This window comes from Acromyrmex echinatior, chromosome 1 (assembly GCF_024713525.1).
Source record: "Acromyrmex echinatior isolate Ae372 chromosome 1, ASM2471352v2, whole genome shotgun sequence".
Lineage (NCBI taxonomy): Eukaryota > Metazoa > Arthropoda > Insecta > Hymenoptera > Formicidae > Acromyrmex > Acromyrmex echinatior.
This window is the reverse complement of record NC_141852.1, coordinates 21999501-22558384: the sequence shown is the minus strand read 5'-3', so window position 1 is coordinate 22558384 and position 558884 is coordinate 21999501. Positions and strand designations below refer to the sequence as shown.

General features: G+C 31.8%; 19 protein-coding genes, 4 long non-coding RNA genes and 1 pseudogene across 41 annotated transcripts; 13 read left to right on the top strand and 11 right to left on the bottom strand.

Moving 5' to 3' along the window:
* Nucleotides 1-457: 457 nt before the first annotated feature.
* Nucleotides 458-11740, bottom strand: LOC147911073 (uncharacterized). Its single transcript, XM_087403585.1, has 9 exons — nt 11669-11740; nt 10695-11080; nt 7309-7654; nt 6287-6861; nt 4951-4999; nt 4699-4835; nt 3476-3707; nt 2309-2963; nt 458-809 (listed from the first exon to the last, which is right to left on the bottom strand). The coding sequence occupies exons 1-9, from the start codon at nt 11738-11740 to the stop codon at nt 541-543; spliced, it is 2721 nt and encodes a 906-aa protein (XP_087259711.1). The 3' UTR covers nt 458-540.
* Nucleotides 11741-82961: 71221 nt separating this feature from the next.
* Nucleotides 82962-369808, bottom strand: kl-3 (dynein heavy chain 8, axonemal kl-3). Its single transcript, XM_087403530.1, is given in 66 exon segments — nt 82962-83153; nt 336597-336639; nt 339690-340307; nt 340498-340674; nt 340752-340870; nt 341219-341408; nt 341490-341631; nt 342093-342260; nt 342339-342578; nt 342802-343063; nt 343259-343445; nt 343520-343796; nt 344845-345273; nt 345414-345667; nt 345763-345914; nt 346051-346186; nt 346256-346411; nt 346480-346635; nt 346716-347012; nt 347402-347539; nt 347751-347966; nt 348073-348240; nt 348321-348497; nt 348583-348805; nt 348890-349116; nt 349224-349542; nt 350419-350664; nt 350745-350945; nt 351025-351295; nt 351410-351746; nt 351997-352115; nt 352233-352427; nt 352522-352668; nt 352989-353178; nt 353261-353608; nt 353687-353827; nt 354062-354245; nt 354342-354562; nt 354724-354862; nt 355332-355617; nt 355722-355942; nt 356035-356261; nt 356326-356556; nt 356716-356854; nt 356931-357076; nt 357148-357319; nt 357397-357596; nt 357742-357982; nt 358089-358343; nt 358497-358660; nt 358879-359216; nt 359945-360125; nt 360288-360409; nt 360622-360830; nt 360972-361156; nt 361158-361748; nt 362306-362666; nt 363447-363721; nt 363800-363946; nt 364041-364142; nt 364962-365183; nt 365254-365430; nt 365494-365657; nt 365955-366153; nt 366626-367133; nt 369736-369808. Coding segments are annotated over 63 exon segments (13425 nt in total). The 5' UTR covers nt 366821-367133; nt 369736-369808; the 3' UTR covers nt 82962-83153; nt 336597-336639; nt 339690-340181.
* Nucleotides 100914-217129, top strand: LOC105145948 (beaten path VI). Its single transcript, XM_011055868.2, has 6 exons — nt 100914-102094; nt 173196-173407; nt 180858-180993; nt 183902-184035; nt 191771-192014; nt 216253-217129. The coding sequence occupies exons 1-6, from the start codon at nt 102022-102024 to the stop codon at nt 216420-216422; spliced, it is 969 nt and encodes a 322-aa protein (XP_011054170.1). The 5' UTR covers nt 100914-102021; the 3' UTR covers nt 216423-217129.
* LOC147911072 (uncharacterized) lies at nt 193723-203963 on the bottom strand. The gene is made up of 2 exons (XR_015547124.1): nt 196607-203963; nt 193723-195144 (listed from the first exon to the last, which is right to left on the bottom strand). It is a non-coding gene; the product is annotated as an uncharacterized LOC147911072 (long non-coding RNA).
* On the top strand, nt 253357-335628 carry LOC147911071 (uncharacterized). The gene is made up of 2 exons (XR_015548292.1): nt 253357-253957; nt 334943-335628. It is a non-coding gene; the product is annotated as an uncharacterized LOC147911071 (long non-coding RNA).
* Vps13B (vacuolar protein sorting 13B) lies at nt 369715-387108 on the top strand. 5 transcript variants are annotated; one of them, XM_087415933.1, is made up of 39 exons: nt 369715-369836; nt 370600-370889; nt 371180-371357; nt 371444-371522; nt 371695-371870; nt 371963-372066; nt 372191-372440; nt 372499-372686; nt 372760-372969; nt 373045-373183; nt 373246-373363; nt 373437-373579; nt 373690-373862; nt 373925-374101; nt 374169-374457; nt 374558-374720; nt 374804-375188; nt 375341-375467; nt 375609-375776; nt 375851-376068; nt 376167-376380; nt 376439-376643; nt 376769-376946; nt 377078-377404; nt 377493-377696; nt 377843-377958; nt 378042-378396; nt 378479-378598; nt 378979-379098; nt 379203-379466; nt 379768-380397; nt 380470-380565; nt 380958-384528; nt 384890-385294; nt 385389-385565; nt 385644-385814; nt 385885-386078; nt 386148-386489; nt 386562-387108. In XM_087415933.1, exons 2-39 carry the CDS (start codon nt 370803-370805, stop codon nt 386790-386792), a joined length of 11292 nt encoding a protein of 3763 aa, XP_087272059.1. In that variant the 5' UTR covers nt 369715-369836; nt 370600-370802; the 3' UTR covers nt 386793-387108. The 5 variants fall into 5 exon arrangements, with proteins under 5 accessions (XP_087272059.1, XP_087271930.1, XP_087272016.1 ...); XM_087415804.1 differs by having other exon boundaries at nt 369778-370042; XM_087415890.1 differs by having other exon boundaries at nt 369778-370042; nt 370588-370889.
* Nucleotides 387109-388779: 1671 nt separating this feature from the next.
* Nucleotides 388780-391110, bottom strand: LOC105145950 (RING finger protein 37). Its single transcript, XM_011055870.2, has 2 exons — nt 389986-391110; nt 388780-389642 (listed from the first exon to the last, which is right to left on the bottom strand). Exons 1-2 carry the CDS (start codon nt 390624-390626, stop codon nt 388790-388792), a joined length of 1494 nt encoding a protein of 497 aa, XP_011054172.1. The 5' UTR covers nt 390627-391110; the 3' UTR covers nt 388780-388789.
* A 5748-nt stretch (nt 391111-396858) lies between these two features.
* On the top strand, nt 396859-409270 carry LOC105145951 (venom allergen 3). The gene is made up of 5 exons (XM_011055872.2): nt 396859-397072; nt 400200-400367; nt 401213-401294; nt 401998-402130; nt 403204-409270. The coding sequence occupies exons 1-5, from the start codon at nt 396950-396952 to the stop codon at nt 403376-403378; spliced, it is 681 nt and encodes a 226-aa protein (XP_011054174.1). The 5' UTR covers nt 396859-396949; the 3' UTR covers nt 403379-409270.
* A 617-nt stretch (nt 409271-409887) lies between these two features.
* On the top strand, nt 409888-410842 carry LOC105145952 (H/ACA ribonucleoprotein complex subunit 2-like protein). Its single transcript, XM_011055873.2, has 3 exons — nt 409888-410175; nt 410385-410457; nt 410525-410842. The coding sequence occupies exons 1-3, from the start codon at nt 410010-410012 to the stop codon at nt 410754-410756; spliced, it is 471 nt and encodes a 156-aa protein (XP_011054175.1). The 5' UTR covers nt 409888-410009; the 3' UTR covers nt 410757-410842.
* A 3310-nt stretch (nt 410843-414152) lies between these two features.
* Nucleotides 414153-415104, top strand: LOC105145954 (H/ACA ribonucleoprotein complex subunit 2-like protein). The gene is made up of 3 exons (XM_011055874.2): nt 414153-414437; nt 414647-414719; nt 414787-415104. Exons 1-3 carry the CDS (start codon nt 414272-414274, stop codon nt 415016-415018), a joined length of 471 nt encoding a protein of 156 aa, XP_011054176.1. The 5' UTR covers nt 414153-414271; the 3' UTR covers nt 415019-415104.
* An 847-nt stretch (nt 415105-415951) lies between these two features.
* Nucleotides 415952-449795, bottom strand: RhoBTB (Rho-related BTB domain containing). Of its 7 annotated transcripts, none has more exons than XM_011055882.2 (15): nt 448615-449794; nt 432990-433361; nt 432322-432425; nt 432063-432260; nt 430450-430657; nt 429823-430065; nt 429658-429743; nt 429124-429250; nt 428215-428349; nt 427739-427762; nt 426874-427027; nt 426665-426795; nt 425544-425786; nt 425315-425463; nt 415952-425036 (listed from the first exon to the last, which is right to left on the bottom strand). In XM_011055882.2, exons 2-15 carry the CDS (start codon nt 433167-433169, stop codon nt 424796-424798), a joined length of 2223 nt encoding a protein of 740 aa, XP_011054184.1. In that variant the 5' UTR covers nt 433170-433361; nt 448615-449794; the 3' UTR covers nt 415952-424795. The 7 variants fall into 7 exon arrangements, with proteins under 7 accessions (XP_011054184.1, XP_011054181.1, XP_011054182.1 ...); XM_011055879.2 differs by having other exon boundaries at nt 448701-449794; XM_011055880.2 differs by lacking the exon at nt 448615-449794 and adding an exon at nt 445121-445252.
* LOC147911070 (uncharacterized) lies at nt 444511-448557 on the top strand. Of its 2 annotated transcripts, none has more exons than XR_015547520.1 (2): nt 444511-446664; nt 446972-448557. It is a non-coding gene; the product is annotated as an uncharacterized LOC147911070 (long non-coding RNA). The 2 variants fall into 2 exon arrangements; XR_015547519.1 differs by having other exon boundaries at nt 444511-446668.
* Nucleotides 449796-453739: 3944 nt separating the features above from the next.
* Nucleotides 453740-460476, bottom strand: LOC105145957 (alpha-tocopherol transfer protein-like). The gene is made up of 7 exons (XM_011055876.2): nt 460347-460476; nt 456508-456746; nt 455700-455859; nt 455335-455515; nt 454535-454720; nt 454340-454445; nt 453740-454123 (listed from the first exon to the last, which is right to left on the bottom strand). The coding sequence occupies exons 2-7, from the start codon at nt 456641-456643 to the stop codon at nt 453960-453962; spliced, it is 933 nt and encodes a 310-aa protein (XP_011054178.1). The 5' UTR covers nt 456644-456746; nt 460347-460476; the 3' UTR covers nt 453740-453959.
* A 132-nt stretch (nt 460477-460608) lies between these two features.
* Nucleotides 460609-463319, top strand: LOC147911069 (uncharacterized). The gene has a single exon (XM_087413647.1). The coding sequence runs from the start codon at nt 462735-462737 to the stop codon at nt 463317-463319; it is 585 nt and encodes a 194-aa protein (XP_087269773.1). The 5' UTR covers nt 460609-462734.
* Nucleotides 463320-463963: 644 nt separating this feature from the next.
* On the bottom strand, nt 463964-465637 carry LOC147911068 (uncharacterized). The gene is made up of 3 exons (XM_087413666.1): nt 465558-465637; nt 464395-464634; nt 463964-464238 (listed from the first exon to the last, which is right to left on the bottom strand). The coding sequence occupies exons 1-3, from the start codon at nt 465635-465637 to the stop codon at nt 463974-463976; spliced, it is 585 nt and encodes a 194-aa protein (XP_087269792.1). The 3' UTR covers nt 463964-463973.
* On the top strand, nt 464570-468382 carry LOC105145956 (uncharacterized). Its single transcript, XR_846122.2, has 3 exons — nt 464570-464659; nt 465351-465665; nt 467888-468382. It is a non-coding gene; the product is annotated as an uncharacterized LOC105145956 (long non-coding RNA).
* Nucleotides 468383-470716: 2334 nt separating this feature from the next.
* On the bottom strand, nt 470717-472007 carry LOC105145967 (uncharacterized; the record flags this gene model as incomplete). The annotated part of the gene is made up of 2 exons (XM_011055899.2): nt 470717-471299; nt 471657-472007. Coding segments are annotated over 2 exons (729 nt in total), but the record flags the coding sequence as incomplete, so codon positions are not given.
* On the top strand, nt 472007-474417 carry LOC105145955 (uncharacterized). Its single transcript, XM_011055875.2, has one exon. The coding sequence runs from the start codon at nt 473044-473046 to the stop codon at nt 473719-473721; it is 678 nt and encodes a 225-aa protein (XP_011054177.1). The 5' UTR covers nt 472007-473043; the 3' UTR covers nt 473722-474417.
* Nucleotides 474418-477461: 3044 nt separating this feature from the next.
* Nucleotides 477462-480897, top strand: LOC105145968 (venom allergen 3 pseudogene; annotated as a pseudogene). Its single transcript, XR_015544247.1, has 3 exons — nt 477462-477633; nt 477716-477851; nt 478133-480897. The product of XR_015544247.1 is annotated as a venom allergen 3 pseudogene (transcript).
* Nucleotides 480898-483762: 2865 nt separating this feature from the next.
* On the bottom strand, nt 483763-488287 carry LOC105145969 (uncharacterized). Its single transcript, XM_011055901.2, has 2 exons — nt 486121-488287; nt 483763-485395 (listed from the first exon to the last, which is right to left on the bottom strand). Exons 1-2 carry the CDS (start codon nt 486965-486967, stop codon nt 485115-485117), a joined length of 1128 nt encoding a protein of 375 aa, XP_011054203.1. The 5' UTR covers nt 486968-488287; the 3' UTR covers nt 483763-485114.
* Nucleotides 488288-498255: 9968 nt separating this feature from the next.
* LOC105145959 (uncharacterized) lies at nt 498256-510577 on the bottom strand. 5 transcript variants are annotated; one of them, XM_011055887.2, is made up of 5 exons: nt 510072-510574; nt 509036-509166; nt 507237-507970; nt 506793-507019; nt 498256-500443 (listed from the first exon to the last, which is right to left on the bottom strand). In XM_011055887.2, coding segments are annotated over exons 2-5 (1056 nt in total). In that variant the 5' UTR covers nt 509129-509166; nt 510072-510574; the 3' UTR covers nt 498256-500441. The 5 variants fall into 5 exon arrangements, with proteins under 5 accessions (XP_011054189.1, XP_011054190.1, XP_087260588.1 ...); XM_011055888.2 differs by having other exon boundaries at nt 506824-507019; XM_087404462.1 differs by lacking the exon at nt 498256-500443 and having other exon boundaries at nt 504566-507019; nt 510072-510286; nt 510452-510574.
* A 1605-nt stretch (nt 510578-512182) lies between these two features.
* On the top strand, nt 512183-515922 carry Exd2 (Exonuclease 3'-5' domain-containing 2). Its single transcript, XM_011055889.2, has 7 exons — nt 512183-513044; nt 513706-513847; nt 513924-514223; nt 514322-514446; nt 514577-514989; nt 515160-515530; nt 515606-515922. The coding sequence occupies exons 1-7, from the start codon at nt 512755-512757 to the stop codon at nt 515804-515806; spliced, it is 1842 nt and encodes a 613-aa protein (XP_011054191.1). The 5' UTR covers nt 512183-512754; the 3' UTR covers nt 515807-515922.
* Nucleotides 515923-516131: 209 nt separating this feature from the next.
* blp (mitochondrial import inner membrane translocase subunit Tim16) lies at nt 516132-516901 on the bottom strand. The gene has a single exon (XM_011055890.2). It carries the CDS (start codon nt 516649-516651, stop codon nt 516229-516231), a length of 423 nt encoding a protein of 140 aa, XP_011054192.1. The 5' UTR covers nt 516652-516901; the 3' UTR covers nt 516132-516228.
* A 2704-nt stretch (nt 516902-519605) lies between these two features.
* dsd (attractin-like protein dsd) lies at nt 519606-558609 on the top strand. Of its 3 annotated transcripts, none has more exons than XM_011055891.2 (12): nt 519606-520101; nt 542172-542519; nt 543848-544029; nt 545368-545762; nt 546390-546985; nt 547092-547581; nt 547821-548229; nt 548312-548455; nt 548560-548712; nt 548799-549186; nt 549391-549628; nt 549893-558609. In XM_011055891.2, exons 1-12 carry the CDS (start codon nt 519677-519679, stop codon nt 550136-550138), a joined length of 4014 nt encoding a protein of 1337 aa, XP_011054193.1. In that variant the 5' UTR covers nt 519606-519676; the 3' UTR covers nt 550139-558609. The 3 variants fall into 3 exon arrangements, with proteins under 3 accessions (XP_011054193.1, XP_011054194.1, XP_011054195.1); XM_011055892.2 differs by having other exon boundaries at nt 519621-520101; nt 549412-549628; XM_011055893.2 differs by lacking the exon at nt 549893-558609 and having other exon boundaries at nt 519621-520101; nt 549369-549466.
* Nucleotides 558610-558884: the final 275 nt, after the last annotated feature.

The following is a 558884-nucleotide window of genomic DNA, read 5'->3' as shown; positions in this document are numbered from 1 at the left end:
ATTTACATATTATACAATTGTATCAGTAAGAAATAAATTGCTTTTAGCTTTCGTTAATTCTAAAATTGTAGCACATATAGTTTCTTTTTTTGGACATTTTCTTTTTGATAATTATTCTTTATATTTCTTAACTATAAAATCCTAAATATGCAATTCATCGAAAATTCGTAATAGAAAGTTCGTTATATTAATTAAAATTTTTATTTTTTTTAAATACTCTCATAATAAACTACTTAACGTGTTTATTCTGTTTAATATTTGTTTGATTTCTACTTTTTTTCAGAAAATTGATATTTATCATAATGTTCTTAAATAAATTGGTAAATAATGTACAATATGTTATTAATAATAATGATTTTAATTGGCATGTAAAAATATTTATTTTGATGATCATTTATATAAACATCTACAAAAAAAAAGAGATAATCCCGGATCGAATCAATGTCTTTACATCTTGTCTGTAGTATCTATACTCTATGTATCTATATAATGATTATTTTGTTATATTTTCGCGGGACACAAGACTTCGTAATTAAATGTTCAAATGCAAGTGAGAGAGCTTCTCTTGGAGAATTCAAAATTAAATTTTACCGCGCGGTTATCGTACATATTACATGAATCTATATGGTTTTCACACATGGACGAGGTAAGAGACTTTAAGCGTACATTGACCGTTTCGTGGAAACAATTCTCGATGTACGAGTCTACGTAATCCGTGTTCCACGTCAGCTTGGTTAAGCCGGGATTGATCTTCCGGTCGAGCTGCCGAATTAATTCGCGAAACAGCGCACGTTCTGTCAGCGACAATGCTGAAAAATAGAAGTTTCGCTACGTTGCAAGAATATTCTGCTACCATTGCGTGTGACTGCAAGTACGAAGAATGTCGCTTTCATCGCGTGCATTACGGGCATATACCCTGTTTGAATCGTGTCATCATGATATTTGCATAAGCACTCACATTTTAGTCGGGGAACTTTTTCATTATAGCGTAGAAAAAATAAATTTAGCTGTTCTATATTCATTGTACACGTATATCTAGATGTAAGTTATAGAATGCAATGTTATATAAAATAATTTGCAAAAATTATTTTTTAATAATTCATGCATACATTAAAAAAAATTTGATAGTAGAGATAACGAAAATAATTTTTTTAATTGCATGTTTGATATTAATGTATTTATTTAATATTTTCATAATTAAATATGACATATACTTGTTAAGGAAGTTATTAAAAAACAAAACAGATCTACAAAACAATTTAATTTTTTTGTGCTATTTGAAAAGAAGAAAGTTTTCCATGTTTTTAATGCGTTGAGTCAATAAATGAAACTGTTTTTATCACATTAGACTTTTGACAAAAATAAGATTAAAACGCCTGAAAAACGCATTTTTTTGTTTTTGAGAAAATTTGTAGCTGATGAAACCAATCTAAGAGAAATTTCAAAAAGACCTCAAATTAATAATTGGACATTCGTCATGAAGAGAGAGAGAGAAAGGTGAGAAAAAGGGAGAAAAAGAATGATAAAGAGGAGGAGGGGGAGATCGAGAGGGGAGGGAGAGAGGGAGGGAGAGAGAGAGTATCAAGTAAAACGATTGCCCTATATAGTTCCAATGCGAAATACCGTTGTAAATAATAAAAATTTTAATAGTGAAATTAATATATGGGACTGAAGATGCTTTTTTGTTATAAAAATGTTTTTTTAAAAATGTTTGTTTAAATAATTTTTGAAATACAACGATTTTTCCCCCCAAAAAAATGACTTCATAATTCTATTATAAAAAAATTGTATAAGTCGCATTTATTGTAAAACTTTTTACTAAATTTGAAATTTTATATAACTGCATAAAAATTTTATACATGGGAATTGCATAGAGCAATTGATATACTTGACATTGTGTGTGCGATTACATCTACTCCTAAAAATAACGCCAGAGGTTCAATGTCTGTAAGATTCAATATTTTTACATCAAAAATTGTTCAAGCATTAATATGAACTCTTTTTGAAATGTCTTGCACATCGAATTCATTCAGCTGAATGAATTTTCAAAAATAACCAAGAACGCATTTTTCAGGCGTTTCAATCTTATTTTCCTCAAAAATTTTTCTTATTGTGATGAAATATTTTCACTTATTTGAGGCATCAGAAACTATACAAAACTATTCTATTCTAAATAGCAAAAATCATGCAGATTAGTGTAACTGAGAAATATTATTTTTCTTATCTTTACATCAATGAATTTTATGATAAAATTGCTATCATGTTTAAAATAATTAAAATTTTATTGTATTTATTAACATATCATTGCTCTTAACTAAATAAAGTTTTCTTATTAAGAGCAATAACTTTTTCTTGGAAGTGAAAAAGTAATATCTTCTTCTACAAAATAATAATTTGTACATTAGTATTTGTACTTTCACATGGTAATTGATTATTGAAAACGACAAACCTTCAATAATCTTGTTGTACGCCAACGTGACAGCGAGGACGCTTTCGTAGATAAAGCGTAACGTATCCCACTTGTCGTATATCTGTTGTATGTTCACGGGTATGCTGAATCTGAAGCTGATCCAATAGAAACACTCACGGCAGAGATTCAGAATATTAGGATCGATGTTACACTCCAGCAGGCCGGGCTTGCTACTTCGCCGCATCAGACAGCGATCGAGTTGCGGCGGGTTATCGCCGACATCGTACAACCATTTTACGTACAGTTCCTTCGTGGAGTCCTCGATGGATTTGATCATGATATCTTCTTGATGATTGATCTCTTCGCTCATGGCGCAATAGGGCATCCATTCGGCCTTCTGCAGCATTTTTCGTGTCCATAATAGACGGTCACCTTTCGAACGAAGATTCAACGCTCTACCGGCGTAGTACGGAGCGATCGACGAATATATTTCCTTCTCATCCAGAATCTCCTGCTTTGTCCGTTGAATATCTTCAGCTAAAAGCTTCCATATCTTGAAAATTATTAGTTTTTAATGTTACTGATTGCTTCAACAATTTAAAATGTGACTTCAGTAATTTGAAAATCTCTAAAAAGATTTATTTAAAATTTAGACAAAATAACTATACAAACTGATAAAAAAATAAGTTTTATATATCTAAATTTTTCCGTAAATTTTAAATTCTTTTTCTTGTATAGAATTACTATCTTGTATAAAAAGCTATTATAATAAGATAAAGTATATATAAAATACTTTTACAAATTTTCTTTATGTTTCTCGAAATTAAAAAAAATTATTTACTAAATTATTTATTAAATTAACAATATCTTATAGGACCGTATATGTGAAAATACAAACTTTAGAAATCAATGTCTTAAACGTAAAATTTTTACAAATTATTGAATCCTTCTTACGCTGCTATTTTTGCTATCAAATAGGAACTTTAAATTCTTGCGATTCAAATAATTATAGAAGCTCCGTAAATTTTCTATTCCTTCGTGAATATTATTAATGTTCATAAAGACTATGGCTATTAAGTTTTCGATGATTATCTCTAAATCCTTCATTTCAGTACGAAATATGGTCATATCATCGTGCCATGTAGATTCGTGAACAGAGAAAATCTTGTATGAAATTGCTTCGATTTTACTCAGAGCGTCATAAAAGAGTCTTTCGATCTTTTGGCATATTCTTTCGTGCTCTTCGCCATTTGTACCACTGAATTTAGGACTTAAAATTTGAGTGGTCTCATCCAATCTGTGTTGAAAAGTCATATTATAACTTGCAACTACTATTACGAAAATATTAATTTAAGCATGAGCAAATTCTAACTCTGAAATAATGTAATATCTAATTACCCTGATCGACAATAATTTTGTTAAATGAGTAATTTTGGTTGATTCTTATATATTTTCTGATGCTGATTCTGAAAATAAGATTAGAGTTTATCTTATGGGCTTCAATTTCTTCCAACCGTTATATTTCTTTTTAAAAGCTAAAAGCTTAATCTTTTTGCTAACAACAGCTCAGTGTTAAAATCTTTTTTTAAATTAAAATAATTTATTTTTCTTTGAAAACTCTTATAATAAACAGAAAATATTAAATTCGGTAGCTATTAATTATAAATCACTTATTTATACATATAGTAGAAGGGATAAATCGAAAAATCTTTAATTTTCTCGTAAATGTAGCTAACAGATTGTAAATCAGCGAAAGAAATATTATTAGAGACACTCTATTAGATTTAGCATAAAAAGATTGAATTTTGACGAGAAATGAATCATCCAAAAGAATTAAAATTTACAAAATTTTTAAATGCATGTTACTAAAAAATTCTGTCTTCATAAATTTGGCAAACAGATTTGAAAATATGGAATAAAATACTATAAGATTCTTATTTTATCAACATAAGAAAAATGAAATTTTGTCGACCAGTGTTATTCTCATCTATTATTCTATTCAAAGTTTTGTATAAAAAAAGTTTAGAATTAAACATAACTATGTAACACTTAATGATATATTTTATAGAATATACACTCTATAGAGCAACAGTCCTGTAAAAAAGTAAAATTATTGTTTTATATTTATTCAACCATAAAAAAAAGGATAAAGTGGATTATTCTGTATACACAGCAGCAAATTAAAAACGTTTTTGTTTATGAATGGAAAATAAAAATTAAAGTAAAAAGATGAGATAGTGTATGCAGTTTTATCGTTGGTTATATGCTGTGCAGTATTTGTAAAATACCTTGCAAAATCAATCATTGCTTGACAAATCTCGATCATATCTTGACACCTGCCGAGGAAAACGTTGATGTAAAGAAATATGTTCTCCGTGTCTAAGTCCCAGGAGTGATGCGTGAGATTGATGTGAGCGCTCGCGATCTAGAACAGAAGAGTTTATTTTTTTTATTAAATATTAATGAATACACTAAATCAATCGATCAGTGGTGCAAATTAAAATTTTGATTTTAAGTGTTGATACTGAAATAAAATATACTCTGCAAAATATTTGGATTCTGTGCTCCAATAAAGATATAAAGTAGAAACTGAGCAAAAAACGGAAGATTTGTTGTGCCAATGTATGAACAGCGAAAATCTTGTGCGAATCCACTTTGCTTCGGTTTTACTCTTTCGACAAAAGTCGAAAAAATGTTCATGAAGACATTTTATTATTACTATCCGCTTTTACACGAAGTATTACACAAAAAGTAAAAATGCGAAAGACTGGAAGAACTGAATACGCGCGTTAGCGATCCGTGAAATCCGCTATGTAACGCGATTGCACGGATTTCTGCACAAAAGTCTAAGAAGTCATGTCACCTATTCCTTCGGGCACATGGCGTGCTAACCCCTAGCGCAACTCGAGAACAAGTAGTCGAGAGAGCCGTCGCGTCACATCGTTTCCCAATTCCCATCTCTATTCTGGCTTATCTACCCACGGGAAAAGCGTAAGTCGGTGTTATATTGCGATCTCAACTTAAAGCGAAAGCTCTTTTTCGCCACTTTGTACTTGTAAGAAGCGTCCTTCGAGTCATGCATGTAGGCATTCCATCTCTCTCGCTAAGTTAATTCCATCAAGCATTACAGCAAGCAATTATTTATTTGACTCTAAATTCGCAGAAAATTGCTGGCTGCCTCGCTTCGCGCTTTGAATTATCATATCTAATCATAATTACCACTAAAATCACTTTGTAACTTCCGTATTAATGGAGAAATTCATCCTCGGGTTGTCCAACAAGGATTCTAAGTAGCTAAAGTAGCCGTGCACACATAATTTAATGGGAGTTTAACTCACCGACTGGAAGGTGAATTTGCAGACAGCATAAAGGACTACGTTTTACGCACATCATATATAAGGTTACAAAATGGCCTTTGAGCTTACACGTACTTTACAAAGATGTACTTTTCCTTATTAATTATTAAAATAAATACGTGTACAAAATTTGAGAATACTTCTTTGTCGTTATAATTATTACAGAGAAAAACTTATTAAATTAATTAAAGTTATAGCAAAATTCGACTAAAAGTATTTTTTTATGCAAAAATTCAAAGAGAAGTTTTAACTTAAATTAAACTTTGGTAGGGTGTAATAATTAAAGCGTATGTAATAATTAAATGTTAAAAAGGTACGTGACTTGCTGTACGCCACGCCGAATAATTATTTTACTTTACAGTTTTATATAATATTATAATAACCTAGAATTCATAATATTTCACAGAATGTTTTATGTTTTATAAGAATAATTTTCAAGATTTATGTTTTGTTTGATGTTCTTATATTTTTACATGTAGAATATATACATTATATTCTTATATATAAAATGAATTATTACAAGATATTTTCAACGAGTCTTACCTCATAATAAAGTGTCTTATAATCCTCACACAGTTTGATACACTCGTACAAAATCTGTATACTTTTTCTGGTTTTTCCCGCAAATATATCTGCCAAATTGATAAATCCTTTGCACATGACGACAATCTGGTTGCTGAGAGCGGTGAAGAGATTGCTTATCCTCTCGCGGGTATTGTAGAAAGGGGAATTCAGCCAAATCGTCCTGAAGAGATGCATCATTTTTGGCAGATATTGAGCCACGCTCGGAGGAGTTGTACAAGTCTTCAACTTGGCGAGAGTGTCCTTCAGAATGCTCAAGAACTCAATGTTCGATTTCGCTTCGATTATACCGTGCTCGATCTCGTCCTTTAACATCAGGAACTGACGTATATAAGTGGACTGCGAAGCCAACAATATGTTGATAATAAGCTCCACCGTTTCTTTCTGTAGCTGATGACTCAAACCGCAGAGATTGTCATCTAGCGTATAGAAAAAAAGCATATATTTAAACAAATTAATACAGCAATGACACAATCTTTCTAAAATTTCTATACTTATAGAAAAACATGGCAACTATAAAGATGTCAATTGTATATACAAGTTTCATATGTAGAATTAATGTAATAAATATTTAAATAAATTATTTTAGTTTTATTAACAATAATAGTTTATTTAACTAAACATTAATTTTATAAATAAAACTTACATAATTGTTACCTTTATATATATATATATATATATATCTTTATGTCTTTCTTTCTGAATGTAAATTTAAGTTTTCAATTTGTTCATCTATGAATAAAATTCATATAAAACAAATAGAATGTAAACGTGTGAAAAGTTAACATTTATACATATACGAATTATGAATATTGTGTGATCAAATGCTACAGATGATGTTAAATTTCTTCCTAACTCTATGAGTTACAAAGAGGGATTCCGTTATAAAACGTCACATTAAAGGAAACTTTTGTTCCTCCTAAGAAATTTCCAGACATACATTATCGGGAAACGATTCTATCCTCTCTCTTCTCTTCTCGCAGCCACTACGTCTTTTCCTAGTAGTAAGCACTTACATCGAGAAGTCCAGAAGTCATATTCGTCGTCGAGGCACAGTAACTCATGCGGGCTTGTTCGTTCCTGGTCAGAGAGGGCTGTTTTGATTTGGGTGTTCCAATAGGCCATCACACCCTCCAGCCTCTTCACCAACTCCTTATCGGCGCTAGCCTCCTCCGTGGTAAACTCCTCCCTACTCTCCAGAGGTACATATATCACGGTTAAGCCCAGCATTTTGTACGTGAGGTCCGTTAAATTGCACAAGAAGGTGTCCAGTTGGGTGTAGAAGTTCGCTTTCACACATGTGTTTTAGTGAGATTAAGGAAAAGAAAATCCAGGAACGTGATACGACATCGAACCTCGTTATCGCTGTTCCCAATACTACTATTTTTTATATCGTTCAAGCTGTCCCGGAGTCTATCACATAGAATTGTAGCATGTATCCTCACGATACGTCCGCTGATGGAGATTTATTGAGTTGAATTGTCCGCTGTATATCGAAAGTGATTGACTACACTACATCGTCATTGTCACATCAATTTACAACTGAAGCGTGCAACTGTAAATCTTAGCGACAAAAATTGGAAAAAGAAACATGATCGTTCTGCACTTGAAGTGAATCATATGTCAAACTTAATGATTAATGCAAAAAAAACATCATATCGGTTCCATACTTCAAAAGTGACAACTCAAAGAATTGAAATTCCCCCAAAAAGGAAAAAATATTTTTTAAAGTGGTAGAAAATTTTTGACTAATCAAATAATAAGACAAAAAAATATATTTTTAATATATGATATCAAATGTTACTTCTGTTATTTTTGTTTTACAGTTCTTAAAAAGTTACTATTTTAATAACTTTTTAAAATTCTTTTTTTTACATATGAGTACAACAATTTTAATAATTTGTTAATTATTTTTAAATTAAAATTAAATTCAATTTTAATAAGGTAAGGATAATGTTTATTTAACTCGTACCTCATAATAACTCGAAAACTTACGGTTTTTGGTGTGTGTGTGTGTGTTAAATTTTAAGTAAAGAAGCAATAACACTTATTTTTTATCTTTGAAAAAGAACGGTTTTGTTGAAGTAAAAATTTAGTTAAATCTAGAAATGATCTTATTGGACTATCAAAATAATTATACAGAACACTGAAGCTAGGATGTCAAAAGTTTTTGCAACATTGCTCATCATACTTGAGTTTTCCACGTAATTATTAAATTTTAATGGTTCAACCAAATTATTTTCAGATCTGTATTTAGCTAAGTTTTTAAATATTTCAGCAAAATCTCAGCAAAATCGTTCTTTCCGTATAAAGTCAAACATGTTTTGTAAATTTTGTTAAAGCACTAATTTGACACGTTTTATAAGCATTGTGTTAATTATATCTTGCATTAATCATACGGCTACAAGAACAAGAATTTAAGTCATAATTCAATCAAGAATGAATCCACGATCGCTGCGTATACATTTGGGAGAATAAAAAGCGCGACGCGTGAGCGGAGTTGTTGGGCGTCCTAACACAATTAACAAAGCGACGCTTCGATCCAGTTAAAATCCGCTCAGGATCCATTAGAAATAATGAAGTGGCTCCCGTACGAATGCAATGCAATCGTTTCTAACTCGACGGCAAAGTAATCCCGTTCGCGTACGTGGGCAAACATCGACGCTGGATTTACCAGCGGCGGTGAGTTGTGCAGTGCATTTAGCCGAAAATTATGGTAATAATAACTTTCGTGCAATTCCCAGGCGTCCCCACTTTCCCGTCCCGTCCCCCGCGGGACCAGGCCGGAACTTTGTGTCGTGCGTTGCGGTAACGGGATTGCAGCGCTAAAGTTGGAAATTCACTTGGTAATGTCATCACGTTAGATTGTTATGACCTTAAGCCAAAGCAACTATGGACGATCGCGATGATCGCCCTTGGCATTGTGAGACTGGCCCGTCGTGGCTCCTTTGTCATTGCTGTCGATTGAAACTACAGCCACTTATCGATCGTCTTTAGCGCATATGCGGGATTATTCGCCAACAGTCTACACGATTGACACCTAAATTACGACTAAATTATGAAATTTTTATTATTTATTACACCGGTAGATTAGAAACATTTGTTATCAGTTTCGTTAGAAAAAACAGATACAAAAATCTAAATAATCAACTAAAAAGATTATAATATTTAACCGTACATTACTGAATTGAAGTTTTTTAACGTAATTATTTGCAGAGATATTTCTGACACTTTAACATTGTATCTCAATTTTCATTATTTTTAAAATAATTTATAATTAAATAAATATTAATAATATATATTTAATTTTATACATTCTTTACAAAAAAAGAACGGTTTTTCTAGAATTATACTAATTGTAAAATAATTAAATATAAATTTGATAATAATTTATATTTGATTTTGTTATCAGCAAAATGATTATAAAGGATGCTCAAATTGATTATTAGGTTGTCAAAACTTTTTACAGCATTGTCGTCATGTTTGAATGTCCTACATAAATTATTAGTCCAACAAAACTATTTTCAGAGCTGTATCTGTCGAAATTTTTAGATACTTTCAGCAAAATGGTTCTTTCCAAGTAGATAAATTCAAAATTTTTTGTTTCATAATTAAAAACAAATTTATAAAAGCCGAGAATGTCTTAGACACTTTATACAAGAAATGAAAGGTTAAAGAAGTATTAAAGCGATAATATGAAAGCAGTATATAAATTTAGAGAATAGAACGTACTAATTACACATGTTATCCAGAAGAAAACAAGAAGACCAGAAAATTGACTACGGCAGAATGTTCGAAAACCCAATTGGATTGAAATTGCTTCGCAAAAATCGATCATATATCAGAACAGATATATATCGGATTGAATCATGGATTCGAGCGAGAGATAAAACGCGCGATGTCTCCCTTGGGGGCCTTTCGCTGGTGAAGCTTTTTAAACGTACATTTAAATCCGCGAAAAACTTTAAATCACCACCCACTACAAAATCAACTGGTCGCGAGCGTTTCGCGCGCGCGCAACGGGATTTGAAAGTTAAACAGAATTTACATTACACGACGAAGCCCAACCTCAAGTGGGTCACTCGGGGAGTTGCCGAGAAGACCGACGGGATATCGTGTCTGGACCCAATTAAAGTTCCGTAACTCGCGATCTGTACACGTACATTATTTACTGAGACGAAACGAAAAAAAAAAAAAGAGAAAGAGAAGCGAAAAAATGAAGAAACTTCGCCAACTCTTCCTGTTGGCCTATCGTTATATATAGTTGAGTTCATTCGTTCTACGGATTCGTTTGGCCCGAGTCTTTACAAAACTTTTCGCGTTAGTTACGCGAATTAATTGGGTACTTTGACGGCAATGTGATAACAGAGATGGAGGGCAGAAGGATACTATCGGGCCAGGTTTCGATTGCAAAAAAGATCGGTGCGAACATGTTCTGGATGATGTCTAGTATATAATTCTCCACCTTGTCGTTCATCGACCCGAAGAGAATGCGTTCGCGAAAGTTTTCCGGATAGAAAATCTCGTTGGGCTGTCTCACGAAGTAGGTTAGCTCGTGCACGGGCACCGTAGGAAATGAAAATTCTGTGGTCAGACTGCCGTTCACGTGATAAATGCAGAGGACCGGAATGCTCAGTTCCTGGAAGAACTCGCGAATGTCCATGTCGCATTTCCACGTCCAATCGTCGTCTGTCAGACCTCTCAGAGTCGTCATATCCTTAACACACTGAACCTGAAAAGGCATCGAATTTTTGTGAATACTTGCTTCTAATCCAAACTAATAAATCAATTTTTATTTTTCAACAACATTGTGTATTTCTAGAAGTAGCATATTATCTCGATGTAAAATGTAATTGAAATTGTTATTTGAATGTATTTATTTGCTTATAACTGATATAATTAAAGGATACTGTATTTATGTACATGCCCTTATGGAATAAATGTTAGAGTAAATACTATAAAAGTTTAACCATTAACTTTTTTTTGAACGAACATGGAAAGAATGATTTTGCTAAAATATCTATGGATCTAAAAATAATTTTTGTTAGACCATCAAAATAAGGTTTTTTTAAATTTAACATAATAAACAATGTTGCAAAATTTTTAAGCATTTTAGCAACTAGCTTAAGTATCTTACATAATTATTTTGATATAGCTTAAGGAAATCATTTTTAGATCTGTATTTATTTAAATTTTTTAATACTTCTGCGACAAAATCGTTCTTTCCGTATATAAACTGTAATTCAATCTTAAAATTACACATTATAGTTTGTTTGAGATAATTTTAGATTGTAAATCTAAGAAAAATACTCAAACTTACCAATTCATTTAAGTCATCCGCCCTATATGCTTGACGTAGCTCCACCTCTTCTACCTCTGCAACAATATTCATCCCGCTCGATAATCTCTATTGTAGATTGCAAGTAATGCCGCGTTTGCACTGCGAGATCCTATTTCTCTGTGCATTGCGACGACATTTATCGTCGGAAAGGCGACCTCGTAACTAATATAAAGGGCATTGGAAAGAGGAAACAAATTCTAAAGGCTGGCCGTTCGTTAGTCGTCAATTGGAACGGCGCGATGTGCCCTCCTAAATTCGCCATCCAGGTTAAATAGAAGACATTCGTTCCAAGAGGGTCTCTCGTTCGTCCCTATCATTCCTCAGGCCTTCTCCACGTCTCGGTCCCATCGCTGGGCCACCGCCGCCCATTCTGCCACCCATGCCTTTACTCTTGGCAATCTAATAGGAACTATAAATCGCGAGTAGCTAGTAAATCGAAGGAAGAGGAAACACGTCGCGTCGCGATCGAGGTGCTACCGTAGGCCACGTTGGGGCAATTTATCCCGCTATGATGGCGGACATTATGCAGATACGACGATGTCTTCTTTGGCGACATGCAACGACTTATCGGTCTCACGTATATACTTCTCTCAAAAATCATTGTTTTTAAAAAAATTATTAGAATTATTTAGCGCGAAATGAGACAAATTGTGAATGGATTTATGTCAAATTTTATATTAACAATGAAAATTAATGGACACATTAAAAGAACGATTTTGTTGAAGTATCTAAAAATTTAGCTAGATCTGAAAATTTTGTTAGAAACCATCAAAATAATTTTGTAAAACACTCAAATTAGTTACTAGAATGTCAAAACTTTTTGTATAGCATTGCTCACCATGAGATTCTTACGTAATTATTTTTTGTGATGATCCAATAAAATTATTTTCAAATCTATATCTATATATAATTAAATTTTTAGATACTCCCGCAAAATCAATCTTTCTGTATACTTAAGCAGAACAACAAATCATAACAAATCATTATAACGTCAAAATGATTGTTAACTGATTGAAAAATAACTTTTAGTAATTATTTAGGAGTCACTCTGATGTCATTTTAACGTCACGATGACTTGTGTTCTGCTTGGTTATTATTCATAACTTCTCCATTATTTTATAAATCCAGTATTAAGATAATTGTTTATCACGGACGTGTCATTTAGAATTACTATGCAAAGAAAATATAAATCCAATTTATATAAATCTCAAATGTTATAAATACTAGATATTTCTAAGACGAATATATTCATATTAAAATATGAGTGAAGGATAATGAAAGGCTGCAATTTCTCGTCTTTTTAAATGCACTGTCAAAGTATACGGTCACTTTGTCGCACTAATAATTGAAATCATCTGACTCTGTGAATTAATGAGAGATCAGACGAAGCATTTTACCTCAGCTAACTAGTGATGAAATCACCGTCCTCGATCATACGTAACGTGACGTTAATTGTTTGCGGATTAAGGGTTTGTAGATCCTACCGTGTTTGAGTAAGAAGAATTGTGAGTAATAATGTTAGTTTGCATCAGGGCTGATAGATGCAGGCAGCTTGCATATAGATTATCGGTTTATCCAGTTTACCTACTTTTGAATCGTGCAAGTACCATGAGAACTCGTGGGAGGACGAATTAGGTTCATCTTCCAACATGCGGCGGGTACGATCGAGGTCGAAGGGTAAATTACCATAATCCAGGAGACAAATTAGGAACCTGCAACAGCGCGGAACCTGCGAATGACCGATTAATCGTTGCAAGTGGCCGGCTTATGTACGATATGTCATAATTATTGAAATTGTTGAAATTGAAATGAAAATTGGCTCATTAATATCAAGTACTCTCGATGTATGATCGTACATCTGTTACATCTATTTCGTCTTTAAAGTTATCGCGAAATTTATGGTTACCAAATGCACTCGTGGGAGCATACAAAACAGCCATTGTAATTGCAAATTGGACGCGGCCATCGTCGAATCCGTGTCGAAATTTGGGTGAGCGTCCCTGTCGAGCGACTTGCTTCAAATTAGCCGCATTATGGCTAACGTGGTCGTTGTTATTACTGCCTTGTTAATATTTGCAGAAGTATCGAGGAAATTATGTCTGCTGTAATGACTGGTGTAAACTAGAAAATGAATTAAATAAGCCAATCCTGCTTAATTAATCAGCGTCGCGCTGTAATGAAGTATTCAAAAATATATCAGTTCGCATCAATCGCAGATATCGTACACAGAGCAGTAATGGAATAAACGTGTCATAATTTGTGGAAATTGGAAATTGAGGTATTTGGAAAAGATGGAGGACGAAATAAAAAAAAAAGCGGATAACAGATAGAGTTGAGAATCGTGAAAAACGAAAGTATTTAATATTCTTTTCACGAATGTGTTGCTTGTTCCGTGATCGATTTTGCGGTATCTTCGGATTTAACGGCGGAATTGGAGTGCGCGACGAAGTCGTACGAGACAGAGGTTGAAAACGATGGGCCGAAAGTGTCGAAAATAGGACAGGCGGAGCGAAGAAGCAAAGTTGGGAAAGGAGCGGAAAATCGAGAAAGTTGAAACGGAGAAGTGGGTGCGTTTAATATTTTTCTCGTAAATCTTACCGAGCCTTTCCGCTTCATCGCTGGACTCGGCGTCCAAGTACTCTCGGCGTGGGTCCGGGGGCGGCTTATCTTTAACTTTATTTCTCCATCTTTGCATTTTATTGACGGGGTGGCCTGCCGGCGTCGTCACCTCTCTCACACGAGTCTGTGCAGCTGATTTATGCGCCCGGTCCGACTGTTACGGCAGCGAATCTTTCAGCGTTTTCGCCGTAGATATCCTGAAGCACCACCGCGAAGTTGCCCATGAGCAAGAGGAGTGGTCTCGGCAGTAGATCGGCTTTTGGAGACCGATCGTTCGTTGTCGAAGGGGTTCTCAATATCTCAAAAAAAGTATCGTTTTCGATCGCTGTGTGTGTGTGTGTGTGTGTGTGTGTGTGTGTGTGTGGTTGTGTTTAAATTATAAGATAGAATATATATAAAAATGATTTACTGTATATAGAATATTCGTAAAATATTTTCATTATTTCTCTGTGAATAATCATTGTGAAATAAGTTTTGTTTTTAATTTAAAAACTTAAATTAAAAAACGTTAATAAATTTAATTTAATTTAATAATCTGTGCAATTCGTTTTGTCAAAGATGATGTTTTGTACAAGTTATCGCATTATTAACCCGGTCCTAATTTATTTTTAGGTAAACGATCTACCTTATTTTTATATTCCAATTAATATCACCATTATTAATAATATAAATCCATATTCAGAATGCTTATTATGATAACGAGCATTTAGCACAAATGTACTTCATATGTTACATGTATTGTAGAATTTTAAAAATAAAAGTACGCATTTATCATATAAAAGCACGAGTACGGAATATATTGTACATTATTGATAATTTTCCGATTAATTAATATTTGAGAAAATTATAAATATAGATTTAATCAAAATTTTCTGAAAAAACAGTAAAAACCAGGAATTTTAAATATTAAACGGAATAAGCGCGATTAAATAGTTTATTATGACATTATTTCGAAAAAAAATAAAGATTTTAATTAATATATCACTTTTTGTTGCGGATTTCTTATGGAATTGCATATATAAAGATCCATAAAGAATAATTTTTAGAACAGAAGGAAAATATATTAAATAATATTTATATAAAACAAAATTTTACAATTCACATTTTTTCGCCGCTAGATATATATAGAAACAGATGATAATTAATTTCACATATTTTTTTGTGCTTATTTAATTTCTTGATATATTTAAATATACATACTTATATACATATATATTTATCTGTTATTACTATATAAGTTATCTTTTCCAATAAATTAAAGCTTTGCAGAGCTAATGAAAACTTTCCACTTCGTTGCATACATTACACGTCCTGGTGAACAAATCGCGAAACTTCAGTTTATTAGGTTCATTGTGGCCGTTTATTCGTTAAAATTACGTGCATTACCTCATTTCAAAGCTGCTGCCTCATTTGCGCTAGAGAATAATCATATGCATTTTGTGCGTGAATAATTATTGCACTTGTTATAAGACGTATTAATCACATACTAGACTTTTATCATTTTCAATTTTATACAAAATCGATTTCAGAAATATGAAAATAGATAGTAAAACATAAAATAATAAAATTAAAATAGTTTTAATTAGAAAAAAGTGCAATTTGCAGAAAATAATATTACCAAGATTATTATATAGCATTTAGTTTGAATATTCGATAAAGAAAATTTAAATATTATTAATAATAAGTATAAGGTTACAAGCCAAGCAAGGTCTTAATACTGTATTATTATAAAACAAAAGTTTATTATAACATGCGTTTCAATCCTAATTGGGTCATTCTCAATATTAAGACCTTGCTTGGCTCGCACACGCGCATGCGCGCACGCGCGCGATGTGTGTGTGTGTGTGTGTGTGTGTGTGGTGTGTGTGTAAAGAAATATTATTTTTTAAATATTATTATTATATTTCACATATTTCAGAGATCTTTAAAAAAATTCATTAAACAAAATTAAAAAAAGTTTTTCAATAAAAAAATAGAGTCTCATCTTGAAATACAGATAATTCTTCAGTTACAATTTGACTGAACTGATAATAAGAGTATTCTTAGTTGAGAGATGTGATGAATTGAAAACAGTATGATTATTCCCATAAATTATTCAACGTCATTAAAATTGTACGAAAATTTTACAATATAGTGATACATGATAAGACGATTATTAAATCTTACATTATTAAACATTGTTGCTATAAACCATTAAAATTAAGTTATTAACAATTAGAAATAAAATAAACTTGTGCACACAAAAAATAAGATTGATTTATTTGCGTATTTTTTATTAAATTAATATCATAAGTAATATCTGATTAAATAAAATCATTAAATTAAAATCTTTATTTGAGAATAAAATATCTTCGTTCTGCCTTTTAATGTATTTGTGAAATTCGTATCAAAACTAAACATTATTTTATCGTATTGATCATAAGAGCAATTACTGAACTATGTCATGTGTCAATACTAATTCAGATAAATTCTTCAATTTCAGATTATAAATGTAAACCTAAATTATGTAGTCTAATTAATCCAATGGTAGAAAACAATTGAATTATGTCCACATATGTATCCAACAAAAGCTTTAAAAATTTGTTTTACTTTTAGAAAATAATTTAAATAGAAAAATTTTCTGGAAAGAGATTAGAAGAAAGTGGCCTAAATCGAACCGTGTTCCAAATAAGATCTTCTTAATTTAAATAAATCCGGTTAAGTAGATTTGTGTGCTATTTATAATGTAAAGTGTCCTTATAAGACACCGAACATGTGACAGCAGTTTGACAGTTCTCTGTCGTAACATTCATAAAATAGATGCAAATATTTTCAGCCATTGTCAGAAATTTAAAAAAAAAAAAAATATATTAGGTGCGCAACTAAGTTCTCGCTGTTATTTTGATGCATTTTCATCAAAATAACAGCGAGAACTTAGTTGCGCACCTAACAATAAATTATTATTTAATTATTATTATTTAAATTTGTTAAAAAATTGAAAGATGATTGATTTAAGGTAATTAAAGAGTGAATTCAAAAATATCAAGCTGTTTGTAATTTTATTGCAAAATTTGTTCTAACGTTCGAAAGGACCCATATCCAAATCGACTTTTTGGGTGTTCAAATTGAACCAACAGTACAGTAAATAACTTATAGGCCTGGTTGTAGTACTGATGATCGATCGATCTGATCTAAGAAATTAAATCAATAAAACGGTCATCAGATTCAAATGAATTGAGTTTTATTAATTTCAATTCTAATGATATAAACTGTCAGTAATTTTTTTTCTGAATAAAATTTTTATTTTTGACCGTCAAATTGCTCGTTTTTACTTTTTACTCAACACTAACAAAAATATATTAAAATATTTAAAAATTCTATCTAAAAATTCATAAAAATAGGAGTGTCCGATTTAGACCAAGAAATGATCCGCTTTCGAACCAACAGTTCCGGAAAAAGCGTTTTTACATTTTCCATTATATAACAGTTCAACACAAGTGAGAGATACGTCAAAATGATCTCAAGCAAAAATAAAGAGAATTAAATGATTTTCAATCTTCTGCACTTTCGGTATTACAATCGGACTTTATTTACGCCTTATAGAGCAAAAATTGCAAGTCTGATTTACCCCACTCTCTCCTAAATCTACACATTATATTCATTTAATTAATTTAATTATTATAAATCTGTTTTTTATTTGAATATAATAATATATTATTTTTAATTAAATAAAAAAATTCTATATTCGGTCAGAGCGGATCTTAGTATTTAAAAATATTTCGGTGTAAATTTATATGTACAATTGTACATCTAATTCTGTAAACTGCGTACTGAAATTTTTTTCTTTAAACGAAATCATGAACATATATCAGAGTAGTAATATAAAATATCATATATTGAAATTACGATTAATTTAATAATATCGATGCTATATCATTTTTAATTGTTTTTCCTAAAATTCAAAATTTAAATGTGTATCAACTTTATTCTTTGAATAAACAAAAAGGCATTTGTTTTTCGTTTCTATTTTTCGCGTTTTTACTATATTTCAACTATAACTCTTTAACGGAGTGATGACATATTGCTGTGTACATGAAAATAATCATAAAATATCGATTCAAATCACAAATGCTGCGTATCGGCGAAATATCCTAACTTGGCTGTATGAGTCGTGTCCAGTAATACGTAATTCTGCGTAGCGCATAGAGTGTCCATCGCGGATATCCGGTTAAATCGACGGACACGAGCGAAAGGTGAAATTGCACAGGTTGGTTGTGGAGGGGGCAGGTCGATGGAACGAGATTAAAAGAGGCGAAGCTACAAGATTAAAAGGCAAAGCGGGACCTACTCCGAATTGAACGGCGTCGGTTGGCTGCTCGCGGAGACATTTATATTCCCGGGGAAATCGTTATTGACCGATCAGAGAACCCGAATGGCTTTGTCGCGCTGATTCTCCCTTTCTTTATTTCGTGCTTCCCCTTTCTCTGGGGAAGAACGAGATAGCGCGTGAACATCGACATCTGTCCTGCCAAGGGTTTCCGTCGCAATATCCTTGCGCACACTCGCTACGAATCGCAATCAAAAAGCATAACCGTTATTCAATCATACATATTTCGTGGAACAAATCGATAATATTCTTTTCTACGTGATATTTTTTAACGTGCAACATATAGGAAAATAAAAAAAAGATTTAATTAATTATACAAATAATGAAGTATAAAAGTGTAAGATCTTTTATTTATATTAACAAAATTATATAGATTCAACCACATTTAAATGAATGCAATTTTAATTATAAATAAAAGCACGATTCAATATTTTCGAAATTAGACGAGAGATTCACAATAGGAAACATTTCGGGCTCTTCGTCACAATTTTCGCCAATAGCTTAGCAATAGTAATAGCTGTCTGAAGTTCTGTTAGAAATATGGGCCAAAACGCCAAAACATACCTACAGACCATGCAGACCGGAAAACGGAAATTGAAGTAGAACAGTTTTGAGACGAGTTTTGCTAGGAAGAACTAGTTATGAAACACGGTGCATTGGAGTTACCGTGGATCGAGGACTTACGTAAAACTTAATCGAGTAAAACAGATATATACATATTTAAATGCGTTTGCTGGTAAAACGTTTTAACAAGATTATTATATTGCAATTTCTCTATTTAAATTGTATTTAAACAGTATTTCTATATTTAATTTTTGTATTTAAAATTTAAACAATAAAATATAGGAAAATTTAAATTGAAAAATTAATTTGTTAAAACATTTTTATAATTTTATTTTTTATAGTTTTGCATTTTTTAAATAATTTTATTAAAGATTTGTGCCTCACCAATAATTGCAATTGATTTAATAATATTGTTATTGCTACAATAAAAACAATAATTTTAGAAATTGTAAATAGAATTATAATTATAATAATAATAATAAATTTATGAAAATTAATATTAACTCATTCTTTATATTTTTCAAATAGTGTTTATATTTCTTTTGTTTTATTTAAAATTATTTGTAATTAATATCTGAAATAAATTACTAATTTATAAAAGCTTTCATGAATTTGATGCGTATGTATCTTTATTTGCATCAAATAATATGGAATAATATGGAATACAGTTTGATTTATTATAATTACTTACAGTCTGTAGTATTTGTGATATAGGAATAAGAGGATATCGATTTCTGGCAGTTACATAACATGAACGTTAGGCGTGGATGCAATTGGACCGATGTAATAGGTTTGTCTGTTTAAATTATAAAAGATAAAGTTGCGGGCTGAGTATATCTGATACATACAGATAAATTGTATTCTTCCCATTAACTCGGTCTGCGGCACATGAAAAATAATTAAAAATCATTCCCGGCAAAGTGTACCTCCGTTATTGTTTGTCGAATTAATTAACATCCCGATATTTCTACTTCAAAACGAAACTAGGTCGAATGTCGAAGTAAAAGCAACCATAGTTATCGTATATATGCATGCTAATTGAACGACGAACAATTTAGAATGGAACGGTATATGACAGAATGCTTCTAGTTGATTGACTTCGCAAATACGCTCTATCAAATTTCTTTATAAGAGAGAGCATCTTTAACATTTCTCATCATTGTCATGAACTTTTTACGAAAAAAGTAATTTCTATTCTCAAAGTGCACTTAAATGATAAAGAATAATTTTACCTATTAGTATTAGTTTTATCTCAAGTATCAAATTTGATTATGAAAAAGTTTAATTCTGCAATTTTAAACACATAATTACATTAAACTAAAATAATTAAATTTATTATGTGTCATTAAGATATATTTATATAATGCTGATGTCAAGTCCGTTCATATTGTTAAGTAAAAATATATATTTGCGCTTAAAGTTATATTCCAAGATAATAGAGGAAGGAAGAGAAGAGTGATTATAGAATAATACTTTGTTTTATTGAAATATCTTAGTAGATATTCATGTGATATAACTACTTTTAGTACAAATTTGCTTTGTATCTCAAAAACGGTTGAGCTTTCGATTTATTAAGGCTTTCTTACTCAGTACGATGTGTACTACATATCCACCATAAATGCTGAATATTTTTTATCATCTTGTATTCAAAGTATATTAAAATTGATAATTGTTGGAACATAAGTCAAACATTCAATCGTTTCTAAGATACAAATAATTTTGTATTTGGCTACTAAAATATCAAAACTTTTTGCAACGTCGCCAATCATATATATCGGGCGTTCTAGAATTATATTGATAGTCTAATATAATTATTTTCAGATCTGTATATCTAACTAAATTTATAAATATTTCATATTACATCCATTTTTCTATGTATTTCTTCAAAAGAAATCGACAAGTTTATGTATATGTATAAGTTCCCCATCGGGAGACAAATGACACGCAACATCGATAATGAGAAATTTATTGAAGTGCGAAAAAGCGTGCTATCGCACTTGTCGATACATTTTGTGTTATCGCGGTTTTATATCGTGTACATTCTCCGACGGCACTTACAGCAATACCGGCGCACCGCCTCGCACGGGATTTCGAATTTCGATTTAGCGTGCTTCCGTGAAAGAGCGAGTAATAGGTGTGCCTACGTACCGTGGCAAACCTCGCAGGTCCACGGTTGTTTGTCGACGAGCGGTGGCGTTCTCGCGAATGCTTTTCTTCAGCAATCGATTGCTCGCCGGACGAGCGCGAGAGATTTTCTCGAGTGCTTTCGCTGTCTCGTGCACGTTTGGGCTCTGGCGTCGGTTCGATCAGACACGAAAGGGGAACTAACTGCTTTTTCTCGCTCGTACGCGCGCGTCCGTACTCTGATGAAAAGCCGATTTAATCGTTCGCATCCTGCCCCGCGACTCTGCTCTCTGAAAAATTACTACTCGAATAACGGGCAACGTTTAAAAGGCGAATAAAATTGTTAATTCGTTAAAAAAGATTGTTAATCTTTATACGTGTAATAAATTGTTAATTCTTATATTAGTAAAAGATTATTAATCTTTATATCACGCAGCAATCAATGTTCTATAAACTATCTGATTTATATATTTCTATAACTAACTATTTTAAAATAACAAATAAGTAAGTAAAGTAATATTGGAAACAATTTATAATTGATTTTGTTGTTGATAAATAAAGTTATATTTCTTGTTGATAACATTTAAAAAATAAAGTTTATTTAAATAACAATAATAAAATGATGCATTATTATTTTCTATTGCTGCTTAATATTCGTTGTATGTATGATTCACGAAGACAACGCTGCTAAGTGCTTAAAAAACTGTCAGATGATCTGTCACGCGCCCTATTTCGCATATTTAATACTATAAGTTGAAGTAAGGTAAAAACGTATCATATACAAATATAACTATCCATCATACAGGCTGTCACGTATCATTTGATAGATCGTTTACTGAATATCTTTCAGTGATAATATTTCTTAAATGCAAAAAAGGATTGACTCAGTTCCAGTAAATTCATCCATAGATGTATGCAACTGTTATTGCCATGCATAGTATCTGATAATAAAATCCAATAAGATATTTCGTTTAATTATTTAATTCTATAGAACGTTATTGGAAACAGAATTGAGTGCACTAGAAATGCGTGATAGAATTAATTAGAGTCTAAAAATTTAGGATTAAAAATTTATCACCCCTACAATTTCACACACAATACATGTAATACAGAACTGGAAATAATTTATTCTTTATAGTGTTTTAAAATACTAATTAGGCATTACTATTATTACATTGTCAATTTAATTTGTGATATTATGTGCTCCAACTTCAGTTTTAAATTGTTTCAAGATAAATAATCAGCGTGTAGTAGTAAGTCTTATAATTTTTTATTAAAATTAAAAATTATGAAATTTACGTCAAATTATTAAGCATCAAAACCCAATTTGATTAAGTGTGACGTTCTTTATTTATTTATGTTGATTATTTCTCGGTTCATAAATTTTTCACGCGTTATTAAAAATAATTTATATTCTGTAAAAAAAAACACTAATTTCTTTTTCTAAAAAATAATATATAATATTTTCCACGTCCGAAGATATTTGTATTATTCGTTATATTTCGTACCGATATTTTTCTCTCAATCTGATAGAGGGAAAATTTCGTGGGACGTCGAAAAAATGTTTTCCGTTACATTACGAACGTGACGAGCCTCCTTTTTTTCTGTCTGACGTATGTCAAAATTTCCCTTATGACCGCGGAAAGATATTTTCCCGGAGATGTTAAGCCAGTAATGTGCCGGACGGTGCATAAAGCACATCGTTTTATACCACGGCGGCACACTGAAAGTGCCTGCGCCACGGGGTTGATACGGTAACGAAGGTGGAAAGACCGAAAGAACTTTGCGATCGTAGGAAATTGTGCCTGTGTAGAAAAGTTTGCACGCTGCCACGCTGGCGTCACGCGTAAATTCGCCATTATTGAATTCGACGGTGAAAATTTCGTCAGAGCTCGCTCTTTAAAAGATCGTGGATTATCCTTCCGAAGGTTGCAGAAAAGTTTAAATAGGTATGCCGTGCCGTGGTTTAAAAATAAATAACTTTTGGAAACTCTGGTCAAGTGATTTCCCGAATTCCTTGGTGGAGCGATATTTATCGTTGATATTAAGCAAATAAAAATCGAAAGTGCAATTCTGTTATTTAATCGAGTTAAATTTTACGAGAAAAGACACAAATACGTAAAATGTATCTATCTAAAGCAAGGATTCCCAAAATGAATCGCCATCTATTAGTAAGTCGTAAGCTGACTTTTGATGGGTCGCGAAAAATTTTAAAATGTTAAATTATATTTCATTGTATTAAGTACATGTGTTAAATTGGCTATTCAGCGATGATAAGAATTCAAACTAAATTGCGAGTAGGTTATAGTTACCAATTGCGTTTGAAAATTACTCATTTTTTAGATACATCTCATATAGCTGAAAAATATATTAATAAAAGTGTATTTAATAAAAAATTAATAAAAAGGGAAATAAAATTAAATATAAATAAGTAATCAATTCCCATTCCTTCCCCTACTTTTTTATATCCAGTAAAACTAAGTAGATCGTCGAATTTGATATTCTAAAAAAATGAATTATAATTTACAAAAGTTTGGAAAACCCTGATCTGAGAGAGGAACATTACATTATATTATGTTTAATTATGATTAATTCTAGAGTGCTATCATACGTTACGTGCAAGCATTATTAAGCTCTAAGCTATACTTTAATGGTCATCAGAAAGTCCAATCTGCTATGTTAGAAACTACTAGGACAAGCTTTTAAAAATTTAGTTATTTATCAGTTTAAACCTTCAGGTGGTCAGTATTATAATAGAGAGCATGATAAGTGACATCAATTTTTAAGCAGTTCTGGGTTATTATATAGGGTGTCTGGTAAAAACTAATAACACTTAAAGATAGATTTCTGAGATCATTTTGAAACAAAAATCCTAATATTAAAATATAAAGATCGAGATTAAAATAATCGAGGTTATATAATAATTTTTGAATTATAAACATTTAAAGTTAGCGAATCATATTAAAGTTCGCACGTTCAGGTGTGGTTGGCATTTTGCGTTGTACCACACTTGAATACGCGAACTTTAGGTCGTATGATTTGCTAACTTTAAATGCTTAGAATTCAGAAACTTATAAATTATAGCCTCGACATTTGGGATTTTCGTCTCAAAATACTCTCAGTTACGGTCTTTACATGATGCTCTGTATGTATATTTTATTTTATACGGAAGGAACGGTTTTGTTAAAAATCTAAAAATTTAGCTGCAGATCTGAAAATAATTTTATTGGACTAATAAAATAATTATGTAGGATGTTTAAACTGATTATTACAGTATCAAAACTGTTAATATATTATAATATTACTTATCATATTTGAGTTTCTTACTATAATTATTTAACAAGATATTTCAACAAAATTATTTTCAGATCTTTACTTAAATTTTATATACTTCAGCAAAATCATTCTTTTTGTCTTATGAGAAGATTAGGTTGTATACTTTATGTAGATGAATTTGACAGTGTGTTCATTTTTTCTTTTTTTTTCTTTTAAGATTATTATTAAGTCATTCCTATTTATAAAAGTCTAAATTATAAATATTTATAAAAAATTTAGATTAGAAATATATATTGCAAGTGTGAAATGTATGAAAATCTTGTGTTACATTAGAGAAAAAGTCGATTTTGTTGCATTAATTAGAATTTAGTTAAATTCAATCAGTAAGACATAAATCAAACACTTATAATTAAATCTATATACCAAACATTTTAATCAAGATAAAGAAATTTAATTACGGTAACCAGAATTCTAATTTATAATCAAAATTCGATTTATACTTTTTGTTGGTACAATCAAAACTTTTTCTCAGTGTAAGAGTGACCAGCTTTTTCGAACTAAAATTTATGTATCAACAGCAATACACTGTGTCATTCAATATCGACATTCTACAGTAAAGCCTATTCAATTGCTTAAGCATAGTTATAAACGGTTGTAGTTATAAAAACTTAACAATCACAGCTAAATACGAGAAAAATATTTAACTGTGATTGGTCAATTCTTACAACTACAACCATTTAGGCCGGAATCAGATTGAAGATTGAAAGCTTGAAATTTGACCAATCAAAACAATAGGAATTAAAATTCCTTTGTCCTCATTGATCGAATTTCAATCGTTAATCTTCAATTTCGATCTTCAATGCGTAGTCTGATTCCGGTCTTACAACTACGCTTACGCAATTGTAGAAATAGGCTTTAAATGCTATTTTGATAATTATCCTTTTTTGTAAAGGATATGTCATTTTGCGTTCTCTTAAGCTGCCGATTTCCGTTGTAAACGTTTCCTATGGATTATCCAGACGTCGATGTATTTATGAGCAGGTCATTCGTTACGGATTCACAGAGAAACTCTCCATAACGACACAGCGTGCGAGGGAAAGGTGCAAAGAGATAAAAGGGATGAAAATGTCAAAAGGAACGAGGGGTTGAAATCTTGTCACTTTTAGCGATGGCGGGCGGACGCGAAGCGCAGGATGCAACGAAATAAATCCTCCCGGGATCTGCGTGATATCTCTCTCCGTTGCGGCGCGTTTCTTGCTGGCGTATGTGACAGTTTAAATTGAGTCCGCGTTATACTTTTTTCATCCTGCGCGGTTTTCTAACATAGCCTCGCTTGCGGTACCGCAGAATCAAACAGAAGGAGCTGCAATGCCATTCAATTGTTCACGGTGAGATTACTGTAAAGCCTGGTATTATTATTTCATTAAATGCTGATCTGATGGAATTACTTAGAATCGCCACTCAGAGAAACATGTGTTTCTCATCGGGATACAATGTCTCCGATAAGCTTGCATAAGAATTGCAGCAACGAGACGACTCTCCTTTCCTTGGAATTACGTGCTATCGTGTAGCCATTCGATGCAGTTGGATGGAACACGGAATATATATTAGATATCCGGATATTCCCGTCTTGTGCTATCAAATATCAGCAATTCGAATCGATATTCGTTTATATTGTACAATTGCAGTCTCTATATATGGGAAGGTATCGACCTTAGAAACATATGCTGCTTATGTTAACCTTTTTAAAAAAATACAAATGCTAGAGATATACAAATTCGTATTCACACCTTATTTATATAAATTGCGAGCATTTAGCATACAGTTTATGTTTCTACATATACTGTATATAATTTCAGAAATAAATCCATATCCACATTTATATATCGATAAAACTGAAATATATGGATACACTATATTGAGATATAAACCAGAATATAAATATTTTTCGCAATAAATTCTTTATAATGTTTTAAAGATGCTCATTAACATCAATAATATTATAATACGTTGCTTATCAATTCAATTTATGATATTATCCATATACTCCAGCTGTGTTTCAAACAAAACACAAATAATTAGTGAGCAGTTTGCTTGAACTGGAAAGTGTAAGAGAAAAAAATATTATTAGACATCCTTTGACTAAATAGGCGTTCTATTTATGTTAAATGTTTTCAGTCAATTTTTGTCCGATATTGTTCAAAATATAATATTAATACCTCGTATCTAAAATGAAGTTAAACATACATGTCTGAAAATAATTTTCATTATCAAAATATTATAAAAAATTTTCAAGCTTAATGAGTAAAAAGTTTTAATGTTTTATAACAACTAATTTAAACATCCTATAATTATTTTAATGGCATGACAAAATTATTTCAGATAGATGCAGCTAAATTTTTAGAACTTCATTAAAACTATTTATTTCATATAAAACTCCGCTCTGAATTATAATCCTTCTTGCAATTCGATTCATTATTTGGAAAAAACATTTGAGCAATTTACAAACATACAGCCGCAATTTTCTATTTGCTTGTGCGTCCCGCAAGAGATGCAATTGCCGTGCTTTTGCTATTACAATATATCATTACGTTTTGGGCGATTTAGATATATTTTGCGTATCGCCCATGTTGACAGAATCGCATTGAGCCTTCGACGGTACGGTCTTTTATCACGACGCATCTTCCGATCTTTCACAGCGATGGCTGTTTGCAAAATTCATACGCGAGCTCTCGCACTACATACACCGTGTACGGTCGGCCCCAGCCTCTCTGCCTTATTCCTCTGGAAATCGATGACGCGAGTTTGAATCGCAGTTGTTAGCATACACCGCCTCGCCGTTTCTCTCGAATCGACGCATCGTTCAATTCCTACAAAGTCTCATCTATTTCCGAATACGTCAATCGCCATCCTGCCCGCAAGGATGGAGGATTCCGGATGGAGCGAGTGGCAGCGCTTCGTGATCCTGAAATAAATCTGGTCGAGGGCCGTTAAATATAGAGAGCGATCGACGATGTTCCGACAATCGTGCATCGATACGACGACGTCGCGCTTTAACGAGAAGTGTTGATCGCCGCGCGATTAAACGTCTCATCTTCGACGTAATTTTTATCGTCATTGGAAATGAAATGAGATCTCCGTCCCAAAAGACTTTCCCCGCACGGATGCGCCGAAGGAGAACGAAGCGATTTATGGCCGCCACACGATTCTGTATTCAGTCATCATACTCAGAGCTCTATCTTACGGATTGCATCGATTGGCTTCTTCGCAAAAGGAGTTCGATGGTGGTATTTTGTCGGTGGCGTGTTATCGACGTTTGTGTATCTCCGACCCCTTATTTATCACCCACAACTATTCTCGGGAGTAGAATTCCTTGTTAAGCGTATCTAACTCAGTGATCGATTATCCGAAGCGTCATCAAGAGATTTCACGCCGATTTTCGAATTGTAACAATCGGAATTGTGTTTCATTAAATCTCGGCGTTCTAAAGAACTTTTCTTAAGGGATTAAACTTTTTTATTGAATATCTACCAGTAATTGCTAGTATTTGTTTGTTATAGATATTTATTTTAAATTTGTACGAGAATTATAGCGCATAGATATTCGCATGGATTACATTAATGTAATAGCATAAAATTAAAATTGATCTTGCATCGTTATTACATGTCAATGTCAAATATCTACAGCTACTCCAATCGATCATGATTCCCTGTCTGCTATATATATCACCGAAGAGAATGTGTAAAATATATTTTATTAACCCGGAAATAGTCACCTAAATTTTTGTTTTTAAATAATTTAAATAATCAACATAAGGTATTTTTACATCCCAATTAAAATTACTTTTGAATAATATATATTGTACATATTATTAATTGTTTTCCAATTTTTTAATATTTCAAAATATTATGAATACAGAATCAATCACAATTTTTTGAAAAAGTAATAAAAAAATCAAATAAATACATATTAAACGGAATAAAAATGTTAATTGACAATATTTTTGAAAAATAAAGTTTTTAATTAAAATAACGCTTTTTTATTGAGATTTTTTAATAGAACTACATATTTAAAGATTTATAAAGAATAGTTATTAAAAAAGAAAGAAAATATGTTAATCAATATTTATATAAATATATTTTATAACAGTCAACATACATTTTCAACGTTAAGACATAAAAATATCCCAAATGACTATTCCCAAGTTATACTATGTACCCAAGAATTAAAAGTTTTCACACGAAAATGAATTTACACGAAACAGAAGTGAATAGACGAAGCGTTGGACAGAAGTCTGGAAACATTTTGAAAAAAGGAGATTGCGGGGCGATTAAAATTAATCGAAGGAGAAATGACATTTCTACCATTCGATTAAAAAGGATGGATTAACGCGCGATCGGTTATTCAAATCTATTTTCCGAATCACGTGCCCGATGGTATACAGCTGGCTCGATACGCACTCTCTCGAAACGAATGTAAGCAGCGAGATTGAGTTTTGCGGAATCGCTCCTCGTTTACCGCGCAAAATCTCCATCAAATTCCATCAAGTTCGGCGATCGAGCGCAACGACTCGATGGCAACGTTATACCACCGAAGACGAGGGGATTCGCTCGCTCGTTCGCTCATTCAGTCTATTTGTCACCGATTGATTTGATTCGCGGACGGTCGCGCGCTACCAGCTCCGCTCGATCTGCCAGAGATTAGGTCCGGCGGCATTCCCAAAATCCAGACGGCCGTAGAGTTATCCGGGCAATGCGACCTATCGAATCCGATCGAGCGCCTGCATTTCTCACGGCAGGAAAATTGAGCATCGATAGTGCGGCCATGCCAACCTGAGTACGCGAGCAAATGTTTTATGTGTATCACTGTATGTACGTACGTGATCACCGATGGTGACAAAAGTACGGAACAATATATACTGCAAAATCCTTTATCAAGGATTTTGCTTTTTCTATCTTTTTCTATTTATCTCTTGTGGCTGCTATTTATTATTTTTCCTTCAAATTCTCGTTATTTTTTTATTTTTCGATACATTTTTATTATTTTACATATTCATCCATCATCATATATAACATATATATCCATTATTTTACAATATTCGAGATTATCGCTGTATTTATTTCTCCGCGCGGTAAAAATAATCGTATATTTTTAACCGCGCGATGTGTAATTCGAAGATTTAGAAATATTTCAGCTCTGATTGGAGGAGAGAGAGAGAGAGAGAAAGAGAGAGAGAGGATGTACGCTCATCATCAAGATGTGATGCAATATCCTTTGTTTTACAATCTGTCCCATTCAGTTTCTCTTTTCACCCTTTAACTTCCATCCGCCAGACTCACTTCCTTGTTCTGTTGTACTCTTTTGTCATTCTTTTCTTTAATATACCTCCATCGCTTTGTCTTCTCTGTTTTTGTCTCTTTCCTCGCACCAGCATTGTATATTGTCTCTCTTAAAGTCTCACAATCTCCGGCAATGTAGTTTCTCTCATAAAAACATAGGAATGTTACGATACGCCGATCTATCAAGTCTCTTCTTCATTTGTCGGAAACATTTTATTACATTTCGTTTCTAAGTCGCGCCATAAAGGAAATGACAATTTTCTCTCTGTATTTAAATATTATTTCATGATCGTTTCGAACAGAAGTAATGTATAAGTATGGGAAAAGCAAAAGAGACAAGTGTGACTCGAGAAAGAAGTTGATAAAATTATCTTATTTTTTATAGGTGGCTAAAATAACGGCTACATGCAGCATCGTGCGTTAAATTAACCGCATTAGGTTAATGTAATCAAGATCGCGTTCGGGAACCTTACCCAAAGGATACCGAAAGCGGAATTAAATTTGAACTGGATGAAACGAGCCGCGAAGGACGTGAACTGGAAATGCCGATGCACGCTGCTTTTTGCGCGTTGCGAGATGGCGAACACTCGCAAATTAGATTAATCACGGACGTTGTGTAAAAATGTAAATATAACGAGTAAATATAACAAAGGATGAACATGCCACATTCGTAATAATATTTTTAATTTTTCTTGCATTATCTACTAAAACTTGGATATTTGGATTAGTCACAAAGTTTTATATATTACACTAGTATGCTAACATCAGTGAATTCACGGTAAAATGTAATGCTGGTAGCTGTATTTACTGGTGGGATAAAATACCACATATTGGGTGTTTAAAATCATTGTGAGGGATGATATGTAATATGCAGTAAAAATATATTCAGTTTAATCTAAACAAATGAAAGATAATATTGTTGATTTTAAACAAAAATATTGTCTATACAACGTGTTGCATACTTGGTAATACTTGTTGCATACATTAACATTTTACATCTTGTGTATGATTTTTATCTAACATTAAATATGGCGCGCGACATGACTTTATTATAGAGACAATATGTGTATATACATATTATGTAAATGTATAATAGAAGTTTGTGAGATTAATATTCACCTAACCTACACAAAAAGAACGATTTTGCTGAAATATTTAAGAATTTAATTAAATATAGATCTGAAATAATTCTATTAGATTAAAATAATCAAATTATGTGCAATAGAAAAACTATTATGATAAGCAATGCTGCAAAAAATTGTAATATTTTGGCAATCAGTTTGCGCGATCTACATTATTATTTTGATAGTTCAACAAAATTATTATTTTATAGATTTATATCTAGATAATTTTTAGATATTTTAATAAAACTGTTTTTTCCATGTAATAATTACATAATTTATAGTATCGATGATTTAGTGTCTTATTACAGTTGTTCTCAAAAAACATCCATACACAATTGTAAATTTGTTTAAGACATTAAACTTTATTATTCGCGTTATAAATAAGCTTCAGGCATTAGCGCGTGCGTTTATGTACAGATAATTACTCCGCTCAAGATTTAAGATCTTCGATAAAGGGAAGAGACCATTAAGTAGCGGTAACGGAATTAACTAAACACACGGTGTTGGTATTACACGGGTACTCGTATTCAACTGTCCGCGTGTTTATTACGTCGAATATTGGGTACGTATCTGCAAGACGAAGAGAAGGGCGATTAGCGCAATCGAGGAATAGAGTGTCCCATTTACAATGGCTTTCATGGCTACGAGACAGCCTCGAGTGTCGAGGCTCTCGTAGATAGGATCATCCTCAGGATTTGGCAGCTGAAGGGGATCATGATAGCAAGGCCCCTTTATGTCGATTCGACAACAGCTCCAGGGTACCACTGGCGTCACATGATCGTCCTGCACGGCATACCTGCATCAAATTCCGTATAAGATGCGCTCGCATACCGACAGTGCGATGCGACGTGCCGTAATATGAATGCCGCGGTACTTTGACCATGAATTACGATTTTTCCATATTCCACTATGCATGAACGTACGTCCTTTTCATCCTTTATACTGATAAATAGTATTTTACAATGTGTAATTTAATGTCAGGTAAAATGATATTTTGTTATTTTTTTTCAAACAATATGACTTTTTCAGAATCAACATTTTGAAAATATGTATATTATTTTGAAGATTCTGTTCTTTAAATGAGCATTTTCATAAACAAAATTGAATTATTTTTTAGTCATAGGCGTAGCCGGGGAGAAGAGGGAGTTGGAGATTTAAATCTTTTCAAAATTTTTAATTTCTTTTTTCATTTTTGATTATAACAGTTTTATAATTCTTTGTAAATTTTATATTGATTGATTTTTGCTTTACTATATCTATTTTTTTACATACTTTTTTGAATATCACATTTTTAATAATATGTTTACAACAATATTTTTTATATAAATAGCTTTTTACATTTTTCAAATTTTTTTTTAGATTTTTTTTTCTAGAAAAATAATTATAAATATAATATTTTGTATGAATTAATAATAACAATAGCAATATTAAAGAACAACACATTTCGTTTTTAATTGTAATTAACCTATATCTTTTTTTAGAAAAAAATATTCTTATTTATAAAAATAATAACATTATTGACAATTTAGAACAAAAAGGATATATTCCAAAGGATATATTCCAAATTCCAAAAAAAAAAAAAAGAATTCATTAACAAAAAAAATTTCTATTTGTGTGGTAGTAGAATTGATAACATCTTGCTCCAAGAAAGAATTCTGGATATTGCTATACTTTCAATTACAAAAATCCTTGTCATTTTTAGTCAAGTTGATAAGATTCGATTTTTAAATCACAATTTGAAAAATCAAATCCATTTTTCATTAATAGGAAGATTCAAAGCTTGGAGACGAAATTTTCTTTTCTTGAAAGGGAGAGCATGTTCTTTCAGCATGACCGCTACGAATTCCGCGAACATGAATACCTCTTCTTCTCTTGAGAAGCGTGCAGTGGAGCGAACGACCACCAATCGGCATTCCGCAAGTTGGCGGCACTTGCTAATTCGAACTTGTCCACGGACACATCGGCGAAGTGCGGAATGAGCTGGCAGTCATGTCGTATGTCCGTGTCCCGTGTTCTCCATCCTGACGCTTCCTCGGTGAAAGTTCTGAGAAACTTTCTCGTCCGAAAACACTTCGTCACACCGTCATACAAGGACAGCCACATTCGTGCATGACATATGTAACGGTAAGCAAGAGTTCTCCACTCATCTGCGGTCCCTGGCGTTTATTGACCGTGCCGCCTAATTCCCAGTTAAATGCTCTTGAAACTTGCAGATATTTCATGGTATCGATTTAACTAGTCCCGTGTATGTGTTTTCAAGCTTTGGTTTGAACAACTTGTTTGGATCAGTTGATGTTCGTGCGATTCCGCAAAGGATTTTTGTATATATTATGCAAACTGTAATATATAATATATACAAAATTATCTCTTTACTTGGAAAATTTAAAAATCAGTCACTCATAAATTATATGCAGATAAATTATTCTCATTATGAAAAATATTTATGCACTTTAAAAATAATTTTAATATCCGCTAACTCTGATATTATATATATATATATATATTGCAAGAAGGATTTTTTTATGTATACATTTAGATATCACGCCAAGAGAAAAATAATTTTTGAAACGTGCAAATGATTACATTATAGTAAATATTATTATATCGTTATTATATTAATATCAAATATTATTATTATTATTGTTATAACATTATTACAATATATGTATACACATTGTGTCTTCTTTTTTTTTTTTAAAAAGACAGATATAATATAATTTGTTTTTAAAAGAAGTGACGTTGCTGAAAAAAAAAAACTAATAAAATAGATGTCAACGCCATGCATCGGATTTAAAAAATCGATTTGGTTTGTAAACTCTAAATTATTCATTCATGAAAGAACAATATTTTATCGTAGACATTTCAATAGTCAGGTAGCGGTTTAATCCACAGGTCCGGTAGTCCGGTGTATCAGGAAATTCATGCGCCATCGACGCGTTATTGGCGCTATGCACGAATTTTCAGGTCTCCTGATGCCCAGATATTGGAACACTGAAACGAGTTAATCCTTAAGCTGATAGAGTACGCGAATCACGTCGCAATCCCGTATAGGAAGGCTCGTTATGTATGTCGCGTCGGTGAAACCTGGTATTAGTTTTATTAATAACGCGCATTATAGCCTATTTCCATTACCGATTACACGCGCTTTAACTTTAAGCCTGTCGCCCAAGCCGCTTTACATACGCTCTCTCATATTAGCCAATTGACGGAAAGCTTATTAGATCCTTGCGTTTAGAGATTTGATGCGAAATGTAAATATTTTAAAATGAGAGAAATCCATTCTTCCCTTCTTATATAAGTATACGTTCTCTTATTACTGATAAGTGTTAAGTGTTCCATTTAGAGTTGACAATTTTAGAAAAGAATTATATTTATTAAACAATAGATAAAATGTTGAAGCTCTCAAAAATAAAAGCAAAGTTTGCAAGGTAAGTAAGATTAAAAGAAATGCTTGGTGCATAATAATTCATAATGATAAATATATCCACTTCTTCATTATATACGAAAACCCACATTACGTCATGTAAGAATTGATCGAATGTTTTGGTTTAAAGCTATCCTCAGCAATATTATAATATAATTATTCTGCAATTAATGCGTGCTCTCGATATATGTAGTGAGTAAAGCATATTCCAATTTTTATGATTGAGAAGTGCATGTTCACTAGTTGTCAAGCTAAGTAAAAAATATAAAAGTTAATAACTTTCATTAATAAAGAAATGAGTCATCTTTTTAATGACTATACTTTTCCTAAATTTCTCCAATTATACATTGCTATATTTCAATATTAATAAATTACAAAAAATTAATAAATTACAAAAAAAGCTTCACCATGCTGAGAATTTAATTTCTATATTTTTGCCTCGATGGTAGAACTGATAAGACGCCCGCATGGAATTCGAGAGATTCAGATTCGAATCCCGTCTGAGGAGATATTTCTTGCAATAAATTATTTACAGTGCTTTAGAGATGCTTATTAGCATTAATATTAAATTGTTCAGCTTGTCAATTTAGTTTGTAATATTACGTATTCCAGCTTCAGCCCAATTGTAAGACTGTATGTTTCAAGATCGATAAATAATATAATCAGCGCGCAGTTTGTTTCAACTAGAAATATTTCTAGATAAATTGTAAAAAAGTTCACACAATATATTATTAGGTACTAAGATCTGCCTTGACTAAATATGATTTTTCCATTCATGTGTTTTTGTTTTATCCAGGAAGCAATGTAAATGACTTTGCTTAAAAAATTTCAATTAACTGATAACATTGGAAGATCTACAGGTGATCACACACTTTAATGTCCATATTCACTCTTGTGTAAAAGCGGCGAAATAGAAAACATTTTGCAGTGGGCGTTTACAAGCCTTCACACCATACAGAATGTAAGAGCGCGAGTCCGTGAACACATAACTTACAGAAGAAGGCGGCTCGCGCGTCCTAGAAATTAGGGAGCAGCGTAGCAGCGTAGGATCGGTGAGATTGAATAGTTCTATACCTACGTTTTTCAAACATTTTCAGTGGTTGATATTTCGCAAAGTATTCGCTACAACGCGGAATAGTAGCGCGACTATAAACCGACTTGCGACGATGCGTTTCAACGTGAAGGTAACGCGCAACATCAGAAACAGCTTCTCGTCAGAACAAACTTCCTTGGGATGGTCGCAGGAACGTTTCGCTACGCCATTGGAGCACTTTGCTCTCGAAAATGTCCGACGTTTTAAACGCCGCGTCTTTTTCAAGTACACCGGTATTCGGAAAGAAATGCGATGCAGAACCCAGGAACGTCCCCCATCTCATTCACCGACTGCGATGCTTCACCATGAAGCTGGAACATGCCACGGGATTTTAGGAGAGTTTCCTGCTCGATTACACATTCATCGTAAAGATCTTTCAAGAAATACAAATACTTTATCTCGATATTTCTTAAAAATGGAAAATATAGAAAAGACAAAACTGAATTCAACAGAATGATCAGATTTCATATTAAATTTTTTTACGTCTTAAATTAAATTTCGAATTGCCCTATTTTAAAATTATCAGAAACGTTAAAATAATTATAACATTTTAAAGCATAAATAAAAAATGAATTGAATAAAAAAGAATTTGAAATAAAATAATACGTATAATAATTGATTAAGTTTATTATTGGAAAAATTAGCATTTATTTTCTACTGAAAATTAACAATATTTCTGCTGGCATGAATTATAAATGCGTTCTTCATTTTCCAAATTTAGAGGAGCTCTTTTTCGCAGCTGTGCTCCTTAATATAATTATCAATATATTTATACTTTTGTCAAGACATTTTTATAATATTCATTACTTTTAAATTGGATATTTCTTTGTCAATACATCAATAAAGATTGAATCCCTAGCATTGAATTAATTGACTACCATATTACGATTTCACGATGAAGCGCGCAGCAATTTAGACGACAAACGGTGCCAGATTATTAAGCGCCAATTATTCGAGGATAATTACTTGACAATTACTCGAGAGTCTAGAACTCGGCAAATCTAGAAGCCGGAGGTCGCGCTGTAACATATAGATCATGTCGTCGCACAAATCGATTCCGCGGCACTGCACATCCACGTGGTTGGTTTATCGCTTTCAGATTCCGTATCTCTTCGTGCCTAAAGATCATGCTTCGTTTTGTGATTCAGATCGGGAATTTATTGAAATATCTTGTGTAAATACATGACTATTATGCGACATCGTCTCGCAAAGCCAAATTCGGTGATTCTTTTAATATCAAGAAAATAATACTTGCTGCTACTAACAATAAACTAGAAATAAAAGACTATTCTATAGATTAGAAAAAAGTACGCAATTTAAGTTGTCAAGATACAACTATGCGGTGGCTAATAGTTTCTGTGATTTCGCGACATTTCAATCATGTTGTAACTATTAATTAGGTAGGTTTCAAGCAAGATTTTCATCAGTAATTTCCGCAGTGCTCTGGCCCATTGCGAGCGTCAGCCTGCTAGTTGATTTGCATATTATTTCGCAGGAGCGTATCGTTATGCACCGTTTTCACCACCTGGCTGCAGTACGATTATGTGTCAAATTAAAGGTATTCGATAAAATAATTCTTTAAAATTTCTACTTTTAATATACGCTAATTACTAATTTAATATACATTAACTATGCGCTTAATTTTAATACTACTATTTATTATAAAATATTTAATATGCTAGTTCTTGCTTTCATTACAAAACAAATAAAATAGGAAATGTTTTAATTTTTTCGTAAAATGTATTTCAAATTTTGTTGTTCTTATACAAAAATCAATATTATACATTTTTTTTCTATTACTATGACACAAAACGTATAGGCATAGCATAAGACAAACTGCAAGAAACAAAAATCATTTATTTTCTTCTCATAGAACTCTACAAATTTTTTCAGAATTTTTTATCAACTTCTTAGTACTGTATTTTTTTATTTTTACCAACATAAGAAAATACGATATTAAAAAATTCTGAAAAAATTCTCAGAACTTTATGAGAAGAAAATAAATGATTTTTATCTCTTGCAACTTTTCTATAAAGTTAATAGTACCTGAATAAAAAATTATTCAAGACCAATATGACAATTTTTAGTAATTAATATCTTATTAACTATTGTGAAAATTGCAAAATGATAGAAGACTTTTCGACTCAGTTCGATTCATTCTACCTGCTCATGATGGGTGACGAAATATGTTAATCACCCTATATATATAAGAAAGAGGAAATATCATAAAATATAATTTGTTCATGTTATTAAATATCTATATATCTTAATGGATATAATATAAACAATTCTGAACTCACTTGTATTTGCTGGTTTATTTACTTTTCCCCTCCTTGGTCTTTCTAAAGTGATCTGAAAAATCGGGGTAGAGTTTCGGCGGTGCAGTGGTACACGGGCAGTTTTGGTGAAAAGTTTGCGCTTCAACATTTTCTTCAGAAACTGTTTCACAGTGTAAGGAGTTTTTGCAAACAACTTCACTGTTACGCGAGAAAAACGTTGGAACGTTTTGCGATTAAAGCGTTCCGAGTTTTGAAACTTACTCCCGTCTAGCAATCGACGAATTTGAGACACGAGACGCTCGTACGTCGTCGAGACGCTGGGATTCGCTATAAAACAGCGATAGTTGTCGTGAAAAGACAGGTCGCTGACCACGAAGAGTTGTAAGTTCATCCATGATCTGAAGTATCGCATTTAACGAGTTTCCGTTAAATTCTGCAGTTACACGGATTTCTTACAAATAAATATTTTAATGCTTTGTAATATTAATAATTTTAATGTTTTTTTAATCTAATGTTTGATAATCTTATATAATATAAAGAATAAAATTTTTATGTAAAATGCATGTTAAATTTAAAACAACATTTTAAAATATTTAATATTTTAAAAGTTATACTCTATAGCGCCCATAAGTAGTTAACCTTTTATGTGCATTTTAAATTAATTTATAATTGTGTAATCTTTATAGAAATAAAAACCACAATGTTTGTTTTATGGAATTAAACTGTTTAATTATTTTTCTGCAGTAAATCCCATAAAATTATTACATTAAATTACACTATTAAATTACATTACATTACACTAATACTGCTGTTTCACAGTATTTCGTACAATACAGATATTTTTTTGGTATTAGAGCGTTGTGAAACTGTTTTTCTCAACTACAAAAGAATAATTTTCATAAAGTATCCAAAAATTTAGTTAGATACATGTACATTTAAAACTAATTTTATTGGACTATCAAAATAATCATCTAAAACGCTCTACTAGAATATCGAAACTTTTTGCAGCATTGCTCATTATGCTTGAATTTTCTATATAATTATTTGAGATTAATTTAACAAATTTATTTTTAAATCTATATTTATACATAAATTTTTAGATATTTTAGTAAGATTGTTCTTTTCATGTATATTCTGTCATTTTTTTCAACTTTATTATACTACTCGTTATTGCGTTATTGGGTATCTAACCACGTTATACTTAATGTATAGCAAAATACCAATCTTTAAAAAAATGAGAAAGAATGTATGTTTTCATCAAACCAATATGCATAACATTTATACTATATTCATATACTTATACATATGATTAAAACAACAAGATTAAAAGAAAAATACACATAAAATTATATTAATATAAAATATGTCAGCATACATATACGCGGGATTTATGGAAAACTTTGCAGTTCTCTATAATCTGTTATTACAATAATCTATGTATTTATGTCTATGTATTTCATTCAGTTTTCCTCGCCTTCATCTTTTATTTATTGTGTATAGGCGCGCTCGTAATGTGTGTAATGCAGAGTTTTTTTCATTTTATTGTCTATACTTTAATAACACAAGGTATCGGACGCATATCGAAGCGCCGATAGTTCGATAAGCTCCATTCGCCTGCAGTAAGATACATTAACGAGAGTATGTATAATTAAAATAAATGAGCCTTTCCTATTTCCCGACCGTTCCAAGCTCGAAACCATCCGGAAATTCTAACAAATCAATTAATCTTCGGTAATCTCCGCTTTTTGTTCTCTCCAAGGTATATTTTCGAAACTTGTATAAATTGTTAGAAATAAAGAAAAAAACACAATGGTCTAAACATTATCTCGAATGCAAGCATTTATATTTTTATATTATTGTTTCAATGAGCTATTTATCTCGTGTATCTTTTATTTTATAGTATTAGCTATACTTACAATTTTTAATCGCTGTCAGATAAAATATGACTTTAAAGAAGAGATTACATTTTAATTCTTTTCTATGAATTGATCAAATTGTAAAACAGCATTGCAATAAAATAAAATTTTCCACAAAGCATATATTTGGATAGATACGAATCGATTTAATCGATATTTCAATTTTTTATCGTTACAAAGCGAGCGTTATTTCATAACAAATGAGAATACAAATGTATCTCTGTCAGTTTGGCAATAAAATAAAATTTTTCATAAAGCTTGAATATTTTAGTACATATGAATTGAATGATTTAATCGATACTTAATTTTTTATTGTTGTAAAGCGAGTGTTGCTCCATGATAAATAAAGATATAAAAGTAACTTTATTAGAAATAAAATTAAAAACTTACCATGAAGCTTATACTTTTATAGATACGAATTGAATAATTTAATTGATACATTAATTTTTTATTATTACATCGTGAACTTCATAGCAAATGAAGATAATAATAATTGTATTTCTTTTAGTTATTAATAACTTTTTTATAACTTTAGTTGAAATAACAATGCATAATTATCCTCTTTTCTTCTCTGCTATATTTCCTTGTCTCGTTGATTCATGTACACGGTTAATTCTGTTTCTATATTTGATTGCATGGCGTACAGTTAATTGCATTCATGCTTCCGTGTCATTGAATCCTTAACGAATGTTTCAATCGAGCTGCGATACATCTCTACGCTCAGTATTTGTCGTAACGAACATAATGAATTTACCAAAAATGTGTCTGCTGCTTTAATTTCTGATTTGTCGTCAAGCTGAGTGGGTACTATCCACGTTAAAACATTTAAGCTGGAATTATCAAGCTCGTCGAGCGAGGCTTGCGGCAATTAACGGTAAATTGCATTGAGTTCATCGCTCTCAGATTTCACGGTTAAATCCATGTACAAATGTTTATTTTATGGAGACAAAATCTATTTATCTAACGGCTTGTTGGAAAGATGTGTCGTAATGCGAGGTGAATATAAGCATGTGAATATAAATTAAGAGAATATATTATATTTCTACGTAAGATTATTATAAAATATTTTTATTTAAAGATAAAGAGAAAATAAAAGAAGGGAAAAGAAAGCATCTTATCAGAACAGAATCTTAAACAATTAAAAAATATAGATACCTATTACAAGTAGTTGAGTCCAAAAATGCTTAAAAATAATTGTAATCAATAATATTAAAGTATAATTTTAATCAAATTAAACAACTTTATGGAGCATTTAAAAATTATAATATTCTGGGATCAAATGTTTTAATACATTTAAAGTATATAATTTTTAATAAAAACTGAGACTAATTATAATTTTAAATTTTCCATATTATACGTTCTTTAATTTAACTCTCTATGAAAGCAGATAGCTCTTAATTTAGAATTACATGAAAAAAAATTTTGTTATTTGCATCCTTTGTCCATTTATGTAAAAATGCAGAAGCTAAATTTATAATTTATAATTTAGAAACGTATGTATAAACATAAAAATTAATTTCTAAAATATTATACAGTGATTTTTTAATTATTCTATAATTCTATATAATATATAAAACAACAGCGTTTATATATTGTTTTTTTTTTGGAATAAATAAACTTTGATATACGAGTAGTATAGATTGTCATAGTAGCTAACAATAGTCATACATTTTGCTATTATTGCGATGCCATTTGCTTCGATTTTTGGAAAGAAATAACATAGATATTACATATTTAAAAAAATATTATTAATTTTTTGTCATTATTATTTGCGGTTTCGGAGATATTGCGTATTATTAGCAATACTGCTCATTCATGAGTGACATGAGGGTAATCAAGCGAGAAGCTTTTCAAGGGAAAATATTCCAAGTTTCGTGTTGGCACTTTCTCGAACTTGTATCCCGTTCATTCTCGAGCGTTGACAAGTTAGTAACAGGTTAAATGGACAACACGAATGGAACGATCTATTTTGAAGAAGCGACCGAGAGTGAACTTTCGCTCCAAATCGCATAGCAATACTTTATAAGACAATACCTATGTCATTCCCGAGAGAAATCTCGCCCGTCTTCAAATTAATATTTTATCGTTGAGATAAATAAACCACTCCACTGACTAAATGTGCTGATAATTAGCTCAAATTGAGCGTAATAATTGCTCGGATTCAGTTAATTTTTGCTACACAGCACTATAAATGGATTTACCAATTATTAACGTATATTCAACTTTTTAAAGGTCATTTCACTTGAGCAAGCGCGCATTTATTTATGAATGAAACTAGCGACTGGAGTAAATTTTTATGTTTAATTTGCACGTAATTGTAACATTTAATCGTAGATTCAAGTTTCAAAAATTTAGCAATACTATTCATGTCGCTCATTAGTAATCATCAAATTTTTATTGAAAAACAGAAATATTCAAAATAAAAGTGAATAAAAAATAATTATTGATTAAAATCACAATAATATAAGCGATGTTCTTCCATGCACGTGTGAGACTTACGGACGATGATCTTTATCTTGTTCAATAAAACGCACAATAAAGAGAAGGTTTGCAAAGAATCAATTTTGATGAGCGTTTGAGTTGAGATAGAAAAATAATTATAACTCAGAAATATAATTTGAAAATAAATTTTATAAAATTCATTCGAACTTGTTAAAATGCGATATAAGAATAAAATGTAATTAGAAGATATTCCATATCATAAAGTTTATTTTCTAATTACATTTATGGCAAAAATATATACGATATATAATATGTACGATATAATTTATTTAAAAGTTATTACATTAATCTAATTACTATCTTATTACATGTTGGCTGAAGTTATAGATAGACATATAAGTGATAGACATATTCGAGAGCAGTGTTATGATGTTCAGGGAGTGTCCTTTACATTACGACAAATTAATAATTACTACTACGATAAAGTAATTAACTAATAAATTATCATTTAATTATTTTATCAACGTTATTTTACGCATTTAAAAGAGTATCATTTCATTTGAACTATCACATAAAGTCTAATAAGAACGCAATGTGGAAATTTTACTTATTATTTATTAAATTACAGTTTTATTAAATTACAGTGGATATAAGATAGAAGATAAAAATGATAGGCAGACTCAATTCAATATTTTTACAATTATACGCAAAATGCGCCTTAAGCATCACTTATAAAAATAATTAAAAAATTTTCTTATCCCATAATTCTTTGTCTTTCAATGCTTTTCTTTATCCTTTTAGAGTTGTTTATTGTACTAGTGCAACGAACTAATTAACGATATTTCGAAACTCATACATTATATGGGAGCTCCCATATAATGTATGACTCCCAAAAATATCATTAATTAGGATCACACATACTAATCACCAATAAAATAATTGCACAGAACTTTGCTCGACATGACATTAATTGCACGCGACACTCATTTTATTATTATAATGATAGAATAACGCGGAAAAAATATGAAACTCTATAATCTCGCTCGATATTCACAAATTAGCTCAACGAAATCTAAAATTATAAACTACACCAGTTAAATTTATATCACCGCTGTCATTAAATATTAAAATAAGATTTTTGAAAATATATTTGTTAATCAAATTGACAATCATCATTGTGACGCTAACTTATTTCATGAAGGAAACGCAATGTTTTCTTCATCTATTAAAAAAAAATTACCAAGTTTTATTAAATATTCGTTTTTTTTTAAATAATACTAATGAAATATTTACTTACAGTAAATAAATATTTATTTAGAATAAATAATTATAAAATGAATCGTGAAATATGAATAAATACATGTTTATATTTTGTAAATATTTTGTTAGTACTATTTAAACAAATATTTCATAAAATCAGTACATTTTTTTTAGTGTAACAAAATAAATTCCAAAATAATCATTTGTAAATGAAATATCAGGAGCTATTATTGTATGCACGACATTCGATGTGAAGCGGAAAAGCTCGAGGCCTGATTGTACTGACAATCTAGCTTACTAAACCTGACTTTGCAATTTACTGTCCGTTTTGTAAATTATATAGGTTTATCCGTAAGCTTCCATTTAAACATTTTTATGACAGACTTGTTTCATTAATGGCGTGATAGGCACAATATTATCGTACGTTTTGACTGTTTCGGCCTTCCATTGTAACTCACAAGCAAAAAGTATATATATTTATGTGTGCATACATTGAATTAAAAATATGGAATAGAAACGTAAGTACGAAAAGTCGCAATATGTAAAAGATAATTTTTGTCAAAATTCCATTCCATAGTTCCATTATCAAAATTAATTTAATGTTCGACTTGGTTCTCTAGTTAGTTTCCGAAACTGTCAAAATGATGATTTTCCATATAACTCGTATGTCCAGTAAATACAAGATAATGCAGCGCAATGTTTACATGTTTAACATTTCAACATATATATCGAGTGTTCCGTTTCTGACAACAGATCCGGAATTTCCTCGTTCCTACAGCGGAACTATCCTTAGCGAGGTATTTCCATGGCAGCCAGTAAGCTATGCATATACAGATATGTGCCTGCACTTGTACGGGGTGTTCCACTAGTAATACAAATCTCCTCGGTTTTCTTGTAACCGTATCACATTTCTGCAAGATATATCAGGAACAATTGTACACGGTGCATCATTATCTGCTTGATTTGTAGCCTCGGAAATATCGCTTTTATTATCTCATTAACCGTGACAAGAGTCATGTGAATAGCGAGAAATACATACGCTACATACCACCCTGTATATTGGATGACGCGCGCGCACGTTGTTAGTCATGACCATAGTGATACATGTACCCGAAACAAGACAGAAACTATACAGGCCAGCGAATGCATGCGTAGGCACTTGGCACAATTCGGTCCAGAAAGTACAGGGCGGATGCCGCGCACTGCAACTCCATACCTCTACTCTCTCAGTCAAAACAGTCATTGTGTAAATAAATGCAACTATATTACGATTTAGTATTCGCAACGCTATACTTTTGTAATTACACTCGTTTTGATCTTTCTCATGAAATTTAGCTGATAGTCTAATTTAAAAAAAAATGAATATTCCTTTCTGCTTTCGAAAAAAACAAATCATGTCTCTTCATTAAAAATTGCAAATTTTTTATCCAAGATATACATTTTAAATAGATAAAAACAACTTTTTTGTAAATATTATATATATTTATTTTAAGAATGACTAAAACTGCATGTGTCCATTAAGTATACATACGTACGTGTTGCGGCATAAAAACATGAAAACGTACTTTTAAAATAGTTGTACAAGTTATATAAAAACTTGAAATGCGTAAATAAAAAAAATATGAATATTTTCTATTTTGAAAAGAGCGACATGTTATTTTGTATATTCTTTATACAAAACCGACGTGACAAGTTTATTAAGCGTTCTGTTTTACTTTTACGCACAGTCTCAGAATTTATCGAGTGTTGGAAATTATATAATATAACAGGACTTATAACGTGCAATTAGTATTTATTTTTGTAATTTGTATAATTAATCAACGAGTACTGGAAAATCCACGGTAAAGCTCAAGCGGCCAATTAGCGTACATAAATTCAGAGCTACTTCCGCTGATAGTAACGACCGTGAGTATTTCCACGCGTGAATTTTCGCTCGCGACTATTTGCGCAACTCATGAGTCCTTATAAAAAGAACCATTCTGATTAATCACGTGGACGGCTATCTCCATTCGTTATTTTCATCTATACACGACCGTAATATCCCATTCAAACGATACGCAGAAGCCAAGTTTATAACCGCGATAAATCCAATGTACGTTTGCTAGCGGCCGTCGAAACGAGCGGAATAATCAATTACCGCAGGATCATTAATTAACTCGCAAAAGTGTAACGGCGGGAGAGACGGAATGTTGGTTGCGATCGGGGGTGAACGTTAGCAAAAGAGAGAACGAGAAAGAGACAAACAGAGAGAGAGAGAGAGAGAGAGAGAGAGAGAGAGAGAGGAAGAGAGAGAAACGTGTTGTATACGTATTGCAATTTCGTCGGAGAGCGAGGGTGCGGTGGTGATTCGTCCGATTTTTCTTGCCTCCTTTTTCCCTGCGTTGCTTGTTTTTGTTTTTAATCTCGCTGTACAACAGGCATGCCTGGCTGGTTAACAACGACCAATGAAAACCGTTTCATTATGCTCGTATTTCGGTTGGCCGTGTTGCCCAGCTAACCAGCCAATTTATCGCGTTTGTTTACGCTCGCGTCCAGCTCGGTGATTTCGCCGGACGCGGGAAATCCGCGGGAAATCATCGGTAAATATACGTCGACACATAACCGGGGCAACACACTTGATGTTTCTACAATATTGTTTAAGGGATTTGTGGAACTGTCGGTGAAACGCGGCTGTAACTAAACGAATTGGTCGCCGCGCCGCGCCGACGGTTGCGTTGACGGTCCATTTCGTGCATAAGACGGATTTCCGGTAAAACGATTCTAATAGTTTGATAAGCAGATGAAGCAGATGATGGCAAAAATTGGAAAAATTACTTCGAAACAATTTTATCAAACTGTCACAAAAATACTGTCACAAAAATACCTCTGTCTTCCTTTTTTAAAATGGAATTAAAATGTCGGTTTAATTCTATATAGTTTCACTTAAAAAGATATATGCATATAGTATATAACAAACATACTGATCAACACTTATCAAATACGCAATCATTCATTATGGTAGATACATCCTCTTCGGATTAATTTTAATAGTTTGATGAGTAAGTATAAAATAGGATGACGGTAAAAAAAAAAGATATATAATTGTTAAACATCAAACAACGCGAGCTTTCATTATGACAGATATATCGTCTCCACTTTGACAATAGTCTCAAGAATGACGCGTGATCGATCGCAAGAAAATTACATTAAACATGTTTGCCTCTTCGCAACATCCTTTTTATAGCTTTTACAGATACCGCCGTTCACGGGCATTGTCGCGATCGATCACCATTTCAGGATCAGGACAATGCCGTTTCCTGGTGTATCGGTTTAACGAAGAAACTTCCTCCAAAAACACCGATTCCCTCAGAACCTCCCATTGTTACAGGAACGCAATCGTACTTCCAGACCTGTGATTACTTCCCGTCACGAACAGAGAGAGGCTATTCTCGCCACTTCTGATCAAATATTATATCTCTCGTTCTTGGTGGCCTGTAATTGCAATGTCGTGACGCCTGTTACATTTTGGTCGCACGTGTAAGCACAAGGGTTCGCCCACGCGTACATAGGATAGGAAGATAATTTACGATCGCTCACACCCGATCTCGCCTCCATCCTCCTCGAGTTTCTTATCCGAACGTCGAATAAAGATGCGAGAACGACCACGTGCTTTTTACGATCCAGTGTCATTCGCATTTTATTCACCCTCACTCTATTAGGTCGCAATATTGCATGAGATGTGTGTAAATTCAACGTTTCTCAGGAAAGTGCGCACTCGTGAATTTTTTGGCAAGTAAAAAGAACACATTCAAATAAAAAATGAAATTATACATAAAAATAAAAAATGTAGAGTAATATAATAAATAAATGTGTAAAATATAATGATGTATAAATATATACGCGTTATATTACATTATTAAAACTTATAATTTATCTGCCAAGAATGTGATGCATTTCAATTTGTCACTCAGTTTGTTGATGGATCTAGTTTAATATTCCGCATAGTATATTTAGTCTATAAATATTCATGTTGGTAAATGTTGCTTTTATTCTAAATTATTATCATAGATTAGTATTCATTCTCTACAGCGAGCTTTTGAGTTTATTCTTTGCAATAAAATATTTTTGCACATGATAGAAATATAAAAATTGTTGCAAAAAAACGTCATCCTTTTATTGTATATCGAAATCCAGCTTTACCATTCCAAACGGAAAGTGTTTGAACGTGACTATAATTTTCAGATTCTCTCTAGCATGCGACGAGATCTCAAACAGTTTCTGTATCTTCTTGAGAGAATACCAGCATTTCCATTTCGACATACCGTAGTACGCTATTGATTCTTATTTATAACTAGCACAGTTACATATTTTGCGCGTACGAAGATATTCATTGTTCCAATAAGATATTTGTCGACATTTATGAAATCAACTATAGTATTCCAATTTAATTATAAAGTAATATATATATATATAAATTATATGTATGTAAATAAAATTGCAATTATAAAAAAGTAGAATATAATTTAGCAGTTTATTTATCTATAATAATGGTATTACATTTTAATTATTTTAAGTCGTCATGAATAATGTAAAATTAGATATAATTTATTGTGAGAACATCACTTTTAATAATGCTTGTCTCTTTCCACTCTTCTTAATTGTAATTATTATAATAATTGTTAAAGGAAAAATTTTAATTAACAAATTTTCATTAGATTTGGAATGAAATATCAACTAATATTATGCATTCTATCTGCTAGTCACCATTTTAACACACAGATCCGATAGCTAACCCGAATCGATCGGTGTTGGCTCAATTTAAGCGAACCGTTTGTTTCCTTTGTTTGTTTGAGTTGCTGACTGCGTTGGTCGTTGCGTTTGCAATATCTTGTACACACACTATCGTCAATACCCCGAGGAAATCTCCATTGGTTTGTTTAAGGTTTAGCCTCACAACAGGATTTCACACTTTGCTTTATTCGACTACATCTGCGATACTCGAGTGGACAAAAACGCCTTTTTTCTCCATTATATTGTCGTTCAACGCTTCCTCTCGATATATTATTTGACAGCACATACACACATGTACATATAGGCATGTTTTTGTTTGTTATAATAAAATAAACCGGTAGAATATTTATTGTATTTTTACTGTTATTCATGTCACGCTCGATTTATATATATGTTTCTTGCAGACTATAGAACTGTAAAATAAATTTTACAAAAGCGCAATTAAATAATGTGTACATGTTAAAAATTATTACAATATTATGACAAAAAATTCAATGCGTAAAATAAAATTGTTGAAAGAAAATACATCTAGATATACATAGGAAACAAATTAATTACATATTATACTCCGTAAGAAAAAAGGGTCAAAATTTGTCGAATTCTATATTATATACGCATTGTATTCTAAATACGTCGAGCTTTAATCAGAAAAAGTAATTCAATTGTAAATTGAATTCCTAAAGAAAAATGACACAAGGAAAAAAATAACACAAATCAAAATAGAGATTTTTTTTAAGTGGTAACATATTATTATAATGAAACTAACATCTATATTACTCCTAGAGAATTTAAAGTAGCTCTAACAAGGAGAGAAAACAAACTGGACTGTCATCATAAATTTTAATTTCTTTCAACACTGTGAAAACAAAAAATCGTACTAAAACAAAATTTTAAAGTTAAAAATGAATTAAACATTAATTAAAAATTAATATTTTCTTGTGGCAATAACAAAATTTAGAACAAAAATTTACTGTCGGTGTCACGTCATGGAAACCTTCGTCGCTTTTTGTACTGACAGTGAAATTTCGATAACAGATTCAGTAAGGAAAAATACATTAAAAGCTACTAAAATTGTAAAAAAAATTTGTATCGCAGAATAGTAATTAATTTTTAAATCTCAATTTTTCTTCTTTTCTTTTGAACAATTTCTTTTTACTTGAATCACTTTCCTTAAAGAGTGTGATTAATAAATACATAATAATTTACGATTATAAATATTCGCACATACAGAACGTAAATCGATATACGTATTCTCAATTACGCAATCCTCATCCTTTGTCGTGAATATCACTGGAAATACCGTTTCCCGGTCTGATCGTTTGTGCTAGTTGTTCTCGGCGAATGCATTTCTCTACGGACTCTACGCGGGCGCGCCTAGGATGCTCACATAAGCAATGAGCACTCAGTCTGCGTTGAAATTTGTTGCGGCCTTAATACGATCGTGCTCGTCGGCGTTCTCACGTTTCTGTATAATACGGGGCGAATTCGATGAAGCGCCCGCGCCTCGTTCGTCACACGATGAGACGAGCGGCATGCGTGGAGTTGCTACTCACAGGGAGAAGGAGGCTCCGACACAGCATTATCTCCGCACGGACGAGAACGTTGAAATTCGGTAGTTAAATACCCGAGTCTTTCCAACCACTCTCCTTCCATCTTCGCGTTTCCCTCTGTTTCGTTAGGCGGCGCAAGACGTGTTTGGTCGCGGAACAGTGCGCTAATGTAAACGGTTTAATTCGCGTAACGAATATTATTCGTCTTAATTACGGAGACGCTTGCCGCGTTACTCTCTATCTTCTATTCTTTCTCTCTGTCTTCGTCCTCGTCTTTCTCTTCTTCCTCTTTGTTCTGTTTCCCGCTTCTATCTTTGTATAGTTGTATGCAAGTTATCCTTTTGTTTCGGAAATAACGTCACTCTTGTAACAAAGACGTAATGAACCGAGAACCTTTATATGAAGCATCATTTTAGAGTCTCAAGCTTTTTCGACAATTATGAGATCGTTGCCCAAAATTGTATCTACGTTTAATCATTACACTTTTTCCTCTCTAAGCACGTTTTAACGATTTGAGAACATTTCATCTTATTCTCTGCATTGTGTGTGTGCCTCAGGATTTTGAATTCCGGAACAACCGAGAGATTATGTTTCGTAGCATACGCGGCTTTCTGCACTCTCATGCAATCCTCGACAGCCTCGACGTGCACGCGCGTGTGTTAATCGCTCCCTATTCTTCCAGTCTCCATTCCACGTCGACTAGTTCCATCCAATGATGAGATCGAGCTTGAAACAGGACGAATAGAGAAATAATTTTCTGGTTCTTTTCAGCAGGAAATGCCTCTATATATTCATGCGGCGCACAAAAAGCAAAAAAACAGAAAAAACAGAAAAAACGGATAACAATATTAATACAAAGATTTATTAAGCCCTTGTGTATACTAATGACAATAATAGCAACGTTTTTCAACGAATGCAGCAATTTACTTTTCGTTAAATTGGTTGCACGATGTAATATCAAAAAAGATCAGAAGAAAAATAAAAATGACTTTAATATTTAATAGTGATTATGTGATTAGTAGAAATTTCTCTTATTCTTCTATAATAACACAATAATAATAACAATGATAAGTATGAAGGTTTTTGAGTAAAGAACGACAAATTCTGCAATTGAAGGTCTGCCTGAAACATTTGTGCTTCTACAAACCAAAAATAAAATCAAAATAAAAATTGCTTAAAGTGTAACATCCAATTTCGTAGTTTTAAGAATGTGTTACATGTTTTTTAACAAAATAAAAAAGTTATAAAATAATTACAGAGTTTTTTTTATATTGTATCTGTGTAAAAGAAATACAAAAATGTTTTATGGCAATTTAGATCATGAAAAAAAAATTATTTTAATAAGAAGTGTGAACATGTTTTTAAAAAATAATAAAGATAAAATGAAAAAATTTTATTTAAACTATAAAATTGTATTTTGATAAGTATAAATATAACTCTTATTCTTATTAAATTATTTCACATGAACATTTATTTTTATACAGAAAGCATAAAAATTTCCAATTCTAGTTACTTTTTGCAGAGACTATACACCTGATAATACACCTGATACATCCTTACCTGTTAGTTATATCCCTTTGTGTCCTACATGGACAGCTGCGAAGGATTAAGACATAATCCTTGCATTCATCATGCTCGCATGCACACGTTAATGATCCGTCGATGGAGATGAGCATTCTCATTTTGTTTGCATAATATATGCAACCAGCATGGCGGAATCTATCGTTTCCTCCGGAATAGTATGAGTATGAGAGTCGTATGGTTGCATTTCACGGCCCACAATCTCGTATACCAACGGCGCGACTCTCGTCGACATCCCCTTTCATTGGAGAATTTCGAAACGCGTATTCGTACGGCGATACGCGTAAAAAGCAACAGCACTTCCCATTTCTCCAGTTGAGAGGGACATACCTGCGGCGCTCGTGAAAGATAAGAGCAAAGGTTATGATACTGTGGGTGATATTTCAACACATATATCGGTCCTCAGCTTGTGTCACGATTTTACTGATTACAAAAATGTTTTAGATATGTGTGTGGAACTGTCTACATATACGTGTGCGCTACAATAAATTTCTAAATTATATTTTGTATTCTTTTTGTGATTGTCGTGTGATCAGATTTTTTTCTTTAACAAATAATTTATTTATTTTTCATTATATTAATATTATTTATTATAATTTTATTATACATATTACATAAATATATATTTAATATATTTCGTTAAATAAAAATATTGTACATTTATTATATTAATATTATTATATTTATTTATTATAAATACATTAATATAAGCTATACATGTTTTTAATATAAATGTGATATCATTTCACATTAAAGCGTTTTAAAATTAATTATGTAATTATGTAATTATATAATTAACAACGAATAATAATTCTGTAAAAAATAATTAATTGTTAATAATCGGATGAAGAAATAATGCTAATACTACAAATAAATCTCGTAACGAAACTCGATTATCTAAATCGCATCGACATCAATGAAGCATTAGTAATCGCTTCATCTCCTTCGACGTTGCATTAAGCATCTGATCTTTATTTAAATCCTAATCGCGTGCTTTTAAGCGGTATTTGCTTGTCGCGTAGTAATTCAGTTTGCTTCAGCATGACTTGGGCTTCATTGTTCGCTCGCTTGGTTGCCGGGTATGAGGCTCCAATGCGCTGATGGTAAAGTTTCGAATGGTATCACCCTCGGCGGTTGCCATTGGTTGTCCGCATCCACCGAGGAACTTCGATTATTCCCAACTTCGTCCTAGCGGTGCCGACCGATCCATCTCGACGTGCCATCGACATAAATTAGCAGATAGAGGAAATTTTAAGATATCACATTCAGCGATGTCTGCCCTTCCACTCTTTACAGTCCCGTCGGCGTTCTTTTTCTGTCTCTATCTGTTTTATCTCGAGTGTCAGGGTGTAAATCGCGGTGGAGTGTTTACGTTCGCATGAATCGAGGGAAAGAGCTCTCGATAAGAGGAAATCTAGCACGCTATTCATCAAATTACGTCGATTCGCAATTCAATTTATTACGATAAATATTATTTAAGCTTTTCAAATACAATTTCGTTCTTTTCGCCATGAGCGGTAAGAGAAAAGAAATATCATTCATTTTTATATTATGCGTATCTAATTACACACTGGTTATTTGATTGAATTCTTTATCGAGAAAAGTTAATTACTTATCGTACAAAATACAGAGATGTAATTGATATAATAACATTGAGAAGTCAGTTATTTCAAAATACAATATGTAATTATACTTTTGTAATAATAAGTATTTGTACATATAATATTACCGTAATAAATAAAAAGGCAAGTAGAAGTTTTATAGCTTTCAATAAGTTACACGAGTACTCGTGAAAGTTGTATGAATGGGTGATATTTACAGCATTTCGTAAAGTAAAGAATCGAAAGATAGTTGTAAACACATAGATACGTCAAAATTGATTGTAGATTCGATCTTATTACATTGCAATAAAACTTCTGATAGAATTGTATTATAATAGTATTTTTCGAAAAAGGAAAGTTATTAAAACGTGTCGGAGTAATTAAATAAATTGAGAGAAATATATTTAATTTAACGCTGCACAAAAATGATGGAATTCCGAAATTGCGAAATTTTTCACGGTAAAGCCTTACACCGTAAAAATTAAATTACACGGCGACTCATTTTATCCTTTTTCAACAACATCTGAATAACGGATTTCTGTTATTTAGCGGCATTTTATAATGGAAATAAAATAAAATAAAATAAAATAGAAAATCCCTGTCATACAAATTCAATATACCCAAACAAAATACTCCTTAATTCTAACGTAATTTCTAAATATCTTGTTTTATATTAAATATAAATTTAATATTAATTTATTAAATATAAACTTAAATATGTATTTATCTACCAATTTTATAGGTCAAAGACTCGTAGCCCTTTTCCTTTTAATTTGTTTTTAAATTATTGAGCCATTATACTATTATATAAATTTAAATATAAACATTTTATCTTTATACTAAATACAAATGTTAACTTTTTATTGATGCTTTATTGATGATATTTCTAATAAAAGTTAGTTTTATCAAATTTTATTAGAAAGCAAAAAGTAATATAAATTGCATTATGTAAATACATTAATAAAGACAAGATTTATAATAAATAACTGCTGAGAGAGACAGAAAGAGAGAGAGAGAGAGAGAGAGAGAAAGAGAGAGACTCTATTCATAGGCGTAGTAAAGGAAGACAGAAGGGCCATGTCTCTCCCCCTCGAATTTTAGAGAAGAACAAAAATAATCACAAACAATTATGTATTTTATTGACGCTTCTTAATGACTATTACCAAGAAATTAATTTTAGAAATAAAGTGAACTAAATATGTGTAGTAAATTAAATATGTATAATTTATCTGCTAGTAATTAATTAAACATAATAATATTAAACAAAATAAGTCCAATAGTCCACACCATTCGACTACTCTTCCTCCAAGTTCAAAAGTTTTAATTTTTTAATTTGACTCTCCCTGTCTAAATAAAATCCTGGCTACGCTCATATCATCTTCATATTATCATCTTCATATGATTATCAGACGCCATATTTCGTTCGATGATCACTTTAGCATCAAGCGATAGTAGTAGGTGTTATAGGTTTAATACCACATAAGATCGCCTCTTGCTGCTTAAAGCCCACGTATCACCATGTGCATGTGTACCGAACGTGACGCAAACAAGATCAACGTGTAATCGGTTGTCAGACATTTGTATGCGTGACGCGGCCGAAATCGCGCGTGCATGAAGTCCAGATTATATTCCATGCTTGAGATAATTCTCAAGTTGGATATCAATTCTAATTAGCGAATAGCGAGAGCGCGGTATTGTTGCTAACGTAACTACTTAATGCATTTTGTATCGCGCGCGTATAAATATCTATAATTAATTGATGTATGCGAACTATTAGCTCTTTGCGTACGTCACATACATTCGTGATACTGCGTATATGCGATTGTATTTATATTTTTTTATATTAATTCAATTATAACATGATTTACGATGATAAATGCGACGACAAATAAATGCGAATATAAACAGCGTTTTGCATTTGTACCAAGTAAGTTAATCGCGGTACCGTAATGGCGTATCACGTAGTAAATAAAAGATGATTTTAACGACCGACAATCCGGCCATTCCATAATATTTGCATATTTGGATAAAACAGATTGATCGTGGCTTATCGATGGTAATAACGACATTTATAATGGCTGTAATCAACCGTAGCTTATTTGAGCGGGTGATTCTGCTAAAATTTAAATATAAATATATTGCATTTCTCAGCCGATTTACAATTTTCGTCCTATACAAAACAACTAATTTTAAAATAAAGCGAATATGTATTATGCATAAATGCAACAAACAATCCATGCAATATTTATCGTCTCTCGCAATAACCTGCGATAAATAATTAAATTGTTTTAGCAAACTTAGTATATTTTTCACACAATAATCTGCGATAATAAATAATCAAATTATTTCAACAAATTTAGTACATTTTCTGAAAACAACATATAATAAATAATTAAATTATTTTAACAACAAGTTTTATAAATTTCTAAAAAAAATTTACAAACACTAAAATTCGTTCATTAAAATTCTTTCTTCTCGCACGATTCAAAATAAAATTTATCACTGCGAGAAACATAAATTTATAGTCTTAGAACTTAGAAAAAATTTTATATTTTCACTTATTCTAATTACCAGAATAATAAAAATTTTCCTTATTTTATATACTATTTCTATTTTTACATATCAAATAAAGTCAATTCACAATATGATAACGATAAATAAATTAAGTGTATGTATATAAATAAATTAATTGCATGTACACTTCTAATAACTATGAAAAAGAAAGCTATAAAAGATAATACATTTTTATCTACATTAAACAAACCGACAGATCATGATGGAGCTCTAAAGTGGCCTTTGTTATATCAAGATTAACTTGGAAACCAAAATAGGTGCCGAGGTGCGAAAGACGTTTGTTTCCTCGTTGATAGACGCTGCGAGGATGACTGCACGCGAATACGTGGCCGTCCACGTGAATTGCGAGGGTGCAGACGTTACGTGATACCCCACCAACTGCGATCCCTTCGCATGGTGCTAACTGGAACTCACTGCATTAAAGTTTATCCCGGTTCTTTCTTATCATAATCGCATTTGTGGATAATGGGGTAGGGATAATTTGTTATCGCGGAATGTCATGGAGCAGAAACTTTCTAAATTACTTCGTTCTTCGAAAACTTTTCTTCTCCAGCCGCTTGTCTTTCTCGCTCTCTCACCCCTGTCTGTCGTCTTTCCTCGCTTTCCTTCTCTTTTTGCCTCCTCTCTCTCTCTCTCTCTCTCGCTCGCTCGCTCGCTCTATCGTTTCATCTCGCTGCTTTCTTCCTCTCCTCGTTTCGCTATCCGACTACAAGAGCGTGGGAAAAATACGAGCATAGTTGAGTACTCACGTATGGAACGCGCATGGATATTTTTCTGACCATTACTTTCGCCCATTTCTACCGTCGCTATACTGCTGTTGCAGACTGTATCCTCTTCGACCTCTCGCCAAGTGCCTTCTTACATCTTTAAGAAGGATGGATCCAGTTCGAATGCGCTACATTCTTAATGTTTCGCGATATGTCGTAAGATACCTACTTGTTTACGTCGGCTACGTTTCACTCGGTTACACATTCCGCTCGTAAATAGGGGATAATTCACTGAACACGATTCCACAGGAAATATTTTGCTGTCCTAGAAATAAAATGCTACGAAAGTTCGCCAAAACTATGCTTTCCAATCATTTTACTTCAATCGTACACAAGTACACAATACCCTGCATACTAAGAATCTCACACTGTTTTTATTGGATTAAATATTAATTTCTCAATTTATTAATTATAAATTCTCTCTCTTTTTAATTTAATTAATTTAATTTTATTAATTTTAATTTTAATTTAATTTTATTAATTAATTTATTTTTATTTAAAGCAATGTACGTTTAGAATTAATTTAGGGGAATTATTTTATATACTAATAGGAATTTCCGAATGTTTCGGCGCCTTATCATATTTATATTCTTAGCCAGTATTGGGTAGTATCTCAATATATGTATCTAGATATATGTATAGAGATACATTTTATGTATCTAATATATATTAAATAAATTCTGTATCTGAGATACATTCAAATTCGAGTATTTGTATCTGTATCTAGATAAAAAAAACACAGCATCTGAACTGATTTTCAGATGCATTTTTCAGATACATTTCCTCAAAGTTTACAACGGTTAACTCTTAATCGAGATTCAACTTATTCATTATCTCTTTTCAATTCTAGAATTGGAAAAAGATGAGAAATAAATTAAACCGGTTAAAAGTTAACCATGAGTTGTGAAATTGGGCTTCGCAGCATAGTCATAATTCCATTTTATACGTGATTGTCGATTGATTCCATTCCGCAGAAAAAAAGCAGCTTTGCTGTTGTTCAAAATTCTATGACACGATTGGTCTTTCCTTTAGTTCCTCATAGGATCTAAATGCAAATCAGTCATATTAAAGAATTTTACTATTACTCAGCTGCTTTTTCTGCTGAACGCAGCCAGTGATCTTAGATTGTAAAATTTCTAACGCATGTATAGTTAAGCTAGAAAAAATTATATTATAAAGATATATAAAATATTTTAGATATTATATAATATTATAACATTATAAATATGCATACTTATTTATACAGCATTTATAAAAAATCATGAATTTAATAAGGTATCTAAATATTTATATTAATGTAATTGCAAATTTATATCAATTGTCGATAATATTATCATTCTTCAATTATTCCCGAATGTCCCGATCTTCTTTCTCGGACATCCCGACAGTTGCAAAACTTTCCAAAGAAAAAGTCCAGGGCCAGTTGTCTTTAATAGTATCTCGTCGATGAATAAAAAAGACATCACATACGTATATTATCATATATAGGATTTGACTCAAGATGAACATAAGACACAACTACTTTATGAGATGTCAACTAAATAACATTATATGTATTTCATCAAGTATTCTTTTCAACAATTTTACTTTCAGAGCTATAGAATCTTTCAAAGTTACAGAAATCTGAAGCATAAGAGCAGCAGATAATCTTCTCCTGCTATCTTTTTGCAAAACTGGACTTTTTTTCAGGCGCTTTTTTAAACCTAATCTAATAACTATGAAACGACCTATTATCTGACATTCATTGAATACAATCTGTTGATAAATTTTAAAAAGCAAATTATACGAATATATATTACAAATTTCTTTGCATCAACATTTATTGCAAATTTCTTTGTGTCAATGAACAATTGACACTTGACTGATGAAGGTGTCAGATGCACCCGATCACTTAAAACTCTGACTTCAGCTTCTACACTTGATTGACCATATTCATGCATAGTTTAATGTATGTTTAAGTGTATACAAGAATATCCATAACATTTAGAAAAACAATATCGTGCTGATATATAATTTACCGTAATTCGAAAGATATTTTTCGTTAATACAAGCATACATCTAGACTATAATTATTTTTAAACAGAGTTCTGGGTGAAATTTTTTAATTTTAATTATTCAGTATTAAAAAAATGGAATTCTTTTTATTTTTATAAAGATAAAACTATAGAATTAAATAATGCTACTGAAAATGTTATTTTTCTTTCATATTAATTAATAGAACGTCGTGCTAACATCATGGATACTCAAAAGTGAGATTGACCATAGTCAAGATTGGACATAAATCAAAATTGAACACAAGTCAAGATTGAATATAAGTCAAGATTGGATATCGAGAGATTTAGACGTTACAATATTGAACACTCAAGATTGTATGTATACTACTAATTGTATGTATTGTATACTTCACACACGTGCAAACGGTTTAAGTAAGTAACATCTTTTTTCAATTATTGCAAACTATAATCATTTCTGGTTATATTTAATTATCTGTTTGTACGCTTAAGGTGATATTATTTCAGCGTTAATAAATAAACGCGCGTGCTTTCTCTCTCTCTCTCTCTCTCTCTCTCTCTCTCTCTCTCTCTCTCTCTCTCTCTCTCTCTCTCTCCTTTTATGTCTCCCTTTTTCACAAGAATTTCTTTTTGGTTCTTCATATTGGGGAATCCAATTTATAGCTTTCGAACAATACAAATATTGGCTACAATATGTTGTTATATGTAATTAAAACGCATCAACTATTTCGAAAATGATTTAAACACTGAAACATATAAAATCCTGTTTGAATATCGTCTGTATACTAACTACTTTGACATATCTCGCAGTTGTATACAGGATCACAGGTTTTGTCCGTAAAATTTTTCTGTTCTTTGTTATATATGTATGTCTGTATAAAAAAAAGAGAGATAGAGAGACAGGAAAAGGAAGAGACATGCGGGGGCGTTGTGGAAAGGGTCACCGAAAACTATAAAATATAATTCTGGTTTGCGTATCACGTACTTCGCCATGCCCAACGATGCATTTCGACAGGTACGTGCCGCGGACTCCGAACGCAACAATGTTTCCAGGATTATCGGTGGATGAGGCAAGAAAAAAAAACGACGACTATTCAACTTGCGATCAGTCATATGTGCACGCCTCGATTTCGCAAGTGGACAACAAGTGGAGTGATGGGATCAGCATAAATAATGCTTCAGGATATTCAGATTTCATATTACTATATGTATATTCTTTAGCGTATCATAGGCCTGCTGCACTTAATAATCAAAATCGTTGTTTGCGGCGACCTGAATTTTTCGGGTACATCGCGTTAATGTCTCATAAAAAGTCTTATTTTTTATTCATTTTTTTGTGGATGCTGTGCTGATATTTTGCATGAAGATCGCCAGTTATGCACGATGTACATACATAATGAAAAGTGTACGTCTGATTTGTCTTGCATAAATATTTTCTTCGTTAAATTTCCTAGTAATTAATTTTAAACAATGGAGAAAATATCATTTGTTAAATTGACGTAATTTGTTTTAAAGATCATATGATAAAATCAATTAATAAATCGCGCCAAAATCAATTAAAAAAATGTATTAAATTAAATTTATGAAAAAACAATTACGGATTCCCACATAGTGTGACGAAATGCAAATGTTTGGGGTAAAACTAGGGGTGTACATATAAAATACTACAAACATAAATATAATACATGCGCTGTTGGAATCATAGAAAATTGTGTTTATCCAAAATTTCATATAAATAATGTGAGAAAAAATATAATACATAAACGGATTTAATTGTCAAAATTTTGTAGAGATATTTTTTTATATACAATATAACCAGAAGAAAATGATATTAGAGCTCCGGAATGTTATAATTACATCCCAAACAATGCAACAAAATCCATATTAGTTCCAATTTACGTATCCAAAGGCATCTTTTTAAATAACTTTTAGACATCTTTTAATTCTCTGCAATATTAAAATAATAATACTTAGAATACTTTTATAATTTGCATAAGTTTTATGGTTACTTTAATTATACTTTTAAATGTATTTTTCATCACTGTTCAAATTTGATTCTTCAATTTTATTATTAAAAAATAAAACAAAATATTCAATGTATTTTAGAATCAAATACATACATAAACATATATATATATTTATTTATACGATGTAACATATTTTATTGGAAAAGTTTCATAAATTTACAATAATCACTGCGCTTTTCTGTATAGTACAAAGTCCAAAAAATAGTAGGAGAACAATATATTATATTATTTATCAGTGCATTTTGGAGATAAACAATAATTCCTCTTTTTGAATGATTTAATGGTAGAACATCGCGCGTTACAGTATAATTGGAGTGAACTTCGCAGAAAGGAATGAACCAACAATCGCAATATTGTTAGTTGATTCCCTCTCGCGAAATGTGATCCAATTAAGCCGTGTATTTTGCAAAATAAAAGGGTGATTTACGTGGCAATGAATGAAAAAATGGCTTCTCGAGCTTTTGCAAAGGTTTGCTTGTTTTGTTTTGCTTCGGGCATTTTACTGGCTTCGATGATTTATTTTTACCAAGGAAAACCGAGGCCTTTATCCCTCTCTTGGTCTTACGTTTTTTTTTCTCTTTCCATCGCCGATAGAAAGAAAAGTTATGTGTGCCTCGCAGTAAATTTTCCTACTTGGTAATCCGTTTATGCTGGCCACGACTGATTTACGAGATTGCTCCGCGTTCGCTATCGTATATTTTTTTCTCTCTGCTTTCTTTTATTAGTTTATTCTGTACCGTTTTGTGGTTTGAGTGGTAGCTCATCATGACAACACTTTAATGTAATGAATTTTATTGATTAATTATGAAAACTGATATCAGGTTTACGATTATGTGTAACGCTTGTATGTAACAATTAGCAAAATTACATATAATATAAAAGACATTAATATATTGTTGCACATTTATAAATTAAACTTGCATTATTGTACAAAATTATTAAACAATTTTAATAATTATTGTTATAATTGTTCAATTATAATAATAATTATTATTATTGTGTTGTTCTTTAGTATTATTACATAGATTTTTTTTAAGGAAGTTAATTGCCCTATTTTATTATCTTAAATTAAAAATATATTATAAAAACATAAATCTACTTTTATAAGAAGCTTTAATGAGCTAGGTAAAAAGTGAATTTTGTTGAAAATTGATTTTTCTGTTATTACACAGAAATATTTGGTTATTTTAAGTCATCTTGCATTACATTCATTACTGTACCAAATAAATCACGTACTAATTTCCATCGCAATATTACACGTTAAACATGGCGTTCTCTTGAACTATTTATCTTTGTCCTCTGCAGACTAATAGACAGTACGCGCACGACTTTGCATATCTCCTATGATCCGCGAAATCGATCGCAGTCAAGCTTTGTAGCCACCGAACAAACGAGTAAATGAGATTCGCGATGTATATCGGGTGCGACCTAGTTCGGTGCCACTATCCGAGGAGAACAATGCCGCCGTGCCCGACACACCGTATATCATATACGCGCCCTCGTGTTATGTATGTACAGAGTGTCCCAGAAGTCGACTACTTCCTTTCAACCATCTATGGATTGTTCGACAAATTCCATAATCTTATCTTGAAGTTTCAATAAAACCGCCGATTACCACTTTTGCAATGTTCTATTAATGATATTTTTATCAAAATTAAATATATTTACAATTAATTCAAATAATCTTTATATATATTAATTAGTTTGATTTAAAGTTTATATTTTTTAAAGTTTATACTTTTTAAATAAATCTGTGACTATTAATTTGCTGATACTTGCAGACTTTTATTTCCTCAATTTTTGCGGTTTAAATAGAAAAAAAATATGAATGTCATAATTTAACATATCAATCATTTTAAAAACATTATTAGCGTACGTAATACGTTGTTTAAAAAAATTATTGAAGTAAATAAATGAAGTAAATCTACACGTTTTCTTTAGAAGATTTAATTAAAGTAAATATAATCTTAAATGTATAATTTGTAATTAAAATCTTTACAATTACATTTCCTGAATTTAAAAAATTAGAAAACAAAATGTAGCACTGTTTAGGTTTTATTTAAACTAATGCTTTAATTGCAAAATTTTTTGGCGGAAGCATTATCGCTATCTCGAGATTTCTATTAAATAATACGTTTCTCATTCTACCATCAATCTGTTTTGAGTCATCCTGTATGCGTTTCTCGTGTGTGGGACGTGATTCTGCCAAGAGAGGATGGAAAAAAGGAGATACATGATGTACGGCTTGATTTCTTAGCGACGGTGGAAAAAGGCGCGACGCCGTTCCAAGAAACAAATCGACCCGCGTCCGTGCCGCTTGTACATTTTCCGTTGCTCCTCTAAACCTCCTTTCGACAAGTCCTGCCTCTCGCCCCGCCACGGCAGTTCCCTTTAGCAACATTATTCTTCTGCAGATACCCAGGGATGCAGGCACTTCAAAGGTGTAGCGTTCGCGCGAATGCGGGAGGGATGGTGCATTCGCGCGGACAGACAATGAAGGCGGACGATGCGATCTTGGGGGAATTGCGAACGCGCGCGAAATGCATCCCTGTGAATTATAAAACGAGTGCGCCACACAAGATCGGAGACAAGTTTGCGTTTGTCACGAGACACTCGGATGCAATGTTACTATGCTGTTTCGAGTCATCAATATGTAATGTCGCATTTGCTTCATATGCAGCAAACGAGAATATGTTGTATGGATATTTAATGAGTGATTTTAGAAAAAAACAGAGGACTTGATTATTTTTTGTTCGATTAATTTACATAGTTAGAACTTAATTGTAATTGAACACTGATTTTTATGTTCTCTTGTAATTAAAAACACTTTAAAAGATTTATAGGTTCAGATCATCGACAATTTAATAGTTATACTATTTTCTAAAATAACATAACTTATATATATAAATATATATTAGATATATAAAAATTATTGGAAATCTTTCAGGCTTTTTTGCTATGCAATTCTATGAGAAATAATTTTTTAAATTAGTTTAATATAATATAGATAACGTAATTGGATTTTAAATGTTTGTATGATTTTGTGTGAATTTATATATTATGTATGTAGTCCTTTGAAACGCGCATCTAAATGATTTTTCTTGAACCGCCTAAAGACTTAGGACGCTCGCCCGGAAAGCAAGAGATCCGAATTTGACTCTCGGCTGAGGTAATATTTTTTGCAATAAGAATTAATTATTTACAGATTTTAATATGTCTTTAATATGTCACTCAGCATTATTAAGATCGTTCGAAGATGCAAAAAAATCAAATTGTTAAATTGCTAATCAATTTAACTCATGATATTACTGCGGTAGTTTAGTAGAGTTAGCGTTTCAAGATCGAAAAATTATTTCAGCGTGTATTTCAAAGGATTACGTTAGTATATAAATTCACACAGAATCATATAAGCATTTAAGACCGTTTAGCTAGACCGTTTAAGGTATTACTATTATTTAAATTAGTTAGATATTAGAGTAACGTTTATTTATTCATGGTATAAATAACTCAAAAATTATAGTTCTTAAATTGTGTCACTTCTGAAGTATAAGCGAGCAATATCAATTTATAATTGACATTTATCGTAAAATAATAATGCTATATTTAAATCGACTTTAATTGAACGTGGCTAATTTGATCAAAATATAATTTAATTTTCAAGAAAAAACTTATACTCGTATTCATAGTCAGGCCTTATATTTATGACTACCTTAAGTACAAGGTCTGACTATGAATACGGACATATGTCACTTTATTTTATATAGGGATGATAAGCAATGCGTTCCTTGCCATCCTTGATTTTATGTTTGAACTAACTGAACGTTAGTATGCACGAAAGAAGTATAATATGATGCTTTGAGCTTTTCGCGTTCACTAAAAAGATATAGAAATAAAATTTATACTGTTTGCAGAAACTAAAAAGATCATAAATGATAATTTATATCGATTTTTATTACCTTTGCTCTCTGATTTTATCATCCGTATTATTTACCTAACAGCTGACGTTTCCGTCAGTTGACACTCCGATAAAAAAATACTGTTTTTTGTGTCAAAGTACTTACTTTATTTTGGCGGTCCATTTCTAGTTTAGGAGACAGGAATGTAAAGCAACGAGGGAGTATGAATTTTCATGACTGTCCAGTTTGTTAAATTATTCATGAAACACAGCAGAGGACTCGACCATTGTTAATTATTAATCTACATATTTGTAAGTTAACTGTTATCGGACTTATCCACACATGGATTTTCATGTTTTTCTTGTAATTACAGAGACTCTTTAAAAATTAATTTACATTCAGATCATCGGCGATTTAATTACTTTAGAGATAGATATTGCAATATCACTACACAAACTACAATATACGCAACATAAAACAATATAAATTATAAAGAGAACTATTCTCATTGCATTTTAAAATTCTCATGACTTTATCTGTCCCTTCTCAAGAAATCCGAACAACAAATTTCAATCTAACAGCGACGCGCGTAACAGTCTGCAGAATTCTTGCAACCTGAAAAGTTTGTCGCAAGCTAGGAATTCACCGAGATATAAAGACGTTCCGTCGCTAAAGAAATGCGAAGAAACAACAAAAGATACCATTTGCGGTCTCGTTCGCGGAGTGGTTACCTTTCTGCCCGATTATTACACCGCGCGATGAGGATTTTATTGGTTAACGAATTTATGCGGCGTCCGGAGTGCACAGTAAAATCTAACGTAACGAGACACAGTTGGCACACGGCTTCGCCACCTCGTAAAACATCGCAGCATTGCACCGGGCTCGGGACGACACCCCGAGGACGTATGCCGGAATATTTCCATCTCCGGAAAAGAGAGAGAAAGAGAGAGACATGCATTCTGTTCGATATTACTCTCGTCTATCACTTTTATGCAAACAATCCTCTCGGTGTCTTTTTACGCATGTGCATTGATACGCCGTTGAGACTTGTGTGCTGTGTCTCACCAATCAATTTTACGCAATCAATTTTTTTTTCACTATCTCTTCACCCCGCTTTTTGACAGGGTATACATAGTGGGTAGACATGAGCTTAAGCGGATGAGATTATATAGTTAAATTCGCAAATAGAACAACCATAAAATGTATAATCTCTCAAAAACAAATATTACATAATTATTTTTAAAACGATAATTTTAATTATTTTTTGTATGAATTAATTACAATACATGCGATAATAATTTCGATATTATTTACTAAAAAGGAATGTAATCATTATTTTGTGATAAATTTGAGATATAAATTTCATTTGTTATATTTTATTTATAATTTGAAAATTTTCTCTTTTAATAATTGAAAATTTTCTCTTTTAATAATTAACTGCGTATTTATTAAGAAGATAAAAAAGATTTGTAAATTAATGTTTTTCAAGAAATGAAAATCATGAAAATCCAATTTAATAGAATACAAATTCATATAACGTTATGAGCTTCTCTGTTAAATTCATATCGATCGCAGAGAACCACAAAGATTTAATCACGGCCAAGTAGAAATACTCGGGAGATTCCGCAACCGAATGAATACAGAAGCTCAAGGTATAACAAACGTCGTGCGTCATCTCTGAATCGCATGTGAAGATGATCAAGCATATCTGCAACAGCTCGATTCTATGCTGTACGCTTGTCGAAGCGTTATTCACGAAAGTGAATCAACCATGAGTCATGGTATCCTTGTCATGGCACAATACAGCGATGTTAGCGTTTGCTTAACGTAATTTCTGCAAATACACGCGATCGAATAGAAGATGCGTCATATAACCTACTATAATTAAACGTCAAGCTATTACGATCGAATTAGAAAGAGTTATTGTATACATTGTCATTTTACTACACTAAAAAATGTAACTCTAAAATATTTTTTACTTTGAAAACCTATATTAATTTTTCTAAAATCTATTTATATCTCAATAAAAGGAGATATTGCATCTATCTACATCCGCATCTTGTAATATCGATATAATGAAGTAACAAAATATGAATAGAATTCCTATATTATTTATTGTAAATAATTTATCCATTCATGTTGCATTAATTTTGCTCGTAATTGCATAGCGCACAATGCTCTATCTTGCGTTCGGCATTGTTGCTATATATCCTATCCGTTTGATAAGAGAATCGATATGGCGTTTAAGGCAACTGGTAAACCGTATGCGTTTCCCCAAGATCGTATTATTACTGTCGGCTTACGTATGGTTGATTCATTCTAGGATTTCAAAGCCCTCCACGTAATTGGCTACCGCCGTATTCGGCACCTCCGAAAATGTAGGCGGATAACGTCGCGACCGACTGATCAATGAATTTTCGTCTGACTAATGCCGTACAAGCCAGCCGCGTGTCAGCCGCAAGCAAACTGTAATTTGATTCCGTATCGTGGATCCTGGAATTCTGTGGGATACATAGCCAGGCCGTTAACAACGTGACGCCGACGCAACCGTGCTCGACGAAAAGGCAAAGTTTTGAATACGGAATTTCAGCTATTGATACGAATTCACAAATGGATGGACGTTAGACTGTTATAGACTGTTATAGACGTTATAGACTGTTATGTATCAATTTAATTTACTATGCATGCATTTTGCGGACGCATATGTAAAACATTGCTGTCGCGTTTAAATCAGTTATAATATTGAAAGAAGAAATATATTCACAAAAATAACAGTTTTACTGTAAAATTTAACTAGATACAAATCTGAATCCTATATTACCAAAATTATTATGTAGGATGCACAAATATAATGAACAATGCTATAAAAAATTTTGGCAGTCCAGCAATTAAAATGAGTGTCCTACATAATTATTTTGATAGTTTACAATATTATTTTCAGATTTATCTAAGTTTTTAGATACTTTAGCAAAACCGTTTTAAAAAATAATTTTTTTCAAAATTTATACTTTTAAAATGATTTTTTAAAAATATTATCAGTGAAGTTAAATAAAGATAATTTTATTTTTATAAAACTTTTGTACATTTTCATTTCTTAAAACCGTCTTTTTACACCAATTGATATTTGCTAAATTTATCTATTTATGTAATCTATATGTATAAAAAGTTTTATAAAAATCAGAATTTGAGAGGTTTCCCTCCTAAACTTTATGTATAACACAACAAGTAACAGTTTAAAGTCTATACCGGTCAAAGCTGGGTATCTCAGATGTTTAAATACTTTCTATGTAAATTTATATACATAGAAATTATTTAAGCATCTAAGATCCAGCTTCGATCGGTAAAGGCTTTAAATTTTTACTTGTTGTGCATTCACATACGAATCTTAATAAATCGTTTATTATTGTTTATGTATTGTTTATGTATTGTTTATGTATTGTTATAACTTTTCAATCATATCGTGAGACTAAAATGATTTTTTTGACGAATTTTTCTTGTCTTTTACATTAAAAGGCGTTATTTTGTCTTTACATATTAGCAAAAATAGAAAGAGTCAAGTACGAAGGACAATGCAAGAACTTCCGGTTTCTCGCGAAAATATTGTTGTCATATGAAAGAGTGCAGAATGGTTTTATTTTATCAGATAGCATTGGAATATCACGCCAGTTTTATGTAACAAACAAACTGAGCTTTGTGTAACGAACAGACTGAAACTGGACAATTCCACGAGTTTCGCTTTTTGACATTTTCTTTTCTCTTCGTAGTTTTCCACATTTTGACATTTTCTTTTCTCTTCAGAGTTTTCCTGTCTTCGGCCCACCCCAACGGACTACCTCATCATCTCGTTTGACGAGAAAAAGATTTTTCTTTTATTTCCCCCAAGAATCAAAATTCGTATATTTTATTACAATCGAAACGTAGAGTCTTTAACAAACAAAATTCTGTATTTTCGTATTTGTGTTATCCATATATTTTGTACGTAACAATTATGTATTATATGTATGAAAGATGAAACGGTTAATAAAATTATAGAGTACTTTCGCAATGTGTTAGATACAAACTTAATCAAAAGAGGAAAGAGAATATTAAGTAAGTAATATTAACCATTTATTAGCCAATAATTAATGTTTTAGCTCGAAAATTGTGATTTACTATTATTTAACAACAATTAACGTTTTAGCTCAAAAATTGATTTTATAGAATTTGCTATAAACATATTTTGTTTCAAGATTTTGTTTCATCTTTTAAACTTACATATAATATCGGCAATATAATAAAAAAACAATAAAAGAATTCTAAGTACATAAAAAAAATATAAATATCTATTAATACTTTTTTTTAAAGCTGTATTTATAAAATTTGATAATACATATAAAATAGATATTTGTTCAAATCGAATTTCCATCGCTATCTTAGCATAGTCAATTAATCATGCAAATTCTCGAATTAATTCTAAATTGGATCGCTAAAGAAATTACAAGTCTTTGCATTATAATTTTCTGAGCCTCTTACGTTTAACAAAATTTGATATTAAATTAAATGTCCTAAACAACGTAGCAAAATCGGATGAAGATCTAGAACAACCAATAGCTCTCTGGATCATGCTAGAGTTAAGTGCGGATTAAGTTGAGCTGTCGCTACTTTGGCTTATTAGAGTCGATTGTACAACGCTATCGTAAAAAACTAAAGTTTTTTTCTTCTTCTTGAGGTTCAACAAGATGAATCGCGTGGAATTTAAGTGCTTCCTCGAGAACAAAAACAAGATTCAGCTTTTATAATTCACATTCCCTGAAATTAAAATTGTATCACGCACGTCAAGCTTTAAAATTAATAACTCAAATACAATATACATATACACATACATATATATATATATATATATATATATATATATATATTCGTATATCTACAAGCGCATGCGAAAGAAGAGCAATATTCGATTAAAGCGGATCTTGCTTGATAATATTTTTACGTGAATTTTTACAATTTTTAGTTCATATATAAACTGCGCACCAATTATTTGATTTGAAATACAATCCTAAATTGAAGCTAGAGCACGTAATATTATTTAGTGGTTATTTAATATTTATTGGTTGCTACAATAAATATTATTACGTGCCTCAGTGATTAAATTTTAAATTAATAAAGGCGCCCATCACGGAAGAAGTCTCAGATTTTAACCCTGCGTTAAAATTATATTTCTCGCAATTCTTCTCTCATTCTTTATAATCTTTTAAGCTGCTCTCTTTAACATCAGTATTATTAAATTGTTTGGTAATTTAATTTGTAACTAATTACGTGTTCCAGCTTTAATTTAGAATCATGTTTTAAGATCATCAAACAATCGTCGTGTAGTTTACATGAATTAAAAATTGTAAAAATTCACACAAAAATATTTTTAAGCGCCAACATCCACTTTAACCAAATATAGCTCTCTTCTTCGCTTATTTATTGTCGTTTTCAAATTGCTTGAAATTTTTGCACTTCAAACAAGATAAATATATATTCGACTATTGAAGACAGAAAAAATAAAAATTTTAAGTACAAAAAGTGCAAGCAACACGAATAAACCTTATGTTATTTACATATGAGTCGATTTTCTTATTTTTATTAAAAATATTAGAAAAGTAACAAAAAATCATCAAATATAATTTTTACCAAATGATATATCTTAGATTACTTGGTTTCCTAGATATTATTCTATAAGGCGCATTCAATTTAATATTTGATATTTGAGAGTGTCAGAATGTCAGAATAACTTGTATAGCGCAAAGAGAGCGGAACGAATTTATCCTTTGACAAACCTTCGTTAGCTTTTCATCGTCACTGCGCAGGGATTCGTTTAAAGGATCTCATCTCCGATTTTCCGCTCTGTACAGACGGCGTACTGAAAGAGAAGATCTGCTCATTAAGATCTTAGTTAAGCAATTTTGCTCGTTCGTATGCGAATATTTATGCTTTGTTCTTTTTATTTGCTAGAATTTCTTTTGTAACCATTATTTATGTTATATTTTTATACAAACGGACATGTAAATAATATTTGTCTTTTATATTTCGCTTTTATGTATTCATACAATACAAAACTCACAGCAATGTTATAATAGTGCTGAAATTATCTATGCACTGTATGGTATTATATATTTTTGTTATATATTGGATTATCTTCTTCTCACTTCACAGTACATAAAATTGTAATCTATTTATTTATTTAATCGCACGTATATATAATTTTGCGTGATATTTGTAACAGGTAGAAAAAAATGCACTACTGACAAATAAATTGTTTATTGCATAATTGAAAATTTATATTGGTAAATTTTTAAACTTATGTATTCGAAAGTTATATAAAATTTATAGAAAATTAATAAGATTGATATATAGATTATGCTTAAGTTAGACAAATAATTTAATTTATTATTAAATTATTCACTCCTGCCTGCGGCTTCTGATAATAATTAATTTAATTAAAATAATGAGAACATTTCTGAATAAGATGTTCTACAGAAAATCGTGCATACAATAGGAGATAATGCCGTCTGGAAATATCGCAGGAGATTTACAATGGTTGGAACAGGAATAACTTCGAAAATTAAAGTAATATGGTCTTATTGACAAAATTATTTTTGTATCTTCGCGAAACTCTAGTAATTGTGAAAAAATTATATAAAAAAAAAAAGATAAAATCTGCGTACATAAAAGTTTTTCTTAAAAGCCAATAATTTTTTATGTAATTCTTTTTAATAATTACTAAAATTTCTTGCAAATGAAAGAATAGTCGGTAACTTAAAAATGTAGATTTTATAAATAACGCACATTGTAGACATTATTTTTTATCCTTTCTGGAAAAGATTTTATTAAAATATCTTTCCTAAACAAAGTTTAGGTAAATATAGATCTGAAAATAATTTTGTTAGAACATCAAAATATTTCAATTAACAGTAAGTAAGTCAAATAAATTAAATCAAGAATATAATGGTAATGCCAATAACAAGCCAATACTGAGTATACATATGTATATGAATTTATTAATTTTTTATGTAATTTGTGCGATGGTAAGTAAAAATGCAGTAATCATAAAATCTTTGATTTCTCTTTTTTATCCAAGTAAATCCGGAATCTGAGTTGGGAAGCATTATTGGAATATATCAACAGAATAATATATCAACAAAATACATAGAAAATTCAAGCATGAGAAATATTGCAAAAAGTTTTGACGTTCTAATAATCAACTTGAGCGTCCTATATAATTATTTTATCTAATAGTCCAATAAAACTATTTTTAGCTAAACTATCTTTATCTAGTTAAATTTTTAGATAAATTGTTTATTTTCTGCAAAAATGTTCTTTCTATGTAAGTAATCAAAATACATTAGTAAAGAATTCTTCAAGACGCAATTAAATTGGATATTAAATTACCATTGTCGAGACTAGTTCTCAATTCTTTGATCGAATACGCTCGAGGAAATTGTAGATAATGTAATACAAACGTCATTAACATTTTAAACTTAACAAGCCAGGAAATAACGTTCTTTGTGTCGATCTCTTTGACAAAAAAAGAAAATAACTATTTAAAAATAACTATTAGCGATAATTTTGTTGTTACTCTTTCTTAATAGATTTTAAGTTCACATTATATCAAGTTACATCTAATTTACGGTTTTGTTCACATTGTTTAAAATTTCTAAAAATTTTTGCATTTGAAACTAGATAAATATATATTTGGGAGTTAAAAAAAAAGAAACCGAAAATAATAAATACAAAAATTGTAGGCAACGTAAATATACTTTATAAAAATATAATAAGTACACTTCTATTAATTATCATTTCATCTATATTCTGCGATTATAAAGCGTGAGACCAAAGGTGAAACACAATCAAAACCACAATAGGATTATAAAATATAATCGAATATGAAATGATCATACTAATGAACCTAATATCGTACATTAAAATAATTGCTCGTACAAATTAAATGGGTTTCATTACCTCAGCCATTATTAGCAACCATAATTAGCATCATTATCGCGTGCGGATCATAATCTCATCAGAGATTCAAAATCAAAATTTTTAACGCATCATTAGCCAATCTCTTGCTTCGTTACTGATGAATTGAAAAGAAATACAGTCTGTCCAAAGACGGAAAAGTAGAGCCGTGTAAAAATGTCTATAAAATAATTACAGAGAAAATTTCGCAATTCGAACAGTAAGTTAGACGAAAAAGGAGCTAGATAAATAACAATAGAAAATGTGTTTGCAACGGAATAATAAGAGATTTACTCGCGAAATTGCTGCGATATAATATGCAATTTTGTTAAGTAAAATTCTGGGAAAATGAAGATAACTTGTGAAACGTATCTAAATGTCCGTACAGTCAAACTGCGAGGAAACAAGAGGGGAAGCAAGAAGGCTGTCATAGAGAGAATATAGACACAGAGGACACCCATATAAAAGCCGACAGAGGTGACTACTAGCGAATGCTGCTACAGACAGATATGAGTTTTATTAGCTGAAAACTCGTTCCTACTCGGGAAATAATAAATGCAGAAAATTGATACGTAATAAATACATTTCTTAATAATTAAGAAATACAAATTGGCTGAGAAACAATTGTTGTTACCGGAATATGTTTATTATTACTGGAATGAGAATTACTTAAGGTATAATCTCAAAATTTGAAAGATTGTTGTGTAAATTAAGGTCAATGTTGAGGTTAACGATTCTGATCCACAGTTAATCGACAAGTTTTATAAGAGTCGTTTTAATTTAATAAGGATGAGCTTCCTATTGGATTTAGTATAAGCGGATTAAAAACAGCGTCGTGCGGTAATGAAGACAAATTATCAAGCAAGTTTTCCTTCTATAACTTCTATATTCTTCGTGGATCATTAAGCTATCTTAGAAAGTTACGCATTGTCAAGTTTTCCAGATGCTCTGGTGCTTAGAGCTTGGGTTTATATTAATATGCGATTAAACTCTTATCGCATGGCAGATGGTAAATGAGACCACGACTCTATTGTACCGGAAACTTTTCCTTGTAAGTTGAGCGTTCTTTCCTCCGAACGGTTCACTCCTTAGTCCATTAGACTTAAATAAAATAACATTACTCTTTCAGCAACACTATTTATCAAAATAACACAAATTGTTCTTTCAAGATAGTGATAAGAGCCATTTTTTAAATTTTGTAAAAAAGGATAAGCAATCAATAACTCTGCTGGTCTGTTCAAATTTACTATACAATCATACACAGTGAAGTATCTAAAAATTTAACTAGATACACGTCTGAAAATAATTTTGTTGAACTATGAAAATAATGTAAGACGTTCAAATTGGTTGTTAAAATGTCAAATCTTTTTGCAGCATTACTCATTACTGCATCACTTAAAATTTTTATGTAATTATTTTAATAATCCGATAAAATTATTTTAGATCTGTAATTAGTTAAATTTTTAAATACTTCAATAGAATTGTTCTTTCCAATTTTGTTTCGGTCAATATAATTAAAAAGTATTAAAAATTAAATAATAAACAATTTTTATAGAAAAATGATCTTACATTTAAAGTTATCAAATATCAGAGAATAATATTTTTAAATAAAATATTACTATAAATATTGCTATAAAAATATTATTATAAAAATAAATTATATTATGATATAAACAGACTTAAAGTAATCATAACTAATCATATGTAAAATTCGCAGACAAGTCCTAGTTTTTTATTTTACACTTATATTAGGTGTTGGAATTAATTCGTAGCGTTTTTAATGAAAGAATGTTATTTATTTCACATGAGCATTAAAAAATACATTAATAAAAGTACTTCCCATCACTTGTAAAACGCTACGAATTAATTCCAACACCTAATATTATTATTATTATTTTAGGCATTTACTCTTTCGCCGATACAAAATTGACAAGTTTCATTAAGAAATTTGTTATTAAAATTAAAGTCACAAGTTTTATAATATTCCTTACAGATATGTATATACAAAGTCATCTTACCGTTCGCTACCAGCGATTTCCCAATGATAAATGAAAAAAGAAAAACATCCGAAATAAGTTGCTAGAGTTGTCTCCACCGCTACTGTAGATGCCTCACGAACTTACAGAGTGCTCGATAACACGTTCTCCAGATCCTCGATAGCTGCAACTTCGGCTTATGTTAATACGCGATTAAATTCTTATCACTCAGTGGACCGTAAATGAATCCACTCGGCAAATTCCAGGCACGTCCTAGTTTGGTGCTCTCGATTCGCCAACGGCGTAGGTTCTACGTTGAGTACCGCCGGGAAATGCAGGAAAAGGTGGCCTCGTGGGGTAGCATCGAAGCAGGGCCGGTTTTAGGCATTAAAAATAGCTCTAAAAATTTCAGAAGACATTTTTAATAATTTACAGTATTCTTAATGATGCTCTTATAAGATTTTTATTACTTTTAACAACATTATTTTCAAGAAATATATAAAAAAGACTACGTTTTATAAATAGAAATATTATCAAGTATTAGAATAAATTTAACGTTTAAACATCTGTAAATAATATAATATTAATAAATGGAAGTAGTAAGAAACTATTCAAATACATTTTTAAATAAAATATTTACTTTTTAATAAAAGCTAAAATATATTTGAAATAAAAATTTTATATGTATCTTATACCTGAACAATAATGGAGCGATTTTTTTAGCTTCATCTCCCGAGATACATAAACGACTGATCCCGGTCCTGCGCTTGGGGGTTGAGTGGCGCGGGTCATCGCGAATGGCACAAAAAAGAATAAAAGGAAGGAAGAAAAGAGTCGTGCGACACTCTAGGCATGGATCCACCACAGTAGCTAAATTCACAGTGCCGAAGCGACCGGGCGTTCGTTACAATTTCAACTTGCATCAATTACCAAGATCTCATCCCCGTCACTCCGCCCTCTCATCGCCGTGCTCCGTGTAATTTCCCCCGCCTGGAATAACCAGGCGCACGATTAAAAGCCTTCTCGGTCTCTCTAGTTTATACTGAGAATTATTCGCAGTGTTCGGACAGATAGCACGCCAGCCCGACTGCGCCGGATGTACATTTATATAAATGCATACGATCCGTGGCACGATGGGTGAGAATTTCTCTGCAAAAAGTGCATCTGAAAGTTGGACGCAAATGCTCGTAATCGTTGATTAACATTCTGCAGCATGGCTATTAGCGAAAGTGATATACACTGAGAATAAATGTATTAAATTTTAATAAATATTATTTGAGTAGTACCGACTCAACATTTATTTTCTAAATAGATATTTACTTAATAAAGAAGTGATAATCAAATTAATAAATCTTGTACCAAATAAATATTTCCTTAAATTTAGTAAGCATCTAGTTGGTACAATTCAAACATGTGATTCATTAAAATTTATATATTTTTCAGGCTAATCGAGGAATAAACTAATTTTTAGTAATGCCTAATGTTCTAAAATTTATTATTTGGTCTTGCTTTGCACACATTAGAACATTAGAAACTAATTAAAATTTTATTATAATAATAAACAAATGTTGTATTAATAATAAGCAAAACAAAATATATTATAATAATAAAAATAAAATAATAATTATAATACATGAAATTATATAATATATGAAAGTGAAGTAACGATATAATAAGATAAATTGTTAAAAGTATTTCACTTAGCAGCAAATACACAAAATTTTGCGCGTGAGTTGAAATAAAAGTTCGACAGAGTAGAACAGAGCGACTATTACAGTTTTCGTATATGTTACTTGTTATCCAGATACTCTATATGTTACTACTGTTCCAGCAGTCACAAGGCGACTATTTTACTATTTGCGACGGTATAATGGCGGAAACTTTCGAAAACCGTCTACGGAATATATGCCGTTTTAGAAATTATTAAAACCGCGACGTCCGGCTAAAACTTCGCATTACCGTAAAATAAAGCAAGGACCATGTTCAAAATTATTAAAGCGCAGCATGTACTACTCATAGCACTGGAAATGCAAGTAATGGAAATGTGCTGTTAATAGCGCTGCAGAGATGAAAAGGGAAATAACAGACATCCTACTTTGTAAGGGACACAAAATATAATTTAACATGTTATTCATATCTGTCTCTATTTAGAGATTACATTTATGTATATTTTCATACATCGATCATAGACATACATCTATTATCTTTAACATCATAATATAGAAGAACAATAATTCTTAATCACGTGTATGCTTTCGCTCTCTTTCTCTCTCTCTCTCTCTCTCTCTCTCTCTCTCTCTCTCTCTCTCTCTCTCTCTTTCTCGCTCTCGCTCTCGTTCTTTCTCTCTCTTTCTGTCTTTTTGATTAAAACTTAACTCTTTAAACATAATTTTTTAAATACGTACAATTACCGAGATATTTAATATTTAAACGAGAGAACAGTTTTCTTAAATTAATTCTGAAAGTAATACAAAGATTCGATGTAATAAGATTTTTTTATTTAATCGTAGTCTTGATTTTAGTACAATTATAATCTTGATTTTAATACAAATTTCAATGCTAATTTGCTTGCCTAGGTAAATAAGACTTATAAAACTTTCATTCTCACTCAGAAGAACTTATACAAGATCAGTCATTAAAATTTGATATCGTGAAGGTGGCGCAGATCTGCTGCACAAGATTTTAACCATCGAGTTCTCACGTAGTGAATAATTCCATAGAATTATAACAGTTCGAACAAGTTATAACTTCTTGAAAATATAAAATTCTATAAGCAATTCTAAAGCATCTTTATAGAATGTCTACATTGAAATTCGAAAATCAAAATATAAAAGCTGAAAAGATCTCATTGTTTCACAGTCACATATATCTAAAATTTTAAACAATTAAAATGTCAAGACAAAAAATGTTGATGTTTAATCAATTAAACAGATAATTAAAATTACGCAATGATTATTACATGAAAAAAAGATCAGTTTTACTGTTCTAAATATTTAATAATTTAATTTGATTAATGTACCGAACGTTTCCATAAATATAGTACATATTTTAAAAACGTTCCTGTATTTAATTTAAATCTTTTTCCATTGATATTTTTCCGTCAAAAAAAATTTTTTTTTTTTTCCAAGATAAATTGGCTGCCATAGCTTTTTAATATTTATAAAGTATATTATTAAAGCTTCTTAATATAATAGTAATAAAATAGATATTATTAGGTGTTGGAATTAATTCGTAGCGTTTTTTAATGAAAGAATGTTATTTATTTCACATGAGCATTAAAAAATACATTAATGAAAGTACTTCCCATCACTTGTAAAACGCTACGAATTAATTCCAACACCTAATAGTAAAACTTTACTCTGTTTCTATTGTTCGAATTTAATTCTGCAAATATGTAGCAACGTTACCAATATATCGAACTAATCTTTACTTCTCTTTTTGATGTAATTTAATTAATTAAATTGATAATTTTAAAGCACTCCATGTTACATTGCAAAAATAACACTTTCTCGTTTCCGAAATAGATTATCAATGTTTAAACAATCGCTACCTTTTTAAATTTGGCCTTTCATGTCGACTGTTGATACGATATGCGTGCTTTTGCGAAACTCCGTATATTTAATGTTAAAATAACGGAGGGAAAAAAGAGCCGGATGTCCATACAGCATAATCAATAGTATCGGTACACGCGATCAGTACGAATCGATGCATTCAAAACGATGCACTTTTCGAACCGTAACGGGTTTCGATACTATCAATTATACACAGAGAGGATGATTTGCTCTATATTCTATCTCCCTACATGCTAATGCAAGTCGCCTATCAGATTTTCTGTTAATTTACGCGAAAACGTTCGGGAATAATCTCGAGAGAACGTACCGGACTAAGAGAGTAAAATATTTAAATGCACCTTAAATATTTAAATTGTTTAAATTAATTTTGATGACCTCAAAAAAGGAATTAGCAAATGATATATATTCAAGAGAAACTGCATTTTTTATTATAAAAAGTAATCAGAGATGTTACACAGAGATTCCGTGAATTAATCGATATTACAATTATTTTTTCTTTTGTTTTATTTACACTCTTGTGTTGTTTAAATAAACTGTTTTTTTTACAAAAAAATGCGTTTTACTTAGTGCTAAGAATAATTAATTAAAATAATATCAATCCGCGTAAAAACTTCGCGAAACTATTCTACCTAACTCACTAACCGGATTTAAATAGAGGAGGACTTCGCCGAGTTATTTTTCATGGCATACCGCAGCTTCAGTACAAATTTTTTTGCCGATACACGAAGTCGCTTATTTCGGTATTCGTTTTTTACGACTTCCACCCTTCCTATCGTCTAACACACTATCTCCTCACACAATTCGCAAAGCTCGGATACACAAGCTCAACTACGTATTGGTAGTTCCTGTAACTGGATACATGTGTATAGAATAGACATAACATGCCGGCAGCCGTACAAGGCGTACTTTTTATCCATTAAGCGGCGTACATGCCGAAATTAGTTTGCGCCGATACGCGTTGAAACACGCGCGATTGTCACTCGAGCGGAAAAAGGCAAAAAAAATCAAAAACCTTTTCCAATTGTCGTTATATCGCCAGCTCCGTTCAATGGCGTGAAAGTCCCTCGATATTTTCGATTCTCTCCCACACCACGAATTGTCTCTATATGTACTTTTTTTATTTCTTCTCCGAGGGCTCACCGCCTGTCTGAATAAACATTGCGCGATCGATATTATCGTTATTATCGTCGCCGAAGGCATGGCTCTTTGCGTCGTTTTCTCCTTCATTCGACATCGTATGTATGTGCATGAATATCCATGTCTATTCTCGGTAGAATTCTTTAAATATTTCTGATTCAAATTTTTTATGGAGTTTGTTTTATATATATATATATATATATATATATATATATATATATATATATATTGTAACTTTCCGTCGACAATATGAAATTTTCACCCTTCGTCTATAATCTCGGGTCTCGAGATTTCAGTGCAAATTTTTATATTCTGAACTGTATGAAAAAATTCTTACATACTTATGAAGGCTTTAACGAGGTTTAACTATCATAGAAGTTAAATTGTCGAAACAAAAATTCGTAGCTACGAGCTTTAAAATTCAAGCAGCTATAATTTCACTAAAAATGAACAAAATTAAATTTTTAAAGAAGAATTTATTTTAAAACTTAAAAACTCTGCTTTCAAAAGATCTGTTTTTTAAGTTTCTGTAAGTTTTGGTAATTTTTACATGTAGAAAATTATAAGTTAAACAAAATGAGAAATTTTCTTCTCATTTTGTGTGCCCAAACAAAACTTGCGAAAATTTTCAACTGTCTAACGTGAAAGTTTAAAATTTTACTTACAAATCGTTTTTTAAAAATATTCTTAAGATTTTTTGTGTTATTGCGTTATCGTAAATTACATAAAAGGAGTATTTTGACTAATAATAACGACATTAAAAATCGTATCGTAATTAAAAAAACAGATTTTTGAAGCTAAAACTTTGCTCTACTGAATGGTATAATTGCAAAATTTTTTTAGAAACATGTAAATACAAACTTTTGTTATGACTTAAAATTTGTTCTTATTTTTTACAGATCTAAATTTATCTATCAGAATTCACAATTAAAAAATTGACTATGCTTAAAGTTCAACATTGCTGGCGGAGAGATAAAAATCTAATATAAGTTATATGTGAACAATTATAAGAAAAGTCTCTTCTTTCTCTTTCTCGAAAAATATAAAGGAGGACTTTTAACACTAAAATTATCAACAATTACAGTATATCTATTGATATTATTTAAATATAATATATTTCTTTGAAAAAAGCTAAACTAGAAAAGTAAATTAATTTTTACTTACCGCAACAAAAATTACAAAAAATTTTAAAAAATACATCTTTAAAAATCTGAAAGGTTTTCCACAAAAATCAAATATGTTTAAATAATTCAAAATGTTTTATTTTTTTTAACAGATTTTCAAAATATTAAAATGAAAATCTTTATAAATTATTCTTAAATTTATTTATATCCAAAAAAATTATCATTTATACAATGAATATTTATACAATAAAAACTTTTACAAGTTTTTATTTCCTAAAAATTTAACCTTTTTGAATTGTTTGTAATTTTTGTGAAAAATCCTTTTAGATATTTCAATTATTTCTTTTATAACAAAAAATTACAGACCAATTATTTATTAACCAATAGTGTTAAAACGAAATTGGCTAAATTATTGCGACCAGTACCATAATAAATAAGAAGTTTTTTGCAACATAAAATAGTAAATAGTTTTATTATAACTGTATGTATATATATATATATATATATATATACACACATATATATATATATATATATATAAAACTACAAATTAGTATATATTATTATAATTTTTTTGCAATGCCGAACAAAGGTGGTTTCGAGTCTGTGATTTGGAAAAGTTCCAAACTGTTTTTTACGTACAAAGCTGTGCAATCAACGTGCATTTACCACCGTTTAAAAACGTAGAAATGTGTTATTTCCACTTGAATGCTACGGAATCATCAGTTCCAATTTGCGCGTACAAAATTGTGTAATTAGCCTTTGCCTATCTTGCAATTTTAGATGAAAAAAATAGATTTATAACATGTAGAGAGAGACTAGCATACAACGTATTTCAAGCTGTAATAAATTGTTGTTAGTTGGTATATAATAAAGTTTGTGAAGAGTAATAATTTTACTCGTTAAAATAATTTTGCTAAATCTGCAAATTATTTCGCTATAGTAACAAATGTTTCATTCGAGCACAGAAGAACATGTCTATTAAGAATATTTCCTCTATTTCGCTTTAATAGCAAAACTTGCTTTAACAAGTTCGTGTTTCTGCGAACAAATTTACTTAGCAAGATTTTTCAACAAAATCAGCCATGTTGTATTATCAAATAATTGATTAGCAATCAAGTTTGATCGCTTCTACATTAAATATGCAGTTATATTACAGTTTTACTGCGGTAGTGAAATTCCTTTCTCTTATGTAAGTTACTTAAAACATGACTTTTCACAGAATAAAATAAATGAAGGTATTGTTATAATATATTTTATTTTCTGAAAGATAAATTACATAGTCATAAATTGCTAAATTTAATTCATTCTTGTTGAATTATTAAATTATGTCGAATTATATTTACAACGATAGTTATTATTATCCAAATCAGGTTAAATTTCATGTCAATTAAGATATTAGATTATTGTAATTTAGCGGACAGCGCACGCGATCATGGTGTAATCAGTTCACAGTTTCTGATGTTAAAGCGGTGACGGTACATCGTGGACTCGTGTGTGAAAAGCCAGCCCTTAACGAGACGCGACCGCCCGCGGCGATTGCGAAATGCCTCGTTGTCTTCCGCGTAATGAATGCGGAATTGAATAACATGCGGTGTCGGCATGCGACATCCACCGCGGACATGCCTCCGGATGGTTTCAACATCCGGCGGTCGCTCGTTCATCGAACCGTTCGAGAGAGGCCGTTGCGCGCCCCCGCATTTATCCCAACGTTTTATCGCTCTCGATCAAGTTTCGCGAGTTTTTCCATATAGTACGCGCAAAACGCATTCACGTCCCTTTCCGTTTCGCAGAGGTCGGCAAAAATCGTGCACGTTTCACTTGGACGCGCCCTCCGCGCGTTACAAATCCTCTCGACTACTCGCGTCATGCTGCTAAGTCATACTATCAAAAAATTCATTTTTCGTTTCCCTTTCCTTTTCAGCGATATTCGTGCTCCTGCAATTTTTGTCTTCCGTTTTTGTGAGCGAGTAAAACGAAAATAGCTGAAGTGGAAAATAAATGCGGGGCAATCGTTTCAGTTTGCTTAAACACAATTGCACATGAATGAAGTGACAGGAATTAAATTACGAATTTGCATTATTTCTTCCGCGTTAAAACAGGCAGGTTATTTTCTAGCATTTCGCGTACATCACAAATTAATGTGCCCTTCCATTGGAGAAGGAGCCGCAATGCTGACATTCCGCAGAGGTGTGAAATGTAGAAACCGCTGTTACACATCCTGTCACGTCAAGTTACGTTGCGGGATTTTGACATGATGGCACGTTATTAGAATCCCGCTATATTGTTGTCATTTAGTTAAGCATATAGTTTCCCTTTACTATTATTATGGCTTAATGTAATTATAATATGAATATACATATGTTATCTTAAATTACTATTTTAAATAAAAAAACCCATATATGTAACAAATTGTAATTAAATATTTGAATTTTCTAAACGCGTTATCGTTAACTTTACATTGTAAATTTACTTGTAAAATATATACCGCACGACAATTTAAATTTTTTTAAATATTTTGATGTTTGTTTTTGTAGACATTAAGTAAATGCAGGATCTGCGCTTTAACGTGTTAAAATAAATTTTTAATGCGTTTTATGAAATATTACGAACAACATCTTTAACGCGCGGTACATTTATTCACTGCGGCAAATTTATACTGCGCTACCTCGGGCCCCACCTCTCGTGTAAAGAAATACGCTTGAAAAATATCCCGGGTGCGAAAACTTCAATTTTACGTTTATTCCTACCAAATATTTGTCATGTTATTACGTGTGGTATTCAGCGCAGACGAAAGTATCTTTTACTTTCCGTAAAACAACGTCCACTCCGAAGAACACAATTACACAGAGATTCCATCTTTTTTTTTTGACGCATATTGTACATACGAAAAGAAAGATTCTTGCATTGTCGCTGCAGGCTTCGTTGTAAAAATTGTCACCGGTGATAGCAAGAGGGGACGAGCAGCTGCTGAGAATTGCCGCATCGTCATTGTCCCGAGAAGGGAAACCAACATCATCCTGCATCGTCGCGCATCTCCAACGTCACTTCTGGACCAGCGATCACTCCTATGGGAGAAAAAGATATGTTATAAAAAGTGATTAATGGAAAACGATAGTATGTGCATGAGCAGATTGTTACATGAAAAGAACGATTTTGCTAAAGTATCTAAAAATTTATCTAGATACAGGTTTAAAAACAATTTTGTTAAACCAGCAAAATAATTATATAGGAAACTCAACATAGTATATTTAAACTTTAAAGTAAAAACGGCTATCAATTAATTCTCGACTTTAAATTTAATAAAAGTAATTTAAATCGATTATATTTTTCGAATTATATTTGAAATTGATTTACGTTCAACACTTAATCTAATTTTATTAATAAATTTTATTAATAGATGTCGGACACATTTGACTAAATTTAGCTCATTAATTGACTACAAAATGTATCACATAATTGACCACAGCAATCCTAATGAAGTGTCGAAGCTCTACGAAAATCCACCGTAAAATTTATTCACGGCTTTTATAACGATGAGATAATGTTTTACAGTTCACCAACAATTTCGTGAAAATTTTGCACTGAAGAGGATTCGAATTGTGAATCGAAATATCTGCATTATAATTGTATCATGCGTTCTAGCATTTAAGAAAACGCCTTTGTCATTCAATTAAATAAAATTACTAATGCACAAAAAACTTCGTGCCGGCTATTCTTATTGGCATATTCTTCTTTAATATTTATTATTTAATTTAATTCAAACATCGTGAGCAATACTATAAAAAATTTTGATATTCTAACAATCAATTTGAGTATCATGCATAATTATTACAATGATCCAACAAAATTATTTTCAAATTTGTATCTAGCTAAAAATATCAAAACCGTTCTTTCCGTATACTAGAAACATTTCACACGTTACGTATAATTTTTTGATCGAAAGAACTTGTTGAACAAAATAAATGTTTAACTCTTCCTCGGTCATGTGGGATTTTGCATCTTTCGTCAACAACCTAAATCTTTAAGTTTCAATACAAATTTTTATATTGTTCCAGAGATTGTTCCTGTATAAAAATCTGGAAAAATTCATATAAAATACTTGTGAAAGTTTTAACGAATTTTTAATACCATAAAATAAATTTTACTTTTTTTTTTTACGGACTATATTTTACTTTTTTTTTTACAGATTTAATTTTATCTATTTATAATAAAAATATGGATTTCGAAGTTCCATTTGGCCGGCGAGAGAGTTAATTATTCGACCATGTTGTAGCAGGAAAAAAATACTGATCAGTGATTAATAAAATCATAAAAAGGTTCGATTATTATCAACTTCAATTGTAAAAGTTCTTTGCACGAATAGACTTTAACATTGTTTGCCTAAAAAAACAAGAAACTTTTTTTTATTTTAACAAGTTAACGCGGAAAATGTATTCAAAAAATATTGTCGATATTTCAGTGCTGTAGAGTATCTATCTCAAATGATATGCGCACGAATGATAAAGAGATAATATCCCACACGCGCACGCAACACGCGCAAGCGACGTCGCGTCGCGCACGTTTGTGTAACATGATATGTCGCATGTATTAATGGTACTAGACGCGGCTTGAGGATGACATTAAGCGGCAAGTGCAGCGAACTGTGCATTGTCATCCCCGTTGAATACCGTCGGTGGCGATTGTATCGCACATAGATACATATACGCGCGCAGTCATTCTCCATCCATCTAGTCGTACCTACTCTCTCTCTAATCCTATCAATTATTTCCTTCGCTTTTTCGTCGTCTCCACCCCCGCTCTTGAATGCCCGATGAAGCACGCACGGTCATTCGGACGCTTTGTTTTCGCCTCGATGTAGCCGTGACTCCGACGACCGCCCGTCCATTAAGTCTAATAACATTTCGATGAATGCGCGCGTTGCGGTTGTTATTAGGTATGCATTTGCATAAACGCTAGAGCAATTATTTTGCGAGGCGCGATTATGATGTGCTGTTCCCTTCCCCCTCGGCACACGCCATCCGCCACATTATAGCTATTCGATTTTATAACACGCGCGACCTGTTATTATAATCACCACGTATAGCAGAAATTCGTGCTTGCGGAGCAATTAAAGCGCGTATTAATTGGATTCGCGATTTTGCACGAATATCGCTGGCATACCTTGCGACCGAAATTGATATTTTTCTGCTTGACGATGAAGAGCATAGTCGAATTATTGTCGACAGCGCGAAATTATCGCAGTAAACGGTGCACAGAAATGGCATTGTACAAAATTCTAGCTAGAAAAGGATCGAGTTCCCCGATCGCTAAATCCCTGCGCGAAACTTGAGACATTTTCTAGATACCTTCCGACTCTTCTGACAGGCATGGTTTAGGATATGCTGTAGTATGTCGCTCCGAGCAGTCTTAGTTAAAGCTTGTTGTTAAATCCTGTTATGCCGAGCGATGCGCGAGCACTTTATCGCGACGAAACTCGATAAAATCGATCGGAAAATTTAATTGGTTGCCACTGCATTTTACTTCCAATATAATTGTTACGAAAAATCAGCACTGAATGTAAATTTTTCGTTCAAACGCTCTCCCAAGAGAAATTAATTGGTAATTATCACGCAGCATGTCGACGTGATCGAGAGTTGCGTGTATTTATCGCACAAATTAATCACGTTGCGGTATTCATGCATGTTTATGTCGTCACGTCTATCAACCGTTAAAATCCAAGGAATAATCTGACTGCGCCGCGTATACTGAGAGAAATGTTTGATACGTAACCGTTTATTTTGTTAATATGTGTCTAATAAAAATTTCTTACTTTTTCATTAAAAAATCATGTTCTAACTAAATTTTTATTAGAACAACACAGTTTTTAAATGAAAAAGTAAGAAAATTCTTTTAGTTAACAAAATAAATGATTATGCGTATCAAAACATTTCTCTCAGTGTATGAACAATAAACATCTTGTTCTATTTCTTTTTTTTTTAATATTGAGAATGTATGATTTCCTACATAATTTTCTTGATCCCGTGATATTTCAATGTGTGTTAAAATAATAATTGAAATCCAGGAAAAGATTTTTACTACAACGTTTCTTTTCAATTTGCTATATATTTCTTATATATTTTTTTATATTAACACGAGAGACACTACACTTTTGATAAAGAAAGAGAGAGAGAGAGAGAGAGAGAGAGACCTTGCAATCGTTTAATTCAATGTGTAAATGTGTGTATGTGTGTGTGTGTGTGTGTGTGTCTCCTCTACACTTAAATGAAATATATAATAAAACACAAAATTGCTTAAAAATTGAAATCACTTCCTATAATTCAGGCCACCAGAAGATTTAAACTGATATAAAAAACGAACAGAATTTTTAAAAGCTTTGCATATTCTAGTATTCTGTTAAATTTCCTGATGACCATTGAAGGCTCAATAACCTCGTAAAATTTTCATGTTGATAACATTCTAAGATATAATGCAATGAGATTATAATGAGACTAATTGATATTTATTATCTGACAAATTAATTGATATTTGTTTCGACAAATTAATATAATCTCTTTCTGATTACCAGTTATATATTATCACTTATTTCACGATTTCTTGTGTATCTCTATATATTATATTATAATCATCTCATGTACTATTTATACGAAGTGTATCTATATTTACAATTTATCATTACTATTATCATTATATTTTTATTTATTTTAATTATATTAAAGGTGTAAATTAATGAGCAGCATCATTACTAGTACCTAATCTCCTTAAGATATTACTCTCTATTCGCCTTTATGTATAACATCTCATATCTCCTGCAGGTCAATAAAGTTATTATTATTATATTTTGCAATACAAAAGACAAATACGAGCAATATATATTTTGCAATGCTAGCAACACAATGTAAACGCAAACACGTTTATTTTACTAGAAAGCAACTCAGAAAGTATTATAACAAAAATAGCTTCAATAAAATTGACGGCTTCAGCAGTTTAATATTTAGAATTATTTATCCCTTCGATAAATAATATAATTTTATAGTGTCATAAGAGGCATATTCTTATATATATGAGTTTAAATATGTAATTTAGGTTGTTAGACACGGTACTTATCTAGTTATAAAATGAATTTTCAGAAAATTAGATCAATTTTATTAAAACACACATTTACGTCGATAAAAACGGTTTGAACTTAACAAAATTGCCACTTCAGCGATTTTACTTATTCAATAAAAGATCTATCCTTTCAAAATATAATCTTATATAATATTACTATCTATTTCTGTCTACACGTCTGATATACATATACTCGTATATATTCTTCGTAAACGATCTCTCTTCTTCTAGTTTCGCTCTATCCATCGCAACCATTTTATCCTCCTCACCGTCGGCGGTCCGTCCTCTCGTCGTCCCCGGTATCGATTTCAATCCGCGTTGCATCCGTCCTGCATTTTCCCCCCGTCATCCGCCATTTCCGTCCGTCTGTTTCGCGGAAGCGACTCTTTTACATTTCCCGTTGACTCGATGAGGAAACCCCCGGCGAGCTTGTACGGATTATTTGGCGCGGGGCCATCTTGGATCGCACTTACTCAGAATTCTTTGCACTCCCTTCACGAGAAACCATCGTGCCCTGGAAGCGTTTTCCGCGCTTGTTGTATACGATTATCGGCCGACGGAAAACAATGCGCGCGACCTGGCAAATGTACGCGAGCCTTGGCGATTCGCCTCGCGAATTATGTTAAGCACCACGTACGCGCTACGCTCGGCTACCTCAGCGAAATCGTGTCGCGGGTTTTATTGCGGCCCGTCCCGTTACACGAAATAAATCGAGTAGTTCGTAAAAGAGGTTCACCCTATGCATCGTGAAATCGGAAGTTTCGCTATCGTTTCCTGCTTTATGCCATTGTTTCTTGAACGCGAGGGGATTACCCGTCTCATAGCGCGCTTAACTGTAGCAATACCACGGCTCCAAAGTCTCGAAAGGCCAAATTGTACGTTATTGCATTTTTCCATGGTAGAGTAGTTATTACCAACGTAGCAGACTAGTATAAATTTGTCGGAGACCAGTATTCATCGGGGTGTATTTCGGAAGAGGGAGTAGAATTATACTACAAAAATATAAAATCATAAAGTTGGTAGAAAAAAGACTTGTTTAATTTTTAATTTAACGTAAATGTACGTTACACTGGTAAGTCTCAAAGGATCGCGACTCAGTAATGCACGGATAAAAATATCTTGATATTGTTACAGCAAGAGGATGTCCGCTGCATAAAAAGATATCAAGTGTCAGGAATATTTCATGCTTTATTTCGTTTTCTTTCTACCCATTTTATTTACTTTGTGCTTTACGTAGCTATATTTCAAAACACGATTGCCACGCGTTCTCGTTTATTACTCGAAGTAGGCCACGGCTGTTCTTGTCGCGCTCGTCTAATTTCTTATCACTGCTACGCGCACGCAATATCAGCATCGTGGGAATAAGAGGAGCGTAACAGCGGAGACTATATTTGCACAACTTTTGTTTCGCGGAAAAATCGTAATGCGCATGTAACATCAGAGAGCAAGAGACGTTGTGAATTTATTCTCTTGAGACCATTATTTCACCATAATTATAATATCCTGGTATGTAGTAATTCCATTTTGTAAAAAGCATCAATTGTTTAACAGTATTTAGTTGTTGTAAAATCTGTTATATAAAATAAAAGTAAAATTTAAAAAATAAAACGTTATTATGTTATTACATTATTAAAATGTTATATAAAATATTAGTAAATACGAATATGCGCAATTTCGCAGATTATCGTTGCAATTTATTGTGCAAGTGTATTGCTCATGAAACTAATTGAAGATAATAAATAGAAAACTTCATAACAGAGATCTCGAGAATTAACATTTTTCTTCAATAGCAATTGCTATTATCCTTCTCCTCACTTTTTCCCTTTCTTTTAAATAAACGAAAAAATTTTTCTTCCTCTCGTTTTATAATATCAATTGATAATTCAAAGCATTAATATGCAGCGTTCACAATTCTGTCCAATTAAAGATTGAATTAGCTGAAACAAAGCGTTAAACTTTTCTTCATATTTATGAAGCTCGCTCGTTATTATCCGACGAATAATTTCCAGAACACTTTTCCACATTACATCGCACCGTAATTGCGAATTTCGCTCCGGTATTGCTACTTTTTTCTCTTTTTTCTTTAATAACTTCATTCAGAAACAAGCACTCGCATTTGCGACGAGTAATAACAGATACCGATATCGCTGTCAGATCGATAAATTACGCGGCTACATAAAATCGAATGTTACACAGTTCAATAATCTGTGCGCGTAGAATGTAGATTTGTCGATTGGTGACGCAAGTGCATGTCGCTTATTCGAAAATCAGAGTTCGTACCAAACAATTGATTAAAAGGGTGAAAAAAACATTCCAATAGAGAAATGGGTATTTCACAAAAGCACCGAGATCGGCACCGTCAACCTTGTTCCGCCCTAAAAAGATCGATTGATTGGAGTTTCAAAGGTCTACATCTTTAACGCTTGGAAAAACAAGATCCGACCGATGTCATCCATTGATTTGGTAAATGGTTCAATTATCGAAATGTAAAAAAAAAGAGGAGGGGACAAAGGGCGTGGTCTGGTAGAGGAGAAAACCAAAAGGGAGAGCAATTGTGTGAGTCACAAGCTGCTTCCGGAATTTTCATTGAATTTCGCGCGATGCCTCATAACGAATATTGAAACGGCGAATCGCCTATCGATCGACAGCAAAAAAAAAGCTTTCATATTAGGCGATCATCTGGAAATCCGGGCAGATAAGGGCGCCTTTGAAAACTCATTCAGTTGTAACACGACGATCACGACCGCGTCGGTTAAAAGGCTAATTCAAGGATTCCGCGAGCGGAAAAAAAAGTGCATTGAAAAATTACGAAATGCAAAGTCATAAAATGTGTAAGGAAAAGGAAAGACTTTCCTGGCTCGTTAACGTCAGAAAACATAAAAATCAATCAAAGTGATCGAGTCTCGAACCACTTTATCCCCGCAACTTTCAAGAGGTTTACAAGGACTTAATTAAAGCAAATGGTCTCGTGAGTAATAAAAGTTTTCGCGTATAATGAACTCGCTTAATTCCAGGCTTAAAACTGAATTATCCAAAATTTACATTCGAGAAAATTTACGTCACGTGAAAGGAACAAAATGACGAAGGACGTGTAAGACAAAAACTCTTTTAACGAGCGGCGTCTCCCGCGAGATTGCTACCTTAAGTTAGATATTGAAGTTTGTAAATGTGATGACATCGAATAATAAATTTGTTAATCTATTAACGGTACGGTATAAATAATTGTTGAATTTGATATGTCAATAATTCTAGAAATTTTTTCATCTTGGAACCATTGAGTCCTCACATTCTTGAAGATTGAATAAAACTGATGCGATCGTAAAGAACGTCTTTGCGAGTAATTACAAGAGTTCCACCTTTAACGAACTCACTTAATGCTGTACTTAAAATTGAATTATCTGAAATTTGCATTTGGGTGAGATATCGCGACGGCCAGGAGATGGAGGTTATAGGCGAAAATTCTTTCGGTGAGTAACATCTCCCGCGGGATCAATGCTCCAAGCTTCCACCCGTTAACCGTCTCGGTAACGAATAACGGCGTCGTTTCAATTTGCTTGCAAGCAGCGTCGCGAAACCTTCAGAATACGGTGTATAAAGCCAGCTCGTGGTTTCCAAGTAGATCACCGTCTAAAGGCAAAGGACTTGCATATACACTGACTAATTGAAGCGTACCTCGCCTTCAAGAAGGCTATTTCGTCCCCTATTTTCCATCCCTCGAACTTTCGTCGTTAAAAGATAGGATGATTCTCCACTTCGTAATTAACCACGTCGTGGAATCGATTATATTCTCTATACGGCGCTACTATTTGCTTCTTTGTAAGCAACCTTTGTAGAACGCAGCGAATTTTTTATTGATCTTCCTATCATCTAGTATCGTAACTTTCAAGATCTTCTGTTATTAAGAATATTTTGATTATATAATGTTCCGATATTTGCTGTCAGTATTGAATATCTACAGTTTACGTTACGTGCACTATAATTTATTGACAATGAATATCGAAACGCAGCCACTATCAGTTAAAAGTATCAATCAATATCAGCCAATATCATTCAAAAAATTTTGATCATAATAGTGAATACATCTTGAAATCAACTGCAAAAAAACAAAATAAATAATTTGACATAATTAATTTTATGCAACAAAATGACCATATTTTGTTGTAGTTTTAGATTAATAACTTTCAAATGAATAAGTGGATAATAAATCCAAATAAATTTTTATTTAAATCTTAATGTTACTTCCTTATCAAATTTATAAATATAGAATTACAGAACGTGATTTTACATAAGAATAAAGTCATACGGAAAATTAAATGACTTTGAAATCAATAAGAAAATTGTGCCCAAATTTTACACAGAGATATTCAGATATAATAATAAAACAATCTATAACACTTTGATATTTTTGATATTGTTTCTAATATGGCACATACATCATTAACGTAATATTTTACGTCGTTTGACTGATTGCGTGTGGATCGTATTTAACTTAGCAGTTGCCATGTGCGGGATACCTCGTTTTCGCATAAAATCACGCACATCGTCCGTCTGGTTTCGCTTACAAACCGATTCTCTGCGATTTATGTACCGACGACGATGCGTCAGGAATTATGCGGCACGTAGCTTTCCCGCATGCGCTTCCTCGTTACAACGGCAAACCAAACAGCGTCAAAATACGATAGGCCACTACGCTCACAGGTTAATTTTACATTATCTTGTACTGTACTGCCATAGTTTCGAATTAGCAGTAACAGAGTAGAATACACGCTGTGTGTACCATGCATAAGTGCCCTCGCTGCGTTTACATCATCACTGCCCATTCGTGTGCATATGCATTTTACAAGCACGAACAGAGAATGCGGCACTCAACCGGTCGCTACTAACAACTTTAAAAGTCCCGGTTAAACGAGAAATTCGATTAAATTCTGTTCCAACCGGTGAGCTTTTCGGTCGAACGAAGACTCGTCATGTTTATATCACACGATTTGAGTATAAATACATGTGCTTTATTGAAATCATCGCGATGTGTCCATCCAATAACTGAATTAGCACGTGCTATTTGCGGGTTTGCTCGACTATAGCAATAAGGTACAATATTATATGCCATACTAGATATTCCATTTGATAAGAAATAACGTAACACGTAACGTAACAGAATGTGAAAATAACTGCGAGCCATCACCGAGGTAGATGCATCATTTTCTCGGGTCGCGAGGTATAATCCAAAGTGCATTTTTTTCTGTTTTCGGTAGGTAATACGGTTATGAACAAAAGCGATCTCGCCACGTCAAACAAAACTCTCTCATCTCGGACATGTGTATGTGTAGATAAGCTCGTTCTCACACACACAACACACACGCGTGCGCGCGCGCGCGCGCACGCGCACGCAAACGCAAACGCGTACATATACGCACACAGTAATATCAGTTAATAGACGAAGATAATATCGACCGCCGATTCATCTTATCGTCGCAATAATGCTCTAATGGACGTCAAACTTCGTCGAACTGGCATGCTCGGGCAACTTTACTTAATCTTGCATAAGTTACAGCCCCCGAACTAATAGTAATAGAGTAGAATACGTTTGGCGTGCTGTGCCATAAGTGCTCCAGCTGCATGTATGCTCCGGTACCAGCACACTTTCGAGATCGCGTACGCGCGCGCGCACACACACATATGAACGCAGAGAACATGAAGAGGATGAGCGTAAGAGGGTGTGGGCCGAGGGGAGGAAGAGGATGGGACATGCGGCCAGTCCTCGTTAACAGCTTTGAAAGTTCGGATTAAACGCAGAATTGCGTTAAATTCCGTCCGGACAGCCCTGACCGTCCGACGTGCTTGCTCTCAACGAAGCACGATAAAAATTAGATCAAAATGCGATAAAGACGGGAAAACATATTTCTTAATAACAACCAGAGCTCAGTCACCCTTCGAAAATGAAATAGATATAAATAGATCCCACATTCACCGAATATGTTACGTTAAACTGCGTTGAACGGCAAATACGGAAATACAATGTCGAGATTTTTAAAAACTTCTGACTACTTAATCTTGCTGATTCCAAATTAGAGTAGTCAGATAATTTTATGAAAATGAGATAATATTTAAAAATGCAATAACGTAAACGTGACCGCAAGTACATCGATATAGCAGAATATTGAATATTTGCTGAATTTATGAGGAAATGTAAACCACGAGTGAGTTACATTTTAAATTGTTTTGTATTTAAAACGATTTTTGTATATTCCCTTTTGTGTCCCGCGTTCATGCAGAATTACCTCTGTGTCTGTATTATAAATTTCTCAGTGTTAACAAATCTGATTTTTTTTTTTTTTTTTTTTTCATTACACGTACTTGTTCTTTGTTAAAGTAATATTGAAAAACACATCAAAGGAAGCATAGATTAACGATACATAGCTTTAAAATACCGCCACGTATAAAGTTCAGCATGTCGCGCAGGTGAAAATACCGCTTAATACCTAATCCGATTACCGGTTTAAAGTGTATAGTGTGACTCGCCATCAGCACATTAATCTTCACCAGGATATTTTTCGGCTGATTGAAAATTAATATCCGCCAAAAATATTGTAGGACAATCAACATTTATGCTATATAAAGTTTTCATTTTTCAGGATTAAAAATATCTTTGTAACTAATCCTCTAAATCCATTAAAAGAAAATTAAATGAATTAGAAATTAAATAAACAATAAAATTCTGTCATTACTAATAGTTGTATTATTCGATTTATTAAGAGTTATTCGGTTTACAATAAGCGCTTCGGTATTTTCACACGATGTTCAATGAAACAGAATATCGTTAAAGGTTAATGAGGATCTCTTGCGGACATTCTGTATAGCACGTGCATAGCTTCACGTACACGTTTTTAATCCGCGCTCGTGTCTGAACCACGTGGATCGTGTGATTCACGCTGGCGAGAGCGAATAATCCTCCCGACGTATTGCATTATCCGCAATCGCTCTGCTTCTCGCGAGGAGAATGAATTTTGATCCACAGTAGCAGTGAAAAAGTGGGATTTACCGGCACCGCGGTGGTGAGCGAATTGCCCCGATGTTAACCGCCAAGCAGGTATTTTCACTCGACCGCGCAGCGACGGTGGAGAGAGTACGGGAGAAATGAGGAAGGGCCCGGCGGCGAAGAAGTTAAAAAGAGAGAGACTGAACCTGAATGAAAACACCGCCGGAGACATCCGGGTCGTTAAAAGTTGAGGGTATTACCCCAGTGAAACCATAGGGCGGCGTAAAGCAGGCGGAGTTAATGTTTAAGGGTCAATTTGTGCACCGCACCCGGATGTAAAGGTGACGTGACCTACTCTCGCATATCAGCCCCTATAACCCACACCGAGCTTTTCCACGCCAGGTGTATCTCTCCGATGATTCTGCACCCGTACTTTCCTTATCCCAGAAGTATGTCGTGTACGTTACGTACATAGGACCTAACATCTTGCGCGGGAATGATATAACTTTTGCAGCATGTACGCGCGCGACTTGTGAATGCCGCGCGATGAATGCCATGACGACGGAGAGAATTTCATTTGTTATTATTACTCGTGACTTTTTACGTTTTTCTCCCATGTGTATCTGCGATGTAACATTTCCGTGTTAGCGCGCCTTGACACCGGCGTGCCAAGGGTGCAATCTGCCCCCCCGACGCTTCTGCGATTATTATTCTGCGTTTATCACGCATAATCTATTGATGTGTGTGCCGATTGTTTATTTCAACGGCTTATACTGTATAATTTACATCATATAATATCATAATTTCGTAATATTGCAATTATAATTCATAAGCATATTAAAGCGATAATTTGATTATTCGTAAATCTGTAATACAAATTTAGTCCATCGATCTATTCGCGGTATCGCGGTTTCACCTCTTGAACTTGCGACAAATATCCAATAAAACAATTCTTTACGTCCCTCTCTGAGGCCGAATAATTTCCTGATTTATGTCCAGTCCTATTTTACGCGTCACCGAGTATCTTCTGGCCGCTACAACGTGCGGTAATAATGGAACGCTTTAGGTAAATCGCACAATTTGGGATGCAGAAGCGACGCAGCCTCGCCCCCGTGTCGCGCAGCTCGCATACGAGAATAACATTTGCCGTAGCAGTAATTTAACTTTCTAATTATATGTGGGCGTATGCCTCTTGATTCTGCTCGTGACGCGTTTCGGAGGATTGAAATTGTTATAAAACAACGCGAACTCCCTGTGGAGACCTCGCTCGCTTAGAACCGCCATCGTGACATCTCAGGAATGTTAAATTGGTAAAAAAAAAGGAGACAAGATTTCTACATTAATCTCACTACTTTTAAAATCTAAAATTATGCATGTTCACGTGATATTATCCTAATCGTAGAATTTGCATTTGATATTCGCAGCAATCTTTTTAACTTTCTTAAACTACATGGAGATTTAAAGACTCAGACGATTTTTCAATTAAAAATTTTTTTCTTTTTTTTTGCCGATTTTGCCTCAAAGGAGAGAGCCTTTTTTGCGACCATTCGGAAATGATTTTATTTCTACATTTTCTTATGCATTTTTTTTTATAAGAACTAAAAATTATCATAATAATGGTGCTACACTTAAGGAAAAATTGGTACAAAAATGAAATTAATCAAATCTTCATGTTACGAAATCGTCGTTAATTATGTTTCAATTATTTAAAAATTAATTCAGAGTTGGATTTTTCCCTAAGTACAGCGTCATTTTTAGTGCTTATAATAATTTTACATGATAATTTTTGATTTCCATAAAGAAAAATACATTAAAAAAACGTAAAAATAAAACGCTCCTCGCATGGTCACAAAAAAGTAAAAATTGTACTTTCCTTGGAAAGTACAAAAAAATATAAAATATTTTACGTCATATAATTGTAATCGTCTTCCTAAATATTGAAAGAGTATACTAAACTAAAAAAAATTTTTTGAAGCTTAAAAACTTTGAAAAACACAACCTCTCTCAGCAATTCAAGTGATCTGACTAATACCCGTTTCTTAATGTAGATTACTTTCAAAAATTCTCCAGAAAGTTTTACATGCACATAGAATTACTAAGTATTCTTACTGGCACGTAACGAACCGGGAATATAATAATTTTAAGAATAGTTCTTAGAACTAGAAAAAGTTAAAGAGTAGGTTGAATCGAGATTAAAGTTAATCTACATTAGTAGAAACGGCCATAAGTGATGAAATTCAGAATAGTCTGCGAAAGATTAATTTTCCTGTTCTATGCAAATTGTAGATATACGTTATTGTCTCGTTAATTCTTCCTTTTTATATTTCTATTTCAGCTTACCGCTTCGATTTCGTTTTAACTCTTTTATAGCCCGGTTATCGTGCTGTTTGCTGCACAACTTTATTTCGGTAATATTAAAGTTGTGCAGTTAAGTTGGAAAGTTAAGGCCAAAGCGAAACTTGTCCACGCGGGCCGCAGCCCACGTTATTCTGGAATTTCGCGCTGATTTGTTAGCAACTTTGTTGCTGGAAACATATTATATGCGAACGAACGCGAGCGTAACTTCTCACGTGGAAGTAATTTAACTTCGCAATTACACGTGCCCTTGAGTCTGTTCGGCTAATCGAACTTTATTTCATTCAATTTAAATTACGCGAGCGAGTATAGATTTACGTGATCGCAACTATTTTCCCTCTCTCTCCCGATTTGTTACGTCTCAGTTAGATTACTTAAAGAGAAGTTTGGCAAATGTAAAATAAAAAATCTGACTCTTTGCATAAATTTAGAGTAGATGGACCTAATTATAAAAAAAAATTTTTAACTATTATAATTCTGTTTTAGAGATACAGCATCCTCTTGAATAAAGTCGGTTTATATATTTTTTTTCTAAATGAATATTTCAGAAACAATTGGAAATACAAAAAAATGTTTCAAATAAAAATGATTAGATTTTTAAAAAATATTAAATTAAAAAAAATACCCTTACCACTAATTCCTTTTTCTTAAATTTTCAAATTTTTTTTGCAACTGAACTAAAGTTTATTCCATAAAGTAAATTTAACCATATGTGATAAAGTTGTGTTCCGTAAACATGTGCTTATTTTGAGAAAAGCTGAAAACACACTTATATACATACATATATGCTATCAATTTTATTTATTAAGTAATAAAAAAATTTTTTTGTAATTAAATCCATCTAAATTTATGCAAAGTGTCAGATTTTTTGAATTTTATACTTGTCGAACTTCCTTGTTAGTAATTCTATGCGCGTGTCAAACAAACTTTCCGGAGAATTTTCTTCAATTTCATCAAAGGCTTACAAAATTTCACACGCATTCTACGATGACGTCAAAAAAGCAATGGCGCTTCAATCCGAGTAACTCATCGAATAAAACATGATTTTCCATGGTGCCAGCTTCCTTCCAAATTCCATACGGTTGATCGATCCGCGCTTTGAGAACGCACCGTGTACGTTACCGTAGTAACTTCTCACATGGGAGTAATTAAACTTTCTCGCTCTTTGTACACATAATCCTCCTGGTAGTACACGGAGTTCACCTCCCTGATGTGACACATACTGTTGCGAATTCAGAAATACTATCTATAACTTACTAGATACGGAACTATAATTTTTAAATCAAATGTGAAGTTAATTATTCCAAATAGCTTGTATTTATAAGAAAGACGATGGTTATGGAATATTCGAGAGTTGTGGAATACTATAATAGTTATAGTCTTATAGTTAACGTTACATTCTGGAGGCAACTATCCAAATTATTTTTACACAATTTGCTTAGACATTATAATATGATCACTGATTGTTACTATCTACTGCGCTGTCATAAAAACTGTTTAATTTTAGTTTTGCATGTAGCGGACAGTTTCACAAGTATATATTCTTTATATAATTTTAAGAAATATGTTGGTAATTAATTTTGCTTCAATCAAACTTGGGAGCCTTAAATATATCTTGTGAATGATATAATTGAATTAAATTTGGTAATAAAATGTGTGCATGTATCTGTGATGTATAAAATTATAACTACGTAACGTAGTTAGTAATGTTCTATATTTCCCCTCTAATTCTAATTAATTCTAATTCTTAATTCTGTAATCTTTTATCTCTTTTCAGTTTTCCATTTGTTTGGTATACCCAAAGAACTTTTATCCATAATAATTCTTATTAATTTACGGCTGATAAACTGTACTTTACAGCATAAAAACTTGCAGCAACATTGCTGCAACGTTTGCAATATTATTATATTGGAATGTTGCAATGTTGCCATAATATTGTTGGAATTGCTTATAGAATAATCTATATGTATATAACTATTAGTCATATTCTTTTATGAATACAGATACTCTTTTTGAGATCGTAAAACTTTTGTGGCTATTAATTAAAATTTTATATTTATAAAATTATATTAACAAGAATTGTCAATAAAAATTATATTTAAAAAATTATATTTTATTAAATATCTACATTTATTGCATAAAAAATCATATCCCCTCCTTCCATTTTTGGATTATCATTTTTTTAAATGTACATATGTAGATACTGTTTCTTTATGATTCGGATTTGGTAACCCTAGTTGTATCAGATTAAATATTTATGTAATTACATTACATAAATATTTCAATAAAAACGAAATAATATTCCATAACCCTCTTCCTTCCTTTATTTATACACGAAAATGCTTGTAACATCTAGGAAGCACTATTCAATGGTATCTGTTCCTTGTATAACGAAGCAAGTGCAACAAGTAAAAGCGTAAGCAATCCGCTAAGTCACTCTTTCCTATTTATAACCACTTGCGTAAAAAGAGACCGTAATGCTCTAGTAATGCTCTCGATATTGATTCCGCTCCGTCATCTTCATCGAGATTCGCTACGAGTAATTTCGCACAAATAGAATTATTCATGAGTTAATTTCGCATGCCTCGCTAATCAAATGCGTCAATGCTTTCGCAGCGAAACCACAAGTTTACCGCGTTCGGTTGCTCCTGTCGAGTGTCGCGGTATGGGACGCGCGCTGGAGAATTCGCGTATCACGCCGCCGTCTAATGAGTAAACGAATTGATAGGATTCACCCTCCGTCGTCATATTTTCCCAATAGCCTATTTGCCAAAGTTACACGCGTAATCCCTGGTCCCCGATCCTCTCATCCGCCCATCGTTGCGAAAAGCATCCGATTGGAACGCAGCGACTGTTCGATCCTTCGTTACGTATGATGCATTGATGAAATTTGCGAACCCGCCCGTTACGATGTCGCGGAGTTACCTTGATGAACGACACAGCTCGTCATGGCGACAAATTATGGAGTAGCTGCAGCACTGTCGTTCGGACTGTTGTACGAGATAACGAGCTGACTTTCGCGAGGGTACCATATTAATTATCGCGTTGTCGGCAACGAAAACAACGAAGCAACGCGCAATTAATAAGCAAAGAACTGATCGAATAGCTTAATTGAGAACTCTTTTCTGTAAATTCCTTATATTTCGCGTCAGTTTGAGGATCTTATAGCTCTTTAAAGATCCCGTTGTTGCCAAGAGTTCACTTTGCGCCGGTGCTTGTATTTTTATGAGCTTAAACGTGCATTAACGAAAAAAAGTATAATTTGCATAGTACTACTCAAGTTGAATAATTCTCAATTGTTATTTTATGTGACGTTTTCTCATTAAGAATTTTTTATCCTTCAAACGTGCGTCTGTGAATGGCTTTATATTATTATATAACGTACATTAATTTGTATTTACAATCTCATTTTATTTCTATTACATTTCTATTCTACTTCCTTCTTAAGAAAATAATTTTAACATTCGTTTTTCTCTTGCTTTGTTAATTTAAGACAACTCTATTCTTTGAATACATTATACACTACTCATACCACGTTATTACATAATAGCGCTGTAAGTACAAAGTTATGAAAATTCATATGACTATACGAGTGTTAAACGAATGCCAAGCGATGTGATCAAAGTTTACTTTAACACGACGATGTCGCAGGATATTAAACTGAACTGTTGTCATACTGCAACACAGTTCTCTGCGCTAACTTTATACACAAATTCAGCCGCTTCATGTTAGTTCCTAGAGAAACTAATTGCTTTGCGTAGAGCAAGCTCTTTTGTAGCTCTGCTAAAAACAAAGCTTGTACATACGCAATAACTGGATCTGAAGAATAAAAGTATTCGCGCATAGTTCGTTAACAAATTATAATAATGAAGTCTCTCGTATACAGTCCATTCTCGTCTCATAACTTTATATTCACATTTTTGTGCATACTTTTAGCATAGATAAATAAATTTATAATTTAATATTGCTTATATCTTGAGATTTATATTTTCTATTTTATCACATCACGAAAGTGATATTGAGAATCACAAATATTGTAACGAACGCTGAACGATAAGTAAAACAACAGACATGCCTAAAGAATTTATTTTTTGGATAGTGCTGTCATTCGTGCCGTCATCCTCATTGTTATCCAAACTTCTCTCTTACGAAATCCCAATCCTTAAACGTATGCATGACTCTCGACCGATTCGAGCCTGTTAACATATAAATTGCCGCTTAACGACGAGACAATCAGTTTCGTGGAAACTCTTGGGAAGAGAGTGACGACGGAGACGAAGACGGACGACACCGGAGTGCGAGGGTAAACGAGATAGCACGGGGAAAAGACAAAGAGAGAAACAGATAGAATGAGAGGAACGAAAAGGGACGATAGGAGACGAGGTCACCCCCGAAAGTAACGGGGGAGAGCGCGGGAACGGTGGAAAAGACAGCGCACTGGAGAACGAGGCGAAGGGGCCGTCGTCGAAGAGACAGAAACGAGAGGAAGGGTGGCATTCAATTCAATTTCCTAAGAAACTCTTTAGTGTTTGAGATACAGCCGCCGAAAGGATGCGCGCGAGGTTAGATATGTGGTGGAGATGGTGAGTGCGATCACGGTGGGGGATGGAAGACTGATAAACGGGGCGACCGAGGGGGGTGGTAGAGTTGGATAGAAAGTGGGATAGAGAGAAATCCGAAGGATGGATGGGCGCGCGATCGTTTGCCGCATGCGAAAGGGAGAAAGGAAGAGGGAGTGACGGCGACACGCCGCGTGAAGGACAGAGGGAGCGATGGAAAAACTGTAATAGTGAGTGAGTCAGAAGACAACTACAGCGATAGAGGGCTGCATAAAAGAGAAAGAAGTTTTCGTGCGAGTGCGGCTGCGGAAATAAGAGGGTGAGAGAGAAAAGAGGGAAGGGAAGAGGGGACGGATTGATATCGCCGAAAGAGAAGGTAGACGGGTGAAGGGATGAACGAGGGGGCAGGGTAGCGAGCGAGAACATGGACGGAAGAACGCGGGATAAACGGAGATGCGGGACGGGAGAGAGAGACTGACTAACTGACTGTGGCCGGTTAAGGGGTGAAGGGGAATAAGGATTCTGTGCGCGGGCGCGAGGCTGGCGCAAACTCTTCGTGCAGCATCCCTCGTCAGTTGCAAGTCAGGAACTATCGCGGCCGCGTGGCGCCCGCGCTGTGTCGCCAGTCTTGCCGATTTCAAACGCTTACGCGATTCCGGTTGATCGATGCGCGAACGGTACTAAAAAAAAAAAAAAAAAAAAAAACCGCCCAATTGTCAACCTACCCGCGAATTTTCTGATCTTGCGTTCGCCCGATGTTGTCGCGCGTCCGCGCGTTTCCACGCTTCCGTTCGCGCGAGTAGATCCTCTTCCCATTTTTTATGGGAAACCGCGAAAACAAGAACGCCGTGGTACCAATCGGCGAACGAGGATATATGTAGACAAGAAGCGCGACGTGCGCGCGTTACAGTGACACAGAAGATTCTTCACGGCAGAATGGATAAAGACTTTCGCCGGAAGTATAAAAAAATGCGATGTGGTCTGCTCCACCTGCTGCTGATAGTGGGGGGTAAGTTTCATTATACAGTGTTAAGTTCGACAGAAAGGGGGAGGAGGAGTTTCTCGAGTGATTTGGATGCGTCGCTGATTACCGCGCCGGTGAAGCGTTCTCCATCGACTTTTAATCTTCGAACGGAAGAACTCATTGAAGTGAACCTTCCATTGCTCTTTCGCCCGCTGATGCGAAAGCAGCGGCAAAAAGAGAAGGAAACGGTAATTTCGAACCGAGAGAGTTCTCTTTTGTTTAAACAACACTCTACGCAGAACAAGATGGTCTTTGATGAAAGTCCTCAAGTACTATGCGGTTCTATCAGCTTCAGTTTGTACTGCTGAAGGATGCCGAGTGTACATAGCGATGACGAAAGAGGGATAATGTTCGCTCTTCCGTATCGCATCAAGAAGGAGAGACGTAAAACGGTTAAGTTCTCACTAAGTTGAGCCTGCGAAAAGTCGTTAAAGGAGTCGTTGAAGCCTTCGACCCTCTATACGCCTCCTCCGGTTAAGCTCGTTGCTTCACCGAAGTTCTGAGACCCGACGATGCGGGAAAAGAACGCGGGATACCTGCATTCTTAGAGAATAGGCGGTCGTTCGCAGCTACTCTATGATCAGCAAGAATGACGTCATTACAGCCAAGTTCGGTTCAGTTAGATCACGTCGGGATTGTAAACGACGTATTCACTCGTCGGCGCAGTCCTCAATATTACTACTGCGACTCGCTATACTTCATCCGCGTTAAGCACTGAAAGTGCTTTAAAGATATCTCTGATATTACTCCGCGCTAATCTTTATTACCGGATAAAAAGCGGTTTAAATCTTTCCTTTACAAAGGCAGTAAATAACATTTAATTGATTATATCTGTTTGCGCTCCTCTTAAACGGGTCGAAGTACATTATACGTATTGCAAACTAGAGAAGATTGCAGTGCGAACGTTTTGCTCTGATTCACAGTACCTTGGATATGTGCCAGGGGGTGGCTCTTATGGAATAACAGTTTTGATATTGGGCCTTGTTATAGATGAGCTCACGAAAGTTTAGTTTTACTTCAAAGTAGGTCGAACGCAATGCTTATAGTTAGATAATACACTGGCGAGTGATAGGGACTTCTTGCAGTTCTTGGACATGAATTATTTTAAACAAATCTCTTTCCTCCATTAAAAGCTAAAATCTTTTTGTAAAATTTAGCTACAAACATCAGCAATCGTAATCTTACGTAAAGTAACAAGTGAACAGAATTGAAAACTCAGTCGGATTAAAGTTAAAATTTTATGGTTCAGAGAAGTACAACTCTGTACGTAAGAGCAACTGCTATGTGACAATCAGAAAAGTTAGTAAAGTAAGTTAAAGTGAGTGTAAGTGAGTCAGTGAGCGAGTTTTTAGACACGTTCAACGGAGTGACGAATGTATTCAATGACGTAAAAAAAACGTAATAGGCGAGAACTTCCAAAACTATTCGAAAAACTATATTGAAAAACCATTTCCGAGTTTCGCGTTTATAAACATTTTAAAAGTTGTGTACGTGTATGTGTATCTATATTGACTAACCGATTTGAACCAAAAGCAAAACAGTTTTTATATATAGAAAATCAAATACTCTTTTTGTTATGTTGCAAACAATATGGAATAATTATCACTTTAGAAATAAGGAACATTAAATTGTTAATTGATTATTTTTCTATTGCTTTCATCAATATCTTTATAAAATTGTAGTTGCTTAAATTTTCTAAAATATTTAACAAACATTAATATTTTTAGAAATGAATTGTGTACGTATTTAGAAAGTTCAAAGAATTTTTTACTAAAAGAATAATTAATAAAAAGTGTAAAAATATTTTTAAAATGGTCTTATAATAAATTATTTCTATATTTTGCTCTTTTAAGATCTCAAAGTCTTAGGGTTAAGGGCGGAGCCCATCGGATAACTTGCGATCTGCTGAAGGCGGCGGCAAGTGAACTTTATAACATAATTGAGTCTCTATAAATTTTCACCTCCACCGTCATTATATAAATTTATTAAAGATTCTCGCACATACTAAAAACAGGGCTCGCTTTGGTATATTTATTTATTCTCGTTTTTTCCAAACTCTTAACTAATATTTATCTTCGTACGCAAATTGATGAAAAATTTTATAGACATATCGCATGATTTTTACTTTTTCGAACAAAATTCATTTTGTGTTCTGAGAGTTTTCGCGAAACAACATGCTCTTTTCGCGTTGTAGAACTGGGTTGTTTCCGATGAGACAAATTCTCTCGACTGAATATTTGCTCTCCGCTGGACCGCTGCTTTTCCACACGATTGCGTCGTGCCGCGAGAAGGCGAACAGATACGTGGAAATTCTTCTGAGAGAAAGAGAGAAAGGGGAAGAAAGTCGAGATAGAACAAATCGTGGTGAACGTGCACCGGAATGCAGACATATCCGAGATATACTCGCCTGCTTCGCCATCTTCTCGCAGATACTTTACTTCCGTGACGCAACTTCCGCGAGCGCGTTCTAAACCCGCGTTCTCTGTTATTGGAAAAATACAGTGCTCAGTGTATGTCGATGACGCGATTTATCTATCCCCTTTTGGGGACATCGCTTTTAAGGCAGAGAGATTTCTGTACTCAACAATTTGGCGTTGGAATTTTGTTCTTTTGTATCTTACTTTTATAAAACCTCATGTTTTATAAAGACGTACCGTGTATGTTTTCTCATAATTGTACTCCAGTTCCGAAAGAGAAGTAAAATCGCCGCATAAGAACAGTATCCTGAGAATTTTCCTTTATTTCTATCTGGTACTATGATATTTTCGAAATGAGCGTGTTTGCTTCCGAGAGTGCACCATATTTTCAAATGCTTCTATAAACTCTGCTCACTCCGAGAGCAGTTTCAGCATAAAACGTTTGTTATCTTTCACAACTTTATCTACCGTTGTGCTGCTTAGTTCTTCTCAGGCTTTATTGCTATTGTTAAACATTTTTAAACGAAACGTACAAAGAAAATTCGCGTTCGAGCGTGTATAACATATGTTCGGTTAAATTTAAATACGTGCATAGATATAATCGTTATTATTCATTGTCCAAATAAATTGTGCCTAGTTGACGCGAGAGAGTGGAAGCCATCTGAAAAACTGGAACTTTCCCCAACTTTTGCAAATGTAATTATATTTTTTTAATACTCAATTAAACATTCTTGAAAACATTTTCTATGTCTAGCGCTATTATGACCTGGCAACGCACTTTAATCAAATCAATGTTCACTATGTTCAATCAACTGCACACTCATTCATTTTTCAATGCAAATTTTGAAAGCTATTCGATGACAAGTACGAATTAATCTTCATCGGTCATCAGCGACCAGGTTATTGTTTGTTCAAATTTTTAAAACCATTTTTCCGCTGTCAGTTTATCATGTTACGTTTGTAGAACGTCATTGGTATTTCCATGTTAAACTCACAGAATAAACATACACAAACGTCTGTAATTAGAGTGTCCTCCTTTGACGAATTTTTTAATAATTTTTTAATTTGATTTCTAATGGAATTTTATCATTTGCGAGAATGTAATCTCGTGCATAATATAATGACATAAAGATTATTATAAAATTCATAATTACTTGCAAAAATGTCATTCGTATCATGATTTATATAAAACGTCAAATAATGCAAAATCTTAAACGTCTCATAATATCGTCGTTGATATTTCAACAGTAAAAATATAACGGAGAATAATAATAGAGAATAATAATTCTTTTCTACGGATTCTTTCTGCAATGATATTACATTCCAAAATGTAACGGATTTAATTCGTTCAATATAAAAACAGAGTTAAGAGAAAAGACTTTCAAGCTGCTTTGTTCTCAATATCTTATCCAATAGTGTGAATCTCAATCTACTAATTGCGCTCCTTTCTTAATTGATTACCTTGTCTCTTGGTGCTCTTATTAAGAATTAATTAAGAAGAAAATAAAAAAGATAACGACGATACATTATCAATCCTATTTTCACATGTTGAAAAATTTGCCTCTGAATTAATATAAGTGTCAAAACACTGTAACGCTATTAGAAGGGATAATGTGAAGTTGGGCCTTTATTGATTGCAAATCAATTAGCATCCCGCATTTGGAATTATTAATTACATCTGTTGCGACTTAAGCACCGATGTTTTAACTTGGACGCACAATTCTGTCAGACATTACTTCTAATTACCTTATCAAATTAACCATCTTTCCTTTATTCCGCCTCGTAGCAACAGCTGCAGTTCGAGCAGTAGAAACATGCTTGATGGCACGGATCAAATTTTGACCAATTACTTCCGCCAGCGTCGCTTTTATCGTTTACGACCGAGACTAATGAACAGAAACTTGGAGGTGCGCGCTTGTTATTCGGCACAAACTTTGGTCTTCGTTAACCAAATTCAGTTCACATTCGAACAATAAACACAAAATATATGCATTATTCGACTCTTGTCGTGTCGCGCAGTTTCACGCTCGTCAAATTTACTTTCTTTCTGTCATTCAAATTTAATTTTGTCAATATTTATTAGGATGCTAAAAGCAAAATCGGATGTAGTCCTACAGAATCTCATTAACTGAACACCTAATCCGCATGCTCCGTATTACGAATCCAATAATGATCTTGCAAGTCAAACAACATTTTATTCACTCATCGTACTTCGATTCATTCGGTAGACGTCTCCATTCTGATCTCCTCGACCGTCTCGAGCAGGCTACAATTCGCAGCAGACAGGCCGAAAGATTTTCTCGAGACACGGTATTGAAGATGTACCTTCCTTCCACTCCGTCTTCTTTTCCTTCTTCCATTTTTTTGCTCCGAGAATCGGAATGCAAAGGATGCAGAAATGAAGAGGGTACTTCCGTCCACAATTCGAAGACCTCATCGCCTTCCGCCTCAACCCAATTGTTCTGTCTTCGTCTCGTCACGGTCGTCGTTCTCCTTTGTTCCTCGAGCTTGTCGTTGCTCTCGTCACAGCCAGAACGAGGAGAAAAGGAATTCTCAGAGCAAGTTCTCTCGGCAGGCGCTCGCTCTTGTCGGATATTACTTTTATTCTGTTTCAAGCCTCGTCGTTGCCTGGACGATGTCCCCGTTCGAGCATCCTTTCATCTACGAGTCGTTTTGTATCATTCCGATTGTATCGTCCGCGTGTACGTGATCAGAATTGGTCCGAATCTCCACGGAACCTTCGTCCAACAATATCCTTCCGCGGAGTACAATTTCGCCGACAAGAACGAGCTGTGTACATCTCCTTGTACCATCCGTACAAAGTTAGTCACTACTATGAATTGAAAGACAAACAAAAACGCGTAGAATTTTGTGTTTCAGGCGTTGATTTTCAATTTGAGGACTCAAAGTATAAACTTGTTACCGTCTCTGTTTGTTATAATACAATAAGTAAGACTTACACACAACAAATACGTTTACACGAAATTGTACTGAATATCTTTACAATAAAATTGGAAACTATGTGTAACTGTAAAATACTGTCATGTTTCAAATATTGAAACAGAAGAAAGTTTCGAAGCTTTCAAAGTTAAAAATGAATAGCAATGAATGCAATAAAAGTTAAATAAAAGAAAGAATTTTATTTTCGAACAAAGCGGATCTTGATTTAATAATATTCACATATGTGTAGATTTACAAATACACTTTTTAGTTCCATAAATTACGCGTCGATTTGATTTATCGGACTTCAAACATAATCACGAGAATAAAAATGAATAAAAAATGACTTGTCCGTGTATCAGATATTCTCCATCCTTTCTCTCTCTTTCTCTCTCTCTCTCTCTCTCTCCCCCTCTTCTAATATTTCCAAATTCTTTCCCCTAAAAAATATTGTTAGTACATGTGAAATGTATCCGCAAAATTTGATATTAATCCAAGTCACGCAATGTTCTCAATCGCTTAGAGATTATCGATACGAAGATCCGCAGGCTGAAATTTATTCTATTGCAGACCTCGCGATCGGCCAGGAATGTGAGGAAGACATTTCGCCGCAGGGCAAGTGAAGAACAAAGATCGAAAGTCGATCGGAAGGGGCTAGCACTTCCGGATGTAATTCCACAAATACGTTCCGGTTTCCGCTCGAGCGAGCACGATCGCCGTCGAATCATCCGTGTGAAATTCGTCCAGCACCACGCCGGACTGGCCGCCAGCCACGCGCCATGTGTGGTCAACGATGCGCTTTTTTGCGGTTCGCGGAGCCAGAAAATGACGACGCGTACACCATATTTCTTTTTAAAGGCGGAGAAAGGATTGATACAAAAGATAATTTCATGAGCACAGCGACGATGGGCGCTCGGTTAAAGATTGCCGACTCTCCTCGTGGCTTCCGCGACAAAACCAAATTATCGTCGACTCTTATGAGGCGTTAATTGGCGTCATTCGCCGTCATTCTCATCGCGAACATCGCGTTTCGCAGAACGGAAGTGCGTCGGGTTGATTTAATTGTTTTCGCGATCGCAAACGCGGCAACGGCTACGCAAATTCGGTCGAATTAATCGAATTGAGTCACGCGGGATTTATAGCTAATTGGAGCGTGCAGAGTTGTTTCAATAGGTAACTGTAAAATTCTGATAGCGTAATTACGGGCGCGCTAACCCAATTCGCATTTTCGAATTCAAATTGCGATGAGGCGCGTTGGTAAGGCAAAGAGAGTAATTTTGAGATTGGCGAAATTCGCCGAAGCATTATGCACACCTGTTCATTTATTGCATTATAACGATTAATCATTGCATTCAAAATCATCAAATACGATTTCTCAACTATAATAATTAAATTCGTTAATTAAATAAAATAATGATTAATAAATTTCTGATATTAAATGCAGTAATTTTATCATTTTTAAGTAACTTTGAAATAATTATTAATTTAATTATTAATTATGTTAATAATAATTTAATTATTATTGATCTGAACCACACAAGATTAACTCAATGATCAACTCAATGATTTTCTCAAGTACTTAAATATTACGATTAAGATAAATATTCTTTAACATAATTGAACAACGCTAACAATAAATAAAAATTGACACTATACTTAATCAGTATAAAGAATTATTTATACTGATGAATCAATATAAATAATTCATTTAACTATTAATCAGGAGAGAAGGTATTCACTCGCAAATGCGGGACTAGAAATATTCCGTGACAAAGTACAACTCTTCGTAACAGGCTGCGGATCGTTAATTTGGATTCTCGTTGTTCTAGTGAAAAAGGTTGAGTATAGTCATACTTTTTATATTGCATTTAACGCACCTTTATAACGACTGCACTTCGCAGTGGTGAAAAAAGATTAGTCCGACAATAAAAAAGCCGTTAGGGCTTCGATACGGAGAGGAACAGGAAGGTGAGCAAGTAGATCAAGACGGAACTGAGTAGCGAGAGATCTCAGCAGGCCAGAAGCAAGCGAGGGTGCGCAAAAAAGAATCAGATAAAATAGATAGAGAGGATCGTGACGAAGCATACGAAGAAAGAAATCAAATAGAAGAAGAAGAAGAAGAAGAAAAAGAAGAAGAGAAGCAGGAAAAAGGGAGGACAACTCACCTTCGACTCCAAAGTTTTTCAAAGAAGTGCGAGGCGTCGGCCATTACCGTGGATCACATACCTCTTTCACTTCGCTTCCACTACTTGGTCGAGCTCACGTAAACCACAACGCTCTTGGATGCTCTCCGGGCAAAACTTTCAGGCTACGTACGTCGAGAGTTAAAAATTTATCCGCTTTGAAACTGATTAGGCAACGTGCTCGCTTCCAAGTCTGGTTCAAATGTCTCTAATTGTACAAAAGATCTGAAATCGCGACGCTGCACCGCGTTGGTATCGCCTGCGGTTATTCTATTTTCCCTGTGGAAGATGCTTTCTCTACCCGAGAAACCTCTTGTGAAGAAAATTCGACGAGAATACGAGATCCCTTGGGTACCACCCTTGGGGACCCCCGGGGGGAGAGGATGTTGTCCTTATGTATTTAATGGATTCCATGGGACCGGTTTAATCGTTCTTGCAAGCACGAGAGCGGCTGCGGATCAGGGGAATGCACGGAGATGAGGATAGGGATTACTCCGAGCGGTTGCACCATTTTTGCTTAGTCGTCCTTTTGAATGCGTCCTTTGAATCGACTCGAAGAGAGACGCCTAATCGAATATTTCATCGTTGCGCTTTTACAATTACCATGATTTTATTGCGAGATATAAAAATTATTTACAACACATCACTGTAATTTTTAGTAATAATTTTTTTCCAAATAGAACGCACAAAATGTTCGACGGATTATTCAATAGTGGTATAAAATTGTTTTAACCTTCTGTAAGTAGCATATGTTATAAAATGAAATTTCGGCGGTAAACTGAATACGCTTTTAATGCCATCGTATTACTGTAGACTTTACTGGCACGTACAATTAATAATTCTCTCTATTTAATTACTTCCTTTGCTAAAACATAAATATTTTACATTAAATGCACAGAGTACTGATTCTAAAAGTGAGACGCTTGTGATCATTAATATAAATTAATAAGGGCAGTCATACTTAGTTTCAACCGAAAGTAAAATTTGCTTTTGAACGGATATCATTTCGATTCTATACGGAAGAGAAAGAGTGTATATCCGTGCGCACGCGCGCATGAGATTCCCTGTGCGAGGAAATTCGGAGGGCGAACGCCTCGGATGCCTTCACGTTGTCTTAATATATTTCGTACTCGTAGGCAGGGGTTGGGTGGTCTTTGTTGGAAAGCCACTTACGCTCTGCCGAGATACGTAATCTTGCCCGGTGGCCCCGGGGCTTACATCGATCTAGGATTTTAGCCAACGCGGCGTAGAGAACCAAAGTTTATTAAGAAACCTTCGAGAGTACGCTAGAGAGAATGACGGCGCGTCAGTTATATTATGGGGACGATGTTGCCCTCGAGCACTCGGACCAGCTGCAAATAATTAATCTGTCTAGCTTAAGTATTTGCTTCGCGTTAGGGAAATCATCCGTTACATTGGGTCAACTGAGGCTGCATTAAAACTATTAAACGCAAGATTTTCGTATATTTCATGTTACGTAGTATACAAATAAGTCATTTTGAGAAAATAAATCATTTTAAAAAATGTAATAAATAAACTTTTGCAAAGCACTGGATATTTAAAATTCAACTTTTGTTCTAATTTTTACTTTACAGAGATTTATAAAAAAAAAAATGTTTTAATTTTATAATATGTTAAAATTTTTCTATTCCATTTTAATTTTAATTTTAATTAATTTTAATTTTTATTAATAATTGTTCCAAAACAATAAGTGTTTCAGCAATTAGAATTCATGTCAATATCTCACATTTGTTTGTAAAATGTTGGTAAATTTCAATATTTAACTAATTGATTAGATGATTAAAAAGATAAATTCTTTGATAATTAAAAAGAATATTCCTAATATCTCTCTCTCTCTCTCTCTCTCTCTCTCATGTTCCATTGCATATTCAAAAAAGTAACTTAATAATATAATATATTCTGTACAGATAATAACGGGACAGTTACGTATGTATCAAGAAATCATTGCCGTTATATCTTATGACAGCTCGTTAATTGTCATAAAATAGGACACCCTCCACAGTGTGGTCTTTGGCCACGATAAACGTGACAAACGGTTTAAAAATAGTTTTAACTTAACGCTGTGCGGGCAATGAACGGGCAAAAAAAGGATATTAACCGAGTTGGGAGGAGGATTCCATCTGAGGATACTCGGAGGCTAACATCGCCCTAGGTACACAGTATCTCAAGCTAGCGTCTCACCGGCTGTTACTTAGCGGGGCACTGGCTTTCGTTGCGATAACAAACGTTATTTCCGTGCGCCGCGAAAGAAACTAACTGCTTTGGTGGCCAGGGCGATATACATCGTGGATTTTTGTCGTACAATTTATTCAGAGTCCAGTAAGCACTGTCGTTCTTTATGACAATGAGTTTCAAAAGGATACACACTAATTCCAAAAGAACAATAATTAAAAAATTATTTTATCTGAAGAAAGTGAAAGAAAATAATTTAAATAATTTCAAAAAATATTAACTGCATATTTATAGAAAGATTTATAGAAATTTGATATTTATACAATATCAAATTGAACAGGAGGAAAAACGAAAGAAGTAGCACTTCTGCACTTCTTTACAATAGCATGATCTTTTGTCTAATACGAATACATCTATGTAAAAGATGAAAAGAATTTTTTCCTAACATAGAGAAGCAGCTTAATAAATTAATATTTTTAATTTAATAAATATTTATTATTATTAATCGATATAAAGAGAACAACTATATAGTACTTAAAGATAATTTAAGAAAAAGAGAGAGAGAGAGAGAGGGAGAGAGAGAGAGAGAGAGAGAGACATTAGAGAAAAAAAATAGATAAGATAGATCTTAATATTTAATAATGTCTTTTAAAAAATTTTTGAAAGAATTACTTTTAAAATTAATTGCTATCTGTTGTGATAAAATAAACTATAAAACAAATTGAATTGTTTATTCTCAACGATTAACATCAGCCATCCTTGCGACAATAACATCTTAATTAAATTTGTTCAGCATGATAATAGAAGGAAAAAGAATTCCTCCTGAACAAAAAAAAATAACGTTCTTAAACGAAGAACAAATTTTCGACAAAACAATTTCCAAGTGAAGATAATACGTATGAGCCGTCGTAAAGAATGGAATGAGGGATGAACCCAGAAGGGTGTCCCGGTCACCGCGCCCTACGAGAGTTACATTTAAAAGTATAATTTAAAAATGGCGGCGCAGAACACACGAAATGGCTCATAAGCATAATTTATGCGGCCGTTTCGCCAACCCCTCATCTCGCAGCAAGTCTCTGTCTCTCGGCACTTTCTCTCTCTCTCCTGTGTTTAATAAAGGGGCCTTGCCGTGTGGCTAGAAGGAATACCGGTCTTTTTGTTTTCGGAACTGTCGCTGTTCCTTTTCCTTTTCTTACCTTTCATTTGAATTCGTTAACTCGACGATCGTCAAATCCGCCCTCGCTATCCGGCGACCGCGATTCGGGTGGAAGCTGCGGGTGGAATCGATCTTCTTACGAATCGAGGCAGAATAATTCGCAAGAACCACCACGACGGCCTGCATCTCATCTGCGTCGAAATAAATTTCAGAGAAGAAACTCGGAAACACCAGAAGAAGAAGGTGTTATTTGTTACCGTCGGAAGCGCTTGGGAAGAAGACCGCAGAAAAAGAGGGATGGAGGACGAGAGCGAGATATAATTTACCAAGCCCAAACTCTATGAGCGCAGGCTGTTATAATTTATTCAACGCGGTTGTCCGGATTGAATTTGTCAATTAATCGAATTTCTGTGTGCGTAATAATTTCTTCTGCAATTATTAAAATTTAGACTTGCAGAGTTTCTGGCATACGGATTCATCGTGAATATAACCAATTTGTCCTTTATAATGTAATAATCGTACTGCACGACAGATTTTCAAATATACTTTTATATTCGCAGCTCAAAATTATTTCAAACAGCTTCGTTGATTAGAATCTCACTTTGCGAATTTTTAAACGTTTCGTTTATAATAATATAATCATGCATTTTATATGTAATAATATAATCATGTATTACGTTATTTTTACAAAAATCATAGTAATGCCAGTTTAAATTTTACTCTGCCCTAGAGTAATAAATCTGAAGCTATTTGTAGCACACCAATATCAAACTGAGAGACATTTTCGTTTGAAAGCACTTTCGAGATATTTACCGCCCTATGCGACGTTTTCAGTTAGAACTCAGCAATTTACTAATTTCAGAAACAAATTGCTTCGCCTCTGGTTTGTTAATAAAATAGGCGTTAGTAAACTTCTTCAAATTCATCAAAAAAAACTTACAAAATACATCAACTAGATAATCGTTCAAACAAATTAATTACTGCCATTTATTTTGGCTTGCTTTAACAAGATAATTCTATGTCTTTGACATAGAATTATCTTTCTTTCCCTCTCTTTTTCTACTTAACAAGTTCAAAATTTTAAATTTGTCGCTTTTCTGACATAAACTTATAGATGGCAAATATCGTCATCAATCATGTTTGATAATAAAGTATGGATTTCTCATTTTCTCAACTCATTTCGCATTTGATTTTCGCACTTTTTTTCGTAAAAGCTTTAGTTAACAAGCAATTACTATACTAACTTCTGATATATTTTATATTGAATATATATTCTGTAAACAGGAGCGTATTTTAATAAACCGAAACATAGAAACTATCATAAACTACCGAATAAATTCACATTTGCGAAAAAATGTGCAAGTGGAAACGGAAGTTATGTCTTGCATATACACACATAGACTTTGAATTTCTACACAGAATGATCAGTCGATCAGGATCGTTTAGTCTTTGATAACGGAAGAAAATCCGCACAATTTGTCCGGAAACAAATGGCAGCTTCGACTGATGTTTCCGCGATTGGCTAGTCCTTTGAACATCAAGTATCTCAGCTTTATCGTACGCTGTATTTTTCTTTGAATCAATCGTTGTAGAATAAGCTTCCAGCATCGAGATGCATCCTTTGAATGAGATCATCCTTCACGAGCGTGTGATATATTACAGGAAACTATCAAGTATAGCATATCCATTCGATTTAAAAAATAACGTTTAACTGCAAGTAAAAGAAACTTTTAGTAAAATAACTTTTGCATCATATTATTGAATCATATAAAAAGAACTTCTGCAAATCTTTTTGCTCTAATTAGTATAACGTAAATACTTAATTATAGAAGAGACTTTAATGCGAGTTTAATTCGATGCAATTATGCTATATCGTGCAAATTGGCTGCAGTCCAAGAGATACACACGGCTATGTCGTATGATTTTCTCTTCTGCAAAGGAGGACAGTGCTAAAATTCTTAACAAACTATATATATTACAAATCTGTCGCAACAGAAAGATGTACAAAAGAACTATATATTAGTTCTGCGTTAATTAAGTATTTCCTACGAATCATTAATTTGTAAGTTTAATTCGTGTATAAAATTGTTAACAGCTTTCTGAGATTTTTATTTGCATCGATAATATTACTTGTCAATTGAATTTGTGATATTACTATATTCTTGCTTCGATTTAAGATTGTGTTTTAAGACCGACAATTAAATAATCGGCGCACAATTTGCTTGAACTGAAAATTGTATAAATTCACAAGAAATATTATTATATTAGGCATGAAGACTGCCTTCACTGAATGATATTTTTCACTCATGTGTTAACTCATGTGATTTAAAAGAAATTAAATATATCAAAATAGTCGATTATTTTTAAATTTCTTCTTAAATAAAATTTTTCTTACTATTTTTGATAAATTTGCTAGAGTTTCGAATCAAATATGAAATTTTCTAATCGGACTTGATACTTCATAATCGTGAACTACGAATCCCTTTGCGGAAAATTTCGCGCGTGGAACAGATTGCTCCATCTTTCGAGCTTCTATTCGGATTTAATGATGTATAACCATGGCTCGCAATTTCGTCGGCCGGAGGGAGCTTTTATTTAATGACTTGACCTATTTAAATAGCTTTTTCGCGAAAACTTTTGATCTTAAGGCTTTAGAATCTACGTAGTATATCATGTCGTTAAAGTGCATAATTCTTCGAGATCTTTCTCGCGTAATTTCCTAAAGTATATATACATCTTGACACAAAATATATTGGCGATTATACTATCGATTATGTCTAGGATGTTGTTATTAATCGTGTGACAATAATCACAATAATTATTCTTCATGCGACGATATCAATTTTCTCTCAAAAGGATATTGTGCCGCACGTAATGCTTCGAACGTTAGATACAGAAGCTCTTTTCCCTTATCAACGAGACAAGTGAATGTAAATTGCAAAGAGCTCGGGACGTCCCGTCGAGAATTGCGCTGTTTGCGCCAATCGCATTAAGCAACTTTGTAATCGGAGTCGATGAAACGAGTTACTCTCTCGCAGAGAACTTCGAAGACAAGTCGCACTTCCCCGCAAACTTCCCAATAAAGATCACCGACTTCCACTTTGAATTTCATGAAGGGCACACAAAAATTTAATTGAGTGAATTTACACATCTGTTGATTTTCTTACGAATAATCACGGCGTGATTGAGTTATGATATCTCATGGATCATTAAACAGAATTTTTCATGGCGGGGTTTGTGCCGGACGCAGGTAATACCTCCTATATTTTGCTTTACGTAGCTACTTTAAAAAAATTTCAGCAAATGAGCTTCTCCTAACTGAAACGAGGTTCTTTGTATCCATGGCTCATTAGATGGAGCCCTTTATGGATAAGGTCGAGAGTAGTATCCTCTTTCTCCGTTTTACGAGTTATTCAGCGTTATTCAGCTCATGACTTTCGTAAAAAATTTGTATAAGTGGCTTTCGTCTTCAATTACACCAGCAGTAAGGCTACTCCACAATGGGGATTATTCTCAGTGCCTTCGTTACCCCGTTTGCTTCATCGACCGCATACCTTCAATCGACAAGTCAAAGTCTCCGAATGCCTATTCCAAAGCTTGAAATATTTTACGTATTTGCGTTTACTGCACTATGTACGAAATGTAAATAAGATATATCGAATTCAACATTTCAACAATATTTTATCCTCGATCTATGGTTTCGTTCATGCAAAACAGATTCTATATTTAATCAAAAAAAGGAAACATCCTATGTAAGGAAGATCAGTTATCATAGGGAGATGATTTTCATCAAAAAGCTAATAACACAATTAATATTTCTCTTTTTTTTATTTTTCATATATAAAAACTATAACTATAAACACAAATTATATATTTTAATTAAAATAAATATTTTACTTGTAACAATGATATAATTATTTCCTAAAATATGAAACTGGGATTAAAATAAAAATCATATTTTTTGTATGTTCTATTCATAAAAAATATGTTACTGCTAACTCTGGAACATGTGATAATCAACGAGTACGAGATTAATAGTCACATTTTCGCACGTTTTTAAATAATTTGTTTGTACGTTGATGTATTCAAGAGTAATATTTTTTTTAATAAAAAGATGTAGATATAGTATATGTGTTAAAATCTTACATCAACTTTTTTCTAAAAAATTATTCAAAAACTGTGACAATCAATTTCGGTTTGCCCTAACTAAAATTTTAAAATGTCATTCAAGAGTATAAAACTATTTTCGAGAGTCGAGCTACCATATTTTATATTATAGCTGAACAGAAAAACTGGAATAACAAAACATCGGATAAATAATTGATTTTTAACGTTATTTTGTATCGTTTAATCACAATAGAAACGTTATATTTATAAAACTTTATTAAAATATCAATACTGCTGTTTACGCAAGAAAACAAACAGTGAAACGCGGGAACCAACGCAATGTATTACGCGGTAGAATCGTTTAATGTGATAATCAGCGATATCGTCGCTATCGGAAGCGACGTAATTTCTCGTCACTTTTTGTTACGTCAAATTGATCCATGTTTAGACAATGGAAGACGTAGTGCAAAAACGCCGCAGCGCCCGTCGTATCAGATTAAACGTTTAGACAATGGCGCGAACTTTGGAAGTCTTCCTTCCCGCCAGTATCTGCAAAAAGCGTAGAAAGCAAGGCGAGACGTTTTATCTTCTATAGGGAAGTTTCCTCCGATGCCGCAGCAGTGGATTTTATTCCTTCGCGCTTCGTATTTCCGCAGTCGCTACAATAAAGTCCCACTGTTCGATAAAACGTCAAGCCACGAATTTCCGGCGACTTGCGAGGACGTCAACATCGAGGGGTGGCGAGCGGCACGTTTGGAAAAAAGCGCCCTTTACAGAATCGACGAAAAGAGGATATTTGGTCCCGGCACGGAAAACGCTCAAAAATTTTTCCTTACGAGAAACTTCGCACTAGGGCGCGTCGGATTATCGTCCTTTCCGCGCGATAACTGGAATATTTGACGGCCGGATTTCTTCACGAAAGAGGTATTTGTCTTGCGTTTGACGTTTCTGTTAGGGCCAATGGAAATGCAAAACTAGAACAAGGCATTATTAATAGTGAAACACGAATGACAGCTATAACGGTATGAAAGATATAGAATGAAATTGGCGTAAATCATACATGATAAATCATATATGATAAAAAATTGAAAAATTAAAATTTAATTTAAGTACTTAACTGAAATATTTGAGCATTATTGATTGATATTAAAAAAATCTTGAAAGATGTAAAATTATTTTAATAAGTTACAGTTATTTATACTATGTATAAAGTAAAAACGATAAAATAAATTAAATAAAATAAATATTACATGTTTATTATATTTTATAATATTAAAAAATGTTTTTAAAAGACAATTTTAAAGACAATGCAATGTTTTGTTTTTAAATATAACTTATCTTTAAGTTTTTTGTACTCTCTCTGTTTTTTGTAACGTCTCTATTTATTTTGAAATATATACTTTTGAGCAATGAATAAGAGAGAAAGAAAGAGAGAGAGAGAGAGAGAGAGAGATAAGCGATTGAGAATTTTATAGTAAAGTATAGTGCTTTAGAAAAATGCCGCTATTCCGTAATTTGCTACATTTTATTTGTCACCGAGAGGTGCTGGACCGGATCTTTTCGCGGCTTTTCGGCTTCCCGAGGGGACAACGATTCTCAACGATTCAATCAGCGCGACCAATCGAATTCGACAATTGAGTAATCCGCTACTCCGTTCAGCGTTTCTTCTTTTCCTTTACTGCTTCCTCTACTATTCCCCCTCTTGCACCCTGAAGACCCAAGGCGTCGACGATTACAGAGGGAGAGATCTCAGCGTACTACCGAACTACTCAGATACGCGAAGGGATGTGAGAAATAACGAGGAGCCATTAAAGTGAAAAAACTCACGCCTCCAATTTGCGCGAAATTTTAAACGAAAACTTATCTAGATAATTTATGTAATTTTAAAGAAGTTGTGCGACTTAAAGGAATTTTTTAATTAAAAGGGATAAGATGCAAAAACATAAATAAGATACAAAATGCAAAGACAATACGAGAGAAATCATACAAAATAATTTAGTAATTTATTTAATATTGAAATAATTTGTTATTTTGGGATAAAAATATCATTTATATATTAAAAACTACTAAATAATTTAAATTATTCTTTTAATAATAATCAATTATAGAATGTTATAAATAAAATTATGATTTGTATATATATCATTAATTATTTATAATCTTTATATAATCAAGGATAATAAATTAACAAATAATATTATAATATATAATAGACTAAAGTTAATAAATTTTTTCGGTAAATAATTATAAGATAAATAAACTTCACGCATATGATATAGACATTAAAAACTTAAAGACAGTAATATATCATATATTTTATTATCATAAAAGTGTTGCTAAATAGTGTATGCTAAAATTAATTGAGCTACAGAGAATAATTAGAAATTGTGTACTTATGGAGAATTACGTAAATTTTGCAGTGAAAAGTTTATATTTGCGCATTTAGATCCCATTAAAATTCTCGAAGCTCACACTACAAAGGCGAATATTACAATGCTATAATACGCCCAAGATTTCTCTTACAAGCAAAACGTATATTTCGCGTGTAGCTAAACGAAATCTCTTGCTTGCATCCTATTTTAATAAGAGCAAGGAAGGAGGACCGAAATTTTCAGCAAATAGCGACTGCCTGCTTTCTGCGAGATTGCATACCTACTCACGGAAAAGCCCGTTACACGTGAAAACTGCAGCTAAGGAAATTACTAATCGCAACGGGTACGAGAATTTACACACACACACACACACACACATCCGCACACGTTACATTTACACATATATTTTCGGAATTAAACCTTGTCTGCGGCTAATAAATTTGTCCGCTCAGAACAATTTTATCACAGGAGCTTCGCAGTTTAATAATTAATGCAGCAATATTAGTACAATCAAAGGGAGAAATTCATACAATATTTTGTACATTTTGCTTACATGTACATTTGGATAAATCTTTCACAACACAAAAAGCTTATTGGATACTTTCCTAGTACAATATCGAAAAATTTTTATACAACATTTTTATGAGCATTAGTAATTTTATGCTCCAAATGTTTGAAATCGAATGTACTCAATTTATGGATAAAAAAAACACTGAAAGAGAAGTTTTATAACTATATATAACTCAGAACGTACGGTTATGCGTTTCATATTTACGGTTAGATGGACTATAAACTTGATTTATAGCTCTAAAAGAAGTCTAAACGAAATTTAATGCACCAAAAAAAAAGCAAAAGTAAAAAAGATCTTCAAGAAACAGAGAGAAATTTTCAAACTGTTTCCATCATCGGCAAAATCGCTAAAAATGCGGAAAGATGCGTACATCTCTAGCGTTTCTCGTCCTCCTTTTATCGCGGGATTTGTCGATAAACGTCGACGAAAAGTTGCGGGCAACCCGTTTCAAGAGATAAACGGCTTTCCACAAATCGACGTTGCAGTTGAATCGCAAAGGTAGGAAAATCGTAGGTACGTCATCACGTTTCTACCTACATCAATCTTGACTTCGACTTGTCAACGTCAACGACAATCGTGGGTTCATCACTCGCGCGTGGAAAATATTTTCTCCGAGACCGAGAAGCTCATATTTTAAAACGACGGGCAGATAGGCAAAGTATTTTCGCTCTCGAAGAAATAATAGTAAGCGATACTTTCATAGGATTTTGTTTGATTTACGAGAAACGAAAATCATTCGTTAATTGGATATCGCATAATTAAGTTTCTATCTTTTTATCGATGTAAAAAGATAAACTTCGGCCATTATAATTTCTTAAAATATTGTAATTAATGTCATTATGTAATCTTAATCATTATATATATATATATATACATATATATATATATATACAATATAATCTTAATAGAATAAAATAATAAAATTTCTGAATATATTATATTATACTGCAATCTTATTATAAAAGTAAAGTATGGTTAATTTCGTTGTTATTTTTAATGTAATCGAAATTGTTTAAAATGGTGGTAATATATATCTGTGCTATTCATATTTAATCAGCACTTTTTTCTACAAAAGTTCGTTAATTATAATTCACGATTATTATTATTAATATCTTATTGTAGCCTTTAACATTTATCTTTTGCACACGTGTAAGCTTTGAAATACTATACGAGGCTATACTGATTGTGAGTGACATTTGCAAAGAAATAGGAAAAACTTTAGATTAGAGATGAGCTTTCTTTTCTTTAAATCGTTGCAGAATTCCACACTCAGAAGCTGCACGAGATTGCTTTACTTTCGTCGACGATTATCCGGCGTCGAGCGTTTATTATATTTTCCCTCGCGCAAATTTCGCTTATTCCAAATAAAAACAAAAAATAAGTCTCATTATAACTTACATATTTCATACGTATCATTAATAATTTAGCATTTTATTTCTCTCCAAACCCTTCTTCGAAAGAGTTTTTCTATAATTTAGATATTGACAACTTTGAAGATAAATATGAGTGATCCGAATTAAATGTAGATAGATATACATAATAGACATACGGAAAGAACGATTTTGCTAAAATATTTAAAAATTTAGCTAGATAAAGATCTGAAAATAATTTTGCTGAACCATCAAAATGATTAGTAGGACTCTCAAGCATGATGAACAATGCAAAAAATATTAACATTCTCTAGCAATTTAAGCATCCTACATAATATATATATATGCGCGCTTTGCAGCCAATAAATTGGGAAAACTCATCTTTACATCATATAATAAATACATCAAATTTTTATGTTCTACAGAAAATGTATAAGAATATCTGAAATACGTCATCTCTCGCGTCTGCCGGATTCTTTGTACATCCTAGAAAAGGGCAACGAAGCGTGCGCATCCCATGTAACTTTATTTAATAAACCGCATACACACGTGCACAGAGGGCAAACAGACGCCAGCGTATATGTGCGAATGCAATAGAGGAGACGCGTCGTACTTTGATGCCTCAGGCAGTGGTGGTTTTCTCAATTTCTGACAATTTCTGTTTGGTTCTCCATTGAAGCAGCCTTCACTTCGTCCATCCCCATCCTATCTTCTCTTTTTACTAAAGGTTTTGCCGCGAGTCCTTTTTGTTTCTCGCCCTGGCCTCGCGTCGATTCTCCGCCGGTTGTCGCGGCACTGTCCGCGGTTTTTCGTCCGTCGTTCCAGTGGAAACAATGCGCGAGCGGTTTCACAATATCGAGCAATCATTTATTTCCGGACTCGAAGGGCGGGATGCGTGCGGAGCGGGAAAGCAAAACGTGAGACAATTACTCAATGTTGCCGGAGCTACTGCACCATGCTGGGTGGATTTTGCCGGTGTGGTTATTGAAGATAATTGGGAGCAGTCACCGAGAGGAACCACTCGCACTAGGCTCTTTCGGCGCGTGTATGCGACAATGTATGCATTTGTGCAAGCGTGTGTGAGAGGGGAGACACGGCCATATGACAGTTGCACACCTTTACATTGATTCATGTACGTGACGTTTATGGATCAGCGTGGGGAGAAAATACAGAGGGAATTCTTGGACTCTCTCTCTCCACGAATACCGGAGGTTGTTTGCTGTACTTATTTACATAAACACTCGCCCCTAAGCAAGTGGACAACGTGGATTAGACATGAATGTATACACAATGGTAAATTCTAATAAATGAAGACGTAGAGCGTGGAGAAACAAGCGTATTGAAATTTTACATAACTGTTATGGAAAGATTAATTTTTGTTGGATTAAAAGAAAATTTAGATGCAGAGAGAGAATATGATTTTATCAAAATATTATTTTCATTTTTACATTATAACATAACATTATACAATATAATAATATTATTTTAATAAATTGTATTTTTAATAAAAAAAATTTCTATTTTGCATGACTGATGGTATATATAGTTAACATATATATACTGGTATAATTATGTTAAATCAAAAGAGACTCTAAAGCGGCAAACTTTGTGACGCGAAGAAAGGAAGAAAAATAATGCCTTTTTATTTATGAAATTAAGCAAGCCGTGGAATTAGTCAAACTTTAGACGAGGAGAAAACTCAACGATTTCCGCTTCTTTTAGCGTTAGCAAAGAAAAATTCTTATCAAGTTTCATAAGCGAGCACTTAAAACTGCTCAAGAAAATACTCATCAGACTTGTTATGGGTAAGTAATTTTATGAAAACGGAACCCTTATTAAAGCTCTACGAGTTTCGGAATGGAACATTTTTGTTTTTTAAATGAGAGACGCGTATTTCTCCAACGATGATAAATTTAATTTGATAATGGATCGCGTAAATCGATTATCTCAGTAAGGCTTGTCAATAGATTTCAATGTTGCCCAAGTCTAAGTAGTCATACATATGCTGCTGCACGTCGCTACATCCAGTTTCTCGAGAAAGCCGCCTCGTATCCCCCTAACGGTGTATATGTCCACAGCTGTTACCTAAATCTGCATTATGCTAGAGGTAAATGGTCTTCAGCAAGCGCAAACGAGCTGTTAAAAACGTTACGATCGAGAAAAAAATCATTGCCCGCAATCGCATGATTGTGACTTTACGATTATTGCCGCCGTTTGCGAAATATCCACATAAATATACAATTCTGCAAAGTAAGAAAAACGCGATGGAAAAGAGGCATTTATTGTTTTCATTGATATCCGGATGTTCTTTGGTGTTCATCTCATCACATTTTTTTTTAAGCCGATCTTTCAAGATTGTAGAAAAGTTATAACAGCGCGATATTTATATGTGTAACACACAAAAAGAGTGATAAACTTATCATATACAGAAAAAGGTCGCCGATTCCGCTTTATTTTTGGACTATTTTAGCTAAAACTTTAGAAAAATAAGTATAAATTAGAAAGTATTTTTTATCACAAATGATACAGCAATTTTTATAATATTGTTTGCAATTTTTCAATGATTAACGTTTTTATAAGATAAACAAAAAGTTATGTTACCCATTCGTTACTGAAAAAAGATAATTGTAACGATAACAATATTACAAGTAATGAGTTACTTCCCAACACTGATTATATACAGATTTATTACATAATACTCGATTATATAATTTGTTCATACATTTTATCTTGATATTTTATATTTATATCATTGAAACAGCATGACAAAGATATTACATAGGCAACAATATCTTCTTAATATAGGTATATTAAACAACATATCACGTATCTAGTGATAATTTTTCTTTTAAATTAAAAACTTACACCGACACACACACACACAAGCATACGCCAACTTTGACAGCACCTGGTGATCCACTACGCATCTCGAACATGCAACATGTTCTTGGTACCCTTGTTATAAATTTACGATGGCAGGCGTGCACAGACAAGTTCGACTCGCGGGCCGAACTTCGGAAAGGCGGATTTGGAAAATTATTCTGTGACCCGAGAAAGATTACTTTGCCACCACCAGCGATTCTTATGGGTGGAACGATGCGTTCCGCTGGGAAAACAGGTCGAACGACGAGCGTTTTCTGTTTGAGACCAGGCGTACGGATGTAAGTGTATTTGTGCGATTGCACTGTAGTAGCATTGATACGAGGATGGTAAACTGGTTGAAAACTTTCCTAGCTTTGGCACCACCTACTCCGACATTTCAATCGAATCGCTTTCTCGCGCAACACCCCGTACATCGAGTTTTCCGCAACTAAAATTCTCTATCTTCGCCTCCACGTATATGGTACCTTCCTCCAAAGACCCACCTCTCTCGCCTTTCCTCCCAACCCCCATTCACGACACCCTCTCGTCTTTTCCGTCCCACCGCATACACCTACGTTTCCTCGTTCGTCGTTCCATGCTCGAGAACTCTCTCGCTGAAAACTCGGAATTTTCTGCACCGCGAAACTTCATCTGATACGTTACAAATAAAGTTACCTGTAGAAGTTGTTTGATTAATAATCGGATTTCGATAGGTGAGAAAGTAACTCAACTTACGAGAAACATTATTTTTTTAATTATGAAATTGCTTAAATATTAATGTCTACATTTAAAAACATGCAAATATTCAGAAAATGACCTTATTGTTTCATGTGATAATTATCCTAGTCTATAATTTAATGTATTTAATACTATTTAAACATTTTAACGGATACATATAAATTATTAAAATTACTCTATTATAAATACTTATCATCAGTATTATTTCTGTTAGATTTAGTTTATAGTACAGGAGAAAATTTTCTTTTAAAATTTACTCTGAAAATATGATAGTTGTAGTACAATATTTTAAAGATTTGTATTTCAGTAAAACTAATCAAACTTATTTTATACTTTATTAAAGTAATTTTATTAATGAATGAGAGAGATTTATATAAAAATTCTTTGAAATACAATGTTGTCCCATGATTTTCAGGGTAAACTCTAAGAAAAAATTCTCTCCGTGTATTTATGTATGTATACAGTTTTTATTTCTGTTTATATATATATATATATATATATATATATATATATATATTCACAAGTATAGTTTAAAAACTGTCAATCTATAACAACATTAATATTTTTTAAATAATTCTCTATAATATAAAAATTAGAATTTTTTTATCTTAGCTATTCTTATCTTAGAATATTCTTATTTTATAAATTATCTGATGCAAGTAAATTTCGGTACAGAAATATCAATCTCTCGATGCTTGCTACAAATTCACGATACTCAGCGAATTATCTTCCAACAATCAACCAATTTCATCGGGCTTTTATCGGACTTTTAACCCCGATAAATTCGACGGAACTGCGTAGAGCGTTGTAGATACATATTATCACGCTGTTTCACTGTCGGTGAATACATTTCTGCAGACACGTCAACCTGGCCGCAGCGAAATATCCTGATCTATTATTGGTTTATCAGTTGAATCCCGTTACGTGCCTAGCCGTTACAGTCGATTATCGTAAATCGTTACCATGCGTCAGTCATGTTAGGACAGGCCGAGGGACAATAATTCTCAGCTGACAATCTAATCCAGGATAGCACAAGCCCGATGCGGATGTAATTTAATGGCGAAACAAGTCGGGTACACGTCAAGTTCTGATTGAGAGAACGAACTGGAAGATAACGGTCGTTATATACATATGGTTAAATGATAAAACGAAAATATAAATCAGAAGGGTGTCCCTGTAATTCAGATCTTCATGTTGATGCGAAATATGATTTTTATCTCGGCGATATACGTCCTTAAGCACTGCAGCATTTATAACTATAGTGAAAATTTGGAATCGATGTGATTCCTTATATGTCAGTCAGTAAATAAATGATATAACAAGCATATACAAGATACATTCCTAAAGTATATGTAAAATTTTTCATATATAATCTCTTTTTGTTTAAAAAATATTAAACTACATAGAGATTTAATTTAGTTATGATTTCAAAACAGTGAAATATTAATCTTTTAAAACACGTAAAGAAATAAATTCCGTTAAATAAGTTCTTCTAAAGACAATTTAGGAAAATAGTTTACATTTCTATAATGCTTTTTTTCCGTTTAATTTATTTAATTATTTATATAGGTATCCTAAAGTGGTGAACGATAAAGTCATTTCGAATCATCCTCCGTTATTATCCATATAATCGATGATTATCATTAATGTCATTATTTCTACAGGTTACATACTCGTTGCTTTGGAAATTAGATTTACTATACCATAAGCCATGATTCACGGTTTGGCCAGACGTTAGGTAGATACGACCGTGTAACCTATAGTAATCTATCGCGAAAGGGGCTTTCGGCCTGCACAATCGCTCCGATAACGCGCCATGGCACGGTGATAACAGGGTTTACCAGGTGGGGGATGAAGCTACTGGGGGATAGGATGAGAGTAACGGCAAAGGGAAAGAGAAAGCGAGAGAGACAGAGAGAGACAGAGAGAAAGGGGGAACAGACCGAAGAGTAACTTACCGAAAGATCGTATCGATCGAACGTGCAATCGAACGTGCAACGTTTCGAAATTTCTAGCCGCTTTCCGCTACATACCTTTGGCAGTGGTAATTTGAATTTAAAGAATTCCAGAGCAACAGAACAGGATTAGGTAGCGATAGGAAGTAACACGTATCGCATAAAATGACAACAAGATTCTTTTTTTCGCGTCAAATCCTCTTAGAATATTCTAATAGACACTGGCATTATACCGATCAGTATTAATATTTCATGTGAAAGCATGACAGTCAACTAAAGCGAAAAACGTAAGCCCTAAGAAGGAAACGGCGTGCGAATATAACACACTCCCAGTGCATTACAAATCGCGGTGAATAGGTAATTATTTTTTTATTCCTCCATCGTAATTTTTATGCGCATATTTATGCAGAAGATTTACGATAATCAGAATTGACTGGAGATTAAAATTTTTCGGATGTTTTTTCATGAAAATTCTTGTGACATGCACAAGTAATCTGTAGCAGCGTGTACTGAACTTCAATGTTATATTCTATTGTATACAGTAAAAAATATGAGTTGTATTGATACATATAACTTTAATATTTCAAATATTAGATATATATCAGTTATAGAAAGAATATGATATAAAAAATACAAAAATATAGAGAAGAATTCTTAATAATTCAATAAAACAATAACAACTAAAACGAGATTGAAAATCAATGCGGTAAACAATGCACACTTCTGAATAGCAACTTTAATTATATATGTTTTCTACTTATTACAAACTTTTTATTATCAGACTGAGCGTTGTTTATCGCGCTGACTTCCAACATCTCTTTAATTGCCATTGTTTTAAAAAGTATTAATTAAATACATAACGTGTATTTTAATAAATTCACACGAAATCATACAAGCATTTAAGGTCCAGCTAAATCGTTTAAGGCATTGATTTCTATAGTTTATGTTATCACATATACGGTTCTATAATATATTATATTATATATTTTATTATTTCATTATATACACTACATGTCACTCATGAATACAATTTTCTACAAAAATAGTATAGAAGAATTATATATTTTCTAATGCATGTATGATAAATAAGATTAAATGCAAATCATTCCAAGCATATTCAAAATAATAAATCAATTAAGTAAATTAGACTGCTATCAATATTAATAAAGTGCGACATAACATAAATCCGAATGGATAATGTATTAATATTATTACTTATTAACAGTCAATAAATATTGCTTTACATAAAGTCCAATTGTTATTCGCCATAATCGTCCATTACAATCAAATGTATCATCGCGTTACGCATGTACGCATTATGCATATATTGTATTATTATTGTTATTAAAATATTCATTAATGTTCCAGCGACGTAACTATTTTTGTACAGAATTGAGAATAAGATTCGAACGAAAATATTAAATATCTCATTTATTCCTTATTTAAAAAAAAAATAGATAAAGATGTATATCGCAGTTTATTTTCACTATAAAAACAATATTGGAATTGTATCGATATTATTTACTCCTCCCCCAACTCGGGATAACACTTTTATATCTCTAGACTATGGCATTGCGGACGTAACTGAATGCATATCTGTGTTTGACTGCCAACGTCGATTTAATATTCACGTGCTTTAGTGTACACCCTTATCTCCGCGATGTTATATCCTCTATTTCCATATAAACGTGATACACGATAAAATAACTCGAAAGGTTAGTTTTACTTTCGTGAAAGTCGACGAGCTCACCACGCATACGTTAACGTCGTCGAATATTTACGCGAGATATTTGGCCGACCGTCGACGCTATCTTAATGTCTGCCTTGCGATTGATCGAGTCTACTTAACTTTTTTATTAAGCAGAGAAAAATACCAGTCTACAAATATGTTTTATATTACTAATGTGTGTGTGTGTGTGTGTGTGTGTGTGTGTGTGTGTGTGTGTGTCAGTTTAAATATTTCCATATTTACGAAATACATTTGACTCAGAAAGCCTCAGGCGGATACCATGTACTAGTAATATACTTCATCTCACTATATGCACTGTGCGCTGTTACGTTTTACTAAACACCACTTCGATGTTAATCACCCTGGGAAGCTCATTTACATAACACCGGTCCGAAATACACAGAGCTGTTTATCAAATCGTAATTAGACCATTATGCCATGGCGAAAATACGACCGATACACGCGCCGATACACGCGTGATTGTCCGCGGTCCTCTCTTTGCAAGAGTTTTGCCAACTTTGCAAAACTGCCAATTTTAATTACTTACATGATTCCACGTCGCTGCTTTACATTTATCAAGTCGATCGTGTAATCGATACCGCACCGACGTGCACCGAGTATAAATGGTCGAGGGAAGGTGGTGGCGGTGAAGTCAAACTTTGCTGACATGACCTCATCCCTATCCCCCAGAACGTCCGAAAGTATTTCTCGAGCTATGCCAGAACGGAGTTGCGCACCGCGCTTTTCTCCGCGAACATACCGGGGCGAGAGAGTTCCTTACTTTTCCGATAATTTTCGCGAATTATTCAAGCACCATCGCGCATTCGCTAACCATGAACAACGCTCGATTTAATGCGCAGCGAAGAATATTTTTTTTTCTTGCTAATTACTCTCTTAGCGAGCATAAGTCTTGGACTAATTGGATTTAATGTAACAATCTGTTTTTTTTTATCCTAGGTTGAGCATGATCGTACGTTGAGGATAAGTGAGTTACAATGTTCGGTCGTTATGCCAATTTTGTGAATTGTTTTGATTATCTATCTTGAATATAACATAATTGAATACATTCATAATTGCGTGCCGAAGATTTTAAGACTTTGGTATTATTACAGTAAATGAATCTGATTTATTGCGCAAATATTTTATTGATATCGTATAAATTATATAAGAAAAAATATATACAGTTTTTAAATAGACTGCTATATGAATGAATCAAATAAATAAAAAAAAGATGGTAAAGAAACAAGAGATAAATGATCTTAAAACGCTACAAAGTATTTATTGCGAAAAATATAAATTTGTGTCTTAAAAAAAATATGTAACTTGTGTTTATCATTTTCTAATAAATATTATGCATAATTATATTTTTTCGAATAATAATATTACATATTTCAACATCAGTCTATTTCAAGACTGATGCGCAATTTGCGCATGAATTAGAAAGTAAAAATTCGCACATAGATATTATTAAGTCCCTTTTTTATCAAATTTGATCTACTTTACTTACTTCTTCTCGAAAACACGATTCTGTTAAAATATTTAAAAATTTAATTAGATGCAGACTTAAAAATAATTATTTTTTGAACCATCAAAATAATTATATAAAACGCTCAAATTGGTTTCTAAAATGTCAAAACTTTCTGCAGCATTACTCGTTATATTTGAATGTCCTACATTACTTTAATGATCCAATAAAATTATTTTAAATTTGTAGCTAAATTTTTAGATACTTCTAAAAATGTTTTCGTATCCCATTAATTTTAAATATAAATATCTTTTTTTACATATTACGATAAAACGCATGGAAACCAGTGTAGTACCATTTTCTAGCAATATATTATAATTACTACAACATTTATCCATTAACGGTAACCGAGCGTTGACACGTGGTATAAAAATGTATGAGCACTTGGCGCCCGCATTCTTGATTTTTCTTAAATGCAGCGAGCGCGCGAACGAAAACACGTCGTACATGTTGACCGTCGTTTATATCCCGTCGCTGTTTTATGTCATCTAATTTTCACCGGACGGCTTAGGTAAATTTATACGTCCATTTATTACGACCATGAAAGCTTTCGTAAACAGCCGCGTTATCAGCGGGCCGACGCGTTCGACGAGACTTATTTTTCCAGTTTATACCAAAGAACCGGGAACATAACACGCCATGTGTTCTAGCAATAAAAAGAAATGTATCTGTATTATTCCGCGTAACTCATTTTTTTTCCACGGAGGTTCGTTAAGTGGTTTCATATATGCACGCGAGAACGCAACGACACGTTTCCTCCGCTATCCTGTTTCCGTTTTCATTTATCGTAGCACTTCCGCCGCTGTTCGCTGAACACCAACATCATTTGCTATTTGCTCGCTCTATTTATTCTGTTAATTATATTTACTTATGCTCTCGGTACACCGCCGTCGTGCTGTCGAGCGTCAATTGCGCTTTTACATTTTTTTCCTCTTTACTTTTATTTTATTTTATTTTTTTACATTTGCTTCTTTTTTGTTTGTTCATTCTTCTCGTTCTTGCATATCGCTCGCAATTTGGTATTCCACGCGGTTTGCGATTCCGCCTGATATTGCGTCTCGTGTTGCACGCGCGGAAAGCCCACCGACCAATTGCCTCTGTCAAACTTTCGCCAGTCCACGAGCAGTAAATTTTCGATTCATACGACTTTCTTTCACGTTTCCGCTGATTGCCGGAGTGCGCGTGCAGGCGAGAAATAACGCGCTTCTCTCATACCAGCTTGGCGCGCCGTTTTTCATTTCAGTTTTATTTCGCCGCGCTATTTCGCACGCGCGAGAACTTTACATTACATCGCTTATTTAACCAGCTTGCCGAACTTTTGCAATCCCGTAGTGGTGCAGTCAACTCGCTGTTATTCACAGTAACTCTTCTCCATTTCCCCATTGTTTCGTTAAAATAAAACGTATGCACAGAAACTACGCACTTTTCCAATATATTTAATCCTTACTGACTAATATGGATTCATTCAATTGTAAGTTTTTGTAAAAAATGTCAAATAATTCAATTTTTTATATTACATCTGCAAAAAACTTTGTCCACTTTGGGTCACGTACAGTCATCAATTGTCATTTTGTAAATAATAATAATATTTAAAATTAAATACTTTCTTTTAGAGATCTTTTCAAACTCCTCCAAAAAGCAGCTCTGAGCACCTATCATGGAATCGAAATGATTTTGATTGGAATTATTCAATTATTCTTTAGATTTCTATTGTGTTTTGTGAGGAAAACAAAATAATTTCGAACGGAATCCATTCCGACTTTGTTCTATGATAATGTGTGCCCTAGTCTTTTGAAGTCGCATTACCTCATTCGCTTATCATCAGAGCTATTGAAGCTGACAAATATGACACTAACTTCAATCCTTAGAAGGTCCATTATACGTTTTCAGTAAGATATATTTGATATATTCTAGATATCAAATAACATAATGTCGGCAGCGACTTAAGTATAAACACTCGAATCTTACATATGCTGTCACTGCAAAAAGGTATCCTGGACACAGAAATCAATTTTGTGAGGTGGGGAAATATTTAAAAAGATTCTAGAAGTATTTTTAAATTATAAATTAATAAAAAAGATTACAAATCTTCCAATAGATTACAAATCTATCTTGCAAGCATCAATAACAAAATTAATATACCTCACACATCACATTAATGAGATTTTAACTAATTTGCAGCTGTTGGCATTTATACGGGTTTAATCTACTTTATAATTTGACGTATGACAGACAATCATTATATTGTCGGTGCGTAACTTTTGTATATGACAAAACATAACAAAATCTATCGTTAAAAGTTACAGAATAGGGTAGAATAGCGTCTAAATCTATATATAAAATCTATATGTAAGTTTTTTTATTATTCCTATGAAAGTATATCAGTATTCATTTTTTATGTTATTTTGATTTCTTAAAATTAATTAATATCTTTAATTAACGTAAATACATTAAATAGCTTTTACAGTGTTAATAAGTTATTAAGGGACTAAAAATCGAAATACTTTTATTAACAACCGTATACCGATATTAACCATACCTCTATTCAATAATAGCAGATTATAAGATTATAAGTATACGAAAAATCGAGACCAAATACCGCGGTATTGAACGAAAATACCGATATTCAATCGAAATTTTCATATAATACCGGTATACGCATAATATTTTGGTAATATCGGTATTATGCCGGTATTGCTATTATAAAATGTAGGGTAATTTTGGGATTTTTATGTAATTAAATAAAATAGGTGGAAATTCGGTTTGAAGACTTTTAATCCAGTATATATAATAATAGCAATATATAATAAATACCCTCCCTCCTCCCCGGTATAATTCCGGTATTACTGAAATATTATGCGTATATCGATATTATGAAAATTTGAATACCGGTATTTGGTCTCGATTTTTCGCTACTAGAATAAAGGTATGGTTGATACCGGTATATAGTTGTTAATAAAAAGTATCTCAGATTTTATTGTAGTCCTTGACTTATTGAATACCGAAAAATATTACCAGTATATTACCAATATTTTTCAAATCGTTATGAATCTCTGTTAATAAGTATAGTATTACAGATTTTGGCATCAATTACGGAGCGTTAATTTAATTATTAGCGTTTAATTCCTCTTTTATTTATTATCTTAATATTGTCTACTTACAATGAAGTATTATTGAAAATAATTGTGAAGAATACTTTCTCGTCTGTTGATAATCTATCAAATTATTTCAAATGATTTAAGCTTCTTAATCTCAAAGTTTTAAGTTTAAAGCATTTTCTCAATAGTTTCAACAACTACTTAAATATTTGTGAAGATAACATCTTCAAAACATACTCAATAAAATATAGATCTAATTTTAACAAACTAAACTACTTTCCGTTCCTTGTTGTGTGAATGATTGTATCTGCGATTTAGCGAATTAAATGCAATGTCGCAGTAGAGATCCCGAGAGTAATCAGACAGAGACGATGCGCGATCGATACACGTTATGTGCACTGACCGGTACGGCATTTTCAATTATCTGCGAATTCAGAGCGAATTTCGAGCTCCACGACTCGCTCTGTTCTCGATTGCTCCTTCTCCCCTCTTTCGCCGATATGCCGATAGTTTTTTCTCTTTCTTTTTCCCTTCCTGCCTCTCACTCTTCAGCGTTTTGCGTATCTCTCAGAAGAAGCGTCACTATCGACTTTCAACACGTTCAGCGTTATAAAAGCGCACACGACATTTCGCATGTCGCCGTACAGCTCATACCCTTTGTCCGTTGTCGCTCATACCGACGTGATTGCACCAGTTGCACAACTGCGACGATATCGTACACACCCCCGATGATGTGCACCGATCGACGCTGGACAAAAAGCGCGCGGTCCTTCCCTCTGTCCGCCAGTCGACGTCGGAATTTTTTGGTTCTTTTATTGTAGTTGTATTGCTGTGCTTTCTCTTCGCTGACGGCACAGAGATAGATGTTCAAAAGGCACCTGATTTGATTTTCGAAAGTCACGCCGGAAAACATATTCGCGCAATTTGACGTTTAATGTCCATACCTCTTTTCCTTTTACGTTTAAAATTACGTATATCATTTCTTACAATTCTTTTTAACATTCCCCGACAAAATTTTAATGCAATTGTAATATTAACTCTTCATCTGCAACTTGAGTCTATCTCTTTGGTTTAACCTAAGTTTTTTTATTTTTCTCGACTTTCGAAACATAATAAAATTTAAAATTATGTTTCAACATTTTTATTATATTATCAAATAATTTTTAAATTAGATGTTGAAACCTTTACTTAATAAAAATTAAAATTTGAGCAAAAATAAAAAATAAATGAAAATTTATTAAAAAATATATAAGCAATCAAGAGAGAACTGGACTCCGCCCTCCTTTATTTCAGAAAAGTATAAAATTTTGCTAGTGCCAAAAAGAATCCAGATTGCAGACGAAGAGATAAAAAAAAGAATATATAATAATAATAATTTCAAATTTACTGTTTAAGACGTAGTGATCGTTAATGTTGTGTAAACGAGAATCTCAAATCTTCATCCACGCTGTAAGCTTCATGAACCGTTTATCCGCGCTGCACCTGCTTCAAGTGGAAGCACTGTTTTTCCAGTCAGTTTATAAACTTGTCGCTTGATAAATCTAAGGTTACGACGGCGTAATTCTGTTGCGAGGCAGCACTAAAAGTTTCACAGCGCTCGAATGGCCACTTTATTTGTTTCCTGTGCCTTATCTTCGTTATAGCCGGTAGATATTCCTTGCTAAACTTCGGACTGGATCTCCAAATAAAACATAAAATAAAATCTACAGAATGATGCCACGGGATCGGGCGAGGCACGATACAAATATTTTCATTGACGGGATGAAAATCTTGCAAAAATATGGCCTTTTCAGTCGGTTTGGCAGAAAGAAAAAAAAAGACTACACAACTATAGACTGGCCTTACGTTAGTTACGACTAACTGTGACTTTATCCCTCTACTTATCCTCGTTCAACTTCGTAGCCTTCAGCCATCTTTCAATCCTCAGCCCTCGCCAATCCATAGTTACCAAGGCTTTCGACGGCGGGCGATTTTTCTCTCCCGATTTCGAGAAAATTTACGATCCACCGCTCTCGGATGGTCTCGCTGATAGTCTCGAAGGTCGAGCTCCACGGACCATGAGAAAAATTGTCCCATATGTTTATCTTAAGCTGTACACCCGCCGTGCGTTATTAGTTACATCTTTAATATCCATAATCCCGATATATCGCGACGTCACGTAGCGATTCAGATTGTTTTGTACGTGTCGTCCGAGAGTTTATGACGAGACGCGTAAAATGCGGTCATAAATACAGTTTATAAAACGTTCCGTATTCTCAGATATTCAAGTCTTACCGCAGTTTGCACGACGAACAAATGGTTGCAACGAGCGCAGAGTTTACAAGTGAAGATATAACTCTTCGCGTACATACAGATATACGGCTTTCTTTTCCGCTCACATTGAATAATTCTCCAGTTAGAAGTTACAAAACATAAACTAAATCAATACACATAATAAATATTAATTACAATTAATATTAATTAATATACGGAAATAGCTGTATGTGGTGAACAGAATATTATTACTCATCGAAAATCGAAATAATTTCATATCCGCTACGATTTAATTGATCGTCATTTAAGTTTTCAAGAATAAATGTTACTTTGTGTACGATAATATGCATTTATTAATGAAAGTTCTGTGTGATATGATTAGTTGTACGGATTATTCTTAAGCTTCATCCCGTCTAATTAAATAATTTATTAGCAAAATGAATCGATGACAGTAAAAATATGTGACGTGTATCATGATTGAATAAATTTGTATGACTGACTTAATCAGAAGAAGATTTATCAGAAAATTGGATCGTTAGTTTTAAATCCAGTTATTTATTAAAAATTGCCTTAAAATGTATTTAATACTGACAAATAAAGATACTAGCGACGATACAATCGTAAAGCGCTTATATGAGATTACAAAACATTTCTTTCTCGATCATACGTATATCCTCATTGTAAACCGTTGTATATACTCAAATTTTGTACTTCAAGAAATACGTAACTATAGTTATTTTCGTGAATTGTCTGAATCGTACTATTATTCTAATATATAAGGATCAAAAAGATTCATTTAGTATTTATATGATAGATAATATATTGAGTAAAAAAGTCTTAGTGAATATAGGTCGAAAACTCCATCTTTCTAAGATACAAACAATTTTAAGTTTTTTATTCAATATTGTGTGTACTATTTACTATATAAATATTGAACGGTTTATTTTGTACAAAAAGTATATTTTGATATTTTATGGAATTTTTTTCTGTCTTCAATTTTTATCAATTTAAATAAATCTTTTCACATAATTTTCATCATATAAAAAAATGAATAATTCATTAAACTCGAAAATTCTGATATATTTTAATCAAAGCATACATTTCATGCGAAAAATTTTTAAATAAAGCCGAAAGAAAGGCAAATAGAAAAAACTGTCTGTTCGAAGACGGAAAGAAGAATCCGATAAAATTAACCTAAAATATAAAAAAGAAGAAATTGGATCCGTAACAATCTGGTTCCGTCGTAACGATACGTAGATACGTGCTCGTAAAAAAATCCAGTAAAACGAGAGCTGTGTAATTATACCGAAACTCGTAGTAGTCACAGTCGATGTGCAAGCGGACGCGTGCTCACGAGAGACGATCGATCTAAACGACCCAACTCGAGATATTTCCTTCTTTCTTTCGTTTTTCCTTTACTTATCTTGTAAGTATCATCGGATAAAATGCGAATGGTATGCTTCTTGCAATCTATAATAATGCATTTTATGTATTTTACAAAACATACACTTTACAAAACAATAACAATTAGATTCTCTAGACGTATTAATCAATGTTTTATCAACACAATTATCGTTATCGTTAACTAACGACAACCAACAAGAACGATCCTAAAAAAAGCGCGACTCTCATTGATTGTTATTAGTTAACAACAGCAACAATAATAACATAATAAGAGAATCTTGTTATGGGATTTAATTAATGGGATAATACAGCCTTGACCAAAAGTATAAAACATAAATTGACGTTTCATATTTAATCTAAACGTTTCATATTTAACAAAAAATAAATTAAAAACTGTTTTTATGAAAAATAATATTAATTTTATTAACAATGTTAATATTTTATTAGTTTTTCTTTGGATTTTATTACAGCCTTTCTTAAAAAATGCAATAAAGAATTTATACTTATAGCTAAGCCAGTATATATTTATATTATTATAATTAATATGTAAGAAATAATGCATATTGACCGATCGAAGCTGGATCTTGAGTGCTTTAAATAATTTTATATGAATTCATATATCACGTTTGTAATCTCTCAAATTGCGCGCCGAATTGATTTTTTGAACTTAGAAATGGACTTGGAACCAAAAGGTTTAGGATACTTGTATGAAATTCTAGAGATTCGGGCTTGACTATCGGCCAAAGTAATATTTTTCGCAATGAAGGACCCCACGATCTTATGTAATAGATTCCAGTCGAATTGACTAATTTTACTATAATGTAGATCATGATGTCTTGATCAAAAGACCTCATGGTCTCACAAGATCCAAAAATGGATAGTTTTCGAAATATGGTTAAATTCCAACATTTGATTTCCAATATCTCGAAAACTGTCCATTTTTGAACCTCTTGCCTGTGAGAACTTTTGATCAGAATATCATGATCTATATTATAATAAAATTTCAATCAATTCGACTGGGATCCATTTTTAGTAAGATTTGTGCGGGATTCTTTATATATTTTATAGATTTTCAATACATTAAGATCTTAAACTGATGCCAATTGAATATCAAATTATTAAATTGCTAATCAGTTTAATTTTTGTTCTTATTATGGTAGTTGAGTTGTATTAAGTCCGGAAAACCAATTCAGCGCGTAATTTAAGAGACTATAAATGTGGTATAAATTCACATGGAATTATTTAAAGCAGTCAAGATACAACTTCGATCGATATAGGCATTGCTTCTTACTTATTGTTCTTACTTATTGCTTCTTACTTATTCACGATTACCTAATAAATCATTTATTATTGTATAATTAACGTTTATACATATATATATATATATATATATATATATATATATATATACATTTACATACTCTCTAAATTTTTTGGAGTGGGATTTCACCCTAGAGAATGAAAATTGAGACAGTCTTGAAAAAGAGTGGCTCAATTTTTAATTTTTCACAAGAAGTTTTACTGTTCACAGAGATTCACTCTAAAATTTTTAAAAACTGTATATATATATATGTATATATATATATATATATATATATATATATGTGTGTGTATACGTATATTTCTTTCTTTTCGCAAGTGTTTAATGAAAGAATTCTTTATTTTATTATCGCATATAGGCTCTCTCTTCAACCGTATAGAATAATATTGTTCGATTTCGCTTGGTTTTCCGAATCCAGCATTTATATTTCATCTTGCACCGCTCAATTTCTCGTGCAATTTCCCGTGGGAGGGCGAGAGCGCCGAAAAAGGAAGCCGATGGGCAACATAAAGTCCTGTTGGGCAAGCAAAATGGAAATTCGCTTCTGCAGAAAGTGGCCGATCGCGTAAAACTCAATCTGACCATCACGCCTTCTTTATCCCCCAAAGTTTTCACTGAGCTAACAATAGCATAGAGAGGTATAGATGAGATAGAGGAGCGGGTCAGTCGAAGTGTCGGGTTATTTGTGGATACCAGAAAATTTTTCTAAGAAACACGCGGCGGCGGCTTACCTGGGGGGTAGAACAGTTTATCTTGGAGGGAAATTTGTCCGACGAACATCCCCGGAGACCCGACACCGCGCTCTATCGGCTGTATTCCCATGAAACCGGAAGCCACTCTGGGTAAAAGCGCAATCGTGTGTGTTGCGAAATTGGTGAGTGTACGTGAACACACAAGATTGTGTGCATGCGCGTGTCGTGGCTAAGTTTTCCGCGATAGTATGTGCATCTCTTGACTGCGTGTACACATTGGCTCATATATACACTGAGTAGGAGGATAAAATAGATATGTATGAGTATGTAGGTGTACATATGTGTAGCACGCGCGTGTGTGTGTATGTGTGTGTGTGTGTGTATGTGTGTGTGTAGCTCGTGCGTGCGTTCGCGCGTGCGCGTTTGCTTTAGTGTTTGTGTGTGATAACATTGGCCAAGTTGTTAGGAAGCCCTACCACTTTGTACGATATAGCGTCTTTCACTTATCCTCGCGAAAAATCTCTCGTCACGGCGAAAAACTTTAGAGGCAACTGTCGTTTCCGTGGCAACGTACGTGTACCGCCTCGCCGATAGAAAACACAACGCTAGGACGACTGGCGTCTGCGTCGCGTCGCGTCGCGTCGCGTCGCGTCGCGTCGCTGAGAGCTAGAAACTCGTTGCTGATAAGAAGCATGGACATTCGAATCGAGATCTAACCAATGTGATTACTGTAATCGCTTTACTGCTCTGATTAGCTCTTTGATAAATTATCTAGACAATATATATTACAATTCTTTCGCGTTTAATTCTCTGTATACAGTCATACTTTTACTCCCTTCGTCTACAATACGGCTCCTTTTCGTTCAAATTTTTTATAGGTTTCAAGAAATCAATGAAAAATTCAAAATTTCGAAAATCTCTATTATATTATCAAATAGATATACTAAATAGACATATTACTAAATAGATATATCAAATATATATATATATATATATGTATTACTAATTAGATATTAGAAGATAATTAGACATTACAAAATATTTTAGAAGAGGAAACCGATTTCCATCCTTTTTTATTTCGGGAAAATTTCAAAATAAAATTTTGCTTATGCCAAGAAGGATTGCAGACGAAGGATTAAGCTATTCGCATAGTTTTATTCGCATAGTCTTATTGTATAATAATTTCGTATACTATTATTTTTTAACGAATCATTTCACAGTATATAATTTATTGTACAGCTGCAGAAAGCAAGCCATTACATTAACTTTGCTTTCGATCGATGGCGTCATATTGTCTGGAGAATTGGTTAGACGCTTGAGTCCACCGGGGTTTTCTAATAAGGAAACAATACCCATGAAAAGTGATCGGCACTTGGGAGTAATGTTCAACGTCTGATATTTAGCACGTACCTAGAAAAGGTCTGGTGTCAGACTCGGTGAAGATTCTATTTCTTCTTGCCGGCAAGAAGGAATTACAAGGAAAAGTCTTTCACGGCTGTCACATCTTTTTCCAACTACGGGTGTTCCAACATATTTGACGATTTTTCCTCGACAAAAATTTCATAAGAAGCTGCCATTTATCACACGGCTCAAAATTTTTTACATCAAGCACATTTATAGGTATATTAGATTATAGGGAAATAATATTAAATGATTTTACAATTGTAAATATCGTTCGCTATCTTTAAAAGATATAATTTAGAAAACATGATTTCCAGTTATTATCGTAAATGAATTAAATAAATATTATATTACCCTATTAATCATTAAAAGTAGGTTAACTTTATTTCTAAAAATCTTAAAAATTCTCACCTCAAAAGAGTAGTTTAAAAAAGTAATCGGACTTAGAAAATAAGTTTTTAATGGTTATGAAACGACAATGACAAAAATAACTTTTTACCGATATTATTTGACTAATTACAATAATAATCTTATGTCAAGTTGAAAAATAGTCTTTTTCTTTTTCCGAGAAACTTAATCTTTTTTTAGTTGTGTCACTTTTGAAATAAAGGAGCGGTAGATAATATTTTTTTATTTCTAATTAAATAATACCATAATAAAAATTTATTAAAAGAGACTGTTGTGTCAAAATATGAAATATATAGTGATATATTCATATCGTAAACAATGATAAAAGACCGATACGTATTGTATTGAGAGAGACTCTGATGTAATCGTTGATGTCAGTCAATATGTTGCGTTGGGAAAATTCTGACCGAAGCGCAAACATGAGTTGTGTAAATATTTCACGGGCGATTTTATTGCAAGAGAGAAATTTGGTTGCTGCATCGGTAATACTGCGTCGAATTCGTGACTGCCGATTCATGTGGATGTACCCAGCGGGAAACGCATTAAAGTCCAAATCCTATTTCGCCATCCAGACGAAGCAAACTCCGGAACGATAAGACGTGGTAACGACGAGGCGACGATAGTTCTCGCGAAAATACATGAAAATCAATATGAACCGACGCTCCGCGAAATGGAACCCATATAATGGATCATCGTATCTTATCGGAATAGTGTTTTCAAACGATTTCTAAAATGGTTTTCCGATTTCATGAACTATGATGTTTTAATCCGTGCACGATTTACATGTTGAGCTTATTGGATTAACAAATATTTAAACATTCATTTATTATTTTCGTATAGTCAATTTTAAAATTATATTTTTGAATTTATTATTTTTTATTAAAATTATACACACACATATATTATGTACATATGTGTATATATATATATGTTCATTTCTTTTAAAATAAATATTACATTAGTCTAATATTTTTAAAAATCTTTTAAAATATTAATAAATAATATATTAATCAGATTATTCGATATTAATTAGATTTTAAGATTCAGTTTGAATTAATCTTCCTGTCAATATAATTTAACATTAGTAGTACAAACATCCGGTTGTAATCATCAATATATTAAAAAACGTTGCTTTGCACTTAAAAGCTTCTAGAAACGTACAAACTTTGTTATTAGCGACACCAGCTGTAGAGAGATTATCGCAAACTTAATCGCTACTTCGAGGTAAAGTTATCGCATCGTTTATCTTTCGATTCCATTTTTCTCAAAGCTCGTTAAAGCAGATTTGGAAGATGTCTTATTTTCCAGTAACAAAAGCTACGCGGGAGGGGCATCAGCGAAAAAAGATTAAAAATTAAAAGTTTCGATTTGTTCGTCTAACTTGACGATAATCCTACCTCAGTGATTCTAGAATCCAATGGTAAAGAGAAGGGGGATGGGAGATAAGAGCGAAATAAATCAAGCTCCTCGTCTTGAAGATGTCCGCGGAACCCGAAGGAAGGATAACGAGGTGGAAGGATCGTCCTTCGAACAAGAACCCTGTCCCGTTCCCAACTCGTTATCCATCTCCACGCCGCACCATTTTAATTCTCACTTTTTCTCCCGACTTCGATTCCGCTTTTCTTTCCTTCTCGTTATTTCAACTCGGTGCCCATAGATAGGCCAAGCCGGTCGATCCAGAGAATGAGGATTAGTCGTTACGATGGCGGATCGCGAGGTGGACTAATTAATGAATGATAGGATCCGATCGACAGCTAATGCTATATCACGCCGCTCCTACTGCACGAAACTCAATTTTCCCGGAAAAAGAGATTTCTGTGCTTCAACCTTCGCGAAAACCGGATCTCGAAGTAACGTCGTGGATTAGATTAATCGTTGCTGAATCTCGAATCTCTCTCATGATCTGATTTAGTTATCCGCAAAAATCGGAGAATGTTAAACAGCAGCTGAATTAAAAGCGCAAAGCATGATACCGTTTAATCGTAAACAATTTTCTCATCAGAATATTTTTACACAAATACACTAACTTTGTTTGTTTATACACCCGTAAATACACAGTAAAAGTATCAATAACCTATGAATGTATATTCAATGTCTGTCACAAGAATTAGTTTCGTACATTTCGAAATCCATTAAAATGATGTAAATATAATTTGTACCTGAAAACTACTTTACCAATTATACGTATTACAGTGTTAATAGTTCAATATAATTTACAAATAATAGTTCAAAATAAATTTATAAATACGTATTTCTGTGGCACATACATTTGTTACGCACGCGCGAAAATATCATTTTGAATTACCTTAATAAAAAATTTAACTTGGCTCTATAAACCTTTGCGCCTTATTACAATTGATAATGAAAGAACTCTACATACGAGGTAACATCATCGAATCACCAGGAAATTATTTCTTATTACATTAATATCAAATTAATTTTCATTCTCTTTCGTTTCGAATATTATTTGCACAATATTTATTTCATTCAACAAACTTTACGTAACATATCATTATGACATTTGTGTGATGAGTCTAATTAAATATATGCACAAGATGCATCGGATTTTGTCGGTGTCCAATTATCCAGTTATCTCTTGTTTCAAGCGATACAATGAACGGTAATTAAGTCTGCAGATGCAAAATGAGCTGTCCTCCCTCTTCTTTTTTCTTTTATCTTGTGGCTAGCAAAAAACTAAAGATTTGTCTTAATCTGATTTCTATTATATTATTAGGTGTTGGAATTAATTCGTAGCGTTTTACAAGTGATGGGAAGTACTTTCATTAATGTATTTTTTAATGCTCATGTGAAATAAATAACATTCTTTCATTAAAAAACGCTACGAATTAATTCCAACACCTAATAAAAAAAAAGTCTGGTAAGAGCAATCAAAATAATTTCGATCAAATGTTCAATATTTAATTAATATAATTAAAAATAATTTTACTTTTCTATATAAATATTTATTAATATTTAGTAAGTATTTCCATATATATTATAATAATAGTCAACTATTTGATAATAATTATTAAATATTAAAAAAAATAAAATTATTTTGTTTATATTAACCGAACATTTTATTTTATTCAAAATTTTTCTTTTGAGAGAGAGAGAGGGGGAGGAGAACAATTAGATTCTTTTTTTAGTACGTACAAAAATTTCTAAACTAATCATAGATAATTTTTGTTAAGGAAAAATTTTAAATAATTACTGATGTAGTTATTATTATAGTTGTTATTATACATATAGTCAAAAATTTTTTTAAATCTGAATTTATATTGTTTTCTATTATAATTCGAGAAAGCTTAAAAAATTTAAATTTACTTTTGCTTATTATTAAAAAATTATATTTCATAATAATTATAATTATAAATGCTTAATCGACAATTGTATCATTTTTGTATTAATGTAAGTATTAATATAATCATAGGAAACTTTCACAAAACTAGATTGATAATTGCACAAAAACGCAAACTGTGATGCAACTACTGTTCTTGTCTTGGTACGTCGGGGCTTTATTACTCCTCTACATAGAAACCACTATTCTGTGTTGTAAGTGAATTAATTATCATAATCAAGAACTACACAAGTTCATAATCAACTTAGTTGTGAGCAGGAAATGAGCACCGTGGTTAAACTGTTAAAGCGTCGCGCGTTGTATTACACCTCTCGCCACCTCAGATAAAAATAATAATTGTAATCAATAATTAACTGATATCAAACGATTGAGACTAAAAACTATAAATTAAATTTTCTCATATAAGCATAAAAATGATGAATTTCAAGGAATAAAATAAAATATTCACAATTCAATGCATTTTCTTTCTATAACACATCGATTAGGTTAATGAAAAATAATATTTCTATATAAATAATCCGAACAAATAACGCAAATATAACCATTAATCTGTACTTTTTAACATCCCAGACATATGCTTATAGGAATTTCTCAAGTATGTATATACTGTCAAACACGGGCGCAACTCAAAATCAAAACGAACGATAATTGCTAATTATGTTAGTTCTTGAAAGATATCGTAATTTTAAACGAGGCGAAAGCTAAACTGGCAAGAGGAAAGTGCTTGTAATTAGACCCATGAACGTGGAAAGAGCTTCATTTACTCTTCGTTTTGCAACGTAAACGGAAGTGTGGGAAAACCTATATATCAAATGAGCAGATTTAAGACAGAAATTAAGAGGGACCCGCCATGTCATCTGTTTGAAGTGCGCGATCTTCCAAAGTGACAACATATATAGTTTGTGTCTGCTCATTACCGCAACGATATTACCGCGTTCGTGAATGCGCTTGACGTCATGCAAACATTGCGCAATCAGTACGTGCACCTACTCATCACAAATAGCGTCTAATCAGGTCTAGCACGCTAACGGCGTAATACGTGAAGTCAACAAGTGCGTTCTCTTAACCCCTAATAAAGTCAGGGGCGAAAGTCACGAGAAATAGCAGAGCTACGTCTCTTTCGCGCGAAACATTTCACTCGCGCTTGCCGACGATAAAATCAATCCCAATGAGCCCAATTTCCGACGATATCGCGGGTATCGAGTATTTTTCAAACCTTTTCCACGAGCTCGCTCGCGCGGCGCAGCAACGAGCTTTTCTGTTAACTTCGTCGGGAGAGCCGTTGGATCGCGCCCAGAGAAAACGCTGCACATTCCGGGGAGTTAGCTTTTACCTCTGACGGATGGAACGTGGCTGGTTCAGCTTCCATGACTCTATTTTTCGCGATAAAGCCGTCGTCGTTAGTGGCCACTTCGGCCATGTCAGGACGCCGCGCCGCCGCGCCGTCAGATCGGCGATAGAGGGAAAGGAGAAAAAGAAATGGGACGAGAGATGAAAGGAGAACGGAAGAAGGAAAGCGGGCGTGCGCCTTATAAAAATGCAATATCTGCAGGCGGTACCCACGCGAATTACTCGCCTTCTCTTACGCCCACCCATCCTCTTTTTTCCTTTCCGCTCTTATTCCCTTTGGACGGCGCGTTCGATCTTCACCTCCACCGTCGCGCCAACAGCTAATGGCGAAATTATGATCAAGCCAACTTCTTTTCAATGGAACGATGGTAATTACCGCGTCGGTTGTTCCCGGTTACCGGTGTTCGTGCATTATTCAGAAGCGGTGTATAAGTATCTCGCGCGGAAAGTGGAAGGCGGAAGGCGGAAGGTGAGAAGCCAACGACCTAATCGTGCACATTCTCCTACTCGTTCAACTACATACAATTGTCTCTACTTCCAATGTTCTCGAGGAAGAGGTAATAACATTAATATTGCGTACAAATGATCGGATACATCCGAGTGTTTCGTTTAACGAAATTGCGATCGCAGTACGACATAATAATGCAAAACAAAATTTTATGCGCCAGGAGAGTGATAATTGCGTATTCAAACGTTTCGATTAATGTTGGGCGTTCCAGACCATAGATTTTACAATATCATACATTACCGATATATTGACGATAGAGATGTAATGCAAATTAAACGCGATAGAGAATTAACATATCGGTTATTACGCTAATATGTAATTTTAAAGTATAACATATGAATCTGTTTTAAAATATATGCACAGGAAATGTAGTATTAAAAGCACGAATGAATATACTTTTTGCGAGAATTTTGCAAAACATAATTCACGATTATACAGACATATTGGGCAAAAATTTTATGATGATTTACCGGCTGATGTCGTCTCTTTATTGAAGGAATTTTTCGAGTATTGCCTTGATGTCCATTTTGTTCGCGTCCCACTTATCTTTATCTACGCACACAAAAAGTAACCCATGACCGAAATACGCACGTTTTTCACGCCTCGTTCAATCAGAAACCCCGCTGACCGCACAGAAATTCGAGTTTTTCCTTTCTTTTTATGACATCCATAAACTTTATGTTGACTGGGAGACCGGATGACTTCATGAAGTAGCCGGATAGGGCGATGCCCTATCGTGCTGTAGCCATGCTAGACTTATATTTCAAAATTAACCCGCAATATTTTCAGGAGCTTGTACAAAGTTTATTCCCGTAGGGAATATAATCGTAGTAACGGATAACAAAACGTGATTGTGTTCTATTACCTTAAAATACTTACAATAAATGGAGTTACCGCAACAGAGTTACATATTTATAGATACTAGTACCTTATTTCAAAAGTGACGCAATATAAAAAATGTAATTTTCAAGTTATTAGTTATTGCCATGAATTATAAGCAAATATTACATCGAAATAAACTAACTTAACTTCATAAAATAAAATGAAATTGTCACAAAAAGGATGACTTTTTAAGCAAGTTATGAAGCAAAAATAACATTTTATAATTAAGAATATATTCTTTTTATCGATATTATAAAATATAAAATTATTTAGTAATCAAATATATATGCTAAGTTAATAATTTTTTGTCAAATTAAAAAATAGTTTTTCTTCTTTTTTGGGATATTTAATTTTTTGAGTTGGTCATTTTTAAAGCAATACCTCAGTGTGAACATATATATATGTTTATATAATATTTGTAAAAATGCTTAACAGGATAATGTTTAACAAGAGGGATAAAATAAGGTTGCCATCACACTTGCAGTTATCCAAAAGTATAACATTATCTTCTAGCTTAAGAATGTTATTATGCATACTTGTTCAAAGAGCCGCAGAATGCAACCTAATTTTCTAAATTGTTTGCATCTTTATATAGATCATAAGCATTCTTTGTTAAGACGCTTACTCTGGTTAATGTTGTATTTATATTTTATGTAGAAATATACAGGAGTTATTAATATGTATTACTACTGGCTATTAAATATCATGGGGACGCTTGAGAACTTGCATTAATGATTTGTGTTACATAATGTGAACATAAAGTGCATCGTATTATATACGCATTTAGAAACTATTTGCGATTACCGGAAAGTTTACATTGCCGATATGTTGCCGATTAGCATATTAGTCCTTTGAACCGTAAATTCATTAACCTTCCGCATTCAAAGTTCATTAACTCCCATAATTACAGAATTAGAAAATTCTCTTCATATTTATAAATATTCATTCTATATTTATATTGTATATTTACAGAATATATATACATATATATATATATATATATATATATATATATAAAACTGTTTAATGTTATTGTATGTAATAAAGCATTGATTACAATTATAAATGAAAAATAAATTACCTTACTATCTATTATCTTACTATCTTACTATCTTATTATTTTTATACGCGACTAATATTTTATCGGATAAATGTAACAACTATAACAATGACAAAATAACAAGGATAAAATATTCCGAAAAGAGGTATCTTGGGACTTTCATTATATCTTTCATTTAAGCCTAGATTTCTATCCATGTAAATTAACTTTAATCTCGATTCAATTTACTTTTTTTTGGTTCTAAAAATTAGAGAAAAATAAAGAGTAAGAGTATAATCGAGATTAAAGTTAATCTACATTGCTAGAAACGGACATTAGTAAATGACTTTTTTTATAAATACAAATTGAGGTATCAATATACAATATATAAATTATATATAATAATATATTAATTATATGTGATTAAAGAAATTAAAGGGTTATAGTAAATTAAAGGTTGTATTAAATTAAAGTTTTTAGAAACGTATTTAAACGAGCAATTTCTCGTAACATTATTAAATTGTTATCTTAGGCTTCGTAATAAATCTTAGGCATTCATATTACATGCTATCATTATAACTTTGTCATTTAAATATCAATACAGAACATAATTCTTTGCGGAAATACTTGTGGTATTGCAGGTGTAATACTACGATACTACTATCTAATTAGACGATCAAGAGAATCGACAGGAGCACGATCGAAATACAAAACCCAGCCGTGGCAACCTCTATCCTATACTCAATTTCCAGAACGACACAGGACAATCTTGAAACGAGAGCGCTTCCTGACCTCCGGCAATTTATATCGCCCAAGCTTGTTATACACTTATTGTGAAAGTGATTGGATGGCCCGACCGACGCCGTATCATAGATGCTATCGCATGCCATAACAGCATGCATTCACATACCAAAATCTGCATTAAATGTCGCTGTTTAGCACTGAGATTCAGATCTACCTATACCAATCTGAATTTAAGAGCCAAAGATCTCTTATCTAATCTAAAGATATCATTCCACGAATTAAAACGCATTTTCTTTAATGAGAAAGCGTATCCTCGAAAGATATCAAAGTATATCTCGAATTTATTATGGAATTTATTATATTTTAAATAATAAAATATCTGCCTTTTATTTCTATCAATCTTTCTAATCCTTTTACTTATAATTATTTTTCAATGTTAATATTCGAATCAATTTATTTTACAAGATCGTTCAAAAATTGAAACATATTGCTTAACAATTTTACTAGAAGCTTTTTATTCGTTTCACTTTTAAATTGTAATGAAACAAAATGTAGATATCGGAAATGGAGCACATTCGAATCAAGCGTTTGAATACGCATTGAGAAAACGCAAGAAAAAATATTCTTCACCTTGGACCCATTGGCTAATGAAAATGTGATTTTCAAGAGATTTCTCTTAGTATGCCAAATATCGGAGATCACTTAAATCGAAAGTAATTTGACCGCGGAGATTTCTACGTCTCGATTTCCATAAAGCGGCAGTGCCGGTCCTTACTGGTATTGACAATCATTGCGTCTGATAATAAAATAGCGCTCTCTTTACCTCTCCTTTGACCTGTCTGTGCCGTCTGGCTTCATAAACGATCTCAGTACCTGCGCTATCTCGATTCTGTCTGGCCGTCGCGTTGAAAACGTGGCTCTTCCCCTTTACGGTAATTATAACGTTCAACTGGCGTAACTGTGGAGTACGTCACTGACAGGCCAGACGACGCGGTGATTACCTCGCCGTTTATTCGGCCGGAAGCGCTCCCACGGCTTAATTCGAGCTGCTTTGTCGCTGACGTTGCTATTATCCGCTTATTCAGCGACTGCTCAAACTTACGTATGCAGTGCATCAAGATACATCGGTGGCCAAAAAGTTTGACCGCTGTACGCGGCAATTTTGCAATTGAAATAAACATCTATCAATAAATGCATATTTTTTGCACAAGTGTATTGGAAAAACATTAAAGTACAAGTTAAGAGTTATCTAATATTTATTATATTAATTTAAAGTTAATTTAATTATAGCTCGAAATAAGCCATGACATTGTGTTAATTTTTTAAGAAAATATACGAGCATTTTTTACTTCATTTTTAATATTTATTAAGTAAATTTTTTATTTATATACTAATATCCTTAAACCAATACTAATATATTCACTTTTATCGTAAATAAAAAAATTCATTATTATGATCACTATTATTTATCTAGCATGAAAATGAGATATTATATAAAGTGCAGTGTACATGAAACAGACATGTATATGTTTTAAGCAATCATCGGATATGTCACGAACAGAAGAGGTGATGCAATCATTATCTCTTCATCCGAAACAAAAATGATATTTAGATCAGTAATTCTAATTGTCGATATTTATCATTTTTATATTTATCATTATTTGCATATGCGCAATATATGAACAAGTAAAAAGTTAAACAATGTATAAAGGAGACCGGAGCTAATTGTCATAGTTTAAGTAATAATTTCTAGAAAAAAGTGAATGTAAGATTTTGAAATATGATATGTGTAATACAATTTTTATCTTAATGTTAGTTCTATATTTCAGGAAATAATTATATTATAGCATTTATATATATATATATATATATATATATATATTAGGTGTTGGAATTAATTCGTAGCGTTTTTAATGAAAGAATGTTATTTATTTCACATGAGCATTAAAAAATACATTAATGAAAGTACTTCCCATCACTTGTAAAACGCTACGAATTAATTCCAACACCTAATATATATATATGAAATAATTGTTTTAATAATAAAATATGTATAACTTGTGCTTTTGTATCATAGTTTTTACAAAAAATGAAAAAACATAAATATCCGCATAAAATATTATGATTTATAAACATATAATCTATAAAAACGTGTTGATTTAAAATCAGACTAAAATTGACTGTTACCTAATTCTTTCTCATTTTTCAATCTATCCTAAGTGGTCATTTTTAATAAGAAAGATCATTATCATATTCGTAAATTTTGTTACAATAATAATTAATTAAATATAGCAAATATTATCTAATATATGATAATTTCTATGATTACAGAGAAATCGCGATTGGTAATTTCGAAAACGAAAAAAATAAAAATGAGATAAGAAAAATTTCCTTATCAACTATATTTTCTTAAAAGTCGTTGTAAGTAATATACACGATGCTTTTAGCGCAAACCATTTTACACAACAATATTATATCAGTAATTTATAATAAAAAAAAGAGAATGGCCTGTCATATACTGATTGAATTATAAACTTTTTGACAATTAACTCTACATGACAACCGAAATTAATCTTCTCTAATTACAAAATATTTTAACAACATTTTAAGATTAAAGAAGTAACATTAATTCTTATCGGCATTTTCTCTTAAAAATCTTATTTCACATCTCTAGATGCATCACTTTTTTCTATACGCATCACACACAATATCTCTCTAGAATAAATAACGTTTGAAAATTTCGTTGACGTGCCCGAAAAATTTAAAGCTCTCGCGGTACATCCGGCCGCATGCCGGAAAAACTCCGTGGGATTCGAAGAAACTCGAGAATAAACTCGAGAATAAACTCGGGACTACGCAGCGTCGAGCGAAATATAACAATCCGCGGCGATACGTGTCGTATTTAAAATCAATATTTCATCGAGGACGGAAGCAATTCTGTGGCGCAAGGATATACAAGAGCGTACAAATAAAATATTATAGCGAGCTCCGTCACCCTCAAGTCAATCGATCGACCATTTCCGCAAAGTAAATTTCTATCACGAACGAAACGGCGGTGCAATGTTTAAATCCTTTTGCACTGACGTGAACGACGAAACTGCTGCCTCAAGGAAGAAAGGGGGGAGAAATAAAAAAAGGTAAATGGGGAGAAATATTCTTGCAAGGTAAGAGATTTCATGGGATAAAGGCAGTCTAACACGCGGATGGAGACGTTCGTTCATATAGTAAGCGATACGGAAAGCTTTGGTACACTCTCACAAGGAAACGATTTTCCTCCTTTCACCGAGGAAAATCAGTTAGGCACTCTAGCACGTTCGTGGGATAATATGGTCGCCAGTAATATATTATGTTAGCTCGATATATATTGCGATTTTTTTGATCATCAACCAAAGGAAATGGCATATCGCTTATGCAGTACTTTAACTTTGAAAAGCTTCCATTCACTGTGAATCTCACAGTGAATGGAAAAGGAGCCTCTTTTTTGCTCCTTTCATTATATTCTTTCTATATCTTTGATAGTTTAAAATTATCTACGAATCTACAATAAAACGCTGTCTTCCATTTATAATTATATAAGCGAAAATCTATACAAAACTTTGGATTAGAATATATGTTGTAAGCTGAGTTTTAAAATTTTATGGCTTTCGAGGTATTAAATATGCCTAGTATGCACATGGTTTTAAAAATGTAACAAACGAATATCTTCGAAGCTGCTGCAGATATTGAAAAACACTTTGAATCTTGATATTTCATGCAAAAATAGAAAAGGTTGTGAGTGGTAGCACATGTGTGCGTTTTCGATAACAACCAATCGGCTAAGCCGATTAAAACGATCTATACGTCAAAAAATCGATCTAGCCGCGCTGCAAACGATTGGAGAACATTATTGTTTCCCATTCCAAACGGTGATGCTTTAAACCTTTCAGAGATTTTCGACATGTGTATCTTATAACAGCTGCCATTTCAATTTGAGTTTTTTCTTTAGTTCAGAACTGATACGTATTTCCTATAATTCTAAAGGTTAATATCAAAGCGAGATGCTTCCTAGGTATTTTTTAAAGCCGCCTCTTGTCGAATCCCATTTCCTCTACTTTTGCATTCATTTTTCAAGCTTCATTCTCGCTTACCGAGTGGCAGCTTTAATGAACAATTTATAGTTCAACTTGTACTGCGCTTCTCTGCTTTTTCCATGACTTCCCTCAATTTTCCTCCATATTTCTTACGAGTATTCTGCTGTCGGATACCGCAGGCTATTATCTATATCTTTCAGCCATTCAAGATGACACATAATACAATATCAAGTATAATTCTTTTCACTTCTTTTCTTTTAAATTATTATAATAATATAGACTATAATACAATGTAAACTTATATATCATAGTAAAAAAATTAAATTCTTTGTTCATGGTTAGGAAATAACGCATTATCGTAATGCCATTACTTGTTATAATTAATTATTTTACAATCAATAACAAATAAGTAACGATGTTACATTTCTTATTTGTAACGTTAATCTTCCGACTTCCAAGCGAGCCGCTTGTCTTAAAGTAATGATGATCTTTTTAAAATAATTCTATTAGATTTTAATAACTTTTGTTGATCTTTTTAAATTGATTTTTAAGCTTTTGTTTTGAGATAAATAAATGCATAATATATATAGTTTTCAAAAAGATATAACTTATTTACAGGACGAGAGCCATTGGCTTCTCTTGGAAACATTATTTTATATTTACGTAAAAAGTTAACTTTCATTTACAATTTGAAAAAGTTAATATCAATTTGATAAGTTTGATCAAATTAATATTTAAATTATATGTAGAGTTGTGCAACAGTAAATATTATACCAATATAATACTACAAATATTACAAAAACTATAATAACTTCATTATTATAATCATGATTTTAAAGATACTCTGTGTTGATATAAATAAAAGTATGTATTATATATTATTTATCCAATGATATATATTTACTTATTATATTTTAATATAATTTTTAACATTTCAAACAGGCTGTTATATAAAAAAATTTTTTGGAGTCAGTCGTTCACATTATTTTAACTTCTGCTTGGAAAATCAACATGGAGAGTCAAAAAAGTTAAAATTAATAGCAATGCAATTTTATATGTAAGTACCACTTTTTTTAAGTAACAGTAATATAATCGTTATTCTTATTGTTATTTTATACAATAAACATGAAATGTGTATAAGCAATTTTTTTCCACTATGTTACGATTAATCATAACTATAGAATTCGTGTGTTGGATTGACCAATTAGCGACATAGACAATTGAATGCCACTCTAAAAAATAAAAAAAAGGTTATCAAAATTTGGTGAAAAAAATAACGGAAATTGTAATGACTTGTTAGCTTTTGGGTAACGCGATAACAAGTTACTTTTATAAAATAGTTTCTCCAACTCTGCTTTTAGTATATAAAATTTAGATAACAATTAGTCTAACAAGATAACAAAATGAAATCACAGTGCTTTCTCCTATTTCTAGTTCCTATTGTTTCTATCAGAACTATGCGTAATAAGGACTAATTTCCCTAATATAATAATTTTGTAAACATTATTTTTATAAATTTTAAATTGCTTGCATTGCTTTATGTTTTAACATGTAAATATAATAATTATAGTATGTTATTTTAATAATAATTTTATTAGCATTTATTAATAATTTAATAACTATGTAAATCGGCTGAATGATTATCTGTCACACCGGCAAAACAAACAAGTTTGTTCAGTCAATGTATATACATCTATATCGATGTAGATGAGTCGAATACTACTATATTTACTTAGGTTTGATGGTGTTCCACTTTGAGGATTAAGATCTGGACTACATCTAACACAAATGCTAATTTAATCATATCCAGCGTCACAGAGATTCAGAATGTTGCAACTAAATTGTGTTAGAAACGAGGACCAATGTCGATAAAAAAGTTCAATTCAACATTTGTCGACATGGCAGAAAATCGACATGACCTCACCTGTCCATCCTCTTCGCTACGTGATCTCGTCATGGAACAATCTCGTTCGGAAAAATTTCTCTAGGGTACTACCTCCAAAAATTTTTCACGAAGATTGTTCGCGAGTTTGATTGGTTTTAGATTTTTCTCATGATTGTGTATGCCATCAAAAAATAATTTTTAATATATTAAAATAAAGTATAGCGTGCATATTAAATAAAATATCAATGTAAATAATTTGAAAATAAACGTGTTATTTAAACTCGAAAATTTGTTAAATTATATTTAAATAATATAGTAAATATTTTATAAATATGTTCAATACATTCTTTATATTAAAATAATTTATATGTAATTGATAAAGCAAATGTGCGTTCAGAAATAAAAATTTATATTATCATTTAATTTACTTGTTGTACATGTACTATAGCAGCTAAAAGCATAGCAATAACGTGCTGAATATTGATTGCGACGTTTGGTGCTGTTGAAATTTCCTTTAATACAACGAGCATCCAATCTGAAGGTGCAAATGCCGATCCTGCACGAGTGATTGCCGATGCATTTGCAGAGAGTGTGTTATACATATAGCGTAGTCTGATGTCGAGAACGAACTGCCAATACCAAATACTCCGAGCGTTACATCTTTGCCGCTCGATTACAGACGCGTGTGAATTGCGAAGAACGATAGGCTGAATAAGGTGCAGTATCTACGAATATTTCACGTTCTTTCAGGCATCTTTCTTAAACTGAATCAGCACAAACTTTTACAACAATATCTTATATTGCTAGAATTATTTACAAAAATGCATACATGTAAACAAATTTTATTCTACGTTTCCAACATAATTTTTCATATAGAATCATCTTTTTTCTAATGAACACTCCATGAACCACCAGTTCATGAACACTCTGAATATTAATAATCAATAATATCTGATGAATAAGGTTTTGTTATGTCCCTACGTCATTTAATTTATCAAGACGTTTTGAGCTTATATCTATTGACATTTTGATGTATTAAAGCCCTTCTTACTTTACTAGAACATTCGATGTACATTCCTTTTAAAACCTTCTGATTTTTCCACGACGGATATATTGCTGGCAAGACTCCAACATTTCCTCTTAACCTGATTAAAAGACGTTTATTGCCACTAAGAATAATAGGACGTGATAGTACTGAAGGAAGAATATAAAAAGGGGATGTGCGATGGACACGGCCGTCTGCTTTCTAACCAAGATCAAACCAAATGAGCAAAGTGGAGTTACTGACATTAGGCGAGCGGATAGAAAATAGAGAATGCTCGATAACCACGATGAAATTTCACCGGAGATGCCCTGAGACACTCAGACGATACTTGGCACGAACGGGCAAGTTTTCCTGAAGATCCCTGAGATTCTCTCGACAGAGACTGTCAACGGAATGGTTCTGTTGACTTTGCGGGATGGCATTACCGCGTGCTGCCGAAAATGTCGTTAATCTTATTTCGTTAGAGACCGCTCGATGAAATTGTCGGCCCACTTTGATTTATTGAATGAACGCCCGCGGTGTTAGGATCGAGGATGGAGGTGAATTTATCGGATACACGGTGTGGTGTAGCAATCTTTCTCTAGGTTGTTCCTATACGGCTCGGGAAAATCGGATATTTATGCTAACGCGAACACGTCCATGGGATTCGCCTAAGTTAGTACGCGTGGCAGTCGGATATCTATGGACTGCTGTTAATAAAGCCCTATAGCACGGGCAGAGCTACGGTGCACGCGCGAAACTTCGGGGAGATAAATAAATGTATAGCTTTAGTGTGTGCTAAGCTAAAGCTGGCCCGTACCGTGCTGCTTTTGCCTCGGCATTAAATTCTGAAGTGCTTTTAAATTCAATGCCGGTTGTTGGAAGTCACGCAATGATCAGCCGTATTTTTAGATTTCGCAAAGTAAGTCGCTTTCGCAACTCTAGCGACATATTTGAAAGTGCTCTTTTGTGAAACGGAAGCATTTTGTTTCTTCAATGATGACCGCAATAAAAATAAGAACTCCTGCTATAAAATGTAAAATCGACTCGCAAATCGAATTGTAGAATTTCCTATATATTAGTCTATAGATCAAGGAAGTGTTTGAGTAAAACGTATCCCTTTTTAATATCGAATCAACGCATAAATCAGATTTTGTGCTTTCACGAAGTATATCGTATAAATTGAAAAGATGGTACCTCTGAGAAAAATACCGTGTTGTCAATCTATTTTATCGATTGGAAGTACACCGCCAGATATAAGGTTCAAGATAGATACATTGCGTTGACTTCGTTTCGCTTCCATTCTTACTTTGTGAAATGGCTTCTGCATTACAATAGGGCAAGCCACATGAAATCCTTCAGCGAGACTGATTTTGAAAAATGTACGTCACTGGAGTAAGAAAGAAGCAGAAAAAGATTGTACTTCCGTGTTATCATATAAGAAAGGATGGACAATTGAATTTTTCATTTGTCCACACGGAGCGATGAGAGAATGAGCCCTTCCTTTTCTAGAAAGAATTCCGCTGCTCTCCAGGCATTCCATTTATTGTCTGTTAATATTTTATTTTTCTCTGCAGAGCACTTCTTTTATGAATCCACTTTGTTAAATACTTGTTACTGAGATTGAAAGCATTGAAGAAATAAAACAAGCTTGGAGTTTTGCTCGGAATATTTATGCGCAAAGAATAAATCACATATTTATTAATGATTACAAAGATATCTTCTGTCTTTTATTAAATAATTGTTAAATATTTTACTGTAAATAATGTAAATGTACGCAAACGGGTGCAATCTTTCCTTGCCTTATTTCATATAAGATGAATTCAAAACTTACAATTATTTAAAAAAGGATGGGATATAATAATTTTGAATTAATTTTTAAACGATTGAAGCAGAACTGCACTAACAATTTCGTAATAATGTGAATAAGGATTTTATTTCAATGCATCCAATTTTCCTTGAGAGCAGCGACATTATTATGATAATTTTCGGTTTCCACGAAGAAAAATATATAGGAAAATAAAGAAATAAAACAATTCGCAAAATAGTCGTAACGGTCGTAAAATAGTGAAAGTTGTATCCTCCTTTACCATCAAAGAAAACAGTTATAAATAATCTTTAATAATACATAAAAATTAAAATAGTTTTGTATATTTTGCTGTAAGAAATTATTAGGAAAACGCTTGCTATTCAGCAATTTCACAGGTCGTGGCTAAGAAACTTTTGCTCGAGGATTATGTCTAAAATAGTCTACGAAGGAAGGAAAAAGCAAGGCGGGAGAGAAGAGACCGGTAGGTGATCGCTCTTGCCAGCGGTATATTTAATGCCGCAGCCGGTGTAAATGCACATTTGCCTTGAACAGAAATCTTTCTGAACACAACCGCCCGAGGACATAGCTGCACTTGCTACACCAGCGGAGTGGTATTTTAAGCTACGTCGCGAAGAATAATGGCATCGTTAGAAGCTTACGAAAGGGAGAGAAAAAAGAGATACATTTTTTGTAGAAAAAAGTGAAGGGGATAATTTCAAGAAACATGATCGTAGCTCGCACCAAATGCACGCACGAGCGAAACACGAACGATGAGATCAATCAAATTGAACGGAAGCACGATTATCGTATCGCCGTAATAATTGAACCAATTAAATTCTTAGTGTAATAAATTTTGAACAAACATGTTCTGATACATTATCAAATATATCTCTCGATACATTATCGAAGTTATGAGAATATATCACGTTGATGGAATACGTCTTTTAAACCCTTTAAAAGAGAAGGTGAGAGTTTATTAAATCATTTAAATGTAAAATTAAAATTAAATATTATTTAGACTATTATCCATAGTTTTTTTTGCATTTTTTTTAGATAGAATTATGATTTTGATAATCTATGATTAACATGATAATTTAATTCTTTATACTGGCAATAATTGTTAGAAAAATATATATGTGACTTTATACTTTTTTTCATACAGGTCGCAAGGCAGGAAATAAAATCAACTTAGAGTTAGTGCTTGAAATATTTATGCGTAAGAAATAAATCACATATTTATTAACGATTAAAAAAATATCCTCTTCAATTTTTTGTATTAAATAGTTGTTAAATATTTATATAAAATGCTGATATTACTACGATCAGATATTATTACGTTTAAATGTATTTTGTCTGAAATATAATTTTTCTGGTTAACTGAATTACATTTTAAATTTTATTGAAAATTTTATACAACAAAAATGCATTAACCTACAGAAACCCTCCATTATTTCTGTTAATTTTAATCACCGATCTTTTTTCGTTTTGATACAATTTTTTAACAACATTTTAAGTATTTATTATTTTTTACAATAGTTTACTTTAAATTAAAATAAGGATTACAATATATAATGAAAGACGCAATCACTGAAAAAAGAAATGTTTAATTTTAAGATATTAAAATGTTTTGTTCTTATCTCCATTTGTTAAACATTTAAAAATGTTTTAGTTTTAAATTTTTGCAATAAATAAAACACTACGTGTTTGGATTGAAAACACTATGGATTTGTTTCTTTTTTTTTTTTGAACTAGTGTACACTTTTAGAACTTGACATGAGATTGGTATATGTTTAATATTTGGTGAAAGCGAGAAAGAAAGTTCTAGTGCAGTCTAATGCAGGAATAAAAAACAGAACATATGTATTTTAAATCCAAACATTTAATGATTTGTTTATGGAAAAAATTTATAAGACAAAACATATTTAACATATTGAAATATTTAAATATTGAAGACAAAACAAAATATTTTAATATTAAATATTTTAAAATTAAACAATATCTCTCTCTGTAGTCACTTCTTGTAACAGACCATCGTTAATTTTATTGCTTCGCAAATTTTTACTAATTCTGACTAAGTTTATTTGATTAATTCTGACATAGTTTATTTTAATTAATATATTAAATCTCTTATGAATTTTCTATTCTAGTGGAATTTTTCAATTAAGTACTGTATATTCAGTAAAATATAACAGATGACTTTTGAATATTAGCAACAATAGATTAACAATGTTTTGATGATTAAGCGTTTTATTTATATTAATTGATTTCATGGATTGATACCAAATTTTATTATATTTTACATACTGAAGAAGATCCAATACTGGAGTCGAAACGTCTATACCATATTTTTAAAAAATATACCATATTTTTAAAAAATATGCATTGGATTACACACGAAGAACTGATATTGGCTCACATTAGCATTTCCTTCTACATCTATTTATTCTTTAAAATTAAACTTCTTTTTCAAATGATATAATATAAAGTACAATTATAGAATCATGAAACATCATGAAATATCATGAATCACGAAATACAATGCAATGCGTATGTACATTACAATGCAATATATATATTTAAGATATATCATGTATTTAAGATATATATAATATTTAAGATATTATTTCTGAGTTACAAATGTTGAAATACTTACTAATGACAATTTAGTATTACAATTAATTACTATTTATTATTAAACTGCAATTGCAAATATTTATATATTATATTTTATTAAAATGCAAAGAAACGAAATAAAAAATAAGTTGTCAATTTTATCTCTCAATTATAGATTATATCTCTCAGAAGACAGCATGATTCGACTATTTTGCAAGTTTTTTAGAAATATGCAAAACGCGAAAATGTAAGTTAAGTAGAAAATAATCCGCAGCAATGTAAGTTAAGTAGAAAATAATCCGTAGTAAAATTCACACTATAAATGGAACAAAAAATTAAATAGACAATATTTATGATATTAATATTAGTATATAACTTTAATTGTACAATATATATTTATAAACAAATTAAATAATTGATCGCGAGTATAAAGTCTAATATTTGTTTTACCTTTAACGGTGATAGACTTTATAATTTTTTTAACATTCACGTTATTTTCTCTTTTACTAGAGAACAATCGGATTAACAATTTAATCAGATCAAGACGCCTGCACCAAATGTCATATCGCTCGGTTGTACCCAAAGACACAAAAAGAACCGATTTTCAGAGTGGAGAACGTGCTTACAATGTGCTCCGCTTCTGTCGAATCTATGGAACCAATCCGCCAAGGAAAGTTAAGCGTCGAACGCCAAGAGCTCCTTTACAGGAAAGATCCCGATCTTTCAAACTTCTGATAATGTTCATTTCGATAACGAGTCAATGTGATAGTTGCAATTTCCCCAAATTTTATATAAAGCATAAATATTATACTGTTTAAAAGAATGTTTCTATGACAATTTAATCGAGATTCGTCATTATTCTAATTCTTCTATTATTAGAATACACACACGCGCCTGCGCGCGCACACACGCACACATACATACATATCCACGATATATTTTTATTTAAAAAATATGAATAAGATGTTTTTTTGTAAAAGTAATGATTACAAGCAAGTACTTATATTTTAAATAAAATAATATAATACAAATACGTATATATATCTTTATAGCAGTTTATTATATATGGCATTTATTATACTTTATAAATTTCATAATTACATATATTACAATATATATATATATATAAATATTATATATATATATATATATATATATATATATAAAGAGAATGAGATTCACATTGAAGTGTAAAATACTTTAGTGTTCTCATTAAATATTAAAATTTGAAATAAAATAGAGTAATGTAAAAAATGTAAGAGAGAATTTTTTATAATTGCATATATTAAGTTTTACATTTGCACAATTTGTCATTTATAGCATAATCTATTTATACATTACTTTTATAGAAAAAAATGTGTTTCAATAAAATGGTGTGTGAAATTTTTATTACACAGTCGCTCACAATAGAGATTGTAGAGAGTTAGAAATATAACTCTCGAAACAAATAGGCGTGGTAAAAAATCAATTCACACGCTTAGATATATTCTTCTATTGTATTATATAATATATTGATTGTCAGTATGCTATTATATATTATTAATTTAACTCTGTTATTTATCCAATAGATTTATTAAAATAAGATAATAACTAAATTTATTATTTTAATAACAAATTTCTGTCAATTAATTTTTTTAACATATCTATATGTAATTATGAAACTGTAATTATTGAACGATTGCAATATTTTAAATTATGACCAATAAAGAAATTATCATAAAATAAATATTTAAAACAATAATGCTGTAATAACGATACTGATAAAATACTTGATTATAAAACAAAATTATTGGAAATATTTGTGTAATTTGGGAAATTACAATGTATTTTAACATAAAGATATATATTGTATATATAAATATACAATATATATCTTTATGTTAAAATACATTGTAATTTGAAATATATACTATATATATATATATATATATATATTTCTTATAATGTGGAAGAGCATGACATGGTTATCGACATTTATTGCAATGAGAACAGCCTGCCCTGAAAATAGTTTGAGACGGCGCGAACTTTATTGAAAGAATGTTATTTTCATGAGCCGAAAACTTTTCCGCATTCGGCTCTGTAGAGAAGTAGAATTTTAAATCATACTATTCTGGTGATAATTTGCGGGAGCTTCTTATTAAAGTATGCATCAAGAATTTAAGAAATTCGATCAATATAAGAATCGGATGAATTTTACATGAGACTTTCGGTAGAGATAAGTTATATGAAAGACAGTTTGTATGGAGGTGCGCTACCTTACATAACGGAGCTATCGTGGTGTGGTTTCAACAGAAGCACTCAATGAATTCTCTAGCACTACGGAGTTGAGCGTCGAAGCAGACGAGAGAACTTTTTCGTAACAAAGATAAGGTGATACTTTCGAGTACTTTTTCTACTTTATAAAAAACATTGGTTTTGCGTTGTTCACGAATTGCAGTCCATCGCATGGTAAATGCAATGGCAGAAATACTAATGAGAAGAATAAACGAACGATCTCACATTCAGATATTCTGACCATGAGCACTTACTCATGATAGGAATGTCTCACAAAAATATAACTCAACAACTTCTCTATAGAGACCATCATGGTAATCAAACGGCATTTTATAGTACATAAAAAATTGCATCGCTCTGGGAGTAATATTTCTTTATATTAGAAACACATGCGAGAAGCTAAAACGAAGATAAAACCTGTTTCGCCATGTCGCAGAGACAAACACTCTACTTTAAGTGACATTTCTTTTCATTCTTCTTAATTTTTCTTAATTTTTACTTACCAATTTTGATAAATTTTTTTCTATTCAAATTAATGTATACTTTAAATATATTCTACACAGTATACTAACATTTATTGCAACTTATACAATGAACAGAAATTTGCTTGAGATCAACATAATGGCGACCACGTGTCGTAGTGCAAAACGTTAAAACGGAACGTGTATGGTTTCCACGCAGTAATCCCGCGCATCTGCGATAGTCCGGGCTAAATTCCATCCTCTAAGTTTAAGGCTTACCTGAAGCCACAAATTTCTACTCGAGCGCCGATTGGAAGACCCTTAAGGCGCGTTAGAAGCGATACTACTGACTTCACGATCCGTTTCGATCTTAACCCGCGATTATGCTGCGCTACTTTATAGCTTGCATCTTTGGTCGAGATACCAGTTGACCAAAATTGCACCGACATTTGTAACCGATATATTTCGTACAAAATCATCGTTTATATACAGCTACACTTTAGTTACAATGACTCTTTCATATATCGTTTTACGAAAATACTATCTTATTTTAGTAAAATGAAGAATGATTATCTAGTTATATCAGAATAAAATGAAGAACGATTATCTAGTTATATCAGAATACGTTTAAGCTCTGGAATAAATAAATGTTTGACCGTGCAAAATATACTCGTCAATTTAAATTTAGATATTTGAAAAATAATTCATGAGATTCTAAAATTGTTACGTGAAACTTAATACTTGAGTTTTGCCATCTATTATTGTTAAATTCGTAGGTATTATGTATTATTTGATATAATATCAAATACATCTAATGTGATCAAATTATTAATCATTCAATTGCCATTGCTTTTACTCAATATATTGATAATTTAACTGAAACAATTTAAAGTTAAAAAATTAAACTCCAGAAATGTATTAAATGTGACTCAAATTTAGTATCTATTATTTGTTATTATTATTTATTATTTATTACTATTATTTATTATGCACTACGTGCATATATTAATATGGACGCTATTTACTTCGAACCTAAGCAATTAAATCACAAAAATAAATTGGTCATATGCGGTGATTTTTTTATAATCACATTGCATGTTTTATATTATTATAAAATAATAAATTTTGATATATAGAAGTTAAAAATAATAAAATGTTATTTAACATGGAGAATTGATTTAAATTTTATATTGTTTAATATGTATATCGTTAAAATTGGCACTTATCTTAACATAAAACTGTATATATAACTATTTAAAAATAATGAAATATAAAATGTGTGAAATATAAATATTTATTAATGTAATTTTTAATCAGAAATTTTCACCAATGTTGCGGGAATTGATATGACAGTCAACAAAGAGTAATATTTATAATAAAATTAGCAATACTGTTATGCGAATTAAAATAATTGTTTTCAAAATTCTGTATTGAAATAAATCTTTCAAAATGTATTAAATTAAAATTGCGAATTTACGAAGGTTCTTCCTTATTAATGAATAATTTGTGAAATCTAGTGTTCATTACTGAAAAGAGTAGTTTATGACATTAACAGTTCTGCGGTATATCAACGTAAAATATGCGCTTCCCAAATTTCCCATGCGACACACGAGTTTCTCATTACCAATAACGAAATTCGCGTGCCCGGTGCCGCTGGTAATCTGATGTCGGTGCTTACATATTAATGACATTTTCCTGAATTGAAACAAGAGAGAGAGAGAGAGAGAGAGAGAGAGAGAAAGAGTAAAAGAGAGATAGATACAGAGAGCTGGCGTAGAATACCTATGCTCATTCTCGCGTCTCTAAATTCCGTATAACGCGTTTCCGCTGCACGAATTTGTTGAAAATGATAATGGAAGCCGTACAAACCGTAGCTCCGTGCGCGAAGTTTCCACAGACACCAATAGTGGTAAAAATATCTGTTTCACAATAACGTTGTTGACGATCAAACGAAAATTTGGCACACGTTTTCAAAACCTCACATAAGCAGTTAACAAATATGTGACGCAAAAAAGTGGCAACAAAAAAAGAAAAATCCTTTGGACGAATATTTAACTAACATTATTTTGTACATATTGTATATATCATATATGTTTATCTATAATAATATCTACAGTGATTTTTTTATATTCAGGATTCTAGAAAAATAATCGCTATAAAAATATTTCCACAGTATCAATCAATTTACATGATAATATTACATTCAAAATTGATGTATAATAATTCATACTTTTGATCCCATTAATTGACTGAAAAAAATGTCGCGCTGCGGCATTGCGGAAATAACTTCAATAGAAGCGAAATCAATAACGAGCCGCTTATCATTTATCCATATTCATTATTAGCTAATACCGTCACCATCTACCAATCAACCTCGATAATTACCCGCCTAATTAGTGCGCTACCACACTTAAATGTCGCCACAAATTGCGCGATACATTTCCAATACATTAATAAGCAGATTTTGTTTATTACGTAGATTGGAAATTTTTATGAAACTTCAAAGTATCTTCTATAAAAGCTCATAAATTCTGCAATCGTGGCAATCTTTGATATCGTGGCGTACTTAATGACGAACGAAATAATTCTTTAGCCGCAAGATATAGCCGCATTATTATTACTGTAACTATTACTATCGATAATACATGGATGCGTTTTTATTAGCGTCATAAATGAGACACGCAGAAAATATCGATGTACGAATATCGTTCTCTACATTCCTTTTCTTCTATCTTTTGCAGTCATCATTATATTCCCCAAAGATCTATCTTCGAACGGAAGCTTGAAATAAAAGCTGCAAATAAAACAGCAACGCACTTGACGGCCGAGTCATCCCCTTTATATTGACCCCCGTATATCATGTCCGGTCGTGGAAAAATGATGAATGCTCTCGGGTAACATGATCACGCTCGTACGCACACGTACCCAACATTCAATTGCTTTTTTCATAAACCCGCGCGGAAAGTATTCGCCCTCCCTCTCTCTCTCTCCATTTACATTTATCGAACCACATCGATCCGAATTCACCCGCCGGCATTTGTTCCGTATCTATTTACCTAGCCCCCGGAATTTTCCAGTGCTACATACACAACGTCCGCCATTACAACGGACATGGAAATTAAATGAATGGAGTCTGTCACTAAACATGATATCTCTGTACAAAATTGCTTATACTGCGCGTCCTCGTGATAAAAAGGAAAAAAAATAGACAGAAACATTAATTTATTACTCGCGAATATTACCTAGCGTTATATTTGACACGTTAATTGCAAATGTCCCCGTGGAACGATATATATATTGAATAATTTTCACCTTAACTCCATACGCAACTTCGCAATTGATAATATTACGCACACAGCTGGGCGAACTCCGTAACGTACGAGCGTTCGGTAACAGGCATTAAATTGCTCGCTGAAGTTGTCTAACGATCTGAACCATCGTTCAGCAAGACCGGTGGCACTAACAACGCATTATTGAACGCCATGAATATATTTCGAATAAAATCGCACGCAGAGAGTCTCGATGTTTACGGGAACGAGCTGTAAACGCGTGCGCATTCGATAAAAATGGCAAAATCCCGGTCGCTGCGTTACGAACGAGCGTTTGGCCGATCCGCTCCGGGATTATCATCGATTCTCTGACATCCCCTGCAAACGTTGGCCGTACCTTGTTTATGTGTAACGTTATATCGGCTGTTCGCGCGCGAGTTTCATTTGTATTTTATGTCCGGATCGCGACCCGTCGCTGCAGCGCGGAGGCGCGAAGCTCTTCGCCCGCGATCGGAGTAATAGCCAATAAAGCCCGTTATTTTGCAATCAACACGGACATCGCGAGAGAAATGCTTGTTTTCTTTTATGCCGAGTTTGTTAGGCGAAGCGAGCGCAGGTTTTGCAAACGCTTATTGGGAATATAATAATTAAGCTGCGATAATTGTGTACGTCGATACGACATCGTAGGTTATTGTAAGCAGTGCAAACAAAATTGGCGAAAGATAATGTGTTTTCTTTTCTTTTTTAAACAAAACCTTTTTTTTATACGGTTCTAATGCTTTATGCATGATTTAAACAGTATTATAAAAAACGTGTTTAAAACATGTTAAATATATCGATTAAACATGTTTTAAACTTTAATTAGTTCGAAACATTTTTAAAACAAGATTTTTACCGATCAAATTTTGAGCACAACATAGGTCGTAATATGTTAATAATAAAGGAACGTGGAAATTTGTATGCAAATTTGTTATGTCCGGTTAAGTTAGCATTAATAAAATATATAAGTATTAATTTATTACTTTCTGATAGTATTAAATTTATAACATTGGGTTTATTTTTTTTTATTTCGAAATGTTTCTTAAAAATATTTTACATTTCATTTTTTCATTATATATTACACATTAAATATGATTTTATTACAATAATATTAAATGGATTATTTCTTATTATTTTTTTTATATCTCTTTTATTTCAAGATAAAAATATAATTTAATAATTATAATAATTCATACGTATAAATAATTGCATTTTATCAAATTTTATATAATTACTGAACAAATTTCAAATTACATTTTAAGTTGCGTGTATCATCGCGTTAACTGTTTACCTACAAAATAAAATTCGCGAATTTTGATAATTGATTTTATGGAAGTGAAGTAACTGCGTGTGACATTCCGCATTTTGATATCTCTTGCAACTGTCATTTAACCAAGTTAATATGTAGCCGAAACAAAAGTTTAGAAAAAGAGCTTATAATAGTCAAATTTTAAATAAATTTACATATAATAAAAAAATAAATACAATATACAAAAATTTATAATATGAAATATATAAAAAAATAAATTATATAAAAAAAATTTCTAAGAGATATATTATATATTAAAATACATTGGCTTTGTTATTAATCTCCGATATATTATAAACTTAACAGTTAAATTATCAAAGAGTAATAAATTGATATTTATTATTAATGCTATATATATTAGGTGTTGGAATTAATTCGTAGCGTTTTACAAGAGATGGGAAGTACTTTCATTAATGTATTTTTTAATGCTCATGTGAAATAAATAACATTCTTTCATTAAAAACGCTACGAATTAATTCCAACACCTAATAATATTTGAGTGACTAAATACAATGTTGAATATAAAATTATTAAATTTTGTTGAATAAAATAAATATTTGAAAAGAATATGAAGAATAATATCGCTCTCTTACTTCAAAAGTGACACAATTCAAAAAACGTGATTTTTTAGTTATTGAATGAGTTAATCCTTCGATGCCACTCTATATCGTTTTGTCACGTATCTACTACATTGGATATTGTAAAATATCATATAAAAATGAACATTTATGTCAAATTGTTTTCGATTTAACTTCCAGACATTCAAGGAATATAATAATAACATAAATATACATGTGTATCTTCATTAAGAAAAAAGTTATAACGTAGTAAAAAAAACGTGAATGTGCCACACTAAGGTACAATTTTCCATTTTCTGATTAATTTGTAGTACAACTTAATCCGATGATAATGAAAAAAAATTGCTTTTTTCTTGTTATATGAATCATTAAACTAACGGTTTTATAATGAATAACTTTAAATTAACTTATAGATGATTTATTTTAATTTAAAACTCTCTTTATCCTTATCTCTTTTTCGATTTTAAAATGAAATAGAGCAAGTTTTAAGTTTCGCTTAAAATCAAAGTAATGTTGGTGCAACCGGGTCTTATTAGTTTAGTGATTAATCATAGCTAGAAAAACACAATTTTTATATTATCATTAGGTCAAATAAAGTTAAGTTTAAATCATAAATTAATCAAAAAAATGAAAAATCGGGCCTAAGAATAGCATTATTAAACAGGATTAATTAATCGCGAATTAATTAAGTAAACACTATCAATCATCGAAAATGAACTAATAAAACTTCATTAAAAAATCATTAAATATATCACAACTTAAAAAGAGTGATACACGAAAAAAATGTTTCGATTGCAACAATCGGAAATAATAATAATTTTCGCCCATCAATACATTGTGATAACTGTAAAATGGACATATTTTAATATTCTTCATAGTCATAGCCGTTAAGATATGCCAATCTTATACAATTGTACTATATAGTTCTTATAATCAAAAAATATATATTGATGGGCGAATTTTGGTTGTAATAATCGTAACCATTTTTTCCATGCAAATTAAAATAACAATAATGACATCATTGATTACATTAAGAATATATTCTTTCCATGGTATTTAATTAATCAATTTAATTTTTTATCAAGTCAAAAATGTTTTTTTCTTTTCTAATTGTAAGAAACTTATATTATAATTTCTTAAGTTGTGTAAGAGAGTGATATGTATTATAAAAAATATTTGAGTATATTATATATCTTGCGGATAATTTATTACCATATATAAACAACTCATTTTAACATAATTTTATTTAGATATAGATATATACAGAAAAACAAGTCATCAAGAAGATAAACTTTACAGATATGAATAAAAATATGATTCTTTTTGTGACATTAATTAAAGAGAAAATTTTTTGATAAAATTAATATTGTGGAAGTTCTTCTCTGAAGAAAGTCAAAGAAACGAAGGCAGAAGAAATGTCATTATTTTTATGGCAGATTAACTTCGTCGATATATGAATCAATTAGTTATTTGCCTGCACTTAGACGCAATATCTTTTTTACGTATATTTATATGTAAAAAAAGTCCGCGCTTTTTTACAGACAATAAATTGTAACAGTATCGAGAGCATTCTGCGAAACGAGATGTAGCAGCATTTGCATGTTATCTCCTACTCTTTCGGGAAATTACGCTCCCGTTACGCTCTCAAAAAGCAGAGGATCGAGCGTACAATGGTGTTATCTGGTGCGCAGCTTAATGCGGCACTCCGTGCCTCGGAATTATTTATTGCACTTAATCACCGATCTGCGGCACTTGGTAGTAGTTAACCCATATTTCCCCTAGCTTAATAGCGAAAATAAACAGTATTCGCAGCCCGCCGAACATCTCCCGGAGCAAATGTCTCGCGGGCATCGTGTGGCATATGCGAAACGTCTAATCGTGACGTTCCGCCGTTTGCACGTTACGCCCAGCTATTCCGTGAAGATGCATTTCCATTTGCTCGCTCATGCAATTCCACATCAGAAGTGCCGGCGTTGCTTGAGCGATGATTCGGCGTTATGCTAAGTAATGTAAGCGCCATAAACCTAAGATATAGCGATGAAACTTCGAAAGACTTAAAAATTAGAAGCATTTACCCCGATTCGAATGACTAAGTAGTAGCAGATTGTTCAGTAAGTTACTCCAGATTTATATCGCGACGCTGCATTTAATATCCGCGTAAATCTCCATCTGATTAGCGGAGTGCGAGATAAAGTGCGTTGCTAACTTAATCGCTGCGCAGTCGGCTGCGCCGACGATCGTCCACTGGCAACATTATGAAACCATTTAAGGTTTCGTACGGGAAAGCATTATGTTTCCGCGTTTCGCGAAAGCACATCCTATGCAGCGCACGTTTCATGCATTTTTATCCCATTTCAAGAAGTGCTACGTCACATGCGGTATGCATCTACGTTATGTAAACGTTCCTACGTCTCTCTCTCTCTCTCTCCTGGTCTCGCACTAGATTATTTATTATACTAATTACGGAATTGCGGCCGCGCCAGAGTTCTACTTCCGGGCTAGCTTGACGGCGTGAATAAAGTTTACGCTGGGAATAAGTTGCACCGCAAACACGCGCCCTTTACGGGGCGCTCGGCAAAGTTTATCGAAAGCATTTAGCCCAATACTAACACGTACATTGAATTAATTTAACTCGCGCTCGATACCGCGCTTCCTTCTTTGTAATTGGTTTCTCGAGGGGTGGACAAAGGGAATCGTGCACGAAGATCTCCTTCCTTTGGACGGTAATAGAGGCGCCGACTGCCTTTTCGCTTTGATCGCTCCGCTGGAATAGGATTCGGAGCAGCTCAGAATCGGCGGAAAGACCGGCAACGAGAGTACTCGATGACCGCAAGATCCTCGAGTGGAAATTACCAAAAGACAACCGTATTTCAACGCCGGGGTCTCGAAACACTTTGCGACTACAGAATTCTGAATGCGAATAAAGTGTTTTCCGATCGCAACAATCATTTGCGAGCTCGTCTTTTTCTTTCTCTTTCTCTATCTTTCGTCTCATTATTTCGTATGGGAAAACGAACGAGCGAGATTCGAGAAAAATTGTTAAAATCAACTTGCACCACAATCAAGATGTAACTTGCTGTACGATCGCCTTCTTTCGCTGCTTTTTATTATCTATAGCATATATAATTTTCATCAGCATTCGTTGCTACAGAGAGTGCGTAATCCTCACGAAATAATGTAACAAATATACAAATATAATACTGTCACGCCTAAATTCCGTCGCATCTATTACTAATGTTGAAACAATCGCGCTAATAGAGTTTACATCGAAAATTGCATGTATTATACTACATTGGCGTGTTGTTTGATCAAACACTTTAGCAAACGTTGACGAGATACAATCAATTATGTTAATTGAGTTAATTATGTACGATGATAGATTTGTCATATTGCATAAGTAGATCACAATGTTTATGTTAATATTTTCAGTCAATTTCTACATAATAATAATGTATTATATGTCATTGTATTAAACAGATAAATAATCATTTTCGTTTCCCCCTTAAGATTAATAACAAAATCGTTTTTTAAAGACAAACTTCGATTATTCTATTATATTTCCATTATCCTATTATTGATGAACTCCTATCCTATCCTATAATTGTCGATCTATTGTAAGTCAATTTATTTTTTGCATGAATTGATGACATTGCAGTTTGAAAACTTCTTTCTGAAAGAACAGAAATGCTCAGAAAGCAAAATATCTTTCCTCGTGAAATGGAAAAAGGAATGGAAATAGGATTGGGATAGGCTTAATCTTAGGAAAAATGTCTCCCCAAGAATAAAGCCCTTGTGCTTTCAGTATCTTAGCGAATAATAAAACACAACTGAATAAAAATATTAGTCCTATCTCAGCGATAACAAATAATTTCTGTGAAATTGAAAAATTATTATCACGTTTTTATGCTTTTATCTCTATGCATTTAACTAGATAAGAGATACATTGTCACTAAAATTATATTACTAAATTATTAATAACTCTGAATACCATAATCTTTTACAATATAAATAATTTCTTTACAATAAAAAATGTGTAAATTATATAAATTATTAAATTAAGTATTATATTATAAATAAGTATTATAACATCGTTTTCTTATTTCTAAAATGAAACAGTTCAAAAAACATAATTTTCGAGTTATTTTATAAATGAGTTAAATAAACATTATCTATCAATCATTAAAAACAACCTAACTTAACTAAATAAAAAATCGTCTTAATTGTGACAATTAAAAAAGAATAGGATAGTTTAAAAAAAAATTATCAAAGTCATCACAACTAAAAAATAGGTTTTGGTTAAGGATTGTGAAAAATGATTGGCAAGTATGATATTTGACATGTTAACAATATATTCTTTTGGCCGATATTACATGTATTTAATTAGTTCATCATTTTTTATCAAATTAAAAAATAATTTTTTCTTTTAAGGAAACTTAATTTTTTTAGTTGTCTCACTTTTGAAGTAAGGAAACAACATATTTCTTAAAATGGACCAAAATATAAATAAAACATACTTAATCCCCTGCTGATCTGTTTAAAACTGTACATACATATCCTTTAGATCAACATGATTAAAATCTATAAAAAATAAAATATTTTCATAAAAAATCATACATCAACAGACGGAGTCATCAAATACTAGAGAAAAAAGTTTTTAAATAATATACGAGTAAGAAAATAAATTACATTTTAGATCAAATAAATTCGAATAGAGGTCTTAAAGTTGTAATTTAGTATTATCCATAAAACATACTTAAAGTTTTCTAACTAGATATTTCTCATCACTTAGAAAGTCGACTTACTAGTACATAATAGATTTACAATCGCAAATCGATAGAACATTAAATCACGTCGCGAAGTTTTGATTCGCGACGTGAAAAATTTACCTGGATTATTTATGACTGACCCACTTTCTGACCAGCGTTTAATCCTAAAATCACATTCGGAGATAGCGTGCATCAATCAAATGCGTCGCGACGATTGGCCATGTGTAAATGCATTGCTGAAATAATACATGAAATGTATATACTGTGTGCACTTTGCGAATTCTAATCACGACTTATATATTATGATTCAATGTTAATAAATATTCTTCGCACATACAAGTATAAAGACGCGTTATTATATGCGCATTGATTGAACGTCTTTCATAGCGAGATGTTTTTTTATTGTTTGCAGGTGCAACAGGTTTGAAAGATTTGACGATAAACGTTCCGAAAATGGTGAGATCAGGTGAATCCGTAACATTGTCATGCCATTACGATCTGGAAGGCTTAGCATTGTACACTATACAATGGTTTTTCAATGATCGAGAATTTTATCGCTTCATACCAGACCGTAAACCACCACCACCCTACAGCATTTTCGACGTGGATGGTATACAAGTTAATGTAAGTAATTTATCCATAAATAAGTACAAATATGTACAAATTCCTATCACTTATGAGAAGTCGATTAGTCAAAATATTAATTTACAATCGTTGATCGATAGAACGTTAAATCACGCAAAAAATAAATGTTGCATAAGAAACTTTAACATAAAAAATTTACTTATTCTTTGGCTGAATAAAATTTTTTGAAATATGAAATTCATTAAAAGTTTTAATTATTCATGAATAAAATTTACAAAAAGAAATTATATTAAAAAAATTTATTTTATCTTTTTTTAAAAAATAAAAATCCTAAATTTTCATTTTTTTGTTTTCAATTATGCATAAAAAATTAGAAAATTAGTCTTATAATATACAGACATCTTGTACATTTGTTACATTTTCGTAGTATAAGAAATTCACAATGTTTTTTATTCTTCATAAACATTCTTGATAGAGATTTTTATACCATTTTCATTTAATCAATCTTTAATTAGACTTAAATTTTAATAAAATCTTAAACTTTTTTATTATGAAAATGTCTAATGTCAAAAATTAAAATATGAAGAAAAATATAATCACATTCACATATAATTATGGAAAAAAATCAAATTGTAATTGTTCAAATGATCAGTAAGTAAGAGAATTCTCTGAAATATTTTAATTCTCTGAAATATCTTTGCTGCATGTGTATGTGTATATTTTAAGTATAAACAGTGCCTCTTTTAAAGTAATAACTGAGTCACCGACTAGATTTAGCTTTATTACATTCAACTTCTCAATTAACTTGCAATAAAAATCTTATCTCTTTAATAACACTTTCGTGAAAGTTTATTATACTAATCTCGGTAATACCATGGTCCTCATTATACGGATGGAGTTTCCCCGATAAATCAGTCCTTAATCCATGAAAAAGATTCTACGCGGTACCAGAATAAATAAGCTTAAAGTTTCAAGTTTCGCAGTTAACAATTTTATATTGTGTCATGGAATTTAATCATCGACATTCAAGTTTTCAGCAAAAACAATATGCGCGCAACTTAGATAATATGAAGAAACTTGAAATTTGATTGGTAAATGTCTTAAATCACTTTAAATTAATACTTTAAGTCGCAACATACTGCATTGTTGTACAATGTGTATCATAAATTCCTCAAGAGATGCGCATATCGATGGAACGTAGATCCATTTATCAAACGCGCTCTCTCTTTCGAAGAGCCGTTGAGATAAGAACTAAAGCCGGCCCGATTTTTGCGCTCGCGAGTAAACGACGAGCTATCTTTTTGCGACTCACGCTCGATCCGATCGTAATCTATTTTTCTACGGAAAACACAGCCTGCAAGTAGATTCGATAAGAGAGAAGATCTAGTCGCATTCTCTCGCCGAGGGCGAAACTTCTTGCCGCTCCCTGGACAACCGATCTTCTTTTCCTCCCCCAACCGCCCTTTCTAATCTCTCATGCATCGTGGTACCTCCATTTTTCCGCCGATATGGTCACGACGAAGGCAAAAGTTTCTGTTGCGGGTGTAGGGTGAGGAAAAGAATCGATAGACTGATTTATGGCATGTACTACGACCGCGACACGGCTTGAACCTGGGTCAAGCGAGTTCCGTGTTTTACGGACGTCGATTCAACGTCGCCGCAATCGCGTCGCGAATCTACCCCTTCACATCCCTTTTTCTCGCGTTCTCTTAAGGTGTGGCTCTCCTTAAATTTTCCGACGCTCGAGAAAATGGAATCCCCCTTTCCGCAAGAGAGAGCACTCGGCGCGAAAGCAATATCCTGTAGGTTTGTATAACGACCTCGCAAACGCGCTCACGCGTCGAAGAAAAATGTTAGAGATTAATCCTACGTACATAGTTGCGCTTATTGAGTATATATGAGAAGCACAAATAATTTCTGCCATTCTAATACACTTACATTTTACATTAATTTAATAAATATGAGATGGCTTAAATCTAGAGTCTATGTAATAATAACGATCAAGAATCTAATATGCGTATTATAGTTTGACAAAGCCATCTAGATTTTTACTGCATGGAAAGAACGATTTTGTTGAAATGCTTGAAAATTTAGTTATTATAGATACAATTCCGAAAATATTTTTGGGCCATAAAAATAATTATGTAAAACGCCCAAATTGATAGAACATCCAATATTTTTTGCAACATTCATCATGTTTGAAATTCCTACATAATTATTTTGATGATCCAGCAAAATTATTTTCAGATCAATACTTCAGCAAAATTATTCTTTTATTTAAAATTGATTATTATTTTATTAATTTTAATATTACTAACAATTTATTTTGTTTACTAATTTTAAACTTTAGCGCATTTTTCATAATATTAACAATGTTAATAAAAAGTTAAACATTAATCAATACTCGAGAGATAAATAGAAAATGTGTTATCTATTTTCTTCTTATAAATTTTATAATTTGCTTGATGATTTAGCTAATAAATATCTTGGATAAAACACCACATGCACAAGGAAGACGTATATTTTGTAGCGTGTACATTTAATAGCGTCCTGCGCTGGTTTCCTTTTTACTTTCTATTCTGTTATACCTTTTGTCCGACGACTCAAAGGGAACATACCGAAGTCCTGCAGGAAAATACTCTCGTGGGATTGTCGTGCTTTACTGATAATTACCGCAAAGGACAGTTGTACAGGCCGCGAAGAACTTGTGGAACAGAACTTTAAATAGAAGAAAAACGTAACTCAAAGAAAAAGATGTGGTTAAAAAAATAATACAGCAGATGATCCTGGCTAAAAAAAAAAATGAAGAGAAAAATCGGAACAACCGGTACAACATTGTGGAGAGCAAGGAATATAATGCACGAAAAAAGACTAAATGAATTATTGAGAATTATGAGAGTAAGCGAGGAAAGACAAGAGAGGAGTAATCAAGAAGACAAGAAATAACGTGGAAAAGCGAGATGGAATTCGCTTAAAAAGTGTCAGATGCCTTTTGAAGTTGTGAGTATTTCTCTCTTGAAAAAAAAAGTACGGATGATGAGAAGAGGAATGATATGGAAAGAGAAACTTATCGAAAGAAGCTGTGACAAAGTGACACTGACGTTATAGATACAGGGACTTTCATCTGAAGCAAGACTAGTCTTTCCGATTTCTTCCTTCAAATGTGACAGTAAAAATTCAATTTTTCCAACTGGAATTTTGTATGAATTTGGAATTATTTTACAAGATTTTCACTTTATGTGCTTCACAACACACTTACAAAAGCGAGTAAAATATAACTTTTGATATTAATCTCCGTTACATTTTGAGAACATCCGAATACGGGGAATGATTGGGAGCATTAATCCTTGTACAAGGACATATTTTTTCTACTGTATGGATTTTTATTAATATTTATATTAATATTTGTATTTATATGTTTTTTTTCACTGATAACAAATCAATAAAGTCAATTCAATAGGGCGAACAAATTTCAAATATCAGTGATTATTTTTACCAAATTCATATTTTTGAAAGTTTCCTTGATTGCTGTACATCTAAAGTCAAATTTTAGAAATTCAAAATGGTAGATCCGATATAGTAAATAAAAAATTGAGATATAATTAATGAATTCATGCATATTAAGTTTTATTTTTTTGTTACTATTATTACAAAAAGTAATCTATAAAAATATTTTTTATACACAATAAATCGCTATTTTTCTAAAAAAAAAAAAAACATTTTCAGTGGTATTTTTACATGATTTTTTAAATACAAATCGAACTTGTGAATAATTTTTAATAAATTATTTATTACAAATTAAAGTGTACTTAATATTTATTTGAATTTACAATTTTCTAACTTTATTAGTTTATGTTCAGTTCAATTAATTAAAAAAAATTGTGGTTTAATTTATGTATAATTAAAAGCATATTATTTAATTAATTAAAATATTATTAGAAAATGACAGTTTGAGTTCTCAAAAGTATAAATTATATTAATATATGCACATTGATTGTTAAATATCAAAGAACTATTTAAAAGATTGAGAAGAAAAAGATGAGACGTAAGAGTTAAACTCGATAATTCCCTGACGAATAACTTCCAGAACAATTTAACGAATGAATATTAATTCAGAAAATGACTGCATGGTGAACGGCGGGACACGGGAGTAAGAATAAAGCAAGTCGCGTAAGATTTAAACTCGGCTCGAGCTTAGACAGATAGGAAGACTAGACTGGGAATTTTCATGAGCATATAAAGCATCCTAAGTCGGTAGATAGAACGGCAGGTATTGCCAGCATAATCCTTATACGGAAAATTTACAACGTTCGCGCCGGCAAATAGTCGGATGGTGGACTGGAAAGACGTCTTCGCGATCATTCGCTTCCGATGTCGCGACAGTTAGAATGTCTCCACTGTCGTTTTGTCGCGAACTTATGTGGCAACCACCGATAATCTCGTCTTTTTACAACACCACTTAACAATACCCCTTACCGATTATCACCACGTTATCGTCGAGCTAAACTCGAAGGAGAAATGGCTTTGCACGAACGTTCGTAGTACGTGAGATGCGATCGCTGCTCTCTCGTGTGCGCCCGAAGATTTAGGATAATAATTTTTCACTATTCGATTAAGTTTCTATCGTCTATCCCGATTGGCTCGTATATCTCCAACCGAGTATTTTCAGCCGATATAAGAATAGGCGATATTTGTTCCACATGAGTCATGGTCCGTAATACCATGTAACGGTATTGAGCTATTGTTACTGCTATGTAATCGATGAATCGAGAGAGAATAGCGCGCTTGTATCCTCGTAACGTTTTAACAAATACAAAGAATAAAATCTCAAACATTGCTCTGTTGTGGGCTTTTAAAGAAAAAAAAGCCGTCAAATATAATTCTACTTAAGTATGAGTAACGTTGCGAAAATGGATGTTCGCGGAAAACATTTTCTGGCATACAGATGAAATAAGTAAGTATAGACTATGCCTTCCCTGATCTTAGCATCTGCGGTAGAAAGAATTGAATCTTATCAGCATTTCTCCCAATTCTATCAACATCTCCTTTCAACTTGGTACTTGAGAGAGAGAGAGAGAGAGAGAGAGAGAGAGAGAGAGAGAGAGAGAGCGATATGATCCGAGCTACTTCACTCTTTCTAAACCAATTGTAAGTGTAGACATAGAAATGCGGTTTATTATGCACAGAAAGAATGATTTTACTGAAGAATAAAAAATTCAGCTAGATATGTAAATCTGAAAATAATTTCATCAGACCATTAAAATAATATAAAATAATTATGTAGAATACTCAAGCATAATGAGCAATGCTGCAAAAAAATTTTGACATTCTAGCAACTTGCTTGAGCCACTTACATAATTATTTCGATGGTCTACAATTATTTTAAGATCTGTATCTAGTTACAATAAATTTTTAGATATTTCCATTCAAGCAAAATTCTTTCCGTGCATCTATGTTATGGCATTAGAAATGTTTTATATTCTCTGATCGACAATTGATGACATGAAAAATTTATGTCATTGAATATTTTAAACAAATGTTAACGTTAACAAGTATATTAAGATATGTCTTTATTCCTTTCAAATTCGTATTTGATATTTGAAAGTAAAATCGATGCGATGTGAACAAGTTAAAATCTTTAGGGTTGCTATTTATATTTAAATTGGTACAGATTTTACCATGTGTTTGCGCATGCATGTATTCGCTCGTGTGACTTCATTTAATCAAGAATGTAGGACGCAGACTGAAAAATGGGATGCATGTTCACACCTTTCATAAAGGAGGTAACGCGTGGCTCCCGCAGTTTCCGCCCTGGTAGATCCGAATACTCGCGGCGCGCAACCCTTTTCATTGATATTTTTCATCGAGCATCTCGTCCACGCCGATGCCAGAAGCGGAAGAAACGATGAAAAAGACCTGTCCCCTCATCCGATATAGTTTGTAAAGGAGGCGGAGACGCTCGCCGCGATGAATATAAATGCCTGCGAAGAGGAAGAGAGCGATGTCGCAAAAAAGAAACGTGCGCGGCCGGATCGCAGGATCCAGATTTAAACGTGAAAAGGTTTGGATGTAAAATCGATCAGCGGTACAAAATGCAGAGCAGAGCAATATCAGCGATCCTTAATACCAGATTTGACGCGAACATCGAATGAAAAAGACGAGCGCTAGATTAAACCTCATGAATTTGAAATTTTTTTAGAGGAAACAGGTCTCTGCAACAAGATCTAAATCTATTTATCGCTTATAATATTATGAGAAAAAGAAGATTTCACAAAATTTAATTACAATATATAAATACTCGAAACAGAATTGTATATCATAATATAGATATGTTTCTATTGTATTCTTCAGATCCTTTCTACGTTACAAAGTTATGCTTTACTTCAATTTTACTTTTGTTCAAAACTTATTTTCATTTCTGTACTAACTTTTTAATACGAAATTTCAACGCTTTCAGACAAAATTTCACGTTGCCCTTTGCTAACTTCGAAGTTCTTGCGATAGATATGTGCGTTTCTCGGGCACATCCCAAAGTAGCATATGAAGTCAAAGCACGCTGCTGACTTATTTTTGACGTAGATGCCACACACGTGTTGCGAATCAATGATATGTCATCGTGATCGATATTGCAAGACAAGAAACTTTTGTTCTTCGATAAGAGATAGCTAAGACGTGATGCTTCCTTCAAAGATATTCCAATAAAAAATTCTTTTCCACGCAGTAATCTATATGTAATACTGTCAGGTCTTTCTTTAGTTCTTCAAACACCTTTAAAAGCATTCCGAAGAACGTCGTTTTGAAAAGAATCTCCGCGAATGGCGTTACTCTTCAGTGACAGTTTCACTGAGATCCGCGCTTTTAGCAAAGTTGCCCGAATGCACGATCGATACTTATTATCGTCTTCTTTCTCCAGACTAGCGAACACGGGATAACTAAGTGCAAGCACGACTGATAACCAATTCTATGAAAATTTACTTTTCCATCGTCTTGCTATTTTGTAATCGCAACATCCTTATCATAAGTCAGACTAAAAGAACGTTTTACCTAAATAGAAGCGGTGAACCATTCCAGTAATGAATATTCCTTGCGTCTTATTCATTGCTTTCGACAAACTTTCTCCCAACTCGTGATCGTCGAGCATGAAGTTTAATTGGAGCAACATTGGAAAATGTTAAAATGTAGACATTCCTAAAGTTCTATATAAATTCTTATGAAGATCACGCGAAAATAAAATTCTTGCCAGCAAATTATCTGCATGAGAATATTGCCGAGATATTGCTTCAGAGTTGGAAGATCATGATTGTACAGGGACCCTAACTATTGATAATATCCTCCATCATGAAAAATAAAACTTTTCATAATGGCGTATGGTCGTAAAAACCTGGCTATGAGAAAAAGGAATGAATTGCAGAGTATAGAAAATCAAAATGGAGAGGGTGTAGAATAGAGCATAAGTGGAGCACGGTACATCAAGCTTCGCGTTTTACAGGTCTCCAAATCGAACTCGCACGACGTAACATTGGTGAACGTGTCCAGGGAGCTCACTGGGATTTACAAGTGTGAGGTGTCCGCAGGCAGCCCTTCCTATCACACTGGGATTGAAAGGGCCAAGATGGAAGTAGTTGGTAAGTACGTGCGCGTGTCGACGTTGAAAATTTCTTTTTTGCTTTGATCGAAGATAAATCGCTCGTTCCGGAATTGTCCGAAATACATCTAAACGCCATTCTTTGTCTATCTCAGTACTTGATTCCTCAGTACTTGATGAAAACGGTGATACATTTCGCAAATACAATGTAGAGATCAACAATCGGCTGTAATACGGATTTAAGGAAAATCGATGTGCCCTGTAATATTACAATATAAGATATATCGTCCATTTCCAATAGACGAACTGAATCTATGTTTATTTCCCGATATTTTTGTAATCCCTTTTTATACACACAACTGAATTTTTATTTTACTGAAAATATTATATAATATGGTTTGCTATACTTTCCGGAACTTTATGCAGCATAATTGAATAAGATAAAGTATATAGATTGAAAAAAAGATTAAATATGAAATAGGTAAAATACAAGAAATAAAAATAGTATAGTCAAGTATATAAATTAAAAAATAAAATTCTTGACAAGTTAATAGTGATATGTATGCTATAAGAAAATACAGAAAGGTGCAGAAAAATTTTGATCTTCAAATTGTGCATCAGAGAGTTTATTGTGTCATGCAATCAAATTATAATAACATAATTTTATTTTAATCATATTTTACGAATATCACAACTTATCATGATTTCCTTAACCCTTCAATAGCAAGCTGATGAAAATGCGCCTCATAGCTTTATTCTATTTTACAGCGTGCATACGTTGTTTAACAGAAAAAGAAGTTTCACGATATATATTATTTATTCTTTTTACCCATTTTATTATATTGATTAGATGACATACGAATAAATCATCGGGAAGGATCTAATCCTACTTTTTTGATATCTTAAAAATTCACTTTACTATAAGAAGGTTAGCAGAGAAAGAAATTTCGTACTATATTAACTTCTTTTACACATTTTATACATTGATTCGATGAGAAACGCAACATTGGGTCAAATCAGCCTATACCCGAAGAATTATTATACCTGGAAAAGATTTCCAGATGGTACTATTCTTCGATCTATTATATTATATAAAATAGGATTGATAAAGGGATAATCATATTTATTGTTAATAAAAGAATATTTTACTCTTAAATAGAAAATTCTTAAATCTAGAATAAGATGGTAATCTTGGATATTGATTTTGTGTCAAATATTATGGCGCCAGTGGTAAAGATTTATTCTAAACGTATAAAAATATATTAATACTAAATAATTTATATGTTACTTAAATATACTTGATTTTATCTCAAAATTTGCTTATTTAATTCAAAGGAGAAAAATAAGAACTATTGATCCAATTAATATTAATATTATTTTATTTTTTTATACTGCATAAGGTTACAATAAGATTAAATACGTCAAAAATATTTTTACCTCGTAATCAGAAATTTTTTCTGAGGGAATACTTTCTTGGATATCTAAAAATTCTCAAATCTTGTTGTTAGAGAGTTAAGAATTATAACTTTTAAAGAAAAATATATTATTATTTGTTGATTATTATATCTACGATGACCATATTTTCTTGTAGAAAATAAAGGACAAATCTGAAAAGGGCGTTGTTCCTATATGTTTTCAAACCAGTTTGTGGTCAAGAATCTGTGTATAAAATTTTATTGCACAGTATATAATCAAATAGAGATAATGCAATTTTTTGATAGTTTGAAACTGATTCAATTGTATTGAAACAAACTTTTGAGCTGAAATAATGAAAAGTTCGAACTAATAAAAAAAATGAAAAACAACTCTCTAATTTGAATAAATTTAATTTAAAAAATTAAGAAATAGAATTAACAAAAAAATTGCATTTATATGCCTCTGAAACTGTAAAATATTTTCTGTAAAAATTTTCTTATTAATATAATTATTATATACAGTAAGTCAAGTAAGAGTGTGGTCGATCAGCGTGGTGTTGCACCATTTCATGTTATTAGCCTTGAGATAGGTTCGAATAATTTCGTAAGGTATCTAAACCTTTCTGCTTCAATTTTGCTTGTCCTTGACGCAGTATTAAGCCAGGATTTCGCAAAAACAAATTCACTACTTTTTTATCGTCTTTTTTGTCCACTTTGCATATCGAGCCACGTTTCCGGTAAATCATCGACATTTTTTGCCACATTATATCGCTGCACCCATTTCTGTACGCATAATTTTGACTTTTTCATATATTTAGCAGCCGCTAATTGTGACATTTTTGGGTGAGTGCAGAGGAACACAGCTTCATAGCGTGATGCGAATTTGGTACTCATGGCGCTTAATGTGATTCTCTTAAGAAAGTTCAATGACAACTGAATCTTCCTTAATAGTGCATCAAGGACAAAGATACCCTCTATGGATTAATATAGATTTAAGGCGATATCTTTTATTAGCTTTGAGTAAAGCTGACCATGATCCTACTTGACTTACTGTACATATAGAGTGGAACTCTAGTTAGAAAAGAATTTCCCATAATGTTAAAATAAAGGACAATATTGGAAAATAAAGAACAAAATTGAGTTTTAAAGACACAAAATAAATCTAAAGGATAGCTACATACCTAAAATAAAGGACTATCCTTTACAATAAAGGATGTATGGTCACCGTAATTATACCCAGCTGTTCCTGCACGAGGGAAAATCTCGTATATCAGATAAGGATATATAATTTCTGCAGCGATGTCACGATGCAATGCAGATTACAAATTATGAAACAAAATGCGTGGCAGCGGTGCCGAGGGACACATTGGAAACACTAGCCCTCGTCGTCAGTACCAAACATGACAGGGTCGTTGTTCAAGTGTTTCCGGTATGCTCTGTGACGCCCCCGGCGCCGTTGGCGTGTCGCCAGGTGTCGAGTTAGTGCCGTGGCAGCAGTCGCATGTGCTAAACGACATAATTATTATGCCTTAGACGCCCCAAAAACGGATCCTGCGATTCGTACCGAGAAGGACCGCATAGCAGTAGGCGAGATGCTACGGGTGAACTGCACCTCAGGCAAATCCCGCCCCGCCCCTGACGTTACGTGGAAGATCAACGGTGAAGCTGTAAGTATATATCGCCTCTCGCCATCCTCGCATCTCTCTTATCCTATATACGTCTTGACGTAGTCATAGCTACGTGACCTTACTGGATAATTAGAGTTGCAACGGTGGAAGACCCGAGACTTGCGCCTATTGCATTCTGTTTCATCTCATTCCATTACATCAATCCCACCGTTCCTGTATCACTAGGGGCTTCTCTCCCCAAAACCGCATCGATATCGGAATACGCGTCGCGAGATTTACACAAAAGAATCGACATGTTCGACACGGCACACCGTAGCACTTCCAGCAAATTTAATAGCACGTAACATGATTTTGTATGCAAATTGATCGATTATCTGTAGAGAGAAATAATTGAGTTAAATAAAGAAAGAGAAAATTGTTACATAGAAATCTTTAATAAAAATATAGCCAAAAAATTTGATAAAATAACTCTAAAAAATGTCTTATTGTTACGGATGACAAGCGGACCCAATTTTATCAAAAAATACATAGAAATCGAATTTCGCGGCTTCGGCATATTTTTCATCTATAAAAAGCCATTGCAAAATACGTTATTTGTATTTCATATAAACTTTGATATCCCCAATTTACCGTCATAATTTAATATCGAAGTTTAATAAAGGATGAACTACAGTTGCTGTCACTTTGAAACATTCTGTGCACGTTCACATGGCTGACAGAATTGTCAATAAACTAAATCCGTGGACAGAATTTTGTTTCTAAATTATTAATCTACATCGATGTTAATTAAGATGATGTGAAACGTGACCAATCGTTTTGTCAATGTATTATTTTTTTGTGAGTACAAATGTGATGAGTACAATTTTTTAATTAATAACTGCATATTAATAAATATACATACACGTACAAAAAACTACATTTTAATAAATATATATAAGCTGCTTTTTTTTTTAAAGTAATCCAAGTCAAATTTTGAAAAAAAAAATTAGTAAAGCTTGTTTCATTTAATTTTTTATTTCTATCTATTTGTTTTCATTTTTGAATTTAATACAAAACGATGGATTTATACTATTTTCAAAAAAATGTTTATAAGTATAGAGAGATTCTGTATTAATCTCATACGGTAAGTTATAATTAATTTGTACTAAAACAAAAAGCAAAATTGAATATACATATATTTTACGATATAACTGCACTAAAATTACGTTCTTCAATGCATTTTCAATAAAGAATTTTCTTCTGTGCAACAATATGTTGTAAAGTATTGAAAATTAATTTGCAAAAATTAGAATTTCGCATTATGACACATCTAATTTTCGGCATCGCTTTATGACGACCACAAACGAATTATCATTTTAATGTTCTGATATTTCTGAACATGTTTTGCATACATATAAATACCCTTTGTACATTACATACAATGGTGTTTAACTTATCACACACTTTTTCAATCACTGTGACGTTTCGAATATATTGTATTTTTCATGATATTATATGAAGAGTTTTACGCATAATTTCTCGCTTAAAATTCAACTGAATCACCATCATAACAAAACATGCATACATTCGTCATTGGTTAAATTATCACTATGGACATGAGATTGGGTTCGCTTTATCGCTATTCATTATTCATATATTTTCACGTAAAAACATCCATTAGCAAGAATTTCATTTGATACGGAATTCTCGCTGGGTATTAAGAATCTGTATATAAACTATTTATTGTGATACAAAACTTGACATATGTAGTGAAAGTATTAATTAAAATAAAATCCATAATATGCACCTGTATAGATTTAGATGTGTTTGTATTATATCTTGTATTATTATAACAGCTTATTGATGCTACTGCATGACTAGCTTGAATAACGTAAACGAGATACGTGCGTGTTATACGATCACGTGATTAACTATAAAGACGTGCCGGGCCTTCCGTTTTATAAAGTAGATAAATCTCGAGGAACCTTCAAGTGGAAAACCTTCGTACGCTAGTAATCTGTAGAGCTCTCCTGTTGAGTGCAACATCAGATGAACTGCGATCGCATACCAAGGAAAACAAAAAAACAAGAAGAGAGAAAAGTGAAAGACAAGCGGTGAGAGGATTAAGTATATAGTTGCTCATCCGTATTTCTGCAATCGTCGAGTACCCTATCGATTGATAAAGTTTCATTCTCAATGCTCCAATTAAATGTTTTAGTTAAAGTGTGACCCCCTCCTCTCTCTCTCTCTCTCTCTCTCTCTCTCTCTCTCTCTCGTTCGTTCTTTCTTTCTTTTTCTCTTTAAATTGCATCCCGTTGAATTTTCCTTGAGACCACCATTAATTTCGTTAACTGCTTATGCCATTACGTACTTTCATTCGCAGTATTTTATAGACCTGCTGCTTTATAACTTAATTTAACTTTAATCACATTGGCATAATGAATGGAAAAGTAATGCCTTTAAGAAAACAGACTTAACATTTGCCTTCTATAGACATACATACGTATATATTTTATATATATATATATATATATATATATATACACATATACAATATATACATAAACGGCATCGGGTGAAATGTTGAAAAAAGAAAAACCGATATCGCAGGCCTTTATCTTGACGAGCGGATCCATTGCTTTCGCAGAAAATACCATTGGTTTAAATAACCAGGGCACGAGAGGCGCGATATTTTCCACTGAATATTCGTTTTCAGAGGCCAGGCGCTTTGTTTTTGAACGAGCAGATTTATGCCGTCCTTTGACACTTTTCATTCTGACGATTGAAACGGCGTAACTCACTTTCGGCCGGTAAAACTGGGAAAACGTCAGCGCGGCGAAACGGCGGCGCAGCGATTTAACGGAATAATTTAGTTGATTTAACGAAAGCCGCGAAATAACAATTTATTTGCATACCAGGCATACCCTTCAACCATGTGCGAATGTATCCGAACGAATCTTGCTGAATTTGATTTCTACCACCTCGGATCGGGATTTCAATATCTTCACTGGAAAGATAACATTTTATGTTCTCGTAATAGGTAAAAATATTGCGAGTGTACTCACCGTATCGAAATTAATATGATTCGTCAACAATTGAGTGATCCAACCATCGTATTTATACGAATAATATATATGAATAATAAAATTCCTTTAAGCATTTAATTGATAATTCTTCATTTTTCATAATATGCGTATGCACATTTCGTGGAATATCTATGTACATGCTTCTGTATATGTAATAATTTATTCCAATTTGTATAGATACAATTTTAATCTCATAATAAATTATACTTAATTAATAATTTTGTCCTTTACATAACGTAATATTTTACATTGAAGTTTTCTAATGCACATAAAATGATTATATCATAAAATCACATCATAAAAATTAAAAGTATATTTTTTATTGTTGCATAAATAATAATTATTTTTAAAAAGCACTATTATTTTTTATTTTGCGTGAACTTTCATTTGGTTTGCTCATTAATTTGCTGTTTTACATAATGAAAAATATACGGAGAAATATTTTATGTGATTTTTTAACGTAAAATTAAATAAAGCAAAGATTGTGCTAATCTGTATTATAAATTGAATTTAATTTAACAACAATTATACAACAAAAATTATAATAAAATGTATATTAAACATTATGACATGAAAAAAGAAATTTTATTGGAGTGTCGAACTGAGTGTTGAAGAAATTCTCACCTTAGCCAGTAATAACGAACGAGCAATTTTAAATGCTTGAAAGAGTTAAATTGAATCACTTGGCTTTTAGAATAAAACGACTCGCAGTAAGCAACGACTGCGTTTGGACGCGTAAGTGAAAATTCGCATTTCCGGCGACGAGAGGAACAATAGTCCTACTCTGGATGAAAGCATCCCGTGTCGAAATTGCACAAGGGTCGTCGTTTCGCCCCTCTCTATTTTCGGTTTTCGCCCTCCTGTCACCCATGACGTGTGTCACCCCGCTTACTATCCTTGGTTCTAAGCACCACTATTGTTGACAACTTCCTCTATGGTGCTCCTAATGGGGAGCACTTTTCCCTTATTGCAGCCATACTTTTCGTTGATTTATCCACGATACAATTATCCTTATTATTCGACAATATTTAAACGCCTCCCCATTTTGCTCGCGAGTAACATGCATTAATACAATCAATAAATACATTAATATACATTAATGTTACATGATGTAGATTAATGAGATAATTTCCAAGCCATAATTTTCATTTGATTATATTATCAAATCTGATTTATCATACTTCAATTATCTCAATCTAATTTTTTCCTGTTAAAAAAATATTACTCAATAATAAATAAAAAAAATCAACATTGTGTAATTTTTTACAACATAAAGGAATAATTTATTCTGAATGCAAAATTACATTTATTTAATTAATTTTTTTATAATCTGATTTGTTTACTGATAATAATATTCCGACAATTTCATAAAAATAAAATATCATTTACGAACTGCGTTTATGAACTTCAACGATGACTTTAAAAAATAATTAGAAATTAATGCTGAAATTCCATGAAGCACAGTTAATTCAAGAACGATCATATGAGAGGTCAGGCCGTGTCAGATGAAGATAATTAAACAACTTTTACGTCCAATAAGAGAAGAGAAATTAGAGAACCAAGATAAGAGGAGATAAAAATCTTCCTTTTCTTGAGAATTTCGTTCGAAACTTGTCCATTTAGAAAACGTAAAAAACTCTTATCAAGCAACGATTCCATGTAACGTAGAGACCGGTCAGTGAGTTAGAAAATCGTTTTCATCGATTGGCCACCTGCTTATCCTCTTCTCTTATCCTCTTTTGCTACTTCTTCTCTCTCTCTCTCTCTCTCTCTCTCTCTCTCTCTCTTGCATGAATACGTATATAACTAACACATATATTTGTCAGCGTAGGTAGGTATATAAGTGCGCTTGATCCGCTGCCAAGAAAACTCTACCTCGGTTCCACCAATCTCAAATCAAGTTTTCGCTCATATTTTCTCGCCGCCAATATTTCCGCCTTGCTTCCCGCGTTTTACCGGAAAGCTTTGCCCTGGCATATGAAACATCCACCAATATTTCGGGCAAATAATCCCTAGTCACACAGCACGTGCATTCTCGTAAATTCGAGACCCGAATGCAATTTTCGGACTTTTACTGCGTTTTCTATGCACCTGATTTCCATTTCGAAAGTTCTATTACTTGATCAGTTAGAAATATTCGTAAAACTGTTGCGTAATAAATTATACAATGAATATACATATATATAGATAATATGTACATATATGTATATATAACGGGCGAAAAATGAGAAAACAATTTAGTTGTGCAATACCTTTCGCAATAGACTAAACTTATAGTTTTGCAAATTTCTAGTTTTAAAATTATAGATACAATCGCGTAAAGTTAATTATACTACACGCAATATTAGATTCCATCCGTATACGCTTCTAGACATAGAGACAAATACAGTAGCTTTATTGTGGAATACAAGATCCACAATGTATCGTAGGAATGTATATACTATGCAGAAAATGTATGCATGGCAAGCACAGAATATTACATTCACAAGGACAATGAGGGAAGCGAAAGCAAGCCTCACAACTGAAATTCTATAGCACTAACAATGTGTCAATCAATCCTTCACTTGGAGGACATCTCTATGCGAGTAACGTCATCACCCGCTTTCGGAGATATGAAGATTGCACGTAATGCACTTTAGATTCGTAGCTACACGTACGCAAGAATTTCACCGACACTCTCGTGACATATAAGAAGAAGAAAAAAGAAGGTGCGAGAGAAGATGGCATCTGTGATGGCATCAGCTTTATGCTTTATGCTTTATGGATGTAGCCTGTATCCGCACGTGACACTGTACGCCCGCAGACATGATGTATGTTCTTGTTTGTTCTACAAATGATAACGTCGCCTTCGGAGTTCTCAGGATGTTCTTGTTCTCCTGTAACGTAGCGGACGATCGAAGACAAATTCGTTTCTTCTCGGCCATATATTCTTCTTGAAAGTAGTCTCTCGGTTCTACATAAAATAAGGTCCCTTCATGTGTATTTATTACAGATCACACAACACATTTATATTTTTGCTATGGAGTGGATGACATTGATGTATATTAGTTCGAAAACAGCGAAAATGATACCTTTCTTGAAAAGTTTTTTGAGCCTTATGATTCTTAATTATTTCAGCCATCCACGAAAAATAATACTAGTTTACATATTTTGAATAATTTTTAATTATTCAAGAAAAAAAAACGACTACAACTTTTTATTACGTATTATAGAGCACTGAGTTCCGTGCCATCAGAAAAATTCCATCAGGTCGAATTTTTAAGATATAATAGGTCAATTTTAAGATATGTCATTTTTAATATACAGCTTTTTCATATAATTTGAATGCGATAAGGCAAACATTTCCACCAAAATTTAATAATAATTTAGAAACTTAATAATAATTTAGAAATTTAATAATTATTTATGAGAAATATTGGAAACAAGCTAGGTGACTTCTGCTGCTCTATGTTCTAAAAAATATAGATGTAGATTTAATACATGCATGCGGTGTACATAAGATTCTTACCGTATTGTTGTAAATTAATATTAATTACATTATCCTGTCAAAAATATTCATAAAAATATATAATATATATAAATATAAAAACATATACACATAAATATATAAAAGATTGAGGCTAAGTATCAAAAATTATTCTAGGAACAGTCTTTACACTCTTCCAGAAATTTTGTAAACTAGTATAATTATTTCATTAATTATCTATTATATTATGCGCGTCTGTACTTTGTATTTTGCTGTGTTTTATTATTGGATATTAAATGTAATACTATAATTCAAATTTCGAAAATTAAATTCAGATTTTCCGAATTTATTCCAGTCTCTAAACAATCAAAACGAATTACCTTTATTTCCGATAAAAATATTTACGCATCATAAAAACAAACATGTGCTTTTAATGTAAACTGATGTACCATGAAAATATTTTGAAATGCTACAAGCTTGGCTCTCTTTGCAATACATCTAAAAAATATTATAAAAAATAAAAGCATAATTCTCGAGAGGACGTCATATGTTGATGCTAAGTTTATATATATAGATAGATGAAATTTTATAGTACACGTATGACGTAGAATCACGTTACTCTGTACTAAACTCGATACGCATCCACGTTTGTTCCTCGGAATAATAACGCTGAGCGACTTCTGACTTCCATTGCGCATCTCTTTTTTCTATCTTATTCTCGTTTATGAAGACAAAAGACGCAACTACATTAAATGAACAAGACAAAAGCAAAGCTGCATTAAAGGTAACATAACCGCGTGATATCTTTAGCAGACAACAATAATAATTCTCTTTGTGCGACGTAAATGTGGAAGATATTTCGATACCCGCGCTCAATTACATAGAATAAACGATAAAAGGAGTGTCACGTTACCCTTAAGCACTAAACACGATCTATTAATTATTTGAGATGTGTACGATTATATCTCGGTTAAATAACGTATAACAACGAAGTATCTCTCAAGTCATATATTTATTCCAAGAAAATTTATGCTACATTTAAAGATAAAAGTATAAATTTACTTTAAAGTAATTAAATATTAAAAACATCAGAAGTGTAATTAATAATAAGGGAAAAGATTCAATTATGAGCGGAAAAGAATTTAAAAAATGTAGAAATTTCGATATTATTGTTATTATATGTGCTACTAAAAATATTTTGACACGATTGATAAGCATTAATTCATGCCACTTATTATTTCAGATCTTAAAGAACAGTGGGCTATACAAAATACGGCATTTCCAAACTTCTCACGATAACGTGACACAATCTATAACATCATTGATCGAGTTTAGAGTGATAAACAGTATGTTTCGCAAAGGATACTTACACCTGCGCTGCACGGTCTACATTTCAGACGTTTATCGGAAATCGGTAGAAACTGAAATCTCTGAAGATATGCCACGTATCGCATCGATCACCGGCGAATCACCACCGTTTGGTCATCGTAAGTACTCATTGACTTAACTGTATTACTCTCTATTCTCAAACAGAAGAACACTCTCTATTCATAATAACATCAAAATGATATTAAAATGAACGGTGATTGCTCAAAATATGACTTTTAATAATCATTTGGAACCATTTTGATACCACTTTAACGTCATCATAACTTTTTATTCTATTTAGGTATTTTGAGTTCTAACTTTATCTTTGAAAATCGCCTTTAATCGCTCACGAAAAGTAATATTTTACGTAAAAAAATAATTCTATTATTTTTTGAATATTTTTGCTAACCGGTCAAATGTCTATATTAAAATCATGCTTATCAAAAAAACTGGATCCTATATCAATTAATCAATACTGTATCAAATCTGGAGATATCAGCATTAAAGCAACTATTTTTTTTTGTAATATGCTAATATCTTATCGCTTCAACTTAATTTTAGAACGTTTAAAAAATTTTGAATTAAGTTAAATTATCGCTGTATAAATAAATTAAATAAGTAAAGAAGAGTCAAATATGATCAAGGCTAGATTTTGCCTAATAATGTTTGTACGTAATTTTTAAATATATTTTTCAGTTATATAAACTGTGCACTGATTACAGTCGAGAGGAAGAGAGAGAGAGAGAGAGAGAGAGAGAGAGAGAGAGAGAGAGAGAGAGAGACAGACAGAGAGAGAGAGAGAGAACTTGATACACAATCATAAACTAAATCTGAAATAATAATATCACAAATTAATTTAATTTATAATTTTATTATTGATGATCTCAATTTAACCCGAGAATAATTATCTGAAATATTTTTACATTTTGCAATGAAGAATATAAATTGTTATAAAGTATGTTTTATAATATTGTTTAAGATATTTTCTTTTTTCTAATAACTAATTTTTACAAATTCTCAAAATATATAATTCCATCAAAAACTCGCAATAAAGATATTATATTAATTAAAATCTTTATTTTTTTAAAATATTGCCATAATAAACTACTTAACATACATATTTCATTTAATATTTATTTGATTTCTACTTACTTTAAAAAAAATTATGATTAAATCCCCATATCCATAATGTTTTTAAATATAATAAATCAAAAAGCAATCAATAATATGCAATATGTTCTTCATAATAGATTTTAATTGAGGTATAAAAATATTCCAGGTAATCGTTTATGTAAAAAAAATCAGGATTTATTATATATATATATATATATAATATATTCCGGGGTTAATAATCTGCATCTTAAAACACTGCAAAAAATTATTGCGAATAATATTATCTCTGTTAGGATTGCAGCTTGAAATCTTCCTTATTTAAGATATCTAATAGCATCATTAAAGTAACGATCAATTTAATTTGATGTCTGAAGATACGGTAGTCTTGGCGCTAAGACGTAGTTATTATTCATAACATCAGTTTATGTTTCAAGTCAGATAATAATTGACGCGGAGTTAATTTAACTAAAAAATGTATTTAAAATTTACATATAAATATTATTAGGCACCAAGTCTAGTCTCAATCGCATTTGACTTTTCTTAATTATTATTTGATTTGCATTACGATCACATCATCAAATGTCTCTGCGACATGATAATACGTTCATGCCTTGGAAAACTATAATATAAACGCTGGACGAACCGTGAAAACATTTTTCTTTTTTCTGTGTATCTTTCTGAGTATCTTTTCGTATCTTTTCGAGATACTCAGCATTTGTAAGCGAATAAATAACTATCATCAAACTTGAAACGAACATGTAAGTTTGACTGTGAAAACCGAAGTTCTTCAAAATAGAAACGAGGAGCAGCAGTAAACAGAAAATCTGTCACATAGCGAGAATACTTTCCAAGTCGTATATCGGCGCTTTGTCATGATATGGAATCAATGCAGCATCGAGATAGTAATACAATCAACCATCTCTGACGGCAGGAAACCATGGAACTAGAGCGAATATTAGTTCGATATATGTGTACTGCGATTGGTGGTTGTCAAGCGTGCTTATACAAATCACGCGATATTATTGAACTGAACAAAGTTCATTGATCAAGCTAAATGGAACGATGCGAACAGGCGTAAATACTCTTTCTGCAAATAACGCAATGGCAAATCGAACGAGTCGCGCAGTTCGCTCTCAAAGTTAACGAGGCACGAAGTCATGCTTTTTATCTTTTGTCTAACAATACAAAGGTTCCTATCGAATGCAGAATTACTGATTCACAAGACGAGAAATGCATTCGAGAGACAAAACGAAAAGCGTATTCAATACACAATAACAACTCACAAATACGATACTGGTAATATCGATATTACAAGTTTGATTTTATATTTTTCATTTGCAAGCATTTTATAAAACATACTGTAGAATTTCTCTACCTATACAGTTTTTATGGTGAATATTTCATTTCTGAGAGACAGAGAGAGAGAGAGAGAGAGAGAGAGAGAGAGAGAGAGTCGCATGCAGTTTCGCGAAATATGGTTGCACGGGCAACAAAACGCGACGGCTCTTGGAAGGAACGTTATTTCCGAGACAAGTATAATAAAGCTAACAGCAACAATAACATTTATGATTCCACGACTCCATGAACGTATCGGGTATGCAATCTTTCATGTGAATCACGCCGTCCAACGACAGTTATGTCTTCTTCGTAGCCGTATCAAGTCGGTCACCAAGAAACCGTACGGGCTATGATTGTTCCAGTTGAAAAAGCATAGCCGTTATCCGGTTACAGAAAATGGTCTCGCATTCGTCTTCCCAATCGCATCACTCCACGCGACACGCCTGTCAGTCCGGTTTAACTCGTGTCTTATTTCCAACCCCCGTCGCGCATGCAGTCGCACGTAAACGCTATCGCTAGAGCAAATTCGTTCCCCTTCGAGTAGCGAGAGGATGACTCACGGTGATATTTCTCGTAGCGAACGTATGGATAACCTATCTCTATCTTATATAATAAAGCAATTGATAACGTAAAAGAACAGTAGGGTTTTACTAGAAGTTTTTGCGAATTCTATTTGCGTAACAGGATTATATTGAGTCGTTACCGTTCTTAATTAAAGTTAATTATTATACAGAGCACGTTGCACTTTGCGATTATACTAGTCTGCGAATAGATACTTTGGAATCATTGCCTCATTGCCTGAAACAAAGTTAAATATTGATACTTTTACATGATAAAAAAGTTAAAATTTAGGACAGAAAATTGCTGCCAATGCTTCAACGTCATGAATACTCTCAAAATCGTTTTTTTCTTTAAATTGTGATGTAATTAAATTAGACAATGGATTCGTAATCAACATTTAACAATACATTAAAAACAGTTAAAATAATAAAAAATGTTTTTTTTATCACAGACTAGTGGTACACTGTGTAACTTCAACGACATTCTTCACACACACAAAAATCAAAATAATCTAATATCGATGTCCATTTTGCGATATCAAATTATTCGCATTTTTTAATGTACATTTGAAGTTTAGAGAAAGTCATTTCAGCCGTAAGATGAAATTTCACGATTGCTGTGTAAAAATCACGAAAATGATATATTTCCATGTAAAATTATTCGCTAAATGATAAAAAGTCAGAAAATGATAAAACTAAAACGACTGGAGCAGAGTAAAATGAAACAAAAATATTCTTCATCAGAAATAGCTCAAAGGACTTCGCACTATAATTATATAAAAAATTGAATCTTGATGAAATAAATTCTGTCTTACATGTAATGTAGCTTACAATGTGGTGAACAAAAGATATAGACACAGGATTTAATAACAGATAGTTTTTAAGGTATGGTGCTCTGTGTACTTAAGTTACATATTTGATATACTGCAGCTCAAGAACTATTCGTTAATTGAACCATATATATATATATATATATATATATATATATATATATATATATAATATTTTTTGTTCACCACATTGCAAACTACAACATGTGAAAACTAACTAATTTCACTGGGACCCGGGGATTTTCCATATAATTAATATGGGGTTCTTTCTTTTTTTTTCCTTTTTTCAGCCTTTATATAATTTTATAAATATTAATAAAAAAGATAACGTTTTAAAAAAGAAATTGAGAATTTTTAGCGACTTTTGACTAAAAATACAGTTTTTCTTTATTTTACTCTATTCCAATTTTTATTTTATTATTTTTTTATTCAGATCAATTACATTTTACATGAAAATACATAATTTTCACATTGCAAAATATCATTTTGTAATCAAAATAACCAGTTCTAAGCTTTAAATAAATTTATATCGCAAAATGGAACGCATGTTTATGCCAGATTTTGTGTCTACTTATCAGATATTTTTTCGTATATAAAAAATTATTTTGCAGGTGTTATCAATCATATCTAAGGCTTATCCTTATTGAAACCGATCGATTTGAGTAAAGGAAGAAGCTTTAAGAACATCTCCGGAAAAGTATCATGACAATGTTAGAAAGTTTATAGAGATTTTCTGCACACTTTTCTGCCGGAAGAGATTTACTTAAGACTGATAAAAGACTGTACTATTTTTCTAAAGATTTTTAAATTACCAAGCGGTTTATAAATAGGGGATTATACAGCGAGACGGCAACGCTATGTTATACACACCATATTTCCCTTACGCACACAAAGCAGGAAAACTTTCTGAAGATCCTTTGCCGCAAACCATTAATCAATGACGAGGGAGGGGGCGGGGGGAGGGGATAAGGCCGAGTTACCAAGTTATTTGATTGACACCATAAAGATCGTTAATAGCAAGAGTGCCATCGTCAACGCGAGTGGCGTACACATTTATCACAATGTCGGTAACAGCAATTTACACAAACACAGGTATATGGGATATTCCCCAGTTCGCGTAATTCAACGATGATTAAACTGCGCCTCATTACAAGAGGTAACAAAATGTAATTGAAATCGCTTGTTGGCCGATATCGATCTTGCTTGTCAACGCCTATTTATCTGTATAACAGACGAGAGCTATTCTTCGCAGAGCCATTTTTATGTAAAATATATCCAAGAGTGTGTTTGAGTATTAATTAAAACTCCGGCGCGAATGAAATATCTCGGTGGCGGCGCATCGTTTTATCGCGTAATAATATTACGCGCGGGGAATATTAAATAATAAAATAAGAACAACGCGACCGATTATGACTCAGGATTATTTCCGCGGTGTAAAGGTCAGACGCCACTGAGATCAGCTATTTCTCACGCTTCTAAAATTGTTGGCTCACTTATTAGGTCCTACCCTTCTCGGTCGAAGTCTCTGGCGCTATTAATCAATTCAGAGGAATTTAGCAATTAACGCTCCGGTTTTATTAACGTGTCACCGGAGCTTCATTGCACGTGGCGTGTTGGCGTGTTTGCGTGTGCGTACAAGCAATATTTATGAAAGCATTTTAAAATATCAATTTATATTTATTTTTTCCACATACATGATTTCGTGATGTATCACGTGTTTAAAAAATATCAAAAATCAGCGAACACAACGATGTCGGTGAAAAATAACTATATCGTAAAATGTGGTAATCAAAAATCGGGGTAACTTTAAACTAAATTTTAACAATGAGACAATATGTATCTCAAAAGATTCCAATCCATCTGATCCAGTATTAAGTCCATTTGGACTTTTTTTTTATGTAAGATTTTTTTAAAACGTCTTAAAGATGCCTGAAATGTGTTATAGCAAATTTGATTGGACAGTGCGCAGTAAACATTAAAGTTGTTATACACAGATTGACGTAAAAATGTGTTAAATATAAATATAAAAACAAATTAAACCGCGAAATATTCAATATACTTTATTGTGCTGTTCGGTAAAATATGTATAGTTCGAAATATGATGCATTTCACTTTTATATTCAGAGTTAAATCAGTGTACAACGACTTTAACATGCATCAATGCACACTAGTACGTCCCACCGAATTCGTTATTCTGTCCTGATTTTTGACATGCCTGTCTAGCTATTTTTAAAATTTGGGTCAAAGTTATTCCGACTGGGCCAAATTTACCCCAATTTATGATGCGTTATGTGAAAGAACGATACAACGAATAAATTTACAATATACAACATAAAATTACGAAGACCAAATACACACCTAAAAGTTTCTCACTATCAAAGTAAGATTTATCTCACCTCCTCTCCTAAAGGAGCTATTAAATAAATTTATATCGATATCCCAGAAAAATCAGTCGTTGCTGGTAAATTCAATCCGTACTGGAGCACACTCTCGTCGCCGATCTATTATACTAATCGTAGATCAACTCGACAAAATCGGATCGAAAACCATCGTCCTGAATACACACCGAGGGAGGAAAAATCTATCTCAGGAGCCCGTGTAGACGAATCGCGACGAGGGCGATTCGTTTACGAGCGACCGGATGGTTCCTTCGGGAAGAGCAGCGGTTCCCGGTAATGCGCTCTTACGGAGGAACGAATGAGGAACTCGCGTTTACGATTTACGTCGTTACGATTACAGCAGATTTCACGAGGCCGCCTGACAATATCCGTACGTGGAGGCGCGATAAAACTGCAACTGGGTTATATCGCTCTCGGAATCGGGGATTTCATTTACGCCGACGGCGTCGGTGCCTACTCCTCGTCGATACCATTACTCCGCACTAAAAGAAGCGTAAACGTGGCATTAGAACTAGCGCGAGTACACCCGCACCATTTACCATCCCGCGCGCAATATACGCGTCGCGCATTTTGTTCCTCTTTTATACCATCACTAAGACGCTGACGTCGCCTTTTCTTGGCAACGAGCAAAAATCTACTAAAACCTCGCGTCCTCGAGTCTTAACGCTATTCTTTCCAAAGATCGATTATTGGACTGCGAAAAAAATAAAGACTGTATCGCAAAACAAATTTTATTTGATTTTTTTTTGCTAAATTACGATTATAAATATGACGTGATGAATATTGAATTAAACATCAAAATTTATATTATGTGTTAAAAATAAAGTTTCAAATGAGCTTTGTAAAACGTGACTAAACATGATATTTCTCATTAAATTTATGAGTTATTTAAAATATTGTATGATATTGTAAATATTTAATCAATACATCGTGATCAAAGCATCGAGCAATTTGAATAAATTACAGTAAACACAATAAACTTTCTTTTGTACTACAGTAAATGTTGCATTAATGACTATCTGACAACTAAAAGAGTGTAAAAGAATATAAGAAGAGTCAGTTCTCCTTACATGATTACTTTTCTAAATTGTAATATAATATATATATTTATTTTAAACAAATATATAAATAAAATACTTTTCATACATTGATTTTTTTATATCACAATGAATTTTAAATAAAGAATGATACACACACACCATAAAATCACAATCTTAAATAAAAAATTGCTGATACATCATAGAATGTTTTTAGAGATAACATTTTGTAAAAAATTTAATTTTAGGAATATAAAATATTTTTGCGATCTTTTTAAAATTTTAATTACACTAGTAATATTTAATTATTGATATATTACATATTATATTTAAAAAATTTATTACATTTTTTAAGAAAGAGAGAGAAAGACAGAAAAAGATATCGCCATTTATTAGGCGCTCCAAAGTGGAAACCTATGACAGCTTCTAAAGCCTTTCTCGTTGAGAGATAGAGAGAGAGAGAGAGAGAGAGAGAGAAATATACAATAAACACCTATTAATTTGGCTTATCACAATTTCTAAACATATTCCTTACTTTTGGCCAAAATAGATATATCACAAATCCGAGGTACATATTAGCATCTCTATATATTTGTTCAACTGTAGTACGTACAGATGAACTCGTATCCTCGAGTTCGAAATAGTTGCTGTGTTGACACTGTTCGGCCATGAAGATACGAGCAAATACAACAGAAATTGTACACGACGGTATGTACGTTCTTGAATTATTTATAAAATAACTGTAAAATATCAGAAAAAAACAAAGAAAATTTCAACTATTATAAATAGATAAATGAATTGAGAGAATGAATCTAGATATTAAATGCTTAGCAGCGAAGTACGTCTTGAAAATTTAAATTTGTATTATTTTAACAGAGAGAGAAAAATTGTTATGTTTTAAATTTAAAAAATTTAATATTAAATTTTTTTATTGAATTGAATTCTTTTTTAAGTCTTTTTTTTATTATAAGACTTTAATTATTGCAAATAATTTCTTCTTAAATCATTCAAATGAAATTTCGTATTATTGAGTTAAAAAATTATAAAGCTATTAATACATTTAAATATCAAAATGAATGAAATTTTTATAAATATGTCTAAATTGATTAGTAAATTACAGTAAATCAATACAATCAAATAATTTTAAAATAGAGAAACGAGAAAAGAGTGATTTTGTATGCGAATAAAAGAGAAGAATATATCCGGAGCGATTATAATTCATAAATCGTAGTGAATTTCGAGTCGAGTTGAGCAATCGCACATATCCGTAGTTCCTTTTTTCCGATGAATTTGCATATCCGGTTGCGCTGGCGGCTCACGAAAATTTGCATGGCCGGCTGCGCAGCCAGGTAATGGAATTGGTATGGCAGTCTATAATCCGCATTGAGATCGACCGTCTGCTCAACCCGAAAATCAAGCGGTCTACCTTCTACGATCGATACCGATAATAACGTGCACGCGGTATGACAATACGGTGAGGTCAGAAGATTAGAAATTCCATTGCATCCATATTCACTCGAGTAGAATCCATTGGACATAGTGCATATAAATGAAGAAAAAGCTTTAAAAATAAAATCAACTGAGAGTTCAATAAATAAATCGAACAAATAAAAGAATGCAAAAGTAAAGCAAGAAAATCTGCACCCTACAAATGTTAACCAGATCTTTGCGTTATACAAATAACTCATTCTTGTTCGACATTTCGTTTAATATTCCAAAAATCCCCTTCGCTCTACGAGAGAGAATCAGAGAAAAAAACTTGATTGCCTTAATCAGAAAAGGTTGCACCCTCGAGAACTCAATATCCTACGGAAATTCCAAGATATAAACAACGAGCAGATTAGAAATTCCGCTGTATCCATATCCAATCATTTCCATGAAAGCGAAATGGTAGATAGTCGTTAATATTCATCTCCGACTGCCGGCGCTCTTTAGATTCGTCCTGTCCTCAGAATTGGAAAGGAATCGCAGCTCGATACGTCTCCAGTAAGAAGACAGTCCTCTCTATTTTTTTTGTCCTCGTACTCCTCGCCCTCGTCCTTTTCCTACAAGAAATCGGCTCGCCTTCACCCCATTGGTAGGATATACGTTTCGCATTATCGATGCGAAGCGAGTTCGCAGCCGCGCTCTTGAAGGTATCTCAGAATAGTAAGAAGTAAGCACCCCCGGGCGTGCGCGCGAATGTTGAAGTCTGCAAAGTGAGGAAAGGGCTATGAAGAAGTGGCGGAAGAGTGTGAAGCGAAAGTTGGACGCCGGAGGAAAGGCATTACAGAGGAAACGCATAGGGTGAGTCTCTCTTTTCTCTTTCTCTCTCTCTTTCACCCGTGAAGAGATTCGCTTCGATTAGTAAGTTGACAACATAAGTTCTATTTCGTCGAGCTTCAGATTTCGCTTCTTGGATATTTACAAGAAGCTTCTGATTTCAATACCGTGCACGCTACAAATCGCGAAATACTGTATTAGAAAAGTTCTGCGAGATGCGGGAGTATAGTGGGAGTTGCGTCCTTTTCTTTCACGAGATATTAGGGCTTGGCGATACTAATACTGCGCGCCGAGAATGTAATGACGACGATAAGAAAGAGGGGCAAGTCTTAGTATCTATCAATGATACCTTCTACGGAAATTATTTGAAATTTCAAATTACTGTCACGAGATGAGGAATATAAGAGTATCGCAGAGAAGCATGAAAATGTAGCCTTGTCATTATATCTCGATGAAATGTGCATTAATACGAAACGCTTCGATGAGCACCGTAGTTGCTCAATTTGCTAACTCGCACGGAAATGAAGGAAAACAGACAAGGCAGAGAACCCTCTTGCTCATTATTTCGAGTTCCTATACGCAGATTCTGCGTATAGATCAAATCTATACTTAGACTTCTTGTGTTTATTTATACATGAAAGATAACTCTAGACAAATTTATTATATCGGCGTGATGAATTATTTAAAAAAATATTAAAATTTATTTAAATATCTATGTGACACATGTATAATAAAAAACTTTTAATTTTACATAAAACGTTTAAATATGCTATAAGTCGTTTAAATATTCTATCATTTCTCTAATATTAGGGAATACGAAGAACAAAGTTTAGGAATGTTTTATATATATCAATGATTTAAAATAAAGCTTCATATTAATATCTTTTATAACAACTGAACTAGTTGAATTAATGAGATAAATTTTGAAACAAATGTCTCAAAATTCTCAAAAGATTCAAATTATCAAGAAAGATTGTTCTGACATCACATTAAACAAAAATTAAAATATACACTTTTTAAAACTATCAAATAAGTATTCTTAAATGCAAAAAATTCAAATTAAGTATTGCATAGAAAAATATTCCTTTTTAAATAAATATGCACTCTTTTCTCCATTCTTTCATTAGATAGAATTCACGTACAATTTCACTCGTCTGATGATAATCTAATTCTTTAGCCTAACGGTAATTTTTAGAAAAACATTAAGTAACTTTTTATACAAACTATTTCAATTATATCAGATACTATAATTAAATGCACTTTGATCTAAAATTAGATTAGAAATTTTAATTAAACCAAAATTAAAAACAACTTTACGATACTTATACTTTATGATACTTATAAAAATAATCACAAATGATTTATACTTACCCAAGCAGAACGATAATATCATTATGATATCAAAATGATGTCAAAATGACTCCAAAATGATCACTAAAATTTTTCAATCATTTCCGATTCATTTTGATGTCATTTTGACGTTATTCTAATGAATAATAAAATATACATACTTTTATTATAACTTAATACGTATATAAGAAACATAATACATAAATAATGCAACGAGAAATATAATACGAGTATATTTTAGTCAATCACATTACTTGCCTCGCCGATACTTCTTTTAGACCTTTATCTTCTCTCAGATTGTCACACTCATACAACTAGTGAAAACACTCGCAAGTAATTACTTCAACTAATTATTAAAATAAGTCTCTCATATTTTATACAGCATTCTAAAAAAAACGCGATGCGACGAATTATCCATGAATCGCTTATACACTCGATGATTTGTCAGTGAAAACCAACGCACTATTCACTAGTGTCCAGCGCATGAAATGCGCAAACCACATAAGAGCTATTGAACAACTTGCGGCAGTACAACGTTTTGGGTATGCTCGCTTTCCCATCAGGCTTTTAGACCTTCGAAGTATAGAGCTCTGCCGTCATATGTACCCGCGGTCATATATGTACATACATATATGAATACAAATGTTGCTACAAAAACAATTATCACCAAATAATAAATTATAATTTTCATTTTTATCACTCCGATCTTTTTGTCTCTCCTCTTCCTTCCTCCCTGCCTCTCTCTTTTCCTTTTCTTTTCTTTGCTCGAATAAAAATAAATTGCGTGAAGTATTCACTTCGATAAATAACGATCATCTCCATAGGCTTACAAATTATTATTTACACAATCTAGTAACCGCTTATTGTAGTAAAATCATAAAATACAGTAAGATTCGACATCGTTTGGTACCCAATGTTATCACACTTTGAAAGATAACATAACAATACACGACACGGAGAGATTCGCATTACTACTTGCTTGCTCAAATATTGATGTGCAAATGATTGAACGAAACTACCTTGCGTATGTAATAACCTAGTACGTTACAACAATAAGGTTGTCAAAACCAAGGCTACGCGTCTGACGCCATGTAAACAGATAATAAGATCGATTGTTTTGAAATATATACCTTATGAAATAAATTTACCTACCTATATGTTTTACATTACTTAGATTCCATATTAATTTTGATAAATGATCTATCATTATTAAATGTAACAAATATCTATTTTATTAAAAAATATCTATTTTATTTGTTATTGAAAATATATATGAATTAATTTATATTATTTATTATTTTATGCAAAAATGTTTTATATCTCGAGAAAATAAAATGGTGCGATTTTAAGTCAAAAGAATTCTTACGATTTTAATTAATCATGAAAATAAAATTTAACTGTAAATTAATTACGACTACACGCGTACTAATTAATAGAATACCGTATTAATAGAATATCGTATTAATTTTTCTTTAATACAAATGGATAATTTTATGTTTTCAAAAATTTTTTGTCTGAAAATACATTTACAAGATTTTAGAATTATATTAAAATGCAAATACAATACGCAGTAAAGTGTAAAATACATGATGCTTATATTCATTTTTATTGGCTATTTAAACATAATAAAAAGAATTAAATTTATATTGTACACACTTCTGTATGCACACTACGTAATAGCCATATATTACATTGATCTGTAAATATTGCATACTAAATTATTGACGAAAATCATATTAACAATGAATTCATTAACGCTTATCAATTATGTATCGTGTGTTAATATGCACCTCAATTCATGATTATTTATGTGAATATAAATAACATTGTGCTTACCAGAAAATGTAAAAATTATCATATTAATGGCATATATTTCGCAGTAACCCTTTATAATACAGATTAATCCTTTTACAGTCTTTTTTGCGTTAGAGCGCAATTAGTTTTTCGATTTCGATACATGCTCCAGAAACGTATTTCGAATTTACTTTCTTCGATACAAGAATTAGTCATTATATCGGTTCACCATTTCAATCAGCAAGATTTTTTTCTTCTCGCATAAACGTTTCATTTGCATGCAAATAATGGCGTCTGTGGCGCAGTTCCGGTCCTTTGTCTTGCTTTACCATCGGTTCAGGTGCAAATTTGCGACAGTCTAATTCCATCGACTACAAATTGCTTTGAGCAGTCGAGTTCGGAAGCGTATGATATACAGATTATCTCAATCTTCCTATACTTTCTTTTACTTCCATGAATTCTTTGACCAACTTTAAATCGATTTGTCTCCAATGAGAATGTAATTGTACTCTTCTTCAAAATTCTCTTTTATACATATTTAACGTAATAATATTTACAAAATGTTGTTTTATATAATAAAAAGGATGTAATCTGCAAAAGTTTAACTCAAACCAATGTAATAGATCACTGTCAAAGAGGAAAGAGGAAAACATATATATAGAAGATTTGATATAAACCGCGTGGGGGATGCATGATGAAATCTGCATGTTTTGACAATCAGAACGAAACGGTTTCAAGTACCTCGCGGATTGGCAATTTGATTGAACGTGGAAATGAGTTATCAGAAATGGAAATCAAATTTCGAAGCAGGAAACGGTAGATACGATCCAAAATCGACTGGTAAGTTCGTTGCGAGCGTGATGCTATATATCCCGCTTTATCTGATGATTGCGATCATCCTTTGCGACAATCACATGTTGTAAGCACTAACTAGATCATACATATTCATGACGAAGTACTTCATTTGTTTGCTTTCATTATCTTTCATTCCATAAAAATCTTTTATCATTCTCCGTTTCGTTACGTTTTGAGAAGATATCCATTGCGCCATAATATATATATATATATATATATATATATATATATATATATATATATATATATAGATATATATTGTATAATATATATGTATATACGGCGTACTGTATTAAGATAATAAAAGATGAATATTAAATTTTAAAGCATAGATTTTAACAGAATGAAAATGAGAAGCTAAAGCATTAATAGATGATATTTTATATACCGATAAAATGTTAACAGACTATGCGAAATGTAATATCTGCAAAACTGCAAGCAGAAATATTATAATGTCGCGTGTATTTTACCGCGGAAAAACTTGTTCGATCTGGCGGAAATTAATATATATGTACATTCGCATAATTACTGTCAAGTTAATAACGAAAAAGTATTCAACGCTGTTGTATGCCGTATTAATCTAATAAGAGTAATACTGTAATATCGAAGAAAATAACTTGTTTTGCGTAAAAAAGCAATTACGTTTAGCCGTCGAAACTGTTATAAAGAGAACTATCGACGAGTGACGTTGATGGAGGATGGTGCCATCCCCGTTTGTTTCACCCGTGTCACGTCCTGGCTGCAACCTCTTTTCCTTGCCCCTTTCATTCAACGTGTTTACCTAGGCGATTCAGCGACGTATAACATTGTAATCTGTTATACGTGGCGTCGAATGCGTTATGACAGAGAGACGGCGGCGCATCCGACCTTCCCTTTGGCCACATTCGAGAGGAGGTGGACGGCATTAACGGCGTTGCGGCAACGGAGAAATTTCAGGCTTCGAGTCGACGTTTCTGACTCGATGCGACCCGACAAATAATTGGCTATCCGCCAAATACCGACTACACGTGCTAAATGTCATCGCTAGGCCAGAGACGCTAGGCTGTGAACGAGAGACGAATTTCGCTTGTGATTTTCGCCGCATCGCGATGTGACAACAGACATGTGGCGATGGACATGTAATTCATGCGATGGTCTGCCGAAAGCAATAGTCAGTAATAGTTCACGCACAACTACTATTTTCAGCACATGTCACGTGGAAACTGCGGGTCAACAACCGTCCGATGTCCTCCTTCATCGTTGACAACAATTTTAGAGTGGACGATATTTCTGGAACTTGTTTATATTGTAACCTTATGATTAGTTTAATTTATGATTAGTTTGTAAACAATTACATTAGTTTACAATTTTTGTATAATTTGTATTGCAAGAAAACAATTCTTTTTAACATATTTTAAGACGCTGAGCTCGAATTTGCCGCCAGAAAAATTTCATCAGATAGAATTTTTAAGGTGTAGCGTGTCATTTTTATGATATAGCATTTCTTTCCAAATAATTTAGATGCGACAAGTGATGAGTAAAGCAAATATTTTCACTAAGAATTTAAAAAACATTATCAAGGATATTGGAAGGAAAACAGACTATTACTGGACTTTAATACGTGAAATTTATTCAAAATCGTAAAAAACAAGAATTAAACACTCAATACTTCTAAATTGTTTTCTAATTTTAATAAAACATATATTAGAAAAAATGTATTTATATTTGAACTAAATGACATGTTTATTTATTGACGGTTTCAAATTTTAATTTATAACGATTAATCTTGGGCTCGTAGTCCTTTGTCTTTCTGTTTTTTAAATTTATTGAGCCTTATTACTATTACAGTTTAATTTACGTGGGCGAAATTATGCGATATTATAATATATTATTATATTATAATATCGCATAATTTATATTATATTATTATATTATAATATATTATTATATTATATCTGCTGTTCACCTTTGCTTTTATTAGAAAACGATTAGGTATTCATACTTGTAACTTTCTGAAACAATTATGCAATCTTGTTAAATTGAATGTAAATATTAGGGTCCGCTTCAAATTTATAAATTCTTGTTTGAAATTGGAATTGATTCCTCCACATTTATATAAACTTATTAAATCTAATAATTTTTCACTTTACAATAACACTTCGTACAAAAAGACTTGAAAGGATTCAACTAAACCATATAAAAGGAATTATGTGATTAAAGTTGAAAGATGCTTACTGCCATTTACATTTAACCAAAACTAGTATTTTCAATCTTTCGAATACAATTTGATATTTTGCTAGCCTCTGTGATTTCTTTAAATATTGTACTTGGATCATATTAACAATACTTACTTTTTCGAACAAATGTATAGAATAAATAAAAAAATAGATTGGTTGCGAGATAAAAAATTTACATTATCCAAGTCTAAAATTAGACCTATCTCATATGTTTGTCCTGTTTCCAATGATACGAATGATAATTCTAACAATATTCGATTTACGGTTTACAATGACTCACAAAACATTTAGTTTGACTCGGAAAGAATTGATATTAATCCGGATAAATTTAATGTGTCTCTCCTCGCTACATGACAAATGGTTTGTTAATTTGACAGCAGTAGCATTCCCTTAGAAGTTCGGTATTGATTACAACTTGCTGAAAAATTTAAGCTCCCTATTAATAGAAGCAATAAAGAAAAAACTTTAATTGAATTTATTAAACACATTGAAAATAATATAAGTGATCGACCTAAAAACATCATTAACTTTGTTAGAAATAATTCTATCTCAATTTAATAGATTCCATAACAATTTTCCTTCTCCTAATTTTACTGGTAAACAGATTTTAGATATTTTGGCTATGTAATAAATAGATTTATAAATAACCATCCAAACATACTTATTACAAACTCTGATAAGGGAAATGTTACTGTTGTCCTTGACAAAGACTCCTACATATCAAAAAATGGAGAAGATTCTTTCAGATACTAATACTTATGAAATTGTTAATAAAGATCCAATTAAAAAGTTGACTCAGGACTTGCGTACATTATTGGTAAGATGGAAGCGTGACCGGTTTATTGACGAACAAACATATCGAAGATTGCTTACAATTAATGGTTGTACTTAGAACTTATGGTTTGACCAAAATACATAAAGACGGCAACTTATTGAGAGTGATTGTATCCTCTATTAACATTATATAACAGTCCACTATATTATCTTTCTCTCTTCTTACACAATATAATTAATGGCAGCATACCAAAAGCTTCTAATTACATTAAAGACAGTTTCCATTTAGCTAAGAAATTAAATGGCACAGGTATTGATTTTCAATATGTTTTGGCTTCGTTAGATATAGTATCTCTTTTTACTAATATTCCTGTTGATCTAGCATCGATAGGAGATGGGTTTACATTTCAACAAAGACAAACATTTCTAAAAACGAATTCACTATTGCAGTTAGATTTATTTTAGATTTAATTTTTTTTGCTTTTAATAACAAAACTTATAAAATACAAGTATTTGGTACTCTAATGGGTTCACCGTTATCATCGATAATCGCCGACATTGTAATGCAAGATCTAGAAGAAATAGCAATCAATAAATTATCAATACAACCATTTTATTTTAGATGTGCATGATATCATTCTTGCACTTCAATCTGATACTAATGATGCTTTAAATATTTATAATTTTTTATATATGAAATTGCAGTTTACTTTGGAGGTTGGTACAAGTGGCAGATTGAGTTTTCTTGATACAATGCTTATATAGATGATCAGAGGATTATATTTGACATTTATCATAAAAAGATGTTTTCGAGAAGGTTCCTTAATTTCCATTCAAATCATCTTCTTTGCCACAAAAAAGGCATTATTATCAACCTCATAGACCTCATAGAAAAATTATTCTCTTATCACATTCATGGTTCCAACAAAAAAATTTGATAGATGCTATTCATATTTTCTTAAATAATTGTTATCCTCTCGTTTATCTTCTCTACAATTGAACAAAGATTAAAGTTTCATATACATAATAAACATATTACACGAAATTTACAAGTTAAAGACAAATATTTTACGATTCCTTACGTCAAATCTATTTCCGAAAGTTTCCTTCCTATTTCCAGTATGTTCCATTACAAACTACCATTACAAACCTTTTCTATCCTTAACACATTAAAAAGTCTTATTAAAAGAGGAAAAAATAAGTTAAATTTTCTATCTAACCAGAACGTAGTTTATAAGATTTCTTGTGATGATTGTAAGGCGAGCTATGTTTGGTCAAACTAAAAGAAAATTAAGTATGAGATTACACGAACATATCTCTGATATTAAGAAGAATACTGGTTCTTCTACTGTTATAACTTATCGTATCAATTTTCACCAATTTTAGATGGAACGAAGTGAAAATTTTAGATTGTGAATCGTATAACAAGAGAGTAGTATCTGAAATGATTCACATCAAAAGACAGAAACAAGGTCTTTTAATAAAAAAAAATGACACTGAATCGTTATCTGAACCTTACAAATTATTCAATCTCTTTTTCCTTCCTAACTGCATTCTTTCTCTTTTTACTTCCCCTCTCTCCACTTTCTCTTCCCTTTACTTTATTTTCTCCTTCTTATATTCCCCTTCTTTTCTAGTTTACCATTACAACCTTCTTGTCTTAATATGTGGATTTTATATTGTCTCTGAGCATCTTAGAGAAATGACTATATTTTCAATCTCATCGCATTTAAGAATAAACGACGTTTTATATTATATTGACACACAATTAGAAAGTATTTATTCTCATTTGATTTAGCTGCTACTAAATTAAATATATATAATTTATGACTGTACATTACACAATTTCAATTCGTATTAATGATTTTAATGTACATTTCTTATAATATTAGATTACTTTTTTATTTTTATTTTTATTCCTTGCTTCTTAGTTTGTATTTCTCTTATTAGAATTGATTACTTATTCCTATTACTTATTCCTATTTTTACATTATATTTGTACTTTTTAACGGAAACAATTATGTTTTCTATAATTTACATACACAAACCAGAAGAATACATGATTATCGATTACAATATTTTTATAACATTTATTTCATATTGAGCGAGATTGATAATTAATACTGCAATCGAGAGCGAATTATAATTTTTGTATATCTTATCTTTGTAATATTTCCACTGTTATTTTTGTTTACATTGATTTAACAGGAATCGAAACATTTGGTTTTGTTTTGTTTATTGCCAGCAAATTAAAGTTTTATATTTTAAGTAAATAACATGTTTATTTATTAACGGTTTCAAATTTTAATTTATAACGATTAATCTTAAGCTCGTAGTCCTTTGTCTTTCTGTTTTTTAGAAAAAGTATCTTTTCTTATCTCAAAAAGGAGATTGGACCTGATAGAAATATTTAGAATGGCAGCATTAAAAATTATTCTAAAACGATCTTTATCTTGCATATCTTGTAAAATCTTGTAAATTAGTATTATTTATAACCGCAACAAAACCACAATAAATATCTTTTCCAATATATGTATTAGGTGCGCAACTAAGTTCTCGCTATTATTTTGATGCATTTTCATCAAAATAACAGCGAGAACTTAGTTGCGCACCTAATATTTTAAACATTTCATATTTGTAAATTCTCAAATTATACAACTAAATTTATCGATTTGCATGGAGACGTTTATCAAATTGTAAGTATTAATTGTAAGTTATAATAGCGAATTAGATGCAATTTTGCATCTAATTTGCTATTATAACGCAATAATGATTAAATGGGGCAATGGTTTGCGGTTTAATTGGGTGACGGGTTAAGCACACACAGGTGCAATTTACCACGAGCTAAGTGAACCGTAACGAAGGTAGCCTATCGAATGAAGTGCTTCGGAGGTCGATTGACGAGAAGAGAGCGAACGTGTCGTTAACAAAGTAATTTTTCAAACGAGCAAGCATTATTTCTGAGTTAAGCCGATGAGGGGGGTTTATCGGACGTGCACATCGGCAAAACAAATGGCTATTTGGCGTATATAATTCTCCTGTATTCTATTTGCGAAGTGCATATGTGTAGATACACATGCATACATATATATCAGACGGAGAGGCAGAAATTATATCCCATATCCGGCATTGCAAATGAGATAATTTCCCGAGTGTGATGTGAGACGTCGTTATTCTCATAATTAAAAGTTGAGTTTCTAACTTGCGACTATCTAACTGCTCTATAATTGTCCTAATTATTCCAGGAGGCAAGTTCCGTTTTGTGGACGCATACTCGATCATTGACCTCTTCCATCTATTTGGTAACATTCAATAAAATTCACGCCCCGCGAATAATTCTCATGTTCCCTTCTGCCCATAAAAACTTTATTCGCAAACGTGGACGTTGCAATGACATCGCCCTGTATCTGAAAAAGTAGAAAGGTAATATCCGTTCACTCCGTAGCAGTAATGCGAAGAAAACTTAAGCTTCTACTGAGTATACTTTCTTAAAAATTGATGCTTTTACCATGGACATGGTGGAATCGATGAAGCTAGTGGAAACTTCTCTGTTTCGTGCTGAAATAACGTTAACCTGCTTTAATATCAACAAAGTTGTGGCACATCTTAGAGATTATCCTCGTGAGAAAGAAGGAAAGTTAAATAAGAAAAATCAAGTGTGTTTCATATAGAAACAGCTAAATCTTTATGTTCTCTCTCTCTCTCTCTCTCTCTCTCTCTCTCTCTCTCTCTCTCTTTTTCTGTCATATTATTTTTAAAAAGCGCAGATCTATCTTTCGTCTGAATTGTGGAATAACATTGTTTAACTTATTTAATTACTTTTATAAATTATAAATGCTGAATTTTTATGTATCATAAAGATCAACTTAAAAATTTGGAAAACTTACTTTCAAAGAAATACTCGAATTATTTCCAATTTTCTATTCAATATTTTCTCATTTATTAACAATCGCCGCTCGAAACAGATCTGATGGCATGTGGCGAAAACATGAGAAAAATACGAGTCGCAATGCACGTACGACGAAGAGTCGTAAACCATCAGCCGTAAAGCCCAAGCATTTATGAACGCACATTGGAATTAAAGTCTTTTCACGAGAAACTTTTTCACACCGTACTCACAGCTACAACATTTCATTCAGAAAAATCGTAGTTGTAGTGAATTAACACTGAATTTTTATCACAACTTATACAATATATGCTAGAATATACATATACAAGTAAAAATACGTATAAATACTTACAAATAAAACATAGATATGCGTAAAAATTTTAGAATAGAAAAATTATTTTATCTACTTTCTCTTATGACTTATAGAATAAAATATACACCACAATTCGTTAAGATAACGTAAATTCTTATTTAATTTAGTCTTCAGATTTTATTAATTTAATAAAATGTTATAAATCCGTCATCGTTAAATTTAGGATGAAAAATATTAAACGTTCAAAATTTTTTAGAACGTCATGTGCGTTTCGTTTTAAAACGGACAAAATGACAAAACAAAATTATATCTAATTGGATTAAGAACCTATAGTGCAGATTGTGATGTTGCTTGCAGTAAGAAAAAGGTTGAGATCAAGTGAGATCTTATAAGTCGTTCTCTTGTCCAACGTAATAACGAAATACAATAAATAGCATGTTGTTACCAGTTCTCTGGCAAACCTCCAGGCTGTTGCCGACATGATTCGTCGTCGAAGGTTATAAAAGGGATATAAGCTCAAGGAACAATAACATATTTGATCTAATCGTAAATATTATTCACGAAAAGAAATAATATACTACCAGATTTTTATATTAAAACAATCGGAATTTAAATACAATACAAAAGTTTTTCTTATAAATGTGCTGAACCAGCTAACGATGCAGTAGAAATTCTGTAAAACTATATAATATTTTTATATCAATTTATCTTTTCACAGTTTTATGTACTTTTAGGGAAGCTCAAATCCATCTTATTGTTAGAAATATTTTCTCGCTTTTAAATACATGTAATGTATAAGTATAGCTAAATCTTCCCGTTATTCAAATAGATATATTAATCTCACAGATATATACCATTTTTTTCGTTCTCATAAATAGAAGATGCATTGTCCTCCCCAACGGGTTTATTAATCCGATGAGTCATAAGTGTAAAAATACGCAGCTGAGTGTCCGTAGATTTATCATGTCAGCGGAGGGATGAAGACAAATGTCTTACAACAATTAATAACTGTTATTTTCTTATGATAACGAAAATATTTGAAGAAAAGCGTCATTGAAAGAGAACAGTCACAATATATCTCCGTGCAATCATTAATAAAAACAAATTTAATTCAATCAAGTATAAAATGAATACAATTAGAGAGCTCAGACAAAAATATATTAATATTTGACAGGAAATTTTCAAACCATAAGTCTGATAAAAATTGTTGATAGAAACAAAGTGTACATGATTATGAATTTTTAAATATCAAATTAACATAATTTTAACTTTGAAAAAACAGAAGATTTTATGTCAGAAAATTATAAAGAATTTTTTATAACTATAAAAAAAAGTAAATCAGAAAGGAAAGTATATAATAAATTTTGTAGTTTTAATTTAAAAATTTATATTTGTTTATATTTTCTTATATATGTCTATTGTAGTAAATCTATTCTTAGGATATACAGCGAAAGAAGTCAAGCATTACATTGTATATACAATGTTTATGTTATATATCTATTTTAATTTAATTGAATTTGCAACAAGTCAAGCATGAAAACTTTAAATTGTGAGATTATTCTTGAAAGTCGTTGACTTAAATCCTGTAAAAAATCCTTCTCATTTCCATTATAATTCAAGTAATTCTTTCGCCGCTTCGGTTATCTATAAATTGATTAGCAAAGTCGACTTTAACTGATGCGTAAAGCCGATTAAAACGCAACATCGGAAACTTGTTAATCTCGTTAGAAATGTGCAGAATAGTAGCAGTATAGCTGAATTATAATTCGCAAAAAGAAGGGCGAAATTACAACGACTATAACTAGAGTTCGCGCTTGTTTCAGGCTTCACAGGCGCAACCGTTCAAATTATTTCCTCGTTCTAGAGAAATTACTATCGTGCACTTTTTGCTAAGGTTCTTTGCATCTTCCTGCCAACGTTATCCGATGGCGACCGGTACGGCCCTTCCGGTAATTTGCTTTTTCCCCTCCTGGTTTACTTGGCTCCTTTCTGCAGTGGTGCCCACCACTCTTCTTCTTCCTTGAAAATTTAATCGCGGAGCCGCGACGTCGCCTTTAATGCGATTCTTCGCCGCGTTCCTCCTTTTACCTTGCCTCGTTTTACCGAAGTTTTATTTCATGCCGTCGACATCCGCCAACGCGAGACTTTCTAAAAGAGCCATCCGCGTCCGTTGCGGTTAATAACGGCAACCTTTTCCTGAGGATACTCACTAAATCTTAAAGAAGAAAAAACACTGGTGTTTTGCGGTATTGCCGCATTGGTTAAATATCCAGCCAACACGATTGGAAAAGTCAGAAGAATAAATCGATTTTCGATATTAACGAATGCTATTCCAAGGACTGGTTAGCGAAATTAAATACGTTCTTCGGTTTGGAGCGGAATCACGGTCTAAATTTTGCAATCGTAAGCTAGGATCCAGGAACCAATTTCGACTCCTACATTCAATTTCGTCTTACTTCAACTCTTCGTTCAAATACGTTAACATTTTAAGAACGCTTACAACGTCGAACGAAGCGTATAATATGATATCCAGCCAGTCGTGAAATTACGAGATACTACAAGAGATTCTGAATCGTAATTTTTATGAAAAATCTCATCTTGGATAATAGCGAACGTAATATGACGAAAGCGTACTTGTCCTACATGAGATCTTACTTAACTTTATGAAGCACAAAATTACCATTTATTATTAATCTCGTACAATTTAAATGATAGTGCAATTAATAATTATCGCATGAAACCGACATTTTACAATATTCATTTCAATCATAAATAATATATTAGAAATGTTTTATCGATCACTTTTGTTTACAATCGTAGTTAATGCATAAAATAAATTTTAACATTACACGTATCACTCATTTGCTACATTGCGCATTGACACAATCAAAAATCAAATATTCCAAAAAATAAATTTCAATGTTTTATTATTAAAATTTTGTGATATTAATTTAAAAATGTAATTTTGTAATAACTTTTTGTTTTGATTATAAAAGAATAAAAATATGTGTCTTTCTCTCGTAAGCATTTTTTTAAGTTTCCATTCTTTTTGTACAAGCAACTAATAAAAATGACAACGTTTTAGTTATGTCATCGTTGTAACAAATGAGCGATAAGGTCAAATATATTTATAAAAGGACACCATTAGATTAATCATTGATTTGAATAATTAAAAAAATATTGAGTTGAGTTTTCATTCTAACTTACATTTAGCCGTATTTCTAATGCTCACAGACGAAATCAACAACTCGAATTACTGTCTGCCCGTTTCACTTCGAATCAAATTACTTAGCCGCTGGTGGTACATCGGGTCGTAATTGCGAAGGAAACTTCTCAAAAGATGCTTAAGTTCGGGAAAACTTTCTTAGGCTCGTTCTCAAATTTACATTTTCCGCGTTCTAGCGAAGACTTTATCAGTCTACGACGACTTTTACCGATGCAGTGCCATCACCCTGGTATAATTAAACTTGTCGCATATCCTTTCGGAACGTCGTATCTATTACTCGAGAATGTAGCGAGCTCGAGTACTTCGCCGCGATCCATGTCGACACGTTTCATAAAATTTCATTACTTCTTCACGACAGTTATCGCGGTTCGTTAACATTGGGACTATTTTCTGTTGAGCAGGAGCGAACGGATGCGCCGGACAGAATTGGCCCTGGAATGGTAATCGCGGCGCGGCGATAATAATGGCTATCATGGCGGCCACCTTGTTCCTGATGATGACATCGCTGACGATGACGGTACCCCCGATAACGAATGTACTACCGAGATGCGAGCCAACAATCAGCAGGTAGCTCGCGGGCATCCTCAAAGAAGATATCGCTGCCACTGTCTGATCCGATTACGTCGTCCATGTAAAACCTAGTAGTCTAGGGCTTCCAGTTATATATGTTACTATGTATAGAATAGATAGTCGAATAACGATGATTTTTATTCTCGAGGAGCCTATGAAACGGAGAGAAATTGGTGAATCGCTGGCGGATCGATGCGAAGCTACGCATAATTAATATACAGTTACTTTTAAACATGTTGTCTTTTGATGTAAATTGTTGATCACTAATAAAAAAGTGAAGAAAACAGGATAGAACAGTGTCCAAGACATAGGCAGGAACAATGATTACTTAAAGCAACGAGATGAACGAAGAAATTGTTACAAATCGAGGAATCATGATTAGATTCGAATGTTTCAATAACGAAAGAACGGAGAAAGGACGGTGGAAATTTGATTTTTTTTTTACGTTTTGATTTAAATTATTTGACGGAACACACGTCGAGTGCTGTAAACGCGGTATTTATTATAGTGATCGGAGTGTTCACCAAGTGTCAAATATAGATTATACAAGGGTAACTATATGATAATTGATATAATAACGTTAGCGCAGTAACGAGCGGCGTTCTGCTCAATATTTGCTCCTTTTATGATGTCTAACAGAAAAAACGCATCATAGGTACCGATTTGTAATCTGTACAAATTGTAATAAATTATAATATGAACCGTAAACATGGCATATCATATTATTGGTACGCACTGAGTGTATATTTTACATCACTATTTAAATTCGTCTCTTTATATTATACGCGCAGAACTTCTCATCAAGGAATGAAATCAATTCAGATGCTGGGTAAGTACATTTTACTCTTTATGCTCTCTTTCTGTGTTTTATTATTCTTCAACGTAATTATTCTATTTATCTGTATATATTTTACTGCCACTTTCATATTTTATTTCATATAGCATTCGTATTTCACAGCGCGGCAAACACTTGCAATCGGAGAGCAACTGATATAATTTCAGGCTTATGTGCTCTTAAAACTAAGCCTTAATTCAGAAAATGCTTTCAAACTTTTATACCTTCAAAGCGAGTTAATATTGATCCATCCATTTCACGCGAGTATGTGTTTGCACAAAGTACTCTTAATATTCGGCCCGGCTTAGCATAAAAATAATTATTATCCGGCTGCAGTACATCTCTCTCTCTCTCTCTCTCCTCCCCTTCTCTGTCCCTTTCTTTGAAAATGTTTCTGTATTCCTGCTTTTGCGTTCGTATACGAAGGCGTACCTTTCTATGAAAACGTTTTAACCTTTACGATTATCTATGTTAATTCTACGGGAGGATTCTAATTGAACCAATCTTAGTTCAGATCGAAGTGCCTGACATTTAAAAGCACTTCTCCCTCGTCAAACGAAAATGCGCGAACTCTTGTTCATTATGCAATATGTTAATGCCTAGGCTATCTGGTCAGTTTTAGGACTTTTCAAATTAAGAATACAAAAATGTTCTTAATTCTGTTTACATTTAAAACTCAAAAACAAAATCAGTAGGAGACAAGTATGGAGGTGAAATGAAAAAGATAAGCTTTCTTTTTAAACATCATGAAATAGGTACATAATTCTAACATAATTCTAATATTTTAAAGTGAATTTCTATTTCCCAAGAATTTTACTATACATGTACTCTTCTAAAGAGACGATTACCGAGACGAAGCGAGTAGTTTGAGAAGTCTTGCTAAATATCGAATAGAATCTTATAGATGAAGAGGGAAAGGTAAAGAAGGACGGGCGGAAAGGAAAGTAGCAAGAGTCATGAAAATAGTTGGATTAGCTACTTCGAAGGGATTGGCAAATTGCAGAAATTGCAGGAAACGTCTTATAAGCGTTTCCACCGGTAAATTAGATCGCTCGTAATTCCGCTTCACCACGGAACGAGATATATTGTCCGTATATGACGATGTACCGGTACGCGTGGTGCTACGGTAGTAGGGAAGACGAAAACGTAATTGCGATCGCCGTGAAATTGACATTAATTAAACGCGCAAGAGGGAACGTAACGAGGCCAGGTAGCCATTCGGTCCGTTTGGTTTGCAGCCGAAATTAAAACTCCGCTACATGCAGTATGTGCCGCACGTGTCTGACTTGCCGCACGTAGTTCTACTCTTTAACGTCGCATGACACATGGCTCTCGCAAAGGCCTTGACTCAAACCACTTATTCCAACGTTCCAATATCTTATCGCCCCGCTTATTCGAATTACGTTTCCTACGTGTTACACGTATGACATATTGTAATAATGTAAGAAAGAGGCTAAGAAAATTTGTATACGTGTTCGAAATTAATTTAAATATATATTTATAAAATTATTGCAATTAATATGTAGCGATAAAATAGAAATTAACATAACTTATAGAATTAATAAAAAAAATCCATTCGTTTCTGCGTATGAAAGAAAGAGGACTTGCTTTTTAAATATATTGCTATAAAGAGAAAACAAAATAATTATTGAACGATCATTTTTATGTGAGGTTTGAATTACAATAATACGATTAATCAATTTGATTGTTACAATAATAGAATATCTCGAAACTTGAGCAAGGATTGTGTTCTCGTAGCTTAATATGTAATCTACATTGATAAACTGAATAGAGAGAGTTTATTACACCTCGGGCATTCTATCCCGATAATTGAAGAATTAATACCTCTCCAAGGGTATTAAGGACAACCGCGAATACCTCGAAGCAGGTCTTATCGTAAAGCTTTGGACATCTTATCCGGTGAAAGTTTATACCGAACTAAAACTATCTATTACTCTTAAAGTTCCCTGAATCGTGTTCCACAGAGGAAAAGAAAAAGAAGAAGACGACGAGAAAAAGACAAAGAGGAACAGAGGAAAACTGCAGATCGCCATTCCGATACTTAATCCATTCTACTATGATGCATCAAATTACTTTTAAGCGAATCTAAAAGCCTTATTTCCTAAAAATATCTTGTTATTTCGCGACATATCATTACATTTGCAGTTGGTAGATATTATTGCAACATTTACATCATTTCGCTGTAGATTATATATTTCGTAAAATCATTATGTGAAGATAATAATCAATAAAATTTTAATGCAGCAAATTGTAATAGCTCTTAAAAAAAATTATTTCCATGATATCACGATCAAATTTTTTTTTTATAAATATATCATAAATGCATATTTCAACTATGGTAGAAATTTCATGCATTTTTTGAACAGTTACTGAACAATTATTGCGCCTGTTTAATAACTACAAAGTATGTAAAGCTAAAGAATTTCAATCAAGATTTAATTTTTAATGCTTTATTTGCAGTTAATGCGCACAAAACATGCGCAAAATCTGAATCCATTTACTGAACAAAAACAGACAAATAAATGAACTATACAGTAATTTAATCAATAATAATTTATTAATGTTGGACAATAACTGGAGATATCTACACAGTTTGTACTTATTTTTACCAGGAAAACTGTTTCCACTAAATAAAACTCTTGTCGTTGTTTTTCTCCATTTTTAATATTGTTACAATTATAATGTGAATATAATAATACTAAACAGTAATTGGACGAATATCCAATAAAACTGCATACATTTCTACCAGGGAAACGCATGCGTTATTAATCTTTTATACATATAAACTATTATATTCGCCAACAAATGCAATCAGATAAACAGACACATGGAAATAACAGTTTTGCCGGAGCATCTAAAAATTTAGTTAAAAATACAAATTTGAAAATAATTTTAGATCATCAACATAATTATATAGGACGCTTAAGCTAGTTACTAAAATATCAAAATTTTTTACAGTATTGCTCATTACGTTTAAATTTTTTACATAAATATTTTGATTCAACAAAACTATTTTCAGATTTACTTAATTAAATTTTTAGATACTTTAGCAAAATCATTCTTTTCGTGCTTGCACCTACTTGCAAATCATTGTGGCCTACATGTACACTGAAACAAAAGCTGACGTCAATTTATTTCGTAATATTTCAAATACACATGGGAAATGTCGAAAGACATCGTGCCATCTCGTTAACGATTTCTGCAATTCAAGCACGCTTCCAGTAACCGGATGCATCAAAATCCGTAACCAGCGACGATAGCTGCCGTTCGTTACATTCACGTTAGTTATTTCCTAGCGAGTGGTTTCGTCCAATTAAAGTCTCGTAACAAGAGCAACTAAAGAATATAAATCGCAGTGCTTATAGTGAAAAAATTTCACGATGTTGAAGTATCTTAAAAAAGGATTGCCAACGCTTTAATCGATATATAATATAATTGAAGTATTGGCTACTCGGCTTCAATGCTTTATATTAAAACAAATATGTAATTTGTTGTATTAGAGAGGTGGCTCTCTTTTAATCCCTTATCAATTGTTTCACAAGAGGCTGCCGCAGCATAATACCATACTTTGTACCGAAGTTCTAAGTCCCGTCAACAACACAACTTGAATTACTAGTTTAAATCCCGATCTAGCATGAGTCTTAGGTCAGACTTGGCTAACGTGAGTTTCTATTGGCGAAGTTTAGTCAAGTTAAAGAGATCCAGTCCACATTAGAACAAGGCGTTATGCACTTGAACCGTGATAGAGTAACACGTAACAATGAGAGAAATGAGAAAAGATGATTTAGCATATCATTCTCACGTAAGCAATAGAAATGGTACATAAATAAATAATTTGATTTGCCTCTCTAAAGGCTTCATTTAAATTCAATGTCTAAATCGATGTACAAAATAATGAGTAACAAATTGCATCAAATTGCATTAATTAATGCATTAAGAAAGTCCTACAATAACATAAATAATTTCGAAATTGCATGCAATGCAATTAAACACCGAGTTAAATATTAATCGAGGACGTAAATATATGTATGTTTTTTCATTTATCAGAAAAATTAATAAATATTATCGTTTTATGAGAATAAAAAGATTAATAAACATAAAGCAAAAATTGTCCGAAAGACTGCAACAAAACAAAGAAAGAGAACTGTAGGGGAAGCGAAAAAGTAAAAAAAAAGCACGAGAAAAGGACGATAAGAGAGGCATGAACACGCGAGAGACTGTCGACTTGGCACGCTAGAAGTGAGAGGATATGGACCGTTTCCGTAAACTATCAAGAAATTGCATTAACATGGTTATCGCTGGCGGCAAAGGCAGAGAATTCCCTTAGGATTCGTATGGCTCTTTGCTGCGGGAAAACTTTAGTGGGGAAAAAAGAAAAGTTAAGAGAAAAGTTGCAGAGTTAACCACTAATAAGTCGTCTTCGCCGAGAAAATTTACAACAAATATTTATTTTCTTGCTACTTGTGCATTTTGTCACCACTTTGCGAGAAGTCAAATGAGCTAAAACGTAGATATACCTTATAAAAAAATGTGTAAGATTTAACATCATCATTTGTATACAGGATTTTACAAAGAATTTTATTCTATTTCGATAAAATTGCCACACATTTTATCCAGAGATAAAAGAATATCCGTCAGCAGAAATTCGAATAAAAAGAACGTTCACTTTCAAATTAATAGAATTGTCCAATTGTTCCTTATCAAAGACAAAATTTCGTATTTATTCGAGAGTATTAACACCGTCAGCTGCGAAACAGTTAAAATGCAAACGTTCGCTATTTGTAACTGGTGATAAGTCGGGCGAAAAAAGTAACGCATAAAAAGGGATCGTATAAGTTTTTTCGGCTGCAATTTCATCTACATTTTCCTTTTACGGTTTTTTTTCCCAAGTCAGAGACAAATTAATTGTCCTTTCGGTAATTTTCGCTTTGCATATTCCGATTTTAGCAAAGTAGAGTGTGAACAGCAAACGCGACTGTCTGCGCGAACAAAGAAAGTTACGGATCGAATTAAAGCCAATTACGGAAAAGTTTTTGTCCTCTGTTTGATTCATGCGCGTCAGCATTCGAAATTCATTAATTAATTACGCGAAAGAGAGTGACCACGAGACGATTGTACGCGGACAAAAAAGTTGCAGAGGAAAAACGGATTCCAGCATACAAAAGTGCGACGAACTAGACGACCTGATGAGTCTTGATGATACCAACCATTTGCACTTTTAATTAAACCCCGTGACAAAGCAATAAATTGGCGTAATAAATTGGTGCCGCCAAGTTCGGATAATGGTGGCATAGACGATATGAATTGCTTCAGTTATGTGGCATAAAAAGTAAGAGTAAAATGCGATTATGCCATAATTAAATTTAATGACAGTCCAAGAACTTGTTTTCCTTTTGATATTTTGATGTTATCATTATTATTATGTCACAATATTTGCATCAACAAGAAAAGAAGAAAAAAACGAAAGTCGGATTATTAAAGTACACGAGTAATATGAGAAATTAAAAACATGCGGCTTTTCATGATTGTAATATATGGATGGGAATATCAGACGCATGTTATTCCGACACATGTTATTTGCCATAAACGCATAAATAATTAAAAGCATAATTTTTCATAATTTCCGTTATATTTATCGATACGCATTTATCGATGCACGTCAGGTCTCAGCTGCGCAAAAAGTTAGTCTCTGTGAATTTAATTCCTTATTCAAGCGAATATTAAAGAAGAAATAAACTTAAGAAAATAATGCTCGTTAAGACCACGTGCATGCATAATACTTGTATGATATGTTTGCACACTGACATAACAATGAGTGAAATAAAATATAGGAGTACAGAGTAAAAACGGAAATATAAAGCACAACTTTAAAATGAAAATACTTTGTTGAAATAATAATACAATCTTCCCTCCGACTCTACTAAATCTTAACAATATTTAAATTTTTTCTTGCTTTTCAATTTTGATTCTATTAAGGCGACAGGGCGATACGTCGCGTCGCCGCAAGTCGGCGATGCTATTAGCATAATAATTTAACGTGCCGTCGGTTCGAGAAATAACTACTTAACAAGTTAGACAAGCTTAACCTGCACAAGATAAGGCAGGGTCGGACATTCTTGGCACAATAAATTGAATAATCGGAATTATCAATAACTTTATGGCATCCTTCCTCTATTTTATGCTCGCGAAACTTTAGAAACTCGATCGATCGAATAAGTGGAAGGTACATTCGGCTTAGCCGCAATCGAGATCACGTAAGCTCGCGTCGTAATGACTTACGCGAACACGTTTCCTCGCGCAATAAGATATATTACTTACACCCTCAAGATAGACTGGGAGGTCGTTGGCCGCGCAAACTAAACGATTCCGATCGTTTCGCATCGCCATCTCAAAATACGATCGTTCCAGAATATACGCGCGGTCTACAGTCATAATTACTTAACAAATTATTCGAGCGACAGACGCTTAATTAAATCGCGAGAAGGCGAGACAGGACGTTACTCGCGCTAGAAGCTAATCCATCACGATTAGCAGTCGCTGTTTCTAATTTGACGCTCTCGACGTTCTCCATATACATGTGTCCGATAATGCCGGTGCATTTATCATCGGATTAATAGCGAAGTGCCTCCGCTATTGCGACTCCACGACTAGCTCCGCTAACGTTTATCATTGACCTATCAATTCGTATCCTACACGGGGCCGATGGTGCACCGACCCGTTGGATACGTGTCATCCCGAGAGAGGATCTCCAAAATTATACAGCTTCCTACTAAATCTTCCTCGCGTAATGTAAAAACTTGGTGACTGACGACGTCATCACAGAGCAGTATTTATGAAACAGCGACTTTCAAGTAGAATAATTTACACAACAAACATTAAATCAATAAAATCGATTAATAAATTCAATTCATTTCAATGATACTTAAACTTTACATTACTTTTACATTACTTTTACTAGGTATAAACAACATGGAACGCAATCCTGTTTTATGCCTCTATATGCATTCGACTTAATCTTAGCAACCTATTACTAACCCATTCAATCGTATCCTATATTTGACGGAAGTTTCAGCGGTATGTCATCGTGCTATTGTATGTGCATTTCAAGTAGCCGCAAAATATATCATTGCAATGTTGAAATTCATTATAGCGAATATTACATTATACAAATTCCTCTCAGGCTGAGGATATAGATGTATGTCATTATGGTGTATCGTGATTATAATGCATGTGCTGAAAATGCCTTTAACATGCTATATATTGATTTAATAAGTACGCATTAATTTCTGCATTGTCGGTAAACCGATCCCTGAATTTGCGTTCTCGTTTAACAACAGTATCATTTATGCTGTAAAATAGGTCCCATTTGCGTTATGTTAATTTGCGAATATTCATCAGAATGTAGAGAATAATGAATTTAAATGATGGGAATACAATGAATCTGCGTATAACGTTTAATAACACCGAATATTGATACATATCGGGAAACCGACATTTTCTAATGATATTTTGATAGGTATTAATCATATTATAACAATGATGTACAAATTAATAATTATGTATAATTGTAATGTATAATGTTTTGCGGAATGTACATTCTATGTGCGCAACTCATTTTAAAAATAAAGCCTCCGCCATCTTGTAATATTTGATAAGAAGATATTTCTTGCTTAAACTGGAAATTGTAAAATTCACACAAAAAAATATTATTAGGCCCGCTTTGACCGAATAGGACTTTTATTTGTGTTGAACACTTCTCGAGAAGATTAATTGGAAAGAAGACTAATACAAAGAACGATAGTTAATCCATTACTTTCTACTTTATAGGAGGCCAATATTTATTATATTTCTTTTAATTTTGCCTTTCTATTCCTCCTAATAATAATGGAAGGAAAGAGTTGACAAAAAGTTTAATTCATCATTTAGGAGCAAATGAAGTCAATTTTCACATAATTTTGTTTATTCACGTCGTCTGATGTTTTTCCACTACACCGAGATAAATTTCTAATAAAAAATGAATCAGAAAATTCTAAGTACATCAATCAGAATTCTGATTATCTCATTTAAAATTAAAATGGATTTAATCGAGAAAGTCAGTTTGACTCTAACATTCACTTAGTTCGCTCGTGTCTTCGTTATCTGTGTGACATAATGTCTTAACATTATACTTAAGTTATTGTTAATTTTAATTATTGTTAATTCGATTAATCATGATTTCTACTACAAATCTCGGCTCCTTTTGGAAGGAAAAATTATTTATGGTCTTGCAACCACTGTGAGAAACATACATATAACTTTCCAAGTGGAACTTGAGATAATAATTACATATACAAAGAATTTATCCACTGATGATGACTCGGAATGATGACTCGGAATGACCGCGTGAAAAAAACGTTTGTATATTAATTAATAAATCACCACTGAGAATTTGGTTGCGCTCCAATTACTGCGCTTGACTCTCATTACCAGTGTACTTCTCCTTATTGATTTTTTTAATCAAGAAAATTCTGATTTGTCCATTTTCAATTAGAATTCTAATTTATGCAACCAGACATGCGACCTCTTTTTCCAGTGTATATAGACTGATTATTGCGATAAGTATCACCACCATGCTTTGGTGACGAATTGATAAGATACCCTCAAAATGAAGGACATGGGCTGAAGTACAAATCTCAGTTAAAGTGATATTTCGCAATAAATTCTTCACAGTATCTTAAAGATGCTCATTCAGCATCAATAATACTAAATTGTTTATGAATTTAATTTGTAATATTACGCACTCCAACTTCAGCTTAGAATCGTGTTTCAAAACCGATAAATAATCAGCAAATAGTTTGCTTAAACTGGAAATTATAAAATTCATACAAAAAAAATTATTAAGCACTAAGATTTGCTTGATAGAATAAGTTTATTTATTGAAAAAGATATGTGCTGTCGTTATTATTCGTGTGGAAGCTTTCGAAATTACGGTGTAGTCTGTATCAGGTGTTATCGTGCGGAATTTTAGGTGAACGAGAGAGAATGCAGTGATTGCTCATGCTTGCTCTCTTTAGTCAGATTTAATTGGCGAACATACTGCAATCTCGTTCACCTAGAGTTCCGCACGATAGCGTGTAGTGCGTGATGTGTTGATGGCTCTATCGCGAATGCGAACACAACCACCAGATACAGACAGTTAATGGATACAAAACGCAAATAAATCTAATAATATAAAGCGGAAGAACGTTATATTGTTACTCTCTTTGAGAACATCGCACACTGCTCTTCTAATAAGCATTTCTACATTAAGTTTGAGAATATCTAAATGTGAACATAATTTTTCTCTAAAGTATGCATTTGCGTGCTAAAAAATTTCAGAAAAGAGATAACTTATCCTTGAAAAAAACTACAAGAGAATATTTATAATTACTCAATAACAATAATTATATTAGGACTTTCGAATTTTAAACAATATAAAAAGATAAATATAGTAGGCTAATGAGAGTTAGCAATGATAAACGGCGCAATTATTTAGTGAATAATCAATAATCAGATATTAGATTGATGTCTTCTTTATTTGGTTTTTAACGTTTCGACTCTCTTTAGAGTCCTCTTCAGCAAGAATGATACAAGTATAGTTAGAAAAGAATGATACAGTATAATTACATGTCCATAATGTTTAAGTCATTCGCAAATTGACAAAGATGCAACTTTGTTAAGCTGACATTTTTTTAAAAAACAAATCTTATTAGAGTAATATATGCAATATAAACAATTTATATGACTTATCATCACGGAACATGAACCGTTGCACTGAAGCTTTGTTAAACATGTTAAAAACTTAAAAAGTAGAAATGTTAAAATCAAATATAAAGATCACACATTTTTAGAACACACGTCTGTGAACGACAACGTGTCACTCAGATATGAACTATTCTCGAAGTAAGAGGTCACACAGTAAATATTAAGGCAAATTTGCAATTATGAAGAACAAAACATATGTATGTATATTGTTATTAAGTCAAATCGATAAGAACTGCAATAAATTATTGTATAATAATTAAAAATTGTCAAAATTATTAGAATTGTAAAATAAAGAATTACATAATAAAAAGAAAAAATTCAATATAAAACATATTTCGTTAAAATTGTTACATTTTCGTCAACTAATAAAACTTTTATCAAATTAAATTAATAAATCTAAACAAGTTACTACATAGTCAAGAGAAACTTTCAAGCATCGCTGCATAAGTATGATGCCTTCTATATCTGAACGTAAATTAAGGTCATTCTTTTGCATGTGTATGAATGCCAATTCCGAAATCAATCTTTTGTTCAAAAATTTCTCCTTGTCTAAAATTTGAACGTTCTCCCAATCGAAGTCATATGAAAATTCAATACGATAAAGAATCAAGGATCAAAATAAAGAAGACATCAATCTATCATCTGATTATTGATTGTTCACTAAATAATTGCGTTTATCGTTGCTGACTTATTAGCCTACTATATTTATCTTTTTGTGTTGTTTATAGTTACTAACAAGAAAATATAATTTTATAAGGATTTTAACGCCGTCATTGTGACGAGGGTTAATTATAAATGAGATTTTCGAGGAAAAAAGGCAGACGGAAGAGGATCGCACGCTATAATCAGCTATCGGAGACACTTAATAGTGTGCGTCGGACAAGACGGCGGCCTTAGTTAACTAAACGACCGTCGCTATAATCGTTATCATTATCATTCCGTACGCCGTGCAGTGGCAGACTATCTCGTCGTGTGTATAGGCGAGCGACGGCAGTTATATGGCAGCCACACGAGAGGAGTAGTCAACTGCAACGTCGGCGATGGGTATTGGCAATTAAAATTCATGTCGGCGTCGTTAACCTTCGCGCGCGCATATATACAGGAATGGTTTAATGCTCATCCAACACACCGACGGATCACGTACGTGCAAATACACTTTGTATCATGTGATGGAGCAGTGATGAAGTGAAATGTGAGTCAGACGCAGTGGGTATATACAATGAAGAAAGGCTGTCTCTTACTCGGTGAATGTAGCGCGCTCGCCATAGGAAATATATCACACTAGTCCTTTCTCGGTAGCACAATCTCGGTATCCGAAATCATAATAGTTCACGTAAAAAAATATTTTGCTACTCCAACTAGAATTATAACTGTTTTTTATATCTGATAGAAAATTATGTATCATATACATAGAATTTATAGCACAAAAATCTAAATTCTATCTCTGTCGTCTATACGATTAGATGCAATATATATCCAATATTGCAGTACTTGCTAGAAATTTATCTATTTTGATTATTTTTTGTACTTAGATCATTATATAACTGCAAGATTACTTTTTTGAGTGTTCCATTAAATAACTTTTCTGCATCTTCTAATTTAGAATGAGAGCTAGAAATTGAAATATTCCATCGGAGATCACGAGCTAGAGAAACTTGTCCGTTATCGCCGAAAGTGTTAAATATAGGCGAAGATTGTATTAGATAAGAATTTTATGAAGTTTAGTTAAATTTTAGACGACTGAAGATCTTTAGTTTGCACTTCTATTTGTGTGCCCAGAGAAGTTCTCTAAGCAGCCGAGTTTACCGCAAGTGATTGCGGGATTGCGATAGTCTTAAGCCAATCCTGTTAGTTCTCGTCTTATCCCGTCTTATCTTATCTGTTTTATCCGACAAGTAAGACAGGATACTTCTCAGTGAATACTTACAGAAAGTATTCATGTTTATAGAGAATAATATGCATGTTAGTAATTCTTAAAAAATAAGAGCTTAATTTACTAATTAACGTTTTATTCTTATAAAATGTGATCAAATATCAAGAAAATATTTTACATTCTTTTTTTAATATTTTCATATAATTATAAATACATGTACAGAGAATAAACAAAATAATATGAATATAAGTAGTAAAATAAATACACTAAGAAATTGATCTCATTTGTTTTTAATGTACATTCTATTGGAACAGTAACTCAATGCTTGAATAATTATCAATTAGAATGTTGTACTGTTCCTTTGGTAGAACATCTTTCAATTGCTTAAATAATATTGTGCTTCATTCCTAATGGTACAACACACAATAATCGCAAATAGATTTGATTATGGTCTGATTTACGTGATTTATTTTCTACAGTAATTATAATATGCTTACACTTACAGTATATAGGCCAATTATGTTAGATTTTCTTCCATCATTTTTATTGGCTGGTCATTGGAGGAAAAAAATTTTCTTCTCAGTATGTATTTTCCAAAATTGCTATCTGTTCTTCAAAACTTCAATATCTTTCCTGACTAATCGTCTGATTAAATATTATAGTTTTGAAGAATAGAGTAAAATTCTCTCCTCTAACAATTAAACAATTAAAAGATGTTCTGCTAGATGAATAGTATAATATTATAATGTAGTAGTTGCTATACATTTTATTCAAATTCTTATGACTCTATTCCAACAAAAATAGCATCTATATTAGAGACACATATGGTAAGCCAATTTCTTTAATAAAGCAAATAGATTGTATATTTCTCAACTATCCGCATTATGTGTCTATTTTCTGTATATTATAAATGTATAAAAAAAATATCTGTAGACGTAAAAAGAAAATATAATTTCCTTAAAAAATGACATACTTCAAAAATTGTGTTAAGTAAACATGAGTTAAGTAAAAATGAGTTAAGTAAACATTATCCTATTAATCAAAAGTGAACTTAAATTTATCACAAAAAATCGTAACAACTCAAAAAACATTTTATGATTTAAACAAAATCATTAAAATCGTTACAACTCAAAAAGATTTTAAAGATTGTAAAACAAAAATAGCAAAAACATAATCATATTAAGAATATATCCTTTTTGCCGATTATTTGATTAGTCAATAATCTTCTGTCAAGTGGAAAATAGTTTTTCCTCTTTTTTGGGAAACTTAATTTTTTTAATTCTATTACTTTCGAAGTAAGAAAATGATGTTCCACGCACGTGAAAATTTTACACCAATCTCGCAGTATCTCGCAGTATCTCACCACGCTTATATAATATTTAAGGAGTAACGAATTAATGAATGCAAACAATCGTTCACGTGCGATCAAAACAATAACTCTTTGAATCGCGATCGATCGCGTAAATATTAAGAATCGTAAACAGACATCATGCTCATAGACTAACGTAAATCACTAATATCACGCTGCAGTACATGTGCGCTCCACTTGGTGGATGCGCATATTCCATTTCGAAATGCGTATACGAGTGAACCCATACGTTAATTGGCTATTGCACAATAGTAACGCGCCGATTGATACGTAAATGGAGTGGGCAATTATGCGACAATGTAAACAATAATTCCTGTGCTACGATACTGCAAACGAAGCAACTGATGCATCGTGCAAATCCGCTCTCCAATCTTCTCTATCATATCCCTATTGTTACAGCTCTATGAACTTCAAACGGAAACAACGATAAGCGGATGTTTTACATCTCTGAGAACTGTATTCATCTCATTCACGAATTTCCTAAGTAATTTCAAATTGAAACAAACTGATATGTGTATCACTAATATTAAAAGCAGAAGAAATTAAAATACTGTGTTTATACAGAATGGTCTACATAAAATATGATAAGAAAAATATAGAAGATATGGAAAAACATTTCAGACAAAAGTGGAATGGTTTTGAAGGAACATATTTTGATTAAGTTGTTATTTTCTAGATGGCAGCAAAAAGATACGACGATTACTTCCATTCTTTCAGTGAAATAATAATTTTTTTACATAAAATGATATTCCTCTAATTATTCTGCATATAAAAGTATTAAGGAACATCATAGTATACGAGATATTTAATATTTCATGTCATTAATACTAGAAATTAAAAATTTCAATTTTAAATTTCTAGTATTGATTGTGTTTCTCACATGTGCGGTCTAAAATAAAGATTCTTAATATTATCGCCTGAAAGAAAGACATTGTTTCCTTATTGTTTTCCTTATTGTACGATTATTGCGAAGAATATTACTAAGGCCTCGGTGATCTAATGGCTTAGGACGCTCGTACGGAATAGAGATTCGGGTTCAAGTAATATTTTTCGCCGGCCGAGGTAATATTTTTCAATAAATTTATTAACAATTTTAATATATTAATATCTTTATAATATGATACTTAATGATAGCATCAAATTATTAAAATTGCTTGTCAATTTAATTCACAATTACTAGAGTAACTACGTTTTTTTAACTGCGTTTATAATCCGGAAAAACAATTTGGCGCGCAGTTCGAAAAGACTACAATATGGTATACATATTTGCAAGTACATATATATAGTGTATATTAGTAATACAAGATTGAATTATTTAAAGCAATGAAGATCCAGCTTCGATCATAATTTTAAATTTCTAATATTGATTGTGTTTCTCACATATGCGGTCTAAAATAAAGATTCTTAATATTATTTTCTTTTATATCGTTGTAACAGATTTACAAGTGGCTTATTACTTTCCGAAATACCATATTTAACAAATAATTTGGGGACACGTAATGGTTTTATATTTTATCAGACTATCATATTTCAATGGATGGAGAGTCCTTTTGATCAATCGATCTCGCTGAGAAACAGTATCGTTGCGACTTTTCGATAGTCGCAGCTGCGCTGGTTCCCGAAAATGATGCCCAAAAATGAAACATCACGATGGAAAAAAAATACTGGCAGCTGCGGCGCAAAATGTGCAGTAAATTGAACGGCGCCATTAAATTATCAGGATGTGAGGCGTTTTATCGTTTCAGCGTTGCTTCTTTTTTTTTAGTCTCTAGCCCCTTTAACGTGAAATTATATTTCCATTACGCACGACCGTATTTAAACCATTATGCGTGATCGTTGCCGCACTTTTCACTGAAACGCGATTAACCCAGATTCGCCAGATGTTCCGCGCAGGGCACGATTCATATCTCAGTTTCCTCTGACATTCCTGAAAATACGGATAATTATGAAAATGCATAAATCATTTAAGATGCATGGATAAAGATAGTCTCACGACTATAGACGGAAATGAAAGCTGATGTTCAATAATTGCTGTAATCTTTAATTATTTCAAGGCAATTCGTATTATTCGCTTTGCCCCTTTTTTCTGGATGACGTTATTAAACGCGATGAAATTACGTCTTCCGCTGTTGTAACTGCAATTTATAGAAAGGTGCCTTGCGTGCACCAGCATCCTCGTGTAGATTTTCACGATGCAGCACACGGAGAAATAGCATCGTTACAAAAATAATCGCTGCTATGTATCACAAGGCAGTGAAAGAGGCAATGAAGTAAGAGAGAGAAGACGAGAGAGAGAGAGAGAGAGAGAGAGAGAAAGAAAGAAAGGAAGGGAAGGAATAAACGCTACAAAGGAAAAAAAGCTGCGAAAGTATAGACCAAGTTGAAGATAATTAACTGTACTCTTAATTAATGTTACCGGTATAATTACGCTTTCCGTACAATTTGCAAGTACGTGGAAGGGAGGAAGAAGAGACAATGGTCGCCAATATCGAACCGCTTGGTACCACACATTCCGACAAACGGAAGTGAGAAGCGTGTTCGCACTACATTAATTTCTGCTTGAAATTAAATCCCGAGGGAAACGCGATTCTCTTACGCCAAATTAAATCTTTTCCATATCCGATCTGACGTATACCTTACTTTCTTAGAGGATCATTTATCTTATTTAACACGTTTGCGTCCGTTATCATTCACTCTAAAACAGGAATTAATCAATTAAAGCGCTGAGAGTAACATAGACTTAATGTTTCAACTCCAATTTAGACGAATGTAGGATTATCTTATGTCACTTCTTCTCGTTAACAGATTAAATATAAAAAAAATTGTTTCGCCTTTTTAATGCTTTCTATATACTTTATTGTTATAATATTGTAATAATTATTAAACTATAATAGTTCATTAAAAATAAAATTTTTACTCCCTCCTCCCTTCCGCCCCCCCCCCCTCTCTCTCTTTCTCTCTCTCTCTTTCTCCCTTATTCATTAAACGTTCGAGAAAACTTCTCGAATCATCATTTATCTTTCCGCAATTGCTGTGAATCGAAGCGTAAAGACTGCGCTACACAGAAAGTCGTCAAACAGCGGGAGATATTCTTGGCATACGTTAATCACGCGTGCGAGCGTAGCCAAGATGTGGAAGAGATTGTTTCGCGAGTCGAGATAAAAGAAAGGGAAATAAATATACAATTGGACGACACTCGTATCTCCAAGAGGGCGAATATTCTTAGAAAACCGTAGACATCAATGGCTGGCATCCAAAAATATTCCTGGACGAAATCTCCGCCGGTTGCATCGGGAATCGAGGGCGGGATGAAAAGACAAACAAGCAAGAAGGACAATTTTTCCGTTCATCCTTATGTACACACATAAGTATGCAGTTTTCGTCGAGAAAGAACGGGACTTGAGAAAGATTTATTCTCGTGTCCATCTCTTCGATTTTCGTACGCCGTGACTCGATTTTCGTAAACGTTGCGCGCGTCTATTCCCTGCCGCAAGTGTGTACGTTTGTATAAGTCTCGAGAGCTTGTTAGCAACGTAGACTCTACGGTGAAGAAAGTAAATTGAGGAGTACAGGGAAAGTTGCGTGTAGTATAAGTCACTATTTATCTTGTTGCACAGAGAAGAAGGTAACAGAGAATCTCGTGTTAAAATAAAGACGTAATTAAAATGATATATGCAAATATAATATATTAAAGATACTAAACAATTTCTATCAAATTTTTCTACTAAAAATTATTTATTATAAGTTATTATTTATTATAAAAACCAATTTTCCTTGAAATTGCACGTAGACATTTAATAAATTTTGAATAATTTGTTGTTCTTTTTTGATGTAGACATTTAACAAATTTAAGAAAAATTTGTTCTTTTTTGACGGTATATATTGTAAAATAAATTATCGGAATCGTAGTATAAGAAACGTATAATATACACGAATTTTCACAGAAAATATTCCGTACGGTCCATATATTTTTTTTTTTGCGTTGAAAAAAAGCGAAATAATTATTTTTTCAAAATGCTTTTAAAGCACGGTACATTTCATATAGCGATAATATCCTTGCGTTAGTACATTGTGCACAGAATGACGAGATAATTAAACTTAATAATAATTAAAGAACGTAATTTTAAATGCACGTCCTCGTTTGACAGCGAGCGTTAGTGCGAAAGTGTTAAATAATTTGCCTGTAATTGGTATGCCGACTAATGATCTGGTTTCTCTTTGTACATCCATATCCGAGGTCCACTTCGGGTGGCAAATTATCAATTATCCGCGAAAGTAGTTTAATTTTTCGCGACTATGCAGAAATGCAGAAGCCTGACTATTCCCCCCCGTCGAAATCGCACACGTTAATCGACATGGTAGTGACGGCAAACTCGTTTTGCATCTCAAAGTGCGAAACGACAGGTAAATGCACGACACGCCGAGGCAGCCGAGAGAGCGATATTGCTCGCATTAAGCGACGATTCCCGCGATGCCCGCGCTCGGAGATCAATAACGAAATCTCCAACGGTAAGAGTATGGGGCGCGCTGAAAAATTAGTCGCGAAAATATTCACGCCTTTCATTTCGAAGTTAGGGCAATGTTGTCGCGACGACGGCGACGCCGGGCGCGGCGGCGACGCTGGGCGCCGCGCCGGTCCACCCCAAAGCGAATGGAAGTTTGATGCGCGCAGATTAAATTCGCATTCCGGGTCGATGTACCGGGTGTGTACGGCATGCCGGATTCCTCCCGTGTTCCCGACTCAGCGCCGTGCTTGCAAAAGCTCGCGCACACAAGTGCGCATCGACGGGTTCGTAGATACGCACTTATGCAGACACCTGCGCTACTGCGGATGCCATGCCGCTTCAAGAGCGAGCTACTGAGGTCCTTCAAACTCCGAAACTCTACTTCTTCCATCCGCTCTCTCTCTCTCTCTCTCTCTCTCTCTCTCTCTTTCTCTCCCTTCGACCCTTGGCGTAGCAAACTCTCGTTACTCTCTTTCTCTTTCTCTCCTCCATCATATCCTTTCTGCTTCACCTACCGTTCTCTTCACCTCTTGTTCGGCAACACTTCCTATTTCTTCCTGTTCACATATTGCATTCTGATCTCGTTTTTTTTCCTCCTTTCGCCCTCGGGTTCACTGCTTATTTTAGCTCTCCCAAATAGGAGGGTACGTTGTATGAGACTATTTCCTAGCTACCGCCATTCTCTCGTTTACTCTCCTCCGTCAGTCGTGTTTTGTTCCAGCCATCGAAGCCCCTCATCCTCACAGATGTCTTTTGGCCACGTCGAAGCATCAGCCGCACGTAAATTTCATCGTTACTGTGCGTGTCGCCAACCAACGCGGACTGACTTGCAATTACCGCGTTTGGCGACAACCCCGTTCCTTCATTAAAATTACATCAACGTCGGTACACAGAAGCGCGTATTCTCTATCTACCGCGGTCGCTATAATGCGCTTAGGGATTTTCGACAAGCATTTCGGGAGCCGTGTCTAACTTGAGGATAGTCCCGCTCAGTGAACGCAATAGGATCGCCGATAAGCAGTATATAGGAAAATGCATAGACAGCACTTTCCGCGTCAATTCGCTAAATGATCATTTAACTTTCGACGATTCTTCAATTCTGGATTCCTATATAATGTCGGAAGAAAAATCACAACGCGCCAATTCACAACGACGACATGACTTAAATATGTATAATGTACTTCAAAACATGGCCAAAGTAACTTTATTTAAGAAAAGCATTTTTTATTTCTATGATGTTTTGATAAATTTAGTAAAAATTTTATAATATTTTTACATCAAAATTTTACTTAAATAAAAAGAAGAAGCACATTACCGTTCACAATTTATATAAATATTTCAAATGAAATATTAATTTAGCAGTTTGAACAATGAAAACGTAAGAAAACAGAATACATTTTAACGTAATTTAAAATGCATCTAAATTCGTTTTGTAACATTTTTTTATATTTTTTGTAATTATAATAATTAATTTTTGATGATAAGAAATTCAAAATAAAATATTAATATTTTAAAACAATCAATAACAAATAACATTTTCTTATTATAATAAATATCATCCTCAAATATTCATAACTGATTTATAAAATAATTTTAATAATTTATTATAATTACATTATACATAAATATTACATGTACACATATTTTTATTTACCACGCGTGTGTGTATGTGTATACTATATATGTACTAATTTAAAATAAAATATTAATTTTAATATTAATTTTCTGAAGGATTGATATTTTCTATATAAAGCTATTTTTGACGAACTTAAAATATCAACGTTTACTACATCGAAACTATAGTTAAATTATTCGCCATTTCAAGAAGAGAATTTACAACTCTCCGACTTCCACTTGCAAAACAAGATTAACCAGACAGGTAATGATCTTAACTTCTACTGCCTATTTTCTGAAGTGCCACGTGAGGAGTACGAATTAGAAACATCAAATTCAATGGAATTGCACGCCAATATGATACGAATGCGAGTTCTATTGAAAAGGAACATCAGATTCAATGACTGCTCGCGCCTATCTGCGATGTGAAACCGATATAGCACACACACACACACACACACACACACACACACATATATATATATATTCTATGGTATTCTAAGAAAATTTTATATGATTTCTTTATACATATATAGATAATAGTTATCATATTGAATTGCTTCTTCATCATAACATTGCTTAAAACATATTGAAAATTTATTAAAGAACAAATTGCTTAAACAAAATTATATTTTCTTTCTTAATCAAATTTTATGCACAAATCCAAATTTTTAAATTAATAAAAATTGTTTATAATTAATATAACTCAATAATGGATCAAAAATTTTCACATATAATGTATCTTGAAATGTGATGAACAAAAGATGTCGGCTCAATAATGGTAAGCTTTTTTAATTAATGTATTAAAGATGCTCTGTGAAAAAAAATGTTTTATATCTTTGATGTATTATATCTAGCTTAAAACTATTTTATTGAATTTTGATATCTTTGTTCACCGCATTACAAATTATGTTATATGTAAACACTCTTTTTTCAGATCTTTTCGAGATTTAATTTTCCATAATAATTAATATAAAATGCTTCAAGTTTCATGTTCATTTTGATTTGTACTAGATTGTCAAAAAAATTCTGAATCATCCAATTTTTACATATAAATTTATTCAGAAATAACGTCAATTATTCTTCGAAATACAGATGATCAATTCAATAACTATTTGCTACCAAATTTATTAGCTGCCGGATTTGATCTTGGATTCTTTAGACGCGCAGAATTCAGAAGCTATCTTGACTTGCTCAACAGTTTCGAACTGTCGCGTCGTCCTCGCAAGAAATGTTTTATTGAGCGAAACAGGCCGTAGTCAAACAGTGTAAAATCAGGACTGTGTATCGAGAGTAGTAGGATCTCGATGTTGAATGGTACTGAGACCAAATCTGGTAACTGGCAGATTGATGGCGAATAGTTACCGAACATGATACTCTTTTTAAGGAATAATTGTCGTTGTTTCCGAATAAATTTGTATGTAAAAACCGTTTTTGTATGCAAAAACTGGGTGGGAAGGGTGATTCTGAACTTTTTTTGACAATCTAATACTACTTGCATATGTAGAATATGCAGATAATTTGTTCAGTATTAAAGAAATTTCGTCAAAGGAAATTTTTTACCGTATACAGGGTATGCATATTAAATGTTCATCGTGTAAAAAGCAAAGAATTAACACAGTGACAACATTAATTGTGAAATGCAAAGTTTAACGAATGAAAATGCATAATAAGTTTGGCTGATAACGCACGTTATTTCACGGACGAAAAATCAGAAGCGAATTAATTATTATTTTAATATCACATTTCGTTATGTCATATTAATATGCCGCAACATGAATCGGAATCAAATTATCTTAAACGATCCCTGAAGCGTTATATCCGAAGCATTCCGAATCGGAAAAAGCATCGTTGCGAGAATCATTGCGCTTGCATCGGTGACTAGTGAAATAACTAAACGCTATTACGTCCAACGGTACGTAATTGCAACATCGGTGGAATCGCTGGAATACCCTGTTAAATCCTCGGAACTCTCGATCAAGGAAAAAGAGTTATCTCGCCTTGATATTGGATCAAGGAGAAAACGATAATTTTCGGAGGACTTCCTCGCCGACTGGAAGTATCCGTCGGAAATGCGTGGTCACGGTCGATGTGCTCCGAACTCTCGACTCAGCACCAACGAAATAATTTCATCCCGGCGCTGCACGTCGGCCAATCCGAAGAGAAATGCCAAAGTAAGAACGATTCTATCGATTCTTTCTCTACAGCTTTTCACCGAATCTCCCACGATCCTTAAAGCGTCTTCGAACGCACAATTCCGTTCTTCGTTATATTACCGTCGCTCCGCTTGATAAACGCCTTTGTAAGGAAAAAAAAACACATGAACTATTTCTCCGGAATAACGCTACATTCGGGACAAAGGACAGATATCTGCTTTGGTGCGCAATTTTATCAGATTGCAATGCCCTTTTTTTGTGGATTTGCCTAATCACATTGTGAGCTCTGCGAGATGAACTTCATTTTTCTATTCGAAGTCCACTCACGTAATAAAAATTTTAATCACGGAGATCGCGAAAACTAAGTTTCGCTTTACTCACGCGAAATCTAATTACTTAAAATATTAAGAAGAAATACACTGAATACAATTGCAAAATATCGAATTAAATTGTTATCAGAATCACGTAAGAATATAAAATAGAAATAAAGTTTCATGATTTAAATTAAGAACATTGTTTTTAGGAAATAATAATAAATTAAACAATACCGCTATATAAATATATTAAACATCAGATATATAAGAAACGTCAAATATAGTTAAGGCTAAGATCTTGGTCATCAATAATATTTCTATATAAATTTTAAATACATCTTTGAATTATACGAACTGCGCACCAATTACAGTTTGACTTGCAACACGACAAACTGAAATAATAATCTCACAAATTAAATTAACTTGTTTCCGAAAATATTATCTCAGAGAGAGAGGATTCAAACCTAGAACTATTTAAAAATTAATTAAATAGAAAACAGTTTAAAAATTAATAGAGAGAAAGAGAGAGAGAGAGAGAGAGAGAGAGAGAGAGAGAGAGAGAGAGAGAGTTTGGTATCGATGATATAAAATTTGCATTTGGATTAAATCTCAAAACCTATGCAATCGATCGTAATAAGAAATCACTACCTTTAAAAATACAAATAGTATAAAAAATGCTGTAAACAACATAACAATAAATGATAGCCTATAAAACTACTACTCGCATGATACAACCTTTATCTTGAGAGTTCACTGTTCCTCACGGATTTCCTATCGAATGGGCAATAATCGAGGAACAATTACTGTAGCCTTACTCCCGGAAATTATGTTACGATCTCTTCTAACAGAGAGAGATCGGTCGGGGTTGCATTAGCTGACCTCCGCTTCGCCGCCGTGTAAATCCGATTCGACCTCGTGCGCGCGCGCACGCAATTCATGAGGGGAAGACAGTTAACATCCTCCAGAGAATTGGGTTAAGTCAACGTCATTGATAACGGGTTTCCGATATTTCGCGTCAGGGTCTATCTTTCTGCTCATAATCAGGAGCCCTGGTCGTTGTCGCATACATTGGTATCGGCCCTCCGCGCCATGAAAAAGTGGAATTTTACGGCGTTCGCGCAGCTGACAAGAATTGCAATCGAAGTTCACTTTCGACGGCAATCAACCGTAAAAATCTAGCGAAGAAAGTACACATCAATACTCGTTCACAGTGAAAACCCATCATCGACAGTGACCTACATTACTATCGATGTGCAAACCGTATATATTTTGCTCCAGGGCGACTATCGAGGAGTTCCGGGAAATTATTTTCTGGAATAGTTTTACTCATTTTTCGAATGTAAAAAGTACAGTAAAAAATTATATGTGTGTCGCATATAATTTTTATTCAGCTCTACCTCGCACGTGTTTTTGCTATTATCATAATAAAGAATGATGCTATTGTTAATATATTAATTTAACAAAGAATATATAGTAAACAAATTCCCAAAAATGCAAATAACTTGATAAAAATAATGAAAAAAATGACTTGGTTTACTCTCCCATATATTAACTCTTATTTTTCTGACAAATTCAAAAGCATCATTAAGAATTTAAATTCGAGACTCTCTTTCTTTAGCATTAACAACAAATTCAATTCACTTATTAAAATTCATAAGAATCCTCTTTCAAACTCACAAAAAAAGAATATTATATATAAAATTTCTTGTAAAGATTGTGATGCAACTTATGTTGTTGAACAAACTGAACTAGACAATTAAAAACTAGAATGACTAAACATAGAAATCACATCTACAGAAACACGTCTACTCATTCGGTAATTACTGACCATAGATTGCATCACAATCATGAATTTAATTGAGATAACGTGGTAATTTTGGATTCTGAATGCAACTATAAAAAAGACTGATATCCAAAATGATACTCATTAAACGACAGAAGAATGGTTTAAATCTTCATACTGACACAGAATTTTTAGACAAGACATATATACCTTTCTTTAAACAATATCTAATTTATATTTTTAACAATATTATGATTTGTGACATTATAGAGAACACTAAAGTTCATGCTTGTATTTTTTTTCAGTTCAAATCCTGACATGACAACGAGCACATAAGTCTCATATCTCTCTAGTTGACGTTTTAATACAGTTTGTAATTTTTAATAATACTTGTTTTATATAATGACGATCACTCATCAAATTTTTACGTTCTTGACATGTATGCGATCAATATACAATATACTATTTGCTCCATTAAGGTGAGTCAGTTGCTTTTTTATGTTTAATCTTATCCGTTTGTAAATTCTAACTTTATGGCCTTTAAAGATCAATCAATCGACTGGCATCATCCAGCTGTTTAATTGGTATAAGATTACATGGGAGAGTGGTGGATCTCCTCATGACTAATTTATACTAATATAATATATTTCATCGTTTTATTGTAATACGATACGGAAGATGGTTAAAATATTAGCTGAAACATTTATTTTATATATATATGTTTATAAGATTGAATTTATGTAATAATAGCGCAATTATTACAGCGCCAATTCCCATTAGCCCTTTGTCTTCATTTATTTATTTGCATTAATTATTAATTTAATTCATGTAAAACGCTACATTTTCCATCTAACTTATTATGTGCAATCTATATTAATCCTTGATGACCTACCTGTCTAGCGAGGCAATAACTCGACAAGAAAAAACACATACATACACAAAGAGGTTTAATCTTTACTAACCCTACATGCCCGTTATGCCATTTTGTGTGAGCGATACTGTATCCCAGGCACTGTCAAATTTCATTAGCGTGGCGAGTACGTCGAACTCGTTTCGCGGCGTTCCTGTGTAAAACGTGAGAAGAGCTGTGCAGTTTTGTTGGCTTCCTCCGAGATCCTATATGACATTAAAGAGAGAGAGAGAGAGAGAGAGCTCTATCACGCCGCCTAGGTTAAAAGTCACATCCACCACATTCGCGCGCGGAATAAATGCATCATCTTTCGTACCTTCCGATTGAACTTGAAGGTTCTCAAGACGGATTATCCAGTCTTCTCCGTCTCCGTGAAGTCGTACCACAGCGGCTACGGAATTTAACCCCTAGCATGCCTTCCTACGAAGACATCGATATCGAGCAGTGTCACATCTTCAGCCGTGGCGTTTGTGGGTTGATACTATTCAGAAATTCGAACTAGCTGGAGAATTCTAACCAATAATGGAGATGCAATCAGATTGTATTAGAACATGCATATATTAATTCTCTTTGTAGCAAATGGCACGTCCGTACCACTAAAAATTGAAGAAAGGCATATATCCTATATTTATATTTGATTCGATGAATATTTCATATAGTCTTGGCTGTAAGTATAAAGTTATATTTGCCTCAATTTATTATATTTTCTTAGTAAAGGCTGTCAAAGCAGGATTAACAAAATAACTAACAAAATATTAAAATTATTACAAAAATAAATATTATTTTTCAATAAAACTTTTTCAATTAATTTTTTATTAGATATCGAAGTGGAGATATTTTATACTTATGGTTAAATAAACAATAAATAAACCTGCTTACAAAAAAATGTAACTTTTTGCATTACACGCAGCAATAGTATGCAGTAAAAATTAAAATTTTATAATGGATGATCAACTACGATATCTTAATTACTTAATTACTTAATTTTTACTATTCGTCTTTTCGTTTAAAATTCTTTTCTATTCCTTTGTACCAAACTTGAATAAAACGTTAAAATATTCAATTTTCTAAATAGAAACAAGGAAAAATATTTTAGTTAATTTTACATTTTCCTATCTCTTTCTTATCTCTATATAAAATTTGTCCTCATAAAATGTTTCATTATTTATAAAAAGTAAACTATACTGCGGATTAAAATGATAACAACACATATGCTTCAATTTCATTAAATCAACTTTTTAAAGTTAAACTATAGAATAGAAGCTAAGCTGAAAAGAAAGGGAGAGGAGAGGTGAAGAGAAACATCTTGTACGTCTGGAAGCACAACAACAAAAGTGCACCATGCTACCATGAATCCCGGTTATGCGAATTCTCGGAAAGTATGTCGCTTAACTTTGTCTACTGTCAAGCTCGTCGGTTGCTGGAAGGAATTTTGCACGACCACCGTAGAAAGGAGTACGAAAATGACGACGGCGGAAAAAAAAAAAGGCGACGACACGGCCATAAAAGCGCGACGTGCGGTGTAAAGAGATCTTGGCGTTGATGGAAATCGCAAATATCGCTGGGTGCAGTGAACCGTGGCCGGACTATCCGCCGATTATTCGCCGATAATAATACATCAGTCGGAATAACTGAATGTCCCGGGTTATTGGTTTTTTGTCGATGCAATAGATTCCGCCGAAATATAAATCGCCCGATGGCGCGGTAAATTAGTCGTGACTGGAAAACCGATATATCCGCCCTTTAATGTGTATACGCGTGCCTGTGTGCTTGTACAACGATACTCATGTGTAGAGACGCGCGTATCCGCGATAGCACGTATATATGCGTACGTGTGTTGTACGTCCGCACGAGTACAGCGTGCGCCGTGTGCGCTCTTGTACGGCTTGTACGGGACGACTAAATCGGGATTGACGTAACGCTTCGAGGAACAAGCGTGAATAATAATGCCCCCGTCGTTTTCCGCTTCGTACATCACGGTCCGCTGTCGCGGATCAGCTCGTCGATTTGACGATTTCACGATTCCTCTCGCATTGCGAGATGCTCACGTGCCCATCCGATACTTGAGACTGCCCGCATCCCGCGGATCGGTCTCGTTCACGCAGCAAACATACGCTCCCGATTTATCGCTCGACCAAAGACGGGTGAGTAAAAATACGGCAAAGCAGATACAAGCAGGATTTTCTCAACTGTACTGACGTATAGAACTATGCGTTAAATCTGTCGACTCATACACTTAAAGCGCCGCGTGTCGCGAATGAAAACCACGCATGACATAAAATTATAGGTCTGTTTTTTATTCCCGCAATCTCTGAGCTGGTGAACACGGTACAATAAGTTGAAGTGAAATAAATATACGTTTGTTTCATTTCAACTTATTACACCGTGTGCACCAGCTCAGAGTGCGGGAATAAAAAAACAGATCTCATATCTGTGTATATGGCACTCTTTCATCGAAATCTTTGCATAACAAATTTTTTAGAACTCTTTATTCATTTGCGCTGATTATCACATAAGTAACGCAATTGAGAATCTGAATATAAAAGTAGACTTAAGTTATTTTAAGAAATTAAAAGATAAAGCTTTAAAAATAACAACAAATCGTAAAGATTGATATTATTTAAATTTGTTTTAAATAAATAGTTAAGGCATTTTGAAAATATCGTGCTTATAAATATCTTGCATGATTAAAAATATATAATAAATTAAATTTTTACCGAAATATTTAAGCATTAAAATCAGCTTTTACCAAAAAGAGAATTTCTCTTAATTAGATTTATTTTCTTAGTAATTAATTTAAATTTATTCTCATCCGTCCAATTTCATACTATAAATTAAATGTTCTAATACAAGTATATATCCTATTACTGCTAAAAAATTAGAGTATTATATAAATAAAAAATTTTGATTAATTTATCTGCTAAATATAATGCATCGTGATGTAGAAAACAAATTAGAATGATTTGTTGAATTAATTAATATTGTTATGATTAAGTTTTAATACTTTATTTCCTTTATTCACTGTTAATCAGATTCCTTTTTAAAATTTTTGTAGACTCATTGTACAAAGATAAAATTCTTTGATATTACTCACATTTTCAGATTTCAAATACTTTGTTAAAAACAGTACATCAGCCCTTTTTAAGCTTTTACATCCAATTTTATTATATTATTTAATTTGAAATTATTGTAATAGAGAAAAAAATATTGAAAAAAATGTCAATTTTCGCCTTTAAGTGTAAAGTGAAAAATCATTGTTTAGGTTCACAAATAGGAAAATAGGAAATAGTAATGATTTATTCGAGAAATGGTAAGAACATTACTAGAATGATTTAAATAGAGTAAAAAAAACTACAGTCCAGTTATAATAATTGAAAAATCATGATTTTGAAATTGTAAATACATGTAAAGATCTGTATGTAAAAATAGCGCATTATTTTAGCAGAATGCATCATATGGTTAAAGATTTAGGAAACGATGATTATGCAATAACAGTGTAAATTATTATTAATGCTAATGTTATTATATTCTAAAAATCTTCAATTTTAAAAAAGAAATTTGAATTGATAGAGATATTATAAATCGACGAAAAGTCTATATATATATATATATATATATGCGCTTTTTTAAATTTAGCTTTTCATTTTTAAATTTTATTCTCACAACAAATATAAACATATTACATATCTCATTAAAAATTTTTTTAAATATACAATATTACATATATATATATATGTGTGTGTGTGTATATGTGTGTGTTTATCATTATTTATATGTTATTATTTGCGTTGTTATAATACTCTGTTTATTATGATTTTTTATATCTGTCACAAGTAAATTTTAAAAGAGAAAGTGATAAATAATAAAAAACTTATATATGGACTTTTCATCAATTTATCTTTATCAACTCAATTCTTTTTAAACATTTCAAAATATACATAATAAAATGTACCTACATTACAATTTATATAGAATACAGCATAAATGAAGTTGAACTGCATGCCACATGTCAAATTCATGAAAAGCTTTTTCATTGTAGCAGACTTTCATAATATTCAACTGGATAAGCGCGTCAAAACTGCAATCGCGGAAATCTATCGGTTTTCCGTTTTTTTATACGCGTTTGCGGCGCTTGCTTTGACTTTTCGATTTCATCCCATCGCTGCCCGTTCAAAAATGTCGATGACTCGGCAAACCATAGATGACGAATGTACTCTTTTTTTCAGTCGTTTTACAAGCCGTTGCACAGTCCCCCATTGTTGCGCTGGTTATCTGTTGCAATGTAACACGATAACGCATCTCCCCCATGAGTTTTTTTTTTTCAAAACTCTGCGATAAGAAAATGATCCGTAATAGCAAAATTGTTTTCGTATATATATCTTGCTGATATGAAACACAACTATGATCGAAAATTTGATTTAAACGCTGAATAGCATGCCATACAGACTGAAGGATTTGCAATATCAAACTGAAGCATCACCAATCAAATGGAAAATTATTATTATTTCAAAATTCTCTATTTTTTCGATGATGAAATAAGACATTAGAATTTTTCGCGAAATCATTTAAATAATACAAGTCTACTTTTCTTCAAACATTTATTGTCCGTTTCTTAAATTCACTATAACATATTTACATTAACACAGAAGGTGTTATCATAATTTTCTCCATATCGATTTTCACTCTAAAATGGATAGCATAAGAGAGGGACAACGCCATTTTCTCGATGATCATGTTTGTCGGTAGACTGATCCAAACAGGATGGAATATGCGGTCGGCAAAGGGAAGAAATTTATTCTATGTGCTTCACCCGACATGAATTCTGCAGGATAAAGGTATCAAGGCGAATTCAATGAAGAGAGCCTACCGCCTGTTATTAAGAAACCCACGGGACCCTTCGGATCGTTCGGCATAACAAATACCTGCCAAGGGGATCTGACGACATACGAAATCGATTATCAGGTGGAAGGTTGGACTTTACTTTTTACGCTCTTCTCAAAATGTTAAAAGATTCGACCTTATCCATTTTGCTAAATTGGATCGCTTTAGCGAATAAACTAATTCTATATACAAGGAGGAATTATAGATATTATGTTTCTATAAGTGCTGCGTTGGTAATAAGTACAAAGTCGATATCATAAAATAGATAGCTATTTTTATTCTTTGTAACACACAAAGGCCCAATTTTTTATTTTTCGGTTAACTTGTGATTAGACTTACTATTGATAAAAATTATATTTTTTAAACAACAGTTAATTATTAAACTGATGACTTTATAATGAAAACAAATTTATACGACTACGAAACCATCAGTTTAGTCATTAATCACATCAAGAAAAACATACCTACATTACCCAAACAGACAATTTACGTTTAAAAAATGTTGAGTCGAAACGTTTTTGTGACGTATATAAAAACGTATTAAATAGTTGTTATTAACGTTAAATTTATTAAACCATTGAAATGTTTTTATAAAATTAATAATTTAAACAAGTAAAAGAAACCGTTTAATTGACGTTACAAATGTCTTATGAACTTATGTTTTTATGACATTTATTAAATACTTTTACGAAATTATAAAATAAAATTTTAAATGTTTATTTTTCAATTTATTACACAATTTCTAACTTATTATACGTATTTTGAACGTAATCGTATTGCCTGAATATATATTATCAAGTTAAATGAGATTAAGTCTAAACCACAAGTTCATTAGAAAGTGGAAAACCAAACTATATTTAATGTTAATCGCATCATAATAATAATGTAAGGCAAATATACCAGTTAGTTTAATGTACTCTAAATGAAATTTATTACATTTTTATAAGCAACAAATTTACTTAGAGTCGTACATATCATTAAATGCAAACATTTAAATTTTTTATCATTTCATTCAATATAATTGGATTATGTCCTGACTAACTGTCTTGTAACTGATATATTTAGTGTAGAGTATGTGTGCTACATTTTAGTTAAATTGTGTAAATCCAAGTTTTTTAACATCATGAATTTTCATCAGATGCAAGAGATACAGATTCGCTTACGAATTAAACTACTTTAACGCCTTAATGCATTGTTATATTTAAATCTAATTCAAACTCTCTTTTAAATTCAGCGTATGACAATCTTCACAGAGTAGAGTCAACATAACTGGACTATATCGTGGACGGTGCCATTTGCGTATACCGGGGTCACGTTCTCGCCGTTCTTTCATACTCGCTCTAAGAAAATAAAGAACGGACGTAACGAGCAAACACCGAAAAAGATATTATTACGAGTACAGCAAGTTGGACGGCGGAAGAAGGAAAAAAAGGTGACGTGACAAAAGAGCAAGGTGGCGGAGTAGCTACTAGAAAACGGAATGGCATGGACAGACAATGCAAGGGTTAGTTAGAAGTTAGAGGGACGGGACTGTCGAGAGTTAAAACGGGTCACGCCGCTTATAATTAACGCTAGTTTATTCGGAAACTACGACGACGGGGTCAGGCTCCAGAAACTCGATAAATCCAAATCGCGGTTGTTTAAGAGACAAATTAGACGAAATGACGATACGACCTGAACGTCTCGAAGATGTCGTCGCCGTCATTCTCAACGTCTTCTTTGTCAATTCGCGATTGCGAATCGCAAGGAAACTCCCGAGGAACGTAATTGTCGTTGGAGGAGGCAAAAGGATTCCTAAAACGAGTGCAAGCGGGAGAGGTGATAAGGGAAAGTAGGAAAGAGGAGAATGAGGTAGATAAAGGGTATAGTAGTTAGGTGAGATCGTTAAGAGGGTTGTCGAGCATCCTGGATATTGGTCCTGATAATGGACCATCCTCCTAAACGCTCGTTCGCGCTCGTCCCGAAAACTCTCAAGAGCACGTCTTTCTCTTCTTCTTTCCCGTATACTTCTATCCTTCAGGTAATTCGTCCATACCTTCGATTTCTATCAGACTCTTTCGTTTTAAGATGTTACGTGGGTTAAATGCAAAATAAATCAATTAAAACAATGACAACTGATATTAATAAAAAAGCATTTATAATTGCAAGAGACAATTGCTAAATCTGTATAAACCATCGATCTTTTTAGATGTTGAAGTTAATTTTTCGCATCAGATTTTTGTAAAATATCTGAGTGTGCCTTGAATTCAGATTGCAAAGATCAGACACAATCAATGATGTCAATAAATTTAAATCGTTTATACGTTCATTTACCACGAAAGATTCACTTTATATGACAGACGCGTATCTAAGCGCGTCACTTTGGCATGCAAGCTTGAAATTAATTCAAGATTAAAACCAACATTCAAGTGAACCTGGCGTCCTCTCTTAGTCGCGATCTCCGAGAATTAAATCTCAAATCACAAATTAATTTGACACGCGCCGGTTTAATGTCAACCAAAGCGACAAGAATGGCAGGAATTTGAAATTCCATTGGTTGAAATATATTCAGCCAGATTCGAGATTACAGCCCGTACATACATATAGGGCCCACATATATACATGTGCAGCTGACACTGCATTCGATTTTCATCTTAATTATTTTCACAAAAAAATCGCCAGTGCGATGAAAGCACTGATATATTTTATTCAATTGACAGAAATGAGACATGATCTTAAATTAATTAATAATATTGTATCAAATGTGACTCATACTCGTACAATCATCTTACACACCGACAAAATCTTATAATAAGATTCATCATTTTTCTCAAATCTATATAATTATTTCTATCAATTGTTATATTAATTATTTAATATTTTATGATAACTCTTTAAAATATTCATTACATAAAATAGATGTATAAAATATTACTTATTATATATCATAATCATAATTATACTTCATAATAAAATATAGTTTTATTTTGATGGAAGAAATTTTGTTTTGTTTCACCAGCTGTGTTACTACAGTTGAAATAGAAAATAACCTCATTAAGCATTTTATAAACTATGTTCTAAGTAGGAAATTTCTTTAGAATAAAGAAAACGAAAATTTGTTTAACTCAATTCCGGAGTTACGATAGATTTGACTGGTTTTTCGTATCGCAATTTGCGATGTTAATCAAAATTACGAAAGAGCCACGGTGATGGAAAGTAAGGCTATCATGAAAAGCCGCTTATGCAAATCTTCGGACAGCTGTCTCCCGTAAGAAAAAGACTTTCTATGTGGTGAGCGCATATATTCACTTATATAAATTATATGTATATAACGTTTCGACATTGAGATGGATCTAGCGCAAAGTTCACCCTTCGCTTTCTTTTTTCTGTCGGCGGCGTCTTCTTTGTCCGCGTTCTCCAACCTGTCAGCCTTTTCTACCGATAATTAACGACACGAGTTATTCTCCGTTAGATTCTAGACGGGTCGCTTTACGACGACGGAGGCACCGTAACGTTTCGAGAGCTTGCGAGTAAAATATATATACGGTTTAACGAGCGGTTAACGTACTACGACTATTTCAAATCTTCAGTCACGTCTTTTGAAAGAACAAAATCATTCTCACGAATAGAAATACTAATTTAATATGAAAATGCAGGTATATATGTAAAAATTAAGACTTTTGCTCACTCACTGCTACTATTTCAGATTGTAAAATTAGAAGCGAAAAAATATAATACATAAAAAATTCTTACAAAATAAATTAATAAAAAAATATGTTTCAATAAAGTAACACTTATATCGATAGAACAATAAACTTGTAAGATAATATATAGATCAATAATATATAGAAATAAGTATTTAATTTCTCTCCGAAATAAAAGATTAGTTTTCAGTATATTTTATAAGTTCATATTCTATTAATTGTAAAATTGTTGTTTTATTATAAAACATTTTTATTCGAATGCAATTTACAAGAATCTTTACTAATTTTTTTTGCTTTTAATATCACAATCTTTGATAATAATTGAACGCAGGAGCTTTAAAATATACAAACATTAATAAAAGAATTAAATTTAGAAAAATTAATCGAATTAATTTTAGTATTGTAATGAATGCTGGAACACAAGACAAGCGCGAATAATAAGAAATTTATTTAAAGACTCGTATTTATAGTCGTATTAACGAGAAAATCGTATTTTTCTCGTTTTATATTATTAAATTAGACTTCGAATAACAACATAATTTTCAAAAGAGCAAAATTATTCATTATTCCATTATGGTAATATCAATCAATTCATAAAATCAGGCATAAAACGAAGAACAATAATATTTATCGAATAAATCTGAGATTCAAGAAATTATTGAATATTCAGCGTATTTTTAATATCTTAACCCTTCGGAATTGATGATAGACCTATTGAATTCAATCGATTATAAATATCTTTGTCAAAAATGTCGAACAATTCAATTTTTTTATGTTACATCTGCATATATGTGTAAGAATTATTCTTATTAAAATATACTTACAAAATATTCATTCTTTTCACGTACGAATTATGTCATTTTGATTTTTCAAATTTAATTATTATCTTTTAATTAATAAATAAATTAATTAATTATAAAGCATTAATTTAATAAATTAAATAGATTTTACAAACACAGTAATTATGTCAGATTTCATCGCCAACTTCGGAAAATTAAATATTTCTCGTTGCAGCAACAAATTGATGATGCACGATATTATACACTGCTGTTCCTTTGTACACAATATAGTAAAATATTTATGATCTCAAACCGCTGTGTTATCGTTTACTCAGGCCAATAAAATGACAGCCATATTATCTCTCGAGAGGCGATCGTGACAGACACCGTAAGATTCTAAATGTGCACTTTGTGTAGTTGATAATTATCGATCATACTTAATTAATTTTTGTGATCCGTAAGTATATTAATATGCATCAATTGATGGTCAGATGATTATCGAAACTGTATTTCTCGATTTATACATTTCGAACAAGAACTGAAATAATTTAAAAAATAAAAATTTTTTAAATGTTAACATACGTATATGTCTTGTTTCGGATTTTAAATTCTTCATTAATTCAAATGTAATATGCCAATCATTCTCGGATTGAAAGCGCAAGAAGATATACGAATTACAAAATTGAGTGATTTAAATAATGGAAAGCAGTGATAAATCATTCATTAATACATGCATTTTGCAGGATTTATTCAGAACATATTGTGAACGCAATACTATATTTCGATGGTACATTTTCGAAATTCCATTATGTTCTTAATTAGACAGTAATTCGACTTTATTAATTGGATCGCGCTATGTGGTTGCACGTCAGATCGAAATTTTACGATACTTATAAACGATGTTATTCTTTAACAATACTTTAACAATATTTAATCTAATTAGTTGTCGAACTGATTTAACCTCTTGTCTTATATGATTCAATTGTGATCGCGCACTATAGTTTATGAGGATAATGTCGTCCATACGCTAAGGTAATTACAATTTGAAAGCCTTAAATACAATAAAAAGCACAGACAATAAAAAAATAAGAGATTTTTTTAACTTATCAGAAATCGTGTGTGAAACTAGAGTGCACGGTTTTTTATAGTTTCACCTCCTCTGGTTATTATAATAATTATTATATTATTAGTAACAATAACTATATACAGTAGTTCTCTCAACATTGAAAAAATTATACTATAAAATAAAACTTCCGACGGGTCAAATCTGATGGACTTTTTTTTAGAAAGAAGGCAAAGTAATAATTCCGGCAAATTCCTATAATATCTGGCAAGAGAATTATTGATTTCTAGAGAAACACTAATCCGAAGATGGCAACTATTCCTGTAATCCGTACCACGAGTCTCATTCGATATTATAAGACAAAGAATTAATAAGTCAATTCTAAGTAGAATCAGGCTTGTAACTTGATCTCGTAAGAACTTATGATTGGAAAACTTAAAACTTTATACAACTTTATATCTTTACAGCTTCTTGCTAACCGTAATTTACAAATACGAGAAATCGTAGATATTACAAATGAATGTACGTCTTACGATATATGCATAGAATTACAATTCCAATCCGAAGTTTTTACAAATCTCACAAGAACAAATTACGAGTCTTACGATTCTGCTTAGAATTGACCCATAAATACAGTTCACTTCCTATTTCCCAGTTAAATGCGCGAAATAATACGCAAATCTCTGAATTCAGTCGTTTAAATAAACAGAAAACGGAAAAACCATAATTATTTATCAATAACGGATTAGAAATACAAGGAGTACGATATTCGGCTTACAATTCATTTCATAGTACGTTAAATATTTCGAATCGGTTCGGTAAACCGACGCGCTGCGCGGCCTTGGTATTTGTTGTTGTGTCGCACGGCGCGTTGTGTTTACGCAAACTCACCACGCTATCATTCGCATAGGGAAACCCGAGCGGACGAGTAATGGCATGATCGCGTGATATATTGTCGCGTTATTTCTATCTAGAAACGCAATTACTAGCAGTTATCGATTACCGATCTATGAAGTTGATTAATTTTTACAACTATTGATTCGTATGAGCGCATCGAAACTTACTTACCGAAGCAGATAATTCGCGTGCCTTTCCAAAAGAAAAATCAAAGCAAATAGAAGTGAAAAATCTTATTATCGTGATAGATTTCAAAGATTTAGCGAGTAATATAATTTGACGTTCAACAGCAAAAGCAGCTTTGCAACTATGGTAAGATTCTTTAATACGATTGATTTATACATTTAGATCCGGTGCGGAACTAAAAGCAAGATCCAATCGTATTAAAGAATTTTACAATAGTTGCAAAGCTGCTTTTTCTGCTAAACGCACCCATTTTATCTCTTTACTAGGTTTGTTCGCGTTGTTTGTACTTTTTGCATTCAGTGCTTCGCTTTCTTTTTCTTCAACGCCCGAATAAATATTGATCTCATTGTAAGTACAAATATTTTTGGGAATTTTAAACAATGTGAACAGTCCTAATATTTTTCAATTTCTCATTTGGATATCGTGTCGCTATTGAAATCTTTTTACCGAGCAAGTCAATTAATTTCGTATTTTTTTAACAGTTTATCGCATTTTAATTAATCATTGATTCAATTTTATTAACCTACTATATTGCATGACAACAAAATGAAAAACTAACGGTTTTTTAAATAAATTTTTCCATTACTAACATACAACGTATTGCGAAACGTATCGAACATGAATCGTAACGTCGTGCAAATAATTTCCGTCGTTAATAAAGTAATACAATAAAGTGCGTGACGTCTGCGATTAACATCGGAAGTGCCGTGCAAGGTGCCGCGTGATCATTGTGTTCTAACATAATTAGTGCGCGCACGATCGCAATGGATCGTGTTTCCACGAGTGAATATCGTGTGAGTGCCACGAAGAAGAAATGGCACAAAGGAACAAGAGAGGAGGTGGAGGCCCGGGGAGGCATCGGACGACCGCGGAGCAACAGTGGAGTGAGTAATTTACCATTCGTTACTTCTGTCCATTATAACATTTTATGAAAGCTTATATATATTTAAGGAAAAGATTTTATTTTCTCAGAAACATTACTCTTTATGCTCGTGATAATTATCTTTTAAAAAATCTTTTAAAATGTATTTTAATTATTTCAAGCGCTGTTCTAATTCGAATATATTTGTATTTTGTAGTTTAATGTATAGTTTGCACTATATTTCGCTGTTGCGCACCGTATAGGTGAGTGATAAATTATCTTCTATTTTAAACTAAAGTAATAGATCTGTGAAGATAAATTGTTTATAAAATGTATGTATAAATATATATATATATATATATATATATGCATCAAAGAATATAATATTACATATAAATACAACATTTCAAAAATCCATTACTTTAAATGGATGGCTATCTATTCCTAAGATTAGATTCAATATATAATACTGAAAATGTGAAATACATTTAAGTATTGATCGATTTATTGTAAAACTGCACGAACACAGAGTAACTTATTATATCGAGCATATTTTGATGTTCTGTTGAAAAGTATTAATTGTGAAATACCTCAGTCATCTAAAATTCAATTCAAATAATCTTGTACATATAAAAAGAATAGTAGAAAGTATTTCACTGATAAATTAAAAAGTGTCAAAGTAAAAAATTGATAGTAGGTATTACAGATTTCCGTAAATAATAAATAATTTACAAATCTCTGATAGAAAAATTAATTGCTTTTTGCTAAGCACTCTCCACAGATAAGATTTTCAGAGAGCATAAATGAAAATACATCAGGATGTATTATAATAATATTGGAGAATATTTACTGATAATTAGATTAAAAGTAATAAAGTAAAAAGTGATAATGGGTGATAGATTAAAATTAATAAAGTAAAAAGTGGTAATGGGTGATATTGGATTTTTGTAAAAATAATAAATTATTTAAAAATCTGATAGAAATATGTATTATTCTGTGTGTGTGTGTGTTTTGCCAAATATTCTCCGCAAATAAAATTTTTTCAGAAAGCAATTGAAAACATTATGAAGCTGTATAATATCTAATTGCCAATTAGTCAGTTTTATTAAATATATTATAATTAATTCAACTTTCAAATTTATTGTTTGGATAGTGAAAAATACACAAAAAAAGAAATAAAAATGTAATGAACAAGATAATGACATTTTTGCAACTTCTATATATTTTTTTTAATTTTATTTCCTTCATATCTTATTAATAATGACAAGTGCATACTTCATACGCATAAATTTAAAAAATAATGAATAATCATTATTAATTATATTTATTTTATATACTAATTTTATTTTAAATTTGTATAGCCTATTCATTCATATTTATTGATAATTTTATTTTATTATATTATATATTTCAAACAATCTAAAATGATATGAAATCAATTAAATATTATATCGTAAAACAGAAAACATTCATATATAAATTATCTCAGATTTAATTAATTGTTATTGAATTGTCCAATAGCGTATTTCAATATTCGAAGTGTTTCGATTATCTCACTACTCTTGAAACGAAATTTATACGTGCAAAATTGATTTGTACCAATTCTTCTATTTCTTACAGTTCTTCTATATAAATTAGCTTAAATTTAATTAATTATTGTTGAACGCTGTCCAATAGTCTATTTCAACATCCGAAATGTTCTGATTATCTCACTACTTTGGAGACAAAATTTGTACATCCAGAATTGATTTCTATCAATTTTTTTATTTTTTACAATTCTTTTATTTTCACTCATATATAAATGATTTATTTACAATATAATTAATCCTCCTTACGTTAATTTATGATTAATGAATTTATTGGTGCTCTATTTTCGTGTCGTGACGAATCGAGCTGTGGCGTGCGATTAGGTTGCACAATAACGCGATATTTTCGAGATTAATAAGGGATTAATTTAAATGCATAACGCGCTATTGGCGCGGACGTTATAAATTCTATCTCCTCGATTAATATTCGGTGCCATCAGTGACTTGTTGATCCGTTCGTCGGATGTACATCATATTCAATCATAACCGCACCCACGTAATGTAAATCCCATTATAACGAGTGTGCTGCAATCCAATATTGCCAGTACATCTGCCATCGATATTAGCAAGTTACATCTGTGTCGATTTAGTATAATGGATTTTCTATGTACCAACATTGATATCAACGACAGGGGATGAATGTCATCTCGCTGTCGTATTCACAAAAGCGAGAGGTTACAGCGTGTATCTTGGATATCGTTGATATTTGACAGATCAAAAGTAACTTGATTTTATCTTAATCACCGAAGCATACATCTCTGACTAATTAAATTATCGTTGATGAAATCCGTCACGATTAAAAGCAAAATTACAATGCACGGAGTTCGGAAAAGCGATAAATTCGAACGATATCGACAACTCACATCCATTTCCCATGCCTATTTATAATGCCCGTATTTATCTACGAGGGAACGAAATTCTATTCGCGATCACATTCTAAAATTTTTTTCTTTTTTGAACGTATAATTCTGTCTCTTTATTGATCTTTTGTTTTTAATTCTCTCACAAAGTTACACATATATCTTATAATTTTTCTATATTAAATCCCATAAAACCCGCTGTAAAATAAATAAAACATAACCGACACTTTTTAATAAAACTTTTATTGGTGATATTTCAAAGCTATGAAAAGAAACTGAATACAGACATATTGAATAGGAAATAGCACGATCACATGAACGTATTGATATTTTTCGAAAAGCGTGGTAATCATTGGGTAGATATTTTATATAAATCCCGCTTATTGATTTCTTCATTTCACGTTGATGGAAATTGAAATTGAAAGTTAGGTATTCTCGTATGCCGTAATCGAAAGAAGAGAAATGTATGAAACAGCATATAAAAAAGGAAAGGTAAAAAAAAAGAGTTCTTGAATATGACTGTTTTTTAAAGTATCTCATCAATAGAGAGAGAGAAAGAGAGAAATTTTTGTCTGTCGTTCGGAAATTTCCATTTCTTGTAAATTTTTTCATTAAAATGGTAAGGTCTAAATGATTTTATTTTAATATCTAACAGTTTCCGAGACTTGTCTCTCACGATGTCGAACACATAAGCCATTTTCTTATCGATCGTTTTTAGATGTGACTTCTGTTAGAAATTACGAATCAAAAATCGCTTCATAAGACAGAAGCGCGAATCGGGACGTAAAACTGAATGATAAGAGTCGTGGCGGTATTATAAACGGCGCGAGTAGGTATTGGTGTGTCGATCATGAGAAAAGTAGTCTCAAAAGTGCGAAATGCTGGCATTCTTCCCCTTCATACGCCAAGATGCCTCTTTATCGCGAATTCGAATACTATACCTACTGAAGCAAGGCGCGCGGCGAATGATGAACCAGGTACCGTTGCCGTTGGGGTGTTTTGGAAGCAAAGCCCGAATAAAATTCGCCGTTCTGGGGGTGATGAACCGTGATGACGAGAAACGATAAAGGGGCGAAACAGTACCGTGGAGATACACAAATTTAGAGTACAGAAGGCACTGAAAGAGTCACTCCAGCTACATCTTATTATATATAAGAATAGGAACGAGTATGTGAGTCATTTTTCTTTTTCGATGAAGATATTTAAGTTATTATTTTAATAAACGAGAAAAATATTGCTCTTATATCATTTTTGCTGCCTCTACTGCAAGCTCTATTGCGAATCCATTCAATTATAAATCTCTTTACCAAAAATGTCAAACAATTTAATTTTCTTTTTGTTATATCTTAAATTTGGATAGTATAAATTTGGATTATTTTTAAAATATACTTTGAATTCAACGTACTCATTTTTTATGCGAATCATGTCATTTTCATTCCTTTATTAATTAAGTCTTTTAATTAACGGTGACTCTATTAAAGTCACTCATTATAAACCTCTTTGTCTAAAATATCAAACAATTCAATTTTCTTTGCGTTACATGTGCAAATTTGAATTATTCTTAAAATATACTTATATTTAAAATATCATACTTAGTATTCATTCTTTTTTATACGAATTATGTTATTTTGATTTTTTTCAAATTTTACTTAGTGCCTTTTAATAATAAGTTAAATGGATCTTACAGACCCAGCATCAATAAGTATATGTTTTAGCGTCAACTTCGAAGAATTAATGTCTTCAGAAAACTCATCTCGCGATCAACAATATTCTTTAAAAAATATCTGAACGATATCGAATTTAAAATGCAAAATCGATTGCGTTTGTCAATTGTAATTTTTTTTTTCATGGCACCTCTGCTTTTGATTAATTCTGATCCAACACAAATGGAGTTCGATTCGTAAAATCCGATATCGTAGATATATTTTTGAACATTATTCACATATTAAACCCGATTCTGTGGAACTGATGACCTGGTTTTCTGAAGTCAGTGAGTTAACCGTGCGCTCCGGCGTATGCGGGGATGAAAAACGTCACGCTTCGATCGTCGCATTTTCTGCAGACATTCGGGCGAGATTTAAAATTATTGAAGCAGTACATTTCCTCATTTAACGATCACTCCTGATTTTGTACTTTTAAAGTTTTCTCGAACACGAAACTTCTTTCTAGTGCGCCAAGTGCTCATCCTTTCTTGCATCGGTAAATTTACGGTGCAATAGAGAAACGAAGATAAAAACTTTGCTGACGAATCATATACAATACGATACATATATATGCGAAAATTCAATCGACGTAATGATAAAAATTATGTTATACCATTATGTATCTTTCATTCAATCGCTACGTTTTACAAAGATTTTTATATTGTATATAAACGTGTGTAAATATACGATATGTATATGATGTTTATTTAGATCAGCATTTAATATTTTTCAATTCACAGCATATTAAATAATGAACCAAATTTATCAAGATTGTATATCGTTAGATATATATATTGAGCATAAGTCTCTTACCAGATACTGTTAACATTCAAAAATAAACAGTAAAATTCTAAAGTCTTAGTTTTAGTTCCTATTTTATTATTTTAAAATTGATAACCACATTGTTTTGATTAAAATGAGAGTAAGCACAATATAATGGAGGTAATTTTCACAATTTTTAAAATATTTTTTTATCTTACTCGCTTTATTCGCTTGCTTATTTACTTTTAATTTTTCTTTTATCTTTTCTTTTTTGCGACACACTTGGAGACCATTTGCGACACACCGGTTGAAAAATCCTGATTTAAACTGATGGCTTAAATTAAATTATCATTTAATTATCCTTGCATATATTTTTTATTTATATTATTCTATTTTTTATTTACATTATTCTGTTTTATCTATGATATTATTTGATTATTGTATTTTAAATTATTTAGCATGCTGTGATATATAACTTTCTGTTTATATATTACAATATGTGGTATGAATAAAAATAATTTTAAACCGCATCACAATGATATACGGAAAATATAATACATAAATATGATATAAATGATATAAATGATATAAATAGATAAATTACCTTTGATGCATTGACGAATGATTTAATTTACTCGCAAATACCACAATATTTCATTAAGCGAACAAAATGGAAGCGAGATATGAAATTCACCTTATATGATATAGTTTAAAAATCGTGTGGGCGCAGAATAAATAAATCTGAACACAAATAAAGCAACCGTATATTCATATGACGGATATGTTATTGTCCTATCGTATATTGTCCATGCTCGGCAGGTGAATCTGCTTTACATATTTTACCACAGTACAAACGCAGTACGTACATTTCATGAATGATGCTATATTCGCGAATGCGTTTACAAGTCTGAGAAAGCTTCGGTGTATAAACCGGACGTACCGGAAGATGCCTTTCTAGAAAAGAGGCTGAATCCCGTAAAAGGAGCAGAAAAAGTTTGAAATCACAGAAGTGTGACATCTCGATTCCGGTTGCGCAAAAGAACAGAAAATTTTTAAAATAATTTACATCCGCCAACGATCTTCGCGAATCATAGAGATAAAAAATATGCATAAACGATAGTTTCGCTCTTTGTTCGCTTAAATTAAATGTCGACAGAATATTTATAGTAAGAAATTATCGTTATGCTTTTCACAATATTATTATATTTATGATATAAAAAATAAAAAAAAATTTCTATGATTCTCATCATTAATGAGTCCGTGATTTGCGTTTGAATAAATTTTACATGCAGCTGTGCATATATGCGATTATTGAAATAATTATCATAATGTTTAGTCGCCGTATCAATAATAATTATAAAATTTGATGAAATTATATTATCTCAATGGATGCTACGAGTTACAATGTACGGTGTGTTCTAAAACAATTAATATGTAATTTAATGAGAAACGTTGAAAATTAATTAAATGATATTAATTAATTAATTTAATAAAAAGAATAATTTTTCAAAGTAATTACATCAGTATAATTTTTTGCAGAATTTTAAAACATATATATATATATATATATATATGTCACTCATAATTAGCAACAATATGCAATAATATGTATGAAAGTAATTTATGACACCACGGACACAGTGTTCTATTTCTACAATATCAAATGTTAATATATAAATGTAATATTTATGTTAAACAGCTGATTTATATTCATAGCCGCATGAACAAAATCATTTCGCTAAACTGTACAAAATTTTAATTAGATACCTACAAATTTGAAAATAATTTTGCTAGATTATCAAAATAACAGAATTATTCAGATCTAACAAAATTATTTTCAGATCTATACGTAACTAAATTTTTAGGTACTTCACCAAAATCATTCTTTACGTGTGATTATTTAATTTTTCATAACGTCAAAGTTTAATAAAGTTAGACTAGACACCTAGTATTACATAATAAATTAAATCGCTCGACAGAAACATCTATATTTTATATGCTTTCATCGATGATTCTGTATAAATTTGATTATATCCAATTAATTTATTTACGCACAACTGACATTGTTACCATTCTATCAATAATCGATAGAATGGTATCAATAGTCGAAAGGCTTTAATAAATTAAATCTAAAAGTAGTAAGTTAATCATTTAGGATAAGACCGATATGTGAATACATATATGAATAAATTAACGATGTAAGAGAAGCTCAAACTGTGATTAAAGTGATGTTGAAATAATATTTCGGTATGTATTTTAAATATTTATTTCAAATACATATAATATTACATGCTGATTATTTTCGAACTTGCAACATAATCAAATAATAATCTCACAGATTAAATGATCATCGATTTGATGCATCTTAAATTGTAAAGAAACTTATTGCGAAAAATACTACCTTAACCAAAATTCGAATCTGAAATCTCCGACTTTCCGAGGCAGGTTTCTCAGCCAATTCGAGGCATGTGGCAATATTTGTCGCAATAACCAGTATGTGTAGAGGAAAGAGTACGCATTGAAAGGCGAGCATGTATAAACAAATATTACCACATGCCTTGGTGGTCGAATTGGCTAAAACACCCACTCCGAAAGTCGGAAAGGAAATTGAAGAGAAAAGTTAGGAAAAGTCGGAAGGTCTCAAGTTCGAATCATGGCTGAGATAAATTTTTTGCAATAAGTTTTTTTCACAGATTTAAAATGCAAATAATAAAATGCTAATCATATCGATGCGCAATCATATATGTGAAATAAACATATTTAAAATATATAGAAATATTATTTTCATCTCTAACTTTGATTATAGTTAGCGCTTCTTTTACTTATTGTATATGTGTTGCGTGCACGTGTGCGTGCGTGGTATGTGTGTGTGTGTGTGTGTGTGTGTGTGTGTTTTAGTTAATTTAATATAATTTTTAATTTTTCATCTGTAGATTTTAACCAAATCTCTTAAATGCTAACAATTTTGTATAAAATTCAAATTATAGAAAAACTGACATAATCTGAGGAAAGCTGCATTTAAAAGTATGCTTTATATACTTCTGTAATTTTAAAATAAATTGTTTGCAAATGAAATAAATTTATACAAATTTGCAACAAAAGTTGAAAATCTCTCGAGTATTAAGCGGTGTCCGCGTCTTTTTGAAATTCTAGGGATATTTCTTAATGTGTAGCAATAGATAAAAAAGCTAGCAGTCGCACGCAGGCAAATTGTCCTATTAATTGTCTTATTAATGAGCCATAACCAAGTATAGTAAGTAGAAAACGAGTGCAGCGCACGGACGACAATGAGAGCTGTCGAAAACAGGTCAGACTATTTATGGGTTTTTTCTTCACGTAACCACATTTCAGGCTTTGCCACTATTCCGTGCTGCTTTTAGATCGCGAGAGAATCGCGGTATCCGACCAACGAACGTAAAAAGAAGCTCTTGCTTGCGCTTTTCTTCTAAGTTTCTTGCGTATTTGATGGCATCCGTCTCCTTAGATTAAACGTATATTTTTGGTCCACGAAGAAAAGATAAAGTTATCTTCATGCCGAAGTTATCGAACACTCCGTCGTGCAGATAAAAATTTGTAACAATCATTAGAATAGCAATTGTCGTCGATTTTACTCCGATAATATAATCGACAGAAATGATTGTCTTTTTATTTCTAGAATAAAATAATAAAGTACTCACATAAAATCGTACGTTCTCATATCCGTCTCATGTGATGTTATTGATGTTACATATAACGATGCATGCTTGAATATGTATTTGAGAGTATTTTACATATCGACAGACAACAATAATAGAATGTGTCTCCACATAATATGGAGCCGCAAACATACCCTCTATACGTACCACTGGTTTAGTCTCTTTCGAGAGATTTTTTTTTTCAGTAAATATCCATAAAAATTCCTGTCAAAATATCAACATGAGATGAGTCTTGGTGTGATAAAACATTTGTTGAAACAGAACTGGTGCAGAATTATCAAAATACAGACTACAATGAATAACGAACGACAGTCGAAATTCTGTTTTTGTACATTGAGAGAAAAACTTTTGATATTTGGAACTATAATTACATGTCACTATAATTATGATTATTACTAGTTACCAACAAAAAATGATTATAATTAGTTATTATTATTATTAAAATTGCATTGATTGCAATTATTATAAATTATAATATAGTTAAAATATAATATAGTTTTAATCATTTTTATAGTAATAATTATAGTCATTTCCGATTGCTAATTATATGTATTTGTTTGCTAGAACTATACATATAGTTTAGTACTAATTTATAGCAGAAATAATCATAGTAACATGTAATTAGAGTTACAAATACCAAGTGTCTCTCAGTGTAGAATCCAAGAAAATAAAAAAGAAATTAAAGATTATTTACAAGTTTGCGCAAAAGTAATGCATTCTGTTCAATATGAAGAGAATATATGCACTTTCTTGTTTCAATTTTCTTAATTATTTCTGTGTAATTTACATAATGACAGACTGAAATCATTAACCCGCAATCGCGTAAAATAATTCAGCATGAACAATTCAGCGTTTCCTTGCTAGGCTGATATAATAATTTTAGCTCTTTGAAATGTTTCATCTGTGCATTACGGTCGGTTAAATTAGTCGCGTCATTTTCCTGTGAAATCAACTATTAAAGTTACAAGCGAATAATTTATTGATGACTGTACAACACGATACTGATCAATAATCGCTACGAATGAATGGATAAATGTAATAATCGCATCGAATGTTAATTGGCCGCTTAATTATTTCTCATTATGACAATCGCTTGTATATTGATCACATGCATAGCTTCGTAGATGTCTCATAGTTTTCACGCGGAAAAGCTTCCGCGTCGTTGCTATACGTGTGAAATACTCGCAGTTAAACGGTACTTTGACATAATTGCTTATTGCGAAAGTGTCGTAAGCAGGTGGGTTAACCCGATCGTTACTGTACTTGAGTAAGCCGGCTATGTCGATAAGGCTTACTGCCTTCAAAGACGTAAAGATAGAAGCCGATTACACCGATTAATTGGTTTAACTCGGTAAATTGCGCTCGCTTATCTCCATCTTTAAACTGTAGATATATATATAGGTAGTAAACTTTTCACATTAAATCTTTCATAATGCAATTGCTAATTCAAGGTGTCAAATCTCTCATTCATATTTTTTACGTTGTAAGATAATAAAAATTATATATATTAGGTGTTGGAATTAATTCGTAGCGTTTTACAAGTGATGGGAAGTACTTTCATTAATGTATTTTTTAATGCTCATGTGAAATAAATAACATTCTTTCATTAAAAAACGCTACGAATTAATTCCAACACCTAATAGTTACATATTATATTTCATACGTGAAACTTAAAAATTTCGATAATTGAAATATACTAACTTTTTTACTAACTGCATAAATTTTTTGAAAAAAATTTTAAAGAAATGCTAATTCGTAATCTTGAAAAATGCTTATTATAATAATTTATCACATATCTGAAATATGTGTATAATTGAAATTTAAACATAAATTTATTATCTTCTATATCAATATAAATATAGTTATGTATAATGTTTCATGCGCGCAAAATTTATAACGAAGTTTTGATGTAGTTAAAATATAGTAACTTTATTATTACTCGCGTAAATTTTTTAAAAGAAATTTAGTCAATTTGTAACTTTGAATTATTTACGCACGCGATATACAATTTAATACATACTTACAATTTAATACCTACTTCAATTACTGTGTAATTGAAATATAAACATAAATTCAGCACGGCATTACTCTCATCTCAGCAAACTTCGTTATTTAAGTATTCGCGTTTCACGTTTCGCGCTATATAATTGCACCTGCTTAAATATGAGTTTTATTTGTCTAATACATACGAAGTTGACGAAAATCATTCATGCTTGGCGTTAAATGTTGAATGCGAATAAGCTACATCGCGGATAAGCGTCAAGCGTCTGAACTTGCGCAAATCGTACAAGAGGCACTGAGAGTTGCCACACAGGCACGATCCCCGAGTGTTAAGCTCAGGTACGTGGAAGTATATAACGCACGGTACGTGAAGAAAATTCCCATTGGTCTCGGCAAATCGATTCGGAGTACAATTTGGCAAGGAAATCGGATTTCCAATAACGACGCGACGCTGATTATCATGCGATTGCCACCTTGCCGATCGACGCCGAAACGGAACGAAGAAGGCGGATACCGATGAGAACGCATGAGAGTATTCCAAGTCAATCGGTGGAATTGGTGCCATTGCGATTCTTCGCTCGTAAAATATTTTCAGAGCTTTCTCTTGCTTTCCATTATCATAAACTCCATATGCAGCTTGTTACAAATGAATTATTGTTTCATATATAATAGTAATATCAAATGTGGCAAGTTTCGCAATTGCATCATAAATAAAATTACTTCAATATCCACTCGTATTTCTTGCCTTTCGTGCTGATCGTATAATGTAGTTGATCATATAACTGTACTATATGTTTAGGAAATATCGAGACTATCACATTCGCTAAACTGCAAATCATAAATTCACGTCGATTTAATGGCCAATATTTGATACACTTGCGCTTATTATATCGAGCATCCTAAATAGCCTTACTGCGTTTGAAGCCTTTAGTATTATTTGCTTCCACACCGGGTTGCTTACTTCCAGTGAACGACCGTCAACCGAATTAAGAACATCCCAACCGTCTATCCCAAACGATAGAGTAATCGTTCAAGATGTTCAAAGCCGAGAATTCGCCTCGATCGATGCACTCGGATAGGTAAAAATACACGTCAAAGTCTACATGCGGAAGCGACTGATCGGGAGCGTCTGGCAGCGAGGGGATCGATTTTTAAGAACGGCATACGGAAATATTGGTTCGGGTAACGACTTCCGTTCCCCGTGTTTACGCCCCGGTAGTCAAGGGTTAAGGCGTCTCGAGAGACGGGTTTCTTCCGTAGATACGCATGAGAAGGAATGTAAGACGGAGAAAGCGACAGAGAGGAGAAAGAAGGCGAGAGGAATGTTAGTACCGAACGAAGAGATGTACGTGAACACGAAAAAATATCTTTCCTGTTCTCTCGGTTTTTCTAGCCTCACAGCTAAGTAATATTTCATTCGCAACGTATGTACAGAATGTTACAAAAATCGCTTGGTTTTATTGTTTCTTCCACTAGCATATTATGCCCATCGAATATTAAAAGAGGCAAGCGAAAACTGAAGTTCTATAATTTTATCTGTGTGTAATCTTTATTTAGAATTTTATTTATATATAAAAAAATACATGCTAATGCCGCAAATTAGGAGAGTTGTAAAGAGTTGGACTCGAGCAAATTCTTGTGTGTCAAATTCAAATTTGTGACGAGAGGACTGCGGTCGAGATTTAACGCGCAAATTAGGATGTTCTGAATGCAAATGTGCAGTCTGAAAACCACGAAGTATTTCCTAATTGAGTCGGCAATGATCCCCATGACTGTTCCAATGACATTCCTCTGTGAAAATCTCGTTCGAGATGCATCGCGCGATAATAGCGATGAAACTTTGTTTCCTCTGCTGCTCATTAACGTCAAGCATTGAAGCCGTTAAATCGAAAAATTATCTTATTTTTCGTGAATCTAACACATCTCTCTCTTCCTTTATTCAGGATCAGATTAATGTGCAATATTCTCATGAATGAACAATATTGTCATAATTTTCATCGGGTGCCTCGAGGTTTAACTTGTAAATGGATAATCACGAAGCATAATCATTAACTCCGAGAGTATAATAATTAACTGCAGTAGGTTAACTCCACGCGTTTATTAGCTATTTGCAAATTGTAAATTGTAAATATAATCAGATGGGAACTAGGATGACATTGATTCAGCTAACTCAAAGTAATCTACCCCGAGTGGAGCACGAATCAATTAATTTTATTGGATATGATTTGAACTCATATCGACATATCGGATATGAGAAAATATCTCTCTATTAATATGATTAATCGACCAGTAAGAGTCCATTACCGTGATATATTTAGACGTGAGTAGTTTCCGGGTCAGCAAACTATCTATTTAAACCGATATAAGGTTCTTCTAATCGACATTCGTTAAATCGACGTCAACTAGAAGTATACTCGTGAGGAAAACTACAGACTTCAGCGGAAATAATCGTCGTGTATAGTACAATCACGATACGTTGAAGATAGTAACAGTGCGGCTTTACGGATTGCTTACGACACGGGAGATCACATGCGCCACCGCAATAAATAGATTTTACACGCTGGGTGGCAACAAAACTGGCTTCGGCGGGATAAGCCGTTACACTCTTTTCGATACTTCCTATACATGCGCCACTGCATTCTGCAACTTTACTGCGCCGCGCAGCCGTGACGTGGCTATAAATAACGCCGAAATAGCGTGTCCAACGTCCGACCAATAAATCTACATATAACCCCGGGAGGGTAAAATAAAGTTATGGGTCCGCTTCATGCACTGATACAGTCCGATAGTTTATCCTGCTTTGACTGTTGCAAGTAGTCACTTCGTCCCTCCGGCACCCTCTTTAGTTCTGCCTTTCGGCATACCGGAAACTCGATGTCCCCCTTTCATGCTCTTTTCATTCGCCGCGCTTCTCCCTCTGTTCCTCTCTATCACACGAATTCACGCATGCATCCCCCGGTTTGTTACTACCCCGCCCTTCTCGTGGCGCGTCGTGCAACCGCTATACGAAAATGCATTATTACGTTGACACGTACACAAACTCGATTCCGCGAAAGCCCAGACACGTAACTTCGTGATACATGATCCGCGAAGCCCGAGATAGGTGTGCACGTGTAACCCGTATACAGGCTACACCAAGAAACATATCTAACAGAGGTTCATTCTTGGGAGAGAGAGAGAGAGAGAGAGAGAATTTCAGAATCTATTTAGGAAACACTTAATCCAAGAATTCTGCCTTTGAGGGAATTTCTAGGTTTCAATATTAAATATCTATTCACATAATTTTAGAAATTCTCAACTGTGAAATAACACATTTCAACACGTACGTATTGTATATTTTATTTAATATTTTATTTTATTTTAATTAATTATTTAATATTTATTTATTTTAATTAATTATTCAATATTTTATTTAATTATATATTTAATGCTTTTCTAGTTTGATCGATAACTTAGCAATAATAAATAATTCGTGCAGAGTAATAGAAAAAGACAAAAAGAAGAATACAAAATTTAATCTCTGAATTTTATAAAATTTAATATTATAAATTTTCAAATTTATCATATTTTATAAATTGACATAATTAGATCAATCTATGTGTTTGAAGGAAATATGTAAAATACATATTTCCATAATTGTAATTAGTAAGAATTCTTTTCAATCTCCTTTAAAGAGTCAAAAAATTACCATACTTAACAGATGGTTAATGTTTCACTTTGGACCACAAAAATAATTTTACTTTTCCAAGAAAAATGTGTACTGTTGGGAAGGGTAAGAACGACACCAACAGCGACAACGCGTTTCAGTTTCCTACCCGATGCTCAAGCTTGCCGGCGTTCTCTCAACGCGAGCACTAAACAAGGTCGCCGTAATTAAATTTTTGTCTGACTCGTTTTTTTCCTCTCTTTATTTGTACTGGCTAGCGCTAGGCGGTGCAATTAGTGTCATTATAAAGCTAAAGGAGACGGGGCGTCTCCTATTCTAGAAAGCTGGTGCCACTTCTTACGCAGGCCGTTGAAATAAACGTGTTCCTTGCAAATTTAACGTTGATTTCCGTAGTGCATTCCAAAAATCTCCCAACCCCAAGATCGTGTTTCTGAGAAACATCTTTTGGGCGGGAAGATAGCAGAAATGCGCAAGAAGCGAATAAATAATAAACGTGAAAGATGCACCTAGTAAAGAACTGAATAAATTGCTGAATAAAGTGCGAAACGCGTCTACCTCTCACTTTTTAATGATTCAAACATGACCGAAGTATCTAAATAGTAAGAATTACGGAAAAGCACTAAATAGTGAAATTCTTATACATTTTCTTAAAAAATTGACGATATATTACTTTCTTTATTGACGTATTTTAATATAAATGTAACATTAATATTTCTCCTCCTATATTCATATATTTCTGCATATGATGGAAAAAGTATCACATGTTGAACACATCTCTGAGCACGGAATAAAAATGAAATAATAAATAGAATAAAATAAAAGCACACGTAAATAAAATAAAAAGTAAATAAAATGATGTACATAAATAACGAGTAAAACAGACTGTAACACTACTATAAAAAGAATATTTTTTTCGTTTCATTCTTATTTTTCGATGACGTAATAATAACTTTTATTGAGACATCTGAATTGTATATTATTAACTTCTAAAAAGCGAAACTTGCAACGTGAAAGAACTAAAGAACATCTTTTATTTCATGAAGCCGATGTTACTAAAATGACGTATACATAATACATATATATTGAAATAAACATGCTCTTCTCTTTTTGAATTTTAAATTGATTTTTTTCTTTTCACGGAAAAATCTTTTATTCTCGCGAGTTGTCTCTGAACATAAACGCTCAAAGAATAAATGATAATCAGGCGGATCGAGAAAACTAAACTGTAATTATTATGCAGTGAACTGCATCTTTTTATTAGTATGTATATATAAAAGAATACATTCGAATTCTTCTTTTTTTTTATAGCGAAATAATTATATTATTAAATCATTTTATAGCATTTATATTACAGAATACTATTATTAATGTTCACACGTGCCTTGTGTTTTTATATACATATATATTTTAAAATTATCAATTTAAATTTTGATAATAGATTCCTTTAATAATATTAAGCCTAAAGATTCAAATACAATTCATAAATGAATTAAAAAAAAAAAATTCTACTGATACTTTTTAAAATTTTCGAAAAGATACAAACGCTAAAAATTTCAATAATTCGTTGCGAATTCATTTACGACTAATTACAAGTCGACTGAAGAGCACGTCTCGCACTTTCATTGTAATACCGATCCAAATACATAAAGTTGATCCAAGAAAAACGGCGTTACCTACGTACGTCGTCTGAATAAACGTGTTCCTTATAAATTTAACGCTGACTTCTCCCTCTTCGTAACACAGTCCAAAAACCTCCCAGCTCCGGGCTGTGCTCCTGAGAGTCGCCTCCGGGTATGCGATAAAAGAGGTAAAGTTGCGCAGGAAGCGAATAAATAATAAACGTGAATAACTACCGGAATAAATTGCGCGAATGTAAAACGCGGTCGGCGAACCCACTTCTTTGCCTCTTGATAAGAGGCAACGCGTTTCGTTTACCGAAACATCTGCATGTTATCGATTACGAAGCGCATTGGTATAAGCAAGGCGTGAACGTCGTTTCAATAGCAGCGTGTTATACTTTCGCGTTTACCTCGAAGACAAAGGGCGTCGGGAGCTTCCATCGTCGAGAAAACGGAATTTCTCTTTAGATTCTCGCGGGTACAGGCGCACGACGTTATTGTTCGACGAATGGCTTCACCGAGCGAATGCGCGTGTTACGTTACCGGTTATTGATGAAAGTTTTCGCGACTGTGACGCGTAACGTTATTAGCGCGATTGTGTGTACGATGCGCCGTGCATAAGTTCGTTCTCTGCGACGACATCGTGTGTGAGCGCATATCGATTGCTAGAGATGGAAATAACGCGTTATTTGTCGCGCCGTTGTTACCATTATTTTTTTTATAATGATTTGGCAATAATGACGTTACAATTTTTCGTTACGGTAATGATAATGCCGGAGATGGATATTCTTCATCGAAAAAAATTAAGACGAAATTAATTTATTAGTCAACTAAATTAAATTAATTAGTGTCAAATAAAAAATTTTTTCTCAATGTACACTCATTAAAAAAATAACTTATTATTTTATTCATTATGTATCAAACAAAAGTTATACATTAAAAGTAATTACGTATTGTCATAGTACGCATTACTTTTGCGTAATAACGAGTTATTTTTTCGGTTATGTGTAATGGTAACGAGTTACTTTAAAAAACAACCGATTCTGACGTTATCATCACCGTTATGGAAAATTATAATATCATTATCAAATCGTTATTATAAAAACAGTAATGGCGTTACAAGTAACGTTATTTTCTATTTTATTTAATTTAATTTTTATTGTGTATTTAAAGAATTATATTTTTAGTATGTTCCAAGTTAATAGGTATACAAATGGTAAGCCGCCAGCAAAACTGTTGCTACTACGCCCCCAGAATATAGAACGTAATTATTATAAAAATGTGAGAGTACATGAAACATAAAATAGCTTGTCTAATAATAATTTTATAACAATTTCAGTATGAGATAAACAACAATAATGCATAGTTCAACAAAATTCATATAATATCTATTCCATTGATCGCTATCGTATTAGATCATTGCGCAACCTTCTATAGAATAGAGCACACAAATTTGGTCGTACGACAGTCGCCAAAGTCAACAACGAACGATAAAGCGCCGGGTCCAGTCACAGACAATCTGCGAATAATTATGCCTGCCCGCCGGCAGAACCGAGATATTCCATTACCGTCGTAATTAGCCCAATAATCCTCGTGTCCCAATTCACATTTCACACTAAATAAATGCATTATTAGACACTGTCGTGGGAAATTCGGATCTTTATGACTAAATCAAACGTGTAGTTGAAAAATTAAAAATAAATAATGAACAATACAAAGATTAAAAACAGGAACTGTATGAATAAATCAATTAAATACAAGAAAGCGCTAATTACGGTCAAAATTAAATGTTAAACAAAAATATTTCTATATGTACTTAAAATAAATTTATCTTATTGTTAGAAGTATGATATTCATGTATAATTTATTTGATCTTTATCTAAATAATTTTTGATCATCCAAGCGCAACACTGTAATGACCAAGTACAGTGAATTCTGTTTGAATCCGGATCTCCTGTATTTCGTCCGATCATCGAGGTTTTGACATATGATATATGCACATTTTTCACAATATGTTCCTTACAAATTTTAAGATATACTAGTAGCATCAAAGTTAAATCAACAATGTAATTAAATTGGGAGGAGTTATTTCAGATTGATCGTCTGAAAGTTGTCGGCGTGAAAGTTATATTCCTGAGAAAAATTTATTTAAAATATAGATATATTTTAGTCTAACCTTCTAACTCTGACTGTAATTGGCGCTTCTCATAAATAATAAAATTGTACGCTTTAGAATACACCGTTGCATCTGCAGAAATAGGGAAATTCTTCGAAATAAATCGCATTCAATTTCATCCCAAGCTATTTTTTTCTATCTCTCCATCCCAAAAAATGCTCGCTCCACTTCCGTGATCCACCCTGCACACGAATAATGTAGCACGCATTTTTCTCTCAGCTTATTGCTGCATAATCTCGGAATGAAGTAAATAAATGAATGCTGAAATGATAAATAATACAGAAAGCCCGAATGGCCTATTTCAGAAACTTCTTCCGCGTTGAAGAGAATAAAATTATCATTACGGAATCTGTCAAACGTACATTTATAATGAGATTTCAGATTCTCTTAACGAGCTGCAAAACTGTGCAAAAAAAAGAAATAACTTTCTTTTACAAAGGGATGAAAGCAGATTATTTATTTATAACTGTCTGCGTTCCTTGAAAACCAACTCTCGCTTATTATAATACAATTATGTCGGACGCGAACAATCAAAGGCTAATGCTACGATCTCTCGCATCGTTACGTTTCAATACGCCACTTCAACATGATTTTAGTAATCGCTTTTTAGAGAGAAATTGAATCTTTGTTCCTCTTTAGAATATATTTGAAACCCGTATAAAAATATATCCATATATTATTACCTATCATTTCTATTGTCAAGTGCTGTTTGAGAGATTCATGATTGTGATCAGCATCACATTTTATTCGTTGATAATGAAATTTGTTTAAAGAACTACCTCATTAATCATTTAAACGGAAACATATCAGTGGCATAACAATGTAAAAACGGCAGTTAATCGATGCCGCTATGCCTTCCTTTGCCAGTCTGTGTAAATCCACAACGTTACGGTTAATAATAAAGTCCCTGGCCAAATGCCAAATCAGATATTCCATGCACTGTCGACATAATTATCGTGAATCCAGCAAATGGATTATTAAATCCAACTGCACAATTTATATTACGTAAAATTCATATTACGTGACGTGACATTTCCAATATCTGCGGATAATATCGACAATCGTGAAGAAGAGAATGAATAAAAACATTAATTTTCTGAAAATTGGAAATATTCGAGAGATAAAAATATTAATCTACAATAAAGAATATAATTATATTTTAGAAAAATTGTTTGCATATTTCTATATAGATTCGCGTAAAAAGAAGGCGTTTATTGTGAGTAAATTAAAAAATATTGGATCATAAATTTTAATAAAAATCAAATTCCATAAGATTATAAACATATCTATTGACGTTTCCTCAATTATTATTTACTAAACAACAATAAATGTCATTATAGCGCATGTGAATACTAAGTAAGTGTACACACTATAACAAGTAACGAGAAAGTCTTATCGGTCTGACCCATAGACATAGTATAGATAAACCGAGCATACTGTATATCGACATAAAATTTTATGAAATCGATTTTTCGTTTGCACATTTTTAGTTAAAGTTATTAAAAAATAAATGTTAGGGAGCCTTTATACTACAATACGTTATCGTCTCGAATTCAAAAGAAACAAGTTTAAAATAACATTAATCAATAGATAGAAAGTTGAAAGATTTTTGTTTGTACATATTTAGTTTAAAAAGTTATTAACAATTAAAATTTTGAGAACAGTCTATTTAGGTAGATAGTTCAAATCACAATTATTATAATACGCAAAACGGTACGAATTGATAAATTTTTGTTTGCACATTACGAAACTAGTCGATTCTTCGTTTACACACCTTTAGATAAAAAGTGTAATTACTGTATTCAAATTTATCTATCTGTTCTCAAAACTTTAACTGTTAATAACTTTAACTGTTAATAACTCAAGGTGTGCAAACGAAAAATCGACTTGTTTCGGAATGTGCAAATGAAAATCTCGATTGAGACTAGTTATATCTAATTTATTCATGAAGGCTAGTTTGAAATTAGCTCTCAAATTGTTTTTTTAAATAATTTTTTATCAGAAGTATTCAAACGAAAATTCGAAATGTACAAACAATGAGCTGGATGAGCTATAGAAAGTTAATTTTTTCAAAAGTTGGAGAAAAGGAGGACCAACTTCATATGGCTGATATATCTATATTATGTCTAGTTTAATCTTAGTGCTTAAACAATATTTTAGTGTGAATTTACATAATATATTCAGTTTTGTAAACTGTATGCCGAAATAATTTTTGCTGGAACGCAAATCTAAACTGAAATTGCGATAGTCACAAATTAAATTGATAAATAATTTAATAACATTAATGTTAATAAGTATTTTAAAAATCTGTATACAATTTATTGCGAAAAACCTCAGCCAGAATTCGATCTCTCTACATTTCGTTAAATGTATTAGTTTCCAATTTAATCAAAGTAAAAAGAGGATATTGCAACTAATTTATACAAAAGATGGAGCAGATATGAATCACGATTATGAATAAGTCATCTTTAAATTTTTTCCTTATTAGCATTAAAGATCTCGCCAGCAATACGAGAATTATGAAATTAATTTAAAAATTAATTTAAATTCCAAATGAGGACCCTGCTCGTTATTCTCGATATTGCTGATTATAATAGCGACGATTCATAAAATTCCATACAATATTCGAAAAGCGTGCAAGCGTCGACAAATTTGTTTGCCATTCGGCACCAGCCACGTTTCTCATGCGATTTTCACGGCTGTTTTCTGCTCGCGCAGGGGTAATTAACACCGTCTTCGTTGCAGCAAGCTGCTGAAACGCTTGAATGGTCGTGATGCGCCTTTGAAATTGAAGCAGCTGCACGTTGGCAAGCGTTCTCGTTTACCGCTTAAGATGTGTGTTAGAGCAATGTGTGTGCCATCCTCAAGCTCTTTTCTCCCTTATTCGCTATCCTTATATATATATATATATATATTCATTTCTTTTCCTTTAACATTTGAATACGGATATACCGGCGTGCAAATAATATAACGTGTTATGGCAAGCAGCAGTTACAAGAATTGCTTCGTGGAATTTTCGAGTTAAAAAAAAATGTAAAAAGACGGCAAATGGTTAAGTATCTCTCTACGTATTACTAATGGCTTTTTTTAGATAGTCTGCCTTTTGTGCTGCATCCTCTTCATAATTATCGGACGACGCGTCTATCGGGCGAGAGATTTTGTGAATATCTTACTGGACGAGGATATTTTTAGATAGCACAGATTTTAATAAGCACGATACGTATAACGGAAGCATTCATCCGATAAGCATTGTTTGAATAATAAAGCGCTACGTGTTGAACTACGCCAAATATTTACCGTAAAATTCATGCATTTTTAACAAGTTGTTTTATTAATCGTGACTCCGCTTTAAATATCTATCTCGAATTAATCATTAAAGAAAATCGCGTGCCATAAATTCGCCAAAATCACAGTTAATGCTTGATAAAATTCATTAGATAAATGTTTTACAGAATTATAGACGAGGAATGCGCATAACGCTTTAAAATATGTAAAACACTTTACACGATCAATGTAATAAAATGCGATATATAATGCATCCAAAATATTTTCGCACTTTCTCTCAACGAATATGTTGACAAACTTAATTTTTATTCAGCAAAATTTTTCATACAGCACAGACAGTTTAAAGAACGTCCTAAAGTTATCCACAAGATGTTCCTAAGGACATCTCCAAAACATCTTTCGGATAAAGTAGGAGAGACCGGGGTCAGTTGACTATAGGGATAAATAGAATAATCGAGATTACATTAAAAACAAAACGTGCGAGACACGCGTCTGAACACGCAACAGCAACTGCCACTAACATAAGTCTGCTGTAACATCTTATTGCGAACACATGTATGATAAAAAAAAGTTATGCCACAATTTTAAAAAATTGTACACCCAAGTAAATATTTTTATTCTTAAAGTTTTTATTTTACAATCGTATATGATTGAGATATTTAATTTCTACTTAGATAGTAAGTATAGTTCTTACTTAATAAAGTGCAACAGATTTTTTTTTATTTATATGTCTTTGTTATCGTATATTGTTAATGTTTTTTAAAAAATGAATAGGGGGGATAGTAGACTAATCAGCATGGAAATGACTGATTTAGTGACGATTCTTATAATAAACAAATATATAAAATAAGGCTCGAAAGAATTTATCAGTGAAAAATGTAAAAAGTATTTTATTTTATTCATACGAAAATAAAGAATTTTCTGTGCATCCAAACAGCTGATGTAGCTTCTAATGGGCTTTTTTACATATTTCACCGACTCTTATAGTACTTACTCAAAATTTTATTCCTTTAAAGAGATTTTCCTCAGTGGTAAATATTATAAGTTTAGTTCCCTCATGATCAATCTCTCGAAAACTAGGCTCATTTGATGTGTTTTTGCACGAAATGAACAAATTTTGCAAAAAGAAACATTGTTTTGTCCTACGAAGCGAATGTTTGTGTTTAAAATATATTTTTATAAAAATTTTATTAATATGTAGCCAAAGATGTAGCTTAAAATATATTAATCTTTATTTTAATAAGGTTAATGTATTTTAAGTTACATCTTTGGCTACATATTAATAAAACTTAGTTGAATTACTCCGATCCCAACTAGTTGAATCAGAATGCTTAAGAAAAAAATGCATTTTTTTCATATTAGTTATCAATTTCCCCTTATTAAAATATTATTAAGTACTCAAATGTATGTACTAACTGATGTAGAATTCATTTTTTTGATAAGTCTCTTAATTTCGTTTGTAAAAATTCGAAACTCGAAAAAATGAATCTATTAGCCCCAGTCTCCTATGCTGTATAAATTAAAATGATAACTATCGATTTTTTAGCTTGCTTATAACTTTTCTTGTCTGTTTGATGTTCAATATTAAATTTCATAATTAATCGTTAAATCGATTACTCTCGAAATACAGCTCCTCTAAAATTAACCATTCGGTGTCATATTACGAGAACGACGTACACTTGGATATGGCATACCCAACCCAATTCAATTGCTTATATACGAAAAAAAAAATTTTGCTGAAATCTAAAATTTTAATGAACATAGATTTGAAAATAATTTTATTGAACCATCAAAATATTTATGAAATTATAGAATATTTATAGAAATTCAAAATTGAAGCAGAGCTGCAAGAAATTTTGATATTCTAACATTCAAATTAAATTTCCAACAGAATTATTTTCAAAACTGTATCCAGCAAAATTTTTAATCTTTCAGCAAATCGTTCTTTTCAAATAACTTTCATTAAAAATAATATATTGTAAAAATTTTTTTAAATCAAAATAGCAAACATTAAGAAACACAACGGTATCATACAAATTGTATCTTTATTAGTAAAAAAAGTTATAAACAATGGAAAAAGTTATAAACTATTGAAAAAGAAAACGTTATAAACTGTTGAAAAAATATTGAAAAAAGAAAGTCAGATATGCCATACCTAAAGTATATTGAAAGATTAATTACAAAATTTTATTGTACGTTTTTGTTGAAATTAAATTCATAAAAATTTCAAAACTTTAGTCTCTTACTAAACATGTGCAGTCTAGAAGAAATATCAAATTCTACTACATCCCTTGTATTATATTACAAGAGGTGCTAAATCGCACGCTTCAAAGGTCCCTCAGTTCGATAAGCGACTATTTCGGATGTAACAGCAAGCGAATGCGTACAACAAAGCGCACGTATACGTTAAACTGCATAGTGTGATGCGCATACAATCTGTTCAGGTTTCAGTCAACGTCGATATGAAGGAGAGACTGTTCTGAATTCTCATAGCAAAGAGAAAGAAAGAGGGAGGGGGGAAAGAGAGAAAGACAGAGAGAGAAGGAGAGAGGGAGAGAGAGAGGAGGAAGAAGAAGAGGGTGAGAGACAAGGGTTAGACCTTTATACATGTAGGAATAGAAAACAGGACGGTAGCTCATTAGCGGTAACTGGTAACTAAGCAAAAGAGGAAGCTCGTTATCCATATGTACACACAGCCTAGTTACATATATATCTATTTTATAATCCGTACTTGTATGGCTTAAACTTGTTGGGCCGCCAACGTCTGCCTCGTCATCTCTCTTTCCTGTCAGTATTCGCCAACCAACCAGTCTCTTTTGCGTTGTGAAAACATATCCGTCCTGTAGAGACCCAAGTATATACGGCGTCATAAATATATATATATTATATATATATATATATATATATATAAGTATATATATATATATATATATTTGTTTTTAACTATATACATATATAAAGCTAAAATTTTCTATATATTAAATATGTCCGTATTGGCTGAAACTCGCGATTATACATTGTCGTGACTTGGTGTGTCGACTCGAATGAAATTACATGTGTGCGAAGAATAAATGATAATACGGATGATGTCTACTAACAACATCCTCGCGCTTTTCACGGTGTACTTGCTTGTGTGTATGTGCAGTTCGCAATCCTATTATATCGCGTGGTTGCAGAGGTGCAAATGCAATCGCGGTATAATTTAAGCGGATCAAGAACTTGGATTAGCATGGACATAATGGACGATTCAATGACCAGGAAGCTATTAAGTCTATTACCTTCTACGGCGTAATCAAGGCTTAAGTATTCTCAAGTCGAGACTTGTTAATAATTATATATTGTCTAACGCACTTGTTAATAATTATGTATTAATATGACTTTATTAATTATATATGTTTACTTGTTTAATCATTCCTACACGGAAAGAATGATTCTGCTAAAACATCTAAAAATTTAACTAGATATGAAAATGTTTGTAGCTCTAAAAAAAATGTTTGTTAAACCATCACAGAATCTCTCATTTTGTAGAACGCTGGATGCGTTCTACAAAATTTAAATCTTCACAGCATTGCTTATTATGCTTGAGCATTCTACATAATTTTTTTGATAGTACAATTATTTTCTGTCTATCCAAACTTTTAGATATTTCGATAAAATCATTCTTGTATATTTTTTTTAATATAGATATCTAAAATAGATATTAACCTTCCGGAGCAAAATTTGTAACATGATTATTGACGCTGAGTTTGTAAAACTTATTTCATTTATATTAATTAAAAGATAGAATAGTATTAGATAGAAAAGATAGAACGTATTAATTTTAAATAATCAAAATCATAACTTATATAAAAAAGAATTAATATTAAATCTGTCACAACTGTCCGGAACTGATTTGATTCTTCTTGAAATATGTTGTTAATCACAAAATTCTAAAAGGTATGTATTTTTTTTATCGATTCAATTTGAGATTTAAGAAAATAACTTCTCAAAATTTAATGAGGATGTATTTTAAACATATTAGATTTTTAACCTATCTAAATACTAGTTGTAAAGTATATAAAAATTTTGTTTGAAACATTTTTTTATACATCTTACTGTTTTACTGATAATTGACAGGGTAACTATTAGCTTTGAGAGGTTTTTTACCTCTTAAATCTGAAATTAGACCGATATAAAAAAAATACATGTTTTAGATTTTTGTGTTTAACAACATATTTCGAATTGTATCTCTTTCAGACAGTTGTACAGACAGGTCCTTTGTAAATATATTTTAGTAAAAATAATCCAAATTTACAAATGTATAACATAAAAAACTTGAATTGACGTTCCTGATAAAGAGATTATAATAATTATAATATTATAATAATTAAATGGGTCTAAGACTCACTCAACGTTATCATTATTTTAAAGAATTAAACTATCACCATATTCTCGAATACTATATATACATACGTACTCGAATATTCTGCTCGATAATTGTTTATACGGTCATTGTTAGCATTAAATTTTAACATACGATTTGACAGAACGTATTTTCTAAACGTTGCTTGTCGAGGTGCAATAACGAGATAGATTGCTTACACCTCATTTACTGTAGTTAATACCAACGCGTGAAATGAAGTTGCTGATGGGAAAGAGACGTCTCCGCAAACTATGTATTAACAAGGGAAATTATTGGCTTTTGGGGGTAAGGAGGGGAAGAGAGAAGAGCGGATGGACTACCGATACCATGACGCGATGCGAGGCAACCGTATCTGGCGGAATGCTCGTTCCCAGTAATGCAATAACTGTGGCATCATAAGGGCAGGATACTACGAACGGCTAGCATTCATATTGGTTGGAAACGGCGAAATCGGCAGTACACGCGCGAGAGTACATAAAATCGCTACAGCACGTGGAGAAAAAAAAACGTGTATAAAATTCTTCAATTAATATGCAATAACATGCACAGAGACTTTCCCACACAGTGCAATATGGTTAAAAAAGAAAAATCCATATAACAGAAAGCAATGTTACAATTTTTTCCTAGCGTAATAGAACGATTTTGTCTCTCTTTTTTTTTCAAATATAAGTTCATTTAAATTTTTTTTAGATTTGTTCAATTTTTTTCACAACAACAACGTGCTTCCGTAATGTGTAAATCACTTAGAGATTCCTATTTGCCGAATATTGTCCTATTACACTACAAACTCACACGTTTGACATTTTTGTTTAGATATAACATGTTATTTATTTATGAACAATTTAACCTAAATAATAACCTAAATAACCTGAAAACATGTAGAGAAATTTATTTCTCTATCGAATTTGTGAGAGAGTATCATTTAGTTTTCGAAATAAAAATAAATGGTTGCTGCTTGATTGTAGATAGAACTTATTTGCTATACTATTACAATGTTTCACGTAGTTAGAATGGATTGGTATTGGTATCAACTTGGTATTAGTAGAGACGCCCATCTCTTATGAAACATTACATTGAAACAACGAAGAGATACATCCACATAATCAAGAAATCTCTCGGCAATACTATGCTTTCTTATTCTCGGCAATACTGTGCTTTCTTACTCCAAAAAGTTTCGCCAAACGTTATTTCTGCTAAAAAATCTGTCGAATGAAACGAACCTGAAGTAATTTCGCCAGACTCGCAGATTTTATTGCGATGCTCTTGTTTACGGGGAATCCCGCCGACATACGTTGCTTTAGATACTATTGGCGGTGAAATATGCGCTTGGTTGCATTTGAAGAAACGTCAGACGAAAGACGACATAAACCGTTCATCTAGCTTTTATCACGTCATTCTTATCCAATAAACTCGGATGGCATACTTAGTAAAAACTCAAACTCGCTGAATTTCTTCCTCATAATTATTGTCCATAAAAATAAGCATATCGATCGATTCGGCCAATCCATCCATATCAAATAGTAAGAAATATAAATTTCTCTCATATCTTTTGATGGTTCCTTTTTCTCACGAAAAAACTTTTACAGAAATTATATTGATTTATCATCTGTGAATCATACAAATAAAATATATGTATATTGAAAAAAATAATCCTTTTTTTCGTATATCGTTTACACGTTAAAACATCGTCAATACACACTTATAAAATATATTGTCACAATAAATTTTATATATAACTATAAAATTTGCTGTAATTCCAAAAATGAATGAAATAGAGCGACTAGCAGTGAGCGAGTATCTTAAGTTTATGTACCTTCTTATGTATGCCTGCACGCGGAATTTAACTTGTCCGAAATACAATGCGAAGGGCGTCAGCTCGAGCGTGCAATGATCGCTGATGCAAAGTCTCTCTAGCTTACAGGATATTTTATTTCAATGTCCAAATAGAAAAAGGGGATAAGAATACGAAGTGTATATTCACTGGAGAAGTAGCCGGTAAATGTACATATATATTGAGCTAAATTGGATTAAGCAGTTCCAAAAAATTTTAACCAAAATTTTAATCAAAATAACGACAACTTATTATTATATAATACTATTGTATTTTTAATAAATATAAAATAATTCATCATACTATTCGTCTATTAACGTAATATAATGCAAAACATAGAATCACATTTTCTGTATGGTTAAACAATTATTAATTTAGAGGAAAGCATTTAAACTTATTATAATGCTTTAAACTAATAAGATATATGTTACTGAGAGAGAAAGAGAGAGAATAGATTTTTTGAATGCGTTGAAAATAGAATTACAATAAATTTTTCGATAAAAATAGGATTTAATCGCTAATTAGTAGACAATTTGACGATTGTATGATTGTATGATTGTTCAATACGATTATTATCTGACATAATCGTATTGTCGAATAGCACAATGGTACTAGACCACTTTGATTAACCGCATGTCAATACGTGCACGAAGATGGAAGGATAGCAGGCGACGTTAAGTGGTATTCTCATGTACAGCAAGTGTGCCCAATTGAATCTGTCGAGTAAGCTCGATCTAATACCTTGAGACGTGTTACTGTCCCAAGTTCTCTACAAGACCGGTTTGATGAGAACTTAACATTTGCATATTGTTGACAATGCATATAGTTAATGTACATTTAGAATCGATATTATAACATTTGAAAATTATATATCAATTATCTCAGAGATTACACGGTTATAAGGTTTAAATCAATCATTTTTATGAACTATCTGTTTTTCTAAAACATTAAGCGATTGAAGTAATTGGATTGAAAATTATTTCTGTAAAATTAAAAATCGCGTCTTTAAAATCTTGAGTATTCTACGTAATTATAAATAGTCCAATAAAATTATATTTTCAGGTTTGTATTTAGCTAAATTTCAACAAAACCGTTCCTTCCATGTATACGTTCGTACGTGTGAAAATATTATATGGACACGAGTGTCTTATACGTGTTTGCAGTGATATATTGCCGTGTATGTGTTTTCCTGTAACTTCCAGAAAGAATTTCCAGCGTATTCGTATTTTTACATAAAGTTATTGAAACACGGATGTATCGTGCGTGGTTTCCGGCCGAAGGCAGAGATGTTATGCGTTTGACCTGTAAAGATTAACGTGCCTGCGCATTGTGGACTTTCATACGCTCGATCGGATACAACCGGATGAATGCACACTGCACACTGATGTTTTCTACCAGAAAGAACATTCGATCGGTGACCATCCCGAAGTTTTATTCTTTTTTTGTACGAATACGATTAAATCAATTCTATAATTACGCTTTCGAGTAGTTTGCTAATATTTGAACATCAATGCTCATAAAATCTTTAAGAAAGTAGAAACATCCTCAAAAAATTTGTCTCATGATAATAGATCAATCGATAATTGTTCACAATTACTTTTCACAATTTTGCTGATTTAAATTTGTTATATTACTTAAAATATTTAAAAAATAAACCGAATTTGGTGCTTAATTTTAATTTATCACGTGTCGTCAGACGTTTTTATCGATGTCACATTGTCAACTCGGTAGGAACAATTCAACTCGCCGACGTATGTCAAACTGTGGACTATTCTGAAACATTTTCCGCCGATATTCTCAAGACTTTACTGGGTAACCACGACACCGTGTATGTGATACGACGCGTATGCGTACTCTCGCGAATGGCCGAGCACGAGCAAACGAAGTGGAACAACGTCAGTAACAGTTTCTCGAAACTGGTTTGTTCAACATCACTCTAGGAAACAGTCTCTGTGCAAATACAGGATATCAAACGCGTATGCAAAATTTTTCAAACCATGGTGTTCCAACGTCAAATTAAAAAACAAAGTATCTAACTTTTTGTTTTATGCAACAGAATGCATTAATGTTTGTTAAAGCAAGATCCATCATTTCTTTTCAAAACAATATTTTTTTTTAAACTAAAATAATCGAATCGCGTACAAATTGCAGAAAAAACATTATAAGAAAAATAGAAAAATAAAGCTATGTTTACAAACATGCAAATAAATAGAGCTATCACTTTTAAAATAAAATTCTAACGGCTGTTTGTTGTGTCACTGCAAATATATCTACGGATTTTCCATTAATTATATTTATATTTTAAAATTAACGGCATAAGGCATGGTTAAAACGTAATCAATGCAATTTCATTCCGACAAACACAACAGAACAATTATATATTTTAAAAGATTGGTAAACAATTTTCAACGCAAATGTTTTTCTGTATAATCTATTTTATTTTATATAAAATTTGTATTAATCATTTTCTAACTTTATAATTTTTTCTGAAGTTTATAATCTTCTGTCACTTTATAATTTTAACGAAAAGAAATTTAATCGACAAGAGAAGGTGGAAAGAGTGCAGAAAGGAGTATACCATATACATTCTATCCAGATACGCGTTTGTGAGGAACGTGCTTGCGCATTCATGGGATTTATCGTAAAATGTAGGATTCAGTAGGAAGGTTTTATACTTTGACGAGTTTTGAGTTGATTTTCCATAGTAAAAATGTGATTGAGAGCCATTACTCATCACTCTTGAAAATTTAAATGTCTTTGAAATCGAACTTAAGATTAAACTTTTCTTTAACAAAAATATATTAAAATTTCAATAGAGAACTATAATTGTGTTTTATATTTAAATTTAGATTCATCAAAGTCACTTAATAGGCTACGCTAAATATACTTCTTAGATATCACTGTCTGTACACTTTTGTTAGAAAATTCCAACTTTCATACTTGATAATACATGCTATGTCATGGACAGAAACTGAAAAATCGTACAACTTGATATCAGGAATCTCAAAATGCGGCAAGCGATCCATAAAATACGGTGCAAAACTTGGAGGCGAGAAGTATCTCGATGAATTTGTAGATAGAATTCAACACTTTTCGCGTGATCTATAGATCTCGCGACGGTTTAGAGTACGAGAGATTCTGAAATTACACTTTCTTGTGACAAGACGGTCGAGAACAGCGAGAACACGCGAGTACCATTCCGCATTTGTTTATCCAAAGAGTGTCACAAGACTTGTTGGTCGGTTGGGTCACTGCCAAGCTTAGTATTGCTTCATAAATTCTTACCAAGGAACCGTTGCATCATCTCGTGCTGTGTCGCAAATAGTAGTGGCCGCGCACACCAATAATCGGATGTCTAAATCAGATTTATAACCGACGTTGTCCCTTTCAAAACCAGCGCGAATTAAAGTTCGATGGGGACGAATCTATAAGGTTCGGCGTAGTGAAAATTGTCTGCGGTCTAACTGAGAGGAGATGGAATAAATCTGCGAATTTGCGCCATTGACTGTCATGGTTGCGACGACCTCGTGGTATTATCATCAAGGTGTTCCATTACGTTCGATTTAATGCAAATATGATTGCGCTACCTCAGAGCTGATATTTTTGTGTACGATATGTAGTTATTGATTTTGTGATATATAGTATATAAAACTAGTACCACATGGAACAAACGAGATGGAAATGTAGAATTGCCTGTACGTTTGTTAGAAATTCCTATGCTATATAACAGACTCTGTAACGTTAATCTGATTTGTTAGATAAAAACTTTTTTAGATTTTCAATATCCAGTTGTAATCTCGAGCAAAGAGACTGATGTCACGCACCTTTCGTTGGCAGATGGACAGTGTTTGATCTTGAACGTGGAATTTTTCAATCTTTATATGTATTTTTGCTTCTCAAACTAAATTATACAGGTCACGTTGCAATATGTGTGACCCCATTTCAAGGACTAGAAATTTCTAATATTTGAAATATTCTATATAGTTTCAGCTTTACAATTTCGAAATTTATTCGTCATAGTACATGTATGGAGAATGTTTAGAAAAATAATTATTTAATTAAAAAACATCATTTTCCTGTATTAGAGATATAAATTTAACTGAAAAAGAAAGGCACGTTTATTTCTATTTTTATATCTCTGAATTATTTTAATTAATACGTAATTATATAAAAAAGAATGCGAGAAAATCGAGATAGAGCGGCCAAGATTTATCTCGTAACCACAAGTATTGGAATAACGTCCAGCTGCGTATGATTATAGCATATGAGAGACACGAGGAAGATCGTGTGCGATTTTCGAGAATCACCTGCGAAGATGAGTATGGAAATGAGGTTCGCGGACGTGGAAGGACGGGCCAAACAGACGATTCAACCCAAAACGCGGACTCAGATTAACCAGCGGGTTGGAGTGGCGGCTGCAGATAAAGTGATTACTTTCAGCACCCGTGGTCTCATTCAGATCCTTTCTTTTAATTCAGTCCGGTCCTTTTAGAGACCGTGGCCCTTCTCCTGAGCCGAGAACCTCCGTGACGGCGATAAAATTAAACTTCCACTGCGCCGAAGATTTATTTTCTAAAAGGAACTTCCTCGCCCGGCTGCATCACACGCACCGCGCCAAATTCAATGCAAAACCATCATCCTTCCTTCCCCCTTTCTCTCCTATGTAAAGACTTTAACGGGGAAATAGTGCGCCGCTTCCGACGATACTGCCGGGAGCACACAAAATACGGACGTGCGAACTAGATTAAAAGTTTTATTATCTAATCATCTATTATACAAGCGAAGATTTTGTAGATGCATTACGTTCTAAAATTATAGCATAATATATATTTGCTAAGTGTTATTAAGCTTTAATACTGTTATTTTCTGTTAAAATGGCTGCATGAGCAATTACGAATATGGAATTAGTATTGATCACAAATTTGTATCTCGCGGCTGCATTATTTGTAAAATGTATTAGTAATAAGGGAGCAATATATTATTTCTTTGTAGCCGATAGAAATGAGAAATAACGTAACATCGAATTGCTGGAAAATCGTAATTATATCATAATGTGCAACATATATTCTATAAAGAGATTGTTTCTTGTGTACATAGTCAAACGATAATTGCTTCCAGCGAACTAATAATGTTTATAACATTGGATTTGCATCAAGCAATCCTAGAATAGATCTACATGTAAGCTCTCTTAAAATTATATATTATATATAGACTATATTTTGATGTAAAGTGTAAAATCAAAAAAAAGATCGAATACACAATACTTAAGGTTTTCTCGTAAAAATACTTTATATAGAGATAGTAAATTTCATTGTTCGAGCGATCGTTAAGGCAAGTAGGAACGTTACCGCAATACTCAAGAAGATGAATGAAAATTCTGTCAAGGTATACGACGTTATTATCGCGTAGTTTTTCTTTCCTGCTATTTACTTATTTTATGTAAAATAAAATGTTTCTCGGACAGCGTAATTTCTCTTGATATGTAGGCAATCTGAATAAGAAAAATGAAAATTTTGTATTCAGATTCAAAGACATGTAGGTATGCAATATAGAAATAATTTTACAAGTGTGTATATGTGTGTGTGTGTGTGTGTGTGTGTGTGTGTGTGTTGAACCTTAAATATTTAAAATAATGAGACATCGCATTTTAAATTCCACAAACTTTAAGAGAAATTTAGTTTGAAATTTTAGTTACCGAATCACTTAAAATTTAAATTCAAAGATCGTGACAAATGATTGCGCTCCTGTTTGCACTAACAAAAATTGATTTCATATTCGCGAAACAACTTATAGACGGAAGCAAGTCACGTATCTTACCTGGAATGCAATGTGTACGATTGTAATTTAAGTCAACATTGAATATACGGAAGAAAAACGTGCACTAAAAATTTGCCAACAAGTGCAGTTTGCAGAAGATCCTTCTCATTCTACTTCGAGAAGTTTATGTAGCTAAATAAGGCCACATAGTAAGAAATCTTGCTGCTGTATTATTTCACTTAATTAACTACGAACCAAGATTCATTCACAGTTTCATTAGAAATTAGATTAAATATTTTTCATTAATTATTTATTAAGTATTTATATTAGTTATTTTTGTATTCATCTTTAGACATATCTACAATCAAGACGCACAAATTTTTTTGTCAAAGAACTGCTTCAGTGTAATACATTTCCCGTTATTTAATCATAGTGTAACAAGGAAAAATTTCAGTACTTGTTTTAACGTTCCATAAACATCCACAATATGTTTCCTCATTCACGTCTTACTTATGGGTGTAAGAAGAAAAAAGAGATTAAACGGATGAAGAATATAAAATCTCTCAAGTACTTATATATTATTAGACTTACACAAAAAGAACGGTTTTATTAAAGTAAAAATTTAGCTAGATACACACCTGAAAATAATTTTTGGACCATTAAAATAACTTAAAATTAAAATAAATGTGATGAGCAATGTTGCAAAAACTATTGATAATCTAATTTTAAACGTTCTACACAATTATTTTAAAGATCCAATGAAAATTTTTCCAATGAATTTTTTTTTTAATTTATATCTAGCTAAATTTTTAAATACTTCAACAAGATCACATTCTTCTTACACAAACTATTTTTTTTAGAAATGCATGAATATAAATTATATGTATAAATATAACAGTTTCTTAGAAATTTATGAAGTTACAAATTATATATAAATCTATAATAAATAAAATATTTAACCGAATATCAGATCACATAATTGTAGATCATTAGGATGTATTCTAAGATATTTTTATAATATATACTATTATAAAATAGAGCCTCCTTGTCACACATTTTCATGTATTAACGAATAAATGTCACGATAGAATACTAGTCGTCGTGCTGAGAGAGTATATCGATCATCAATTATATTCACAAAATAATCCACCATGTATACGTACTGGTTCAAGTGTGTTTGGTCGTGCGTTTGACAACATGACGGACAACGTTGCCAGATACGAATTAATAACCCGTAACCCAGCAATTTTCTTTTCTGCGGTTTGCAGTTTATGACCGAAAATTAAAATATCGATACCACACGAGTGCGTGTAGAATACGAGTCTTGTGAATATTCAAACTCGTACGGAATATTTTTGCAAATTATTTACCCAACACAACGTTAAAAAATTTTATCGCACGATTAAGCATCAACATTCTTTACAATGAACCGTGAATTGACTTTTAAATTACCGAGAATATATGCAAAAAGATTTACATGCTTTCAGATCTTTTACAAACTAAAACATAATTTTTGTTAAAGTAGATTTTTGTTAAAAACACATCGAATATTATTTTTCTTACAATCTCATACTTTTCATTAGTGCCATTATGCGTTATCATTTATTGAAATGATCTTGGATAATTGTTAATTATTTTTCCCCGTCTCTCTGTTTGTCGGAAGCATTTATCGCGTCACGAAGTGCAATGTTACTAATCGATATTTAATTAAAATTGAATGCTATTTGCTGAGACATATCATTATAAAAATATTCACGATAATGCGATACTTTAAGCCGACACATGATATTACGTAAATCTTCTGGCATTATTAAAGAGGAGACGTGTAGACGCCGAAATAAAATTCATAAATATATAGATCCTACTTCAATATTTACGCGCGTCTATAGTGGTACGCACGCGCGAGTCGCGCGATATTAATCAATTAACTGCGCGTCAAGTGCCGGTATTGCGTATTGAACGAAACGTGGCGCCTGTTTAAGGATCACTTAGCCATTTGCCTAACGGGGGGGAGCGGGGAGGCACGTGCCTGAAATACGTCAGCCAAGAAACAATAATTGCTATAATCGAGCAAACGGTCGCGTCATCGCTAAATCGACATCCGGGTAATTATAACGTCGTTTATCAGTTATGACAGCAGTGAATGTGCGAAAATTGACATCTGCCTGCGGCAGCGATGTTTTTCTAACGTAAAAAGGAGAAGGGAAGAAACAAAAGAAAAACCCCTTTGAATAATAACGTCAGGGAAACCGGACAAAGAGACAGGAAAAGAGGAAAGAATTAATCTCACCACAATTTTCGAAAGGGGCGAGGTGAACGTCACGGGGGAGGGCAATGAGAAGCCGAATAAAGAGGGTTGAGGATAGCTCGACGTCGTTTATGAAGGTCGATGTCAGAGGCGAGCCGCATTGTAGGACCAAGCGTTTCCATAGAACGACTCGACGAGTGAACGAGTGAGCGAGCGAGCTGTTGACATGTCAGCGTATTATGGGCAGGCAGCTTTTATCCAACAAAAGAGGACATTTAAAGGAGGGGGCGAAATTGTAAATCCAATTTCCTGAAAGAAGCTACAGCTCAACCCTCCCTTCAACATTTTCCAACATTTTTTTACCAGCAACTGTGAGGGTCTCGCAAGCTGACATTGTATTTTCACATGAAAGTCGCTACCCTAGTTATCATGCACCTGCTGCCTGTAACGATAAACCTGCGTAGAAAGCCGCGTAAATCGGCATACGAATCATCCTTGTCAACAAAGCGGCTTTCCCAATATGAGCAATGTAATCGTCGTTGCACTTATTACGAGAGTATATAGATTGCAAAAATGATGAAACAAAAGTGACAGATTAACTTGTGTTTTATTGTTATAATAAATTCTAAATTCAGAAAAGAGTAAAAATCAAAAGAATTATTTGACAGTTAAATATCTTTGATAGTGAAATACAAAGATATTTACATAAAAAGCGACTGGATTTGTAACATAAATTGATTAAATAAGAAATTATGAAGTGAATATAGAATGTTAACTTACATATTAATTATTAAATTAATGTTTAGAGAGAGAGAGAGAGAGAGAGAGAGATTTAGAATTATGAATAAAAAATACGATAAAAAAATCTTCATTTAAGAAAAGTTACTTCTAAAATTTATGAAAAAAGATTTGATATAAACAGCAAACATTTCTTGTAAAATTCTAATAATTCTCTAATTTTCTCTCCTTGTCTTCAAAAATTTTTCTAATTTTGTTTATATTGTATAAATTAAAGTTTTGTTAGTAAGAGATCAAAACATTCATCAGCGCATAAATGCAAATAAAAATTGGGAAAATAATTTAAAATTATAACATTCATAAACGATTTCATCTTGCAAGAAGATGATAATTATAAGATTACGGCCATGCATCTTTCGTAATGGCCAACGTAAATTACTGTAGGGAGGAAATCCTTCTAAGAAGTCCAATCCTCCGCGTTCGGCCGATCGGCTTTCACAACAATCATGGCGGCAAATGAACGACCCTCTAGAAATTTCGTGCCTCTTGAATATATTCATGATTTTCCACAGGAAATATACCAGTCTATAGCTATATCGCACAATCTGACGCAGACCGGCGAACTGGCAGTAGCACTTTAAAATCGCGTCGTAGCGACGAAGTGACGAGGGAGAGAAACGCGCCTGCAGAAATGGCTGCTTTCGAATTTATATAGTCGACTGGCTCTGTCGTTGATGGTAAACCGCAATGACTCTCACAGAGGCTCGTTTCTTCGTCACCCGAAAGTTCATTCACACGCAGATTTTTTGAGCAATTTAAAGCCGATTTTTTTTTCGATGCAAATTCGACGAGAGACCATCGTTTCCCGCAATTCTTTTAGTTTTAACATTAAATATATGTATATGTTTGCCTACGAAAATTAAATTTAAATACAATTTCGATTGAGATAAGATTTTATATTAACGTATTAAAGAGAAAATTTTTTTATTTAATATATTGATATAAACGTAGTCCATGCATAAATCATTAAATTGATTCTTGATACATGTCCGACAGTACATAGACTTTTCTACTGAAATGTTAGACAAATTTTTTTAAATTCATGTGTTCCTTCACAAATACTAATTTACATGTAATATAATGTAGTTTATAAATATATAATATAAAATTGCAATGAAACATTAAGAATGCAGTGAGAGTTTTTTCTATTTTGTTTTAAGTTGTCAAATGTAGCTGTGTGCGCGCGCGGGAGAAAATTGACTCGCAATGCGTATCTCAAGAAAGTTGTAATTCTCTTTCTCTCCTCTCTCTTCTATTTTGCAAGAACATAAGGTCAGATTTTAATGAAGTTTATACAGCAGCAGCGGGACCTGGTTCGTAACTTATGTCAATGCACCGTAAAGTTATTGCTGTCACTTATATAACTAATATAGGAACAGGGCGGAGTATGCTAGGACTCGCTTCCTGGCCTATTTCGATAGTAAGCAATGTTACTCCGCTGCCGATTCTCCGCAACCGATAACCGAGTCTGCAACCCATAACCGTGCAAGAATATAAATTAAGCAGTCAGACTAACTTGGAACCTCGCCCGATGTCGCAATGTGACTACATTGAGTTTGTTGTTCAAACTGAATCTTGTGAAAAATCAATGCATCACTGAATACGAACACAAATGCGAGTATAGTAAACTTTAAGTATAGTAAACTTTAAGTATGAGCAAGTTATCAAATTTTGTCGATCTAAAATATTATCCATATTCGAAACAATTCGAACATTTGCTGTCTCGATTCACACGAATAGAATTGAAGATGTTATTTAAGTAACAATTTATAAAATATCTAGATAAAGATAGAATAAGATTCCATGTTTTATCAAGACAGTTACAATGTTATAACGTTAATTAATATTCTGTAAAAATCATTACTGATCAGTGATATGCTTTAATCACAGCATTACGAAGACCATCCACAGTGAAAAGACTTTTGACGTTGTCAATACTTTCTCCCCTCTTCTCTCAGTCCCATCTTCGTACATAACGGAACCACGAGACGTTCTCTTAATGGTATAAAAACGGGCGTTTCTCGCTTGAACGGAGACAAACATCAATTCGCGCTGACGCTGGCGAGGCGAGTCGTAGTCGAAATCGGGAATAGAATTGTCCGCCTGGTTAGAAACTTACATCATCCTTTGCGCGCTACCATTCTCTCTTCCTTTTCTTTATTTCTTCATCTATAGGGCGTTTCACCTCTATCACATTATTTTTAAAGACAAATGACTTTGACGTCAATTTAAAATCGAAAATGTCCCTTAACGAAAATATCCAAGCAAAAAATTTTGTATTATAAATAATGAAATAAAAGGAAAAAAATTACAATTAGAGAGTGAATAAAAATAGCATTCTTGAATTTTCAAATGAAGTTTACTTAAATAGAATTTCATTGATAATACGTGATGCTATGAATCGAACAGTTGTAACAAATGATTTATTTCCCACGATCTTTTCAATATGAAAAAAAAAATTGATTTTTCAAATTGAAAAAAAGGATTTGTCATCAAAAGATAATATAGTAAGAAAGGATCTTAAATACCCTATATTTCTCTTCTTTCGACTCTCCACGACAATTCGCTAACTCTCTTCTTTTTCTTTAGCTCAGCCCCAACCTTTCGACCGACTTTCGCGTCAATTTCGTTCTTTCTTTGCTACAAAGTAATGAAACCAATGTATTATCTCAATTAAAAATTTATTGGGAAATGTAGCGTAATATTTTGTGATGGAACTTCAAGATTCTTGTCTGTTTGAACAGTGCAAAACGTAGAAAACATGAAAACTTGTGAATGAGAAAAGGAAAAATTGAAGATATATAATTGTTAATTACATTTGAAGAAAATAAGTAATTTCTTGTCTATTGTAACATTTAATGAATCTTGAATGGAGTTCAAAGTTTATTAAAATAATAATCATGTAATATACTCTGTTTAATTTTAATTTATCACGTTAATTAAAAACACTAAATTAAACAGTTCTTCAGGTATTAAAAACTAATTAAAACTAATAACTGTTTCTATAAAAATCGTATGGGAATGTTGTTCCAACATACAATATATCCTAAGTATCGGTGCTAATTAGTAACTTTATCTTCGAATTGGATGTCTCATTTGCTATCTCAATTTGCAGATGCGCTACATTATGTGAAACTCATTAAGCTAAAGGCATTCAGAACTGCGAACGTTTACCAAAGAGTTATGTTCTCTCTACTCAACCGATCAATCTCTAGAATCAAGTCATGTATTTCGCATATCTCGGTATATCGGTTCTGTCGCGATGGTTAATTCCATAATTTCATGATCCCTCTCTGCTTTTCTTATCGGATCATAAATGCCCTACTTGAGGGAGAAACGCGATAGCAGGCTAATTGTCTCTATTTAAGCTTCAAATGGACCTCTATCTACTAAAAACAGTCATTTTTCACTCTAAAATATAATATATTGTTTTGTGCGCAATATTTTCCTTTTAATTTTCTTTTTATATATAAGTATATATATATACAGAATATCCCAAAATTCGCGACAAACAGCGAGAAGGTCCTAAAAAAAAATTAAGCAATAAAGTTATATATCCGCAAATTTCCATTTTAAGCAATACTTTCCGAGGTACAAAAGTTTAAATATGACCAATTACAGACTACGATTAGATGGTCACCTGTAATGATAGCACTAAAGTATGCGACACCAGCATTTATTAATACTACTGCATGCGCGACTTGGACAAGTGACCATCTATACGTAGTCCATATTAAAATCCTTATTATCTCAAAAACCATTGCTTAAAATAAAAATTTACATAACTATTTTTACTTAATTTTTCGAGAACATTCTTGCTATAATATTTTGAGTCGCGAATTTTAGAGCATTCTGTATATACAAGATGTCCCAAAAAGTCAGGACTTGAATGTCTCGGAAAATATAAGTTCTACAGAAAAATGTTTCAGACAAAAGTTATAGGATTCAAAAGGATCTATTTACTGATCTTATTAGTTTAATCTTGAATGGCGTCGCCAAGACGAGAAAACCCCTTGAATGTTATTCAACATCATGTCCTGAATAACATTTGTCAAGATCAAAGTCATTGGAGGTTGTACCTCTTATTTTTATTTTTACGTAAAAATGAATTTTTAATGCAAAAATGAAAATAAAAGAAATAATCTCCAATGGCCTCCAATCTTGAACAACATTTAAAAGATTTTAGCCATTGGTCGGCCACCTTGCGTAATGCTAATGTCAGCGGTACTGTAACTTTCGAGCCTTATAACTTGAAAGGAACTCAATAAAAAATAACTTTATTATAGTATTTTGAAAAGCTCTCGACACCAGTTATTAGACTGTAGAATCAAAAGTAGGATATTTTATTTTAAAAAATTGATGATCTTGACCTGACCTTTGCGACGCCACCCAAGATCAAACTGATAAGATCAATAAATAGATCTTTTTGAAGACACACCTACAACTTTTGTTTGAAACACTTTTCTGTAAAATTTATATTTTCCGAGATATTCAGGTATACCAACCTTTTTGGGACACCCTGTAAGTGTGTATTTTTTGACATTTATATATATCTAACACTTTTGTAAATTAATGATTTAGTTCGAAGCAAATCTGAATCAGCGTATTCAGAGTTTGCTCTTTCAAAGTTTCACGCTTGTTAAAGTGCAACCTCTCTCGAGGAATTATCGCCGCTTAACGGGTCACGATTGCTGATGCATTTATGTATGTGTACTCACGCGATTTCGTCCATTAGATCAACGAGGCAGCGCGAAGTTTACGAAAGAAATAAATAATTTAAACGCGATTAAAACGAGTACGATCAGTATTGACCTAACGTACGTTTTGTATCACGCATAAAAAGATCTGAGAAGCGAACGCAATTTATCTCATACGTTTATCGATTTGCTTGGAGCTTTCAAATTCACGTCCGTAGTAGTTTTACCCTCTCCCTTCCCCCTTCCCCCCGCTCTCTTTCTATTCTATCCATATAGTACACAGAGGTCGATACTCCGTTTTCCCCGTCTTTCCGTCCATCCCTAGCTTTTTGTTTATGTAGGAGTAAGTCCACTAGAGAATTCGCAATGAGGCTCACGAATCCGGTTTAGCATTTAGTTACGCGACTAAATACTTACTTAAGAAAACACTTTCGACTGTTCGATGGAATCTTTAGAATCCAACGGACTGCGATGGCGCGAACTGTATGGCTGGATTAAATTGTGCCAAACGCTTGAAATCGATAAATCGCAACCGGAAAAACTTTGCGCTCCGTTCTGGATTTGCACACGTAAACGTAACTCTTACATATTAAATATTAATCTGAAATTACATTCCTATGGCAAATGGCTTGAATTACTGCAAGCAATTAACTCAGACGCAGCAAAATTTGCCAGGATCCATTATTACACAACGCCAAGCGCGAGATTACGTAATCTAATGATATACGATATGGCGCGCTAACTGCTGGCGGAATTTTGCGCAGCCACAATTGTTGTTTTATAATACGATTCTGTGTTTTGTACTTTATTTTCCACTACAAATGCTTTCTAATTTTAAAAAAATTAATTGTGAAATTGCTACTTTCACATTACTAAGAGTAAATATGTTTAAAGAAAAACAGAAAGGGAATAGAAAATTTTCATGAGAAAGACCCTAAGAATTTATTATCTTTGCAGAAGTACTTTCTGCAATTATCTTATTCACATTTAAATTCTACAATATTTTCCAAAAATCTAAATGAAATGAAGTTGTATTATGTTGTATTATTTACTATGCAGAAGCTAAATAATCATTATACGCAATGTGTATTTATCATTATACACAATGTATATTCTTAATATCGTAGATCTATATATATAGTAAGAAAGAAAAATAATGCTCGATACGTTGAACCCAGAAGCTTTATCAGTGTATTCAACATACCAACGCGCGCGTATTCGCGTGTACTTCAAGAAATCTACGCGTTCAATTTCGCAGAGTGGTTTCGTCGGCAATCGTAAATTATGAAGAACGAAAAACAAATGCTGGTCGATGACGATCTTCGAGATATCCAAGAAATTGATAACTGATCCAACTGAGCCCGAGCCATGAGAAAAAGGTCTGGTACTTGAAAGAAATTAAAAATGCAAATGCAGCGCCAGGCCATTGTCCGCTGGATATGAAATCACAATTTGCATCTCTTTGTCCGGCCACGAGGCGCAACTTCGTCCGGTATTATTCGCATGCACTTGATAACTGGGTTTTACGTTCGTGCACTAAAAACGAGGGAATAAAGTAGAACGCTGGGAACGTTGAAAAATATTAATAACTATTCTGTATTTGGTATATAAATTAAATTAATTTTTAATGCACTTGAGTTGGTACAAATCGAGAGCCGACTGTAGAAAATTAGAGACTTTAAAATTAAGAAGAGTTATATATTTAATGCTAATTAAGTAAATCTCTAAATCTGAATCAGTGGATAATCATTGATATCAGTTTTAAATATGCCATTGATAATCAGTGAATGAAATGTGAAATCTCTGACCTAGCTAACCTTTATTATATGATTTAACTTGTTTTAGTACATAAATTCAATAAATAAATTAGTTGAATTTTATTAATTATCTAGTGCCAAGTATATCCCTGGATAATCAGTCATTATCTACTAATTCATATTTAGAGAGTAGTTTGCGAAAATTTAGTAACATTGTTTATATTACCTACTTTATATTAATGTAAATCACGTAAATAAAGACGTAATGGGTATAAAAGTTGCTCCAAAAGAATTAAATTCAATAACAATAATTTATTTAAAAGAGAGCAAAGGAGAGGTTATGGAAATTTTGTGTCTCATTAAAAAAAGTCAGTAGCTGTTCATATGATATAACTATTTTTGGCACAAGTTTGTTAACCATAGAGTAATATCAATTATGCTATAGGTGGAATACTTCGGTTGTACAGAACGAACGTAATTTACAAAAAACTGAAGAGTAAAAAAGTTGCAGTTATAAAATATGAAGGGATATGGAATATTAACTAGTATAACTTTACACATAGTATAACTTTATACGTTGAACACGTACACATTTTATTAAATTTAGTTTAATTATATAATATCATTTAAAAAGCTACATTCAAGGCCTTCCAGCTAGAAATTAGAAAGTTAAATCAATGTACTTCTTAAGAATCTTAAAATACGTAAACATACATATCTATAAAATTATCTGCTATTTGCGAAAACTGAAATACAACTTTTATGATAATATAGTAAATATTAGTGACCATAATAATATCAGTGACTATGTTATGAAGTTTAAGCAAAGAAGTAATTTCATCAGCAGTCTTTATAATAGAATGCAGCGCAAACTACACAAAATATCGTGATTTTATCATTTTACAATCCTCGCCTATTTCATAATTGCCTCCTTTCCTCTACTTCTATTGCTTGAATTTACGACAATCAAGGTCAAAATTAACATTTCACAAAAAGAAACCGCTGTAATATTATATCAACTTATGTATATATGCACGAAAATATATGTGTTATTTTAGTTAGACGATAGAGACATACTATTTTTTTATTTAATTTATTTAATGACAAAAATATAAAAGCGATCTTTATAACACATATTAAAGTTACAAAGAGAGATAAAGCAAAACTGCAACTATTCTTTACGATGCCATAAAACGGGTCACATGCGTCGTACAAATAGCACGTTTCTAAACTATGCCTCAGAATATCAAGTATTTTCCGCAGTATTTTTAAATGATGCGCCCGTTTCCTCATGAAAACACAAAAGAACTAATGTCATACTTAAATAAGTTATCCCGCCATGACGGCAGTAAATTAATCGTGATTTGATTCCGAAAATTTTCAAATTCAGCTCCCCGTATTTCAAATATAGGAGTTTAATATTTAGACATAGCGTATAATTCGATCCGCTCTTCCAGTATCAAATCCAATGTGTCGCGTACTGCCGATTTAAGTGGAGTGACGGACACACTGATGAGTTCAGACGCCGTCGGGGAAATTAATTAATTTTGCTTCATTTCGTCCGGGTTTCATTTCAGTCCAGCTTGGAAATTTATTGGAAAAACAAACGTCGTGATAAACAAGAAAGAAAAAAGAAAGTGTAAAGAGTGGAGAAAGAGACAGGAAGCGATAGAGCTGACAGTGGTAACAGGACAAATCACGCACAGTGCCAATTGCAAATCAATCAACAATCTCTTTTTCTCATATCACATTTCACAGATATTTATGTATGTATTTTTGTTTACATTAATAGATATGCAGTGAAAAAATTAATAAATTGACGGAATTTCATTGGCTCCATTTTATCGGTGGATTCTGATATTCTTTGCATACTGTATCTCTTTAATCATTAAGGCTCATACTTTTCTACTTAAGAGAGATTATTTAAGGAAATTTTCTACTTTATCGCACTTTTTAAGAAGTTTTTAGGGAATCTTTTGGAATAAATATTTTTCAAAATTAAGTACTTTATCTATTATTTGAAAATAGATTTATTATTACTTTCTATTAAAAAAATATGAATAGTTAATAGATCTATATTTAATTTCTATGCATCATGTGCACAATTCATCTGCGACCATGATTCTGAATCTGATTAATCATTCAAATTTTTATAGAAAAACATAACAAATCTATCTTCAAACAATAATAAATAAAGGATAAAAATTATTTTTTATTCTTTATTTATTATTGTTTGAAGATAGATTTTTCTATAAAAAATTTGAATGATTAACTAGATTCGGAATTATGGTCGCAGATGAATTGTGCACATGATACATAGAAATCAAATAGATACATAGAAATTAAATAAAAAAAGTAAAAAATATTTATTTGTTCAAAACCGTGTCCTAAAAATTTTCTTAAAATTAACACGACAAAGTAGAAATCTTTCTTAATTGAATTAATATAAGATTTAGAAAATTTGAATACTTGATTTAATCTTAATAAACGCATAAAAATTGTACATTCCTCATGCGATTGTCAATTTTATGACAAAGAATGTATTATAAAAGTACATTGTGTAAATTTTTATATTATATGAATATTATATGTATTGTAGATCGTCTCTACGAAAATGATATTCGTGTCAACTGAGGAGGCTTGACTCGAAGTTTTTGATCGGCGTTTCGTCCCGTTCCCAGACTACTTCTACTAGACTTCATCAGTAAGGCGATGTAATGTGGACCCTGCCTTAGACGCCTGGAATGAATTTAGATTGATGTTCTATTTTAAAGGGAATTCGCGCTGCGGTGCTCGCACGAATCCGAGCGAGTCTCTCTGGTGGCGAGTCGCCACGATATACGCACATATGCAACTAACTAATGAACTTTACTACGTTGTTCTCACAATTTTTCGCCAGCTCTCTAGACTAATTAATACGTCGCGAAGTACGTAATTCTCGCGACTTTTTAATAGACGACCCACATTCAATAGCCGTTCACTCGAACCGCCGGCAGAACAATGTCATAAAACCACACGAACAGAGTTTCACATTCCTCAGTTAAATGTCTATACGCACTAGTCACGATTTACGTACTCCGCGCAAACGACGAAGTATTTTTTTACGATTTAACGTTAAATCGAAAATTTTTTATGAATAAATGAGATTTTTTTTTTCATAAAAAAGGGTGCTTAGGATATTTTGAGTATATTATGCGAAGCAAAAAAAAACTATATACGTTCTAGTACGAATAAGAGAGGACGTTTTTTCAAACGTTTATATCATAAACAAAGTTTATTCGCGTTTTTGCACTGTGTTACCAGTTAGAAATTTATTATTCGAACAAGATAGCGACATACGCGTGTCAAACCTGTTTGCGAGAGTTCCGCGAGTTGTCGAGAGATAAAAAAAAGCAGTACTTTGTATGGGCAATTTAAAAAATATAAGTGTCCTGTCATCCGCAGCATACGTCACGAAATTGAAACGCTTCTCGAGCGTTACGTTATACGGTTACATAGAATTCTAAAAAATTCAGTTAATGAAAATATTTCTCGTCAACCTGTACGCTCGACGCGTCACGCCGTGTTTTAAGCATTTCATCAGTTCACGGTGACAGACCGGAACAATAATTCGTATATATTTTCGCGCCGCTTTGAAAGTCGCACCGTTTGCACGTTTACGCGATTCGGCGTAATATCTTTCTTTTTCCTTTTTACTCCATGATCAAATTACTTGCGATATCTGGTATCGTCAGATACAAAAGGAAGAAATGCAGGCTGCACGCGATACGGGCGTAACGCGCAGCTTTGTGCTCGGACATTCGGTCCGTCGTCAAGCGGCGAGAAAAGGAAAGAAAGGCGTTACATGTTCCGTCGAGTGTTCCGGATTACACAAATGGATCAATAATGTAGGTTACAGGGGCGGCGTTTCAGGCTGAAAGTTACGAACAGGTCGTGCACCTGGTGTGTTATGAATGGTCTCAAGTTTCGCCACCTCGCCTTCGTAAATCCGATCGATGAAGACTCGATGCGAAGCGAAAAGAATTCAGCACCCCTCGTTATATCATGGAATGCCGAGTGCTCGCCGTGGCAAAGCGCCCTCGAGATCGTCGGCGCAGCTAATTCGAACGTAAAATTAGACTTTCGAGTCGACTTCTCGGGTACTCACCGTAAAGCGTTACAAGCCTCGCCGCGGCTGCAGTCGGGCTGAGATTAAAACTTTCTCGAGTTTCCACGCCGACCACCCTCGCCCCGCTTCGCCCCGCTTCGCTCGCACGCGCGCGCGAAACCCGTGCTGTCCGCGCTCGTTAAAAGTTTTCCCGGAAAAGCTACAGTATATCTTAACGCATATAAATGGATCCACGTCTCACGAATGAGGCATCTTAATAACGAGCCGGTCATTTGTATCAGTCAGACCTTTTTTCTTCGCCTTCCAAGTTGTTTAGAGCGACATCGCCGCCCGCCACGCCGATTTTTAGTATTCTCCTCGTGAAATCCCTTGTCGATATTACGTCTTGAGATTAAAGCCCAGAAAATGCTTCGATAATGCGCCCCTGCTGTTTGGAATAGACGAGCTTTAAACGTCGAAGATTTCTCGTACAAACTTGAACTAAATAATTATAATAAACTTATTAACTATAACACTTAATAGGAGGGAACATTCACGATGAGTGCTCATGAGCAGTGGACTATGGAATTTCCATTGATAAGTCGAAAATTACTCAACGCTGCGGAGCAACTCACGTGAAGCTCATATTGCAAGCTTGTTCTGCGCGATTACAAAGTTTATTTATGTTCTCGTGCGAAGTGAACCGAATGGGTAGCATGCTCATGATAAAGCAGTCGAAGCGCATTTAATCAACGCTTTCCTGTGGTACTACGGATTCAGCTTCAACAGCGTGAGCTGTTCGAGATATTGATAATCGGCGCAGTCACAAATTAATGTTTGATCAAAATTCGTGCTACGAAAGAAAAATGCAAAAATCAAAACCTTAAATGAGCTTTGTCGCGAGAGAACAATTATCGATTTCCAATTTCGGTGAATACGAGTTATTGCAGAAATAATCTCTCTAATAATAAGTAATTTTCGTTCCAGCACTTTTTATGCTTTTTAAACTGTTAATCCTTTTAGCAAGAAGAGAAATGAAATTTATCTGGAGCAGTTCTTCCATTATATTTTAATGTTTGAGAAAATTACTTGCCTAATATTAAAACTTATTTAAACTAGCATAAAGAATTGAATTGTTAAAATGAAGCTAATATCTACACTTTTTTGTATCAGAAATTCTGCACAAAAAGCATAAAAAATTAAAACGCAAAGACTGTACCATTAATGTAATGTATAGAAAAATACAATCTCACATTGTTGAAAAAAAAAATCAGATTGTTAGAAGCGAATTTAGATCGAATAAATGAACATCAGTTTCGTAAGAAACATATATGTGCTCGGGCATACAAGTGTGCATGTTGCGGTGTACGATATACCAGGTAATTACTTAAAGTATTACGCTTTGCCAACAATGCGACAGCGCCGACGAAATCTTGGAAAGAGAAATGGTTATTGGGGAAACGTTAGCTCTGGGGTTGTGTAATACACTCGGTGCTCTGCGAGAAGAGATGTTTACCAAATGGCAGTGAAATATTGCAACCTTGCGGGGAAAGGTGCCCGAAGCCGATCCCAATGGGCTGGTGGACCTAAGCCACCGCTTCCTTGGTTTCGACAATATTGGTTTTCGGACTTTCTCGAATCCGGACTTTCCCGAGCAAACAAATCTCTACTGGCTGCGACCGCGCGTTATTTTTTTAAGCGAAGTGTCGATGCTTACTAACGACCACAAAATATTTCCAACTTCCGGATGATTTTCGGAAACATATATTAAATACAAGAATAAAAATATTTATAATATGTTAAATAAATTATAAAATATATATTGTTTTCTTACAAAAAATTTATAGATATAATATATAATATAGCCGCATTCGAATTATTAAACATAATCCGCTATGTTAATCATAGCGTATTGCATTAATAATTCAAAGATATAAACTTGCAGTAAACACGGTGAAATACTATGAATATCCTAGTAAATATTATAGTTACATTTTGCAACATTACTAAAACAATTTAAAATATTTTTAATTTTTTAATTTAAAATATTTTTAATTTTGAAATATCTTATCTGAGAACTTTTGACAGAACGCTGACGAATCTTTTTCAAAATTGCTTCCTCGAGTATAATTCATTTCGATCGAAGAAGGAAACAGTTATATAACCGAAAAGAGATATTGCGCCATTCGACAGGATTTTAAGGTCCATGTAAGAACTCACTTCGAAATCTATGTCCAATCTTTATCCCGGCCGTTACCATCAAAATGTCGCGGTCAACAATGAAGAGGATGAGTCAATAAAGTGGGAGAACAAAGAAATGGTAACAAAGGACCTTCTTGAAAGACAAATAACTTTAGTAATAAAATAGCGGCTTGTAATGCGAAGGGTCATCTCTACAAAGAATTCGCGTGTACTTAAACGAAAGAAGAAAGAGGGCAAAAGTATCTCGAGATATCAAACACAGTTGAAAGTGGAAAACACATAGAAGCAAACATCATCATTTTTATGATGTGCTTCATGTGTCGATAGCGACATTTTCTATTAATTGAATTTTACACATATACTCTATATAGAAACAGTAAAGGGCAGCACTGCATCTACAATATGTGATATAATTGACAAAATAAGATTAATGTTTTATGATGGAGTTTGTGTTTCGATTATTCAGCTTTTTTATAGATATCCTATTTCTTATATTCGCTAACTGTATAAAATAAATAATATAGAATACCGCGCTATTGAAAATTTTAAACCTGCTTTCGCGCGAGATTGTCAAGAGTCTATACCTCGATTAAAATAAATTGAATCGATTGAATCAACGAGTGGGCGGACAATTTGCGTAGACAATGCAATTGGTAGGACAAAAGCGCGTTCAGAAAGAAACGAAATCGCAATGCAGGCATGTTATTAAAAGTGAAACGATATGGTATTCCTGAATTTCCATTGAATCAAACCCGTGTAATTTTTATTCTTTTTACGCAATCCACCAGCCGAGTGTCCACATTGTCGTTCGTTGAAACAAAACGAGGACGGAAATTATTCTATCAATGTGCTCTTCTTTCACCTCCCTTCGAACTCTTCCTCTTTACAATACCTCGATTTCCATATTTTCCTCGTCAAGCTCTCGATCCACATTCGATTGTAACAATACGAATAATAAATTTTAAGCTTCTTGCCTAAACTCGATACCCATTAATCAACTAGATTATTAATCTCTCTTCTTCGATAAATCAGTGTCGCAAAAATAGGCGTAAATTAATACAACAAGATCGTTTACTTTTTATTAATAAAAACAATTATCATAAGAACTCGATATAAAAATAAAATACATGAAATTTGCGATATACTAAGCTAGAGATAAGTTTGTTTTATATGAAACGCATCCTATATATCGAAAGAGAGTGATCGATACTTTAAATAATTCATGTAATTCAGAATCAGTGGAAAAAAAAATAAAATAGAAAATGTATCTAACGTGTAGTGACATGGAGATTGTGATGGATCTACAATACTGGTGTGTGACACGTTTCCAGTCGCAACAATTACCACTGTTATCGCAACGTAAACGCCGGGTTTACAGTCGAAGTGCGAGAACAATGCCATATTTGTGATTTAATAGAACGTATATTATCTATATGTTGAGGTCTATTAGAGCGATCGTGCGCTTCGAATCGTTGATATTTTCAACAATTGTTCAAATTGTCTGGACGACATTAACGACGCATCGTTATTTTCTGAAAAATTCCGCCCAGCGGAAAACGACTCGATAAGGAAAACGAGAGAGAAAAATCTTTCCAATGAAATGTAGTGGATGACCACTCTGTATTATTGCGCTTACATTCCGACGTGAGTAGCCTGAATGCTACCGACGTCGAAAGCCTCTTAGGCCGCCTTATTCCAAAGTTAAACTACACTCCTTCCGCCATTACGAGTCGAGTAAAGCTGTTTACAGCGTTTAACAACAGATGCTGCGCTAGTAACAGCTTGCAAATGAAAACGATTTTGTTCCGCCACGGCCTACTCAGCTCACCCCGTGAAAATTTACCCTTTAACGAATCGCGTATAATCGCTTTTATTTACCATAGACCTTCTCACGATTATCTTAGTTCTCACACGCTTTTTGTCTCTCGTTCTCCTGTTCTACCTATATTCTCTCCATCTCATTAGCCTTTTCTGCTTTACCTCTTTCCTCCGCGTGTACAAATTTAAACCTTCGCCGATTAACTTCGCGTGTAAGGCCGAGGTCATTATCGTGTCGTGCTCTCCACCGGGAAATTGTTTCACGATCGTCGCGCTAAAACGATATGGTGCTTCCGCACGATGATGAGATAAGAACTCAATTAAGTAAAATCATTCGACAACGGGTGTTCATCAATTATGACGACTTTGAAATATATAATTATTAGATATTTAAAGACTTTGTGACACATTCAGCAACTCTTCTGATGTCATGACAAAGAGCATTATTATTTTTAATTTAGATGCATTCCAGAAGGAAATTTCTACGACAAATGTGCAATTAACGTCATCGAAGAATAAATCTTTTTCGCTGTAAATGTAACTAATACTGCATTTTATGTATAAACATCACATATATTTCATTTGGTTAATTTTCTAATATTAATTTCTTTTGTTTTTATTAATTTCTTAATATTGAGCGTATAATATTTTTCTTTTAAGATTCGCGATTAATATAAAATAATGTAATATACGTTAAAAGCATGATCTAATAAGTTATAAAAATGATATTGCAACTAGCTTATCGATCGCAGACCAACGAAATTTATCGTAAGTTTATCCGCTAATTTATCGCGGCCCGATTTTATATTGCACGCGCACCATACTTAAAAATATTGGTACTATTTTAATGCAGGTAGAATATTTCATTGGAATATAATTAGATGCGTATCAGAGGTTGTACCATCCGTGTTTTATGCAAATGCGCAAATAAATCGGCTATTTATTTCTGTATTTTAGTAAAAGCGCCCACGAAACACAATATAATTCGCATTGTAATTGCACGCCAAATGCATTTCGCGAACGGTCCGCTTGCTTTCTCGTAGACAACTAGCGAAAAACCAATGTTTTTATGCACAATCACATTTTTATTTTATTCCGCTCGGAAACCGAGAGAATGAACCGCCGAGACTGCGAACTAAATAATGAAGAAGTGCAAAACACATTTAAATCTTCTTAAACCGAGTTTAACTAGTTAGACTAACTTCTTTGGAATAAACTCTTAACGGCGGCTTCTGTTTTTTTTTTTCGCTTCGCCAAGTAAGTGTATATATCTCATGGAACGCAGCATATTTCCGACGATAATATTTTACGGGGAATTCCTAAAATACACCAAAGTGACTCGCAAGGCAATCGCAAAATGTCGACTGGTACTTCGTGGTGCGGAACAAAAAAGTAATAAAAACTTCGAGGAATGTTTAATGACGCCTAGTACAGTCCGGTATTCGTTTAATTTGTTCGAAACTTCCGTTAAGTGTTTAATTAGTTAACTTTACATACTGTGCAGGCAGGTACGCAAACACTTAGTAGGTAAATTACAGGTCAAGCCCATTCCATAACTTTCCAGCATCTCTGAAAGTAGGGTATATTGTATCTCTATGTACGCGGTAGTTAATAATATGCCGAGGCCTTGAAACTAGATAAGTCTCCTTTAATTTTTCACTTTTTTCCTTTGGCTGGCTTATCTTTAAAATTTAATCTTCCAGTGGATGAAAACAAGATTTCCTTAATGATTATTATTTTTTGAATATCGTTACAGAAAATAATTTGTCATTAATAATCAAATTATGGTGACATTTATAAATGTAATTTAGGACCAAAAAAGATAATCATAAATTTTGCAATTAATCACAATTCAATTAACATGATTCAATTCTTCTGTGATGATATTTTGCGTGTGCTTAAAGTAATATAACAATTAATTAATTTGTTTATTTATTGACTGCATTTATTATCTTCCTTTATAATCCAATTATTTAACTTCATATTACGCTGTAGCATTTAGGTATGTGAATCGCGTTACTACCCTGAATAGTTATTATCCGGTTATATTATGATCGAACACTCCAGAAAACAATAAAATTAAAAAGTCAGAATGTATCATCGTTTTTCATACAATTTACGTTTTTAGTTTAACAAGTAAAACATCAATTGACACTTGATATAATAATTACAAATATAAACACTTAAGTATATCCAATTAAAATACTTAATATAGTAGGATATACAGCCTTGGCTAAAAATATTAGGCACCTTTTTTATTTATTTGAAATTCTTTTATCTGCACTGTTATTGATATTATATATAAATTAAAGGATTTTTAAAACAAAGAATAATTCACAGCAAATGTCCTAAATAAATTTTTAAGCTAATAACTAAATAATGATTATAAGATAATAAGATGTCTAATATTTTTGGCTAGGGTTGTAATTTAAAATCTGCTCATTTTTGAAACTAAATTTCTATATCTTATGACATTCAACTATATTACTATATATCTAATTTTTCACAATTCTTAGACGCATTTTATCCAGTCATGTTCCACATTCGTACCGCCAAGTATTGTCAGTCCTAAATGTCAACTCTATTGTCTCAAAACTCATTTATCTTGAAAAGCCATCGCAGACGACAATACCTGCTCGAGAACGAGACGGGGAATAGAAAAATGAGTACGAGGTCGCAGTATTATGGAGATCCGTTATCTGGCCTCAATAAAATAGATCCGAATGCATTCGTCAATTCTCAACATTGGTTGTAAGCTACTTGCAGACCTCGTCTAAGCTTGACAATATAAGACATATATCTGTTTTTCTCTAGATTCGCAATTCTTTGCTTATACATATCAAAATATGTCTTAATAAAATATGTCCTAAATAAAATCATATTAGCGACTAAAAGAATAAAATTAATTTTAACTTACTTTCTGAGACAAAAATGTTAAAATTAACATTTTTGTACTCAACATTTTTACATATTTCCACTATCCGTTTTGTTAAAATTAACATTTTATTTTTGATAGTATATTTCAATTTATAACTACAATACTTAATTAATTCCAAGATATAGATAATATATGTGTAGTTTATAGTAATTTATATTTGGGCGTTATAAGAGAAAAAAGCTATTTCAAAGAAAATTCTATAAGAAAGAAAACTGCTCTAAAGAAAATTTATCTTGCTTTGTACTTGTTAGATATCAATTTTTGCTGAGAAACTTCTTAACTTTATAATAATATATTGGCTTCCACATATATCTTGACATAACTTTATAAAAATATCTCTTAAATTTCTGTTTGTAAAATTACGCGACTAGCTTTTATATTTTAATGTTATATTCGCGCACGCAAATTTTAAAAAATTAATAAATAAGATTATATTAAAATTTTCACTAGATACCATAATTGACATAATTGTTTCGAATAGAATATGCATGTGCCGATTAATCGCGTATGTGTATGTTTTCAAGATCATTCTACGTGTGTATATTAGTGACAGTAGTAGATCTCAAGCACGAGAGCGCCTCGAGAGGAGTCGAGGAAGTCAAGAACATCACAAATTGCCAACGTGCAACTCTTGGAAACTGGATTCGCTCTCCCTCGAGGTGCAACGCATCCGCAGCTAAAATAACAAGCAGGGAGTTAATACGTTAAATAACTTCCGCGATTCCCTACTGTGACAGCGGCACGGTGTCGTCCAATTTTGTGATGGAATCGGGTGCTACGCTGCTACCCCGTCTGGATTAGATCGTGTCACATCCGCTCTACGAACTTACTATAACATCTGCCGTTACTCGTTTGGTTCTTCGATCGAGCAGTATTAGATGATGGAAATATCATTTTTATACGATGAAGCAGGTTTCCAATCTTTTCTTGACTTCAAAAATCTTACAATATACAAATTCATAAAGAATGTCACAAATTTTTTGAACCTAGATAGTTAACTCAATTTTTTGGCACAAATCTTTGATTCGTTAATCAATTCATTAATCACAAAATTTTTCTAGAAGTAATATTATTAAGTAAATAATATATTTTTATTTATTTAATAAAAAGTAAATTAGTAAGTACTAATTTATCAGTTCTTTTTCATTAAAAGAAACATTATTTTAATCATGTTAATCTGGCAAGATGTATTTACAGATTTAAATGCTTTTAAAAAATTATATACCACAAATTTTTTGTTTTCTTTTTTATAAATATAAGTTCTTATTATTATATATAAATCGTATAATTATTATTGTACTAGAACATTATTTCGATTACAAGATTAGGTTTGTACATTTGTAATTGCGCGCTGTGCTTGTTTAGAACTTATAATCAAGTCTTAATTAAATTCGGATATTCTTACATAAGAGAAAAAAGAAAAAGGGATAATGTTTTTTCTGATCAGTACGATACTATTCTGGAAACCCTTTGAAATAGAACTGCTACTTCTACTGAACGGAGGATTCGATTATTTGAAGTTTGCGTAACTCGTTTTACCGTTCTTCTTACTTTAATTACAAGTGATAATCAAATTCTTTCTTCAATTTCATTTCACGACGAAAAAAAAAAGACTATTTATCGGAGAGACAAGAATCGAGTCTACATTAAAGTGGGCATTAAAGTCAACAACAATCAATGTTACAGTGAAACTTCACGGTTTAACTTCAACGAATCTACTTTGATCAAAATTCCTTGTAAAACGTGAGCCCGGACAACCGATGTAAAAGATTGCAATCGATTACCTCAGCCGTTTGTGTAAGGGCCGTAGAAGATTCTCGTCCGGTGAGGAAGCTCGCTACCAAATAGGATAGCATTAATCAAGCGGTACTTCCGCGAGGAAGTTACCGTCTCCACATACAATAAACACCTACACCAAATTTGCATATTGCATACCATCTCCTAATTGATAGTACTAACCGTATCGTCTGTAGGTCTGTACAAATTCGTGAACATGATTTGGTTGAGAAATTATCTTGACATTCCAAATAATTTGATATAGATATATTAATAGATAACAAACAATGAAAATTATAATTAAAATGATAAATTAAAACGATAAGTTACAATTTTTTTTCTATATTTATAATATTTGATTGTCGCACGCGTATTATATAAATATTTGTAATTAGAATCTTTGTCACACAAAACTATATTCTTTCCATTCAAGTTAAATTGGGGGAAGATGAATTAAGAAGAATTGCATCAATTCATATAAATATGTATAAATAAACTTGTCATAATATATACTTCTTTCATTAAAAAGGAAGGAAATTTATTTTAGAATCTTATAGATCGGCTTAATTTATTTATACACTTTAAAACAAAGTTGGGAATGTCACTTCATAAGAGTAACGCGTTACCATTACTTAGAGAGTAACAATTCATTACTTTTTGTAAAGCTGAAATAATATATTAGATTTAAAAATTACATTATTGGACAATCAATATTAATTATGTAAAATCAATTATTATTAAAACTTAAAATTCTCTATATAATAAGCTTTTCTTTATATTAAGTTTATATTTAATAAATCTCTCTTAAACAATTATTATTTTTATTTTTTAATATTTGCTTATCTATAAGAAATTAGGTTGAAATTTACAAACGCAGATTTTATTTAAAATTTTTATTAAACATTGTTCGTAACTAACGTCATTATTAAGAGTTCCAATATTCACTGCCAATACTGAAAATTTATAGTTTATCTTATGTATACATTGATTTCAATTGGCAATGACTATCGAAATGAAGCTTAAAATATAAGGTACAAAATATTTTTCGATATTTAAATTTCTATTATATAATATTTCTAACTAATTAAAAATAATACGATTTTAAATAAAGGTAATAAAGAATTAAAGTAACGATCGTTACTGAAAAAAAAAAACAAAGACAATAATGGTGTTATTTTTCAACCCTATTTTAAAGATATAATGTATAATGTATACGAGAAGTTATTTTTCTCGCATATTTTTCGCCGATCAATGTAGTCAACAATATCGAACAATGACAAATCCAATGATTAATTACCTTAACCGATGTCGATGGCATATAACTGATGCAAAGATCGACTCCAATATCATTTATATCATTAGATCGGAATATGCACACCGGCTACATTGCACCTAAGCCGCGCCATCTAAGCCGTTGACAGCGATTAATTACGCAAATGCAATGTTAATTAAAACGGAAATTAGTATCAACCCGTGATACGCGTTCCGTTCGGGTTAGCTTCCGCGCGCAAGCGAGCATGCGTGCTAACAGTCGTCCGATAATGATCTGTCCCCTATTTTTTGACGCTCAAATGCAAAATGTTTGCTACTGATTCGCACGTGAGCGACAAATGCGATGAAATAAAGCAAAAAGAGCTAAAAATGTGTAACTGTAAATACAAGAGGATGAAAGCTACAGTTGAAAATCGACACAACCCGGTTTTCAATTCAGAATTTTGTGGAAATGCTTTTCAGGTGTCTCTGAAAATTTACTGATACGTTATGCCAAGCGCAATGAGTAAATAAAATAGGATACATGTGTGTATATAAATATTCTGCTTTCGATGATTTATTCAAAAATACGAATTAACAAAAAATTGAAAATTAATTTAATAAAAAAATATCAAAAATATAAACAATAAGTAAGTTATTATGTAATTATTATTATAAATGATATTAAGGCTGCTTGTTTCTTTCAATTAATTCCCAACAAAATACATATGTTTCATGCTCTCCCTTAGGAAAAATATATTATCAATATTCATATGTGTATGTATAATAATCACAAGTATTAATTTGTTTCGAATATTCCATGAATTAGGATATTATCAAAGAATAATTAATTATGTACATATCATATATTTCAGAATTTACATGGCATTTACGCATATATGTTTCATAACCCCCAATAGACACACTAAATTTGCATCATGTGTACCAGTTATTTCCAAAATTATAAGAGTTACTCTAATTAGTTTACAATTTCACGTGATCAATAATTGCGACTTATATTAATACCGACAATGAGAAAATTACTAAAAAATAATTAGATAAGAGAAGCGCTAATTACAGTCAAAATTAGATATTAAAATAATATTTCTATATGTATTTTTTAATTACATTTATCTCAGATATGACTACACGCCAATTACTTTCGGATTTGCAACATAGTCAAATTTCATAAATTAAATTTGATCGTTAATTTAATGCTACTAGCATCTTAAAGAACTTGCAATAATTTTTTTAGCAAGTTTAAGATGCTTGCTTTATTTATTGCAGATAACATCTCTTTGACTGTGTCATATATATATATATATATATATGCACATATTGATTGGCGCTTCTCTTACTTAGTTGATACTCTTACTTAGATTATTCATACAAACAATCTTGTTGAAATCTAATATTGAAAAAAATAATATTATTAAATGTAATTTTTGATAAAAGAAAAACACTAATTCGCTAAGAATTTGTACGCGAAAGATGCGCACTTAAGTCACGCGTAATTTCTTAAGTGCGTTTGTTATCCTGCATACATCTTATATTATCAAACTATCTTAAGACGCTAATGCCATTTGATATTGTAAAAAATGTTTAACGTATGACGATCCTAAGTGTATGCGGTTACTATATCATCAAAAGATATTTCCTGATCCTCCGCATTCAAACTGGCTGTTAGAAACGAGTCACAGAATGCGATATAGTATTAACCGACCGTTAAAAGTTAACGGCATCCTTCCTGCATGGGAATGAAATAAGGCTGAATACAGAAACGCGGGCGCTGTGATGCTCTCTGAGCATCGCGCGAACCCGCACGATCGATCGTCATAAAATGTGGAAACGTCGCGTCGGTTCCAGACACGAAGCGTGATTCACAGTCCTACGAAAATCCATGGCTCTCGCACAGTCTGTTATTTTTTTAACCGGTAAAAATACTCTATGCGCGAGGATTAAATTGCGGAGAATTAAATCACGGGAATGCGATTTATTTCCGCTTGATCTCATAATTGCGAATGCGCTTTGGATCAAGTTTCATCGAAATAGAATTCAAAAATATCAGATAACTAAATATTATTACACAAATTTTACCACTCATTGATAAAGGAATCGAACTTAAATTAAAATGGATGTAGGTTGCATTATTCCGATATTCGTTATCATTTTCTCTATATTTTGTTAAAATGTACATATGCAATAGTAAAAAAAAAAGAGAAATTCACGTATCTTTGCACACTTGCATTTAAAATCATTCTGGACTTGCGATATGACACAATCTGCCAGAAATACAATCCTTCACATTTCATCGAAATGGAAGTCATCCAGCAGACCAACCTTTCAAGCTATCACATGACATTATTTGTGATTCGGTGTTTTTTGTTTTCGATATGATTTCAAAAGCAAAAAGTGAATAAAAAGATAAAAATAAAAAAAAACAAATATAAAACTTGCGTTACAAAAAATTAATTAAGTCTAAATTGACTTTCACTGTATAAAAGAGACTTAGACTTTACATAAAATTAAAATATATTATTTGTTGCATTCTGCACAATATTTTTTATAATACTTTAATTATATATATATATATATATTCTATATATTATTGTTGGAATTAATTCCGTGCGTTTTTACAAGTGATGGGAAGTACTTTCATTAATGTATTTTTTAATGCTCATGTGAAATAAATAACATTCTTTCATTAAAAACGCTACGAATTAATTCCAACACCTAATATATATATATTTAATTCATACATTGTCGCACAAGAAAAATCACTCAATATAATTTAAAACAAATTAATTCTTCAATTAATTATAAATTCTTAGGAATGCAGAAAGTTTTCGGTTAAATCTTTTTACGTCGCTGATAAAAAACTATTTCACGTTTAATTTGTATATATTATCTACGTGTTAAAACACATAATTATGTTTGTCAAATCTGGCAGCGAGTGTTAAATTGTTTAATGGAAAACGAAAATCTCTTTCCTGAGATTACTGCGCTTTACGATTTTTGAAATAACCTCGTAGTACTAAAGACTATAAGTACTGCAAAAATAAAAGGATTCCGCCAGCTTTTATTGGCGCGGACCAGCCGATTGATGGCTTTCCAGCCGTCTCGTATATGTTTCGCCGTTACAAGCACAACAGCATCCAACGAGAGCGCAACAAATCGCAACGTGCTCGACATTGAATCTCGATATGCAGCCCTTAAGGTGCAAAAAATGACATAATTCGATATAAAGGCGATGTCAGTGTAGCAAAACGAGATTCGCGAATCGTGAGAACATAAATCACGTATCGACGTGGCCTAATAAACTGAGACAAATATCGATCTGAAGCCAGTTTTTATACGGAAAGAATGATTTTGCTGAAGTATATCTAAAAATTTAGCTGCAGATACAAATCCGAAAATAATCTTGTTTGGACCATCAAATCATAATTATGTATAAAACGCTTAAACTGGTTGTTAGAAAATTAAAACTTTTTGCAGCATTGTCACAAACAGTTAAGCATTCTAAATAATTATTTTGATGGCCCACTAAAATTATTTTCAAATCTATATTTAAATTTACTTGAATACTTCAGCTAAATCGTTCTTTCCGTGTGCCTGCCTTGCGTCATTAAAATGCAACAAATTTAAAAGAAGAGCTATGGCATCGATAATTTTTATGCAAGTGCAAATACAATTTGTTATAGCATTTATAAAAAAATTCAAAAAGTTTAGTACTGATTTTGTTAATATGAAATAATAATATATTATTTTAATAATAATCACTATAAAATTATAAATAATACCAACTGAAAATTAATGCAATTCATATTTCATCAATTTAACGATTAACACATGATTATCATATTTTTATTATAATCTATTTTTATATCACGACGTGTGACACAAAATAATAATAATAATTTTTATTAAAATGCAAAGTAATAAGAGAAATATGGGTAGATATACAATACAATAGATATACAAAATAAAAAAAAATAGAAATATGCACTTCAAAAGGTGAGGCATTAGCAAAAAGCTGTCTTGAAGTCTAAACCAATGATAAATTACATAACTAAAAAAGTTAGTAAATTAAAATAGTAACATCAAAAATAATTTATATGTCAAGAAGACCGAGTTGATAAAATAATAATATAATAGTAATAAATTTAGATAAAATAATACGAAACAAGGCTTATAATCTTAGCATGCAAAGAGTATTGTACATTATAACGTAAATTGTAATATAGACATTATTGCTCAAGTTAAGTATTAAAAAGGCAATATAAGATTCTTGTAAAACATTATTCATTATTGATTTTAAAATGATTAAACGCCAAACCAAAGAAGATCCAAAGGAATGCGTTATATCGTGGCACTCTCTATAGTCGCAAAATGAAATCCGAAGTTTGCCCGTGATATTCACGATCAAGCCTCTCTGCCGTTTAAAGAGTCGCTTTGACTTTTATAGAATGTTTATGCTAATCGCTCTGGTTTAATCTCGCGAGAAGTATACAGACTAGATCTGGGGCAATAGCACCGAGAAGTCGTGAGCGAATCGCTCAAGCAATGAATAAAAGACCGTATGCAATTGAGGTGCAAATTTCTCTCGAATATGGCCGAGGGGATGAAGTGGCCGCTGGTCGCGCTTGACCCACGTTAAAACGATTAAACAGAATGGATATCCGAACTGTGCTATACCAACTTTTTAAGTATTGAAAGCGATTTACGTACTTTACACGGCTGTTAATCACATTTTCCGAGTCGGATTGAATTTCGCGAAACTCATTACACGTATAATCGTTTACTTGCCGATCTCTTTTACGGAACTGTACTTAAGCGATGATAAATCTTCCACAAAGAACGGCAAACTATTTATATATTTTTGTGGAAGAAACGAAGAAAGATATATTTTTAAGCATTTGCAATAAATTACAAGCATTAATTTAAAAAAACGTAAAGTATGCAAAGCATTATTAAAAAAAAGGCGTTATTCCGTTTTTATTCGTTATATAATGTTACATGAGTGGTACAAATATAAATGGCTACATAAATCTTTTAATCTTATAACTCATATGTATAGAATGAGATAAGCTGGAGTTGAAGCAGACTTTGATAAAACATCACGAATGAAGTGAAAAGAAAATTATTCTTAGAACTTAATGATGAAAAGTGTTTGTAACTAGAATTATTATAAGAAAGTTATCCAAGTAGGTAAAGTAAGGTAAGACGTTAATGGCGAAAGTTAGATGCATATAATAAGACGTTCAGGAAAACAAATGGTAACAGTAAAAGGAAAGAATCTAAATAACTTCTATAGCTAAAAAGAGATATATTTTAATATAAATTTCGAGAAAATAAAATTTGCAGCAGCTCATTAATATTTAAATATTAATCTATCGTAAGCTAAATAAGTTTTGCCAAATCGTGAAACCGATAATTAAATATTTTTATCTTTTACCGATACAAGTTGCTACGCTATTAAATTCATAATGTTAAATTATATTCAATTTGAATTTTTAATCATTTCCATAGGTTGACATTGCTCCTACTCGATATATCGTTAATTTAATTAAAACAATGGAGTTAAACAATTTAATTCAAAGAAAATGTATTCAATTTTTAGTTTAAGTGCATATGTAATGTGAATGTTGTTTACTTTAAAAGTAACTATAGAAATGGACTGATTTACATTTTGACACACATGGAAGTTAAAAATAACAAAATGTTATAACAATCTCGTTATTTCTGCTTGTAATCTTATTATTGTGTAACAAAATGTTATTTAATTTAAATTGAGCTACCATTGCTCTTTTGATATCTAATAGTGTAAATCATCCTTTACGTATACTCAATTATACCTTCATGATTCTCGTTCATAGGAAAAATCAACTTTATGATTATCTGCCGTAAGCGTGCGCATGTTCCCATTTAGTGATAAATTCCTGTCCGTGAGTTTAGTTCGCGTCAGCTTTGAAAACTGGAATTAACAGTGAACAAAAAAGGCAAGCATAATTGCAGTTGCTCTCTGTTTCGCGCTTTTTCACGGCATCTCGAAGTTCTGCATGGCTTGCAGTTTTCTCCGTTTTCCCGATATACACCTCGTAAGCATTTACGCTAAACGTTTGGAATGTCGCGCAATCGCATTTTGTGCTGACAATTATCACTGAATGTGAAATAAATTCTATGTTACGGAAAATAGTCATAATTTACGTAATCTCAGCACATAATGGAATAATATTCTAATGGAAGGATATTCACATCTTTTTCACATTTTTTATAAACTTACAACTGCAGAGAATGCGTTATATGAAATATGAAGTCTTTTAAAATTATAAACAGAAAGTTAGAAATATCTAATGTAATTTATTTAATTAATTCGAAAAATATAAGGTAAATACGCCTAACATGGCTTAGCATTCAGTATGATTCATTTGTAGTTATAAAGACAGTTAAATTTTCTGCATTTATGTAAATATTGAAAATGTCTCATATTTTCAATTAATATTCAGAAATGTTTCTCATTTTGAATTTAATCAATTTTCAATATTGAATTCAGAAAAAACGTAATGCTTATGGTTTAGGCAGGCCATTTTGGGTAAAAATAGGAGCTATCTTTTATCGCGTATTTTTTTATTATACGTTTTAAAATCAAATAAAATTCTTCAAATCGGTCAATAATGAAAAAAGAACGGGAAAAAAGAATAAAGGAGAGGGAAATATGAACAATAGTTCAAATAATGTGCAAGCAATCTAATACTAAGCCTAGATAATTTCATTGAATAAGTAGCGTGTCATACAACTGTATTTAATTTGCTTTTAAAGCAGCACACATAATTATATTATTTTTTTGATAAAAAATTTGCACAGATATGTATATTTCTTTTTTTCCTAGAAAATATACTTATCATTAATAAAATTGTAATAATCTGTAAATAGTACAAAATTAGATGTAAAGGCATATTGAGTTGCAGTAAAAATACATTGCAACTCAAACAAATTATAATAAACAAATTATAATAAGAAATAGTTGCAATAAAAATACATTGCAACTGTTTCTTATTATAATTTAATTTCATGCATGATACGATATTGCAAATATTGATTACAATAGATGGTCAAGAACTTGTACACTGATCATTAACTTGCTGAGGGTCACAACTTGTATATTTTGTATTCTTAAATGATAAGAAAGGAGAATTATGAGTGTAATATTTAATGTGCTTTGTTAATTATGCAGAAACTGAGAAAGATTATTATACATGCAATTATTGTGGAATATAAGAAAAAATAAACCAACATTTATCTGTTCAATGTTCTAATATATATTTTTTGCCCTTTATAAGTTTCCTTTCCATGAAATCTTGTTATTCTGGTTTATTGTGAGGATAGTCAATTTTTGGCCACTTTTTCAAAAACAGCAATTTTCTTTTTTTTTTTCAGAAAACTCTTAATAACTCAAATTTTAATCAATGTAGACGCTCTACTAACTTCATTATACATATCCTTGTCTGTAATAAATTTAAACAATTTACTATTTAAAAAAAAATTGAAGTAATAGTCCATATTTAGACCTTCTTTTCTAAATTAAATGTAAAAATTTGCGTAACGACCTGGATCATTCATCTCAGACAGATAAAATTGAGTGAAAGCTTTCATGAATACCAACAATGATGTAGCAATTACCATGCAACTTGTATATATTGAGGTCGAAAAGATCGCCAACAGAATGCGAAAGAGCGGACAATCAAGACGCTGTTTACTTGAAGAACTGCCAATGCTCCCTTTTCCCTTCTCTCTCTCTCTCCCCCCCCCCCTCTCTCTCTTCCTTTCGCATCATTTAGGTGAAATCTGCGGCATACATCGAGCATTGCACTGTCGACGAGTCACGTAAATCCGAGCAACGATTCTCCCAGGAGGAAAGACTACTATTTGCTCCGAAAAAATAGAGGCGCATTAAAGACCAATTTGACCGCAGTTTACTTATTAAAAATCAAGATGAAACTTAAGGGATCAACAACCGCATCGAGTGAGATTATACAACAATATTTATTCGTCTAACGTCATCATCTTGAATCTAACAATCGCGTGAAAACGTATAAAACTAAAGCTAAAGTTGCAGAATAAAAAGCAAATTATACACGAAAATGAAGAGAGAGAGAGAGAGAGAAAGAGAGAGAGGGCTGGAGAAAAACGCAAGGCCGAGAGCGTGAGAAGAGAGCATGAGATGCAGGGAGTGAATTGTCAAGTCGAGGAGGCAATGCTTTGAAAGATATAGAACAACAAGAGAGCTGGGTGGTATGCCGACGAGAAGCCGAGGGACTCCGTCGTGGCTGAAGTAGCATTAAGTTGACACACAAAGAGGGACGGACTTTAACATCTGATAAGCTGACGAGCAAACATGTTTTTTGTCCTCGTAATACAAAGCCCAGTATAATATGTTAATGTGCCGTGAAATATGTCGCGCAAGATAAGCGTATGTATGTGCGTGCTGCTTACATATAAAGAGACACGTACATGTAAACCGAGCAGGAAAGCTGGCGTGCCCGTAGGGGTGAAAGTTAAAAAGGAAAACCGTCGGCCGTGAATGGTTTTACTTAACGGCTTGGGACACCCGTTGGATCAAACGGGCGCAATCTCGTAATAGAATTCCATCGCAGCTTTGGTTCTGGAAAGCCCTAACGCTTTCGAGTTTCAAGCGAGCTCAGCGGATGAAGCGCGGATATTTCTTGCTCGAAAATGATTTTATGGCTTGGATTATTCCTGTCTTTGGGGCTAGAAATATGACTGCGAGAGTAAAGTGGACGGCTTTGAATTAATATAAAATATGTTAAACGAAGATCCAACGAAATTTATTAACGGTTCAGCATTAAAAGGTAAAAGGAGAATACAACTTTTTTCGTGGTCATTCGGGAATCATTTTATTTCTACATTTTCTTATATACTTTTCTTCATGGAAATTGAAAATTATTACAATAATGATGTTATATTCGAAAAAAAATTATTATGTTGAAATAAAGTTAATAGAATCTTTATTCACAGTTGTTAATCCAACTCTCTGAATTAATTTAATAAAGTAATATATAAACTGCGATTTCGTAAGGATAAATAAGAATTTTTCTTTATTTCACTGTATATATCAATTTTTCCTTGAGTGTAGCATTATTATTATAATGTTCGGTTTCCATGAAAAAAAATACATAAGAAAATGTAGAAATAAAACGATCCCTCCGAACAGTCGTGAAAAAATGAAAGTTGAACCCTTTGGAAACTATTCGTAGTTAGATTTAAGAAGTGAGTCAGCAGGGAGGTGCTTTGAATTCGGCTGCGAATGTAATCACTTCGAAATTATGGCAATGATTATGAACGTTTAACCACGCGAATTTAACAAGAAACGAGCATCAGGAGACATCCTAATCCGTTTAGAAAAGCTAGAATGTGTGCCAGAAATTCCCGCGACGACGCACGCTAATGCGTTCAAACGTGCCACTCACAATTTCAGATTTCTCCGTGTGCTACACACTAATTGGCATGATAGTCTTGCGTCTTACATCAAGACTGGCTAAGACTGGCTAAGAGGATCTTATGATGATAAACGCGCTCGCACTCAACTTCAGGCTGATTGGAATTGTTGAAATACGATTTATATCTATTTAATACAACGGAAATGCGAATTAAGATAATATTAGATAGCTATAATATTTATGAAAATTCTAATAGAGATTTAATATAGATAACAGAATTATCAAAAATTTTGAAATTAAAATTATATTAATAAATATTAAAATAATCTTTTAAATATATTTTTATAAATATTAAAAATATGTTATAAAAGTTGTTTAAATTGAATATTAAACAATTAATATAATTTTATAAAGTATTAAATATATAATTTACTAATAAGGTATCATAATATAATTTATTTTCTACAATAATCACAATAATGATTTGATTAATTCGTAACTACGACTATATGTCTCCTTACTTTAAAAATGAAAACTCAAAAAATTAAATTTCTTAGAAAAATTATTTTTCAATTTAATAAAAAAATTATTGATTATCAAATAATATCGGCAAACAGAATATATTCTTAACATGATCAAATATCATTTTTGTTATTTTCGTTCCACAACTTTTAAATTATTTATTTAATTGTTTTTTAATTGTAACGATTTTGATAATTATTTTATAAAGTACTCTTCTTGAGTTGTGACGACTTTTTAAGTCGTTAATTTGTTTTTGTGACGATTTATAAGATAATGTTTGCCTAACTCATTCGTGATAATAATATTCGAAAATGTTCTTTTTGCTTGTATCTCTTTTAAAGAGAGCAATATGCATTTTAGATTTTTAATTTATACGTTACTAAAACACGTATTTATCATTTCCACGACATAAATCATGAAAGTCGAACAATTTCAATATATCTCGCTATTGAATCGCTTAAGTTCATTTCGCGCGTATTATAAAGAAGATATAAAATTCTCTCAATTACCGAAAACATTAAACTCCTTTTGTATCATAAACAGACCAGGGAAATTGTAATTTGCGTCCCCATCTTCTCATTCGAGACATTCTTGCATCAGAATAGATACATCGATGCTTGGTCGTTGTAAAAAAATTTAACCGCGATTCCTCCATTGTTCACGAATGTTGTACTCGATCGAACAGTCGTCGTCAACAATTTTATTACTTGGGTTTTACGTTCTAAACGAATCACCGTAGCGTGCATTCATCTCTGTACCCGATGAGAATATACGTGCATGGGCCGCCCCGCGGCATATTACTTGGACAGGATGATAAATACGCGATGCAAGGAAGGAGGAATGTTTATGGGTTATTGTAGCAAAAGACACCTAATTCACTGTCATCTGCACAAATTCCAGGCAAGGGCGCATTTCTCAAGAGTCATAACCTCCTATCCTTTCAATTTTGCTTGATTAAACAAATATAAAAAAAAAAATAATTGTAACGTATATCGTGCAATTTAATCTACCTTACATCGTTCCTTGCAATATTAGTGATGAAACAGCTGTATTACAAATTATGTTAGTTACAGATTTGCAATATTTGCACAAAAACTTAGATACGATGACACAGATAACAAGATTTAATGCTTCTAAGCTCGACTAATTATGATACATAATAATAATAAAATTTGTGATGACATTTAGAACAGAATAGAGAAAACTTAAAAAAAATCTCGGATATCTATTAATAATTTTAAGATATTATTTACGATAATTTTTGTCGAGAAAATTTTTTATAAAAACTGTCAGGTATAAGTTATTAAAAATTAAGTTTAACATAAAGATAAATAAGTTTGACATAAAGATAAAGTATCCCATTTATATCTTCAATGTTTTTCTCCAGACATTATTACATATTATTAAAATAGTTTATTAATTTATGCACGATTTATACCATAAATCTTTGAATAAAGACATATATCACGATATTGCAATAATAACTAACAAGAAACTGATTTTCTTCAAAAGGGTGTTGTATCTTTTAAAAGTGCGATTAAGGTCTTATAAAAAAAATATGTATCCCTTATTTTTATTTAATAAAACAACAATATTCAAAGCTTATCAAAATCGGAGTAGGCTTTCTTGTAAGAAAGGATTGATATTTCTCCAGGAATAACTATATATATATAATTCGAAAATAGAACTGACCATCTCAGATTGCCGCGCCTTAAAGGTCATAAATTCACGGTGTGACCGCAGGAAAGAGTTCGCCATTTGATACGGAAATCGGGAACTCGGCCCGGAAGCCTCACGCCAAGCGGCTTCCAGGTTGCGTTACCATAACGATAAATTCCATGAGGAAGATAGCGCACGCGACCTCGGATTTGCGATGCTGATATTTTCGATTTCACGAATTGCATCGCACTGCCGTGGGATATTGCAGATGGCGAACAACCGGTTTGAATCCTGCAAAAGCGAATGCTAATAACTTACCTCCCGGCACAAATGAAAATATAACTTTCAAGGCACGAGATAAACTTCCCGGTGACTTTGATATATCCAGAAAAGATTGCATTGCGCAAGTTTATTAACTGGAGATTTCCTTATCTTGTTACATATTTGATTTTATGAGGTTAATAAAGTTTGTGTAGATATTCGTTTATAGTATTTTCGCTCAATTCTTTGTGTATTTTATGCGACAGTCCACTTGATGCTACAAACATTTCAAAACGCAGATTACTTTGTGATTAGTTAATTAAATGCTTTGAAACATTCATAGCGCTAAGTGAACAGCCCTAAACTGATCTATTGATATTATTTCATAAGTTAGATGAAGAATGCAATATAGATAGTTATATCGGCGAGATTCCTGTCCGTCTAATCTCGAAACTCGAAATTGTTATTAACAAATAAGTTTAACTGGTTGTAAGTTTAGCCTTGATTCTACAACTTGGGGTTTCGTGCTGTAATACTCATAGCCGCAATCCCAAAAGTTAAAATCTCCAAGGTGCAGAAACTCAAAAGGCATTATCTTCAAACCACAAATCTCAAGAGAAGGGTTTCAGAATTCACGATGTTGATAGGAAATTCATGGCGCTACACAGCAGTGCTATATTTCAAGTACGCTGCTGTCACAAAAACTTCATCGAATGATATCTTTTCTTGGCGCTTACTTGAGATATTCTTTCGAACAAAAACTAATTCTGTTGATCTTTCCCGCGCAGTAAAATTGTAAAATACTTCCAATATTATCGAAAGTTAAAATTTGCGATATTCATTACAGAATCAGATCTGAAAATTTCTCTGACTATGTTTCTCAACAGAATTCTCCAAGCAAGAATAGTAAAAATATTACAACGTCCGTTTGTACAGACAATATTAAAATGAGTTTCTCGTAAAAGGTCGCAATACTATTACAGACACATCAGAATGTTGGCAATGTTGGCATCATCTCTCATGGAGAATTGCTGCAGCGATTTGTCTGATAGCGTGTCCACTATCCAGTCCAATAGCTATACACGTAAAATTATTTCGTTCGCCAATAAGGTGGAAACAGAGATGATAATAAAATTGCGACTCGCATACGACTCGAATGCGTACTCACGATCTAAAAGAAAGAAAAAATATCCAGTCGATCGAAGCGATTTCAATTCTCATTCCGTGCGTGAACGACGGCGCCGCTTCGTCGACCATTGCGAAGAAACGGACCACGGCGTCTCTCTCATCCGATTCCTCTCTCGATATCCTTTCATTTCCGTCCATCGCTGACGTAACAAGCACCGTAACGCCACGTTATATTATCGCATAGACCGTCATGGAAATTGCACGTTTTGTCACAACAACCGCAGGCATGAAGGACAGTTTACAGGACGCTCGCATGCGACGATCAACGATCATTTCCAGCGTCCCTTCGTCGGTGACGAATGCTATCCGCAAATGCGCGCTTGATGCACGGGCGAAGTAAGCGAGAAAGAGAATGAGAGTTGTAATAGAAAGAGAGTGAGAAAGGGTAAAAGGGGTGGGTTGGAAGGAAAGCGTAACCTGCACGCGTGACGTTATATAGTGCCACCCCCCTCCCCCTCCTCCTTCCCTCTCTGTGCACCGAGCAAAATTCCAAAACAAACTCCTTTATTCCGCGAGTATAGGCGGCGGTGCGCATCGCGCGAAACCACAATCCCCGCACATGTATCAAGCTGTCCGCGACCCGCGCTCTAATTTGCATTTCAACGCTTGCCTCTCGTCCATTATTACCAGCGGAACAGCTTGGTTGAATTTCACAGACGCATACCGCGCCCTTGCCTCACGCCGTCCCTCGTCCTCGCGCACGACATCGCCGTCTCGGCTTTATGCCCTTATACTACTACCTTCCCTCTCTCTCTCTCTCTCTCTCTCTCCCTCCCTCTCCCTCTCCCTCCCTCTCACTCTATCTTTCTTTTCCATCTCTCTCAGGTTATTTGTTTCTCGCTCGTGTCCGAAGATTGTGTTTTGTCCCAGCTCGAAGTCTTGTTCAAAAAATCACGAACACATATGCGGGCGTGGATTTAATTACATTATGTATACAAAAGGATCGTATTGTATAATCTCCGAGAGTTGTAGATACTATTAAATGTAAATAGAGTAAACTGAATAATAATTGGCGCCAGATAATTCTCAACCACTTCATTTTAGCTTTTAATTAGATTGAGCTTCTTGTCAGAGTGAGATCTCTGCATTTCTTCACTAATCACTCTTATCAACAACACAATATTTCTTGCTATTTTTTAATAGAAGGTACAACAAATTTTCACAAGAAGTCAATAATCGTATCTCTATATCTGTCTTTATTGCTCACTTTATTGATTCTTTGAATATTATTAAATATTCAAGTTTTTATCGCAAGCGAGAATATGATATAAAAGGAAGCTTATTCATCATTTACTCGTTTATTTTAGCGAAGAATAAATGCGATATGATATTTTAAGGCTTGTATGTAAGAGATACCCTTATCAAGCCCGAGCGCTTCGCTAAATTCAAAGTGTCGCGACAATATCACATACTGAAATTTAATTCTCGTCATCTATGTTCCGTCTTTCGGGCACGACGAGTCTTGCATCTTTCACGCGCTGTTATCGTAATATCCTCTATTAAATTTCTTTCGATCCTGAGGTGTCGGCTTTGTCATCGTGCTGAGGCAATTTAATGGAGGCTAACAACGTGGCGAAGGGCTAACGATATTTTGCCGCGTTAAAGCGGTACTATTATCGCAACCTTCCTCGAGTGATTTGCGAGACCACGATGGCATGCTGCAAAAGCACTTAAACCGTCTGCCATCACTATCGTTTTTCTTGGTGATGTCCCGATGTGTTATATTATTAAAACGGTAGAAATAACGTATTCATATATTTTAATATGTAAAATAACTACATTGTGAAAGAAATCATCACTCATAAAAAATTGATAAGATCTGTCCCACAACACTCAAAGAGACATAATTTATAATCTTACAGAGAGAGAGTCGACTGGTTTCCCTTCAATTCATACATCTAAGGAATTTTAATTCACTACATTTAATGCACTAAAACATAAAAATTTAAAATATTTAGATATTCATTCATTAAGTTATTTATAACATCTTTTCATTCACAGTAATTTTGATTGATGCAATATATTATCCTTCGTAAAATTAAAATTGTAACATTATCACGCAAATTAATGTCAAACTATTCGCTAATGGAAAAAATTGACGGTTCGTAAATTTTTTCGCAAAGATAAGTTTCTTTCCGCAGCTTCTTTCCTTATGACAATTCCTTTTATCCCGAAGAAACTTCCCTTCGTTTCCCTTCATTCCCCAGAGGGTTTCGAGAAATTATTGTTCTGTCCAGTTTCAGGGATGCAATTTCAATCCTACTCTTACTGATCTCGCGGTCAATGAGCGCCTAGTGGAGCGAAATAATTCGAACAAGGAAAAACAATCACGATGTCTAAAAATCCGGAAGAAAGAACCAATCTTAAAAGAGAAAATATCGCGTCATATATGGACGTATATATGATAAATGTGATACAATCTCCGTAAGATGTGTTGCGCGCATTTATTGTTTAAAACACAAATAAATTCTATAAAGTAAATCATGATGGGTTTGCGCCGCAACATTCGTAACAACAAACGGCCGAAATTATTCGAACGCAAAACTGACTGTCGGTATGCAACAAAAAGCGGCACGGCCGATCGAGCGCAAAAATGTCCCGATAAAGCGCGCGTCCTCGTAAAAAATATCTCCGTTTGTAATCCCCCCGTTTTAAATTTCATGAAAACGGTCGTTCGTACGAGCGCGCCATGCCGCGTCGCAGGATTTATGACTGATTCGTCGCTGCTCGTAATCCACGCTCGTAATTTCGAGCATCGTGAAGCGCTTTATTGATTAATCAAGAATGGGTGGCGGCGGCGGCGACGGCGACGGCGGCGGCGGCGACGGGTTATTTACTTGCGCGATGCGATGTGCGAACCGCGAACTTTATCAAAAGGTAGCGGCTTTTACCACGTGGTCTCCGCACCTATTTCCATTACGATTATTAAACCGGGAGCTATGGCAAAGTAAACGAAAGTTCGTGCGCGACATCGACGGTCGAACATCACGGCGCCTATCACGTCGCGTCGTGGCGAACAATAGCGAAATGCACTGCATTTCCGCGCCGCGTGTAACGATAACGCTCGCTACTTCCGATCGATGCGAAACCGAAATTCCAACGAAAATGCCGATGCGCTGCATATCGAGCGTGTATGTATTGTGCGGCCACACGCACAAAGGGATCGCGTCCCCGTACCTGGTCGCAGATCAAAGGGAGATCTGACTTCGTGCCCGGGATATGTCGATGTCACGTAAAGTGTGTGCGCTTGTAAATTAATTGGCCACCTGTGGATGTAGGTGTCATGGCGTACCTGCCGTTTTCATTATCCATCGTCCAAATCGGATATTAATCAGATTAGTTAGTGCCCGCGCGAACGGCAGAAGAATATGCGAGATGGTAGCGGCAATGAGTCCTGACGCAATTTTCACACCTATCTTTCCGGCCGTCGGTCGATAAAGTAATAGCATTCGAAGTACAGTCGATTCGTATTATGCTTCGAAATCGATCTAATAATAAAATAGAGATTAAAATAGAAGTCAAAATAGAAGAAATTGTGACATCAATTGCGATATAACCGAAAATATTAACGTCACGCTAAAATTTATAAAGCAGTATATATATATATATATATTGTATATATCTGATTCTACAAAAATCCAAACAGAACAATCCGAAATTAGCATGAATAATGTTCGAACTGCACTATTAGATATCAAAGGAACAACCTAATGATAGTCCAATCTCTTGAGTTAAATAACATTTTGTTCTTTTTAACTTTCATATATGTAAAAGTGAATTTTTAGAGTTACTCCCACCAGCTGATGGATTTAATAGTAAATAAGTTACTTCAACTTCTCCTTAAAGTATGACATTTAGATAAATGTAAATCAATCCATTTTTGTGGTTAGTTTCAAAGTAAACAACGTTTGGTATTACACCTATATTTAAATTATTAATCAATTAAATTTGTGAGTCAAAAATATGTTTCCTTCAATTAAATCGTTTGATTTCATTGTTTTAATTAAATTAACGACATATGAAGCAGGCGCAATGCAACCTATAGAAATAACTCAAATTGTATATAATTAATTGACATTATAAATTTAACTTTGTGATTTCTACATTTATGTTTGATATAAAAGTGATCAAGATATTGAAGTAACAAACAGAAAACATAGAAAATTAATTCCTTTAGTTAAATAATTTTTTTTTATTTTTAACTTCCACACTTATATCAAGATATAAATCAAAGAGGATTTTGGAGTTACTGGTGAGTTTTGTATCTTCATAATTTCTCGTTGAGGTTATATAATATTTGGATAAATCAGTCCATTTCTTTAGTTAATTTCAAAGTAAATAACTTTCATATTAACGTATGCATTTGATCGTAAATAATAAATTTGAGTTAAATTTAATAAATTTTCTTGAATTTCATTATTTTAGTTAAATTAATGACATATGGAGCAGGAGCGATGGCGACCTATAGAAATTATTAAAAATAATTCAAATTGGATATTGGCATTATGAAATTATTTAACAATACAGCTTTCATATTCATGCAAAAGTGATTTTGGCATCGAAATTAAAAGCGACAGAAAAAAAATTCTCTTGCGAGTTATGACGTTAACAAACTAATAAACTAGCAATAGAAACAGATGTTACAAAAAATGTGACAACCATGTACTAGCTTTACCGAATATTCGTAAAAGGCTTTTCGCGATGTGACGAGTCTGCATACGAAGTACCGATTCTATAGAGCGGCTTTAAAATCTGCATTAACGCTTACAATAACAGGTGCGATGTGGAATTCTGGGAAAACGTTTACTATTCGCACATGTATTTCTACCGTGCGGTAGACTGTTCATTTGCCGTACATATGCCGGAGGGGTTGCAAATATATTCCGCTAATGGCGTACGTCACAGACAATATGCATTTTGTCGCGTACCTTTTCGCGTCGGAGACGCACTCGTTTTCTCTCCTATTCGCGAGTTTTTCTTGTAATGTGAACCCTGGCGACAACGACAAAGTCAGGCATTGACGCTACTCGTCCTTTCAACGTCATCCTGTAGCTTGTAAAAATAATCCGTCGGTGTGCCCATTAATTTTTTGAAACGAAAAAATATGGATTTTGTACGAGAGCCATCACTTGCACGTGTAGCGAGAAGTAACAATATACCAAGAAAACAAGATTACTACTAAAAACATCAACCTATAAAGGAAACTAGAATTCACTTTTATAAAAATGTTTGTTTGATTTACTAAAAATTACAGAAAGAAAGAGAATTAGTTCGATTATATAGGAAAGAAAAAACTGCTAACCGTGCGATTAAGGCATATGTAAGGAAGCAATTTTGAAAATGCATACTTATAACGAAATTGAGATAGCATTTTTCAAATGGAAACGCTACCAGTAATCTATCTAAAAGGTCTAAAAGGTCTAAAAGGTTACTAGCAAAGATATAAGATGTAGAATTTATTTAAAAGTTTTTTTTATTTTCTATTTTAATAGTACGTTAACCAAACTTTTAACGGAAATTATATTTATGCAATATATAGTATTTCTCAAGGAACGATTTTCAATAGTGTACCACGTGCATAATCTTTCTTTTCGGATGCAAGAGACAGATTTCTTTATATCGCGATATAAATATCTCGGCAACGAGAATATCAAAAATATTTTTCAGTGCTCTCCAACGTTGCGCGCTGTCGGAACTTCGACGAGTTGGGTTCTTCTCTCCGCAACGCAACAAGGAAAAATTTCGATAAGTCACGCACTGTGTCGATGCAGCGTTATCGAGAAAGAATTTTGAGTCGGGCGAATTTCCGCAGGTTTACATCGCGCCTCGTGCGGACGAATCGATAGCGGAAATTTGTTTGTTTCGGTGACGCGCGAGTCGGGCGAATTCGGCGTCGGAAATGCCGCAGAAAATAAATTGGAGCCATACTGATATCTGGAAAGTGGATGCTAACATCTAAATCGTGGCGCCGCGGCTAATTTTAAACGTTTCGTATGCGCCCGGCGAGAGTACGCCCTTTCTCTGCGCACCACTGCCCAATTAGAGTTGTCTGCAGAGGAAAAAAGAACAAGTTACAACCGCATCCTTTACCCGCGGTCCTTCTTGCAAATTTTCGCAATCCAGCCAGCCAACCAACCAGCCAGCCATCCGGTGGGTGCGCTGCGGTAGGATAAAGGCGCGCGGGTACATTCGTTAGCATAATAATTGCTGCGGAAACTCCACGCTATGTAAAGCCAGCGAGTAAACGGCCTCGGTTAAGAGAAACGATGATATCGAAGTGTTAAATACTGTTCGATAAATTATATCTTTCTTTTTCTTTTGATCTCTCCTTCCATTGCTATTATGCAAACTTTTTCAATTTTCTTTAGGATTCAAAGACGAACTATCTCATCGGGATAAGCACAAATCAACGATAACACTTTTTCTTTTTTCTTTTTCGTTTCTTTAAATCCCGTTTCGTTGAAAATATTGCAATCAACGCGCATGGATTTTATATTTCACGAAATCGTGAAATGCTGAATGTCCAGCAACGTCGCTAGCAGGAAGCGAGCTACGTGATGAAAAGAATCGCATACTGAAGTCAGAAAATGTCCATATACGAGAAAAGCGAACACGATGTCCTGCCGGTAACTATATAGACCGGCATATCCCGGAATACGATGCAAACGGTGGCAAGCGTACAACCGTGAAGGAGAGTGTAAGTACAGAGGAAGAATGAGGTACAGAGTGAGAATGAGAAAGAGAGAGAGAGAGAGAGAGAGAGAGAGAGAGAGAAAAGAGAGCAAGACACGTGACAATTTCTGTGCAAAGGACGCTCACATCAGCTACCAACAAACGTTGTCATGCGGTGCATATATGCACAATGTTTGCGCATCCTCGACGGTACGATTATTGTCCCCAGCATACCAGTGGGACCACTGTGAGACGCGTTCGCCGTTCTGAGACATGCATACGCGGCTAACGTGTTTGGTGACCGCACATACCACGAAAACTGAAAGCTCACTCTCTCCCTCTCCTTCTCTCTCTTTCTCTCCCCCCCTCCTCTCTCTCTCTCTCTCTCTCTCTCTCTCTCTCTCTCTCTCTGCCTCTCTCTGAGGCACAACAGAATCTCGAGTTGGCCCCGAGACCAAGCTAGAGATGGTGGTCACCGTCAGAATGGAGAGCTAGCCTCAAGGGTGACGCGGCAGACTCGAAACAAGGGGGTTGTTGCACGACCAGACTCGTCCCGCATACGTAACACTGCCCGACCGCTTCTCTTGCACCGAGATTTATGGCACGCGCGGCTGGACCGACCACAAAGAAGATAAGATTCGCCCGCGATCGGGATAACGAGCACAACGAGAATTCTCCCTTTTCGAACAAAGAGAATCTATCCGGACGATCTATTGCGGCCGGGCGCGCAATGCAATTAGGGCGCAATTGATATGGCGCGACCGATACTTCTGATGAGTGTACGATGTACAACACTAGACATTTAAACGAAAGAACAGATATTCGTTATTAATCATTTATTTCTTGCTGACGAACCCACAGTTACTCAAACTTATTTTCTTCAAACATAAATATATTTAGTTTAATCGATAAAACTTATCTTTTCCTTAACAACATAATTTTGAAAAACTATTTTTATTTTTCCTCGAGAAACGCGTCACAGTTTTGAAAGAATTAACATCAAAATTTGATGTAACACTTTACGTTATAATTTTTAATATATTAATAAATTAATATATTAATTTATATATATATATTGCAATTTTTCATTTTCTACGTAGGGTACAATATTTTATAATCCTATTAAAATAAAATTCGCTTCTCAAATTAAATAAACAAATACGATTTTAATATAAACATAAAACACATCAAAGTGAAACATAGTACTTCCAAATATCCTAGTTCTGTCATTTGGCAACAAGTAACTACGATTCGAAGACACTCTTGAAGAATCTTATCAAGCATTATATAGAACATTTTTCGAAGGAGTCTTCGAGTAAGCAATCGTGACGGTTACGTAAGACCGGTACATCATCTCGGTAAACTGATCTAATCCGTGAGCAGGTCTCGGAACTGTTACGGCTTCTTCATCTTCGCGGCACCAACTTTCGCGAGAACATTCTCTCGACGGCCTTCAGACCAGTCATTTAGTTATATTAAGGAAAAGTTGCTGCGATCTTCGCTGGAAGTAAATGCGACGAGTTGGGCGATGGAGAAAAGAAACTTCCGAGCCTCTGAGTCGACCGACGATTAAGAGGAGTAGAAAACTTCTCCCAGACGCTCATGTGTCCTGCGCGAGATAACAAATGTCATCTCGGCTATACTACGCTTCGCGTCGACAGAATTATGGCCACCGCCATGTTCGCGGTGTCGCCGTGAACCTTCACGCGACAATAGCTTTGCGTAAAAATACGAGATGCAAAAATACTAAATATTATTATCATGAATATTTTTGCATTATACGTTATATTAAAGTTAAAAGTAAATGTTATGTCAAATTTTAATATTAATACTGATTGCTTTAATGCTGTAATATATTCTTTGAAATATTAGTTTATAAATGCATAACTCTTTTATTGCATGCGATGTTAGTTTTTAATGTAGAGTATATTTATTATACATTATAATGCTAAAGAAACAATATAGTTATATATAAAAATAAAGCCAAATAATTGAAAGAAATAAAATGAAAAATAACACATAAATGAAACTTAAATAAAAAAACTTATAAAAAAAAGTTATTCTAAAAAAAGGACAGATAAGTGAATTATCTAGTAGTAATAAATATTAACGGGTCTATATTCAGAAAATTAGATCTCTTGCTTAATGATAGAAACGGTCTTGAGGGAAAGGTAATTTAGGGAACCTTACATTGGCGAGTATTTCGTACATTATTCCTTAATGATGCAGGGAACAAAAAATCCCTTGGGTATTGCCACTTTTACACGTTATTTGTTAGCTATACGATTATTCGATTATATCTATCAAATTCAATCGCTTTATTTGACCAGTATAAGATTTACAAGAAATATCTTTATTTATATATATATATATATATATATATATATATATATATATATACATATAATTAAACAACAATAAGTAAAGGACTCTTAGTTATTCAACAATAAAAAAATGTGAAGGGCACATAAGAGTCAAAGACGATATTAAACGTGTAAAAGAACTATAATATACTATATTAATTATATAAAAATTCTAGATAAATACGTATAAAAAAATACATATATATATATATATATATATATATATATATATATATATATATACGTATGCCCTTCACATCTTTTTATTGTTTATGTACATAACAAGAAGAAATTATTAAAATTAAAAATTAAGATATTTTCGAAAAGAATAATTGCAACACTTTTGAAGGAACGTATTTATGAAATAGATAGATAATTATAAAAATTTCTAAACTGTGCCAAATTTATCGCTTAAATTCATTATAGCAAAACTTTGTTGAGATATATAAAAACAATGGAACAATAGAAATAAAAGTTTTAGTCACGTTTTCCTTTTATTTATGTCAGGTTTGATTTATATCTCTACAGAAAAGTACAAGAAATGCAATAAAACTTTTATATACAAGGTGTTTGATAAGTAATGATAAACTCTCGCATAGGGAGCGGACTAAATTGAGCGGGAAAGTCCTCTACCATTTTATAATTTTCGCGATAAATTAACAAGATATCAATTTACTAAAAATTGAATATCAGTTTTTAATAATTTTTTACGCAAGTATTATCAATTTTATAGAAAAACAGCAAGAGAAAAATTGTTAATTTTTTTCTTATAGACCGCTAAGAATTTTTTCAGAATTTTGTCAATTTTTTGGTACTGCATTTTGTTCTTGTCAACTATTTTTACCAACATGAAAAAATGCGGTACTAAAAAATTCTAAAAAAATTCTCAGAACTCTATGAGAAGAAAATTAATAATTTTTATCACTTGCCGTTTTTCTGTAAAGTTAATAGTATTTGAGTAAAAAATTATTGAAAATCAATATTCGGCGATATTTGGTAATTAATATCTTGTTAATTATTGCGAAAATTATAAAATGGCAGTAAAGGACTTTTCGACTCAATTTAATCCGCTTTATCCCTATGCGAGAGTTTTATCGTTACTTATCAAATATCTTATATATAAACTTCAATTATGATAAATTTTATTATAAATTTCATTATAATCGAAGCTTTCTTATTATTAATATAAGGTCTTAATTAATCACATTGCTATTTACATTTATCATAATGATGTTTTACGATAGGTAATAAAAAATAGACAGATGTCTTGCATATCATAATGATGTTTTGCGATAGATAATAAAAAAATAATCATTAATAAATTAGTCTAAAAATATAAATATTAAAAAATACAGTAATTCAACATAACAAATCGTTTAAAAACTTAAATTAGGAGGATTGACAGCGATCCGTGCCACGAAATTTAAATCATACTATGAATAATATTTCATAATGCGAGATTTAAATTCCGGGTTGGTTTCCCGACTTTTAAATCCATTTCAATTCTTTCTTGCAAGACAGAATTCATTTTAATTCTCCTATTGGAATAATCCAACCTTAAAAAAATTAACTTTTTTATAAAATAAAATGTGTTAAAATTTCTTTCGTTCTCTACATTTGAGATTCAAAGATTGCAGCTCAGTAAAAATTAAAATGAAATAATTATTTATCGAATTTCTTGAAAAAGTGCAAAGTAGCATTAGTATTTCAGACAAAAAAAGCAAAAAAGTACTGAACAATTTTTTTATTTAAAAAATTAAAAAAAAGCTGTTTAAAATTAAGTCAAATCAGAAGCTTTAATTAATAATTATAATACGTAATTTTTATACGTTCAAATATTTAAGATTAAAAATTTTGAAGGTAGAACGTTTAAAAGATTCTTTTTCTATTTAAATGATTAAAAAAGTCTTTATATTTTAAAATGTACATTATTCGTACCAAGAAAATTAAATTTCTGTAATGTTCCAGTACAATGCAGTTCCTAGTGCAGCCGCAGAAGTCAAACCGTGCTGCTTTCGAATAGAACAAGTAGACAAAGACAACTAGCAGTTGAAGTCATGGACGACAATTACCACGAGGGTGATTCGGTACTATCGAAAATTAACTGCGCTGACTCGGACCAATGTGATCCCCTGGCAATAGTACATTATTGTGCTAGGCTCTAGCGCACACGTAGTTAGTACTAATACATTAAACTAGAGTCTGCATCGTAGATCTCTATTAATAGAATCGTAATTACCATAACGATTTTCAATCAATGGATTAAATCATAGGTGTTATCCTTGTAATTTTATTAAAATTTCATCAATGACAAATATATGTGTCGATAACAACAGATATTGCGCATTTTATATGCAAATAAAATTTTTGCAAAATGACAGAAATATTACAAATGCAACAGAGATATGTACTGAAATCGTAAAAATTTGTCGCAGGCTATTTATCCCACGTAAAATATTTACTGTCTCTCTGTTTCGGCATTATCGTGAATTACATTAAAATAAGGTGGAAAGTATACAAAAGCAAACATTTTAATCGCACGTAGCATTATTTGCTGTAAATATACAGATATTTTGTAAATGAATATATTTGTTTGCACAAAGTGAAACACATTATTGTAAAAACAAAGAAGTAGAATATATTTTATCGGAGGAGTATGGTGTTATGTTGTGAGATAAAACAGCGTTCATTGCGTTTTGTAATTCGCGCGACTATATATGTTTTGCATATTTCAGGCAATGTCAATTTCCTGAATCAATATAGGCATTGCAACATACCAAGATATTCCAGGTAACAAAAGCAATTTGGACTATTCCCCGTGGCAAATGAGGCGCCTCTGATTAACACACATTGGCTCAATTACACGGGTTAGCCGAGGGAACACGAAATTGCCTGCTATTAACGGTGGCGCAAGGGTGGATAGACATACGAGATATATCAGCTGGATAACACGACGATACGTTGAAAGCCATAGAACGTAATGGGAAACTGCGGAACAAAATGTTTCACTATTTTCTTCCTTTGCGCTAATTTAAGCCCACCAATGCAGTTCACACGCGCATTTCGTTCGCCGAGGCAAACCGCCGAATTAATAGCCAAAGTGGCATCCCGCGTAACGAGCTCAGTGAAGTACTTCAAATTATAAACGTCGATTGTAAAAGGCAAAAAGACTAACGGACTTAATAACGGTTAATTCCCAAAAAGAATCTTTCAACGATAAAAAATACTTCGCTCATTACAACTTGAGCAGTTTACTCGTTATTATAAATAAGATACCACGCTTTCGGAACATCAAAATAATAGTTTTAAATTTTTTATACTTTTTATATATTTTAGAAAAAAAGAATAATTCTCAAGAAGTTGTTTCATGAATTGTTTCTTGAGAAAATGTCAAAGACTTTTTAAGCGGATTACGCAAATGTCACAATAAAATACAGAATGATTCGAATTAGTATTCATAATCAGTAGCACTCAATTTTCTCAAAACTGTCGAGTACAATGAATAAATAAAAAAAATATAACAAACAGTATCATAACGAAAAAAAAAATATTATCGTACAAATGTGCATCTAAAAGACAAGATTCTCTCTCAAAAACTTGTAAAAATTATTATACGACTTACTCTTGTTGCCAGACCTCGTTCTTCCTCTCACTCCTCTCAAGCACTAAAACAATAATAATAAAGTTTTTATTACAAAAATGCAAATTAATCAAACTATAACTAATAAGTCTTAAATATTATTGTAAATATGAATCTCAGATTCATATTACAATATTTTTGCTCAGAAACAAAATTAATCTTCAGTAATATCATTTAACAAATAGATCTTGAAAGTTGAACTTATTATTATGTCATATTTGCAATTCGATTAAGATACTCAAAGTTTGTCCTAAGATATAGTCTGAATTTTATTTCTTACGATTCAATATAAATTGCTTGAAAAAGAATTGTATATACATACATCATAACTTTAATTCTCCCTTGAATAATAACAATAAATTAATTCAAATAAAATAGTCTTTTAATTAAAATAAAAATAAACTTTATTACTTCAATAATAGGTTTAACAATTCTTCTTAAACAGTATCTGCAATCAACTATTCAAACTGTTACTAAAAGTATATAATAATTACACACACATTTTTCTTTTTGTTAGTAATATAGATGTCGACCGAATTGACGCAAATTCTCTCATGAGAATTAGGATTCAATAGTATTTAAAATATTCTCTTATTTAAACAGAATTAATCGTTAATTTAGAAGATGCTAATAAATTTACAATTACAAAACAAAGCCCAAAATATTTGCAGAGAGTATCGGCTTATTTATTAAAATTAATTTAAAATGGAATATTCGACGTAATGACGTTTTTCGAAACAAATTGAGATATTCCTTACGACTTACATTAGTAAAGTAAAAATCGAAACGACAGAGGATGTAAATTATGGATTATAATTTCACGATATTTATAGGTAATAATACTCTTTTTAATGGCATTGGGTTTAAATACTGTATAGAGTGTTTAAAAAAACCATTTAGCATTTATATGGTGAATAGTGCACAGTATGTACTATTTATCATATGAATGCTGAATGGTTTTTTTTAACACCCTATATATTTAAAATCAATATGGTATATATTTAAATCCAAATGTCGCAATAATTGTCTCATAAATATTGTATCACGCTTTAAATTTCTATGCTAATGTAATTTGGCTATTACTATTTTGAGATTGATAGTGCGGAATAATATGTGAATCACTGAATCGAGTAACAAGAAGCAACGTTATATTAATTATGTGTTAATAATTAGTTTGAAATACAAAGAACAGAATATTCAGTATATAGTTATTTCATTTGTGATAATGTGAGACTGGTTGGTATATGGTTTTGATATTTGTTTTAGTAACGTTCGCTGCGCGCTGTCGTATCGCAACACTGTTATATATTATATATATAGATATAACTTAAATATAATACATATCAGTCGCAAAGCCACTATGTATTGTCATTCGCACGATGAGATTCGTGTCGACAGGAAAGCCACTCTGTTGCTCTACTGTTACATAATATTTCTTCAAAACACTATTATTTTCTGCAAGCAGTTAACTACCATCAACTCGCATTTAATTAACTCCCGCGATTAACGGCAGTGTAAATATATCGGAAATTTATCGAAGTACTTCACTGATTTATTTATTTTGAGTAACGATAAGAGATGAGAATTATAAATTTTATATACGTGTATATATATATATATATACCTATATTATTATTATTACTTTTTTTTGTTTATTATCATTATATATAATATATATATATATATATATATATATATATATATATATTATTAATATTTTATATGAATAACAATTATTTTCTTGAAACTGAAATTCTAATATATCTGGCATTTCGAATTTTCGATACGTAATTTATTCGACCCTTTCAAATAGAGAGTGCGGAGTAATATGCGGATCAAATAATTAAAGTAATGGAAGACTGCGATATATCATTGATATCTATATTTTATTGGACTTTTGCATTTGAAATATATTGCGCACGCAAATGCTGAATTTCGATTTTATTTTTTTGGATGATTAACCATTAACTTGATTTTATTACTCGTATTTGTTTAGTTATAATTATTACTCGTTACGTAAGAATTCCAGCGTTCACTTTCAAATTGTTTTAGTTATAAATTGTGTATATGAAACGTGAATGAAACATCATATTTAATTAATAAGTACAACCACACACATAATTACATAATTATATTCATTTTATATTTGTCAGTTATACAGAATGTAAATTTTGAAGTTTTTTTTATATATATAATTTGATAAAATTTTTTGCCATTTAAAATTCCGTTAGTTCTAATTTATATGATTTATGGATAGGAATTATAAGCTTTCATACTTTCTTCACGTTAATTTCTGGTCACAATATTGTATAATAGAAAAACATACATCATGTTTGATTAAAATCGAAAGTGCAAAGTTACGATTACGATTAGCCGTGTTTTTGTGAGTGCAACAAATAAATTTTAAAAATAGACCTGTGAGGCCTCCACATCACACCACCACTTTTCATAATTCGCTGAACATAACATTAATTTATCATTAATCAAAATGCTGCATTTGTTGAATCATTTCTATCTCAAATCAATACTTTATTATGAGTCTGGTTTTTCGATACAAGATTTATATAATAATTGTGAATAAAGGCCTCATTTTATATTCGACTAGAACAAAATATTTGAATAAGAAATCATTTTAAAACGTGACTTTGTCACCATTTTTCTTAACAAGTGCATTGAACAAGTGAATTAAAGAAGATATTGAATGTTAGCGGTTGATGGGATCATTTTAAAAATTATAACGATCAGAAATTATAACGATAATACAAGTGATATTTTATCACAACTTTATGTGATTGTATTATTTAATTAGAATAATGTATTATTTAATTATAATTCTAGATTATACTCCAAAATGTCCTCTCTGAAGAAAATTTTACTCAAAATATAGCAAGCATACGTATATTATATTGCATCTAATAAAATTTTCGTCGGAAAAGACGTTTTGAAGTGTAGTTGTAATATCTTCCAAAAAAATTCCATAATGGCGTAATGATTGAGAGATCGAAAGCGACTCGATTCGATAAAATACAAAACGCGTTGCCTATAATATGCGGGACAACACAATTAATTACTCACGTTGCGAACGCTGTTGGAACGATGCCGATTGCATACTTCCATATGATTAATTTCGAGCGATTACGAATACAACGGCACAGATTTTACGAAGCACCCATTTCGCGTTACGTGTCGCATTACGCTTGATTTTAGATTCGAATTTTATGTCGTCATAGTTCGCTTTTTACGGAACAGAGCGCGCTACTTTCTGTTTACCGACTGCTTTCATGTTGGTAACTCATAGATTTTGTTGAAGGATAAAATACCGACTTTTATTGACCAACCTTGAAGTCAAAAAACTTCCAGCAAATGAGAAAATCGAGACGTAAAACGCTAAATTAATAAATTTTTTATTATTTTATCGTTAATCTTTAGCGCTTTTCTTCAAAAGCCGCTAACATTCGCCAATATTTTGTTTAATTCTCCAATAAAAAATTTGAGATTTATTTTGTCAATATATAAATTTATTTAAAAAGTTTTTGTGTACCTTCACATCACTTTATTTCTAATAAATTATTTATTATCACATAACAAAGCGACTCCCCGCAATATCCAGTGATCAGGATGTTTTAGAGTTTGCAGCCAGAGCGATGTTACTAGCAAGATATAAGTCCTCTGAGGTTTCTTATATACGGGACACTGTGCAAAAAATGTTTGAAAGATATATTATATATATATATATATATATACACACATCGCACTGTGTATTTTATACTTTATTTTAAATTATAATAATTATTCTTATTAATTGTAATGATTATATAATCATTATATAATCATTTATTTAAATTAATTATTATAATTAAATTGAAATTTGTGTTATACTTACCTGATATAATTTCAAGCCTTTATTTAGAACAGGAAGCTTGTCCAGATTATGTAAAGCGTAGATATGTATTATTGGCATTAATACATAAAGGACTTTATTTGCCGATTCACACAAGCGGATATGTCTTCGGTCCCAGCCGGCACCCTCGAGAAATAGGCCATAGATATAAACACCTTCCTATTTCGTGAACATCAATATCATTAATTATCGTAAAGTAATTTTGTGTATATATTGTGTAATTATCAATTGCATACTGGTGGTGGTGCCTTGATCTCTTCCGCTACTTTATTTAAGACTTCATTATGAAGTATAACACTATCTAAAGCCCATTTGTGCATCCGCGTTATTTCTTGTTTCATCGCCGTTAAAAATCCTATAAAAACCGTTTTTAAGCTAGTCGAGCCATTATTATATTTGATTAACACTAGAACTGCTTATGGTGCCATTTTGATTCCGCTAATTATTTGCATTTTTATCTTTTTTATATTAAATATATAGTATAAAAATACATTGAAAATATATTGAAAATACAATATATATATGAATATGACATAAATAATTTTAATAATATAAATAATATTAAAATAACTTTCTTTTTACTAATCAAAAACAAGAATAAGAAATTATCAAATTGGTATCTGCGGCAGTTTTAAAAGAATACCATCGACGGTTCTAATATTGTGTTGAACGCGTTCAACATAAAAATATGTATATTAAATACCTTGTGGATTGAAGAAGCCAGTCATCCAGAACTTTGATGGTCTCCCGCTCTGCAGCCAAGTCGAAAACTGTTGGTTCCTCTCCAACAATTCCGTAAACCAGAATCCCAAAGAAACAGACTCCCACGATCGAGCCTTCCAGATCCTCGGTATCCTAGCATCGTATATATTGTCGAAGACGTCTCGCAAGTCCTGAAAATATATTCATATTTATTCACCTTACTGCGCTTTATATAATGATTGTAATGATAAGGGGGAGCCTAAGAAAATTACCTCGCTCATTATAATTATGCCTTCTATGGCCAACAAAAGATCTTTGAGCATAATGCGTATTAATTTTATAATTATCTGTATTCTGTCGATCTCTTGTTTTAAAAAAATGTTCATTGGTGCGGTATGATCCATGGCTTGCAATCTATGATAGTTAAAGCACTTATTATTTTCTTAATCATTTTTATTAAAAGAAACTATAAAAAATAATTGATAATAATAAATTAATTTAAATCACTATATAATTAAATCGAATAAATAAAGAAAAAACCTTCAGTAGAAGAATTCTAGATTTTCAGTAATAATGCTTTTATATGTGAATTCTATATATCTTTTAAATCAGGAGACACAGTAATGTCTTGGTACTAAGAGCACACGTCGCGTATAAATTACAATTATTGTATATCACTTATTACTGAACTTGAAACGCAATCATAAATTGAAACTAAAATAATAATAATAATATCATAATGAAATTGTCAATTTGATATTACTAACATCTTAACACAGTAAAGAACCAAGCCTCTACCATATTAGTTCCTTCTTTACTTTATTTGAAATAATTAATAATTAAAATAATTGAAGGACAACAGATAATTGATTAACCTTTCTTTAACTTCAAACATGTCATACAGTTGCGGTACTTTTTCTAGCATTTCCTTCGCGTGTCTTCCAACAACCACTTCTCGGGATTCTACACCAACGGCACCCGCTTCTTTCGGTTGCACGGATATTATTGTATCTAACACAATCTGTGTGGTGTTACTCTGATACCTATGATAAGCATGATTTTTTTGATTTATTTTACATAACTGATCTTACATATCTATAATTCTCGCGATAATATCTTACGTAATATCTGCATTTGGATGTAAACCATATACTTGTGGCGAATCCACGGGACTCATAATATCTATCGCCTTCAGATAGTCGCTTACTTGCTTTAATACCAAAAGTGGATAACCTTTGTAGAAAACAAAACCTTCCGCGAAAAGCGCTTCCGTAAACCACAGTTTTGCGAAGGTATTTAATAATCTCTTATCGTAGTCATCTGTAATGCGTCCACCATATTGCACTTCGCCTATCATGTAACTGAAAATGCAAATATGCAGAGCGAATTAGTCTCTAAGAGAAAGAAAAAAAAAGCACAAGTAGAACAAAAAGTCATGATGGCATCAAAAGAGCTCTTGATTATTAAAAATGATTTTTCAATTACGATCCATATCAGTCACATCAATCATATCATTTTGACGTTACTTTGATGTTATCATAACCTGTTGTTTTACTTGGGAACTGATATAATTTAAACTTTTACCGCACGCTTTGCCAATTTATACCACGCTTCGGATCGTAATCATTTAAATGATTATTCATGAAAATGCAAGATGCCAGCCAGTCCGCGGAATTAAATTCGTAAGGTATGTTCCATCCTAAGGGACCAAACTTCCGTCTTTCCTGAACAATGGTATGTAGGAATGATACGGTGTATATCAGTGGTATATATTGCGGAGCGTCACACTGGTCCAATATTTCCTGATTCATACTATTGTACGTCGCCAATAAACTCGCGCGTATTCCTAACGTGGAAATCACACCTTGATTATGCCACTCTTACTTCCTTACATAAGAATATATCCCTGGTAGGAAGCAGATGTTATTGTCATCATTTTGACATCAAAATATCGTCATAAATGTCATTTTGACATCAAATAGTGACAAATGACGTTAGCTTGCTATCTGGGATCTTTATTTAAGTAAATAGAAATAGATGCCCTGCGGTGGTTCATATGTATATTTTATAGACGTCTGTAGTAAGGAAATAGGAAAATCTTTGTGCGGTTCCGTCGTGATCCATATGCGAAAGTCTGGATGCGGCGTTTCCATTTCTAAAAGAAAGTTTACCAATTCCGTCATATACTCCAAGCCTAAATGACAATTCTGGCATAATACCCAGAAACCCTGCAAATGAAATGGTTGAAATTAATAACGCTTCGCAACAAGAGAAAACGAAAATTTTCTTCTCTATAGTATACTTCAGTTTTCGCGCTAATAAGCAGTCGACGAGCATGAACTTCTTGACCTTGTCCCATCGATATGCTTCTACAAATAAGTTCCATTCTCTTTGCAAGCTGCTCGATGTAAGGCGTGGGATCCGATCCCATGCTTAAGAAACAGATCATTGGCGTATTTGGTCTTGATTCACTATGCATTACATCGAGAAGCGTCATCACAGGCTCTGCAAATCTTGCTCCTAAGGAAAATGCTATATATTTCCTTGATTGCGACAGCGTTCTATCCATACACCAAGCTCTGCAAACATATTATTTTACATATTTTTTCGCATATTATTTTATTGTATATAAACATCAGTCTTTCTAGCAAACTTTAATCTATAAATCAATATAAATAATAAAAAGAGTTACGAGCCAGTTAAAAAATATTAAATGTTCTTAAATTTAACTGGCTCATAGCCTTTTTTTATTATTTATATTGATTTATTCTAATTGCCATTTTATTAATTTATATTGAATCTATAACTTGTCTGAAAGATAAAAGAAAGTACTGAAAAATATAAGAGATTACACTTTCATGATTTTGAACTGTGTCAGTATATTTTAACAATAAATATTAAATTTTATATCATAAAATATTATACGATAAAAAAATGAATTTATTGTATAAATTTTATACAATAAAAAATGAATTTTTTATTTGTATATCTAATAAATCACATCTAATAAATCTTTGTATTTTGTATGCATAATCTTCAACTATAGCAATGACATTTAGATCTGAAACAAAAAATTTGTGGACTATTGTACAATTTGTACGATTGATATTATAAGATTCTAAATTGTAGGTGAAAAAACTTTGAATCCTACTTTATTAATTGCCATAAAACGAAAATTCATTTGTACTTTAAACAGGATGCTATAAAACTCAGGTGTAATTTTCGTATTCTAACAAAAAAAAATTGTTCATTTGACTAAAATAATTTATTTTGTCTTTATTTTTTTAATAAAAAATGTAAGTTTAATCAAATATATTATATTTGATTAAAATACATACATTTTCCAACAAGAAAGAAATTAAGACAACTAAATTAATTAGGTAAATAAATAGTTAATTTAATAAAAATTTTTTGTCTTAGTGCAATTATTCAGAGTTAATCACATTTTTTAAAAGTATCTGTCTTGTACTTTTTATTAGAGATGTTCAAAAACTTCCCAGAATATATTTCATAATTCATATTTCGTGTTTTACATATAAAATATTAAAATCTTAATTATAAATTTCTTGTATTATGTGCTAATTCTAAATTTTTACTGCAGTGAAGATTACTTTAATGGAAGATTACCTTATCAAAAGCAATCGCCGGAATGCATCCAACGTGTGATAACCATTTGGTATAACTTCCTCCTCTGGTGCATCTTTGTCGTACCAATGTTTCCAAACTTTCTCAGAAGCGGATACTTGAGCCACGATATATTGAAATTGTCTTAATAACGACAGCGCAACTAGATTAAGCCACGTTACATCCGTGATCCATTTACAAGGTTTTGGCTCAATTGCTTTTAAATCCAGCGCTGCGCCACCTTTAATAAAATACTGAAATTCCTCATGTGTGATGCTGTTGCGTTGCAGATCAATTTTCAATGTCATCAACAAAATGAACATATATTTATGTATTTCGTAAAGTCCTCGTGATTTGTACTTAAAGATGTCGTAAGTCAAAAATTCGATGATATAATTTATTCTTCTCTGATTGACTGGGCTCTTCTCGGACCTGAACAAAAATCACGATTTAATACACATTACTCAACAGGATAGGATTCATATTTACAACATTAGGAACATCTGTCGTAGCACAATCTCCACAATGTAAACCACTAGCGTTTTACACAGAAACTATCTGTGTATATTTACCTATCCAATGAGATATCAAATCGTTCTAAGAATTGAACAAGGGAAGTTTGGTACATGCAATTGACATGCGGCATGTCACATATCAAGAAGTACAAAACGCTACCACGCGTTGCAACCGGTCGAAATTCTTCACGTGCTGCATCGATTTTTAGTTCCGTATCTTTTGCGATGATCAATTTTTGGTGTATCTCCGTCGCTGTTTGTTTCGTGATATTCAAAACCGACATTAATTCCACATCTTCGATTAAAGGACCCTTTGAAAGAATAAAAAAATAGCATAGAAAGATATTATTAATTGTACTTATTTCACAGTTATTTAATTAGCGCTACAAAGAAATTATATACATACTACTACAGTTCCCAATTTGTGTAGAAGATTCGTTTCTAATTCTTTAATTTTTCTATTATTCGCAGTTACATCAGCAATCAATTGCATTTTTTCTGTCTCCAACTCTTTTTTCTCTATTAAAATGACCCTTCCCAATAATTGATCCTCTAGACCTGTTAAAATAAGGTATATTGTAAATTAAATTATATAAAATTATAATAAAAAAGATGTATTTATAAATGTATATATATATATATATATATATATATATATATAATAGTACGTAAATAATAAAATATATACTTTTACCTTTCATTGTAACAGTAAAATCAATTATAGATGTATGAGCAAATACTTCTGGAGTATAAAAAGGATTTGGTAACTTTGTCGTGATATAAAGTCTGAAATCTTTGCTAACATCCACTTCTTTATCACCTAATTTAACCTTTTATAACAATAAATTACATTAAATATAAAATTGTGTCTAAAATTACAGTCTAAAATATCATTTTACCCTATAAGAGGATCCTATTTTTATAAAATTTTTTTCCAATAAATTGTCTAGCACTGGATCTATTTCTTCTTCTACATCTTGAATTAATAATGGTCGTCCTATCGATATAGAATCTTCTAAATGATTTTTAAAATATTTATGTGTGAACCATGTTATCTGAAAAGTATATTAAAGAATGTTAAATTAAGTTTGTTACATTTTACAATTTGATTCTATTTACGTACCTGTAAATCAAACTCTCTTTCTTTATTTTTAATCCATGTTTTGCCTTGCAATTGTGGGTCGATTAATAAAGGATATCTCGATGCTTTCGTTACAATTATTCCATTTTGAACTGATAATTCATCGGTTGGCAGACCTTGCAAGTTCCATTCACCAATCTATGATAAATTGAATGCTTATTATTTGCTCATTACGAGTTTCAATTATGTTTCTTGTGTAATAATTTATATAATTTTACCGTAGCTGTATCTGTCAATGCATTAATAATGTTTACATTAAGAGAAATTGGGATCTTTCTATCTTGTATAAAGTCAAACCATTTTCTTTGTAAAAGAATTCGGAATTCTTGATTAAATGGCCCGCAATAAGAAAGAAATCCAGTGAATATCAACACATCTCCAACGAGACATTCTATTTCTAATTTAAATGTAGTAACTTGCTCCGTCCATCTTATTTTTTCTCCAGATAATCCTTCAATCATAGCGGTTGCGGTATCCATTTTTTCTTGACAAATATCAGCTTGATCCACAATTTTCTGATAAAATACATTATTATATGTGAAATAATTGTTTAATTTCAATTTCATTAATATCATACGAAAAGAACGGTTTGTTGAAATATCTAAAAATAATATAATATTCTAATATATAATATTCTAAAAATTTAGTTACATATTGATCTAAAAATAATTTTGTTAAACTATTAAAATAAATATGCCGAACACTTAAATTGATTATTAATGTCAAAAATTTTTGCATTTATTGATCATCATGCTTGAGTTTCTTTAATATAACGTAGTTATTTTGATGATCCAATAAAATTTTCGAATTTACGTCTACCTAAATTTTTTAATACTTCAACAAAATTCGTTCTTTTTGTACAAATATATTTTTTATAAATATAGCCTCATGATTGTTATCGTACTTGTCGTTCTTGCATCACGGCATCGAAATCACTTTGTACTATCGTTAAAGCGTCGTCCTTTTCTTTCAATAATTTTTCTGCCTCGAGTAAATTTTTGTTAGCTTTCTCATAATACTTTTCTTGTACAAGAAGATTTGCCTACAAAATGATTCTTTCTTATTACACATTTCCTAACACTATATATTTTTGTATTGAAACTGGAGAACGACCAACGTTATCGCTTAGAAAATGAGAGATAAAAATGAATATATTATATAGTTAGGTATAAAGCATTCTCTCAATTTTGCTATAAGCCATGAAATGACATCGGCTGTCTCATCTCGCAACAATGTTTATTAATAGGGAATACCTTCAAAGGTAGCACATCTTTATTTATTTCATAAAAAGCAACCATAGAGATGGTCCACTGTATGAGACCCGCAACATTTCCGCAGGCTTGCTTTGCGGCTTCATAAGTATACATGTGAAAATTCAAATATGGCATCATTAAGTCGATAGTTTCACCATTAATATCATCCTTTGGAAAATTTTGTAAATTATATAAAAATCTGGTATCAGCTAGAACCTGCGAGAAATAACATGCTCAAATAATATCTTATTAACATAAAATAAGACATGATTTTTTTCGATTATTTTCTATTATCATAAAAATTAATATATAAAGGATTTACCTTTAGTGATTCCGACCACGAAGGTGTTAGAAATTGATGTTCGTAATCCGGTTTGACTGGGTCCAGCTTTCGTCCAAATAGAATCAAAACACAATCCATTATGAGCGTAATTAAATACGGTGGTTTAGCCAATTTACGAACGGTAGCGATATCTACTGCTTTTATGGTCTGAAATATGTGTGTTGCTGTCAATGAACATTTGCATCAATACTTGACATAATAATAATATCAATTATTGGTCACAACACCAGCAATGCAGCTTCAGCTTCCAATAAAGCAGGTTCCGCACTTTTTAACTTCTGTTCTGCAATTGCCTTATCTTTTGCTATCACTGTCAGAATCGTTTCCGCTTCATCTTTTGACACTTGCACTTTTGCTTTCACAGTCTCAGCTTCTGTTTTTTTCTCATTTATAGTAACAATAATCTAAATATGTATTACATTATTACACATAAAATATAGGATCGGAATTTTTACTAAAATTGATATTTTACAAAAATATATTGCTTACCGCCTCCACTTGAATATTTTTTACCGCAATCTCCTCTTGAGTTTTTTCCAATTCATGTCGCAACGTATCGACCTGAACCGCAGCGTCAGTTAATTTATTTAAACCGCTACTCATACGAGAAGCAATCATGTTAATGTTATCCAAACGTTGCTTGTAAAACATTTTATAACTATCGAGAAACGTTAAATATGATCTCGGAGTCACGTATACTTGTCGTCGAAACCTGCATCCGTCGAAATTACATTAGCTTGATTGTATTTACGCACAGACGGTGAAGCACTGATGATAAGAAAATAGAAAAATAAACCTGTCGAAGTATTCTACACAGGTATCATTTACGTGATCTTGAATATCGCCCATAACTTGAATTAACTCTTGTTTTACTTCCGGACTACATATAACTTCATATGTGATTAGGAAGTGATCACTTACTGCGTAAAGCGCATCCCTTGGCCATCTCCAAAACCAATTTATCGTGCAACCAGATACAAGGGCAGGGAATTTTAATGACCGAGATCTGAATTTTGCACTGATCTGCGTAAATAATTATATATTACTATTATACAGATATAATACATACTTGACCCAGTAAAAGAATGAATAGAATAAATGCAAATATCTTTAACAATGACAAAACTCACTGGTGAAAAGCATAAGACTACATGCAAATTATTTCTCGCTTTCGATATAAAGTAATCGTAAAGATTGTCTTGCGTAGGAGGTCGTCGGGGATCAGCCTTTTTCATCAGTGGCGTAACAGTTGTCAAAATTTCATCTAACTCATCCTTCGCAAAAAGATTGGCTACTTCGCCAACGCTTAATATGTTGTTTATATATTCTAAAAATGCTTCATCTTTTACTTCGTTATCAGTGAAAATAAAAGTGAGACCTTTGCTGTCAGTACCAGCGGTCCGATACAATTTTCGCAAATCATCCATCAAGCTGGATATATTATAAACCCTGAAGATATAATTATATTCATATTATTTCTTCACATAGTTTCGCATCCAATGCGACGGAAAACATTTACATATTTCCGCAAAACTGCACGAAATAAAAGTTCCAACGCATAGCAAAAAAATTAAAAATTAAATTAAATTTTGTAATTATTTTCTACAATAAATACTCCGTGTTTTGCAGCTTCAAATTACGCTAAAACATTTAAATTTACAAGAAATTCGAGAAATATCAAATTCTGATTTTGATGAAAATTTGTATATATAATATGTGCGCGCGCGCGTGTGTGTGTGTGTGTGTGTGTGTGTGTGTGTGTGTATATTACGCGTAGATGAATTTAGGAAATATCAGTTACGATTAATAAATGATTTTAAGATATAATGAAAAAAACCTAGTTGCTTTACATGTAAAGGATAAAATCGCCCTTTGTATGTAAAAGCAACATTTTTTATATTTTAAAAATTATTTAAGATATCAAAAAATGTCTTATATTAACAAGAAGTTTTGCAATAAAATTATCTATTTATGAAAAATGTAAAATAATATTTTTAAAAAATAATTATTTCCAAAATTTATATTTTTAAAATTATTCTTTACAAATATTATTGACATAAATAAATAGAGGTAATTTCGTTATAAGACTTTTGTATAAATCATTTGTTAATATCTTGAATAGTTTTTCATATGATAGATATAACGAAAGAACTAATAATTGTTTTGCATAGAAAAGATGATTTTATCCCTTAAAACCATTTATTAGCCGTAACAGATATTTCCTAAATTTATTTATTCATGTAACTGCGTACAAAATTAAAATTTTATTAAAATCAGAATTTGATCACTTCATGAGATTGCTTAGTAAAATTTTGATATACTCGCCTGGATAATGTTATTTGAAAGAAGTTAAATCCTGCAATGAAGGATGCCAGTCGCGTTAGGCTCTGTTTTCCGGATCCTCCTATACCGACCAGCAACGCATTGCTCCTGGGAACTCCAAGTATTCGTGATATTCGTATCAAATGCACCATTGCGTCATGGAAGAATACCAGATCAAGATGCATACCGCGTATATATTCGTTAAATTGCTCCATATTTTGTTGAATTTTCGTAATAACAATATCGTAACTACGAGTGACACAAAAATATATATGCGTCTATCGGTTTTTAAATTCATTGCATCAGATAAAAAATTCGACTTGATGTACCTCGGTATCTCCTCATAAATCTTTGGTGCCTCTAATACAAAATCTTCTGGCTCTTCGCCTGTCGGTTCTGGTGGTTCGCGCAAAAAGTCAACGAAATATGTCTCAATTGGGGAATAATATTGAAAATCTGGACCTAACATTTTCTCCGCGGTCCGCCGCAACGTATTTTGGAACCAATCTTTATCAACGGCAATAATGAAGCTAGGAATGATTTATTACATATTTAAGCAAATTAAGTATGTAAAAATATATTTATTTCATAATTTTAAGAACAACGAACCGATCTGCTATCACACGCATGCATTCATGCTCCCATAATTTCAGCAGTGTTGTTATAGATTCACATTCCTCTCTCTTTATTCTGAGTATTCCCTCCCAAATACGAGAGAGATCATGCAAGTTAAAAACATAATGGAATTTGGCTGGAGTTGGTAACATCTTCACTTTAGTTTGCTGCCATAATATTCGAGTCAGTGGAATAAGCTTCGGTAAGAAATTAACGATGGTTTCGGAAAATCTTGTAACACAAAAATAACCTTGGCCAATAACATCTGTAATTTTAAATTCATTAATCATATTGTTGTTTATTTAAATTCATTTAAATTCATATTGTATAAATTATATTTTATATGTTTTATTAAATGAGCGATCATTGTTAAACATACTGAAAATTGTATCCATGGATTTATTGGACGGTAATGTGCAATTAAAAATATTGAACTGCCGTTTCAATCGCGGCGGAATATCATTTCGTCCTCCACCCGGATGATGCATCGCACCTAGTAACATAATATCTTGCATAGTGCAAAAGTCGCCCGGTTTATCCAGGGAATAGAACCCTTTGTACTCCATTAACTGACGTACGATCTCGTTTGTAATTTGATCGCCCCATTCGTTTATATCCGGCATATTTATATCATCAATAAAGATGCTCATTTTGCGTCCACCAGGAGGACCATAAATGCTACCCACTCGCTTTTCGACGTAGCTCTCGAATACACGCTGAAGAAGCGATAGATAAATTCACACGATAAAATAATAAACATGGTCATATATCATCACAATTAAAAGTAATTTATGTAATTGATTTATTTACTATATCATGCTATAACGTTCGGCTTATCATAAGGTTATTCTTTTTAACTGACCTTTTTACATCGTTCATTTTTTTTATTTTCTCTTCAATGTAAAGAAAAAAAAGAAAATATGAATGCAAGAAGTTCAATGCAGTTGAAAAGAACGAACTAATTACCTGAACCATGTTGGGCGTGGATGCTGAAGAAAAATTGAAAAACTTATTTAAATGGTATTCGGGATCGTGCTTAGACATGTAGCTTTTTATCATTACGCTTTTTGCGGTGCCGGCTTCTCCTATTGCATAATTAATTCGTATTATGTAATTAATGCTATAATAACATTACATATTTAATTTATTAAACATTGACTAAACAAAACTTATTATTGAAATTATGCTATACGCTCGGCTACCTATTAAAAGTACTGCCTTTCCCTGCTTTGCAATAGTATCAATTAAATATAATGTCCTAGTATTATCAACATTAGGAACAAGAATAGTATAATATTCTAAGATACGGTCTGAGGGATACTCAAATTCTGGCACTCTTTTATTCCAATGTATCCACTTTCCATCGTCTGATACTAAGTACTCAAAAATAGTTTCATCTTCCTATAAATTGAACATTTATAAAATAAAAAATATTAATAATGGTATGCATTATACTTTAAGTGATTAAAAAAACATCAAATTGTCATATACGAACTGAATACTTTGGCCAGTTACAATTTGATTCATGATTCACAAGATATTCCTGTAATGCAAATCGTGCATCTAATTCTAACATTGCACCCAAACTCCACATAAGAGAGAATAGAAAAAGTTTCTCGATATGTTGCTCAGATAATACTTCTAGAAATTATAATTTTGATGAAATATTTGATAAGTACTTAATAAATATAATTTAATTATAAAGTAAAATTATTTAATTTGTTTTGTTATATAAAAATTATTGAAAATTTTCTAAATACAAACTATTTTCTTAATAATATATTAAAAAATAGGAAATTTAAGAGTAATGAATTATAAAAATATTTAAAAGAAGTACGTAAATATAAAGTGATAAAAACAATATGTTCTAACAAAGTGCTTGCTGTTGGACGTTAATATTACATAGCCATGTTGAGTGAATAAATATTTGAATGTAAAAGAGAAATTCTCGTATTTACTAGTTGGGTCGGAATTTCCAACATTTAAACCTTCCAATAAGTCAATACACTGCCGTATGTAAATTGCTTCCAAAAGCATCATTTTAGTATGAAGCTTTATTTGAACGAATGTGTGGGCATCTCCGTATATTCTATTAAATAATGCTCGTAGCACTCGAGCCTCGTTGTTGAAACATTTTTTAAGCCAACCCTGTATTGAAAGTATTGTAACATTACAATCAACTACTGCAGAGGAAAGATCTCATTATTACAAAATCCCAAATCCATATTACCTCTAAAATTGAATTCCATTTTAGCACAGAGGCACTGACGAATATCATTCCCATACGCGATATAGTCGCTGGGGACGCGTTATCCACATTGTCAGGTTCAAACACTAATTTAGTATTTGCTGCCATTACAATACGATCCCCATTTGCCAATGTTAACGTTTTATTGTCATCCAGAACAGAATTTAAATTTTCAATCCATACTGCGTCAACGGGACCGTCTAATACTATCCATAAATTTTCTGTTTTTTTCGCTTGCATGGATCTTCGCCATATAGTGGAAAATATACCATCTGTCCAATCATTCGTCGCAACATCGAGTTTTCCAAACATTTGAGATGCAGTTATCGCCTATTTTTTTTTTAAAGAATTATTTCTATCGATATATTTAATAAAATGAAGATCTATTATTCATTAATAAGTACTGACTTTTGGATTCATCCTAATTTCCTTATGCGGCATACCCATTTCTGTTAGAGCCCTCATTAGCGCCCACATGCATCGCGTTTTACCAGATCCTGTTGGTCCAAGAACCATTAAACCATGGCGAACGAGGGAAGTCTCGTATAACTGCAAATCATCACATCATTATTTTTTTTCTCAATAATCATATAACTTATATTAATTCAGTGTATATACTTAAACTCTTAAAAGAAATTTTTTTTAATTATTTACGCAAAACAATTTTGCTTAAAAAACTACAGATATTTGCTTGTAAAATTTTCAAATAGAAGCAAACAAAAAGGATAGACTAAATAAAGAGATATAAGTAAATTTAAACACACACATATTAAAAATAAGTACCTGAACAGTTTTCAAATTCCATTCGCTGTGATTCATTATTCCAAGAGTAACAGTGGCGTTAGCTATTGCTTTTTGTAATTCTTTATACGTTTGAACTGTTAACTTTATACCCGGGAACATATCTTCAATAAGTGACATAAAAAGAGATTCGTCTTCATCCACTAATTTTGATAAATTCATATCACTAAAAAAAATTAATTCACGTTTTAATTATCTCTCCTTTCTGTATATTCCAGTAACTTCTTAGAACAAATTCTATACAACAATTGATAACATTTACCGTAGTACTCTCATAAGCGTGGTTTCCTCGGAATCAGTAGGATGCGCGCGTTTCTGAGCGCCAAGTGTGCGTAAGCACGACAGGATGTTCCTTAATCCAAAATCGTAATGTACCTGCTTGCTGAGCTGCTCCTCGCACAATTTGTACAATATGAAAAATTTTCGCGCTAATACCACGTTCTCTTTGAAGCCACACGCCGCGAGTTTTACTCGCATTATGATCTAAGCAAGTGGAATTAAATTTATATATTAAAATTCATGTACGTTAAATTAAATTTTATAATGAGGAAAATTTTATAAATCCGATTTTTTACAGGTTATATAGGTACATACTAGTATTCCATATTTTAACATGTAAAAAAAAAGATAATATTTTCACGTACTTGTCTGTCAGGAACCATCATTGCCACACTTCTAAATTGTATTTTTAAATTTTCCGGTAGTTCTTGTCGACCAGCATATCCGGGATTCATTGTAATAAATATTCCTAATTCATAATTGAGTTTATATGTGTCGCCGTCACTGCAAATAAAGCGTACATATCCGTTTGTTAAAGATAATATAATTTATAATTGAAAGCTATTTAACAAATATTAATATTTATTAAAAATCGTATAAATAGTAAAATAAAAAAGATTTTAAAAAACAAAAATTTATTTTTTGAAAATATTAACTTTTAAATTTAAAACGAAAACTTAATTTTATATAATAAATAATTATCAAATTTATAATTTGATTTTGACGTTCTTCCATTTTTACAAATAAAGAACGCATCGATCAATTTGCTAAAGACATCATTTACTATAATATCATTTACTATAAAAATAAAAACTATTTAATAAATTATTTGTTAAAAATTATGTAATTAGTAAAATTAGAAGAAAATTAAAAAGAATGAAACTTTATTTTACAAAGACATTTTGTTTTAAATTTCTGTATTTAAAATAAAAAATTTAATTTTATATAATAAATAATTATTGATTCTTTGTACCTAAACAAGAAAAATGTCTTTCGCTCTTTTCGCGCATTGAGCACGATTGCTATTTGCTGTGCAGCGACGGATAGCACCGGTAAAGCAATTCGATTAAATTCATCAAAACATCCCCAGCTACCGGATTGCGCTAGTCCTTTAAATATTCTGCCTAAACCTCGGAAATCCATTTGATCGGAACAATTAAAAACAATAACGTATTTTCCTAGTGCTTTTCCCATGTCTTTCGTCGTTTCTGTTTTACCCGTGCCAGCCGGACCTGCGGGAGCTCCTCCAAAATTCATTCCTAAAAAAAAATATTTGCAAAGGATGGTAAATGACATGACGTAAAAACAATCTAAATTCTATTTTACACGCAATACTATTTTTCTTTTGCTACAAGTATCATACCCACGGCTTGTGCCAGTGTTATGTAACACCTGTCTGTAAGCGGTGTAATCGCAAGTCGATCTGTGCAACCTAAAAATTCATTTTGATAAACGAAATCTATGTCGGTTATCTTAATTGTAACGTCCTCTGTCTCAGCATCATAATAGAATCGACCCTGTTTCAACCATTCAAAATCATATATATTTCGAATTTTGAGACGACATAGATCATCAAATATGTCTCTGAAAAAAATTTATAAATGCAATTTATTTTCCATATTCTTCATCACATAATTGATAATTACGAGACGTAAGTATTTAAATAAATAAAATACCTTTGATGCACGTGTATGGTTATTAAACATTCATATTTTATTCTGGCATACTTTGTAAGATCTTTAACGGTTATTTCTATGAGATTATTTAGCAAATCTAGAAACCATTGATTGGTCCTTTTCATTATCGTTCTATCACGTTTGGCTGCCGTGATTGCTATTTCGGAATCTTGTGTCCATAAAACTTGTAATGCTAATAGGCCCGCCTGCGAAAAATGAATATATATCTAGAATTGATGTACAATTTCCGTCTATTGAATATACGAACTTTGTATATGCACATCATCTTACTTGCAAAACAGAATTCTCTATCAATAACAAGATGTCGAATTCAGGTGTACGAAGTGATTGCAGCCCTAGCGAAATCACAGCACCAACGGATTGCTGATGGACTGTTAACAGAACGTTTAACCAGTTTTCCACGCCTCCTGTACATCCAACTTCTTTTTCCAATATTATTTGTTCGTCTTCTCGTGAAGACATTGCTATAATTTTATCATATTCCTTTTCGGAAAACTTCAGCTGTATATAGAAGATAATAAAGTTTGTGAATATTAAAAAGATATAAGATAGAAAAAGCTTAATATAGGACTTAATATAAGAGCATAATAATTATTTTTGTAACGTGGCAAAATCGTCATACTGTAATTTTATTTTACTAATGCATCATAATCTCATTACTTTTGCTATATTATCAAAAAAGCCATCAAGATAATTTTGAATCGTATGACAATCCGCTGCTTGTCCAAGAATTTCCAATAAAGTGGGATCTGATACGAAGCAGAATCTTGGAAAAATAACTCGCTTGGTTTCCAAATAACTGTATTAATAGAATTGTTCTAATTAAACTTGACGGTCTGCGAGCAGTTATTTCATTTTGCCAATAATATGTATACCCGCTAAGAGATTTTTGGCACGATTCTAACTGTTCCAGTAAATGAGGTAAAAACTGGCTCATTGTCTCATCCCCAGTACATGTTTCCACCGCATTTAATACTTCGTGAGCGCGAAGCATAAGTTTGACCCAAGCCTTATCGATCATCTAAAACGTAAAAATATACAATTATATCATTTTATTGATCACAATGTCATCACAAGTTTTTTTAAAAGTACGTTAAAGCGTTTTGCTTCAGTAGGCAATTGCTTCGATATGTCGCCACCAATAAATACTGCTTCTAGATAAGCCCACAAATTCTGTACTGTTAACCATTTCGCCAATATTTCCGACGTATTGCTAAGCTTGGTCTGCCACAACTGAATCTCTTTTTTAAACGGTATATTGTAACTGTATAATGTTGAATATGAATATAATATATATCATAAAACATAATAATTTTTCAGATTTAGAATAATCTAATATACCGATTTGCCATCAAAGAGCTTATGAGCATTAAACTGTCTTCCAGTAGCGCTATTATTTCAGCCGTTTCAATACCTTTCAGCAATAATTCGCCTCTTTGCTTGAAAAAGGAAAATTGCAGACTTATAACAGCCCAATCCGCAATTATTTGCTTCAATTTAAGTTCGATATCTTGTTCCTTCACTGCGCTAATACATATGTCCTACAACATATAATATTTGAGCATAATTTTTATATTCTATTGTAATATATTGTAATATACAATAATTTGTAAAAAATATATATACATATAATAAGTATTCACTAATAATTGAAAGCTTATAATTTTGCAATCTAATTAAGCATACCTCAACATCATCTTTATATTTCAACAAAGGTGCCTGCATAACGTTTGCTAAAGTAAACTTTTCAGATTCCACATCAAAGAAATATTGACAAAGTTTAGTTAGTTTATTCCAGTGTCTGTCTTTCATGGCTTTATTAGCCATCATCTCTAGCAGTGGGCACATTTCATTGAAATCGTCAATTTTCTTTTTTAGATCGACATATGCGGGCCATTCTCTCATAGCTTTAGGTAACTTTCGACATCTAAAATGATATAGCACAATATTATTTTAAGAATTTAATAATATCATATTAAAACATTTTCATATAATTAAATCTTATTAAATGCATGTAAATCAATCTGACTTACTTATTTTGGAAGTCGGTCAATTCAGTTATAATTGACTCAATATCAATTTCGGACCATGGAATATCATAATAGCTATCGATAGTGCGCATAACTTGCAAATACAATGTATATAACTTCTGCAATAAATTGAGTTCTTTTTTTCTCTGATGTAGAGATGGATATTCTGTTATTTCTATGCCGAATAAGCTTTCGCCACTACTATAAGTCTCGTACCTTTCCCACAGTTCTTCAAAACGCGCTTGAAACAGGATAACTCTTAAAACACGGACAAAAAAAATTATATTATTATTAATATATTATTTTATTTAAATTTAAGAATATTAGTTTTACTAAAATTAAACATTTTTTATCAGTATACTATACACCCAATTTTGCAGAAAATACGAGATACTAAATGAAACATTATACCGTTCACTGGCTTCTTTTGCGACTATTCCTTCAACCATTGGGCCATTAAGTTCAAAATCAATGTCAAAATGAGCTACCTTCTTTTTAAGAACCGTAACTCCATCAATAAGTTCCTTTTTCAATGGGTCTTGCATTTCACATATAACTGTTTGAACTTTCTTCGCCTATAAAAATATAGATATTACTTATTGAAGAGAAAAATGAAAGAGATTGCTTTGAAATATAATTATTATTAATATATACCTATATTAATATATATATATTATTAATACATACCTATATTTATATATATTGAGTAGAGAAAGGTTCTTTGAAAAAATAATTATTAAAGTATATATCAATAAATATTAAACAGAATTAAATTATAAAAACAAATTAATACCATATTGAGCATGTTGTTAAAATTGTATCTCAATCCGTCTACTATATCTTGATCTTCTTTTAATATGTCGATATTAAATTTTCCCATTAATGTATAAGTCTCTTCAATCAGGATTAGTTCCATGTCTAGTGATATGAAATCATCTCGTATTTCTGCCAAGCATTTCATTGCGACTCTAACATCTTCTAAATCCTTAATATGCCTCGCTAGAACTTTATTCTTTTCAGAAATATAATCTATTATTTTTTGAAATTTTTTCTTGTACGTATTTGATAACATGACACCCAATGACTTTTTCCATGCATTTGCTTCGACGAGAAGTGCTAATTTTAATTTATCTATAAAATAAAGGAATTCTTAAATAATTAAAAAAAAAAAAATTTTTTTTTACCTAAATTAAGTAATATAAATATGCTATAATATAATAGATGAAGTATACATAAAATATTTATGTATATTTCATCTATTGTTAAAAATAATAATCGAGGCGTGCTAAAGCAAATGTCATATTATTAATGACTTTTTTAAAATTTTTTAGGAGAAAAAAAACTTTTCCTTTTTCTCTAAAAAAATTATCTTAATAAGTACAGATATGAACAATCAGTCTCTGTATGTGCAAAATTGTTTATATGTATATTTAAATAATTTAAACAGAAACCATATTAAAACTATTAAAATTTTAACATGTAATCCAAGTAAAAATGCAAGTCAAAACGTTGTAAGTTCAAATACCAATTGCACAATAGACTTACAACGTTTTGAGTTGCGCTACCCATTTTTCTTCACTTGTAGCAACATTTTCTACGCCAAATATAGGCCGTGTTCGTATATTACTGCAATGCCAGTTGTCAGTACAGTATATAGTATACGTAACGGGAACTATAGATTTTCAGTACTGGCAGTCAACTGGCAGTAATATACGAACATGGCCATTATTAGTATATGATAGACCATTGTAAATAGTACATACAACTCATTCAGACAATAAAACGCATTTTCATAATTTGAGTAGGTACTTACAACATGGTATATCTCAATCATAATAATATCTATTATTTTCACATACCTGTGTCAATTTGAAGAGGACCAAGTATATGTCGTTCAGGTAAATTTTGTATTTCTATTATTAAATCTTCATATTCTATAAACTTCTCTTTGATGTCTTGTATAAGAGGTTTGGTATCAATAAAGGCTTGTATAATGTCATCTCTATTTTCTGTCCATATGTAGGAATATCGCAAATATGACTAGAATAAAAAAAATGATTATAATTATGATAGTAGAACATTAGTATATAAGTTACAACACAAGTATAACATTGCTGTACAAATAAAATTAAACTAAATGTAATAATGTATATGTATATGTATAAACATATGTGTATACGAAATAGTATTTATATTATATACGTTGCCAACTTTGAAGACATCATCTCTTAACATTAATATTAAACCTTGCAGACTTATTGAACTGCGGATTATGTCTTTGTGCTCGGACACGTTTTGAAAATAGGTATTGTGCAAAATTTTATCTGGATAACGTAAACAAATAATAAATAGTTTCAATAAGTAATAAATTTAGTATAAATAAATTTAGTCTCCTATATTATGATAATATAATAATAATAGAAAGTAATCTATCTAAAGAATTGCTTAATAATGAAAAAATATAAAATAAAAATTTATTATATGTGTTTGTCATTACTATTAATTCAAATATTTTATAATATTATAGCCTATTTACCGGGCAATGTAACTCGTGCATTTGTAGAATATCGTTGTCCCCACGTATACACTTTCTTGTGTGTTTCTATAATATTTGTTATAACTTTACCGAAATTATTTTGCAACTCTTCTATTGATGGAATAATTACGATATTTGGTATTTGTAAAACGAAATATGTCATCATGATCGGAATTTCTTGCTCTATTGCAATATCTTTAACTAATACGCTGAAACATAATTTATATATTAATTTATTTTTTGTTTTGTTCTTATTTTACTATTATATATTTAAAATAAAATAACATAAATATGAGAAGTACTTTACAGAAAAATATAAATATGTTAAATACGCTCATTAAATTAAATACCTCATAATGGTTGCTTTCTTCTTTAATAAGTCTAAAGAATTTTTAGTACACTTTACCAAAGCTTCTATTAACTTATTATTGTAATACGCAAAAAGTTCCATACAATCATTGTGCACTTGATTTATCTTAACTTTATTTGTTCTTTCGATGTAACCAAAGCCTATATTTAACAAATTACTTTTTAATCATAACAAAATAATATAAAATTATGTGAGTACTTTTTAAAATTTTAAAGGATACAATACCCGGCTCAAATGGTCCTTGTATTAATCTGCTTTCGGATCCGACTTGTTTATACATTTTTTCAAGATCCATCCAATTGTATTTAATGTCTTGCACGATAGGATCAGTTATAAGATCTATAAATTTATTAATAATCATGATAACAGCCTTCTCTATCGCCGAAGATTTGATTTCCAAATCAATTGCTATTTTATCTGTAAAAGCTACATTATCGGCTAAAAGTTGTTCTGAACTTTTCGGGTATTCATCTAATTTTAATAACATTGTTTCCGCAATAGATTCAAGTACTTCATCTACTCTCGCTTCTTTCATATCTTCCACCTCCTTAATGAATATCTGCACATTTTTTATCTCTTCTTCTATTTTAGCGCATGCATTGGAAAGTTTTAATGAGGACCATGTAATTACTGATACACACGGTTGAAAAGCAATTTCAAGATTGACAAGTGCAATTTTTATTAAATTTAAAAATAAAATCGGGATTGATTTTCTGCACACAAATACAATAAACGCATGAATATATACATACGTAAAAATTTTATTCGGCATTTATCAAGTAAAATTTGTATACCTAAGAGCATCATTTTTCTTAAGTAATTTTTTCACTCTTTCATATGATGAAAATATTTTATCTTCGCAAAAGATTAACATTTGTATAAAATCTGGCACTTCCAATCCAAATTTAGACATATGTTTGGATTCTCGTATTATTTCGTAAATGTAAGAGTCAAAATTTAGACAGTACTTATTTGTCTTTGGATGACGCACAAGCATAGGGGATGATAATGCCAAGCGAACCTAATAATTGAAAACTATATCTTTAAACTAATCATTTTAGGATATAATATGCATGTGCAAAATTTCCGAAATATTCTCTTTCCCAAAAATGAAAAATTTACAAATTGAACGTTTTTACTTTTTATATTTACGTCATCACACATTTTAAACTCTGTAAAAAATTAATTTAAAAAATACTACACTGTTAAATAAAACTATTTTATTTCACATGTACAAAAAAATATACTTATTTAATTCCAGAAATTAAAATATTTAGAAAATATCTACTAACTAATATATAAAAAATCAGTTTAAATAATAATGATGATACTTACAATATTAGCCGAATCGTACCACGCTTTGTAATATATTAATTCGTAATGAATAAAAACACTGATGAGTGAATTATATATTTTAATACACTTCTGCATAGAATCATGCGTAATCACTCTATGGTGTGATCTAAACATATTCATAGGAACTTCAATGCGTTTATATAATTGCCGGATCCATAGGATTCGACCAGCTACAGGTGGAATATTCCTTGGTATAGGTGGATCGGATCTATTTTCATTATAACTATCGCGGATATCTTCGATTTCTTGTTGAAACATCGAAACGAGTTCTATGCATTTTCTATCAATTCTCAGTTGCTTGAGATTCAATTTTTGAAACCTGTGGGACGACGTAAAATTAATTAAATATCTATCCTTTTTCTATGAACTAGTGCACGAAAAGAACGATTTTGCTGAAGTATCCAAAATTATTTATTTTTAGATACCAGATCTAAAAATAATTTTGTTAGACCAAAATAATTATAGGAAAGCAATATTTTGGCATGCAAAATTTTGGCATTCTAGCAATTAATTTGCAACATCTTACATAATTATTTTGATAGTTCAGTAAAATTATTTGCAGATCTCTATCTAGCTAAATTTTCAAATATTTTATTAGGTGTTGGAATTAATTCGTAGCGTTTTACAAGTGATGGGAAGTACTTTCATTAATGTATTTTTTAATGCTCATGTGAAATAAATAACATTCTTTCATTAAAAAACGCTACGAATTAATTCCAACACCTAATATTTTTAGATATTTCAGTAAAATTGTCATTTCTGTATATGGATACACTTTTGAAACATAAAAAGAAACAGCTGTATGTTGAGACTTCGGTAAGGGGATTTATAACTGATACATATTTAAGTCGGTCTTAATTATCATATTAAGATATTATAAACCAATCACAGAACTATACTAGTATCTTAAAACAGTTTATAGATATGTAATATACATTGAAATAAAACCGATGAATGAAGTGATAAAAAGGAAGAAAGAGAACTTAATGCAAACTAGTACAGGGAGTGCAGTGAAAAAGAACAGACTATATGATATATTCTTACATAGTAAATATTTTTACATGGTTAAACAATAAATTTGTTAAGAAATTTGTACTACCTAGCTATTAAATATAAACTCTGCGTTATGTTTGGCATGAGAGAAAGGCAGTTATAAAAAAACGTTCGTAGTTCCAGGTCGGTTTCCGCTATGTTCTTTTTGAATTCATCATAATCAGTATCAAAATACGGTTTTCTGTGATCTAAGGGATCATACTTCTGAGAAAAAATCTTTTTAAAATGATCCGTATACTTTTGTGCGTATATATTAATTCCTTCTATAGTCGAACTGTGCAGAATGGAATACATCTGTACTGCTTCAAAGATGTCCATGATCTATATTATATATTGTAAATAATAATATAATTCTAAAAATATCGTGACTTATTTTTGCACTGATTATTACTTACTTACTTTTATTATTCTTGTCTTAAAAGTGGCAAATTTTCCAAAAACATACATTTCAGATACCTCGAAACGCTTCTCATCTGGAGATTCCTCGACCTTCTTACACATATCATCGTAACAGTTATGATATGTCTCGCAGAGCTTAATACAATCCTGCAAAATAATCGCTGATACTATTTAATTTCTAAGGATAATAGTACGTAATAGAAGAAAACATTTCTCTTATATGTTTTCGTCTTATTTTTACCTTTATTTTAGATATCATAACACATTTTGATTCGTTCCAAATGCTTAATTTTCCATTCTCCGTTAAGTATGCTTTACATGCTAATATCATCTGATTAGTTATCTAAATAGAAATTGGAAATCGATGTGAAAAAAACTAAATAACTCATATAACAATATAATATTATAGTTATTAGTAAACTGAATATTAACCATCGGACAGTTTTAGCAGTCGATCGTTATTCATTAAAGAGTTATTAAAAAATAAAGTAAAAAGGTTGAGATTGCCATCTGTAAATGTGTAATTTATGCGAAATATGCATTTTATGCAAAATATTCAGTTAAGTATTTTGCATAAATATCCGCAGTCTAGTTATAGGAGTTTGGTGATTTGCTTCAAAAGCTCCAACATTTGAACTTTGAAGCTCCGAAGATTTGAAGCTTTGGCATTAAAATCTTCGAAGATCAAAGGTTCAAAACGTCGAACTTTGAAACTTCGATACTTCGATACTTCAATCTTCGAACTTCGAAGAATCAAAATTACAAGTATTATACAAGTATTATACAAGTATTAATTGTACAAGTTGCAGCTAATAATAAATATATTTTCTTAAAAAGATATACAAGATATATGTATATTTATAAATATATATATATTATAAATACATTTTCATTCTTTTTATTCCCATAAATATATTTTTCAAAGAAACTTTAAACTTTATGAAAGTTTTTTAATATCGAAGATTGAATCCTTTTAAAATTTCGAATCTTCGAAGTTATCAAAAGTAAAATAATTCTAATAATTCTTTATTTTAATAAATAACAATTCTTTTTTAATATAATAATTTTTTGATATTAATCGACTTTTAATTACAATTTATATTCTACGATTCAAAATAGTGATTCAAATTTTTAATCAATTATTTTAGGAAAATAGACATACCTTTACATATACAGCGGTTACCATCTTCCTAGTATTGAAAAATCGCGATGTAGCGTAAATCATCCTTATAGCATACATAAGCGCAGGTAAGTAATCTCCTATTTTTGTTGGATCTAATCTGTACAACGGTTGTGTAAATTTTTCTAAACCGTACAGATACTTTACGTTATCTTGAGATAAAATATGCACCATCGTAACATGATCTTCTAATTCCTTCCATTTCTGTAAATACAAAATACAGCAATATTCAATTCAATACATATTACAAATTAATAGTTGCATTAAATTATACCTTGATAAGTTTTGATTTCGCTTCCGTCAGCAATTGTATAAATGCTTGCGTGTAATTGGACTTTATGTGATTCATTATCGAATAAAACTGACTAAACAATCGCCGCCAATACGCAAGTTCTGCATTTGGTCCTACAGTTTCAGTTTCTCTGCGCAATTGTTGACTTTCAACAATAGCCTAGAAAATTGCTTTATAAAACCATGAAATTTTATTAAAAGATATATAATTATTCAGTCATACCCGTTCCATCAACTTCATCCATATTCGGACATCAGCTTCTACTGCTGTAATAACGTCCAGTTTACGAATGCTCTCTTTAAAATTTTCAGGTAGCGCCAAATATTTCTGATACAAATCCCAATTAATTTGAAAGTATATGACATTTTTTAAATCTATTTTCGTCACTATGAGAAAAAAAGAAAAATATTATCTTCCATCAGAGAAGAATTTATATGATAATTAAATTAGGATTTACTTTTAATAATTTCGAAAAAAAATTCACATTTTGGAAATTAATTCCGAACCTTTTAAAAGTTAAGATGCTTCGAAGTTTCCAAAATTTCGAAGCAGATAGTTTTAAAGCATCGCAAATTTTGAAGGTTTAGGATTAACTTTGAAAATTTGAATTTTTTCAAAGCTTTAAATTTTCGAAATTGTCAAAAATAACAGTTTTAAAACAATACAGATCGTAAGTTATTTACTATCAAGAAATATGCAGAAATCTTTAAAATCGCCTATAAAATCATTCTTTATCTTTTCTCCGGCTTCGCTTTTCGATAATTCTCCCCATTGCGTATTAGCAGTTAACGTTCGTGCATGCAAACGTGAAATTAAATCAGATATTCCTGCCAGCGCACTTTGCGATGTAGGATCCACCTCCGCATATGCATAATATGTTTCCTACGTGGGACGTAAAGTCAAAAGCAGAAGAAAAAATTTTGAGAAAAAAAGAACAAAGAAAATGAAAAAATATATAAACTGCAAATTTTTTAAATAAATATATTTTATTGTATAATATATATCTTATAAATGCAAAAGTAAATTAAAATTCTTGTAATATGTTATGAGTAGTTATTCCAGAAAATCTGCAAATCTCAAAATGATTCAAGATGGCTCTCATAGAAAAAAGTCACAGTGCGAATGTTTGCTTTATCACATTTGTGATAAAGATATGACATCATTATGTAGTTGTCATAAAAGCTGTACCTTGTGATACTATTATGAAAAATACAGATCAGAATAATGTGATCTCACGTTTACTTTTTGATAATCTCGTAGTGATATCAGAGTTTATGATAATTTAATAATTGTAATTCTATTATGATGTGAATGCGATTCTTTTGCTATGAATAGATGCTTTATATTAACTTACATCAAGTAACTGTTTAATTCCAAATTCCAAATTTGATTTTAATCGATAAACTATAACGCATTTGCCTGAGAATTCTTCAGTAGTACCATCTGTTATGCAACAGCGTATAACTTGCTGTTCTTTAGCATGTCGCGGCGTCCATCGCCCGGATTCTGAGATTATGTAAATTCTATGTATAGTATCACGATGTAGCATGAAAATGTATTGTTAACGTAATCACCATCGTTAACGTTATATTAAAATTGCGCGTGGAAAAAAGGAACAGGAAAATATCCATCGTTATACCAAATGTCGGAGGATTCATAGGCTGAAGATATATAATAATGGCTTGTCTTCCACCTTCAGGGAAGAAACTGTTAAATACATTCACGTATTCGTCCTTGTCGAGAATTCCTTCTTCCAGGATCTCAGGGTCTGTGTTTAAAATGTATGCCACAGTCTCCAAGACATGTCGATGCGTAATCTTTAGTAATCCTTGCCTGGCATTGCGATTTTCTTTGAATTTTGTCTAAAAAGAAATTTAAAAGATAAAAAGACCCGCTGAACAAATTTCTTTTTAATTATATAACATTATAAAAAAAAATTACAGATTATTTTTTACATTTTTATTTAAGTATTAAGTGTATAACTATGTAAATTTTATATTCATGTAAATATCATCTTCTATTCTCTTAATTTTTTAATCTTTTAATAGTAGTAATCTTTTAATAGTAATAAGTTAATTCTTTTTTTTTTTGTAAACTTGAAGAGTAGCAAAAATAATTCTAAGATATTTCTAATTGTTTCTTTTTACTCGATTATATTAAAATTCTCTTGTAAAAAGTAATAAAAGTAATAAAAGTTGATATATTAAATATCAGGATTGTCCGTGAAAATATTATAAATCCTCAAAGGTATTTACAAGTCGTTCTTTTGTACTCTCCATGGGTAAATCTTCCCTTGCACCAATCCTTCTCTTTACTAACTCGGCAATTCGTTGGTCAATAGCTGGTTTCGTGTAATCTCGCGATGTGTTTGCCATTGTTGCAAAAAGAAATTATGAATGTCAACGTATCAATAAAAGACCTTAAACTAGATATATAACTACACAACTACGAATATGATGCGCTTAATTCTGACAATTCCTCTTCAGTCGGAAATTATGCGTATAAAGCAGGACGGATATAAATAAACGAACATCGTAGAGTATTTTTTCAGAAAAAGTTATTAAAATATTGTGAACATATTTTATCCATAGACATAGAATAGAATAGACTGAACTTTATCAATTTCATTGCATGTTTTTTTTGTTCTAAGCAAACGTATACATGAGGTATTTTTTTAAGATATAAAATATAAAATATTTTATTGATAAAATTGATAAGAAAATACATTGCATAACTAAAAAAAACAAAATGTTGAAAAATAAATGTCGGAAATAGGAAAGTTATAGATTTTAAAAAACTATTGATTCATACATATTATTATATATTTATATTTTATTATACAATAGATATTACATGTATTCTTAATATTATTAATAATTATTATTATTATTTTAATATTAGATAATAGTTAATATTTTATTTATTAATATTATTGATATTATTATTTGATAATAGTTTTGTTTTACTCCCTCAAATCTACTCTCATTGAAAAATAAGAGATTTATTGAAAAATGAAAATCTCATTGAAAATCGCTACTAGCGATTTTCTTAGCTGATACTTAAATAATAATAAACTAAGAGCTTTACAAATAACAAAAATATAATAATTAATAATATAATATAATACTTCGCATTTTTTGCAGCGCACAAGAAATTTTTTTAACACGATTTTCTTAAATTTATAATTCAAATATTTTCAATTTATATTTATTATAAATATTATATAATAATTTTAATAATTTTACCAAAATAAAATTATTTAAAAAATTTTACACAAATAAAAATATATAAAAGGTTTATACATAAACATATTAATAAAATTATAATATAAAAAAAGAAAATGATATATACACTATGATATGCATACGTGCGTGCGTGCGAGCGTGCGTGCATTTTTGCGTGCGTGCGTGCGTGCGTATGTGCGCACACACGCTTGTGTGTGTGTCTACATCATCTTTATATCTTTATATTATAACTTTTTTATATAAATCGATTTTTATAATTTAAGTTTTTTATAAAATAAAATGTCGGTAAGGTAGCTGATTATCTTATCTGTAATTATCGATATCGTTAAAATTATCGACATTAAAATTTTTTCAATCATCGATTTGTAACGGTGTAACATTCTGCTAATTGCTAAAATTTAAACTCCCAAGAATAGTAATATAAAAAAATGTATATAATCAATTAAAAGATGCTATTTCTCAAAATTCCAAAAATTTTAAGTCTAATCGCGTTTGAAATGCAAAGTTTTGAAAATTCAAATCAGAAAATTCACATCAGAAAAATATGAAGAAAAAAATAATAACCAGACAACACATCTGGTGTAAACAAAAAAAAATTCCAAGCGTTGCAATTTTGAAAATTACTCAGCAAACGAGAATGGATTGAAATGAATTGAAATGGATTCAGATTTTCAGAAATATTGATTCACAAATGTTAAAATGAATGCTTTTCAATTCTGAATGCATTTTTATTCATTTATAAGAATTGCATGGAGCATATCTCTATGCCTTTCAATCTAAAAATAATATTTTTTCTGTGCACACAATTGTGAATACTATTCAATTCAAAATTTTGAATAGGAAATGCAATTTTTCAATTCAATTGCATCCAATCGAATCCAATTGAATCTATTAGGTGTTGGAATTAATTCGTAGCGTTTTTTAATGAAAGAATGTTATTTATTTCACATGAGCATTAAAAAATACATTAATGAAAGTACTTTTAAAACTTATAAATACTTTGTAAAACGCTACGAATTAATTCCAACACCTAATATTTAAATCCAAAAAAAATATTCGCTATTTAAAATACACATTCGGATAGAAAAAAATTTCAATCCATTATAATCCATTCTCGTTTGCTGGATATACTTATTATTATAAATTCTATTTCGTTATCTATGTTCAGTATGAACAATTATGTCAACACGGTGCACAATCATAATACATAAATATTTACATATAACGCGCACTCCTACAATTGGTCATTGATGCAACTTCATATCAATGCCGATGGCCGAGGCGATCTATGTCTACCTGGGACACAAACGGTATATTGAGGTTAGCAGAAGTCGTATACAGTCGTATGTGTGAACGGATCGCAAGATAGTTCCGACGACCGAGGCTAAATAATTTCAAATTTCAAAAGTTTACGTTCGCCGGACAGAATCGATGCTGTCGCAGCGCCCGTTACGTTCGTGGCACAAAACGGGCTCGTGTAATAGTTTCGTGACGTGTCTTTGCTGGAGTCGCTCGTTGTTTGGCAGGTGCGAATCAGCTGTGTGATCCCCCGTATACATCACGATCTGATATTTTGTAACTGCGTCCTGGACGTATTGTAAACGAGATATCTCCTTCCGTTGAGAGTGCCTCGATTACGAATAAATTTGTTTTCTTCCAAGCTTCACGATGATTCCATTTAACCCAATTCCTCCGCGTGTGATTACCGTACGAGTAAACTATACATTGATGATATAATACAGTTTTCTTAATTTTACGTCAGTAGAATTTTTCAACAATTTTATATCTCTTGTACGACTGATGTTTCTATATGTAAATTATTCCTCATTGATCTATTACACTAAAAATAACTCAACGCAGTTACTCACCTTTTTTTTACATCTCTCTCTGTATGTCTATTTTTAGTTGGACATAATTTTTCTAAATATGCAAAAGTTTTTTTGAGTTTTATTTCTTTATTTATTTGTACGTTATGTAATAATATGAACAATATTTTTTAAATCTATAATTTAATATACAATGATCTATATAACTACAGAGTTTACATACAATGATCTGTATAACTATACAGAATTTTTTTCAGACAAATCTACATGTTCATATCAAGATATATAATATTTATTCCAAATTGTTGCCTGATACTTTATTGAACACAGAGAAATGGTATAAATCACACAATATGTCATTATTATGAGAAAGCAAAGAAGGAGTTTTTGATAAGACAATTATTGACATCTTTAATTAAGGGAATTATAAAAATATGCTACATATTCTCTACCAAGCACAATGTTTAAATTGGAGTCCTACATAACACCAGTAATTCTCAGTTATGTAGAAAAATATGTAAAAAATTTTAAGCCGGAACAGTCACAGGTAAAATATATATATATATATATACATTGGAAAATGTTGCTGTATTAATTTTATTGGAAATTTGTTAAAAGTTCATATTTTCTTTTATTCAATATCAATGATTTAGAATAAGAGGCAGTGATGAGAATAAATAAATGTGAAAATAATTGTGTTCTTTCAAACATAAAGCTGTGGTGCTTGTTCCAAAATATCAAATAAATAAATAATATATTAAGCAAGCACTTAATGATATGATTTTCAAAACAAAATAATTCTTCGAGATATTTTAGAGAAAGAAACATTTCTTCCAGGTATCTTTGTGGGGTGGAGATGCATCATTTCAGAATTTGGATCTACGATTAGAGGTATTGGAGGAGCAACTGAATCTTCCATTCATCTTTGTTAGTGGCCATATACACGAATTGTTAATACATGTTCCTTGGGTAAAAATTACGTCTGAACCAATAGTTGTTACTATTAATACTATAGGTAGATAGTAATATTATAATATCATTTAATAATTAGAAACATTTTTTTCAAGATATATTAATATACTGTCTGTACCTCTTTTATAGAGTGCATTTTAAAATTAAAAGATGAAAATACAACAGAAACCAATACAACGACGTTACAAAAGAAGAAGGAGATAGTGCAGTAAGTATTGTTTTTCACAATCTAAGTTATATGAAACTTTGTTTAGTTATTATTAATAATTATTAGTATTATTTATTAAATATATTTTTATTTATTTATCTGGTAGTTATTAATATTTATTTAGTATCATAAAATATATACATACAATGACACTTTTAATTTTTCATTTTAGAGAGGAAGCTCCACCTGGGTATATAAAGAGTATAGTTACGAAAGTTATTAATAATATCACCATTCATTGCAACAATCTCATCTTAAAATATGTGGAAGAGGATATTGTTCTTAGCATAAATGTCAGATTTTTAAGTATGCAAACCGTCGACAATAAATGGGAACCGGCGTTTGCTGGTAAATATTTTTATGCATAATCACAAGGCCAGAAATTGTCTTAAAATTACGCTTATAATTAAAATATTTTAATAAATTCAATTAATATTTAGAGGTCAACACTCAAGAAGTGATGCTTAGAAAAGTTATTACCATTCAAGACTTGACATTGTGCTTAGATAAAATGGATGCATCAGGAAAGATAGAGATATATCAGGTATTTCTAAGATATATTTTTATATTTATCTTGAGAAATCTTGAAGACATAAGAAAAATATTTTATATTGAAAAAATGTCGCGTGATTTCGATATTTTGCATAATGTAGATATTAATATTACAGGATCCTGTTTTGTATCGATGTTCAATGACAATCCGAATGATTATAAATTATCATAACAACACTTTAAAGAGAGCATCTATTACGAGACTTGATCTTCATTGTGAGAAAATGGAATTTAGCATGACTGAACAACAAGTACCGATGCTCCTAAGATTGATTGCCTTAGTAATGGCGTTACAAACAAAGCAATTTCCACCAATAAGGGAAAAATCCACCATTACTATGGATGAGAGAGAAGATGTTGCACAAGGTTTAATATTACTTGAATGCTGTCTGTATTTTGGAAATATATAATATTAACATTTCAGATGATACAAATCAGGTAACAGGGACTTCCACAGATGCAGTTGGATGGGGTGGTTGGGCTTGGGATATAGTGTCGTCTGTTCTACCTGTTTACTGGGACAATAATTGGTCTGCTGAACAACAAATAGCATATTCTGGTCATACTGTACATTTAGGTGTTTATATAGATGATGCTACTTTAACATTTAAGGTATAAATGTAATATACTTCAGAATTGTTTCTAATCATGGAAATAAAAAACTAAATTTTATACATTTTTACAGACTGTTGAAAGTGTCAAAGAGCAATTATTTTATAAATCTCGAAAACTTAGGTACAAATCCTTTTTATCACTTCGATTGAACGGAGTTGTGATAGATACTTTAATTCAAGGAATAACAATGACAACTTTCCAAGTTGGAGTGGCATGTGTACAACTTTATCCACGAGGAACGTGCAGCTGTGGACATATAGAAGTAGCTGACGGTGTACAGGTAATATAATTAATTATTATTGTCAGAGAGGTATAAAATTAGATGGAATATCTGAGAAATAAATTATTATTATAGCCACCTCTTTACGTAACAGCTGGGAACTTGAATACTGATCACTTAAAAGATTCATTGTTCGACAAAGAAGCCATGGAAAATAAAGGAAAAAAAAGAGATTATAAGCAAGGAATAGATTATCACTTGACGACAATTTCGGGTATAATATAATGTATTCAAAACATATACAACAGGAAATAATAAAGATTATATCTTTTTTAGTTGACAAATTATTAGAAAGATGTCCAGCGTTTGTGATGGATTATGTTTATTACGTAGAATTACCTGACGACATAACGCCTGAAAAATTACTCGAATTTGGTTCAAATTTTGAATACAGGTGTTTGAAAAATCTTAAAATAATTATACATAAAAGACTAAAAGAATTTCTATAAACAACTTACCTTTTGTAGCAATTTCCAGGAACGCAGAGTAATAAGATATGTAACTGGAGATTTGACAATCAGATTATGTTGCGGTATTTTTCATCGTATTGATACCATCAAACAAGCTGCCGCAAAATACGATTATAATCCTTATCTTGTAATGAAACCAGGTAAATACAGTGTGCTAGTACAAATGCATTTTGGTTTAACTACTAATGTTATTAAATTTATTAAATAAAAATTATAAGTAGATGCATTACATTTTAAATTTATATTTTAGATCCTCTTATCGATGAATTGCCTCTTGTTACATTGGAAGAATATGAAGCACTTAGGGAAAACGTATCAATGACAGAAACAAAATTTGTATTAAAAAGGGTGTCACTACAGCTACAATTAGCAGATCATTGTGTCATTGGAGTGCCACGACAACGTAAAATTATTGAAACTCGAGTAAGATATCTCGTATATCTTTATTTGTTAATTTTAGATATTTATAAATAATGTCTTTCTAGATTATACCATTACCTCCAGCTCTAACAGATGATCCTTATGTAAGCGTTGAATGCGATGAAGCAATTGCCACTATAGTACAACCTATGTATCCATTTAGACTCGTAGCTTGTGCATCAAAATTAACAGAACTATCACCAGAAATGTTCATTCAGTGCCATGCGGTTACCGATATACAAGTGAGCAAAGTTTTATGCACGATATTTGTCATACGCACATTCAAGATTGATATTGAAATACTTGTAGGTGATTGGAGTGAAAAGTCAACTTCACTTAATGAAAACTTGCGACACTTCAATAGTAATGCCTCACTCAGTGAAAACTTCTTCAAAAATATTATTGTATCCTCAGTATTGGCGAGATATAGACATGATTCAAAAGGCATATTCCTTTCAATCAGATAGTGTTACTATCACGGGAACTAAAGCAAAATTAATGGCTGCTGCGGCTATAATAACTTCTATTTTTAATCCTGCAGATACAACGAATCCACTTGTCTGTTCTACTCTCTTTAATGATGCGTGTCAAGAGAAATGTATGCGAGTATTAAATACTATATTTTATCATTTTATAAATTTTTATTTTTTATTTTATAAGATATATAAAAGCTACAAAATTTTTTTCGTATATTACAGGTCCAGTGTACTTAGAATTATGCTTAGAAAATATAAATTGCAAGAATGTATTGTCTTCAGTTACGATATCAAATGAAATTAATATAAGTTCTATAAAAATATTTGCATTTAATGATTCTCAACAAGCCTTTATTCTTTCGGGTCCAGAAAATCATGATAGCAGGTTCGCATATGTATATTAATAATATATAGTTTTAATAAATTTAGTTTGATAAATTTTGACTAATTGAATCTTTATATTCTTAGCGATGCAGGAAATGTACCGCTGTTGTCTATTGTAGTACAGTTTCCTAAAAGTATTGAAACGCAAACACATCCATCTCTCGTTTCGTTTAAAATTTCTGAAATTAGAGCATCCCTAGACCCACTTTTTTTTGAATGGTTGGAATATTGTGCCACTTATCCCAAATTGGGAAATGTATATGTGCGTTCAGACAGCCAACAATTGATTACTGAAGGTACATCATCTGATACAGGCACGCGAAAAAAGACATTTCCGAGTCTACATGAAAGCGTGCATAGTTCATCGGACAAAGAGAAAAAAAGATCAGCCGTGACAGAAAAATCGAAAACACTGCGAAATGATGAAATACAAAAGAAAAGTGAATTTAAAATGGAAGGAGAACAACAGGTATTAAGAATATTTATAATTATCATTTATATATTATCACATAACGATTGTATCGATTGATTACTGTTTAAATTGATAAAAAAAAACCATTCTTTTTAAAACAGTATGGTGTATTGTATTAAAGACAGAAATAAATAGTCTAGTACTTACAGAAATCGGGAATACTGGTCAGATTAACACAGTCGTATTCATGGTGGTGCAGTCTTGTGCTGAATGGTTATATAGGACATATTATAATATATATTCCGTCTGATACAATGAGTGGTATTGGAGCCGATGGTAAATATTTTAATTATATGCCAAATAAATGGAAATTGAATTATTTTTAAATTTATTCACATAATCTTGTTATTGCGTTTTTTTATAACTATTAATATAGTTATATAGCTTATAATAACAATTAATAAAATGTGTTACAAGGCATAGAACAAGCCAAAGAAAGAGCTTTCATAGAAAATCAAGATCTACAAATAATGATAATAAAACTACCAAGTCTTCTCGTACATTCATCTAATCTGAACGCTGAGATGCTGAGCCCATATCTACAAAATCTCCCTGCTAAATTGCCAGAATCTATATGGACATATCGTAAGTTTATCTTAGAATTTGCAAAAAAGTTATTATTTTACAATAAAAACTACTACAATTTATTACTATTTCAGAAATGCAAAGTTTTCCATGGACATTGAGTCTTATCGATTTTCATTGTTACACATTGCAACAACAGACACAAAAGAACTTTATAAAGAAAGTTACATTAAATGCTACGATAGCTCTTACAACTAAGACAACTGCGACTGAATTAAATACACTTACTGCTTTAAGTGTTTGTGTACACATTGACAATTCGCCTATCATTATTTCATTTTCGGAGGATCAGGTATTAATTTTTGTTTATTCTTACCATGCTTTATATCAAGTGCAACAAAATTTGTATTAAAAAGAATATAAATTTCAACATACATTTATGTATCTCAGGTTATTTTTATGAGCAGTATAGTTTTAAATATCATAAAAATATTACAAACTTTATGCGGTTCCCGGAAAGACAACGTAATTGTACCACAGAGCAACGAAATGCAAATTGTTCTTCCTGCTATACCTCAAACTCCGTCCACTCCGACTCAAATAATGTATCAAGAAGATACTACTAATTCAACTATGTCTACATCAAAAGATGATTTAGGACATGGTAAGCGAAATGTATTTATTTGTTGTATTTATTTGTCATTACTACTCAAGTTTTACAGAAAAAGATGGTTTAGTTGTAACGGCATGGATTCAGTGGACTATAACAAAAGTAGCAATTAAATTATACATTATGGGACGAGAAGACATGCCTTCTTTAAAATTAATGTTAGAACTGGAAGATATTATAACATCATTGGATTTACAATCGGTTTATATGCAGTTAAAAAATAAAATTACAACAGCCACGATATTTCATTATGTTAGGTAAATTTATTCCTGTAAAATGTTTATACGTATATATTAAAGTCTTAGTAAAAAATATTTTTAAAAAACATTCCTATTATGTGCAATGATTGTTTAATTGTTACATTTACATTGTGATTTAATAGAGGTCCACATGCATTAAATTGGGATGTTGGTGAATATGCTGGGCTAGTACTCTGCGGAAGGGAAGATAATTTGGAGAAAGGTGATGATTCTGGTTTTGTAAGTTTTACACTTACTCGTGCGAAATCTGGAAATGTATACACACGTTGGGGTACTCATAAGCGTTACAAGTCTCAAAAGGTAAAATAAGTATTCAATTATTATATCTAGTTACTCATGTAATATTTTCATTCTTGCTTAAATTATAATGTAGAATATTGATATCTATTTATTTTTGAAATTAATAAAAACTCTGATACTCGAATATCTAGAAAGAAATGCTGCTTGACTCTACGTTATCTACGAACGGCTACATTTCTGAAATACTTATCAAAATGCAAATGGTCGATATAATCTTACCAATAAGTGTAATTAGCAAATATGCTCAATTGGTGAAACCTTTTACGTGCCTTGGTTCATCTATTGAGAAAAGCACAGAATCTATTCATAATAAAAACATGGCAACACCATTAGTTGGTATAACTAACTTAAATAATGAATTATTGCCACTAATACATTTGGAATTCAAAGGTTTTCGTCTCATGATGCCAGCTTTTACTGATATGAATAAGTTACAACATGATTTATTAATGCTTCAGGTAAACTATTTTGCATTTTGTATCATTTTATTAACAATATAATATTTAAAAAAATATAATATTTACATGGATATTATATATTATATAGTTGGACGGGATTCGTATTACGCCGGATGCAGAAAATCCAATTTGTAGAATTCCATTGCGAATTGATATATATCAATTAGCTGCTCGAGCAAATATATTAAACGTACCAGGTTCGGCTGTAGAAGATCGTCAGTATCAAATTAGTGTTAAAGGAGTATGTGCATATACCACTACATGGAAGAATTATCAACTAAGCATTAATAAGGTTTACTATCAAAACTATTGCTTCCTTTTAATTTTAAAAATTCTTAAGGAAATATTTTATATATTGATTAAAAATAAAAAAAAATTATTGAAACATTAATATATAAATTGATTAGATTAATTAAAGCAATGCATTATTATTTTCAGAGAATGTCTCAATCGTACTTATATACAATGAACGAGAATCCAGCATTGGAATGGAATAAGCTCGGAAATGGTAGTAGTCTAGATCCATATTTTTCAACATCTCCAGTATTAACAAAGTAATGCAATTGATACAATTAATATATACGTATATAAATTATATATATGATAACCGTATTCTAATTTTAATATTTAATTCTAGATTTGATCTTTGCTTAATCATTGCTCCAGCTGTCACATTTAAAGGAGACACAATAGTCTGTGGGAGTGCCGTTGAAGTAAATTGTATTACAGACATAGAATTGACAATAAATTTGGATCAAATTAAATTAATATCGACGCTCAACAATGAATTTATAACGTTATTATCTGAAAGTTTCGAAAGAATAGATGATAAAAATAGTTCTAATAATATAGCTCAAAGATCTCTTTCAGGATCTCAAAGCATTAAGCCTATTAAAGGTTGGTTGAAACAAACATCAGATGATTCAGATATTGATTTCACAAAAGACAGTGGTGTTGATTTTGAAATGTCCAGCATGCATTCAACAATAATTGTAAGTTTTGTATGCATGTAAATAGCGGTTTGTAATTTTGAGTTCAGAATTTATATTAAAAATAATAATTTTGTTATGATAGGAAAGACCCACTGCTGAAACTGTGATACTTCCAGCATTTGAACTTTTAGTAAATTGTGGAAAAATAACATTTATTCTGTATGAAGTCCAGAGTACATTTGTTGATTTAGAGGATAATATAGTGAGTAATAAATAATTTCAAGTAAAATAATTAATTCAATTACTTAATTGGAATTAATTTATTTAATTATAGTATTTTTAACCCGTATCCTAAAAGGTACAATTTCGTGCCTCATTCATACAAACGGGAGTCATTAGATCCGTCCGTTTTTTTCATCTATTCAGAATGATTCAAAAAAATCTCTAAAAATTCATCAACATACTTTCAACTTTTTAAAATAAATATTAGAACTTTATTTGAGAAAATAATAAAATGTAGTATAATTTCAAAAAACTTGCAAAGAAACAAACAGAAATCTCTCAGTGTGAAATCTCACTAGTGACCTATTGTAGAGTATGGGTTAATATTATCTAATTTTTAAATATAATTAATATTTTCAGGATACACACAAAACTGACGGTGAAGACGATAATAATAATGTAAAACAACCATTACTTTATCTAATGATCAATCAACCAAATATTTATTTCTCTCAGCAACATTTATCTAAAAAAATACAAGTATGCCTTATTATTATTTACTCACAAAAAAATTAATGTGTTGTTTAATATTAATGTGACCTATTACTAGTTTAAATATTTTATTTGAATTATGCAATTTGTAGATATCTTGTTTCGATATAACAACAGCGCTTGGCAATGTACAAAATCTAAACGTAATACCGACCGAAAAAGATTTCAAAATTTATATGATAGAAACAAAGCATGGTGATCCACATCCAGATACGGGTATTCCGCCTTCTTTTGCGACAGTAAAATCTGAAATGATTTTAGGCAAAAACCGCCAGTTTTTCATTGAAATGGGACGACCGACAAAAGTACATCTTTCTTTATCTCGGCTCAATCAACTCTATGATATACGGAATAAGGTAACTTAATAAAGAATATAAAGGGTGTTTTTTAAGCCCGATAGATTTTTTTAAGCCCGATAGAACTTAAAATTGTAAAAACTAACACAAAAATTAAATTATAATCAAAAAATTTTTTTTAGTCGAAAGATCAATGCATGGCATTAACATTTGAAAATGATTTCGGGCATATGGCCACCGCGGCTGTTTAATTTAATTTTTTGTTTTATTTTTTACAATTTCAAGTTTTATCGAGCTTAAAAAAACACCCTTTATAATATATTCATGTGTTTAACAGTTCTACATTATATCTATATTCTAGCTAATATCGTGTTTTATTGATGACAATGTTACACAAGAATCTACAGAGAAACGGGAGATTACGTATACGGATTCTCAAAATTTAGCATCGTTGACAAAATCGAGGAAATTCAGTGTACCTGATTTACATTTAAATACCAAACAAATTGTATTATCTTTAAAGACTGACACTGGAGCAGAAATTATTATCAGTTTAGCATCGTTAAATGGAAACCTGACGACACTTCTCAGACCAGACAGGATATATTCAAATCTGTCGATAGATTCTTTCATTGTATCTGCTATCTTAAACGAGAATATCAAAGTACTATTAAATCCATGGTGTTGCAATGTAACGACTTGTTTACTTTGGGAATCTTCGTACAATAGCGAGATTATTCCACAAATACAAATACAGGCAGACAGTGACAGCCTATATCTCGATTTCGGACCAGATCAAATAAAAATTATGAAAATGGTTATGCAAGACTGCCAGTTGCTCTTAAGCGAGTTCGCTTCGATTTCTATGAATGAAAATAAAAACGAAAAGCAAATTGTGCTATCGACTGAACAACACTACAAGGATGATCTAAAGGCGGGTGCATTCCAATTCGTTGATGGCACTGCAGATGAGTTACCTTTTCCGTATCAAGTTAGTTAAATTATATAAAAGTCATAAATATAATTGAAATAAAAAAGTCTTAATCTTTTTCTTTTTTTGCAGGTGGTATTTTTTGTTTATCCTCAACAAGCGATGGCTTGGAGATATCCGCAATCGCGTATGTTAACAAGAATACACATATCTCCTGTTCCATTTGAAGTAAGTGAGAATGCTCGGTATCTTAAGCGAATAATATTAATATTTAGTTTGAATACAAAAAAAACAAATGTTTTATGTAATATAATAAATTTTTGTTTAAATGTAATATAAAATTTTTTTCTAATTTTAAGCCATGAAATAATACAATCTTGGCTGTAAACATATTAGGCATTTATATTTTTTTTATTGATTTAAAATTCTTTTACTTGTATTGTTTCCTAGTAGTTATATATCGACATTATACCTAAGTTTAAAAGATTCTTGAAATAAAGGATACTTTAGCAAATGCTGTAAATCAATTTTTAAATTAAAATGTTAAATAATGAGTAATAAGATACATAATATTTTTGACCACGATTATATTTTTATCTCCTTAATTTTTTCTGTTATAGGCAGTGGATGCCGACGGTGATTACATCGACAAAATTCCTTGCGTTCTCGAATATTGGAGTGATAATCACATGTCGTACCAGCGTTACGCCGATTTTTATTTATCGGAAACGGATTCCTACCGATTGGATCTACCGGAGAAAGCACCGGCACGAGCAGTAGCTTGCGTGTGGCGCGTAGTTATCCTGTCCAATGGCAAACGACCACTCTCAAAAAGCATCGTTTCCGCTCGTGCTCTCGCTGCCTGTTTGCGCATCGACTCCTACTTTAATCCCTTATTAATACCGAATGTTCAAATTGCTTTGAATATCGGCGTTCTCCATATATCTCTGTACAATCACATCGATACAAGTGTATATAATAATTTGCCGCCACCACTGGATAAGTATACTTTAAACGGAAAAATTCCCGAAATACAATGTTTCATGACCGTAGAACAGAAGGGAGCTGTTCTGGTATTTAACAAATGGATGGATGATTCTATACTGCTCGACATCGGCGGTAGTTTAAGCGTACACGTGTTGGATTATAGTCATTTGACTATGCAGGAAGTGCTAGATGCCCTGGAAGGAAGATTTCAGCTATCGTTATCGGAAAAGATAGACTCGTCATTAACGTGCAACCCGTTTACATTGAAATTGGGACCAGCAATAACTCATACTCTTGCAGTTTCTACTCGTTTATGGTTGACATCTTTCGACGAAGAGGAAAAGAGCGTAATTGTTCTAACACGTTATGTAATAGCCAACGATAGCAACATACCTATACGTTTTGGTCAAAGTGGCACCGGAGATAGCATACTTCTCGAGAGCAGACAGTGTAATTTTTATTCTTGGAGACAGATTGGCAATCAAATGATAAGAATATCAATCGAGGATAATGCCTGGGTATGGAGCCGGCCTTTTCCCGTTAACAAGAATGGAGTCCAAGTGATAGAATTCAATAATTCGATGACTGGTACGGTGGTTTTTGTAAACGTTACATCGCTTTCTGCCACACAAAAGCTTGTAACATTCTCGGGGCAACTTGTGATTTCCAATCAACTAATGGATAATTTCGAGATGAGATTAGTAAAATACGAAGAAGAAGTTGGCTCTAAGGTAACAGTCTCCAAGGAAGTATATACCATACCGGGCAAGAGTTTTCCGTCGTCTATCATGCTTGAGAATAACAAAAAAATGGCAATGCGGTTACGTTTCACCAACTTGACACATTTATCTTGGACCGGGGACATTCCATTGCAACCCAATATCAAATGGAGCCAGCCGTGGCTTGTCAAAGTACCTCTACAAGAACGCGGTCAATTTTTGAGTATTTGGGTACGGATTGTGACGCAGATGATACAAGACAAAATGAAAATCCTTGCGGTACTGAGTCCCCTGTACATGATCAGATCACATCTACCAGTACCGGCCAGAGTACAGATGGAAACACCATCTCTAAAGATGTCATCTACCACATTGGTGAACGGTCGTGGCGAATGTCAACAGCTATACTGCCCCGGTACATTTGAACACTTCCACCAACTGACATTTCAATTGGAATCCGGAGTTTCCGCGTCGAATCCTTATGTGCCACTTTCGTACAGCTCCGTGGATCAACGAAAATTTTTCCGAAGACCTGAGATCGAGGATATCGATAAAATTCTGCAAGAACTCAAAGACAGAAAAGATCAAGTAAAATGGCCTTTCCAGGGAGATGATATTGAGGAATGGATATCTGCAGAACAGCCACAAACGCATGTACAAGTGAAATATCAGGACGCAGGATTAGTCTCCAGCACACTGCTGCTAGAACTGCAGCCTTGGTGTTTTGTAATGAATTCATTAGGCTGTCACATTTCATTGGTGTCGGAAGATACAGAGCTCTGTCAGATTCCTCACTACGGTATAGTCACGCCACCCAAATTGGAAAGTACTTTTCACGTGGGTGTTGGAATCGGCGATACTTACTACACATCCCAAACGTTGCAATTGGCACGACCCGACTGGAGCCAGAGCTTCTACATGCCTCGAATCTGCGGTCTCGTGCCGGTAGAGGGGAACATCAAAACATTCGTGGATTGTGGCGCGAGTGTGTCCATTCTAAACATCGGTTCTTCGATGCACGAGGATATGCGCCTAGTGCGAATCACAAGCAGCCACGTGATCGCAAATCTGACACCTCAAGAATTATGCGTAGCCACGCTCGCGGTGCACGAGGAAGCACGGAATCTCCAGTTGCCCCATGATCTCACTCCCTACAGCCTAAATATCTCACCGTCCGAGGATCAGAGACAGGGTACGCCGATCGTGCAATGGTATACGTTGTACACGGAGAGTAACGTCGAGCCGCTCGTATTGTACATATCTCTTAGTCTCGGTCACAGGTGGTCCTGTCCGATCAGAGTGGACCAAGCTATGAGCCGCAAATCCGTCGTGATTCCAAACGGTTCCTCCACCATGCCGGTCATTGTAACGACGCAAGAAGACAAAGGCACCACGTTCGTCGTGATACACAGCGACGATCATCCGCAACTGTTAATTGAGAACGCCTGCGGCTTCAAGATCTTACTGGGACAAGCCGACGAAAAAGGGAATGAAATATTACCGGATAGCGTTCATTTTACATGGATATGTGAAGTCGATAGTGGAGCAACGTCCCATTATTCTCTTCCCTGTGTCAGTAACAGACTACCCGACACTACGGTTCCGAATGCATCGAATATGTTATTTTCTACCGCGCAAAACGATGAAGCAATAGGGAAAACAAATTTAAAGTGGTCAAGAGGCGTAAATCTATCCGCGTTGTCATCTACACCAATAGATCAGTATCTGCGATTACCTTCGTACGGTGATGTAAAGCTTATAATGCATAATCGTTGCTACACCACTCACATAAGCATCGTGCCTATTTCCCAAATTGAAATATCCGCTCAAGACATTAGGAGCAGATTGTTACGAAAAAAGAGCACAGCGAAGGATCATGACACCATATACAATAATTCTTCCTCACTAAAGAGACTAGAAGAAGATAAGCTATTACTGTGTGTACAAAGTTCGAGTAGTTCAACATCGTTAACGAGCTTTTTCTCAGCCCAAGAAGATATTTTAACGACGGAACAAATGCCTTTGAACAATTCAAAGCAATTAATTCCGAAGGTAACGGATACAAAAACTTGCACTAATGAAGATCGGTTGAAATCTACCGATGACACTAATTCAACTCATTCGAAGGAAGGTTCGGCAATCGTTTACTTGCGTGCTTGCACTATCGTTATCCTTCATGATATCAATGAAAACGCACAAAGAATCGAAGTCGCCAGTCTGTCTATGACAGACTTAGTTATGATTATAAATTCAAAAGCCAGATTTATTAATTTCGATTGTTACATAGGCGATTTGCAGTTAGATAATCAATTATTTGATCAGGGAGGTTTCGATTTTCCCGTAGTATTAATAAATCAAAATCCATTGCCGAACAGAGAGATGGCATTTTACAGCAATAACTGTTTAATGACGAATATGGAAAAAATCAAACAAGATTCTTTAATAACCATCGAATATGTCTGGGAAATAAATGAAAATATCATAGGTATATATTTTATATTTACAAAATTATATTATTTTAATAAAAAATAAATATTTGGGTAACAAAAATTATGTTTTTAAGCAGATAAATGTTATTTACATTCAAATAAAGTCAAAGCTCTAAGCCAAATTGAGTTTTAATGCTAGTTAAGTAATAACAATAAATTGCAATAATATATTATAATATATAAATATTATACGTGTGTATATACAGGGTCCGGCAAAATGATCTCCCACATTTTTATCTTTAATAATTTAAAAATGTGGGAGATCATTTTGCCCTGTATATATATATATATATATATATATTTATTTATTAATTTATTTATTTCGTAAATAATAGTAGATATTTCTGTCTGTTACAGCATCAAAGGAATATCGTATGAAAATTGCACCTATTAGTGCATACATTGAGGACACATACATAACGCAATTACTAGATTACGCGACTTCGATGATACCACCGCGACTGGTTCTGGGTGATAATCTTAAAAAAATGCAAACAATAGCTGCGTTAAACGCAATGTACATACCAGAGTATATCATGATCGATTCAAAAATCTTAAGCAAACCACTAAGATTGCAAAACTTTGTGATAGAACCGCTATCAATTTTGTTGAGTGTTCACACTTCTATGCGACTCTATGTTGCTTTAGATCATTCCCCATTGTACTTCGGTACCTTCGAAAGGAAAAACCTGTTGACAACTCCTTACAGGCTTGGCAATGCACTTACCATGCATTATTTATCTGGTGCTATATTCGGAGCAGGTTGGTATAATATTACTTATCTATACATAAAACATTTTATATACATTATTAATTTGATACAATAACAGAGTAACGACCATTATCCATTTATTAGGTTGGGTAGTTGGATCGTTAGAAATACTTGGATCACCAGGAGGTTTGGCGCAAGCACTTGGATCCGGTCTTAGAGACTTTGTTTCATTACCATTTCAAGGACTATTACAAGGTCCATGGGGTTTTATCGTTGGAATTACACACGGGTCAGCCAGTCTGATGAAACATGTTACAGCAGGTATGCAAACTATTAATATTTATTTCGTTGATCCGAATATTTAATAGATAATTTATATTTCTCAATTTATGTACACAGGTACTGTAAATTCCGTAACGAAATTAGCATCTAGTGTCGCACGGAATTTGGATCGTCTAACGTTGGATGAGGAACATCTTCAGCGACAAGAAGAGTCGCGCAGAATGCGTCCTCAAGGCATGGCACAAGGACTTTATCAAGGCTTAACTGGTCTTGGAATGAGTCTGCTTGGTTGGTAATTACTTAAAAAATATTTTTCAATTAAACAGAATACAATAACTAATTATTGATTGTTAATCAGCGGCTGTGGCGGGTTTAGCACATCATCCTTTGCAGCAAGTGTGGTCAGGCGAAGCGACGACCAAAAGTTTAGTCACCGGAGTTGGACTCGGTTTAGTTGGTGTCGTTACTAAACCATTGAGCGGTGCCGCGGAGTTGGTTGCTCTTACAGGTCAAGGATTACTGCAAGGAGCTGGATGGAATTCATTGCCCACAGTAATAGATGTCTTCTAATTTCTATAGTCTTCTAATTACACATTTTACTTTCATAATGATTTTTTACAGCCACGTCAAAGACCAATCGTGCAGTACACTACTGGCAATAATAGCACATCTGTACGGTATACCTGGCGCTTATCCTCTTTACTCGATCACAGTCACGACAGTATCCTTCACGTAACCAGCGCAGACTACGTGATTCATCAAGGCAGTAATCGCGCGGTAACGCTCGTCCTCACGCGACAAGCTTTATTACTCGTTAATATGGCGGAGGACAGTGTAGAACGGATATTTTCGCTCAAAGAACTAACAAGTGTTGATCATATCACAGAATCGACGATGTTGTGCTTATGCTGTCCACCAACAGCAATACAATTGAGTAGACCATTATCACCGGCTGAACACGAGGTAAGTACTAAATTCACGAACACCAGGTATAAATCACATAAATGTGATATAACGTGTTTCTTTTCTTTTAAGATGAATCAAGAAATGAGAGCACGAGTTGAGGAATATGTGCGGACAAGCAGCACTGGTTTGGCCAGTGTATCAACCAATAGCGACAGACAGTCTGATACCTTTGAGAGAGCATCCCCACATCCAGAACATACACTTACGTTTTACGTTTGCCCAGACACTCGTAATTATTTATTATCGCTGTTCAATGTTGCCAAACGACAAAATCAAGGTTCCGGTTTCACCGTTTTATAATTAAATGCATGTTCAGATGATTATAATTAAGTGCAATGACTGAGAAAATATTCCAAATATTACTATATGTCAAAACAAATGCATTCAAACTCAATAGTCTTTTAAATATTGATGTATATCTTACTTTTTAAAATAGTATTTCAAGCTTATGAAGCTTGTAATATTATAATACATACAAACAGTATTATAATTAAAAAGAGAAATTAAAAAGAAAGTAATTCCCAAAATTCCCGTGTAAACATAATCAAGATTCCAAAATATTTGTATTTGAATGCCTAGATAGGAGATCCACTTTTATTAAAATATATTTGCACAACTGGCGTTTTTATTTTATATAAAAAATATACAGAATGCTTTATAATATATGGACCCCCTTTTAGCAGTGGACGAAGAACAAAAGACAATGAAATAAATATATGTCTTATTTGATCTTGTTTATACTATAGTCATTTTTGTGCTTCAGTAATATGCTGTTATTTAGGAGATGCTCAAAATGATCACGATTCTGATACTACTATCTAACAATCGCTTTTTAAACAAACTTGTATCTCTGTAGACGTTCATATATAATTTTTGATGAAATGTTTTCTTATCTGATAGATGTCTATTAAAGAAACGATCTGCGTACAGACGTCTTATTTCGGATGAATTACATTTGACAAGTCCATACATCAAAAGCATGTCTATCACATTTTTTTTTACTTAAATTTATATATTCATAATTACTTTCAACTCATGTCAAATTAATAAATTAAGTGTTCCAGCAAGAGAACAAACTGAAATAAATATACTCAATGAACAAAATATATAAAATCAATAAAATGAGAAATATATAGATGTTGAGCGTTGTTTATAAATATAGATAAGTGCAGAAGGTAGCCATTTCAAGCATCTCCTATGAAGACAAACAGCTGTCCACTAGAATACAAAAATATCTATAATTCTAAATTAAAATATGTAAAATTTCTAGCTCGAGATTGCTAAGCAAGAATTAGAAAAGTCATGAATAAAAAACATGAACAATATTTATTGGATCTTTAAAAATAAACTAGTTTACAACATACATTAAGAATTAAATTAGTTTTTTATCTATAAATTAATCAGAAATGTTTCGACTGCACTAAGTCTTTTTCAATCTATAATATTCTTAATAATTAAACATTGGAAAGAAAATACAATATATAAAAACACGAAATCATATTACAGGTTAAACACACAATAAATTTGACATTATATACAAATAAAAATATAAAATTGATCTTTAATGTCATCTTATTGTCAAATGAGTTCAACTATTTCATTGTTGGATGGAAAAGCAGAGTCCAGTTAAAATTCTATTATCAAAGTCATCTTCAGAAAATTAAAATTATGAAAAATCAAGTTAAAAAATTAAATATGAAGATCCTGTATAAATTATAAATATGTGCTTAAATATTGACGACTTCATGCAATAATATAATTCTAAACTCTAAAAGGTTAAACACACTTTATATGATTTGTTTTTCATTTCAAATTTATTATATTATATAAATTTAATATTAAGCTAAACAAAATATATAAATTATATAAAATATTTATAATAATTGCTTATTTAAAAAATTCAGGAACGTACAAATTATGAAAACTACCTTTATTTTCAAATTATCACATACCTTATGAACAATAAAAAAATAAACTTTTATATGCATTATTTATATATATATATATATATTTATATATATATATATTATATATAATTGTATACGTACACATATAATGACAACATAATTTTACATGAATACAAGTTATGTTGTATGTGCCAAAATATTACAAACAATTCTATCATTCGAAATTGTCGTAAATTATATGTAATATTGATCTAACGATTCAATGTATTACAATAATATATTTTGCATATCGTTAACAAAATCTAGCATAAAATAAATACTATAAAAACTGAGTTACATTGATTTTATTTACTCTATTCTCTCTCTATTTTCTCTCTCTCTCTGTCTTTGTTATCTATTTAAAATATTGTCATAAATCCGTTCAATCTCGCACGATTTATAAGAAAATCCACACGATTTACACTGGTTATTTTCAATAGATAATAATATTTTTCTACATACCACGTGTTTACATGGAAGTCTATAAAAAATACTATCATTACAACATTCACATTTGTTAGATATTTTATGTAATTCCACTTTTTCTGGTGTGGTAAAGCGTTTCATGTTGGATAACAGAGTCTTTAAATTGCTATCTAAGAAATTGTCATTAGCCAATTCATCATTCTTATAATTTTGAAAATTACTATGAGTTAATTTGGAGGAAGTTGAAACATTTGTGAACTGTCTTGGTTTTATTATAGCACTGGCAGTGGATCGTTTGGGCATAACTGCTATAGGCAGTTTATGGCAATATTTTTTTATAGATTGCGAATTATTATTTATCGTCTGCTTGTATGTATTTGATTTAATATCTTCGGTAGTTCTTTTTAAATTTCTATTTAATACACATTTTGGTACTTCAATTATTCTTCTATCTCCTACTATAGTTGAAGTTGGATTGCGGCCTAAGACTCTTGGCATATTCTTGATTTCATTTCGATTGCTGTTGTCCATTAGGAACTTGTCAATCCTTGACTTGAGTGCAGATGCCATGACGGGTCTACGGTCATCATTAAATCTCAAGCCTGTAAATGGATCTGATAACGGTCTACCCCAAATTGCTTCATTTTCTCCATGTTTCTCTAATGTGGTTTGATCTATTATTTGCCCACAAGGTAATATAATTGGCTGAGTCATTATTTCCCATGTGATAGGATCTAGGAAGCTTTCAGGAATGTCAACGGTTGCATCATTCTTCAATCTGCAAATAAATAAAAAATATTTATATTAATTAATAATTAATATTATGCAACTTATTATATAATTATATTGCTCATTTACTATAATAACACAAGTTGAAAAACAATATTTCCAGAAAATGAGTTAAAATGTTTTGAATTATTAAAATTTGATAATTTTAATTTTGAAATACAAGTTTGATATAAAAAATGATTGTAAAGGAATAAAAGAGTATATTTTTAAAGAATATTTTTTTACTTTTGTCCTTATATTCCCATTCTTTTTTACAAGCAACTAAAAAATTAAAATGTTTGAATTAAATTGTAGTAAATGAATAATATAATTTCTAAATTATATATGTATACCTGTTATGTATCTCTCTGGTATCTACAGAAGTAGTGTTTACAGCATTTACAGAGGCTTTCAGTCCAGTTACAGTTGGAAAAGCTCGTTGTTCAGCCCATAAAACATATACACTTGCTATAACATCTTTTCCACAACGTGGGGATACTGTTCCCCATACTTGAATTTTTCCTAATGCTGGCACTGAGTTTTCTGTTTTATATATTGTTATACGTAAAACATGAGCATATTTAGTTGTCACAGATCCCTTAGAAGCTTTAATACAAAATCTCAAGAAATTTGGTGGTGTGGGGATCTCTGTAGGGTCTGTATCGCTCGAGTAAAACAACAAACCAGTATCATGGGGACTCAGCCATCCACTGGACATACAGGTATATGGAGTGTCATTATCGTTGGTATTCCTAAGGGAAAGCTGAAAGCCCGACGACTTCTGTGATCCGACGGATGGCCAAATCAATACATGATTGATAGATATGTTGCAGAGAAACGTAATGTCTATATGAATTGGTGGCTTGATGCAGGAGTATGCCAAATATCCTTTGTAGGAATCGCTTATCAAATTGGTCACTTCGTATCCATCAGTGCTGATAGCACTAGATTTAATTTCTGGACGTAAGCGAGGATCACAAAAATTCAGAAACATTTTTAATATAATTGTAGACTATTAATAGTATCTGCAATATCATAAAATGCACATTTTCTGTTCAGTCATTATCAAAAAATCACTGACAACATACGTTCCTTACAGTTTAACAACATGAATTTTTATACAATGTGATATGATCAATAAGATCAGGTATATGTATGATTAATTATAACTTTCCTTATTTTCCCATTCCTATTATAATCAATGATAGTGGAATATGTACGTTTCTATCCATGGTTCTATTTGGCGTAAATCACTAGTAAGTCATCATCTCTTTGTATCTTAAGATAAATAATAAGATAAATTTCTTTCTTCTAGCTAAATTTATTCAGGCTAATTGATATTATTAATATGTGTATTATATATTTAATTAATTATTAAAAAATAGTTGTATATTATAACAAAGAGAAACCTGAGAGAAAGCATAAGAATCTTTTTCCCGTAACTACAAAATACTACTGCCCACACTATTGCCCTCTGAAGAAGTAGATGCAAACTACACAACAATATCCATTTTTTTGTCGATGCTTTTGATGAAAATAAATCGCTGAAATCTCTGTTAATTTGATAGATTTAAAAAAATTTTTTTTATTTCAGCGATTTCAGGGATTTATTTCCATCAGGAGCACCGTAAAAAAATAAATATTGTTATAAATTATATATTTAAATTCACAATTACGCAATATGCGAAATTTGTTGAATTCTAAAGGGTCGGTTTCAAAACGTTACTTAATCAGCCGTTAACTGATCAATTATATTTGCTGTTTAGTAAAATTGACCACCCAGCAAACGAGAATGGATTAAAATAGATTGAAATTTTTTTCTATCCGAATGCGTATTTTAAACAGCGAATACTTTTTTTTGGAATTAATTGGATCCAATTGGATTCAATTAGATGCAATTGGATTGGAAAACTGCATTTCCTATTCAAAATTTTGAATTGAACAGTATTCATAATGCAGAAAAATCTAATATTATTTTTAGATTGAAAGGCATAGAAATATGCTCCATGTAATTCCTATAAATGAATAAAAATGCATTCAGGCTTGAAAAGTATTCATTTTAATTCATATTCGTGAATCAATATTTGAATCACTATCTGAAAATCTGAATCCATTTCAATTCATTTCAATCCATTCTCATTTGCTGGGCAATTCGGTAATTCCGAATTGGGATTAATCGCTATTGGTGAAATCAGCCCTAAGTACTAAGTTAAAATATGAAACTAATTGAAATAAAACAGATTTGTAATTCTTGTATTTTATATGTCTATAGATTTTATATAAGTTGGTATTCATAATCCGTTCTTATTTCAAGATTGTCTTAAGTAATGTCTATAGTCAATTCTTATTTCAAAACCATCTTGAGTATAATGTCTTAAGACTAATGTGCGGTACTCTGATTGGTTCGTGACATCTTAAGGTGGTCTTGAATATAAGAACTGGACCTCTATTCTTGAAAAGAAATGTAGACGAAATTTTAGGAAAATACTATAGTATACGTAACATATACTGTAGTATTTCCTTAGACTTTTGTATACGTTTCTTTTCAAGAATATATACCCTGACTATGAATACCAGTTTTTCTAAATACTATTAGGTGTACAAATAAGTTTCCGCCGTTCGACAAAAGACGGCGCCACTAGTAAGCTATGGTTAAAAATATCTGATGTAAAACATTATATCGTAAGGTTGGACATCTGTCAACAACATAACCTTGAAATACTAGCGATTTTGTATCAGCATCATATATTTTTTTTGTGCTAAAATGCCGAGTTTTGAGTCGAATAAGCGTCATTTGCGGGAACTTTTGATTTACTTCTTTAATTTGAAGAAATCTGCAGCTGAGGCTCATTGATTGCTTGTAGAAGCATATGGTGAGGCTGCCTTAAGTGAGAGAAGTTGTCGTGAATGATTTCAAAAATTTAAGAACAGTGAATTTGACGTCGAAGACAAAGAACGTAGCGGAAGGCCGAAAGTGTACGAAGACACGGAATTGGAAGCATTATTGAATGAAGATTCGTGCCAAACGCAAAAAGAACTTGCACTTACATTTTGACTTACATCAATAAAACATTATGTATCGTTCTTTCACAATAAATGCTTAATTTTTGATAAAAAACGGCGAAAACTTATTTGTACACCTAATAATATAGCCCTATGATTGGTTTGTGACATATTAAGACGGTCTTGAATATGAGAATTGACTATAAATACCGCTCTAATTCTAGCGTATATATTTTGTTTCTGATTAACTAAATAATGAAGTGCGGATTAAAAATGCGGAATAAGACGTAAATGATTGCAGAATTAACAGATTCAAAAATAACAATATTATTAGTATATCTATCTTTTGTTAAAAATATTACGTAAGTACATTGCGCGGATTTTGTGTAACAAGAGTTATTACAAACTATAGTTATCGTGTATTGTAACACAATTTGAAATATATCTATAATATATATATAGATGAGTTATATAGATGAGTGCATAACGATCTAAGAAATAGTCTGTTCATCAGAGAATATATGTATAAAAAATATAACGAATAGATTATTTTATTTTTTTCGTAATATGCGTTAATATTTTGACAGTTTTATTAGTTTCTGGCACACGGCCTTGGCCTATATAGAGGAAAGGCCCCTATTATAAGATACTGAATTTATTTTGGGTAAATGCTAGAAGTCTGTAAGCAGAATTTATAAAAATAATAGGTTATTTTGAAGGGAATTTAATAAGCTTTAAGATAATGTTACATAAAATTTAATTCAAATTCCTTTTTTTTTTTAATTAAAAAAATGTAAAAAGCAAATCGCAAAGTCAAAAAATTGTGCTCTTAATATGAGGTGCCCCGAGAAATCGATCGTAAAACGCAAAGTATCGGTATTGCAATTAAAAAACTTTATTTAATGTTTCTAAAATACAAACAAACACAGCCAGCGTGCGCGAAAAATGAGCATGCGATAGATTATGACACAGCCAGAACTCGTTTTCAGATAGTTGGAATCAAGCATCGCAGATATAGGCATTCGACGTTCATTCCGATTGTCTTTTTTATTATTGTACAATAACATTTATACTTAAGCAACGATTTTCATTATAACATAGAAGCATGGGTTATATTTCATATTAGAAGTACCCTAAGTATCTCATATTACGATTTCCACGCATAATGGTTTTACGATCATCAAATCTAACTTCTATAATTAAATAATTCAACATATCCCATATTTTTCTATTAGTACAACCTTACTCCATCACTACTGAAGAATTTATTGCTAAATATTTATTTATTAAATAATAAATAAGGTTTAAATGCTCATCTCAATAAAACTTCCAAAAGAAGACATCCAAATTCTAAAATCTTGTTTTATAATGATTACAGGGATGATTTAATAATGAATTTTCTATTAAATAGTTTTCAATCCAAGAGCAATAAATTCATGGTGAAATAGATAGCGTTTATTAATTTAGCAGAAACGCCGCTATCTCATATTATATTAGGTGCCTATCTCATAGTAACTTTCCTCTACATGTAAACAAATTCTAAGGTCGCACAAAATACATAGTCTTATCATTTAAATAACTATACTGCTATAACTATACTGCTGATAGCATTTTATATGTCTAAACAAGATATCATTAAAATTTTTATATAACTTTTACATTTCTCAATATTTTTTAAATAAAATTTAAAATATAGGTGTATTATCATATCTGCTTGAAGATATTATACTCAATTTTACTTTTTATATATTCGTATAACATTTAAAAAATATATATGAACTGCAGTATAAATATTAATAAATTTTTATTTAACTTTAAGTTAATACAATCTTAACTTTAATTGAGTTAATTTTTATTTATTCAACATTTAACTTAACTAAATTAGTTTTGTAAGCCATTAATTTTAACTTAATTTAGTTTAAAAAAACATTAATTTAGTTTAAAAAAAATTTTAATTTACCGAACCTGTCATGTAGTATGCAATTCTCAACAATATATATTGCACATTGTATATTAAAGTGCCCTTACAGAAAAATATTGGACTCGCAAGAAAACTATTGAAACGAATAATATACAATAATGTACTTGAATAGTTTTCCAATGATTTCCAATAATTTTTTCGCGAATCCAATAATATTTTCCATAACGGTGACCTCTATTAATCCTAACTATACACAATATATAGGATCCCAGAAATCCCAGTGCAATTTGCTAAATCGAGATTTTTTCATGTTTCTGAACTTTTCTTTCTCTTTAAATTTATGTATCTCAAAGCTTTTTAATTGACTTTTACACATTATGGACACTAGTTCCTTAATCAATTCTCCATTGATTGAAAAAAAAAATTAATTGAAATATGTCCACTTTTACAGAAGTTATAATAATAAATATAAATGTGGGATCTCAGATACCCGAGTGTGTATATCAAAGGTAGAAAAAATAATATGTATAGCTAAAGTTACGCAGCTTTTTTTCTGCGTGTTACATAATTGAATGCCAAATATAATTCGTGCACAGTTGTGCAAATTAAGATGGGTGGGGTCGCAGGTGGGTGATGACAACTTCTTGTTAATTGTTATGTATATTGATTAAGACTTTTCAATAACACACTTGTTTCTTCTTTAATATATTTCAGTGCATTTATTTCATAAAATAAAATTTAAGTTTAAATACACATATTATCAGTTTATTTATAATATTTGAAATTTATAAGTTTATAACATTATTATATATTAGTTGTACAAATAAGTTTCCGCCGTTTGACAAAAGACGGCGCCACTAGCAAGCTATGGTTAAAATTGTCTGATGTAAAACATTATATCGTAAGGTTGAACATCTGTCAACAACATAACCTTGAAATACTAGCGATTTTATATCAGCATCATATATTTTTTTGTGCGAAAATGCCGAGTTTTGAGCCGAATAAACGTCATTTGCGGGAACTTTTGATTTACTTCTTTAATTTGAAGAAATCTGCAGCTGAGGCTCATCGATTGCTTGTAGAAGCATATGGTGAGACTGCCTTAAGTGAGAGAAGTTGTCGTGAATGGTTTCAAAAATTTAAGAACGGTGAATTTGACGTCGAAGACAAAGAACGTAGCGGAAGGCCGAAAGTGTGTATGAAGACGCGGAATTGGAAGCATTATTGAATGAAGATTCATGTCAAACGCAAAAACAATTTGCACTTACATTTTGACTTACATCAATAAAACATTATGTATCGTTCTTTCACAATAAATGCTTAATTTTTGATAAAAAACGGCGGAAACTTATTTGTATACCTAATAAATATTATATTATTTATAATTTATAAATTAATGTTACAATATTTTGAAAATTTAAATACTGTTGTTTAAATAAAACACATGATATTAATCTTATTTAGAATTTAGAAAAGATAGAATTTATTACTTTAAATACGAAGCTACGTTCTGAAGTTATGTTAAGATGTTGAACTGTTATACATATGTATATATTCATTTAAATGAATTAATTTCAGAAATGATAATTGCGTGCCAATATGGTTGTCGGACTTTCAACACAATCAATTTGAAATATTGGGTCATCTAAAAAGTATCCGCGGTACTTTGTCACTAGATATATGACCATCAACACACATCTAGTGACAAAAAACCGCGGATATTTTTTAGATGACCCAATATTAATAATCCCGCCAAATTTTTCAAATTTAATCTTAAAAAAATATTGCCGGGAGTCGAATCCGGATCTCTTGTATTACGTGTGAGCATTCTATGCAAGAGATTCGACTCCCAGCCGAGGCAATATTCTTTGCAAAAGCAATATAAATATTAGGTGTTGGAATTAATTCGTAGCGTTTTACAAGTGATGGGAAGTACTTTCATTAATGTATTTTTTAATGCTCATGTGAAATAAATAACATTCTTTCATTAAAAAACGCTACGAATTAATTCCAACACCTAATAAATAAAAATTAAAATACTTAATATTAATTGAAATATATTAAGCATACATTAACATTTCATTTTTCGGTAAATAATGAAACAAAAAATAATACCGACAATATCTCTACAATATGTGTACAAGCAATGAGATAATATTTTTTTATTGAATACAAAAGGAGAGAAGAAAAAAATTGAATACAAAAGGAAGAAGGAATGCAGTGCCCACGCAAATTATGAATAAATTAAAATGCTAATGTGTCTTCCAATTAACTGATAACGTACTATTTATAAATTGTAGCTGCGATCTATCGAGCTCGTTAGTAATTTGAAGAAGGGCATCAATAAAGTCGCATCTTTATCATACAAGAAAATTCCGAATTAAAAAAAAATAATGACAGGAATCTACAATTTTCTGTGTATACTTGTAATTACGATGTTTACTATCGTAATCGCAACAGATTACTGCAACATGAAATCATGCAAGAAAGGAAGTCATACTATGTGCAAATACTCCGTAAGTAGCAATATAATCATACAATATATTCACAAATGATGTCTTGTATACTTACAGTTAATGCGCAATCTTTATAATATCTTAAAAGTATATTTTAAAGAGTATATCTAACATTTTTAATTTTTAAATTGAATTATTGAAATAAATAATTTGTGGGAGAGATATATATACATATACAGAATGTGAACCAGAGTCGTTGACCCAACTTTTTACCCTATGAGAAAATTATCGACTTCATACCTATTGAATTATAACGTGCGTGTAATCGATAATTTTCTCATGGGGTAAAAGCTGGTGCAATGACTCTGGCAATGACTCTGGTTACTCTGTATATAAAATAAAAAGAAATTAACATGAGAAAGCAATTTTTTCTATATAATATGCTTTTTTGAAAAAGTTTGTAACATTGCATATAATATCTGTCGTAGTTATGCAGAATTTTATGATTATTATGGCAATATTATTGAGCAGGAATAATATTTCCTTAATTTTGTAAATATATAAAAGTATATATGTAGAGAGTTAAGGTGTGATTAAATAAATATATTCTGTAAAATATTAATAACATCTACAGAATGTATGTTTTTTGAATGAATATTTATAAATATGCATTTAAAAATCATATAGGTATAGAACATCATTGCGATTGTTTAAATTATCCTTTTTCTGAATTTTATAATTTTATATCTGATATATTGTGATAGTTTTATTTATTTTCAGCTTATTCTGTATTTCCCTTTTTTAAATTAATATAATTTTTTAAAACGCAAACTCATTATAATTAGATTTAGTCTTTAGTTTTTAGATTCAGATCTAGGTTCCAACTTAAATATATATCTCGCTGTATTTTATTCTTCTGCTTATATTTATATTTTTTTTTACTAATACATATATCAATGAAGTTATTAAATTATTATTATTATCTTATAAAGACCTAATGTAATTATCTTCTCGTGTTAACTCTCCATGGTCCAATGGAACTCTCCATGGAATTTAAGAACCCAAGCTTTTTCAATTTTAAATTATTCGTTGGACGATAAGCGGAAGAATTCCTCTCTTTAAAAAAAGTTGTTAATACTAACAGCTTATCAGCTAAGTAATGTCGTATTTTGTCAGTCATATTTCGTACAGCGATAGGTAAAAATCGAGCATATGCCATCAGTGACTCGATTAGACTATTTTTCATGTAGGTGAATTATGTTTTTTGCTATTTTTATTTTTTATTTCGCTATGCACCGATATACAAAATGTATATCACATATATAATAATGCATTACAATTACATTAGACTATCTGTTCGTTCTGATAGATAAGTTAGATCAGAATCAAGTTTATCATTAAATCCTTCTCGATATACAAGAAATATACACTAAGTACATTAAAAGATTTTAAGCGATGCTTCGTCACACAAATTTAAGATGAAAACTTCATATAACACTATACACACACACACATACACACACACACACACACACACACACACACACACCATAAAATGGCTTAGTTTAGTAACTATAAATGTGTGTGTGTGTGTGTGTGTGTGTGTGTGTGTGTGTGTGTGTGTGTAGTGTTATATGAAGTTTTCATCTTAAATTTGTGTGACGAATCATCGCTTAAAATCTTTTAACGTACTTAGCGTATACTTCTTGTATATCGAAAAGGATTTAATGATAAACTTGATTCTGATCTAACTTATCAGTACAGATAACGGCTTAGTTTAAAAAAATATCAAAGTTAAAAAAAACTTTATTTTTTTTAAATTTCGAAAACCGTTCGAATTATTAATTTTGAAACTTCGTAGTTTTAGACTCTATATATAAGAAAAGTTTTGTGTTTTTCTCAACTTACTAAAAGTATATAGATTATAAAAAATGATTATAAAAAGTTTTTTATCTAAATATAAAAACATTCATTTTTCCTCTTCAAAAGTTTTATTATTATACTGTAAAAAATAAAATTTAATTTTAACTTAAAGACGTTTAGTAGACTTTCTCAGACATACAAAAATGTTAAAATTAACAAAAAAATGTCTCAGAAAATTTACTATACGTCTTTAAGATTAGATAAAATTAATATTTTATTTTTTACAGTGTAAAATTCCTTAATAAGAGAAAATTTAATTTATACGAGGGGTATCCAGAAAATAAGTTCCGTTTGTATTATACGTTTAGTAAGGTCGATGTATGAGCGAGCTGGCAACACAGCATTGAAGAGGGGAAGCTACCGAATAGAATGAGCGGTGTTCGGCGTCAGTAGCTCGTGAAACACGGTCAGGAGAGGTTATCAAAATGGAGTCCTCCACTTCGCGTCCCGCCACCTCCATTCCGATTCCTTCTCGAGTTGTTTTGCGCGGCATCATTCAGTTTCTTTTTGCTCAAGATTTTAAATCGGTTGATATTCACAAACAGCTTGTTTCTGTATATGGAGAGAGTGTGATGAGTGAATCTATGGTGCGGAGATGGGTCCGAGAATTTAAGGCAGGAAGACATTCGCTTGAAGACGAAAGTGGGAGAGGCAGACCCTCCCTTATCACGGATGAGTTGACGACAAAAATTGAAAATGCGATTCGCAATGATCGTCGTTTAACTTTAGATGAACTCCACAACCTTTTTCCAGAGATATCCCGAAGTCTTATCCATGAGATCGTTTCAGAAAAACTCGAATTTCGCAAGGTTTGCGCCCGTTGGGTTCCCAGAGAACTGACTCCTCTACACAAGGCCACACGAGTCAGTTTAGTTGGGATGTTTTGATCCACCCACCGTATAGCCCGGATCTAGCACCATCGGACTACCATCTTTTTACGAAACTGAAGGAATCCTTGGCCGGAAAACGCTTCCAAAGCGACGAGGAAGTTCAGACAGCTGTAACTAACTGGACTAAAGAACTGGCGGGAAGTTTCTATGCAGAAGGGATTTCGAAGCTTGTTTCCAGATATACAAAATGTATTGAGATTGACGGGAATTATGAAAAAGAACTAGAAGTTGTCAAGTATTATCCATGTAAATTTTAGATTTTTTCAATAAAAACTTTATTTGTAAAAAAAAACGGAACTTATTTTCTGGATACCCCTCGTATATACATATATTAAGAAATTTATTTGTTAGCTAACAAAATCTCGATGTTGTAGTCAAAACCAGCAAAAGAATGCGGACAAATAAAACTTACTGGCCTTACTAAGGCTGAGAAGAAGGCTATAGTAGATAAACACAATGAACTGAGACGGTACGTTGCATCGGGTAAAGAAACGAGAGGAAAACCAGGTCCGCAACCAAAGGCGGTTAGCATGACAAACTTGGTAAGACGTAATACATGTATTATACAGTAAATAAAAAATAGACGAAAAAATATTGAACAAATGTATTCTAACTTACTTCAAACAATTAAATTATTATTTAAATTCTTTAAAAAGAAGTAAAATTGTGATTAACCGTCTAATAATAATGTAGAATTTTTAAGATACTTTGAATTTTAAGAAAATGAATAGATAGTAGAATTTGATAACCTCTTAAAAAATCATGATAATGTTGAGAATATGTGTATACAAAGTATCTAGTTATTTGTTTCATTACATGGACCAATAGAAATCATGCCTGTGTTAACAGCAAATTATATCATAGACTGCGTAAAGTAATATAAATAAAAAATTTAGATTTTTTTTTCGTGTTTTACGTCTTTTGACGTTAATTTTAATAAGTATTTTTAAAAATTCTGCTAATAGAATATTTACCCAAAATAAACTCAGTATCTCATAATAAGGGCTTTCCCTCTATCTATAAAGAAAAATGTATAAGTGCATTATAGATTTTCCTAAATTTATAATTCTCACAAAGAAATTCGAAAAGTGAAATGTTATCTGTAATTTAATGTACTATGCAATACAAGGAGGATACATATTTGAATAAAATATTTTTATTTTAAATTAGAATTTATATACATAATATAATGATAAGTATATAAAATTATATGAATAGACTTTTAGGTAACAGACATTGAACTTTCTGGCCCTTGCGTGTATAAGTATATGTGTGCATAATTTACATATCTAAAACACGCACACACACATACACACACACACGCGCGCGCGCATATGCACATAAAATATTATGTAAATACTTGCGCATATATGTATAATTTTTTTAGACTTGGGATGAAGAACTAGAAAAAATTAGCCAAAGATGGGTTAATCAATGCATATTCGGTCATGACGAGTGCAGACATGTAGGTAAGTACCGATTTAATGTAAATTATGTAAATTATAATAGTAAAAATGTATTATTATTTACATGATAATAAAATATATAGTTAATATTTATTAAAGTATATAGTAAAATGTATAATTCATTGGTAAATAAAATTTAGACCGATAAAAGAATAAATTAATAAGGAAAAAAAGATCGACGTTTGCACAAAATGAGAGTGAAGTTTGCAGTATTTTAACATTTTTATTACCATCACTAAATAACGATCAATGTAATTTGTAATGTTATTTCCAGCTTCAGTTTATAATTATGTTTCAAGTTCGAATCGATGAATAGTTTATAGAAATAAAAAATATATTTGCGAAGCAAACCGCACTAATCTTATTACCCTGCATTAATCTGTAAAATGGATCCCAATCAAATTGACTGAAATTTTACTATAATGTAGATCATGATGCCCTGGTCAAAAGTTCTCATAGGCAGGAGGTCCAGAAATGGATAATTTTCGAGATAAGTTGGATGTCAAATATTAGAATATGACTTATAAATTCCAACATTTGATTTCCAATATCTTGAAAACTGTTCATTTTATTGCATATTCCAAGATTATTGCGTATAAACATTATCACTGACACTTATTTCGACTAAAAATAAATTTTTTTTCTCTTATTTAAATAATTTAAAAAAACTGATTTATCTGTTAACAAATAATGTATGCAATTACAGATAGATTTATAGTTGGTCAGAACATGGCCCAGGCATCCTCTTCGGGAAAAAACACAGCCACTGTAGACTATTTGGTCTCATTATGGTACAATGAAGTAAAGGATTTTAATAATACTAAAATTAATAAATATGAGTAAGTATCCTTCTAAATTGAATTTTCTAATTGTACACAGAGATTTTACATATTAGCAAATATAAGTTAATTCTTTAGATAGCACCAAGTAAAGATATCTATATATAAACTATTACTTTAACGTGTAAAGTTATCTATATATAAAAAATAGCAGCACGTAAAAGTATTATGACGATATTCATGGACGTATCATGAAATTTTTTTCGGAAGGAGGGAAATTCTGTTAACTCAGGGATGTATTATGTGCCAACCAGAATGAAAATAAAAAGAGGGGGGGGGGGATATTTTACTATTATACTGAAAAGAACGTCACTATATCAATTTTGTTGTTGTGACATTTACAACAATTTTTAACATTAATGAACTTTCTTAGTCGAATTTAGTCGAATGGAATACTCTGGGTGCATTCAGTACTACATTCTGAGCAGCTCAGTATTCAGTGAGCTTTTGCATTTGCTATATTCTGTTACATCCAAAAATATAGATCGGATAAGTGTATAGATCAAAAATATAGATCAAATAGTGCAAAAGCTCACTGAGTGTTCAGTGAGCGATTGTAATACTAAATGTATCAATTACAGAATATATTTTGTTTTTCGCGGGATAAAAACCTTATGAAAATTTTCCCTATGTGTCACATATTTTATCAAAACTCAAACTAATCGAAGTATTAAAAATTACTTCTATGGTATTTAATGAAAAGAAAATAATATTTTAGATACGTAATAGCAAAAAACTCACACAAAGTTAAAAGTAAAGTTGTATGTTTTTTATAATTAAAAATGAAAGAGAGGAATTCAACAGAGTATGTATATAATTAATTGACCAATTCAAAATAAAATATTCTCATTAGTAATTAGTAAAGTAATGAAAAATTATTAAACACTGACCGATGTGAATGTGCTATCAGAATGTACGCTAACGAGACCCTCTCAAAATGAAATAATTAATAAAAAATTTCGGGGGGAGTGAACTTCCCTCCCTCCTTCCCCACCTTGATACGCCCATGATGGTATTAATTAAAATACTTCTGAACATTTTTTAAAACATTTTATAAAATAATTTATTTATAGATTCGAACCAAAGACAGGTCACTATACCCAACTGGTCTGGGCTAACTCAAAAATAATTGGTTGTGGAAAAATAGAATATGAAGATCCAACGAAATGGAATAAGATAACTCTATGTTGCAATTATGGTCCACATGGAAATATGATCGGTCAAAAAATGTATGAAATTAAAAAATAAATCCAATTGATGGATTAAAGATACAATAAAAGAATAGCGATATATGAAAAAAATAGGAAATCAAATCAAAAGTTTCAATATATATGCTTTGTCGATAGAAATAGATAATTGCAATTGTCATAATGATACTAATAAAGAACAAAACTATATTTTTTCTTTTTTTCCTTTTTTTCTCTTTCTATTCTCTTTTTATTTCTTTTTAATACATATATTGTTTAACATTTTTTTCTTCAAGTTTTTCTTGTCATATATATCTATCTAACATAAGACAAAAAATAAATGTAAGGAATTTATGCTGTTGTAATGTATTTAAAAATAAATATATGCAATGAATAAAATATGAATTTTTTAATTCTTAAGATAGATTTAAATGTGTGTTTATGTACATAGTTATATTATTCTATACTAAACAAAATAAAAATCAATTCCCGGCCGAGGCAACTAATCAATGAATTGCAATGAAACTTTGCATAAATTATTTTGAAATTTAAAGTATTTATTTTTAAAAAATGTAAATTTTTTTATCATTTTAAAAATTTAATTTTTAACAATATAAAAATAATAGCAAATAAAATAAATAAACTACAAAAATGTGTATTAAACAAAAATATAATTTTATTCACACAACTTTTATATGTATATAGTTTTATTTCAAGTGTAAATATTAAATATACTTTCAAATTTAATTTTCTCTGTAGGGACTATACGTCTAATATATCCTTAAGAGAGGAGGTCATTTGATGCTTGATTAATATCACAAATTGACATTCTTGTTCTTCATCGTTTAAATTTTACTCTCAACCTTATTATTCATAAAAAAAGGTCTTGATAATATTAAATAATTCATAATATTTACTATACTAATTAATATTTTATTTTTATTAAATTCTAAAATCCACAACAAATTTTTCAATTTTATAATTAATATTTTATTGGATTATGGCTATTTCTCTTTCTATTATTAAAGAAGGTTACTATCAAAATTTTATTGTCTTAATAATCTTAATAGTAAATTTTCAAATATTTTCAATGAGAAATCAAATTTATTTATTTTACTATAACGTCACTAAAATATGTTGCCGAAATTTTAATTATATTTTATTTTTTTAATAACGTTTCTAAAAATTAGTTTTTGTTGAAATGAATAATTTAAACAGATACATCAAAATACATAAAGATACTTTACTCACTTTTCTTCACTCAAACTTTCATCTAGAAAATTAATTGTAAAAACTACATATGAAGCACTATCAATATGTTGATCAAACGTGCAGAATACTAAAAAAAAAAAGAATAGAATTAATGAACAGAGGAAGCATATTAAAAGAAACACGAGACAAACAACGGTTGTTATACACTGAAAAAAATGCATGTAATTTTACATGAAAATTATATGTTTATGACCGAAAAATTACTTAAATTACATAAATATGATTGGAAATTTATTGGAAATTGTAAATTTTCAATCATATTTAGATAATTTTTTGGTCATAAACATGTAATTTCCATGTAAAATTATATGCATTTTTTAAAATTATATGCATTGTAGATTTTATAAAACTTCGTCTAAACTTTTCTTATAATTTTTACTGGGATAATACGAAACCTTGATAAAGAAATTTATCTTAATAAATGCTTATTATTAGAAATAATGCATATTAAAAATTAAAATTACGGTTTTAAAGTTACAAAGTGATCATATACTCTGTGTGTAATAAAGTCGGTAAACTCTGAAATTATAACATGTAGAGAAGAACGTGATATTATGTTCAGTGTAGGTATAATAATCTCTTTTAATATCTCCACTATTAGGTGGTAAATTACTTATGGATAGGACTGCCATCTATAAAATCACTAACCTAGGATATTAAGCTCTTTACAGCTAAAATTCGGATATTTTTTTTTATGTTAATTTTCTCATTATAAATTTTGATTATTTAGTACAATATTTAATATTTTTATACCTAAAAGTACTTTCACAAATAAAACAAAAGTTCAAATAGTTACGAAGTATATTTATCAATAATTTTTCGTACTTATTATGTATTAAAATTAATATGGTATAAAAAAAATCAAACACATATTAAAGTTAAACAGAAACAATATATAATATAATGAACATATAAAAATTCAAAATATGAACAATATATAATCTTTGGAAATGAAACTTTTTACTGAACGCTAAATTAACAGAAATAAATATTATCTGTCTCTATAATAAAAATAAGTTATCTTAATTAAAGTAAGGAAAATCTTCAAAATGTTAACTAAATTATAAGATCTAGTTATTTTCGTTTTCAATCTTGTACGTTTTTCAACTTTTCCTACTGCTTTCTTGCTGAACAGAAATTTATAGATATTTATATAAATCGATACAACTCACATCTTTATATATAATTATATCTTTATATATAATTATATCTTATTTTAATCAGTGAGGAGACCTTATTTTAATCAGTGAGGGATCAGTATGTGATCCCAACGAATTTCTTTCTTTCGTCTATTGTTAGTGAAAACATCCTTTTCACGTTTGCATTATGAGCTGGTATGCAAAAAAAATACTGTGCTATCTTTAATAATTCGGTGTATGTATGAGCATTCGGAGTTTCAAAAAATTTAAGCCAAAGTTTACGAATACAATAAAAAAATACCATAAAAAATGCGGACTGCTTCGAAAAACCCGCCTGGACGCTCCCCGACGTCTCCAAAACTAGGACATATTTTCGCAGTTCACGCGCCAGTTACTGTTCATCGCATAGCCATTCACTTACTGATCCGCTCGTGTAGGCAAGTAGCCGTATCGCTCTTCTTTACATAATTATTTTTTTGAAACATATTTGCGACAAATATTATACTATACCAGTTAATACGAAACATCGTACTTTAGATTCCAAAAAAACTTATTTAAAATATTAAATAAGAAATAAATGTTAGAAAAAGTTTTTTTTAAATAATAAATACTAAATAACTGCTTTATTATCTTTATTTATAAAATGCATATTTTAAATAAAATTGTTTTAGATCGTCTGACCATCTGACTATCTGAGCAATACAGTTGAAATTTTAATCACTATTAAAATGGATAATAAGTTGAAAATTGTTTAAATATTAAAAAATTATTTGACGTTAGTTATTAATAGAAACTTCCAAAGCTTTATTTAATTTTTGAACTTTCCGTTTGAGATTCCAGCAGTTGGGATCCTGATAGTGACTCACTTTTCACGGAAAAATCAATAACGATTTAAGAAATGTATCATTATTGAGGATGACTCTAAAGAGAGCCGAAACGTTTAATAAAGAAGGTTACACATTATGTAAATCAATTTTTGGAATTTGAATTTAATCTCTGGCATCTTCGTCGGCCTTGACTCTCATTAGCCTTAAATTTATTTTTATTTGTTTATTTTTATTTGTAAGATTGTGAATTTGTTAATATTTTGATATTCGTTAGCAAAATTGCATTAAAATAATTAGACATAAAAATAAAAAATAAATTTAAAATATACTTACCTACAAAAACTATTACTAAATTTATTAGTAGCTTGTTTATTTACAGATAAATATAATTACAAAGAAACGATTTTATTGCCAATAAAATCGTGAAGGGCCTTTAGCTCGTTTTTGTTAAATAATGGAAAGTATATAATTGGAAAAGTTTGAAGTTCAAAGTCTATAATTTTCTAATAATTATGGGATATACTTATATACTAGTAATTATGTTAGGTAAAAACGGGTTGAAAATCTGCATAAAAAAAATATAACTTCGTAATTTCATTTTTATGCAGGCATCTTATAAGACAAATTCATTAAATATTCACTAAATTTATTTGTTTGAATATTCAATTTCGAGTTTCTTAAAATTCAACAATTTTTATTTCCACAGGGGAGATGCAAAATTGAAATTTTCGTTTAAAGATCCATTAATAAACATTTGTATCATTAAAAAATTTATTAAAAACGTGAAGATTGTTATTGCAGAATCAGAATTCAAATTTTCTTGAAATATATATGAATTTTGTGTCATGATATGCATGCATTTTCTATACGAGATATCTTATTTATATCCAGACAACTGTTACGTCTCAATGTTGTTATTGAGATGTTTCTCCGTTTTTGAGTCAATGTATTTAAACAATTTACTCGGGGACCGCAGATTAAGTTGTGTAGTTAAGGATACGAGGATACTCTGGATACGAGGAAATTATGAATTCTCCGAGGAATTGCCGACAAACGGGGGCCACGCAATTGGCAGCGACAGTCGCAACAATCCCTCAGATATTCATATATATATATATGTATATGTGTACTTGAATGTGGATTAAGGGATTAAAGATTTAGACGTTCCGTCGATAGATTCGATTTAATATTATCGTTTATTAAAAAAAGATAAATGCGAAAATGAGGTTCTGATGAAGCGCGAGGATAGTTCTCACCTTGACTATAACTGACTGACTGGCTGATTGACCAAAGCAGTGTGAGCCTGAGAGTGAGTCTGAGTCTAAGTTTGAGTGTAAGTATAAGTGTAAGTCTAAGTCTAAGTCTCTGAGTCTGAGAGTGAGTTTAAGAGTAAGTTTGAGTTTGAGAGTAAGTACAAGAGTGTGTGTCTGAGTGTAAGTGTAAGTGTGAGTGTGAGTGTGAGTGTGTGTCTTTGACAGCTCCTTTTATATACTGAAAATGAGTGTGGGAGTGTCCTTTCACAACCAATCGACACTTCTCAAAATTTGGTAGAATCTATACTCGCGCTTTCTTTGAGATAAGGCAGCAAGGCCCCGCATAAGCCCTACTCCCCACTCTACAAGTTTATTCTTAATAAGTAATAGTTGAATTTTAACAATTTGTTATAAAAATTCGGTTTTCCTTAATATCCTTTATGCGAGGCGAATTCACTACATTCATATGTTTAAAATTAATTTAACTTTATTAGAAAAAGAAAAAGGGAAAAGAAAGAAAAAGATATTCGTTCTCGCATTCAGGAAGATTTCTATTTTACTGCTAATTATTGAACTTAATTACTTAATCGTTAAACGCTAATATAATATACGTTATTATTAATGTTAATGTATAATACGCTTTTATATTTGTTATTTTATAGGAGGGCTTTTTTGAGAAAGATCGTGTGATATTCTTAGACATTTTTTCTAGAATAATCTATAGATAATTTTTATGACGCATAAAAGTACATAACGTGATCTATCTGTTAGAGTTTGAATGTTCAAATAAAGAAACTGAATATAAAAGAGAAACGGAATTTCTGATTTCGAAATAAAGATAAAATAGGGAAATCTAGCGATAAGATAAAACTAAAGTATAAATTGTATATCTATGACGAATATATTATTCTATAAAGAATAAGGGGATTTTATTGGTATGTAACACAACACAGAACATTTATGATAAATATTTATTGATATATTAATTTTTTGAAATGTTATATAGATATTTCATTTTTTACGATAAATATAAATAAATATTTCTAATATTTTTTGCTTAAATTATAATGTCTCATTAAGTATTTTCAAAGCATTTACTCTAATATTTACAATAAATATTTTATAACATTCTTAATAAATATTTATGATCTGTGTCAATTTAAGACCACAAAAATATTTACAAAATATTTAGAATAAATCTTATAAATATTTATAAATATTTTGTAAATATTTTATAAATATTGTGTGCTGTCTGAATACATATAAGCAAAAATGTAAAAATATTATAAGCAATTTATATATAATATATGTTTTATATTTTAAATTTAAAAAATTTAAGTCTATTTTTTGTGTTACATTTTATTATATTATATTGTCTGATGATTACTTTGTATATTATAATTCTTTCTTTATGTTTTCTTTATTTTGGTATCAAATAAATACATTGCATAAAAATGTTAAATTTATATGTAATTCATAAGGACATTCAAATCCAGCAAATCTCAAATTATAGGAAACGTATCTCTTATAATTAGTTGCAATTTACCATAAGAATATAACTATAATATATTACGTATGTTGTATTATATTACTTGTTACATGTAATTTATTGATGTTTGCTGAGAAAAAGAGAACCACTGTTAAAATTGGTTAAATTTGAAAGTGGTGCCTCTACAGGTTCCCAGTAAACAAGAAACGTTTTGAAACATTTGATTTTAACGTTGCAATAATGTTGTAACGCGGTTACAGAAAAAAGACTCTCACATTCTCTTTCAGATTTCTCTTTGATTATAATATAATGTATAATTATCAGGATTAGTAACTATAGTTAAAACTTTAAAAGTTAAAAAAAAAGTTAAAAAGTTAATGACTTTTAACTTAATTAATTTTAAATACATTAATTTTGTTAATTTTCTAAACCATTAATTTTAATTTATTTTAGTTTAAAGAAAATATTAACTTATCAACCCTGATAATTATTAAAAATACTGAATGATACTTATCCTATGATACAGAGAGATGATAATTTACCTGTTTTAGTAATTCTTGCCTCTTAATACAGAGGCGTTAGTGTAACCAACTAACTCTCAATATAGCGACGCCTGTCTATTGAACATTGAACGCGTGTTAATCACAGTTGTTCGTAATAATGTTTGAACACGTGCATTTTTTAATTATTTAATTAAAAATATTGTCAAAACATGCAGGAAACTATTAAAATGGAAATCGATGATAGCGTGGTGAAGAACGAAAATATCGATGCTCCAGAAATCAGCTATGAAAAAAAGCTACGATTTGTGAATGCTATTGCCAAACCCCTGGCATCGAAGAAGTTAACCAAAAAGATTTATAAATGTATAAAGAAAGGCGAGTTACTTTTAATTATTTAATAACACCAATATTTTTCACAACGGTAACATATATAGTTTATAATTTATATAGTTTATAATATATATACAATAATAGTATTTAAGTAATTTATTATTGTACAAAGCATATCTTTGTATTAATTAAGACAGAAAATATTTAGGCATACAGCAATTATAATATATGTAAGCAATTTTTATCTATTTTAGCATCCAAATATAAAAATAATGTGCGTAATGGTTTAAAAGACGTACAAAAACATCTTCGTAGAGGTGAAAGAGGGTAAGCTTTATTTCCTCTATTGAATATTGAATTATTTGTTGAGGCATTACATGATTTCTTGTTTCAGTTTGGTAGTATTTGCTGGAGATGTATACCCCATAGATATTATGTGCCACTTACCAATTATATGTGAAGACAAGGACATTCCCTATTGTTTCACTCCATCGAGAATGGATATTGGTGCAGCGATGAATATGAAACGTGGCAGTCTTGTGGTACTCATCACGGAAAGTTACGAATATCGTGAACTCTACGATGAAATTAAAGCTGCAATGAAAACACTTTCTGCGCCTTTATAATTTATGTATTTAGGCTACGTTTGTATATTATTTATTTGTAATTTTGTATTCATATTATACAATATATAAAATTAATTAATTTGTAATTAATCAATTACTTTTTAATAGTAATTTCAACAGTGCATAAATCATGAAAGTCAAAGTAATCGACTTTGTCGAAATTGCATAAATTATTTCTATCTTATTAAGCCGTCAAACAATTTCATTTTAACTATCTATCCATGCCATTTCAGTATGCCATCATATTTTTCATTATACGGTATCTTGTGTTTTTCTAAACAATTATATACATTTATAAAAAACGATATTTTGTTGTGTGCATATGTATATATAACAGTTTCAAATTTTAATGTTATTTATTCATATACAACTATACAATATGAGATAAAATATTTACAATTGAAATTTTAATTCACATAAATTATAATTTTATTTGCATAAAAATTATAAAAAATGATTCTTAGTATTCTATTATTGAAGATTTTATTATTTCTATTATTTAAAACTATTAATTAGTAAAAAATGTTTTTTAGACATAAAATCCCTATTTTAAATATATCTATATTTGAAAGTATTTTACTAATTGTAAGATAAAATAATTAAGCTAGCAACAGCGAATAATTGAGATTTTAATTGGTAATGAATAATTATATCTTTCAAAGCTGTTATTCAAGTTTAATTTGATGTTCTAATTTTTCAACACTACAACCTTCACGAAATGTTTTGCAAATTAAAACGAACATCTAAAGAATACATATAAAAAAAAGAATTTACGTTTAAAATAATGTAGATTATATACTCAGCAGCAACAGTTATACAAAATAATTTCATATTCGAAAAAACGTAAAATTTTATAGACGTGACATGTATAATTAAAATTATTTAAAGGCATATCTGCATGGTAAAGTAATTTTTAATTATAATTGCAGTGTATTAGAAAGAAGTCTATTTATTCATGAATGATGCGGAAGGACATCCTGTGCCTCGAATGAGATTATTCGTACAAATAACACAATCGTACCTACTAGATATTTATCACGCAAAAATAGTGCGTGGTATTGTGTATAAATATATGTTACACATATCATGAAAAGACTATTATCACCCCCCTCAAGATAGATGAGCGTAGAACGACGATTCGCATTCGCGCGCACAGATTGAACCGGACGCAAAAGTGGTCGGTTCGATCGAGTAGGGAAGTGCGAAATTTAGTAATCGTGGATTGTCGGCCGATCGTTTTCGAACTACGTTCTCCACGTTTTCGTCTCGCGTTCTTGTATATACCTTAAGATATCGCTGAATTAAATTCTCTAATAAGCAATTTATATATTAGATGTTGGAATTAATTCGTAGCGTTTTTTAAATGAAAGAATGTTATTTATTTCACATGAGCATTAAAAAATACATTAATGAAAGTACTTCCCATCACTTTCTACTACTTTTGACCATCTTTCGGGCAGTGAATGAATACCGCGTCGGAAGAACTGTTCATCTTTAGATGAAATCCAGGAATCGAACCATTTTGTACAATCTTCGTAAGATGTGAACTTCTGCTCGCACAAGCTATGAGCTAATGATCGAAACAAGTGGTAGTCGCTAGGTGCAATATCAGGAGAATACGGCGGGTGCGGTAGCACTTCCCATTTAAGTGTTTCCAGGTATGTTTTTACCGGTTTTGCAACGTGTGGGCGAGCATTGTCGTGCAGCAAGATGACTTTATCGTGTCTTTCGAAGTATTCCGACCGTTTTTGCTTCAATGCATGGCTCAAGCGCATCAGTTGCCGTCGGTAGAGATCTCCAGTAACGGTTTCATGCGGTTTTAGCAGTTCGTAGTATATGACACCCTTCTGATCCCACCAAATACAGAGCAGGAGCTTTGAGCCATGGATATTGGGCTTTGCCACTGATGTTGATGGTTCGCCGGGCTTAACCCATGACTTTCTGCGCTTTGGATTGTCATAATGGATCCACTTTTCGCCACCGGTAACAATCCGATGCAAAAAACCTTTTCTTTTCTGTCGTTGAAGCAGCAGTTCGCACGTGAGAAAACGTCTCTCAATATCCCTTGGTTTCAATTCATATGGGACCCAATGTCCTTCCTTCTGGATCATGCCCAAACTTTTAAAACGTTTTCCTATTGTTGAGAAGTCAACTTCCAATGACGTAGATAATTCTTTAAGTGTTTGACATGAGTTTTCATTGAGCAGTGCCTGCAAATCGTTATCTTCAAATTTTTTCGGCTGACCAGGTCGCTTCTTGTCACCCAAGTCGAAATCACCAGCTTTAAAACGTGCAAACCACTTCCTACACGTTTGCTCAGCCAGAGCATGTTTACTATACACATCCACTAAAATACGATGAGCTTCAGCTGCACTTTTGTTCATATTAAAGTAATGAAGCAAAACTCCCCGCAAAAACACTTTATCTGGCACAAATTTTGACATATTCAATGAATTATACAGTATTGTTATTTATGATTTCAAGAAAGGTTATGTACGGCAAATGACGCCTATGATAGATGTTTACAATGTATACAGAACTATAGGTAACAACGAAATAGTGTACTGCTTGTGCCATCTCTTGTAAAACGCTACGAATTAATTCCAACACTAATATAATATATGTTTTATATTTTAAATTTAAAAAATTTAAGTCTATTTTTTGTGTTACATTTTATTATATTATATTGTCTGATGATTACTTTGTATATTATAATTCTTTCTTTATGTTTTCTTTATTTTGGTATCAAATAAATACATTGCATAAAAATGTTAAATTTATATGTAATTCATAAGGACATTCAAATCCAGCAAATCTCAAATTATAGGAAACGTATCTCTTATAATTAGTTGCAATTTACCATAAGAATATAACTATAATATATTACGTATGTTGTATTATATTACTTGTTACATGTAATTTATTGATGTTTGCTGAGAAAAAGAGAACCACTGTTAAAATTGGTTAAATTTGAAAGTGGTGCCTCTACAGGTTCCCAGTAAACAAGAAACGTTTTGAAACATTTGATTTTAACGTTGCAATAATGTTGTAACGCGGTTACAGAAAAAAGACTCTCACATTCTCTTTCAGATTTCTCTTTGATTATAATATAATGTATAATTATCAGGATTAGTAACTATAGTTAAAACTTTAAAAGTTAAAAAAAAAGTTAAAAAGTTAATGACTTTTAACTTAATTAATTTTAAATACATTAATTTTGTTAATTTTCTAAACCATTAATTTTAATTTATTTTAGTTTAAAGAAAATATTAACTTATCAACCCTGATAATTATTAAAAATACTGAATGATACTTATCCTATGATACAGAGAGATGATAATTTACCTGTTTTAGTAATTCTTGCCTCTTAATACAGAGGCGTTAGTGTAACCAACTAACTCTCAATATAGCGACGCCTGTCTATTGAACATTGAACGCGTGTTAATCACAGTTGTTCGTAATAATGTTTGAACACGTGCATTTTTTAATTATTTAATTAAAAATATTGTCAAAACATGCAGGAAACTATTAAAATGGAAATCGATGATAGCGTGGTGAAGAACGAAAATATCGATGCTCCAGAAATCAGCTATGAAAAAAAGCTACGATTTGTGAATGCTATTGCCAAACCCCTGGCATCGAAGAAGTTAACCAAAAAGATTTATAAATGTATAAAGAAAGGCGAGTTACTTTTAATTATTTAATAACACCAATATTTTTCACAACGGTAACATATATAGTTTATAATTTATATAGTTTATAATATATATACAATAATAGTATTTAAGTAATTTATTATTGTACAAAGCATATCTTTGTATTAATTAAGACAGAAAATATTTAGGCATACAGCAATTATAATATATGTAAGCAATTTTTATCTATTTTAGCATCCAAATATAAAAATAATGTGCGTAATGGTTTAAAAGACGTACAAAAACATCTTCGTAGAGGTGAAAGAGGGTAAGCTTTATTTCCTCTATTGAATATTGAATTATTTGTTGAGGCATTACATGATTTCTTGTTTCAGTTTGGTAGTATTTGCTGGAGATGTATACCCCATAGATATTATGTGCCACTTACCAATTATATGTGAAGACAAGGACATTCCCTATTGTTTCACTCCATCGAGAATGGATATTGGTGCAGCGATGAATATGAAACGTGGCAGTCTTGTGGTACTCATCACGGAAAGTTACGAATATCGTGAACTCTACGATGAAATTAAAGCTGCAATGAAAACACTTTCTGCGCCTTTATAATTTATGTATTTAGGCTACGTTTGTATATTATTTATTTGTAATTTTGTATTCATATTATACAATATATAAAATTAATTAATTTGTAATTAATCAATTACTTTTTAATAGTAATTTCAACAGTGCATAAATCATGAAAGTCAAAGTAATCGACTTTGTCGAAATTGCATAAATTATTTCTATCTTATTAAGCCGTCAAACAATTTCATTTTAACTATCTATCCATGCCATTTCAGTATGCCATCATATTTTTCATTATACGGTATCTTGTGTTTTTCTAAACAATTATATACATTTATAAAAAACGATATTTTGTTGTGTGCATATGTATATATAACAGTTTCAAATTTTAATGTTATTTATTCATATACAACTATACAATATGAGATAAAATATTTACAATTGAAATTTTAATTCACATAAATTATAATTTTATTTGCATAAAAATTATAAAAAATGATTCTTAGTATTCTATTATTGAAGATTTTATTATTTCTATTATTTAAAACTATTAATTAGTAAAAAATGTTTTTTAGACATAAAATCCCTATTTTAAATATATCTATATTTGAAAGTATTTTACTAATTGTAAGATAAAATAATTAAGCTAGCAACAGCGAATAATTGAGATTTTAATTGGTAATGAATAATTATATCTTTCAAAGCTGTTATTCAAGTTTAATTTGATGTTCTAATTTTTCAACACTACAACCTTCACGAAATGTTTTGCAAATTAAAACGAACATCTAAAGAATACATATAAAAAAAAGAATTTACGTTTAAAATAATGTAGATTATATACTCAGCAGCAACAGTTATACAAAATAATTTCATATTCGAAAAAACGTAAAATTTTATAGACGTGACATGTATAATTAAAATTATTTAAAGGCATATCTGCATGGTAAAGTAATTTTTAATTATAATTGCAGTGTATTAGAAAGAAGTCTATTTATTCATGAATGATGCGGAAGGACATCCTGTGTCTCGTATGATATTATTCGTACAAATAACACAATCGTATCTACTAGATATTTATCACGCAAGTACGCAAAAATAGTGCGTGGTATTGTGTATAAATATATGTTACACATATCATGAAAAGATTATTATCACCCCTCAAGATAGATGAGCGTAGAACGACGATTCGCATTCGCGCGCACAGATTGAACCGGAACGCAAAAGTGATCGGTTCGATCGATTAGGGAAGTGCGAAATTTAGTAATCGTGGATTGTCGGCCGATCGTTTTCGAACTACGTTCTCCGCGTTTTTCGTCTCGCGTTCTTGTATATACCTTAAGATATCGCTGAACTAAATTTTCTCTTAAGTTATAAGTCGTATTTAATAACTAGTATTACTTGTCCTCGTTATCGACAGCTATAAAAAAAAAACCTGTATTTCTCTCTTGAATTTGCATATGGATGTTCTTTCGATCGTGGGTGCAAAGTAGTGCGTAATAGCCGAATATTGCAAGCTAATTCTAATTAGAATGATGGAAAAACTGAATAATATGAAATGTACTAGTTCGGAAGAAGACACTGTAATTTAAACAAATATATCGTATTTGCATTTATCTATTTTACATTCCTGGATCGCTCAAGCTTGAAACAGCATTTTTATAAACTATTCTCAAGCGAAAAATGAGTAAGTTTTGATGTTCACATTTCCCATTTTTTGTTTCCGAGAATTTATTTCTAATTATGATAGATTAATTACATTAAAATAGATTAATTATATTATTTTTATCATTATTAAATTTATTTGTTCAGGTAATTAAATATTTTTCTATTAATTTTTTTCATACTTTGTACTTGATGAGAAGAGAAAGCTATAAAAACGCTATATGAGAAGAAAACCAAAATTGTTATACGCAGAGTAAAAGTCATTAGTATGAGAAATAAAGAAAAGAAAGAAAATGTTATTATTTTTATAGATACAAGTGAATCTGCGCATTAGTAATTCTAATCTAGAACAGTCTCAATAGCATATAAAATGTTTATTCGTCATGAGATCGAAAAGCCCTGTTTCGCTTTCTCAATTAAATTGGAATGAGTCAAACTCTTTTACCCAATCATATAAAAGCAAAATATCACAGATAAATATATCTTGCTATATTATTAACAATCAGTAGGGAACACGCGAGTTTAGGAAAATGAAGCATTTGATAATCGGTACCTGATGTTACAGTATGATAGAACTTCATTTATCAAAAGAATATGTTTCTCTTAGAAGAGAGAATTAAGAAAAAGTATACCAATATCTATAAATTTGGTAATTTATAGATTTCATAAATCTATAAATTAAAATTAAAAGAAAACACGAATAGAAACGCGTAAAAAGGAATACAAAATGGATGCAAAAGGTAACGAATCAAAAGGCAAACACGGATGATCTGATTAACATTAGAACTACCAAAAGTATAAATCAAAATAAGTTTATAACTTTTCTCAAATTTTTTAAATTGTAATTTTTTTCATATATTTTCTGAGATTTTCCGTGATTTTTGTTGCAATATAAATTATTAAATCGAGATTAATTTTTAATTTTCCCTTTAGCCCTTTTTCAAAAATATATGTGATAATCTAATTTAGATAGTAAAAATTACATGTTAATCTCGTCGCTGTAGTTCTGGTGTTAAACAATTTTAAGTTTAACGAAATAGATAAATCTCGTAGGTATATGATATGCGCGAAAAAGGTTTAGATTCGTCAATTTTTCTTTGCCAAGAATTCATTTCAATAACGTAATAACATTGTTTTTATAGCGATTCTATAAATAGTATTTCAACGTATCTAAAAATCCATAAAATTCGCGCTTATCGATTTCCCGCATGAAGTATAATGTAACGTAACTTGGAGTCATTTATTTTGAAATTGGTTTCGAAAAGCAAATAAAAAATAGCATGGTAAGTTGAAAGTTTTGTTTGGACGATATTTAAAATGTTTGACGCCAGTCTTAAAAAAAAAGTGGAAGCTTAGCCGCATATTTATACATTAAATACACTGCATGATACTTTTTGCATTGTAAGGATTGAGACAATGGAAGGAATAACGAGAGTAAGGAATAATAGATTTCAACCTATCAGAAGCGTGTATTTCGATATCTATAATAGTTCTAATAAGTTGAAATCTATTATATTCCTTGTTTCTTTTATTTTTTTCATTATGTCTGACTCATTCAGTACATATAATAATGCCCGGTTGTTAATTATAATTATCTGGTATATTTTCATGTCTGTGACGTCATTGAAGCGTTGGAGGGAAAAGAGCAAATAAAAAATAATTAAAGTAAAATGAAAGCACTATATGTATTAAATGTGACTGATTATATTCTGTCTCGTCTCATTTATATTGCTTCGATAACGTCGAGGATATAATTGATTTCGCGAAGAAACACGCTTCTGATTCTCGTTTTCCTCTTCCGCTGTCGCCCGCGCGCACACAAACGTGAGGAAATCACGCACGAATCCTTTGGTTTTTCGATTAATCTATCAATATGACGCGCTTAATCCTACTCTCCTTCGTTATCAGTTTCAGTATTTCAGTATAAAATGTACACACTTACGGCTAGATATATGTATAATGTATATATATATATATGTATATATACATGAGCGACGAAGAGGACAACATTGACATCAAAATTGACGTAGCGTACAAGTGGGACGTTATATTCTCACCTTCGCTGAAACAGACATACGTCGCATCTCGCCTCCTGTTACGCCGGAGACGTTTCCTACTCCTTCACGTCTCTTCTCGCTTAAACATAATTCTGTTATAGATCGGGCAGTAGCACGACTTGTTGCGAATGCGTGTGCAGCGACGAAATGCCTATCGGCCTCCACGTAGAAGAATTGTAATGAATTGAAATGAATTGGAAACGAAAAGCCCACTTTACTGTATCTTCAGAACCTTCAGAAATCCAGTTAGCAAAATTTTAGCAATTGCTTACAAATTGCTAGCAAATTCGATCAAACATTTCAGCAAATTGACATCAACTATATATATATATATCCGTATTAAACTTGTGTTTTCCTGACAAAGCTTGTTGACATAATAATGTGAAAACAATTGTCACACATGTGTCGGATTAAGTAAAGGTCAGTTTTTCGTTAATTTGCTGTGAGGTAGTCAACAAAATTTTGTCGACAATTCGTTTTCAGCAAATTTTGTTATATATCTACTATCAATTTATTAATATCATTGAATATACTCAAGCAGAACAGCAAGTCACGATAACGTCAAAATGACATTAAAATGAATCGGAATTGAAAAATGACTTTTAATGATCATTTTGGAGTCATTTTGACATCATTTTGATATCATAATGACTTGTTATTCTGCTTAAGTAGCAGAATTTGCATTAAATTTGATGACAAAATTTTTATAGCAACATTTGATAAAATTTGTTTTTGACAAAATTTTTGTAGCAAGCGTTTGATAAAATTCGAGAAACTTGGCTCACTGATTGTGAGAAAGAATTACTTTCTCGTGTTTCTAATTTATTTGTGTGTTACGTCCCTAAGCTTCCCATGTAGCACAATTGATTCATTTGAACTCGTGTAATTATATTCACCTGTTTAAGTTCTTTATGAATTTGCGTAATGTGTTCAAAATAAATTTAAGAAGAATTCTAAAATACACCTACATATTTATGCATATGTGTTTATATTACCTTTAATTATATTTAATAATAAAGATAATTAATTAAGTAATATTTAATTAAATAAAAGTAATATTTAATTTGCATTTAAAAATCAAAGTATAATTTATTCGTATACAAAATTAAGAAATAGAAAAAAAGACTAGAAAAGAAAATCTTTTAAATCTGAAAAAAAGCTCACAATTGGTGATATAAAAATGAAATCTTTTGAGACTCTCAAGAAAACTTTTAGGATAGAATTTAAACGAAATAAGAATTCATTCGTAAATTAAAAACTAAAAAAAAAATATTTTTTTGGACTCTGTGCTATCTAGGTTCGTATCCCTTTTTTCATATTTTCTTTTAATTTCACATTTTGTTTCATCTTTCTTTCGTAAGGCAAACATAATTCATTTATCCTTTTGCTATCATGTTTATTCCTGAGAAAAATAAATATCAGAGCATAAGTCAAATGTAATAAGAGGCGTTTACGTTTTTTTTACATTTCGTTGTGTCAATTTTCATCTCCTAGAAGTTTTGTTTACGTTTCTGTTACTTCTTCCCTTACATTCAAGTTATACTTTGTTTTTTATTTTCATCAAGAAACGATAGCGAGTCAATCGAAAAGTACGAAGATGATTACGCGAACGATCGGAGCTAACGAGTATCAAATTATTAATGATAATACCTTAACATCGATTAGCTTATAATTATTACATGTTACGACTATCGTTAACGTTGTTATTAATTAATAATCGTATCACTATTACGCTAATCCGATCGTTACGGCCGGACAGAATTACATTTTCTTCGAATGTGCGCAAGAATCATTTTTATAAAATACTCCCTGAAAAGCATACGAAGAAATCCAAATTTATCTCTCACCTTCTCCCGCCTCTCTCCCTCTCTCTCTCTCTCTCTCTCGCTCTCTCTCTCTCTCTCTCGATTTGCCACTTCATTAATCTAACTGGCACAACAAAATTAGATCAGAATCCAATTTTGCTTGAAATAGTTTTCACGTATGGTATTTCAATGTGAGATTTTATATTACAATAATACGTATATCAATAAAATAAGTCTCAGATAAAACATTGCCGGCCGAAACGCGGATGCCTTTCGTGGACGAGAAAATAGGAAGCTTTGCCTTACCTAGATTCCTAAAATCCTAGTACATTCCTTACAAACATAATCGTCTCTTTCTCTCTCTCTCTCTCTCTCTCTCTCTCTCTCTCTCTTACTTTCTCTTCCTGTCTCTCTCTCTCTCTCTCTCTCTCTTTCTGTCGCTATTTATATGATAGAATTTCGTCGCTGCCGCGATGACAATGATGATAACGTCGTCGCAGCAGTAACTCATTATCATAATCGATATGTTGATGCGACTGCGGCGATATATTTAGCGATCAGTTCCCTCTCTTCGCGAAAACAAATAAAGTTATAGCAATCTAATGCGTGTAATTGCGAGTTACCATTGCAAGTGGTGAGTTCTATGTGAAATTTAGTTTAGTTAGAAAAGGAAATAGTGATCTCATTTATTATAGATCTTACAGATGGGACGAAGAAGAGGCAGAACTTATCGCCGCACTTTCTTCGTAGAGTACAAACTTACACGGCGCAGCACACTTGCGTCGCGTATCTCTTAAATGTCTACGTACCTACCAGTCTTGGGCGTCTTCGAGTAAACAGTGAGTAATCACGGTGTAGAATATCTAAACTATCACTTTACGTATATAATTAAACTATCGTTCGGACAACACGGAGACGTTTAAAAAAAAACCAAAGAATGTCGCGATAAATCGAGACGTTCTCTGGACAATGACTTTCAAATTACATTTAAGAAATAATCCATGTCTCCGTCTTTCCTTACATTAATTTAGTCGCCGCTATCTATAAGGTGACAGTTTCAGTATTCTACATACATTACGTGTAAGTGCTACTTACGCTTATTGACCACTATGTGATTTATATTGACCATTCTTATTTGCATTCTCGTAAGTTTTCTATTTAACGAGAGTCTTCGTTTACTTTCTCCGCGGTATATTTTCTCTTGAATTAAATGTCATGAATTTCTTCATGCAATAAAAGTGGCGTCGATAGCTTTATATTTCTGCTTACTTTTTAACATAAAGTCCAATTTACGAGTTCTGCTCACGTCTTAAGCCCTTACAAAAATTTAATACTGGAATGTGTTAAATTTCAATAATAATTAATAATTTGAGCACTAAACAATAGCGCTTTTAATACTAACATTTAATCAAAATATTTCAATTAATCACTACTTTTTAGTATATTACATTGACTGGAATCAAATTTAATTTCTCTGACGCACAAAAGAAAGTATGAACAAAATCGTAAAATAATCCAATGTTATAATTACAAGACTCTCATCGAATGTATCCTGTAACCAAAAATGAATATCTCTTAAGTGGCCAATGCACTTTAAAATATGTCGTTTTACCTAAGTATATCCGTAAATGCCCAACACTGTTATACCGAAAAATAACGAAGAATCGATCGATCTTTTCAAAGTCTATCACGTTCCGTCGCTTGTGATACAAGACAGCACTTTGGCTAATTGCCATTGATTGCCGTGAAGCATGTGTCTTCTGATAACTCCCTGTCCTATTGACATATTGAAAAAAGCCTGGTAATCAATCTAGCTTGATAATATCAATTCTAGATGACACTTATTTAAGCTTTGATGAAACAATGTTAATCAAACGTTCGATTAATATAACCGAAACTATGCTACATAATTTTATTTTTCTAAACATTATTCTACTTTTCTAATTACTATTATTATATTTGGTAACTTTTATTAAATATTGTATTCCAATCCGCTAAATAAAATACATTTGATAGTTATTACCAGACTTTCTTTCAGTACAATAATAACTAATAATAAATAGCAACAACAGATTATGTTTTATTCGAGTTGTTTGAAATTTCCAAAAATTTTTGCACTCAAAACGGGATAAATATATATTCGGGTATTAAAAAGAAAAATAAGAAGATTCTGAGTGCGAAGTTCAAACAACGCGAATTACTGAAACGAGGAACGTGATTGACTTTGATGAGTTTGCGTTTGCACAGTATCGCTTATTAGCTGCGCTACTAACTAAAGCTATTGCTCGTTTCTTCAGTCTAACACGCATCGACAATAGAACGACTATCTTACGCATGCCGTGCGTTCCGTTTCTCTTAATTTAAACAGACATCGCGCGTATTTTCGTTTAAAGCCCAATATTCGGAATTTCATCTTTCCTACGTGTCGCTTTTGAAATATTACGCGTAATAATTACCGCAATCAGTGGATCGCGGATGATTGTCGTAATAATCGCTGGTCCACGGAGGGAACGCAAAAGAGTCATACCGAAACGACAATCATACCGTGATCGATGCTCTATGCCTCCTATTCTGTAATTCAACAATATCGTTACATTATCATTGTGCAGGATTTTTACTCTCTAATTCTTTGAAGGAGAATATTCCTCTAAAGAATAACAATTGAGTCAGTCTTAAAAAAGAGTGGCTCAATTTTCAATCTTTAACAGATTTCACTCTTCAGAATGAGATTCACTCTAAAAGTTTTAGAGAGTATAATATATACATAGTAAAAAAGCTGTGCAACGACAATGTAATGACACCGACGCTGTTATTAAAAATTACAGAATGGGGACCTAAAATACACGACCGTCGCCGTGTTCTTTAACAACAAATTGAAACTTTGCATCGGCGAAGGCGGCGATACTTGCATGATGCAAGCGCGTTGCGTTATATTCGCGAAAGTCGCGTATATACAATCAGAGACAATGAAGTGTGGATGCTCAAGCTTATAATTGATTTCTTCATTTAATCGACGATCCCGGTTATATATGTGGAAAGACATTAAATGTTGACAAACGTACGCATATACAAGATTATCATATACAACGTGATTTCGTTAACTCTAAGCATTCCTATATAATTACTACTTTAACTAATCCTTTCACATTTATTATTCTTCATATCCTTCATCTAGCGTCTTGATATGACTTTATACTTTTCATATGGAAGTACTTTTAAAATTCTATGACTAAAATAGAATAGGAATAGTTAACTTTAATTATTACGTATACATATATTTTTCTTTTCTGATATACGACAAAAAAATAATACATTTTCTACTCAGTTTATCTTTTCTACTTCTTATAGATTGCCATTTCTTTGAGATGTTTGTACATACGTGAAATGATTGTTTATGGATATGTTTATTCGCACCAATCGTTATTTTAATAAGGAAAAATACGAATTAAACGAAAGTGAGTTGATCTTTATTCGTATTGGCATCCACACCATTTTGTTTCTGAATGTACATATACATTCCGGGATATCAACGTGCAAATAGAGAAAGTACAAAGTCTTCCCTCAAAACATGAAGTTTTTGTTTTATTTGCGGAAGATAGAAGTATGTGAGTTGCATCGCGAAAAATCCGCAGGTCCATGTACAAAAAAAAAATCATGGAAACGTTCACGGATACTCGCGACCAACTCGATATATCGATCGGCGGAATCGAGCTTCTTAAAAATGCACGGCGCGAAGAATCATTCCGTTAGAAAAAAGAGAAATCACATATGAGATAGAGGGAATAGGATTTAAGACTCGATCTCAACGAGCTACAATCGAATGCATCCCTTAGCTAGCCCTAAATCGGCTTTCGTCGCGATTATTGGATTGCGTGTTTTTCATGGTACGTGTATGTGTATGTGTCTTTTATTTACCCATATGTAATGTGTATTTCTATATATATATATATATATATATATATATATATATATTATATGTATATATTACACATATATTGTAATATTTTATTTATACATATAATAAATATAATTTATACATATATACATTTATTTATATGTATACTATATTACACATATATATGGTAATATTATATATATAAATAAATATATGTACATATACATATATTTAGGTGTGTGTTTCGTGCGTTTACGCGTAGTCTCTTTGGTGTCTTGCAGTCCGCTTAAGTATAAATCTGTAGCAGTATCAAAATGGTAAAAATAGTGCATATGAAGACCATGAGCACAGGTAGGACCAGGATGAATCTGACGGAGCGGCTGAGGCCGCTTGGTTCCTGTCATACGGCTTGCTCGCCGGATTCAGTCGAGGCGTCGAAGAGTGGCCGATCTGCCGGTGTCTCGCTCGACGTCGTCGATTTTGTGCCTCCGCCGTTACCGGTGTTACCCTCCCGTCTGGTTTTACTCGAGCCCGAGAAACACAGACAACCGGACTGATTACGATTCCGCTTCAACGTCGGCTTGTTCTCGCGTACCTGCTCCGCTAAACACTTCTGATAGTAATCGTAATCCTTCAAGTACCTATTAGAGACAAATTGTGATAGTATCAAAATTATCATTATATATTAAAGAAATAAATGGTAGCAATCTTGATTGAATTTATTACATATCGATATTTAATTTATTCGGAATGATAGACGGAATTTATTATATGAAAATTACATTATTTACTTATACAGAAATTTACTTACATAAAAATAAATATTAGTAGCATGACATATATCGTAAAGAAAAAATTATGAGGGAAAAAGTTTTCTTCTATTGAAATCAAATAGTAGAAAGATCATCGTAATGCGTACCAAACAGGCGGCCATCGGTGCTCGTTCAAATACTCCTGGTTCTCCGGATGAAGCAGTCGCACGCTACGAGGTGACATTTTGCACAGCTTATTATAGTTAACACAGAGATGATTCATGCACCAATCGGCCAGCTGATCAGCATTATGCAGCTGAAAATCATAACTGAGCGTTAACCGGGTACCGCTATTATCGCGTCTTAATTGATGTAAAACACGTGAAGGAAACTGACCTTGCACGGCTCCAACAGCCTCAGGCAGTTTTCCACAGCGTCGTTCCCCTCATTTTGCGAAAGCCGCTCAAGATCTTCAATCACTCTGCTCTCGACTAAGTTAACCAATCGTTGAAGGCAGAGTCTGTTGGCTAGTTCCAATAGGTTCAGGCATCTGACCGAAGAGATCGCTGGCACTTCGTCCGTGTAAAGATAGCAGAGTAACTTGTGGAATGTATACTCCCGAACCCCAGGAAAGACTATCTGTCGTTGCGATATGATTCGTATTTATTATGTGTGTGGCTAAACATTATATCTAATTTATTCGAGTTCTTTAAAATTACTTTGGTAAAATTTTTTTTTAGAATTCGTCATATTTCTTTTAAGAGCTTGTATATGTATAATATGTATTTTATGGCTTTTTAAAGGTTTTTCCAATTTTTTATACAAATTGAAACACAAAAAGTCTGAAAAATTCTACACCTTCTCAGAAAGATTTTCTGATCTAAAAAATATTTTTTACTTGATCTTATCGCAACTTTATATAATATAAAAATAAAATAATATTAAGATTAGATCGATAATTTCAATTTTCCTCCCTCGAATTAAATAAGATTGATTTATGTCTTGAGACAAAAATGACAAATATAAATTTATACGTTTATATATTTTAATATGTTTAGAATAAATCTTTTTCCGATATTATGTGCAATGTTGATGCCAATGTTTCATACGAAACAATGTTTAAGATTATCTTAGTCTAGATTTAAGAATTTTACATTTAAGAGTAAAATAACAATAAATATAATTGTCCTTATCTTATTTTATGATAAATCAAAAAATAATAGCATTGAACCTGCAAATCTTTTTATAGAGCACCTTTTCTTTATATACATATATAAATTCCGAAATATATATACTAAGATTTCTCATCCTATAATTTTCAAAATAATTTATAAAATCTGGAGGAGCTTTTTTAGAAATCTTCTAATAAATTTAATGTATGAAAAGTTCTTAAAATTATTATAAGATATTATGACAATTTTTTCATTGTAGAGTAATTTTATAATTCATATTGAATCAATTACGCATGAAATTACGATCAGAAATTATGATAGTTGCAATTGTTACATTTTACTTACGACTTTTGCGCTGCTTTCGCGAAAATCGCCAGAAAACATGGCTTTCATTACGTCGCATCGGGCAGTGAGAATCGCTTTGTGAGCCGGTACGCTGCCATCATCTAGCTCAAACATCACATCAGCGAAGAGACCTAAATGTATCACGTTTCTTAGATTAATTTCAAAAACTCGCATTACTTCATCTTTTCAATCTCAAACAGCATACCCACCTTGCTCCAGGCAGATATCTTCCAGCCGTTGTCTAACCACTTGCTTGTACCGGTTATTGAGATCGCTATTGACGAACTGCTCCCGCGTCTGTATGCTACCGAGCACCATGAGTAATTGCGGCAACTCGAGGAATTCGGCCGCTTGCCTGATTTCCTGTGGGCAAGAGCAACCGAAACATCATGTCGATGCACCATCGCGATTTCCAATGACGTAAAATGATCGATTAGAAAAAAAAGAAAGACACGAGATCTGATCGCTTCCGGATCGCTAGAGGACCTATCCTACTAGGCAATGATTCTAGAATGTCGGTGAGAACAACTGGAAGCGTATCCATGCACGGTACCCCCTCGGCCGAAGTCGACCGTGCGTCGATTCCTCGAGGATCCCCTCCGCCCGTGATGATCGCACGATACTACGGAAGCGATGATTCGCTATAAGCTTAATGTGAGCATGGCCTATCAGCTAAACGTTAAAGATCGGTATTGCCAAATTATTACGGTATTAAATAATTATGATATAAGATAGTTAAACGTGTCTTCAAGATACGTAAACAATTTTAGCGAACTTTAACAGCCTCTTAGCTTATTTTTATCTGTCTTATTCTTAATATTTGATTAATTTTTGTTTCAATTACTCAATTGAAAGATTAGTTTTTGGAAATGCGTCGAGTTTTGCCTCGCAATTAGTCGTAATAGAAAGGCACATGCTCGTATGATGATATGATCACGCAGTTAACTCTTCAAAAGTCGAAACAGATCAGCTAGATGAGGCTACTATGTGCGTGCGTGCGTGCGCATGTAAACGTGTACGTATGTATTAATGCGACTGCCAAATTTCCAAACGCATTTCGCTTTTGGTACTAACCAGTAGAAGCCCGATAGGAGCTGTCTGAAAGAATAGAGCCGCGTTAGTTACTCTGTATATTCTGCAAACAATTGCGAGTTTAGCTCACGCTCTTAAGAGATCATACAAGTACACACCGTATCTCTTATCAGACGTGATACGTCAGTAGCATTCGCGGTTTCTCAATCGTGTTTTCTCAAATTGTATAATTTACGTAAATGTAAACGTTGCTACAAAATTATACCTGATATAAAGACGACAGAGCTTGCGCAAAAGAAGTCAAACCGAAGAGCATATTTATTCGAGTTGTACTTTGTCGTACAATCCTCCGAGATAACTCGTTCCTCGTTCGTTTTCTCTTTGCCCGGAGATTATACCGCGCCTATTTCCGTTCGCTTATTCACGCGCGTTATTTTCGCGGCGGATAAACAAAGAAGGTGTCTTCTTACATTCTCGAATATACCTTTTCTCTTATAATTTCTACCGACCCAACGTACTTGTAGATCGTGATACCGTTTGTCCAGGCTGCCCGTGTAAATGAATTGCAAGCATTGCTGCATCGCCTGCGGCGTGATCAGCTTCGACAGCGTGATCACAGTCATGGGCTGCTGCACACCGTTCGCATTTTCAGTCTGTAAAGCGTTTGACGATAAGTAATCACTCGAAACGATGGCGAGTCCTTGTGCGACAATGTTATGGATATATATATATACCAAGAATTTCAGTTGGAAGGGGAACAAAAAAATTTTTCTTTACACTAAACTTATTAAAATATACTTGTATTAACTCTTCGTTGTTTCACCTCAGGAAAGTCATTGAAAATGATCCTCTTCAAATCATACATTATCATACATTATACTAAATTGACGCTCCTTACAGAAATCTAATATTAATCAATACTAAAAGACAGTAATTAATTATTTATTCTATGTATTAAAATCATTGTTGTTTAGTACTTTTTTTAATACTTCAAATAATTAATTACTATTTTTTTTCAGTAATAAATTGACCAGTATTAAAAATTGTACCAGTATTAAAAATCAGTATTAAATTTTTGTAAGAAGCATACTTGAATAGTCTCCGATAGAAAAATCTTCAAACTTTCGATAAATATTTCATGAAGCCTCATTATATAATATAGACTATATAATATAGAAAATTCGAACTATGGATCCATTTGATCCCACAGTAACAACGAATGGTTAAAGTCAGGGTTTCGAGGATCTTCAGCGAACGTTCTTATGAATAATACGTGAACCATGAATTAGGCAATGACAGTTTAACTTTTCATTGTAAAAATTATTTTCATTAATTTAATCGGTTCTCTTTGCCGAAATTTAAGAGGAGAGGGACAAGTACTCCCCTCTCTCTTTATATACGCCCATAGACAATGTTAAAACCCTCACCAGACATATACGAATATTTTGGAAGGCAGGATGATTCAGCTCCCTCGTCGCGCTGTTGCTTTTTCTCTGATTATCCATCGTCGGCAGTACTTGAAAACTCGATCGTCGCTTAAGTTGCTCCCAGACTCTGCAAGGTTCGGAACTCATTTGTGCAGGGTTTATCGGGACACAATAAAACATATAAATTCTTTTTTTAAAACATATTGCAAACTCTGTTCCGTCGCTACGTAAAAAGTCGAATGTGCCGATATTTAAAGACCGTGCAAAGACTAAGGGGGGACTGCATTTAACTCTTTATTTGGCAATAGTCATCCTCAAGCTATGTCAGCGTGTAGGATAATGCATGATCGAAGCGTTTCAACTGCATGCCCTTCTATTAGTATCAAGCCTAAGCGACACTCAACTTATGTTAACGTATGTTAGTTAGCAACACCTGCCGCAAGATTAGACATGTTCCATCACGTGTTAATTGCGGCTTGCCAAATAAAGGGTTAATCGACGCAGGAGTAAACATACGAGGAAGGATTAACTCACTTTGCGGGTTTGCTTTGATCGATACGAATTAGGCACTCGGTATCGTCGTTGAAGTCACCGACGGTGGCCTCGCCGAAAGTGCTCACCTTGACGAGACAATAAGGGAAACATGTGTTATTGTGTTATCCTGTTACTACCTCCGAACCTGATAGAGCTGGCATATACCATGCTGGACTCGCTGGAGCTGCGCGGCGTTAGTTCCTGAGCGAGTTCCATCGAGAAGAGCCGGTGAAACGCTGGCGAAGCAGCGGCGAGTAAGCACCGATGAACCAAGAACGTGCAGTTACTCGCTATCAGGGTAACGTCCGTGTGAACCGGCCTCGTCCACAGGCTCTTCATGTTCTCCTCATAGGTACTTGCAGCCAGGCATACCTTCGGCGGTACAGGTTTTGGTGGACAGAATGGTGCCTATCGAGTAAAATCATCATACTTTATTAACAGCTCAACACCTGCGAAAAGGAATCCAGTAAATACAATAGAATAGCATCAATATTATAATTTCCTCAGCAATACAAATGTATAAATATAATATATATCGTGCATAACAGTTATATTGTTAAATATGAAATTATAACATTGATTTATGTTATTTTAGTTATTTAGGTATTTACTGGAAGGCAGTATACTCAAGCATCATTCCAACATTGTAGCGTCCATCTTTTTTTTTTAAACACATCTTAATTTTATATTTATTCAGAAACAATATCAAAGGTTATGAGAACGAAAGCTCTACTTTATTTCTATTTGAAAAACAAGTCTATCGTAAAATCGTTTGTATGCATCATTTGTTACCTGTAACAAAGGTCTTTGCACCCTTTTCAAGTTCGTCATCCAGAAACGTTGCTGACGACGTGCGATTAGGGCGGCACGTATCGAATTTTCGAACACCTCGTTCACACCGTAATAAGTGAAAACGCTTGTCTCATAATAGCACACACCGAGTTCTCGCGCCACCGCCCGTGCCTGATCCGGCATAACCAGATCGCTCTTCCTCGTAGCCCTGTAAACAATCGCGACCACCCTCTCAAAAAGGATTTTTAATAACAAGATAAAAAATATTCTTGACGTATTATAATCTTATTTTTTTTTTGCAACTTTGTGCAGTACAAAAATAAAATAATATAAGATTAAATCAATAACTCTGATTCTCCTTCCTTGAATTAAATATGAGATTGACTTTATTGTCTTGAAACAAAGCATATATAAATTTAAGTTTTTTATTTTTACATTTAGAATAAATCTTTACGATGTTATAACGCACGATGCTGATGCCATAATATTTGATATAAAATCGATATCCAAGTATCTCACTTTATTCTAGATTTAAGAGTTTTCCATTTAAGTAAAGTATTCCTCTGTTAACAATAAATATGATTATCCCCCTATATCGATCTTATTTTATAATAGATCGAAAAATAATAGCATTAGATTTGAAAATCTTTTCTATAGGTTGATTATGTTTTAAGTGCAATTGCGCGTCGTCGAAATGTATTTCGCAATATGTATTAGTAATAAAAAAGGTGAAACACTGAAATGACATGATAAAGTCATTCTGACCGCTGTAAAAAGAAGGAAGCTAAAAGTCACGAGAAGAACTTTCAGGCTTCCTCCCGAGGGAGTAATCGGTGTGTCAAGGTTCGGTTAATTTTGACTCGACCCGATTACTCAACTATCGGGAATTTTAAGCTTTTCAATCGATCACAGCGCTGTTATAAAATTCATATGCCGCGCGATGCCGCATAAGCTGATCGTAATGAATATTTTTTGCCAGTAAAAGATTTCGAGGAAGCTTACGGAGACTCGCTGAAAAATCAATACTTCGACACACTTCGGTAAACTGACTATCGTTGAAGAAGCACCGATGCGAGTGAATAAATTTCACACTAAGCTAAAAAAAAATCTAATAGTGCGAATTTTCTTCGTCGCAAAAAAAAAATGTAATCGATTAAAATAATTAAATTAATTTTAACTAATTTTTGGAATAATATTTTTTATATGTTTTAGAACAATCATCTTTGTTAAAATTTATTTTGTGAAAATAAATTAACAAATATGTGAAGAAATTAATCTAAGATAAAAAATAAATGGCGTTCTCTTTTATTAAAGGATCAATTTATGTTTTGTATTACAAGTGTTCAAAGAAATAAAAATTATAAAATTTCAAAATTTTAAAAACTTGAAAAAAATTTGAATTCCAAAATTTTTAAAAAAATTAATACTTTCTGAGTTTTCGAAATTTGATTGATGAAATGTTTTTTGTTATATTCTTTTAATTTTTCTATTAGGTGCGCAACTAAGTTCTCGCTGTTATTTTGATGAAAATGCATCAAAATAACAGCGAGAACTTAGTTGCGCACCTAATAATTTTTATTCTATAAATTAATTTCTTAAAGAAAATAATTTACCTTACAAAGGGACTGCGGTCGCGAAAGTAACTGAGATAAGTTTCGTCCCGATACATATATCGCAGATCGTTTTTGCATCCGACCAATAGGACCGGTGTCTGCGGGCAGAACCTCCTTATCTCGGGATACCACATCACCTTGCAATTTCGCAAGGAAACGGGGTTGGTTATGGAGAAACATAGTAACACGACGTCAGACCTAGTAAAATCCTTTCAATTAATATCGATCGTGTAAAAATTTTATTCGGCGATAGTCTTACCTGCCGTATGCGAAACGTCGATCCTTCTCGTGATCGCCAAATGTGTCCCAGAGACGTAGCGACACGTTTACATTGTCTACTACCTCCCAAGATCGCTCCAATACCTGACACGTATCGCACTATGTTATTTAATACTACATATTTTTCTAGAAAAATTAATAATAATAGCATTTAATTTGATAATAATGAGCATGCTTTTGTCTTAACGAAAATCTGAACGGAAAGAATTAAATTCACTTCTGAATTTTCTTTTGTTGTTAAATCACTTCATAATTATGATCTCACTTAACGTTAAATTTTAAATTTGTACAGTATAATTTATACTGCCAATTACTGATTATTATACGGAATTATTGAGGAATTATTGCATTTATTGAGATTTCTTAAAATTTCTTAAAACTGTACATTTAAAAATAATAGGACACTCAAACTAGTTGTCAAAATGTCAAAACTTTCTACTGCATTGCTCATCATTCTACATAATTATTTTGGTCCAACAAAATTATTTTTAAATCTGTATCTATATAGGTATAGCTAAATTTTTAGATACCTCAGCTAAGCTATTTTTTCCATGCACATATTCCGATTTAATTTCAATCAATAATTGCATCAAATGTGTTTTCAAGTGAAAAGGAACATAGGAAGGAATCAGATATAGGCAAACTCACATCCTTGTAGATCCGATATTGGTCGATAGCCCAGACCGTGGGCACGTGAGTAGTCAGGAGTTGTGACAGTGACACGTGCTTATTGCAGGCTCTGGCGCAGATCAGTCTGGTCTTTCCGACTGCCGTGTCACCCACGACCACGCACTTGACCAATTCCTGGTGCGGTTGCTCATTGTCCATCACCGGCAGTCTCCCCTGCTCATATAATATGCCCTCTCACCTGCCAGATCGCTTGAGTTCCCGACCGCTGTCTCCGTCACAGATGATGCTACCGTTGTCGTTTCCGTAGCCGCCAAATGCGTGCACCACATTCGATAACCGGACTAGAACACGACGTCCTCGACCTTGCCGTTGATAAGATAAGCGCTAAAACTAAACACACGGAAACGATACATCAATCCTTACACGAAAAGGATGGTTTTGTTGAAATATCGAAAAATTTAACTAAATACATTTGTGTCGTCGCGCACTCCTTTACAGAATTTAATACTGTCTAATTTGATGATCAATTTATTACTGAAAGAATAGTAATTATTTATTTCAAGTTTTAAAAGCACTCTTATTCAGTACTTTTAGCACTCCATAAATATAGTTTAATTAGTACGGTTTCTATAAAGTAATTAATTATAGAAACCGCAAATAAGATCAGCGCGGATATTAGTGCGCGAGTTAAGTTTTATTACAACTACAGAATCATTGTTACAATTTCGCACGCAAAAGTGATTTTCTAGTTGTAATAAAATTGAACTTGCACACAAATATCTGCGCTGACTCTCACTGACGATTTTTATTTCATTTTTATCAGATTTAGAGCCGTTATGTATTTTATTTTTAGTTATTTAATTAATGTTATGTATTTTATTTTTAGTTATTTAATTAATTAATTAATTAATGTCTTTCAGTAATAAATTGACTCATATCAAGTCACTCATATCAGTGTGCGACGAACGCGATATTTATCCACTTTACACTTTTTTTTCTACTCTTGAGAGCGTACGTGGTTCTCGATAATGTCTCAATATCCTATAATATATCTAGAACCACACTCGCTCTTCGAAAGCGAAGTCACAATAAAGCTCTTAAGTGAACACTTAGCCTTAGTGCAAGGACACGTAGATGTTATATCGTTTCGATAGTTGTTCGTTGCATAATGTCATGGCTTTAAGTATATAAATATGCACACATTAAATAATCTGTTGCTTTTTTTACGTGAATTATTTAGCGATTTATAGCTACCTCGATACAAGGTCTATTCAATTTTTGACGCCAAGTATGAACTGTTTACATACATAGTGAATCACAATTATAAGTAAAATTTAATTAATTATCTACATAAAAAATAATCATAAGTACATGTCTTAATATTCGATTAATCGGAGCATATAACTCCGTGTGACCGAGGACATCCCCTCAAACAATTCTCCTTGACATCTTCGATCACGTCTTGGGACAATCGAAGATGCGGAAAGTGGAGAGGGAAATCATATTCGTGCCGAAAATAATCTACGACGATGGATGTCATCATTCATCACATCAAATTAAAACGATAATTTGACAAATTGCGAAGATGGCATGATTGCACATGGTATTCGCAAAAAAACACAGTCGTGTTAAACGACTATTACTAGGTGTATATTAGGTACGTCGGGAGGAGATAAGAATCTGAAATGTTCAGTCACTCCAAATATGTGTACTCAAGTCCATTGTATATACGTGTGAGCGTAATTTGACCGTTGAAAAAGGTTTTTTTCTATATTTAGAACCGAAGCTTCGAGATCTCAACCTTGATTTCCATCGCCTTAACCCTGAACGAGTGCGAAGATATATATATATATATCACTCCACTGACTAATTCATTCTCAAAATCCTCACTCGATGAATTTCATTCTTGGTGGTCGTACGCTACATTAAACCTCCTTCTATGAATTTCTATTCAACATCTCGACTTTTCCCTTGTAGTTCTAGTTTCGGTACAAAAGAAATTGCGTATTCATCGTTACATTCGATCTTATACATCTATATAGATCTTATACGGATCTTATATGTTCAGTTTATCAGAACAGCATGTCTAAAGATGCTTGGAAACTTCCATAGACAATGTTTTATATATATATATATATATATATATATATATGTGTGTGTATATATATGTATATGTATACACTTAAATATTCATTAACGTTAAAGTCATGTCTGTCAATTTAATATTAAATGTCGTTCGATTTTCCTAATATTAAAGAATATGCTAACTCGCGATTATCGATGAATTTCAATTTTATCTATTTTCTACGAAAGTCTACATTATCCAAGTACAGTGAGTGCAAAAAGTATTGTTACAGGAAAAATATCTTTTCTTTTTAAAACAATCTTATTTTTAGAAAGTAAACATTAATTAACAATTTGTTAACAAAGAATAAAGTAGACTGTTTTTTCTCAAAATTATATTATCTAGAAAGATATATAATGATTAAAATATATTTTAATAATAAGATAGATTATTTTAGTACATATCTTATTTTAGCTATCTTAGTTTTCTTAGTACATACGATTAAAGCTATGGTCAAAATATCGCTACAAATGCTTGGAAGCATTTGATGGATCAATTAGAAGAAAGAATTTTACACACTGATCAGTTAAAAAACCCTTCAAAGCGTTTGCAGCATCGCGTTGACCGTACCCTTAGTCATTCGTGTCCTGCACATTTCTTTTCTTTGAAAAATTAAGAGCATCAAGTAATTTATTTAATATTTATATACAATTTTTTAAATAGGTAAATAATTTTATAAATACTTTTTAAAGATGTTAAAATATGTATAAAAATCACTTAATAATTTTATAATTGTCAAAGTGATGAAAATTAATCTGGAACACAACCCATCGTGCATAATAAAGAAAAATCATCGTGTGAAGGATTATAATAATAAGCGAAAATGAAAAATTATGTTATTTGGACGCACAAAAAATATTCGTATAGTCGAAAAATTTTTGATAGACATTATTATTTTCACAAAGCTCTTTTATTTATAATATATTTAGACAAAATATATTTATTATTAATAAATTGTTAATTAATATATATTTTTTACAAATAAGATTTTTTAAAAATCTCCTCTATAAAAATACTTTTTGTATTTACTGTATATTCTATATTATATAAATCTATATTAAATTCACAATTAAATCTTATATGAATTTTTTGTTATTAAAATACGATATAATAATTTAGAAAGTATAATTTAAAGAGAGTTACAACCATGAATTTAAACTCTGTCATAATATTTTTATTTAAAAAAAGAATAATAAAAAAGTTCTATGTATAGTTTAAAAAATTTCCAAAACTCATAAGAATACAATTTCCTAAAATAGTGTAGTTAAAATTAAATTTCCTAAAATGGTAAATACCTTTGAAAATGAAGCAAATATAATCCGCATTTTGTAAATAATTAAAGTTAAATCCCACTGTATTTGTCGACTATCTAAAGTCCGTTCGATTAGAAAAGTTGCGGATTTAGTCTCAAGCGGAATGAGTAAAAACGCTACGTAGTAAGAAAACTTGAATTAGTTTTACTCACGATTTTCATATCAAACGCATCTCAAAGCAATATTCGCTTCATGCGGCGGGTGTTTTATAATGTTATAATATCCGCTTGTTATGATAATGTTATGCACCTAGAGGAAACATGTCGATAATACCGGGTGACAACTACTCAAGATATGCAAAATGTAATATTCACTGAGTCACGATGCGAAACTCGTCGCTCAATAGTGCGCCTGTTCGCTGACGTTTTACGGGAAGTGTCTTTGGACGAGACCTACTTTCATGAAATAGAATTTGTGGCAAGTGTCCGCTCTCCATTCATTCTTCGAATCATGCATCTTGAGATTAAAAATGAATTGGAAATGGAATATGTATAATCCGCCCGTTCCGTGTCCAAGTGATCGCATTGATAAATCTCTTAATATATAAAATTATTGATCAGAAAGGATAGTGGATAATTAGTTACAATCTGGCCTTACACGTGTTAATCTGACCTTGAATTTTTAGATATCATAAAATATATTTATAGATTATCATAAAATTCGCAAATATAATCGGTTTCTTATCGGACATTAACTGTCATTGTGTCGGTAAATAGATCGAATGTGATCATCTATAGTTATATTACAAATAAGAGATTACTCACAATTTACACATAAATTTACACATTTCACACTGATATTTGTCGTCTGAATACTAATCGTTTATTTCCATGATTATAAATTTTAATAATTTCTTCCTTTATATAATTTATATTTTTATTTGAACATTATACATTTATGTCAGATTTAACTAATTTTTGCCTTTAAACTAAGAATCCGTTATAAATTTCTTGAACATTAATTTCATGTTTTATCATTAACAGATGTTTTGTTATCTGCGACACTGTTAATAATTCTTGATTTAGCCTTTTATTGAAATTTGTATCTAATTTATTTGCTCTTTATTTGCTCTTATTCATATCCATATATTAGGTAATTAAATTTTAGTTACATTTACTTTTATTTTTAATTTTGTTTCGTTGATGAAAACTTTCTAAAGTCGAAACGTTCATGTACACTCTATGATAAGAGATTAAAACAGTTTTATATATATATATATATATATACTTAACATCTCTATTGCTCTTTTTTGATTGTTTAAACTCTTTCCATGCTTTACATATACCTAAGGAACTTGATTTTTTATTATTTTAAATCGCGTAATCTGCTGCAACGTAATTTTATTGTAGAATCTCTTCAAACAAACTTTTCTTTGTCAGAATTATTATTACTGTGATTTCATGTAATCGACCATACAAAAACTGTACCTCGATTTAAATTGCTAGCGAGGGTAAGATATTATGCGGCAATCATCATTCATGTGCTATAGATAGCGCAGTTCTTTTGATCCATTACGAGTCATAAATAGCCAATTTTCGAGCTAAAATCGGCTTTAATTTTTTTAAATTGCCGAATGTTACGTCGAGAAGAGTTTTGTGTAATATTCTAAAAGCGGCTCTCTCTCTCTCTCTCTCTCTCTCTCTCTCTCATGCTGATTTCTTTTGAAATTTTTAAACGCAACGCTTTTCATCATTTTATGAATATATTACGGCTTTTTAATACGTTTGTGAACACAGTATAATGTATATGAACGAATTAGTACAACAGTGTTTCAAGCAATATACAGTAAACCAAGCGTATAATACAGTTATTACATAGTTATATAGTAATGCAGTTGTATAACAAAGCAGGCTAATGTAGCGAATGCTTTACGTCAGTTAAAATCGGTAAAAGTCGTCATCAACTTTAGCAAGGCCCATCGATCTTTACTAATATGGCGTTAAGTTGTTTTTATACTTCTTGCCACGCTATGCACCAATTGCGACGAACATTAAAATGAACGTTTTCTCCAAAACAAAAGGCGAAGATTTAATAACATATTTAAGCATTGAGAGTAATAATAATTACTATAATTCTTTTTAAAAAATTAATTATAAATCGTATTTCCCTTTGTTTGTCTTTTCAAGAATAAATCATATAATAAGCTCTATTTTCGAATTTCCGGTCAAATATCGCACACGTTGTTATTAAAATCAATATTATTGTATTATGGATTCGGAAATAGCTAATAATATTTCATTTGCGATTGGTTAATGTCATAAATATAAATACTCTATTTATTAAAAAAATATACTAATGATATATAATACAAAAAAACTAAATATTTGAGCAAATACTTTTTGTGCTGCATCTCTCTAAACGAGTTTAAAAATAAAAAATATTAGAATTTCACAAATTCTATTAATTTAATTGTAAATTTATTATTATTGTAGTTTATTAATCTCGGGTAAAGTCTAATAATCGCTTTGTGGAAATTATTGTTATGCTATTAAAGCAATGAGATAGTATAACATCAATTACTTCAAAAATGAGAAAACCTACTGAAACTTTCCGCTTTTAAAAATAATGCACAGTCACGCAAAATAATGTGAAATAAGATTAAAGTTCGAGAAAAATATTCCGCAATATTTATTCATTGCCTATTACAGAACACAAAAAAAATTAGTATGCAATCAGTGCAACGTATGGCTGATCCCTCAATATGATTACCCTGTTTTTATGCATCCTGAAACTTTAATCAATGACGCGTCAGACAGCTATTTTCAAGGTTTTAAATTGATTTTAGTTTCTATTTCACTGTCCTATGTATGCATTTACAAGAGCGTATTTAGTCAGAGAAATATCGTCCTGACGTCATCGATATACATAGTAGAAACGACTATTAGTCTGCTTTAAATAGTCAAATCCTAATAGCTTTGGTGGGTATTTTCGTAGATTAGTAATGAATAGCAAATTCAATGGATTCATGATTCCGAAGCCGCTTTCAGATAATCTTAATCTTGTTAATAATTTCCTTATTAATAATTTCCAGTAACATACATCCAGTAACATATTACCGATCCTTTTATCGCTTGATATTAAATATTGAATATGTCAACATTTATTAATAGTTATTAATTAGCTTGCGACGTGTAAAATTTTAATAGCTATTAATTATCCTTTACAAAAATCCAATTTAATATTGACTAATTTAATATTGGAAATATTATTTATTTTAAATATTAGAATTTAAGCAGTAAACAATACTATGTGTTTTTAATACTTATCGCTATTGTTTAATATACAATAAGTATTAAAAATTTAAAAATTCATTTTTATATTCATTAATTATATTAAAAATTTTAATACTTACTAAGTATTAATCATCTACTTTCCAATATTAAATTTCCATAAGGGACTGCCCTTTTACGTTCTACTTTCCTACCTGTTTTTTATCACGGGTATTTACGATTTGCAGTAACTATAGATGCAACGAATTTTTTCCGGAAATGCCTTTAGAAAACGATTCAGCGAGCGTTGAGGCATATATAACGCCTAATATACCCGCATTGTAGTTGGCTAGCCACGAGAGGAGCGGTGAACGGATGTAGAACGTGCGGGAGCGAACTGTAGATACCGCGCGCCAGCGGCGGCGGTAGAAGCCGTTGCTGACGCATTGCAGAACGGGTCGCAGGGAGGTCAGTCGCGAACGAGTAGAAGAGGACCGGGCTGTCGCCGCCAAGTATAATGGGAAAAATCGAGTAGGCGGTAGCTCGGGTCGGCGCACTACCCTCCGCTTTCTTCCATTCTCCTTGTTCGCCTCGTCGTTCTGCTTTACTCGCTTTCTTTGCTTTTAAACCGTCGTCACGTCGCGTTGCGCCACATCGTACCGCGCCACGTCGAACGACGTGTAAATTAAAGATTCTACAACAAAGTCTGGCCGCGAATAATTTTGTCTAAACAAGAATGAGGAAGAAGAGTATATTGTCTCTTTTTACATATTTCATTTTAACTTATACTGAGGAAAATGTAATAAATTTTAATAAATGTTTAAATAACTTAACATTTACTTAACATTTACGGTATATAAACCCTCCAAAATTTTTAGAGTGGGAATTATTGTCACTCTGAAGAGTGAAATCTTACTCTTAAAGATTGAAAATTGAGCCACTCTTTTCAAGACTATCTCAATTTTCATTCTTTAAAGTGAGATTTTATTTCAAAGAATTTAGAGAAAATATTTACTGAATAAAAAACGTAATAGTTAAATCAAATTAATGGTTCCAAATAAATATGCTTTTGCATTTAGTAAATATTTAATTAGTACCATTTAAACAAATATTTGGCTAGTACTGTTTAAACTGTTTAAACATTTGGCTGTGTATCAAACTTCACTGGCAGTACCGAAAATCTGTAGTTTACGTTACGTGCACTATAGTTTTTCAATACCGGTAGTTAATTTTAGAACACAGTCTTTATTAAAATTCAGTATGTATGTACATTTTTCTCTCATTGTCAATATACTATCTTACTCATTCTAACTTACTGAAGTTGGCAAAAACGACAGGCCAATCAAAAGTCTATCATCTCGCGGCCAGATTCTATTACAGAGTCTCTAGTGTAAATCAATCCGAAAGACGGTCCAAGTCGAAGTGGACTTTGTTATTCATGAAATATTAAAATGGTACATCATGCGCATCATGCGTGAAACGGAACGCACCCCAAGAATTGCGCGCGGGGTCAACGAGCTACGCAACGACCGAGCCGCGTCCGTCGGCCATATTAATTAAGTAAACGGTGTTCTTATTGCCGACCTCTTTCAGCGGTTAATCACGGAACTCTCTCTGCGACTGAATTCGCACATAGATCTTTACGCGGTATTATCACGCCGAAATCGGTGTCACGTTATACTCTGAAAATCGTATCATATCGCGTGTCGCGTATCACCTGTCGATAGCGACTTGTATCTACCAGCACGTCGCGTGGCATCTATCATGTTTCCGACGTTCCTATCTGTGCCTGCCTCTCCGACATCGCCGTCAATCGGAAGACACTGAGACACTCCTCTCGCGACACAGGCGATAGGATCGCAAACGGCATTGGCACGCGCCGCTTAAATCGCGATACACGCAGCAATCGGTGGCGGTCGTTAGGGCAAATGATCACGAATATGCCGCAACGCCGAGCGATACGACGCGTCTCGTATAATGTTAGAGGGAGGGCATAAATCAATTTTTAACTGTGCCGCGGCTGTGGGTCGACGGTCGAGTTCCGATCTCCATTGGTACATCGTGCGTTCCAACGAACAGTTACTCGGAGCGTAATCAGTTCCATGTATCGCCGCGAACAACCAATTACGAGGAAATACACAGAATTGTTTGAGGAAATGACCGTGCCGACGAGGAAAGGCAGGTACAATAAGGTTGTTGGAGTAATAACAAGATTATTACGATGAGAACGAAATATATTGACCACTCAGAATGGCGAATGGAGGTAGCAAATCGTTCGATGAAATAATGTACGCGGAAAAAACAGTTTTGTTGAAGTACTCAGTTGAAACAAAAAGTAGGTGTACTAAACATCGATGTTATTATATAATTTTGCACCTAACAATATAAATGTAATATAATTCATGATATTAGCTATTTAACGAAATAGTTATATTGGCTGCATACAGCAGAAATAGCATCATCTTTGTAATTGTTGCCAAATTCTTTAAGAAAGTTCTTCAGACTTTTCACATAATATAAAGATTTGATCAAATATTACGAATAAATTTGTAATTAATATGTAGACATTCCTAAATTTTTTTCAGATTTTTTTGACAGTATAGTTCTTCTTTAAATAATTTTCTAAAATAGCTTCAATTCTTATGAGAAGGAAGATTTTAAATAATTTAATTGTAAACAAAATATAAAAATTTTTAAGTTATATGGACATAAAAGAATAGAGTTTAATGAAATGTTCATGAATTACTTAATTCTTTTTAAATATGTCACATTAGTGAAACGTTGTTTCCATCAGAATTATCAATATCTAAATTAAATTTGAACGATTACTTATAAATAATTTTTCTTTTTCACATCAATATTTATTTTTATTATTAAAAAAATATTTTTGAAAAATAAATTATGATTTTAATGATAACATTTTATTTATTACTTACTTTTTAGAAAATAGTAATGGCATTTCCATCCTTTGTGTTCTTGTATTAAGATAAAAAAAGTCACATGAATCGTCTACATTATTTAAAATTTGAGAATCTCCTTAATATGATTGGCATACATTTAGACCCAGTGAAAAATTAAAGACTAATTATACAATATTAAAGAATTTTCCAACAATTATCAAGCTATTTTTTCTGTTGAACATAAATTGTTGAATGCGAAATTGTAACATTGATGTTGTGTTACTTTCAATTGGTGTCGACTGGTATCTAAAAATTTATTTTAACTAGGTACAAATCTGAAAATAATTTTATTATGAAAATAATTAGGTAAGAAGTTACTAGAATATTGAATATTTCAATAAATAGCATTGCTTATCATGCTTGAATTTTCTACAGAAAATAGAATACAAGTCATTATAACGTCAAAACGACGTCAAAGTGACTCGAAAATTATTAAAAATTATTTTTCAATCAATAACGATTCAATTTAACGTCAGTTTGACACTATTGTGACTTGTTCTACTTAAGGAATTATTTCGAAGTCCAAATTATTTTTAGAACGATACCTAAATGTTTAAACACTTCAGTAATATCGTTTTTTCTGTATATATAATGTAGAACGTACATGACATATGTATATAACGAAATGACACGTTGTATATGCCCACGCTACGCTTGGCACGTGTATGCGGCACATTAACTAACACGCGCTAATGTTAATTCTAGCCGCGACGTTAACGATCCTAACGTTCATGGCAACATTAACGATCGGGAGGTCGGGGCGCCGCAAGTTCGAGGCTCGCCTCTGCATCGCGGCGGGGACGTTCGCACTCACATTGCAGACAGTGCTCTCTTATATAAGTTAAAAGCGAGACGGACAGATAGCTGAAGAGAGAGAGAGAGAGAGAGAGAGAGAGAAGTTAAAGATAAATAGGTGAAATAATAGTCAACAACCACGCGGCGTGTAACGCGCATTGACGCCAAACGCGGTGACGTTCAATTAAGCACCTAAATCCCGTTGCAATCATTTTTCCTCTCGAATATCAGCATGGGATGCAGGCGTCATAAGAAAGATTTCGTCGAGACGAGTGTTCTTCGACTCGCGAATATGTCACAAGTATCGCGCGAAGTGCAGCTGGAATGAAGACAACGACGCCGATTATGGACTTCGTTCTACCGGAGCACGATGGACCTATGCATGATCAATTTGCATTAAGTGTCTTCTCGACACTCTTGCTGACATTTCTCTCCAACGTATATTTCCGCCGAATGACATCGAGGAAATTGCAAAAATCGTGTAATACGAGCTAGCATGTAATCTAAGCTCTTTCTCTCTTTTCTTCTCTCTCTCTCTCTCTCATTCTCTTTTTTTCTCTTGATGACAGCTGCACTTCAGCTAATGAATACTACGTGAATACGCGATGAGTTTAGTGAGGAAGCATGTTCTCTCGCGCGAGTACAAAGTGCGAATATATATATGCATATATATATATATATATATATATATATATATATATATATATATATACTGCGTAGCGAAGAGAGTGTGAGAGAGAGAGAGAGAGAGAGAGAGAGAGAGAGAGAGAGAGAGGAGACGGAGTTCAGTCGACGCTCGAGAAATTACCCGCGTGCAGCACTCCCGCCTGTTGACGATGGGGCCAACTCGAGCGGATGTCTCCCTTATCCGTGCCAGAGCAAGGGCAGGAATGCCGGAGTTTCCTCCGCGCAGGGTAGGCGAACGCGGATTGCACCACGTCGCGAATCGCGATGTAACGGTAACGGGTAAAAGTCTAACGATCGCCGCTCCTTCGTACCTCCCGTCTGCGACCGCCGTCGTCAGTCGGAGCGCGGCGACGGACTAGAAGCTGCAGCGGCGGCACATCGCGCAACCAGGACGTTCCACGCAAGTTCCAGCTGACGTCCTGACAGGGCGGGCGTTCGAGGAGGGGCATTCCACCGTGGCCGTGGCGAGGAAGGAAGAAATACGTCCCGTCCACTCTCTTCGGACCGAAAACACGCTCCGCATCAGACCTTAATTACTCCGACACCCGAATTAACGATTTGTTAAATCGGTAAAAAATTCGGACGATTCCCTTTTTTTTTTTTTTAGCGAAGGTCACGCAATTTCTAGAAGAATTTCCTCAGGCGTGCGTTCTCCAATAATATCCTACGATCGCGACGAGATATTAATCGTCACGCAATTTCCAAGTGGTTACGTCGACACGCGATCGGAGACCCCCGTTTTCTAGACGTTTCTTTAACTCGCAAGCCCGCCTTGCACATCCACCACCCTTCTACGATTTCCTACCCTCTCCCTCTCTCTCTCTCTCTCTCTCTCGGCTACTCGGTCAATCCGTTCCTCTCTCCGCCTTGCCCTCAAGCAGATAAATCACGAGGGCGCCGATTAGCGACTACGAATCGACGCGCCGGATGCCTCCACGCGGGGAGTGGCGGAGAGGACAACGTACACATCGGAGAATCACGCGTTCGAGCGTGAATTGAGTAGAACTGCGCACCACCTGTCAATGACTGACCGCTCGAACGCGAGTTCGAGTTGACCCACCTCCTGTTTACGAGAGCCGTCGGCCGATCGAAGTCACCGCCGCCGCCACCACCACCGCCGTCGAGGCTGACTCTATCACCACCACGCGTTGCCGTCGAGGCACGGCCAGGTGGACGACGTGGATGATCGGACGTCGCGCTGCCGACGCTGCCGTCATGTCGACGCACGTGTACCGTGCGCGGTGCAGTACATCGGTTAACATCGGCCGCAAGCAGCCGCAAAACAGGCGGTGCACAGACAAAACGTCGTCGAACGGGCGTTCGCTCGGTGCTGCCCCGATGGCCGTCGACGACGCGACGAGAACGACGATACGTACGTACACGGATACGAGTTGGGGTAGGCTAAGGGTAGGGAGAATGGTTCTAACGCGCCGGCGGATGAAGCCTAGAGAGGGAACGTGAGGGATCACGAAGAGAAAGATGAGAGAGAGAGAACGCGACAGCGATTGCTGAGACGGGTCAGACAGCACCCGGCCAACTGCACATCGCTGAATGAACCCACCGTGACCCCGACGTTCACTTCTCCCGCATCCGAACTACAACCACCCCGTGGTACCCACCGTTTCCCTCGTCACCTCCGTCCTCTCCTCCCCATATCTACCTGACTTCCCGCCCACCGACGTGATCTTGGTGTTATTTTATAAACGCAACCTACTGCTTGTCCCTTCAACAATATCTTTCTCTCACGAGATTAGTATTGTACTATGCAGCGATACGCTACACAGTACAATACTAATCTCATTTCCTAAATAAGCCTCTCTCTAGAGAAATACCATTTTTAAAGAAATTCTCTTTCTCTCTCTCTCTCTCTCTCTCTCTCTCTCTCTCTCTCTCTCTCTCTCTCTCTCTCTGAAATCATCTTGCAACGACGCGCTTCTTTGGATTACATTTTTCAAATAATCTGCGTTACGAAGATTGCGTTATAATCATGATAATTGAAATTAATTTTCACGCTTTATTGCTTCTTTGAGATTCATATCTAATTGAATCGGAACCATCTTTGCTAATTGAACTGTTGAAGTATAAATGTAAGAAACTGTTATTCATTTAAGTAACGAGGATATATCTATCATTCTATTTCGGAAGGTTTTAGACAAGTGAAGAAGTAAGAGAAGTGAAAGAGATTAATTCATTTGTTTATCTATGAAATTTTAGAGAGAAAAAGGTTGCAGATTAACATCTCTCGTTTAGTAAGTTATTTGATAGTGCTGCGTAATAGCAAATTTATTATTATTTATTTCTTCTTAATGAAAGAGAGGGGCGCTTATACACGAGCGCACTCATATTGAAACATTATTTGCTCTACTATGTCTTCTATGCGTCAGACCTTCCCTCCCTTGATATAACTATTCTATATCTGTTACTTGTCAGTGTCAATAGCTGTTAGCAACACTTAAAGGGTTTGATCATCGTCAATGGAATTTGCTGAATGGAACTCCGAACAGCCTCGGAACTCATCCAGCTCGAATAGAGCAATAAGCTAACTTATTCTCGACCATATAATCATTCTACTCTTTCTTTTCCGATCTCAATATCAATCTTATTGTTAGTAAGTTAAAATTAAACGAGCGCCTGATCAGCAATTAATAATCTCTATAAGAATTATTAGAAGATTATAATTATAATTTAATGTTGATTGATAATATAAATGGATTATAAATACTTATATAGTATTTATATTTAAAACTATTAGCAAAAATGTAAAAAAGTACATTTATAACTGAATTTTATTTAGATATGTATACATATATATGTGTGTGTGTATGTCAATACATATATAGACACAATATATCTACATAAATTCAATACAAAATTATCTTTGAAATTATCTATTAAAACATTTTTGTTTCAGACGATAAGATAACGATAAAATAAAAGATTGTTACATTGTATTGTGACACCAATAACATTCCTTTCAACAATAAAGATAATTTGTTGCTAATGAGCGACAAAATAGTCATCGTAAGTGAATGGTCGTCGAGTAACAAACTTTATCCCTCATTCAGTAGGCAATGTGCATCGGTACCGATATCGGCACCTTATTTAACCATCACGCGCATGCTGGATCCGTCGTGACGTCAAGGGGGCGAAAAATCAATCCACCCTACTGCCCTGTGCGGCAGGGATGTGACTGTGTGCGCGATCCACCACCATCCACTCCGTGTTGTTGCTGTTAATTGTACAGCGGTCACGTTCGCGAATGTAATAGCGAAACAATGAAAGCTAGGCTTTTATAGGGTTTCAGTTCAATACAACGAAGACACGTAAAAGCGCGCCGCGTTTACTTTGCAACTTACAAACTCCGGTTGATTGCGAGGAAACCAATGTTTATCGACGCGGCCGAGATCAACCGCAATTGTGAATCGCACGTGCATCTTCGTTGACACATCACGTTTCATTGCGCTGAATGATCATCAATCTGCCGAAATTTACGAATCAACGTATCGTAAATATTATACCTTCGAGTACCGCAATAAAAATCAATTATCTTATATTAACGTGTTTTTACGAAGTATTTGTTTAAAATAAAAAACCATTTTAAATTAAATTGCTCTAATTCTGTATTAATTTTCATTTTCTCATGTATCTCAATTTTATACATATACATATAATTACACTTCTTTCAACTCTAATATGAAATGTGTGTGTGTGTGTGTATGTGTGTGTGTATTTTTGATGTCATTCCTATTTTTTTAAATTTATGAATATATTACGACTTAAGTAAATTAAATATTATCTCTAAGTAGAATTATAAATTATGTTTAAAAGAAAAGCAAACACATTATAACTGAAGACAGTTAAGAAGTCTTCTTCATTTATTATTTTTTAATCATTCTTTATATCTGAAATCTCCAAAGTTACAATAAAAATATTTTATATTTATATTAAAATCGGTCTTTATTAAAATTTTTGCATTTAATGTTAATGTTAATATTTATTTAATTAATCTTAATTTAACATATTAATTAATTTTACTAAAGAATTGCTTTCACAATTGTGACAATGTTATTTTTTTTTTTGTTAATTTTATATATAATATTTGTATTATTTCCTAACATATTTATATTGTGTTAAATTAATAAATTTAAGGTCCGTATTTATTTTATAAATTGATCCACGATTAATTTTTATTTCAGACGAATAGGTTTTACCAATCGGATTTATTAAATCGTGATTTGAGAAGCGTTTTTCAAATGAAAGACCAATTTAAACCTAGCAAATCGAATCTCATGTTGAATCACGACTATGAATACGACCCTATGTGGATTATTTGAAATGTGTCAAATTTTACACAAATTTTCCACTTGTGCATCAAATTTATCTTTAAAAAAATATTTACTGTAATAAACAAATGTTTATACGTACTTTCCTAAATAATTTCGAAAATTGTGACAAGAAAGAGACAATAAAGAATGCACGGTACATTCGTTAATGGTATTTAACCGATTAATTAATTGTCCTGACTTTCGACACGTACACGGTAGCAGTACTTACATAACACAGCGGGAAACCGGCAGGAACTCTAATACGCGAAATTACACGAACACGCGTGTAATGACGATCGCGTGTCTTGCACATACCAATAAGCAGTGACAAACACGCGTTGAGGCAATCAAATGCAGCAACGTGTGTCCTCCCACGTAATCGTTTCTCTCGCCAAGTCGACTCCACGTGAAATTCCTTCGGCCGGCTGTTCGGCTGCAACTGAAATCGCGACACGGAAAACGGCGCCTTATACGCGACGAGGCATTAATGCGTTGACTTCGACCGCGGAGGACAAATTTGCCGCCCATTGATAAGTAATCCACGACCGTGCGACGCATGTCGCACTTTGTATACATTATGATACCTGACGACAACGATGTATTCGTCTACGGAACTAACTGTTCTGCCACGCAGTTTACATCGTGAAGTTTACCTTGAAGTCAATGGAAGGGGACCTTGAGAAATTGTTACGAGTGCTATTTTTGATCTTCGCAGGAATCAGCAAATAATAGAGTAAGGTGATACAATTTCGGACATTTTGAATGAAATAAGATTTGAATCCAATTTTCAATTCAAGTTTGATTTTTTCCTATTTTATTGATACCTTTCAATATCCTCCACACGAAGGAAAGGTTACTAAGCTTGAACTTCAAAAATTGGATTCAAATTTTATTTCATTCGAAATTGTACCACACTTTACTCTATCATCTATTTGATAAAAGAGCTGATAAAATTTCAGTATAACATTACGTTTTCTATGAATGTATTACCGTTCCATGCATACATTAACTTCTTAAATTGCATACCTCTTGTTTACGCATATTTTAAATATTTCATTTGTACATCAAGATTGCTGTACTTCATATTTTCTATTTTTGAAAAATCTAAAATTATAAGGGAGGGGGCAAGAGGGAGATTCTTTTCTTATTAATCACGATTAGCATATAATATTCTGCTACGAACAGTAAATATGTATATATAGTATCGATTGAGATACTTGGACGCTTATATAACGTACGCAATGTAAACAACATGTGGATATTTATACGTGCAAGCTAAACAATTTTCCAACCTAAGCGGTTTATGACCAGGCGCGCCTCATTGGTATCCAATAGCGACGTACGCGCTATTAATGCATATAATTAGCAAAAAAAAAACGACACGGGAATCGCGTTGCGTCGTTTTATGTAGAAATATTGACTTGTTTATCTACTACGTTCTCCAGAATTGCGATTGCATAATTAGATTCGCTTTAATCTCAAGCAGAAAAAGTTATCGAAATGGCATCAAACTGGCGCCAAGATAATAATAGAAACATTTTTCAATCAGTTCTCATTAATTTTAATTATTGCGTTGTCTTGATATTATTATTACTTGTGAATCTGCTGAAAATGCTCGTATATATATATATATATATATATATATATATATATATATATTTTTTATTAACACAACGATATATATATATATATATATATATATATATCATTGGTTAATAAAAAAGTGATACAAATCAGAAAATAGCGTTAGGGTGATAAAGTTTAAATTTCGAAAACTCATATAATTTTAAAGAATGCATAAATTAAATACAGCCTGATAAACATCAATTACAAATAACATATAACGATATAAGATCAATGTTATGACAGACTCAACAATGCAACTGTCATGTAATAACATGTGTTACATATGCATTTATATTGTACTTATATTGTTGAGTACAAAATTATAACATTAATATCATATTACTTGATGTTTACTGGGATGTAATTGACATTGTAACATGGAAAGAAAGTGAAGTCATGCAATTTACTATCCTAATAAAAATGTGGCATCGATACAGAATTTTAAAAATGCTCTATCGAAAAATTGATAATTTTGAATGTCACTTTTCTATCAACACACAGCGATATTTCATATCGCGAAAGTAGTTTTTTCGCGCAATAAACACTCTCCTGTCAGTATATACATATGCGTTTTATTTACGAGGCAACTTGAGCGGCAACTTTATTGCATTGTTTAAGATTTTTTAGGTATGCAAAACACGCATGAAGTGAATCAAAATTTAAGCCGTACACGAAACAATTATTTATCATCGAATGCCGTTATCAGTCGCATTATAAACAATGAATATATCGCAACAACGTAACAAAGATTAACTAGAGTTGCTAATAAAGCATAAATAAGACTTTCGCGTTGAAAATCGCCTTGAAAAATTATACCTGATAATATCTTAATGCGCACTTGTGTTTTGCGATGTATCGAGATAGAAGTGATAGGAAGAAGCTGGAAATAGATGTCAAATGGTTAAAGAAATCAACAATGAACGTATAAATGATATGCATAAACAAGATACGTGCACCTTGCATTCCCCCTTCCCCCTTTGACTATCCCCTATTGTACTCTGAACAAATATTACATTACTGAGACAAGTGTGCAAAATGAAGAAAACAATTACACTTAAAAAAGAAGTGTTAATGTTAAAATATTAAAATGTTTTATTCTTGTCTCCATTTTTTAAACACTTAAAGATATTTTAATTTTAAACTTTTTCAATAAACAAAACACTGCGTATTTTAAATCCAAATACAATATAGTGTTTTGAAAAAGTTTAAAATTAAAATATCTTTTAACAAATGGAGAAAAATAAAACATTTTAATATCTTAAAATTGAACACTTTTTTACAGTTATATTTAAATAGCAAACAGAGGAAAAAGTTATGACGTACGACGCGATTCGCGCTCTTCGACAATACGAGTGACAAACAAACGTCCCTAACACCGTATTCGGCACGAATCAAAGTAGATTCAACAGAGGCATTATTCGATGCATCAGGCCGCGAGCATCATTAGCTTATTAAGTTAGTTAAGCGAGGACGAAAGAAGACAACGTTGTGCATTGCGGCAGTCATAAAGTTACTATCAAACATCGTTTTAGCTTACTGCGGTATTTCGCTTTGTATTATCTGTACGATAATTTTTTTATTACCTAAAATTTGCATTTCTATTTGATACTATCTAAAGAAACATTAATAATAGTCATCTCTTGAAAAATATTTTTACGATACATGAAAATATCGTTTTTATATATTTTTTATTAGGTAGGCGTTACTATTAGACATAAAGTCGATAACTGCAGTATAAATAGAAGTCTAGAAGATTAATTAAAAAATCTACAAGCAAGTGATATTTCAAACATCAGAATTATTTTTTAATTTTGTATCTATTTTTTAATCTCTGTTTAATTTGTATCATAAGTAATTAACTGTTTTGTAAATAATCAGCCTATCAAATAATCAACCAAATTTTTTATAAAATTCCATGATTGAGTTTGTTAAAATAAATTTATATCTTATTAAGGTTATAATGAAACTTTTGCACTCTGTCTTCAATCTGTTTGAACTCCATATTCAAGAAATTTTATCATTTAAATGCAAATGGGTGACATTAAAAAATCATTTTTTAAAGGTATTCGTTTTTGAATTAATAAGTTTGAAGATCAAACAAAAAAATTAAATCTCAATGCTTTTATGTTATAATACCGAAATTTATAATTAATATAATAGTCTGTACTTTTTACATACTGAGGATGGCCAAATTGTTAACCGAAAGATAAATGATCTTTTTATCAACAAATTTTAAATATGTGACTTTCACTACCAATATCCTGTGTGTGGCTGTTTGCTTTTTATTTATTGCTTACAAAAATTAAAAGAATAAAATGATATCAAACTGCAAACTAGCTTGTAAATTTAATTATTTATTTTATTTAGTTTTATTTAGTTGAAAAAAAATTCTTTTAAAAATATAACATAAAATATATTAAAATTTTCTCATTGTCTTCTGATTACAAAATTAAAAGTTTATATATAGAGTGTTCGGTAAGTTTAAGTTTTGACAAAATACTCGTGTGTAGATAGAACGGACTAAATTAAATCGAAAAGTCCTTTATTATTTTGTAATTTGCGTAACTTTTTTTTTAGTTATCCAATGAGTAGAATATCTAAAATCGATGTATAAAACAACTTTAAGATACTTTTCAAAAACATCTTTAAGATATTTTATAAAAAACTATGAAAGAAATCTTAAAGTCGATTTTACCTGCTTATTTGACAATCTTTAGAAATTAATATCTCATTCACTATTGCAAAAATTACAAAATGAAGATTTTTCGATTCAGTTTAGTCCGTTCTATCTGCATACGAGCGTTTTGTGGAAACTTACCAGACATTCTGCATAAGATAGCAGACTGATTGTAAATGGAATTCTTTAATGATGAATAATATTAATAAATCACGTTTTATCTCTCTGAGAACTTGTATATACTGATTCATAACTTAAAATAAATCTGCTTGATTGTAATATGTAAACATATTTATATTACTTAATCTTACTATATTGTTAGACATATATGTACAAAAGTAACATAATTCACAGATAGTTTATGATAAATGCGTTTTATGATCTTTATTACGTTGCATAAAATAAGCTGGAATAAATTGATTTAGCTGACAGGCTAATACAAGACGATTAGACGCCCACTATTACATCGATAACCGTATCTGGGTCATGCAAATTATAGCGCTCAACTTTTTTAAAATGTTATACTCAACAATTACAGTTTTTGCATATAATTGCGTAATTTCTTTTTTCCTCGTTTCGTATATCTTTATTTCATAAAACGATGTATGTATTGAAATTGTATGTGTGAGATTGCTTCAAAAAGCAATTATTTATGATGTTTTATATGTATTGATTTTTTTAAATATTTTTGAAGCACAAAATATTTATTAAAAATTTTATTTTTCTTATTTTATTATTACATATGCTTTTAAACAAATAATAAAAAAAATATATATAAAGGCATTATTACCATATTTTTGATTATTTCATAAATTTTATTAAAGCTGAAATAAAAATAAAAATAATTTTTAAATATGTATTTAAGAAATACGCTTCTATAACAACGATAAAAGTGGCGCTATCTATAGACTCATGAAATAACGAAAAGCTTTTTTGTTCATCCGATAATCAACTGATTTTGATAAATAAAAATAAAACTTTATTAAATGCTTTGCAAATTTTTTTCTTAGTAACAAATAGCATAAATGTGGTTTTAAATAAAAGATTAGTCTTATAGGTTTTCAAATTATCTTTTTTATTCTATTTTCCAAAAAATGGACTTAGTTCCATGATGTATATATAATTTTATTTTTAATAAAAATATTATTTTTAATAAAAGTTATTATACTGCTTTAAAAATATAATTTCATTAAATTTCATCTTATTTGTTAATTGATTAAAATTATATGCTAATTTGCATATTCAATCGAATTTTTATAATATGAATATCATTAATCTATATTCAATTTCCGAAATGAACCTTGAATTCCTTCGATGTTCATTGCAAGACAGGACGATTTTAATTCCAGTAAACGAGCCTTTTCATTTGTACGACTCAACTTTTCATCCTGTAGAAACCAATCTCTATTCTTTTCAATTTTTTTTTGCCATGCATCTATGTAGAAGAGAGATAAGTAATATTATATATTAAATAAACACTTAAACTGTTCTTACAATTTTATGAAATTATTTGTATATATGATAAAAACTTAATTAATAAAGATTTTGTTTATAAATATATTTTTATTTATAAACAATATATAAAGCATAATCGCTTTTATAAAAATAAAATTAATATTGTTTAAAATATAAAATAAAAAAAATCATATACCATTTAATTCTTGAAAAGTGCCTGCTTTGCCACCCCATTCATTAGGTAATACATCTTTGTTCAAGTAAACATATAATTCTTCCGCACCACCATTAAAAAAGTGACACTGCAAAGATAAAAAATGTATTCTTACGTGCATATTTTTCGTTTCTCAATCTTATTTACCGGTTATCTTATTTAAATCTTTAGCCTTACCTTTTGAGTCAACTTTTTTTTTAAAAGTGGATAAAATATATTGATTATACTATTGATGAATGACGGTGCGTGAAGAAAGTAAATGTTAGACAATCGAAAAGGCATACTATCTTGTACCGCCAACATTGCTCGTCTCAAGATAGATTGCGTTGGAATGAATTTTGTGTAGTGCGCCATGCTAAATCCCTAAAAGAACAAATTTCTTTTTAAATGAATTACAGATATTTTAATGATGATAATCAGTGGTGAATAATTTAAAAATAATTCATACATCTTTGAAGATAAAAACGATAATGGAGTATGAAATAAAAAACGAAAAATTTTTTAAATAAATTTATAACATCTAATTTTTAATTACTAGATTTCGTTAGTAAAGCTACGCACAATTTCAACTATTTTCAAAATAACAGCAACATAACTAGGTGAGAGTGCACTCAATGTACTTCGCGCTTAAGTGCAACTTTCCATATTCTATCAGTTTTACACCCAACCCCCTCTACACACACACACACACACACACACACACACACACACACACACACACACATATATATTCCTTAAAAAATCAGCATAAATTTGTTATATCGTAAAAAAAATGCATGTATTAAAGCAATGGATATTTCTTTAACAAAATTTAAATTTTTTTAACAATATCAAAGATTTATTAAAAATAATATCCCAGATAAATGATTAATTTATAAAGTATTAATAATTATGATTCTAAAATTGTAAGAATAACGATAAGGTACAAGATAAAAAAACATAAATTTCGAAATAAAAGCACTAGCGCAGTATCATACCTCGAGATCTATGATCATAATATTAGACAAACAAAATTCCTCCATCAAACGTATATCAAGTATCATTAAGATACGTTTCACTAGCGCTTGAAACGAAAACTTTTCCACATCGGTGTCACGAAATCGAAAGATAATGACACGATGTCCTTCCTCAGTTAATGATGGCAGAACGAGGTAATCTCTAACAAAAATATTAGTTTAAAACACATATAACAGTAAATTTAGTTGAGACTCTTTCCGATTTGTCAGTTTAAAATCAGATACTTTAACTCCTTTTTTATTCAATTTTGCAAAAAAAATCTAAAATTTATTTACGTTATTTATATTGAAGAAGTTTCGGATATCAGAAATCAAGATTTATTTACACTATATTGAAAGAGTCTCGAATATCTTGAGATAACGGATCGCGAGTGGCGAAAAATTCCGGCAAGGATGTTCGAACGGTGTAATATCTTTCCAAGATTAATTTGCATCTCTCAATACTGTTCTTGCAATTGAAAAGAAATTTCTCCAGTTTGTTGTCGTCTGTAAATAAACGAAAGATGTATGTAAATGTAAAGGTTACATTCCTTTATGTAAAATTTCACACATTTTACGTTAAATGCATGTAATCTTATTTAATTTGAAATTTTATTGTTGACAAGTATTTTATTTTTCTCCTTTTTAATAAATATTTCTAATTCTTGCTATAACGGATTATTCAAAATTTAAAAAAATATGTAACATTTTTAAAGATTTGAATACACTATGAAATATTTTTAAAACATTATACAAAAATTTTGTTTAAAATATTTTTATGTTATATATCTCTTCTTATATTATATATCTTCTTTTATTTCAATGTTACACATTTAAAAACACATATAAACATTAATTTTTCAAATCATGTATTTTATCATCTTAATGTACATAAAAGCATTTATAAAAATTACGTATCTCTTAATTTATGTTACAATATATCCAAACTCGACAGGAATCAAAATTGACAGGAAAAATATTTGAGTTTGTTTCTCTATTAATTTAGACATTTAAATATTTATCAATATTTTACATATTATAATTATATTTGAAATTATAATTATATTATAATTATAATTATATTTGAAATTATATTGTACTTCTATATTCATTGAAATAACATGTTATCAACGTGATTACGAGTAATTTACGAACCTATGTGATTCGGCAAATGCTGTTTTGAAAGCCATTCTCGAAGCGCTCTGATATCTTGTTTTCTCATTTCCGGATCAGATGGAAGTTCCTTGTCTATACGTTTCTGTTGCGCCGGCGTTGGTGGTAACAACGTCATGATTTTCTGAGACAACCACTGAATCGATATTATTGTCTAGCTACAGATGCGAGGATTGCAAGATTTGATGCAAGAGAAGAATAATTTTGATAGATGATTATTACTGTAATGGAAAAATCACACAAATTAATTTTTATTAATATAAGTATTTTTTATTAAATATTAAGTTATGAATAGAAAATGTCTATATGTAAATAACATATTTAATATGTTATTTATATGTGTAAATAACATATTTAAAGGCAATAACCCGTACACACTTTATCCGAGAAACGTCCTGCCTGAAAACATTCTTAGGACATACAGGACATTCTCTGAAATATCTTTAATTCCTGAGAGATTTGTTTTGGGAAAATATAATACACAAACGATTGAAATGTACCAATAAAGTTAACTGCAAATGTTTTCTGGATTAAGTTCTCATTGTGGAAATCAAGCACAAATTACTGAATTTTCAGTAATTTGACTATTATTGATTATATTCAGTAGTTTTGTACTCAGAGTTGGCAAGTAACGCGTTGCTTTGTTGATCGTTACCTTGTTATAATAACAATTTGATAATGACATTGTGAATTTTTTATGATGGTAATGGTGTCAGAGTCAAAGAAGTCAATCATTACTTGTAACGGGTTGAAAGAGTCATTCCTTACTGAAAAAAACTCCTAATTTGTAATGAGTTACTTGTTATTCGTTACTTATTATTTTTTTCAGTAAATAACGCATAATGATGACAAATTACTTTTCAAAATAATTTTTCTAACCTAAGCACAACCGTAGCGTTTATAGTTAGTTAGCGTTACCGTCATAAAAAATTATAATATCAAATTATCATCAAATTGTTTACTACAAATTGTTTACTACAAAAAATAACGACAAAATAATTAAAAAGTAACATTTGCCAACCCTGTTTGTACTTCACTTCTACACTGAGATTAAAGAGGACTCAAATCCAATAGTTTATACTTGACTTTTGCACTGACACTAAAGAGGACTTAAATCCAGAGTTAAAACGTTTGCAGATAACTTTGTTGATAAGTACATTCTAATTGTTTGCTAATTATATTTTATCGTCTCTATTATTTACCCACCAACAACGCGGATGCTCATATAGATATTTTAGATTTGATTGTTAGATTTGATTTATTCTTCAGTCACAAAATTATTTTTATTTTTATTTATTTTATTTTTATTACTATCATAATTATTTTGTTATTTATTAGGTGTTGGAATTAATTCGTAGCGTTTTACAAGTGATGGGAAGTACTTTCATTAATGTATTTTTTAATGCTCATGTGAAATAAATAACATTCTTTCATTAAAAAACGCTACGAATTAATTCCAACACCTAATAGTATAAAATTTTAACAATTTTTACACATTTTTACATTTTTATACATACATACACACACTTAGGCTCCAATTTGGTAAGCAATTTGGTAATTTTTTGATACTTTAGCATAATTTACAACACATATAAAGCACTAAAATAATGAACTTGCTGCAGTGTTGCAACATTTATTTTAAAAAAACGCACAATTTTTCTAATCATTTTTGATTGTACAGGATTACTTACTTTATCTATCGTTTACTTTCACATTTTTTCCATCAGAACAAATAAAGGTGGCACTAGGTCATAGCAGTGTGATTTTCTCATTTTAACGAACAAATATTTAATCAAAAATTACAAATATCATGCTAAACGGAGTTTTACAGTAAAGACATCAAAGAATTTTGAAATATCAAACAGAATGTAGAAAGTATAATTTAGATATTCTTTACTTTTTTATTTTTATGCTGGTATCATTAATTTAAACTTATGTCAAATTATGTCAAAAATTATCATAATTTACATAAATTAGTCATATTATCCAGATAATTATGCGCGTTATGATAATTTTTCATATCATATAGCAATTTATTTATTGATGTGACATTATTTTTTGATTGAAGGACGTTTTCGTTCTCAGCACTATTGACAATATTTAACTCTTTAAAATATGTGCTTAACAAAGGTGAGGAGGTATATGAAAATAACACTGCACATGGGCGAGTCAGAGAAACGCAAAAGAGAGTGACATGAATTCGATCTCATGGGCGACCTCATTTCAAATTATTTCCAAATTTTGAACGCGCATTTTTTTTTAAACTGATCAGTTCATTGAATACTGATTAGTTGATGGCAATTCTCCGTTGTTATCGCGAATAATTTATAAAAAATGGAGAATTTAAACATATTTATTATTGTGTTTTCTTAAAAATTAAATTAAATTAAAAAATTAAATTGACTAATAAATTAAATTTTCAATTTTTAAATTTTCAAATTTGTAATCTTTAAAAATTAGAAAACAAAGAACATAAAAAACCACAGCACAGGTTGTCGGTTGTGATAATCAAACTTTCAACAATAAAAAATTTTTTAAGCGTTTATCAATACAACATATCAATCAATAAACAATTAAACGTTTCGGCCACAATCTGGCCATCTTCAGTAATTAAAAATCTTCTTAAGGCGCAAATTTACATTTAGTTGAGTTAAATACAACAGTCGGTTGTTAAAATAAAATAAAAGTGTTCTTATTTGTGTGAAGATGCCAGGTTTCCATATCCTGACAATGTAGAACCAGAATTTCCAGATTCTGTTTTTCAGCCAAAAAACTAAGCGATGGATCTCAAATATTACTTTGGCATACTTAAAATTTAGTCGTGTCATTCTGTGTTGTTACTGCAGTAAACCTACCTGTGCTGTGGTTTTTTATGTTCTTTGTTTTCTAATTTTTGAAATTATAACCACGTTTATTTAAGATATATTGTAATCTTTAAATTTGAATATTTATTATATATTTCACGTTATGTAAGCAAAATGATTCAAATATTTTTTAATCGATAAATTTTCGCTATTATAATAATTTGGCTGCGAAAAGAAAGGATGATATGAGCATAATCGATTAATTAATTTTGACCTTTTTGATAATTATAATAACATTTTATGAAGAGTTGGAATAAAAACATTACAAATTTCTAATTTAAACTCTAAATAATTTGCTAGTAATTCTAACCAAAGTAATTGTAATTTTATGATCGAATTTTCATATAATTATATCACATTTATCAACGATATTACAACTGCAAGTAATACTGCTAATAAATCGGCGAAAATCATAGAGTGATGAGAGATGAGATACATGAGAGGAATTTTATGTTGGAGAAGATAGGATAATAGTAGAATTTCGAGAAGATAAACAAGTAAATATGAGTTGATGTAGGAATAACTATATTAAACAAAAGATAATTACAAAATACGAGAATGAAGATATAAAATGAATGATCATACATTTTCCTTTTTTTGAATGAATAAATGTGAAATTTAAACTTGCCTGATTTGAAAGCTAATAAAGTAACATTTTAAATATTAAATTTCTTTAATCTACAGTCTATGTAATAAAAATAAATTTTATACAAATTTTATAAGGATAATATAAAAAAAGGTTTTAAAATTCTATATGTAAATCTTATTTTCTAAAACCAAGATAAGATATACAATTGTACTTTTTTCATAAACCCTTTTTGAAAAGTACATTTTAGTACGAAGAATTAAAAGAATGATTTTATAAATTCTATATATTTGAAATTTTGTATTTTGCTGATTATTTATAGATTGAAAGGAAACGTTTTGAAGATTGATCTTAAATATTACGACACTTACCTTGCAAGATGGCGAAACATCACACAGACATGAGGCAAAATTCATACATGTTGCATTACGGAGGCCAACTTGACGAATGAAGAAATATATCTTTCGCAGTTCCCTCCACTCAGAATTTCTATCTACTCGAGGCAAAACGATTCCTCTCCTCCTTGTGCTAGTTGTACACAAAGTTCCCCACCATTCAGACATTGCACACACACACACACACACACACACACGCGCGCGCACGCGCACGCAAGCACGCAAGCACGCACGCACGCACGCACGCACGCACGCACGCACGCACATATTACATGCCGGATATGAAGAATATTCACGTGTACAGATTCTTAACACCCAATACATGCGTGATTAAATAGAGAACGTAGAATTATCTGTCTCAATGTTTTCATAAGGAAATTTCGCTGACGTACCAGCTTACGAGGTAAATCAATAGGTTATTGATTTCGTAATAAATTTTGGGAGATTTTTTGAAGAAACACACATTGAGATGAACAAGCGATCTATGGAAGAACTTATACTCTGCTACTAAAACCTTAATTGTATCAAAACGTTTAAATACACAATTAAATACATATAAACATTTATGTATTTTCTCGCTTCTAATGTCACAATCCAGGATAATATCCTAATAATATAGTTATATTCCCAATGTTTAACAAGTATATCGCCAATATAAATTGCAACTTGGGTAGTGATAAGTAAACAGAAGCCTTAACATTAAACAATCAATTATTATTATTAATGTAACAAGACAGAAATTGTAAAATTAACAGTGAGAGAGATCTGCTTAAAAGTAAATTAACTGAAGAAAAGTGAATGTTTAAGGCATTGTTTAATTATTATTATTATTTTCATTTAATAACTTGTTCGCAAAGTGAATGAGAATTATGATAAAGTAATTAATATAATTATATATGTATACCGTGTTTATAAACTTTCCAATAGATTAGCGTAGCTTGCAATTAAGACATTTCTCCGAAATTGAGTTTCTACAGATTTTTTTGAAATTTAAATATTGCAAGCCTTACTGAAGCAACGTTTTAATATTTTGCGGCGAAAATCTTCCACAGATTTAATAAAAAAATAAATATATAGAAATATTATAGATAAATATTATAGATAAAATATTATGTAGAAATATTATAGAAATCTTATTAAAAACATGGGGGGGGGGCCTACCATTGCCATTTCTGAATTAGAGTAGTTTAAATTTGTAATTTGATGGAATTCTTCTCGCACGCTGAGTGACGAGACAGGGACGTGCTGTTGTCACATTTCAATCTTCAGTGCGGACTAGTGCTCGTGTACACAGATACGACGATTTATGCATGTATGTGTACTATGGTGGAAGTATATGGGTGAGTTCCGAGTTGCGCATGAAGCGCATGATGCATCATTTGTCCTTATTGTTCATCAAATAATAAAGAAAGATAAAACGATATATCATGCGCTTCATGCGTAACTCGGAACGAATTCTATTATTTCCATCATGGTGTGTACGTTTACCTCAAAAGTTTCTCTCTTCAGAGAGCACACGCGGAGAGGCATATTTGTAGGTTGTACACAATTAATTTTTTAGCGCAATTGTAGCCGGAGAAATACCTTAATCGATGCGCCATCCGGTTATGAAAATATCTACACAAAATTACAAGGTTTCGCAAGAAAATTTTAAAGACTAGATTATCCTACCCGACGCGGAGCGTAACATTATAATACGATATTATCAGCAAATGCACAGTAAAATCAACCACATCTTTAAGGCATGAATATAAAATTGAGCTATAATTTATTATTACTTATACTCAAAGTGCTTTAAACTACAGCTTTCCGATTAAATATTAAAAATTAGCAAATTACATAGTTTGAACGAATGCAAGAATAAGCAGGTTAAATTCTTCACTCTTGAAGCACAAGAGCTTATCCAAGACAAACACAGCTGCATAACGCGGTAATCTTTAACATCCCAAGTTCATTTGTAAATTAATGATTGCATTAAAAAATTATAGTGATACTTACATTTCGATGTGACATAAAATCGACGAGAGCTCCGTCTTCCTCCATTTTTCTTTATCTTTTAGCTCCATCTTTTAGCTCCATAATGGAATTAGATCATAAAATTCCTAAAAAAATCTATGATGAAATTACACTATGCATATTTTTAGTGTTGCAATTGACAGGCTTGATAGGTTTAGCTTATACTTCATGTGTTAATTACTATACGTTGTTATTGCATGTAAGTACATATATATATATATATCAATTTGTGGCGTTGATAATTGGATTAATTTTATTATTAAATCTAACAAAATTAAGTTTATCAATTGAGATATGAACCTGTAAACGTCATCGTAAATCACAAAAAAATGCAAAGTTTCTCGCGAAATGGTGGATTGTATTACCATATGCAACAGCGCTTGCATAACATGCATCTGGTGTATCCTCTTTTCGGTATGGTACGAGCTCGTAAAAATCGTGGGTTGCAAACGTGTTACAAGTGTGTCGAAGCATGTTTGTTCTGTGTGTGTTTCTTCAGTGTTAAATTATTTCTCTTTTCTCAGTTTTCCAAGATTTTCAAAGAATCTTAGAAGAGTGGATTCAAGCGAATGTTGCGTACGTAGAAAGCCGAAGCAGAAACATCGAAGAGTATGTTCGCACGATTTTCCGAAATACGTGAAAGCTGACTCAGATCATGCGCAACGGAAATTTAAAGATTCTTCTTGTTTTGAATGTAATCGAAAAGATCAACAAAAAAAATGTCGATTGCACCATAGGGAAAAAATATGCGCTCAATCAGGAGAATGTCGGAACCTGCATCGGTGTACGGAAAAGAATAGGGAAATCTCGCAGATATGTAACAAACAAACTGAATATTCAAATAATTACAAGTCGGATGATTCTTTGAACAAGAGAAATAGTACAAATGCAAACTTAAAAGCAACCAAAAGCGAATGTTGTAAAAGATTTTGAGATAAAAACAAGGGATATCAAGAATTAAAAATAAAAGTGGATTGTAACAATGAAATAAAAACATCGAACAATGAAGAATGTTGAATAATTCTTCTAACAATAAAACTAATAATTATATTAATTAAGTCAAAGAAATATTATACATCTACTATCTTTAAAATCGTTCATATTCATTAATTCTGTGCAATGTTAGATTTAAAAAAAAACAGTTAATTTTTTATTGTGAATTCTAATAGATAAATTTAAATACATAAAAAAATAAGTAAAATATAATCTAACTTTTGTGATAATAAAAACTCATTAAAGTTTTCACAAGTATGAGTATGTAAAAATATTTGTTTTACTTTTATACAGTACAAAACAATATAAAAATCTGCACTGAAATTCTTCTGACTTCGAAGATCCAAATTACAGACAAAGATTAAGAATTTTACATTGATTCAAGAAGAGTTATTTGTCTATATATATTTGTGTTTCTTTTAAATAAATTTTAATACAACAAATAAGACTAAAAACTTTGAAATATTAGGTATTTTGTTAGCCATAAATCTTGATTTATATTTATAAAATTTTTTTTTAATCTTTATCTTAGAATTTACAATATCTACATAATAATAAGTTTATATCGTTAATTTATTAATCTGTTACAACAATTTAAGAGTCAGTAGCTACGTTAACCTCGAAATTTTGCTCAACATTATAATCACGCTTCTTGTCAGAGGTATCTTTTTGAATGACAATTTCTTTGAAAGGAGTTCTCACTGAATTAATATTAAGATCGTTATCGACAATCTGCACAACTTTTTGGACACAACTTGTTGAAAATTCCATTACGACCGTTGATTTTGTATTATTTATCATTTGAGAAGCCTCTGACATTTTAGCCTTTTCGTCGAACTTTTTTACTTCCAACCCATCTCTAAAGTTCAGTATACACAATAAAAAATTGTAAATATACACAATAAAAAATTGTAAATTGATATTAAAAAATATATTAAAGGTCGTTGTAAATAGTCGCAATATAAAAATAAGTAAATAAGTAAAGAGTAATAATATAAAATATAATTTTTTTTACGTGAATATTTTCTGTTTGCTTCTTTTTTGGTATCCCAGATCTTTAGATATATTTTTCTGACTTCTTTTACTTCTGTGCTTGCTAACATTTCTATCAGACTTGCTAATTTTATAGCCGTCAAAACCTGATTTCTTTAACTTTTTGACAGTTTGCAAAATATAATTTTTCAATCTCCTTGAATCGAATTTTTGTTGAGTAATAGTTTTCCTAGGACAACAACGATGACCCTGATATCGCCACCTGATGCGAAACAAAATTATTAATGGTACATATAATTTTAATATGTATTTAAGTACTGATGTGTGCGCGCGCGCGCGAGCAGCCAAAGTTTATCAATGTTAATAAAATAAATTTTTAATTACAATTATAAACAATTTATTGATTATCGAACAAAGTCAAATTAATTAAAGGAGCATAAAAACCAATTTGCAAGATGTGCAAGTATTAAACAATCTCTTCATAAATATCTATAATATTTGCTACATCTTGCATGATATTAACATTTGCTACATCTTGCGAATTGACCTTTGACGAATTAAAAATACTTAATTCTTAAATAAAATATATATTTCTTGCATTGCAATATCCTGTATATAAAAACAATGCTATGTATACTTGATCTTTGCCATTTATTTTTCTTGTAAATTTAAAATAATTTCTAAGTTTTATTATATTCTTCAAATGTATGTGAAAAACTACTTTTTGTTTGGATACACATATATACTTGGAATTGTTTATATTATGCGAAGAAATAATCTGTGTGGTCAAACAAAAATTGTATTAGGTGTTGGAATTAATTCGTAGCGTTTTTTAATGAAAGAATGTTATTTATTTCACATGAGCATTAAAAAATACATTAATGAAAATACTTTTAAAACTTATAAATACTTTGTAAAACGCTACGAATTAATTCCAACACCTAATAATTTATAATTTTATATTTGTTTTTTATATAGGTTTATAGTTCCCACACTATTTGCGCTTTTTCTTGTATTTTGAAGAAGATTTTTATTCGGTATAAGGAAAATAAATAAAATGGAAGTACAAAGGATACATTTCATCGCGAATACTACAGATGCCAGTGTCTCTTGAATAACGTCGAGAGAACCAGTTTACAACAGTCACGTATAATTGCAACAAAAAGAGCAGTTTGTAATAATTACCACAATGCGCAGGTTGTAACTGTGGAACTGAACATAAAAATGCAATTCAGCACTGTCAAGACTATTAGTGATTCCAGCATGACTTGCTCGCTGTCACTTTAAATGAAGGTAACAATTACTGTAATTTTTTACAAAATTCTATTTAGGAATGATAAATAGACAGCCGTAGATACCATACATATTCACTTTCAATAATAACCATAAACAACCATTTATTTTTATGCCAATTTTATTGTACATATCTTATATTTCTAATTATACTATGTTCAGAGTGAGCTAAATTGTTAAATACATAGCAGAAACAGACTAAATTTATTATATATTACTAACTTTTCATATTAAATAAATTGACAAAATATAAAATATTTTCCTATATATTAATAAATAAAATAATTTTACAGTTATTTATAATAAAGTAATATTAATTTAATTTTAAAATAATTTTAAAGTTAAATAAAATTTAAAACATTTTTTTACTCATAATACATTTCATATCGTAGAAAAATAAAAGTCTAGATTTTTTATTGGTTATCATCGTAAACTCAGGTGTGTGCATTTCTAAGCCAATAAGAATGTGTTACAGTATACCGCCATATTGCCGCGGCTATTATTATATATATTATTCGAATTAAGCTTTATGTTATAATAAAAATTGGTTTTCCACAAGATTTTTCTTACTTTAATATTAATGCTTTCTCTTTTAGGAAGTGATAAAAATGTATAATTCTGAATTTTTCTTTTCGATGATTATATTTACATGTTTTTATTTGGCAAGTACTCATTTTGGTCTTTCAAGTTGTCATATTAAAATTACCGCGGTGCAAATGTTTAAATGGTCACATTTGAGATGTGTTCCAAAATTCATTGCTAACGCTGAAATCTACAGTTTACGTTACATATATTATACATTTTCAGCATTGGCAATGAATTTTGGAACACAGCTATAGAATCTGCGTAAAATCGTATGAAAGTTGTCTCGAGAATGAGCATACCAGAGAATCGATTGTATATCTTGAAATGAAATAAAAATTACAAAAGTGAGTAAATTTATTAATTGTAAGTGTTGATCAATTGAATTATAAATATTGTAGCAAATTTGTTCACTTTATAATTTTCACTTCATCAATTGATTCCCTAACTTCCACCATGATATATTTACCTTGTCTATTTCCGTTATAGTTAAATAGACTATAAATAGACTATGATCATGGTCTATGCCTAGCAAACGAGAATGGATTAAAATGGATTAAAATGGATTCAGATTTTCAGAAATACGAATTCATGAATGTTAAAATGAATCCTTTTCAATCCTGAATGCATTTTTATTCATTTAGGAATTGCATGAAACAAATGTCTATTCTTTTTTAATCTTGAATGCATTTTTATTCATTTATAGAAATGGTATGGAGTATATTTCTATACTTTTTAATTTAAAAATAATATTATAGTATTTTGTGTGATGTGATGTGCATCTGAATACTGCTTAATTAAAAATTTTAAATAGAAAAGCAATTTTTTAATCCAGTTGAATCTAAAAATAATATCTGACATTTCTGTGCATTATGAATATTATTAAATTCAAAATTCTGAATAAGAAATGTAATTTTTTATCCAATTGAATAAAAAAAAGTTTTTCTTTTAATAGCTCATTTTCTTAAAATGGGCCATGAATATTATTCAAAATTGTGAGAAAATCCATTGTTTCATTTAAAAATACATCATGAATGCTATTTTATTCAGAATTATGAATAAGAAATTTTTCGTTTTAATTCAATTGAATTAAAAAAAAGTTGTACCGTAAAAATATAAATTATGAATTTTATTTCATTTAATAATTAAAAGAAACATAAAAAGAACTACGTAAATATAATAAATGTTACATATGTAAATTTCTTATTTTTAATAATTTAATAAATTAATCGCTTTTATGTATATTTTATATTAATACGTTTTCTTTATTATACAGCTAGCATATATTTTTTATATAAAAGTTTTAAAATAATAATAGAATTTCATGTAATTACTGCTTTAATTTATTTAAACTTTTATATGTATGTAAGAAATTTTTTATATGAAATTCAATTCATTTTTATAGATTTAAAATATGGATTCGCGCGCGCGGATGGATTGAAAATTTCCAATCCATTTTAATTCATTTTGCTGGGTGGTTAAATACAATTTAATTTCTAATTTTGCGTAATATTTTTAAATTTTTCAATAAAATCGTTTCAATTTTTATAACGTCAAAATAAAATAATTTTGACAAGTGTATTCCTTGAACTAAAGTAATGACCAACCTACTCGTGTGATATATTTTTCAATTTCTGCAGGAATACCTTCGCAGAATTGACAGGTGATCGGAAAGGGAAGATATACAGGAAGTACGTACAGATTATCATAACTGTTGACAGGGGAACCAGCCAATCAGTAATTCTGCTATGCCATAGACCTTCTCTCCGCAGGGGTTTTTCTGGGGCCCTTTGTGGATATCAGGACACACAATAGCATAGTAACCGCAATATAAAAACGGCGGTCTCGAGATCCCCTGATCTGCGCATCTGTGTGACGTAACATAATGATGATATTACGGCTTTTCCCCCTATCTTTCGTTCACGGATCAAGCAGCTTTAGCTGCAGTTTCTGATGCCACAATCGGTAGACCACCCTGAATAATCACGCGCGTTACCGCCCGCGGCGAATGTGCCTGTTGATTTATTTATTCCTTTACTGCTTGCGACAATTAATATTATTAAAACGAGAGAATTATAGCCAAAAATAAATTTACTTTCTTTTTTGCTGATTCGCAAAAAAAGAAAGCAAAAATACTTTCCACGTTATCATTTTTTATTATAATTCAAAATTGAACCTTCCCTTATAGTATTGTTTTGTTTATACTCTGTTAAATTATTCTGCTAATTTCTATGTGACTTTTAATTGTAATTTATACAGAAATTGTTTAGCAATGATATTAATAATAAAAAATATTTCCATATTTAAACTTAAGAACTTTTATTTTAAAAAATAATAACTTAATTAATGACCATTTTTAAATTAACTTTCATCTTAGTTTAACTTACTTTTACTTTTTTACTTTTTATTTTCTTTAAGTCTACAAGAAATTAGAAAAAAAATAAAGTTAAATCAAGATTAAAGTTAATTAATGGTAGAAATAAGTATAAAAAATTTAATTAAGGGAAGTGAGTAGAAAAAGAAATTCCAAAGAAATTATTTCAAGAAGATTATTCTATCCATTACTATTTTCGTAATGAACGTTTATCTATCTGAATAATATCAACGTTTGCAGTGCGAGAGTTTTCTTTAATCGAGATGCTACTAGCTCCTTTATAAGTGTTCAATTCTGTTTGTGTCCGGGCGTGCGAAAAAATATCTCGATTTTACGCGTTTTTCACAAGTGGCCCATGAATTATCGCAGTTCTTTCATCCCGAAGACGTCAATTCTCGCGCGTCGAGATTCTCTCCTTAGCTCGCAGACAGCCACCCTCCGTACAATATCGTGGTCACTTGTCGCTCCATTCATCAGCAACCGCAGGCTCCTCTTTAGCCCGTCACGGTTTAGGAAAAACGAGTAGCTTTTCACTCACCGCCGCGACCGTGCTCGTCACACCGTTTCTCTCCGTGTGTATCAAGAGTGCGCTCTTTCCTCGTGGCGTTCTAATTTATTGGTCAGCGCCATTGTTACCGTCCTTAAACGCGACCACACAGAATGCGAACGACACCTTTATGAACTCCCACGCCATTCACAATTACGAAACCGCCCTCGCATTTTCTTACTCCCGCGTCCCCGCGTATATTGTGAAGCCTGCTCTCCCCCTACACGCCAATAATCGCGACATCCATTCTCCTCTTTTGTGAGTTTAACTTTACACATCGTATAGATACCACGGCCGACGTCGCGGACGATGCTCGCAGAATATTCGTGATCGCCGACTGTGACGATCTCGAGAAAATTGGTGACAATGCCAAGAAAATATGGGGACACTTTAAGATGTTTCGAGTACCTTCTAAATCATTTTTAGAAGAGAACGACTAAACTCAATAGGCACATCCATATTATATTGCATCATGTAATATACAACAACGAATTAATTTTTTATTTAAAGAAGAAAAGCTGTGAATTAAGTAGAGATAACGCTAAGGAGAATAGATACTCAAAAGTAAAATACAAGTCATCATAACATCAAAATCATGTCAAAATGGCTCCAAAATAATTTATTATAAGTCACTTTTCAATAAGTTACAATTAATTTTGATGTTATTGTGATTTGTTATTCTGTTTGAGTAATAACATGCTTATTATATTTGCATCAAAATGTGCAAAGCTAATTCCTATCACATATACAATATTTTGCATATTTTTTGATCGATCTAGTGACAGAAAACAGATATACAAAGTTATAAATTTTAATATATATTTTATTATATATATATATATATATATATATATATACATATATATATATATATAATATGTGACGATACTCTTTGATAGGTAGCTCGTTCATTTACAATTCAGCGAAGCAGATGAAGAAATTAGCAAGCAATTATGATAATATAGTCTTTAACAACGCGGCCTTCAGTGGCATGTTGTGTCATTAACTGTCTGAGGCTCTTTGTATGGATAATTAAGGAAAAAAAATGAAAAGAAACGAGAGGATTATCTGGTCATCCATAACAAAGCAATTTTGCATGGCTACTCGGTCGAACGATGAATAAGCTAGACGTATACTTCGTATTAAACATACAATGTGCGTTTCGTTGAAGATTCCATAATAGTAAGCAAAGTTCAACCTTTTCTTCCGAATGTTATTAACGGCTACCGATAGATTCGATCCAAATTCATCATATTTATATTCTTTAAACACCTGGAAGAAGTTTAGTTTCTATTTAATTGTTTATTAATGTCGAGAGAAAGTGTTGTTTTTTATTATAACAATAAGCTGTAGTCATCTAAATAAGACAAAAGCTTCTTCCTTCACGAAACAATTAGGCAAACTGAACAATAAATAGATATACAAAATTATCATTTTATAAAATATAAAATATTAAAAAATATAATTTTTTAAAATTATTAATAGTTATATTTTTTTTTCTTAGATCTTTATATAAATAAAGTAAGGACTCATAAGAGTTTTACCGCAATAATCAAAGTGCTCAATATTATTTATTATGCACTGGTTATTATGCTAAAACTCTTATTAGCTCTTAATTAACTTATTTTATGATTTCGACAGTTGGCAACAATTAAATTTTTATGTAATTGACGGAATTACATTTTATTTTATTTTGAGTTATTTGATATTTGATTTTTAAATAAATTAGTATACATATATGTTACTTTTAAGATTATTTTCCTTTTTTCTTTCGTGCGTGTTTTTTTTCTTTTACGTTTGTTGATTGCTTTGCATTTTCCTCTACCACATTCGATTCCTTTTCAACTTTCACATTGTCATTAATTTGCGGTGGTGCAACCGCAGGTACAGATGATGATAATGACGGTAATGGTATTGACGGCGGTTTAGGTGTTCTGAGTTCGAGTTCGACATTTCTATTTTTCTGTTCAGAGTATTCTGCTTTCTTTTTAATCCTTAATAAAAAGATATCTTGATCGCCTTCTTTTATATGATTGCTATACACTTCTTGTGTTCCCGAACCAAATTGAGGATAGACAGTGATAGTTTTGCATTGATGATTGTCTTGCTGTCCATCTTTGCATGATCCGATCTGAAATTTAAATTATACATATATGTTTTTTCAATAAAATTAAAATTGTAAATTTTCTTAGTATTTTTGTTTCTTTTGATGTAATAAAATATGTATATATATATATATATATATATATATGTATATATTTCCTTTTTGAAGAAAGACTTTATACAGAGTAAAAAATCTATATAAAACTTATTTATCTTAAATATAAAAATATATATAATATGTTTATATATACAGAATTAGAAATTACAATTTTTGACAATATGATCTAGAATTTTACTCAAATTTATAATATTAATTTATTATTCCATTACTCATGCTAGTAAAAAAACGGCAATTTCTTAAAATTTAATATTAAATTGGACAAACTTTGTAGACAATAGTTTGTGATTTATAAGGATCTTCCTTTTCATGTAAACGATGTGTCGAGTGAACGCGAAATATAATGCGATCGTCATAATCGGCATTGATTATTTTGGGGCCTGTTTTGCTCGTCGGTCTCTGAATTTCAATGCAGTCGCAAGGTGGTTCCCATTCTTCTCGTTTCTTTTTCGACTTATTTTTATCTTTCTCCAATCTAATAATCAGCTGATTACTAATCATCTCAGCTCCAATCTCTTGATAATATTTTGAACAAGCATCCTTGATAAATGAATGTGACGAAGATGATGATGCATAAGGTGGATGGGTTATTGAAGGACAGAGGCACACGTCTTGTAAAAAAATTTAAAATGATTTCAATATATATATATATATGTGTGTGTGTATTAATATTTATTATTAATATTATTTAAAAAATATTAAATATAATTATTTTATGATTTAATATTATATAAGAGAGAAAATATTATGTTTTTTTTAAATTTTTTATCTATTTTATAATTAAATATAGCAAAAAAAAGTATTTTTTTTTAAATGAAGCATTATTAGATTAAATTTGAAGTAAACAATTTAGATTAAAATTTATTTTAGCTAACAAAAACAAATTTTTCTTATATTTACCTTTATTATTAGAAAATTGCATTTTAACGGATAATTTGAAATGTGGAATATAATGTTTATTGAAAGAAAGATTATTATTTGTATTATTTATATATGTAACGTCCCATTTTTATAAAATTGTGGTTGGAATTCACAGTACAGTTATTTAAAATCGATTCTTTTATTTGATATATTCACACTGCGCGTTAAAAAACAAATACATCACAGATTTGCCATTTCTAACGTTATTCGAATCAATTCGCACCATGTCACCATTTGGATAACCCGGTCAAAATTTATTACATAACAATTTGCCATCATGTTAAATCCTATTATTCATATACATAACACAACAAAACAGCAAGAATGATTGCGGCAACTTATAATTGTGGCTGTCCATCAAAACTGTTTACCGTGAGTCTTGGACCAATCGGATTACAAGCATCTTGTCCATCTTGTTATTTTCAACCACACGGCACTCTGTACCATTTACCAAAACAAACAACACAATGTTGTATACATTCCAAAATTATTAAAAAACCAAAACATATCTATACAATAAAAACGAAGCTTGTTACTGCATCAATTGTAAAAGTTTTCCTCATATATCGTTATGTTCACAGAAAATTCCTTTCGTACACTTATCATCAGTCCCTCCACAATATCCTTGTTATTGCGCTGTAGATGCATTTAAAATGTATTCGACCCCTTCACGCAGGCTAGTCCCATCGAAAGAAAGCATGAAGAAGCAGTTTCTAGCAGAAGTAAATCAAAAATGAAAAACCCTGGAGAGAAGATGTCCAAGGAGCAAAATCCAACTGACACAATTGTATCTGAGATTGTTAGAAAGAAACAGCCACACAAGGAGATCGAAGCTATCATCAATGACAATCGTGTCATCATCAGGATGCACAAGGAGACGATCAGAGAGGAGTACGATCCTCTGTGCGAATGCATTGATCAAGTAGTTTCAAAAGAGTCGGCGTTGAATCAAGGAAAGTGCGATGACGGCTTTGTATTCGATATGGCTCATGGAAATTTGGAACTCTGTCGTACTCCTCGAGAGGATGTGTCTGTGCCATCAACAAAGAAAACCTGCGAGGAAGTAGGATGTCACACGATCACGTTATATCCAAATGTAAAAGGCGATAGCAAGAGTGCTCCTTATCGAAAGTCAAAGATGGTAGAACCAATCGATCTTGAAGAAAATCCAAATATATTCTTGTTGAGAATTAGAAATAGGAAACATTGTGATAGTGACGATAAAAAACAGACAATCGATCTTGAGTTCCGAGCACCACGTCCATGGCTACCAAGGAAGAAGAAGGCTCTTCTTAAACCTGAGACATTAAAGGAACATGAAGATGATATTGACAAGGAATATAAAGATCATATCGACAAGGAACATAAAGATGCCGAGGAGCATAAAGATGAAGAGCAGCATAAAAGATGACATTGACTAAATAATTGATGCTCACGAACAGAATAACAAATAAAAAAATATTAATTTTACAATAAAATGCCAAAATACTTTTAAGTATGTCTTTTACTATTAACTTGATTTAATATTTACTAATGATTAAAAAAGATTAATATTAAGTATTAAAATAGAAAATAGAAGTTTTAATACATCTTTTTCCTTTTTACTTTCAATTAACAGCATATAGAATTATATAATATTATTGCATTACATTTTTACATATTTACTACTAGAATTAGTATTAAATAATTTTTAGTTTCTATTATGGAATATGCAAAAACAGATAATTGAATTATTATTTTATGGGTTCAAAAAAAGAATACAAGGTCTACTATATTTTCACGAGATCACTCTTAAGCTGTCAGCGTGATGCGGGTAATTATTAACGCGTAGCAAATTGAATTTCCGGAATGTGTGAGAATAAAAAACTAAGAATTTGGTAGTCAGCGCTTTTGAGTTCTTTGTATACATTTAATTTGTCTCGGATTAAATATATAATTTCAAAATGATAGAGATATAAATCCATATCTAAAAATAATGTGATAGACCTTAAATATCGCTTTTTTAAATATTAATAAAACATAGTTTTTATTAATATTAAATTTGTGTACATATTCAGTAGTATAATTAAATTTTTTATATATTTATAAATAAATTTTTATATATTTATTAGTATCATCTTACATTTTTAGATTTAATTTCTGTTTACAAATTATAAATATATTATTTATGCACTATCAACTGCGGAGGCACATATAGACATTTTATATTTGATTTATTCTTGAAGCATACAAAACTATTTAATTTTAATTCTGCATTTATTTCCATTTTTAGACTTAAATGATATGCATTCTATTGTTACATGATATCGTTATAATCAATTTTTCTCAATAATAATATATAAAGAATAATATTTAACAAAAAGACTTTTTAAAGATAAACTGATAAAATTTTATAATTAATTTATTGTATAGCTAGAGAATATAAAGTAGATCGCATTTTATAATTATTAATAACTAAAATATAATGGAAATATATTATATTATAATATGAAATTCGGTGATAAACCTCCATATTACGTATTTTCTTCTTTTCACACGTTTTTTATATACACGTCATATACATGAAATCTATATAATAACATAGACCACAAACGTAATTGTGGGACAGTTTAAGAAACATCGTTGAAAAAATTGCTTGTGGATTACGTTCTGTATTCCCGTTCTGCATCTACAACGCAAAAGAAAGAGATCTTGAAAAATTTCCGGATCGATTCTCACGACTCGAAGCTTGGAGTCAGGTGCGCGCGTGAATGGACTTCTGGCTTTCATTCATCTCTTCTTGAAGATTCGAATAGCCACCCGCCCACCAAGGCCCCTATTTTTTGACGTCCGACAGTCTCGAAAGAAAAGAGGGTAAAGAAAAAAAAAATGATGATTTTTCAGTAAAGTGCGCGACCTGAAATCGAGCCATTTTCGAGCGTCCAATTCTATTGATGCATATAACGATAAGCCGAAGCTTATTTGAGCAGACCGTGATTTTTCAATTCACCTGATACTCTTTCATGGTTCTGAATTTATTAATGCTCGGATTTCCATAACAGATTGTATGTTATATTTAACAGTTCAGCGAAGGTCCTGATAAAAAGAATAATATGTAATACTAAATTGCTTCCTAAAAGCAGAAAGTGAAATATACTAAATTTCTAAATAAAAATAATCTTTATTTGCACATTTTTCAGAAAAATCATATATAATTTTTCAACAATTAGCACTATGTCATTAAATTTTTCATGTCACAATTTAATCATATTTTTAAATATTATTGTTAATATTCAATAGTTTTAACAATCAAATTTCGAAGTAAAAAGATATTTATTAGATTAAACTGTTTACTTATAATATATCGAAATTTATTGTTTATTTACCAGTTCTCTCTTTTTTTATTTATTTAATATAAATTTTTTTTCATTATGTGCTGCGATAGAAAATGAAAATATACAAAGATGATATTTAGTATTAAGTTTGTTGTTAAAATTATTTGATTTATGAATTTTGATATATAATTTTATAAATATAATCAAAACGCATATTTATGTACGCGCGCGCGTACATAGCTTAATATTAAGCTGGCAGAATCAATTAAAAAAAAAACAAAAATATAATATCAGAAATCAAAGATTGAATTTATACTATCAAACACAATTGTATATTATGTGCCATTTCCAAGGAAATAGTAGCGCTGCTAATTTAATAATTAAGCTCGCAGAATTATAAAAAAACAACACAAGAGTAAAAATTAACACAACTGAATTTCATTTTTTTTCTTCTATTGCTGCCGATTTTATTTTATAAGCACTAATAGAATTGCAAACTCTCAGTAGTCTATTATTTAATTCGACTTTTATGTTAAATGACGACGTTTGCAGCTTCTGACTTCTATCTTAAAGAAAATTTTTTTAGAAAAATTCAATTCTGTCCATTCTAGACTTCACTGTTAAGTTAGGAAATGGAATTTAAAATGTTTTTTATTTAAACTTAATATTAAGGATGGTTTACATATTTTCAAAATAATAATAAAATTATGAAAAAATAATAATAGATTATTCTAAATCTTTATATGTGATTTAGAATAATCTGTTATTTTTTCATAATTTTGTTATTATTTTGAAAATATGAATAAAAAATATGAATAAAATTTCAATCCATTTTAATCCATTCTAGTTTGCTGGGCAGTTTGCCATGTGGCCTCTTAGCATGCCGATTGCTAACAGCCTCTTATTCGAAGTTTTTATAAAAAAATAATTATTCAGTGTATTATAGCTCTACTGTTAATTCATAATTTATATTACATATAAAATAATCAGACAAAACCGTATCCAATATCGGCGCGTGTCACTCAAAATGTCCTATTTTTTGCAGTTTGTAGGTAATTCACGATTAATTAATTCAACAGATTGCAGTATGTCGTATTTTGTTTTTCTGACTTGATTATCAATTTATTGCTCAATTTGTTCATTCTGTTATTGTCAAGCAAAATGCAGAATGTTATGATCGTGATATAACATTTCGTAGGTAAGTAATTGTTTGGTATCTTATAATTACCAAAAGATAGTTAATAATTTCAATAGTTTATCTTGTTATATACAGCTATGTATAGCTCTATATGCATACTTTATAATAAATACTATTTAATTTATATTTGTGTTTCAATGTTTCATTTATAATCAAAGGAAAAAAATTCTTTAATAAGGTAAAATTATTATATTATGATCAACTACAAGCACACTAAATGTATATACATCGATTGTAACGTTTTTTTGATACTTTTGTTATTCCAGATTATGGATTCTAATTTACCTGCTGAACATCGTGGAAATAAGTAGATAAATAGATAAATAAATGCAGATAAATTCGTTGTTTGGAAAACAATTCTTTGTGTATTCCTATTATTCATATAAACATGTCAATATATGTATTTTGGAAAGAGCTTATAATATTATAAAAGTAATACTAGATCACTTTTAGATTATTTATAATATTATTTATAATATTATAAAAGTAATATCACTTTGTTTTCCATTTTTCTAATTTTTTTTTTTAAATATTTAACAGAAAATATTAGACGTAATAGATAGTATTTTTTAATAAGTATAGGACTAGTCTATCGGGTTAGGAAATTTCCTGACTTAATATGTTCGTGCTATCGCATAAAAACTTTCCATTGCGTCTGCTATTTTTAAATACACGTGGAACAAATTTGACCTTCTTTTGTCAACGAATGCGAAGAGAGTCATTTCCGACATATTTTGGAGTAATCAGTTGGCAATTGCTCAAAGGTGGGCCAATCAATGCAATTACAAACATGATGCATGCAGAGATATAGGTACGTACCGATTTATACATTCACATATAATTATAAATTAAATGTACAATTTATTTATTATTTTTATTTAAATGTATTACAGATAAATATCAAGTTGGCCAAAATATAGCCCAGTCATATTCTTCTGGAGAAAACGATTTCACTATGCGAAGTTTTATTGAAATGTGGTACGATGAAGTAGAAAAGTTTGATGCAAATAGAGTTAACCAGCCATTTGAGTAAATATCTTTTTAGTATTAAATATTCTAATTATATATAAATATTTTAAATATATTGAAAAATATACTACGATGTAAATTAATTCTTCAAATTGCAAGAAAAGCTTCTTACATATCTGTATCATATTTATTTACTGTAGAGATATTTATGTATTGTATATAAGAAATTGCACGTAAATAATATTGTATTAAACTATTATTTACGTGTATTAATTAAAATATCTTTGGAGATATATTTATAATAACATTTTTAATGCGATTATAAAATAAATTATTTGTAGAATGCAAGTGGAGACAGGTCATTATACTCAAATAGTCTGGGCTGAAACAAGAGACGTTGGTTGCGGATTTATAATGTATGATAACCAAAAAAAATGGAATACAAGCTCTTTGGTTTGCAATTACAGTCCAGCTGGGAATATAATAAATGGGAGAATATATGAAACTGCAAATTAAGTAAATTTGACAGAAATGTAATAAAAGAAGCGATACTGAAGAAAATAGGAAGCAAATAGGAAGCTACAATATGCGTTGTCAATAAAAACATATTGCAGTTGCAACTGCATAATAATATTAATAAAGAGTGAAATAATATTTTTATCTCAGAATGTTACACTTTTCCCAAAGATGAATTTTTGTTAGCAGTTTAGTTTTTGAGTCTACTTTTTTTTTATGTTTAATGGCCAAATTTATTATTTTTATTTAATAAAAATAATTTTTTTCAAATTAATCTTAAAAAACTGTAAATAAAAAACTGTTAATTTGGGAAATTTGGGAGGATTATTAATATTTTAGATTGATTGCGTTAAAAGCCGACAACCATATCGGCGTAATTATTATTTCTGAAATTAATTCATTTATTTGAAAATATATATACTATAATAGTTCAACATCTCAACACAGACCGTAGTGGCTCTTCGTATTTAAAAGTAATTTAACATAAACGTTTCTTGTTTCCTATCTTATTGTTTATTTTTAATACTATGTCTCAGAGAATAAAATATCTTATAAAAAATAATAACATGATGAACAAAGGTAACAAAAAGAATATGACATCTAACAATAAAATCATTTGATTTACGATCGCCTTTGTTAACAACATTTCAGATAAATTCAAGAAGATATTATTAACACTATATTATTAATATTATAGTTCAAAATTGCATTTTATAGTATTAATAAACTTCGCAGTCTAATCAAAGTGCAGAAAGATCCTTTATCAACCAGTACACAGAGAAATGTCATATATAAGATTGGCTGCAAAGACTGCAAGGCTTCTTATGTAGGACAAACTAGCCTTCAACTATATACACGCATTTCTGAACATCGAAATCACATTAGAAGAAAGATGTTTTCTCATTCGGTCATTACAGATCACAGATTGCAATTTGACCATGAATTCGATTGGGACAAGGTGCAAGTTTTGGATATAGAATTACAACAAAAGATTAACGTTTGAAATGTTGCATATAAAAATACAAAAAAGGAATTTAAACAAGCAGATATTGAATTTTTTAGACCATACGTCAATTCTGAATACTATTTGAAATTAATGTTTACAATTTTATGCTTTCGATCGTTTCGGGTCAGCGCTTGTATCGACTGTGACACTTATTATTTGTCTCCATATAACCGAAGAGTGAACAACTGTTACATTTTATTCTTTTCATTTGACGAAAAAATTATTTGGATCACTCTTGTTACTTCATCTAATTGTTAAAATTAATATTATATTCTACTGTTGACTACTGTATGTGTACGCACAAGTTGCATCAATTCAGTGAGTGTCAATCTGCTTTCTCCTTGTCTTTTCTAAAAATAATTTCACATATATCTGTGACATTCTCATCCTTATTATAGCTTCATTTTATAAGAATTCTTGTTTCCTTCTGGCCTGTAAACTGGGCTGAAGCTTAGGAATCTCTTTGTGTGATGTTGATGCATCATTTGTGCTGAATTAGAATCATATTGATACCATTGAGAATGACTTGAAGTAAGTTGAAATGCGTACGGATTTTATACCAACTTTTTATATTTTTATACTTTACATTAAAAATGGATTAAATATAAACATTTCCATTCTTATACTTACGCACGATTATCGTGCTGACTCCTACTTCCCCGTACATTTCAATCTTCATATTATTAACAAGTAACTTTTTTATCTAAGATTTTTGCGCATTATATTGTAACTACACATTTTCAACATTTTCTGTTAAAACATCTCATCTGCTCAAGTTGCATCCTGATCCGGCAGATCCCCTCGATTAACGGATTACATTACTCGCACCTTCTTCCGTTTACAAACTTTCCCCCCGTATTCATCTCCGCGGGCAGTCCAGCCTGTCGTGATGATTCTGCGAGCGATCCGTAACTTTTAGGTGCGCGCAACGACGAACGTCAGCGCGTATTCATCGTCTTTGAATTGCGAATGGATACAAGCGATCCATACATCAGAAAGTCAGCGGCGCCCCGGGTGTGCCCGTGGCTTCCCGGTGAGCGCGAGAACACTCGTCCTCGCGCGGGAGAATGCGAAAGATCTCCCGATGAAGAAGCGATATCTCGCGTAAAGCAGGAGGAAAGGTAGCTGGCTATTAGGGGTTCTAAACGCTTTTTAAAACCGGATTCTGGGAGGAACGTATCGAGTGTCAGACGCGCAACAATGACGCGGGCAAACATTCCGATATACAGGCCCACCCGCAGCGTCCATCGCTGCACAAAGGAAGTGATCTGCGACATGGACAACATAACGCGCAGGTAATGTTTGGACGTGCGTAAAAGGCGAAAAGAATGAACGGCGATGGCAAAAGCGGAAGAATTTGTATTCGTTGACAGCGATTTCCTCGGAGCAACAGCTATTAGACAGAATTGAAACGATTGTAAATTCATTGGGAATTTAGGACGTAAATATTACTCGTGATTGCTGATTCCAATATAATACGTATAAAAATTGTTAATATATATAATAGCAAAGGCTCCTGCGTTAATTATGTATAATATTGAATTAATAAATAAATTGGTAAATAAATTGAATTCCACAGCAAAATTGATTAGTTTTCACATACAACCCTTACAGAAATGTCATACTAGCCAGTATACAGAAAAACAGTAATTATATCTACTTATATTTACTATTAAATATTAAAGAAACCATTGTTTAGTATTTTTAGTACTTTAAAAAAATAATTAATTACTGTCTTTCAGTAATAAATTGGTTAGTGTTAAATTTCTGTAATTTCCTTTAGAAATACGGGGAACAAAAGATGTCATAGATATAAGGCTCAATAACAGATAGTTTGTAAGCTATATAGTGTATTAAAGGTATTGTAGGTAAAAGTTTTATATTTTTGAAACATCCCCAATAGCAATTTATTGACGATACAATGATTAAGTTTTGGGGATATATTGCCCAATATTATGCCAATAATATGTTAAACTAAAAATATTTAAAAAATTATCCATTATTGAATCTTGTATCTATAATATTTTTTGTTTATTACATTATAAAGTAGATCATGTATAGTCCGATTCACATTTACAATGCTTAAGAATCATTTTATTCCTGTTGTTTCTCAAAGGTTAAATAAGAATGTTCACGAGAGCTGTGAGCGTGAATCAGACCGCTGCCTATGTATGAAACTAATTAATTAATTTCTCTAGGACACAATTTTTCATATATAATTAGAATCCTTTACTCAATAAGTGAAAAAAAAAGATCGCAATCTGTATGCAGATATTTCACATATCCTGTATGCTGCACCATAAAACATTAACTTTAATTTCGATACAAATAATAACTTTGATACAAATAAGTCGTAAAATTAAATGCAAATAGATTATTGTCATTTAAATAAAAATTGTAAATTCTTTATTTTTATTTTACTTGAAAAGAATAGAGGTGAAATAAAATAATCCGTCTTTTGTCGGCAAGTGCAAAAATAGAAAGCAACAAAGAATGCTACAAATATTACTGGCGGACGTAGTCGACTTAATAATAATAGATTATCAGTGTACCTGAGAGATTAGGGTAGGTAGGCTTTTCTAGGGCCATAATCCGGATGCATTTAAATAACCGTTTAACTCAAGGTTACCCTTCGGTTATGAGATTTGGAACAGGTCAGATCAATTGCAAGTTACCTGCAATCTGCAGGAGACAATAAAAAGAAGGAAAAAATCATAAGATACATTACTTGTAAAAAAAGTTCAACGTCCATGAAATTTTTTCTTTTTAATTTAAAAACTCTAAAAAGTAATTAATGGAAAAATATCTAAAAGGATGAAACTTAACTGGTTATTAAAAAGAGAAAAGACTTTTAGAAAAGAGAAAAGAGAATGAAATTTCGTATCTTTAGAAAAGAATTACGAAATTTAATACAATAGATGAAGAGGGATAGAGACCGAGAAGATAGATTCGTACTCTAGAGAAAGAATTTTAGAGGGCTCACGATCATATATCTATAGGTCGGTAGGGAGGTGTCAACGAGCCCGACAAAGTCCCAGCGGGGTTTCCGCTACCCGAATTGCTACCGGGCCTCCCCGTGTGAGAATCTGGTACACTTAACGCTAAGCTACCGCAGTAGCTCCTGGATCAGTTCTGTCAGTTGCGATCGTATTCGTGTCATGTTCCGGACAGAAATTGACATTCGCGTGCCACTTATAATCCGCTTTGAATCTAAAGTTTGCTTCTTAACGTGTGCTCAAACATTGCAGTTAAGGCTGAAAAGAATATTTTTAGAAAAAAATATCGAAATATTGATGATTTTTTTAAACAATTAAGAGAAAGATATACATTGGTGAATTGTATTCTTTTGGGAGAGCAATTGAATAAATAAAATTTTAATTTTCTATCATACAATACTTCATTAAAAATAATAAAATAATGAATATTGAAGTAAAATATATTTAATATTTAATGTATTTATAAAGAAAAATATATTTTATATAATTAGTTTCGTGACTAACTGTACAGCCATAAAAAATCATTTTGCAAATTATTGGGAAATTGTAATTATCGAATAAAAAAACGACACGAATTCAAATCAAATATATAAAAGATTTCAAGGAATGAATTATATTCAATTTTTTTTAATTCTTTGACGAGTGAGCACATCATCCTTTCATACTTCCCTCAGAATCACAGATTCATATACGCAACCGCGAAACATCCCATAAAAACGTATTGTAATGAGAAAAAAAGGCGGAAAAAGAGCACGGACAGAGAGACGCGTGTGTGTTTCCGAGGGCGAAAGGGCGCAACCCACCATTCTTCCCCCTACGTCCTTTACAGTACGTCGCATAAACGAGCAAGGGGTTCTCTATTACATGAGGGGTTGCAATCGGTGCGGTTGGTGACGCCATCTTGAATTTAATCGCCGGGAAAATGGTGGTAGTCTCGAGGCAACGTTGATGGACGAATATCGTTGCCTAATTTAAAATATTATAAGTTCGATCATACTTATGCAAGAAGTAGTGCATAGAATTATCAAGGAAATATTGCAATTACGATTTGGACATACAATATTAATATTACAGAGAAAAGAGTATAATATTATTATAATAATCTAATCATCCGCTAATATTCGCTAATATAATTATTAAGAAGAAAATATATTAAGACGAGAATATACATAGATATTGATAGATAGAATTGAAAATTGTCATATGTATTAGGTGTTGGAATTAATTCGTAGCGTTTTTTAATGAAAGAATGTTATTTATTTCACATGAGCATTAAAAAATACATTAATGAAAGTACTTCCCATCACTTGTAAAACGCTACGAATTAATTCCAACACCTAATAATTTAAATATCCAATTGTTGCAATATTAAAATACTGGTTATTTAATAAAAGTCAATTCATTTCATTTCTGTGTTTCAATTAGAGTTGTACATTTTAAAGAATTTAAGAATATCTGTTACTGCTAAAATAAAAATATATTCATGCAGAGCAATGAGCTATTATTTTCAAATTAAACGCTATCGATATATTATAAATATTTATTTCAACAATAAATCCCTCAATTATATAACAAATACAATATATAAATTTAATAAATATTTATAAAATATGCACTTTTTAAATATATTCAGTCTTTGATTATTTACATCTAACATACTATAATTTTATACACATATTTACAGTTAATATATTACTTTCTCAAAATACATGATTGTTACACCTAACTTATATTAAGAACATATAATAAACAACTCTAATTGTGAGTACTATCTATTTCAATTAGTTATACAAGGCAAAATATGGTAAAATTTTGTCTGAAAGATAAAAAATCTGACTTAAAAATTCAAGGCAATTTTGGCAAAATGTTTCTAAAATTGTTCAAAGTTATAGTTAATAATAATAGTAGCCAAGGCAATTATAATAGTAGCCAGCATTCGCTGAGAGGATATGACGCTAAAAAAAGAGATATGAATATTTATATTATATTAAGTATATACATTATATTACATAAATATATACATTATATTGTGAAAGAAAAATTGAGAAAAAGTAGAAGTTATTATAAAATAGAAACGTCTATTTTTCTACGGAAATAGAAGTCTTGATTTGTAAGATGAACAGAGATGGCAATAATTAAATTGTTTTTACGTTAAATTAATTGTAAATTAGATAAATTGCAAATAAAAGATAAGTTAGATTATAAGTAGAAACAAGTATATAAATGTAACACAAAAGTCTTGTAAACCAATTGAAAAACAAAAAGACTACATAAGCGTACAAATTATACTACATAAGTATTTATATTATTTTACAAATTAGAGTAAAAATATATTAGGTAAATAATAAGTAATATGTTTTGAGGATTCATTCAATTTTAAGATGAGAACATCTCGATAACGTTAAATTGATTGCATGATTATATCATACTATTGTGATTAGAATCAATACATCATTCATCGAACTAGTATATTACACTGCAAAATACATAAACTTATTCTAACTTATTTATCTAAATTCGCAATTTATCTAACATATGACATTGCAAAATATTCGCGTCATTTTCCTTTTCGTATGATAAATTTGTCGTGACAAATTCAGAGATTATCGAGCTCACAGTCTGTAGTATCTAAATTTACGATTACTATCAAATAAGCCCCCTTTGTTAATTGATGCAAAACTCTTCGAAGTTTTTTATCAAAATTCTCTAAGCATCAAAAGCTAACTGTATGTTTATTGTAAACATTTAAAATTTATTTATTGTCAAAGTGATCACTGTGTTCGACTTTCTATCAAAGATCCATTGTCAGATCTGATAAAGATATGGTGAAAGTTCGGTAGATTGTTGAAATGGATAACTTAGAGAAGCGATCATGCCTAATGCCGCTGTCGAAACGCGATACGAGTCGCGTACCTCATGAGTCCTCATGTGCTTCTTGAGGTGATCCTTGCGTCCAAATCGTTTTTTGCAAAAGACACAAGAGTAAGGCCGAACGCCAGTGTGAATTCGTTTGTGTCGCGTCAATTCCTCATTTCTGGTGAATCGTTTCCCGCAGGACTCGACGTCACATTTGAACGGTCTTTCACCTGTAGGAACGAAATCCTATATGTTCTGTTGAAATGATTATTCGTTTTTGCCTAAATTTATTCGGATATCCAAAGATTAATTGCCGATATTAAATGCAAATTAGGATAATTATGAATATTTGCATACAAATTTATTACACGAAGTAATAACGTAAGTAATTACGTAAGTAATTAATTTGAATCAAAATATACATAAGTGACAACGTCGAAACTCTTTTTCCGAATGATAAATTTCTCTGAATATGCAAATATTTTGAATGGAAGTGTTGTCTATATAAGGATTACAAATATTTTGCAAAGTATTTATACATTAAAAAAACAAATATTATAAAGGTTTCTGCAATAAATGTCTTTTAGTTTTAATGACGAATAAAAAAAATATGTGTTAAAACTTTGCAACAGTAAATTAGAAGAATTCTTCATAAGTTTTCAGTTTTCGTTTTTTATGTATCTTTTATTTCTTTAGTAATTAAGAAATTCTCTAACACAGTTTTAAAGATAAAAAGAGTAAAATATAATAAAAGTAAAATAAAATAAAGAGAACAACTTGCCAAACTAAATTTAAACGTTCTGTCTAGTAAAATATTATTACATGAAAAATAAGACTGTTTTTATAGAAATTTTTAAAAATGTTCTCTAAGAAACGTTTCTTATATATGATTATTTTTTACTCATACAACATTGTATAAATTTATAAATTATTTATACTAAAGTTTTTAACTAACCAGTGTGTATACGAATATGTCCGGTAAGTTGGCCGCCATTACTGAATGCCATACTGCAATGTGGACAGTTGTGTTTCTTTGGGCGCATTTTTTTCATCTCTTTAGCAACAACATCCTGTCGATGCACTATTTGCACCGCTTCTTCCATGGAATGATTATAAAGATTTAGAGGAAGGATTCCAGGATAAATCCCAGATTGAAATCCGGAATGTATCCCTGAATAGACACCGGGATGTATCCTGAGAACATCGGGAAGGCGTGATTCTGAGCTCACAGTCCATGATCCTGTGATATCTGAATTTGTGGTCATCGAATAAGTTCCGATAATCGAAGTAAAATCCTCCGATGATCGAAGTTCTCTGAGCGCCGAGAGATAGTTCGGTGAAATAACATCACTAGAAGCGTTGATGTCCGAATCTTGAGTAGAAATTGCGCGTGACATCGGAGTCATTGAATCCAGCGATTGCTGCGGATGGAAGACACGTGAATTGTCCTTCGCACTTTGCACGATGCTAGTGGAGGCATCTTCGTCTTCGAGGGATGGCGTAGCTCTAGTTGCTACCTTATCGAAGGACTTGCTTCCTCTTATCCGATGAAAACCGATCAATGATGTTGAAGTCGCCGTTTCTTGATTCAACAAATTGCCATCACAGTCATCAGACGTTTCGATAGTGTTCATCAAAGTTGTCGATGTCGTTGAGGACACGACTTGTTCATCATCTTCCTGCCTGCTGCATGGCATACCGTGGAGTGTGTTGTCAATCGTGATAGCGATTCCGGAAGTCTCGTTTGTTGTTTCCAGATCGTTCCAAGGTCGAAATAAACCCATGGTCTTCGGTTTGGACATCTTGAGAAAAACTAAAGATGTTGAACACTTTACTTCCTCTGTCACGTAAGACTCCAGTGTGTCATATACACGAATGGGGCAGTCAACACGACAGTAAGAGCTGTTCAAAGGTAACTGAATACAAATCTAAGCTCACCCCGATCTTATACTTATAGAAATATTTTCCCCTGCCTATGGCCTTTTGGGGGTCGAGCCAATCCACTTTAGGGATGGAGGAGGGAGGGGTCGTCCTAAAGCATCGGTTGCAGGATGAAAGCATGGACGCCGTTGGCAGTAAGGCCGTAGGTGGGTTTAGAGGGGCCTGTCGAGGGCTCGATGCGAGATACGCAGCCCCTTTGTAGAGAATTAATCGGTCGCTGCGGCCACGGGGCTCTCGCCCCTTTTGTTACGAGGGAGCACGAGTGCAGGCAGAAGGAGGGAAGGGATATGAAACGATCAGCATGGAAAGTCAGCACGGTTGGAAAAGCAGAGAAAGATGCAGAACCGATACGAACGAATGATATCGAAGGGTCGCAAGGCCTACAGAAGGCCCACCCCGTTCACTCGAGCATGTCGCTTTCTTCAAACTGTTTCGACGAGGCACGCCCGTGACACAAAATTTCACATCGACGCCGATTATTATTGGTTACAGAAGGGTTACAATTCCCAACTATTTTCATATAAGCGTGGGAGATATTGCTACAGATGAAATGTTTCTTATTCAAATAATGTTAATTCAATTATTATTGTCATTATTTTTAATAATGCATGCTATTATTCATTAAGTGATATAACAAATAATATTTTTATTCATGCTATTTATTGTATGCTAAGTATTTTTAATATTAATAATGTAAAAGAAAATCATAATGAAGACAATTTTTATTACATTATAAGATATAAACTGAGTGAAATAAATTTATAGTGCTTTAAGAATAAATCCAGTACAAGTAAAATGTTTATGTAAGCCTCTCTGCGATTATTAGTGCATAAATTATATTTATAAGGCGATAAGCTATAATTTGCAAGCATTAGTTGTATGCATTTATTAATGAAGTTAATTATATTTGCAGTATGTTTATTCTAATTGTTTGTGAATTATATCTTTTATTTCCTTATATGAATATATAATTTATGCACTAACAACCGTGGATGCATTTAAATGTTTATCATAATAATCATCTGCAGCGATATTGTTATATTTAAATATTTAATACATATTTTTATCTCTGTGGTTGTCTATTACATTCAGAATATGTTTACTCGCACTTGTAAAGTAAAGAAATAAAAATATGAAAAGAAAGAGCATAAAGAACCACAGCACAAGATATAGTTAGTAATATTTAATTATTCTTGCATTACGAATTACAATAAAAACATTAAACGTTTCGGCCACAATCTGGCCATCTTCAGTAAAATTAATAATATTCTTAAGACGCAGAGTTACATCAAGTTGGAATAAAATTCAACTGCCGTGTGTTATAATTGTAAAAATCGTGTTTGCATCAATGCGACGCTGCTTCATATCATAATGTTAGAACGTCAGAAGTCATATAGTGAAAAGTGTAGAACGAGAATTTCCAGATTCTAATTTACAATAATTTATTTTATTATTAATATCTTTTAAAACGGAATATAAAACAAAGGAAACATTATCTGTTTTACAGCCAAATAAATCGATGAATTACAAGTATTATTGCACAGATAGAAATTTGTCGTGACACTGTGTTATTATTGGTCGTATCACATATTTTTCCGCTATTTATATCCATGAGTCAAATAGTTTAGAAAGTTCTAGAATTATTTATTAAGTGCGAGAGAGATCTTTCTTTAGAAGAGGAAGATAAACATCAGGCAAACCTTCAGTATCACTTTGTTTATTGATCCCACTTATTTGGTTTTTAATGTGTATCATTTCTGAAATTCTTCGTTTCATCAATGATTGTTCTGTATCTAAAATTTCAATGTTATCCCAATCAAATTCATGTATTTCATTCACACGGTGACGTGAAACCACTGATATCTCAGAAGTAGATTTCTTAATATCAGTCTTGTGTTCTTTAATACGAGTTTTTAATTTTCTCTTAGTTTGGCCAACATATGACGATTCGCAATTCAAACAATTAATTTTATAAACTATCCCACAATGGTCATCCTTAAGCAAGGGATCTTTTCCTGTTTTTATAATCGTATTTAATTTATTCATCGGTTTATAAGCTATATTAAAAACTATGAATATAAGTTTTTTGAATTTTTCAGAAACCTTAAGTATGGTATCGCGAAAAATTTTTTCTTGTTGGAATCATATTCTTTATTATTTACTTCGCGATTTTTTTCTGGATTAGTTCTATTTTCCAAAGTTTTTATTCTATTGTTAATCGTCGAAAATACGAATTTGAGAGGATAGCCATTATTGAGAAGAGTGTGAATTAAATCCGAAATGTTCTTTTCATGAAATTTGGGATGGGACAACATTAAAATTCTATCAAGCTGCCCAATGATTACTCCCTTTTTATGTGCTAATGGATGATTCGAAAAATAATTTAAATATTTCCCCGAATTGGTAGGTTTTTTATACATATCAAAAACGATGCTTCCTTCTTGAATCATTATTTTAATGTCCAAAAAATTAATACCGTTTTCATCGCCAAAATCAACTGTAAATCTAAGTCTGTCGTGGTATGAATTAAATAAATCTAGAACCTCTTCAACCTTTTTCTCATGTACAGCTAACACAATGTCATCGACATATCGCAAATAAAACGGAGAGATGATATTATTTGTAGTGAAAATTTCTTGTCTTTCTAAGTCTTGTAAGACTATATTCGCTAGTATAGGCGATAGAGGAGAGCCCATTGGCATGTCAAAAATCTGCTTAAATATTTTTTTATCAAATCTGAAAAACGTGGCGTTAATTATGATCATAACTGCTTTAACAAACTCATGCAAAGGAATCGAAGTCTTATTTTCAATCCAGTTCCATCTACATTCAATGCTTTTTAATACTAAATCCGGATTTAGTGGATATAAATAGCAGAAAAATATGTGATACGACCAATAACAACACATAGTGTCACGACAAATTTCTATCTGTGCAATGATGATACTTGTAATTCATCGATTTATTTGGCTGTAAAACAGGTAATATTTCCTTTTATACTCCGTTTTAAAAGATATTAATAATAAAATAAATTATTGTAAATTAGAATCTGGAAATTCTCATTCTACACTTTTCACTATATGACTTCTGACGTTCTAACATTATGATATGAAGCAGCGTCGCATTGACGCAAACACGATTTTTACAATTATAACACACGGCGGTTGAATTTTATTCCAACTTGATGTAACTCTGCGTCTTAAGAATATTATTAATTTTACTGAAGATGGCCAGATTGTGGCCGAAACGTTTAATGTTTTTATTGTAATTCGTAATGCAAGAATAATTAAATATCACTAATTATATCTTGTGCTGTGGTTCTTTATGCTCTTTCTTTTCATATTTTTGAAATTATAATCACATTCGTTTTTTACATTTTTAAAGAAATAAAAGTATTCTTGAAATTTATATTAGATGTTGGAATTAATTCGTAGCGTTTTTAATGAAAGAATGTTATTTATTTCACATGAGCATTAAAAAATACATTAATGAAAGTACTTCCCATCGCTTGTAAAACGCTACGAATTAATTCCAACACCTAATAAAATTAAGGAAACTTTAATATCAAATCTTTAGTATGTTTTTCATTTTTTTTCCCATTTGATTTTAATAAGCTTTGCTTCTTATGAATAAATTAAAATAAATCTTTACAAAAACATACGTTAAAGTGCACGATTATGAAGACACATAATAAGAATTGCAACAGACATTAGGCTACCATATATCCAGTTATATCTGCGAAATCAGATTTTACCAAATGTCTGCAAAAATGTCTTTTTTATCAATTTTGTCAGTAAAATAATAGCAGAAATATAATATAATAGATTCTATCAATATAATGGCAGATTAATTATCAGAATCTGCTAACAATCTGCTTATGTCGGCAGATTCTTGGAACAGAATATGTTTTAACTAATACCAATTTATTGCAATTTGTTCCACTTGTATCTGCTAGCAATTTGCATATTGCTATAATATATATTTTATTTACAAGATAATATACTGATTATTTGTATACTGATTATTTGCATCAAAAATCTTTGAGGTATTTTGAAGTAGTATTTTGCAAAAACATGTCATTGATTTATTGTAACATTCGAAGAGACAAAGAAAATGAAAGAGTCGACCCTCAGTAACAGATAGCCACCCTGCTGATTCACGTTACCCACTCTCTTCTTCTCAACCATCGGCTATTTCGCTTGCACTAATTGTAACGACATTCTTCTGTCAAAATGATGTTTCTATGAAACGATGTTTCTCGGCCGGAGCCATTGATGGGTTCGACTGAGCCCTTCATCACACAGTGTCGCTCATTTTACAAAGGTTTTGTCGCTTGAACTTTCGTCAACATCGTACAATCTTCGTGATATCATGAGTCAGACAATTTTAATAATATTAATAAATAGATCTTAATGGTAATATTTACAGGCTATATAATTTGTTAAATAAATCTCTTCCCTGGATTTTACTTCCATCATTTCTTCCAATTTTTGTCAATAAAATGTAAATTAATACACAATTGTGCAAGAATTATTTGCTTAAAAATAAATAAGTAAATAAACAAATTGTGATATATATTTGTAAATTCTTCTTGACTAAATACAGGAATATCATTAATTAATTAATATTTACATTCAACCATTAATAAATATTAATTTTGTATCTTAAAAAATCGTTAATAATAGAATCAATTTATAAAAAACTTTATCCCGAATTTATTTATAATCTGGACCATTTAATAAAAAAGTCTAAATCTTTAAAAATCTCAACACTCTCAGCTGTTGTATTTATCTTTTTTTTTATATTTATTATTATTTCCGATATTTATATTAGGTGTTGGAATTAATTCGTAGCGTTTTACAAGTGATGGGAAGTACTTTCATTAATGTATTTTTTAATGCTCATGTGAAATAAATAACATTCTTTCATTAAAAACGCTACGAATTAATTCCAACACCTAATAAATTCAATCAAATAATTTATTATCATATCCACGAGATAATGAAAATTATTCTAAAGGCTGAAAGCTCAAATTTTTGAACAACTTAAAATATCTTTCTTTTTTCTTTTCTTTTCTTTATTTACGTATATCCTATTTGAATAGATGTCAACGTGATGATGGATTGATCAGATCTGAGAAGTTACTTCAGTTTCCTTTTTACTAACAGTTCTCGATTCGTCTTACTTAGAATGACGGATTTCACAACAGCCGATTACGGCTACTGTGCGTCAAGTTGAAGTTGCGTCTTTTGCGGTAAAAGGACGAGGTTGTTGACTCAACGACCGTCGCGGGTTTTTGCTTGCAGTCAATACCTATCTTTTCTACCTGCCATTACTTATTATTTGTCATTTCCGGAATTCAGAGAGTATTCACTACTTGCACAGAAGTTAATAATTCTAGATCAATGTCATATAAGTTGACATTTTATTATATAAATATACATTTAAAACTAAACGATCTTTCTTATAATCTCGAATAATTTGCGATTCTTAAATTTGTTTCATGAAACAAATTGAAAATATTATCTGAATTATTTATTAGAGTTTATAAACGATCAAACTCTGAAATCATCAAATCGATGTTGATTCGACGTTGATTTTACTTTCATTTCTCACTGAGTTATCTGATCAAATTTCTAATTTTAACCCAAAATTAAGCTCTTAACATTTTGCATACCATATGTTGATAATTCATTAAAAAAACTAACAAGAAGTAGCAGACACGGCTATTTGAATGTCTGTGTTTTTAAACTGTGTATTAAAAGATCCATCAAACGAGTATCTTTTGCATGATAGTTTTACGCCCCATGCACTACAATTGTCACGAATTGGTCTGTTCTGATTGAAATAGAAAAAAAGAATATGAGTGATCGTGGGTGCATCGCTTTCATTTCGTAATATCGTTTCCTGGAGTTTCATTGTACACCCGTCAATGACCCATGATGGATCAGGCGTCTACAAATATCGTACATTTCTACCCAATCTCATCGAATTTATTGAGAGCACATTTTTTTGCGGATTGCTGCGATTTAGAAAGGTATTGTGTCCGTAGTAAGCAAAAAATTGCGTCACACGAAAATATGGAACGTTGTGGCTGTCCGACGAGAGTTTTGTTGCACTTAATATTTAATTGTCGTATACACTTCATAATTTTCCCAACTTTTGAAACATAAAATTATATATATATATATATATATATATATATATATATTAGGTGTTGGAATTAATTCGTAGCGTTTTTTAATGAAAGAATGTTATTTATTTCACATGAGCATTAAAAAATACATTAATGAAAGTACTTTCCATCACTTGTAAAACGCTACGAATTAATTCCAACACCTAATATATATATATATATATATAATTATGTGTGTGTACATGATTTAATACTTTGAATATTTAAACCTTAAGCAAACGTAGGAAAAAAATCTGTAAAATAAAGTAAAAAATTATAAAATGTAAAATATATAAAATATGTAGAAGAAAATGATAAATATACTATAATTTTTGCTTTCGACCATGCTATATGATACATTAAAAACGACAGAAAATACACTAGGGTACGCACGCACGGCAGCCAACGACCAACAAAGACAACTTGTCGCTGCGGTAAGGAAAAAAAAGTAGCATAAATCATTGGCGGGTACCCGCCGATGAATCTCGTCGGGTTCATCCACGTGGAAGGGGCATAATCAAATTTCGCCCCGCCATGCAAGGGGCGGCGACTCTTGCGGTCGTGCACACTTTCAAGGCCTTTCTGTTTGCCAAGAGGGTGGGACCTGGTCGAGGGCTATTATGGGGCTCACCCTGGGTTCTCCGTGAATATTCCCCTCTCCCTCTTGGTGAAGTGTGGGGTGTGCTACTCCCAGAAAGTCATCCAGTCATCCTACCATCCAGCAGCCACTAGACAATTGCACGTGACGTGACATGACGTGACATGGTACCACGCTGTTACGCCGAAGAAATGTTACTCTTCGTCAGAAAACAAATCTCATAGAAGAATCTTATTTCTCATGAAGCAAATAGACGAGAAGTGTGAATGTATTTTTGTCTCATATAAAAATAAACTTTAGTAAACTCTGTCTACTTGCAAGATCTAGAGACACTTTTTTTCGAAGAAATGTGACTATTCTTCATTGCAATCTATAAAGTATAATACTCGTTCGCATAGTACTCGTTATCGCTTTCACTTTCCTGAGTATTATACATGATACTCTGATATAACATGTCAGAGTTGTCTAGATATTATGAGAGTTTTCTAAGAGAGACACAAATCGACACAAGAGTCGTTCTTTATTTCTTACTGATTATCAAAAAGGACAGGATGACTCTTGTGTCAATTTGTGTCTCTTGCTGAAAAGTGTGTCAATTTGTGTCTCTATATCATATATATGTTTTGTTTCTGCAGAGATACTCATTGTATCTAGTGCGATGTACAAATTTTATATATTTCATTTGTACATTAAGTATATTTTGATATATCGCTTTCTGTATGAAAACAAAACTTTTGTTGAGAATTTTTTAGTATTGTTAAAAACATCTATTAATGAATTTTATTCATAAAAATCGACAGAATAATTAATGCTATTACCGTTTTTTAAATTACAACTTATGTTGCGTTTTTGTAACTTGTTCTTGCATTTTTATTTAAAAAAAAACCGACATACCCTTCTAATTCTGAATAAGTAAAATAAGGGAACAAGTGTTTTTCTCTGATGAAACATTATAAATGACTTTCGGAAAATTCAAGATTTTATTCAGAAAAAGAAAAACGCTTCGCAATAGATGAGTGAAATAAGGAAACAAATATTCTCTGTCAAAACATTTTATATATATCTTTTTCAAAATTCGAGATCTTATATATTGAAAAAAGGAGACATGTGTTTCGCAATAAATAAATAAAAAATTTAAAAACAGTATTTTCGCAGAACAATATAAATAATCTTAAAAAATCTTAAAAATTAAAGTTCCTACAAATCACATAATTTTTTTCTATATTATCTGTTCAACTGACATACATGTATAATTCATAATTTTTTTCATGTAAAATTATAAAAGTTATATATACATTTTTTCTCTTTCTCTTTCTTTCTTTTTTATTCTCTCTCTCTCTCTTTCTCTCTCCCCCCCTCTTCCCCCCTCTCTCTCTCCCTCAAACGTTAGATTTTAAATAAAAACAATGTAAAGAAGATGAAAAGAATATATAAAAGAAACAGATAATAACTTTTTTATTAAATGTGAATATTAGATAGAGCAAAAGCAATCGTGCCTCCCTGCCAATATTCTCATCGTCGATATATCGATCCAAAAATCGATGTAGTTTATCTCACCGTCCATTAATCAAAGATCCAACTTCCGCGCGAATGAATCCTGCATCGTTCCAGAAGAGCTACACAGAAGGAATAGATACCATAATAAAAGATCGTTCTGCCAGATGGCCCGTGCCCGGTACCAAAAGAGAGAATCTTCCTCTCTTTTTTTCTCCTCTCCCTCCTTCTATCTTTTCTTTCGAATATGCTTGTCCTCTTTCTTTGACTGACTTCAGTCTTTTCCTTCAGAACGAACGGTCGTAAGCGTCCTTATGCGTTTATATTTTGTAGAGTGGTATGGAGCACATGCGTCATTGATATGAGATCGTAATGCCTCTTTTTTCGTTTTCCTAAAGGATTATCTTGCATTTTCATCATTGTCACGTATATTTTACAGCTTTATAAAATGTAACACATTTATTAATTTAGATAAGGAATGAGAATAATATGCAAGTATAATCGAATGAAGTGAAATCGCAAATATGTATGTCACATATTTATTTCTTTTAAACTTTTCTCATCTTCTTCAAAATGATCATCATGTACATAAAAATTATTATATTATTATATTATGTATTATTAAATAATTAATATAAAATATATTATATATATATATATATATATATATATATAATTCACTTACATTACATTACTTAATTATTATTCAAATAATATGTAGTATAATTATGAGAATAAAAAGTAAGTAATCATCGTCAAAACGATAATTATCAAGAATTTTTTAATTTCGCATTATTATTTAAGAATCTTTTGATCAATAGTACCTATAGTTTAATGTAAATAATCAATAATATTCTAAACAGTTTGCTTTGTTTTGAACTTCAATGAAAAAAATCATATTTATGGAAAACATCAGTGGCATAAAAAATAGATATTTACAAAAGTAAATTACTACTGTAAATTTTTATATTCATTTTCCAATTTAAACTCTATTATAAAAGTAAAAGAGAAAGAGAGAGAGAGAGAGAGAGAGAGAGAGAGAGAGAGAAAATATATATTTAAGAATATTTATTTCATTTAACCACTACTATCATATTTCTAATCTAGCAATTATATTATCAAACAATTCCAAAGACAATCGGACTTCCTGAGATCATATTTAGATTACTATGTGACTGCCAAATTAATATTATTTTATTCCGGTATATTTAGTTAAAAATTGATACATTTAAAACTTAATCCCAGATTAACACCAAAGTGTTTCTATCATTGCTATAAAAAGATATTCAATATTTATAATATTTATTATGTAGTAATAACACAAATAAGCGAAAAATATTTCTGAATTTATCTCCTTACTTCGATATTTTTAACTTTTACAATGACGATGCATGTCATAAATCTCATGATCTCATACTAACTATCTTTATTACATTGTCACAGGATCAAACGTTTTTCATGAATACACACAGAAATATCCAAATTGAATTGAGAATACGCTTCCTGACGAAAATGAATGTCGATTACCTTGATGTGTGAGTTGCACATTGGCGGCTTTGTGACCGAACAATCCTTTCGACAAACATGAAGAAAAGTGCCGTGCAAATTTACAGATATCGCTTTTCTGAATTTTCCAAAGGTCTTTTGTAATGTTCCGTCAGGAGATCCGATGACTTGGAAAGCACTGTCTTTTTTCAATAAATCAGAACAAACCCATAAATTGTAATATTTCGCTACAGTTTAGGTAACAGTTAACAGTACTATCAGAATTTTATTGATTATAATAGAAAAGAAAAATAATTACTTATAACTCATATTTTTGTACGAAAAACGATCTTCAAGTCTAGAAATGAAATTCAGAACATTAATTCTCTTCAGTTCAAAAAATTCTTTTTGATCAGCTTCTATAAATTAAATAAATACCTGCGAAAGTACATTAAAATTGAATACTAAGTAAAAACAAATTAAGAGATGTCCTCCAAACCTATATTTCGGAGTCTATTTTCACGACTATAGCAAACTGTCTATGGTGAATTACGTAATTCGTCACGCAACGACCCTAACGTCGCTCATAATCTTCTGATTCAAATCCCATGTGTACGCGTACCTCGATGCTTAGACGAAAAGGACCATAGCGAATTAAAAAGCCAAACTTTTTCGAGGATGTCTGACATCTTGCTAGTCGTTATTCTAAACTTAACAAAGCGTTGCTAAATGCCATTATGCATTCTAGAATCCGCGAATCAACAGTCAGATCTGACAATTTTTTCGAATTTATAAAGAAATAATAAAATTATAAATAAACCAGAAATAATCAGTATTTTTATTTGACAAAATTAAGTTTTAAAAACAATATCTTGTAAATATACACCCTTCTAATAATTAACTTGCAATCTCATAAAAATTTTTGTTTATACTATAATAAAGATTACGACTTTAATTTAATTCTTAGAGTTCTTATATAGTATAGAGTATCTTATAGATTATTTTTTTAATTAAAAAATATTTCACAATTTTTTTCGTTTAAAATCTTTTTCTTGAAATAGCTTTATTCATGTAATGGTAATAAATTAAAAAAACTATAAATTCAAATTTTTAAATAAGACAAAAAATTATAACATTTACAGATCAATAATAAACTGTTATTTTTTGTATTTTGAATAATTATCACTAATAATTATGACATTATTTTTTACATTATCACTAATATTAAGAAATAGAATGTATAATATATATATATATATATATATATATATATATATATAAAATCATATATATATAATCATGGTAAATATTCTCTTCGATTGCAATGCTTATAATTATTTGACAGAAATATTGAAATTTATAATCTATAAAGTTTTATTTCTTATATTTTCAATCAATTATATTTTCAAGTGTTTTATTAACACTTTAAATTTAAATAAACTTATAAAAAAATAGATAGATTTTTTAATATTTCACATTTACGTAAAAGAAATGTTATTAGTTTAAAAAAATCTGTCCATATATTTATGTATTAGGTGTTGGAATTAATTCGTAGCGTTTTACAAGTGATGGGAAGTACTTTCATTAATGTATTTTTTAATGCTCATGTGAAATAAATAACATTCTTTCATTTAAAAACGCTACGAATTAATTCCAACACCTAATATATATATATATATATATATATATATATATATGTATATGTGTGTGTGTGTGTGTGTGTGTGTGTTCAAATAATATTAAATAGCTACGATTACATACCTAATTGTAGACTTTAAATCTAAGAAATATGTAAATATATACAGAACATTTTTAATGAAAGAAGTTCGTACATTATATACATAATTTGAAAACTTTTACACTTAATTTACCTGCCAATTTTTTTCTAAGCTGCTAATTTTCGATTCCTGATCTAGATCGAATAATTAAAACGAAAATATATGTATGACATATATGTATAAAAATGTATATATGTATAATTCATCACTGATGATAAAAAAAGGATAGATTTTTTGTAATATTTTAAGGCGAAAAGTCTAATATAAAAATATCAAAGTTATAATAGTTTTCAATTAGGAAGAGTTTAAAAATTACAAATAACGAAGCCAGAACTTCGCGCGCTTAGGGATGACAGGATGATCAGTGTGAAGATGTTAAGTTAAAATTTAAAAAATATTTGTATTGTCAAAGACATAAAGTTCGAGAAACCTTCATCATTTCTAATGTTACGGATTGACGATTACGATTGACAGTTACCCGATTCTACTTCAATCACGATGTAACGAGTCCATCATAATTGGCTGAAATAGAACTGTCAATAATCGTAATCGTCAACCTGTAGTCTGATATTCCCCTAAGTGCGAAATTTTAGCTATTCATAATTTTTAAACTCTTCCCATTTGAAAATCATAGCCTTGACATTTAGTATTATGAGGATTTTACAATGAGCTGATAGTCGGTAATCAGAAGTCTTAACCAGTTTTACCTTAATCGTACAAGTTGGCTATTTGCCAACTTAACCGATTAAGGCTTTAAAATATTTATCGTTAATAATGGGACATCCTTTGTAATTTTCTATTTTTATTTATAGTTACAAAATAGTGATAAAAATATAAGTTCTCTAAATTCTATATAATTCTATAGAAACTAACTTATTATTAATCATGTCACAAACTATTTTCATTTCACAAAATTCCTTTTGTCGATCCAGAATAACGAATGTTCATTTATGTTGATGTACGAACTTCTCTGACATTTTTCATTTGCCAGTTAATATGAGATTGAGTAAATTGAAACATAAAATCTAATATAACTAATTAGAAATTTAATACTAATATACTAACCTATTATATTCATATAATTAATAAGAAAAAAATTGAAGAATGTTTTATTCATATGCACGGAATAAAATAATTGAGTATATATATCCAATTTATGGATCAAATCTACACAATAATATACAAGAGATGAAAATTCGCACTTGTTCCACCTTCCAATTCTTATTCTCTTCGCACGGATCGACAGTAATCGGATTACATCCGTGCTCAACTTAAGCGAAAGTCAAGAGCTTACAACGGGATTACACGAGCCACGCCCCGTGACTGCGAAACGAATTCTCCGCGATACAAAACGATCGAAACTGTCTTCTCGAGCGATAGAGAAACAGGACGGCGAAATGCCGCCGTGTATGTCCGTAGCGGCGCGCATCGATTCGAGCTCCCCTTTTCCACGAGTAAATTTGACGTTGGCCAAATAAACACATTGAGGCCGGCTACGTTTGAAGTGGTCCCCGTTGACAGTGGGCGACCCGTGAATGTCGGCGCGATTGTTCCGCAGCGGGTTGCCGTCGTCGGCACCTTTTGGGCCCCAGGCACTGGGGGCGGGTTTCTCTTCTCCCAGGTGTCCCTTACGCGCTGCCGATGACTTCTGGACATTCCTTTCGTTTGTAAAAATCAAGTTCATTCTGCGCACGTTTCACGAGAGCATCCGCGGCATCTCAAAGGATGCTATCGCCATTCGTTCATTTTATTCGCGGTCGTTTCAGTCCTCTTTATAGTCCTAAACCTCTATCACTCGCACTTGATCCTGTGAAAAATAGGCGAATAATTCAACACACAATCGCTAATGCGAATAATTAGAAATCGCTTTTGAAATATTTTGAATAATTTTTACTGTTTTAGAAAAGAATGAATTCGTTCTATCAAAGAAAAAGGTTGAAAGAATGCTATATTAGAATAAAAAGAAATAATCTAAAATGTCTGATTTCAATTTTTATATTAAAAAAAGATGATTCATTTGATGTAACTGTTTATTTGATTAAATTATTTTAGTTGTATTTTCTTTACTTCTTTCGTTGGAGAATGTATATATTTAAGTTAAATATAATATATTCATCGAAAGAAATAAAGATGAACTAAATTAATTAATCGAATAGTTTTTTTCTCATTCAGTATAATCTCTGATCGCGTATTCTCATGAATTAAATTTCATGGAATAATTTTTGCGTCTCTCTACTTATACAACACTTATACATACACACCGCATGCATACTTAAGTCCCACAATAGGTGTAGCAAGTTTTAAGCCAATTAAGAAATAAATCACAATCAAATATGAAAAGAATATTTGACTATGATTGACCAATTTCTTAAGGCTTAATTTATTTTCAGGATTTAAGTCGGTGCAGCAATGCTGAGTATCGTCTGTTTTATCACTCGAATGCGATTATTTTCAATGCGCTATTGCCTTTTACAGATTTAAAAATTTTCTTCTATAATTAAAAGCTAAACAATAACGAAACCGAACGATTTTAAAAACGAAAGAAAAAATAGAAAATGACAGTTTTGTTATTGACTTCTTGAATCGACTTAAGACATTTACTTTTCATAAAACTTTTACATTTAATTGTACGTATAATAGGCTTTTTATAATAAAGGACTAAGTACAAACGTCAAAGACGATCGTAACTGAGTCGTGGAACATAAGTCGTAAGTGTAGGTTGACTAAAATATTGTGCATTTATTATTAGCGTATTCGACTCGAGCGGATTTGCACCAACCTAGTAGTCAGTCAAACAATAGTAGAACATTATTATAAATGAGAGCAACTCCGCTCGGGTAGAAAACACTATATGATTCACGTTTCACGACTCAATTACGACTTGGATCTTTGTACTGAAGCCTCGAGGACTTGGTGGTATTCGTGTGAGCAAATGCGTGTCATGTGGCTGCGATGTTGTGAGAGTATTGAAGCCTTGAACTATTGCATAAGCTTTAAAATCTTAAATTGTAAAAAATTTACGAATTACGATTAAATGTAACGAAAGAGTAACCATGAAAGAGTAACCTAGTTGAAATATTGTTCCACAGATTACATGATTTCATATGATTTCATCTGATTACAAATAATCTTTTTTACTTTGAAGTCATTTAGTAAAAAATATACGATTTTATTTAATATTATACAATGATTTCTCATGGTTATATATGTAATTATCGGATTATATATAGAGATTTTATATGAATTTTATAATGATTTCGAAGACTCTGTTCCACGATTACATTAAGTGGTTATTTCCTCGAAATGTAAGAAAAATAATCAATTATGATTGATCAATTTCTTACAGCTTAAGATTTAAAGCTTAAGCAGGGATGGCAAATACGTGTTTCTTGTTACTTTTATCGTTACTTTATTATAATAACGATTTGGTAATGACGTTACGAATTTTTTTATGACCGTAATATCAGAGTTACAAAAGTCCCTTGTTACTGAAAAACTCCTTATATTTATAACAAATTATTTTTATTAATTACTCATAGTGAATAAAGTAACGCAATCATGTACAAGTAACGAATTACTTTTTTCGATAAATAATATAATCGTAATGATGACGATGATGCCTACCCAATGAGAAATGATAATGGAATCGACATCGAATCGATGTCGATTCGATGTCGAAATTATCAAATCGACGTTGATTCGACATAGATTTCATTGTCATTTCTCACTGAGTAGGGCCTTCTAAAGTCGTCCTGTTTTACCACGATTACATTTTAGGAGAAATCTCCAAATTGGTTTCACGGATTATAAAATTTTTTTTTACAGAATTAAAGAATACATAAAAAGAAATCACCCGGAAAACACGATTTCACGGGAAGATAGGGAAAAAAAATTTTTAATTTTTCTGGCACATATTACTGTCACTCAAGGTAATTTGCTTGTTATAGAAGTTTTACAGCTCGTAGATTGAAAATAAGGGTGAACTGGGATTCAGAGTAATTAAATGAACAATAATAATAAATTTGTGGAATTAAAATTCAAAGTGTAAAAAAATATTTCTTCTAAAACGAAGTTATATGCTTTGATAGAACTTACTTTTTCCCTCTTTTACAGATTCGAAAATTAAAAAAAAATATGCATTAATACGTATCTGTAAAGTGAAGTTTATACCGAGAACGACAAAAAATTTTTCTTAAGATTTCAATTTTAAAATTTTTTGTCGTTCTCAAAATAAATTCCAGCTCACAGACATATATTAATGTATACTTTAATATACTGGAAAAAGATTTTCGATTCTGTAAAAGAGGAAAAAAGTAATTGTTATATAACAATTATAATTAGTCGGTAATGCAGACGGCTTTAGAATCGTCATTATTATTATTATTATTATTATTATTATTGTAAAATGTAATAGAAAAAGTAACGACGTTACTATACTTGCCATTTCTGAACTTACAATTAGACTTATTGAAAGCCGATAAAATAAGTTTGATTCCATGTAAGAGTGCGTGCGCGCGCGCGCGCGTGTGTGTGGTGTATCATATAAAAAAAACAATACTATGCTTTTTATATTCATCATATAAAAAAAGAGAAATCTAGTCAAGAAATTCAAGTATAACAGTAATATGTGCATATGCAATACAAGTAAATATCTAGGCCGGTCCGTTCTTATTTCAAGATTGTCTTAAGTAATATCTTAAGATACTAATACGGTCATCTGATTGATTCATAACATCTTAAGATTTATTTATTTAAAACAGTCTTAAATACAAGAATCGACTATGAATACCGGCTATAGAATCTCTACAGTTATTTTAATACGTAAATTATATAAATTATTCACAAGATAATTTTTGTATAAACAATAACTACGTTCAGCAGAACGGTTATTTTGCAACTGTTAGAAGTTTTTTCGCGCTGATTGGATTATACTTTTAGATCTAAAAGAATGGATCTATCTCAGCAGACAATCATAAAACGGTTGCAAAACAGTTGTGTTTTGCTGAAATCTATTAAAATATACTTATCAAATGAAGTTAACTGTATTTGTTATAGTTAATTTCATGTTATAAATACATTCCAATTATTTGTGTAAGAATTATCTTATGGTCTTTTGAATACATTTTTTACGCATTAACAACCGTGAAGGCTCATGTAGGAATTTTACTAAATTTATTCTTGGAATCACTATTAATTTAATTTATGCATTTGTATGCATTGGTCTAGTGTGTATTGATATGTGTTGACTATTGATGTTCATAAATCATAATGTACATTGTTGTAAATCGTGTGTGCTTAATCGATAAAACAGTGACTTTGTTGAAATTTGGTCGTCATCAGACTTAAGATTTATAATATTATAAATCTTAAAGCAATTTTTATAAATATATTAAGAATTTTAAGCAATTTTTTTTATAATATTACAAATTAAAATTTTGATATGATATTTTCTTACTTTTATATTATTTACTTTTACTATTCTCTCTCTCTCTCTCTCTCTCTCTCTCTCTCTCTCTCTCTCTCACTCTCTCAAAAATTCAAGAAAATTGCTTTTGTGCATCAAGAAAAATTGAAATGATTGAAGAGAAGGAACTTAACAAACTTAGCCAGAAATGTCTAGAACAATATTGAATTATTTTTTAAAGCTTTAAACAATTGGTAACTGTAAAGAAATATGTAATTATAGCATATGAAAAATTAGCAAAATAATTTTCAAGTAATAAAAATTCTTCATATGATATTTTTAACAATTATATATAAAAAATATTAATAAATGCAGATATATATATATATATATCTGCATTTATTAATATTTTTTATATATAATTGTTAAAAATATCATATATATATATATGTATATATATATATATATATATATATATATATATATACATAAGTAAAGTAATATAGAGAAGATAAAAAACGAGAATTTAATTTAAAACAAAAATTTAAAAACTTCATTCAATTAATTTCAATTACATCAAAATATAGGACGTAACGTGTCATTTACAAATCACTTTGTTAAGTTCATCAATACGAGTCGCGATGTAGATAGTACTGAACATCATTGTGCAGTCTTATTAATGTCTGTACATAGACTGTGTTCTGTATTCTTTTTGTAATTGTCTAAGTCATTACCTAAGTATCTTAAACATCATCTTCTTAAGTAATATACAATATCTATAAAGTATCTATTAATACAGTATCTATTAACAAAGAGCTAAAAACACATATGAGCATTTTTTAACGCTTTGCAGTGCTACTTGTTCTATATATTTTTAAGACTTAAGTTACAAGACAGTTATTGTGTGTTACTAAAGAGAAAATACTTAGGTCACGAGAGATTGTGTCTTAAAGTCATAAGTTAACTATTTTGCTAAGATCATTACGGCCTCTTAAGTTCGGATCTATAGGTGTTTTAAGCCTTAAGAAACTCAATTATAGCTGAATGCGAGAAAAATAATCGATTGTGATTCGTTCATTTTTTATGGCTTAACGTTTAAAAATCTATTATAGATCTGAGATGAAGTAAAGTTGTAGACCTAGATCTAGGTAATGGCTTATTGTGGGAAAATTTCATTTAGCGTTTGCAATGTTCATGGAATTATATCATCTTGTTGTTTATTAAGATTTTTTTGTTATGCGAGTATCGAAAATCTATACATAACGAGAATAATAGATTTTCAGTATTTGCAGTGAATAATAGAACACAGCCTAAATGTTAAACAAAGATAAATAATACTCACGAAAAGTATTTGGCGCTTACCAAATAAAACACATTCTTAGTAGTAAACATAAAACATAAAACTAGTTACATTTGTAAAATCGTATTATATTATAAAAATGGTGATTGCGCCCAAACTGCTCATAAGGAGCTTTGCGGCATTTATTTATGTCGATTCCATGTCAGCACTGTCAGCAGTCATGCAATTCGCATTTAAAAAAGACATTTAATACAAAAAAACGATGCGCATAAACTAATGACAGGATCATAAAGATGAAGTGACTGCAAAATTTTTTATGAGCAGTTTTGAGTGGAGCAATCACTACTTTTATAATACAATTGTATATAAAGTGCATATTATTATTCCAATGCTCCATGTTTACTAAATAACGAGACTGCACAATGATGTTTGCCGAATCCTAACCAAAACAATCTGTCAATACTGCAGAAAAAATTTCTCGTTTCTTTGACTCACTCTGTATAGTTCATTTATTGAATAGGATAATACACACGTACACTAAGTGTGTTCTCCAGTTTATTCTATATAAATGTACATATAATATACACACATTAAAAAATATTAATATACTTAAAAATTGTAAATAAAATATGTGTAATCGTCTGATACATATACTTGAAATTGAAATTACTTGAAATATGAATACTTTCTATATCCTTTTTCTAATGGCATAATTAAACCATATTTTAAATTTATAATTATGTGAAAAAAATAAAGTAAGTTTTACCAAGAAAATTTACTTGCTGCATGTAAGATATAATCTATATAAAATAAAATTTCTGAAAATTTTCTTATACATGTTAATTATATTCTAAAATTAGCAATGGCTACGTTTAGCAGAGAAAACAGCTTTGTAACTGTTATAAAATTCTTCAATATGACTGATTTATACATTTAGATTTGTAAGGAAGGCAAGAATCATTCGTATTAAAGATTTTATAACAATTGAAAAGTTGATGCAACAAATGTTGTATAATAATAAAAATTTTTTGTCATGAAAAAAATAACACACAAGTATAAATTATGAATTTACAATAAAACTAAAACGATTTTATTCGTATATTTTATTTAATATTTAAAAAGCAAACATTAAGTGTGTACTTTTCCATAACATATTACATTACTACTAAAGTTCGATGTATCACACACAAGTTACACAAATTGATAATAGTGTTTCGCATATGAGAATCTCTCTCTTAACGTTTACAAAAAATATCTATGATAAAGTTTATTTTTAATGTGTGTCAAATGTGAAGCTGTATTACTCTACCACTTTAGTATGAGTCTTCAAATGATTGTTCAAAGAAATTTTATTGATAAAGGCTTTTGAGCAAATTGGACAGACATGCGCGCGCTCCAAGTGCTGTTTTAAATGCTCAGTGAATATCGTGTTGTTCTTAAAGAGCTTCTTACATATGTTACATTTAAGATCTTCCTCGGGTACCTCTAAGTGAGTCCTTGTGTGCAAATCAACTTCCTTAACGTTGTCAAACTCTTTAGAGCACACTCGACAACTGAACTTCACCGCCTGAAGAATGCCTATTTGACTTCCGGTTAAAGGATTTGGTACAGGTATCATCTTCTCGCTTTTAATGTTACATGTAATGCTTTCTTTTTTTCCATTAGAGCATGTGTGATTCCTGTAATATTAGTAGCATTAAAAGAAAATGTATAAAAAAATACACATTTAATATATTAATATTTTATAAAATATAATTGTTATTTATGTAATATATTACTTCTTAAATTAACGACTATACTATAATTACGCTGTATAAATATAATTATAATACGATAATATTTACAGCAAAATTCTCTTAAAGAATAATTATTCTTTTTATAAAAATATAAGTTTACCTGTAAGCTTGATCGCTTGTGAAATTAATATTGCAGTTTGTACATGAATAATCAGTTTGTTTAGGAAGTATCGTAGTTATAGGAGAAGTAACTTGAATAACAGTGTTCTGTAGATTTATTTTAGCGTGTTCTTGCAGGTAATGCTGCTTAATATTATTTTTCTGATCAAATACTTTACGACACAGGTGACACTTGTATGGATGTCTCGAATTGGTATTAATATGCAATTTTGAATGCTTGTCAATCATCATTTGAGAGCTACATTCAATCAGACAGATATCACAAGTAAAATGTATTTTGTTGATGTGTACACATAATGATTGCAGATCAGAAAAAGACATAGAACATTTAGCACAAGGGTAGCTCTTGGATAGTGGTTTCATTTCAAAAAAATATTTATCACATACTTCGCATTGAAATGCTATTTTTGATTGATATATACATTTTTTTAATTTGCAGGTACCCTTAACACAAGGTTCTTTAACTGATTCTCTTTTCATTTTGCTTTTTATTGTCTCTGTGTCTTTCGTGTCATTATTAAATGTTACTAGAGGCAGTATCTTTTTACATTTTGGAGCTGGTTTACTTCGTATTTTATCTATCTGTATTATCAAACGATATGTCTTTACATTCGCCTGAGAATTTTGTATTACAGAAGTCAATATGGAAGAACCATTCATAGATCCATAATTCTTTGACGTGTCTGTTTTATTTCTGCTAAACAAATCTTCAATCTGCAATGTAACATAGGAATGTATATCAATCATTTATTAACATTTTGAAAATATATTAATTAAATGAAGGACTACTCGGAAAAACATTCCAATCATCATTTTTATAGATATTTTAATAGAAAAGTCATGCTTGTAACTTGTAACATGCAATATGATACAATGTAATGATCAAAATCCATATATTAAACAGAGAATTATGACAGAAGTTAACACCATATATAATACAGAGAATACCATATATAATACAGAGAATTATGGACAGAAGTTAACAATTAGTGAAAGAACGTTGCTTCTAAGTATGAAAACATAGCTACTTAGTACATCGTGCACTTGATACTGATTAGTAACTTTTTATTCAATGTTCTTAATTTCGGCGATACGTTAAAACATATACATGATGTGTATTTAATTAATCATTATAATATATATAGTACCAATTTAATACATTATTATTTAAATACATTGTTGAAATTTAAATAATTTAATAGAAAATTACTAGTTAGTATGTGTATCAAGTGCACAATACAAATTAGACCAGTGGACAAATAGTATAATTTTGTTCGTGTCTATCGGATTAAACATTTAAATAAAGATAAAAAATAAAAAATTAGTTTTGATAAATAGAAAAAGCACAAAAAGACTGAAAAATAATAAAATAAAATACATTGACTATAAAAACAATCCAGTTTCCTGCTACAACATTTCCAAGTTAGGTAAGCAGATAAACATTACATCTAAATCACGAAGTATATTTAAGGTATTGTAAGGAGAAAGATTAGGAGACCTTAAGCTTGAATATACATTTTTATATAATACATTCATATTGGAAAAACATTGCATGTATGTCATATATAATTTTTCCTCTGTCTCAAATTTTAAATAAACAAAATTTTATTTTTATTACATTTTAATAAAATAATAAGTCTTCTATTTAATTAAAAATCATAAAGAATTTAACTTTTAAAAAATTACCACTGGAAAATTTAATGATTTTTTTTGTAAAATTTTAAAAATGTTGAATACAATATTTTTCCAGGGAGTTTTTCAAATAAAAAATAAGCTTACATTATTCTGCATGGATGGACTCTGTGGTGGTGTCATTGAAACATGCGAATGTTCATCTAACTTTCTCCGTTTAGCTGATACTTTCGCTGACATTGTCTGCGATATATTCTTTGCTTGTTCTTTTGAAAATTCTATAGAGAGATACATATTTCTTTTTATTACGATATCATAAAATAATTCATAAAAACTTTATTAGATACATAAGAATAAAAAAAGATATGAACAAAATTTCTATAGGCTCTAATAAAGTAAATAAAAATAAAAAGCCTTTGAGAATCAATGTTGGATGTTGTCACAATTAATAAAATGTTTCGATCCTTAGGATACTCTTCAGCAATTATATTAATAATATAATAAAAATTGATTACAATACATGCAATTTGAATCATTAAATTCTGTTTAAAATTACTAAAATTATTTGTTTGTCATTATGTCAACTGTGAATAAAATATTTGAATAAATAGTCAATTCACATCCGTATATGTCCATTAATGTCCATTATATCTTATTTTAAAATATAATGGCAGTTTAAAGATGGACATATTATGCGATGTTAACAGCAAGCTTATCATGGATTTAATAAAAAGATATAACTTTAAAATAATAAGATCTTAATGAAGAGACGTTATTACTATAGTTCAGTTATTACTATAGTTAGGTTTGTGTTTCAAGAATAAAAAATCAATTTGGCACAAAATTGACAATATAAATAAATGACATATGTAATATATAACTTCACATCGAATTATTTAAGTACTTAAGATCCAGTTTGATCATTTAATAAAACATTTATTCTCTACTGGTTGTGCACTTCAGTAAAAAATCACAATGTATGTTTGTAGATATATTTTTATTTTTAACTATATATAGCATTAATTGAAAAATTAATATGGAATAATTGACAATGCAATAAGTGAAATTATAAACAAAAATGATTACTTTTTTTGGACAAATTGGCACAAATGTGCAAACAATAATACTTATCAATATTTTCGCATAGAGATGTATATTCATGGCAAGGTTTATTCTGTCTTACCAAACAATAGGATCAGCTTTAGATTTCAAATTTTTGGAAGCGGTGAACTAAACTTTCTCAAAGTGAAACTTGCAAATATGTAAAAGTTCCTTGCTGCTGAATGCTATACCACAGTTGCGAAACCATTTATTCTTCCTTCTAATATCCAGCAAGACTTAAGAGACTGAGTGATCACCAGACGTTGATTGTTATGGTAGAAGAACTCACAAATTGTCCTTAGAAAAGGAAAAAAATTCTGGTCGGCTTGCAATCTACCTTTGTGTTCTGAGTGGAGAGACAACTATTGACCATACAAGTTATCATTATAATATAATGAAGGTATCAAAAGACACTATTATCTCATAATCACTACTGATGTATGTACAAATAACACTTATAACCTTAAAATGAAATTCGAGTCTCGACCGATCTCGACGTAATTGACGCGCAAAAACGTAGCAAATAAGCGTGCGCGTTCCAAAATGATTCTGTCAACTCGGAGCTCGGAGCTAGGAATATCTTTTAGGCTACATTTTCATGCTGACGCTCGACGCTCGATTCGAGCGTCAAAACAAGTCACATGATCAAAATTGACGAATACCAAGCATCAATTTTGACACGTGACCTGTTTTGACGCTGAAAATGAGCGTCGAGCGTCAGCGCCGTCATGCACACTGAACGCGGAAACACACTTGCCGCGCGGCAAAATGTGATGCGGTAGCCAATAAACTTACAGCTCCTAATGTGCTCATTGGTTACTACGTCTCATTTTGCCGCGCGGCAAGCGTTTCTACGTCCAGGGTGCAGGAGTCATCAGCATGAAAAAGCAACCTTAAGCAACCTTAAGATTTTCACCTGACGCTACGACGCTCATTAGGAAAAATATCAAATTAACTTAAAAATGTATATTTGTATAAAAAAATATTATGTAATTATATATCTACGAAAATATTATGAGAAAGCTGAAAGAAAAATTTATGTATAATACATATATTCCAAAAATTAAGTTTAAAATACAATAAATAAAAAGAAATCTTTCTTGCGGTTTTCTATGTTACTTTTGTTCACTTTGTCACTTTATCACTTTTTCACAAAAATTAGACCATGAATCTCTCGAGATTTCTCACACAACATTTCACAAAATAGACAATACACGTAATACTTCCCTCTAAATTTCTACTCTGAATTCCATGTATGCTTGAAAGACAAATGTTTAAGTGGAATATTGAAACGCTTACTTAAATAGAGAGAGAAAGAGAGAGAGAGCAATAAAAAAAGAAGGAAAAGAGACGAGGTAACTTACTTATTTCACGCATGCGCACTCCATTTTGGCCAACATAAAATCAGGAAAGTTGCGCTATTGTATGTACTGTTGCGGAAATTATCGCATTAACCAATAATTCTATGTTCTTAACTCAGCAAACGAGAATGGATTGAAATAAATTGAAATGGACACTGAATGAGTTCGTCTACTATCAGCCAAGGAAACACGCTACACTATCTGAGTGTTGCACTGGTGGATGATAGTGCAGTCAAGAGAAAACTCTATAAAAATACTATTAGCTTTTTCTGTACATTGTGAATACTGTTCAATTCAAAATTTTGAATAGGAAATGCAGTTTTTCAATCCAATTGCATCTAATTGAATCCAATTGGATCCAATTAAATCCAAAAAAAAATATTCGCTATTTAAAATACGCATTCGGATAGAAAAAAATTTCAATCTATTTTAATCCATTCTTGTTTGCTAGGAAGTCGGCCTCACTATGCAAAACTTCTAGAAATGATGTAATATTATTTCCGCCACGCGGCAAAAGTTGGATTGAGTTCGACTTTTGTCGCGCGATGGAAATTATATATTTATTACTTCCTAGCAAGCAAGATATTAGCTGCGTTCCGTTTCACACATGATGCTCATGATGCATCATTTATCTTTGTTTAACATTCGATGAATAACAAGGATAAATAATGTAACATGCGTGAAACAGAACGCAGCCATTGATTGGCTATCGCGCCAACTTCAAACGTTACCGCCAGTTGCCACGTTCTGTGCAGGAGCCATAATAGCAATACCGGCATGATCTACCGGACGGCAGGCGGCAGGGCCGACAGGCAGATAAACATAGGTAGTTAACCGGGAGTCGTTTCCGTTAGTTGCAGTTAATCTAAGTTAGTCGTGCGTGAAACCCGTAGCCGCGTACGCCGGTCGTTCTTCAAAAGCTACGGGGTCCCTTGAACCTCGTTTCGCATTAAATTTGAATGAGATCGGAGCTGGTCACCGAGATGATTATTTTATACGGAGCAGTTTCGAGCAGGGGCGACCGTGATTTCAGATAATCGTAGATTTATCTAGTCGAATGATTCCGCGCGATCGCCGAGCTGCGTCAGTTTTATATTAATATTAATGCTTTTGAGACGAATCTTCGAGAGAGAGAGAGAGAAAGAGACAGAGAAAAAGAGTTTATCACTGTGATCGATTGATGTGCTGAGTTGCCTTCATCGTTACAATTGTGCTATAATCCGATTGCTCGACGAGCGATTGTTTTGCATTGACATTTTATTTAGAATTGTAACATCGTGTAACTCACACGCACGTGTATATATCTATATATGTATATCGATAACGAAGAAATTGTATATATAACGTTGATTTTTTAAATCGAATTTTTTGCGCGTTTCAAGCGTCTTTTCTCCTCTTTGATTAATGGTTCCCGCACGTAACAACATGTTTCTCGTTTGCGTGACCGTGGGACTTGTCTTTTTGGCATCGAAGTATCGCAACAACGTACTTCGCAGCGTCAAGCATTTGTATAAAAATATTAAAAATCGCGATGGCAGTAAGGATACTGATAATACAGCCAAACGCGATAAGCATGATACTGATAATAATAATAATGAGGATAATGACAACAAAGAGAATAAGCTTATATTAGACAAGATTATTCTGGCCGACTCTCCGGAAAAATGCGATTACGCCGTACAGCGTATTCGTTGGTAAGCGAAAATCAAAATTTAATATTGCTAATTTTAAGCGTTTTTTAATCTCTCAACATATATTCTCCCAATTACGTCCTAAGACATTACAACAGACATTACTATATCTCATGACTTTCCATAACATGATGGAAACGACCGTTTTCATAATTATTGTTTACATTTTTTCTGGAGAGAACCGAATACCAAGATTATTGTGTTTGGAATAAGTGTCCTTGGGATTCTCCGAGAAAGATCTGGATTTCCTATAACAATAGCTGGCAAAATCGCGATCGTTATACGAAAGAAAGTTTATTTTAATTTTTAATTTATAAGACTTCTTTTGTAAAATAAATTTTGTTATTATTTATTAATTACAAAGAATAAAATGAATTTTTTTTTAGTTTCCTCTTATAATATAAATTTACACTTGCTCTATTTTTATGTTGACTGCTTTTCTCAGACAATTTTTTTTCTTCAGTAAAATAAATTTTGTTATTAATTACAAGAGATTAATTTCTTCTTCAATTTCCTTTTATAATATAATACATTTGTCCTAATTCTATATTGATTGCTTTTCTCAAATCTGTTTGATGCAACGTGCTCTCCAGAAGGAATAGTAACATTATTTATGATGTCTTATTAAAACAAAATTAATTTGTTGTATATGTTTCTTTGATAGTGATCTGTCTGATGGTGTACTGGGTTTCGATTGCGAATGGGTCAAAGAAGGACCTGTCTCTCTGTTACAATTAGCTACTTACAATGGACTAATTGCTTTGTTTCGCATTGGAAAGATTGGATACATTCCACCTAAACTTAAGGTAATGTTTCACAAAAAGTTCAAGATTGATTAATATTATGCATAATATTGATTTGTAATTATGTTTATGTGTTAAGGAATTGTTAGCTAGTAAACACATCCTTAAAGTCGGGATCTCTTCGTTCGAAGATGGACATAAGATTGTAAAGGATTATGGATGTAGAGTTAATGGAACTCTTGATTTGAGAACCCTAGCTGAAAATTTTAATCTACCGAGCCGGAAGAGCTTAGCCGCCATGTGTTTAGAATATCTTAATATAGAGATGGACAAAATAATAGAAGTCAGGTGTGGTGACTGGGATGCTAGCACCTTAACCGACGAACAAGTTGCGTATGCCGCTTGTGATGCGCTTGCATCTGTTATCGTTTATCATAAGGTAAGAATTTTTAATTTGTTTTTATACATGATTATTATATAATATTTCTATATCCACTATACTATAAATTATGTTTCTCGTATTCAATTTTGTTTCAGATAATGCAAAAAGAAAAAGAAAAGTATACATTATGGCAGAGAGTAGGAATTTACTTATATAATATATTGAGTAGTGATATCAATGTGCGGATTCATGGTGTACCTGCTAGAACAGTTGATACGAGGTATAAAAATTTATATAAATTTATATTAATTATATAAATTATTTAAAATTATACATATGAGAGAGAGAGAGAGAGAGAGAGAGAGAGAGAGAGAGAGAGAGAGGTATATATAAATATACATCTGTTTAAGGTTCAAGAGTCAGCGATCACCAAGTGCGGACAGTATTGCTAATAATAATGTTTTAAATGCTAAGAATAAATCAGTAGTAGTAGATAAAAACACTATTAACGATCGTAAAAATGCGATACCTACTAGAATTAAACCATTATATCATAATTGTTATTTACAAGCACCTGATGGAGATATATTGTGTACATGCGATCGCAAGAAAGCAGAATGGTATATTACGAAAAATTTAGGAAAACTTGTGGAGACAGATCCATATACAGTCAGATTAAATTTTGAGCCATCTGGCCGAGCATTGGGAGAAGTTGGACAATATTATACACAGGTGAAACTCAATCAATGTGTAGTCTGTGGATGCACTGAGAAATTTATTAGAAAAAATGTTGTGCCACGAGAATATCGAAAGTATTTCCCATGTAAGCATTTTTATCATTTTTTTATCCATTATATAAAAATTATTAAAAATATTAAAAATAAAGATATAATATTTACATTGATTAATGAATAACATGCCAATCTAATAAGTGTAAGAATATAATTGTTCTCTATATACATATGTACTTATCAAAATGAACATTCTTTTCAGTGGTAATGAAGGCACATCAATCTCATGATGTATTATTATTATGTCCTTCGTGTCATGAAATCAGCAATAATCATGATCTGCAACTCAGAAGAAAGTTAGCAGACATGTGTGATGCACCGTTAATTGGACCAATGACACATGTACGAGACAATTTTTTGCATAACCGCCGAAAGTTGCATTCGGCTGTTAAGGCCTTGAGAGAAAAGTTCACGTTACCTCCTCGGCAACGCGAAGAGTATGAAAATTACATACTAGAGCATACAGGACAGCAGAAAATTACACCGGATCTGCTTAATGGTCTGAACGAGCAATTGAAGAATGCACTGATCCAGAAACCGATACCTAACAAGTATCAGCCACATGGCTTAAAGGTACTGATTTTAAAATAAATCGTTAAAAAAAATATGTGAAGTCTTTGTATTATTCAGTTTAATTTTATTCGACAGGTGGTACAACATTTTCAAAAGCAAGAAAGCGGACTCGTCGAGTTGGAACGTATGTGGAGAGAACATTTTCTTTTCACAATGAAACCAAAGTACCTGCCAAGTTTATGGTCTGTACGCCACAATCAAGAACGGTTGATCATACGCCAGGCACAAAATAGAATCGATGCGGATGATGCAAAGGCGGCCGGATTAACTCAATAGCGCTAGAATTTGATTATTAGAACTGAAAAGTCTCGTATAAGAGCGAGAACTTCTCTTCACAAAGACTGTTATATCACTCAATATATCTCCTATAAATATATATACATATATATGGCTATATTCTACTTTTATTTATCTTCATGTAACATGATGCAATAGTATGAAACCCACAAATCATATTCCTTAATATAGAAACTAACATTTTATTCTCACAAAAGTTTCAAATATTGTGCGCGCTCAAAATATACATTTTAAAATCAACATTTTCAAGATCATATTACATATTTACAAATTTCTATGTTGGACAAAAAAAAACAACATGCTATACTTTGAAACCATGCTAATCAATATCAGAATCTATTGTTTATTATGACATTATGTACAGTTGTCTAGAATAAGTAAATTTAGACTAGGAACAAATCTCATGGCTGCCTAGAAGTTTCTCGACTGCTTGTCGAAGCTTCCTGCGATGTCGGTGGTGGTGGAGTCGCCGTTCCCTTTTGGTTTCTTAATTCCTCGTCAATGCGTTCCTTGGCACGAACAATCTTAGACTGCAGATAGAATGAACCGCCCTTCGACTTGTCATTAGCCTCCATGAGATATTTGTAGTTTTGCTCGATCAACTCCGTTTGATCAGGACGTTCCACGTTCAGGATGCGTAGAGCCTCTTCTAGGGTAAGACCGGTCCTGGTGTTGGCGGCGACGTGTTGCGCTCCCCGAGTGCCACCGCCCGCCCTCCGTGCCGCTTCCTGGCTCGCCGCGATTTCCTGGCGCAATGCGCGCGCGAACGCTTTGCCGATGACCTGCGTGCCCATCACGATGATCTGTATCAGATACTTCGCCATAGCTTAACCTCACCACGTGCTTACAGCACCTCGACGTGCAGATGAGCTGCCACGCCGGCGTTATCTATCTTCTTGTATCTGATACAAGAGGCTGGTCGATCAATGTTCCAGAGTTGCGTTTATCTGTGCAAATTTATACTTCTGGCCATGCATTAGCAACACGATGTCTAGGCTACCATGAGAAACCTAACCTAGTGACTACACATGGCAATCGTAAACGACGTCAATTTAACCGCCTATTACGATTGCGAGTGGTGAGGGAGGGGTGAGGGAAATAGAAAACGCATTCTGCTTTCGCGATTTATACAGAATGTCTTAAATATATCTATTTTTCTTTAAGTTTAATTTTATATAAACAAAATCTATATTAATTAATGATTAAAAATCTATATTAATTTTAACGGGTTTGTTATTTATTTATTTCGTCTGTATGAATTCAATTCAAGGGTATACATTCCGTTTTGATATCATTTTATCCTTGTTATTCACCGAATGTTAAACGAAGATAAAATGATAGATTATGTGTAAGTGGAATACAAACCAAGTTGATTTAATTTGCTAAACTTTGTTTATTTGCATAAACAAATTATTTAATGATGTTACGTACGTTATTAGTTATTACGTAATTCTAATTGAAAGAAGCAGATGAAAACTATACGATCATGCATATATATATATATATATATATATATATATATATATATATATATATACTTACAATTTATGAAAGTCATTCTCTTATAATTTATTATTTTCTATTTATCTTCATAATATGTTAGTTGTATTTGGTTTTGCCTGTGTTCATCGAATTTCAGTGAACTAGGATATAGGATGATTTATGCCGATTTGCAAAACCGATTGTTCTGTTAATTAATCTTATTATAAGATTTTTCAATCGGTGTGTACCGCGGAAAATCTTTAAAGTGTGCTACGAAAGTTTTTTTTAGAAAATATAAAACGAATAAAAAAATTTAAACATAAGTAAAAAGCGAGTGAAGAGCAAAAGTAAAAAGTAATTTTAAAATAAAAAAAAATTAAAAATTAGTTAATTTTAAAATTTGTGAAAGCCTAAATTATATGTACCTATTATGTTTATAGTTTCATTTTAATCAAAGCGATATCGTCATTGTAATAAAATTATTTTAAAAATGATAGAATAACAAATAAAAACTTTAAAACATTAACTTTTTATTTTTAAATGTTAATTATGTTAGCGGTATCTGTGGGAAAATAATATCTATACTGCTAAGTTCTGCAGTGTTTGCACTTCTCTAAAATTTGAATTATTATTTAATGTGCTGAATTAAAAAAAGATTGGAAACTGACTTAACTGATAATTTTAGAATTTATATATGTTATATGTGATACTTATAAATAATAAAATATTTATTTAACATTTCTTGTTTATTTGTTCGAGATTCAATGTTTTTCAAATCATCGTCCGTATCGACAGTTTTCTTATCGTTTAAAAGTCGTTAACTACTGATGAACATACCCAAGCAGAATAATAGATAATAATAAATCACACTAACGTAAAAATGACGTGTTAAAATGAATTGTAACTTAAAAAATAATTTTTTATTATTAAAAAATAATTTTTAATAATCACTTTGGAGGAATTTCGATATATTAATGTTTTTAAAAATGTTGATTGATTCTCAAGCATTTATATATATTTATTTGTATATTTACAGAGACAGTATTATATACACCATTTTTTCTTACTCTTATTTTGACAAAATTATTCGTGACTAAGCTCTGTTATAAGATCTCTAGGTCAGTTTGGACGCTTTTAATTAATATCCTTTCTAATCCCAGATACAACACAGAAATTTACAGCAATATTGCTGTAATATTGCTGGAAAGATGTGTGCTGTATGAGTTGTTTTAGGCCCGATTGCACCAACGTTAATTTTAAGTCTCACTTAAAGTTAAAATAACGTTGGTGCAACCAGACAAAATACTGAGTGTAATGAGTCTTAATTAAGGAATCATTCAATCATTCGAATGTGAGAATAACACTTGATTATGATTGTTCAATTTCTTAGATCCGATTGCACCAGCGTTACTTTGATTTTAAGCGAGGCTTAAAACTCTTTCTATTTCTGTCTCTTTTTGGCTTTAAAACGAGAGTTTTAAGTTTCGCTTAAAATCAAAGTGACATTGGTGTAACTGGGCCTTAATGGGCTTTCTACAATAGCGTTCGAAGAGCTCGCTATCAACATTATTATACTCTTCTATCCTTATCTAATAAACGATAAAGACAGAATGATGATAAGCGCTATGAGTATCTAAAAAGTGCTTTCTATTAGTGACACAAGTGTCATTCTATTATTTGATTACTTATTAAATGTAAAGAAAGATAGAATGAGGCTTAATTCTGTCGATTTGTATAACTTATTCATTTCTTTCAATATAGATTATCTTGGTTCAACTTATTCTTCATTTTTCCCTAATTCTTAGAGCTAGACAAAGATGAAGAGTTAGTTGAACCAAAATTAAAATTATACTACATTGATAAAAACGGGCATAAATGGAAAGCCAAACCAAATGCAGCCAAAGCGTAAGATAATAAGTACAGCTGCTGTGTGGCGCGACGATGGTGGTCGTGCACTCCGCATGCACCCCCTTGAGTTGTATTGAACAAGTTCGCACTTTGGCAGTGTTGGCCAGCGTGTGTATGTGTGTGTGTGTGTGTATGTGTATGTGCCAGCACACCAGCACTCCGGAGTCACCAGAGAGTCCAGCTGCCAGCAGCGTGCGCGGTGTGCGGCGCGCGCGAGCAGTAGCGTAGCGAGTCGCCGTCGCGCGAGTTCGCCGTTGGGCGAGTCGAGTCGAATCGAGTCGAATCGAGCCGAGAGCCGAGTCGGGTCGCGCGAGAACAAGCAAGCGGGACGAGCCAAAGAAGAGCAAAGCTGGTCTCAGTTCTCTTTTCAGTTCCTTCGTCTTCGTCGTCGTCCCGTATGTGCGTCCCTCGTCGGTGCGTCGCCGTCGGCCATTGTCCCTGACATGGAAGCCTATCAAAATGGCAGAGATCGTGCAGATGTTTTTGTTCCTATATAAATCCAAGTACCGTCGGAAACGTCGTCGCGACGTCGACGATGACGACGGCGGCGGCGGCGGCGGCGGCGCATGGTTCGATCATAACCGCGAGGAGAATTGCGATCAGCGGTGGCGGTGTCGGTGTCGATGTCGGTGTGGCCATGGCAGCGGCAGCGGCAGCGGCAACGCGACCGCGACGATGCCGTGGGTACCGTTTCTACTGTGGGCGGCGCTCGTCTGCTGGGTGGTCCACGTAAGCGCCGCCGCCTCCACCTCCTCATCGTCGCCGACGTTGGACGCGGGCTGCGACCCCGACACCTGTGTCAACGGCGTCTGCGAAAATGGCATCTGTGTGTGCCGCGAGGGCTGGCAGGGCGCACACTGTCAATTTTGCGGTGGGAAAGTCAGGTAAGACGTTCACATGTCAATTCAGGAAACTGGGACTTTGCGATTCTGTCTTTTTTGATTCCTTTCACTCAATCTTCTATTTCTCCCTCATTTTTTTTTCTTACTTTAGTTCAATCTTGCGGCATATCGTTGTCGTCTCGTTTTTGTGGAACAACGAGTGTTTAGCCTGCACGTTCCTCTAGGAGAAAACGCCTCCCAGATGCTCGGGAGATTTGTAGATACATGCGGGAGATACTCCTGCGAGCCTGTGTATTTCTCGTATATATTTTAAACGTCGTGTCAAGTGCAACGGGATCTCTTTGCTTTCTAGGTCGTCCTCGTTGCTTCGATCGCGACGAGTTCCGGGTGAGCGGACAACAGAGGGATCCACCCCCCTCGCGCGACGTAAATAAATGCCTGCATGGATGCGTGCATGCGTGCGTGCGTGCTTTCGGTCACCTCTTCTCGAGAGAGGCGTCTTCGAAAGCTTGCTCCTGTTAGCCGCACCGCTCAATAGCTTTTCAGTCCACTTTCTTGCTTTTCTTCTTTGACATTTAGTCGAATTTCTATATTCGACTAGTTGAACGATTATTTTATTTTGTTTTGTTTGAGCTGTTACAAGGAGAAAGCAGATGAAGGTATCGTTCAGCTAAAGAGCCGTTATCTGGTTCTTTCTGCCGATGTAGAGACTAGTGTAGTTACAATGAGTAACTATAATCTCGGTTTAATTTACTCTTTATGTTTTTCTAATTCTTAGAACTAGAAAAATCTTTAATTTTGAACAGTAAGTTTTGAATCGAAATTAAAATTAACTCTTACAATGTAAAGTATAATTTGGTGCCTCATCCGTCCGTTTTTATCATCTATTTAGAATGATTAAAAAAAATCTCTAAAAATTCATCAACATACTTTCAACTTTCTAGAATAAATATTGAAACTTCTTTTATTATTTTGGAAAATAATAAAATGTAATACAATTTATAATTACCAAAGAACTCAAAGAAACTTGCATGAATAGGAATCGCTCGATCACTAGTGATCTTGTATAGTAAGGGTTAATTTACATTAGTAAAAATGGACTGTTATATACATTGAAGACTGAGAATTGCGAATTGGAATTAAAATTCATTTAACTAGAACAAAATATATCGAAATTATCCTCCCTGATTATAAAATTCTAATCTTTAATTGTCTTCAAAATTCTTTTGCAATCCTTAATTTCCAATATAACAGTCTGATATCTATTTCTACCGACGTAAATTGATTTTATCTCAATTTCATTTTGATAATCTCAATTTTTTTCTACCAATATAACGTAACTCTATTGTTGTTTTAATTTACTCTTATGCTAATTTTTAGAACTATAAAAAGTTAAGTTGATAAAGAGTATATAATTTGAATCATGATCGAAAGTAATTTACGTTGTGAAAAATAGACAATGACTGTTATATATACATTGGGAATTGAGGATTGCGAATTGACGATAGAATTTACTTTATTTAAATTAGAACACAATAGAGAATTAAAATTAAAATTATCTGTGATTTGTTTTAATACGCAAATTCTAATTCGCCTCGTGTCCTTCTATCAATGTAGATTAATTTTAATCTCGGTTTAATTTATTCCTTATCTATTTCTAATTCTTAGAACGAGAAAGACAGATATAATTGATAAGGAATAAAAACCCCTAGATTAATATTAATTAATAATATTTTAAGATAAAATTAATTTACATTAACAACGGACATTAAACTGTTAAACATTAAGGACCGAAAATTGCGAATTGAAGATTAAAATTTATCAAATTAGAACATAATAAAGAATTAAAATTGAAATTAACTGATTTGTCAGGTGACTGATTTTAATCTTCAAATTTGCAATCCTCATACATATATTTCTATACCAATGTAGAACTTTTTTTTTTAAATTTCGGTATAATTTACTTTTTTATCTTTGTTCATTTTTTTTAGAAAAAGTTGAAAATTAAACCGAGATTGAATCTACATACCTAGTCTGATAGATATGTAGTTTTATCAAGCATCGCAAAAGGCAAATCGGACAACTTCTCTGGATGATGATCTAAGATCAGATTGTGTTTCGGCCGATTGACTGATCAATCGATCGTTGCTGGTCGTTGAGTTCTTACCGTCGACGCGTCGGAGAAAGTGCTCTCTGTCAAGGATGCCGATTACGTCGCGAAACATTCACCCGATACAGAGGAGGAACAAAAATATCCCGCCCACTCGTGCGCGAAACGAGCTTATAGCTCGAGGATTGTCCGATTTGAATGTATATCTATCAAAGTTTCGACCGATTTGAATATAACTATCAAAGGTTCGTCCGATTTGGATGTATCTATCAAAGATTCGTCCGAGAGATTTGAATGTATTTAGCTATTAAAAAAGCGAATTCCAATACCATAGATGTATTAAGAATAACTGCATTTTTATGAAATTATTACTGGTTTTAGAAAGAGGTAGCTTGAAACATATCTCTCTCTCTCTCTCTCTCTCTCAAGTTGAGAGAGATATACTGATAGAGTTTTGAAGAGAGAGGCTGGTATGCTCAATTCTTTTTAACGAGTTAAAAGGAATGCATAATTATGGTATATCTATTACGTATGTGATTCTGTGAATGCAATATTATCACGAAAAGATGCAAGACGATCTTCCTCGCGCAAGAAGAAAGAATCACTCGTTTCTCTTTCATGTCCGTTTTTACCAACGTAGATTAACTTTAATCTCGGTTTAACTAATTCCTCGTTTTTTTTAATTCTTAGAAGGAGAAAAAGATGAAGAATTAGTTGAACCAAGATTAAAATTAAACTACATTGATAAAAACGGTATTACACGACGCACTATGGCACTCTTTGGAGTCACCAGATGTTCGTAAGAAGTTCTTTGTAGAAAATGTCGAAGGTATATTTCATCCGATCGTCACAGTCCGTTCATATCGTGAGCTCGGAAACGATTGAAGATATTCAACGGATATTCTTGGATATTCTTGGATATGTATAATGAATATTCCACTACATGTCAAGAATATGTAGATATGATGTGGATACATTCCATAATTATTCCTCAGCCCCTTCTTAGATATTTATCTGATACTTGAGGATGATTCGACGAATCACGTGAATGTTTTATCGATCGTTCAGAATTCTCTTGAATATTTAATGAACGTTCACATGTTTCGCGACATCTGATTTTTTTGACATATATCTTAGCATTAGTAATGTTATTTAATAATGTCTTGAATAATGAAGAGACATTTTTGGATACGTTCGGGGAACACGTTATTAGTTATTGTTTTATTTTATTCTGGTTTACGTCCAATGAATGATAAAGATAGAATGATACAATAGCGCTGACTTCTCCAACGCATACTTTCAATTTCTAAAATTACGAATAGTTTATGGATTATGTTATTAATGTAATTATTTAATAATATTTAATTAATGAAAATGAATCTTTCGATTTTTAAAGTTGCAAATAACTTATGGAGCTTATAATGCTGAAACTTTAATTGTGTAATTTGCAGAAACATCTTGAATTATTTTAAATTTGCGATTGAATATTCGAGGTATCATTTTTTAAATACATTATTAATATAAATATGGTTAAAATATCGTGATTTTGACTTTAATGTAACGTCATATTCATCGTGGAAATTGTGGTAGGAGCTCTCTTCAGAGACGAAAAAAAACGAATTCTCCGGTGCTCTTACTGGTTTGACAGTTTAGATGAATATCGACTTTCGAGTTTTGTGATATTTACCGGGAAAATTCTCGGTAAGTCGCGGAAAAGTCGTGCAATCATTTACACGCGAATACGATCGGACTTTTGCGTGAGATTTTCTGCCTGTCTCTGAGAAGCTAATCCTAGTTCGGAGCATCGCGGTGTTGGTGACAAAATGATTAATAGACGTCGCGAACGTGAGAAATAGATCGCAAAGCCTCGTCATCTTCCGTTTCGCTTTATGTAACAGGTTACGATGTGATTGTAATATTGCCGCACGTAAAAATTTTTATGACTAATTGAAATCGTCACGATTTTAGGTACTAAACTAATCGCGTTGATATCTGTTGCTATGCAGCAACATCTTAAAAATGCGCAAAAGGAAATTATAGGGTGATAAACAAGCTACAAAGTTTTATGTGTATCAAATTATTAGTAAATCAAATTATTAATATATTTATAAAAAACTCTAGAGTGTTAATATCTTATTAAATACCAAAACTAATAATTAATACAAATAAGAGAAGACTACTATTTTCGGTTAAAACGAATCTGCTTAGTAATATTTATACAAATATACAAATACAATTATTTTTCTAAACTATGCGGCGATTTGGTTTGTCAGACTTGATATAATCATAAATTGAAATAACAAGGATCTCACAATTGAATTAATTGATTGTTGAATAATAATGCTATTAACATTATTATCAATAAAACCTGTAAAATTTACTAATTATTGCTAATTGCTGATAATTAATATTCAAAATTTTAATTTTGATGTAAGCTTTAAGTAGCTTAAACTGAAAACTGAACCAACGAAATCGTTGTTTCACTGATTTAATGGAACTCTTACACATATACGATTTACCACTATATACTAGCATCAATACCACGCGCACACACACACACACACACACACACACACACACACACACACACACACACACACACACACACACACACACACACACACACACACACACACACACACACACATAAATTTTTGTAAATTTTTAAAGGATTACAGTCTATCTTTAATTCTAACAATTTGACGTTGTTTTTTTATGTAATTTATTGTATAGTCTGGAGTCTCATTTTGTGAGATCTCCATGATGTGGGAAGCTTTTATATTAAAAAAATGTAGTCACAACTTAGTAATTCTAAATGTCATATTGAACCAATAAATTATGATGTAAGAACACTAGATGTAATATTGCGTATAATAACAGCTACACATAATTTGGGGCAAATTTCTTATTAGTAGCAAATTCTTAATAGCGGGTTTATATTGGCATAAACAATTGAAGTCAATTTCTGATTGGTCACAAATATTGCTACTTTAAACGACTGCGCAAATGTGTTCACTTGCTCTTCTTATATTATGTAAAAATTGATAAAAAAGATCTCAAAAAAATTGTTTGTTTTCAGGCAACTATAATAGAATGATCTTCAGTTTACCAACTGATGAAAATTTGTTAGTGCAGAGTTTTTTCATATTAAATAAGATATAACTAACACTTTAGATTTTATTTTCTTTTAATATACAAGAAGCAAGTTAACGTTATTAACGTCATTTTAACGTCAAAGTAATAAAATATTTGGATAATGATTTGATAAACACAAAATTTTGTTACAAACTTTTTTGCACTCTGTACATTAAGATATCTTTAAAAAGTTATAATTGGAATTTTTTTTTTTCAATTGAAAAGTTTGGAAAATATAAATTTGTGACAATATTGATCCTATCAATTAATTTCCAATAAAACTCACATTTTGCAGACGATTTAATTCGATAGAATAAGTACATATGCAATTTATACAATATTTTCAATAAATATGCAATTTTCCAAATGCGTGGCATTAAATTTAATTCGTTACTCATATCACGTTGAGTCGCGGAAAAGTAGCTTCGCTTCGAATAAAATGACGAATTGTTAACGACGAATTATCAATGACGAATGTATTATATTAATAATTAACATGTAACGTCAAATACTCATTTTTCTGGCAATTATCAACTACAAATCGATTAACAAATATGCAAACAAAGCATGAATGATTTGGGATTCTATATTTATAATACATTCTAATGATAGGATTATACACGTAATGATAGATGTAATGATTTATAAAGAAAATGTTTGTAATTTGCTGAGAAAAACCTGATTTTTTTTTTATTCAAGCGAAACTCTCACAGTGCTCAACTATTTGCGGATTAATTAACTGATAAAATCTACGTGATAATAATTACTCAGTGATTTTCCGTCACGCTTCAACCTTTACAATTCCATCGTACAGGCTGTAAATTATATTCGGTGATTACACTTAATTTGATTTCCTTTCGGTGCGATGAATACACAAGCGGCGTTCGTTTCACAGCATCGCGCCAATGACTTAGAAGCTATTAAGATAATTATTGCGTATTATCTTTGAATCAATATATCGTCCGAGTAATTCCATCTTATTTAATAATTTAAAAAAGATTTTAAGAACCGTTTTTTAAAAATTCCTCCGTCTATACAGTAAGATGTTAAAGGGACAATGATAATTCAATCTCCTAAGCTAAATATTATTTTGTTATTTTTAACTTTCATGTGTATCAAAATATAAATAAATCCATTTCTGTGTTTGAATTGGTTAGTTTAAAAAAACAACGTCCATATTAACGTATGCATTTAAATAAACTAAATTTGAATCAAATTTAATACTTTTTCAGTTAAATTGTTTAGCTCTATTATTTTAGATAAATTGATACATTGAGTAGAAATAGCGGAGACCTGTAGAAATAATTAAAAATAACTCAAATTGGGTATAATTGACATTATAAATTTAATAGTGTACATAGGTTTGTTTTTTATAATTAAATTAGTGTATATTCATTTTATTTAAAATACAATAAGTAAGATAAAGCGGGGTAATTTGGATAGGTTAATAGACATTTTTAAATTATATAAAATATTGAGGTCACATAGTGTATTCAATTACATATACGAAATATATTTTGTATATTTGATTAAATTATGCGACTTCAATCTTTTATAAAATTTTAAAATTTCTGTTAACTTATCCGAATTACCTTGCTCCTATCATATTTCATACATAGCGAAAATAAGAAGAAAATTGCTGGTTCTAGCAAATCTAGTGCAACAATAAAAAACAAATTTTATATTTACAATACTGTGTTCTGTAACTCTTTCTTAATGTTATGATGTGGAAAGAATACGAAATCGATCAATAAATACTCGAACAATAAACACTCGAGGTTATTTATTGTTGACAAATGTTGTTAGTGAACGAACTTCCTATCTCTATTACATACAATTAACCTTCCATGATACATATGTAATCCTCAAACTGTTCCACCTCGCTTGTTTCCGAATTACTATGTCGTGGTTACCGACATGATAATATCGCGAAATTGTTCATTAGTAATATCGCATTAAGCTGCAAATTTAATTAGAATCACGTTATGCGAACGGTGGCCCAAATCGTTTCAACCCGCTTGAATCATCGACATTAATTCCCTTGATTTTCTTCTCGATTCTCTTTTTGATTTTCACTGTGCATAGAATATCAAAATTAGTTTCAAAATTTGGCCTCCTGAATTAAGTTTTCGCTAGATATAGAATCTTCTTAGATTTTACTGATTTGTTTCATTTTTTTAAATTATTTGAAATAACATCGTAATTATCCGAAATAACATTTTGTGATCAATGAAAAGGATTTTAAATTTAAATTTTTATGACATATTTATAAAATTTTGACAAACACAATTTTTGATTTTTATGAAAATGCAAATATTCCTAGCGAATTTTATAATATTAGGATATTAAGTATAAATTTGTAAAAGCGCGTTTCTTTGTATTTAGATTATTTATACTTTTTTTACTTTTTTTTTTATCATATAATATACACCTTTCATTATTTATTAAAAAACTATTAATTAATGAATACTTAATAGATATGTCGTTTATTACTATTTCTTATTATTACTAATATTCAATTTATTTTCCATTTTTACATATTACAATATCATTATTTTTTATTTAAGAATACTTTTGTATATTTAATGTTGTTACTGTGCGGCGAGACCTCGTTATAAATTTTCTTTGTTACAAGATTATTTATTTGTTGATGAGATACGAATATCTCTCGTTTGTAATTTCATGGTTAGATATTACAATTTTGCAATCTTTTGCAGCTTATTCTCTCTCTCTCTCTCTCTCTCTCTTTCTCTTTCTCTTTCTCTTTCTCTGAATTTCCAGCCTTATTTTTCGCACATCGATTTTGTTATCGCGGAGAAGGCGTTTTGTTTCATACCACATGTTACATTATGCATAACTCTACTTACTCATACGCTATCTTCTCTACGGACCTTCGCTCTTGTTCGAGCACGTGCAACGGCTTATGTACAGATATAGTAACAATGCATGTAGCGGCTTAGAACACGATTAGTATTTCTGAAAGTACTAAATCCACAAGACTTAAAATAAAAGTCGTAAAATTGCATAAGGTGGTGTTGAGATATATTTCGAGTAAAATATAAGACTTTTAATTGAGTCAAAGACAAATTCAACTTCTCTATTATACATCTTTCATTTATAAAGTGTCTTACTCCAAAATTAATACTTCAAGAGAAATTAATATATTTTTTTTTGCATGTCTTGTTATGCACGACATGATTTGATACGATTCGTTATGCGAATTTAATCTTTTTCTTTAATAATATGTAACTATTCATGAAACCATCGCTCGTTTGCATACTGAAGCACAGAGTGACGTTGAAGTTAATATTTAAACATTGTTCTATCGTTGGTCATTTTTGATTAATTATTTTATGAAATTCAATACATATATGAATCCTTAATAAGAGAAATACTGACATTGTATTATAAAATTGGTTTTCTGTAATATGTTTTATGCATATAAACTATTTTCAACTTTCAATATTAACTCTTTATAACTAAAATTTAAATAGTTGTTTTATTAAAGTCTGTTTGAAATTTATTGAGGAGACAAATTTTATTGGTTTTGAAAAATTAATTTATTAAAATATTACAATACATATTTATATTTTTATAAATAAATGAAAAATTATTATTACCTTTTTATTATTTTATTTTGATAAGTTTAAAATTTTTTTCCATGATATTCGAAAGAAGTAATGGTGCTTTTAATACGTTACATTTAAAAAAATACTAAATTTTAATAAACATTTTTTAAAAATAGTTCTAAGTAAATATTTATTAAATGTAAACATTTATTTAGTACAAGAACTATTAATTTTATTTTACTTTTATTATTTTTTATTAAATAAATATCTATTTATTGTAAGTAAATGTTTACTTATTATTAGTACTATTCAAAGAAATATGTATTAAGATTTAGTAATTTTTTTTTCAGTATACATATACTATTGATTATTTCATATGTGATTATCATTTAATGATATAAATGCTGAAATTTACCAAAGATTTTAAGAACAAATCTTTTAATAAAATTAAAATTAATTTTATTTAATTTTTAATAAATTTGAAGTTGGTTTATTTTTAACTGTTTAACATTCTGTATAAATTGCATAAGATATCTTGATAGATAAAATATTCTCTAAAAAAGCCCTAGACACAATGTGAAGAAATATCTGTAGATATCTGTAGAAATTAAGTTACTTTTCTCACAATAAATTCGAAGAAAGTGCATCATATATGTATTATAAAGTACATTATCCTTCGATCCTTGTTTTATCGCATCTATCTAACGCATAAACATACGCTGCACAAGGAAGATATTTAATACTTTAAAACCCCAGACATAATACAAGGGAATAGCGATAGCGATAGAAATAACACGATTTTAACCTATCAGAAACTGTATATTTTGGTATATCCGATTTCTGATAAGTTGAAATCATGTTATCGCTATCGCTATTCCCTTGTATTATGTCTGAAGTTTTAAAATATTAAATATCTTCCTTGTTATATTCATGCGTTAGATAGATGCGATGAAACAAGTTAGGATCAAAGGTAAATAATTATACTTTATAATATAAGTACATAAGTACATGATGTGTTTTTTTCGGATTTATTGTGAAAAAAATAACTTTCTATAGATATAATTTTGATAAGAATTATAGTATTGCAATCGAATTGCAATCGAATAATTCGAATAAATTCTTTAAACGCAATCTTATAATACATTGAACTGTTACTTGTATTACTTATGTATTTATTTTATTATTTACCTTTGTTCATTGTCATTCTACTCGCTAAGAGACACAAAGCAATACATTTGAAACTTCGCTGATAAAGTTCAGCTGAACAAAAAATTTTTCTCGAAAATTTACATGACAGTATTGAAATGCAGCGGATGCCTGAAAATGACAAGTATATTGAAAAGTACAAATGATTATACCGTACGTGGCGCGCAAGTCATGAAATTCTATGATGAGACATACGTGGCGTTTCTACTTGCATAACGTATTGACGGATCTAAAACCATCGGTTGTATATTTAGACAGTAGATTCTTTAGAATCAAAATTCCTTCATTTCTCTTATTTATAAAGTTTATAAAGTATATATGCGTAAATCTTTAAAAATTTAAAGCTACAGTCTATTGGATGCAGGTGATTACGTTTGTTTTATCGTTGCTGTTATAATCACGTCGGCGAAACTTACGTCTTTCACGAGGTAGACTCCGGCGAAATTGGAAAGCGTTCTAAATGTCATCTCGGCCATAAAGCCTTCTCTCCTGATTCCGAAGCGAGTCTTTTTGTCCACTGATCCGTCGCACCTGATCTTTACATTCGTCCATATAACGAAATCGATCAAGCCCAAAACGAGTTCTACATAGGTAATGTTGAGATTTTCGAGTTTTCTCTCGTATATTGCTAGGAACTGCATCTCTCTCAATTGAAAAACCATTACTACTGAACGAATAAAAATAACAGGAACCTTCATTTTACTACATTTCAAGTTTTAAAGTGTTTCTTCATTTACTTTAATTTACTATTTGTGAACCAAGCATAACAAAATTGTCTACTATTCTTCAATTTAAATAATTTTTGAGAAAGGGCTTTATTAAAATTAAAATCAGAAAAGAGATTGGCATAACGCGTCCAGCTAATTCTTTTATCTTTATATTTTTTGTTTTTTATCCATTTTTCAACGGAAATTTTCTCGCTAAAACAAAAATATTTCTTTTTTCACGGGGATTGGCGTAAAAATAGATGGCGATTCTTTTTCTATCGAGAAACGCAAGTTCGTTATTCTCGTAGCCGCAGTACGCTAAATTAAATTATCCCCGCGAGCATTGTCACTCATATTCTCTTTTTTTTCCTCGTAGATCTGCGCGGAAAAGTTATGTGTAGTTGCATTTCAATGGATTTATTGATGCATTTGAAGCGTATGTCAATACGTTTATCGACGAGTCTGTTACGTTTATTCGTATAACGAACCAACCCGCAGTTAATCTGAGTATTCCAGTTTAAATGACAGATTATTTCTTTTTTCTTCTCATTCGAATACAAGTGGATCCTTCAAAAGACGTTACTTTTCGCGTTGATTTCTGGCTCTTGTACAAATCCTGATAAAATATTTATGAAAAAGATAAAAAGAACGGGATTACTTCATGAATATCGTATGAGATCATTTTTTAAATTTACCTGACGCACTAAAAATACCGCCTTTTTAAGTAAAAGAGAAAGAATTTCGAAAGGAGATGACACTTACTTTTGAATACTTGCTGTAAGAAGCATAATAACATAATTCATATTCAAGGTAATATCCAAGTTACATATGTAATTACAATTTAAAAAATGGAAATACAAAAAATATATAAAAAAATAGACTTACATATACATATAATATAAATGTAAACTACATATATATATATAATTAAAATTACGAAAATGGAATAGTAACTTTATTAAAATAATTACCGCTATAATATGCTGTTTCGAATTTGTTCGTCAACAATATGATTGTCAATATTGCTGCATATTTCTCAAATGGTTAGGAATTCTTCAATATATTGATCTAGCAATATATAATCGACATAAATTTCAATCATAACTAATTTACATACACTATCGCTCAAAAGTTTCAGCACGTCTTACGTTTTCGTTAACAATTTTATTTTTTATTTGTAAGATGGATTTATGAAATAGAAAATTTATAAAATATAACATAATATATTCTCTTACTTTCAGCCACATAAGTCAATAGAGTTACAAATTATAAAGAAATAATAATAAACTTAAGAAATTAAAATAAATTAAAATAGACAAATATTATTATATGTCGTTTGAATGAAATATAAATTACAAATTTTCCGCTAGGTACCGATAATAAATGCTTGGATATTATGATTTACAACAAGAGAAAAATGGAAACAATGTGTATTTTCACAGAAATTAAGTGCCAGATTAAATATAAGTCTTTGATTGAAATACTTAAAGAATTTGTCGATAATGCCAAGAATTTGACTTCCATTATTGAAACCAAGAAGATTCAGCTTAAAGAAATAAAAAATCTGAGAAAAAAATTCTTTTTTCTTAATTTCAATGAAAATGTAATAATAAATTAAAAACGTTATGCATACAAACTATATTTTGTTCTTTACGTATTTTGTGAAATTTCTATAAATGGAGAGTATGTTGAAACCTTTGATAGTGCTGTACATAATTGAAATTCACTACAAATGAAATATTAACATTATCATATCAAATGATTACCGTTCGGAATTTGCTTTTCAACAATGTAACCACAATGTGTTTGCTGTATATTGTTGTTCACATTGCTGGGAAAACTTCAATATTATCGCCTCGTAATATATGCTACAATTCAATAAACACACATTTCGCTTACGCGGAGCAACTTTTATTACTTTTTGGGAAAGAGCATTTTTTTACGTAAAATTCTCGATTTTATACGTTGTTTTATTCGCGAATCACAAGGCGGCATAAACCAGTTCGCTGCGAACGTCAAAGTGAGAATTAAAATCGAAATCTGACCACGCGCGCGCGCGCGCGCGACGAGTTCGATTTTCGATGGATATGCGAAAAGGAACGTTACACCGATCATCGCGTTCTATTTATTCGCGGAAAAGAATTGCAAAAAAAAAAACAGAAAAATCGATATTGCACGAACGAAAAATATTACGGTTTCAATTTCTGACGATGAACATCCTAATCTCAAAAAAAAAAAATCCTCTTCTGGCACTCATCCGTCTATTCGTGTGAGCGTCAAGGAAATCTTTCACGCGGTTTTTATGAGACGTTATTATCCGGCGCCTGCTCGTTCGACGTCTGAATTTCACGCACCACGAAGCCGACCGATGCTAATAAAAACCGGATTCAGAACCGGTAGAATTCGCGATTTTTATGAACTGCTACACGTCTCGGCATCTGGTACACGATTGTGCCGCCTTCGCGACACAATGCCATTTTCACGACAAAAATTTTACAAAACTTATTGTGGAGAATAAAACGACACAACAGAAATATTCTCAAAAGAATTTCAAGTTGTGATAACATCTTCCTGTAAAAACTTAAGTGACCTTTTATGATGATGTGGCGCAACTCTTAATCTACGATCTAAAGTGATCTACGTAAGGGAATTAAAGGAAAAATAAAAGTGATGAATAACTTGCTAATTAAGCTTTTGATGAAAATTTTATGAATATTGAATGTAAATTACACAAGAATACACGGAGAGAATTTATTCTTGAAGTTTAGCTTAAAAATCATAGTAATCGTGGGACAACGTAAGATTTAAAATTTTATGTGATTCTCTTTGATTTATATTTTTATAATAAAATATAAAATATGTTTGATTTATTTTACTAAAAAGCATAGTAAAATTTCAATAATTTTAAAATTTATGTTATTTATGTTAAACAGTTTATGAATTTTTAATGTTTTAATTAGAATGGATAATTCATATTAATATTGTTTAATAAATTTAATGTTTTAAATAGATGGAAAAAAGTACTGACAAACATATAAAATATTTTACTTTAACTAAATGTGTATAAATGATAGATCGACTTATTTTTTAATGTGCGAATGAAAATCTAATGGTTCATGCTATTTTGAATATAGTAATTATGATTTAAATCTGTCTATCTAAATCAATCGTCCTTGAAACTTTAATTATTAATAATTTTTTAACTAAAAGTGTGCAAACGAAAAATCGATTTGTTGCGGAATATATAAAATGCGAAAATCTATCGATTGAGACTATAGTTAAATCTAGTTTGCTCGTAATTGGAGGACTAGTGTGAAATTAATCTCTCTAAAATTGTTTGCTTAATAACTTTTTCACCAGCAGTGTGCATACATGTGCAACGATAATCGTATGAGCTATAGCTCGTATGAGTTAATTTTTTCAAAAGTTGGGTGCGCCAACTTTATATCGATTTTACGAAGTGTATTATAAATATTGTGTATTAAAACAATTTATAATTTGCTTCGTAATTTTTACTACTATATTTATAAAATGATTTTTGTTTCAGAAATTTCTATCATTATTACTATAATAATTATACACAATAGTATATAATGCCAAATTGTCCCACGTTTATCACTAAACATGGTAAAATTTATAACGAATTTTATGGTAAAATGTAAATGAAAAATTCTTTCCGTGTACAAATTCTGTTAATTTTTTTATGATTTTGCGTCTCTACTGCTAGTGAAATTAAATGTATTCGCAAACGGAATTGAAGTTTTGTGCAGAATTTAAAATAATGTTTTTATTTTATATGTGAATGTATACCAGAATTTAAACATTTATCACAACTTATTTTTAGATGCTGCGTCAATTTTTTACTGGAGTATGTTCCAGTTCTTAGAAAAGATTCAAAAATCTTTTTATACATTCGTAAAATCTATTTGTGTCTTATTCATGTTACATGCGTTAGAATACTTAAAAATGCAGAAATATCAAAAACACTGCACTAAAAATACTAATGGTTGTGATTTATCTATTATTTCTTGTTTTTTCGTTTCTGCCTGTTTGAAATTGCTAGGATTGTTTTGCTAACATAGCTGTAAGATGATTAAAACATGTGATATGCGAGAAAATGTTACTTTATAGAGCGTTGTCTACTATAAAGTGAATATATGAGAAATTGACCTTTGAAATTGTACGATAAGTGAACGATTGTAGTGAAATCAAGACCGAAATAATGGCTTCACTTCATCACATTACAACACTTACAATAAACTTAACATTATTGCGCTAGTAAAAAAAAAATTCTAATTACGTAAGAGAATATCTCGTTAGGTTCATTTTTTTCAGCTACACCCTCCCTTTGCATCTGTTGCTTTTTCTTTTAGTCTCTTTAAACGAGCATATACTCTCATTACGTTTCTACAGAGAAAGAGAGCGGGGAAGAGAGAGAGAGAGAGAGAGAGAGAGAGAGAGAGAGAGAGAGAGAGAGAGAAAAACTTCTCTCATTACAAAGCGAGAGAGAAGCGAGACAGTTATGTTAGTGTCTCTTCTTACACGCATTCGAATATCATATCTTCTTAATTTCGAATTGTTGTAAGAACATTCGAAATTTTTTTCGTGCCTGCAAAATTAATTAATATATAAGCAAATGAAATTTAAAATGCTTACGAGGATCATAGCATGACAAATCTGTATAACTGCACATATCGTTCTCTTATTTTATAAAAGTGACATAATTAAAAAAATTAAGTTTTTTAGAAAAGAAGAAAAACTATTTTTTAACTTAACAGAGAATTATTGACTAATCACATAATATTAAAAAAAATATATATATTTTTATAAATATGATCAAATGTTATTTTTATCAATTTCGTTTTACAAAATTGATAAAAATGACATATCTTAAAAAATCATCCTTTTTAAGTTTTGATGAATTTGACTTATAAAATTAAACAATTCAAAATAATCGTTCGAAAATAATGTAATTTGAAATATCACCAACAGTTTATTTTGATCACCAAACTGACTTTCAATTCTAAATGTTCTTTGTAGAAAGTTCTCCTTTTTATTTGCAAGAATGATAACTCAAAATATATCATTCTTGTAAAAAATATTAGGATCTCTTTGAAAACTTTAAGAATAACATAAATGCTATTTGGATAGATTCGAAATTAAATTAGTTTATTTTTGATTAATATTAATAATAATAAAGTAATCTTTATTTAACTTATTCATGGTAATATAATTTGAAAATCACATTATTTTAGGTGTGGCTAAGTAAGAGAACGATATGCATTTTTCGACACTTCGTTTTAAACTTTCCAATGATTTTTGTCTTTTTTATTTTATTAAGAGGAACACTCTTTACCAGATAATTTTCTGTTCAAACATCTCTGATGAATTCTTCAAATCATTCCGGCGCATCACGTGTAAATGAATGCAGTTTAATGTGACATTGTTCTGTCCTTCATCGATTCTGAAGTCTCGAATCGAGATCAAATTAAGTATGCTTTTTTTTCTACAAAGAAGACGATTTTATTTTATGGTACACGCTAAGTACTTCTCTCATTTAAATAAGGAGATCCTTAAAGACAAACTTTCTTTTCTTGCTTTTGTCCTCTTTTTTTAATTCTCTTTCAATCTTATTCTTGAGTCTTGTTCAATCGTCACACCTCCATTAGCTGTATTGTTACATAAGTAGATATTCAAGAGGACTTTCACAGAGATTATCTAAAGTGTGTCTCGTGGCAACATATTATTTTGAGTCTGTTCCAAGTTTAGCCTCTTTTCCACTGTGAAAGATTGGAAGTATGTATTAAATGTGATTATCGTTCTCATTTCACGTTATTTTAATTCTGATTGGGGCGTCCGGATATCGATTATTCATCGGCGAAATGATAAATGACTAACACATTCATAATTTGGTTCGATCACACAAGTTGCAATCCGTGTTCAAAATTTCACGTTTCTGTTAAATCGGAATCATCGTGATATCGAGTAATGTGCTCGTACTGATGTCACTGATATTAATACCTTACATTGTGCTTTGTATATTAATTTCTTCATTGATTTACAATATTATGACACATTTCCTGTTAGATTAATTCGATATTCACCTAGAGAAACAGAGAGACTTATCCGCGATTATGTATTTACATAATTTGAAATTTTACATAGTTGAGAAGCGATTTTGAAAATTGAAGTTAATTTTCTTCATATCAGGTAAAGCAAATATTGATATAGACATAAGGAAGCAAATTCACTCGCATTCGTTGAATTTATTCACGTCTTTTAAAACGAATTCGTACTGCTAAAAACATCCGTCCAACATTAAATAAAGAATAAATCAATCGGTCATTGAACTTGACATCGAACATGATTCCCGTTTTATTAATCATCATATAAAGAAATACGATGCTGCGTTCACGAGAGTGAGGTCTATTTCTGATCATGATGCTTACAAGGCGCTCTTAATAAGACGCGGAATTTCATACGATCGTGCATCGCTCCGATAATAATTAAATCAGTAATGCTCGATAAGAATCCGAAGTATTTTCACTTGTCGATCCATTTGCAATTCTTATCGTAAATAGATAATTCTTCGTAATTATATAAATTTTATATCTACATGAATATCGTTGAATTAAAGATGTATCTAAAGACGGTACCGAAAAATTTTTTTATAAAAATTTCATAAATTGTTCTATTACATCTGTATATCGGTGTAAAATTTGAACATTGTTCTCTCATTATATAATTTAAAAATATTTAATTTTTTGTTTGTTTTGATTTTTATGCGTTTTGTGATATTTATTTGCAAATTTGATGACGAAGTAAAATTAAGAATCAAATTTTACACTTTACTGATCAAATAATAATAAAAATATTCGTACAAAAGTTTATTTGGACTTACTCATTTAAAAGTTGACTTGAAACTGCAGACAAAAATAAAGTTATTTTAGTGCATAAAATTTATTATAAATCAAATTTGTTGTTTCGTTTTTTACAGTTAATTTCAGGATGTATTTACAGGCCAACATCATCTTTTTAAAATGATATTGGCTACACTGTAAAAATAAAATGTTAATTTTAACTTAAAAACATATAATTTTTAAAATATGCAAAAATGTTATAATTAACATGTTTGTGTTAATTTTAACATTTTGCGTGTCTCAAAAAGTCTATTGTATATCTGTAAGATAAGATTAACATTTCATTTTTTACAGTATATATATTAGCTTATTTTGTCTCATTCTTTGACTAATACTTTTATCTGATATTGTGTAGCCAAAATTATTTTCCTAAGATTCTGAAGAATTGTTTTCTTTTTTACGAAATTTTACTCGTGTTTATTTACTTTTTTAATGAATAATTATTAATTTATTTTTCACGAAGATTATGCGCTTATCTTATCTTTTTAGTAAGTACCGTTTAGAAAGAATCGTTTTATCTTTTTAAATATATGTTTACTCCGAGTAAATACCTTTAAACATCTTTTTATCTTTTTATCTTTTTAAATATATGTTTACGTTGTGAAGGAGATAAAAATTCTGAAGGTATTTGATCTCCTCTTGCCAATAATTAATCAGCTGTTATTTACAGCGATCCTCATTCTTCCATTCTGCGCTTGAAGTTAGCAGCCGCGTACTTAATACAGTATGCTAATTTCGTGTTGGCTTCCATTCTGATGCTCGTACTGTAATGGGCATGTGGCAACTTCAGCAATTGCGATAATAATACGCACTGCGCAATTCTTGACGAGAAGGCGTAATCTACAATCTCATTATGCCGCCTCTGTTTTTTTCTTTCTTTTCGACCGCGTATCTATTAGCGAGGACTTATCATGTTTCTGTCGAAATTAAAGGATTAACCGCATTGCATTTTAACATGAAGAATGTACAATAAATTTTAATTTTTAATGTAAAAAATTTACTGTGTTTATTTTGTCTTAGTACAAAACTTAATTAAACATAAAGATTAAATGACTTTTCTAGCCGAGAGAATTCTTAGCAATTATTTAATTTAATAAGAATTTATTTATAAATATTGTATTTATAAATATAATAATAGAATAATAATTCACCTTGCCATTAATAAATGGAGCGAATATCTTGCACAAATGTCGAACAATTGTTAGACGTGCAATAGATTATTCATTGAAGGGAATGTGGAGTGGAAATGAAACCAGCTTGCAAAGAAACGTAAAATTCTCGAAGCCGCTTTTATAGCCGTCTCTAACGCATGCTTTTCGTATTTATTATTACCACAGAGAAAGAGGGGAGAGGGGGGGAGGGAAATATCTTTTTCGCTGTAAACCTCAGCAGTGTCCTTGTTGTTGAGCTTCCACGATAACAGTCACGATTGAAATAAAGAAGGCCAACTTCTCTGTAATGAAAATGATTAGATAAAAACGCGTTCTATGTTTTGTGTTATCCTTGAAATTATTTTCCAAAGCTATATGCATTTTTTTTTTAAATTACCTCAATGATAACAGCTATTGTTCTTGACGTTAATTCCTAGTTCATTTATCCGCGGGAAAAAATGACTTTTCCGCGCTGACTATTTAATCGAAATTGTTCAGAATTATACGGTCAAAGGTAAAAAAAAGATCGCGGCTAATCGTGAGAATTGCGCGTGTAATGCTACTAATTGCAAATGCATCGCTATGCGGTATGTAAATACGGCGCATCGTGGCGTTACACTGTTTCTCGTATCAATCATGACAGCGGATGACTCCACGAAAGTCGTTCTTTTTACATGGCATATTGTTATTCCTACGTCATTGATGCATCCTCCTTTTGTCTTGAATTGCCCATGGTCGCAAACACATGTGCGCATTACTAGAACGCAAATGATCTTTATGCCACGTTGTCGCGCTGTTAATCATCACGCTCTCTCAATTAAATTTCTTCGTCTTTCCCTTAATTAATTGTGCGACATACATTTCTACGTCGCTAATTGTCGGTATATCTTCAATTATATTAATGGCTCTTGTTATTCGATCAATGACATCGATTGCTCCAACATTTGACATTTCTAATAAAATCTTGATTGATTGAACATCGCGAAACCGGTCTGTTATTTTAGTATAGCACTCTGACATTTTCACGAGCTCGTTATAGGATCTCATTGCGTATCCCTTTTATATTCTGAAATTAATCGGTAATTGAAGTCAGGACTGGAATTAATATTAACTTTTGGGATTGATGAGAGCTGATCGCTCTCTATTATATTATATATTGAAATAAAAAAATCATTTTAGCAAATTTAAATCGACCGTAAGAGAGTTGAATTTATCTTATTGTTGTAGGGTAAACTTAACTTTTTTTAAAGAGTACATGGAAGAAGAAAAAAGTTTGATTGAAAGTACTGAGATTATCATAAAAAAAAAAATAAGTGTAAGAAATTCTAAAGATCTTCTCTTATATCCAAGGCTTAAGTTCTTTTTTCCTTTTTCTTTCGATACAAATTTAAAAGTTTAATATCTTTTTATATATTTTCTCGTTTAATTACGCCACGCCTGTTTCCGCATCTTTGCCTTCGAGTGCAGAAACGATGACTTGCAGCTTTAAGATGCGCTGCACTTTCTCCGAACGTGTTGAGAACGTCGAATGTCATTTTTCATTCTGCTGACTTCCGGTTCGTCTCGTATCTCCATCATTATGGGCTTACGAGTGCGTTCGTCGGATAAAAAAAAATAATTAATGAAGTTAGCGCGTTAGGATCTCATTGACGATGATGTACCCGCTTGATGTTGCTCTTCCGTATCGCGCTCGTTGCATCCGCCTGATCAGCATATCGATGCACACGACGCAACGAAATACGTACGACCGTTTGGATTATTCGGATTATATTACCATTATTCGTGTTTACAAACGCGATATATTGATTGAATTAATTTTAATTTTATTAACACTCTAGCAATAGGAAGATAATGAAAGAGGAAGAAGGGAGAGAGGAGAGAGAGAGAAGCGAGGAAAGGAGAGAAGACTTTACTCATTTACATTTAGGATCACAAAAACGCACACACTTTTATTCTCTCTCTCTCTCTCTCTCTCTCTCTCTCTCTCTCTCTCTCTCTCTCTCTCTCTCTCTCTTTCTCTCTCTAAAACAAACACAAGAACTATCATGATTTCAACCGCCTACTTCGCAGCAACGAACTTTGTGCTCGACGTATTTTGTGTGTGTGTGTGTGTGTGTGTGTGTGTGTGCGTGCGCGCGCGCGCGCGCGCGCGTGTGTGAGAGAGAGAGAGAGAGAGAGAGTCTCTCCTTCATATATTTTATTATATATATATATATTTATATATTATATATATCGCTTACATTCATAACTTATTTACAACTAGAATTATTTTTAAATGTTAATGCAAGCACATTTAACTCAGTACATTTTTATATCATTAAAATTGCAAGAATTATACATACCTGTGTAATCTATTAAAACTATTGTCTGTTATTATAATATAGATTGCACAAAATATATGATTATATATATATATATAAATATATATATATATATATATATATATATACAAGATGTTTTTTTTTTCAATCATGGGAAACGTCGTTACTCGCTCTAACATCTCTGTCAAAAGTTACAGTGTTGCCGGATCTTTCCGTCGAATATGGCCAACCCTGTATATATATATATATATATATATATGTATGTATGTATGTATGTATGTGATAATACGACAATATACCATAATATAAAAAGTCAAACTTTGTTTTTTACAATACAATTTTTTTGCATTAAAGTTACATCATAAGAAATAAAGTTTGATTTTTATATTATCATATATATTATCGTTTTATAAATTTTTTTTACATTTATCATAGCACTGTAAAAATAGTGATTACTTCATGATTATTTCTTTTTGTTCTTTAAATAAACACATACTTTGTCTTCATCTGTTATTTCATCAATAAAATGCTAATTTATCTCATTGTGTCGGTACATTATCAAGATTATGTTGGTACATGATCAAGATTAATATCTTATTCATGTTTGCCATATGATGCAAAATAGTTTAAAATCTAACATGAGAACTGGGGGTCGTTGCAGACTACACTTGAGTATCAGTTATTACCGATTTATAAATAATTTTTTTTCAACGTTTATACAACGGTGTACTGATAATGAAGATTTAAAACGAACCGAAACGTGTGAAATTGAAGTCGATTTAATGTTTCATATATTAAATATATACGAAACATTAATTCAACTTCAATTTTCTTGTTGCGCTCTAATCACCACACTAATTCCTATTAATCATTATTTTAATTATAAGGATCATCATCATTATTTTAACTACTATTAGTTTTATAGATATTAAAATCTAATGCTCACATCAAGATGATGGCTTGTATAATTGGATGTTCTTGTTCTTCTGGCAGATTATCAGAGAGAATTGGGAGCATCCACGATGGCTTTGGCAACTATACTGCGGATGTAAGGTGCTCCTGGCTGATTGAGAGCAGTCCGAACACGAAGATACGGATGCACGTGGAGCAATTTGCGACAGAATGCGGCTGGGACCATTTGTATATCTACGACGGTGATAGCGTCGAGGCGCCGCTGCTGGCCGTCTTCTCCGGCCTGATGCACAAGGACAGCTATCATATACGCCGTGTGCCGGAAGTAATAGCGCGATCCGGTAGCGCGTTATTGCACTTTTATTCCGATGTCGCATACAACATGAGCGGCTTTAACATTACATATAAAATCAACGCTTGCCCAAGCAGGTGAGCGCACCGCGCTGCTGACCGCGGTTTTCCTAATTCCTCTAACTTCTTTTCACCTCTTAATATATTTGAAATGGCGCACGAAATATCATACAATCATACTACTTACTTTATATACTTACTTTATATACTTATGACACATTTATTTTTAACAAAATTATAGAACTGGTATAGAATTATTAAAGCTTGGAAAATAGAATATTAAATAGTATGCCATTTCGTACGTCATCCTATATACAATATTTGTCCCAATTTATACTTAAATTTTATATTAAAAAATTTATATTTTTCTTTCATTGAGTATACTAAGAAATGATTCATTGCGTTTGCTAAACATTATATTTAATCAGTGCAGTGTGCTGAAGGTAATTATAGCACAGTTAACATGTATACGATTGATACCTTTCTTAGTAAAATGATTCTTTCATGATAGAGAAAAGAAAATGAAGCGGGTCAATTTACGTTATCTATAAGATTATAGCGTAAGTTGATAGGTCGTAATAATATATCAGTTGATCCTAAAACGTGACTATTATGCAATAGTTTTTAGCAACTAGAAACATAATCCGACATTTTACTCGTGCGATTTGCAGCGATATCTTATCAGATCCGAATAAATTATTTCATGTCACACGTATCTGTTGAAAAAGAAAGAAATGGCGTTGGCGAGATACTTGACAAGGTGGCGGTCAATCTGAGAGGAATAGAATGAAGAGATTACACGGAGAGTGGCAACCGCCGATAACTCGTAATTGGGTCGCTGTCGACTTAGGAACTTTATCGAGCTTCCTCTGCGAGCCGGAAATACGCGTAATCCTATCTGCGTCACATTTGATAACATTACCTACGATACAGAAGGCGATTTCTGGCAAAAAAAAGCGCTTATGATTTTATCCGAAAGAACGGGGATTATTTTCAAGATACAACTAGTATTTTATCAAAGGCTTTGCTAGTTCGATTTTAGACATGATACATGAGAAACGAGGGTTATCTCCTTCTCGATACTGTTGTCATATAAAACTCTTTCAGGAAAATCTGACTTCAGATCCATCAGAAAATCCGTCAGAAGATCCATCATCCGAACCACCGTGTGTCATGATACATATATGCTTTTCCTGAATTATTTGCTTTTTTATCTTGCGTTCAAATATTGAGAGTAAACCTTTTTTGTAGAAAGAAGTTAATAGAGGCAAACAATGTATTATACGAATAAATAGCACATGAGAGTATTTGTATTTACTTAATAACGACGTTAAATCATTACGGTGGCACTGCGTCACTCGAAGATAAGATTGACTCAATGATATGACGTGCGTCACTTTTTGCAGGTATTCCCATATCGATTGTTCTGGTCACGGTGTGTGTATCGAGGGCACATGTACCTGCGACGCCATGTGGACCGGTGAGGCCTGCGACGTGCAGGTATGCCCGAACAATTGTTCGTTCCATCATGGGCAGGGCGAGTGTGATCGCGAGAGTCATCACTGCCGCTGTTTTCACGGCTTTAAAGGTAAAGAGATAACGAGGATGTGTAATGATGATATATAGTTGATAATGAGATACCGGAAATTATATTTCACGCATGTCCAAAAGTAAAATTAATTATAACATCTTTCAATAACTCTTGAAATAAGATATATTTTCACGAAATATATTCACGGAATATTTTCACTGCTCAATCCGAGCTACTATTCGACTCACGTAATGACTTTACATTCATGAAAAAAAAATGACATGAATTATTGTAGATCTTTTTGCATAATACATGTTGCATAAAGCATAAGAAAATCAAGTAGGCTTTTATTTTAAAAGGAAATGAAGAACTTTGATTGGTTCATTTTCTTATGTATCATGCATTTCACATCTTAAAAGTCTGTGCTGCAACTTTTAAAAGTTAACAATTCACAGTATATAAAAATTATTGATTAGATTTATCTAAAAAATAAAAAAAAATAGATACATTTTCGAGGCAAGAGCTGTTTGACATTGTAAATCTGCATTCTTTTGCTCTTTCTCGAAAATCGTTTGGCAATTCATATTTTTCTTATGTGTTATCTATTGGGTCATCTAAAAAGTATCCGCGGTACTTTGTCACTAGATATATGACCATCAACACACATCTAGTGACAAAAAACCGCGGATACTTTTTAGATGACCCAATACATGTCATCTTTCTATTCGCTGTCTGCTAGCTCGGCATCTCATATTTACAATGCCGGACGCAGCTAATATATCGTAAAACTCTATTTTTTAAGACAAAAAATATTGATGTCACATTTAAATATCAGAGAAGAAAAAGCAGCATTTTAGCGTTAACGCTTGTAATCGAAACTGTTTAAATTACAAAATTTTAGCCGTGGGAATAACAGCAACAGACCTATCGTTCCAACGTTGCTTGTTTTAACATGTGAAATTGCACCTTTAGATTGATGCAAGATCTGCGATGAAAAATAAAATAAAATTATAACGATGTGATTCAGCTACTACTTAAATACGTTCGAGATGATGTCTTTCCGATATTCGATCTAGGATAATAGTAATATATTAACATTATAATGTTTAATATCACACGATCGATGAATATTGTGATATTCGATATTTAAATGTTAGATATTATATTTCGTATATCCATTATTGGTACTAATAGTAGCATAAATTTTAATGTAATGAACACATAATATAAGAATTCATTTACTATATTTCTCAGAACAAGTAGAATGTGCTTGCAATCTTGTGTTGTAATAATTTTTCACGAATTATTATTGTTTGAACTGGAAATATAGTATAATAAATATAATGTTGAAATAAAAAATAGATATAGTCAAAATAAATTCATGTGCGATCGCAGGTGCGGATTGTAGTCAAAAAGGCGACCGTGGATTTTGGGAAAGTGTTACGTACAAGGATCTACCGCCGGACGGCTCAGCCAGTCACTGTTCCATCGTTTGGAAGGATTCGCTGTACGTGGTTGGCGGTGAGAGTTTCCATCGTGCCAAGATGATATACGTGTATGATTATAACGGCAATGTTTGGGAGACACCTCACGTCGAGGGCCGAATGCCGTTACCGCGATACGCGCACTCGTGCGTGCTATTCGGCGACAAGATATTCATGTACGGTGGCGTCGTGGAGAACTCCACCGTGACCAACGAGATCTGGGCGTTTGACGTGTCCGCCAAGATCTGGGAGAACGTTACCGTGCACGATAATTGTCACAACAAAACAATATGTGGCCCACTGAAGGTACGTGCGTTTTATTTTAAAAAATCCGAAGAATATAATGATTAAATTAATAAAGTAAATTGATAATGTATTAAGAAGGAATTTGAATTTGTAAGATACAAATAATTTTTGTTACAATGATTAATGTTTATTACAGTCAATAATAAACTACCAAAATTGCTGGAAATTTTTTGAACTACTTTACTATCTATATTTTATTATCTATAAGCGATTTTTGGTGATTGTTTGGTACATGTATCAAAATTGTTATTAATAAATGTTGATAGAAGTGGAGCTTATTTTTATAATCTGTACGTACAATTATCATGCTAAAACTGCTGGTTTTATTCATACGCACGAGTTTGATATTGTTTAAAAATAATTTCTTGCTCTAACATAATATATAGAAGAGACAGAGAAAGAGAGAGAGAGGAGGAAAGTGAGGGAGGAGAGAGAGAGAGAGAGAGAGAGAGAGAGAGAGAGAGAGAAAGAGAGAATCGGCTAGCTCTGTCTAAGAATCAAATACGCGAAAATATTCTGATACACTTTAATTGCCTGAATTACGCCAAAAATCGCCGTATGCTACTATTTTTATTTTTCAAATCCAAACTGAATTTCCTCCCTGATTTTAACAAATTATTTTTACAGGTAGCCGGGCACACTGCGACCCGGGTGAGTCATGGCAAGAAGGAGAAGATGGTTGTGATATTCGGCTATTCGCCACAGTATGGTTACTTAAACACCGTCCAGGAGTACTCTTTGGGTACGCGCGAGTGGCAGATTGTCAAGACGAGTGGTTTTCCGGTGAGGGGTGGTTATGGACACAGTTCCGCTTACGATCCCCTTACGAATCTCATTTACGTGTATGGTGGTTACGTGTCGGAATCACAAAGCACGCATATTTTGAGCAGTCGGCTGTACTCGTACCATCCTAATTATTGTGAATGGCGGTTGCTTACGTCGGCGCCGTCAGCGCGTTTCTTTCATACAGCTACCTTTGTCACGAGCGGACTGATGTTAGTGTTTGGCGGTAATATGCACAACGACACGCAGCAATCGCACGGCGCGCGATGCTACTCGGCTGATACGCTTGGCTACGATGTCACATGTGATACATGGCATCAGTACACCATGCCCAGAGATATGAGCGATCTTCCGCGATATGGTCACAGCGCAACCGTCTTTGAGAAGTCGATGTATATTTATGGCGGCTTTGATGGTGAAATGCTGTCTGACATGTTGAGGTACCAAATTTAATATATTTTGTTTTAAACAATCTTGTTCTATTATTTTATCTTATTTTAAAGTTTCTTATTTATCTGTGGATGTTGAGATATTGCTATTGCGCAGGTATACCCCCGGCAATTGCGAGCATTTAACGAATCAGAATCAGTGCCTGAATGCCAGAATAGGCGTAAAATGCGTGTGGCATAAACGAGATAATCGATGCCTGCAGATCACAAAGATTCCGCAACACGTGCTCAACCATAAAGAATACGACGAACACGATGGTATTTATATGAAATGTAACCTGGATGACAAGCCACCTCGTGGCATGACGTCGCATGCGGAGCTCTGTAAACTCTTCACCGACTGCGTTACATGCGTGCAAACCTCATACAATTGTGTATGGTGTGGCAAGAGTTGCCTGCATATGAGTTGCCGGGACAATCCAAATTCGCCGAATTCGGCTATCACAGAACTAGAGCATTGTGATCAGAACACTGGCATCGAATGTCTGCAACTACACACGTGCCATGCGTGTTCCAGCAATCCGCGTTGCATTTGGTCGTGGTCCAATGGACCCGATCGTTGCAAACCACAGTCAAAAATTCGGGAGGTACATATGAGAGCATATTTTATCACTTTACTGGCTGTACGGGATGGCGAAATTTCTTTTGAAATATTCCATATATAAATAATTATGAATATATATTTTAATTAAAATGTGATACTTAATATTGATAATATTTCTCGTGACAATCTTAGCTTATAAAGAATTAACGAGTAAATAATTAAATAAGTGAATTTAATTATTAAACAAATGATAATTATATGTCTTATTAATTTCTGAAACAGGTGAACATGTTGAACAGTACGATTCAACCACAGCGTTTGACGATGGATCCGTGCCGCAGTCCATGCGCAGAGTACACGGCGTGCCGCAATTGTACAGAATCTGACTGTATTTGGTGTCAAAACGAGGCCAAATGTGTAGACAAGAATGCGTATCCGGCCAGTTTTCCATACGGACAATGTCGCGAGTGGACAACGATAGACGCTCGGTGTCGTGCCACAGAAACCGGCAGGGAATGGTGTAGTTTCTATTCGTCATGCGCCGCTTGCCGATCGGATCCCGGTTGCGGCTGGTGCGATGACGGATCAGACACTGGGAAAGGTTCGTGTATGCCTGGTGGAGCTCGTGGACCCAGCAGCAAAACCTCGAACACATGTTTACTTGAACATTGGTACTTCACAAAATGTCCAAGTAAGCAAAATTTTTTGTTTAATCTTAATTCTTTTTATATCATATATCACTTTTACTAATTCGATTTCTTTAATTTTCACAGCTTGTCAGTGTAACGGTCATAGTAGGTGTCTTCCAAATACTAGTGAATGCATTCAGCCATGCGGAAACTTGACTTATGGATCACACTGTGACAAGTGTATTCCCGGCTTTTATGGTAGTCCACTCAATGGAGCCACATGTCAGCGTACGTAGTATCTTCTTTTATTATATTATTAATGTCATTATCATTTCCAATCGTTACAAACGATAAAAAGACATTTTAATGACACTTGTGCACTCTTATTACAGCTTGCTCCTGCAATAATCAAGGTACTCTATGCACGAGCGAGACGGGTAAATGTTATTGCACAACTAAAGGTATTATCGGCGATCACTGCGAACGTTGTGACGTATCTGGTCTCTATCATGGAGATCCTACGATTAATAAAGGGTCCTGTTTCTGTGAGTTAACTGATATTTCATTTTATAATTTAATACCTTCATTTCAATAAAATTATCCCCATTGTTCTCATGCGTTTGCGTTTTAGATGACTTAGCTATCGACTATCAATTTACGTTTAATTTGAGCAAAAAAGAGGATCGTCATTATCGAGCAATCAACTTTAAAAATTCGCCACCGAAAGCCGACATTGATGCTGAGTTCTCCATCACATGTTCCGTGCTTGCCAAGATGAATGTCAGCATCAAGAAAGTAAATAGTGACGAAGTGAAACTGGTGACCAACGCAAATTGCACAACGACTATGTACAAGCACCGTTTTAGCAAAGCAGACTACAACTTCGGCAGCGAAGATAACAATACTCTTACTACATTTTACGTATATGTCTATGACTTTCAACCGCCGTTGTGGATCCAAATCTCGTTCTCTCAATACTCCAAACTGAATTTACAGCAGTTTTTCATTACATTTTGCACGTGAGTACCATAATTTGGACTTTGGAGCAATTTTTAATCTAAAATAAAGCGATTAAAATTGCGTTAAATCTTTAATAAGTGCAATACACAAAAAACAATCTTGAGAGATAACAAATATCCATTGACCGTTTACGCTTTATTTTTTCAAATTTCTATACTTTTTTTGCCATGTTGAACCTCAGGCAGTACTTACTTGTAAACTAGAGATTACATGCCACCGCACAGGTGCTTCCTCGCTCTGTTACTGGTGGCTGCCATTCTCTGGAAGATCAAGCAAAAATACGACATGTATCGACGAAGACAAAGGCTCTTCCTAGAAATGGAGCAAATGGCTAGCAGGGCATTCAGTCAAGTTCTAGTGGAAATTGAGAGACGTGATGTTGACAACTCGGATTCAGAACGCGGTGACGCCGACTTTACTAATTGTCGTAAAAAGAAGAAGGTAAATGTGAATGATTCTTTTTTAGATGTCATATGTATTTTTAATGAATATCTAATTGTGCCTGTATTTCTGATTAAACATATACATTTAATATTAAATGATTTTATTGTAAAGAAAAAGTGAATTTTCTTTCAGAGGAGATTCTTACATATTTTTCAAGCAATTTGAATAGTTTTTTGCTCTTATATGAATTCTTACAATTCTTGCAATTAGAATGTCATAAATCCAGTAAGACTTGACTATTTACTAAGTTTTTTTGTGCAGAATGCTCCTAGTCCGATCGCACTAGAGCCTTGCTGTGGCAACAGAGCGGCGGTTCTGTCTCTGCTAGTCAGGTTGCCGACTGGCGGCGAGCCTTATACGCCAGCCGGACAGAGCGCTGGTCTAGCCGTGGCGTCAGCTTTGGTGACGCTAGGCAGTCCGCGCAGACCATCTCAGGAATTAACAACAAAGGAACCGAAGAAGACAAGGAAATCCGCTAGCCAACATCCGGACTCCACTTGCATTTAGCGGTAAACCGAGGTATCGCGATAGGACGCAACTATAATAAGCCTTAGAGTTGTTTCTGTGATCTTGCCCGCACTTGATTCGGCAGGACATTTATCTTCGAACTCTGACAGAGTGAAGATGAAGTGCGAACGATGATCGCGTCGAGATCAAAACGGGAAACATACGCGAAAATTTTTCTCGTTGGCGCGCGACTGATCGATGAATCGAACAATTCGGTTATTTTATCCGAAGAATCGGCTGAATGTGTAACGCTAGATATAAATGTATGCGCGACTTTCCTTATCGAGTAGAAGGAAACGCCTTTGGCCGAGGAGCGAATGGACTGCTCCAACCGGTTACGTCCGCTAATGATGGTAAGTAACATTTTCTTTTTAGACTTGAGCTGTATGAAATATTTTCATGCGCCGAAAGGGACATCCATTGATCACTCGGCTAATATTCGGAACATATTCGAGTTTCTAAGGACTTCGATTAATAATGTACAGTGTTTTATAGATGATAAGATGATTGTTTTTGTCGAAGAAGTTACGATACGTGTTGGTCACGTGGATAAATTGGCCTTGTGCATATTCGAAAAGCTTTTTCCGCTGCATTTATTTTAGAAAATTATTCATTTATAATTTCAAATATGTTTAATTATATTATACATATATATATATATATAATATATAATGTGTATAATACATAATATTTTTAATTATAATGAATCTAAAAAAAACAATTATTTAAAATCACAATATAAGAAAACGGCTCAAATAATAAATTAAATAATTGAAACAAGGAGTTACGCTTCATAAGCGTTTCTCTCTCTCTCTCTCTCTCTCTCTCTCTCTCTCTCTCTCTCTTATAAAATAGTTACTTAAAAACAAACATTTTGATCTATACATGAGATCATTATCAATGTTATAGATTTTAAATAGATTGTTACACAATTGATATCGCAAAAAATGGATAGAATTCAATGCTAAACCTAATTTTTATTCTTTGTCAAGGCGATATTAATAATTCGATTTCTTACAAATCTTATCCGTAGGTGTCATCAGTTTTTCATTGTGATGTACTATTATACTTTCATCATAATGCTTAAGTCATGGCCATCTCCTTATGTTTTTACAATTATCTACTGCGTTAAATCGCCAATCTTTTGTAACGAATGTATAACAACTCAATACTTGGTCAGAGTACCATGATTCTTATCTTTTGAAATAATTTGCCTTTACAGTATATTAATGAAATAAATCGCTTTACATGGTATTCAAGTGGTCGTTAATGTAAAGGACAAATGAAAACTGATTTTGGCATTGAATTTTATTCCATTTGTTTGCGATATTAACTGTGTAATCTAGAAATCTGTAACATTGAGAGAATTTGTAACATTGATTTAATGATCTCATGTGTAGGTTGAAACGTTTGTTTTTAAGTAACTGTTTTATTAGAGAGAGAGGGGAAAGGGAGAGAGGCAGGAGTAAAAAGAGAGAAAGAAACGCTTATGGCTCGTTAGCCCCTTGTTTTAATTACATAATTATTTCTTAAAAATTTAGGAATTTATAAAATAAAGTACTCCTTGGTAGTCTTTTTTAAGTCTGAAAAAATTAAATATTTTTTTTATACGTCATAAGTTTTTATATTTTATTATTTTCTTAGCATAATTTCTACAGTGCAGTGGACAAAATATTGCAATTGCCATAAGAGTTATTAAAAGAATTCATGTTATTGAAATGATTAAATTGAGGAAGTACAAGTACTTCGATATAAGCTGTAAATAGGCTGTATTTTTTGGCTCGAATGATAAAAATTGATCGTTGATAGTGAAAATAGAAAGACGTATGAAAGATCGGTGAATACGTCGAAGAATTCACTATTTATGTATCCATTTGTAGCGAATGCATATAATATTCATATTCTAAATCGATCGAAGTGAGTAGAGATAACAATTGCAACTGATACAGATTTAAGGAAGGTATAAACCGCACATCCCGTCTTGTGTGTGCATTAGAATTTTACATTAGAATATTGTGCCAAATCAGAATTTCTTTTTTTGATATAAATACAAATCATTTGTTGAGACATATTTTGATCAGCTAGAATCGGTCGAAAAAGATTTTCACTTTGTTACCTCTATTCACTGTGATTGCAATTAATCATACATCGCATGACCGAAAATTTGCAGGATTCAAGATTGACACCAGTTAACGGCGTAATTTGATTAGAAATTTTTAATAATTAGTCGGCCATGCTCGTGATTTTAGCCTAGAGACAATAGAAAGAATATAACATTGTAATAAGAATCTCATTCGAAATCTCATTTTCTTTCATGAAGCAAGGTGCTGGTTATTTCGCACGTTGGATGCATGAGTGTTTTTCTGAGCATTTAACTAATATGTTTACGAGATTCGCATGTTTTTTTTTTAAGAATTTATAGAACCTCTAATTGTATTATATTTTTATTTTTTCATACTTACTTTACTTGTGTATTATTACAGAATTAAATTAGTAATGAATATCGCATACTTCCATTTTTACAATACATTTGTACTTTACTTCTTACCGTTTTAAATACAAGAAAATAATTTACAACGCTTGACTTTACGAATTTTGTATACATTATTAGCGAAAGGTAACGGTAGTGCATAATAGAGAAAGTTCCAGCGCACTCCGATACGTATGTGAAACGTGCTTATATTAAGAAACTTGCACGGTCTTCTTGAAACGTTTGTAATAATACGAAAAAAGGGAGTTTTCATCATAAGATTTATACACACACATATTAGATATTTTTTTCTCTGAATACATAAACTTGCGTTATAATAGGTTTGTTTTCTATAGCTGAACTATAATGTACATTTGATATTGAAAGAAAGCAACAAAGAAAATTGTAGTCGGCGGGAATAAAAAACAAACCTAATAATTAAGTTTCGTTTTTTATTGATGTGCGTGTGTGTGCGTGTGTGTATATATATATATATATACACACACACATATATATATACATATATATATATATATATACATACACACACACACACATACATACACATACGTATATACGTGTGTGTATGTATTTATGTAATTGATGCATATTTGAACAGACGAATAATAAATGACGATAATTTGTTGTTACTTGAATTAGCAAATACAATGCATTTTATGACGTTTAATACTCATATCTTTGTCTTTATATCATTTAAAATATTAATTTATAAAGATGTGGTCAAGAGAAACGTATATACATATATTATAAATTAGAGTCGCTCCATTTTAAGCGATAAATGCGCATTCTCAAATATATTTTTCGTACCAAAGAAAGCTCTGTAGATATGAATAAAATCGTTATTGCGCACGTAGAAGACTAGATAGCACTCGACACAATCAATCAATTATTATATAACAATTAGAAATAAATTTGTAATTATTGGTCGCGTTTGGGAAATGATTTTCTGTCAACAGTAATATAGATCTGGTTATTATTTGTTGTCGAATTTCCTTTTTGATACAAACAGCTTTTTGTACTCGAATAGCGTGAGAAATAATCTCGTTTAAGAAATAATTGTAAAACTTTTTTCTTATAAGCGTCAAAAAAAGAATATTTTATTAAAATATATTTTATTGGATATATTATATTGCGAAACTTTTTATTACATAATTTATACAAATGAATGAGCGTCTTTGATGTTTTCGTTGCATAATACATGCAGTCATTTATGTTTTGACAATTTCGACAATTTAAATAATTATTAAAATTATTTCAATTTATTTATTAAAATAAAATTGAATCTACAGAGAGAAAAACTTTACTCTTTGTACTTGTATGTCAGCAATTTCGGCAACGAAAGAATTGAGATTGATAAAAGCAAAGTTTGAAAATATTGTTTGTATAGAGTAAATTTTGCGGTAAAAAGTGTAGAAGTATTTTTTGTTGTTAGAAATGTTGTTTGAATTCACGATACTTTCAACGTCACATAAACATCCGATATTCTCAATGTTGTTTTAAATTATCAGGACGATGGCGCTCATATATATATATGTACATATCTATATTTTTTTCGTTCCATTCTTAGACTATACTTAAAAATTTATCATCGAAGGGGAAGGTCGCTCTCGTAGAATAAAATTTTCAAACAGATCTCCATCGAGACTTGGAAAATAAAACTCTCAAACAAACGATTGTTGAAAGTCTATGCCAGCTGGAAATTATCACTGTCGAGAACCGCTCTCGGAGGATAAAACTCTCAAGCGTATCGTCTCGGCTTCGATTTTCTGTCACGTTTGTTGTACACCGTAACACTGCCAATGTAATATTCCTTCACTTCATTGATCTTTTATAATCTGCTTCGTCTTCAACCCCCGAGACGACGGCCGGGTTTTCCCTTGCGCCGATCGATCTCTGTGACTGATAGCACGAGCGAAAAACCATCGATATTCCGCAATCTCTTCTTATCCCTCTCTTTCCAACGAAGATGGCGTATCATTGTTATTCGCGATCGCGATGGGACTAGTGTTGTTCATCGCCCTTAAGAAGTTCTCTCAGAAAGGCTTAAGTAAATAAAAAAATAGAATAGTATAATACATTACATATTGTATTTACTCTTATCATCTTTATTTATCTGACACATTTAGGGAAAAAGATAAAGGAAAGAATACGGATCTTTTATCATTATAAAAAAATCTATTCCAAATTTCACGCAGAATCTGTCATACATATATATAATGTTATATATTTTATATACTGTATATATAATATATAATATTATATATATATTATATATTATAAATATACTACATATGTATCGAATGAAAAATGATTCTTTTAAAGTTAAATAAATGAAGGCGTATTATGTAAATTTCAACACATTTCTTCAAATAAGTCATTTAAAAGCAGATAGAATAAAATAGTTAACTGTATATTAGAGATATTAGAACTAAATCAATAAAAAGCTAGAAGGAAATTATACGGATCGGTCAATTAGCACCGGATAGTCCGATCGGTTCAATTGTGTACTAATTAATTTCCGTTAAGACGTTACGTAGAAGCGAATGAACACCTCGAGTGATCCCGTCGCGGTCCACGAGGTCTCTTCAATTTTCTTCTTTTAACTCGAAGAAATAACCGGACAGATCTCTCCTTCCCTCGAAGGATTCAAAAAAACATTTGCGATTTTTCCGAAAGGCGAGATCTTTTCAGATTTTGTAATCTTTAGATCTTAGTGGAAGGCGTATGACGATGTAAAATATCCATTTCTATGGATATTCAAGTCATGGATATACGATCTTAGCTGTTAAGGATTCTTAAACGCCGGTATATGAAATTTAAACAAGAAGTGATGATGCTTATCACAAGTATGCCCAATGATCGATATTGTGTCAGAACGCGACGAAAGTTTGAATTTACAGAATAAGAGAGAGACTGTTCTCGCATACATAGACACCAAACTGGAGATACGTCTTAGCAAACAAGCTGACATTATTTGTTATCATTTTGATGTCAAAATGATATTAAAGATATTATTTTGAGAATGACAAATGTACAAGCCGACATATGTCGTCATTTTGACGTTAAGATGATGTTTTGAAAATGACAACGTCAGCTTGTTTACTGGAACAGACTGGCGTGTAATAAGAATACTTAATCTAATTGAATAAGTACATATATTATACATAGCTTGCGACGATTTTTCTAGAACACAATCGAAGATATTTATTTTTATTCCAGCGTAAATAAAAATCTGCAAGTCGATGAAACGATTTAAATTTCTCGACGCAAGTCTCACAAGGACTTTGAGAAACGAATAGCGGGACACGAAGACGAACGCGTTATTATACGATAAAATCTGAGACTATTAATTTGCATATACGATATTATCGTCGTCTTGCTACTTTACGTCGACACTGTCGTTAGAAAGAGTGAGATGTACCAAGTGTCAAAGCGATTTCGAATCATCTTCACAGAAATTTTGCCTGTTACGTTTTTCTTCCATTTTCCAAGACCAGTACAGCGTTTCTCACTAAGAAGGATTAAAGTTCCAAGTTTTTGTAACTCCCGTGTGAACACTTGAGAGTCTTTCGTGTCGGGCTTAATAAGCCGCTCGAGCTTAATAATGATCATTTTCATTCTACATGTAAGCTCATTACTTGTATATAATGTCATATATATGAAGGAACATTACTTTATTTCAAACGATGGGAGAAAAGGCAACGAAGAAGGGCTTTTGAAATATAATATATTGTATCTCTCAAAGACATTAATTAATTCATTTTCGAAAGGCGCGTATAAAATTGGAGATAATTTTCAATCTTTTTTTTAGTTAAGTCATTTTATATTTTAATAAGTTTAATTGAATTATTTTTAGGGAGAGAGGGACATAGCTTCCACTTGTCTCACTACATTTTACATTCAACTTATTTTTTTTCAACATAAGGTATTTTTAGTCTTGAGGACTAGACTTTGCTGGCTAAGCTTAGCATGCCATGTGTACTAAACGTTTGGACTATTTTTAGATTTTATACGTGTGAGTATCTCTCTTTTTACGTTAAAAATCCTCCTTAAAAAGAAGCTTTAACTTTCACTTTTTCATTTTTTTTTTAAATTGGAATATAATGTGCCAAGGAATAAAAAGCTATCAAAATTTCTCAATTAAACGTATCACGAGCGTAAAAATCTTCGGATTCGTTTTATGTGAATAATTAGCGTACGACGCTTAAGTGATCCGTCAAACGTTATAATAGTAATTATAATAGTATCAGTCAACAGCTGATGTCTCTTTATTATTACGAATTCAAGGAATTAAAACGTTAATTATATTGTCGACGAAATCGGAGATTTCGTATTGATGATTTCATATAATGTACACGTGTAAAATATTTATATTACGTTATGTTTTATATAAAAATATAAATAATATTTATATTTAGCTTATTCAATTTATATAAAGTAAAATTTATCATACCTGATGATCAGACGAAACTTTTTAAAAATATATATTACAGTAAAAAAGTATACGATTATGATGATTTTGAATCAGTTCAACCCTATTGATTTTGAATTAGTTTAACCATTTTTATATTTATTATTATAAAAAAAAATTACTTAACACGTGTATCATGCTGTCGATATTGGATAGAACTCAGTACGTCTACTAAATTTCCGTATTGTTGGAAGTTAAATCGAGAGAAAACGATTACGAGAGCGAAAAACATCGCGGATATATTTTTAGATTGTCGCGTACATGCATCGAACAACACAAGAGCTTGAATGCAGTTCCGCACATACCTTATCATCCAATCACATATTCAGCTTTATCTAGTCTACAAAAGATGAGCGTGACTGCGTGCGAATGGATGGTTGCAATATCGGCGAGCTTTTCTTTGCGAAATGCGACTTGTGAATTTGCATGTATTTTGAATACGATGGCAGATTAGGAATCTTTTACTCTACGAACGACTCCTGTGATAGTAAAAATTTCTTTAAAAGAAAAAAATGAACACACGGAGAAATGAATTACTCGATATCAATTTCAAAATTTTGTTTTCCAAGAACAATCTTTGATAGGAAAAATTTTTTTGTTAGACAAAGATCTATATATCGAAGAGAATTGATTTAATGATTTTATCTTATTTTTTATTGGCTATTGTCCTTAACAAATAGTACAGAGGTGGAGAGTAAAAGATTTTTGCTCTCCGAGAGAGACACACATTTTTGCGACAAAATCCTCGAGTGTACAGTTTAGGTAGAAGAAATTATCTGTTTTTGAATTGCAATCAGAAACTGACTGTGTCCTTCCTCCTTTTTTTCCTACACTTTTACTATAATTGCAAACATAACTTTTCATAATTTGCGATTCACAAATGAGAAATGTAAAAGAAATTCCATGCTCTGGGATTACGAGATTTGTGTAGGATTTGTGAAATTTTTAATGATTTTATGTATTCGTAATAGTAACTTATTTTTGTATGTCATATTTTTTATATACCACGATGTGTATCAGGTATAATCAAGGAGATCGAACTCCTCAATCAAAGATTAAATTTAATTTATTGCACCATCGAATTGTTTGCAGATGGTAATGACGTCTGCAAATTGATCGCGTGACAAAGTCACGTATTGAGAAAAAAGTCATGTTAGACAGAAAAATTATGAATAACTTGGATTGTCAAAAGGACTATTAAAAACTAAATTTTTCTTCTAGAGAACTTATCTTAAAGAAGAAAAGAATTATTTCGAAGAAGAGAATCGAAAGCGAAGATGAGGAAAGAGAGAGAGTGAGAGAGGGAGAGAATGCGCGTGTATGTATACGTAAGTATGTGAAATCGTGAATAGGTGACTTCAAATTATGCCCGTATTTTTGTGCTAGAAGTTAGAATGCGTAGAGAATTATTACGAACGTCATGCGAGCGTGAGCAGACGAATGGTACATATTGTATTATATCAAATAAAACAGATATTGTTTAAATAAAATTGATATACATAAATTCAATCACGCGTATTTATTTCCTATCGTCTTAACAATGATTCCCAGTAATCGACAATGGATTAAAAGAACTTTTGCTCAAGACTCCCACTAATCGAGAATGGATTGAAATTTTTATACGTACCTTAAAAGTCCATTGAACAATACAATTTTTTTTAAATAAACCAAATTTTTTTTTGTTCAATTGGATTCAATTAGATTGAAAAAACTGCATTTCCTATTCAGAATTTTAAATTGAGTATTCACGATGCACAGAAAAAAAACTGATATTTTTAATTTGA

Coding starts and splice junctions, on each gene's coding strand:
- LOC147911073 (XM_087403585.1), bottom strand. CDS start 11,740: ATGAATATTGTTGCAGAGGTAGAAGAGGTGGAGCTACGTCAAGCATAT. Junction 7,655..10,694: donor GTTATCACATTGCCGTCAAA/GTACCCAATTAA, acceptor TTAATCTCACTA/AAACACATGTGTGAAAGCGA. Junction 810..2,308: donor AAAACTTTATTTAGTTAAGA/GCAATGATATGT, acceptor TCTATTTTTCAG/CATTGTCGCTGACAGAACGT.
- LOC105145948 (XM_011055868.2), top strand. CDS start 102,022: ATGGATAAAGACTTTCGCCGGAAGTATAAAAAAATGCGATGTGGTCTG. Junction 180,994..183,901: donor GGCCAAGATGGAAGTAGTTG/GTAAGTACGTGC, acceptor ATTATGCCTTAG/ACGCCCCAAAAACGGATCCT. Junction 192,015..216,252: donor ATCACCACCGTTTGGTCATC/GTAAGTACTCAT, acceptor TCTGTTGAGCAG/GAGCGAACGGATGCGCCGGA.
- Vps13B (XM_087415933.1), top strand. CDS start 370,803: ATGTTTAAATTGGAGTCCTACATAACACCAGTAATTCTCAGTTATGTA. Junction 373,580..373,689: donor TTATCTTGTAATGAAACCAG/GTAAATACAGTG, acceptor TTTATATTTTAG/ATCCTCTTATCGATGAATTG. Junction 376,069..376,166: donor TTTCATTTTCGGAGGATCAG/GTATTAATTTTT, acceptor TATGTATCTCAG/GTTATTTTTATGAGCAGTAT.
- LOC105145950 (XM_011055870.2), bottom strand. CDS start 390,626: ATGTTTCTGAATTTTTGTGATCCTCGCTTACGTCCAGAAATTAAATCT. Junction 389,643..389,985: donor ACCAGAGAGATACATAACAG/GTATACATATAT, acceptor ATTTATTTGCAG/ATTGAAGAATGATGCAACCG.
- LOC105145951 (XM_011055872.2), top strand. CDS start 396,950: ATGACAGGAATCTACAATTTTCTGTGTATACTTGTAATTACGATGTTT. Junction 400,368..401,212: donor CGGTTAGCATGACAAACTTG/GTAAGACGTAAT, acceptor TAATTTTTTTAG/ACTTGGGATGAAGAACTAGA. Junction 402,131..403,203: donor ACTAAAATTAATAAATATGA/GTAAGTATCCTT, acceptor ATTTATTTATAG/ATTCGAACCAAAGACAGGTC.
- LOC105145952 (XM_011055873.2), top strand. CDS start 410,010: ATGCAGGAAACTATTAAAATGGAAATCGATGATAGCGTGGTGAAGAAC. Junction 410,176..410,384: donor TTATAAATGTATAAAGAAAG/GCGAGTTACTTT, acceptor TATCTATTTTAG/CATCCAAATATAAAAATAAT. Junction 410,458..410,524: donor CTTCGTAGAGGTGAAAGAGG/GTAAGCTTTATT, acceptor TTCTTGTTTCAG/TTTGGTAGTATTTGCTGGAG.
- LOC105145954 (XM_011055874.2), top strand. CDS start 414,272: ATGCAGGAAACTATTAAAATGGAAATCGATGATAGCGTGGTGAAGAAC. Junction 414,438..414,646: donor TTATAAATGTATAAAGAAAG/GCGAGTTACTTT, acceptor TATCTATTTTAG/CATCCAAATATAAAAATAAT. Junction 414,720..414,786: donor CTTCGTAGAGGTGAAAGAGG/GTAAGCTTTATT, acceptor TTCTTGTTTCAG/TTTGGTAGTATTTGCTGGAG.
- RhoBTB (XM_011055882.2), bottom strand. CDS start 433,169: ATGGACAATGAGCAACCGCACCAGGAATTGGTCAAGTGCGTGGTCGTG. Junction 430,066..430,449: donor TGCAAAGACCTTTGTTACAG/GTAACAAATGAT, acceptor TTTACTCGATAG/GCACCATTCTGTCCACCAAA. Junction 426,796..426,873: donor AGATATCTGCCTGGAGCAAG/GTGGGTATGCTG, acceptor TGATACATTTAG/GTCTCTTCGCTGATGTGATG.
- LOC105145957 (XM_011055876.2), bottom strand. CDS start 456,643: ATGACGTTGTTACCACCAACGCCGGCGCAACAGAAACGTATAGACAAG. Junction 454,721..455,334: donor TTATGATCATAGATCTCGAG/GTATGATACTGC, acceptor TTGTTCTTTTAG/GGATTTAGCATGGCGCACTA. Junction 454,124..454,339: donor CACTTTTCAAGAATTAAATG/GTATATGATTTT, acceptor TCTTCTACATAG/ATGCATGGCAAAAAAAAATT.
- LOC147911069 (XM_087413647.1), top strand. CDS start 462,735: ATGGTGGATTGTATTACCATATGCAACAGCGCTTGCATAACATGCATC.
- LOC147911068 (XM_087413666.1), bottom strand. CDS start 465,637: ATGCTGGAATCACTAATAGTCTTGACAGTGCTGAATTGCATTTTTATG. Junction 464,635..465,557: donor GTTACAACCTGCGCATTGTG/GTAATTATTACA, acceptor GTTTCGCATCAG/GTGGCGATATCAGGGTCATC. Junction 464,239..464,394: donor AGCAAACAGAAAATATTCAC/GTAAAAAAAATT, acceptor ACTGAACTTTAG/AGATGGGTTGGAAGTAAAAA.
- LOC105145955 (XM_011055875.2), top strand. CDS start 473,044: ATGAAAAACCCTGGAGAGAAGATGTCCAAGGAGCAAAATCCAACTGAC.
- LOC105145969 (XM_011055901.2), bottom strand. CDS start 486,967: ATGTCCAAACCGAAGACCATGGGTTTATTTCGACCTTGGAACGATCTG. Junction 485,396..486,120: donor ACATATTCGTATACACACTG/GTTAGTTAAAAA, acceptor TCGTTCCTACAG/GTGAAAGACCGTTCAAATGT.
- LOC105145959 (XM_011055884.2), bottom strand. CDS start 509,128: ATGTCAGCGAAAGTATCAGCTAAACGGAGAAAGTTAGATGAACATTCG. Junction 507,971..509,035: donor GTCCATCCATGCAGAATAAT/GTAAGCTTATTT, acceptor GTTACATTGCAG/ATTGAAGATTTGTTTAGCAG. Junction 507,020..507,236: donor ACAAGCGATCAAGCTTACAG/GTAAACTTATAT, acceptor CTAATATTACAG/GAATCACACATGCTCTAATG.
- Exd2 (XM_011055889.2), top strand. CDS start 512,755: ATGGTTCCCGCACGTAACAACATGTTTCTCGTTTGCGTGACCGTGGGA. Junction 514,990..515,159: donor ATATCGAAAGTATTTCCCAT/GTAAGCATTTTT, acceptor CATTCTTTTCAG/TGGTAATGAAGGCACATCAA. Junction 515,531..515,605: donor ATCAGCCACATGGCTTAAAG/GTACTGATTTTA, acceptor TTTATTCGACAG/GTGGTACAACATTTTCAAAA.
- blp (XM_011055890.2), bottom strand. CDS start 516,651: ATGGCGAAGTATCTGATACAGATCATCGTGATGGGCACGCAGGTCATC.
- dsd (XM_011055891.2), top strand. CDS start 519,677: ATGGCAGAGATCGTGCAGATGTTTTTGTTCCTATATAAATCCAAGTAC. Junction 520,102..542,171: donor TTTTGCGGTGGGAAAGTCAG/GTAAGACGTTCA, acceptor TTCTTCTGGCAG/ATTATCAGAGAGAATTGGGA. Junction 545,763..546,389: donor CAATATGTGGCCCACTGAAG/GTACGTGCGTTT, acceptor TTATTTTTACAG/GTAGCCGGGCACACTGCGAC.